Source organism: Ambystoma mexicanum, chromosome 11, assembly GCF_040938575.1.
Source record: "Ambystoma mexicanum isolate Mex_15411 chromosome 11, UKY_AmexF1_1, whole genome shotgun sequence".
Lineage (NCBI taxonomy): Eukaryota > Metazoa > Chordata > Amphibia > Caudata > Ambystomatidae > Ambystoma > Ambystoma mexicanum.
In genome coordinates, this window is record NC_090934.1 from 1,272,293,707 (window position 1) to 1,272,761,130 (window position 467,424).

The 467,424-nt window shown below is 45.4% G+C and overlaps 1 protein-coding gene across 3 annotated transcripts; it reads left to right on the forward strand.

Moving 5' to 3' along the window:
- Nucleotides 1–30,829: 30,829 nt before the first annotated feature.
- Nucleotides 30,830–408,881, forward strand: PSTPIP1 (proline-serine-threonine phosphatase interacting protein 1). 3 transcript variants are annotated; one of them, XM_069624737.1, is made up of 16 exons: nucleotides 31,207–31,372; nucleotides 199,747–199,847; nucleotides 203,158–203,232; nucleotides 219,847–219,881; nucleotides 231,780–231,886; nucleotides 234,167–234,229; nucleotides 237,416–237,514; nucleotides 250,007–250,052; nucleotides 257,474–257,553; nucleotides 263,827–263,925; nucleotides 319,330–319,426; nucleotides 326,821–326,911; nucleotides 352,803–352,835; nucleotides 358,188–358,267; nucleotides 369,033–369,142; nucleotides 406,979–407,247. In XM_069624737.1, exons 1-16 carry the CDS (start codon nucleotides 31,340–31,342, stop codon nucleotides 407,108–407,110), a joined length of 1,281 nt encoding a protein of 426 aa, XP_069480838.1. In that variant the 5' UTR covers nucleotides 31,207–31,339; the 3' UTR covers nucleotides 407,111–407,247. The 3 variants fall into 3 exon arrangements, with proteins under 3 accessions (XP_069480839.1, XP_069480838.1, XP_069480840.1); XM_069624738.1 differs by lacking the exon at nucleotides 352,803–352,835 and having other exon boundaries at nucleotides 30,830–31,372; nucleotides 406,979–408,881; XM_069624739.1 differs by lacking the exons at nucleotides 199,747–199,847; nucleotides 203,158–203,232 and having other exon boundaries at nucleotides 31,266–31,372.
- Nucleotides 408,882–467,424: the final 58,543 nt, after the last annotated feature.

Here is a 467,424-nt window from a genome sequence, read left to right on the forward strand (position 1 = left end):
TAAAATCTATAAAAGTTTAGGATAATGGGGTGGCCAATCAGATTACAGGGGTAGCACGTGTCAGCCCAGACCGCTCCCTGGACAGGCCACTGGGCGGGTCTCCAGCCTTTTCTGGTTTCTACTTATATGTACTCCACTTCCACAGGAGCAATGCTTCTCCTGACGGCTCCTTTTTTTGAACTCTGTTATTCCTGACTGACTGTAGAAGAGGAAAGGCACCTCTCACTTTTTGAAGACGCTGCATTCCTGTTACTGTGGCTGCCATATTTGCCTCGAGTTTTCATAGGGGTAAACTTGTTCATACTCTGAGGGCATTAAGATCCTGAACTTTTTTCCAGAGTAATAAGAAAGCAGCCAGGGTATTGGCCTGAGTGATAATAGCTTTATAGCTGAATCTACTGTCTACACTCCCAATTGGCATCTATGGTCCACACAAGGGGGTGTACAAAGGGGTAGGGATGGTGCACACATTTTGTGTGTGGTGCGGGTTTTGCTTATGGTGGGGAATGGTGCACACAATGTGAGCATCAGGGCGGCAAAGGTGGTGCACCCAAGGCATATGCATAGCTAGAGAGGTAGGTTTGATGCATAATGTCTGTATAGAATGGTAGGTAGGGTGCACATACATTTTGGCAGGTATTGTATATATTTGGTGTCTGCATAAATGTAGGTATATGGGCGGTAAGCTAGCTCAGCGGGTTGCACGCTCACTGCTGAAATCTGTGTGGGATCTGCGGGTCTCAGGTTGGAATCCCTGCAAGGCCAACTCAATCTTTCATCCTTCCGAGATGGATAGATGAGTACCAACTTCGGTTGGGTGATAGTTTTGCATGTAAATTATCTATGTGCAGCGCTTTGTCAAAAGCTCTATATAGATATAAAATACTATTTTTGTATTGTGAGCAGAGTAGGAATGGGGCCTTTGATGTGTGCATCGTGGTTGGTATGATGCACACAGGCCAAGTGTACGAATATCAAGATGGTGCACTTTGTGTGCGCAGAGTAGTCGTTAGGTATTATTATTATAATTGTTCTTTTATAACACGATTAATACCGGGGACCAGTTTCCAAGCGCGAGGCGGGGATTCAAACCTGTGTTGCTATGCGTTGTCATGCTTCCAGGACAAACACGTTGCCCCTGACCTATCCTCCCAGCCTGTTGGGCATATAAGATATACACAAGGGTAGATGTGGTTAACACTTCGATTGCAGTATGTTGCATGCACGCTGCTTGAAGAGCAGTTGGTGTGCCACATAGTGTGTGTACAGACTGGTTGGTGTAGTACACACTGTGTGTGGGGAATCGTAGGTTTGGTGCACATGATAATTGTTCAAAGAGCTCTATGTACCAATCACACAGGGCCTGCAGTGGTGAGCACTGTTAACAATAAGGAGTGGGGAGTATGATGCCTACATGGTTTGTGCTGTGAAACAGGAATGTGCCCCTGATGTCGATAGCACAGATGATACAGTGTGTGTAGATCTGTAGTGGTGGTGCACAAAGGGGTGTGTAAATCATTGGATATGTTGCACCAGTGTGTGCAGAGCGATAGCTGTATGAACACGTGTGAAAAACAGTTGGTATGGTGCACACACTGTGTCTGCAGATGTTTTGGAATGGTGCACGCACAGTTTGTGGAGAGTTATAAATATGGCATGCACATGGTGCGTGCATATTGTATGGTTGTGTAGTGCACACACATTGTGTGTACATGGAACAAAATAAAGAACAAGTGCCAGCACTACATACCAGTGAATTGGGTAACAGTAAAACCTCTTATTTGTAGAGCTACAAACACTTCGGCACTTGTATGGCCTTGCCTTATGTTGGTTTGAATTGGTTTGTGTCTGTAGCAAAGTCCCCAAGGTTGCCCCTGTCATCCCCAGATTTTATGTGCCTCGTACGCCCCCGTATGTCACCGCTCGGCATCAGTTAGCATAATCGACCAAAAGACTATCATTGACATGCGGATGGCAAATGTGGGCATTGGTGTAATGGCCCAGGAAAGACTCACCGCTTTCTTGAAAGATCACACCCAGATTCCATGATGAAAGGAACCAGACTTTAAAGGGAAACAGACATTCTGCTTTTGTATAACAGGTAAAAAAAGAATGGCTGGTACACTACTCCACACCCCAGACCATGTCGCTTTCAGGAAGGAACTGAAAAGCTACATTTTCATGCAACACCTATCAAAATAGTCCCCCCCGCCCACAGGTCCCATACTGACCTGCTCACTGCATGCACCAACAACACCCTGCAACTCGCATCCCGAACCAGCTTCCTCCAACACAATGTTATCTTCATGGGAGAATAGCTGCCCAAGGGTTAGAAGCCTGTTCCTGAATGTATCCACGCCATCTTCACTATTTTGATATTTACGAAGCTCAGACAGCAGAACGCGGCCTAGACCACTCAATGCTTCAGTGTAAAAATCAATCAATCCGACTATAACAAGCCAGAGGGCCTGATTCATGGAAGTGTTTCATAATGGCGCAATCCCATAGGAAAACGTTCCATGAATCAGGGCCAGATTGTTCTGTTCGGAGTAAAACCAATGATGGGCTTGTTCACATTTAATGCTGCCCTGCTCTGATGAAGGTGGCATATGTACAACTTATCCCTCGGTGTCATTGATCTCTAAAGTATAACCATTCCAGAGTTGTGGGAAGTCATGAAATAGCCCACAATTTGCAATTGAACAGAAAAAGGGCGTTTATCGAGTAGGTGGGGTCTCAGAATATGGGTAAGCTTTCTGGGCCAATGCCCTGTTTGAAATCTCCCCATTTTATCTTTGCCCAACTCAATGACACTCTTTTTGCATCCTACTGAGGAGGAGAAGGGGTGGGTGTCCCATATATCCCGGACATGCCTGATTGTACAATTTAATGAGCACTGTAAACTAACTACTGACTTTCAGACTTGTGTTTCATGTTGAAATAACATTTTAACATATGAATACGTGACTATGCCGGTTTTTAGTTAGGTTGATGTGTGTTAGTAGGTGCTGAATGGAAGGGTTATCAGTGATTTCTAGGAACAAATCAAATGTGTTCACATTTATTGTATTTGAGATGTAATGAGAGTATTTTCCCATTCTTATTTTGCTTTCAAAATAAAACACGCAGTATTGTGTATGTTTTGATGATTGCCTCAGCCCTAGCTATTTGGGCACGTCAATGACTACTGCCAGTTAGTAAATGTCACCACTGTATTATTATCTAAGTTAAAGAACTCATTTGATCAACCTAAAAGGCTGATTCGCATCTGGGTAAGGGCCATAAGCAAATCAGGTGGCTGGAGCAGCGGGTGAGAATATACATTCTCCCGCCCGCTGTCCCAGCCACCCGAGTCCTTGCCCTGGAGAATCATGGGTGCAAGTTGTGTGCATGCATCACGAATGCTTTTTCAGAATCAGCAGAATTAAAATGGCCACCCATACTGATTTAAGGAATATACAATGATTGGTTTTAACTACTTCTAGGGATTTATCCTGCAGTATTAAACATGTGTTGATTGCTTGTAAGAATACATGATAAAATGGAATGTATAGCTTGTACCAGGGGGGGCGTGGCTTGGACGCCATGTGAAAGGACGTGCCTGAACGGGAGCTCCCGCTGATCCGAACATTATCCGGCTGAATCCGCACAACGGCCGCTACGATGTGGCATAGACGGTGATGACTGTAAATGCGAAGCTCGGCTGCACATGTGGATGCATTCTCATACGGGATTGTGCAGCGCTTGTGTACTCAGGAGCCGCGTGAAGTTTTTGGGCCGGAGCTTCGCCGGCAGACAAAATGGCTGCCGCCGCTTGATGTTGGGACAAAGGATCGGGGACCGGATTCTGGAGGCGATTCCCTCAGTTCACGTTCAGCGCGACCCAGCGGAAGCAAGCTTGACTGGAGGTAGCCGAAACTGTGTGGCCACGGGGGGACATAGTGCCCCCAGGCCTGGGGCCTAAGCGAGATCGAAGGGACGCTCCTGATCGAAGATATGACGAGCAAGCTCCTGAGGGCGAAGAATAAACAGCCCACGCTCGACGAATTTGCCAAGACATCGCCTGGCACCGAGGGGACCAGGAGCAAAGAAAAGGCCCAGCCCAAGGAGATGGCCGCAGGAGGAACGAACCAGGAGGTCCTGGCAGCGATCGCAGATCTGAAGGCGACATGGGAGACCAAACTCCAACTTGCGGTGGTCGAACTGAAAACTGCGATGGAACTTCAGGTCGGGGCGGTACAGGAGGACGTGAACCTCCTGAGGCAAGATGTGCGAACCCTGGCCGAGCGCACAGAGACCCTGGAGAAGGAGATGGGCCCGACTGTGGCGGAATGCACTGCGCACAAACGAGAGATCCATGCCCTGGTGCAGAGGGTAGGCAACCTGGAAAGCAGGGCTGAAGAGGCAGAAGGTCGGGCCCGCAGAAACAACATCCGGATTGTGGGCCTACCGGAGGGAGCTGAGGGCCAGAATCCCACAGATTTTATTGAGACTTTGCTGCTGCAGGAGATCACCGGAGGTGCCCTAACGCAGGGATTTGCAGTGGAGAGGGCACACAGGGCCCTGATCAGAAGGCCACCGCCGGGTAATCCGCCCAGGCCCGTGATCGCCAAGATCCTCAACTACAAAGACCGGGAGAAGATTCTGGAACATTTTCGTAAAGGGGGCACCATACGGCGAGGGGAGGCAACCATCTCTGCTTACCCCGACTACACTCTACAAGTGCAGCGCAGTCGGATGAACTTTGGGGCGGTCAAAAGGCGCCTGCGGACGGCCGGTTTCAAGTATATGTTACTCTACCCAGCCAAACTTAAGGTCTTCTTCAAGGCTAAGACGCTGTTTTTCGACACCCCTGAGGAGGCCATGGAATGGCTCGATGCGCAGAACTGCCCTCAGGAGCCTGATGAGCAGATGGCGGACGGAGCAGGGAGAGTTAAGTGAAACAGTGGGCCTGGCGGACTTTGAACATTTGGACTGGAATATAGTCTTTGCCACTTTGTGATGGGGATGCACCTTTTAACTGTTTCGAACATGGTCCGCGAGCGCGGATATAAATGTGTAGGGGGCATCCGAGGGCCGTTTTATTCGTACCCCAGTGTGTGGTTAGGTTAGTCACTGTGTGGGGTGTGACACCCTGTCGGGTTCTCTACGGGGGCTTCCGTAGAGAACCGAACACGGGGATGCCTGAGATCCAGGGATGGAGCTGGGCGGTTGGTTGGGTTAGGGGGGTGGAGGGTGTTAGTTGTTATGTGAGCCTGGGGAAGAAACTGAGAAGGGATGTAGTCGGGACTGGGGGGAGGCGATCAGACCAGAGGGGGAAGTGGGAGCTACGGATAAATCATGGGAGACCTTAAGGTATTGACATGGAATGTTAGAGGGTTGAATAGCTACCTGAAGCGTAATAAGGTCATGTTGTATTTGAAGAGGCAGAGGATAGACGTGGCCTTGTTACAGGAGATGCATTTGACACGGGATAAACTTGAAATGGTGCGGAGAAAATGGAGGGGGACAGTGGTTGGATCCACATTCTCTGCGTATGCCAGGGGTGTGCTGGTTTGGGTTGCACCACATGTCCCGTTCAAGCTCTTGGGGGAGGTTGTGGAGTCGGACGGGCGGCTGGCCATGGTCCGGGGGATTGTGGAAGGTAGAGTTGTCTGTATCATAAACACTTATGCGCCCAACCAGGACACAGCGACTTACTTCAAGACACTGTGCGCGAGACTCGGTGAAGGGATGGGGAGCACAGTAATCTGGGGTGGAGACTTTAATTGTGTGCTTAACCCCAGATGGACAGGTCGGATGACAAAATGGTTAGGCCCAGCCCAGCGGCCAAGGTGTTGCAGTCGCTGCTAGCGGATCTAGGCCTGGTAGACGTGTGGAGAGCGAGACACCCGGGTGGGAGGCAGTATTCGCACTATTCGGCTCCGCACCAACTGCACACGAGGCTTGACTACTTTTTTGCCACTCCAGACATTCTTACGGAGTGTGAACAGATTGACTACAGGGCGAGGGTCCTCTCGGACCACTCGCCCCTAATCATGCATTGGCGGCTGCGCCCCCCACGTGCACGGATTCCAACATGGCGCCTTCGGGCGGAAGCGCTACGGGATCCGGTATTCAAGGAGGACATGAGGGAGGAGATAGTCGCGTACTTTGAGTCGAACACAGGGAGTGTCAAATCGGCTGGTACTTTGTGGGAGGCTTTTAAAGTGGTGATGAGGGGAGTTGCTATCGCGAAGTCCAAGGGATTAATGGGCGGAATCCTGACCGACCTGCGAGAGGCCGAGATCGAGCTGGAAAAAGAATTGGAGAAGGGTGGGACCGATGTGGAAGTAGTTACTGAGCTGCAGCAGCGGTGCTCTGGGCATTGGGACAGACTTTGTAACCTGAATTATACGAAGTACATTGAGAGGTTGCATGCGGGTGGGGACAAGACAGGCAGGCTCCTCGCTTGGCTATATAAGAGCGAAACCCCTAGGGCTCCGATCCGATCGGTCATCACTGAAGGGGGTGCGGAGATCGATACGCAAGAAGGGGTAAATGGGGCATTCGCAGAATACTACCAAACATTGTATGAAGATCGGGAAGGGGGGAGCCGAGAGGAGATAGATGAAGTACTCGGGGATATAGGCCTGCCCAGAATCAGCGATGAAGAGCGAGAGGAGATGGATGCTCCGATCACTCTGGAAGAGCTCAGAGAAATAGTGCGACAGCTGCCCACTTGCAAGGCCCCGGGGGCGGACGGGTTCCCCAGCGAGTTTTATAAGGCGTATGGGGAGGAGGTACTCCCACCCATGCTGGACATGTTTAATGAGGCGTTTGAGCTGGGACAGCTACCAGAATCACTCAGGGAAGCGGTCATAGTGCCACTCCCCAAGCACAATACACCGGGACACGGTTGCGGCTCCTATCGACCCTTGTCAATGCTGAACCAGGACAGCAAGATCCTAACAGCTGTCTTGGCGGCTAGAATGAGGAGAGTGATAGGCAAGCTGATTCATCCTGACCAGACGGGCTATGTCCCGGACAGGAACATTACCCACAACCATAGACGCCTACACAGAGTGGTCGAATGGGGATGTAGCCAAGACGGCGAAATGGCGATAGTGGCGCTGGATGCGGTCAAGGCGTTCGACTCTGTTCGTTGGCCGTGGCTGTTGGCGGCACTGGATCACTTCGGAATGGGGCCAGGGTACAGGAGGTGGGCCGAATTATTATATAGCGCGCCTCTAGCCAGAGTTCGTACGGGGGCAGTAGTGTCGGATAGGTGGCAGTTAGGTAGAGGCACCAGGCAGGGATGTCCTTGGTCCCCAATGTTGTACATCCTGGCCCTTGAGCCCTTGGCAATTTACCTCCGGCAACAGTATGACCCGGTGGGCATAGAGGTGGGGGGGGAGAGCCATCTGATATCCCTGTATGCCGACGATATGCTGTTGTACCTCCAATACCCTGAAGAGAACTTGCAATATGTCTTGGAGGTGAGGGAGAGGTTTGCTTGGCTTTCTGGTATAGCGGTCAACCCTCGGAAATCCACCCTGTTCCCGCTGGGCGGCTATGTGGGGATACCGGCTGAGAGGTTGCCAGTATTGCGAATCCCATGGGCGACAAGCACCTTTCGGTACCTTGGCATAGACGTATATCACACGACCGGGGAGGAACACAGGCACAATACTGAATTGGCAGTGGGGAGGATCGAGAAGTGCATGAGGTTTTGGGAGAAACTACCCTTAGCGATGATGGGCCGGGGTGCTATGCTTAAGATGGTCGTGCTACCTAGGCTGCTGCATTATTTCAATAACATTCCATACATGATACCCAAGGGGTTTTTTGCTAGACTACATGGGGTATGTAGAGATTTCTTATGGCAGGGCACGCGTAACAGGGTCGCATTGTGGAAATTGCAGAAGGCTTATGAGAAAGGCGGCGTGAGGCTGCCGAACTTTGAGGCCTACTACGTGGCAGCGCAGCTGCTGTACGTGGCCAAGTGGCTTTCGGACGACGAAACCCCGGAACATAGACTGTTGGGAAAGGACTGCTCCCCCTTCTACCTGCGAGAGATTATTTGGGTATCCAGCACATGGATGAGGGGGCGTCCTAAGATGCTAGCGTTGGGCAGGAACATGTGGCGAAGAGCCTGCCGGATGATGGGGGATCCCCTGCCGTGCATGCCGCAGCTGCCGCTGGTGGCCTTGGCAGGGGAAGACGGACAGCTTAGGGCCATCCTGCGAACATACTGGGAGTCAGTGGGGCTGGTCACTTTGGGGGACATTTGGCAGGATGGGGCCTTGGCGGAGTTCGCAGATCTGGAGGCGGGGGCGGGGCTGCATGCGGGGCAATACATGACGTTCCACAGAGTGGTCAGGGAGGTCCGGAGCACTTGGCCCGAGACCGTATTGGCTGACGAGCCGGATGCGACGCTGGAGATTATGTATGACGCATCCGAGGGTGGGCATGAGGTCTCCAGGCTGTACGAGATGCTGATGGCAAAGGTTGGGAAGGATTTGGGGTACCTGAGGTTGGAATGGGAAACAGAGATGGGGGCCCCGATGGCGGATGGGCAGTGGGAGCGCGCCCTGGGGTACCACAAAAAAGTATCAAGGAATGCCAGGTTTAAACAGATACAACTATATATCACGCATAGGGCATACATGACCCCCCTGAGAATTTCCAGATTTCGAGACGCTGGGCGCCAGGCGTGTCCCAAGTGTAACACAGAGAACGCTGATATGATTCACATGTTCTGGGCCTGCCCTGTGATTGCAACCTACTGGAGTGAAGTGGCGCAGAAGCTGGCAGGGAGGGGCATTGTACTTAAGATAGATTCGGCCTGGGCCTGTTTGCTTGGAGGGTACCCCAGGGCGCGCAAGCTTCGGCACGTGGAGAAGCTTAAAGATTTGGCTTATACACTTGCCAAACGCAGAATAGCCATGGGATGGAAGAATTGTCAGAGGCCACGGGTGGAGGTATGGTGGCGTGACCTCCAGAAATGGGCTGCCGCCGAGACGACAGCATGGTGGGAGGCCAGCAGGGCGGGAGGGGAGGAAGAGGTGAGCTCCCTCACGGCATGGAAGGTGCTATTGGCTGAACTGTTTAGTACGGGGTCGGCCTCGGCTGGATCTGAGAGCGACGGAACCCCACCACACGGCACGGACAATGATGGTGGACACCCTACAGGCTCATAGGGGGGAGGGAAGGGGATTGTTAAGTTAATTCTGTTCTGTTTTTTCTTTCTTTTCTTTTTCATATCTGTTGTTTGGCCTTTGTTGTGGCTTGATGTGTTCTATTTATGTTCTGTTGCACTGTGTGGTCGTTATAAAATAAAATATATTTAAAAAAAAAAAAATGTATAGCTTGTACCATACCTACATTGCTACTATGGCTTATAAAGTACCCATCCACTGAATTCTGATAACCCAAAATTACTTGCACATCACTCCATTGCTCCCTAACTAGGGTCGCCCTACATAAACCCAAGTAAAAATACAAAAATACAGAAACATAGTAGTGTTCAAATTTGTATGTTTTTATAATTCTCATATATTTCTTTTTTTGTATGGCAACTGTGCTTGCCATCAATTTGAAGAAGAAACAACTTCAAAGTACAATACGTTTAATGAGGAAACTTGGAAGGAAAAAAAGTTCTTTAGACATAAACTTCGGAAATTGAAGAGGTTGAATTTGAGCCTCGAGTCCTATAGAATTGAGGCTAAGAAATGAACCACTGAATATAAATTTGGGAAGGGAAAAGGGTAATTATAACAGAACATACACAAATTAATGATATATTGTATAGATAAGGAAAAGGGTCCAATAATATAAAGAGACAACAAGAAAATATAACTAACTTGCAATGCTCCTTAACGAATCTATATCTATTCATCTCATGTAATCTTATGATAGAATGTTTACAATACAGGTGGTTCAAGGTAATCATGTATATCAATAAGGAAACATGCATGCAGCATAATTCCCAGCTAGTCAAGCACCAACATACCTCAACCAAAAGTTCAAAAGACATGCCCTCCTCAAGACCTCAGAACCTAGCCTATGAAAACTGCCAGGAGACCCCAAGATACAACAGCAAAAGAGCTGGAGGAGCAAGCTTCCCAGTTCGCGCGGTCACTCTCTGTAACAACCTTCCTCCCCACCTGCGGGCTGAACCTTCCCACCTGACCTTCAGAAAGAAACTGAAAACCCACCTTTTCAACCGATCAACACTGCACCACTTCGCCCCTTGGACACAGTAACTCGTGCCTAGAAGCCCCTGGGCTACGTGCTATGAATGTATAAATAAATAAATAAATACATTCACATGGCCTGAATATATTTAAGTTTAAATGGCTTTAGCAATGGTCTTGAGTGAGACAAGATTGTGGAAGAAAGTCTCTGGGTGTACTGCTGCTGCACCACATATACAATAACAGCAAGAGACAGGAAATGCCTTGCAACAATCAGAACAAGGAAGCGATGAGCATTCTGAGCAGGGGGCGGAGGGTGGAGGAGACTTGTGCTGGGGGAAAAGTGACTCAGAGCAAAATAGGTTGCACAACATTCACACATTGACATGTACAGGAACACGTTTTAAAGTGTGTGGAAATAACAATGTGCCCTCCAATGTGGTTTCCTTTATTTATGTTTTTGCAACCCAGTTCATGGCGGGTGATGGGCAAAGAGTTTGTAAGCAGTGCCACGGCAGATCTGTGCGGCCAACTTGTGAAATGTTGGTTGTGGCTCCCTCTGGAGGAACAGGACCCTGTAAGTCCTGTGTGGTTAATACAGCCCTCAATTGGGTAAAGTGGCGGGAATAACCGGTTCCTACATTTGCCTGGTTTGTATTTGTGCTCACCTCTCAGACTTCCTTAGTTAGCCCAATTAGTTTCAATATTAAATGATGTATCACCTTGGTTGTAACAATTGTAATCCCATATATTTAGTCGTAAAACAAATCAAATTCTTCGCGAACTTTCCCCATATTATTTTATTTGTAAACGCAGCAACGCGTGTTTCCACAAGCCCGTCTATCTAGAATGTGTCTAGACGTATGTTTGGGAACAGCTGCCTCAATGCAGTCAATGCATTCTACAGGTACACAGGTGATATATTCCCCTAGGTCTGTGCTCAATGTACTGCACACTATTCCTTAATGGTCTTTACTGAGGTATAACGGAGCTTGTTCCCCTGTTGGCTTAAGTTGAACTCTTATTATTCTCAATGTAGTCTTCACTTGTCTTATCTCCTGAGTGGACCTACGGATAAACCTTCTTGGGTGTGCCTATTGTGCTGTGCACTTTCCTTTGGAATTATTTTACTGTTAGGTACTGGAAACTATTTCCCCATTATCCTTTACTGAAAATGTTTTGCTCCCAGTGTAGTCATCGCTTGTCTGTTCTCTGTGCGGTAGTCCTTTGACTATTTTTGCTCAGTTTTTGCCTTCCCATCTTCGGGCACCAGTGATTGTCTCCCTGGTAGTATCCTCTTTAGATAATTGTAATTCGCTGTTCTTTTTGCAGCCAGCCTATCGTATTAGATGCTTGCCAATTCTACAGAACACTGTGGGCTGCATAGCTACATCCATGTTTCGTGGTGCCCATATCTCCCCGGTCTTACGTAGCCTCCACTGGCTGTCGGTGGTGAAAAAGGTTAAATTCAAGGCTCTTTGTCTGTTCTTTTGTGCCCTCCATGGCACAGGGGCGGCCTATCAGCAGGCCAAGTTCAGGTTTACGTGCCCCACAGCTTCTTGCTTTTCTGGTCGAGGTCCCCCTGTGACAAATCAACTTCCGGGGCACTAGTGGTCCAGGGATGAATATTAGTATCCAAACAGCCCACACCTAAAGTACACCAGAAGGGATCCAAACAGATTGGAAACACAAGTCAATTATAAACTATTGTGGTTTATTACGCGGTCACATTCAACTCAGGGAGTTCCTTTTCACGCCCCCCCAAACCTCCCAACGTATGTGGCACACAATAAATCACTATGGTTTTGTTTTTGGTTGAGTTTGGTAAGGCCTCCAACTCGTCTCGCACGCAACCCAACAAATACCCGGTGCCACAATGGACTAGGAACTAGGCCGGTGTGTATTCAGAATATAGATTTATTAATTTATTTAAACCAAATCTGACAAACAGACTAACATCAACCACCAATGCTGTGGCAACACATGAACAAAAATTACTTCCATAAAGGCACCGACACATAGATAACACTGAAATATGCAGTCACAATTATTTCTTTTTAAATCATGCACCAATACAGAAAAAGAACAATTTAAGACACACAGTGAGTGCTGATTTGGCTATAATACTTTTCTCCCAGCAACCCCCACCCTCCAAACATCAATTAGACCTGACCCCTCTCAATTGAAAGCCAGTGGCAGAGAGTGGGAACACAATGGGTAAATCGTTTTGGGATTCTAATCACAGATACAATATGAGAGAAAAAAAAGTAATGGGAATTTCGTTTTGCCATACCTAAAACGAACAGTCAGGGCTTTGTGGTTTTGGTCAGAGCACAATGGGAACAAGGGGGCACTTTCGTTTTGCACCCTGCACATGCAAAGACACTACCAGGCTTCTCACTTCTGATTTAAAATGAAGGGGATTAATGGTGAATTTCGTTTTGCACCCTGCACACTCATGTGGAAACAGGGTTTTGGGATTCATTCTTTTGGCAGATCTTTATGTCTATACCGTCTCAAAACGCACTGGGAAGAGCTTGTTGCTTTCGAATGCCAACAAGACCCATCCTGTGATTTCTATAGGGGCATTAATTGATTTCATTTAATTAAATATACTAAGGATCTACACGACAAACAGGATATTTTGCTGTGGGGAAATAACTAGAACAATATTTGAAAAATATAGGGCCCACACAATCTATGGCTTTGGGGATAGTTTTACTTACAGGAGAGGCCTTGAAATGGGCATCAGGGAACAGCAGGGCACCGCTGGGACAGCAAGGGTGTCAGTCAAGGATTGTCTCCTCTGAATCCTCCATGGGGTCCCAGTCAGCTTCTACGTCTCCTGGTGTTCCTGTCTTCAATGCAAGATTTGGGCCTCGCTGCTGGGATGTTTCGCTCAAGATTTCAGCTGAAGGTTACCTCCTGGAATAAGTGGGAAAAGCCCAGTTCTAATGCAAACTGGTTTACTTATTGGGCAAATGACATCACCCATTGTCATGATTCCAGTGAAAGGGATTGGCTGGTTTTCTCTACCCGCCTCCCACCTGTGTGCTAACATGACAAGGAGATGAGGGGAGTGAGTTTAGGACAGCTGTGGGAGGAGAAAGCTTCATCATCCCAATTTGACAGTGTGCTCGGCATGTTTTAAAACCCAAAAATGTCTCAACATAGCAAGTACCCTAAATGTTCAAATCTTTACATGTATGAATATATTTTTAAGAACTACATTTTAAGGTGAATCAGATGACGCTAATCTTAAGTTGGCACGCCCTGCCTATGCAGATATACGTTTTTTCTTCATTTACTCGGTAGCTGTATCAGTGAAAAATATGCCACTTTATAATTTGGGTTAACTGCAGGAGAGGTGGAGTTTTATGGCTCAAGTAGTGTTCGAGGAGCGGAGCGAGCGGATTCCTGCCGAGTTCTTGGCCGTTCTTGCTAGCCCTTTTTTGGTCTCTGCAGCGTGGTTCAGCAAGGTTTAACTGCAGGAGAGGTAGAGTTTGCTGGCTCAAGTAGTGTCCGAGGAGCAGAGCTAGCAATGTCCTGCCGAGTCCTTGGGTGTCCTTGCTAGCCCTTTTTTGGTCTCTGCAGTGTGGTTCTGCAAGGGTTAACTGCAGGAGAGGTGGAGTTTGCTGGCTCAAGTAGTGTCCGAGGAGCGGAGCGAGCAGAGTCCTGCCGAGTCCTTGGGCGTCCTTGCTAGCCCTTTATTCGTCTCTGCAACATGGTTCAGTAAAGGTTAACTGCAGGAAAGGTGGAGTTTGCTGGCTCAAGTAGTGTCCGAGGAGCAGAGCGAGCAGAGTCCTGCCGAATCCTTGGGCATCCTTTGGCATACTGCGGCGGTGTGGGTATTCTACCACGGCATTGCTGTCCTCACTGCCAAAGGTGTGAAAGGAAAATTTCTCTGTGACTCTGTGTCATTGCTCCGAGTTGGGTGGCGGACAAATGCAGCTGCAGGTACTGTAGTGCCGAGCAGGCCTCGAGAGCGGGGAAGGAGAGTCGGACTAATGCAGCTCCCTTAGCTGGCGGGCATGCCCCGCCCTCATTAGGTTTTCGGCCCGGCTCTGGAAACTTAGCTCTATACCGGCAGCTTTGTGTGTGCCCCCATGGTAGGTGAGCTGAGGCCCGTGTGAGGGACGTTGCTGTGTGAAATTGGGAACCTTGGAGGACTGCCTAGATCTGTTTAAATCGTTTGCATTTTCTGGAACTTGGATACCTCTGAAAAACGTTGTATGCCTTGTATGCCCTGTCCTTTACTGCAGAAAAATCAGACAAAAAATCTCCACCTACCCTATTAAAGCTGTGGGCCCAGTGCAAAGAGGCCCAGGGCTTGTTGGAGGAGCTGTGTGTTATGACTTCTGTGACTTAGTGATTCTGCAGGTGTTTTGGGGGCTGCGAGTGTTGTCTCTAACCCACCCTTTTTGCCACCAGGAGGCTGCAAGGAGATCATAAGGAGCTTTCTCTCCCCTTGGTTGGCAATATTGAGGGGGCAATGAGCTACTGGTTCAGCTTGTCCTGAACAACATTAGTTAATAGCCTACTGTGTGATATAGGGTTCCACCCGCACTGTACTAATTATTTGGGTCCTAAGCTCTCTGTGAGTTCTGAATATTTAGCCTCCTAGTTTTTAGTTTTACATACGATATTAGTATTCAGTCATAGCTATGTTTGTTCTGTTTATGTGTTAGTGAGGATCTCCCCTCTTTTAAACTTTTTAAAGAGTTGATTCTATCTTTATTAGCTATTATCAGCTTCGCCAAAGTGTAATAATTTTTTTTATTTTTCCTAATACTATTGGACTGAATGGGGAAAAGGAAAGCTGGGGATGAGGGGAGACAGGGCGGAGTAGGAACGGGGAAGGGTGCCAAGAAATCTAAACTGGGCAAAAATGTAAAGTTAAGTAAAGTGACCTAGAAACCCAAACCCAACCATTTGCAATGATCCCTAGACTCATATATGGACACAATGGCTTCTAAAATTGTGAGCTGCATTAATGCAGCAGATAAGATTGCCGGGGAGGTAGTCCCGGACATAGGAGGGTGTCACAATAATACTGGGTAGTATGCCTCAGGAGTAAAGCCAAAGCATAAACATATTGGAAGGGCCGGTAGGGGCCAACAAGGGGGCTGGAATTCTGTGGACTGAATCCAAAGGGGTGGAAGCAAATATTTTGGGTGGGGTTGGGGTGAACAGTCCCCTAGGTGGGCACCCAGTGACCGAATTTGGCTCGGATTTTGATTCTTCCTCCCACGGAGATTGCGACAAGCTTTGGTTAGAAACTTGCTGGATGCCAAACTCAAGCCCCTCCAGCTGGTTCTCCATTCCCTACAGGCTTTAAAGGCAGGGCTATTGAATACGCTGGCTATTATGGATGACTCCATTAGAGCCCTGACATCAAAGGTAACAGCTTTGTCCTTGGAAAAGGTTGTAGAGGCAGTGGGTGCTGGCCCTGTAGATAAGGAGGGGGTTAGGGGTGGTTGGGCAGGGAGAGAGGTTTGGCAATCTCTTGAGGCAGTGGATGGGAGAGAGTCTGCCCGAACCCCCGCCGGGGCATCACCTAATCCGGTCCCCCAGAGGCAGGGGATAAAAGGGATCAAGCCGAGTGCAAGAGTTGGAGGAGGGTGGCAGAGCCCAATTTCCCATTGGGGGCGGGGGACCAAACCACTCTAAATCTGCCCCCGGCTGCCGTCCCTTTTGTAGGGGTAATTACAGGCCTACCGGGGGCTCCCGAAAGGTGCTTTTGAGTCAACGGCCTCCCTGATAAATCAATCCAGACATTGGATTAATACTAATTTGATGGGCCCATAAGTAGACCCTGGCATCGTCCTTATGGCAAGAAGGGTGGGATGGGTAGGTACTAAAATGAAACAATTGGAAGGGGACTGCGTTGTGGTGTCCTTCTCTGACCTGATAGTGGTCAGTTACAGGCTTAGTTCTAACCTCTCTAGAGGGCTTACACCTAATGGGAACAGACTTTCTAGTAGTCTACTCTCCCAGGACTACTTTTATGCGGGCCCAGAGAACAAGGTTATTCAGGATAGAGGACAAGAAGGGAGGGGGCAGGCTACTTGGTACCCACATTTTGACCATATCAATGCTGGTGGATGGAGGACCTTTTCGCATCCAGGTCGTCCAAAGCGCAGGAGGGAAATGGACTCTTCGAACGGTTTGGCATTAGCCAACCGGTATGAAGTCCTAACCTCCTGTGAAGATCTGGACTGACAGCCGGGAAAGGCAGCCCAGCGGGCTTTGCAGGTGGCCCCAGAAGCCAGTAGGGTGGACGGAGGGGGATACAAGTTATTTTGGTGTCAGACTCCCTAATGCGGCTCCCATAGAGCTCTGCCTGATTTCATGGAATATGGTGGGGTCTAGGGAAAAAATAGATAGAGCTGACATTGCAGAGCTTTTGAATAAACATGAAATCATCCTTCTGAAGGAAACGTGGGCATTGGCGACCCCATTGCTGGATGGCTATTTATCATTTTGAATTCCGGCTAAGAAAAACACGAAAGGTAGATGTTATGGGGGTTCAGGGGGTGTCCATATTTATTAGGACCTCCCTAGAATGTGGGGTAAAGGTGTTGGATACCAATATGAACTTTTTTCAGGCTATTTGTATATTCCTTGTAAAGGGTGATTCGCTCTGTATTTTCAATTTATACAACAGTCCACATAGATCTGAGGCCGAAAGGTTGTCAAGAGCAAAGCTATTTATGGATGATCTCACAGCCAATAGAAGGAATAGGTATGAGCATTATATCTGGGGAGGGGATTTTAATGTCAAACTGGGTTTGGGTTTGCCTAAAGAGCTGTTAGACCAAGTCGAGGACCAGGTGTGGAGGATTCCACAGCCACAGATGAGGGATGCTAGGGGCTGTGCCAAGGATCTTCAGCTGTCTCTCTGGCTTACAGAATGGGGGCTTTGCTCGGTTACCGGGCGTCTATATCCAGATATACCCGGCCAGTTAACTTTTAATAACCATCTAGGCTTGTCAACCATAGACTACTTCTGCATCTCTCTGGACCTCTGGGAGATGGCTGAGAGCTTTGAAGTACTATCTGATCCAAATAATGACCACCTTCCCATCTGCCTCAAATTGAACAGGGCTTGGGGGGGATGGGCGCGGTAGGGATACGTTAGTTTGCCCAGTTAAGGTTTTGGCCCCTGGCACAAGAAGAATTAAGTGGGCAAAGATTAAGGAGGCCACCTACATCGTTCGACAATAGCTGAGAATGCTGCATTATTTCTCAGTGTCCTGGATGAGTCCTTGCCTCCGGGGGGAGATTGTGGACCCATTTGTGACACTTATGGCGGCCTTTTCCAAGTCCTTCACGGTTCCCTGCAAGAGGAGTGGGATGATGCCATCCATCGGGTGGTTCGACAAGGCTTGTAAAATCACCAATTGCGATCTATTGAAGGTTCTAAAGGCGCCAGTGTGCTCCAGAAGTGAGATTGCTCTTGCTAGAGCCAAATATCGGAGGAAATTGAAGATAAGAAAAATGGAGGTTGAAAGCAATGCCTGGGAGGACTTCTTGGAGGCATCTAAACGTAAAGATCAGAAGGTGTTTTGTGAATTTGTGAAGGGGGCAATTCGGGGTTCATAGGGGAAAGGTCTAGTGGTACCCATGTGGAAGAGGAAGCGTGGCTAAAGCACTTTGGGTGCTTGTTCAAGGGTGGCAATGAAGGGGTGAGATCAGCTGCGTGTCAACCTTCTTTGAAGTTTAGGCTGGAAGATGTAACCAGGGCAATTAGTCAATAAGCACATAACTGTGCGCCGGGCCTGGATGTGATATCCTCCAACCTATTCAGGATCCACCTGACCTTTGGGCCCCACACCTAACTTTAGTGTTTAATGCCTGCATGGAGTCGGGTAGCTATCCTCTATCCTGGAAAAAAAGCCATTATATATCCCATTTACAAAAAGGGGGATGTAGCCTGCCCCACCTCATATAGACCAATTTCCCTCCTGGATACGTCTTTCAACATTTTTGGAAGGGTTTTGTTTGGGTTAATCGGATCTTGGTTCGCACGGCAGGCAGTTTTGTCCGATATACAACTAGGCTTTCGTCCCAGTGTTAGGACGTTAGAGCAGAGTCTTAATCTCTATTTGTTAGTGGACAACTCTGTTTTTTGTAAAGCCGAGGGGGTTTACCTCGCGTTTATGGAACCGAGCACAGCCTTTGACAAGGTGGATAGATCTAAACTTTGGCCCGTGCTCGGGTCTGTGGGTTGCACAGGGGCCCTTTTGAAGGTCTTGGTAGAGATCCACAGAGACAATGAGGCCTGTGTCCGCAGTGGCCCGGGGGGGTGGTCTCTGCACATTCTGATTTAATGTGGGTTGTAGTGTTCGGCAAGGCTGTGTCCTTGTACCTATCTGTTTATGTCTATACATTAATGGGCTTTGTAAGGATCTAATAGGGTCAAATGCGGATTTCCTGGTCTTGGGAGGGGTCGTGCTTTTCCTGTGCTGGTTTACGGGATGACACCATTTTGCTAGACGGGACCCCAAGAGCCCTGCAAATTCTTATATTTGCGTACGAATCCTTTATGGGCAACTTGGAGTTAAAGATCAATACCAAGAAGTCGGCCGTAAGGCCCTGTGTAGGTAGTAAGAGATCTGCAAAAATGAGGCCCATGCTTTGTCATGGAGAAATTATCCCAAGGGTAAAGGTCTTTGACTACTTACGGATTAGGTTCTCTGAAACCTTAACAGGGAAGGCACACGTACAGAAACAACTAGTTAAATTTACCCAACAAGTGGGGGGAATCTCACGTTTTGTTGTGAGTCGTGAGGGCAAGCCTCTGGATGTTGTGTTGAAAATCTATCTGGCCCAATCGAAGGCTGTCACTCTGTATGGTGCCCCGTTATGGGGCTTCCAAACGGCTCATGACATCCAAGTAAATGAAAATGTGTTCTTTAGGAAATTACTGGAGCTTCCAAACTCGTCTGCCTGTATCTCTATTTATAGAGAGCTGGGCATGGAGTTCTGGGAGGACCAGTGGTCATATTATTTTCTGGGTTAGGATCTGGGCAAATGAACGAGCCACACACTGTCATTTTATAATTAGGGCCCTTATGGCCAGGGCTGGCTGGAAAAAAATCCTGTGGCTCCAATACATAGATAACATTCTGGTTGGGGGGAAACACAAGATCCATATCCCCTAGATGCTTTGCTGGCCAAGCCCCAGCTCAGAAATTTTGAATCTGTATTGGGGGAAATATTCAATGTAAAGAGATCTCTGCAGGAACATGTGTTGACGACAGAGAACACGCAGTAATTAGCCGGGTCAATGAAATATAACCCTACTTACTGTGGGGCACAACAGGGAAGGATCGTTGTTTAATTACCCGCGCAAGGCATGATTGTCTCCTTCTGAGGAGTATCACCGTCAACTGGATTGGCTATGTGGATTCGGCGGCCTGGCCAGTGTGTGGCCACATCAAGGAAGATTTGGCTCATCTGTTATTGTTCTGCCAGGGCTACAGGGGGATACTTCGAGCAACTCTGTTGGCAATTCTAAGGGAGGCTAATATTCGCCTCTACAGATCTGCCATTTTGTTTCTCGTAAGTGCGAATTCCATTTTAACTGCATGGTCACAGTTTTCGTTCTTGAAGAGAGCTATGTATTTTAGGAAGCAGTTTTTAACCTAATAAGCTCCATTCTGTCTGTATTATTGCTCCATTATTCTGTAACGGAATGGGATTTTTGTCCTCAGGATTTAGCTATCTTATGGTGTTATGATGGTTCTAGGCATTTTTGTACTGCATTTGTGTTGTAAAATCTGTGGCAAATGAATTGAACGGGAATTGATTATGAAGAATGTTTTATTGAGGGGTTTTTAATGATGTATTGTATTGTGTCATGTTTTTTGTATTTAATGGTTGATGTATCCAAATAAACTTACTGACTGACAATTCTCATGTGACTTATTTCCTTCGCGCTCACACCAACTTTCAAATCCCTCGGAATCTTAGGAAGGCCCAAATCAAACTTTCATTAAGTTAATAATGTTTATCACACAAAAATCGTTTTTGCATGGTTCAAAGGGGGTTACTGTCACCTTTAATAAAAGTCTGGAATGACAGTTGTGGCACATACGCTGCCCTTTTTATGCAATAATATGTGTTTTTCCATTCACTTAAACTGCTATTTATTTCCTTTATTCGATTTCAGTTTCATGTTCCCTTAACAATTTGACTAGCCAGAGCCTAGCTCATGTTGATGTTCGCCTCCCCTTCAAGGCCTGCAAGGGCCCTCATCACAACTTTAATGGACATTTTATGGGAATTGTGACCTCAAGGTCACATCTGCTTAAAGAACAGGCATGGCCCTTATCTGTTTTTCACGGCGGTTTCAATCTAAGCAGTGTATTTCTTTCTATATTTAAGTAATGGCCCTGATCGATGGCTGACAACCAGATCCCTTTCTTCAGGGCAGCAGAGGAAAGGTCTTGGAAGTTAAGTTTCATTTTTGGAGAAATTACCGGCTCATGTACCCTGCAAGCAATGGCCTTTTAAACTCACACATAAGGCATTTTACATGACATCTTGTAAAACAGTTTCAAAATACATGAGTATCACTTCTGGATTGTCCATATGTATATGGCTGTTATATGAGAAAACCATGTTCCAACTCAAAGTCTAACAAGCACTTTTCTCAGCATACTATCATTTGGATGAGAAATAAACCAAAAAGGAAATTAATTTCTTGTAAATTGCAATGACTTTGGTTTCACTTTGGATGCCTGGAGCACAATCTGGTATTACATTTAAGATAATGTACATACTGCTGTCTGTCTCATTAAGTAAAAGTGCAACTCCCCATGGATTGAGTCAAAACAGCATTGTCAGAGACATGTCTTTCTTTTCCTTGCTAAAATGCATTGCGCATATCTTCGCACTTTTGATTCAGGCCCACTTTCTTTCCTTTAGATTTGAGGCCTGTTTTTGGTTCAATAGGCCTCATGTCTGACATCACCATTTCTGTGCTGGCCTTAGATTTCAATGGGCATTTGCAAATCACTCTGGCCTCTTTATTTCTGGGGCTATATTTCACAAAACCTCCTTGTCCAATTGTAGTAACTTGGATGGAACGGCAGGCTTATCTGCAAAAGGTTGTGGATCGTTAAGTTAGTTGCAACACAGCGAAAATACAATTATTACCCAATGATAAAAGGGACTGTCCAGTCAAGGTTGTATACAAATATCTACTTTATTATTATTACAACATACAGTTCTAGTATACTACGAAATACAACCCACCCTGCAAAGGAATGCAGAGGACAGACAGTTTTATAGAAGGAAAAGGGATGCACTCTGGATACTGACAGAAGGGTAGTCGGTATAGTAATTAATCGCAATAGTTCAAGAATACTTGGTTCAACACAAAAGGAGCAATGGGTTGTACAACATCACTAGGGGCTTTCAGAAAAGGACCAGGTGACAGAACCACAATGGACCTTGTGCTGCAGGAGTTCTTGGTGCTCGAAGGGGATCGAGTCAGTTTTGGGCGCTATGCAGCTTCTGGGAAAGACCGGAGACAGCTGCGGGTATCAGGCGGCAGGCAGTTCGGCTAGCAAAGCTGGACAGATGGCTGGAGGCTGGCCTACACAGCGGCTCAGGGTCAGGAATAGTCTCAGTGCTGGTTGGCGGGTCTGAAGCAATGGTCGAGGCGTCTCAGATAGCTTTTAGCGACTGCAGCGTAACAACAGTCAGTGGTGCAGTCGGTTGCAGCTTGTGGGGCTCGACTGGCTCGAAAATGTCCTTTAAGGTAGATGTTGGTAGATGCTTGTCGATGCACTTTTAGCAGCTTGTCTGGCCTTGTGTTGTCCTTTAAGGCAGATGGCCCAAAGCGGAGGAGAGTGTTGCAGGCACCTGCCTTGTCCTTGCTTTGGTTCAGAGACTCTCTGGCACTTCCCAGCTAGGAAGCTTGCTGCAGAGCCTAGCAGGGCATGCTGTGTGCTTGCTGGTTACGGGTTCTGGACCTGCTGTAGGGTCCTCTGCATTGGGTATCTCCCTCTGTTCCCTGGGAGATGTTTAGGGCGGGATCTTGATGCCCTCTTTGGAGGTCCTGGTCTTCCTTCACTGACGGAAGATGTAAGGCAGACAGGGTCCAATTATGAGTTCTTCTTGCTAGTCATTGTGAAGTCTTCAGATGATCTGCCAAAAGAGGGGCTCGGCCTTCTTTAAGAGCCAAATAGGACACAGTGATTGTTGTAGGCTAAACCTACCTTAATGAACCAATCCTGGGTCCCCACCAAAAATATCCTGTATGCAAGAGGTGCTAACCAGAGTGATTTGCAACAGAAAAGGTAAATTGATGAAAACATGCTAAGTCCCACCCATCTTCCTGTCTGCTGCGGATCAAATTGGCTCTCTGGTTAATGGAGCTCTCTGTGGTTCCTGATTAAAGCGGCATGCCTGCCTTCAAGCTGTGGCAAGACCAGACATTCTGTCTCTGTCAATCCACATACTCATATTTTCTAATTGGGGTCTCCCTGCAGGGATGAATACTGTAAACATGCAGTCCCAGACATGACATTTCCCTGTCAATCGGTACTGAGGGCGAGAGCTGTCATCAGGTTGACACAGTGCATATTAAAGGGTGTTGGAATTTCCTGTCTCCTTTGTTAGCCTCTGCAGCCATGCCCCATGTGGGCCTGTTTGAAGTACACTCTAGCCATATGTAAATTACGGTAATCGCTGCCACCAGCGTCAGTTCTCAATAAAAGACAGGGTGTATCCATGGAGCCTTTCTTAGTTAATTAGGATGGCCATGTCAGGGGGAAGGTTTGGCCCTCCCCCATCTGGAGATGCCTTGTGTACTCCACCTGTCAGATCCTAACTAAATATGACAGGGGGACTGCACCTGTAGGCTGTGTCCACCCAGAGTACACGGGTATATGCGTATATTGTGCGGAGAGCATAGCAAAATGTGTGCGGATTAGCCCCACACATTTTCCGGAGGTTGATCTACCATCATTCAATTTCATTTAAAATTTCAAAAAAGCCCAGGTAATCGCACACCCACCGTACAGATGGTCGAATTCCTCACACCCTTGCTATAGGTTGACTCTGGTGGGTGTTCGGTCATTTTTGGTTGCAGCGTATGTATTGTGGAACTCCCTCACTCTAGCCCTTCGGAGGATGGACGGCTTCATGTTGTTCAGGAGATCCCTGAAGACTTATTTGTTTTAACTTTCCTTCCTTCTACTTGTTTAAGTCAGCGTGAAGATGCCTTCAGGCGTACGTTGTGCTTTATAAGTTAAGATAAGATAAGATACATTATTGAGGATTGGTACTAGGCATCACTTTTACCCATCATCAGTCTCCTTCTTCAATTGTGGGTGTTTCCATCTTTTATTATTGTTTAGTTTAGTTTAGTTTAGTTTAGTTTAGTTTAGTTTATTATTTATAGAGCGCACCAGACCCTGGGGCATCAGGGCACACAAGACAAGAATATGCTCAGCTTAGCTACAGGTAGGTAGGAATATCAGACAATATACAGTAGGTAGATATATACAAGGCAGGATCTGGGTTCTGAAACAAAGTATTGTTGTGCATGGGGTATGGCCAAAGAAAAAATGACCTTTTATTGAGAGATACGGCAGCCCTCACGTCACAATAGAACTTCAGCGTCAGCCTTACAACACTATGAATGCTGTGAACAGTGAACTAATAAAAAGAGAATCCAAGCCCTAACCCCTGCACAATTCACACACCTCTCAATCTCCCTCATGGCCTACTCAGCTGCCTCCTTCATAGTCCCTTTCTGTGTATTGCTGAGCTACTAGCCCTCCTTCAATTAACTATATGTTCATACAAGGATACCTTGCCTTCATCTCTCTTCATGTCCCTCATTCCTACTTTTGACCTGCACTTGGACCTGGACTGATTCAACGTCTAGCACACTCCCAAACATGTAACATGCTACTTGAACTTCAACATGCTCTTATTCACTTCGCAAAGAGATCTTGTCTAATGGAAGAGACCCTACCCAAGCAGATTCTGCCGCCCAGAACAGACCCTGCAGAAATGTTCAGTCTGCAATAAGCTATTTAGCATATGGTAGTATATTTCTGTGCACGGGATAGCCATGTGATCCTTGTTCAGTTTGATCCAGGAGGATCCAACATGTCACCTGCCAGACGTTTCTATCTACAACTGCCATGATGCTTCACCACTTACTATGCTGTGTGACAAGGTCAGTAGACTGACCTCATCAAGAGGGGATGGGAACCCTTCTCCACCTGGGTTGGGGGAGACCTACTAGGGTGGAAGCCACAGCCAGCCCTTCTCCAACGCAAGTGCCTAAATGTGCTTGGTGTGACCTATCAGAAGAAGGACACAGATTCTTGAAGGACAATTTAAGTACGGTTTAATAAATAAAAGTCAGAAAGGCTTAGATATCGCTATAGTTATGGGGTGTTCCCTACACAGAGAACAATTAAGGCGCTTGTCAGTCGTGTTTTCCGCAATGCCCATAAAGTATCTGTTCACCGTCCAAAACTACTATCTGACCCTATCACTTATCGTAACAACAAGTTACGATAAGTTTGGGCTCTGTTCTTACAGCACTTTTTTCATAATAAATGTTCTCTTCTTTCGCAACTCTCTTTATCAGTTCAGATAGTTTCTTTCTCATGCGAAGACAATTTACATTCCACTTTAGGCAAATCTTTGCTTTGTTCAACTTGTAAAGTTATATAGGCTACTTGGGCCTTTAACGCCTGATATTCAGTATCTCTCTTTTACTCAAGGTATTCACATTCGTTAAGGTTGACCTTGGGCTTCTCTCACTTTCATGCAGCTCCCACTTTGGGAACTTTATTTGTTCTTTCCTTGTATTAACAGAGTTCACTTTTAGTAAACATATTGTATTTTTACTTTCATCCCCTCTAGGGAACAGTCTTGTTCTTTTCACCAACTTATCAGAGTTCATATGTAACAATGCTAATTCACCTGTATTCACTGCTCCTTCAATGAACGTTATGGATTTTGTATTAATTTCATCACAGTTCCAGTATAGTAATTCTTCTTTCATATTCGTACTGAGTTATTCATTCGGTATTATATTTTTCGTTATTCTTCCCGTGCCTCCCCGTTCCCCTGTTACCTTCATTCTTCTTAGGAAATGTGTCTAGCATTGGTTTGATTTCTTCGATGTACTTCTGTACTTGCGAGCTGGCTTCCTCGGCATCCCTCACCTGCAGTCCCCAAACTTCTTCTGGTTTCTTCAGCATCTCACCAGGGACCTCTGTTGCTTGTAGCAGTTTCCCTCGGATGGTTTTGGAATTGTTGAGTGGGCCAGCTACCCACCATGATTCACTCAGAGTCACGCCACCACCAGTTCTTCTCCTCTTGGGGTCTCGTGCATGCTGATAATTCAGCGTTTGTTCTCTTGCTTTCCAGCAAGTTTGTAATTTGTGGGTCCAGCGTCCCGCTATGGCTCTGCCTGTTCTCAGGCACACATCAGCAGTGAACCTCCCTTGCGTGGAGACGTACTGCTTTCTCTCTCTTCCCTCTCGTTCTATACATGACAAGTGTTCTCCTTTCAATCCACTCATCTCAGTGTGTACATAAACAATTACAATTACAAATGAAATCCAATCTTCTCCAATTCCCCTGTTCTCATTGATCACATTTTATCTTAACTGCCATCTTCAGCTCATGTTTACAGCACACCCTTTTTTGGGGATTTGTCTGTAATAGGTCGTGCTATCATCACATAGTTACACATTTAAGCATAAACATAATTCATTACAAGTTCCAGCTGGCCTGAGACCTTCTAACCCCACAGGTGACTGCACACAGTTTGCAAAGACACTTCAACCAATATGGAGGGGGGAAAGTAAATAAGTTTCCTTTGAACTGGTGATAACCATCTCATCCACCCAGACTTGCAGGCGTCTCTGGAACACTCTAATCTAAACATAATCATACGATTACTACGCTGGGTTTACTGTGCCGGCCAAAAAATGCAGACTTTATTATTTTTGTAACCCCATTTCTCAGAATATATATGTGGGGGATGGGGTAAAGTAAATAATTAATGTTGGGGGGAGTATTGGGGGTTGCGGGGGTATCCCCCCACATATATAGTCTGTGAAAAGGGGGTAAAAAAAAAGAAAAAAGTCTGCATTTTCAGCCTGTGCAGTAAACTGGTTCGCAATAATCACATAGATCCATCTAAACAACTACCAATTCAACATGCATGACCTCCGGACACAATTCCAGGTTTATTACTGGTCAAAAAGCAAATGGTTGGATTCCCTTGGACAATAAATAACAAACTCCCATGCACTTAAAAAGATTACATCTCCTTTCTGCATTACTACCAAGTCATAAAAACCCCAGGCCCGTCTGTGTGTGACCATCTGATTATTGTTGCAGCTGCCCTATGTGAGGGGTCAGTAATGTGAGACTCACGACTGCATTTAGTTTTCTTGGGATTAGACATTTTTTCATACACAAAATTGTGAATTAAACCCTAACTAAACCTACTCTACGAGGGGATTCCCTAACAAGTCTGGGATCAATGGGAAAACCTAGCATTCACAAAACAAACCCTCACACTAAACAACATAAACATTCAGAGCAACGTGAAAACAATATAAATAAAAGGTTACCTAACACCCAGTGTCTTGGATGACTTCTATTAGTCGTAGGCAGATCCTGCTCCCTTGGACTGTCCCAAAGTCAATTTCTTCCAAGGAAAAGAAAGTCTTAACCACAAAGTCTTGAAAAGGTTCCAGAGAAACAAATGTTCACACAAATAGAAATCCACTGGCAAAAGTCTCTTTTTTGCTTGATGAAAAGATTCCCCTTTACAGTTCCACAAAGAAAATAACAGCACCAATGGGGTTTCCTGGATGACTCCCATCCAGGAAAGATTAGATAAAATTGAAGACAAAAGTACCACTTCTGCTTACATCAACTTTTGTAAATGTCAACTTCTGTGGCATCTTTTATATACAGTTTGTAAGGATGATTCTGCTTAAGGTTTGCTCTCTCTTCAGCAACTTCCTTCTACTAGAAAGACTGTGGGGGCATGTTCTCCTGCCCCACAGTTGGCTTCAGCTTCCACTTCTTCCAGCTACTACAATTCTGACAAGAATCTTGATGACCAGAGTTCTACTGCTGCTACTACAACTTCTGATATTAGGCAGGTTTGCTGCTACAACTGCAACTTCAACTTTAACAAGACTTCTTCGACCTCTACAGGTTGGCAAGGCACTCTTCTCTCTTGTGTGGCAAGAAAGGACAGCCTCTTTGCCTGTCTTGCAGCCATCACAAAATTAGCTTCAAACCTTTAGACCACTTGTTCTCTCTTCACATAGTCTCAGCTATGCTGATTTTAAAACAGCTTCTTTTAACAAGTACCCAGCTCCCTTCCTCAGCTTCATATTCACCAAAGGTTACCCCCAAAGCTGTGGTGCCACTCTTCCAGCTTGGGATGATCTTGTCACATTTATTTTAGAGGACCCTTGGGTAACAACAACTTCAACAACTACAGTACACTGGTATATATTTCTTAACTGAGCGGGATTTACTTTTAGAGAGTTCACTATGGGTTTGGTAATACTTGTTCTGGCTTCAGCTTCAACCACGTCTACAACTTCTGCTTCAGCCTTTGATATGTTGCAAGATATGGACTTCTTACTGAAAACTAAATTAGGCACACACAATTTCATTTTACTCTTGAATTGCCAATTCAAAGAGAGATACACATTCCCACCTTTTGGTCAGCATTCAGCTTCCAAGTTATCAGGAAACATTGTCTCATGCACGGTCTCTGTAAATGGTACTTGCAACACTTTGGGAAAGTAAGTTCTACTTCAATTAAGCTTACCAGCAATGTTCTCTGTGTTAACAGGAGCCACGCGACCACTCGGCAACAAGGTGTTTCTAATATTAGGGAAAAGAGATGCTTTCACTACACGCAAACATTTTACATAAGCATGTGTTATATTTCCCTTATCAGAAAGACTTCCCACTTCTGCAATCAACTTCTACTCGCTTAGATGTATGCGCAAGCGCAATAAAGTTGGCTGTGGGCTACTGCTGCTTCCCAGCTTGGTTTCATCTCCTGCTACTGCTACAGGCACTCTTGGGATCCACACCCCTCTGCTGCATGGGTTTCTCCGATCTGACTTCATCAAGGGAGAGTCTCCTACTCTCCAGTTTCCCTCAGCTTGCTTCTGCACATGGGCTTTGGGAGAAGGCACGACTTCAGCTCTGCAATCACAGCAATTAGGTGCACCTGGAAAGACTGTCTGTTGCTTCCAGTCCCTTCCAATGCTGTCACAGCCACACAGGTCTTGTGAGCACAGGACCAACTCAGAGCCTGCAGCTGAAATCTGCCCTGCATCCCTTCTGTGGTCACACTTCCTTGTGAACTGCCAGCCTTGTGCTCATGCTTCTTCTGCTTCTCCTACTGTCGACCTTTCATCTCCTACTCCGGCTTCTTTCTCCTGCTTCTCCCTGCTGCATCCTTTTATGCTCCACAGGGGGGCTAGTTGGTTTCAGATACAGGCCCTTAGGATTCATTGCCGGATCTTGCCAAAAGCAATTAGGCTTACCTGCCTTACTTGGGCTCCTGCATGTCTATTCAGCCATCATCATCTTCACAGTCCCTGAGGAATTCTGGGACTTGTAGTTTACTTTGGGAACATTCAATTTCTCCACTTCTTCAGAACAGCAAAAGGCCATAAAAAGGGTAGGATTACGGGGAAAGTTAAAAATGGGTTCCTCCCAGTCTTCCTGGTCTGATTCCCCCTCCTATGTGATCCTCCCACAGTACACCACCCAGAGGGTCAGGATCAGAGAGCGCCTGCCTTCCCCATGCCACATGAGACGGGTCCCAGACCAGGTTCTAGGGGGGAATCCCGTCAGATTCTTCACACCTTTGTCGGCCTTCAACCTTGTAAAACCAGTTTTTTCAGTCACTCAAAGTTTACATCCCTAGTTCGGACTACAGAGCCTAACCACATTTTTGAATGAGCACAAGGCATACCAATTTGTACATTTCCCCATATACGTATATCAGTGCAACCATGTTTAAAACTACTGTGTCATTTTTACAGTGGTTTCCTCATTATTCAAATCTCCTCTCTCAGAATTCTCATTGCCCAGTTTCTAGGCGCTTACGTAGCACACCATACCCAGATTGTATTTATATTTCATTGATGATTTTGACAATTATCTTGCTGCGCGCATGCAAATCTTAAATGTATCAACTTAAACACAAAGTAACACTTAAAAGTAACACATATCCTATTCTCATTAACTACGCTGGATACATTTAAAATATGGCATGCAACATGAACTCCTCTTTCTCATCAGGACTTTCCTGACCACCCCAACACCTTGCGTAAGGATTGTGTGCCTTTCATTCACAGTACACCACATTTTCATCCATCTGTATGGCAGAGAGGAGGGGCGGAACACAACTTGCATTTCCGCCGCCTCCCTTTCTCTGCTTGCTAGAAATGGCCAAGCATTTATGTTGGCATGCATTTTCAAGGTGACGCAAATGTTGGGGATCTCTATGGAGCCTGCCAGCTTTATGTGTCAACATAAAGCAGGCAGACTCTATCGGGATTAATTGCAAATGCTGCTTACCATGCTTACTTACCTGGCAGACAGCGTTTACAATTAAATGCTTCCCTAAATTCCTGCATGGCAGGCAGCGTTGACTATTACAATTAAACACTGCTTACCATGTGTACATGGCAGGCAGCGTTTACTCATTTGCACGGTGAAGTGCAAATGTGCAGGGCAAAAGACACCTTTTGACCTACACATGTGCCCTCTGACGTGCAAATGTCCGAAATTCGGTGGAAGGGACCTGGCTATGCATGAGTGCAAACATACCAGGTCCTCACTGGGAAATTACGGTTTTATATAAAATTATCTCCCGGTTATTATTATTATTTATTTTGTATTTCTTTTATTTTAGCATTCATAGCAGAAAACCCAACCCTCAGTATCAGGGAGCTAGTTACAGTAAGTGCAAGTGACATTTTTCAAAGTGCAAAGTCATGCATACAAGTTACAGTATACATGCGATAAAACAACATCTAGGATCACCTTATGGTAAGGAGGACCACAGCAGGTATGTAAGCAGAAATGAGTGACAATATAGGTAGGGATTACAAGTGGCGGTATGGTGGGGTTAGTCCCCATTTATGGAACCCATGAGGATTTCTGCAGGATTGCCAATGGCGGTAAGTGCACTGAGTGTAATTCTGCCCAAATGGCTGTTTTCTTAGTGGTACTGTGACAGAATTACCTCCAACATTTTGCTGGAGGTTTTTCCTCTACCTTACCTCCAACCCCATAGTTTGATGGTGTCATAATGCAACGTTCCGTTACCACTGCATTACCACTTCTTTTGGCCACCGTGCCAAACTCATAATGAGGCCCATATCGATTCTAACACGAGTTGCTGCAGTCTCTAGAGAACATTTCACAGTCACAGTGACTTTTTCTCAACAGTTGTGGAAACGATATGATCCGGGGGTGACTGGAGCTGTTAAAAAAAGTTTAAAATGACACTCAGCAAGCAATGCGTTTATCAAGACTTAGTAGGCGCTCAAGCAGGCTACTGTTTTGCAGTTTAAATCAGCTGCATTTCCTGTTGGGTGAGCTTGTGCCATCCTTGTGGTGGCGAGGGGAGGGGGCGGAGGTCACAACGCTGCCTGCTTGTTGCTCCCCTGCTCCTGCAGACTGCCAGAGAGACGAGAGAAGTTAGGGTGCACGTTGCACACGGCCCTGGAGCTTAAAGCTCGTCTTATTTTGTATTTCTGCGCGGTTGCTTCACAAGTCGGTCTCTGTGTAGGAAAGAGTGCTCTTCGAGGCCTTGTGTGCACGTGCGGCTCGTGAGATCATCTGACAGCTCAGGGGCACTTCCCCATTTCCAACCCCCCGCTCCGGCAGCGAGGGCACTCGCAGGTCCCGGCGTTGTTGCTTCTCGGTTCCGGGGAGTTAAGGCTGCAGCAGCTGGAAGCATCGCCTCTCCTGGGCTCCGAGGAACGGGCGAGGCTGACAGGACAACAACAAAACCTGACAGACTTCGATGCTCCACCTGTTGTGGGTTCGAGCCCGCCCTGTGCACGAGAGCCACACGAGTTCAGTTGCAGCTCCCAGAAGCCAGGATGACTCGGCTGGAGTTCAAAGATGCATTTTGGGTAAGAGCGTCTGCATCTTTCTGCTTGATTTGATTAACACTGCTCCCTCCATGGGTAAACGCCTTTGCTGCACTACAGAATCCATTCTGGATTGGATGCCAGGTTCGCGCCTGGCATGGGGACCCTTGCGAGTTCTGCTCACTGGCAGTTGCCCAGCTGTGATTCACGGCTATGCCAAACCGATGACTCCATGTCACCAGGACATCACGTTTCCATGCTAGTTTTCCTTTTACAAGTCATTGGTGTATAGCGCTCAGATCCAAGTCCTACGAATTAACAAGGACAACGAATTCCATAATTTTTTACTTTGTTGAATGAATGCCACGGCTGGAGCAGTGATTAATTAAGTCTCCCCTAGAATTAATTTATGAATGAATGAACGTCTTGCCATGCGTGACACTGAAAACCGACTCTCGTTAAGGCGCTACGTGTATGACGAGGGAATGCTCTGATTACTTAACGGTAATCTTCATTACTCCTAGCCCTACTCTTCCTCGTCACCGTCTTTAATCTAGCTAATGATATGGCAAGCAGGGCAGTGGCGAGGAAGAGGCACAGTGTGGCAAGCACTGCTGCTTTTCCATTGGCGGTAAGTGCATTGTTTCCTACTTGCTTGACTGACATTTGCACTTATCTGAGCTGCCGAGCTGTGATTCTTAAAAGCAATTACTTCTGTTTCCCTTATTATGGAAAAACGTGGACGCCCCTTTTAACATGTACATTTCAATTTGTTCTAAGATGTATCTTCGAATATGTATGGATGAAGTGATGGATGAAACATCAAGAAGCCATCCGTTGAGCTCTCGAGCTGTTCCATGTCAGGCGTCAGTAGCTCGTTCAGTGCTGAATGTGTTCTGTAAATTATAAATGCAAAACTACAAGATCCAGAATGCAAAGCAGGAATGTTTGAGCTACTTCCCTGCTGTGGGACGATTTGGAAGAGCTGTCTAATATCCCCCCCAATTCAGAAAGAGTATGGGGCGGGTCGGAGGTAGTTGGAGTTGCTAGTCCTAGTTTAACGGAGAACGTTTAAATGTGGGTAACTGGCAAAGAAGCAAGGCTTTTTATGGGTGTGGAGGAAGGCCCAAGCGTTCATCCTTGAAAGGGTGTGCAGCTGAGCTGCAGGCATCCTACTTGGTTAAATGGATGGGTCTCTGAATGTTGGCATGCCCGCACTTGGATAGAATTGTGAATACTGGCCTGCGTCGCATCTGGTCAGGACCTTGAATGTTAGCATCCCCGCACCTGGGTGAAACCTGAATGTGAACATGCCCACACTTAGATGGACTTGTGAATAGTGGCCTGCGTCGCATCTAGATGGGACTCTGAATGTTAGCATGCCCGCACCTGCGCTAAACGTGAAGACTAGCACAGGCCACATTTGGAATTGTGGACAATTGGCATGCGTCGCATCTAGAAAGGATCGATTGAGGGATAACATGCTCGCGCCAAGATGAAACTTAAATGTTAGAAGGTGCCACACTTGGAACTGTGAACACCAGCCGAGTAGCATCCAGATTGAGCTGTGACTGTTGGCATGCCCATGCCTGGACAGATTTCTGAGCGCTGGCCTGCGCCGCACCTGGAGGAATCTGTGAATGCTGGCATGCGCACATGTGAAGGCCAACAAGTGCCACACTTAGACAAACTGTGAATGTTAGCATGCTAAAGGTCATGTAACCCACTAACCAATGTAAGCTCAAACTCTGCATACCTACCTCACTCAAAAAACTCACACAACCATCTCTTGCACAACAAGCCGCACGCACTTCACAACACTGCAACAACACATAAGCCGGAGCAACAGCACACACGGACTGACACAGATCCAATACCCGCACCAAAGCTCAGCACCCGGTGTACACCGAGTTGAAGCTGCCAACAGAACACCACTCCTCTCACTATGCTACTCCCTCTTCACCCTACTAACCAACCCCCCCCTTTTTATCATTTACAGGTCTGCCAGAGCACCTGGGGACCAATTCCGTTGGTGACGGTGCACGGTATAAATACCTTTAACATTTAAATGACCTACAAGATGGCGGTTACTTTTCGTTTGGATATTTTTATTGAAATCAATTAGCATAGAAGACTCTTACAATGTATACAAAGACAAGTGATACGAAAAGGCAGAAGATATAACAAACCAATCGTCTAGAGTAGGTGGAGCCATGACAGAGTCTCATATGATAAAGTATGCATTCTATAACTTAATGCATAACATGCAATTTAAGATAAACTCATAGTTGTATAAGATATGTATCTTAAATTTAAACAAACAGACGAACAAGGACATACATGGACAAGAGCGAGGGAAGGTGTATACTAACGATATACATTAACAGCAGATTATTAATCTTTCTATTGGTTCACTGTAGTATTATCTAAAAATTCTATGAACGAGGGGACGTAGCATTACATTTTTCCATTCTATGGATATTACACACAGAGTTCCACCATATTTTGACATGCAGAAACTTACATTCTTTCCAATTAGAGGTGGTTTGAAATGGCGTTTATTTTTAATCGTGCACAGTTATGAACTGACGCGTGCCGACTGGGTGTGTGAGTGGCAGCTCAATTTAGCAGTGTCTGATGTCTCCTTCCCACGTGGGTCATTTCCAGTCACACTGCAAGAAGAAGGTGGGCATCCACTAGGAATATAGTCTTCGTTGACAAGGGAGTGGCAGCACTTGTTTGGAGCTCATTGTGAAAGATAATGGAGCCACAATAGCAAAGTTGGTAGCCACTGTGGCTTAAATCTGATTTACAGGAAGCCAAGTGAGTGGGCACCACTATGGAGTCAATTCAGTTATTTCTGGTCTTCAAAATTTGTAATTGGAAAAAATCCTTTCAAAAGATATTCGTGCATAAGACTTATAAAGGAGCAGGCTGTAAAAAGGTTTGGAGACACCCAAGCCAAGAAACAAGTGAAGCAAAAGACAAGGTAAACTACCAAGTCATACAGCCACTCTCTAGTGTACCCAACCTGGGTAGTGGTAACTTCCAAAATGTGTGCTAGTTCGAATTGAATCTCTGTTTCAAGTCTCAATTTTTTTTCGCAGAATACGTTCTTTTTTTCAAAATCATATTTATCTTCAACAATGATATCAAAAAAATGAGTAGTCACTAATAATTTCTTAGTGAGGAAGAGTCTGCCACAATTGACTAATCAATCAGACCAAGTTATGCCAATGCATTTTGGAAATAAATTCTTCATCAGGGCCAGTCTAATCATGATTCATACCAAAACATGTATTAAGTTAGCAGTGCAGAATAATAACAATGCAGGAAAAACAATCCCGAGGAAACAATTGTAAGAAATTATAGTAGTAAAATACATGCATTGAAAAAATAAGAATAAAAACCATACCAACAATTCGTGGTTGCAGTAGCAGGAGAGTGCAGCAAAAGAAACGAAAAGAGAAAGCGAAAATGACTCATCAATCGCTATAGCCCAACAGTATGTGTGTATATAACCATAAGTATGGTGCCAAGAAGTAATGAATTACCTGGGGCAGGTGGATATCAGGTAACACATGGCAAACTACAGTGAGGCTTATCAGATGGTGACCAAACGCACTGTCCGAAATAAATCAGCGCAGTTCGTAAGCCTGCAACGCAATGGCTGTAAGCCGGAAAAAAACCTATTAGTGTCAGTAAATGACCATACTTATGGTTATATACACACATACTGTTGGGCTATAGCGATTGATGAGTCATTTTCGCTTTCTCTTATTTTTTCAATGCATGTATTTTACTACTATAATTTCTTACAATTGTTTCCTCGGGATTGTTTTTCCTCCATTGTTATTATTCTGCACTGCTAACTTAATACATGTTTTGGTATGAATCATGATTAGACTGGCCCTGATGAAGGATTTATTTCCAAAATGCATTGGCATAACTTGGTCTGATTGATTAGTCAATTGTGGCAGACTCTTCCTCACTAAAATATTATTAGTGACTACTCATTTTTTTGATATCATTGTTGAAGATAAATATGATTTTGAAAAAAATAACGGATTCTTCAAAAAAATTTTGAGACTTGAAACAGAGATTCAATTCGAACTAGCACAAATTTTGGAAGTTACCACTACCCAGGTTGGGTACACTAGAGAGCGGCTGAATGACTTGGTAGTTTACCTTGTCTTTTGCTTCACTTAAATCTGATTTACCCCATAGGAACATAACCTAGAGCAATATGGAGGTCTTCGGATACGGGACACTATATCAACATGGCTTCTTACTCAAACATTTGACAGTGGAAAGAAGGGGGTGGCTTGTGAAGTGCTATACTCTCGGCAAATCTTCCTTCCTTTCTCTGTAATCCCACCAAAAGGAAGACCTACCGGACCACGGAGAGATTACACGTGATGCTTTTCGCAAACGCAGGATGCAGCAACATCTCCCACATGAAATCTTTGGGCCAGTAGCACTGAGGGAGGGAGGTGAACGCTGGAAAGCCCTCTGGGTTCTTGTGTTGGGGTAAAAGGGACTGGGCAGTGACGAAGGGCCTGCTTCTTATTTGCCATCAAAATCTGTTGCTTTGAAAGGACTGATCCTGATTAATTACATGAAAGCTAAAACTAATTTAGAATGGGTTTGCAGATAAGTCTTGTTAGTGAATGAATACAGTATTTTGTAAGATACCCCTAAAAAGAATCTAATGATTATTTATGTATTTATTTATTTATTTTGTAATGTATATAGCGCACCCAGCCCAAGGGCATTTAGGATAATTATTTGCTATTTATATAGCGCTGTACATACATACATCATCGTCATCCCACCCGAAGGTGGTACTCATTTATCGACCTCACAAGGATGAAAGGCTGAGTTGGCCTTGCTGGGAGTCAAACCTGCAGTTCACACACTGATCGCAGCAGTGAGCGATCCACCTGCTGAGCTATCTTACCGGCCCGTCTGTGCTCCACGTGGGAGACACAACAGCTCTACGGTAGTAGGTCACCTACGAAATGTTTTGTCAGATTTCACTTAACTGGTTCAAGCCGTAGTAGCACCAAAAGGCTGCCATAGTTGCCATAATGTGTGCACTCAAAGGCCATCCACATATTGCATTACAAGCGGCCTTGTGATATAAGTAGCCCCATTCACAAACGCATTTTTATGCTGCATTTTCTTGATGGCAGACGCCCATGCCCTCTTTTCAACCACCCTCTTTTGCTCCACAACCCCTATCCTCCCTATTTGACTACCCCATAATCCTTTAATTACCACCCATTAAAAAAACGCCATGGAAAAAGACAATAATATGTCCCTACACGAGTCATATTTCACAAGGGTCTGCGGCCTGCGGGTCTCTAGGTGTTTTGAACTACAACTCCCATGATCCCTCTCCATTGAGTATTATGGTTGTGGGACCTGGTGGGTGTAATCCAAGACATCTGGTGAGTCAAAGGTTGCAGAGCCCCTGATATGTAATCATATTTATTCCAGTGACTCATTTCCATAGTAGAGCAGAGTTTGAGTGCTGTTGTCAGTTTTAACCCATTAAGTGCCAAGGACGAGTATCCATAGAATTGCATAATAGCCTGACGCTTAGCCCACGGATTAGGTTAAAAGTTGCAGGCCTCATTCCTAGCAGTAGAGAAGAAAATGGATGCTGTTCTAGATGTTCGTCCCCACCCACATCTCAAGCCTCACTGATGCACGAAGAAGTTATACAAGGAGGAGGCTCAGATGTGAAGGGACCTCACCCTCCCGGGCAGAAGCTGACCTCTGATTGGCCTGTAACTGGGAGATGTTCAGTCTGAGGCTCAAAGGAGGGCGGGCAGACGAGCGAAGAGCAGCGTCTAAGGAAAGATATGATATTCTAGGTTATTTATAACGCGCTTAATACCCATAAATTTCTAAGCACGGACCCGGGGATCGAACTTGTGTTGCTCCATGTCCTCTTGCTTCCAAGACGAGCACGTTGCCGCTGAGCTATGGTCCCGGACCAAGATGGTTTTGAAGAGGCATTGACGACTTGAGTTGAGACAAAGGGGCTATACAAATAAACAATCAATCAGTCGGAGTGTGGCAGAAATTCCTGAAGAATTACTGGCAAACGTGGGTACTGTTACCGCCACTCGTGCTGGGGGAGTCACCGCCAGATTGCAAGTGGGGTAACAACAGTGTTATTCCTCATTCAGGGTTTCAAATAACATTTTGTGCTAGACCCTGCTACGACATTACCACAGCAATATCTACAGACCCTAGGTTACCTTAGCCTCTGATTCAATAAAAAAAAATGCTTAATTTCACATCTCTATGATGGCAACTACCAAACCTGCCAAAAGTGTAAGGTATGTGTATTATCAATGACGTCCACACATTTGATACCAGGAATCTGCAACATGGCTGACAGCCGTCTCGTGGCGTTGCAGCTCACACGTGTGTGCTTATTTTAGTTATTTAGTACTTTATTGTATAGCCATTATATACATTGCATATTGTGTATTCTGCATTTTTTTCAAATTCATCCTTTGTTTGTTTTCTTTCTAATTTCAATGGTGATCAGTCAATATATTTTCATTAAAGTTTAGGCCCTTGTTTGGACCTACATTCTTTTTTAACATTGTATTCCAATAAGAGCGATTGCTCTTTCCCTGCACACTGCACCATCTCTCTGAGGGTGAGCGCTGAGCTTGGCCTGCGCTACTCAAGTGTGAGTTAGGGTAGCTTTAGGAATTTCTTCAGTATGTATGGGATTTATAAAGCCAAAGCCAAACCCTACTTGGGATGCAGTGGGGCACTGTGCATAAGGGACGCGTGTAAGGGTTTGCATGTGGGGTGCAGCAGTAGCAGAGCTAGCTGTCGGAGGAACAGTGGGGGGAAGCTTTGTTGGAGAAGAGGATGGGTTTAGTGGAGCGTTCAATGATTGGCCGAGAAGAGGACGGACTGAGTGGAGCAATCAATGATTAGCCGAGATGTACTTCATGGTAAGGAACGTCAGGTCTTTCTTGAAGTGTAGAATGGAGGTACCCAGTCTTTGTCAAAAACAAAAGAGGTGATGGCTGGAAGGTTTAGAATGAATCATAACCTCTGGCATTGCTCTGGGCAACCCTCCAGACCATCTTTCATCAGCCTGCCAAGCCATTACAGAGCGGAAAGACCATATGCAAATCAGGCTTGGTCCCACCCCCAAAAGGGGCTGTCCAGCCCTAACTGCTTAGTCACATCCCTTCTACATAAGACCACAAGCAACCCCAGACATTTTCATCAATGAGGTGTAGCTTGGGTCTCTAGGCCCAGCAGGCTCGGGACCCACCTCTGGGCATACCCGTCCCACTCGGAGTGACTTATGCAAAACAAAAGAGGCGATGGCTGTAAGGTTTGAGTTATAGGAGGCCAGTCTTAGCACACTTCTCTCAGGTGTCCCTAGCCAGATTATTGCAGAGGTGTCGCATTTGCGTGTATCACCGTCTTTGGACACCTGCCCTTCAGTATGCTAATTAGATACCCAACAAAAAAGTGAATTGGCTGGCAGTGCTTTGTCAACTAGAAGTATTTTCAACATTGAAAACGGAAAGATGTTCTTGTCCTGTTGCTAAGCGTCAGCAACATTTTGTTAGATAAACAATGCAACCCGAATGACATGCTGCAAACAAAAAGCAGTACATTTTGTGACTGCTCATGGGGAAGTATTCTGTTGGGTGAGTAAGAACAATTCTGCTGCTCGACACAGTTTCTTGCTTAAGGGCTCGAGCATTAACTTTAAGGCCACTAATTCCCTCTGCGACTCTTAGGAGGCTAGTTTTGTACATCTGATCTGAGGTTGCATAAGTGAATTTGTTCAGAGAGAACCCTATATCCATGGGAGTACACAGACAGCGCTTGTTGCATTCTCTGGCTCTCCTGGCGCTGTGTCCTGTTCTGAGTCCTTCACATTGTAGCAGGTGTTTTGCTGTCAGGAGGGGAATACCATTTTCCAGTACCAGGCTTTCACTTCTCCATCAGCTGCCTGTGGGGAGCTATACTGTTGGGTCACTTCAAGTGAATAACATGGGCTGCAGTAAAAGCAAAGCCCAGGAGTGGAGTATAGTATCTCTCATGGCAGGGAGCCATCTAGCAATCCTACCCTTCAGCCTTCTCCAGCTATTGCAGCTGACACATGGCCATCAGGATTGGATTTATCTATTTAATTTATTTCTGAAGCGCCTTGGACAAGAGCCCTGGGGCATAAAGCTCTAAGACTGAACAAACAACAAAAACAAGAAGGAAATAAAAAAGATCAAAGGAATCAGGAAGAGGTTGCAGCGTTCAGAGTGAGTGAAGTAGTCCTCTACTTTATTAAAAAAGAATCGTTTTCAATTTATGTTTGGATGTGGAAAGCATGGGACACGTCCTCTGATCAGAAGGTAAGGCATTCCACATTCGGGGTATTGAAACTGGAAAGCATCAATTTTTACCAGCGTTAGTCTTGACTTGGGGATTTGTAATACACCCGAGTTGTCGGGTTTTAAGCTGCGTCAGTCCGGGAACCACGTTAATTGCTCCGAAAGGTAAGGGGGACTTTTTTCAAAAACCCACGAATGGGCAATACACAGGGTTTGAAACATGACCCTTTTCGCTACAGGCAGCCAGTGCTTCTGATACATGGTCAGTTCGATGTAGACCCCCCACAACCCTCACTGCGTTGTTTTGTACAACTTGCAGGCGGTTAAGTTCTCCCTTTCCCACCCCTTGCAAGAGGCTTGCACATGACCTCTGGCCAGGTGAGTGTCCCTGCTCCCCCCAGCCCCATAGATATCTTGTTGTAAAAAATGTTGTCCGCAGTGCTTTTAAAATCAGCATGTTGTGTGCGCTGCGTGTGTAGGTCCCCTTCCCCTGGCTGCTTCCCCATATGGCCTACTCCCGCCTCCCAGCCCTCCCATCCGTCCTGATTGGCCATTGCTTTCCTTCCACAACACAGGCTTAATGACCGTTGTTGCGGCATGGCTCCAGCGCCATTGCCGTCACAACCTCATACCAGTTGAGTGTCCCTGCTCCCCCCAGCCCCATAGGTATCTTGTTGGAACATCTTTTGTCCATAGTGCTTTTAAAATCAGCATATTGTGTGCGCTGTGCATGTGGGTCCGTCCCCTTCCCGTGACCGCTTCCCCATATGGCCTACTCCGCCCTCCCATCCGACCTGATTGGTCTGTTACACCCTCATAACTGACACCCCTGGGCAGCCCACCTGCCCGGCAGCCCCCACGGCTAAGGGCCCCAAGGCAAAGGGCGGCTCCTACATTGGTGGCTCCAGAAAGTATCTGCAGGTGTCAGCAGGGGAAGCCAGTGGCCAGCCATCAACCATCAGTGACAACAAGGTAGAAGTAGCCAGGGTGGGGAGTGGAGCAATCACTCTACTCTGGAAGCCTTGCCACATAACAAACCTACATACACTGGGATAGTGCTGTGATTATTAGCTTGTGCCTTTCTAGGATAGTAGAATGAATAGGATAGTGAATGTTAGCAAGTGCCACACTTAGAACTGTGAACATTAGCACATGCCACATTTAGATAAAATTGTGAACCCCCACATTGGGGGACCGTTCTCTGGATCCCTACAGCCCCCTACCAGTGCTTGACACCTGATGTCTGCACTTATCCTTGCACTTGCCACCAGCTGGCCGCACCTTTACTTATTGCTTTTATGTATTCTATTTATTCTTTTTACTGTTGATCCCATGTACTGCACTGTGCCCTCCTCCTTCCCCCTGCACTTTTCCTCTTCCCCCTTCACCTGCGCGATCTCAATGACACCTGGCCTAGTAAGATCATTGTCTGTCTTCCCTCTGTTTCCCCCCTCCCTTGCCTCGTCACACCTTGAAACACTTGCATACAGTCGCGTTATAAATGCCATATCATAACATTAGCCTGCGTCGCATCTAGATAGGATTGTGAATGTTAGCAAGTGCCATATTTAGAACTGTGAATATTAGCACATGCCACGTTTAGAAAGAATTGTGAACATTAGCCTGCATCGCATTTAGATAGGAGTGGGAATGTTAGCAAGTGCTACACTCAGATAGCATTGTGAATGTTAGAAAGTCCCACATTTAGATAGAATGGTGAACATTAACCTGTGTCACGTCTAAACAGGATTGTGAATGCCGGCAAGTGCCACATTTATGTAGAATTGTGAACATTAGCCTGCGTCTCATCCAGACAGATTTGTGAATGACAGCAAAGACCACATTTAGTTAGAATTGTGTACCTTAGCCTGCGTCACATCTAGAAAGGAGTGTGAACGTTAGCAAAGTACCACACATGGATAGAATTGTGAATGTTGGCAAGTTCCACACCTAGATTGAATTGTGAATGTTAGCAAATGCCACACTTGGATAGAATTGTGAACATTAACCTGTGTCACATCTAGACAGTATTGTGAATGTTGGCCAGTGCCACATTTAGATAGAATAGCGAACATTAGCCATTGTCAAATCTAGACTGCATTGGGAATATTACCAATGCCACATAGAATTGTGAATGCTAGCTTGCTTCGCATCTAGACAGGATTATGAAAATAGGGCCAGTGCCATATTTGCATATAATTGTGAATATTGGTGTGCATCACATATAGACAAGATTGTGAATGTTAGCCAGTGCCGGATCTAGATAGAAATGCAGAGATATTCACGCGCCACATCTAGACAGAATGTGGAAATTTAGCACATATCACTTCTAGATAGCAAGGCCATTAACCAACCCATTAAAGATTTCACCCCTCTGCATACAGGTCTCAAACTATAACCAACCACAACAAACCTCACAAACTTCACTACACTGCAACAACAAAACAAACCACACATAACTTCGCACAACAGCACACAACGGCTACTAAGCGGAAAGCACCCCCAAGCTCAACGAACGGTGTTAACCGAACTGAAGCTGCCAACAGCACATCACTGCTCTCTTGCACTTATCCCGCTCATTCCCAGTAACATGCTCCCAACCCCCTTTCCTTTTCAGATCTGCCAGAGAGCCAGGTGACCACTCCGGTGCTGACCGTGCCCAGGGTAATAAGAGCTAGAGCAGGAGGCGCTAGCTTCCCCTACCTTGCCTCCCTACACTGGAACGCCCTCCCTTCAACCCTTCGCTCGGAGGCCTCACTAATGACCTTCCACAAAGCCATAAAAACCACCCTCTTCGCTTGACCAGCTCCACATTACCCTTATGTGACTGCTTACCTCTTCTCCTGTAAACCTGCAGATGTGCTTGTAACTTCAGCTGTAATGTATTAATGTAAAATATGTAAAAATGTATAACCCACCTGTACCTCCCTGTAACTAAGCTCGTCTCAAGTAACAGCTCCACGATGCCTGAGGGCTGCTTGTGTGCTATACAAATGTAAAAATAAAATAAATAAAAATAGCGCACGGTACAAATATCCTTTTAACATTAACTTTAATAATAATCCAGGCGGCTGTCAATGTTGGCCCGGGCCAGAGTGGCACAACTAGACACCTCAAGAAAAGGCCTAATATATGCCAATAGCTTTTTGAAATATGATGAGCTTGATACTAGGCTGCTGATATGGGCCCTCACGGTAAGCTCTTGTTCGATAATTACTCCCAGCGTATTCACCTTCTTAAGGGTGGGTAGTAGGCAGTCTGCAATTTGGAATGAAGAATAAGCCTGATTCCGATTGCCCAATTTAGGGGCAGTGCCCGCAATCATGATCTCTGTTTTGGCGTTGTTTAATGCTGAGCCATTGTACAACATCCAGGAGTGGATTTGATTGTATGTGGGGCTAATGACCTTAGTGTCTATGATGTAGTTGCCCGTAAGTGGGATCAGGCACTGAGTATCATCCGCATAATTAGCATAGTTTGTACCTTCCGCGTCTAGTTGCTCAAACAGTGTGAGCATAAAGATATTGAAAAGGAGACGAGCATGATCCTTGTGGCACGCCGCAGGTTAAAGCACAAACCCTCTGACATGGCATCTTCTTATAAGACCTTGGCAGTACGATCCGACAAGAATGAAAGCACCCAGCTAGCCGCCAGCTTCCTTAGTAAAGAAAGCACAGTCTCGTAATTTGTTAGCAAGAATGGAATTTTCCACTAGATCGAAAGCACCAGTGAGATCCAAAAGCATCAACAACGCAGCTTTGCCTTTGTCCATATGTTGCATTATGTTGGTCTTAAAATCTAGTAAATTAGATTCTGTTCTGTGTGCACTATGGTAACCAGATTGTTTGGGGCCCATTATATTAGGGATAATCAAGAATTCTTGGATTTGACCATGCAAAATCTTATCCAAAATCTTTAAGAGAAAGGGAGAGTTTGTAATAGGTCGATAGTACCCGGCCACATAAGTATTCAACAATGGTCTTTTCAAAAGAGGTGTGATCCATGCATGTTTGAATTTTCTCTAAAAGAGGCGTTCACAAACTGTATGATAAGAGAGGTGAGATACGTGGCGCATGATTTGGCCAGTTTTGCTGGACCGATGTCACCTCTACAGCTAGTTGGTTTGATCCTGCGTAACGTATCCAGGACAGCCGCTTCAGTCACTTCCACAAATTCAAAAGGCCTAGAAGGACCCGGCCGATGCCCGCAGAGGGTGGCGTTTCTTTCAATTGAGCTAGCTTGATTTCAATGTCTCCTTTGATCTTAGTGATCTTGTCAGACATGACATTCTCAATTTTGGTGCACCAGTTAGAATCTTTTACAACTGTAATACTATTCGAACAGGGATCGTCGGCCTCCTTTAAGATCTTAAAACGTTCATTGGTGTCTTGGTATTCCTTGAATGATGGGTAATGCAGTGGTTGGGGCAGGGTAAGGGTTCGGAGGGGGTTTATAGGACAACAGTATAAGTGGTATGATAATGAATATGGTGGTAAGGGCTATATGGGTGATATTCCCGAATGCTGCCAGCTTTACTATTCTTCCTGTTTATGGGTTTTGATACCCGCAGGCAAAATGTTTGCTTGCTTGTGAGTGAAGTTACTGTCTCCATTCACAGTGGTAGTAATGGTGCTGGCGGTATTCGTGCATGCGCTAATACCATCACTCCCCAATGTAGTGCTATGTTAGTTTGTAATGGGGAGTACCCATTACTCGGTATCAGGCAGTCATGCATTTTAACAGTTGTAGTACCAATGGTTCTGCTTGGCGGCATTGGCACTGCTAATGCCGTCAAGCTCATAATGAGGCCCTAAAGCTACCTGCCCCTACTACTCCCTCCTTAAGCAAGGAGGTTCCATGGGGGTGAGAAGGGGGATCCATCCGCAGTTCCAAACCATCAGCTGGTGTTGGGCAAGAAATAGCCACATTATGCTGCAGGGTGGTCAGTGATAATGTCGAATGCAATAATGTCGACAGTCAAAATGTCGAAAAAATAATGTCGAAAACCAATAATGTCTAAATTTTTTCGAATTTTTAGAAAAAAAAATAAATATATATAATTAAAATGTGTTGAGTATGAGGGGTGAGAGGGTGGTGGGGGGGTGTGGGGGTGGCAGGGGGGTGTTTGGTGAGGGGGGTGGGGGGGACCCCCCCTAGTAAATGATATTCTTCTTGTTTATTTATTTATTGAATAAATAAATATATAATTAAAATGTGTTGCGTATGAGGGGTGAGAGGGGGGTGGGGGGGGTTGCAGGGGGGTGTTGGGTGAGGGGGGTTGGGGGGGACCCCACCTAGTAAATGATACTCTTCTTGTTTATTTATTTATCAAATAAATAAATAAATAAATAAATATATAATTAAAATGTGTTGAGTATGAGGGGTGAGAGGGTGGTGGGGGCTTTGGGTGGGTGGCAGGGGGGTGTTGGGTGAGGGGGGTAGGGGGGACTCTTCTTGTTTATGTATTTATTGATCGTGCCAAATGACATTTTTTTCGACATTTTGTTTCTAAAAATTGACTTTTTTCATTATATGCATAGGTTTTTGACATTATTGTTTTCGACATTTTTTTTTCGACATTTTTGTAAGTCGACATTTTTTTTCAACATTATCACTATAAACCATGCCGCAGGACCCACACTGGCTAGACTCGTGCCCCAATCGGGTGCTGCTCATCCAGGATGGCCTACTGGGAGGGACCTTTGAGTCGCACAATGTATTGGCACGTATTGAGTCATTTTTAACTAGTGTGTGGTCACACAAATTAAAAAATGCTTTCAGGTTCGCTGAATGCTGAATAACCAACCATTAAATCATTTGCAAGAAAATATCAACAAATTTGCATTTTTCATTTGCAGTATCATGCAAGTGAGCGAATGTACCGGAAGTCACGATTGGGGCCCAAGTAAAAGCTGAGGCAAGCCTGACATGTGACTGGTCTCACCAAACCTCACCTATACTTCAGGCGCACCACTTTTCAGGAAAACACACACATTCCCAGAATGCTATTTATTCTTCCTTTAGCAAAAAATGGTTGTGTGTTTATTACTTGTCTACCCCTGTCACTGCAGCAAATTTTTTGTTGAAGCAGGAGCCTAGTAACAGTAATTTGCTGTTGAAGAAGCACACACTTCAGGAGGGAGTGCCGTTTCAGAGAGTTGCAAATAACTTGTAACGTAACTTTGTCTCAGCAGATGTTTTGGACTGCAACTCCCATCAACCCCCTGGTAAAAAAAATCAAGGGTGAGGGATACTGGGAATTGTAGTCCAAAACATCTCGAGAGCTGCAGGTTGTAGACCCCTGGACTATTCTGACTAAGGCTGATGGAAGTTATGATTGACAAGCTGGCTCAAATGTACAGCCCTGGTACTATCTTAAATCAATTGCTTTTCTTGCAAAAAGGTATTACAGCAGTCAACAAAGTTTGGATGGCAAAGATAAATCTTAATTCAAACCGAAAACGCCGAGTGTATCTAATCCCATATACACTGGGGCAGACTCGCAAAGCTTTAAATAAGTAGCAATTTACTGCACAGTATTATGCCTTGCATTTCTATAGCTCCTCCCTACCATGTGTTAATATGCCAAATTGCATAGTGCACATAGAACAGACGTACCGTGGGCATAACATTATGCAAGCATGCTTAAGCCAAGAGGACGTAAGCCACTATTGGCTGCAAAAGTGGCTGTTCCAATGGGAGTATCTGGCAGTGGCTGTGCAAACATTGGGGGGACACTCGCCAAGCCATCACTTAATGTGGATACACAACCATATCCAAATCTGCCATTCCGACACTTAACTTGCACCGAGTGATCTAGGTGGTGGAGACGCAGTAGGTCTGGCAAAGTGCGCCCATTGCTGTGAAAATGGAAGCTTTTGCATAAGAGGCTAAGGAAAAAAAAATGTACTCAGAAGTGATCGCTTTAAAATCCTCTTTTTCCTCACACTTGTGCTTTGTGTACCCTTACACAATGATAAGTGCAATCGTTAGCGAGTAAGAGTGTGTTCTGTGTACGACCGGTTTTACGCATGTTTTCCAACACTTGTAGTGTTCCCTTGTCCTGGACGTGGTTCTTTTCGAAAACCAGGTCAGTTGTGAGTCCTCCTGATCAGGCACAGGAATAATTAAGTTCTGTGGGCCCCAATGCCTGAAATAATTTAGTGCCATTTCATCAAAACCCTGAGTGAGGGCAGCGTAAGGGAAACATGCCCGCTATGTTTGATGCATGGAATTATGATGTCATCATGGACAAGCCCAATCCAAGACTCTTGAACTGCAGGCGAGTGGGTAGTTCCCTGAGACGTTCTTGGGAGAGACATTTGGTATATGTTGTGCTTCCGTAAAAACCAGGCTCGGCCTGTTCTAGAGGCCAATGCCCTAAGTGTTAAAATCCTGGATGAATACAAATCTTGCCATCCCTCCACCAGAAGTACTGCTCTAAAATGCCAAGCCCAAAGCCAGCACCCTCCAGTTGTAACTGTTCTTGAGCTAGGTTTTCACTATAAGCAATGCAATAAAATAATAAAATAAGTACAGGCCCAACATACAAGTGTGGGACAGCTTTTTGGACAAAGTGGAGCAGTCTGATCAGCTACTTCACTGTGCAGCTGGCAGTTTTGACCAATGTTACTGTACAGACATTCTTTTCCATGTACTGTTAGGAACCCATTTTACCCAAAACTGCCCATTGGGTACTACTCAGACTGCTATGAAAGTAACTAATCGCCATTTGCAAATATGGGATTTTTTTTTCATTGGTGCTTAAGGAAATGATATGCCGCAGACCAACCTTGGGATCAAGGTATGCTCAGAACCAGTGAGCCTTTTCAGTCACTTAGGTGGAAATACAGATCAACACATTTACCTCTTCGCACCTTTACTTCTTCTATCTTTCATCTGCTAACATTCACTTTGTCATTACAGGAGGAGACCCTCTGTAAGCCCCCTCTTTTCTAACCCATATTCTTCCCTTAAGTCCTCTAAGGGAAGTAAATGCCTCACAAAGTAGGTCTAGAAGAAACTTTTTAGGCGAAGGGGATACCATCTTGCAGTTTTGTCAAAGCACCTTACAAATCAATCCCTACACTATGCATTATACACAACAATTCTAGTTCAGTGTGCTGTATCTAGGTGTTATCAATCCCTACACTATGCACTATACAAAACAATTCTAGTTCAGTGTGCTGTATCTAGGTGTTATCAATTCCTACACTATGCACTATACAAAACAATTCTAGTTCAGTGTGCTGTATCTAGGTGTTATCAATCCCTACACTATGCACTATACAAAACACTTCTAGGGAAGTGTGCTATATCTAGGTGTTATCAATTCCTACACTATGCCCTATACAGAACAATTCTAGGGCAGTGTGCTATATCTAGATGTTATCAATCCCTGCACTATGCACTATACAAAACTATTCTAGGGCATTGTGGTATATCTACGTATATCGATCCCTACACTATGCACTATAAAAAACAATTCTAGGGATCTACGTTATAAAACCAAATCCCAAAAGCTTGAATTACAAAATTGTGAAGCCCACTTGATCGCATTTTGTAATTCAAGGTTTTGAGATTTTGGTTGTTTGTCCCCCGCTGGGCATTTAATGTATGTGGGGGACAACCCCACAACCCCTGCAGTCCACAATACCGAACTGGGTTAGCAGGGGACACCCCTGCAACCCTTGCTTGGTATTATGGGTTTCGGTCTTTTCTATCAGGCCGAATGCACACTAAATGTTCATTTAGCCTTTTTTTTCCTCTGTATTTGGGGGGTAAACCCCAGATTTAGAGTAGTGTGCTATATCTAGGTATTATCAATCCTTCTTGTCATTGTATGAAATGCCCCTTAGCAAATGTCAAATATGTTTCCAGGATAATCAAGCGGGTAGGTAATTAAAGAAAGCCTGGTAACTGGAGATAAACTATTGATGTCTCGAATAGAATGCACCACTTCCAGACTGTTCACTGACGCAACTACACACCAGCTCCGATCATGAGGCAGCATTCCAGTACTTCAGTGGCGTCGCCTTGATGTCGGAAAAGATTGTTTGCATATATAACCTCTTTGTCGCCCCAACTTACCCCAAGAATGGAAAGAGGTCCTTGAACTGGTAAAACTGTGACATTACAATCCCATGTGCCATTATTATATTTGAGGAAGAAGGCTACGGCACGCCTGGCACTTTGTGTTTGTGATACTAATGCGTGCCCTCATGAAGACTGTACAGATGTTGAAATAGGCCACGTTCTGCAGCGTATCTGACTAGTTTCCCGAACCCTTAGAAGCGTACAACACCGATCGAAGACCTGTGGCCCAAAATCGGGCAACTATGTTCTTTAATCAGATCTCCGGTAATTACGGATGACATTGTTTTTTTTATCGCATTGTGTATACACTAAAACTATGTCTCTTGCGACTGGGCTATTACATACAACAAATCAATTATCATGAAAAAGATAAAGATGCTGAAAAATTCCAGAGCTCCAGGCCCTGATGGAATCTCTAACATCCATTTAAAGAAGGACCGGAAGATTAGGCAGCACTGATCCTAGACATCTTCAACAGATGTCTTGCCACCAGAAACATACCTGGATCTTGGAAAACGGCCAATATAGTCCCAATTTACAAGAAGGGGCCAGAGAACGACCCTAAAAATTATAGGCCAATAGCTTTACTTGACATGATAGGTGAGCTATTCGGGGCCTTGATCTTGGACGAATTTCAGGACTGGCAGAAGGAGTCAAAAACAGCAGCCCCGAACCAATCGGCTTTGTAAAGAATCTTGGCACAACCATCAACACCATGCTGATCAGCATTCTAAAGGCAAGAGTGACGGAAGGTCACCCAAAAATATTCATAGCCTCCATAGACCTGGTCCAGGCATTCGACCGCGTGAACAGAGAAAAACTGTGGGATAAACTGGAAAAATCGAGATGCCCATCTACCATTTTAGAACCAATCAAAGCACTTTATAGTGACACCTCAATGAGAGTGTGACTAAACGCAGCAGGCCAGCTGTCAGACCCCATAAAGACAGCTAGAGGGGTCAAGCAGGGATGCCCCCCGGCCCCTGCACTCTACAAAGCTCACATGGCCGACATCGTGGACACTGAAAATGACACTCGATCCTTCCCTCCCACAGTAGGGGAGTCCAAGGTCACAAGACTCCACTTTGCAGACGATATAATTCTCTTGGACCAAACAGCTATCGGCTTACAGCGCCAACTAAACAGCCTCTCGGCATACCTAAAGAAAAACAACCTTGATCTCAACGTAAACAAAACCAAGATCATGATCAATGAAAAGACAACAAAATCGACAAGAAGACCACTCTGGTTCATAAACTCAGAGAAACTGGAAACGGTGGAAAGTTTCATTTACCTGGGGGTCATAATTTCCCGAAGTAATATAGAAATCACCATGCTAGAGCACCTTTTTGCAAAGACAAAAAAACACTTGCAGCTCAAGCCTCGACTTTGGAAAGAAAGTTCGGAAAATTCTCACTCTTACCATTGATAAATTTCTTCAAAGCGAAAGCCACACCGGCAATAACATATGATGCAGAGGCAATGCCTCAACTTCCGTCTACACTTTGGGGGAAACTCGAAAGCCTATTTTGTCGCAACATCCTGAAATTTCCAACCTCGACCCCCATGGCTATAATCAGACTGGAATTGTGTTTGTCATCAAGGAAATCCGTGGTCGAGAGGAACAGTGTGCTTTTCTTGGGGAAAAGCCTAAGAAAGCCTCGACCAAAAATCCTTAACATCATCTACAAAGAAATGATCAGCGGAAAAAGCCGGATGATGGTCGTCTGGTCAAAAAGTCAACTTGACCTGGTGGAAAAATTTGGAAGCTCCCAATGGGATCTTCAACGCATCCTGGACAAAGTCAAAGAAAAAGTAAAAACTTGGGACTGGATCGAGACATTAGACAAAGCAAAGGAGTACAAATCCACCGCACACTTGACATTGAACATGCAAAAAGTGGACGAGGTCCGAAAGTACCTAAAGAAGTTCCCAGATAAATGTCATCGCCAAGCCGAATGGCGGTTGCTTCCGCGTTGGCAACTCCGACGTAAGCGACTATACCAGTAGTTCCAGCATGTCGTTTTCATACGTGCTGTGATGGTCTAGTGGTTGCCCAAGATGGCGTTTGCTGGGAGGTATTAATTCACTCCTCTCCCAACAACCGCCACTTTGCAACCCCCCCGAATTTTTGGCTTGTGGTACTTTTTGGGTGAAACGCTAGTTTTCTGCTTTCACGGCTTACACTGAGCCGCTCTGCTTCCTTTCGGTTCGCACCTTTTGCGAACTGCTTCCTTCTCCTTTTTTCTCTGGCTCCCACTCCTTACCTTACTTTGGCTCCGGCTGCTATTCTGCTTGCTCGGCTACCCCGAGGCGTGCCTCTCTCCTCCGCCACGGATTTCTTTGCTGCCGCTCCTCACGGTATCTGTTATCTCCGTGCCTCAGTCTCCAGTTACGGTGAACTTGTTACAAGACCTCATTTCTCCTACCTGTGGAATTCCTCCTAACAGCATTGTCGGCGGTTACCTGACATCTAATCTCCTGGAAATCTCCTGCGTGTCGAAGGGTTTTTCTGTCGTCGAGGCTTTTTCCCTTACCGCCTGACCACGGGAGAGGAGCCTCAGGACTGCTTGTATCAAAGCATTCACATTGGCTTCCTCTCGTGGCAGGCAAACTTCAACTAAGGAGAAGAGAGATTATTATACACGGCGCCATCTCAGCCCCGCGGATTTGGAGAACTACGAAACAGGTGAGGAGAGTGGGAGGAAGAAGGGCTAGGAGCCAAGGCTAAACAAGACAATAAAGCACTTTGCACAACTTTTTTAAGAGCTTGTCTAAACGTTCTGGAAACAAACGAAGTTCTATTCTTCCGGAAACAATCTAAGAGCAACACTTGTCGCTACTGCAAGAACACAAACTACACCGAGACAGTGCAACATCTTCTCTTACTTTGCTCAGGGACTGCAAAACCTAGGCTCACATACCTCCAACCACACAGACACAAACATCTCACATTAAATGAAGAAGCCTGGTGGAACTGGATGATGAGCGGAGACAACACATCCCTGAACATAGCCACAGCCAAATTCCTCCAGAGTTTGGACCCTGAAGGAAAGGCTAAAACCATAGCTTCACAAGAAGGAAATACAGAATACTGATCAAAAAAGCACAATTATGACACACGGTCGTTCTATTTGTAAAAATTGTCTAGTCACAATTAAACACATAAAAAAAATACACTAATACCTCCTTAATGGTGGTGATGTACCATTTGTGCTGCAAGGATGTCGTACATGGCAAAACAATTTCTAAAGAAGCACATATTCATTCTGGAGACTTGCAGAGAGTTTTACCCACGATAGTCTACTATGGATTAGAGTCTTCTATTAAGGTCTATTTTTGCTAAACATGCTCGAGACAATGAAGGCAACGTTTTTGCTTATTTTTTGCAATTGAAGTAGGTTTTTGGCTCCATGACTAGAGATAATCTGTGGAGAAGAGAACGATTCTTGCAACATGTGTAACTGTTTCTCTTTAGTTTGGATTGCTAATAGTCTGCAAATGTTGTCATTTGTTTGTACCAATTTTTTCATCAAATCTTGATTCGGTTACGGCCAGACTTCCAATGTAACTTTTGCATTTTTATCTTACATTTCTGCTCTGAGCCTGAATATTATCTCGGGCCTACAATAATATAATTATTGCTGCGTGCGTTTCCTGCAGATCTCGCAATCCTGTTTGAAAGATCTCTGAAATTAGGAAATAAATATGAGGTCACCAATCTCAAAAAGCTCCTTGAAAAGCATCCCGAACTACAAAAACAAACGCCAATTTTATAATCGGTGAACAAATGTTTGTAATTTAATTCTTCCTTACGCCAAATGCAAAAATGTCTACCTGACCAGAGCTTTAGGCCAAACGTGCATTTTCCATTCCCGTGCTCTATACCTGGTTACATGCAATTATAACTAATGAAATAATAATGAATGAAAAAATAACTAATATAAAATAACGAATTCCAAAATAACGAATTCATATTTTGTTGTTTTGGGGAGTCCCTCTTCAAGGCCCCCCTTTTTTAAATAATACTTTTTCCCCCACCACCAAAACCACTGTTCCCTCTCACAACCCCATTTTTAGTTTTTTTCAAAATTAGTTATTTTGGTATTGTTTTTTCATTTCGTTATTTTTTCATTAGTTGTTTTGTATTCGATATAATCACTGCATACCCTATACCTGAAACCTGCTGGTAGATTAATGGTGGGTAATGATCTGCCGATCTGATCCCTTCCTACAAAATCTCCATCCTTGATATTAAATTCTGGGATACATAACATTGAATCCATGAATACGGTTTGGAAGCATTGAAGTCAAAAAGAAAATTCCCTTTTAATGGGGTTGAAGGCTCTACAGCTTTTCAAAAATATGTCTTAAAAATGTGCGCGCTGCCGCCCAGTGCTTGACTACTTTACCCCCCGTCTGGGCCACCCACCACTAGAAAGCTGATGAGGTCTGAAATATAAAACATAAGTATCAGATGCTCCCAAAACAATGGGAATGATACATATGGACACTCGGGCAACATAATATGATATGATATATGATATGATATTTTATTTATATCGTGCCCATACACAAGTGTTTCAGGGTGCGGCGAGGCAAGGGAGGAGTACAAGGGAGGACAAAAACAACGATCTTACTATGCCCAGTGACATTGAGAATGCGCAAGTGCAGGGGAGAGTGAAGGGGAAAGTGCAAGGGGCAGGGACTACGTTGTGCTGGTTGCGACCTGTTAAGACGAAATAGAAACAGGCTGATCTTAAATGTGTTATGGCACACCAGGATCTCCGTAGAAAATCAAAACGTGGAGTGAGGTGCAATCTGAAAGAACCGCTAAAACACAGCTGTGATTCTCTGGCTTTGGCTAAATCAAATAGCGGGATCTTGAAGGGTCCACTTTGTGTTGGAGCAAATAATATAAATCAAAAGCAAAATGAACCAGAGAGTCAAAACACTCTCTGGCTAAACCACACTATTTAGGACCGCCTTCCTGATGGAAAAACCAGCTGCATCGACAGTGATGACAGTGTCAAAGCCAAGTTGGAGTAGATGCAAGTAAGGACCAAAGGAAGCAGTAAGCGCTGTTGAGGGCTTCAATCTCCCCATGATATTTAGGTACCAGGGAGTGTTGGAAGAAGACAGAGCCAATGAAAACGCAAGAGTGGACACCTCTACCACACTTGTCTTTGGCATCACAAGAGCAAGTTCTCCCTCATTCCACAACTTCAGACACAGCTATGATGGAAAGTCCTTGTCCAGATGAGCAGGCCGGAGTCGATGGGTGAGGGGATACAGGAAGACTCAGGGCAGTTACAGTAATCCCACACATCATCAGTCTGAAGCACAAGACTCAACATCCTTCCCAAACAGTAAGCGACTTGTACAGGTTGTGATGAATCTGACAATGTCATCCATCCTTTCTTTGAGGGAACCTTCCCTCATGTGGCCAGGGTGAGGCAGACCTTTTTCTGATCCAAACCCTGGGGTGGCTATGTTAGAGGGTGATCACATGGGGGGAAAGTGATCCTCGTGGAGAGGACACATCATTGTTGGAGGAAGACACTTCCCCCCTTTCCTTTTCGGGGTGTTCCTTCCTTTCCCTAGTCCCTGATGGCCTATTGTAATAATCCCCCTCAACCCTTCGCCATCTCCACCTCAAATATTCCCCCACATGACATAGAGAACAATATATCCACAACTGGGATGAGTAAGAGAGGGGGAGCAGTAATGATTACCCCCAATAGAGTGCAACATTTACTTCCTTAGTATTGTGCTAAAACCAATCTCAACAACATGGGCGAGGAAGAGGGCCACAGCAATAAAGATGACTGGGACCGGCACACCAACGCCACAGTCTATTCTTTGGCGATTGCTCCGACAGGCCAGGAACTTTACCTTTGACACAGCTGATGATGAGGTGTGTGAGATGCAAGAGTGGACACTGACCGCAACGTCTGTTGCCAGTCAGAATGCCAAGTAGGAGCACTCCAGGGGAAGCTGCGAGCAGGTGAGACCCGAGATCACAGAAGGAAGCTGTAGTGCAGAGAAGCCACCACCACTGAGCGGGAAGAAGCAGGAGGCGCACACAGGTGGAAGATGAACAGACAAAGCACAGGGGCTAACGGGATGTACTCCAAGCCAGCGGAGTGAAGGGAAACAGTATGATGGCATGCAAAGAGCATTTCCAGCACCCCTTAAACCCAAGAAAAGCAAATGTGTTACTGGGGTGCTTAAAGGTGTCTGCCACATTGAAAAGAGACAAGAGAATCTCAGAACAAAGTGTATGAAAAACCTGAAGTATTTATGATTTGTACCACAAATGGGTTACTGAACCCATATTTACAGGAGGAAAGCAAAGTGAAGGCAACAGTAAATATTAAATAAACCTGTTAATCAAACAAGCTAAATTTGGGTAAATATTGTTTCATGGTCAGAAGGGAAAATAACCACATGTAAGTCCTGGTTGGAGTGTATACCAGGCCAATTCAAGTATATGAGAAAGATTGCAAGCCAAGGATTTTCTAGAATGCATAAAAGTCCTGGCAGGAGAGTATACCAGTCACAGCCAACTATTTGAAAAGGACTGCAAGTTAAACACAGAAAGACTGTAAGAAGACCTGGCAAGGGAGAATAGCAGGCACAATCAATTGTGAACCTTAAATCATGAAAAAAGAAGATAACCTCAAGGAAGATCTATGCCCTGGAGGTTGTGAGTTGGTTGTGAGTCTCGCACCTACGTTGTAACTTAAAAGAGAACTCCAAGGAAAACGCATGACCTCAGGATTATGAACTGTCTTATATGTGAAGAGGAGCAAGGGAACCATTGCCCCGAGAATTGTGAACCCTTCAAGAGGAAGGAACTGTCCTCTTGGTTTACCAGGACATTTGGTTGACATTTTGTTATTCTTTTGCTTGTTAACTTTCATATTGGTGAAGTTGAATCAAGGGAACAGAGACATCCCCTGGAACTTTGAAAACCTTTTTCTGTTTGGAACTCTTTGGTTGAACCTACATTCTATACTGGATTTAAATGCCTGTGCACCTTCAAGATCCAGAGACAGTAACCTTTGCACCTTAGATTTATTTTTAGAGTGTGAGGGCCAGAATAGGATTATGGACACAGGACATATAATTTCGGACATCTTGACAAAGGACAGACCCATTAGTTTTGGTTGAGGTTGGGAAACACATCTTAGACTAGGGATAGTGAGGCATTTTTACACCCCCTTTTTGATTGAATAAAGGTCTTTATACCAAAACATAAGTTCTCTGTGTCCGTGTCTCATTCCTGGCTCCTCACATGTTACAACCACAAGCGGTAGCAGACATTGCAACTCGGCTAAGTAAGAAGAGCAACTTGCATAACAGTGCAGTCATGGTCAATGTTCAAGACCGAGTCATCAGCTTAAATACGCTCATCATGTGAGAGATAATGGTTGATCGAGACAGTATCTAAGAGAAAAAGTCTTTGAAGTCATGGATGGTCCCAGAATTAAGGAAGTCAATATTCAAACTGATATTGTTTGAAGAACAGCAATTCCTACGGCAATGGTGGGAGACTCAAGGCTGGCTGTTCTGCCTAAACAAGATCCTGAGTGATTGCCTGCTGGCATAACTGAAAAGAGTCTGAATGACAGTAACAGAGGTAGAAATGGAGCAAAGATAGTGCTGAGGACCACTCCTAATTACTCAGATCATGTCTGGGTTAGTATTTATTTATTTATTGTTCACTTGTTAGGCGCTTATACAGGAAGTAAATACTGTTTCAAAGCCCCTACAGGGCAACACAGAGGGGACAAGAGGATGAGAAACAATTAAAATACATAAAAATTATTAAATATAGTGGGGGAGGAGGACGAACATGCTATGCCTTGTGAGTGTTCAGAACGTGCAAGTGCAGAAGGAAGGGGTAATGGGATAAGAGCTGGGGTGCTCATGGATGAGCAACAATTGAATTGCAATGTTTGAAGTGCAATGTAAGGTAAGTGCAAGCCTCCATGGTGGAGGGTGAGCCAAGGCAAGTGCTGAGGCTAGACAGAAGGTGGGGGTGATTCGGTATGGGAGGCCAGGACCCAGAAGATGCATAAGGGCCCTGAAAACCAAACATGCAACTGTGAGATTAGCAGAGGAGAGAGGGAGGGAAGGAGGCAGTAAAGAGGAAAGTCTTGAGGAGCTTCTGGAATTTAAGAAAGTCCTGCTCAAGAGGGAGAGGGAGGGGGAGGCTGTTCCAAAGAAGGGAGCCAGCTGAGGAAAGCGATCAACCTCCTGCCCTCTGTTTAGCAAAACTCTTTACACATAAAGAGTTGATGCCAGAGGAGCGCAGAGGTCTAGAGGGGGAATGTTTAGTAAGAGAGAATTACAGATAGAGTGGTCCCCGGCCCCAGGTAACCTTGTGGGTGATACAGAGGGATTTGATTTTAATCTGTGAAGCAACCACGAGCGAGTGAAGAATTTTTAGGGCAGGAGAGATGCGGTCCCTGGGCTTGAGGTCAAGGATAAGTCTTGCTGCCCTATTCTGGATTAGCTGGAGGGGTCGCAGAGTGGAAGAAGGGATATTCAGGAGGAGGCTATTGCAATATTCAAGCCTAGAGTGAATCAGGGCTTGGGTAACATTGAGCTTCTGGGGGAAGGTGAGAAAAGGTAGAATTCCTTTGAGAATGACGAGCTGAAAGTGGGACTTCTTGGCAATGTCCTGAGTGTGAGGGAGGAAGGAGAGGGAAGAGTCGAAGATGACTCCAAGGTTTCTTATTTGATCTCTAATCAGTATTATGTAATTCAGAATGGTGACTTCTACCTGGCGTTTATGAATCTTTGCCTTTGTGTGAGTTTAATCAGCAACTACTTTGGATGATATCGATTGACATGGGTACGGAAGGAGAATTATTTAGTTTGAATGTGCAACTTTACACATAAACAAACACCTGTGTCGTACTTCGAAAAGTGGGGAGTAAAACAGATAAATCCAAAAAACAACACAGTGTTTGATAAAGCTGCGTAATTGTGCCTTTGCTTTGTAATTTGTACTTCAATGGTTTGCAGAATTTCTTGTGTCCTTGAAATGGGATGTTCCCTATATGGGTGGACATCCAATTCCATGACTAGCTTATGCTGATGATGTAGTACTAACTGATTGCACTGGAGGGGCTTTGCAAATTTTGGTTAATGGATAGGTCAATTTCATGGATTTACGGCATACAAAGTTGAATATTTCTAAAACCAAGCCAACTGTTGTTAGATCTGGGAAGAAAACAACCCCTCCTTTTTTTAAATTAGTAATGAGAAATTTGTAGCTGCAAACCATAAATGGCCTAATCAAATGTCTGAAACATGCTGACCGTGTCATAAAATCAATATGGGAATTTTAATCTTTGTTAAATTTGAGTGTAAAGTAGTTCAGACAATTTAGGAAATGTCTGACATGAAGAGCTGTGGTACTGAATTTTATGTAGCATGAATCTGGTCAATAACTCATCTTAATCCAGCAGTGAACATAGACCCGCGCTTCGTCAGTTCTGTATTCGGGATCAAGCTGGCTATTTCAATCAAACTACTCGAGTCAGAGAATGGACTTTACCCTCTTGCATCATTGTTATCTTCTGCTCCTGATATTTTCTGGCTATGGAATTGGTTGAATGAGCAAGGCACCCGTACACATTAAAATATACGAGATTTGTTGACTATGCCTTAGGGGGCTACTAGGTATCCAGGATTGAATTATGTTCATTCCTGCTTGGGCAAATAACCAAATTAAATATAAATACTTTAAAGATTATTCTTAGCAGTAAAATAAGTATAGCATGCTGATTTAAAAAACAACCTTGGAAGCATATTTTCCTTTTATGAACGCTGAACCTGCTATTACTCCTTTGTTAGTAAGGACCCATACCTGCAACTACATTATTCACTCCCTTGCCTTTTAATTTATTTTATTTATTTTATTTTAATGTGTTACAATTTAAATTAATAAACTTTACACATATCTAGAAACATGAATAAATAATCAAATTAATTAATTAATTTCAAAATCAGCTATTATATCATTACATTGAATAAAAGATACCATACATCACAATTAATAACCATTTGGCATTTAAATTACGCAGTTAGATAAAATAGCAATACTATTAGTGATAATAATGAATCTGACCTAAATAATATCATGCATATTAGAACCTAAAACAACCTAAATCAAGCCCTAAATACATCGAATCAGCAAAATACAGATTATCAACCTGTAACTGAGAAGGAACAATTAAGAATTATAATTCATAATTATTTAGTAATACTTCACAAAATAGAATTAAAACCCACCTATTCAGATCTTAATGCCCAGTTTTCCCTCAATGATTAACCAGATATTATATAAAGAGGTTAAAATATAGATATTTTCCGAATTTAAACAATGATGCCAAAATAATGCCTTAGAGATTGCTGCAGGATCGTGAGTATACTTTCCCATATATTGCTGTATTATATTTGTCATGCTACTACATTGTGTCAGGACATGATGTGCTGTCTCCGAAGAATTATTAATTTTACACAATCTACAAATCCTTAGTTCAACAGGTGTTTGGTCTCTCCGGCCCGTAACCCATAATGTCGGAAGTTGATCCAGTCTTAGTAGGAGTATAAAACGTCGCAGTCTTTTACAAGGGCATAAATTAAGATATTCTTGCGGTTTCATATGGGTGTACAACCTGAATTTCACAAATTCATAACTTTTCAGTGTACTGAGGTGGGCAAAGTTCTCCAACCAATCCCACATATCCAATCGCTTGTCAAGGGCCCTCTGAACTTGCTTAGTATATTCCCCTTCACGATACACCCATCCAATGTCAGCTAACTGTCTTGACATTATTGCAGCAAATGAGAGGGAATTTTGTTTTTTACATATTTCCTTACCCACAGCAGCCAATACTGGATTTAATGTACCACTACCCATTTTAATAAAAAGCCCCAATCTCTTTTTCAGCACTATAGCTTTTAATGAAGGTAATCCCAACTCTAAACGTATAATGGCCATTGGAGTTCCTGGTGCTAGGCCTAAAACCCGCCGCAAGAATTTCCCTTCTATAACTTGTAACCAGCTAAGATCTAAATCAAACAGGGCCTCTAATCCATATATTACCATGGGTATAAAAACCTGTACATAGAGTTGGCGTGTTCCCCAAAGCGTAAAGCCTCCTTGCTTATTAGTGAAATTCGCAACCAACGATGTAACTTGTGCTGCGCGCATCTTCCGAGAGTGTTTGCATGAACCATAGTCCCCGCTAGGCTCGAAGTCTATACCCATATACCGGTATTGTGGGGCATAAGGGACTGTGATCTTACCCACCGTGAGATTTACGCGTGAGACTCTTTTGTTGGTAAATCGTAATACCTTAGTCTTATCAAGATTGATAGTCAGGCCATTCCGGTTCGCATACTCCCACAGAGCTGTAGCCGATCTACGCAGGCCACTGACTGTATGGTCAAAAATGACCAAGTCGTCTGCGTAAGCCAGAACAGTGCATACCAACTCCCCAATCTTCGGTGGCCAATTTGAGACGGCCGTAATGGCCATAGGTATGTCATGGACGTACAAGTTATATACCAAAGGGGCCGTCACACATCCCTGTTTCACCCCCCGATTCTGATGCACTTTATCAGTCAGGTGTCCCTCTTGATCTAATTTCAGTCTAACTGAAGTATTATGGTGCAGCAGTCTTAGGTAATACAGGATGCCTGCTGGACAACCAAGGTCGTTAAGTTTAGACCATAAACGTTCTCTCGGAATAGTATCGAAAGCTGCTTTAAAATCTATATATAATGCGTAAAGGGGTGGTGCACCTTTATTGCGTGCCTTAGATCTCAATAGGTTCATGACCATTAGATTGTAGCTCGTTGAATAACCCTTCCTGAATCCACACTGGAAGGTGGATAAAATGTTGGCCCTTTCTACCCAAGATTGTAAGTCCTCAAGCAGTAATGAGGCAAACAATTTGCCCGTTGTGTCCAGCATGGAGAGGAGCCGATAATTAGAGGGGTCTAAACGATTACCCTTTTTAAAAATTGGTATTAGTATTGCAGTTTGCCATGAACACGGAATGGTCCCCTGTATCATTATCTTTTTAAATAGTATAGCCAGTACGCTCGCCCAGAACTCGGGCTGATTTCTAATGACTATATTGGCTAGACCGTTAGGTCCTGGAGCTCTCGACGATTTAAGAGACTTTATCTTAGTAATTATGGCCGCGTATGAAATATCAAAAGCCATGTAGGGGGCCAAGGTCATCTGGGGGGACACTTCGTCTCTCTGTATAATTGTATTGCGGGCCAGTAAAAACTTAACCCATTCCTCAGCTTTGATTGGATTAACCATTTGGCCCTTTGATGACTCCCTGGCTTCCCCCAGAAGTGACCAAATGCTACGAGTGTTTTTAGAGCAAATCGTCTGCACTAATTTCTGATAGGCCCTGGTATGTATGGCAGTTTTTATATTTTTAATAATCGCTCTATATTTATTTTTGATTTTCCTCGCAGCTATTCGTAATACATCAGAGGGTCCTAACTTTTTCTTACTCATACGCAGTTCCCGTCTCAAATCCCTCTTGGCATCTCTAATCTCATTATTATAAGGACAAGGCCCAGCCACCGGTCTAATCATGCTCGAGGTCGGAACCGTTGCATGTGTATGGGAAAATGCTCTTATCCAATTTTCTATAGATTCAATAGACATGGAATGAAAATCAGGTAAGTTTGGCCATTTATCGGTCTCGAGTGCCCATGCAGCCTGGTTAATGTTCTTTGCCGACCACCTTATGTTAGAGCCTGATTTATTCGCATGTACTGTGCCCATATTGCTCTTATCAACTGCTCTCTGTTGGATGTTTAATACACAACAGAGAGCAGAATGATCGCTCCATTTATTTGATGATACACACATGTCTTCCACTAACAGGAGCATTTTAGGGCACATAAAAATATAATCTAAAATACTACTGTATAACCCATTGGACCAAGTATGTTTCCCCGGGTAGTCGCTATAGGTATAACCGTTCAGCATTTCCAGGTCCCATTCATCAAGCAGCCGGCGCCAACGTGGTCCCTCAATATCAGCTTTAGTGTGAGTTAGGAGATGTTTCTCTCTTAGCTTAGGATTTTGAGGATATTTCCCTGTATCAGAAGGTATACGACAATTAAGGTCACCCACGACGATAACTGCTCGCTTCCCAGGTAGAACCGACCAAGAGGCTAATAGTTCATGGAGGGCTTCTTGAATGGTTTCACTAGTCCCGACATGCGGGGAGTTATATATATTTATCAATAGGAACTTCTCCTTATTAACCTTTGTTCCATATTCACCCTCTACTGCCAACATATTATCGCAGGCTTTACAAGGTATCTGTCTCGAGGGCAGAGAACTAATCACACCTATCAAAAGCCCTCCAAAGGGCCTCCCTTTGTTACCTCTCTTAGCGAAGGATTGATAAATCGTATAACCATCAAGTAATAAATTGTCCATTGCCCATGTCTCCTGTAGACATATCAGGCTGTGTTTCACAATAAAGTTAACTGAACCCTCCGACGCCAACAGATGAGCAAATCCTCTTGTATTCCACGATAACAATGTCAAATATCAATGTTTAGACAATACCCCTGGGAGCGATTCCACAAGCCATTTTAGGACCAACTGAACGTCAGACATTTCAACTTTCTTTCCTATAGGTATCAGGGGGCATTCCACTGGCCTAGCTGGCCCAATTGTTTCCACAAGTTCAGCACTGGTATCGGCTTCATCTAAGTCTGCATCAACCTCAACATCCACAGCCCTGAGCTCATCACGATGTTTCCTAAGCATCTGTGCAGTAGATAGAAATTTACAGTGTAATGCAGATACACAAGGGTTGAGACCTTTTAATGGTTCCACAAACTGAAAGTCATCTGATTTTAAGACGCGTAGTTCAGGGACCGAATGTAGACGTATTAGGAACTCCGATCGAGGTAACCATCTGCGTTCGCTGGTTTTGTATAGGTTTTTAATCAAGCAGATTCTACTCCCTATAGGATCGTCTCCATCCTTAGCTGATCTATTAGGAAAATTGATGGTATTAGCCATGGCTGGCTTGGGTTGGAGTAAAAAATCAGAACCCCCACCCCGTGAATCCTCCATCTCTTGGGAATCAGTCTCAAATTGTTCCCATTCGTCTGCCTGGTCCTCAATTTCATCCACGGTTTGCATTCTTCCCTCATCAGCACTCCGACCCACCATCACTGGTTGTTCATGTTCGGGCAGCGCATCTCGGTTCGTATCTTGATCAGTGATGACCCAACTGGAGAGGCTACCTTCTCCAGAGCCAATCTTTTTCTTAGCCCTGGCTGCCCTTTTTTTTGCTTTTTTTGAGCGCCCACCAATATGTGCCGTCTTATCTTCTTTAGTACCATGCGTCTTGTTTTCCTTGTTTTTTTGCGCTTTCTTAGCCAGTTTGCGTTGCTTACGGGAACAAAAAACTGTCTCACTCAGATCCTCAATTGTCGAGGGATCTTTCTCAGCTGTCTTATTTATCTCCTCAGCCATACCTATGGCCTCCGATAGATTGATTTCCGCCTCTGCCTCCTTGTATTTTTCTTCAATTGGAATAATAGGTAATGGGTTGGTATTCGTAAGGATCCGCCCCGTCATTTGGAGTAAAATTTTAAGGGCGAATTGCAAGGAAGCTACTGAGGATTGAATCTCTGCCAGTTCCTTTGCCCCAGGAAACAGGGTGGAGAGGTTACCTTCCTCTGAATCCAGCCCATCCTCCATTGACACCATAACCAAATTGGGAGAAGCTGATAGTCGGCTCAAAGGTGCCTCATGTCCCATGATATTAGCTGGAGAAGTCATGGAATTATTATCCTGAGGAAGACCTACGTCTACAGGCGGCCTGAAGATCTGGGGAGTCATCCCCCGCTGAATGCTCAAACACAGATCTAACAATGAATTGTTATCTATGTCATCAAAGTTAGCAGAACTCATTGGGTCACCTCCCCCATCGCCCGGTGGTACGGGGTCCTCAATAATTGTTGAGTTAGTGTCCGTTAAGGGGAGTGGGGCAAAGAAACCAGTTATAGCCCCCAGATCCGAGGGAATGGATATGCTGGGTTTTTTCTTATTATTTGCTTTGGGTATTCTCGTCGCCTCATTCATCGGGATTTCCACTTCCAATTGCTTCTTCATTTTGCGCAGGTTATACTTATTTTGTATCATTTTCTTCCCAGGCGCCATTTTATCAAGTAGCGATGTTTATAGTAGTGATCTAGGTGCCTTCTCTCTAGCCGAATGCCAGATGCTGCTAAGCCCCAGTCAGCACCAGGTTACAATGCGTAGCCTACACTGCCAGCACACAGCCAGCTAACGCAAAATACCCGCACCCCTCAGACAGTCACGATGCCAATTCAGCACCCAGACCCAATTGAACTCCTCTCCCTAGGGTATCTATATAATTATATAATTATATCCGCCCCTGGGAGGGTGGCTGGGTAGAAAGGAGGGGGGGGGGGACTAATGGCGGGGGTCAAAAAGGGGACAAAAAAGAAGGGGGCACAATTAAGAGAGCAGCGCTACTTGCTGGGAGGTGTAGTTGCTGCAAATCCGTGTGACTCACCCCTGCGCTGTTCCCCTTGCTTCCCCATATACTAGTGGCCCGCCAACAATACCGGCAATGCTTGTACTGGTCCTCAGACTGCAGAAGTTGCTCTCCGCCTTCCACTCTCTGTGGGAACCCGTGTGCTCTGCTGGATATCCTGTGGATAGAGCTGCACTGCCGCACTGTCACAGCTGAAGATACACGGCAGGCTGGCAGGCTGGCTAGCAGGCTGGCAGGCAGGCAGGCTGGCAGGCTATCAGGCACTGCAGGCACTGCGGGCGAAGTCGGGCGAAGTCGATCCCTGGCCGCCGACGCCCGCCGACAAGCAGGAACAGAACGAACAGAACGAAAACGAAAGCGGGAGCTTTCGAAAAAAGGACCCTGTGAAGTCGTCTGACTCAAGCCGCACCTCGTCACCTCGTACACGTACACGTACGAATGAGGCCGCCTCCGAGTTATCGAATATCAGATAATCAATATCCATTGTTTGTTATTTGAGCATTATCGGCAGTAACAACATATCTTTTTGCCTGTGTGATGGTGAAACTTTAGAAACTAATATCCATTGTCCTTTTTCTGTGCATGCAATAGGTGTACGCACACACACACGCACGTTTTCAATTTTGCTCAGTTTAGACTGGTACATTTCTATATGATGCTGCTGAGAGATTGGTGGATCTTGGAATGATATATCACGTATGCCATGAGAATTTCAAAACATAAAGACACATATAAAACCAAGTTTTAATGGATGAAATACCAGATTTTAAATAATTCTTTGTTTTTAAAACATTAGCAATAATGTAAATCAGAATATCCTTTTTAATCCAATAATATATCTTATCAGCACTCTTATTTTTATGTTAAATTGGTTGTTTCATTAATGAAAAAAAGGGACATCAATATTTATAGACATGGTATTGCTTTAATTAAGTAGAATATTTTCCATTGATTAGTCTGATTCTTGAAATGGCTTGTATCATGCTTTTTATGGCATGTATTTAGACATGTATATGTTATTTATTATGGTTTTGTAGGTACCTTTGAGAGGCTTGTTATTTTATTATGGCCCTCTAAGTATTGCCGAGATGATTCTGCATATGAATTGACTGTGTTTTATGGAATTATACAGCAATACACATTTTATTCTAGTTCCATTTCCTTGACTTCCTCTCCTCGATCAGCTCTCGAGAATTCCTGTGTATTTTGCAGGTTCCTATATACGCGTGCGAAATATTGCACCCAGCTGGTCCGCAATACACGGGAGCCTCCTCAGGCTGGATAGCACATATTTGATTGACACTCAGCAATCAATGCCTAGGGTATTAGCCTTACCTTGGATGCTGCACCAATAGCACAAATCTGTGTTCAGATACTAACATTATTGTGGCTTTTTTGTACTTGTTTTAATCTCTTTGTATTGTCCTAGAAATTCTATTTCTCTGTCTATAATCCCATCACTTATTTGCACTTAAACCACCTCCTATGATGGTTTTTTTTATCATTGGATGCCAGGTGTTCCTTTCTTACACTGTTCTGTGAGGAGGTATGCATACGTTTCCTAACAAGAATGAGGGGACAGTATTTTCCATGCTTTCATGGCCGGGAGCATAGCTCGGGGCAAGGCGCTCGCTCGCCTTGCCAGAAAGACGATGCAGAGCAAACAGGTTCGATCCCTTGGTCTGCGCTTAGAAACCTCTGGGTATTAAGTGCGTTATAAATAACGAATACAAAATTGAATAAAAAATGTCATGCTCTTAATACTGCTAATCAAAAAGAGAACCTCAAGCTATATGACATTTCTGACGGGAGTTCGAGTAGACTTGCAGGTTTTGTTTTTTAATTTGAGGCAGGAATTTGAGACTCGCTTTAATGTTGGGCGGTTCATGGCAGGCAATCAGATCCCTCAGATCGCTGAAAGAAGTTTGAGGCCCTTTTCAGCCTCCTCCTAAGACAATGGGCCTCATTACAAGGTAGGTGGTAAGGGATTACCGGCACTGGTAAGGACACCAGTGCCGGTAATCCCTTACCACCTTATTCCGAGGTCCCTTAGCGGGTCCCTTCCTTAATGCCTGGTTTCACCAGGCGTTATGTAAGGGACCCGTTAAGGGACTTCAGAGCTAATAACGGTACCGCAAATTGCAGTATTGTTATTAGCTCCATCCCCATTCCCATTCCCATTGAGCCCTATGGGGGCTCGAATGGGAATGGGGAATGGTTCATGGAATGGGGATTTACCGGGTCCTCCAAGGTTGGAATGACCCGGTAAGTCCCTATTTCGGGAACCCGGACCCGGAATGCAGTAAGGGGGTAGCCATGGAGCTAATAGCACCATGGCTACCTCCTACCTCGTATTGAGGCCCAATCACTGTGTTTGTCTGCACCCTCACAAAATAATGTACATGCATCGCTGTCAGAGAATGTTATGTTCGGTTCCCACCAAAATAAAAAAGCCTGCCACTGTGAACCCAGTCTCTGATTTTCTGTTCCGCTACCTAATAACACCTATGTTACTGTGAACCTGGTGACCAGTTTACGGCACCCCAGAGGAAAAAGCATGTGCGTCACTCTGAACCCAGTGACTGATTTTCAGTTCTCTCAGGGAAACAGGCATGTGTGTCATTCTAAACCTAGTCACCATTTTTTTGTGCCCTCAAGAAAGAAATCATGTCCATATCATATTGTAAGCCATATCATAACCCTAATTGCACTCAGTCCTGGGCCTCATTATTCGTTTGGTGTTAATACAGCGCCATTACCGCCATGGTGACTCATCGGGAGTGCAAACAGACCGTTGGAAGTAACGCTAATTCCATCCACTAGAATTACTGCCGTAAATGGATTTTGGGTGGTAATTCCATCCATATTCAGTGGAATTACCATTACCGCCGGCATATTCGGCATAGCGGAATTACCGCAAGTGGAAATAGTGTCACAGCGCAAACAGGAAGCCTGGCAGTGGCCATCTTTAAAAATACAAACCACTCTAAATCTCCCATTTCCTGCTGCCATTCGCAGACAAGACTTGGCAGAAATATGTCTCAGGAAAAGGAGAAGCAAAGGTGCCGGCGATGAGGCTGGGCAAGCATACATTTACAGAGGCTGAACTGCAGGTGCTGGTGGATGAGGTTGTCTGCCATAGAAGCAGACAGCAGAGTACATCCGGCCAGAGGAAGGCTGCCACCTGGGCCACCATCAGGAACAAGGTTGTGGCAGTGGGTATAGTCCCACGGGACAGTGAAGACTGCCACAAGAGGTGGAATGACCTGAAGGCCAGGGTCTGCAGCCTCATCTCCAGGCACAGGCTAGAAAACTCAGCCACAGGAGGTGGTACCATGTTACGCTCTCGCCCTGACTAGGACAAAAAGGGCACCTCCAGCCTCCATATGCAAGGGATAGAGGGGATCGGCAGCGCCGAAGTCGGAATAAGCAGCTAAGGGGATGGCAGTGAGTCTTTCAGTTCCCACTCCCATGTGAATGCACTGGCAAAAAGCATCCGTCTCTCAGCATAGATGAGCACAATGGTCACGGTAATGGGCAACCAGATGGCAATCTGCACAAAGGCACAGCAACTACATGCATGCATGCACTAGGGAAGGTGGGATACTGTTGTAATGCACATGCACTATAGGAGAAATGTGCATGTGAAGCCATGGAACCATGAGAAGCATCCATGTGTGCTGTGACTGACCACGTTGCAAAGGTTACCCCCTGCGCCACCACAACAAGCCATATTGGCAGGCCAACAGGCAATGTGCCCATGCATGTGCCGTGCAGACCCTCAGGAGACACTACTCCCACCTTACATTAGCTGCATTCATTGGACTGAAACTGACCCTGCCCATCAAACAAAATGTGTGTAGGAAGATCATACGTCATGTTGCATGAGTCCCTCGCTAGCCCACTTACTAGCATGCATGACTGGCAGCATGTCATTATCCACCTAACAGGTTCACAGTCGACTCAGGCTTAAGAGTCTGGACCCCATTGCGCACTCTGATCCTAACAGTGCCCGAGCTGTCTGGCAAGAGGCCACACAAGTGACATGATAAGACACTATTTTGATAGGCACAAGGGAGGTGGGAGGACTTGGGAGTTGGGGATAGGGGAGGTGGGTGGGGAGAGGCGTTAGGGATGGCGTGTTGGCGATGGTGGTGGTGGGAAGGGGAGGGATGTTGCGGATGGTGTGTTGGGAATGTGGAGGTGGGCGAGGAGGTGTGTTGGGGATGGTGCGTTAGGGATGGGGAGGTGGGTGATAAAGGGTGTTGTGGATGGTGTTTTCAGGATGGGGAGGTGGTTGGGGAGGGGGTGCACAACAGTTCACAATAAAAAACAATTTGCTTTGAGAAATGCAAGGACAATGCTTTTTTGTGAATGTGATATATTTACGAAGTGCGTAAATATAGAGGTGTGATGCATGTGGAAAATTAAGTTACTAGAAATAATGTTCAATGAGTTTCTGACACACCAGACGTCTGTCGCTGTCTTCCTCATGCTCACTGTGAGGCAGAAGTGCATCATCAGACTGTGCTCCGACGTCTGCTGGGGGAGGCATGTCCAGATCAGGGGTCAAGGGGACATTATGCATGAAGAATATGCTGTGCAGCATGGCACAGCCACAGATATCTGGCCATCCTTCTCATGCCTGTACATGTGGGCACCTTCGGCACAGTCTAGGCACCTAAAACATGCCGTCAGCAGGCCAATTGTCTGCTCAATGCTGAGCCTGGTTCTGACATGTCCCTGGTTGTAGCCCACCTCCTGTAGCCTCATCAGCCATGGGAGCTGTGGGTAACCAGAGTCACCTGCAAGAGCATTGGAGACCGGTATCAGTCACAGTGCAGTGAGGATGTATGGCGTGTTACATGGCTTGTTGATGGACACTTTCTTCATTCCCTGTAATTCATGCAGTGTGATTTACTATAGGGGTGCATATGCATTGTCACTTTCAGATACACTGTGCACACAGCCAAACACACCAGTTGTGCCAGACATGGCCTGTTATGGGATTTCCAATTTACATGTTGCATGTGTTGATGCTGTTCTGTGCTATCAAGCATGTGCCCTGATGAGTGATCGTTTATTTTTGTGCTTGTTTGCGGTGCCTGCGTTCCTGACGCTATGGATACATATACATGGTTTTCAGTATAGACGCCATCACTGTCTGGCAGTGTCGCATTGTCATTGTGCAGTGTTGAATTGTACCTTTGGCTGTGTAGGAATGTTTGCCCAATGGATTGTGGTTCCTGTATATCCATGTTTGTTGGGACAATATACATTGCTTGTGTTGTACTGCATAGTCCTGCTGGGCTTAGACCTGTGAGTTGACAGATATCATGTGCGGGGGGAGAGGGCAGGTTCTGCATGTGAAGGGCCTTCACAGGGCATTCATTGATCTGAGCTAGTGATGTCCCCCCTTCACATAGCATTCAACTTGTGCTGCAAGATTGCATTGTGTGATGTCACTTGTACCCGCCCAGAATCCATATGCGTTGGCCTCTGTGCCTCATCGTGTATGCTGGCAGGGTACTATTGCATAGGATCATGACATTGTCGGTGGTGCCAGGAAAGCGTGAACATCAGTGTGTGCTGGTCAGGTCAGCATTGCATGTAACCTGCACGTTCAGGGAGCGGAAGTTCTTCCTGCTACGGAATAGCTCTTCCGATTCCTGTGGGGAAACCAACGCCACATGGGTGCAGTCAAATGCCACAATAACTTTGGGCATGTGGGCTGCTTCATAGAACAGTGCTTTTGTGGCATTGATATGTGCCAGGGTGGTGGGCAAGGAGATGTGATGGATGCATCTGTGCAAGCACAATTGAGAAGGTGGGCTGGGATATGCTATGCAGCATGCCCACAGTGTGCTGGAAGGTACCACTGGCCAGGAAATGTAGCTTGGACACTAGCTTAAGCAAAGAGGATGGGTCTGTTTTAATTGTGAACCTGCTCTGTATCTATGTATCATTGATCATGGCAAGTACCTCTGCTATTGTCGGAACTATGTGATCACTTTCGAACACATGTAATTGCGACGGCCGAAAATGCAGACTTTTTTTAAAATGAATCCCCCTTTACACCACATAGATATGCAGGGGGAGACCCCCACTACCCCCAATATTTCTATATCCCATTCCCCCCCACATATATATGTTTTTTTAAAGGGGTGTTTAAAAAAAATCGGGCATTTCGGCCGTCGCAATTGTGAGAGCGACATTTTGGCCCATTTCCCTGTTGTCTCCCTGTTCAGCAGGTACAAAGTAATTAGCTGAGCATCAGTCAATGCCCAGGGTGAGGGATTAACACAGAGAATGAGTGTTCACCTTGCACAGCATCTCTTCCTCCTCCTCCTCCTCCTCCTCCTCCTCCTCCTCTCAGCGCCATGTGCTGCTGTTCCAGCCGCTGCAGCTCATGAGGTGCTGCATCTACCAATTTGCGACTGTTAGTGGCAGCATGGTGTAGGGAAGTGTGTTTGGGTCAGGGGCAGGCCTTTTTGTAGTCTTTCAGAGGGGATCGGGTTCACCTGTGATATGATTTCCATCACTTGTATGCATTGTGCACTGTTTATTGGGTGGAATTACCGCTCATTTTTTGCGGTATTTCAATATTTCAGAAGTATTTCCGCTTGCAATATGGCAGTAATTCTGCCGCCGGAATTACCACCAGCAATAATTCTGCCTGATTGTTGGCAATTCCGGCAGGACTAATTCCGCCAAGCAGAATTAGCGCAAACTCCTAATTCAGCGGCATGGTAAAAGTGGCAGTAATTCTGTTACAGCCACTTGTACCATATACTGCCAAATGATGGGGCCCTAAGGGCCTTATTTGGAGATTGACAGTGTAGTAACAAAGTAGCAGTAATGGGATTACTTTTACAGCACTGCCAAATTCTGAGTTTCAAAATGAAACTCGGAAATTCCACCTGGACTAGTGTGGAGGAAATTTACTCCATGCAAAAGCATAACTACATGCAGTAATTACCATGTTTAGTTATTAGCACACCCAGTAATCATCAATACCCATGGAGTCCTATGGGACTCAAAAACAGGGAACAACTGAATGGTCAGCATGATTCTGAAACGTGCGTACCCTTCCCGCTACCGCATGCTTACCACTTGCAGTAACAGTAATCGAGTTGGGACAGTATTTTCAAAAGAATAACGCCAAACTCTGAACGAGGCCCTTAGTTGAACTTGCTCAAATCTCCTTTACTCAAAACTCAAATTAGGTTAAAAAAAGTTTGGGTAGTACTAATTAATTTATTTAATTAATTAATTGATGCTAGTTCTAATGTAATCATGTACCTTGACTGTGGAGGCTAGATTAAGTTTGCAGTTTACCCCCAGTCTCCCTCACTCCCCCCTATTGGCAACTAGCTCAAGCTTGTTTCATGGCGCAAAGCAGTAATCTCTAGTTTTTTGGTTTAGTAACTATAATTCATAGATCATTATTATTCCACTGCTAATTAAATAGCCTGCACTTAGCATCAGTGCTGCCACGGTCTTAATTTTTTGTGTAGTCAGAAATAACTACTTATCATCTTTAATTGCCCGAAATTCAGTTGGGAAGGCAGCAGTCATGGTCTCCCTTGGACTCACCTTTCGTACTCTTGACTTCTTTGCTACACTTTGCTTCTCTGGGTTATGTTATGGTATAGCATCGCATAGCATAGCACATGCAACATGTAAAGCGCATCCCTGGCCCGTAGGCATCCTGGCGCTAGCAAACCAAGGGAGCCTCATCCAAAAAGGAAGAGGTGCCCGACAACCAGTAGACAGCGGGAAGATGGAGAGAAAGACACACCAACTAAAGATGAAACAAAAAGGTCTTTAAAACCGTACGAAAGTGAAGATGACGATGCTAGGTCCTTGTCTGTCTTCCCTGTTTGTTACCCATGTCTACAAACCGCCCCTGTGGCTTTCTGGAATCTGGTTACTACGGAACTCGCTGAAGAGGTTCTCTCGTGGTGGGTCGCCCAGGTACATGATTTCTCTTACCCTCTATCAAGCTCAGTCTGCCCTATAGGACAATAGGCCCATGGCCGAACCAGAACCACAAAATACTGGTGTCAGCCAGTTTTGTTGGTCAAAGTGGGCCACTTTGTTGGCTAATATGGGCCAGTTTGATGGTTACTTCAATATGCATTTAATAGTTTTGACCAGTGTTGCTGAATAAATATTCTTAAAAATGCACAATTTGCATCACATTTGATCCAAAAACTCCCCCTTGGGTACTACTCAAACAGTGTCACAAAAGGAATAAATAGTCATTTCCAACTGTGGGCCACTTTTTCATTGGTGCCCGAGACAACATTATGGCCCAGTCCGACCCTGCCCTCTATTCCAGATGCACCATCAATGCTCTGCTTTGTGCCCCCCTATTCTGAGAGATGCTTTGCTTCCTCGTCCTGGTTCTTCCCCAAATGACATTTTTCCCATTTCTTTATATTTTTTATGAATACAAATGAACTACAGCAGGGGTGTATAGCTTCCCAAATTGATCCTTAAACTCAACAGTTTTAGAAAATAAAAAACATGCAGAGGTCTTAAATGCACAACACTCATTATGGCAACATATATCAGAGAAAATTAGACACACAAAGCAGACAAAACAGGTCTGGCAAACAAGTACACATTCTGTCAGAGGGTTGTGCATAGTGTTCTCTATTTTGACGACTGCACGTTTTCATTATTTTCTTTCTTACAAGCACTCTTCCTTTTCTGCACGTCATGCACTGTAAATGTAGGGTGTCCAGTCAACTGGTCGAAAAAAAACTGGTCGACTGCAATTTGGTCGACGCAATTTGGTCGAAAACCAAATGGTCGAATTTTTTTTTTTATTTATATATTTATTTTTCGGGTTTTCGTTTAGTAAAAAAGGGGTTTTTAGAGAAAAAAGGGGATTGGGGGGACCCCCCAAAAAAATGAAAAAAAAGGGTTAAAATAAAAAAAAAAAATTCGACCATTTGGTTTTCGATCAAATTGGTTCGACCATTTGTCTGGTCGACCAATTTTTTTCGACCAAATGTCTGGCAACCTAAATGTAGCTGTGACTCCTCCGGCGATCGAGTCCCACCAATAATCAGTCTGGCCACCCTCTCCTTCTCATACCCACCTCCACACTTAAACTTTTTGCTTTCCTTCCTCTGTCATCCAGGGAGCAATAATAAAGTGGGAAGTGGGGTTTGATCATGAGATTGTTATGGGACTAGATGGACTCTGATTGGACTGATGAACTAACCGGAAGATCAAGACCAGGGCATTTGGGTGAGCTGTAGATATTCTATTTTATTTTCTTCCTGCTGTTAATGAGATGCTTAATAGCAAGTGTCTGTGACCTGCAAGAGAATTTCACTAGGGTTGATGTCTTCTTTCGAGCCACCAATTTCTTTTATGACCCTGGTGGAGAGGCGAGTTGGGAGGTGTTGTTGTTCCATGATACAGAGAAATGACGACAAGCCAGGCAGGTCTCTATACAAGCTAGAGCTTGATCATGAATCCCTAGTAGAGAGAGGCAATTGAGGAGATCTGAGTACTCAACTATATCAAAGGCAGCAGATAGATCAATGAGGAGGAAGTATAGTTGGGAATGTTTAGCAGAGGCAATGAATTTGAAGATATTTATGAGGGCGGTTTCATTGGAGTCAGAGGTGCGGAAACCAGTTTGGAGAGGGTCACGAAGGTCATGTGTCTCAAGAAAGTTAGTAAGGCGGTTCAATATAACTCTTTCTAACACTTTAGAGTAGTGAGGAAGAAGTGACATTGGCCTAATGTTGGTCGGCATGTTAGGATCAGCCATTTGCTTTTTTCAGAGAGGATCACAGCCGATTTGAAAGTAGGAAGAAAGAAGGGAGAGTCGAAGGATAGGTTGAAGAGATTAGCGAGATGCGAGGCCACTAAAGGGGCAATAGGTTTGATAAGTTGAGCCGTGAGAGGATCAACTTGTGCGCAGGATGGATTAGCCTTCATTAGGAGGGAAAGCACTTTGTTAGTGTCAGTAATGCTGACGTGTGAGAAGTGGTTATGGGAAGATGGTAGAGTAGGTTGAGTAAAGAAGGTACGGAGAAAGAGTAAGAGGATGGCGTAGAGAGAAGGCTTTATTGCAGAGCTTCTGGAAGCAAAGTATTCAGCAGGGTCATTGGCTGAAAGAGTTGAGTTAATGGTTGCGGTTTTAGCGGGTGGAAGGAGTGAGTTTAGGGTGTTTTGGGGTTGGCGAGGATGGTTTGAGTGAGTGTGAATTAGTGAAAGGTAGAAATCTCTTTTAATACTATTGAGAGAGTCAAGGTGTGAGAGGTAATGTTGGAGGTCCATTTGCGCTGGAGTCTTTGCATGGAAGAACAGAGATCACGCATGAATGGGGTGATCAAGGGTTGAGGACCGTGGGATTTAGGGTGAAAGTTTGCAGTGGGAAGTAAGAGAAGAAAGAGTTGTGGAGTAAAGATCGAAAGTTAGCAAAAGCAGTGTCAATGGAGAAGGGGGTTTGAGAGAAGTGGGAGAGTGGGTGCTGAAGGTCAGAGGGGGAAATAGTAATGGGTGTGAATTTCCTTTTAGAAATGGGAGTATGCGGTGTTGAGGACTGGTGGGATTTTGGAAAGATAATAGTGGTGGAAACAACACAGTGGTCTGAAAGAGATGGTGTGACAGTAGTGTCAGTTGCAGAAGGAGAGTTGGAGATGAACAGGAGATCTAGAGAGTTGCTCACAGAGTGAGTCAGAAGGTTTTGAATAGAGTGGATGCAATGGTCATTGAGAAGGGATTAAAGGTCAGATGTGTGCAGCCTTTAGGAGAAGAAAGGTTGAAGCCACTTAGGTTGAGGTGATGTGCAGGGGAGAGAGAATCAAGGTGCCATTGGGGGATAAGGTATGTTAAGGGGGTAAGAAAGTAGGTGTCTGACACCACTGCCTTTTCCTGTTAATCGGGGAGGGTGAGAGAACAAAAGAAAAGTTCGGGGCCTTGAAGGGCAGCCAGGGTAGCATTGTAAAAGGGTGGGATCCAGATTTCAATGATTGCAAGAAAACCAAGGAGACGAGAGCTAGGTTGAAAGTGGTTATAGAAGGAAGGGTTGTTGGATACAGATTGAGCAATGTTCTTCTGATTTGGTAGGGAGGAGTAGAGGACTTTGGTGTCTGTGTGGGAGAGGCAGGGTGAGTAGAAGATGTGAGTGCAGTGGTTTGCTTGGTGGTGTTTGTGAGAAGAGGGTGGTGGAATGTGGATGATGTAGTGAGAGTGGTGTGGTGTGAGATTAATGATCTGTATCAGGAAGGTGGAAGACATAGCCCTGTTGCAGAAAGCCTAGGGCTTGAATAGTAGGGTGAGGATGAGGAGAGAATGCATAGTAGTACAGTGCTAGTGTGGGTAGTGGGAAGTACCTGAGGTGGATTTAGGTCCTATCATGTAAGGCAGGAAAGGAGCTTGTGCAGAGGCTCTTAGACTAAGAGGCAAAGAGGCAGGTAGTAAAGGCTGGGAGAATGCCCTTAGCCTCAGTCACCCGGGGCTAGGTCACCCTGCTACGAGGCGTAAGGTAGGAGGAGCTGCAGGGAGCGACCACTGGTGGAAAATGGGATAGGCCAGCAGTCAGCAGGTCGGGAGCAGGGAAGGCCAGGAGATGTAGGCTTTGCCCGGTCACCCTGTCCCTTCTTCTTCACTCAGTGGGTTGGTGCTGCAGGGGTTGGCGCAGGGTTCAGGTGGATGGAGGAGCGGTGGGAGTGGACCAGATGGTGGGGGCTGCACTTGTTGGCAGGAGACCTTCAGGAGCATGGCTGCCGATGGGCAAAGATAGTAACAAAGTCTAATCTCGGGATTGTGGTTCGGGCCCGAAAGCAGTCTGTATTTTTTTAGGAAAAGCATCCAATCGTGGGAGGAGGCAGGTGACCAGCCATCAGAAGTAGGGCAGGCTGGGAAATGTAGTCCTGGCCCGGTCTCTGTCCTTTGTTCACTCGGTAGGTTGATGCTGCAGTGGTGAGAGTGGGGGCTAGCTGGATGGTGGAGTGATGGAGTGAGCTACATGTTGGGGGCTGTACTTGCTGGCAGGAGCCTATGAGGAGCAGGTCCTCTGAGGGGCAAAGACGGTAGTAAAGCCTGACCTCGGGATTGTGGATCAGGCCATAGGAGGCCTGTGTCGTCTCAGGCAAAGAATCCAATGCGGCATGAGGGAGGGGACCAGTAGTCGGCAGGATGGGAGCAAGGTAGGCTCGGTGATGTAGTCATGGCCCGGCCACTCTGTCTCTTCTTCATTCAGTGAGTTGGTGCTTTGGTGTCGGGAGCTGGGGCCAGCTGGGTGGTGGAGCAGGCTAGGTGGTGGAGGCTGCGCTTTCTGGCAGGAGCCCATGGGGAGCAGGGCCACAGAGAGGCAAAGAGGATAGCCAATGTATATATGCCAACCATTCAAAGATAGCCACAATGATGTATCTCAAGTCCTGTCTCGATGTCTAAAATATCTGCTGGTGGAGCGACAGGGTGTCCAACTGTAAAGAAGCTTTGTTAGCACTGGAAGAACTCAAGCAGTCAAATGTGGGTCAGACGAATCCCCTGCTGCACCAAGGAACTCTGGTTCCGGTGCTGCAGTACAGGATCAATAGCCCACCGGGTTCCAGGCAGTTAGCGGCCCAATAGAAAGCCACTGCACGGTCAGGGACATGTGGAAGAGCAGTGCAGAAAGAGCTGTTGTCACATATGCACAGCCCTGCAGCTCAGAGAGGCGAGTGGAGCATACCTTTAGGAGTCGAGGCAAATGGCTCTGGGGGATAAATGCTCATATGGCGCTGGAGCAGGATTGAGGTGGTGGAGCAGCGGCCCCTCGATGTTAGTTGGACGCCATCTTGAGCAGGCGTGAAGACTGTTGAACTTTGTAGTAATTTAGTAGCTTGTTTTGTACTAACTTGCAGATTTTAGTATTGTAATTGCAGTTCTTAGTATTTTCTATTCGCAGATTTTAGCAATGTGACTTTTTAGCATTTAAATCTAATACTGTGTTTCTAAAAACCATTGTGATCTTAGATTTGTTGTGCTCCCTTAATTCATATTTTACGGTAGTTTACCGTGTCCTCACGCTGCCAAACGTTATTACATTTCAGGAGGAATAGTGCTCAGAGTTGTAAGCAGACGTTTGTAGTGCAGCCTAGTCTTTTATTGCTGAACTGTTGATCACGCAATTCTGAAAGGTGCCCTGCATTAGACTGCTTGTAGTTTGTGCGCCATATAAATTTGCAAATCAGGCATGAGAACGCGGGCGCGAGAACCCAAGCGGTCTGTGGCAGTCTGTGAAGCGCCAGAGTAAGGAAATGCTGGTTCCTTCTATGCTTCCTCCATTATGGGAATTATAGGGGTATTAGCTGCTATTGCGGCAGCCAGAACATTTTTTCACCTCAGTGAACAGAAGGCTGACCCCAGGAGTATGGTGAGTCGCAACATGAGTAGTAATGCTAGCACTTCCCCGATCATATTCTCTCCACACCGCTGCGTGGGTGCTTCCAGGATTTGCTGCAGACCCGTCTCATAAGAGCAGCATCGCAATAACTGCGACTATGCCTACTCACCCCTCTACTTTAACGGAGGAGGTACGAGTTGTGCAGGATTTCAGTGGTACCCGAGACTGTGCCTCTAATTCTCAAATTACTCAAGGAGGTTACTCTCTGGGTCAGGGGGGCACTCTTACCCCAGAATTGCCTATTGTTCAGAGGAACAGCAGCCTTGCTTCAGAGGGAGAGGTGCGCCTCCCCATCCTCAGAAGTAAGATTATTCCAGTCCATGATCTAAAGATGATGCTAGATACCAGGTCCTTGGTGAAACATGCGATTTGAAGTAGCCATGTACATTGTAGATAATGAAATTATTATGTGCACCATTTTCGAGACCTGGGGCAGCGGGTCCTTCACTGAATTTAGACATCCAAGATGGGTACTGTATACTTCGACAGGATAGGATCGATGGGAGAGGGGGGGTGGGAATTGCCTTAATTTTGAGATCCTCGCTTACTGTTTGGGAAATCAAAGGCCAACTCTCCGAAGGGATAGAGTCCAAATACGTGAAAATAGGACTCAATGCTGAATCAACTATTAATGTACTTTTGATTTATAGACCTCCCTCGGCAGTAGATGATTTCACCACTGTCCTATCTAATTACCTCCTTCCATTCCTAAAACTGAATACTAGTTTCCTATTATTGGGGGATTTTAATTTCTGGTTGGGACAAGAGGAAGATAACTTGGCGTCTGATTTGGAGGCAGTCTTATCCAATCTTGGATTTGAACAAAAGATTCATGTACCCATGTAAGGGGCATACCCAGGATTGGATATTCACTCTCAATGCCGATTCCAAGGATTTTCGATTGTTGCCTTGCCCTTGGTCAGATCATGTTTTTGTGCATTTCATGGTGCAGGCGGAATTTCCTGTAAAAATGAAAGGGGAGAAGACTCTAGAGTTTCTGGCTAGAAATCTTAAGAATCTTACAATGGAGCGTATAAAACCCTTGCTGAGCCCAGGTATTGTGAATTTCTCCAACACAAAATCTCTTGAGGAAATGTTGCAGCTTCTCTCCTCCTCCTTTGATAGTATCTCCAATACGTTGGCACCGTTAAAAAAGAGATTGCTCAAGGAAGCACGAAAAAGTAATTCCTGGTTCTCCCTGGAATTTAAGGGACTAAAAGCCTCTGCTCTTAAACATCTTTATAAGTGGAAACATAACCATACTCATTTAAGTTTGGCAGCCTACAAAGGAGCAGCTAAAGAATAGAAGGTAGCTATTATAGATGCTAAAATAAATCCCTGAACACGAGAATACAGAGTGATGAATCAGATGTGAAGGAGCTTTTTAAGATTCTTAAGGAGCAAGAAACCATGACTACTCATGACTCGGTCAAGGATGCAGCCTGGTGTTCTGCCATCCAGGAAGCGATGCAGGGCAAATTGAATGGAATCAAGACATATATTGCCCATAAAAATGAGAGTCAACCTAAGGTATCCGGAGAGGCAGCAAACATGGATTTTTCTAAATGTCCACTTATTCCTCAATTTAGTTTCTCGGCCATAACGGTTGCAGAACTCTCTAGCATAGTGGAACAGTTAAAACCCACTAAATGTAAAGGTGATCCTTGCTCGGCGGTTATCATCATTTTGCTTGATGCCATCTGTAAATTTGTTCATGCTTCCTTTATGGAGGGCTCTGTGTAGCACAGGCACTCAAAAAGGGGTAGAGACCCCCCATCCTCAAAAAACCAGGGCTACCTGCGGATATGCCGCTAAATTATAGACCCATCGCCAACACCTCATACCTGCTTAAAATCCTGGATCGGGAGGCGTACACTCAAATTGCGGATCATTTTAATTCAGGATTCCCCATCCTTAATAGCCATCAATCCGGGTTTAGGCAGGGATTTGGGACTGAGACTGTACTGTTGGAACTCAAGGCCGGTTATTGGAACACATGGATGACAAAGAGTCATCCATTTTGATGCTACTTGATTTGCCGGCAGCCTTCGACTTGGTGGATCACTCCATTATGGTCACCATGTTGAAGGACGTAGCCAATTTTTCATTGGTAGTGGCCCAATGGATATCCTTGTTCCTCAGCAATCGGGATAGCAGAGTTTTCCATGAGGAGGCAGTAGAATCGCCCATAACCTTGAAATTTGGCGTGCCTTATGGATCATGTATCTCACCTTGTTTGTATAACATCTTTTCGGCACCTTTCTTTGCTCTCTTGGAGCAAGAGGGAGTGGTGTTTACGAATGATGCCAGTGACACGCAGTGTGTCATCCCCAGTTCCGGGATGCATGAAACGGATGAAGCACGGTTGAACAAGGTCTACTCCCTCATCGAGGATTGGATGGATCAAAACAACTTGGTGCCGAATAGAGACAAGACGGAGCTGCTGATTGTTGGTACCCCAAAAATTATTCAGAAATTGGGTCCGGCGTATGCGAGTTTTCATATTGGGGACTCACAAATAGTCTCTCAAAAGAAGGTTAAGACGCTGGGCATTATCTTGGACCAACACTTAAATATGAAAGCACATGTTGGTAGCCTGGTGTCATCGTCAGATTATTATATTAAGCTCCTGGCACACCTTCAACCCTTCATCTCCCAAGCCAATGCGGAGACCATCGAAAGGGCAATAGTAGGTGCCAAGATCAATTACTGTTGTAGCCTGCTGTACTGCATTAACAATACAGTTTGCATCAGGCTACAGGTGATACAGAATGGGGCAGTGTGAGTGGTTACGGGAATTGCCCATAGGGGGTCATGTATCAGTGGCTAGGCGTGCTTTGCACTGGCTCCCCGTTGAGTCTAGGCTCCTGTTTCGCCTTTTGGTTATTACACAGAAATGCAGACCGGGCATGATGCCGGTCTATCTCCAGGATCTTTTGAAAGAGAAAACATATACGAGAGTCCTCAGATCAAGTCATTCCGACCAGTTGGCCCTTCCTAGGTGTAGGTCTGCAAAAGCCTCAAAGGGGGCTTTTCAGTTCATAGCCCCTAGAGCATGGAACGGCCTGCCATTGGAACTTAGATACCTAAAGTCCACAGAATTTTTCAAGAAGAAACTCAAAACTTTTCTGTTTGAATGAACCTTGATTGATGATTTTTGCTGACTGGCTTTTGTTTGATGTCCCTTTTATGTTGTCCTCCTGTTCATTGTTGTTGCGCCCTTAAGCCTACGGGTCCATGGCGTGCACTGTATAAATCGAAGTACTCCTGTATGAAGTTACAGATACGCATACGGCCCTCTCATCACTGCAAGACTTGCCAGATAATCAGGAGTGATCTATGCAGAGTCCCATTGTAATCCATCTTTTTAACTCTGCTTGAGATCCAGAATTGAGTTTCTATGCTTGCTTCGTTAAGGTGACCTGTAAGCTGGGCAACTTGTTACCTTCCTTTTCCTTTGCTCTTTCCTTTGCTCAATTCCTTTTCATGTCACATATTTGTTTGGAGACATTTATGGGGGGGCTAGTCTAGGTGGTTTGAATTTTTTGTTTTAATCTTTCTTTTTGTTTGTGATTTGGTTTATAAAATTAAATCTTACACAAAAATAGAAACATTTATGAACTGTCGTCTGCTAGTTCTGGGAAGTCCTCTCCATTATGGCGTGGTATACACGTGACTATGTTTGCCATTTAGTTGCCCAGGCTGCACTGCGGCATTCTGTTGATTTGCAAATCTTTTTATATCACTTTTTCGAACTTGTGCAGCTAGTACTTCCCCTTGGGATGTACCATTGTGATTTCATTTTCAATCAGCAGAAATTCCGGACCTTTACTAAGCAATGGATCATTCCAGTCTCGATTATTTCTTCTTGTGTGCTGACTAGGGATTGCATATCTGTGTGGCATAGCCTTTGTTCGGGCCTTAATCCCAGAGGCCTGGATGTTTTGAGGCTTGAAGCTGGGCAGAAAAGGAGGGACAGGGAGCTTGACCTAATGTCTGGTGCAGTAATTACATAACGTAACAGGTGTATTTGTAAAGTGCACGTTCAACCCTCAAGGCGCATCTTGGAGCTAATAACAGATGTTTATTGTTACCCAACTTAATGGTACTCATTTTATCGACCTCAGAAGGATGAAGGGCTGAGTGGACCTGCCGGGATTCGAACCTGTGACCATGAGGTCAAACACAGGCTTCTGTAGTGGATGCATTAGTCCACTGAGACACAGATCCAGCATACAGACCCAGATAGGTCAGGCACCCCCTTTTTGTGACTGTTTAGATAATTTCCGCTCCACTTAGCCATATCATTCCGTACACTACAAATGAGTGAGCAAATATGTGAGTACGTTTCAGACACGTCTCTGGGGAGGTGCAGAGATATCACCTTACGTTACATTGTTTTTGAAATAAAGAGACTGCTATTCTTAAATAACTGTCTGAAAGTACAGAAAAGATACGAGTCGTTCGATGATAAAGTGGTGTTTACCACTATCATTGTGCTGGTCTACAAGTTTCTTAACTGTGGTAATATTGTCACAATCATTTACTAATCACACATTGTTGATGAAGTCCTTCTTTTATATTTGAGGTTTGGAGACATTAGCTTCTAGGTCAAGCATTGGTCATCTGTACCTTGTTTATGAATAGGCACGTTTTGATGTGTGTGTATGGTTTCTTACTATGGAGTTTAGTAAATTAAATTACTTTTTACCATATCTTTGACATTGTTTGTATTGATTCCATTCCAGTATAGGTCATAGCTGCAGCCCACAGACATATGTGAGTAAGCAGGGTAGCCTGTTTCCTTTGGTTTTGTGTAGCTTATATTGTGTCTTCCCTCTATGAAACGGACCCCCCTCCCGTGATCAAAAAAGTGCTAAGTACCCATAGTATTTTCTAAGTTCCCTTTACGGAGCAAGAAGATGGGGCACTGAGGTCCCCAGAGAAGTCGCTCTTAGTCTCTCCGTTGGTTGGAGGTTAAAATAGACTCTTCTTTTTAGAGGACCCAGGGGTAAAAGGACTCATGGACAGTGCTACAGTATTTGACGAGGTACGAGTAATGTCCTGCCAGTTACGGTGTTGGACCAGACCCAGGGAAGGGAAAATGAGACGGTGCAGGATGTACCAAGAGTTAGGAGGGTTACAAATGCTCTCTGCTCCCATCAGTCTCCTTGCTCGGGTGTTGCTAGGCCCTTGCTCTGTCTGGTACATGGGACGGGTTCCCTTGGGGAAGGGGTCTTGGGGGTTGATGGCCCAGAGGTCTGACAACTGGGCCCCATGATAAGGAGGGTGGTATACGGTTCCGTGCAGCAGAGGCATTGGCTGCCGGAGGGAGAGGCATAGAGCGAGCGGGAGCACATGAAGGAGCCAGAAATATATGGTTTTCTCATTGGTTTCTAGCCTTCAGCAGGACTTTTAGGAGGGAGCAGGGTCCACTTCCAACATCAGGAGCCACTCACTCTGGAGTTGCTGTCTCACCTTAAACCCTCCACCACCAATAAAGTTATTGGGGTGTATTCACCCGGAAAGTATGTAATCATTTTCTGAGCAGCCAGTACAACTATTGGGAAGTTATTGAGAATGGGGAGAAAATCTATCACACATGTGGGTCCTGACCGAGGAACAGGAAACACTAGGTAGATTGTGGGTGGAAGAGAATCTCAATCAATCACAGACCTACCCTAATAGAAAGAGCTCCTAACCAATATCCTGCATCACTTTGAGATATGAACAGAGGTATACAAGGAGTGCCAAGGAAACAGATTTTGAAGGAATGGGATCAGAGGTCCAGAGAGAAGTTGTGCAGAGTAGACTTCAGGGGGAAAGCATCTGCTTACTAAGACCTGCAGCTCATGGCCTGAAATCTCAGAGAACAAGGTGGTAGAGCTGCCAAGAGCCTGCTGCGGTCTCCATCACAGAAGCTGCATGGAGCAGGAACAAGAGAGCATGGGGCAATTACTCCACTGATGGCCTTAGAGCATTTCTGGCAGGAACCCGAGAAGAAGCCAGAGCTTGCCAAGACCTCGGGCCCAGGTGTGGGAACCTTGACTGAAAAGGGCCCTGGCAATTGGTGAGAAAATAACACTGGTAAGATACCCCATCCAACAGATGGGGAATCATAAGCATATGCTGGTAGGCCTTGGGTGCATCTACCTTCAGGAGTCAGGAAAGGTGACCTGTGGCCAGAGAGGGCAACAATACATGGACCAAGAAGCACCCAGAGGAGTTGCAAAGATGCAAACTGAGCGCTACGCTCTGGGAACTGCATATGAGTAAGGCATTTGGCCTTTCACATTAGGTCCTATTTGATGTTTGTGAATTTGGACTTAGAAATGCATTCCTGTTTGTGATTAGGGAACCCAGCCATAGGTTGCATTTTGAACAAGCCCCAGCACCGATATTTTTGGGAAACCTTTCCTCTTCACACAGTTATCCAAAGTTCTCCTCCTTGAGTTTAGATGAATCCCAGAGGTTGTTCTTCCCTTTCCATTCCTTCGCAGAGGCCGGGCCCAGAGGACAGACGGGGGAGTATACTCAAAGGAGAAGGACCACTGACCAAGGTGTTGAACTTTAACTTGAGGGGTAGGTTGATCTCAGTCCTTTATTTGTATTTTGTTTCTTTTTGTTGTAAGAATATATTGTTCCCTAAATGATGTGTCTTCCGGTTGCGATTGAAGTCCTTGGGGGTCATTACGAGGTTGGAGGTAACCATGGCGCTATTAGCGCCATGGCTGCCTCCAAAACCTCACTGACTCCGCCCTGGTGAATGGAGCTATTACCTCCCCATTCCAAGGTTGGCGGGGGCGGTAATTCCCCATTCACCAGGGCCCTTCCCCATTGAGCCCCCATAGGGCTCAATGGGAATGGGGAAGGCGCTGTTATTAGCTCTAAGGTCCCTTTGCGGGTCCTGTCCTTAACGCCAGGCGTTAAGGGAGGACCCGCAAAGGGAACTCGTAGTAGGGCGGTAGGGGATTACTGGTACCGGTGCCCTTACCGGTACGGGTAATCCCTTAGCGCCTGGGTCGTAATGAGGCCCCTTATGTTTTTTGGGGGGTTTTTTTGGAGCAGACTTACTCTTTGTGGTTGCCATTATTCCTGTGTGTTGCTCTCTTACTGAGTGCTATTCCTAATCTCCATTTTTCAATGTACCCACTTTTGACACAGGGATCACCCGTGAGCAGAAGTCCTGAATGGCAGTGCTTCCTTGCTTATTTACCTATTCCTTGAATGTTCCTAATGCCTTGCCTGCCTGAGGCTCTCTCTCCCATATACATGTCAGTTTAGTTGGCAGAGACAGGACCACAGCCCATCTCTCTTCTTTAAGATGGCATGGTTCACAGACTACTCCTAGTTCCACCTGCTGACTAACTTCTTTCCGATTTGGCAGGGGCGTAACCATACCCTCAGTGTTTCCATGTAATGGGCTAAAATGCTCGGAAAGTTTGCCAGTGTGCCTGGTATGAGGATACAATACGCGTGGCCCCAGCCAGCTGTCCCGGGAAATGATGCAGCGCAATCTACCTTAAAATACCGAAAGAAAACGATGCCCAAAACAACGAAGTATTATTAATCGAATTTCTTTTCTTTTTTTTCACTTTTTTTCTTTTTTTTAAGGCAGGGGCTTCGCGCCCTCACCCCCTTAATTTATACCCGAACCTAACTCCCCCTCTATTTTTTTTGTAGAAAAGTGCAAACATCCTGCACAAATTCGATTAAAAAAAAATCGATGTTTATGGCCTCGTTGTTTTTGCATTTCTTTTTTTGAGGCCATGCCATAAAGCAAAGGCCGGCAGATTTTCTGAAGCATGTACCTTACCAATTAGAATAGGACCAGAAAACGTCGGAGAAGTGGACCATTCGCCCCAAACCACTTGCGTGCTTGAGATTGTGATCCATGGAATTCCCTGTCTACACCTGTATTCATGCGCGGGCCACCAGGGTCCCCTCACCACCAGGCCCATGTGCACGGAGGCCACAGACTTTGGAAGAGGACAGTTAGGAAGGGGGGTAACGGAGAGCAGCATAGCTCTCAACTCACCCGCTCTTAGCGGCTGTCACCCGCCTTGCAAGCAGCTGAATCACCCGCCAAGTCCCACACATATGCCCATTCACTTCTATGGGCTCTCACCCGCCAAAAAGAAAGTTGGGTGTTTCACCCGCCTTCGTGACACAGAAGGTTGGGAGCTATGGAGCAGCCAGCTGGGTCTTTTCGGCAGAGTAATACGCTGGGGGAGTGGAGTTGGAAGAACAAGAAATGAACCGAGTGTGCTAAAGTGCACCGCGTTACCTCTGCCATTGCTGCTACCACTGTGCCCCCATTGCCGCCGCTGTCATCACAGCTGAGCCTCTCGCGTAGGTCTGCTGCTATTGGTCCACCCGCTCCGCCCATTGCAGCACTGCTGTGCGGTGATTGATTTCCGCGTGAGGACAACATTCCATTCCCAGTGCATTTCTAAAGGTTTTGCCTCAAGCTCTGGTGTAGGCCTAGATGGACCGATTCACCCAGACATCGTTACGCAATTCCCCATGGATGCTCAACGTGCAGTTGATTTCAGACGAGTACGAAAGAGGGCATCACGTTTTGGGATCTTTTCTTCAACCAAGAGGAGAAGAAAAAGAAAAAGCAGAAGACGATGGAAAAGACACAGTAGAAGGAAGAAAATGCAAAAGAAAAAGATAGAGGGACGGAGAAAGTGAAGAAGTAGAAAGAGAAGGAGAAAGGAAAGGAAGGGAAGGAGAAGTTGTTGCTGTACTGGCCGCCAAGAACATCCATGGTCTGGTGCAGTGTAATTAGTGGGTTTCAGCTGGATAGAAATCGGAGGCTGTCATTGTGGTGTCCATAGGGAGAACTCCCCCTCTGGGGATGGTGTCAGTGTGTTGATGTAGAAGCCTGGCCATGGTTAGCGTGCCCCTGTTTGCCATCCGACTGGACACCCAAATCCAGACACTGTTGTATTAGGACACATCAGCTTCTCTGCCAGGGACTCACCCACCCACCACTGTCAGGATGTGTTAATTATTTAAGGAGGCGTGCAGAGGGAGCAACACTGCCATCAGGGCAGGTAGAAAATGAATCATGAAATTACCTCCACGTCATCTAACATGTCAGTCACTGCACTTTCCCATGACTCACAGTAATGGAAATGTCTGCAAGCTCATTACATGAACTACAGCCATGCGCCTGGCTCCTTGCCCCCAAATGTGGATGAAGGCGTGAGGACGAAGAGATGCTGCCCGACTGTGCATGCTGCTGTACGAGGCTGGGCTGAAATAAAAGACACACACTTTTGTTCCTGATCTCTGTAGCCTTTTACATATTGTCAGCCTCTAGAGTACATGTGGACTAGTGCTGAGACAGTCTCACAGCTGCCAATCCTGTCTGTCAGCACACACCCTCCCTCCAAATGTGCGTTTAGGTGGCATATGCATCCCTGAGATCACTCTCAGGGCTCTTAAAGACTGTAGACAGTGGGCCGCCCTCCGCCCCCCACATCTTCATACCCAGTGGTGATGACTGCTTGGTACCTCTGGGCAGGCTCACATGCCCCTATGCTGTGTTGCTGTGCAGGTTGGTGGGTAGTGCATCTTTGCATGATCCCCTCTCTCTGCCTGATCTGATTTCACACGCCTCCTACCACTGCCCCATCTCATCCCTCCCAAGCTCCATATGTGTTTATGGCCTTTAGCAGGTGGCACTTGTAAGAGTAGGGGTCCTAATTTTTAACAGTTAGGTTCATCATTTCGGTATGCAAATGTTAGCGTGGGTTTGAACTCCAACAGGGGCCCAGTGGGTGAAACTAATTTCTGGGACAATTACCCAAATATCTAGGGCTAATGTAAGAATCCCTATTGCTGGGATCAATGGATTGGAACATAGGAGTTTAGGGTAATGTCCTCTGCGGAGGCATGCCCCTTTGGCTAGTGTTTGGCTAGTGTTTCTTGCCTGATTTTGGGCTGATTCAAGAGGCATCTTTACAGATTTTGCCTCCAGAATCGCTGGCGCGGGTTCTTTAGACTTTGGTTTTGTCTCCTTATTCTTAGGTCCTTCCACTCTCTGACCAAATATGACTTCATATAGTTTGGTCCCCTGTTCTATTATCCATTCTAGTGGTTTTTCCCTCTCAAATTTACGAATTATCAGGGAAACAATTTCTTTTTTGAGTCCATAAGAGTTTGCAGTCTTAAATGTTGCAGAGTTAGGGTTAAAGGCCACATCAAAGCGTGAAAATGCTCTTTTTAAATTTTGAAGGTATTGGCGAGGGGGCATATCTGGCTTTGCAGTCATTATGTACGCTGCTTTTTTGGCATCCTGTATAGACTGATAAGGTGAGAATTGATGTCTAACCTCTTTCTCAAAGTCCGCCCATGACATATTTTCCTGTTCATTGAGACCACGAATGACACTAGCGGATGCTGAATCTAGGGTTCGGTGAAAGTACTGTCTATATGGTTCCCTAGGTATCTGGAGGGCTTTAAATATATCGTGAACAGTTTCTAAATGGTATTCCATGCAACAATCGCCTCCCTTTTTAATGGTTTAATCAAAGTCTTGATAGATTTCATGATTTTGATAGGACTACATGATGCATTCTCGTGTTTGTCATCCTGTCACTCATTTCTGTTTTCTTGTGGGCAGGAATGATTGTGAATATTTGCCAGTGATTCATATCCCACCATTGAGTTATAACCAGGTCTGGCCACAGGAACAGCTGTTGGTACATTATTTCCTTGGCCAGAGCTGTGATTGAGTTCATTTCCATTGAATGTAGTGCCTTGTCGCCTTTCCTGAGACTTGAGACTAAATATTTGCTGTTCTAAATTCTTATACTGTCCGTGCAGCTGTTCTGCCTCATGACATAGATCAGAATTCTCATCCCTCACCTTATTGGTTATTGCTTGCAACTAATTGATTTTTGTCTAATACTGATTAGGCACTTTGTAATTTTTGTCATTTTCTTCTAGTAATTTAAAGATCTTCTGTTCCATAGCATGGAATTCTCTGTCTTTCCCCCTGTTAGCTTCTCTAAGGGTTTGTATTTCCGAAATAGCAACATCTTTGTCTTGTCTTATTTCATCTAAAATTGTTTTTCTCTCTGAGCCATATTGCTGCATTTAGCTTACAATTTCGTGTCTACCTCCTTCTGTTTTAATTTTGCTTTTAACCACTGCACCTGATCACATTCATTGTCCAAAGTGCATTTTAACTTGCTAATAACTTCACTGTCATTCCATTGCATCTGTATGTACCTGTGTAGCAGGAACCACAATTTTGCACATAATCCGATGATGCAGTTTTTCTCCTCCTTGCGTTCTGTTGCTTGGAATAGCCTCAGGAGGCACACCTGCACAATGCCACCTTCACAAACAATGTTTTCAAATGCCTCCCGTTCTACCTCTGTGGTAATTCTGTCTTTCCATATTGTCACAGTTTCTGTGAACCAAACTGCATGGACATAAAGCTTTGCCTCAAGATGGTTTGGCAATTCAGAACACTTAGCCTGGATTTGGGACAGGATGACACTATTGTGTTAGTCAAATGATCACACAGTAATGAACTGCCTCACTGCACGAATTCAATTAATGAGTGCACAATATGGTTACGCTTTAGAATGCAAGGCCACGCCCAGTAACTGTTTTAGGGTTTCCCAATGTCCAACGCACCAAATATGTTAGATATATATTGTTGGGTCATATCTATTACTTTGTGGTATTTTTTATTATGGTGGTATTTTATAATTCTTGTTAATATATTCTGGTAACTCGTTGGGATATTTTTATAATGGTCAGACTAATTTTAGAATATTGCCTAATAATTGTTTTTACCAGGGTCACTAACAACAAACAAAATACTGGACTTGATACACTCTGGATGGATGGCTCATGCCTCTGTGTGGTAACTTATGCACAATATCACACTAAGCCCTTTTGGCTGAGTTTCAACACTTGTAAAGCATGCAACTGAAATACTGCACATTCATTCAATCTCTCTAAATGAACAGTATACAGCAGCTACTTTAGTTTGGGATATTTCTTACTGTGCACCTGTCTCTGTGCATATCAAATAAAAATGACTAAATGCAGAATAAATGTAGAGAAACTAAAAGTTACTTTAGAATCTGTTTTTATCGTAAAATTCAAATATGCTATTTACACAGAATGACATTAATGCTACGCACATTGTATATCACAGTGCACTAGATTTTAACGCTTTATCAGCGCAAAGTCTTGCAAACTATCCTTGGCATCGTGGAACTTGGCAAGAGAAATGCACTTTAATAAAAACACAGCAAGACTTTACAAAACATAAACGCAGGATTACATGCACGTTAAAAATAGGCAGCACCTAAAATGAACTGACCTACTTAATCTCAACTACCTGATCTCATTCAAAACAGCAGACCCTCACTTAACTTCATATTTACCTAGATATGTTGGAGGTATTTCTGATTCAGTTTGGCATGGAGATCTTCCACAATCTTTCCGCCTGCCTCGCTCAGGGTTACTCAGATAGGACTGCTCCATCATCAGACAGCCTGCCAGCGCTGAATTTCGTCTGCCTAGTCAGCTTCTGTTACTTAGTCTCTCAGTGCCCAAAGATGTCTGTAAGCTACTCTCTCTCAAAGCCCATTTTATTAAATCCCCTGCCACTCAAGGGAAATACCTCCCCTTGAGCAGATCATTCCACTGAAATGGCATGTGATTTCACTGCTGGAGAGCAAAATATGCATCTCTCCCTGAGCTTCCTGCACTAATACAATGCCCTATTTTCAGTAGAACGGATCTTCAAATTTTTTAGTGACCTAGCATAGATTCAGCCTGCACATTTGATTTGCCAATGCATAGAAAGGAGCAAATTCTTTTACGAGAGCTTTAGTTGGTAATATAAAACCAGTGCCTCATAAAACGCTCCAGGCTATTGTCTTGGCCCCTATGTTATTAATCTGCTCCCCCTTCCTATAGAACTTTTCGGATTCCTAAATTCCATCCATCAATAACTTTGAACACTAAAGTCAGGGGTGTCGGTAGGTCTGGAAAAGATTTGGGGCTCCTCTAATGTCGGAACTCTCTGGAATCAGGGCTAGCTAGCCTTTTGGTTTTAGCCCCTGAACTTCTATCTGGAGTTACAACCAAAAGACCCCGCGCTATACCCCCCCCCCAGTTCCTCCTAGCGATGCCTCTGACTCAAGGGGAAGTCCTGTGTGGACACTAGGGTTTCTCATTTTATTGAGGAAAGAGGAAGAGATTTCCCTTTCCAGAAGCCACTCTGGCCATATTTTGAGCCTGTCACAGCACTGAAAACTGTGCATGATTTCATGAATGAGGCGATGGCTATTCATCCAGGATTTTAAAGCAATGCGTTAAGGGGGCTCCACATTGCAGGGCACAGTCACACAATGGACCATGTCGATTGTGCTCCCCATTGGCCTGTTTGCCATGAAAGATCTTCATCGCAGTTTTGGTTTTCTCTGTTTTCTTCAGGAGGAACTGAACTCTGCTTGTCAGCGGTCGTGGGCATCACCTACACAGTGCTTACATGTCAAATAACAGTTTAATGGCGTCCATGACACCTGCGCCAATACATTCCAAAAAACATAGGAACAGTGCAACAGCACTGATACATCACAAACTCCATACTGTTTCTCCTTTAAACTTTTAAACTGGAAGTCACTGAAAAGTTTCCTTCAAAGCATCAGCATGAGTTGATTGGGGAAGGAGGAGGTGACTGTACTTTAAAGAATAAGAACATTTTTGATTTTTGGAAACAGAAGAACGAAGAATGTTAATACGAGGGAGAAACACTGCTAAAGGGTTCATACCAATTAGGTGATGGAGTGAAGCTTGCATAGTATCCCTATCGCAAAATGATACCCTCGAGCACAGATACCTCTGGGTTTTTATGGTGTTTTCCACAATGAGCCTTATACAGAAAAATCAATTATGAAACATTAATCGGTTACACTGAGCTTCCTATTGGTATGTACTCTGGCCTTGGTGGGGCATGGCTTCACAGCAACATTTCATACCTGTGCAGTCAGTGCGCCAGATAAGAGTTTGAAGTGGGAGTATTTTCCTTCCTATTTTTGGAAAATAGGAGTAAAATTATTTTTTTGCGAGTCAAAACAGGTGTCCTGTTCCCAATGGGAGTATTTTATATACGAGTAAACATATGTTCAACTGTAAAACAGAAATGTTTTTGTGAGAAATACTTCTTTGCACCACGTAAAGCACGCATACTAAAATATACAATTGACCTCTTCCAGAATTATAGTAGTTTCTTCCTGTGGTACTAAATGAACTACTGGTCCAAACAGTTCTGTGTGATTTTAGCAAAAACATTTTATTCAAGACATTTCTTACTGAAAACAAATCACAGAAAAAATACCAAATGTTTTTACTTTTTTTATTTGGGGGCTCATACAAGCAAACCCCCTGTTTATCCCCTTTTTTACCCCAAAACCCTCCACAGCCGTTTTAACCTCTTATCCCGCATATATATATATATATTTGTCTTGTCCTCTCTCTGTCTTCCCTCCCATGTCTTGTCGCGCCTAGAAACACTTGTGTACAGGCGCGTTATAAATGACATATATCATTAAAAAAAAGAAAATCTGTATTTTTTTCGGTGATTTGATTTCGTTAAAAAATGCATCTACTAAAAAGTATTTGCTAAAATCACTGGATAGCGGTCCAAACACATCCATGGATTGGTAGGAGCTTGTGCCCCTGCTTTCTCTAATGTGTTCATTTCCCATAATTTATTTGGAGTATTTTTACTCCCTTTTTTTATTTCTTTGGGCATATTTCTCTATTTTTAGGGAGTAAAAGTGGCTGATAAACCCTTATCTGTAGGGCTGTGTACAGTACGTCTTGCCTACCCAGGAGGTACACACCACCCACTTCTCTAGCAGATGGTTCCTCCTAGCGTAAGAGTAGCTGACTCAGCAGCTCTCTGCCCATGTGCTTCCCTTTTCAGGTGCCCATGCAATTTACCCAAGCTACATTCGTGGTACACACACCAGTGACAGGACCTTGCTGGGTTGTAACTGGGCATTCCCAAGCCATGGACTGAGTGTGGCGTAATAGGCGCACTGCCCTATGGGATCAGGGGTGCATGCCAACCAATCAGCACTCATTGCACGCCAACTCCCTAATGATGGCAGCCATTCATTAAGCCATCTAAAATCATGGCTGTGCTTTGCCTTGGTCCACGGCCCCTACATAATAAAATACTGTCTGGTCCGACTGAAGCAAGTGTGTTTTCTCTTTCTTTGCTTTCCAAGAAGGGTATCATTGCCGTACCACCAATGGTGAATACCAAGGCCCAGAAAGCTCAAAACAGGAAGCCAAAAACCAACTCAAAAACACTCCAGGAAGCTCAAAACTGGCCACAGTCCCAACACTTACTTAAGTCTGTGTGCGGCTCCTCAGGTTTCCTGCCTGTGTCTCAAGGGATTTATTGTATGGGTGGGTCTCTCCCGGCATCAGTAGGCTCTTAGCTATAGGTTCTAGGTCTGACTACATGGCCATGGGACTGCATATCATTGTATACGATACTGTGTTTGGGAGGGGATTCCTGCATCGTCAGGCCATGCACTTTAGGTTCCAGGTCCTCGGTTTGCTTCCAAAGGATTCTTGTCTCCGCCAGCGCTGGAGAAGTCCATTTGCCATCTAAGCTTGGAAACTTGCACTAAGGGGCAAAACCTCATATTTCTAGTTTGGTTCTACTCCCAAAACCCAACTCTCATAGCTTGCCCTGGTAATCTCAGAGGGTACAGCAGATCCCTCTCCCAACGTGCTAGCTGAAAACTCTGCCCCACCTAACCTCATAATGTGCGATTGCTCCTCCACCTGTTCCTAACGTGGTCGGTTGTAGACCCCTGCTTGCCACCAAATAGCCCACCCTCGTCCTCCCCTGTTAGCTCCCCGCTCCCTTGTTCTCGGGTTCCCTCACTGTGTTTTCCCACCTATGATTGTAAAACACCCTGTTGTTTCTCAAATCCTAGACTGCTAATTGCTACGGTTTTACGGGATATCTCTTGTGGTTTGTGGGCTTGCCTTGAAGCCTACATCAGGGAGATATGGGCTATCGGAAGGTTAATCATTTGTGTGTGCGTGTTACGCTATTATCAAGCTCGTTCTTCTCATTTTCGGGAAATATAATTACCTGCTAATTTTATAACTCTTCCTCCTCCAGTTAAATTACAATGTTTTTGGTGGGATAAGACGGGACAATATGCTTTTGGTTTCTGGTTTTAGAAGTTATTAGTGCTGTGACGTTGTTGTCAATATATATTTCTTCTGTACCTTGTACTGGGTGTGATTTTGTAATTTATTTATTTAACTTATATTTATTTTATTTATTTAAATTGTGCAAAGCCACAAGGTAAAGCAAAAAAAAAAGCAGAAGGTAGTTGGTTCTGCTGGGCGGAAGTGATCTTCCGCGGCTTAGAGAAAGCTGAACTAGACTTTGCGCCTCCATGGGAACTGAGAGCATGTCCAGGGGATGCCCGGGCGGCCTTTGGTTTCAGAGTTTGTCAAGAGGGACTAAGGGAAGGGCTCGCTAGCTTGGGAGGAGGTGCTCCTGAATTGTGGCCTGGTCTTTCATGACAGCTCATATGAAGTAGACCGGCAGCCAGTGTTTTTGCGTTCTAGGGGATTATGCTCGGTGTCATAAAAATTATAAAAATAATTTGCATTTATATAGCGCTAGGAACCCTTAGGGATCTGAGCACTGCTTATTATTACCCACAAGTGGTGTTCATTTATTCGACCTCGGAAGGATGAACGGCTGAGTTTGGTGCTGCCAGGATTCAAACCTGCGCCGATATGCTCTGCACGAATGTCAGAGAGCGAGCACTGTACTCGCTGTGCTACCTGACCGGCATGAAGCCGCTCAAGGCTTTTCCAGCGTGGCGTATGGCATAACCCGCATGTGGTGATTCCCGAAGTAGCATGCGCGCCTTCGCTAAGGACAGATTCAATCTGCAAAGACGATTCTTCAGTGCAAATGCACATGTATTAGTTAGCCAATATTTTTGGGAGGTGAACTTCCAGCGACGGCTACTAGGTGTCCCTGTGTGTGCGTGCTTTTAGGTGAAATTCACTACTGAGAGTTTCTATGTCAGAATGACAATTGGTTCTTTCTAATGAAATTGCCCAATTATCAGGACACATTTGCATTAAAAAACTGGAGGGGGGTCCCCCTTGCATCCTCGTTCCCCAGCCTTCCCTATGCTCCGCCTTCATTATTTTCCCGTGCATTTTAGTTTTGGCTTTCCTTCTGCCCCTCTTTCCCCTCGTCCACAGATCGTTGCTCCACCCTGTTTATTATAGGGAGGATAGGTCAGTGGCAAAGGGCTCGCCTTGGAAGCAAGACAACACGCAGCAACACAGGTTCGATCCCCAGGTCCGCGCTTAGAATCCTCTAGGTATTAAGCGCATCATATCATAGGTATCGCAGCAGAGCGTCATAACATAGTTCCTCAAAATGTGTGTTTTCGCCAAACGGAATTAGCATGGCCTCTGACTGGTAGGTATAGGTGTTGTGGACACTGGGGCATGCAAAGCAGCATTTGGGCTTACTGCACAAAAACACCCAGGAAAAGGACAAACGCTCGCCCTAACCGTCGCCTGCTCCCGAACCTTCCCTGCCCCCTTAAATACTCCTGAGGTTCCCTGCCCCCTTAAATACTCCTGAGGTGCTCTATGCGCAGGCCATCTCGCTGGCCTGTGCAGCGCCCAAAATAACCCCAGGGGGGAATCGCTTCGCGGTCCCCCCCGGCCACCCTTCCTAAGTGCATCTCTTTGGGAATCACGGAGGTCCTCGGGAATACAGCAGGCGCTGCCCAGCCGATGCATAGATGGTGTGACTGTACAGAAACCGCATGGAGCAAGGGATTTTTACCCATTCACTTTCTGCTTGGTGGCTCAGTAAACACAGCATTTGTTTTTTTCCCCAACTTAAAGGTAGACCTGGGCAAACAGGCACCGAATATTTTAGGATTATCGGAGCACCTCTCAAGCGCCTCTTGCATCCAATATAACACAGTGTACGAATTTTCCTATTCTCCAAATCTGCCTTGTAACCTATTGCAATTAATCCCATCACCATTAGAATAAACCCATCTTTTCAAGATCTTAAGTTGTCTGGATCACCTAACAGAACTCACATGCCCCCACGCTGTGACAAAACAGTCTTTCCCCCACTTCCTCTTGTCCTCTTTTCTCTGTGGTACCTATTCCCTGTTTCTCATCATCTTAGCTTTCTCCGTCTCCTTTTCCTTCTGCAGACTGGGGTCTGGATACCCTAGGCAAGGAGGGCACAAGATGGCAACTCTCAGACAAGCCTGTGCTCTCTGAGACTACTCCGGTGGTGATTTGGCAAAGTGTACAGAAACGATTGAAATAACGCAACATAACTTCCATGTGCCCTTGTTGGACGCAAATAAAAAATAAAATCACTTTCTAGTATGATGTAATTAGCATGTACAGTGTGGTTGTTACCACCGCAGTGGTTTCCCGCCGCATAACCCATTACTAATTAGGTCAGTACACAACTCCTAACCTTGACATATTCATTCATTAGTTTCGTTTTTTTACGTCATTTTATACATACCTTTTGAAAATAATCTATAAAATATAGTAATGAAATAGTGTCTGAGCACTCTTCCCTCTTCAGCGCTGTCAGTGTATTTCTTCAGTGTTTAATGAACCCATTATATTTACCGGTAACACCCACACAATCTTTATTAATATTTGTGTCATACGACTATTAAATGAATCAACACATACTGGGCCCCTTTCCGCACCTTCCACCGAAGAATCCCTGCTAGAAACCTCATCCATCCCACTAGATCATGGATCATGTTGTGTGGCGACAAGGAACGAAGAGACGGACCAAGTCACCACTTGGTCCTGTGATGGTTGCTATAGACTTTTATTCAGCATACAAAGAAACCCTTCTGTCCTTAACTCTACTGGGCTTTCCCTACCTAAACTAAAGAACTGCGGGTGCTCATCAGCAGGTCCGTGTAAGTACACATCAAAAGGCACTGTCCCAGTCAAAAAGGTCCCTCCTCTTTCCCTGGCACTACAATTAATCCTATAGAGGTCTGCTCCTGCTCTTAACTCAGGAGAATTAATCCTTTCTCCTGCATGTAAAGTGACCCAAAGATTCTCAGGTTGTTCACAACAAAAGTTCAGCAAAAGTTTCGGGCTTCTTGTAACCCAAAAGAAATAAAACATTTCTGAGGGATCCTAGTGGGGCTAGGAGAATGACTCCCTTCTACTAGCTAGTTTTCCACTGTCTCGTACAGTTCTCAGTAATACTCTTAATTCCTTTACAGTGGTTTTCAAAGTCTCCACTTTCTTTTATATTCGTCACCCCGCCCCACTGGGACGACAAAGATGCTCCCTGAGTCCCTCTCGACTCTCCAGCGCCACGCCTTTGAGGAGCTGGCCAGGGAATTGTGGTTCAAAGGGATTTACTGTTTTCTTGGTTTCTTCACACTCAGTCTCCAATGTTCTCGGTTCCCCTGATGTTACCAGATTCCTTTCTGACAGGGAAGGATTGGATTCTCTCTGCTTTTTATGAAAGAAAAGACGACGACGTAGGCAAAGACAAGGATTTTCTTCTTATTTCAACAGGGGGTGTTGACCTTGTTCATTAAAACGACTGGGCTATTGTCACAATCTGGTGTCGTCCAATCATAAGGTTTGCACAGCCCTTTCGATAGTGGGTGATTGGTTTTTATTCGGAAGACCATCCCTAGATAATTCTGGGGTGTGCGTAGGAAGGTCTCTATTTCCCACAAGCTTTGGGATGTTACGTCTTTGTCGATGATTGTCCTTGAAAGTCCTCTTCGGAACTCAGTTCTCACCAATGATGATTGAGAAGACCCCTGGATGGGCTTCTCTTCTCTCTGCGAAGTTCGAGAAGATAACCCCTCAAATAATGTTTCGGGAGATGGGGTTGGAGTTTTTAAAGATAATTCAATTTACAAACGCTGAGGTGAGTGTTACTTGTTAGTTACAGCAAAACAAAAGAGGTGACTGCTGGAAGGTTTAGAATTAATCTTAACCTCTGGCATTGCTCTAGGCAGAGGGGACCTTGCCTAGCAGTACGGCTGGGCTGCTACCATTGGTGGCAGAACCTGACTGATTTACATATGGCTGGACCCCTTTTGCAATGGCACAGATGGGCTAAACAAGGGTGGTGTGGAAGGTTATCCAGAGCAGTGCCAGTGGTTAAGATTTATTCAAGACCTTCCACCCATCACTTTTTTGGTTGTAACTTGTTAGTTAACCATTCTTTATGCTGGACTGCTTAGTTAGCATTTCTTTACATTAGCTTTTCCTGTTTTTCAAGGCTCTCTTAGCTTCCCCCGGCTCTCTGCCAGATTCTTAACAACTCCTGTTACCTGCACTTGGTGTCAGGATACTTCAACTGTTCTGTCTCAGACCTTGTGGCGGCCAATAGTTTTTCTATGGTTGGGCGCTTGTTTCCTGGGCCCTGTATTGTGGGTTGATCTTCTGTCGGTAATGGACTCACCCGCTCCTTCCATATGTGTCGGTCAGCCGCCACCACCCTGGATGCTTCTTAAATCCATCTATGCAACTTTGAGACAGGCTGGGATTAGCGATCTCTGTGCAGTAGTCGGACCACACGATGCACCCACAACAGGTCATGCTATCACAACCCAATCTCCGTTCTTCCACTGGGCCTGTTCCCGGCCAACTGGTACAATGCTTTCTGGGCATCTCAAATAGAATACATTTGTTTTGTGGGTCATTATGCCGATTCTCCTCTTTCCCAGCTTACTCTCTGCCACCGGCCACCAGGTTTCACTTCTATAAGGGTCAGTGTTCTGCCTTCATGCAGGACGCCTTCTGCACTTCTTGCTTCTACTTCGACTACTGCCAACACCTCGTCGGCCTGTGAGATGTTCTTGTGTGTGCTCTGGAGCCACAACCTCCGCGGTTCTCTCTTGATCTCTCAAGTCTTCCCTCGGCTTCTCCTTTCGCCTTGGCCTCGGTCAAGATTTCCAATTAGAGTTTTCTTTACATCTCTCTTCCCCTGTCATTTGTTTCTGGCATCTTGATATAGTTGGGTCCACCCTGGCCTAACATCAGTTCCATTGACAACAGCTGGTTGAGTGTTTTTCCCACTTGATTGTAGCATTCAAGGTTTCCTTCGTCCCTGCACTTATCACATGAAGACTGTCTGACCCCGCGCAATAACATATGGTTTCTGACATAAGTCCAGGAAAAAGAGTTTTGGGTGATGTTACTAGCCTAGGATGTCGGGAGTTAAAGGGGCTTTGTCCCTGATTTGCGTCCTCTCCACGAGGCCCTCTCGCATATTACCTCCCATAGAGAGACAATTGGTTAGCGGCAGCACCTCCCTAGCCCCCTGGGGAAAAGTGACGCTATCTGAAGGATCATCTCAGTTGGAACAAACTCTCTACAGGGAATAGCAGAGATAAGGCAATTCTATCAGGATAAGTCTCTTAGATTTTCAGGTTTTTGTTCACTTGTGAAGTTAGAAATGCTCAGAGCAAGAACAAACAATATCGACAAAAAGGGTGGGAGATTCTGTCTCACATTGACGCTTTTTTCGCAAACAAGATGAGCCAAGGTGCCAACGCCTGGCCACTAATGCTGGTTGTGAGAGGATTGGTGGTAAAACTTAGAGTAGGCATGTCCCCATTGTGAGGTCATTGTATTGCTCGCCAATAGTGCACGGACAGTTTTTTATAACCAGTACAGCTGCAGAGCCAATACTTTGAACGCAGGTAGACAACGCAATGACTTACAACCACACGCACACTTAGAGAGTAAGTAGCACTTATACGGCTATTTATTCATAGTTAGGTATATATACAATACAAGCATAGATCAGATAAATCATAGGAAAGACAGTAAATTAGCAAGAATACATCAGCATGGGCGTAACTTGATGAAACCTCATCTCGCCAGAAGCGGCTGAAAGACCCCGATAACAGCCAGGCCGAGAGCACAACAGCCCACAGGTATTTCGGACCAGGGCGTCCCCCCTCCGACTGAGGTCTGTGTGCTTATCCCGTCTGACCGTTGAGGGTTTTCGCATATATGCCCTCCTCAACAAGGGGTGGCAACCTCTGGAACCTTCTGGCAATGCGCTTGCGCATTGATGGGTGACCGTTGGTTGCCAGCTGGGTCAACCGACAGTAACCTCAAGGAGCAAAGCGCTTCCCTCTCCTAAACGCCCCGGAAAACAATTCCATAACTCATCTCAAAACCTTGGCGCAAGCATAGCAAACCAAAACAAACCTCGTTATCAGGTACCAGCCGGCACCTGCGGATTTTAGCTTTCCCAGCGCTGTGTCCTTGGCTGAGAAGGCCTGCATTCCAAACCCATCAGCGAATAACGTTGAAAACATGTTGTTTCGCAAAGCAAGTGCAGCTTTCCACTGAGGCATTGATAAATATCCATTATGGCTCTGAGTTCCCCCAGAATGCACTGCACACCAGCGACATGTTTTAGCTTGAACACCACAATCCACCCGTGGATATTTACCTTCCATAGCCCAGTGGCAAAGGAGGCGGTCTTTGAAACCGCCGAAATATTAGAACCAAGTTGGGAATACATTGAATACAACAACAACAAGCTATTATGATAGCTAATATAATACAAATGCAAGCAAAAGCATAACGCAGTGTACCTCCAATATCAGGAACCCATGAAAATAACCAATCCCACCAATTCCCAGTATGCTCTTGGGACACTTGAGAAATGAGATCCCTCAAACCTCGAATATGACTTTCAATGGATCGTGAATGGTTACTTAGATTGAAACAACACATACCTTCAACTGCGTTACAACCTAAATTATTCTTCAGCAATAAGTAATCAACAGCAGCTCTGTTTTGCAAAGTAGCTTTTCTAATAACTTTGCTGTCAAGGAGTAACTCTTCTAAAGCTTGAGATGTATGATTGAGTCCTTTTACTACTAAACATGCTAATTTGATCAAAGACTTGTACCCCCCAGCAGCTAAACCCCAAACTCCCACTAATGAAAGGGTTAATGCTAGAACTTCAGCTTCTGATAGCAAATGCACATGTGAATCACAATCGGGGGATAGACCCACAGATTCGAAAGTTGATCTTTTGCTTCGAGATATTGCTGGGTGTAAAGGAAACATAATTAGTCCTAATCGAGTTAAGGCACATGGACCTCCAGAAATGTTAGCTGGAATGTAGGTGTATGTGATGTTGCCACATGAAAAGAGCCATCCTGTTGGAAGTTTCACATGATTCAGATGACTGGCAGCTATCACGGTATGATTGCAAGACATAGTATTATTCACACTGGTACATGTGCTTGGAACTCGTGAACACAATTGTTTCTCGAACACAGTTTGATTTTTCTGTTTGGTTAAATTTAGCTGTTGGCATTTGCCAATTTCTTTAGCATTGCAGGTCATAAAGTAACACACATCGCCTTTAGTTATATTGTAGGTTATAATACGTGTCAAGTTTCTCCATTTGCGATCCGTTTCCTGGCAAAACCTGCAGTATTCATAGACGGAAAAGGATTGTCTGATATCGGAATCTTGAACTAACGAATCATTGTGTGTGACGCCAGAAATGTGCTTTAGAACCGGAACTGGCGTCGGCACTGCAACTGAACACGTAGTCAGTAAAGCTTCAGCATTGGGCACATCGGTTAAGCAAAAGTGCGTAATGTTGAGTACCTGTTGTGCCAGGTATGTCCACATATTCTCCGTTTGTGTAATCATCGGGGAATATTTTCGCCGTCCTAAAGACGCCTCTTGCATAGCTGGCATCAATGTTGTTTGCACTTGCACCTGACGTGTTCGTCGCCTTCCATGAATCCATGTCGTTGGTCTGGCTGGCTTTTCGGCATCGGTATCGAGCTGCTTTCGGACATCATTGCTCCTCATCATCGGTCTCCCATGGATCGTTGGCACAGACATGACATTTTTCTTCCGGAGCATCATGCCGTTTGACTCTTCCAAATGGAGTCCATTTAGTTCCACAATTACACCAGCCAGACACAGGATCTGCAAGGCAAACCCAGAAAAGAGATATCAGTGTTGAAAATCACTCCCTTAGGTAACATTTGTCTGCGGGCACATACTGCCATTTGTCTTTACCAGGTTCCATTACTAAGACTACCTGGTCTTTGCCTGATGCAATAACATCTGCGGGCACTGGTGGACCACTTGGCCTTTCGACCGACACCTTTGCACCCGGTATCATGCTGTCTGAAGAGCCAAAACCACGATCCCCACGGGTAGTTAACACTGTGGGAGGTTCCTCCTTTCTAATCATGGACAACTTAACAGGGATGATAATTAGCTGAGCCACTCTATCACCCTTATGAATCGGTAACACTTGGTCCCCACTATTCATCAAGATGACTTTGATCTCGCCTTGGTAATCAGCATCAATGACCCCCCCAGCACTTGAACTCCCTTCAATGCTAGTCCAGATCTAGGGGCAATCCATCCCATATGCTCTGGAGGAATTTGTACCCCAATCCCTGTTTCAATCACAACAATCCCTCTCGGTCTAATCTGATTTCTTCATGAGAATACAAGTCTACCCCTGCTGACTCGGGAGTCACCCGATAGAGAGCTAAAGAGCCCGGGGTAATTTCCCAGTACAATAGAGTCTCTCTAACTAGGTTAGGTTGAATCTGTAAAAAAGCAGAAGTCATCAGTCGCAACAATGGAGTCTCATGATTGTTCACTGGTCTATTATTCAACACTTGCACTGCATCAAACACACGGTCACGCCAACCTGCCAAACTGCCATCTCCAGATTTGCGTAGCTGTTCTTTCAACAACCCATTCATTCTTTCAATTAACCCTGACGCTTCCGGGTGATAGGGCACGTGGTAGAGCCACTCTATACTCTTCTCCTGGCAATAGTCCTGAATTAATCTGCCTTTGAAGTGTGACCCATTGTCACTTTGAATTTGCAAAGGCACTCCGTAATGCAAAATGATCTGATCTAGCAACTTAATGGTATTCAGTTGTGTGGCACGCTTGCATGGCAAAACCATCATGTATCCAGAGTAGGTATCCACAATGGTGCATGCATACTGACAACCTTTGCTGATTGGCAGAGGACCGATATAATCGATCTGCCAAATTTGACCTGGTAACTTTCCTCTTCGCAACGTGAAGTGAACAATCTGAGGGATAGGCCTATGCTGTTGGTGTTGGCACACCGGACATTGCAAGATGACTGTTTTCACTACCTCTAAAGGAATACTAATTCCTCGAGCTTGTGCCCACCTGATAGTAGCCCTTTCTCCAAGGTGCCCACATTTCTGGTGAGCCCACTTGGCCAAACCCTCCAAATCGTCTTCCTGAGCCTCCGCATCCACAGATGAAATCTTGGTGTGTTCATCTGCAACAGAATTAAACCAACGTTCTAATGAATCTGTAGCACAATGCGCATCCACATGATACACCGTGACTTCACTTTGTGATAACATTTCCGCAATATCTTGCCACAATTCTTTTCCCCACAACTCTTTTGAATGAATCTTCCACCCATTCTTTTGCCAGGTTGGCAGCAACACCGCCAACCCATTCACCACTGACCATGAATCTGTGTACAAATGACATCGACCAGGGGTCTCTTGTTTCAATGCTTGGTAAACTGCGTAAAGCTCTGCAAACTGACTCCTCTTCCCTTTCCCTGACGTCGTCAAAATCTTTTTTGTCTTGGGATTATATGACACCGCTTTCCAGTATCGCTCTGTTCCCACATATCGGGCTGAGCCATCGGTAAACCAGGCATGCTCTGTCTGCTCTACGGTCAAATCGCCATATGGTACTCCCCATTTCGCGGGAGACTCACGTTTCTCGGACACTTCCGGTGGTATGTAATCTGAGGGTGGTATGTTGGTTACTTGCTCATGTAATTTTGCAACCCCACCCTTTCCTGATTTGGCTCTGTCTTGAATGTACCATTTCCATTTAATTATGCTGGCTTCCTGGGCATGTCCTATTCTGTGTGTTTTAGGAGAACTCAACACCCATTGCATAATCAGTATTTCTGGCCTCATCAATACATCATGGCCCACCGTCATTTGCTCAGTATCAACCAGGGCCCAGTAACATGCCAGCAACTGCTTCTCGAACGGAGTGTATGAGTTACCAGCATCGGGCAACTTATGACTCCAAAACCCCAATGGCACACGTTTCCTGTCTTGCTTCTGCCACACACTCCAGTTAGCATAATTGTCTTGTACAGACACATTCAATTCCACTTCTCCTTCCTTTAATGGCCATAGATCGAGCACCTGCTGCACGGTGTCTTTCGCCAACTCAAATGCTTTCTGCTGCTCTTCCCCCCACTGAAACTCATATTTCTTTCGTGTCACTTTGTAAAGGGGGGCCAGTATCTGCCCTAAATGGGGAATGTGCTGTCTCCAGAACCCAAACAGCCCTATGAACTGCTGAGCTTGCTTTTTGTTCATTGGAGTGGTAAACTCAAGTATTTTCTGTCGGGCCTTCGGCACCATTTCTCGATGCCCATTATGCCACTGAATTCCTAGAAATATCACTGTCTCAGCTGGGCCTTGAATTTTGTTCGGGTTAATCTCCCACCCTTCCTTCTTCAATCCCTCCATAATGACTTCTAACTGGTTTTGCACACTGAGCTCATCCTTGCCCTGAATCAAAATATCATCAATGTAGTGAGAGATTTGTATGTCAGGTTTACACGGTATCTTGTCTAAGTGCTCTGCCACCAGCCGGTGACAGATAGTCGGGCTATGTATATACCCCATAATTAACCTTGTAAAGGTGTACTGACGCCCGCTCCAAGAAAATGCAAACTGCTCTTGACACTCTTCAGCAATTGGCACAGAGAAAAATGCATTGGCTAAATCTACCACTGCATACCATGTCCCCTCAAACTTTTTGACATTTTCAATCAAGGTAATGGCATCTGGGACTGCGGGCACCAAGGGAGGAGTGTGTTTATTCAACTTGCGGTAATCCACCGTCATCCTCCAAGACCCATCCCCTTTTTTGACAGGCCAGAGGGGGTTGTTTCATGCGGTAGTGATAGGTCGTAACACACCCGCCTCTACATACTCTTTGATGGTGTCTGAAATTTCCTTGTGCCCCCCAGGAATGCGGTATTGCTTCATTGCTACCCGCTTGGTCGCCACAGGCTCCTTTACTGGGGGCATCTTCAATTTGCCTACTGTAATGGCTGTACAGGTCAATGCACTCACCCCAAACTGGTACGTTTTACCTCCAAGTCCCAATGTCAACCCTTCCAGAATGTCAAAGCCAATTATGTACTCAGGTATCGGGACAATCAACACTTGGCATTTCTGCCTAGCCAAACTGCCTATTTTCATTTCCACTTCAGTTTGTACTGCGGGGGTCTCCTTCCCCCCTAGAGCTGTAATAGTAAAGTGTCTGCCTTTGAATCATGTCGGATTTCCGTGAATCATAGAGGCCTCCTCGCACCCCTTGCGTATTTCCTGGTCCCCAAAAAATCTTAACATTAACATGGGGCCGCCTATCCACTTTTATGCGAGCAGACGCTGCTGGAGCTTGGACATAACCCTAGTCAAATTTTGAATGAGTGTAACCTGACTCTGCCTCTAGCATCGCACTCACCACCTTCCTCAAATCAGCATATGTCGGTTGGTACGGGGAAGGTGTCCCCATAGACCCCTCTTCCTGTTCTTCCTCAGGAGGGGCAGAAGGTGTGGTGTCCCTCTGTGGTTTAGACACCACCTGTTTCTTAACCTGTTTGTAGCGCTCTTTGGCTGCAAGCCCTCTCTTTCTGTATAGTTCGTACATGACCCTGGTTTCAATGCCATCAATTTCTTCCCGTGGCACACCATCTTTTAACAGGGCCAAACACATGTCTTTTCTGGACACTCGGGAGTCTCTACTATCTTGCCTCCTGCCTTCAGTTCTTCTCTCACTACGCCCCTCTCTCTCCCGTGGCTTGTTATCACTCGTATCCCACTCCCCTAAATCTGCCAGTTGCCGAATTGCATCCACTACTTCATCTGTGGGTTTGCCCGTCATAGCTACGAGCAAAGTCATAATGACACTTTTGTATGCGGGCGGTGCAGTTCTGATCACCATATTTCTAGTTGAAACTGAGATCGACATGGCCCCCATGTGTCCTGGAGCATCTATATGAATTGCCTCTTTCATAGCATGCTCTCTGACCTTTTGAATCGCCTCTTTCAATATATACCACTTTGTTTCCTCTCTAGGCCAATCTGTGGTAATGGGGTACTTGCGGTTACATGCTTGGGCTGCTAAGTTCAACAAAGACATTTGTGAAAGTTGGCCATTCTCATCAGGGGGCGGCCCTGCCCTTAAGACCTCCTGTACATTAGTGTCATTGGACAAAGGCAAAAAGCGCGGTGAGTCTGCAGCATCTACGAACAACCCTGCAGCTCCCCTGTCTAGCAATCTCACCATCCATGTCAATAAAGGTTCCCCTGACTTTTGCCTCAAACGAGTAATGATTTCTCCAACCTCCTGTTGAGTGTAATCTTCCAGCGTGGTTAAATCCACAACCCCGCCTTCAGGGTCCTGCGGGTGGGGGCCAGCATGGCGTTTTCTGATCGGCTTGGCTGCCACTGCCTTTTGATTAATTTCTGCTTTGGAATCTGACTCATTTGCCGAGTGACTCTCTGGGCTTGTTGAGTCAAAGATGTCTCCATCCCATTTATCGGGATCCCAATTTACATCTGCGGTAGCGATGACCGATGCCACTTTTGTTTGGTTGACCCCTCCCCGTCTTTTTCTATACTTATATCGGGCTACTCTGACTGCTGCCCTTTCAGCCACAGCCTGATATTTGTCAGCTTTATCTTTGAAAAGTTTCATCTGAATCTGCTGCATTAACGCAATCTGTTTCTCAGCAGCTAACTCTTTTTCCAGTCGCAAAATATTATCCTTCATTTCCACATTTTTCTGATGAATCTTTCGGTAGGCATGCAGGAGAAACCAACCCCGCCTGCCTAGCGCGGCGCATTCCTTTCCCCTCTCTACTGAAATCTGTTGTAAACAAGACATTACTTCTGACGGATCAGCGTCTCCCACTCCATCAGCCCATGTTTCACACAGCCCTGCACCGCATGCCCATAACTGAGCCAACTTATCATATGGGCTTTTCGCCCACCCTGGAATCATCACATCGGGACATTCACCGCCAGCGGGAACTCCCTTTTTCCTGAACAAACTATTCATCATTGCAATAATGTACAAACCCTCTGTGTATATATATATATATATATATGTATATATTTCTTCCTACACCGCAGTCACTTGCGCAGACACGCACACACACACAGAACAGATTAACACAGTCCAGCACTCTCTGCCAAATGAAAACAACCTTTCGCTCGCAATGTAAGCAAAACCTATCTGCGTTCAAACAGATTCTTTAATATTTGGAACAATTCATTACAAATATCCCATCCTCGTCGCCAAAAATGTATTGCTCGTCAATAGTGCACGGACAGTAATTTATCACCAGTACAGCCGCAGAGCCAATACTTTGAACGAAGGTAGACAACGCAATGACTTACAACCACACGCACACTTAGAGAGTAAGTAGCACTTATACGGCTATTTATTCATAGTTAGGCATATATACAATACAAGCATAGATCCGATAACTCATAGGAAAGACAGTAAATTAGCAAGAATACATCACCATGGGCGTAACTTGACGAAACCTCATCTCGCCAGAAGCGGCTGAAAGACCCCGATAACAGCCAGGCCGAGAGCACAACAGCCCACAGGTATATCAGACCAGGGCGTCCCCCCTCCGACTGAGGTCTTTGTGCTTATCCCGTCTGACCGTTGAGGGTTTCCACATATATGCCCTCCTCAACAAGGGGTGGGAACTTCTCGAACCTTCTGGCAATGCGCTTGCGCATTGATGGGTGACCGTTGGTTGCCAGCTGGGTCAACCGACAGTAACCTCAAGGAGCAAAGCGCTTCCCTCTCCTAAACGCCCCGGAAAACAATTCCATAACTCATCTCAAAACCTTGGCGCAAGCATAGCAAACCAAAACAAACCTCATTATCAGGTACCAGCCGGCACCTGCGGATTTTAGCTTTCCCAGCGCCGTGTCCTTGGCTGAGAAGGCCTGCATTCCAAACCCATCAGCGAAGAGAAGGCCTGCATTCCAAACCCATCAGCGAATAACGTTGAAAACATGTTGTTTTGCAAAGCAAGTGCAGCTTTCCACTGAGGCATGGATAAATATCCATTATGGCTCTGAGTTCCCCCAGAATGCACTGCGCACCAGGGCCATGTTTTAGCTCGAACACCACAGTCATCCAGTCAGTTTCCAAATCAATTGCATGCACTATGGAATCATAAACACCCTTTATAACACACCTTGCATGGTCTGATGTTCATAGTGTAAACTCCTTCCAACCGCCATATCTAAGAATTGTAACTAAGCTTAGGGTTGAAAAACTGTCACTAGCCACTAATCTGAAAGAATGGAAATTACCAGCAGAAACAAGTTGTTCCTGCTGCCAGAAAAATCTGGAAGGTCTTCCCCATATCTGCTTGTTTCGCCCACAACGTAGGAAACGAGGGCATTGCGGATACAACATCTGGTTGCTACTGAAGGACTGCTGGTAGATACAGACTCTCTCCAGCTGCCCTTTCCTTTCTGCTTGGCGATTGAGAAGCCAACATGACAAGGTCTGTGGGCAACTTTGTGCTCTCTGCTTGGAAGAACAAAATAAATACAAGAAAGCGTCAGCAGACTGTCTGACATTTCAGGATTTTGTCATTAAGTTTTGTAGCTGAATTACATTGGAAATAACGTTTTTGGCTTAAACCCTTTGTGCAGGCTTTTCCCCTTGGTTGTTTTGGTTATGCAATTTATAGATTTAATAATAACATTTTAGAGTTTTCATTGATGTGTATGAAGACTGAGCTGCTGATGCTCTTCAGGCAGTAAAAGGTTCTTTTCCCCCCTAGTCTTTTCGGCACTGAACTTAGGTTTGTCTCCAGGGTAAAAAACACTAGATGCATTTGGCAAGATAACCTCAGAAGCAAGGTCCAGGTTGGCGCCCAAAGGGCAGGCTATTTGTTATTCCCAGCATCTTTTATGCCAACTATTGCCTTTTATTTCAGGTGAAGATCATGCTACTGTGGTGGGGGCCATGGTTAATGCGCATCTGGATTACTGTAACAGCCTCTTGGCAAACATCCCAGCTAAACAGCTGCAAAGGCTCCAAAAAGCCCAGAATGGTCTGCCATCTAGGCAGATTTGCTCATGTTTCATTGACTCGTCAATCAGTTCACTGGCTGGCCATAGAGGATAGAATCAAGTTCAAGGTGGCATGTTTGATTTTTAAATGTTTGAACGGTCTTGCCCACGATCATCTGAGGGATAAACTCAGTCGTTACCAGCCTATTAGGTGGTTACGATCAGAAGACCAGTAGTTGTTGACTGTCCCCCTTTCAACGTTTGTCTCAAGGGGAGACAGAAGGTTTGCCAATTAATGCCAGAAATTATGGAACTGTATGCCCCGAGACATTAGAGCACTCGAAACTTTATACCAGTTTTGTCGAGCTGTTACCGCTTTTCTTTTTAAATGATGAGTATGACAGGATGTTAGAAGTGGGGCAGGGTCATGTTGTTTGTTGAGAGGGTTTACCTGTTTTCATAAGGTTCTTTGGTGTCTTGTTTATGTTCCCTCCACGCCTTTATAGGGTTTGGTCTATTCTGGGTGCATGCCAATCACAAAAAATATGTATAATGTATAGTTTATGATGATATTGCATTTTTGTGTATATTTTACCTTATCTTCTTAAATATATATATATATATATATATATATATATATATATATATATATATATATATATATATATATATATATATATATATATATATATATATATATATATATAACATGGCCACAGTAGTGGCCATGTAGTTATGGTTAAGTTGGTGTTTCCATAGGAAGAGCACTTTTTGGGTGGCTTATAACTTCGCTCCCCCTGGACGAATCCTCACCAAACTATGCAAAAAAAGTATATGGCCCACTCTGAATTGTTTTGCAAAGTTTGGTGAGGATTCGTCCTGGGGGGGAAAAGTTATAGGGGGGGTCCCAAAACTTTTTTTTTTCCCATAGACTGAATGGGAAAAAACTTTGCGCACGGCTACAGCCCGAACCGCTGGACGGATTTACACCAAATTTGCGGCAGGAGCGGCGGCCTGGTCCCGAAAGCATGCTTTTGGAAATTTGGTGTAAATCCGTCCAGTAGTTTTTTTTTAAAAATGACCAAAATGTAAGGCAAAAAAATTAGTGATATCTGTGTTCGCTTCGCGGACGGACTTCCCTGTTCGCTCAGCGGACAGCACCCCGATTGGCCCATGGCCTTGCGTCATGTCCGCGGACATGTGACGTGTTCGCGATTGGACGGCGAGGGGCGGGGAGCGCGTCAGATTTTCTGTGGCGCCCGCCATCTTGTATTCGCCGTCGACCGCGTACAGCGCGGTAAAATGTGGATAAAAAATTGTATTTAGTGCCCTGTGTTGGTGTGTAAGAGTGTTTGGGGAGGGTGGGGGGAGTATGAGATAGGTTCAATGTTTTGTTTTTTTATGTGCTAGACGTTTTTGTTGCGTTCGATTTGTCCGCGGAGAACACGGCTGTTCTGACATTTTGTAAATAAACTAAATGGTGGGGTGTTTAGAGGACGGAGTATGTGTCATTTTTGTTCGCAAGGAAGGTAAAAATGAGCTATGATCACTCGCGGTGTTCTTAATTGTTTGTAAATACACAAACTGGGGGTGTCCTCAGGACGCTGTCCGTATTGTAATCTGTCTAGTTGAATGTGTTCTAAGAACACTCGCGGTGTCCCGAAATGGTTGCAATTACACAAAATGGGGGTGTTCTGAGAACGTTGTTTGTTTTGTTCGTTGTCAGGGTGAATGTGTTTTAAGACCACTCCTTTTGTCCGCTAATAGTACAACTTCCTATTGGCGTCAACCAACTTTTTGTCCACTAAAGAAACGATAAATCCGGCTGGTGTGCGCCGACATTATGTGATAATCCTATGACTGGCGCTATTGACCTGGCTGACTTGCTTTTGCGACACTAAATCATATCTCCCGCCCCTTACCCTGATATGATCAAAGCATTCATATTCCCCGCCTCTCTCTGTGACGTTACAGGGTGCGTCATCAAACGCACCAAGTCCTCTCCAGTCCTAAGTGACTTTACACAGAACCCGGAAGACAACACATATTATGTCACAACACAGTGCGCCACAATTCAGAATATGAAACAGTGATTTAAAAGCAAACAGCAAGATTGTAAATTTTGTAAAGTACATTTATTTGACATCAAATGTTTAGAGAATATTCAGCAATTTGCATTTGTCTTTGTTGTCGATCCGCAAAAGTTCATGTTGAGGCACGCGATGTTCCTTTGCGGTACAGAGGGTGTTAGATCAGCTTACAACTCAGTGCGCCACAATTCAGAATATGAAACTGTGGTTTAAAAGTAAACAGCAGGATTGTACATTTGGTAAAGTACATTTATTTCACATGAAATGTTTAGTGAATATTCAGCGATTTTCTATTGTCTCTGCTGCCGATCAGCAAAAGTTTATTTGGAGCCACGCGTTGTTCCTTTGCGGTAGATAGGCTGTTGGTTTATGATAAAAGCAGTAAATGGTCGCTCTGATAATCGGAAGGTTGCTCCTTTAGAGCCATTAGACCACCCTATTGGTTGGTATGTTGTTTGTAGCCGCTAGTACTGCGTAAGGGCATATTGGTCCTTGGCGATTGTCCCATAAAATGGTGAGGGTCATGAAGTTGCTTATTTGGACCTGCCCCTGGCAGTTGAAGACCCCATCCGCTGGAGTCTGTAAATCGTGACATAGGCAAAATGGGGCCACATACCTGTTTTAAAAAACATAAATTAGTCTCAGCAGCTGATCTTCATTAAAAATCATAATTTTATTTATTAGGGCGTGAAACTATTTGCTATCGAAGATAGTGCAACAGAGTATGTTAATAATAAAATAATAATATTTTCCCATTCATATAGCGCTAAGACCCGTGAGGTATCTAAGCGGTGCTTATTATTAACCACGGTGTGTGGTGCTCATTTATCGACCACGGAAGGATGAAAGTCTGAGTTTGGCCTTGCCGGGATTCGAACTTGCGTTAGCAAGCTGTGCACGGATGTCAAAGCGAGCGTTGTACTGGCTGTGCCACTTGACAGGCTACAGTGAAGTGGCACAGCAAGTAGAGCGCTTGACCGCCTATAGACCGGTTAAATTATTTATATTAACCCACCCTGTGTCGTCTGCCTTTTTCAGAGCCCTCTAAACAACAGGGGATCAATTCGGCAGTGATAGTGCGCGGTAGAAAACATTATGCCACTTTCAACGAACAAGTTCAACTTGAGCGGTCTTTAATGCTACGCTATTGTAATTATATTTGGTATAAAATAATCTAAAGGGTTACTTACAGTACAATTGCAATTTCCATTGTCTACGAGTGGTGCAGTCCCAAAATACGACTCTGCGTGTGCCAACGATCTTTCGCATAGTGATATAATATATAAAAGTGGTTTCGTTTAATAAATTCCATCCTTATCTTCTCTTACGTTTTAGCAACACTCCTTCAAGAGAAGTCTTTCATCACAATCTCTGTCTGTCAAGGTCAAAACACAATACAACCTTATAGTCCGCTTCGTGAGCCTCTCCGGGGCCCGAGAAAAAAATGGAAGAAGCTGACCTTCACTGTGAACGAGCATACATTTTTACTTTGCAACATTCTGTGTAAAGCCATCTGTGAGAAGTTGGTTTTTGCACGCCATGTTTGTATATTGTTTGCGTGATATTAAAAAAAGTTTGTTTAAGGGACGTTATGGTTCTAAGTACAGCCGAAAGACCCCTGAAAATCGCAAGTTATGGTAAGCTATGAAAAATAACTCGCGCCACCACAGTGCACTGCTAAGACTAACACCCAGGACATCAAAGATGACATCGCAAATGTCATTGATGAAATCACTGATGACATCACATGTGTATGTACTTTTCATGGAATTTGTGTACTAGGGATTTTTATTATAATGTTGCGAAAAAAGTGTCAAGGATATTGCAATAAATATCATAACGTTATTAGTGCTTTGAATAATGCATTGATATAAATAGCATTGTATTATGGGATTATATCTAATATACTGAGCTACAAATGGAGAAACATAGCATTGTGTGCAGAGTACAAGATGAAAGTATAATATTTGTAATGTTAATATGTTGAATAATGAAATGATAATTGTCCTGAAATGTTTGAAAATTCACAAAATGGGGGTGTTCTGAGGACGTTATTCGTATTGTGTGATTGCTTAGCTGTATGCAATGAGGGAATGGCACAGAGAGTAAAGTGGACGCCATCCGCGGACACCACGGCTGTTCGTGGACAGGGCGTGCTACATTCGGGTTTTTCCAGGAAATCCAACATGGAAGGAAGACTGTACGGATCAGCCAATCGGATGTTGAGGTTGTGGATTTGTGTTGAAAGAGACTGTGTGTGGTGAAGATGGCAGAAGTGGAGAAAGTCAGGGTGTTGGTGCTCGGAGATATGTTTGTGCATGGTTTACAGCAGTACGCTGAATGCAGGCATGTTGCAAAGAACTTTGATGTGAAAGGAGTGGAGGTGGTGTGGAGCACTGTGCCTGATTGCAATGTACAGGGAATTGTACAAGTTTGTGAGGATATGGCCACGATGAACTGTCCGCATGTGGTAGTTTTGCACTATGGTGCTTTCCATTTGGGCAACGTGAGTGCCCCTACTTTGTTGGCTGATTTAGAATGCTTGGTTCAAGCCGTAATGAAGATCCTTCCAAATGCGAAAGTAATTTTTTCTGGATTACTACCTAGGGCAATATGGGACAATAGTTCCGTTTTTTGTCCTCAGCAAAACATTGCTAGGTGTGTCATCAACTGAGGCATGTGTGCCTTCATGCTTAGAGCTGGTATGTTCTTCTGTAACAATGAGAATATTGATGCCAGTAATGCTGTTAATTTTAAAGAACATGGCATTTCTTTATCTTTTACGGGAAATGCCTTTCTATTTTGGAATGTAAGGGTTGCTTTGGAGAAGGTTATGTAAAGATTTTGGGAGTAAAGTAAGAAAAAAAAACAAGAAGAAAAATACAAAATAACAGGTGTCTGTCAAGCATCTGTAAAAAAAAAAAAAAAACAGCTCTTTTCAGAGCCAACTTCAAAGGGGAAATGGGGCATACTATTTAAATTTACATTCACCACGCTCAGATTTTCGATGTGTCCGCGGACATGGCGGTAGTCCGCGGACATGAAAATCACTACGAGGGGGTTAGTATGTTCTATGTTACATGTATATGAAGTCAGGGATATTATGGTTAAGTTGCGCTACTAAAAACCTATGAAATTCAGTGAAAAAACTTTGTTAAAGGGACGTTATGGTTCAAAGTAAAACCGAAAAACCCCAGAAATTCGGCAGTTATGGTAAGATAAGCAACCATAACTCGCGCCGCCACCGTGCACTGCTAACACTAACACCCAGGACATCAAAGATGACATCACAAATGTCATTGATGACATCACTGATGACATCACGTGGCTGGCTCTCCCTTTTTTTACTTTCCTGACATATCTAGGCCACATGATTTTCTTCAGTTACAGTCAGGAACTAAAAATTGTAAATTACTATATTCGTAGACTTATCCTTCAAGTATGTTCTTAGAATAATTCCCTTATGGTCCAGTCATATCATATGAAACATATACATAGGAGAAGTCACAACCTTGAAAGACAGCAATCCTTTTTGTGCATTAAAATTATCAGTAGATTTATCAGCACTTTCTGATACTTTTGATGTTTTTTATTACTGTACTTTCCCTGTATATGCTCATATTTTTATATGTTGTACTCACACTATTTTCCTTAGGGTCCAGACACATCATGTGATATATATAGATAGGGTAAGTAACAGCTTTGAAACAGAGCAATCATTTCTCTCCATAAAGGTAATCAGTTAGGTTATGAACACTTTCTGCTACTATTGCTGTTTCTTTTTCCTACTTCAATTCCCTTGTATATATTCATATTTGTATGTGGTGTTGTCTCTTTGTGATTTGTGTATAATAATGCAATTATGTAGTAAGTGGGTTTTATTACCTACTTATCACAAGTTTCACTGTACGCGAAACTCTAATATGAAAACAGTTATCATTTCAATATTCAACATGGCAAGCTTATGAATATTGCACCTCCATCATGTATGCTGCACACAATGCCTATGTTTCTACATGAGTACCTTAGTATACTGGATTGAAGTTTATAATAGAATGCTATTTATATCAATGCATAGCTTAATGCACTGATTAGCACTTGATAATTATTCCAATAATCTTTGACATTTTTTATTAATATTACACTAAGAATCCCTTGCACAGACTTTTCATGAAAGGTAAATGCACATGTGATGTCATCGGTGATGTCATCAATGACATTTGTGATGTCATCTTTGATGTCCTGGGTGTTAGTGTTAGCAGTGCACGGTGGCGGCGCGAGTTATGGTTGCTTATCTTACCATAACTGCCGAATTTCAGGGGTTTTTCGGTTTTACTGTGAACCATAACGTCCCTTTAACAAAGTTTGTTCACTGGATTTCATAGGTTTTTAGTAGCGCAACTTAACCATAACGTCCCTTTAACAATTTTTTTTTTACTGAATATATATATATATATATATTCTCTTGATGGTAGGTTGTATAATCGTGAAAGGCTCTTGAAGCAGAAAGTGTTAAATACATTTCAGTGTCTCACTAGATGGCTGTTTGTGTGGTTGAGAGTGGTACTTTGAAGGAGTAGAGGAGAAGGTGTTCTGTTTTTTATGGAAAAAAGTAGTAAAAGTAGACTGAAATCAGAAGCTATGGAGGCATCCCCAGAGGTGGGAAACGGCCTGGTATTTGGAGATATATATAGTCATTGCATGTCTCGGGCAGGAATGCTGCCATTACATTAAAGGTGAATTGTCTATATGGGGCAAGGGTATCGCTGATAGGCTGTGGGAGGTGCTTCTGATCTGACAGACATTGGGCCTCATTACGAGGTGGGCGGTAAGGGGTTAACGGCACCAGTAAAGGTGCCAGAGCCGTTAACCCCTTACCGCCCTATTACATGGTCCGCTCGCGGGACCCACTCTGGACGCCTGCTTTTACCAGACGTCCTTAGCGGGTCCCGCGAGAGGCCCAGCATGCTAACAACACAGTTGTTAGCATGCTCCCCATTCCCTATGGGGGCTCAAATGGGAATGGGGAGGGTCTGGGTTCCCTGAATGGGGAAATACCCGGCCCTCCAAGGTCGAAATGGCCCGGTATTTCCCCATTCAGGGAACCTGGACCCGAGTTTGGATGCAGCCATGCCCTTATTAAGGGCATGGCTACCTCCAAACTCGTAATGAGGCCCATTGTAAGGGACCAAAGAACCAAGATCTAGCGTCTACAATTTTATTTGATATTTTCTATTTTTTCTCAATTATTAATTATTAGCTTTTGTGCAAACTAAAAAATGCAGTTTTTCTGAAAGCACTGCCAACCAATCACTGGTTAGCAAGCAAAGGTACATTTTGCCTTGGTGCACACAGCAGAAACAGATCATTGTCTTTAGTATGAGGGGTACCCTTTCTACAAAGGAAGGACATTCTGAGAGACAAAATTTTGGGCACAGTGGATATTCTCGCTCAAAAAGGCTATTCAAAATGTAAGGAAATCTTATAATTATACTAAAATTAGAAACTGTTTCTTTTTAACATTTACAGTGCTCCTTACTGATGATCACTTCCAGTATATTTTGTAGTCATAATAACAATAAGAATGTTACACTTGTCTAACTGAGCAGAGGACATTTTCTAAACCTAGAATACCCACATACATTATTTTCTGATAGAAGATTATGTAAGGAAGGCATGGTATCAAAGTAAGACCGACAGCAGTGATCACAGTTCAAGGGTGTTTATTGAACTTTCAAAGAGGTGTGATAAATGCCTATGTAATCCTAAATCTAAGATGGGAGCAAGCTACAACCATCAGATAATAAAGAATGTAGTCCTAGTCAAGTCTCGTCAAATAAAAATGGCCTGTACTAAAAAACCTATTGCCAATCCTTACTAATAGTTACAAATAGTGTGGGGTGTAGTTCATGAAAAAGAAAGAAGTGTTCAGAAAATGATAATCAGGCTGCTTGGGCCCTTGGCCTCCCTTCCCCACATTTTCGGGGCAAGGCGGTTCACTCTGATCAAAGCGCACACTCTGACGTTTGTGGGCGAGGATACAAAGCAGTTCTAGCATCAGAGCCTTCTGTGCTGAAGTCTCTTTTCTGTCAATGTCTCTTATTTCGGAGGGCCTGATTTACAAAACAAAAATATAAAGTTCCTAAACGATTTGGGATGTTTCTCCCTGGATCCCGTCAGCCGGGCTCAGATCGTTTTTTCTTGTATTTCCCAAACTATTCCTTCTCGGGTGACTCATGGTTCACCCCGGATCCCCCTCAGCTGGGCTCAGATCCCTCTTCACATTCAACTAGTCTTCCCCAGCCAGACTCGGACCAATTGTAGTTCACTTTATACTTATCGAAGACTTTTGATTGGGCACAGGTTTTTGGTGGCCCCGTCGCAGGACCACTTCGATTCAAAGTTTCTTTCTGACAACGTAGTTCCCCTTCAGTTAGATACCCAACTGACTTTTGAATGAGCAGCCTCAGGAAGCCAGACCACTCTATACAGTAACTGAATTAGCTTTCAACAGTTCATTCACTTCTTTAGTTTCCAATTCTTCGCGCCTCTTATCACATGCGCTTCAACCACAGTCCTTTGTGGAATTCTTCATACAACATTGCCGCTTGCAACCTTGGTTCAAACAAATGATGATTTCATATCGGCTTCTCTGACTCACCAAATGTGCTGCTTTTACTGGCACAACTTTGCTACAGGAGCCAAGGACAGTGTAAGAGCGGCAATCGCTCCTTCCGGCTTGGGTTATTGACACACGAGCACCATGCATACCTTTGATGCACAGCGTAGGTCTGGTCAGTTTCAGTTCCTTGTCTTAGGCTTCTCACTTTCCAAGGCTCATGAAAATAGCAGTTTCTAGAGGTCAAAGGTACTTCCCTCCTTGCAACCCTCTACGGTCTTGCTACCTTTGTCCTTGTGACAAATCGCCACCTTCAAACTGCTGCTTCCTCGTGTGCTTGTCCTTGCTCAGAGTGTGCATTCGTGCTCCGCCTTTTATCCATGTGGGGAAGGGTGATGGGAGTCAGGTGTGTGCAGTGATCAGTAATTGCCTGACCTTGCCTAACCTGAGTGTTGGGGCATGTCAGGTATACAGCTCTGGTGTTACTCTGTTTTTGCTCACGATGAACTGTCAATGAGAAAGTGTTCGTGTCGGGAAAGGGTGGGTTGAGCTTCGAGGTGTCCTACTTGGTAGGATGGGGAAAGGTGTTATAGGTAAGGGGATATCAAGTCTCACCCTTCAATGTCCCACATCCACTCCCCGAAGATCCCTCATCCAGGTGATCCTCCCGCACCAGTCCACCCCAGGTACTGGATCCAATAGCGATGGCCGTGTCCTGGCCACCCGGATGACAGATCCCCGGGGACTAGAGGGTGAGATAAACTGCAGGGTGTAATTATGCCCTTAGTGAATCAACCCCCTTTTGTAGTTCGCTGTAGCATGTACCGCAAGTACGTTGCTGGAGTTAAATCCTCCACTTGAAGGTCAAAATCAGACTTTGGCAGTGTATTAAAAATTGTGGTAATTCAGTTACCACCATAATGGAATTGCCCCCAAAAATGTACAGCACTGCCAAACTCATAATGAGCCTTAATGTTTCAACTGTCACCTTGTGGGGCTTGCGATACTCACAGAATTTTAGAAAAGGATCTGAATCTCAGATTAAAGATGTCTGTACACATGCTTAGTCCCCAATGCACAGACATCCGAGAATTGCAAAGGAGAGGTTCCCAGGCTATAAAAACACCTGCGCCTCAGTCGCTCACAAGTTCAGGTGCAATAACAGTGCAAGGATTCAGCAGCTTTTCGAACATTGTGTCATTAATACACCTTTACCTGCTGCCACATGTATACCCGATTACCTGGCTCTATGTAAGAATCGACGATGAAGAGTGTTATTGTAATGCAATGCAGGAGTACAACACACAATAAAATGAGTTTCTCTTTACGGTTTTAGAAATAAAACCATCTCTAGGAAGCACATGTACAACAAAATGTCTGATTGAGGCGCAGGAAAGCTTCGTTTTCATGTATGTCCTATGAGACATAGGCAGTGGTACTTGTCCCAGACACCCTAGTAGCCTAGTCAAACACTACACAGGAAGGCCGCTCTACTCTGCTGCTCATATAAATAAAGTTGTGGAGTCTATCACTTCCCATTTACCCCATGATCATGTGATTAAAAAAGTTCAATGGGTCTCAGCGGATTTCTAGGTCCGCCATTTTGGACTAGTGCCTGGTCCTATGGGGAACATGTATACTTCCCATTTGTCACAAATAACCCTTAAAATAATCCACCCTCAAATACTAGTAGGGATAATTAAAACACATGGGGTGAATCGTTTGTTAGACTCCACAAAAGTATAAAAACAAGTACAGCAATACAGGGCAAGTGCCCCACAATTGTAATGTAAGTGCAATGGCCCTATTGATAGAACAATATCTGTTCCAAGGTCCATTGCCACCAAACTCCCCTCCATCAGTATGCTCGGAGGCAAAGGGTACACAGCAGGACAACAACATCATCACAAAATAATTACCCTAAACACATTCCAAAAAATGAAAAAATAGCAATACTATTTCAATGGTAAGGCTTCTCAATGAGGTTACAGAAATCATAGAATGATTATAAAGTGATAATGCACTCAACAGGGTGTGTACAAGTAAAAAATACAATGTGGTCACATACCGACCCTAATCAACCAAACTTGGGAATTGATGTTGTAGTAACAGCGCCATATTTCTCAATAAGTCTAAATATTGTAGCACGGTGAAAAGGAGATAAGATTACAATCCAACATAATTAATGGAGGCCGATAAAGCAGCAAAACCAAAACTTGAGCAAATAATACAAGTGCCAATCATCAGGGATGTAAAATGTGGCCAGTCGAGCGAGCAGTAGTGAATGGGATGAAATGTATCAGTCTGTCCCATATCATGAGCAAAAAATGCAAGTGTAAAAAATGCATGAAATAAATAGTTCACATCTATCAAAAAGATGGAATAGTAATACAAACAATGAGAACTGTCTACTATCACACAAGCATAGACAAAATCACTCATCATTAAAAGCCTGTTCTAATTAAAAACACTAAAATCGATGTTATTAAAGAAAAAATACCAGATGATGTTACCAAATGGAACGTGCAAAGTGCTAGTGCAAATATGCATAGATGTCAATTCTACTTTATGTGCAAAATAGCAATACAGTAATTAACCACACAATAATACAAGCAGAAAAGTTATACATAAAGTACAATTTGAATCCATCAACCCTCTTAGAGACGTATCAGCCTGGAACAATCTGTATACCCTATTCCATACAGTTTCACCCAACAACCAAAGCAAAGGAAAACTGTGATGTGAACACCACATAAGACCTTATATAGTACACTATCATTAAAAAAACTACAGCAATAATCCATCTTCAATCTTGCACATACAGAACAATTCAGTACTAAAAGAAGTCGTCTTGTAAACTTCTAAGTTTCAGAGAACCCTTAATGGCACATGTCAATCAGTTCTTCATCTCTATTTAAGCCTCTTGGTTTGAAGGTTTCGAATTGTATGATAAGTTTACCCTCCAAATGCCAAAGTCTTAATTGTCTATTGCCCCGCCGGGGGGTGTTTTGGCACATGTGCTAGTGCTGTAAAGATCATGCATCGTACATCTTTGCTGTGTACTTTCAAAAAATGCAACGCAATAGGATGATTCAAATCAACGTTCTTAATGGCTCGATAATGTTGTAAAACGCTGGGCTTGAGTGGACCTATAGTCGAACCTTAGTATCTCAACCCACAGGTACATTCGATAAGGTAGCCAATAAACTTAGACAAACAATTGATTCTGTGTCTGAAAGTCCAGGTTTTGCCCCCTGGCATCTTAATATTAGTTTCTTTCAGTACAAAGTCACACATTTTACAATTCATACATTTGTGAATACCAAGAGGCTTTCTCGCACTGGGCAGCCATCCCTCATAAAGACTATCACTTTTTGTATGACTGTGTGTTAAAATGGACGACAAGGATGGTGCTTTGGAAAAACTAACAGACGGCTGTTCTTTAAGTGTCTGTTGAAGGTCTGTATCCATAAGTAAGACAGGGCAATGCGTATTCAAAATAGATCTGATCTTGTCTGCTTGATCATTAAAGGTAGTAATAAACTTTACTGACCCAGTATGTTTATTTTTTGTCTCACCTTTCAAAAGATCCTTTCTATTTTTCAACTTGGTTTTCTTAAAGATTCTGGTCATATTTTGAAAAGAATAGCCTCATCAGGAAACCTGTACCAAATGACTATATGTTCCACAAATTCATCATACTGTTCACGCCAAGCTACAGTTTGCTCCCACAAAAACATGTACATATTAGAATAGGTGGGGGCCATGCATGAACCCACAGCTGCACCTCGCACGTATGTGTAGTGTACCTTGTCAAAAATAAAGAAATTGCATTCCAAACAATATTTTAACATGGTTAAAAGCATCTAATTTTGCTGTTTGAAACTCATCAAAAGAGGTTCTAAAAAGTACTGGCATGCTTGCAATCCAAATGCATGATCAATAAATGTATACAGTGAGACTACAGCCAATGACACCAATGTAAATGTAGGTTCCCAATTAATGTCTCAATTTGTTCAATAAGTCAGAAGTGTCTTGTATATAAGAATTAAAACTTTGAACAAATGGTTGAAAATAATAGTCTAGAAATGTAGAGGTGGATTCCAGAAGGCTAAATATAGAGGATATAATCGGCCAACCTGGTGGATTCAGAATATTCTTATGTACCTTAGGTAACAAATACAAAATGGGAGTCACTAAGTATTCAGTTTTCAAAAAGAAATATTCTTCAGTATCCAACAAGTCATCATCAAGCCATCCCTTTAGTAGTCGATGATATTGAAGCTGGGTTTCCATGAGAGTAGATGTTTGCATTACTGAATAGCAGTGAAGATCAGTCAACTGTCTCATGGCTTCAGCATTATAAAGTTCCTTGGAAAAAGAATGGAAAAAACTGAAAGAAGGTCAAAAATGGAGGTGGATCTCTAAAGTTCTCAATCAGAGTGATTCCAGTTAGCAAACCAAGACCAAAGGACCAGAAGCTGCACCAAAAAAGGAAACAAGGAAGAAGAGCATCTCTCTGAAGTTTGCTTCCTGGAACACCAGAGGATTCACCCATCTGCTAAACCAAAGTGACGTACATCTAGGAGACTTTGATGTTATCTGTCTTCAAGAGACATGGCTAAGAGATCTGCCAACAATGGACGGCTATGAAATATACCTTTCCCGAGCAGTAAAAGGACTTTCAGGTAGACCCTCATCAGGCCTTTTGACAATGCTGCGTTCAAGCAAAGATTTACAAGTGACAAAAATATTAGAATCCTCTTTATACCTCCAAGTGTTACTATTGAATTGGGAAGGAAGAAACCAGAAAACGTCAACCTTGAAGTCGGAGGGCATCTTAATAATCAATACTTACTGGAATCCTCTCGCAATAAATGACGATCACTTCTTAAAACAAATAAACAACATCTTTGAGAAAATTGACTCGGAACACCAACTTAGTCACCTGGTCATATGCGGAGACCTGAATCTGGAATACCCAAAATTGCAACAGCTCAACCAAAATCGATCCTCAAAAACTCCAGCAAAAAAAAAGAGTATTAAAATGGGACAAACTAATGAAAGCAAGATCCCTACAAAATCTTCACTTCATGATTGAGGAAGATGCCATCCCGATACCAACTTGGGAAAAGGACCTTTCTGCAGCTACCTTAGATCACATCTTTGTTAGTCCGGAATTCTCAGCTTATATCACGAACTTTCGGGTCACTCGCACCAAGAACAGTGACCATAGCCTGCTTGAGTTCGAATGGAAATCCCAACAGGAAATAAGGGAATCAATGAAAATGGAGATCGAAGAATCAAGTGGAAGAATAAGACTAAAAGTAAAACCAGAAGATATAACTGCACTTATCAAAAAATACACTGAAAGAAACAATAATGAAAAAGAGAAAAAAGCTGACTACGACCAATGCTTAAACATCTATAAACAAAGAGCTAACACTTCAACAAACAAGGGAAGTGAACACACTCACAACTATGACAAGCTCTTGGTGGTTGAACGGAAAAAGCTAAGAAAAGCGTAAAGACTGGCAAAAAAGACTAAAGATAAAAAAGATGTGGAAGCAGCTCTGAAAGCAAAAAAACAGTATAAAAACTGGTTAAGCTCGCGCAGAGCAGATGCTGAGCTTAATGAATGGACGTAACTCAAGGGATTTCTGGTCACTTATCAAACTAACTACGAACACTCCTCGAAACGTAATCCATAACAGTGTAGGAGAAGGCAAGTGGATTGATCACTTCATCAACCTCTACAAAAATCCCAACAAAGAGACGAAGATCTTAAACTACAGAACGGAAGTAAAATGGGCCCTCCCTAATGATATACCTTCAATCATAACAAGAATGAAATGGCTGAACACCTCTAGAGCACCCGGCCCAGATGGTCTGACGAATGCCCATCTAAAGGAACCTCCTCAAAACTGGGCACTATTTATCAGCAAAGTATTCGATACCATCGTAGAAACAAAATCGATTCCTAAATCTTGGAAAAAGGCTATAATAGCCCCAGTTTACAAGAACAGTCCAAGGTAAAACCCAAAGAACTATAGACCAATAGCGTTGGTAGACGTTATTGGGAAAGTATATTGTTCAACCTTGCTGGAGATGTTCCAGAAATGGGCAACTGAAAATGAACTAATGGACCCTTTTCAATCGGGCTTTGTAAGGAATGCAGGAACTTTGGCCAATATACTCTTGATCAACATCTTGAAAAGCAGAACCAAAGAAGGTAAACCGGGCATATACATGCCTTCATTGACCTGGTTCAAGCATTTGACCATGTCAATAGGGAGTGTCTCTGGGAAAAACCAGAAACTAAAGGATGCCCTGGCAACATACTGGAGCAAATTCAAGCACTCTACACAGAGACGTCTCTATCTATCCGTCTAAACCAACAGGGCATGCTTTCAACCCCCATAGAAACAGCAAGAGAGGTTAAGCAGGGCTGCCGCATGGTCCCAACGTTATTTAACGCCTACTTGTGGGATTTCAAAGATTCTGAGACTGAAGTTAGATCATACCCTCCAAAATTGGGTGGGGTCACAGTGTCTCGCCTACTGTACACGGACGATCGAATTTTATTAGATCAAACGCCAATAGGATTACAAAGACAACTAGAGAACATGAGCAGATACGTGGAAAAAATAACCTAGAGATCAATAAGAGCAAGACTAAAATCATGACGCTACAAAAAAGCAATACCCCTAACATTCCATTTACTTGGCACTTGGAAGGTGCAAAGATTCAGAAGGTACTGGAGTTCAAGTACCTAGGATTGATCTTGAGCAACAATCAAACAGAAATACGTATGCAGCTCTAGCTTTGGGAAAGAATGAAGAACTTAACGTCCCAAGAAAAGATCATCGAAAGGAAATTCTGCCAGTATTCACTTAAACCGATTATACAATTCTATCAAAGTAAAGTGATTCCATCAGTAACATACGGTGCGGAGGCCTTCTTTAACATCCCAGGAGCATTATGGACTAAGCTGGAAAGTCATTTCTGGAGACAGATATTGAACCTTCCATCTTCTACACCTATGCCTTTAATTAGAAGGGAACTATGCATTGTATCCCTACAATGCATCGTATCAAGGAATGAACTGATGTTGTACAGGAAAGTGATTATTCCGGAGCTCTCTAACATCTTTCATATCATCCATAAAGAAGTCTTACCTTAAAGAGCTGGCGTCAGAAAATAACTTCCTTATTGGAAGAAATAGGTTCTTCAGAAGAAGAGCTAATGCACAACCCAACAAAAGTAACAACAAGACTAGAAACCATGGATTGGATAAAGACTCAAGACACAGCAGGATCGTACAAATTAGCGGTGCATGTAACACCGATAAGCAGAAAGCTAAATGATACAAGACCCTACTTGAAGATCTTCCCAAATAGACAACATCGTCAAACATTTTTGAGAGCACGCCTCAATATTTTGCCGACTAACGAGATAAGATCGATTAGAGGAATTTCAACTACCGATAACTGCCGCTTCTGCCAGGAAAAAGTGTTTAAAGAAACATTAAGACACATTCTCTTGAACTGTAAGGGTTTGACTGAACTAAGAAACACACATATGTTGCATATGTTCGAAGGCTCTCTGTTCTACGAATAACAATAATGGTGGAAACGCTTAATGGAGGAAGAAGGTACAAAGGAAATAATTGCAGTGACACAATTTTTGCAACACATTGACTTTGGAAAACCCTGAACCAGAAAGAAGATCTATAAAAACCTAACTAAGGAAAGAAGAACTAAGCAGGGGGACCCAAACAATTTGTAAAAGAAAGTGTGCAAACATTTTTTAAATCAAATAAAAAAAATAAAAAAGTTCCTTATCCCAAACACTGACTTCTCCCCCCTTGTCTGCAGAATGTATGACAATGGTAGCATCATCTTTCATTGTATGTATGGCTTGTTTCTGTATAGCTGAAAGATGGTGGCCTTGACATCGATTCTGCCATGGTAATTGTTTTTAGATCATTCAGCACCATTTCCTCAAAGACCTTGATTTGACTGTTGATGATATTGGGGCAGAATGTAGACTTGATCTTAAAGCCACTCTCCACAGTCAAATCGGTGTCAATGCCACATTTCTCAAGCAAAGTATGATTATTAAGAATGGCTTTCACCTCTTCCATATCAATTTCTTCCTCCAAATGAGAGAGACAGGTAAGACTCGTCAAGTCTCTCACTGACAATTAATGTATTGTCCTTTCATCACTTTCAGACATCAACTGTCCAGATGATACTTTGATGGCATACAGTTTAATCAACTTAAGTTTGCGGACACAGTTGAAGAGGTAAATTCGAGCATCCGTGTAGTGAGTCATGGGTGGGGCAAAAGGACAAGCCAAGTTAAAGAATAGATTTTTCAGAAGAAATAATCAGTCTAGAAGAAATATTGTAAATCTTCATAGTTAAATGTTCATCCCTCGTCCTTGGCCCCTCGACATCTGTCCCCTTTCAGATCGAGTTGTTCAGGATTTGTTCCCAGAGGGGCCGTTTGCCCCTCCTCGTGTTACTGCGTCTGCTCATCCTCCTCTTCCTTTTGATCTTGACGGTGGTCTGCCGCTCCCCCTTCTTTCTATTTTTCTGTCCAGATGTAACAGCTTGAAGTCCTCTAAACATTCTCCAGGTCTGTTGTCTCCACTTCGGAAGTGCTTGCTTCTCTCATACAATCTTCTTGTACTGGTACTGAGGGGATGGGTATAGTAGCACAAGTCTTGGTTTGCTCATCAAACCTATTGGCAAACATGTAGATTCTTCAATTTTCATAGTCCAGTTTGTCTCTTTTAAATTTAATTTGCTTTCTAACCCTAATCTCCCCTTCAAATCTTTCCAAATTCTCCTCTAAGCGTATCATCCACTTTGTGCACTCATCCCCATCCGCCAAGGTGAAAAGTTGTTCTTCCGTGGTCTCAATTTAACTCTATCCAATTAAGCATACTTCACTAGACTTTTCATCATCTTGAAAGAGCAGGTTTTAGTATGTTCCATTCACTCTTGTATTAGAAGTGGATCGATTTACTCATAAGTTGGAATGGTTAATAATCTTAAGCCTCTGGGAATTCTGTGTTCCTCTAAATAGGTTTGCATGGTCATGGCTTTCCACCATTTGGAGTTTTCCTGTTTCTTAAGCCTCTCCAATTTGTCTGTTCTTTGCTGAATAGTCATGCCAGCTAACAAGGTCTCTTCATTGGATGTCTCTCTGTTATTACTGTCTGGTTTAAATAAAATTCTTGCTTCTGCTGTGTGCTTTACCTCCATGTCCATGCCATGATGACGTGGGTATAAAATATGTAAAATACCTTGCTGATATCTTCAATTCACAATGAAGTAAACAAACTGGACCTCATTACAACCCTGCCAGTCTGGAAAGAATGGTGGTGGTAAAACTGCTGCCACTGTTCTTTCCGGACCGGCTGATTCAGAATCCTGCAGGCGGGTGGTGTCACTCCCGCCAGGGCTGACCTGGCGGATTTAACACCACCCGCCTGCGGGCGGACATAGAAACACTGGCTCTGTCATAAACGGAACCAGTGTTTCCATGGTCTCCATCCCCATGGAGTCCTATGGGGCTCCATGGGAATGGGGACTTACACAATTCCGCCTCCGGAATTCCCGGGTCACTGGGGTCATAATGCCCTGGTAATTCGGGGAATCACGGAGGCAGAATGGTAATACAAGCCTGGCGGTAACCTGCCGGTTTTTCCGGCTCGGTTACCACCGGACTCCTAATAAAGCCCATTGTCATTTTGCTTCCATGTAACTGATCATTTAACCGTTTGTGTTAGACACAGTCATTTCGAGCACAAATGACACGCTGGCAGTGCTCATAAATGTCAACCCCACTCCGATATGCCAACTGATAAAGGACAGAAATGCTGTCAGTCAACACTCGGACCAAATTGTCGTACGTGCAGTTGTTAGCAAAAGACTCCATACACCAGTGGGTGCCTAAATCTACATGCAAAACAATATCATTAACGTAGGCAAGGTCAAATACCAAAATAACACATACAGAACATAGGAGTCGGCAGCCCCATTATTCTGAAGTTCACACAAGAATGCCTGTTCTAGACACGGCTCACAGGCTCAAGCTGGTGCTACTGGGAAGCACAAGTACAACAAAATGTCTGACCGAAGAACAGGAACCTTTCGTTTTCATGTATATCCTAAGAGACATAGGCAGTGCTACTTGTCCCAGACATCTTAGTAGCTGAGTCAAATACTACACAGGCAGACCACTCTACTCTGCTGCTGCCTGCCCCATCCTTATATATATATATATATTTCTGAGGCTTGTGGAATCTGCTTAGATCACATGCTGTGCATAGGCCGACATCTAGTGGAAGCTGCAGAGTATTACAGTTTGTTTTTCGAAACTCGAAAATGGGCGTCGACACAGGGCGTGCCAGTAATACTATCCCTAGTGTGACGTCCACTGTACCCAAGATCCCTCACGCGTCTAGGATCCTCAGATTGTTTTTTTCCGCCATACTGGTCGGAAGCATCTTGCGGAGTCCCCTGGCCTTAGCCATACTTTTGCTAAAATTTTAAAAAATATTAATCTATTGACATCCTTCCCCACCCCAACGTCGAACTTCGACACTCGACGCCGGCTGGAGAAGAAATCGACCGTCGGCTGCTGCACGACGGATTTGGGCCTCGGAAGGCCGCTGGCCTCGGCCCGGGCCTGGTAGGCCGCTGGCCTCGGCCCTGCAAGTAGGGAGAGTGGGGGGTGGTACATACTATACACTCTTGGTATATAGGTACACCTTATACATTTCCTACACTTAACAGCCCGCTGCCTCAAGGTGCGTATGGAGGGTACCCCTTTTCAATTCTGCCCCAAGTGCAACCGCAAATTCCCTTGGGTCGACAGGCACGCCACATGCAATCTCTGCTTGCTGAGGGACCACCCCTAAGCGAACTGCAGAGTGTGTAGTAGGTTTAAACCTAAGACACTTAAGGACCGTTCGACGAAGCGTTGGGCCCACCACGCCAGGCAGGCGGCCATGGCAGCGGAGGGCGCCTTCAGCGATGGCAGCGACGCCGTACTTTTGGACGGCGAGGGCATTACGGCGTCGAAAGACAGCCAAGCGCAGGTCCCCGACCTCGGAAGGTCGTCCGGCAGGGCGGCTATGGGGAAGACCCCCGGCGACGCAAGCGCTTCACATACTACACACACTAAACACACTAAGTCCAACCGAGACTCGACGACGTCGAGTTCTCGGAAAGAGGCACAGACAGAACGGTCCGATTCGGTGTCCTCTGGGCGCTCACGATCAAGATCGCCGCATGACTCCAGGCAATCATCCACTCTTGCCAAGAGTGCCTCGCTCCCTAGGCTAACAGAAGTTCGATCGTCGGAAGACGAGGACGACTTCCACCCCCAGGCCGGGCTCCAGGAGGCGGAGCCCGCAATTAAAGCCAGCGAGGCCCCACGCTCGAAGGACAGGGACACCTCCCCCGATCCTCGACGCCAGGCGTCGAAAAACTCCGGAGCCACTAAGGGACAGGGAAAACATTTTTCTACGCACGGGGAGGGGGGAAAACAGCAGAAGAAACTACCTGTACATTTTTCCACACCTGTGAAACACTCCACCCCCCCTAAACAGACAGACAAGCCCAGGTCTGCTGATAGGTCCACAACCAGCAAAGCTACTCAAGATAAATCCCATAGACTTGCTGAGAGAGTCATTCCCAGTTCCAAAAAATGGTCCAGGGAAGACATAGATAGGGTCATGTCAAGAATGTCTTCTTTGGCTGATTTTTATGATAAAAATCCAGAACATTTCTTCTCGTATGATCCACAAGAGGCCACACCCTCAGGCTCTACTGATCCTATCCCTCTGAGTAAGAAGGCCCGGTTTGAAACCCCGATGAGGTCTGAACCCTTCGAGGTACAACCTTACGCAACACCATACTCACGGTATCAAGGAGAGGCTTCCTTTTGTGGAGACCAAGAATTTGGTATGATAGAAGAGCAAACCAGGACGTGCTACTATGGGGATGATGAGGACCAGGAAGAAGAAGAGGATGACCCGGAAACATACAGAGTAGATTCCCCGGTAGAGAACGAAGCCCCGGTTACCGACTCCCCGGTCGATAACCAGCCCCTCCTAAATGAGGTTCTCGCTCGCGCAGCAGAACATTTCCACATTGACACCCACGGTGTACAGGAGGAAAGGGACTTCGCAGAAGAGGTAGTGGGAGAAAGAAGGCCGGTTGCCCAGACCATCCCTATCCTTAAATCCATTCAGCGGAGAATAGATCCGTCCCTGGTGAACCCAAACCTCACCAGAGCAGTCAATCCCAGGGTTGAAAAACTTTTCAGGGCAGCTCAGTCTGACCCTCTCTATATAAGAGGACATCTGAAGCCAGACTCCCTAGTTGTTACCAACACTCGTAAGAGGGCTGGAACACCCTTGTCTTCGTCAGAAGCTCCTCCCGACAAGGAGAGCAAAAAACTATACGGTTTCAGCAGGAAGGTAGCCTCAATGTCCGCCTATCAAGCAAGGATTGCTAACTCCACCACCCTGTTGGCCAGCTACAACTGCCATCAGTGGGAAGAAGTCGCGGCTCTCATAGCCTCTGCTCCTGAACCGTTAAAGGGCCAATTAGCTCGGATTTCCGCAGAGGGTAGAGCCGTGTCTGGTTGCATTTTGAAAGCAACCTTCGACGCTGCGGATAACGCAGGCAGATTGATAGCAGAAGGTACTGTTATCAAGAGACATGCATGGTTACGGCAGTCTGGTTTTAAGGCAGAAACTCAGGCATCATTGTTAGACAAACCGGTAGAAGCCGATCTGTTGTTTGGTAAGGCGGTCGAAGACGCACTGAAAAATGCCAAGGACGAATACGAGACACTCAAATCCCTTGGCCAGTTAACCAATAAACCCCCTAACCAGAGAGGGAATAGTAATTTTCGTCGCCCACGCGGCCAAAATTCCCAGAGAGGATCTAACTATTCCCAGGGCCAGGGTACACAGTGGAACAACAACCAACAGTCTACCCAGGGTTACGGCAGAGGTAATAGGAGAGGTCGTGGTAAAGGCAGAGGCAGCCCCAGCAAGGGAGGCGGCACGCCTCCACCTAAGCAGTGACGCTCAGTTCAGGGTCCCTTCTCACGCAACCCCAGTAGGGGGACGCATTTCAAACTTCACCCAGGCTTGGAAAGGGATCACATCAGACAGATGGGTGCTGTCAACAGTATCCACGGGATATTGTATAGAGCTACTGCAGCGTCCCCGGAACCATCCTCCACGACAAAGAGTACACTCCTTAGAACATCAGAAGATTCTCCTCGAGGAGATCGCCATTCTTCTACAAAAGGACGTGATAGAACTCGTCCCGGGACACCAGGTAAACAAGGGTATTTATTCAACTTACTTCCTTGTGCCAAAGAAAGACTTGACAATGCGCCCAGTATTGGACTTACGGCCTGCCAACAAGTATGTCAAGCCCCAAAAATTTCGTATGACCACGCTACAAGAGGTAATCCCCCTCCTAAAAACGGGGGATTACATGGCAACCTTGAATATGAAAGATGCTTATTTTCATATTTCCATGTTCCCAGCGCACAGAAAGTACTTGCGCTTCAAGGTGGACAGTCGCCACTACCAATTCAAGGTACTGCCCTTCGGGATAGCTTCCGCACCAAGGTTATTCACCAAGGTACTGGCGGTGGTGGCTGCACACCTACGCAGGGAGGCAATCCCAGTGTACCCTTATCTGGACGACTGGCTCATAACGGGGGAAACCCCAGGAATTTGCAGGACAAACATTCAAAGGACTATCGACCTCCTCCACGAATTAGGCTTCTCAATCAACGAGAAGAAATCAAGCCTGGTGCCAAGCACCTCAAAACAATTCCTAGGAGCAATCCTGGATACCCAGGAGGGGTTGACCTTTCCTTCATAAGAAAGAATTCGGAATATACTACGGCAAATTCTGCATTATCAGTCCGGTCAACAAATAACGGTATGCAAAGCAATGCGTTTACTGGGCATGATGGCGTCATGCATTTACCTGGTCCCCCACGCGCGCCTGCGCATGCGTCCCATGCAGGAATGGTTGGCGAAACAGTGGTCTCAGGCAAGTGGTCAGTGGAACGATCTAGTGGTCGTTTCGCCAACACTGGTACAAAGCCTTCACTGGTGGACAAGAGAGAATCTCGCACAGGGGAAACCCTTTTATGATCCCGAAGTACAGGCAGTAGTCACTACAGATGCATTTCTGACGGGTGGGGAGCTCACCATCTCCACCACACAGCTCAGGGTCTCTGGTCTCACTCAGTGGCCAAGAACCACATCAACCTGCTAGAGCTTCTGGCAGTATTCAGAGCGCTTCAGGCGTTCGAGCACCATCTACTAAACCTGGAAGTGCTAATCCGGACGGACAGTTCTACCTGAACAAGCAAGGAGGGACTCGCTCTCCAAATCTGTCCAAACTTGCCAAGAAAATCTGGATATGGGCACTCAGACGGAACATCTTCCTGTCATCACAACATGTTACAGGCGAGCTCAATTCCCTAGCGGATTCTCTGAGCAGAGACTCCCTCCCAGAGGAACACGAATGGGTTCTTCACAGAGAGGTCGTAGAAGATCTCTTCTCTCAGTGGGGTTTCCCCACTATAGACTTATTCGCCACAAGCGAAAACAGACAATGCCCAGGATTTGCATCCAGGTTCCCCCAACCAGACTCCCAGGGGAACGCCCTGTGGATGAACTGGTCAGGGATGTTTGCGTACGCTTTTCCACCAACTCCTCTCATCAGGAAAGTGGTGAACAAGATGAACAGGGAATCGATGACGCTCGTCCTAGTTGCTCCCATGTGGGCAAGACAACCGTGGGTCCCACACCTACGCAGGATGGCGGTGTGCGAGCCCATCAAACTTCCAGCCTGGTACAACCTACTGTCCCTGCACCAAGGTCAAACAGTGCACCAGCAACCCAACTCAATGAACCTGGCAGCATGGCTCCTGAGGTCATAGAGTTTGGACACCTCAATTTGCCACAGAGGTGTATGGACATCCTAAAGGAATCTAGGAAGCCAAACACAAGGCACTGTTACTTTGACAAGTGGAAGAGGTTCGTTATCTGGTGCCAGAGTAGACAAATCAACCCAGTTGATTGCACTCCTTCCACTATTGTTACATACATGCTCCACCTGCTAGATGCAGGATTGGTTTTTAACTCACTGAAAGTACACCTGGCAGCCCTCTCGGCTTACACCACTTCCCATAGCAAGGTGTCGTGGTGGAAAGTACCAGTAGTTAAAGCCTTCATGGAAGGAGTAAAGAGACTTCACCCTCCTATTTCAAACCCACCGCCAGGGTGGGACCTTAATGTGGTGCTAGCCAAGCTCATGGGCCCCCCTTTCGAACCCATGCATAAAAGCAGTCTCAAACACCTGACTTATAAAACTGCCTTCTTAGTAGCTATTACTTCTATAAGAAGGGTCAGTGAAATTCAGGCTCTGTCAGTGCAGGATCCCTTCTTTACTATCCATAAAGACAAACTGGTTTTACGCACACACCCTAGGTTCTCACCTAAATTTATATCAAAATTCCATGTAAACCAGTCCATCGAGCTTCCGGCTTTCTTCCAGAACCCGCAAAGCTCGGCTGAGGTGAAACTACACACCCTAGATGTGCGTAGGGCAGTCCTCTACTATGTAAATAAAACAAGACCGCTAAGGAAAACAGATCAACTGTTTGTCTCCGTAGCTACAGGCAGAGAGGGGGATCGTGTCTCTAAAGGTGCCATCTCGAAGTGGATTATTAACTGTATCCAGCTGTGTTACTCTCTGAAAAGACTCTGCCTTTTACGCCAAGGGCCCACTCTACTAGAGGCATTGGGGCCACTCTGGCTTTCATTGCAAATGTTCCCCTTGACACCATTTGCAAAGCAGCTACTTGGAGCTCTATTCACACTTTTACTCAGCATTACTGCATTGACACCCATTCCAAGGCAGATACACAAGTGGGACAAGCGGTTCTAAGACACTTATTTGCTCATGACCCTTCTCACATCCCACCTCCTTCTTCTGGTACTGCTCGCTAATCTATGCACAGCATGTGATCTAAGCAGATTCTACAAGCCTCAGAAAGGATACATTACTCACCGTAATCGTATTTCTGATGCTTGTATCTGCTTAGATTCACATGCGACCTACCCTTCCTCCCCTCCGAGAGAAGGCGCATGATTGCTTGTAGTCTTACCTTTCTGTCTATCTGCTTGGATTATCTGTACTCATGCTACTCCTCTTGCTACCTCATGTCAGAAAAAATACAATCTGAGGATCCTAGACGCGTGAGGGATCTTGGGTACAGTGGATGTCACACTAGGGATAGTATTACTGGCACGCCCTGTGTCGACGCCCATTTTCGAGTTTCGAAAAACAAACTGTAATACTCTGCAGCTTCCACTAGATGTCGGCCTATGCACAGCATGTGAATCTAAGCAGATACAAGCATCAGAAATACGATTACGGTGAGTAATGTATCCTATATATACTCCTTCAACATAGATGTTTTATTTATTTATTTATTGGGTATTTACTGCACACACCCTTGCAAGAATATGGTTGCTTCCAATTGCATATATATATAGGATTATTACTCTACAGGGAACCTCCCATACTGACCCGGTACCTATGGTTTAGTTTTACAAAATCATCCCCTTCTCTCACTCCCTCTGGCTCGTGTGATACAATTCCTTTGGGTGAAGTATATGGCCTTATGTTTTGGTGTGGCGGGACTTATAAATATATACAAGCGCTTCGGCAGAGTGCTCCCACAAGCAATCTTTTCCTCCTTTCTTGTTTTTATTATTTTCTTTTAATTTATAGTGTAGTTTATTACAAACTTTTTTTTACAATTTCAAGGAAAATAGAAATAAAACACAGCAAGACAGGAAGAGAGGAAAATCAATCTTTCATTACTCAGTTGTTCTCCTTTTCCTGTCTATTCACCAGTAGGAATTTTCTTCCATGGCTTTTCGATTCCCATGTTTAATTTTTCATTCATCCTTTCTATGTCAACTCAAATAATTCCAACCAGTGCATATTTTAACATCCTTCCTCATTTAATTTTGATCTAATATTAGGTCAAGGAAGTTTACACCCGCACAGTCTCGCCACCATTCGTCTGCAGTTAATGTTCTGGTGATGAATTTTCCTAGGAAATGTGTTCTTTGCAGCATTAACCCAGGGCATACAGTCATCAGATGTTTAGTTGATTCAATGACATTGGCTTGATTGGAGAATCAACATTAGTTATCCGTGTAGTCTCTTAATTTCCATCTAAAAAGAGTCTATTTCGTTTCATATAGATTTAATCGCAGCCGTAAAAATTGATTCCGATGATACTGGCTGGGAAACTTCCGTAAATACTTCAGTAGATTATTCAGCCTTTGGTGAACAATTGGCACATTAGATAAAGATTTATATTATTCTCTTTGATTTTGAGTTTCTATCCAATCTGTAGTTTGGAGTATTTTTTTGCCTGCATCAGGATTTTCAATTAAAGTGATAATGTCTGCATCGAGGTGTGTCAACTGCTTCATACAGTTCTTGTTCCATTCGTTTAATGGCCCTGTGGAAGCACCATTAGTTGGTTCCGCTAGAATTCGATATGGAACTGCACATTGTTTCATCATGATTTTTCTAAGAAGGGCTAGACTTTTCCATATTATTATCGAATGCAGTGATTGAAGGTGTAGTTCACAGTCATATGGCACTCATCGGGACAGTTTTTGGGAGAAGAAGCACTTTTTTCCAGAAAATTCCTTTAATCATGAGTCAGTGTGTGATTCAGTTCCTTTGAGTTTACAGGTAACTCTGTAACAATCGCAACTACAATAGTGACAGGCTCCACCCCCAGTGTCAATATCCATGCCGCATTTGTGTTCATATTACTGGCACTCACCTTCGAAGATAAGTGGAGCGCGATCTCCAACGGCAAGGATGACATCAACCTTTGTTGTTGCCGTCCGGGGGTCTGACCGTTCCATTTGTCTCGGACTTGCTAGATGAGCTCTTTGCTCATTAGAGGGGTCGTTATTCATAGCTGCCCGGAGCACGACTGGAGAGAGACTGGACTCTCTGCCAGACTCATGTGCCGGCGCAACGCACCCCTTTCCATTTATACAGGTGTAGCCATGTAATTAAAGTTGTAGCAGACAATCCTCCAACACTCCAGCACAGGATGCAGCTCGCACAAAAACAACAGAGGACTGGAGAGAGACTGGACTCTCTGCCGGACTGTCTCCGCCATTGAGTGCAATAAACCATTACTTCCCTCATCCTTTGCTGATGATTGCCTGTTGCACATCTATGATCTGTGCCACGTATTTCTACTGCTTTTGCAAAGGTGTGTGCAGCAAATACCCAATAAATAAATAATATACTTTAAAGGAGGATTTTACAGGGCATCTTATGTTTATGGTCCTATAAAACGCACCCACAATCCTTGCCCGACTGTGCTTCTAACTTGTGACTTGCAGGTGTTTGGTCGACCTCTTGACCGGATTTCACTTGGCTCCCGTTCAATTCGACAGCCCCCCTTTTCTTGACACCCTAATCAGTCTCAAATAATTTTAAAACTTATATAAATGGACAAATAGATTTAGAAAGTATTTCACTTTATTTCCGGTGATATTTGGATATAGTTTGTGTTTGATAAAACGCTCAACATTTTCTTCTTATTTCTGCATTCTGTTCCTTGATCATTTCAAATATATGTTTGATACCCTTAAAGAGTGAAACTGAATAAGCTTCTGACACCCACATCACAGTTTAGTCAGAAGCAACACCCCTTGTGCCAAGATTCATTCATCATGCCAAGATCCATCTCTCTTGCTAAGATGCATCACTCGCAGCAAGATGGATCCCTCATGGCAACTTCCATCCTTCATGACAAGATCAATCCTCATGCAAAGATCTAACCCTTGTGACAAGTTCCTTCCATTGCAACAAGCTCCATGCCTCACACCAGGATCCACTGCTTATGTCAACATATATCCCTTATGCAAAGATCCAACCCATGCAACAGTGCCCTCTCCCTCATGCTATGCTCCATCCCTTGCACCCAGATCCATCCAGCAAGCCCCACTCCCTTGTGCCAAGCTCAATCCCCTGTGCCAAGCTCAAACCTTCATTTCAAGCCTGCTCCCTCGCAGCAAGCCCCATCCCTTGCTTTAAAAATCCATTGCTAATGACAAGCTCCATCGCTAATGTCAAGATCCATCCATATGCCAACAACCATACCTTGTGCAATCTCTTGCAGCACAATCTGTACCTCATTCCCAGCCACAGTCCGTGCGCCAAGCTCCACCCTTTTCACCAATATCCATCCCTTGTACCATGCCCCCTCTCTTGTGGCAAGATCAATACCTCATGCCAAGATCCATCCCTTGTGCCAAGCTCAAGCCCTTGTGACAATCCCCATCCCTCACTTCAAGATCCATACCTTATGCCACGCTCCATCCATCACGCCAAGATCCATCTCTCGTGCCAAGCTCTATCCCTGGGACTAGACATAGTAATAGCTTTGGCATAAACACTCTAGAGTGGGTGTCAGAGTAGGCAATTCTTTCATGATGAAGATCATACTGTGTTCAGAAAATCACGCAGAGTTAACAATTTGGAGAGTTTCGGTGATTTGAAGCTTGGAATTTCTCTGAGCCAAAAACACTATTGGCAGCAAAATAGATACACTTTATTTACACCTCTTTCACTAAAAATGGAGCCTGGACTCCTAAGTTTGGGCACTGTTCTGCATTTTGAGCTAAATGCTTTTGACACTTGGAATAGCCCCAGGCTCTGTCTGACCAATAGGCCCACATCCAAATATGAGCATGCAGACCAGCGTGGGATAATTATTTGGAACAGTGACTATGTGCCCCAACGTTTCCCAAAAACATGCCCAAGTTACTAGTTATACAGTTCGAGATGAAAAGTGGTGAAGCGCTATTCATGAAAATGGGCCCCTTATTTGCAGCCCGTCCGTACTTTATGCCCGAGTCTGTCCCTTATTGTGACTAGAAAAGGAGGAAACATCAAAAAGTCCCACATTAAGCAATAAGATATATTTTGGAATCATGCACACTCCCTTCATAACACCCAAAGGGGCCACAGTAATTAGGCCAGTGAGACTCTGGGTGATCAGCACTTATCGCATGTGGGGCAGTCTTGTCTGTGTTAGGTTTTCGGTTCAAGTTACATACAATTCCCACTATCTTTACACAATCGCAGACACGCCTTGGGTCAATATGGGCTCCTAAAACCCACCAAAAATTCCTGGTGTGCTTTTGGAGTGTTCTTGTCGACCCATGCTAGAAAATGAAAAAAATCAATGTCTAGCATAAACCTGGAAGTAGTTTGAAAAAGAAACGAAACATGCCTGTTGCTCTGAGAGGAAGCTTTTTTAAAAACCGTACATGTGCTGTGGTAGACATAGTATGTTTTCTATGTCTAGTACCGTTTGGCAACAAACCTGTGCTAGCCTATTTTCCCCCAAATATCAAAAACATGTGGTGATTCAGGGAACCACCAACCGACCAATGTTCAGGTCATTAAGAGTTTGTGCATGTTGGAAGCGGTAATAGTCCTCTTTTTCCGAAGGTTGGAGAGCCTCTGAGGTGGACAAAATGGAACCTACATTAAAACCCGAGGGCGCCTAAGCGGCAACACACCAAAGCGTATCTTACTATATTCTAAATTTGTATTTTTTCAAATTGTACAGGTTTTCCATCTTTCAACCTTAAAAGTGTGAGTACAAGTGCAAATATGTACCACATTGTTGCAACATAAACCAACCATGGCTGTATCGTATCATTGACCATTTCTATACAGTTCATGTAATTTCAAAATAAAGTGCACACGTGCGTTCTTGTTTCCAATTACCCAAAATATCATCTTAGTTCGGTGCTATTCAAACTTTTTTATGCCTCACTGCCCTTGAGTAGAAATATAGTTGCCCCCTTCATGTCTGTAGTATGCTGGCATGTAATGATACGAGGACACGGGGCAAGTGGAATTTATATTGGATTTAATTAGAATTAAGTAAATAACATATAACGGGACAAGGAGGGAGACCGTGTCATACAGCCAACGCGTCTCTTCTGTTGTTGTTTGATTAGCATTCTAATTCCCTCTCATGTGCCTGTATTCCATGTCACACTATTGCGCGCGGCGTGTTCATAAGAAGTAAGAATGCTACACATCTCCCTTCCTTTGTAATGCGACAAATGAATAAACAGTAAAAATGCTAAACATGGAAGTGGATGGAATTCACACATAGTCCTCCATACGTCTTGGTTTGCGGTAGACTCTTCCCCACCTGGACTTGCTAGTGGCAACTCTGATGGTGGCTGGCAAGGAAATCACTTCAGATTTGTTTGAACAGACATTTTTCAAATTTTTTACCCTACATGCTTTTCCTTGAAAACTTCCCTTCTCATTAGTCTCACTCAGACATTCACCACCATGCCGACGCCCACCATTACTGACATTCAATTGTTTGCTGTCACTGCATACCCATACTCTCTCCACATTTCAAATCCTCCCCTCTTCTGACAGAAACATTCTGACAGAATGTTTAAATGCTTCCACAACTCTGATAGCTCTTGACCACTTACACGGGCCTTATCTGAGGGGAGGGGGAAGATTAACTTTAACCATTTTCCCCACTACAGTATCTTTGTCAAACTTGTTCATGGGCCTTTTCTCATCACAAACCGATTTGTACTTGTTTTCCAACCAAAGCGGTGCTAGTTTGGTGTTGGCCTTCCTCCCTCTGCTCAACTCAAAAGGAGAAAGACCTTTAGTGGAATGCGGTGTGAAACGATGCGCCACTATTCTCTCCTTAACAGCTTTTCCCCAATTCATCCCGTTGGACCATGCCAACGTAATAGTCTGTTTAAACACTCTATTAAAGTGTTCTACTGTCTCATTAGTCTGTGGGTGGTAAATGGCACTCGCTTTGTGTACAATAGAGTACTTACTGCAAAAATCTACCATCTCTTTAGATCTAAATTGGGTACTGTTATCAGTCATGATGCTCTCTGGATACCCCTCTCTCTCACAAATATCAGACAAAAATTCAATCACAGTCTTACCTGTGATACTTGGTGCAATTAATACCTCAACCCACCTGCTAAGGAGGTCAATTACTACTAGACAGAACTTTTGTACTCCATTACAATGTACACAGGGCCTAACACATCCATGCCAAGATCTTTCCATACTTTACTCGGTATTTCAGTGACAACCATAGGTATTTTCACACCCATACAACCCTTTTCATCATTACTGCAAAGGATAAAATCTCTGATGTAACATTCTATTTGCAGATTGCATCCAGGCCACCAGAAATCATTCCTTATTCGCTGTTTAGTCTTTACTATTCCCTGGTGACCTTCATGGCCGAGTTCAATCACTCTTTGGCGTAAGCCTGAAGGTGGAATAGTCTTGTCTCCTCTCATGATGATTCCATTGTGCACATGTAATTCATCAGCAACAAACCAATAGTCTATAAGGCCTGCTTCTTCAAACTTTGCCTTGCTCCATGGACCTTGAGCGTTGATTAGTTTCTCAAGTCGTTCTAACAGTTTGTCTTCCTTTTCAGATTTACTCCATTCCATCTTTGAAATGGAAGCTGCCTCTATGCCCAAAACATTTTCCAAGTTACCGTCTTCATCCACAATTTCAGATATATTGGTAAGTCGAGATAGACAGTCAGCAGTGACGTTTTAACTCCAGGTACATAGCGTACTGAGCAGTTATATTCCTGAAGAAGCATGACCCATCTCCTGATGCGATTGGATAATTTTTCTAACCCCTTGGACATGATGACATGGATCAAAGGCTTGTGGTCTGTGCGGAACTCCACTTCACCACCCCAGATGAAGCTCCTGAACTTTTCTGCCGCCCATTTTATCACCTGCGCCTCCTTTTCAATGGCAGCATATGATCTTTCAGCCCCCTTGAGTAATCTTTATGCAAATGCAATAAATAATTCTCGGCCCTTATGCTCTTGTGTGACGACCGCTCCCAGACCAATATTACTGGCGTTGGTGGTAATGATGACTTTCTTATCACTACTGAAATTCTTCAATGCCGAGGCTTTGTCCATTGCAGTCTTTATAAATTCAAATTCTTCCTCATATTCATTATCCCATTCAAAACTTTTCTTCTTGAGTAATTCTCGTAATGGGACGGTGTGTATGGCAAAGTCACGGACAAACTTAGAATAGTATTCCGCCATACCTATGAATGTGCGTACTTCTTCTTTATTGCATGGTCTGGGCATTTTTTATAGTGTTCACTAATTGTGCCTGAGGTGATATACCCTCTGCAGAAATCTTGTGTCCTAGATATTCAGTCTCTGAACAATTTATTTTACATTTGTCCCTGCTCAGAGTCATTCCAGCTTCATATAGTTTTTTACGCACATATCTCAATCTTTCATCATGGCTTTTTTGATTGTCAGCATATATCAAGATGTCATCCTGAAAACATATCACTCCTGGCACTCTCTCAAAGAGATTGTGCATTATGTTTTGAAAAACTGATGCCGCGGACACCAGTCCAAATGGCATCCTCTTGAATTGGTATAACCCATCAAGTGTAATAAAAGCAGTAAGATGCCTAGAGTGTCTGGGTAATTTGACTTGATGATAGGCCGATGTCAAATTGAGAGTAGAAAAGAAACTTGATGGCCCGATTGTGGAAATCAGCTCCTGTATGTTCGGAAGAGGATGTCTGTCAGGGCTGACACACTTGTTCAGCTCTCGCATATCCACACATATGCAGAGTTTGCCTGATTTTTTTCTGAGAACTAGTAATGTTGAGACCCATTCGCTGGCATCTATGCCTTCAATAATTCCTTGACTTTCCATCATCTTGATCTCCTTCCTGACTTCATCCCGCATTGATAGAGGTACTCTCCTCAACTTCTGGGCCACTGGAGTATGATTAGATTTCAATTGTATTTCATGTAAAAATCCACGAAGACATCCGACACCATCACGAAACACTGCTTCCATGACATCATTGGTGTTACGTTTCATTACATTGTGACTATTCTCAGGCCTGTTCACATCATTATTGATTGCAAAAACAGATTCCTCTGCAACTGAGTCTATTTTTACTTGTAGTTTGCTCTGGTGAGTCCAACTTAAAAAGGGTGTCTTGCTTACACTGATAATATAGACTTTCCCATTGGCTTTCCTACCTTTGAATTTCAATTTGCCCCAGAACCAGCCTATAGTGTCAATCTTCACGCCACCATAGACCCTGGGTCTGATATCGGTTTCATGTAAATACTCATGTTTCTCTCTATTCCATAGCTGCTGGTGTATTAAAGTGTATTTCGCACCAGTATCGATCATCATACTCATTTCTACTCCATCAACTGAAACTGGCTTTAGGGCTCTCTAGAACTTGTTCATCATCTGTTATCACAAACACACATTCTTCACCTTCTTCTTTATCACTGTGATCACTCTTGGAATTCTCCCCTATCCAATCAGTGGACGTATTGCGAAATCTGCAGCACTTGGAATAATGGCCCTTGCCTTTGCAATTAATGCATATTATTTTTATAGCTGGGCACTCAGGGTCATCGGCCCAATGGTTAATGCTGTCGCACCTATAACATCTGCCTTGACGCCTTCTTCTTAAATTCATGGTTTGTTCATTGGAATCGTCTCTCCTAGTGTAGTTACTGTAATTTTCCTTTTGATTGGTTCTGTGCTTTCCTCTGTCACTTTGTGGTGGTCGGTATGATTTACCAAATGTTTTTCTTTTGACAGAAGTATCATTAATCATGGAAATTGATTCATTATCTTCAGAAACATTGTACGATACTTTCGCAGTTCTCATGTTGTTCTTTTCTACTTGGACAGATTTCATCTTGTTCTCCAGTCTTTTACACACTCTTCTGTGTGTTCAGCTTCTTTCGCTACTCTTAGCATCATGCTAGCGAAGGATCATTCTCTGACCAAAGTTTTTCTCTCACTTTTGCACTCCAACATAAACTGGTCTCTTAGTCTTTCATGCAGCTGATCATTAAAATTGCATGTCTTGGCAAGTTTCCTTAAAGCTGTAATGAATTTCTCGACACTTTCTCCCTCCTCTTGCGTCCTCTTTCCAAACTTCTATCTCTCCAAAATGATACTTTATTTTCTTTTCATAATGTTTATCTATCTTTTTTACAGTTTGTTCATATTCATTAATATCAACATCTTCATTCACTGGGAGTTCCGGTAAGGATTCATACCTTTCTTGGCCGGCTGGGCCCAAACAGTTTATTAGCAAGGATTTTCTCTTTTCTGCACTGCAGTTCCGGCCACAAAGTACCCCTGCATAATGTTCAAACGATCGGATCCACTTTTTCCATGGCATGCTGGGTTCATCAGTATCAGGCATAAAAAACATGGGAGGAGGAACGCTGCTGAATGCCATAATGTCACTTAATTCCTCTCAAAATTGTGCCTATCTTGTAATGTTTTAATAATTGCTGCACTGTAATTGCATATATTGTATCTGTATTAGCAAAAAACAAATTTGATGAATTGCATGCTTGCTTGGTCCTGTATGCACTGTATTAATGTACATATATTTCGATCTCAAAGACTTAGGTTAGAATGCAAGCTGCCCAACCTCTGATATAGGTGCTGTCCCCTTTAAGAAAATAACATCAGGGATAAAAGACAGGCTGACTTTCCACGTTGATGAGTCAGACACGCGTTATTGTGTGTGTATCACTTTAACATTGATTGACTTCCTCGTATCATAGAAACGCACATGTGCATAAGAGGAAGAGGACGTGCACTAACGAAATGTAGCTCCGCTGCCAAGGTAGTCCCTCTCTTCTACACTCGGACTGAGCAAAGGGACGGTTAAGCCACAGTGAAGGTACGTACCTTGAAATGTTCCGTCTGGGGCCGCTACGACGCTCGGGCGCGAGCGGAGCAGCCTCACATGCAGACAGTAAAACGTTGGGCTTGTAGACAATCCTCGTCGCCAAATGTAGTATGCTGGCATGTAATGATACGAGGACACGGGGCAAGTGGAATTTATATTGGATTTAATTAGAATTAAGTAAATAATATATAACGGGATAAGGAGGGAGACCGTGTCATACAGCCAACGCGTCTCTTCTGTTGTTGTTTGATTAGCATTCTAATTCCCTCTCATGTGCCTGTATTCCACGTCACGCTATTGCACGTGGCGTGTTCATAAGAAGTAAGAATGCTACAATGTCCTATCTGCTTCTATTCTCTATTTGCCCACCGTCATTAAAGAAGTCTCCATCTCCTTGTCATAATGAGGATCTGCGACGTTGCGTCTTCGGGACAGAGGTTTCTGCGTACTCCAGTGAGGGAAGGGAATGTAGATCTGCAGCTGTAAGGCACATGTTTCTTAGCCTTCCCAGCATCCATACACTTCAGCTGCAATGGTGGCAGCCTTTTTAACATGGTAAAAAACCATCTCGCTCACTCATGTAGCTATTAACAAGGAACGAGAGAGCTCCTAACAAATTATCTCCATAAAAATCACTCAGAACTGAGGTGTTGCTATCACAAATACTGTATAGTACAATCACAATATATTGCCCACCCTCTTTATGATATGGTGGATTGGGTGAACCAGGCTATTGTGTTCCCGCCTAAGCTAGGTTTTTTCCATATGCAATATCTTGCACCCCCGACCCCTTGCCACCTGGACTGTGGCAGTGATTATTAACTTGCATACAATCCTCAGATGCAGGAGTAGATGCCCTCCTAAGAGTCAGCAACAACATGGGTCCCTATCCTGCTGCTCGGCCACATGGAACTGTGTGACTTCCTCTGACTCCTGGTACCTCGCATCTCCCTTACCATCAAGTGATGTTGCAGATCACTCCACTCTTGTGCTTAGCCTTTGGGACAGTCCCATTTTTGTTGCTGGAGCAGCTCATCACTGTGTTTTCGACGACCTGGGATGTCTGTGCACCAGGCTTATCTGCAGCTGTCTATCTGCTAGGCTGCCTGGTGTTAATCAACTAGATTCTCTAAGCTGCACATTTCCCCAGCTATTGCCCTCCTCCTCTGTTGCTGGAGCAGCGCATTACCCCGCTCGGCGACCTGGGTGAGGTTGTGCACTGATTCACCTAACCTACCTCTCTTTTAAAGCCCGGAAGGTAAAAGTTAAATAAAGATCTCCTGGTCTCCAACCAAGGCCTGCCCATCGCAAACACCTACGCAATGCTTCTTCCAGGCAGGCTGTTACAGACATCCTCTTTGTCGCTCCCTCTCGAGACCTATGGACTCCCCACATGGTCTCTGACCTCTCCCCTTTCTCTTTGTCGCCCATTAATGGTGGCACCAGATGGGAAGTTCTATTGGCACACTTCCCATCCTCTAGGTGCATCATTAATGCCTATCAGAATGGCACTGTCATGGCCCAGGTCTTTCAGCCCAACCTCCTTCTTGATGGGCACTTTCCATCTCTCATCAACTTCCTCCATTCACCTGCCACTCCTCTGTCTCGCTCCCCTCTTGCCCCTTCCCCATCATCAACAGGCATATCACATCCCTGTACTCCTCCTTGGAAGACCTTCAAAGGTGGCAACCAGCTTCACCTAGCTAACCTCAATTCTCGCTCTGCTGTTAAACACTCCTCTGATATCGGTCTCCTTCTTGAACACTTTGACCTTGATGTTCTCACTCTCACTGAGACATAGTTCACTGCCAGCCCTGTCACTGCTTTTGACACACTCCTCTCTGAGGAATACAATGTCCACTCTAAACCCAGGCATAACCGGTCTGGAGGCGGAGTGGCCTTGATCTTCCCACACAGACATACTCCTACTTCGAAGACCATGTCTGCAGGCTTGGTGTCTCCCCAACCGTCTCACTGACTATCACCATCATCTACAGGACCCCTGGTCTGGTCTCCCTCCTCCTCTTGGAGTGGTTTGACCTCTTCTCATCTCCACCTACAAGCATCTCCTCAGAGACTTCAATATTCACCTTGACTCTCCTGATTCGGCCACTGGACTCTTCTGGGCCTCAGTGACCTTATTTCCTTCACCCCTTCAGTCTGACACACTCAGACGGACATACCTTGGATGTTCTCATCTCCAACCTTCTCACAACACCTCTCTCCTGGTCTGACCATGCTCTCCTGTCCTCTCTCCTGCATCTCTTAGGTCCCCCAGCTAAGCCTCTGCCTGCACTGCCACTCTCATTCTGGGTCATTCGACCGATGAATCAAGTGTCAGTTTCTGCTTTTGCTGCCACTTTCATTCCCGCTGCCACTCCTGCCTTGGACCCCCACACTGACCCTGCCCTTGCAAATCTTCACATCTCTATCACCAACACCCTGGACATACTTGCCCCTGTCATGAAGATCCGCATGAAGCCTGCCTCCAAGCGCAACACGTGGTATGACTCCGACCTAGCCTATCTGAAGCACAAGTGCAGAGTTGCCGATCAGAAGTGGCAGGCATCAGGCACATTCTCTGTCAAAGTGGCCTGCTGCCTGCTCCAAAGGCAATACAGACTCTCCGTCCGCTCGAAGAAGAGTGGCCATTTCCAAGCCTGCATTTCTGGGGCCACTAACAACACTGGTGAACTGTTTAAAGTCTGCAAGGAACTCACAAATCCTTCTGCAGTCTCCACTTCTCCCTTGCCATGCCTGACCCTGTGTACTTCACTGGCTCCCACTTCCCAACCAAAGGTCAGGACTGTCAGCAAGCCCACATCGTTGTGTGGGCAGACCGCCGTTGCGGTCCTTGCATAGAGGACGCTACGCTGGGGTGTGGGAGGGGCGGGACCAAGGATGCGGCAGTTGCCGCTCTGTGAGCATTAAAGCAAGTTGCATGATCCTGTGGCTCTGTGTATAATTATTGTACGCATGAGTATATAGGGCCCCCTCAGGCCACAACAATGGCGACAAAGGGAACACCCTTTACTTCCCGGATCGCGGGGCCTGCCGTTGGGCAGTGAAGCGCATCGGCGTGCCCCCATTAAAGGAAGAAGCAACGTCACGCGTCGCGGCCCAGAGTGAAACTCGGGTTTGCTTGCCGGAGAGACCCGCGAGATCCTTCCGACGCCCATCACGAGGCGTCCCAGCCTGCAGCGCGTTGCCGCAGCAATACGCGCGCACCTCTCGCAGGCCCACTACATGAAGCGGAACCCCTGTCACACGTGAGCGTGACCCGGCCGGTGAGAAAATGTTCAGCCATAAACGCTCGAGGTGGCGTTTCCAGGTAACCACCACACGGGGACGGCTGGCAGACTGCGATCAACAGCAGCACACTGAAGGCCTGATTACAGCAGATTAAGCCTCCCTGAAGCAAAACGCTCATAAAGGAGTCACATGCACGTGAGACACACGTGCCCACAAGTAAGATAACACGGATATTCGGCAAACTTCCTACGGTCAGAACACCCAAAAGGGGCCCTTGCTCCCTACAATACTTGACAATACACACTTTAACACGCAAGCATGTTGGACCCAGCGCTTGCGACTGTGTCATCCTCGAGAGGGGCAGACAACATCCAAGGAAATGACCAACAACAACCACTGGCTGCTGGTGGCTCATCACAAGTTATGCACATGCCCAACCCATGCCCAACCCATTTGAGATACGGGACACCTCCAACCTAGGACCGCGTTGGACCACATGGCTTTGCGATTTTAAATTCTATGCTGGAGCCATTGGTTTAACAGATGATGAAAGACTCAAGAACACACTCTTCATGGCAGCCGGGCCGGCAGTAAGGGACATTGCGGGTGAACTGTTGAATGTGGACACTGTAACATATCAAGCACTCCACGCCAAACTGTCAGAGTACTTTGCCCCGCACACAAACGTTGATTATGAACGCCATATCTTTCACGACCAGACAAGAAAAGGGAGAATCCATCGACAATTTCGTCATGCGCCTTCGCATCAAGCTCAAACATTGCGAATTCCACAAGTACTCAAACGAAGAGACACTCAGATCGCGAGTTATTGCAGGCTGTCTCTCTGAACCATTTCGTAAACAACTGCTGCAAAAGCAGAGATCCCGCGAAGAAATCCTGGCGCTGGCCCGCATGGAGGCAGCAGTAGACTCGCAATTGCACAATCTGGGGAAAGTCTCCATACAACAACACACAGAAAACGCTGACACTATTAACAAACTATATGCAAACCCCGCCCAAGGAAATAAGTGCCCCGATGCCGCGTGTTACAAGTGTGGCTATGAATATCCGCACGCGGGGGAATGCCCTGCGCTAGGACAACAGTGCGCCGCATGCGGGGGTATGGACCACTACAGGGCCATGTGCAAAAATGCACCAGGACCATCCGCAAATAAACATCGACCTCAGGAAAGGCGCAAATACACTTGCCAAAGCCCAACAAGATCCAGAATGGACGCCGACAGCACAACTTACAAGAGGGAGGAAAAAGACAGCAGAAACACCTACACGCTTGAAGACAGACAATCCCAGGAAGAGGCAAGACACCCCCAAAGAAGACAGTTCGTCAGATATATCGAGATGCAGTCCCCTTCCAGCAGCGAATCTCCTTCGTCAGAGGAAGATCAGAGGAAAAAGGGATATGTGTGGGCCCTCAACAATAACACCGCGGCTACTCAGCACAGCCCCATCCTCACTCTATACGTCAATAACACCCCGATAATATTTTTGATAGACACAGGAGCGACGGTCAACATTATCAATGAACAGGCACTTAAGTCGCTCGCACCGATGCCCAAAATAAAACCAGCCACAGTGGACATATGCCCATACGACGCCACAACACCCTTACCCTGCATGGGCACAATCACAGCATGGTGCACTCACAAAGAACATGCAGCCAAGATTCCCCTACATATCCTGAAAACTAAGGCCAACAGTGGATGTATACTAAGTTTTCGAACGGCAGTGGACATGGGCCTCGTACACATCTTGTACCAACTGATGGCCCATAAATATTTCTCCAAACCAGACGCCATTGAAAAAAATGTTCCCAAATCAATTCCGTGGACTAAGAAAACTAAAAGGGAGAAAGGTTCGTCTACACATCAATCCACTCGTCAAACCAGTGGCACAACACTATCGAGGCATCCCTATCAATATACAAAGACAGGTGGAGGACGAGTTGGACAAACTGATCAAAATGAATGTCATCGAACCAGTTTCAGGCCCCACGCCCTGGGTGTCGCCAATAGTCCCCGTCCCCAAGAAATCCCTGGATGGATCCATATGCCTGTCTCGTCGACATGCGCAGGGCCAACGTTGCCATTGAGAGGGAAAGGCATCGGGCACCCAGAATCACAGACATGATTCACCTCCTCCACGGGGTGAAAATCTTCTCGAAACTAGACTTAACAAAGGGATACCATCAGATAGAAATCTCGCCGGAGTCCCGATACATCACCACTTTTGGTACCCATCTTGACCTTTTTCAGTACAAAAGACTCAGTTTCGGCATCTCATCCACCGCCTAAATATTCCAGGAGGAAATACACAAGGTAATCTGCCACGTTCTGAACTGTCTGAACTACTCGGATGATGTGCTGGTATATGGTAAGACCCAAGAGGAGCACGACCTAGCACTGTACAGAGTCTGCCAAGCCCTACAAGAAGCAGGACTTACGCTTAATAAGACAAAATGTGAATTCTCAAAAGGGTCCCTAAGATTTTTCGGTCACATTTTCTCAGAAAACGGGATGAGACCAGACCCAGACAAAGTCAAAGCACTCAACTCGGCCACACCACCTGAAAACGTCACAGACCTGCGCTCGTTTCTAGGGATCGCCAGTTACTGCGCAAGATATCTGAAAGACTATGCTACCGTGAGCAACCCCCTACGCTTGCTCACGTGCAAAGACACACCATTCCTCTGGTCACCAGAATGTCAGAAGGCGTTTGAAACTATTTGCAACGCCATCTCACAGGCAGGAGACATGGCATATTTTGATGCTCGTCGGGACACTGAAGTAATCGTGGATGCCAGCCCGGTGGGACTGGGTGCCATACTCACCCAAAAGGACGTGGCAGACCTACACACCATATATGTAGTGGCCTACGCCAGCAGGAGTCTTATGGTCACAGAACGGGCATACTCACAGGCGGAAAAAGAAAGCCTGGCGGTGGTATGGGCCTGCGAGTATTTTCATCTATTCCTGTTCGGCAAGGAGTTCACGATAATCACGGACCATCAGGCACTACTCACCATATATGGTGATCCAAAAGCCAGAATGCCGCCAAGAATAGCCAGTTGGGGGTTACGTCTACAGGACTATAAATTCACGGTGCAACATCGCCCTGGGAAGGATGAAAATCCGGCGGACTACTTGTTGTGTCATCCCACAGAATCCACCGAAACACGACCCTCCATCGCAGATGCATACATAAATTATGTAATTCACCACCTTCAACTGCTGCCGGTGGGGTGGACAGAACTTGCCACCCAATCTGAACGTGACCCAGCCCTCTGAATAGTGCGACACTGCTTACAAAACAACAAGAAGACGCTCATAAGACAACAAGCGAAGTTAGAGGCAGAAACAACACAAGATCATGTCAAATAGCTTGATGAAGTGCGAGACGAGTTGACAGTGGTAGAAGACCATATACTGCTGAAAGGATGCAAAGTGGTTATTCCGAGAACGCTCCGGGATAAAACCGTGCACCTAGCACATGAAGGACACCGAGGAGTGGTCACGACGAAGCGCCTTCTCAGGCAGAAGGTATGGTTTCCACACCTTGACAGGCTGGTAGAAAGCATAGTAGGTGGTTGTCACATTTGCGCACAGGTATCACCACCACCACATCTAAACCCACTGCAGACATCACCGCTACCAAAACAAGTGTGGGAAGTACTCACAGTAGACCTATTCGGACCACTGAGCGATGGCACACATGTAATAGTACTCATGGATGAACATTCACGGTTCCCAGATGCACAGATAGTAGAAAGCAGCTCAACGTCGAGCATCATCCCAGCACTCAACCGTATGCTGTCGGCATATGGGATCCCCAAGATCATAAAGTCGGATAACGGCCCCTCATTCGTAAGCCACGACTTCCAGAACTTTGCCAAGTACATGGGTTTCCAGCATCGCAAGATAACCCCACGATGGCCACAGGCAAATGGCATGATCGAAAGGTTCATGGCCAGCATCAAGAGGACCCTCCAAATCGCACACGTTCAAAACAAGCCGTTCGAGCAGGCCCTCGATCAATTTCTCAGAGAATATAGACACACACCACACAGCACGACAGGAATTTGTCCCGCGGACCTTATGTTCAGGAGAGCAATCACAATGAGACTACTGGAAGACCCCGGTCACGAGAACCGACGATGCTCGAGCAGGAGGCGAGGATTAACGATGACCAGAGGAAAGCGAAGATGAAAGAAGTCACCGACCATAAGAGACGAGCCCGTGAAAACCTCATACAACCTAGAGATGAGGTATGGTTCCAACAACCAAAGACTCGCAAAGAAGAAGCTACTTATGCACCCACCCCACTTGTTGTGACACACAAGAAAGGCACGATGGTGACTGCACAGAGACAGGACAGCTCGACCGTGACCCGAAATATATCGTACTTCAAACGTGTGGCGTCCAACCTGGGAGAAGAGTGGAAAAGGAACAGAGACAGCAAAGAAGACACAACACGGGATGAACCCTCTCTGGGTGATGGGGAAGAGTCAGAGGGTGAGCGGAATCCCATGATGCAGGCCGTTGAGGGGACGACCCCAAGCCTGACAAGACGACCACAACGGTGCCGCATGAAACCGCCACGCCTCATAGAAGAAATGGGGGAAGAAGTGAGAGTGGACTCATACGTTAAAAGGGGGGAGATGTCAGCAAGCCCACATCGTTGTGTACAGGACGCTATGCTGGGGCGTGGGAGGGGCGGGACCCAGGGTGCGGCAGTTGCCGCTCTGTGAGCATTAAAGCAAGTTGCATGATTCTGTGGTTCCGTGTATAATTATTGTACGCATGAGTATATAGGGCCCCCTCAGGCCACAACAAGGACATCCTGTCTTCACTCTCCTCTACTCCGCCTCCCTCCCCAGATCTCAGGCCTCACTTGGCCCCCCATTCCCTTTCCCTCCTACTCTCCTCTTTCTCGCCCATAGCACCGGATGATGTCTCTAGACATGTCCTCTCTAAGAAAGTCTCCTCCAAACAGGTGCTCCTCTAGAACCATCAAGGACAACATTTCCACCCTTGCCCCAGCCTTGGCCGATTTCTGTAATCACTCCTTTGCCACTGGCTCCTTCCTGTTGCCCCTCAAGCACTCCCTTGGGCATCCTCTCCTGAAAAAGCCCTCTTCTGACCCCTCCTGCCACCTACCGCCCTATCTCCATTACTTTCTTCCTAGGCAAACTCCTGGAGAAGATGGCCATCTCCCAAATGATCCAATACACTAAAACTGTTGGTTGTCTCCACGACCACCAATCTGGCTTCAGAGCAGCCAGAGGCATGGAAACTGCTCTACTGAACACTCATGAAGACTTGCTCTCAAATCTCTATTCCAATTCTCCTTCCGTTCTTTTCCTTCTGGATCTTTCTTCTGCCTTTGACGCGGTCAATCATGCCACACTGACAAATCGGCTCTGTGACACCCTTGGCATCACAGGCCTGGCACTTGATTGGTCGACCTAATTTCTCTCTGACCTTTCTTCCCAGGTTAAACTGGGCCCTTACTCTCCCCTATCACACTCTCCACCTGCGGCATCTCTTAAGGCTCTATCCTCTCGCCATAGCTCTTCAACATCTACCTTGCCGCTCTGGCCCACCTGATCTCCTCCGTCTCTCCTCACTTGCAGTGTTATGCAGACGACACTAAGCTCTCCTTCAAGCATCCCTCTACTGCCTCCTCTACCTCCTCGCTCATCCTTGACTGTGACTGCTATTCAGGCATGGTGTGTTGCCAATTATCTGTGCCTTAATGCCAGTAAGACTGAAATCCTTACCAGTCAAATTTAACTGTACCCATAGTGTCACTTTGGCCGATTGCCAATCCTTTGATTATAGCATATATCCAATGCATTCTTTCTTATATTCCATGCAAGTCGTTCTCAATTGCTTCTTGCTTAGCTTGATCACTGTACCTTTTGATTGGCTGCTTCTCTAGACCTGCCACGTTCATGCCCTTCTAGTTAAACAAACTGCATTTACTGTGACCCACGAGGCATCTGACTTGTACACTACCTAGCCCTCTCACTGCGCATCTACAGGCCACCACCCGATGCCGGTATTTGTACCTGCTTACCAGCATATCCTACCTCTTATTTCACTCACCTGCACAATTAGTTCTGACCTACTGCCTAGGTAGATAACTTCAGTTCTACCCCTACTTCACTCTACCTCCAACTCAGCCCTTAAAATGCACTTATCCTCAGCTGATAGTGCACCAAATCAAGCACCCCTATCCTGCATTTCACCACGTACTTATTGCTTACCTTTCAGATCCTAACCTGGTCACAGCTCTTCACCGTCACTGCTCAGTTGTACGTCTCGCCCACCCCCACAACCAGTATAACGACATTTCCTGAACGAGCTATCACGCTCATCATGACAGGTACTAACCCATATCTAAAGACCCAGCCCTCTGGCTACTACATTTCGCCACCAAACCCAACCCCAACCAACCATGCCCTACTAGCATTAGAATTTTCAGGCTAGGTTCGCGCTTGCGCCACCTACCTCTACACCAACCTATAACAATCAACAACTCAGTTACACCCGCTAGACACCACACCACGCCTGTCAGAGGCACTTTGAACCCGGCTGCAGCCTCCTCTCTATCTCAGGCACACACCGCGACCAACTGTACACCACTGCTTCATCACATAATATCGACCTCTCCTAAACACTCCAGTCAACTCTGCGCCTCATCAGTCAGAAACCTAAGAGTAGCCTCTAGGTGTCACTGGTCCTACCACTCGATCAACCCTACACTCGACATAATCTCAAACTCCAGCGACAGAAAAACCACGGCCCACTCGGCTCCTAAAATTGACTCTCCTCCTCTTGTTCACAATGCAACCACGGCCCCCAAACTCAAAGGCGCGCTCATCAACACACGCTCCATCCCCGCGCACGCCTTAGATGTTGAAGATCTCATTGTCACTGAAAATCTAGACTTTCTCGCAATCACAGAAACTTGGCTGCATGCAGCATCCAGCCCTTCTCTGACTCTGGCCGTCCCAGACAACTACTTCATTATCAGGTGTGACAGAGACACTAACCAAACCAAGGGGGGTGGGCTAGCCGTCATATTTACGAGCTCGCTCAACATCAGAGCTGCCAACAGCCTGCGGCTGCCATCAGCGGAATTGCTGTCTATCGAACTGCCGATCACACCTAATCACACAGCCACTGTTCATCTCATTTACAGGCCCCCTGGCCCTACCCTATCATTTGCAGAGGACTTGTCTTCTATTTTAGCTACCAGCACTAAGCCTAACTCGCAAATCATTATACTGGGAGATTTCAATTTAGGGTACCAAGATACGAATGACGCTAAAGCCACTGACCTAGAAAGAGTCCTGGCCGACTTCGGTCTCACCCAACACGTCAACGAGCCTACCCACATCAATGGTTGCACTCTTGACTGGGTTTCGGACATGAACTGTGCGCTTAACGTCACCTCTGTGTCGCCATGCGCCTGGTCTGATCACCATAAAATATCATTCTCCATTAATTCTAGTCCACATACAGATAAACCTAACCTTGCCCCTCCCACCTCCACACGCAACATAAAGGATATTACGGTTGAGAAATTACTCCCACTCATCCTTCCTCTCCTGAATTCGGCATCCACCACGTGCTCGGACCCCACTGTGCTAATTGACATCTACAACCGTCCCATGTTAAAAGCCCTCAACACCATTGCCCCCTCAAAATGCGCAAACAAAAACCGCGGCTTCACCTTAATTCCTGGTTTACACCACACCTACGCGATCAGCGTAAAGAAAAAAGAAAAGCTGAGGCTCATTGGAAAAGCTCACCTTCTCTAGTCAACAAAAACAACATTACCACAGCCTCCCTCACCTACAAGGAAGCCATCCTAGTTGCAAAAAAGGAAGTTTATAACAAAAGGATCATTCAAGCCCATTGAAATACCAAGGAACTCTTTAAGATCCTCAAAGAACTTGAGTCGCCTGTTGCCCCATTTGTTAGGTGCACCCCAGACACAGATGCTCCAATATTCAAAAGGCACTGCTTGACAAAATTGCCATGCTCCAAGCCAAAATTAATACCAAAAAATGTCGCCTCCCTGACTCAACGGGTTACCCCTGTCCTATAAAACCCCCTCTACCAAACATTCCTTCAAACCTTTTAGCTTCTCACCCCTCACTATTGAGGAGGTAGAAAATATCATAACAAAGCTTAAGCCTTCCAACTGCCAAGGTGACGCTTGCCCTGCTTCGGTCATAAAGGAAGCTGCACATGATCTTGCCCCTTTCATTACCTCATTTATTAATGCCTCCTTCAAATCGTGCACTGTACCTGACAACCTTAAGGATGCTTGGGTCATCCCTTTAATCAAAAAACCCAATCTTGATCCCAGTAACCCCTCTAACTACAGGCCCATCACCACGGTGCCCTACCTTCTCAAAATTCTGGATCAGGCAGCCTATATCCAAATCCAGGACAATCTTGAAACCAATAATCTCTTAGGGCCTAGACAATCTGGCTTCCATCCCAGACACGGTACAGAGACAGCCCTAATTGATTTGAAACCCAAATCGAGAAGTTGAAAGACAAGGGCAAACTGGCACTCCTGCTCCTCCTTGACCTTTCAGCAGCCTTTGATTCGGTCGATCACCAATGCTCTGCCACCACCTCAAAATTGCGGCCCATTTCTCTGACGCAGCCACATCCTGGATCAGCTCCTTTCTGGCAAACAGACCATGAGGGTCTTCTCTCCCCTAGCTGCAGCTGACCCAGCCCACTTCCCTTGCGGAGTTCCACAAGGATCTTGTGTTTCTCCCACACTTTACAACATGTTCACTAAACCGCTCTTTGATATACTTGACTATCTGGGTGTCTCCTACACTAATTATGCGGATGACACCCAGATACTCATCCCTATCACTGGCGATTATGTAACAGATGCTAAAGCGCTCATTGGAGTATACACTGTCATCCAGGCCTGGATGGCTCATCATGGGCTCTGCCTTAATGATGAAAAGACTGAATTAATCATTCTTGGCTCTCAATACAAACTCACCAAACTTGACCCCAAATATAAGTCCTTCATCATTGATGGAAACGATATCAAAGTCTCCAACGTCACAAAAACACTTGGAATTTAGACTCCACACTGTCCCTCAATCATCAAACCAACTCAGTTGTCTCAGCGTCATCCTATACCTGCAAATTGATTACAGCATGTCGACTCTTTCTGACAACAGAGAACTGGCTAATTCTCGCCAGAACCCTCATCATGTCCAAAATCGATTACTGCAAAGCCCTTTACCTTGGGACCAGTCAAAAAAACATTGATAAACTCCAGGTCACGCAGAACAACGCCATAAGGGCAGCTCTCAATGTTCCCAGGCGCTCACACATATCCAACACGAGACACAATTTGCACTGGCTACCCATCACCCACCGCATATCTCTCAAAGCTCTTGTACTAACACACAAGGCCCCGAACAACGCAGCTCCGGCTTACATTTCCTCTCGCTTCACACAACACACAGCAACTAGACCTCTAAGATCTTCTCAGGCCCAAACGCTGACTATTCCTAGCTTCAAGCTTCAGACAGCCAGAGGCTCGAGTTTCCCAGTCCTCGCGGCTAAGCTTTGGAACACCCTACCTAATGCTCTCAGAAATGTTCCGCACATCCATTCCTTCAAAGCTAAAACCAAATGGTGGTTACATGAACGGGATGCCCTAGCTTCCTCACCATAATCTCTACACCTGCCAATCCCATTACTGTCTGCTCATTGTACTTAGACTGTTTCGGCTGTATATTCTGACTCGTTGCTCTGAGCTTTATGTAAATATGTGTTAAATGTCTATTGCTTCTATTTGCTGTAACCTGTAACCTTCACTTAAACTCGCGCCCGATGCGCCTCTATATTCGATGCTCTGAACTTTATGTAAATATGTGTTAAATGTACATTGTATCTATTTGATGGAACCTGTAACTGCCTTTTAAACATGAGCCCAGATGCCCCGGGGCAAGGTGCGCACTACAAATAAACAAAATACAAATAGGGACCCCTGCTCCCTCCTTCCCTTGGGGCGCCCTCTTTAGGTCCCCTCCCCTCATCCTCTTGTGAGGCAAAAAAACCTGGTTTCATCTTTGACTCCTCTCTCTCCTTCTCTCATTACAGACACTAACTCAATGGGCCTCATTACACGGGAGGCGCTAAGGGATTACCGGCACCGGTAAGGTCACCGGTGCCGGTAATCCCTTAGCGCCCTACTACGAGGTCCCTCAGCGGGTCCCGTCCTTAACGCATTGACTGACCAGGTGTTAAGGACGGGTCCCGCTGAGGGACTTCAGAGCTAATAACGGTACCGCAAATTGCGGTACCGTTATTAGCTCCTTCCCCATTCCCATTGAGCCCTATGGGCGCTCAAATGGGAATAGGGAATGGTATTTGGAATGGGGACTTACCGGGTCCTCCAGGGTTGGAATGACCCGGTAAGTCCCCATACCGCCTAACCGGACCCGGTATGCGGTAAGGGAGTAGCCATGCCGCTAATAGCGGCATGGTTACCTCCTGCCGTGTAATGAGGCCCCATGTCTCCAGAGCTCTGGTCCTTTCAAGGCTGGACTTCTCCAACAGTCTCTTCCTCAATCTTCCTTTATCCTCCCTTCAGCCCCTACAACTAATCCAGAATAGGTCTGCAAGACTTATCCCTGGTGTCAAGCCCAGGGACCACATCTCTCCAGCCCTAAACTCTCTGCACTGGCTCGTGGTTGCATCTAGAATCAAATTCAAGACCCTCTGCATCATCCACAAGGCTTTCTGAGGCCTGGGACCAGGCTACATCCAACTCTCTCTCCCTAAATAACTCCCTGCTAGAGTCCTTCAGTCTTCTAACTCCAACTCTCTGCAGATCAGATGCTTCTTTAAGCAGAGAGTTGGGGTAGATCTCTCTCCTCCGCAGGAGCCTCCCTATGTAATGATCTCCTTGCCCCTCTCAGGCTCATCTTCTTAAGTTCTGGAAGCTCCTCAAGAGCATCCTTTTCTCTTCTCTCTTCCCTCTCCCCCTCTGCTGGTAATGGTAATGTGGTTGAATGGGGGCAGGCAAATCTCACCATTAGTCAGATGGGGTGGTGAACCCTTTATTCACACCCAGAGCAGAACTGAACACAAATACCAGGGCCAAACAAAAAGTGGCAACAGGAAATGCAATATTTATTAACACAAAACAAATGTATAAACTAAAAGAAAAGGAGTCAATCACAATAACAAAAACCCATGCAAATTGAAGTTAAAATTCACAAGTTATTAACGTATACACCAAAAAGAAAGTAAGCTTAAATACAAATGATCTGTCACGATTCATTGTCCTCCTCAGTCGAGGATTATTAAATAAAAATTGCCTACCATGATTAATGCTCCTGGCAATGGAAGATTATTACATCAAAGTTATATAGCACGATTCATGGTCCCCTCAATGGAAGATTATAACATAAACATGCCTTGACACGGTTCATGGTCCCCTCAAGGGAAGATTATAACATAAAAATGCCCTGACACGGTTCATGGTCCCCTCAATGGAAGATAACCAAGGCTCCCCGTTTTATGGTATTTGTTTTAGCCTCATTTCCATCTGTATTTATCCAGATTTATTTTCCTGTCATTCTTTTGTGTTCATCCATATTTATTTTTGCTATGTAAAAGAAATAAGTTGGATCTAGCATTTTCAATATTTTTTTACATGCAAAAACACATTAGCACTGGTTCATAGACATAATTTCGAATACAAAATATTCGAAAGTCAAAAAGTCGAAAAAAAAACGTCGAAAAAAAAATGTCGAATTTTTTTTTGACGTTTTTTTTTCGAAATGGGGGGGTTCCCCCCCCAATCCCCCTTTTTTTTATTTTTACCTATTTTTTTCACAGAAACTAGAGCACAAAAAAAAATATCGAAAAAAAAAACAATTCGACATTTTTTTTTTCGACATTTTTGATTCGATTTTTTTGACTTTCGAAATTATGTTTTCGAAATAATGACTGGACACCATTAGCACTTGGATGCCTGCAATGGAAAGCTCCTAGAGCTGTGTTCTTGCACAACAAGTGTAGGGGCCATTTAAACAACTTTAACATTCATTAAATTCCTTTTATCAAGCTCTCTTTTATGTTACTTTACACAGCCATTCGCCTGCCATGCATGTTTGACAACTTAAAGACCCAACCAAAAGACCTGCATTTCTTTTTTATCAAATAAATACAGAAAGGAGAAAAAGTGATTTCTGTGTGAATTTATGTGTAAAAAACAGGAAACGAGAAGTCTTAATTATAAGATACAAATTGCCTAACAGGAAGATTATAAAATACAAATAGCCGGGCACGATTCATGGTCCCCTCAATGCTATATTATTATATAACGATTGTCTGGCACGATTCATGGTCCCTTCAGTGAAAGATTATTGCATAAAAATGACCTGGCATGATTTGTGGTCTCCTCAATGTTAGATTATTCTATAAAAAATGACATGGGGCTACAACCGAAGGACCCGGGGCTGTAGCCCACCCGCCCGAGTCTCCCCTAGCAACGCCTCTGCTGAAAAGTGGCCAAGGTTAATTTTCTTTCTCCCTCTCTGTACCATATTTAACATCAACTCAGGTTGGATGAAGAGATATCTCTCTCTCCCCTCTCTCTCTCTCTCTCTCTCTCTCTCTCTCTCTCTCTCTCTTTCTCTCTCTTTCTCTTTCTCTTGGTTTGATTTTATGTCAATAGTCAAATATTGGTAGCATCATACATTACAACATGCTGGAGGTTTCTTGCAAAGAATATATCCAATTTACTACCCAACTCCTTTCAGTGTGTGTCAAATGGTAGGTTTTTGCTCTTTACAATATTTTTAATTCTGATACTTTTAGTTTTCCATTCAGCTTAACATGTTTCTATAAGAATGTATATATTGTCCGGTTGCTTTACTCTGTCATTTGTGAATTTTGCAAGTAAACTCTACAAGACAGTAGTATTGTGGTCCTTCAAATCCAAAACTTAAATATTTCCACACAAATTGAAGCTTGGAATGCGTGTGGCCAAGTGCTTAGATTGCAGAGTGGATTAAAATATCAACTTGCGTGTGAACCTTAGAGAATAATGTAATCTTGCTGTGACCTAAGTGCAGAAATTGGAGTCCTCAGAATTAGTTGCGTTAACACTATGGGAACATAGACCCTTTTCAATGGGGTACATTTAACAATTTAAGTTACAAAATGTTGCCCCATAATGCCCCTATGTGAGTGGCCAACGATGCATCACGTAGATTTTTGTTATTGTTGCACTGGACCTCCTTTACCCCTTCATTTATCACTTGATTTGACAGGCAGAAACATAGTTTCACAGCTACCAATTGCATCAGAGATGCTAGTATAGAGACTTAACTGCGGAAAAATCAACATTCAATTCCATCCAGTCACGGAAGTTACTGGGGCCGTCAGACCAGGACCAGGAACTGGGAAGATTGTGATAGGCCTGTCTCCAGAGCAGTGTGAGTCTAAATACATCACCTGTCTGAGTTCCAGACTGCCTGCTGCGTGACACAAATTTCATCCACTGTACCATGTAGCTAAAAGACTGTTCCTTTTATATTCAGGTAACTCGCCCATTCCCCTTTTGCCCTGAGCTTCAACAACCTATTAATTTTAGATTTAAATACCACTAAATTAACTCCTGTCCTTTTTGCTTCCTCCATCAAGCCTTAAAACCTTTGCGTCCGCTATGATAGCAACCTCTGACTTCAACAATTAATCACAACAAACACCTCTGCTGATCAAATTAAACTTCTCAACATTTGGAAAATTGGTCATTTCTTAATCACCCCTCTATGAAAACTGTAATCTCTGTCCTGTTGCTCAACAAACTTGATGATTACTAGATCCTTCTCCTTGGCCTTCCCATATTCTCCTTTCTGACCCTAGACAAAGTCCTAAACTTTGCTGAAAACAGTCTCTGCAAACTATCCAGATGCTCCGCCACTTCTACTTACCAACATTGTGGTGGATGGTTACCACGCAAGCTGCTTTTGGCAAGTTTCTTCTCCTAGTCTACAAAGCGATCCATCGTCTTGCTCCTGAGTACCTGGTTGACTGTATCTCTGTCGGCTCACCATCATGTTCCCTCCACTCCTCCTTTGCACTCAACCTCACTGTCCCATATCCCCCATGTGCATCTGCTAGCTGCTGCTCTTTCTCCCTACTCCCCCTACTTCATTGGAATCGGCTTCCCATCACAACAAAAGACAGGTCTGACTGTGCATCTCTTTAAAGATCATCTTAACTTCACATACTTGCCAAACAGGGAGCTCTTCCTCAAATGTGTTATTGTCAGTCATCTCTGATCGAAATTTCATTTATTAGAAGTCCAGGGATGGCAAATACAAAAACAAATACAACTCAAAGAGCCCAGAACCCAGATCCAGGCCGCCTTACAGTCCTCTTATAGAACATTCGGACCTGTTGGGTATTTCGTATAGATTTGGGGCCTAGCGGTATTTTCTTACCGCCAAAAATGAAAATAATTCAGTAATAATCACTCTTTGCATTCAGATTGGATTTGGTATATAGTACTACAGTATACATACATTATTTCAGCACACAGATACATTTAGTGGTATACATTATGTTGGTATGCGTTATTGGTGGTATTTCTGGTGAGCATAATTCCTTTGTTTTGTATGTGGCCCCAATATCCAGAACCCCTTATTTTTGTTTAGTTTGTTCGTGTGATCACTAGAGAGGCCTCAGGCTTACATTTCAGAAACACCACATTTTAATTTGGAGGGCCACCATGGGATGTTCTCACTGACTTCTCTGCGACAGCGAGCTAACATGTGGTATTCATCACCAATTTATCTACATCAGTGAACTATGTCCAGGGCCTCTCTTTCTGCTGACTCATGTACCTCCAGTAGCAGGCTATTTCATTATGTTATTATTATGTTCCGTTCAGAAAACACACACACTTATATACTGAATGGAATCGTGCACACAGCTACCGCCAAGTCTTATTTTTAGCTACCTTAAAAATGACAATTGCACTGTCTAAACATCTTCCCATATTATCAGTGCTACAATGGTAGATGCACAAAGAAAAGAGAAAAATAAAACACACTACCCGTCTGCTTTCAGATATTTTTGTGTATTATAAAAAATTGCATTTCAACACGATCTTACTCTTTTTACAGAAATAAATGGAAATTGCACAGTAACAACATTATCTGTAACAAAATGAGAAGAGAGCGACGAGAACATATTCAATTTGCAACATTAAACATGTTGATAAAACACTGGAATTCCCTCTTCTACTCTGACTGAATAGTTTCGCACACATACACACTGCCCCCGCACTCTGCAATATAATTACCAAGCCTGTCCAGCATGTGAAATTCTTCGGCTGGTCGCCTTCTGGAAGTGGCTCAATGCTCCCTCTTAAAGCACCCCAGCAAGGACGAGCATCTGCCGTCACTCAAACCGGGGCTTATTGACTGGAATTCCCAGTCTCTGCAGCAATGCACTGGGATCTGCTTTTTCAATCAGGAAACTACCCAGCCACCAGCCAGGTCTTTCTCCGAGCTGTGTAAAAATGTCTTCTCACTCTTTTCTTCCCCGAGATTCTACAGGAAAACTCTTGTTACCTCCCTTAGTGTGACGTGCATCCAATAAAATCCATCATGTCCTATACTCCTACTTTCAACAATGGCTTGGTTTATACAGTTGCAACTGTAACAAAACTGATTTCCTGCTTATTCGAGTCTTTGCTTCCTGCAAATACTGTGGACAGAGCACAGATAGAAGCAAAGAGAAAAATCTGGATGCACGTTTAAAATGACTTTCAGAGCCTGTCTTTTCCATCTCATTTTGCACTGGAGAACACATTATATTATTAATGATTTAGAATCGTGTTAGTATTGTTAATGAGGTTAGTTCTTTAATCCTCAAATGTGTCTCCTGCAACAGAGGAATTTCAGGTGAGAAAAAAAAATATATGCTTTTAACTGTCAAAAAAAATTATTTGTATTTTAGATGTAGAAATCGTTTTTGACTGAATAGCCTGTTTTCATTTACATGTCCATGTCACACTGGCAACACATGCCCTGCTGTACCGCATTATAGCAATGCACCAAACCCATGCAGTGGTGCCGCATGAAAAAAATGCTAAATAATCTTACATATTCCCTCCTTTTTTCTGAGAATTTGGCAGTCCAAGCCATAATTAGAGGAAAATCAACTTGCTCCCTTCCTTCTTTTAAAATGTAGCAATCCAACAAAATGAATATTCACATGCAAAAAGAAAAAGTTGAAAAACCACTGTCCAATCAACATAATATCAAAATTCATCTTTGGGTCCATATGTTCCTTCCCAATGGAAGTGTTCATAGTCCAGTGCTTCAATTTTATACTTGAAGTCAATCAAAAACAATAAGATAAAACAAATAACTAAAACAAAGAATTAACATAACAGATTAAAATAATTAATTAAAATAATAAATACGTGGAACTCCATACGCCAGGACACTTGTCTGCCTCTGATATGTCCCGACCAGCGATGTCACATCATTTGGTTCATTCGGGTGTTCTTCCATCTTGGTACTCTTGGATCCTTTTCTATAGAAGTCATCTTTTCTTTGGCATTCCGGTTATTTTGTCTTCACCTCCACCCGGAGGCAGGCATCATCCGATCTTCATCCAGGGGACTCCAGGACTCCATCGTCTCCCGTGACCTCCGCTACAAATATGTTAATATTCTAAATCAAATAGAAAAGAAACAAATTAAGTATATAGCACAATGCTAACTTCACCCTTTTGCCAAAAATAAAACATGTTTTGTAAAACATTTCGCCCTTTTTCTTTCGCCTTCTGAAATTAAGCACAGGTTATAGAGAACAAGCATACATAAAACAACATTCAATATTTAATGCATTTTCATTCTGCACACCAACTCCATAAACTTCAGCTTCTATTTTTTTATATTATATATATATTTACATATATTACAGTGTTTATGTGCCATTATAATCAACCATCTTTATTTAACTTCTCTGTCACTGCCTCCTGACTGTACCCATTTATATTACCTTTTTGTGTTCAAGGGACTTTATCTATTTCTACACGCTCCAGATTTTTTATCTCATGTCTTGGATGACATGGCTTGATTTGGTTTACATGCACAAACTGTTCTGTTGCTGTTTCACCTTCAGTCTTTAAAATTTTATGAACTACAGGAGAGACTTTATCTATAATTTGGAATGGCCCCTGCCAGGCTGCTAGGAATTTGGAATTTTTCTGTTTACTTTTTCCAAAAATGAAATTTATACACCTGATCCCCTACACAATATTCCTTTACTGTTGACTTTTTATCATAAGATGTTTTAGCACTGTCAGCAGCCCTTTCCAGATTTCTCTGTACAAAAGCAAATGCATGTTGTAAATGCTTCCTCAGCTCATCAATGTATTCATGAACTGTAGTTGCGCTTACAAGTGTTTGCTCATGTGTTCTGTATAGCAGGTGTTGCGGCAACACCATTTTCCTACCTGTCAAGACCTCATGTGGGCTAATACCTGTTGCTTTGGCAGGAGTTGATCTGATTGCCATCAAAACCAACGGTAAACGTAAATCCCAGCTGGAACCTGCTTCAGCTACAAATTTCTTTAAAATGTCCACAACAGACCTATTACCCCGTTCAACTCCATCTGAAGAAGCCGCCTGATATGCGATATGTAGTTTCCTTTTCACACCCAGTATTTGCCATACCTTGCTCATTAGAGCACTTGTGAAATGACTTCCTCTGTCTGACTCAATTCTTTGTGGCAACCCAAACCTTGAGAACACATGATTCACTAGCAATGGGGCTGCTGTTTGCGCACTACAATCTGGTGTAGGAATACATTCAATCCACTTCGACGTCTAACATACCACACTCAAAATATAACGGTTTCCTCTGCTCGACCTTTTTAAAGGCCCTACAGAGTCTATTTGCGAATCTGACCATGGAAGGGTTAGGTCTCTTTTCATTAGTGGAGCTCTGTGCATTGGTGAAGCAGGTTTAAATTGGGCACATACTAGACATCCTCTAGTATACAATTCCACATCTTGGGACATATGTGGCCAATAAGCATAATCTTTTAGTATTTCCAATGTTTTTTGTGAACCTCTGTGGCCTGCAGTTATGGAATCATGTGCATGGTGTAGCATTAGCTCTCTAAATGAAAGGGGTACCACCCATTGTATCTGTCCTGTTATGGACTCTCTAACCATGAGTCCATCCTGTAGTCTAATTCGTTTTTTTATTCTTTAATAGCACCCTCAATTCCTCTTTTCCCACAATCATCTTCTGTTAAATGGTTTTGTCCAGGATCTATCAAATGGTTATAATAGATTCCCAAAATTCGATCATTCTTTTGTGCCTCAATCAAATCTTCGTCTGGGGTGTTGTAACTCCATTGTACCACTGATTGTTCTGTCTCCTTTGGTGCTTTAGAACGTGTTAATGCATCAATCTGTATTTCACCCAGTAAATGTTCAATAGGTAGCAATTCTCCCATCACAGCCCCAATTTTAGCCTCATCATTCCCCTCTTTATCCTCTCCTGGAGTTTTCAAATGCCCACACATTTTTCTCCAGTATATTGTCAAATTATTTTCTGACACCAATTTGTCTATGGCTTGTATCATTTTTCCATGCTTAAGTGGCTTTTTGTTGTATGTAATCATGCTCTTGCTTTCCAGCCAGGTAGATATTCCACAAAGCTATTTCGTGCATAGTCAGAATCAGTCACCAGGACAATTTCACTAAATTTATTATCAATTGCAGTAGCAATTGCTTTATAAATGGCTGCCAATTCCGCTACTTGACTGCTCCTAGCTCCAATTCTCATCCCTATGCTGGGGATACATTCACATTTCAACCAGACATTTCCTATTCCTGACACTAATTGTTTATTACTGTCATTTTCAATGTGAAAAGCACAACCATCAACATATACAGTTGGCAAGTCCTTGCATGTTTTTTCATCAAAAGCTTTGTGTGGTGATTATTCAAACTCCTGTAAATTAGGTTCTATTTCCATTTCGTTTGATGCTTGTTCAGCTGCACAGTCATGTAAATCTGCTAAACCTTGAGCAATTGGGCTCTTTTTATTTTGGCCATATCTCACTTCTACAGGAAAACCTTGTAATGCTAGCGTCCATGAAGGGATTCTGGACTGCGCTAGATTACCTGACCTAATTCTTTTACTTTCTAAGAATTGCAAAGGTTGATGATTTGTTTCAATAATCACCTTTTCTCCCTGAAAAATGGGGCGGAAATGTTGTAGCGCCCACACAGTGGTTAATAGGGCCTTTTCACATTCATTGAATTTCATTTCAACTTGGGAAAATGCTTTACTTGCATAGGCAATGGTTTTGTGATTCACATCATGTTTTTGTGATAACACTGCTGACATACAATGTTCAGAGAAACCTATTGCTATAAAGAAATCCCCATCCTTTATGGGATATGCTAAACATGGTGCCTTTACAAGACATTCTTTTAATTTAGCCACAGCCTCAGACTGCTCTTTTTCCCATTTCCAGGCTGTATTAATTTTTAGCAGTTTAGTTAATGGTTGAGTGATTTCAGCATAATTTTCAATGAACTTCCTGTTATATCCTGTCATTCCAAATAAAGTTTTTACCCCTTTCACATTTTTAGGGTCTTTTAGTTTTTGTATGGCCTCTATTTTCTTCTTTTGTTTATTTAGCCCATATTCAGTTACTTCATGGCCTAGAAAATTCACTTTTTTCTTGCACCATTGTGCTTTTTGTAAAGACACCTTGGCGCCTGCTTTCTGCAATTGGCCAAGCACATGTCTTATTTCATCAAAATGGTTTTTTAAACTTTCATTTTTTATCAGGACATCATCCACATAAACTATGGTTCCTCTTTCTGCTGCATCAGGCATGGCCTTCCTCAAAAATATTCCAAATTCACTCCCACTATTAACGTACCCGAACGGAGTTCTAACCCATGCGTATTGAGTTCTGTCAAATGTAAAGGAAAATAAATTCTGTATCTCCTCTGCCAATGGGACACATCAATATCCAGAGGTGAGATCTAATGTGGTAAACACCTTTGAACCATGTACCTGAGCTAGGCCCTGATCAATGAATGGCAGTGGCAATCTGGACACTGGTACTCTTTTATTTAACTCCCTCAAGTCTGCACATAGCCGCCGTTGACCATTTGGCTTTAACACACCTAAAATGGGCGTGTTGATGTGCTATGGATAGGCCTGATGATTCCCTGCGATTCTAAATTTTTAATAATCTCTGCCAATGATTCTAAACATGCCAGCGGTAGTCTATACTGGCGTACAAATACTGGACTTCTGCCACACCCTTCCGGAAGTGTGGCCACATGTAAATTAGTTAGCCCGCAATCATAAGCATCTTTTGCAAATACATCTTTAAATTCCATAAATATCTTCCTCAATTAATTTCTATCCTCATCGTTGTCACACGCATCCGCTAAGGAGATCTGCTCTTCTACCATTTTGGAAAATTCTGGAAAATGTTCTGGTAGTGGAATCTCGGCACTTTCCTCTAGCTGTGTGGCTGTGTCTCTTTGTAAAGCTGCCACTTTTAAATGTTTTGGCATGTCAGCTTCCATTTCAACGGGCTGATTTTCCATTTCATTTTCACTTAAATCAAATGTTATACAACTCTCTTGATAACAGCACACTGTCTCACTTGAATCATAAGGGTACACAGAATGAATTTTAAATATTCCTTTGGGCTGAGAGTCCAGGTATTCTGGCAACTCACCCTTGGCATCTACATACTTTTCGGGGATATTTCCAATCACCATGTTATTTAGATCTGCAGTATAATGTGATTTTTGTATGGCCATTCCTAATGGGAAGTTTTCCTCTAAATGAATATCTTGAAAACCTTTATTATTTACCATCATTTTTACAGACCCTTCACCAATATCTACCAATGGAATGTATTCATAATCCAGGCCTTGCTGTTTTATGGATTCATTCAGGCACACAAATGCATCAGAGTCTTTCATCTGCTGTCCATTTTTGCATTTCAGTGTTATTGCAAACTGTTTTATAAATGCAGGAATAATAGTATCTTTCCTTATTTGTAGTTCAATTGCATAAGGGACCAGTTGTGCACAGTGATAAGCCCTTCTTTTGTCTTCAAATTCAGGTGCCGGCCCACACAGGCGTGACAATATCTTTTGATTAAGGAAATCTAACACCATACACATTCTATGCATGATGTCATTGCCCATGTAAAAGTCATTTTGTGCTCCACTCACTATCCATACATTATGGTAAATTGCTTTCTGCCCAATACTGATTTTCAGCATGCATCTGCCTGCAATTCGGTTTTCAAAGTCTGGACTGTCCAACCCAGAAACATATTGGTTTTTAATAGTAAATTTCGGGATCTCCTCCCTCTCCATTATTTTTTGCAACAATTTCTCATTAATGAAGCTCCTCTCCTGTTCAAGCGCTAAATTGGCTTTTATTGTTTTAAAACAGTCATTTATACCAACATGAACCCATGGTTGCTCATCTTCCATGTGTATTTCAGCAAGAGTGGAATTTGTGTTTTTCTGAATCTGCTTTAGGAGTAATATTTTGTTTGCATGTCTTTTCTTTTAAATAAAAACTTAATGTGTGCTCATCTATGGCGGTCTGCCAATTTTTCCTTGGGTTCAAGTATATTTGTACAGGTAGTTTTTCATTGTCGCTCTGAATTTTGTCTTGACACATTAATATAACAGTGACACTAGGTATGCAACTATTCTGGAGATATACCTCCACAGCATCATTTGTTTTGGCAACGGTGTGACATTCATTTATGTTGCTGCTTTGTGATTTTCTTTTCTTAGGTCTCAATGGTTTTTTGGTTAAGGACAACAGCACTCCATTCACCCCATCTATGAGAGGAGACAATCTTTTCAGGCAATCTGTCCCCATCAGAAATGGAATTTCACAAATAGATGTGATCAATACCTCTTGTTTCATTCTGTGCTTTCCTATTATTATGTCAACCTCAGTTACACCTATGATGGGCACCTCCTCCCCATTAAAGTTATGCACTGGACCTTGATTTTCCTTCACTGTGATCTGATTCTGTGGGGATCTCCCTTCATTGATACTCTTTACCAGCTCCTTGGACATAATTGTGGCCTGTGCGCCAGTGTCAATCATTGCAAATGTTTGGCATTTTTCTTCTACAGTGATGGGAGCATAATATCTGTCCTCAACTTCCTCTAATACACATAAGAAGTGTGAATTCTTACTGATTTCAGGACTCACCTTTCTCAGGCCTTTTTCACTTTTGGCTAAGCACATTGGTAAATGGAAAGACATTTTTCCCTCCTTTTTACCCATTTCTGCGCGAGAGACTTTATTCATTTCTCCATGTTCAGAGGTTTTTTTGGAGTGTGGCCACTGTTCGCCTATCCATCCAGGTATCATCAGGGACCACATTACAATCTTCCAACTGAACATGTGTAACAATATCATTCAGCAATTGGTCATTATTTAATTCTGTGCATTTGTGATCATTTAGTATGGTACCAGCCCTTTTAACCTCTTCAAAAATATGTGGCTCAAAGAATACTTCAGGTGATTGGCATGTACCGTCCTTTGGAGTATTTCCTTTTTCTGCCTGTGTTTGGTCATTGTTTTGACTGCCCAGGGAAGGAATTATAGCATCCCCATTTACTCCCTGTTTACTGGTATTCCCCACGCATGAGTCATTTTTCTTAAATCTGTCTCTTTGTTCTTTTGGAATTTCAGGTTTTCTTATTTCATTTGTACAAATCTCCAATGTTTGATTTAACTCTAGGTTAAACCGTACCTCTCTTCTAGAAGTATTTGCACTTTCTGTTATATGTTCACTTACTGGCCTCTTCACCTTTAAATCATTAGACATCTCAGAGTCATTATGCAAAATCACATCAGAGCAATCTGTCTTTTCGGCGCTGTAGGTATTCTGAGTACTTAGTCACTTTTCAGAAGAAGCCCCCCGGTCGTTGCTATTGCCATCAGCCCCCTCCTTTGATGACTGTTTTTGTGCTGTACAAAGCTTCCCTATTTGTTCAGCTAACATTTTCACTTGGGCCTCAAGGCATTGGAACCTTTCCATCTCTCTAGAATCCTCTCTCTGTGGCCTAGATCGATATTGATTGCTTTCTCCCTGATTGGATCTATTCTGATACCACTCAGGTGAGTGATTTCTATTGGGATAGTTTCTGAACTCTTGATTCATTTGTGGAGGGGAGCGGAGTGCACCCATCCTTTGGTTGTAGTCCCCTGGTGGGGAATCATTGTACTGACGTGGAGTATAATTCATGTTCTGTCTCATGTCCTGTCTCTCATGTTGTGGATACTGGCCCCTATGTTGATTCCCATTATCAGCAAATCGATCCACATATAGGGGTCTATCCTGATTACCATATATCATGGTGTCGGGATCAAATTTGCTCTGTGTCCCCAATGTCTGGTAGGGACCATCATTTCTTTGATCTTGATTTTGTCTCTGATTATGGTTCATACCTGACATATCAGACCAATAGCCTGCCGGGGCCTATCTCCTAAATACCTAGGATGGATGTAGCTCTCCCTATTACTAGGATCATGTGATTGAAACATTGGTGCAGAGTGTGATGACCTTTGTTGATTAACCCTTTGTTCAGGTGCCAAATTATTTTTACCTGGACTTTGAGCAGACTCAAGGGACATCTTGGCTGACCTGATTTCCATCACTGTTGCTGGGGGTTCTTTAGATTTAGGTCTAGTATCTTTCATTTTATCACTTTCTCTACCCTGACAATAGAGCACCTCATATAGTTTTGTGCTTTGATGCACAATCCACTCAAGGGACTTGTCACAATCAAATTCACGGACCAATTGGGATATGATGTCTTTCTGTAGCCCATAGAAGTAGGCGGTTTGAAATTCATTAGAATTGGGGTCAAAAGATACATCAAAGCGAGAAAATGCTCTTTTTAAGTCTTGTAAAAACTGGCGAGGGGATGTATTAGGCCCAGCAGTAAGTGTGTAAGCAACTTTCTTTGCCTCCTGTAATGACTGGAAAGGAGAAAAATGACGCCTAATTTCTTTTTCAAACTCCACCCATGTCATATTCTGCTGTTCATTTAATCCTCTTATGATGCTGGCCGTCGGAGCATCTAAAGTTAAATGAAAATACTGCCTGTACTGTTCCTTAGGTATCTGGAGTGCTTCTAAGTGATCCTCAATGCAGCATTCCCCTCCTTTTTTAAATGGTTTGATCAGAGCTTTAATAGATTTCATTATTTTTATGGGGCTACTTGTTGCAATGCATGGAATTGCACTACTTGGTGACTCAATCCTGGTTCCAGATGTATGGGATTGGTGGCGGCCCCCAATGGGAGTATCAAATCCCCCAAGGGCGCCTGCAACCAAGTTCAGTCATCGGCCCAGTCACTGGAGCACTAGTTCTTTGGGTAGAAATAGAATTCCCCTCCACTCCATTGAATGTAGTACCCTGCCGCCTCTCCTGGGACCTGGGAATGCACATTTGCTGTTCTAAATCCTTGGACTTTTTAAGGAGCCTGTCTGCTTCATTTTGCAGATAGTTGTTTTCATCACTCATTTTATTTATTACCTCCTGCATGTCGCACATTTGCACTTGGCATTCATTGAATTCTTTGTTTCTCTTGTCTCTTTCTTGAATCATTTTAACCATTTCTTGCTCTGCACCTTGGAGATCACTTTCTTTTTCAAAATTTTCTTTTTGTAAAATCTGCATTTCTGAAACAATCTCATCTTTATCCTGTCTAATGTGGTCCACTAAGGCTTTTAAGTGTACCAATTCTTGCTCACAATCCTCAAATTGTTTCTTGCTTTTGGACAAATGAGCATCAAAATCTCTGCATTTTAATTGCATGTCTTTTTGGCATCCTTCTAATTCTGTTCTTAACATCTCCTCTTTTTTACTTGCCCCATCTAAGTCAGTCTTTAACCTGTTAATTAGCTGGGTATCATTTTCTTGCATTCGAAGGGACCTATTCAAAATAAACCATATTTTGGCGCATAGCCGTATTAAACAGTCTTTCTCTGCACTTTTATCGGCTGCATTCAATAACCTTGTAAGGCAGACCTGAATTATGCTGCCTTCTGCAAAAATATTGTCTAGTTTTTCTTTCTGCACCTCACTCTGAATGTGGTCATGCCATTTTGAGGTACTGTTTGATGACCACGTCCCATGTGCAAACAACTTTGCCTCTAAATATTGCACTAGGTCTGAGAATGTGGTTTCCCTTTGTGACATTCTGAAATTCGTTTTTGGTGACACACTGTTATTATGAAATGGGTTCCCTTTAATGTATAGATGGCAGTGTGAGACACACTTGCCACGCCCAGTAGGTGCTCTATGATCCCTTTTCCCGGCCTGCAACGCACCATAAATATGTTGGGTATTTTGTATAGATTTGGGGCCTAGCTGTATTTTCTTACCGCCAAAAATGAAAATAATTCAGTAATAATCACTCTTTGCATTCAGATTGGATTTGGTATATAGTACTACAGTATACATACATTATTTCAGCACACAGATACATTTAGTGGTATACATTATGTTGGTATGCGTTATTGGTGGTATTTCTGGTGAGCATAATTCCTTTGTTTTATATGTGGCCCCAATATCCAGAACCCCTTACTTTTGTTTAGTTTGTTCGTGTGATCACTAGAGAGGCCTCAGGCTTACATTTCAGGAACACCACATTTTCATTTGGAGTGCCACCATGGGCTGTTCTCACTGACTTATCTACGACAGCGAGCTAACATGTGGTATTCATCATCAATTTATCTACATCAGTGAACTATGTCCAGGGCCTCTCTTTCTGCTGACTCATGTACCTCCAGCAGCAGGCTATTTCATTATGTTATTATTATGTTCCTTTCAGAAAACACAAACACTTATATACTGAATGGAATCGTGCACACAGCTACCGCCAAGTCTTATTTTTAGCTACCTTAAAAATGACAATTGCACTGTCTAAACATCTTCCCATATTATCAGTGCTACAATGGTAGATGCACAAAGAAAAGAGAAAAATAAAACACACTACCCGTCTGCTTTCAGATATTTTTGTGTATTATAAAAAATTGCATTTCAACACGATCTTACTCTTTTTACAGAAATAAATGGAAATTGCACAGTAACAACATTATCTGTAACAAAATGAGAAGAGAGCGGCGAGAACATATTCAATTTGCAACATTAAACATGTTGATAAAACACTGGAATTCCCTCTTCTACTCTGACTGAATAGTTTCGCACACATACACACTGCCCCCGCACTCTGCAATATAATTACCAAGCCTGTCCAGCATGTGAAATTCTTCGGCTGGTCGCCTTCTGGAAGTGGCTCAATGCTCCCTCTTAAAGCACCCCAGCGAGGATGAGCATCTGCCGTCACTCAAACCGGGGCTTATTGACTGGAATTCCCAGTCTCTGCAGCGGTGCACTGGGATCTGCTTTTTCCATCAGGAAACTCCCCAGCCACCAGCCAGGTCTTTCTCCGAGCTGTGTAAAAATGTCTTCTCACACTTTTCTTCCCCGAGATTCTACAGGAAAACTCTTGTTACCTCCCTTAGTGTGAAAATCCATCATGTCCTATACTCCTACTTTCAACAATGGCTTGGCTTATACAGTTGCAACTGTAACAAAACTGATTTCCTGCTTATTCGAGTCTTTGCTTCCTGCAAATACTGTGGACAGAGCACAGATAGAAGCAAAGAGAAAAATCTGGATGCACGTTTAAAATGACTTTCAAAGCCTGTCTTTTCCATCTCATTTTGCACTGGAGAACACATTATATTATTAATGATTTAGAATCATGTTAGTATTGTTAATGAGGTTAGTTCATTAATCCTCAAATGTGTCTCCTGCAACAGAGGAATTTCAGGTGAGAAAAAAAAATATATGCTTTTAACTGTCAAAATAAATTATTTGCATTTTAGATGTAGAAATCGTTTTTGACTGAATAGCCTGTTTTCATTTACATGTCCATGTCACACTGGCAACACATGCCTTGCTGTACCGCATTATAGCAATGCACCAAACCCATGCAGTGGTGCTGCATGAAAAAAATGCTAAATAATCTTACAGACCTCAACTACAGATCCCTGTTGTAGAGACCACACCTGTCGGAAAAGGGTTCCTCTATAAAAGGCTTCTCAAGAGTGAAGCTACCAGTTCACAGGTGTTAAAAAGAGTCGATTGCAATTGACTTGCAAAATGGAAAATGTTGCAATGCCAGATGGGTTATGATGAAGATTGCTAATGGTATTTTTGTTCTTCTAAAAAATGAATTGAGGTGCAAACATAAGCGTAAAATTTGAAACATAAGAAAAGAGCGAAACCATTCAACAGCCACATTCCTTAATTCAAAGCCTTTCACAGCATTCAAAATGTGTTTAAAGGGATTGATAAACTAAAAATCCCAAGGTACACGCCAGAGCAGAGCTACAATTCATGGGTGTTTGGTGTGAGGACATAAATTCTTTGCGTTGAGTCATGGCAAACATTTCTCTTACTTTCTGAAGTTTGGTTATGAAGAGTGCTCTTCAGTTCTAGGAGTAAACATTGATTTTCCCTTACTTTAGTAGGATCCAATCCAGAGCATCATGAATGTTTTTGATTGTGTACAGGTTGTTAGAAATTGTTGAGGATTTCTTCTTAAGACAAATAACGCTTGGTTTTATCAGCACATGACAAAAGGTACATCAAAAGTCTGAATGAGATTTAGGAGGGGGCACGCCCAGGGCAGTCCGAACCCTCTCATGGTGGGAAATTGACATGTTGACCAGGGCATGGCCTTCAGCAGTACTTCGGGTACCTAGGAAAGCTGTAGTAGTGGGCTCACGCTATGGAGTCAGTGGTCAGCCATCCTACTGCATGGACTTTGGCTATGGCCCAGCTCCCTGAGCCCACCCATAGTGGGCTCTAGCCATTTCCTATGACCATCGCTATAGGGCACATCATCCAGCTCATGGCCTTTGGCCATGCCCTCGACCCCCAAACTCAACTGAATAAGGTCATATTGCCCGACATATGTCCTTTGACCATGCCCCAGGTATTCCAAAGTCGGACACGAAACTACAATGTTAATGGCATTAATCAAATCAATAAAGAATATGACCACATCTGCATAACATAATAAACTCCCTTCTTCTGACACAGCCACTACCACTCGATACTGAATATTCAAGCCTCTTTCGACAGTTGATCAGCCCAAGGGAAGCTTCTCAGAGATACCTATGCATCACAGGCCCAGCTAACATCATTGAAGATAACTTTGGCACTATAGCTCACTCTGTATCCCTCTAACTGTGGCCGGTACTCCAGAAGTCTCGTTTATCACTCAATTTCTCAAGGATGTGTAGTTGACATTCGTAGCAATTTAATAGGAGTGCTGAGTATATGACATATACGCACCCAGGGAAGGACGCTCAGCCAATTAGGTACCTGAAAATGCAGGTAAGAACACGCAGTGTACCACCCGCATTTTCCAGCCACCCAAGGCACTTCCCCAGGTGGCCCCATCTTGACTGTGGAGAGGCAACAGGGTGCCTTTCCCGGTTGCCTCCCCACGACCCCACCACTTCAAGACATCCTGCACCCTTATCCCACCCCCCTCCATCCCTCCCTACTTACCTGCTGGACCAGAGCTTTGTGCTCCAGTCCTGGCGCTCCTTCCCGCCAGTGGCTGCAACACAATAGAAATAGAAAAAGAACACATTCTCTTTTCTATTTACCATGGCGGAGGCCATCTTTTTTTTTTTTAACAGGTGATCTGGCTCGAGCAATATGCACAAATCCCATCTCCCACAACAACAACAAAAATATTCCAGATGAACCTGGGGTGCCAATAGCAATATCACCCACGCTTATAGGGGCATAGAGGGCCAGTAATGGCATAGAGCTCTCGCTGAATCCCTCGCTTTCTTTGGGCTTACCTAGTCTCAGACTGGTGGGCTGTTACTGGCGCCATACATCCCCCTAATCGGCGGTGATTGCTACAAACATCTTCAGCCCTGAAGCAGTTATCAGAGCTCTGGATCACATGCTTTTGGAAGCTAGACAAATCTGCCACACTGAAAAAATATATAATTATCTCGTACTAAAGAAACAAAATGCAGATACTACCGAACTTGCAAACTCCTGCCCTATTGTCAACCTATCCTTCGTGGCAAAAATGTCAGGTAGCATATCAACCTAACATTTGCAGTCTGCAGCAGAGAACACCTAATGTTCCATGATCACAAATCGGGTTTCAGACCAACAAGAAATACTGAATCAACACCCCTAAACATGACAGAGAACTATTCAAAGCTTAGGATGGGAAAAACACATTCATCCTCATACTTTTAGAGCTATTGGCCACTTAATCCACAGTAAACCACACATTCCTCCTTTTCCACCTTAAATAAAACATGGGCATTCAGGGACTGACCAAAGTAGCAATCATCATTCCTCCAAAAACACAATTCACAAGAGGCAACCGAACCTTCCCCATCCCCATACCTCTATATACAGACCTCCTCAAGCATCTGCCATATTCTCAAGGCTGCTTAACTCGAACACGAGAACCTTTCCATGCATCATGGAGACATGCTCTCTGACCTTTCAATTATAGACTGAAAATACTCTGATACCATTCAAGCTGAAAAATATCCCCTGAACATCATGCCAGAAAAAAAACAAGATTGAATGATTGATTACAGCATGTATTTTATTGGCTCTAAGTCCTAAATAATCTTTTTGGAACTACCATACCCAATAGACGACGTTTCACCAGGCCTTTGTGGCGAACAAGAAGGAGTCAGACTCAAAGATGACATTTCAAGGGTGTTTATTAGACTAAAAAGGAAAAAGCCTGTCTATCACTACCGCTAAGAGTTATTTCCGTACCTACAAACTAAGATAATGGTGCTCGCCTGAGGCTCGTCTCTGCGTAGGATTCGTTCTCCTCCATTCAAGGTTCCTTGTCTCTTCATTTTCACCACTGTACTGTAAATGGGCGTGTCGTTCCTGTTTACTTGTTGAGTTCCAGTGGAATCCAGCATTACCTGAAGCGGATGTATGTGATCTCTGCGCCGCCCATAACTGCGTCGGCCGAAATGCCGATGCCAGTAACGGCGCGGCGCAGTGATCATATTGATCACTGTGCCCGCTTCCCCGGCCTGCTTTTCTATTCCTACCCCCCACCCCAACTTACCTTTCATGGTGGCAAACTTCTTATTGGCTCTAAGTCAGAAATAATCTTTTTGGAAGTACCATACCCAATAGACGACGTCTCACCGGGCCTTTGTGGTGCACCAGAAGAAGGAGTCAGACTCAAAGATGACATTTCAAGGGTGTTTATTAAACTAAAAAGGAAAATGCCTGTCTATCACTACTGCTAAGAGGTATTTCCCTACCTACAAACTAAGATAATGGCGCTCGCCTGAGGCTCACCTCTGCGTAGGATTCGTTCTCCTCCATTCAAGGTTCCTCGTCTCTTCATTTCAACACCTTTTTCACAAATGCCGACGCCAGTTACGGCGCGGCGCAGTGATCATATAGATCACTGTGCCCGCTTCCCCGGCCTGCTTTTCTATTCCTACCCCCACCCCAACTTACCTTTCACGGCGGCAAACTTCTGTGTGTGCCGCCTGCACCCTGCTATCCCTGCGGCATCAGCTCCTCCCACTAACGTGGGTTAGAGCTGATACTGTAGGGTGCTGTTCTATTTTCTTTCTTTTGTGTCCCCGAACCCCCCGCTCTGCTTGGGCGCAGTAAATGTGCCCTCATTTTGGGCACCCTTTTGTGCGCCCCCCCAAGTCGCAGTAACTGCGGGGGCGCAGAAATGAGGGTGATGTTTTTGTACTATGCCCCTGAAGCCAATGACATGGAAGCAATGTCACTTTTTGTTGGATGCAAAACAGGAGTAGCATCAGTCTTTTCTATTCTCATATATGCAGACAGTGTACTTTTGAAAGGGAGTTCCTTGTAGGAATGGGAGTCTGTGTTCCCTAGAGGGTAGTCGCTCCCAGTGAGGTCCCACTTTCCAAGACCCCTAGGCAGGGTCTTGCTAAGTGGGCTCACCTCCATAGCCTCAACGTGGGTGGCTCCCCCTGGGGAGAAGGGAGAATTCCCCAGATATGTTGCATTTTGTATTGTTGGCAAGGTTCCACCATAAGCAAAGGAACCAAAAAATTTGAGCACTGTTTTCAACTCTGATTTGATCGCCCCACAGATCAATACCCTGACACAGAAGATCCCATACCAACTATACCTCCTGAAATGAATAGTCTGTCTACCGGATATGCAAGTCAGATCGGTAGCCTCAGACAGACCCATCCACACATGGCTATTCAGATGCCCAAGGCCGGCCCAACATGTTGGCTTTTAGGGTTCCTCCCACCTAGGCAGTTTCATTTTCAGTATCTAAAGTACTCCCTGAGGATGCCCTATAGCTGCAAACCTTCACCTTAGTACTTGAGACATACGGCCCACCTTCCTCTTTATTTATTTATTTAGTCATTTATATAGCGCACAAAGCCCTTTCAATCTACAGCATGTAGCACTGCACAAATACAACGAAACATGTCAGCAGTCTGTATATATGACTCCCAAAGACAGTGATTCACCAACATCAAATACTCCACAATAGAACTGTGAGAATGACCTTAATCCTTTAAAAATTAAAGGCCAACACCCAGCAGGGCTCAGTGCCCTTTATTGGCTCCCAGCCAAACATCAAGCATAGAACAACTTTCAAGACCATGTACGTCGCCCATAGGGACTGACTTTAAAAAGATAGGGGAGTGGAGCGATGGAGGCGGCATGAAGGGGTGTTGAGAATGTTACTTGTGTAGCACACATTGCAACCTCATGAGTGGTGCGCAGCTTTAGGCGCTATGCGCTGTTATTCTTCCTATGAGAAATCATTTGACTTGCTCGCTTGCATGCTCAGAGTCCACATGTACATGGTGACTTCAGTGTGCCATGTACAGCAAAGGCATTAAAAGACATGTCAACGTCAGCCTCACCATTTAGAGGTGCACTCCTAGGTTTTCTGATCCCCTCCTTTTTCTTCCACATTCATTTTGAAATCGTTTTGCTACAACGTTGTGCCTACCAACAATTCCATTCAAAGGGGGTGATTTGTGTTTTTAGACCTCTTATATGTATTTTATTTATATATTTGCATCTATGTTTGTATGCGTGTTTAGGTTCTGGCTCGGAGTTGGTGCCAAAGCACCACCAGTCAAAGTCAAAGCTAAGGGTATAGAGGGTGAGAAGGAGAAATGACACTGGCAGAGTGGCACTGTGCTACATGTCATCCCCCTCCACCCTCTGGGCTGCTGATCTGTCAGAGGAACTTGATTGTTACGTGTTATATTAATCATATTGGCTGTCACTATTGTCAATATTCGGGCAAAGTGGGCCAGCTGTTTCCTTTGTTTTTTTAACATGTGTTCTTTGAGAATGGCATGCTTTGCTAGCTGTTGGATTTACTTTCATAATTGTTCTCAATGCCAGTGAAAGTTGTTGATTTCTAACATATAAATTAAACACCATGCAGCATGTTTCTGTTCCGAGGCCCGTAGTACATGCCTATATTGTATGAGCCAGGAGGGAACATACAACACCCTAGATTAACACATTATTTGTGGCAAAAGGCACATTTCAGGACACCAAACTACCAAGAGATTAAACTACAATGGAAAAAAGAGTTGTGGGCACAATATGTTCCATGCAATTAAGCCGCAGGTCTCTACTGTGAAAGGGGGAGAGGTTTGGCAATTCTGGACTTCCCCAGTTGTATAAGGTTTGAGCAAATTCATGACCCAAGAACAAACAATGATGTGGAGACTACAGAGAATAATACAGTGTTACAGAAGGCCCGGAAGTGGGCACCGCAGATGGTGCTGTTAAGCCTTACTTTCTATGAATGTCTCTTTAGCGTGAATCCATTGTGTAGGCATAATCTATTAGATAAGGCTGCGCTGGAGGCTAAGAAGGATATGATATGATGGGTTATTTATAACGCGCTTAATACCCAGAGGTTTCTAAGCGTGGACTCAGGAATCGAACCTGTGTTTTGCTCCGTGTCATCTTGCTTCCCAGGCGAACACGTTGCCCCTGAGCTATCCTCCCGAGACAATGGATGATGGTTTTGTAGTCAAGGCACTTGACAGATTAGGTAACAAATTATTGGAGCTTTTCAAAGATTTTCCCCCCACCCTCTCCCAAGAGAACTCTTGTCTGTTTTCACGTGTTTTGGGTATGGTTATTTTCATTTCTTTAAACTGATCAAATCACAACCTCCTTTAAGGCTTCTCCTTAATTTTCTGACATACACCAAGGACTGATTTGATGTGGTGTGTTAAAGAGGATTCATTCTTCCCACAGGATGTCTTCCTATTGTCTTTTCCCTGGACCAAAAAGTAAGCCCTTTGTGGCATTCAACGAGAAGACCCACACAAGTAATCCCGCTCCTCGAAGGATGAACCCTTGTTTAACACATCACATCAAATCAGACCTTGGTGTATGTCAGAAAATGAAGAAGCCTTGAAGGAGGTGGTGATTTGATCAATTTAAAGAAAAGAACCATGCCCCAAGCACATGAAAACAGCCAAGAGTTCTCTACACAAGACAACTAACAAAGGAATATAGATTTACCACAATCTTTGTTTGTCCTGATGAAGCCCTGTGGATCACCCAATGACAATGTCGTGGACAGCCATATCTCTATTTAGGGTCAGAAATCCAATGCGTCAACCAACATACCTGAAAGATGTCTACATGAGTCAGATGTCCATTTCACTCTGATTTGGTCCCTTTCATAACGAGCCATTCGTCTGTACAAAACAAACCACTAAATAATATCTTAGAGGAGTTTTAAACATATAGATACAAGGATTTGAATTACTCCAGTGTAGTACATGAGTTGTGGCATGTATGAACGACAGTTCTAGCGATAATATGCACTAGAACTGTTTTTTTGCTCGCCTCTATTCTTGTGTCTGTTTTTTATGTGCAATATGCAATTCATAAATGTCATGATGAAATATTAAATAGTCTTTAACAGATTTCTGGGTGGTAGCAGTGGATTGCTTAACCATTGTTGTTTTGAGCATAGCTGCAAAGTATTGAATACGTGTTAAAGGGAGGGGTAGCCTGTATGCCTTATTTAATTTTCCGTTGTAGTTAGAGCCAGAAAACGATTTCTCTAAATCACTCTAGTCAAGTCCCCATCCATGACGCAAACACACAGAAGTCATACATAGCATCTCCTGTTTTTGATGTACCTTTTTGTGAGATTTTCTAACACCAGCCATGAAATCCAGTAACAATTATGGACTTCAACTTCCATAAACCCTCAGGTACTGAGACGAGGAAGAGGAGGAAGGAGTTCATGCAAACCAAGAGAAGCCCGAAGCCCAACATGCAGGCTAGTTGTTTTGCTGGACTTAAATTGCGCAGGGCATTTAAAAATGGCCCCGGACTAATGGAAAAGGCAGTGTGGGAGAGAGCAGTGCAAGAGCGGCATGCGAAAGTGAGACACATATATACCGGTGTGGCGAGAAGGTAGCAGAGGAGCAGCAAGCACCCCCAAAGGACTCGGGAAGTACCGGGAGACACAGAGGAGCTCCTGGAGGTAGTTGTGCAGGGAGGCAGTGCTACCCGTTCCAGGCCATGGAAGGAAGCCGCTGAGTGATGGCAGAGCAGCAGCAAGCGCTTGGTGAACGTCTGCACAGTGCAAGGAGCCGCACCAACTAGGGAGCTTCATTGCAAAGGCACACCAAGAGTCTGAAACCCTGGGATCACCCAGGGAATCTGCCCGAGATGGTCATGGACCCCGGGGCATACCGACACGCATACAACCAAGTGAGTGAACGATATGCGATCGTTAATATGGACAATACTCAAAAGTGGTTTGAATGCAGACAAACCCAATGACAATCCGATACCCAATAAGATGAATTTTTGAATACATACAAGACAAAGTACAGCAACAAACCCCTAGAAGGTACATATGCATGAGATGCCAGTGTGGAGGAGAGCTGAAACAAGTGTTGCCATAAGCAAATATACCAAGAACCATAGAGTATATGTTGCTGTGGTTGATTGAAAAGAACAGTGAAACAAATAATAATTCCTACTAGGTGAATACAGCAGGCAGCTGACATTGTGGGAAGATACCTGGCAGAAATGTATACCAAGGGATCTGAAAAGCCCATAGAAGGATTCCTGGCAGAGGAGTACAACAGGTAATCTGCACTGGTTGTACAAGAAATTCTGAAATTGTGAGACGATACCTGGCAGAAGAGTATACCAGGGAATCTGAGAATCTCATGAAATAGGTCCTCGCAAACAAGTACACCAGAAACTGGAAGTTAGTGTTGTATAAAGATTCTGACATTGTGGGAAGATACGTGGCAGGGGAGTATACCAGGGGATCTGCAAAGGTTACAAGAAGAGCTAAAGAAAGACTGTTATGTGATGTATTGTTTGAACAAAGATCTGTGTACGTCCAGTGAAGATGCAAAGGAATTGTCAGATACAGAGACACCCTTGCCATCCTACCTTAAAATCCAGGGCAAGGGAATCACCCTCTGGATCTAAGGAGCTTTCCTTGGAGAACATTTCTTTGTTGGAGTTATCCTTATGTTTTTGAGTTGTGAACACGTTTTATAAAACACCAAGTCAAAGACATTTCCTTACACCCTTGGTTGTTTTGGTTTCTAGTGTGAGGGTCAGTTTAGGGTGTTTTGGACACAAGGGTGGCTTTTAAGTTACTGACTACTTGACACAATATAGATCTTTAGTTTTAGTTTTCTTGTTAGGGAAGTTTCTCTTTAGAATAGGGGTGGAGAGGCATTTTCCCAACCCACTTCTGTTTAATGAAATGTCTGACTTTGAGGAAACCACAACGTTGTTTCCGGCTCGCATTTCTGACCTCTCACAATGGGTATGTGTGATCATTCATAGTGGATCGAACAAGCAATGATTGGAAAAGGAGTGAAACTCACCTGTGAGGCTGAGCAAGGTTCTCTGAGGGTGGTTCCTAGCACACTGATTACGTGGTACTAGAATTAATCAGCGCATGAACTGGAGGTGTGCTTAAGCATGTCCTTGAAGTGTGAAGTTTTTCAGCTTCCCTTCCAGTAAGTCAGGAGAGTCTGGTGATGACAAGCTGCCTGGAAGAAGTGTCAAGAACAGAGGAATCTTGGTACTCCAAGAGCCATACCTGTTTGGCAACTTGGTGAGGGATGAGGTTGAGTAATCAATGTTAGGTCATGGTAGAAAGTGTGGTGCCTTACTTGGGAGTAGGCTATCAAGTTATAGCTAAACATACTCACCTATAGTGAGACAGTACATCCTGAGTGCCCTATCCAGGCTGTGTTCAGTAGACTGTGTAAATAGGTGACTGTAGATGTGCAAGAAAGAGAGTAGGAAAGTAGTGATGGGGCCAGATGTCCTTCCTTCTGTATATAATCGTAGTCCGGCAGCATTTTGTATGAAATGCTCCAATGATGCAAGTATGACTCTGACTCAGGCTTTGAAGCCTTCCACAATGACAGGATGTAATTGTAAGGCTGCACGATGCACAAGAAAACTAGAGCAGAAATTCCTGTGTACCTACTCCCTTAAGCCCCCCCAAACTGACACAGAGGGCCAGGTTCTATAGACATGAAAACTGGGAAGAACTACAGGCATTTTTCAATAAGGGTGAGTTTTGAAGTCTGGCTCCTCAGTGTGGAAAACCCTGGACCAGTCTTTCTCGGAGTTCTGGTCCGATGCTAGGATCTTCATGGTGATGATTAAAGTGGTTTGTAAGGTAGGACTCTTCTTGGGCTGAGGCTGGGCCCTTCTGGAAGTTAATCTGCATAATCCAGCCTTGTCTGCACTCTCACCCTGGGCTGCAGTTGGCTTGTCCTATTAAAATAGGGCACTGTGGGGACCTTGGGTCCAACAGGGCTGAATGGTCTGCATTCCAGCTTACATTTGAATGTGTACTTTGGGCACCAAGCTTAGTCACTGCTATGTGATTTGTAAGGAACCTGAGGACATCCTCCCATTTACTCCCCTTGCGTCTTCCTCTCGGGTGGCCAGGGAAGGGCCATCACTCTTGGATACCAACCCTGGAGGTGGAAATGCAAGGGAGAATCCCCTGGTGGAGGGTCTCTTTGGAGTGGAGGAAGGGTGCCTCTAGGAGAGGTATGGTATCCCCCTTTCCCCCGATAGAATACACCGTAACCTGCCCCAAATGTTGTACGTTATGACACTTCCCCTCTGTTACAAACACCCACTGTCCCACATTCACCCTACTTTGAGACTGGGACGAGGAAGAGGCAACTAGGAGTGATGCACACTACCCGCTGTGCACACCACTCTAGTATTGGGATGAGGAAGAGGACTGTATAGAATTACTGCGAAGGCCAGGCATGTCCCAGTAACGGGAGTAATTATGGGCAAGCAAAGGACTTGCACCTGCAGCCAATTAGTGGTTCACAGGTGCATATAAAGCGAGGCCAGAGAGAAACAAGGAGAGATCCAGCTGGGCAGGAGAGTGCGGCAAGCCAAGGTAAATCAAGCAAAATATGGGCTGGTGAAAAGGATGGGACTACTGCAGAGAAGCCAAAAAGACGCTGCGGCCAAAGGGTGCCACGAGAGGGTCAAAAGCTGTCCATAGCCCTATGCCATGTGTTCACTGTTGGGAGTGGGGAGCACAGAGACTTCCCTGATGCTGCCGACCGCTGCAGGAAAGTCTGGAGGAAGCAAGTGCTGCTCCGCTGCTCGCCAGAGCTACCTGACAGTGAGAGAGGATCGAGTGAAAACCTGAGAGTGAAACCAGAGCACCCGGAGGATCAACCACTCACCGGTGAGTCACAAGGATGGATCACTAAGGCCGGGGCACTACAGCGGCATTGGCGTGTGTAACGGCGGATCCCAGCAAGTAAAAGTATATGCCAAATGGGGCTGGAGACCAAACGTGAACTATTGAATACCGAAAAAGTTGCCAAGCACGTAATGAGTTTTTGAATGCTTAACTGAGGAAACGACATGGAAAAAGATATGAGAATATTGCACAAATTAAACAGAAAGTGATATGCATTTACGAACTAGCTGAATTTAAAGAGACCACATTTGCGGAAAAAGTGAAACAAGTAAAAAGCAAAACACTATTGGATAGTGTCAAAGCACGGTGGTAACCAGGAGAAATACCATGAAGGAAAGTGTGTGAGGGTCTAATGTTGGTAAAGGCAAGAAGCTGTTAAAGTGTACCAGAAGCATATGTGGACTTATGCCATGGATACAGAAAGGAAACCTGTGTTGTCAAGGAAGTCCTATGAGGAAAGAATGAACGTTTGTAAAGTGCCAATGGTTATCAGTTGCGTGACCTGTGATGGGTGGACCTGGACCGTGTGGTCCAACAACTGCGCCTAGACTGAGGAAACCTTACTTGTGAAAACCAAGGAAAGTCAAGAGGCTGAGGCTGTTCTGCCTAAGATTGTTCAAGTGACAGAAAGAAAAGGCAAACTAAGTAAATTGATTTGACTGTGAATTTGATGCCAGAAGAGCTGCCTACTTGGGGAAAGGAACCCCAAGACCTTTTGTGTGAAACTGTGTTGAACATGAGGAAGGGAATCCCAAGACCATTTGGTGGAACTGTCTTGAACTTGGGGAAGGGAGCCAAGAGCAAGCCAGGAGCTGGAAGACGCTCAGAACTTTTGGTTTGAACACTGTTTCTTTGGTTGTTGACATCCCTACACATTGAATAGCTTTAGTTGTGAGGGCAAGTATAGGTTTTGGACACAGACAAATTTTTAATTTGTACATACTGACCCAGACTATCCTTAGTTTATTAAGGTTGGGAAATCGGACCGTAGTATAGGGCAAGGTAGGCCTTACACCATCCTGACATTTTTTGAGTTAATAAAGATCTTTTGTTTGAACTTTGAATCTGGCGTCTGTGTCTTGCTTCATGATGCCTTCACAGATTCCAGTTTTGATAGTTGAGGAAAATAAGTCACAGTGGGATAAGGTGATGAGCTAAGACCTGCGAGAATTTATCTGTGGTGGTAAATCTTGTTGTTAGATAAGCTAAGGATCACATAATACATCAAGTTTAGATGCCAGGAATTGATCCTTCGTTTCCTGGATCCATAGTCTGTAATTCAGACAACAGAGCAGACTACATCAATACATGTACATTCTTCAGTTTCAGAATCAACAGTGCATTTGGTATAGTAGTTGTGCTTCAATGGCTATGCTAGTACACTGTACAGTGAATTTGACTTAAAAAGTATGAATTCCCATGATAAAACTATCTGACAATTGTTAAGAAAGATTTCATAATTGTATGTAATTTTCCCTCCATGTATCAACCCCCAAACTTTTTGCTGCTGTTTTACACCCTGATCTCGACTTTGCCAGAGAAGCACAGCCTTCCGCCACACTCCTCTGGCTTTCACTCAATTGTTATGGGGAACTGACATGCCCTTAAAACAGTCAGTACTGGTTGACTTTGTTTCCCTTAGTCCTTTCCTCATGTTGCAGCTTCTATGCAACATGAAACAAGAGTGCACTGTACCTTACTTTACCGCACTCTTGGGTCCCTAGTCATTCCAAAGGCCCTAGAAACTCGCGCTGGACTTATTGATGAACTGTGAAAGTGTGTCACGGATTGGACTGGTGACAGCTATCGTTTCTCTTGTATTTTGAACCCTTTTTTGCCATGTTATCCACGCTTAGCGCGTTTAGCACGAATAAGTGGACTGGCTCCAAAATGGCCATGCCATGAGGTTCTTTGTCCTGTCCTTTGGCCATCTTGCCCCTTCACCTCCCCCAGGTCGAGCCGACCCGGGTCCATCCTTATTTGGTCATGCACTTTCCTGCGAAACCCAACGCTTTTGCGGGCTTCTGCATGCCTGGTGTGTATGCCTCCAGTATGTGGGCTGGGATGTCTGTTCCCAATACACATCCTGGGTGCCAGAGAGTCTGGAGTATCCTGAATGCCTGGGACCACCGTGGTCCGTGATAGGTCCACGTATGGTGTGAGTGTTTGTGAGCAGATCTCCCATTGGGTCCTCTCCGTTTTGGGCGAAGGGAACTTTGGATAAGAGGAGGCTGGAAACCCCACTACCATGTCGATCTCCTGAGTTCACACACGAACGAGGGATAAGGCGCCAAGTATCCTGCAACAAGAAGCTGAGTCGAGGAACCACTGGTGACCCGCTGAAGGTTTGGCACCCCGAGCCGCTGTCGTCCTGCGAGACCCCTCTGCATCTGATCGTCCTAGAAGGTCTGCGAAGGTGCTTCGACCCATTGGAATAGTGGGATCAACTATTCCCAGCACAATCATCAAACCCTGCAAGTAAGCCTATTCGGAAGTGTCCCTGGGCCAACCAGTGGGCTGACCAGCTTACACAGGACGTTTGCTCTGTCACCGCCGCCGTTTCGGGGAAGACCTCAATACTTGGCCTACTGCTAGCTTTGTGTCCACGGCACGCTCACATCGAATTTCGTACACTTGGCATTCCCAGGTCTGAAGTGAGACGAGTGCACCCGGACCAGAGTAAACGCGCTTGCTGTGTTGCCCTGCTATGGTAACAACCTTTGCACGTTCGCTGCATTTGGGACACCCTCGCCCCTGCATCCTGCTACCGCGGAATCTACACGGTGTCGAGACGTCCTGATCATCGCAGCCGAATCTTCCAGCAACGTGAACTGAACTGCCGAAGTCTGGGTCTGCCTGCGTCGGGGACCGGTGAGTAGTTCATACCCCAAACCAGTGGCCACTAGCGCAGGAGCCCATTTCTTTTCTACCGCTGTAGCGAAATGGCGGATCCTTCCCGCACTCTCACTCTACCTCTGCCCGCAAGTGGAGGCCTTGCTCGAGTAGTGGGGACTTGTTCTTCATCGCTTCATCTACCTTCCTGAACTGTCAAAGACCCTTGAAGAGACCCTAATTTGTTCATTGGCACAAGCGTGTACAGGTACTTTTGAGCATAAGGCTCCTCTCTTCATAGGGCTTGGACTTCCTCCTAGTTAGGTGTATTTCTGATGTCGAACTGGGTCTAATGATTACTAGCACTGCCTGTTTTCCTCCCCATCTAGGTGGTCTACATATTACGTGCTCATAACTCCTTAGACCCCTCGGTCTTGTATATATTTTGTATTGGTGGTGATGTGTTGGTTTACTTTAGTATTATTGTGATTCTTTGCTATGGTCGATGTTACAAAGGCCTTGTAATAAATGTGTCTATATTTTTAATATAACACCTGTCTGAAGTAATTTGTAAGTGTCCTTGCTTGTGTGCTCATTGAGGTCTTTCAGTCACCCTCACCCCTCTCGAGACTTAGTCTTGACCGCCGCCATCGCTACCCTGATTGGTCTGGCTTGTCCAGAGGTTACCCTGTTCCAAGAAACTAGGCTGGCCTTCTGAACCTCAGGCCCTGCAGGTCCGAGTTCAGAAATCCATCTTAACAACAATGTTAAGGAATTCTTAATTAGAACAGGTTTGTTAAAACAGAATACAACCTTAAAACAAAACGGGCAGGGTCATTCCCAGGGACATCTGATGTCCGCACACATCATCATGCCTTTATTGGATTTAAACTGTTTAGCAAAACAATTAAATACATACATATTTTGAGTAAACATATATTATATTACACACACCAAAAAGCAAGATAAACGCTAATACGTCGAAAACTTGGACAGTTGATTACACAAAAAAGAATCGTAATATACATATGACAAATCCATAAAAGTGGCTTAGCTCATAAAAATTATTTCCACATGTATTATAAGGCTTTAATCATCTAATATCTCCCTAAGCAAGCGTGATGGATGTACTTCACCACAAAGTGGATGACATTCAAATTAGTGGACGATTTGCAAAAGAGCTTAGCATGGGCAATGCAACGAATGTGGTCAGGGACGAAGAGCGGTTTCAAATATCTAACCCTCAGTCTTCTCAAACCATCACATATGAACATAAAATGGGTTACTGACTCTTCTTCACCCCCACACATCAGACCGCTACTAGTGGTACAACCTTTCTATGAACGTGTGAATTTGCCCGCTCTCAGGCAGTCCACGCGAAATTGAAGTCAAAGTGCGTGTGGATACGGAGGTGGGATGATATCGAGGTACTCTTCATAACCAAAATCTTCTTTGCAGATATGAGGGGCCCAATAACAGCCTTTGAAAAGAATCCTCCATTTTCCTGCGCAAGGAGCAGTCTGTCTTCTTAAGGGCAGGGATCAAAGTCAGTTTAAGTATACCGACATACCCAGTACAGAAGAACAGCAAATGGGAGAGATCTTCTCTACAATAACCACAAACTGGGCAGCTAGCTGTGACGAGAGAACCCCTCCACTTATAAATATTACCATTCAGCCGAAGGCAGTTGAACCGTGCCCTAGAGATCAACCACCTGTCTTTTTTCAACGCACTCCAGAGCAAATACGGTTGAATTCCCGTTAAACAGCTAATGCTGGAGTGCAATTCGCCATTACTATGGCCATGCTCCAGCAAAATTCTTTTCCTTACTATCACTTGACCCAACATGGCTTCATAAACAGTCCCCTCACTCTTGGATATAAGTGAAGCAGGCAGAAAAAGGGCACCCAAATTAGCTTCCCCCAGAGATGAAAAGACATACGCTAACCAAGGAATTTTTTCCAGCCACTTTTGTCCGTCACAGTACGTAAGATGGTTTGACACAAGGTGGCGTGCTAGTTAGTCCAAATCCTAAACTATACCAGAAACACTGGGCGGAAGCCCAGGCAAATTTTTGAAAAATTTGCTCTCCTTTCTCTGTATTTCCTCCGCATTCTGGAAGCCCCAGATAACTGCACCATACAGGGTAGAGGCCACAGTTTGGGTACCATAAATCTTGAGAATAACGTCCAATGGCTGACCCCCACACTGTGACATAAACCGTGCAATACCACCAAGCTGTTGACTCATCTTGACAGATTGTTTTACCACATGATCTTTGCCATTTAATGCCTCAGAGAACCGTATTCCAAGGTAGTCAAAGGACTTAACTCTGGGGATTATCTCTCCTGCACAGAGCATGGGTTTCATCGGCGCAGGACGTTTTCTACCAACGCACGCCATTAACGCAGATTTCTTAGAATTAATTTTTAGACCCAAATTGTCCATGAACGAAGAATAGGCATTGATCAGAATCTGTAAGGCCCGAGATGTTCTTGCCAAAAGGACAGTGTCGTCAGCATAGGCCAATACTGGGAACCCCCTACCACCCAAAATTAGATAATCGGCCAATACACCTATCAAGTCCTGTGAGAGGGCATTGATATAAAGGCAGAAGCAAATGGGGGCCAATACACAGCCCTGCCTCACACCACACCCCACCTGAAAGCAGGCCGTGCAGTGCCTCCCAGAACCGCTGCGAACACAGGCCTCATTATCCGTGTGGAGATCTACCATATATATATACTAGTAGGTCTGCTCATTAGACTAGGGCATTCACTGCAGAGCTGGAGGGTCATGGCTTCAAATCATGTTGGGTCAATTCAGCTTTTTTATCATTCTGATGGGGGTAAAATGAAGACACATTGCCATCTCACTCAGCTTGGAGTCTGCGACCTGCAGGTTACACTGATCTCAGCACCTGGCATTCAACCCACTGGGCTGTTTCACTGTGATTGTATCCCTTGCACGACAAGATGTACATAGAGACATAGGGGCGCCCGGAATACAGGTGCTTCGTTGCCAGGGTACCAACTAGAAAAACTAGTTTAGGGGCATCCTCCCCTCTGCAGAGCACTGGGACAGGGGCAGATTTAGGCATTTTGCCCATCCTACTACCACAGGACTCTTCTAGTGAAATGATTCTTCACCAGCAAGGAAGGGGTGGGGACGCAGACAACTACTTTAGTGCACTCCTATGTGCACTGCAGGCACTCCTCCTCACTGTGTTCACAATTGTTAACCTTGCAGCAAGTGCCACTGCAAGGCACTTGGAAATTCTCATGGAGAGTGTTGACATCTTTGCTGGTTGTGGTGGGAGTGTAAAGGAGGCTTTACAAGGTGCGGTGAGGAGATTACCATGAATTAATCGAATCCGAAATGTCAGAAGGAGAAAAAAACAAAAGTTATTTTACTGAAAATAACTTTTGGTTTTCTCTGCCATGGACCTTTCGGACAACCCTCCACCCCCTTACTTAACAGTGGGCTGCACACCTCCTTGTGTGCCGCCGTCTCCTGCATCCCTAGCAATGCAGGTTCCCTTCACTTGCGTGGATGATAACTGGCGCTGCAGGGTCCTCTTTTCTTTTTTTTTCTTTCTAAACCTTCCCCGCTGACATTAAAGTGAACAAGGGTGTGGGGGACACCCCCGCAGACCCTGCAGATCCTCTTCACTTTAATGTCACTGAATGGGGGACTTGCTCAAAATGTTCGGCCGTATGTACTTTTAGTACGGCTGAAATTCGCTCAAGTCTCCCATTGGGTTTGTTTCTTGTTTTTTTTGCACGGGTCCCGTGGTGAGGTGGTCAGCAGGGTATGCTGATTTGACCTTCTCAACTGCCACCATATGCTCACCAGTCACCTTAATACCAGTGATCTTTCCTCACCTCCCTCAGTCTGCATCTTGCCTGGCTGTCACAGCCACCAGGTATACCCTTGGCAGCAAGGAAACAGCGTTTGGATCTCTGGCATAACTTTCCCTAGTTTGTGTGGGTCCCTCAACTTCGTTCGTCCTCATCTAACAATGCCAACAGAGTCTTTTATGTAAGCAGCAGCTACTGTCTCCAGAGTACCTCTGGTTCTCAAAGCCTCTTCATTTTCCGCAATCCACCACTTTCTGTTAGGCACTCCTGCTTTCTGTCGCTCTCCCTTCTTTCCTTACCAAATCTCTTCCCTTTCTCTTCTCTTTCTCCAGTCCACTTGTTCTCCCACTCCCTAGGGCTAACTTGTCTATAATTGGTGACCAGGCACCAACCCTCAGCCCACCACTGGTTACAGAGGAGCCACTAAAATGCAAGGGAAACTTGGTTTCCCTTAACACTTCAGTTCCCCAGCGTTCATGTTCACTAAGCCATGTAAGGGTGGGGCATTTTGCTTCCCCTTCCTTGCATGGTCCATTGGGGATGCAGGCTAAAATGCAGGCCTAAATGCTCCTGCTCCTCCCTGTACGTTTCAGCTTAAGTAGATGGTGGCCCTCTGACTCTACCATGCATGTCAGGAACCAGGAAATCCTCGATGCGTTGATTACGTAGATTGCGGGGCTTGGAGAACTGGATGGAACAACTGTGTTCAGTCCGAAAGTGCAGAAAGACTAATTTGAGTGAAAAAAAATATTTTTCATCAACATGCCTTTATTTGATTTAAAATCTTTATGTAAAACAATGAAATACATGCATATTATAAAGAAACATATATTATAAAGAAACATACACTCCTTTCTAATTACTTGGATATAAGGTTTGCAGAAAATAGTTTTTGGACGGCTCAACTTGCAAAAGCAAGTGTCATTCGAGAAATGAACAGTGGGGCAGTAAGGACATACTTCTTCGGGCATGGTGGTGGAGCCATTACACCAGCTCTTGAAATATATAAATTACAGGCTAAATCGCTGGCACCTTATGGAGCAGGTATACATGGGGTTATGCTAATCCACAGGTTTTGGCAATAGTTGAAAATACACTTCTAAAACTATCTTTTCTTGCTCCATTTAAGTTCTCAAAATGCATGCATTTGCATGGAGTGTGATCCACGTATAATGGAGGACGAGGTGGACATGCAGCCAGTGATGTTCTGGTTCAGGATATGGTGCTCACCTGGTTTACTTAAATATCGACAATCACTAATAAATGTAATGTCCTTGGAGGGGGCGAGCAATTCCTCGGCTTATGCATTTCAAGTGCTTGCTTGCTGGTCTGGACCTTAGTGTTTCTGGGATAACCCGCCCTTCATAGGGCTGCTCTAGTGTTCCTTCTGAGTGCTGAAACAGTTTTTACAGCATGGGCTCTCCTGACGTTTTTGAAAAGAGCGATGTATTTCAGAAATAGTATTTTGAAACTACAAGGTGGCGAAGGCCTGTAAATAAAGTATAATTGCATCTGCAATGGGACAAATGGTACGTGTATAGCTTCTGGTATGATCCTTCACTCAATGCTTTTAGAATATAGCCTCTGTTGAGATAAAAAAAAAAATAATAATTAAATGTATTTTTATACTGCTTTTAGGAATTGTTTATTGATTGTATTCTCATGGACTGGTAATCTTATGAATTTGTAAATTGGAACTGTGTATCAATGTGTTTTATTTGTTGTTTAATGGTTGTTTTTACACATCCGAATAAACTTGATTGATATATATATATATATATATACATATATATATAATCCACTCATCAACTAATAGCAAAAAGCTATCTGGAAAGTACGTAGTATGTATAGTGTTTTCAACAGCCATGGACATGAGCACAGATCGTTTTATCCGTGTTTTCCAGGTGCACGTAGTTGGCTATGAATACATAATATGATTATAATATCAAGGTATGGAGTTGCAGACTCAGTAGAGTAAATGATGATGTTATGTTATGTTAAAGGTATTTGTACCGTGCACCATCACCAACGGAATTGGTCTCCAGGCGCTCTGGTGGATTTGTAAACGAGAAGGTGGGATGGGTTAATAAGGTGAGGAGGGAGCAGGATAGTGAGAGGAGTGGCGTTCTGTTGGCAGCTTCAACTTGGTATACACTGGGTGCTGAGCTTTGGTGCGAGTGTCAGATCGGTGGCAGTCCTCGTGTGCTGTTGGTGCGTTTTATGTGTTGTTTCGGTGTGGTGAAGTGAGTGCAACTTGTTGTGCGAGAGATGGTTGCGTGAGTTTTTTGAGTGAGATAGGTATGCAGAAAGTTGGAGCTTTTTTGGTTAGTGGTGTTAAAGGCAAGGACCTGGGCACATTATATGCTAACAATTGGGGGTATCTCCAGTGATAAGCTTCCCTGGGAAAAGGTCACCAGGTGTTGACATTTCCCCAAATGTTCACTCCAATGAAAATCAAGCATTTTCCCCAAATGTTCTACTACTGGAGTTAGGATAGTAATTAATAACCGTCCTAGAATATGTGGGGGAAGGCTTTAGTCGTGTAGGGGAAAAACATCTCCTATGTACCGACTTTTTCCATGGGGACATTTTCACATAGGACCCCATTGGGTGGATTAGAAGGATTAGAACGGGAAATACCATGGGTCCTTTCAAATGTTTTCTGCACTTGCACACACAATTTCCCTTTCCATACACAATAAGAGAAACCAGCCAAATCTGAATCTAACAGATTTCATGTGCATGACAAATCAGACCTAACCCCTTTAGGACAAACTGTGACTTACCTGAAACCCAAGCATTTCATCCATGTTGATGCCCAACGAGTGAGCATCTCAAAGTGACAGCGCCCACAAAAACAGACATTAATGAAATCCAAAATGGCTGACAGTGATTTTCTGTTCCCGCCCCTCCCAGGCCATGTGACATGAGAGAGGGTGGAAAGTACTCTGGGGGAAAAAAACGAAAATACTAAAAAGCCGCTGAATTTAAAAGAAGGTGGGGTGAATCCCCCTACCAATCACAAACAAGAAAAGGTAGCATAAAAGCAGGGCTGTTCCACTATGAAACGGCAAAGCAATCCTTGCAATCCGTGTGAGGGGAGTGATCCTCTGATGCTGACGACATGAGGAAGTGAGGAACTGGAAGTCTCTGAGGAACAATCCATCAAGCATGGAACCTGTCCAACAGGCTGATAAAAGCTAGCCTCTAAATCCCCCCAGCTGGCTGCCAAAATGACTGCACATCCCAAAAGCAGTGTGCACTTTGGAACATTTCCAGGGGTACAGAGGATGAAGTCAAGCCTCCGAGTGACTGTGCAAGGTTCACAAGGAATCCCAAGCTTGATGACATGGGTTGGTATAACTGGATTCATCCTTGTTTTGTCTTTGTAAAGCCATATAAAATAAACGTGTGGATACTACTGATTGGACCTATTGGAACTATGCAGAGGTGGTACTACGGTGCATTAGCTTTCAAAGTCATGTAGACTTCTTAATCAGATGTTGGTCACAGAGTGAAATGAGCAACAAGGAAACACACTCTGGACAGTTCTTTGTCATAGAGAAAAAAAAATATGTTTTAGTTTACACTTCTTTTGGTGAAGGAATAGTATCCATGGAACGTAGGCCTGGGATGGCCACCTTACCTAAAGGACGATACATCTGGCAGCAGGGAAAACACATAACAGTATTTGAATACTGTTTCCAGTTAACCAATAAAAGATATAAGAAGCAGGCATTATGTATGATTCTAAAACTGGACTTAGAGGGCGGCAAACCTTACTTAGCATTGAAGACAAGCCATCGGTCATCTCCTAGTCCAGTCTTCTTGAGGCTGCTGCATCAGGCCTCACCCCAATATACTGAACAGGACTGGCCTCCACAAGCGTGGGGTCGGTTTCTCATGACTCCATCTCAAACAAAGATAATACAAGGTCCATTCATTTAGCATTGCCTTTCCCTGATTGAAGGAGGACCCTTCACCAGACCTCACATTCCACTCACACAGTGACTTAAGGAATCAAATGAAAGAGTGATAGCAGAGGGGACGAGAAGAAGGTGGCAGCTGCCTTTTCTGTGAAAAGTGGACAATGAGTGCTAGGCAAGGACATTCACTTTGCCCCATGATTTTGCATCGCAGATGGGGAGGTTTTATTAATTATTTATGCCTTGGATTACTTGAAGAAATTAAAATGTGCAATACTTTAGTCATATTAAGCTACCCTAACCATGCCAAAGGTATTTAATATACATACAGCCACATGGCTTTGTATATACAACATAAAACATACATTTTATACGCAACATAAAATCCTTTTACACATCATTAGATAAACCAAGATAGTAGCCTAAAAGAAATGTAAAGTATTTATCAGATTCAGAAACATTCATTTTCCTCCTACTTTACATGGATGTTAATTGCCGGGAGCTACTTAGCTCCCACGGAGAGCCTAGAAGAGCCTGGTTATCTCGACACCGCCTGCTGCTGGAGCTACGTTTGACTCCCCCGCCCAACATGCACCCTACAGATGTGGGTTTGTGAAATGTAACGTGTGTTTGGGCCTTTGTGCAGCTGTGCAACACCTAGATTCCAAGAGACTTCTGTCATACTGGGTGATCTATAATGGCCAAAGTGTTAACAGTTTACATCTCCTGTAGTCGTCAGTTATGTGACGCACCTTAAGTTAGTGGCTCATTTTCCTGCGGCAGCTCTAGCTCGCCGTTTGCTGCCCTGTACCCAGAAGCTGCTTATAACTTCTGCTCATACAAATATCTACTTCAATACCTTTATTACAAAAAAGAAAAGTCAACTTGAGAACTCATAGGTCTGGTGACATTATTGTTACCAGTGGGTCGTGCGTTCTTTTGGGATTTTTCGACCCCTGAGTGCATTTCTCTATTTCCCTTCCTGCTGCAGGAAGTAGTCCTTAGCTTACAGGCGGTGATGATACTATAGCATAGGAGCGGAATATGGAGGCATTCCAGGTGCGCTGGGCACATGATTGCCGCCCCTGTGAATGTGAGGTCCTACCTTACCATGTAATGGTGAGAGTACCCGCCATAAAAGGGTTGCCTTCTCTCCCTGCTATCCTAACCCATCACCTTATTGTACAGAGCGCCTGGAGACCATAGGAAAGGTAGCGGGCTGGGGTATGAATCTGTCACATAACATAATGGGCAATATGACGTTGCAAGTGGCACACGACCACTAAAACCTGCTTGCTCTGCCCATGTTTGCTATTATTTGTTATTCTGAAAAATCAATTCTGCCCAGTGCCCTATGAGGGTGAAAGCTGCCCCTCCTTGGCCTAACAATGGTCCCCTCCTCTGCCTGTTTGGAGTCAGTATGTCCCAGTGCTGCCCACAGAGAGTTGAAATGTATGGGTAAGTTGTTTTCTCGCCGCAGCCTGCCTTCACGATGGACTTGTTGCTTGATGGCGGTGCATAGTGGGTGTTTACCGCCTTCCGGCTTTTCTTGCTGTGAGTAGGCGTATAGTTTCCTGTCAGTTTCCCACTGTGGCTTGTTAATGCTCATGCTCTGTGAGCCTTGCTCTGTGAGCCTTGCTCTGTTCAGGGTTGGTTTCATTTTTCTTTCCTTTGAAATGCTTCAGATTTTCCTCTCTTGCTTTTTGTACCTGTCACTTGCCAGTGCCCATCCGGTCAGATAGCACAGGGAGTAGAGTGCTTCCTTTGACATCTGTGCAGAGCCGGCTGACGCAGGTTCGAATCCCGGCAGGGTCAAACTCAGCCTTTCATCCTTCCGAGGTCTATAAATGAGCACCACACACTGTGGGTTATAATAAGCAGCGCTCAGATACCTGAAGATTCTTGGCGCTATACAAATGCAAGTTATTATTGTTATCCACACAGGCCTGTTTACGCACCACAGAAGACATTTCCTCCTTTCTCTTTGGTGGGTCATAAGGAACCCAATAGGAAGGAAAGTCTAGCAGTTCCTACTAACTTTCTCGCGTAGTGTGCCACAAGGCTCCCAAGGCGGGAGCAGGTGAGCTATGCAAGACCCCTTTACATTACATTACATTGCTTTTCACAAAGTAAAAAAAGACAATAGAAAAAATACCAAGAGTACTCTTTGTAATAAGTGAATTTTCTGAGCAAGTGTAACTGGTGCATTCAAAAATAGCCAATAAATATTGATAAAGATTTTAGATGTGTACCCCTGGGTTTGTTCACTTACAAGTAGGGTGGAGTGTAAAACAAGACTAAACCTATTTGAAGCCTTAGAGTAATGCAGCCAATATGGTCGATTATTGCACATTCCTTAACTACCGGTAGAAGCTCTCAGATAATGCTACCTCACAAAAAGACAACTGGTCCATGGAGGGGGGAAAAAAGGGAAAGAGGAGACGGCCATGTGGGTGCAGTGATAGCTAATTAGTATTGTAGACCTTGAGGGCCTGTCGCAGACGCTAGTTACTGTCCTTCACCCCACCTTCGGCTCACCCCACTTTCAGCTCAGGGTCATAAAATAAATGTAGGGCCATTATCTACTGCTATTAAGAGGATCAGTGGTCATTTATAGTTCAATGGCGTAATAACAGACATCCAAAGGGGCCAGCAACACTTGGGATAATGACCTTTCCCCAATTTATAGAACTCTGCTTTGACTTGGGCAACAAGTTGGTGGTGTGTCAATATCCCACAACTCTGGCTGTATGAGGTTTTCGAAAATGATGTACTTACAATACTCATGTGCCCTTTACAACTGATTCATTCTAAGCATTCTAGTTTCATAACCAGAAAAAAATATCTTATGATCTGGTAAATTTAGAGACTTGAAAAAACGAACTAACCCTCAAGCCAAAGGTGTTGGCCACTTTCATGTCAACGTCCTAACTCAATAAGACATGACCACACTTTCACACTTTTGTCACCCTTATCATATGAAGGCTTAACTGCAGCAGTACCCTCTACATATGAATATCTGCTTCTCCGCACTGTGTGCTGCGATCCTTCTAGAATACCAGTGCGAGACTGAGGTGCGGCACGAGAAAGTATGATCATATACACGAACATTGGCACTAGCTCAGTATGAAAGTGAAGTCTGCGTTTAAACTCCTTACCATAGTCCACAACGTTCTACAAACGTTTGGTCCAATACACCAACATGCTGAGCTGGACCAAAGATCAACCATGGCACCAACATAAAAATACAAAGAATCAAATTCACCAGAAGAGTTGTCGGGAACCCTGTGTGAAATGGGAAACAGCGTGGAACAGTGTGCCGCTCTGTCTCCGAGCAAGCAATGACTAGCCAAGCTTCGAAAAGAAACTTTACGACCTGGCGTTTCTCGCAGTCTTGCGCCACGTGAATCGCGTTTCTCTAGGGTGCTGGTTGGAATCATCTTCCACCATACTTCAAAGAGCATTGGGGCAGGGGCGTTCTTGCATACTCTGGGATACAAGATGAAATAGATCAACAGAGTACTATGGCCTCAAAATTTGCATTCACCTCTAGCCGTTGGCAGCGATGGTTGACTCCTATTGAGTAAGAAATGATGTGCTCTGTGCATGCGGTGAGTTGAGTGTGCAAATGACTTGATGCCTGGTTAGTAGTTTGCAACTGGAAACTATTACACTCACAGCCTCAAAATGGGGACTCAGCCCTCAAATATTTCAAGGAGAAGTTGCACATACATTCCAGTGTTGGTTGGATCAACCCACTGTTGTGTTTTATTTGTGACTTTTGCAGAGAGCTGTTCTGACTCTCTGGGGAACATATTGAAGGAAATTACTTTTTAAGAAGAACTTCATATTTTGTTTGTTTCTCGTTCCACAGAAGAAGCATTCAATTCTTGTTTTTTTTTCAAGCAGCATACAAGAGAGAAGTTCGCGTTTTATCTTATTAGAAATGCATGGTCTGCTTCTCTGCAGAATTTCGCCTTTTTGTATGATAATCAGATTATGCCAATTTCTTGTAATCATATTATGCCGATGTAAGAATGGTATTGCATGTCAATTGTCAAGTATTTTTTGGATGCTGGTTCTCTAAGGCAGCCTGCAACCATTCCAAGAGTTTTAGCTTTCATTCCTGCCTTCACAGAGCAAAGACTTCACGGTCCACTCGGGCTACGAGGTCGTCTTGCAACGCCTGATGGACGGGAGGAAGATGTGCAAAGACGTGGAGGAGCTCTTCAAGCAGAGGTAAAGAGGAGTACCCTTCTTAATACTCTCTAGACCGTACGTAAGGTCCCATTGGGGAGCTTCAATTACAAGACCTGCAAACTGACCGCCTCAGATGTAGGGCGGGAAACCAACTGCACTCAAGGGGATCGCTCAGGAACAACGCGCTCGTCTTGGAAGCAAGATGATGCAAAGCAACACAGGTCCGATCCCCGGATCCGCGCCTAGAAACCTCTGGGTATTAAGCGCGTTATAAATAACCAATTACAATTTGCACTGCTTGCATATTTGTGACCATGTAACACACATAGCGGGGTATTCAACTAATTACAAAGGACATTTTCGGCTACCTTACCTGTTTGAGTAACGCTGCCATCTTGGTGAGATACACTCAATTATGGGAGCCTTCCATTCCATTCTTTGAGGGCACCACCACACCAGAATTGAAGGATCAATGCTTACTATGCAAATAACACCTAACTAGATTCACTGTTTTCTGTGTGGATATCCTGAAAACATGGGCTGGAGTCAGCTCTTGAGGGCCAGACTTCAAGACTCTTTTTCTAGGGGGTACTTGCTGTGCTATCCTGTTGAATTCTTTCTAAAGTTTATTCCTGAAGCTTTGCACACATGACCATTCGCATTTCCTAATTGTGACATCACAGGAGGTCTATCCTAAATGCTTAATTTTTTACCACACTCTGGGCCCACCAACTCTTACTGGGAAATGTCAACAGAAAGGTATAAACTGCCCATTGATGTAGGACTAAATCCTTCTAAGTGTATGCTCTGCACTGTGTACATCAAGATGCAGACACTACAGTGCAATCAGTGTTGTGAACTCTGGACTTATAATGGTGGTTTCCATTGTGACTTCCATCATATGGATGTGTAGTGCCATAGCAGGGATGGTATTCCGTGTTCTGGGGCTCAGGAGGGCACATTGACCCATCCCAAAGTTATTAAGCATGTCAATGCCGAGAGCCCTGTTGGGGAAAGGTCATTATTTCAAGGGATCATGAACCCTACAGCGGTCTATAAGACTATTAGCACCTGGAGTTGATCAATTAAAAAGGCAAGTGAGTGTTTCAGGCTTCTGCTTCCATGCTTGGAATGATGGCCTATACCACAAATAAGCACTGTGTTGGAAAAGTTCCCAATCAGAGAGTACGGAGAACGGCTTCATCTAATGATTTAATCCTGCATCCCAGGGTACACTTCCTGTCAGCCTGCCCCGGATCACGCTGTTCCGCTCTACCAACAACTACAGTCTCCCCCCCCCCCCGCACTGCACTTCCTACCCTTGGGACCACACCACTCTCCTATAGCCCCCTCCAGCTCCCTGTCACTTTTACCAACAAGTCCCCAGGATGCCATGGAAACGAAAGAGGGCTCTGCACAGAACCCTGCCTTCAATTTCCAGGGAAGCCGTGCCTTCTGCGGACCACCTGCGTGCTTGGCACTGGTCATTTCTTTCCTTTCTTTTAATAAACTGAAAGCACCTTTTGGGTTTCCCTGGTGTGCTAATGGCAATAATAGCCCTTTCCACAGGCTGTACTGGCTGGTTGCAACCCTTGGACTCTTATTGTTAACTCCTGGTTGAGCCCGCAGAACAGAGTAGTATTGCTTAATTGTACACTGCATCTGAGCATTCTGATTGGCTAACAGGAAGTGTGTAATGGAATCCATGTGCTAATGAGACTTGTAAAGGGCACTCACTCCCCATGGAAAGAGGAAGTTTAGCACTTTTTTTTTTTACAGCGGGGCACTTAGTTAGGGATAAGGTGGAGAAAGATATCTAGGCATTCCATAGAGTAGATATAATGAAAGATTGTCCACCAATCCGCTGACATTTCAAGGTAGTCATAATTTAAGGGTGAGAATGACTTTACTAGATTCCGGCGTTCAAGTAGAGAAAAAAGGAAGCAATTCAAAAGAAACAAGGCCTCATTATGACGTTAGTGGTAATTTGGCAGTAAATCCTCCAAATTACAGCCACACTTGATTACCGTTACCGACACTTGGAGCTGCGGATTTACCTCATGATTGCAAGCGGTGGTAGAGAGGTGTAAGTCCCCATTTTTGTCCATAAGACTCCATGAGGATTTTGGAGGAATTACCGCTGGTGGCAATTCCGCTGACTTTCTGCGGTAAAGTGGCAGATTCACTCCCAGCTTTTGCAGGAGGTAAATCCTCCACTTCACCATCAATCTCGTAGTACGGTGGTGTGGTAATGTGGCAGTAATACAATTACTAACGCATTAATGCAATTTTTACCCACATTGCCATCCTTGTAATGAGGCCCAAAATGATTATACTGGAGCCATAATGTAATTGATGAGAAAAGACAGAACAATTGTTAGTATATGTCAGTGCTATTCAAACTGCCCCCCCCAAGTAACATGTTGTTTACACCCCACAAGCGTTATAACCTTATATTTTCTATAAAATACTTATCTTTTCTATTAAAAGCAGTCACCATAATAATGCGTTATCACCCCGTTCCAAGGGCTGGAACACTGTGCTAACGCTATTAGCACCCCGGATGACCAAAGCAGTAAGCGAGGTGTAAAAAAAAAAAAAGCATTTTCATTCATTGAAAATCCTTTGCTAAAATGGCTGCCATGGTTGTGGAAGATTGGGCTCCATACAGACCCCCTCTTCCATTGCCATTGCAGCCTGGAAAAGTGAGAGGCAGTGAAACCGTGGCGGGGACAAGGTAAGTGTGGCAGGGGAGGGGGTTGGGGAATAATTTTTAAAAAGAAAAAAGAAACAGGAGGGTGGGGGGAGATGGTGCTGCGGGATGGGGGAAGCAGCTGATTGGTTCTGTGGAACGTGGGCTGCGGTAGAAGATTTGAGCCCGCAATACGTGCAACCTGATTGGCTGCGCCCCAAACCTGGGTGCTAAAGCCTTTTTAAAGAATCTCACACCCCCACCGTCCCCTGGACATCCTTTGGGCACACATAGGGGGCCAAGCCCGATAGTTTGAAGACCACTGGTATATGTCAATGCATCAGGTAAGCTAGAACTTTACTGTCAGAAAAACTATCCACTATAACTACCTATAGGGGAACTACATGGTTGAATATAGAACTTTGGGTTCAATGAATGTCAGCTTGGTACAACTGAGGCTCATTTCAGGATGCAAGAAGTTAAGTTGTAGAGTGTGATTTCTGACGTCAGAGGAATTAATGGCATCGATGGCATCCTCTCTTGGGGCTTGAGGAATAGGTGCGAGATGGCTGGGCCTGAGATGGGTGGTGTATGTCAAAACATTGTAAAAGTGCATCGAGCACCCTGAATTCAACTGAAATGATTTTCCTGTTCCAGGGCCCAGGCAGAAGAGCGCTACGGGAAAGAGCTGGTTCAAATCGCCAAGAAGTCAGGTGGCCAGACAGAGATCAAGTAAGACTCGCGCACGTTTAACTTCCGGTTGACGCGATGACGTGGACCAAACCACGCTTTCCCACAGTGTTCATTCGCCCTCATCCAGCAGAGGACCTACTTCTGTGGGAACTTCCTATGGCGTTTCAAATAGTTTAATTTCGCGAAGAAGCGAGCTGGTTTTGAAACTATTGAGTCTTGCAGCTCTACACGTTAGAACAAATTGTGTGATGCAGCTGTTTTATTTATATATTTATACTGCTGTGGCGCTACAATCAAGGCAACTAAATACTCTTCCAAGGTTACAAATAAGCACTGATGAAACTAAGTTAGAAAAGTGTGTTTTAATCTTCTCTCCATAAGCTATTATTTGTATTTGTTTGTTTATTTATTTGTGCTATTTTATTAAGTCTATGGGTGGTCTTCATCAAAAAACATATTAGAGATAGGGGCCAAGTCACAAAAAAGTTACCCTGAGTCATTTTGACTTACACCGGCTTTGCCCTGCAGAGGAGTGTTCTCTTCATAATAGAAATTGCACGAAGAGAAAACAGCACCGTCTTGCAAAAAAATGTTTTAAGGCTTATGGTTTCCATATCACATTATGCACTCACTATTCAAGCACTCTTTTGTGTGGGCTAGCCATCACAAAAAATGTACAAGAAAGCAATATATTGATCACAGAACCGTTAAAACCAGTGCATAACCATTAAGCACACAAAACCCACACCTCTCTCCCATGCATAAAGTTGTCACAAGAAATGCACCCTCCCCACCTCCACCATTACCATGGGGGAAGTGCTGGCCAATCACATACTTGCCAATGTGATCCATTCCAAGCCAACGGGCTCATTCCAATCTGTAGGTGCTTATCCAGTCCGGGTTTTTTTCTTCGAATTCTGAGGCTTGTAGTGTGAGTTTTAAAATGGGACAAGCCGAACTATTAGTCCCAGAATGCAAAGAAAAAACCCAGACTGGACAAGCACCTACAGGTTGGAATGGATCATGTTGGCAAGAATGCAATCGGGCAGCCATGAACTTGGGCTGTACTAAATGGTGAAGCCCCCGTTCCGTGCAGGGCGCTTGCACCTCTCCCCTGGGCTTCCATTTTTTCCAGCATGTTTCAGTCACACCAAACCTCCTACCAACCATCTCCTTGGCACCCGGGGCCCACATTAGCACACTTCCTCGTCCCTTGCTGACTGTCCTTCCTTGTCACCGTCACAAGGACATAGAATAGGGATCCTGTTTCTATATCCATGGCAGCCCTTTCCGTTTGTCCTTTTTTTTAAGGGAATTTGACCTGTGCGAACCACACAAAGTAGAATTCATTGAAAAGAAAAAGCAACTAGCAACTAGTGGTCGAAGTGAGCGGGAACGGTCAGGAGCGGAGTCACTATTTTTATTTTTTACTGTTAACAGTTCCACGACTTTTTTCAACCATTTTTTACCATTCCACAACTGTTCTTTGTGACGTTTTACTACCCAATAGCAATTAAAGCTACACTGAAATCTGTTTCAACGCAATTGGCTGTCAAGCAGCAGGGCCGCAACCCTTGGAAAATGTGTTGCGCGTTGCCCCCGCCCGGGTCAGAGTTCCATTACACTGCTAGCAACCTTATTCGCATGCCTGTAGTTCTAACAGCTACAGCTCAGAGTGGGCTTCACTGGCTGGCAGGGGCACAGGGCCGGGGTTGCTAGGTGGTAAAGGCCACCCCACCCCCCTTAGTATATATTGCTTTATTAGTACACTGGAACGTTGGCAGTTCCATTGCAGGCAATGTAGTGGCAGAGTGCAAGCGGGAAATAATATATCCATCACTCCTGCGCTGAGGGGCATACCCAGCCAGGTAAGTGGGAGGGAGGGATAGGAGCAGGGGGTGTGGAGATGAGGTATTTGGATTTCGGAGGGCCCATGCCAGATATGATGAGGCATCCAAAAATTATTGGGGCAAAAGGCTCAGGCGGGACGCTGGCAGCTCTTGCCCTCATTTCCAGCCACCTGATTGGCTGAGCACTCTTCCTCAGGTGCGATTGGCTGATATTTTCCTTCTATCCCAACATTCTTATGATTCTTCTTTGATTTTTCTTGTTTTAAAAATAATGTTTTCAGCAGAACAATTTACCCTCATCGGGTGCACTGTTCTAACAACAATAACACACCCTCCATATGATATGATAAGTCATTTATAACGCGCCTGTAGTGCAAGGGGGTGGGGGGAAAGTGCAGGTAGCTCATAAGTGCTGCTGGTAAGTTGCTCATAAGTGCAGAGGGACAGTTTGGTTGCAGATACAGGCCCATAAGCGCAGGCAGGCCCGGAGGCAGTGCAAATGCAACTGGGCATGCAGGAGCCTCGACCCGAAGTTCAGTGGGTTGACAGGTGACCAGTGTGCGGAACAGTCAGTGACATCCGCAAGGGAGCGAGAGAGAAAGTGGAAGCGAAAAGGAAGGTCTTGAGTTGCTTTCTGAACCAGAGGTGGTCCTGCTGAAGTTTTACAGAGGCAGGGAAGCTGTTCCAGAATGAGGCCCAAGCCAAGAAAAGAGATCTACGCCTCACTCTGCCTGGAGAAGCGTCCGACCTTCCAGAGTTGGAGGTGAATGAGCGAAGGGCTCGATAAGGAAGATGCGTGGGAAGAGAAAGTTGGAGGTAGTGTGGTCCCCGGCCCGAGAAAGCCTTGTAGGCGATGCAAAATGTCTTGAACTTGATCCTTGCAACCACAGGGAGCCAGTGGAGAGATTTCAGAGCTGGAGAGATACAATCCCTGTGCTTGAGGCCAAGGACAAGTCTCGCAGTCCTGTTCTGGATAGGTTGTAAAGGGCGAAGAGTAGAGGCAGGTAGATTTAGAAAGAGGCTGTTACAGTAGTCCAGCCTAGAGAGGAGACAGTGGCCTTCTGGGGGAAGGTGAGAAAAGGAAGAACACCTCTGAGGAGCTGCAGCTGATAGTGTGACTTCTTAGAGATGTCGGAAATGTGAGGAGACACAGATAGGGTGGAGTCGAAGATGACTCCAAGGTTCTTAGCCTCACATGTAGGAGCAGGTAGAGAGCCCAGGGTGGGCGGCCAGAGTGAGAGAGGAAAGGAGGGAGCAGGTGTCCCAATGAGGAGGATCTGTCTTACTTGAATAAAGGCAGAGATCATTGGAGACACATAGTTCCTGAATTGCAGACAGGCAGTCTGGTATGAGAGAAGGAGCAGAAATGGCTGAGGGGAGCCTGAAGGAGAGCTGGGTTTCATTCGCATAACACTGAAAGTTAGAGTAGAAGTTCGAGATGAATTGGGCAAGAGGTGCCAGGTAGTGGTTAAAAAGCCAGGGAGAGAGGTTAGACCCATGGGGAACACCACAAGTAGAAAGAGAGGAAAGGGTCTGACCAGACCAGGCATAACCAGGTTGCCACGGATGCGATTGAGCAGGACTGTGTGGTTGACAGTGTAGAAACCAGGATAGATCAAGGAGAATGAGGACAGAAGGCAGGTTAGAGTCAAGATTAGAGATCAAGTATTCACGGGTGTTAAGGAGAGCAGATTCCTTGCTTCTGGCTGCTCTGAAGCCAGCCTGGTGGTCGTGGAGACAACCATCCGATACAGTATGTAGATTAAGCTGGGAGATGGGCAGCTTTTCCAGGAGCTTGCCCAGGAAATGCCGATTTTGGGTTGAAATATCTCATCTAATGTGTTTCTTTTTTTTAATTTTGGGGGTTCCCCCAATCCCACCTCCCAGTTATTTACTACCAATTCTCCAACCCCAACCCCCCACCCCATATAACTATTTATCCACCCCTCATATTTTCTTCATTTTCTCGGCCAAAAATGATCCACAAAAAACTCAATGAAAAAAACCCTGCCAATGAATGATCATCGTACCGCTACCACGGCATGCAGGACTGTCTTGGTACAGCTTCCCATCAACAAACCAACGCAGAACAGAAACTCTCTGCAGAACTGGGTCATAGCATCTTCTATGGAAGTCCATTGACATGTCTTGCCTTGTTTCTGAGGCAATTGTCTAGCGCGTATGTACAGTAAGGCTGAGGTAGAAGTGAGGCGACCGTGGGTTACCAACACAGATCCCCGCGAGTGCACAGACCACGCATGCATCCACAGAAGACCTCCGGCACAAAACCCCTTCCTTTTTAAGGGACAGGCCGTCCCACATGGCAGGCCTCCCGGTCAGTCAAAGAAGAGAAACGGCAAACTCCATAATCTGTCAAAGCTTCTTTTGAAGCAAGATGTCTCAGCTTCTTTAGGGGGCTGACTGTGGTAGACATGTGAAGTATGCACCAAACCTACACATGTCTTTCTGGGTGGCAGGCCAGGGGGACTATGAATGCAGTAACTCGTATTGGGCCAGTACAGAACATTTGATGAGGTATTCAATTGAATGCGGACTCTTATTTATTTTGATATCTAATTTCCAAAGTTGATGAATACACTGCTACAAGAAATAGTGATACGTGTTTGCGTCTATGGGCATTGTTTTACCATCAGCATTCTATGAGTGTGGAAAGCAATACATGTGGGAATTAATACCTTATCAACGAAGAATAGTTCTATATCAGTTTGGGGGATTTGTTTTTTTTTTGTTTAACTTTATTAAACTGTAGCTATAAAAATAAATAGAGAATGTAAAGGACATTCCTCTACAGTAGAGAACATGTATGTGTATGTATATGTGTATATATATATATATATATATATATATTTATTCAGGACCAATCTCTTGTTTCTACGGTTCTATGTTCTTTCATCCCCAGTTATTTTTTCTATGAGTTTTTTGGCTGAAAATTTTCAACGAAAAAAAAAACGATCAAAATTGTGTGTGTGTATTTGAGGGGCTTCCCCAAGCACCCTATCACCTACTATTTACTCCCTATTCCACACCCCATACTCCTTCTATCCCCTTACCTACCCCAATATAGCTTTCGATGAGTTTTTTCATTGAAATATTTTCAGCAAAAAAACTCACCGTACAATATACTGCCGTCGTGCCGTTTCCCCATTGCTGAAGCGTCAGGAGTCCTCCTGTGCCTCTGCTTGTGTTTCCGATACGAGGATATGCTGGAAAGCTTGAGCCGGAAGTGCTACACCAAACGAGAGTGGGGCTGGTAGGCAGAGAAGCCGGGCTGCCAGCAGGAGAGCAGAAGTCCGGCAGTTTGGCGAAATGCACACTGGCTTGTGTTTGCCAAACTCTGCCAGTCCTGTTCCCAGATATAGTGTTAGAAACAATAATAAAGGGGCATGAATTGCTATCGCATTGCAGGTAAGTGCTGCAGTTTCGTTCCTATTCCATGAGCAATGTTGAGGAGACACGAACCGCCATCGCATTGCAGTTAAATGCTGCAGTTTTTCTCTTATTTCAGAAACAATGATGAGGAGGTAGGAACCGCCAATGCATAGTAGTTAAAGGGTGCAGTTTCAGACCTAATATCTGAGCGAAAGCCTGGCTATTAATAGGCCACACAATAATCTTCTTCAATGAATTTGTCAAGTAGCAGAGCCTCACCGTTTTTCCTTGGAGGGGGTGGTCTCAGATTGATCAGAGTCTTGTGTCAATATCAGGGTCTCCTTGCGCTTCTTGGGGAGTGGGATTGACGGCTGATTTGACCAGCCTTTACCTCATCAGGAGAACAGCCCCATCTAAGAAACTTTCTGATGTTTCTGAGCCAGGTATTATGTAGGAACCATATGGTCATAGCTCATTAAGATTTAATAAGATCTACCGATGAGATAGATGGGAAGTTGGACCCTAATTAGACCATTATTTTGGGTTTGGTCATTTGCTTGTGTGTTGATTTCCTTGGTTCCGCTGGATCAGATAAAAAACGTTTTACGCGTTAAAATGTGTCGGAGTTCGGTACATTTCTGTCTATTGGGTGATTTCCGGGTAGCTTGTTCTCTTAGAGGATTTGAAAGTGTGTTTTGGGTTTCTGGGATGAATAGCTGCTTTCGTTACTTTGGCGTTAAGGTATTCTTGTTTGGTGTCAAGATTTTTTGGTTTTTGATTTGATAGCGTGAGAGCAGTTGGGTTTGTTACGGTGGAGGTATGTTGGAACACCAAAGACTCCATTGTCAATGCATTTCTCCTTGGTAAAGCAATTGGGCCGAAACAACGTCTGCTACTTTTGGGTGAGATCAGGCTTGGGGTGGTGTCAAGATGCGCCTCGCCTGAAAGGTACGATTGTTGGCAGGTGGCCACTAGTGATGGTGTGCTGCTTTCCCTTCTAGAGGTGCAACTGCAGATTCAAGTTCTGAAATCTTCAGCTATGAACTGCTTGGAACCAGCAGGAGGGGGGGCTACCGGGCACCACTTTTCGTTCCACAAGTAGGTTGTTATCTGGTGGTGTGATTTTAGGTGTCTGCTGCTGGTTGGCGAGGCGACACTGGACCAAAATAGGCCCCCGAATGCTTACGGTTAGATGGGATTTTATCAAATTATGAAACAAAGAATTAATTTTGAACGAACCCAGAACATCTATAAAAATAATACCAAATTTCTTTTTGCGTGTTTTTTGCGGGTAGCTTTAAAAGACACAGCAAATGATTAATTACGATACAACCACAAATAAATAGCGCTTGTAGAGGAAAGTGTCTTGAAAGATCTTTCAAATATGAAGTCTGGCATATACTCCAGTCTATCATGTCTTAAACATTCTTGCCATGACAACCATAAGTGCAAACGAGAGGTTTCGGTCTTTCTTCAGAAATGGCTTGATCGAGCTGTGCAACGAGGGCGTCCTCGGAGGCGTCATGCCGGGAACAGGCATTGCACGTCCCCTCTGGGCCTTGCACTGGGCTGTCAGCCTGGCACTTATGTTTTCTTTTCTACATCTCTCTGTTTTCAACACTCCTTTATTAGCCACATTCTTCAGGAGACAGAGGAGTGATGGAGGGTAAGTCATCAGTGCTGGTTCCCAAAACATCCCATACATCCCAGTTACCTGGTCAATACGCTCCTGATTCAAAGTAAACAAAAAAAGTGATGGAATTTCAAATGTAAAACACTTTCCTCAAACATTACACGGCTATCTATTCACATTGTCTGCACCAGGCACAGCAACAAGCTGCCTGACTGTTGAAACGATGACTAGTAGCAGGTGACTATCACCTGCACTCTTTTGAAGTGTTTTGAAGTAGTAATGGCGTAACCAAGGGGATAATTTTCAGAGCCTTCCAGTTGCCCCTTGTCAGGTGTGTAATGTTTAGCTCGTCTGGGCTTTTAGTCTCGCATGGCTTTTCATTTTGCTACTTGTAGTCCAGCACCTATACTGGAAAAATAAAACCACAATTACTATGCAACCATGTAAAATGGCATATGCTAACATGTTAAGAAATACACAATGGGCCTCATTACAAGTTTGGTGGTAGCTTTGCCGGTAAAACCAGCAGGTTGCCGCCAAACCTGCGATTTTTTTTCTGGCACCTGCGAGTGGGCAATTACCAGGTCATTACGGCCCCACCGGGCCTGGTAATTGCCCATTCGCGGGCGCCATAAAAAAATGCTCCCCATTCCCTTTGAGCCCATTAGGGCTCAAAGGGAATGGGGAGGCCGGATGCACCGACACCATTCAGAATGGTGCCGGTGCATCCGGCATGCTCTACTCACAGGTGCCGGTCCGCACGGCAGGCCAATCCTGGCGGGCAGGAAAGCACCCGTGAGCAGAACTCGTAGTTTGCCGGTACGCTAACAATGCTATCACGGTACCGGCAAACATGGAATGAGGCCTGTCTCAAAAGTTACAGGGGACAACTTGAGAGTCGCATCTTGGCATATAATGATTGAGCTATATATATATATTTATGGGTATATATGTATATATATATGTATATATATAACACCAAGAAAGTTAGGGAGGGTTTAAAAAGGTTTGAAAATAAACCTTTCACCGGAAATTTGAAAGTAGGAATGTCCATTTAAGCAAAGTCACACATTCCACAACGCCATCTAGTAGCCATCGCTGGAAGTTCACTTTCAGTTCAGAGCCAAAACAGCAAGGCATTGTGGATATGCAAATCAGCCCAAATACAAACCTTTTCTCCAGGAAATGCTACTTTATACATAGCGTAATCAACCCAAGACCGACATTTTGCCAGGCTGTCAGGACAACTACATACCTGGTTTCTCTCTTATTATGGATTATCAGTGCAGTATAGTCCTGACAGCTCTGTGGTTGGAGTATTTGGCCACGTTTTCACAACACCAAGAAAGTTATGGGGACTCTGTTGGCACTATACCCTAGCACTATTATGTTACTTGCGCAGCAGAGGAAATTGAAACTTGATGCCAAAAAGAGTCACAAGAAAGATTTGGCACAAACAAGGAAGTTAGAGGTAACATTTCAAGCTAACAGACTTCGCGTGCCAGCTTGAAACGCACACCAGCAGCACAGTGCTAGAAACGTAAAGAGAGTGGAAGGAAGTCCTGGCTTCCGTCTATTTCTGAAGTTCCTGGAAACGGTGACAGCACCGGATGTAGCACAGAGCTGCTCGTCACAAAATGCCATGAGTAATGAAGGCTCTCTCTCTCTCTCTCTCTCTGCCCCTCTCTCTCTCTCTGCCTCTCTCTCGCTCGCTCTCGGCCTCCTCATCTGAATATTATTGCCGAGTTGCATCCTCTTCGGTTGCGAATGAAGCAATTTTGCCCACATCAGATGTCGGTTATTTAGAAAGAACGGCCCATCTCCTGCAAAGAGTGTTTCTTCATAGTCTGTACCAACATGCTTAAGGACATTATTGCAGCTCTGGGCGAAATAGAAAACTGTGAAGCAAAACAGAATGTTTGCCAATCTGATTTTGTTTTTTCTCTTTAGAATTTTACCCCCTTCAATTTTGAGGGTGTCCATTTTTGCCCGGAATTACATAGGTCATTGCAAGCCCCACATGCCCCCACACTGATCAAGTTGCCGCAGAAAATCAACGTTGTTTCGTAAAATAGCTTCTGGGTGCCCGGGGAGACCAGTGGCAAACCAACAGTAAGAAGCGATGTCCCTGTCAAGATTGGTTTGGCTTATGTTAAGTATTGTTCCAATTAATGCATAAACCCCTAGAATATGTGTCTTGCTCTGCACCAAAGATGAGAGCCAAAGTTTACCATGGCTACTCATTATTCTGGGCCAGTGTAATTAGGTAGCCAGTCTTTCCATCTGAAAAGTTTCCAACGAACTTTTTCGATCGAAACTTATCCATCAAAAAAATATGCATCAAATGCCTATATGTGTCGGGTAAAGGGTTAATTTTTATTGGGGTGGATTTTTAAGGGTACAAACCGGGGGGTCGGCAGGGGAACCCCAGCAAAAAAAATACAAAAAAATGTATTAGATGCAAACATTTTCGATGGCTAATTTTGGATGGAAAGACCATAAACCGTGTATTCGGTGAAGTCCAAGAGAGTGGCACTACCATTGATAGGTAGAAGCGGGGGGCAGACTAGAGTGGAGGAAAGGACCTAAATGTAAGTAAGATTGATGAATGGGGCTAAACCAGGTACCTTGGAGCGCATTTTGGAAGTCCCTGTACCATAAATGCAGGCGTAAATTAACTGTGTTACACATTTTCATTGTTTTTTAAGGCAGAGCGTGGGGGCGTGACAGGAGTTACGTTTTACGCTTCCCATTTACCCTCCACCTTCAAAAACAACTTGGTTTCACATCAGAATGAGCTTTTCATGCTGTCATGAAACAAATGATTTTCTATGGGAACCGGCTGCTTAAAAAGCAGGCGGTTTGCATCGAAAATCATTGTAAATACTGTTTGACATGCTGGTATTTTGGACAGCATTTTTTCTTCAGTGTGAACACTGCTTATCATGTACACGTGTTAAGCGGCGTTCACAATGAATATTAAACACTGTCCGATAGGCCATCATGCCGGACAGTCTTTAATTGTAATTGTGAACTCCGCTTGCATGGCAAGCAGCACAAACACTTAAAGGTAAACGCTGCCTGGCATGCAAACATGCCAGGCAGTGTTTGCTTCATTTGCACTGTGCAATGCAAATGTGAAGGGCAAAAGGTGGCGTACATGTTTGCACGCCGTATTTTGCCCTTTGCATTTGCACCCCCCAGGACACATGACAAACATTTAGTGGCGTGGACCCGGCTAGGCCTCACTGCAAATGTGCCAGGTACCTGTTATCAAATTACAACCAGGAACAAAATGAGCTCCCTTCACTCTATCTCCACTCTCACTCCATGACACCAAAATAGGACGCCACACCTCTGCATCAACAATTTTACCTTCACCAAGAGGCTTTCATGGCATGGCCCTTAGAGGACAGTGTTTGCAGCTTTCACCAGATTTCCTAGGTTGCCCCACATCACCCCTTTCACACAGAACATTCTTGATGTCAGATACCTATCTGGGGCAGCAAGGAGCACCAAGCAACTCTACCTGACAAACTTTGGCCAACACACGGAACGCCCGAGCACTTCTTGGATCCAGTCCGCATTCATTACTTTACTAATTTCCCAAACGTTTCTCTCTGAAGTTTCCGAAAACTGCCTTTCCGGCAAAATATTTGTCTGCATGAGAAATCACAATTTCCTTTTCTTTCATCATGACCATTTTTCCAACCTTGTGCATCAATGATAGTGATGCGTTATTCATATATCACTTTTGCCAAAGCGCTTTACAAAGAACATATTTACATACAATATCTCCTAGCTCAAGTTGATACTCATTTATTGACCTCAGAAGGATGAAAGGCTGAGTTAACCTTGCCTGGATTCTAACCTGCGACCTGCAGATCACAGCTGCGAGCGCTCAACCCGCTGAGCTATCTTACCGGCTAAGACACATGCATATACACATTATAACACCACCTCTTACCCACACGCTCACCCCCTTGTGTCTCACTGTATCTCATCACCTTATTATTCCTGTCCTTATTGTTGAGTGTATGCTTATTGCTTTTCCTCACTCTAGATTACAGTCTGGGGATCTCTGGCGGGGTCACCTTGCCCCTATTTATCAGACAAGGATTTGGCACTGCAGGACTGCTACGGTAGTGATTGGCATGGCATAAAAGACACCTAATCTAGCATTTCATAATTTCAGTGGATAAATATCTCAGTAGCCAACCTTCATTGAATGTGAGGGCAGAATCTCTGGGCAGCAAGCGAGTTTGCAATCACAGAAAATGATTGGCAAGTGAGAGAGAGTGGAGTCAAAGAGGACACCTTCAAGGGTCGTTACAGTTTATTAGATAGGGATAGGGAAACAGGATAAGTGGATTTCTCGATAAATTAGAAAAGAGGAAAAAGAAACAAACAGGAACTCAGTTTTATGGTATCAGGTAATAATGTCCCCATACATAATGTCACCAGGAAAAGCCATTGGTGACATTATATATGGCGACGGGTTACAGAGATGTTCCCTGCTCCCATTAAAAAAAAAAAAACTGGTTTTGCAGGGTTGTCCCCCGCATGTTCAATGTAATAATGTCTCCGCAAAAAACTGCAACTTTTTTGTCAGGCGACATTTTTGCGATGACTTTATTAGATGGAACCTGTTTTATCGGGTTTTGATCCTAAGTGGTTGTCCACCATCCATCATCCATCATCCGATCTTATTGAAGATGTGTTATATTTGCATGGTGTTAGAATGTGTACACTTGTCAAGTTTGAAGGCCAGTTGAGGGTTGTCAGTGAAGTTCTGAAAGACAACACCACGCTCGGCCAAGAGATCATACAGGGGATTCCCGTAGAAATTGAACAGCAATGTTGATACGCGGGAACCCTGGGGTACGCCACAATCAACTGCTTCCTGTTGCGACTGTCATCATGTCAGACATGCAATGCTAGGACAAATGGGAAAAAAATAAGTTTTTTAGGCAGACTGTGAAGTGGGAGGCTTGCCTATATACACAATGACACGCAAGCAACATCTGTGTAGTGATACATGATTTGGTGATGTGGTGTACAACAATGAACACAAGTTTGAGATCATCACAACGAATGTCACGCAACCAGGCAAGATGTTCTCGTGCACATATCACCATCCAAAGGTCATTGGTTAATGGGTGGAGGCCGTCCTTAGGGTGTGGAACTGCACGACTCTCCTTTTTGGTTGTACGGCAGTACAGTAAGGGCTAGCCCAACAGGTCTGTGCCTTGTGTAGCCGATCATTTCGATCAATGCTACCAGCCCAATGTGCTTTAAAATGCTAGATGTTTTCTCAGCAATGCATTCCTAGGTACTACTACTGCTGCGAGTAGCTATGAGATGCAATTTACGAATGTGAGCCGCTTTTGATTTGGGGCCCACTCCAACTCTGCTTGTATGGCTCATTCAAATAACATCCTATGCACACCCTCCATGGCACAAAAGGCCTGCAAAGTGACTATGGAATATATTGGTACTAAGATAAACATACCATTGTCTATGCTAAGCTATTGCCATCTTTCAATACTCAGTGTTACTTACTTTTTATGTGACCCATGTAAGGACCTCAGCAGGAATACTACGGACCTCATTACAAGTCCGCCAGACTCGTAACACTGATTCCGCCGCCTGAGATCCCGGTGCCACCAGGACATTACAGGTCCCGGCCGCCCTGGCGGCGGAAAGTGTAAGTCCCCTTTCCCATAGACTCCCATTCGAATCCATGGGAATGGGGAAACGGAATCACCCGCACCGTTGCGAACGGTGCCAGTGCTTTTGTGAAAAATCTGCGGGTGGGTGCCGTTACGCCTGGCAGGTTAGACCTGTCGGCGCAACGGCCCCCGCCCGCAGAGTTGTAGTGTGTTGGTCCGGAAAGGATGCCGGTACGGTGCGATCGGCACCCTTATTTCCAGACCACCACACTTGTAATTAGGCCCAACGTCTAATATGATAAGAATTCTGTGTTCTGTCGAAAGAGAATATATATTATCATTCAACTTTCCTCTGTAATGGATACGAAGGGTCTGTAAGCACCCCCTCTGCCAGAGGACAGAATGTAAGCTTTAGTTGCCTGCTCTGCCGTGCTGCTTTCTGAGTCCGACAGGCCAACTGGCCCTGTTAAAGAGCTACACATCAGAACAAAATTGGTTATCTCTGCCTAAAAGTGGCAATTGTATACGTGCACCAAAATAGAGATTGTGCCTTGGGAATTCTGGGAAGTCTGGATTCTTTTACAGATATGAAGACAAGCATTATGCTCGTATACCTTCTTTATAAACACTACAAATATAAAATGTGTAAACTGTTTTTCCCGTAATCGTTTCTGAGTAAAATTACTCCTCTAGTACTAAACTGGCTTACCCTGTGTAAAATAAGTGGCTCTCTCCTCATGCCAGCTTTTCTAAAAGTCTTGGGACTCCACTTTGGTTGTGAGGTGTCTGACATAGGGTCTCATGACGAGGTCGGCGGTAACCCGCTGGGGCTAGTGGGGGGTTGCCACTGAACTCGTAACATTGTTTTTCCGCCACCTGATAGGCCAGTACCACTGGGATATTACAAGTCCCGGTGGCCCGGGAAGTCAGGCGGTGGGAACTGTAAATCCCCATTCCTGTGGAGTCCGAAATGGGGACACTGAAGCACTGGCACTGTTGCTGCCGGTGCTTCCATGGAAACCATGCCTGTAGGGGCCGGTGCTGCCGGCAGGTCTGCATTGCTTCCGTGGAAACCATGCCTGGAGGGGCCGGTGCTCCCAGCAGGTCAGCAACGGCCCCTGCAGGCATTTTCATAGTCTGGCGGTACAGAAAGGGTGCCGGTACGTTCCTACTGGCACCCTTATTACCGGACTGCCAGACTTGTAATGAAGCCAACTACTGAGCCAAAACTAAAACCTGGCGCGAGTACAGTTCATTGTATGTACTGGGTAAAGCATCTCTGCTACAGGCTAAGCACAGAGCCAGAGACTTTTCTGACTGTTCAGTAGCCTGTGGGAAATCCCCTTGCCACATGGGTAAACACGTAAATTCTCTTCGGCATATGAATGGAGGATCCAAACATGGATGCCGCTGTCAACCTTAGTAATCTTCGTGTCCGCTGCAAGACTGGACTTGACAAGAGCACGGATGGCTATGATTCAGTGATGGGGTGAGCATATATAGTGGCTGGGTAATGATTCATTGCTTCTATGCAGCCGGCATATGATTAATCATTGCTTTTGCAATCACGCCTGATGTGATGATTGGGGGTGTGAAGGGAGAATTTGCATTCAGCTTTCTGGCATTAATGATTATTTTACTACCAAATATGGGATCATTAATGTATTTGTATTTATTAGGTTTATATAGCGCTTTACACCAAAGTGCTGTACATTTTAACAACAGTATACATTTAACAAATAACAAAAATAACAGTAGAAGCAAAAACAATTTTGAATCAGTCCAACAAAGCAGTATGTAGAGCAATTAGACAGAAGGGAAGGGAGAGGGTGAGTAGAACTGGGAGGAATGGGAAGGAAGGAGGAGGATGACGGAAGGGGTAAAGGGAAGAGGATATAGTGGAGGGGGAAGTGGATGGAGCTGATATGGGGAGAAAGAGGGTAAGAGAGGGGGAGGGAGAGGCGAGGCGAGGGGAATCATGGCGGGGAGTGGAGAAGGAGAGATTTAAGGGACGTGCGGAATGAGCAAAAGGTAGGGATAGAGCGGATTGAGAGAGGTAAGGAGTTCCAGTGAAGGGGAGCTAGGAGTTGGAAAGAGCGGAAACGGGAGGAGGCACACTCTCATATTGGGCAATTACAGTCCATATTGCAAAATGAAGGTCATTATTGCTATTCCTATACTGACATTATTGCTATTCCTATACTGTCTGACTGGACGATCAATGTCTCCAGTTAACTTTAATCCCTTGTTGGATTGATGTATTTCCCGCAATGAATCTAGTTATTTGCACATATGATTTTCTCATTTTATTCTGTGCACTTACATTAGAATCTGGATAACAGTGTATAGGTTTCCATGTTATTTCTGGACACCTATTTATTTTCCAAACTAATCTCTCCACTAGGATACCCAAAATAGCCTAGAAATGGAACAAGCGGAATGTGTTTGCCTCATCAGAGGACAATGGTGTCCTATTAATATATAGAATTGGCTTACAAAACATGTTGGGTGACCCCGTAGTGTAAGCCATTATGTATAATGAGCAATATAGCATGACTATGCATTTCGTAATGATAGAGTTCACAATTTTCACAGATGGGCCTCAATGTGATTTCCCTCCCTGTGATGCCATTTGTGTCAAAGGACATAAGGTGCCATTGTAAATACTCACTAGTACTCATTCTTAAGCACAGTACGCAGCTTTTAGTGCGTTTGTGCATGAAACTAAAAAACAAATTGGGCCACAGTAAGGAGGTGTGGCAAAAAGTGGCACTATTCTTGACCGCCATTCTACCACACGGCCGTACTACGAGTTTTGGTTGTCTGGTGGAGGCTGTACCGCCAGCAAAAAGCTGGAGGTAAATTATCCACCTTAATGTCAAAAAAGATTTACCAGGCAAAATGACTGCTCATGAAAAACTAGAACTAACACCACAGTGCCACCACTTGTAATTCCATGGACCGAGGGCAGTAGCGGTAATCGATTTTGGCAGAAACTCGACAGATTTACTGCTGATTTACCACCAAATTGGCAGTAAGAGTCATCGGTTTTGCTTGCCAAACTCGTAATGAGATTATTATTTACCCAAAATGAGACACTCTAAAACGATTCATGTGAAAAATTCTTAATGTGCCAAATTGTGCCAAAATATAAATCATTCACAAAGAAACTCTGCATATAACATATTTCTTACTGTCCTACACATAACTAGAAAATTCCATAATTTGTCGTCCCCTTACCTGCAAATTATTTATGCTAACCACTTTTTTAGAGCACTTAATCCTGTTTAATGTGCTGAAATGTGCCCAGCCATAAAGCAATGGCCCAAGAAGGTTCTCTCGGCCACCTGCTGCCAAATAAAAAGGCCAAGATGTTTGTATTTCACCGAGATCTTCCACTCCCTTTAATCAGCTTGAAGAACACGTCCTACACAATGCAAAATTATTACAATTAAAGCATAGATGCTGCAAAAGTTAGCAGTTTGTGCAACAAATATTTCCTTTTTTTTTGCTGAAAAAACTTGGACTTAATGTCGTTAAATCCTTGGGGATTTGTCAAAGAACCCTGAAGCCTGAAAAAATGAGAAACATCTCGAAACCTGATTTTAGATCAATTTCTCTAGAACCGAGAAATATCTCTAACACTCATTTTAGACAAAATTCTCTAAAACCAAAGAATATCCGTAAGCGAGAGATAGGAGAGATGGCACACAAAAAGAAATAGCAGCATAATATCAATTTATTGTATTTGATCTTCTGACAGCAACATGGATTGACTGATAGTAACAATGACCGATTGTATTTATCGTAATAGCAGCATAATATCAATTTATTGTATTTGATCTTCTGACAGCAACATGGATTGACTGATAGTAACAATGACCGATTGTATTTATCGTAATAGCAGCATAATATCAATTTATTGTATTTGATCTTCTGACAGCAACATGGATTGACTGATAGTAACAATGACCGATTGTATTTATCGTAATGGTTTGGTTAGTAATACACATACGAAATGTTTATAGTGTGAGGGAGTTGCTGCTAGTTTCAACAGCTTTGACTGCATGGTTTGCCGTAATTAATACATGCATATTTTTTCTTGTAGCACACTCCGAGCTTCTTTCGATATCCTGAAACAAGGTGAGTATGTAGCGCTTAGATAAGATCATTGTTGCAGCTCATTTGTAGTGCATTAAACCCTTTTGTTAATGTGTGACCAGACGTAGGGCGTGTGCAGTAGCAGCGATCATGGCTCCCCTTTGTTAAGGTTCTTAGTTGGTGACCGGTTCATCAGAGAATTACTTTCAAATCCTTACTTGTAGTTCGGAAATCCATCTTTGACTGGTGGCAGGGTGGTTCCTAAAAGGTCCAAGGCAGTGGGCAGCAAAAGACATGCAGATCCCATAATTTGCATATAAAGTGCCATCACCGAGCATCACAAAAAATGGTGTCATATGGGTGACATCACATTCTTTAATGCACACTAGCCTCATGAGAAGTGACATTGCAACCGTGGGATCACAGCTATTGACATCTGTAAAAGGTGTAATCATGTCACACAAGGTAACAGGTGGTTAGCCACTAAATGTGCACTCAAAGCTCTGGGATATAAGGTCAATGAGATGCATGTGCACCCCTGGGTGTTGAGTATATACAGCTTTAGGAATGTAGCTGGGCAGGATCTTATGGGGCTTAACAGTGACTTGTAGTTAAAAGGCTACAAAAAAGGATGTTGCAGCTCTCATGCAAGAAATTAGAAGCATGAGGGCTGATAATGGGGGCTGGGTAGATAGAATCACCCAAAGGATTGACATAATGGAGGAGAGACTGAAGGAAGTCCAGCACAATCAATCCTCGCCGTCATCCTAGAGACCCAAATGGACATGCCTATGTCTGAAATGGAGAGGTGAGCGTAGGAGGTGAGAACGTCTTTGAAGTTGACGGGTATAAATACAAGCGGGTGAAGGAAGAGGTCATCTGGAGAGTCACAGAGGAACTGCTGGGGGAAGCCAGCACCTCACATAATCTGAGGGAAAAGGTGAATGGCGATAGACAGTGGCTTATCAAAGGACCAGAAAGAAGACGGATGCAAGGACCCAGAAAATTTAGGAAGCTGAACACATCGCCTGCTGCAGACACCTGAACCAGAGCTGGAGTACAACCTGGCAGACACTCGCTAGGGGGTCTTGACTCAATGGGAATGTAGAAAATGGGACTAGCCGGTACTCCAATGGTTGTCCTACAGCACTATGCTGAAATAGGGTAGTACATGTGGTGCAGGGGGTTGCTGAAGTTTTGAACGTTGAAGTTAAGGTTTGTCATTTGTTCACTGGCGGCCGGGCGGGTGGGAAGTTTGGGGGCTCTAGGGTAATGTGATGCTGAAGGAAGGGTCCCAAAGGGATCAGGTCCTACTGGTGGTCCGGTCTCATCCAGGTGACGTAACTGAGTCCGGTGCCTTTTTGAGGTTTCGGGGGGGGTTGAAGCTGGGGTCCTGGTACAAGGGAAGTGGTATGGCAGGCACTGGCCGCCCAGGTGGCATGATGGGCCCTCCCGCAGAGTACTATCAGGATGTTGCTAGTGATTGACGGGGCAAGGGAAGGCCATCTGAGGGTTGGGACTTTGAATGTCAGGGGGCTGAATACACCCACAAAGAAGTCCATGGTGGCTAGGGAATTCTGGAGAGCGGGACTCGATGCCCTGTTCTTCCAGGAGACTAAATTTGGTAGAGGAGCGGAACAGAGGGTCTCAAGTGGTTTGGTGGGTCAGGAATGCTGAGGATCAGGGGCCTTAAGGAAAGCGGGTGTGGGTATCCTCATAGGGAAAGCCCTGGAAATGGATGTCTCGAAGGTGTGGGCTGATGTGGAAGTAAGGGCCCTCCTGATCTCAGGTACCATTAAAAAGAAATGCTTTACTTTCACCACAAGTTATGGCCCGAACCAGGGGGCAGCCAAGGTTCCTGAAGAAAACTCTCCTGAAAATAATGCTCGATGCTTCAGGCCACCTTATAATAGGAGGTGACTTTAACATATGGGCGGATGTCCAGTTAGACAGACGGGTGCTGACGACGGGGACACAGGAACTGCTGAGACAAGGTTATGGAGATGTCCTTAAAATGCTGGAGCTATATGGCTTGCAGGACATATGGCGGCACTTACATCCAAAAGAAAGGGGCTATACCTTTACTCGCCCCCTTACGGAACCATCACCAGAATTGATTATATGCATATCTCCAGGAGCCTATGGGAAGAAGCACTGGGTTCAGAGATTCACCCGATTACCTGGTCCAACCATGATTGATATGGTAATAGTGGACGTGAATTGGCAGGGAATGGTCCTGCAGGGGTCCAAATGGAGGTGCAATGAATCCCTTTGGAAGGATCCAATGTTCCACTCAGAGTTGGCTTAAGAAATCAGGGAATACTTCAAAACAAATCATATGGGTGAGCTCCCGAAGAGAATAGTATGGGGAGCATGAAGGTGACATGGAGAGGGATTCTGATTAGGGAATGGCAAGGAAAAAGAGGGAGCACACATTTATTGAAAATAGACTGAGGGCAGAGATCAAACAGCTCGATAAATAGGTGTGTGAGTATACTGAGAGCAAGGAGAAATGGGTCTGGGAGGCAAGGGGGATGAGAGAGGAACTGAGATTTCTAGAGGAAGGACAGATAATTAGAAAACTGCAATTCCTGAAACAGACGTTTTATGAGAAGGGGGATAAGGCGGACGCACTGTTGGCAGCCAGGCTGAGGGGACAGCGAGCTGAAAGGTGGGTTGAGGACATAGAAAGGAGGCATAGAGTACAGGACAACATGACAGATGGGATTCGGGAGGCTTTTGCTTCCTTCTATGAAAAGCTGTACGAGACCGAGGTTACCCCAGAGGCGGGAGACATAGCGGCATACTTAGTGGGCACGCAGATACCCATGTTATCTCCTGAAGAATCCGAGGCACTGGAGGCCCCCATATCAGAAGAAGAAATTAAGAGGGCAGTCGCTAGTCGCTAGAAACACTTGTGTATAGGCACGTTATAAATGCCATATCATATCATCAGGGAAGGCCCCAGGGGGAGGATGGATTTACGGCAGGGTTTTACAAGACCTTCCTTGCCCCCGCTTCTGCCATTTATGGTAGAGCTGTTTAATGACTTCCTAGAGACAGAGGAAGCCCCGGAATCTTTCTCCTTTGGCCCTGATAACGGCTGTACACAAGGAGGACAGAGACCCCCGATTATGCGTGTCTTACCACCCCATTTTCCTCCTGAACATTGATGTCAATATACACACCATGGTATTAATGGCAAGACTCGAGGGGTACATGCCCCAAATGGTCCACCCGGACCAAGTGGGCTTTATGAAGGGACGACATGCGGCTGACACAATGAAGAAAACCTTACACCTTAGCCATGAAGCTCTGGGGATGTCTGTGGACCCCTCCCTCCTTTCGGTGGATGCCGAAAAGGCTTTTGACAGGGTGGAGTGGGGATTTCTCAAAGAGGTGCTCGCTAAAGTAGGCATGGGAAACCAGCTTCTCCATGGGATAATGACCGTTTACACAGCCCCTGGGCGTACATTTCAGTGAATGGGGGATACTCCCGCTGGTTTGGATTGAGCAGGGGAACTAGGCAGGGCTGTCCCCTCCCCCCAACCTTATTTGCACTCTCACTGGAACCTTTTGCCCAGAGAATTAGGGATGACCCCCAAGTAGAAGGATTCCTGGTGGAAGGAGTGAAGTACAAAGTGCATGTGAGTAACCCCTTAATCTCCATACCAAGAGTAATTCAGTTGATTGAGCAGTGCAGAGTCTTCTCTGGGTTCAAGATCAACAGGGCTATATCAGTCCTTTTCCCCCTGGACAGGGATGGCATTGGGGCAATCGAGAGGTTCAATTAATTGGGGGTGCAGGTCAATCTGGGAACACTCCGATACCTGGGGATCAACCTCACACAGGACTTGGGAGACTTATTTGAAGCTAACATCCCCCCATGCTGTCCAAATTTCAGGCAGATCTGATAAAATTGAACAAGTTGACTATATCATGGCTCAGACGCCTCAATGCCCTTAAGATGGTTTGCCTCCCAAGGTTCCTTTATGCATTCCAGATGCTCCCAATCCTGATCCCAGATGCCTTCTTCCGTGAAATAAAGGCAGCTCTCCTGAGATTACTGTGGCAGAGGAAAAGAGCTAGGATATCCTGTGATGTCCGGACCTTACCTAAAGAGAAGGGTGGAGTGGAGCACCCAGACATGAAAATGTACTATAAAGCTTTGCAACTGAGGGTCCTTATAGCCTTATATCTCATTTTAGGGACCTCCAGTGGTTTACCCTGGACAACCTTCAGCTGTCCCCCGCGACTGTAGGGGAATGGCTGTGGGTGCCATGAAGCAAGCTCCCCCGCAGAATCCAAGATCACCCTATCCTGGGGACTATATGGAACATTTGGCAACAAGGCGTTGAAACGAAAGGTGTAATCACCTGGACCACACCCCTGAGTCACTGGGCATACGAGAGGCGATCCCAAACCCTGACAGATTTCAGAAATGGTTTGAGGCAGAACTGGAAAGAATCTGCCAACTGTGGAGGGTGGCACATTCATTACCCTAACTGACCTGGAAGGGGCACTGGGCATAGGGGCTCTCTCTGTCTTCTCATACCTTCAACTAAACTGGGTGATAATGGAGGGGTCATGGAGCGATAAGATACAGAGGGACCTTACCCCCTTTGAAAAGCTTTTAGATAAAAGTACTGAAATAAAAAGGTCTGATTTCGGCAATGTATGGGGAACTGGTAGCCGCGGGGAGGAGGTCCACAGTGAAGCTGAGACAGAGGTGGGAAAGTGACATGGAGATGGAACTAGACCCGGTGCTTTGTGAAAGACTATGTAGGGGAGCCTTTCAGACATCGATCTCAAGCCAATACAAGCTGCACGCCATTAAGTTCCTCCATACGTGGCAATATGACCCTGTCGGCCTCTCAAAGATGTTTCCGAGAGCCAAACCCTCCTGTTGGCGTGCTTGTGGTGCTAGATCCGATTACTGGCACATGTGGTGGGAGTGCCCAAGGATACAAGTGTTCTAGGATGAAGTCCTAGGGTGGATCAAAGAACTAGACGGGATCCCCTGGGATGAATTTCCCATGTTGATCTTGTTCGATATGGAGGAAGTGGATGGAGAATATGTTAGGCTGACAACAATGGCAGCGTCCCTGCTTTTACCAGCGCAGGCCTGCATTGCCATGAAGTGGAAAGGGGCTCACACCCCATGTAAAAGGGAGTGGATCAACGTGCTCTTGAACATATGAATCATGGAAAGAATAACTGCTGCCTGAAATAGAGGGATAGAGAAAGAATGAAGGGAGGAGGAAACTGCGGCAACATCCCAATCAACGGTGGCGTAAAACACCCAGAATGCTATTTTTAGTCAGGTGGTCTCTGTTCTTAAATAACACTGGTGAGGCGGCCAAAGGCGTAATTTCTGTGCTCACTATTTCAATTCGATTCTAGGGTCATAAATGTGGTTGTTATGCGTTAAGGAAGACACCGTTACCGAGGGTGAAAGGGGGAAACCGGGAGCAAAAAGGGGGGACATACCAAGGTGATGGGGGGGGCGGTCGGTGGGGAAAACAAGTTTGTTCTCTGTTGATTAATTCTCCACTTCATAATGTTTACTGTTTTTGATATACTAAATTCCGAAATAAAAAGTAAATAAAAAAAAAAACATAATACATTATTTATTATTTCAATTTTTTGCAAGAAAGAACTATGCTCACAAGTGAGCTCAAAGACTATTCAGTTGTCAGTGTGCACTTTCTAAAGGGACAATATAATTCTTATGGTAGGCATTGCTGATTTGTAAAGTGCAACTCCTCTCTTTGTGCTTTATACGAAGCAGAACTATAGTCTATTAACCCAATGTAAGAATAAGGCATTTTCTATAGCCCACACCGAACTGAACTACTGCTAGGTGAACTCAGTTAAGCAAAAACAGCCGCAGTTCCTCATTCACAAAGCATTATTTCAATGGGATTCTGCCCATTCTAAGGCCCTTTTGTAAATCAGGCACAGGTAAAGTAATTTGCCCAGGATCATAAAGCTTTGTCATTTGAGATAAACTGGGATTCAAGCCCTGGTTTTCTGCTCCCACACCACATAATGTCGTCACGTCCAAAGGGATCAAGAAAACAACAGAAAAAATGCGCATCTGCAAGGCGATTCACATTCCTTGTGTGAAAAATGCATCCCTAGTACAACATCAAATTCAAAGAACGGAAAACCTTATAGCTTTGTATTATATTGTATCGATACTTATAGAGCGCAACAAGACCAAGCGCCATCAAGGTGCTAGGAGAGAGTAAGGTTGCATGTCGGGAACTAAAACAAAAGGGTTTTAAGCTGTTAAATTCAGGAGTGCCCCGAATCTGAGGCGGAAGGGCATTCCACAACGATGTGGCAAGCGCAGAGAAGGATCTATCTGCAGCTCGAGGCCGCTGGAATCGAGGAACGATCACCAAAGACTGATTGGCTGATCGAAGAAGCCTGTTCGGTTGGTAAGGTATGAGTCTGGATTGAAGAAACTCCGCCCCAAAGTGTTGGATGGCACTGTGAACAATACACAAGATTTTGAACTTCACTCGGCTCCTAAAAGGGAGCCAGTGAAGACGACGAAGAAGGTCATGGAAGTGAGCCATTCTAGGTGCATTTAAAGCAAGCCTAGCCACTGAGTTTTGAAGGATCAGAAGATGTTGAAGCAGAGCCTGCGCCTGACCAGCATAGATCCCATTACAATAATCAATTGATCCCATGATAGCAGCGGTCACCATTTTTGACCTAGAATCGGCCGGGAAAAAAGGAAGAATTTTCCTAAGCAATTTGAGCTTAGCAAAGCCCGTTTGACAAACTGTGGTGATTTGGGCTTCTCTAGAGCCTGAGGACAAGATTTTAATTCATAGGCTCTTGACTGATGTAGAAGGTTCAGAGCATGGGCCAAAAGACGTGGCTTTACATTGTTTTGATCAGTACTTTATACATTTCATTATAAGGCTCAACCCGATGTGCCAGCTTGAGACCCCATCTTTTTGCTATCTTTGTAAGCCCACATCTGATCAGGGGCCAGCTCAAGCACCCTTGAAGATACAGTCTGCATGGACCTGAAGAAAGCTTGGAACGAGTGATCCTAAAGCTCACACAGACTGAAACCAGTCCATTCTCCCAGTGGTATGAATGAATGAGCCATGGGCATTGAGTGGAAATACTGGGTATCAGCACTCACTACCACTATGCTTCTATTTAGGAACTCCTGAAGGCTACTTGACAACCTCTGTCCCTCATACTCGAATCCAAATAATTGCCCTAAAACGTTAAACGGCCTCCGAGAGTAGAGAGGACAAGGACCAAAATCCCAAAAAAGAAATATTTGACTGATGCTAGTAGTCATCTAATAGAAGTTTTTGTTTGATGTAGTGGCTGTGTTTGTCATCAAATGCACTGCTTTCTTGATTTGTACATGAACATGTTTTAATAAGAAATTCAATGTCCTGTTATTTGGAGTTCAAAGACCGTGTGATGTCTGTGAGGGGTCAAGGGTTGGGCGATGTCACGTCCCCAACCTCTGTATTTTTAGTGAAATGATGGCACAGGACTGAGTTTTATGCTGATTATTTTCTTTAAAATAATAATTATTCAGCATTTACATAACGCTACAAACCCTCAGGCATCTGAGCGCTGCTTATTATTACCCATGGTGTGTGGTGCTCATTTATCGACCTTGGCAGGGATTTGAACCTGTGTCAGCAGGCTGTGCACTAATGTCAAAGCAAGCACTCTACTCACTGTGCTATCTGATCGGCTAGGCCTTCACCAAAAATTCCAGTGATGGGATTGCACTTGACATGGTCTTTTTGATGCATTATCTTTTGAGGAGCAGGTTTGCAGGTTGATTCTCTTCCAGGAAATAGAATCTAGAGATGTGTAAAGACACTCTCTGGTTTACTGACACCTATTTCAGTAAAGGAAGTGGCCTGGGCAAATGTCTAATGCACACTAGAATGTATGGTGTGTTGCAAACATCACCACATCACTATGTTCCCTGATTACATCATGTTATTGTGCAATGCCCTTGTGAAAGTTGTGCCATCTCCATGCGTCATCTGGGCAAACGGGCTCCAGATTTATCAATGTTGCGGAACGTCTGAGAGTAATATCATCATGTACTCCCCAGTTCCTATTTCTGTTTGTGGGATTTGTGTCTCCTATTTTAACTTGGGGATTCCAATCTGTGAATAGGGGTGGACCGGGAACCAAAAGGGGACCTGGAGAAATGTTTCAAAGGGGCTCAATATTACACCATGCAAACAAGCCCAACCCCTTTAAAGTAGGGTTTGAAGGGATCCCTGACAAGTACATTTGAAAAAATGTCCAAAATTGTGAATTCGAAAGAATAATTGTCCATATATTGCAGTGGTTTACCACCTGTGGCTCTCCAGATGTTTTGCACTATGACTCCCAGGATCCCTCATGACTGGCAATGCTGCTAGGGCCGATGGGAGTTGTAGTCCAACACATCTGGCGATCCAAATGTTGCTAGTCCCTGATGTATATGGATTTAAAATAAGTTAATCATAACAACTGGCATGTCCGTTTTTTGTTACCAGTGAGGAATACCATACATGAAGTGCTGTAAGAAAGGATTCCCTCATTCCTCAGGTCCTTTTGAAGTAGAGGTGGAAAGAAGGGGGTGGGGTGAATAGGAGAGAGGAGCAGATAACCATGGGACCCACACAAATGTGGCCCGTGTTGCAGAGGCCCACCAGAAAATGTCCACAGTCCACCACTGTCTGTGAATGATGAGAAAATGCCCCTTTGCCTAATTTGTATTTCCCTTGCAGTCCAGGGTGTTTCAAAACACGAAAAGGAAATTAAGTTCTCATGGTTTTACCAGGTGGAGAGGGGTCCCCCGGTGGAAGCGGAGGGTGCATCCCCTGCTCCTCAAGGCTTGATGTGATTGGGAAAGATGGGGCATGGCCCAAGTCCTCAACTACATCTGCCCAGCCTACGATTGGCTGTAGACACGTTTGGCTGATGGGCATGATCATTTCACATCCCACCGCACAGCCATTCTGGTATCCTACTCCGAAAATGCAATGCCCAGCCAAGAAATAAACTAGGGCCTAGGTCTCTTTCCATAGGCGATTGTGCTTCTTTTTTAATTGATATGTAAACATCCAGAATCGACAGTCACTGTAAAGCTCTTCTAAACAGCAGACTGGAACCTTTCTTATAAGTAGAAAAACAAGATGGGCGCCTAACATTCCAGATGAAAGAGAAAGACCCCTCAGCAGTATAGGGGTCTTACAATTGTGAAAAAACCAGGGTGTATTGTGACGAAGATACACTACGAGAGACAAGGGGACGGGGCTTGGAAGACCCTAGTGAATGTACACTGCCACTAGTCTCTAGCATTGTTTGTTATTGTAGCCCTAACTGCCAGAGATAACCACCAAGGTTTGTAAGAGCGTCTGTGTTGCCTCTTGTGTTCCCTGCCTTGGTCCTGCATGAATGCTTGCCTGAGAGAATGCCTGATGGAATGTTATGCCTGTGGAATGATGTGGTGTGTGTGCCCCTGTAAGCTCCATGAAGGTCAGTTGGAGTGAAGCAGCCTGTGAGGGGAGGCCAGTGGATGTCTCCTGTGTATCTTCCTACTTACCCTTGGACTTAGCTGATGTATATACCTTGTCACTGGAATTTAGTAAAGGAGTTCACTTCCCTTACATTAGTATCAGGTCTTTCATTTCGCCCCACAACAGTCTGCTACCCGAGTGCTTCTGTAAACTGACCTGTCTAGCACCATGGAAAGCTTGCAGTGTTTCCAAGAGGTTGACCGTTCATTTGGTGCAAAGGTTGAGGCAACTGCACACCACTGCAACACCATCCTGGAGTTGGGTGGACAGGAGGGTGATACAGCCTGACTCCAAGATGGCAGACAGCCTCTTTATGACGTAGTAGGTGAAGCAGCGCAGTGGCCTACAGCAGAAACCATTTCAGATGGAGAAACTGCAGTCAGCACTGGTCCTGGCTAATCGAATAACCCGCTTCTAAGTGCACAGCTGCTGTGGTTCTCCCATTTCTGACCCTAATTACACAGATTCATAGTATATAAAAGAAGTGCAGACAGAGAGGGACACGTTTTAGTCCAGAGTGGGATGGTGGAAGTGCAGGAGATGGAGCGCTGAATAGAGCATGCAGGAGTGACAAGGAAGGGAGCTTGGGGAGAGAGTGAGGAGGAGCAGAGGGAGGAGGTAGAGGTCAGCGTGGAGCCTGGGCGAGCGAGTAGAGAGGAGGAAAATGTGAACGTACTAAAAGGAGAGGATGAGGAGGTGAAACATCTAAGAAGGAAGGAAAGAGGGGAGGAGAAGGTGAAACATCTGGGCGAATGAGGCGCAGAGGAAGATAATGCAAAATATCTAAAGAAGGAGGCGGTGTAAAGATGGAAAGGGAGGCAGAGCTGGTAAAACACAAATATCGTGTCAGAAGAAGGGATGGAAGGTGGGGACTTATCAAGGGAATAAGGGTGAAAGGTGGAAGAAGAGAAGGTAACGATTGACGGGCGAAAAGAGGCAACTTAGGAACATCTACAGGGAAGTTAAGGAGGAAATAACACAAAGAGGCGAGAGCAGGGGAGAGATGGAAAGGAGGGAAAAGAAAGTGAGGTGGGGACAAAAAGGTGTGCCAAAACTCAATACAGCGTGGTGAAGACCAGGAGGAGGGGGGAAAGGGAGCAAGTGTTGGAAGGAAGAGTGAGAGACTGAAAGCCTGCACGACTTGGGCCAGAAGCGTGTTCCTAAAATGGTGGGAAGGGCCATAGATTTAAAAAAAAACAGAGACTTAGCCCAAGGCCAAATTGAGAGATTAGTTTGCTAAAAACGGAAAGGGAGCAGAAAATTGGATGTACCCTGGAGACCAAGTAGTTGTGCAGTGTCCAACACCCTCGTCCTGTCAGAGCACCTTATGCTACCAGATCAGATACTTGACACCTGTGTCCATAGGGACCTTTGCATGACGAAGAAGACCTCAGTGGTGGCCAAGAGAGGAGTGCTTTGTACCCTATAAAAATCCCAGAGACTGAGAGTCGCTGTTTGACTCAGCCGAGAGGAGGTCCTGAACTAGGCGTGAGAGGGAAGAAGCGAGGGGGAATGGCACTAAAAGAAGTGAAGCATCTGATGTGATACTAGAGTGTTGGTGTTTTGGTATCTAGTGATTATACCTAATAACAAATAAAAAAATAAATAATAACGAATAGAACAAAAAATACTGAATTAATATATATATGGTTGGGAGGAGGTTGGGTGGGGTTTAAACCCCTCCCCCCCAAAAAAACGATATGTTTTTCATTATTTTGGGTTCGTTTAAATGTCATTCTTTATTTTTTGGTTCATTAAAATCACACTGAACCATTGGTTTTACAGTCTCAAACACCATCACCCTTGACTCAGTCAAATCTAATCGCATGTTTAAGCAAAACATTGCAAAGAGCCAACCTTGACTTGGTCTTGTTGAATGTGTAGATCTCCCGCATTAAAAGTCTGCCGATCATAGATTACAAACACACACCCCCACAAGAAAAAGCTTGGTCACAATTTATTTATTTATTTCCATTGACAAAGCGCGCATCTGCCCTAGGGCATCGTGGCACGGTTACAGTATATTCACTTGGGTGCAGGCAAAAAACAGTGTACAGTTCTTGGGTTCAAGATCATGCAGATTAGGCAGTGGAAGGTTCCTTGGTTACAGTGGAACAGCAGTTATTTGAATAGTATGGTTTTCAAAGCCTTTCTAAAGGCTAAGAGTGATGTTTCTTTCCTGAGTTTGGGTGGTAGTAAGTTCCAAGATTTTGGTGCTAGCACTTCGAAGCTATCTACCGCCGGCTTTGGTTCTGTTAAAGACAGGGATCGTGACAAAGGTTATAGCAGGACAACACTGGAGCCTGTGCCTGTCCAGTATAAATGCAAATACTCACAGTTTGTAAATTGTATGTCCCTGTCTTAGAAATTGAGAACATTGGAAATTCTCACATCCAGCTGGCGCAGACGTTGAGGGAAGAGGTGAAAAGGTTGGAGGAGTTCAGAGAGCGACAGAAGGAACTCAGAAAAAAGGTAAGTAAGCGCGTAATGGAAATTGAAGGTGTGCAGCCGGTGTAGGCGAACTCAGAGAAAGGATGTGGTTAACAAATTGCACGGCTGAACCATGCAGAAGAGGTGGGTACAGTTTCTTCCACAGTCCACGTGGGCTGAAACCTGGCGCATAACCTTCATGAGTAGACTGGCCCCTAGAGCGCTGCAAGAGCTGCCGCTTCTCGCACTTGTGGCCTTTGATCTTGGAAAACCTCATGGGCACCCAGTGGTCGGGTGGGGGTAAGGAGCAATGCTCGAACCTTTCCACAAATGGATTCTGCAGCAAAGGACAGGCTTGGCAGCTTCTGAAGCTGATAGAAGGAGGTCCGGGTGTAGAGCATTGCAATGAATGTCTATGCAGGAACGCGAAAGCAGATCTGTGATAACCTAAGTTGCATTCAAGGTTCATTCTGCAGGATTCTCATTAGAATAGACAGGAAGTATTAGGGAATCGAACACCTATTCTGGCTGTGGATAATGGCCTCCCTGCTCCCAGCTAGAGCATACTGGGCCTCATTACAAGCATGGCGGTCCGGGAACTACGGTACCGGTAAGCATGCCGGTACCGTAGTTTCCAGACCACCATACTAGGAGCTCTGCTCGCGGGTGCCGTCTCACCCGCCAGGTTTTTCCCGGTGGGTGCAACGGCACCCGCGAGCAAAGCACGTCGGATGCACCAGCACAACTCTGAATGTGCCGGTGCATCCGACATCCCCATCCCCATTCAGCCCTATGGGGCAGAATGGGGATTGGGAGGCCCTTGATTCTGGCACCCGCAGATGGGCAATTACCGGGTCCGCCGAGCTCGGCATGACCCGGTAGTTGCCAATTTGCGGGTGCCAGAATAAATGCAACTCCAGCAGCAGCTGTGCCGTTTTTAACGGCACGGCTACCGCCAGAGTTGTAATGAGGCCCACTGTGTACTTCTCACAGACCTTACTGAATCCCCTGCAGCTCCATAGAGCCTCTGTCTTGTGGTGGACCCCGGACCTGACTCTTGTTATCTTTGGATAATGACGTGACCTGGGTCTGTCCAGGGAGGCATTCATATAACAACTAACCTGAAAGTGCTGGTATTGATTATAAGTGCTGGTCACTACGAATGTATAACCCAGAGCATCTGCTTAGCACCCAGACACACACAGATAGCAGGAAGACATGGAGATGGCTTGGGTGATAAGTAGTGATCTTTTGAGACCTGAGGAGGAGAGTAATGTGACTTATTGTATGGGTGGACTGAGTAGAGGTGGCATGGAAGAGGTAAGAAGTATTCAGAAGGAAGCAATAGTCCTGGGGAGGCAGTGTGATGTTCCAGCTGCTAAAATGGCTACATCTGACCCAAATCGCACCCTTTTCAGCATAGGTCCACATGCAACATTCTTCAGGTCACCACAAACATGGATATTGTTACATTTATTTAAATAAAACAAAACTATGCCAGTTTTACAGACATGGTTATGTGCCAACTGAGCTGCGTATTGTGTGATCTGTAAAATATTTTTTACATAGATTTGTACTTGTCCTACTTCAATGCTCTACCCTCCATTCAGATCTCTGAACTATGATTATTAAAGATGTATAGCTCGAAGGAGTAGGAGGAGGAGGAGGAGAAGAAGCTGTGGGTAGGGCAAAGCTCTGCAAGAGCTTGTTTAAGATGGTAGGAGCAAGACAGATCATTTCTGCACTGTGGGTTTGGTGAAGATGGTAGGGGCAAGACAGACCAATTTATAAACTGTTTGGTGAAGATGGTCGGCAAGACAGATCCATTTCTGAATTGTAACCATTATAGATGTAGCAGAAGATGAGTGCTGGGAGGCGGAGATGTCTGCAGAAATTGAGGTGTCAGGGGGAGGATCCAAGGGTTTGCTTAAGTGTGTGGAGACACATGTTCTGTACGCTTTTAGCATAGCGAGTAGCTGTGTGGATTATGTACTTGAAGGGAGAAAATGGAAAGTTACCACTATTATTCTTGAATAATAACAAAGACCTAATGGGCTCATGAATTCTTGTATTCATAGGAGGTCACTGAAGGATATCTTACCTTGTCACTTTGTAATAATTAGGAATTGCATTGTGTCTATGCACGCTGAGAATGGTCTTTAGACTTTGTAAAGAGTAACCAAGAGTGGGAATGGTTACAGAAAGATAGAAAGGTATACCCTAGTCTATTCACCCTGGGTAATAATAATTCCCAGGATTCCCTGGAGTAATAATATTCAGCAGGCACTAATAATATTTTCTATTTCGGATGCTTTCTTTTAGTTTGAGGCGGTCATGGATACCCTGCAGAAGAATAAACTGGCGATGCACAGGAAAACGACTGAGGTAAACGCTTTCAGCTTCCTACCTACTCTGACAGAAGTATGCATTATATGATGAGTACAGTGGTGTTCAGTCTCTGGCTTGTCCTGTCCGGCTCCCAACAGCTCAGTCAAATGCTCATTTGCCCAATGCACGCAGAAGTCACAGAGAGCCCTTTAGAGAATTGCAAGACAACATCTTATCGGAAACATTTTAGACTCCTAATCAGAAAGGGGTGATGTCATTTAATTTGAACATTTGCAAGTTGCAAAAATATTGAGATCACCCTCAAGGTGCGTAATGAGTCCCTATGAGGTGTAAGGAAGGTGGCCTCAAGTTAATTTCATGCTGTAGCTGAACATTGTTCATGCTCTTTGAGGGACCATCTGAAGTAAAGAGACAAACAGGGAAACTTTATACCAGGGGTATGCAACCTGTTCCTCTCTAGACCATGATCCCTCACTATGCTGGTTAGGACTGATGGGAGTTGTAGTGTTAAACATCTGGTGAGCCAAAGGTAGGGGAGGCATGGTATCCCAAGTATGGCACTGACACAATGGGTACAATTTGAAGAAGCTTTATTGAAATTGTTGGGGTTGGAGAAACTCCTACTTTGTCCTATAACTAAGATGGGAGTATTCTCGACCATCAAATAATAAGTAACGCAATTCTAGTGGAGTCTGTCAAATCAAAATGCCTATGCTAACAAAACCTAATGCCTGCCCTATCTCTTGTATGCAAAAGGGTAAAAAGGAGAAATGTATGCAAAGAGGAAAAATCAGTGTTCAAATTAATAATTGTAGTTGAACCCCAGCTCTCCTCCCCACTTTAGACCTCACAGAGTACGACTGTTCCTGTAGGCAGGATGACACACTCTGGCTTGGCTTCCAACACAATACAGTTCCAAAACATGGATCGAGGCCCGGCCGGTCTTCCACGTTTAAGTGTCTTTTCATGACTTCCAAAATAATGTTTTAATCAAAATGTTCACAAAGGTCCCCCCCTGTCGGGCTCAGACCTTTCACCACACAGTTCTCGTAGGTCCCCCTCTGCCAGACTCAGACCTCTCACGATAAGGTTCAACTCAAACTTGCAAGGGTGGGGGCTCCCTTCCCCAAGCTTATTTCACTTTGGGTCTCCGTCTTCCAGGCTCGGATCACTTTCGGATAAAGTTCAACACAAACTTGCAAGGGCAGGGGCTGCCTCTTCCCCAAGCTTATTTCACTTCAGGTCTCCCTCTTTCGGGCTTGCAGCACTTTTGGATAAAGTTCAACACAAACTTGCAAGGGGGCTCCCTTCTCCAAGCTTATTTCACTTCAGGTCTCCCTCTTTCGGGCTTGCACCACTTTCGGATAAAGTACAACACAAACTTGCAAGGGGGCTCCCTTCTCCAAGCTTATTTCACTTCGGGTCTCCCTCTGTCGGGCTCAAACCATTTTCGGATGTCGAAGACTTTCGAATGTGCGTGACTTTCTTTACAGACCACTGCAGGACCACTTTAACTCAAAGTTTACAGTTCAACTTTCACTTTCCCCTTCTCTAGGAGTTAAACTTCTTTATTTCACTTTTGCTGTTCATATGGTTTATCGCTTCAAAAATTCACTTTTCACTGAGACTTACTTCCTTTTGCCGGACCGCTCCATTACCAAGTATCGCTGTTTTTGCAGCTGTCTTTTACTCATTAACAGGTCTGCCTTTCCCCGCATTTCATTTACATGCGTGCAGCCTTCACTTGTGATATAATGTTGCTACTCCAACTTTAACACACTCCGGTCTTTCAGCTCACTTGCCAACTCACCGGCTGTGTGCGTCTCTTCTTGGTTTTTCCGATTCCCAATTCATGAGTCAAGGTTAGTATCATAGGCTTGGCCTCGGCTCCCCAACTGTGCCGTTTACCCGAGAGGGTTGCTGGCATCTTGGAAATACAATGCAGTCTTTACTTGCAGGATCTGGCCTTCTCCACATGTCTTTTGCAGCCTATCTGAGGCAATGACCTCCAGTAGGGAACTCTTGGGGTTTTCGACCCGTTGCTCTCGTCACTTGGTCCGTCGCTCTGCTCCAGTAGGTTTGCCTTCGTCCTGGAAGCCCTGCTCGTACTCGTGTTGCACCTTGCTCAGAGTGTCTCCTTGTGTTCTGCCTTTTATTTGTGTGAGGACAGCTAATTGGTATCAGGTGTATCCACTTCGAACCGATTAGCGGAACATGTCCGGTACGATGTGTGAAAGTTAATGTTGTTACTCTCAGTCATCCTCTTCCTCAGCTCAGTGTTTGTGTAAAAAGGGGGGCAGGGATTGCGACCTTGGAACATCCTAAAACATAGGATGGGTTGGATAAACAAAATGGGGGGGAATACTGTGTCTCACCATCGGTTGCCTCACCCCCACTCCCTGAAGAACCCTCACCCAGGTGATCCTCCCGCACTAGTCCAACTCCAGGAACTGGATCCAAAAGGGATGACCGTGTCCTGGCCACCTGGATGACAAGTCCCAGAGGACTAGCGGGTGAGCCACCCTTTGGTTTCTCACACATAGCTTCAAATTCCTGCATGATAGAGTTGCATCCTGCTTCCTTAGAAGTGACGATGTGACAAAGACTTGCTGGATTGTTCTCTGGATGGGCCTGTTTATTGCAAAGCAAGGAGTTTCTGGGAATGATGCATTCTGGGCCTAATACTGTAAACAACAAACCCATGCCTTAAAAGGTGATCTAATCCATACATTATGTCATCCCTTCCCCCACAACTAAAGATCACATCCCGAGCATAGGTTGACCTATGCACACCCCCACCCCCTCCAATCTGGTGCTCTGCTTGGCCTCTGTACAAATTATATTGATGGTGTATGCAAATTAGCACATTTCACTGCTTTTTGTTTATGGAACAGCTTGCAGTGCTGTTGTGGAACATTGTGCATGTCTATGTTTTGTGCCAAGCTGAACTGAAGAAATGCAATCATTTGCCTCAATTTTTGTGCTCTATCTACATCGCCAACTATGACACAGAGCAAGCTCCTCCACAATATTGGCATTAGGTATGCACAGTCTTTCATAAAATGTTGATTACACTTCACTGGGTATGGAGATGGGTGGGCAGTACAATTGTAATGTTAGTATGAAGCATAGTCAATGATATAAGTAGTAAGTGGGTTTTGCCGTGTGGTGAGATTGTGCTATACCGTTTCAAGGAATGCTGGTTTACACTCTCTTTTCTAGTGTAAGAAGATCTATGAGCAGAAGTGCCGGGATGCGGATGAGGCTGAAAGTGCTTTAGAGCGCATTGGATCTTCTGGCAACCCGAAGCAAGTGGAGAAAGTGAGACTCACAGCACTGCCAACAGGCCTTGGGCAAACCGTATGAGGAGTGACTGGTAACACCAATGCCGCTGGGTGCTCCAAAGTCTTGGGATTCTCTATTCTGTTCAGTTTATATTGAATTTCAAACCGGAAAGACAAAGTCATGGTTCCCAGAGTTAACGTTTATTAGAACCCTGGAGGGTGTTTGCCCCAATCAGGATCGTTAGAATGCAGGCAGTGTCTTCTGCTTCAAGGACGTGCCCTGATCGGCTGGATGTCCGCTTGCTCTGGCTTTCCCAGATTCTCACCATGCCCCGCTTGTCTCCCGGAACAAATACAAAATGAAGGTGCCTGAACTTATTTGCCAATCTCACTCTGGGCCGCAACTTGCGTGTCCTTTCCAGAGCCACCACAGGAAGCAGCCCTACAGATAAGGAGTGTGTCTGCTACTTTTACTCCCTAAAAATAGGAAAATACTCCACACAAATAAAAATAGGGAGTAAAAATACCCCAAATAAAAAATAGGAAACAGACATGTAGGACCTTGTGCCCCTGTTTTCACTCACACAGCTCTATGTATATTTTTGGACCAGTAATGCACGTTGTACCACAGGAAGAAACTACTGTTATAACTGTCTGATTCGAAGAAGTAAACAAGCCTCATTACAAGTGAGGCGGTCCTGAAACAAGGGTGCTGGTAAGCTTACCGGCACCCTTGTTTCAGGACCGCAACACTACGAGTATGTCTGCCGGAGTGCTACGCCTGGCAGGTCTGACCCTGCTGGGCGCAATGGCCCCGATAGGCTGACTCATCACGGAAGCACTGGCACTGTTAGTAACGATGCCGGTGCTTCCGTGAACCCATTCCCGTGGAGTCCCAAATGGGGACTAACATTTTCCAGCACCTAGCTTCATGGTCTGCCGGGACTTGTAATGTCCCGGTAGCACCAGGAAGTTGGGTGCCGGAAACAGTGTTTACGAGGTCAGCAGCAATCCTCCAATAGCACCGACGGGTTACCGCCGACCTCGTAATGAGACCCAACATGCATCTTTTAATGTCTATGAATAACTAGGTGCAAAGAAATACTGATGACAAAAACTTTCCGTTTTCCAGTTAAAACATATTTTTACTATCTAATAAAATACTCTCACTGGGAATTGAACTTACATTTTTACTCGCTAAAGAATGATTTTACTCCCAACTTTAAAAAACGGGGAGTAAAATACTTCCATATCTTACCTGGAGCACCGACGGGGAGACAAAAGGGCACTTTTCAGCACTCTGTTTCTGGAGAGTAATTAGGTTAAACAGGATTGTATTGAGATCATCAAAATACAGCATTGCACAAGTGGGTCTGGTTTCCTCTCCTCACCCAGTTGTAATTATAATCATGTTTTTCTCATTTATTACTTCATGCCAGATTCCTTCTCTGTGCTGTATTAAGAGGTGTTATTATTATTCAATTTAATGGTACTCAATTTATCAGCCAGAAGAGAAAGGAGGTCAGTGCTGCTGGATTTAAACCTATGACATGCAGACTACCTCTTCAGTAGCAAGCGCTTAACTCATGAGCTATTCACCACTGCCATCCCAGTAATCTGTCCCATTTTTCGGATAGCCGCAATGAATGTTCATGAGACAAATGTACACAAAGTTTTTCAATTTGAAGATTTTGCCTTTTGTTATGGCCCTTTTGAAAACCAGAGTGCATTTAAAGATTGTATCCATCAAAAAGGCCAGTGTTACTTATGTGGTGGATGCCTTTTATGCCTTGTTGTAAAGGTTATACACATCGTGCTGTCTCTCGGATCTTTCAAGAGGGTTTTGCAGAGTTTTGTTATGCAACTTTTGAGATATCTGCACGCCGGTCCCTGCCACATGGGTAATATTAGCTACTGACTGGAGCCTCTGTACAAGAGTCGAATGGATTTGCAAATGTCGGCATGTCTCCTGCAGAAGGGCCAGACTGGAGCATTCAATTGACTCGGGCACCAATGAAAAAGTGGTCCACATTTGCAAATGGCATGTCATTCCTTTAGTGACAGACTGAATAGTACACAAGGTGCTGCAGGTGAGTTGGGGCCCTCCTGGGCCTCAGTGGGCACCATTTTAGCATGTGGCTGGGGCCCACTGCCCCGGCCTGCATCCCTGCTTCCCCTCTTCCCCTTTCTTCCTCCACCCGCCTCCCAGCTCGCCCCCCGGTTCCTGATAGGTCATATCACTGTCCATAACTGACCACCCCAGGGCAGCCCTCTACCCGTGCAGCCCCATCGGCTGAGGGCCCCAAGGCAAAGGGCGGCTCCAACAGTGGCGGCTCCATATCGTGTCAGCAGGGGAAGTTGTGAAGCCAGCGACCAGCCGTCAGCCAGCAGCAACCACCAAAAATAAGTGTGGCATGGGTGGGGAGTAGAGCAATTACTCTACTCCAGAAAGCCCTGCCACTCTACATTACCTTACCTTACAATATAGATTGCCAGATGAATGCCACCTGCATCACTCTCTTAGGGAACACACAACACTAGCAATCGCACATTATAACTCTGCTCTCAAGCATAGGTATATGTAACGCTCACCTGGTATCCACGGGGACGTCACTCAGCCTGTTCTGACCTCTTATGACCTCGAACCCTTCCCCGGAGTCTACTCGACTAGAGACTGGGCCTGAAACACAGGATTGGTAGAGTTTAACTCCCTATTGTCTCTGTGTGCTTGAACCCCTTCTTCCCCGGGGTCCAACCCTTTCCACAGCTCACCTTGTTTTCTTGGAAAGTGTGCTCTCCATCCTGCTTTCAGTGCAGGGGCTCATTGATTGATGCAGGCTCATTGCTGCCTAGTTACTTCACTAGCAAGAGTCTGACAGGTAAGTATAATGAGTCTTTTGAACAGTTCTCCAACTTCGTTCCTTTCCTTCCTTAGATGATGGACGGTGTCCGGGGATGGTGACGTGCTGCTGAGAAGGTGAGTGAAAGCGTGATGCGACCCTTTCGTATTTGTATTGAACTGAGTTCTTTTTCTGTGTCTTTTAGGTGCTGCGACATTTTCAGCGTGGATGCCGGTTATGAAGAAGAAATGCGGTGAGTAAGCGCGGTATGCGGCGCCTCTAGATGTTTCCACGCTAACCTGGAGTGTCTTTTCCCTCTTGCAGATGGATGAGAAGTTCCGGAGACAGAGTCTCCCAGAGCGGCTGGGATTCAGGTAAGCGTTAGAAGCTCGTATAGTCTTTAAAAATAAGCGAAGATTTGCTGAATGCTTACTAATGCCTTTTTTCTGTTCTTTTCCCTTTTCCTTAGGAAGCGGCGTGCCGGGATGGGAATGACACCGCCGAAGATGCCCGCAGAACAGAAGGAGCGATGAGTGATGGGCAGGAACGCCGCAAGGTAAGGCTGTTCCTAACAGTGTTCTTGTTCTTGCAGGAGCTGAGCGCAGAAGAAAGATGCAGTCCTACTGGAGACCGATCCGAACACGGTGAGTGTCACGCTGCAGGTGCAGAAAACGCAAAGCATGTTTCTCAGCCTGGGCGTGGCTTAAATAGTCTCTGGGTATCCCAGGTGTCTCTGGGCTGAACCACACCCAAAAGACTAGACTGCACATGCAGTTCTGAGAACCGAAATATGTGGGGGCATCCATCTTGTCCCCATCAATGCACTACACGTCAAATCCCCAATGTTATCCTATGAGAGTGAGTGAGTCTGGTGCCACAAGCGCCAAGTCTGACTCCAAGTGGGTCTTTGGAGGGATGGAGAGGCCCTTGAGGGCCATGTAGGTGACTGTGGCTGGCTCCAGCCTGACATCTTGGAGGGCTGGGGACATGAGGGGCAGGAATCATGACAGCACTCCCCCCCCAAGGCCCCTCTCAAGGTGGCTCTTCTGTCTGGTACTGGTTTGTTTAGATAGTTTTGATGAAATCGCCTAAGCAAGCGAGGTGCATGGATGTACTCACAAGGCTCCCATGTCCTGTCTTGTGGACCATACCCCTTCCAGTCTACTAAGTAGTATAATTTGGATCTGACGTACTTTGAATCCAGGATGTCCTTGACTTTGAATTCTGGCTCCACGGCGACTGCTACTGGCTGCTGTGGCGTTGCTACCCGGGTCCCAGGTTGAACAGGTTTAAGGAGAGACACGTGGAACACAGGATGAATCTGCATGTTTGATGGCAAAGCTAGTCTGACCGCCACAGGATTTATCACAGAGGTGACGGTGAATGGACCCAGGTATCTTGGACGGAAAGTTCGGGTTCCTTTAATGGACACGTGTTTAGACGCCAGCCAGACTTTGTCTCCCACTTGGTAGTTGGGGGCCTTTGCTCGGTGTTGATCAGCAAACTTCTTTTGGCAATTCTTAGCTTGAAGTAGGTGTTCAGCTGCCCTTTTAAAGGTTTAAGAAATGGTCATGTGCAAGGTTTTGACTGCTGGCATTTCCAGTGTTGTAGGAACGTCCAACTCAGAAGTACATGGTATAAAAGGGTGTCTGCCCAGGGCTGGTGTGTAGGGAATTATTATAAGCATAATCAGCTATCCATAATAGGTCGAACCAGCTTCCTTCAGCTTGGTGTAACATGCAACGCAGATACTGCTCAAGCGTCTGATTTGTCCTCTCAGTTTGACCATCCGTTTAGGGATGGTGACTGGTGGATAGCCGGATGTCGATCTGGGCCATAGAGCAGCATATTCTCCAGAAGTTAGATACGAATTGAGTACTTCGATCTGAGACCAAAACTGAAGGAAACCCACGGAGCTGTACGATGCCTTCAAGAAATTCCTTTGCCAGAGTGAAAGAATTTGGGAGCCCCTTAAGAGGAATGAAATGTGCCATTTTTGAAAATAGGTCCACGACCACAAGAATAGTGTTAAACCCTTGACTGGGTGGTAAGTCAGTAATAAAATCGAGGGACAAGGTGTGCCAGGGTGCTGGTGGGATTTCCAATGGTTGTAATAGCCCAGCCGTTTTCTGCTTGGATTACTTGTTTTGAGCACACACTCCACAAGATGGGATGAATTGGATAATGTCTTTACGCCACGTGGGCCACGAATAATTTCGTTTTACCTTGGCTAGGGTTTTAGCGATTCCAGGGTGGCCCTCGATCAAGTAATCATGATAACCGGACATGACTTGTTCTCGTAGTTCCTGGTTTGGTAAGAATAAACGATTTGTGAAGAACGGCAACGGATCTTTTATCATGTAATGTTCTCCTTGTGCACTCCACGCTTGTAATTGCTCCGGACTCATCAGGTTTTGGATTTCTTCATGTAATTCTTTCTGAGTTATGGTTGCTGTGATTCCTAGGAGCTTGTCACTCGGGATGATTGCTATTGGGTCAGGGGTCTGATACCTTGCTCTTCCACCCCCATATGGGAAAGGGCATCGGCCTTCCCGTTTTTCACCCCTAGTCGAAATGTAATCACATAGTCATATTCAGCAAAAAAAAAGAGCCCAACGTAGTTGTCGTGATGATTGGGCCTTTGCGTTTTTAGGTACTGGAGGTTCCGGTGGTCAGTTATTACAGTGATTGTGTGTCTGGCGCCCAATAGGTAGTGCCGCCATGCCTTAAAGGCTGACTTAATGGCCAGGAGTTCTTTGTCTGTGATAGCGTAATTGAGTTCAGGGGGTGCGAATTTAAGTGACCAGAAGGCAACAGTGTGTAACTGGCCCGTTTTGGGGTCCTTTTGTGAGAGGATGGCTCCCATAGCCATGCTTGAGGTGTCTGTTTCCACCAGGTATGGGAGATCAGGGCGAGGGTGGTGTAAGATTGGGGCAAATGTGAATCTTGCTTTGAGTTCCTGGAAAGCTTCCTCGGCTTCTGTTGTCCACTGGAACTTTTTGTTGCTTTTCCTTAGCAATGACGTGATGGGATGCACGATTTGCGAAAATCCTGGGATGAACCGGCAGTAGAAGTTTGCAAAACCCAGCATACTTTGAACCCCCTTGAACAAATTTGGGGATGGCCAGGTCACGATAGCATCTACCTTGTGTACATCCATTCGGAATTCCATTCGGGCTGAGAATAAAGCCCAAGAATTCCACCTCAGAGACGTGGAATGAGCACTTTTTGAGCTTGGCATAGAGCTGGTGTTGACAGAGTTCCTCCAATACGGATCGGACATGTTTAACGTGGTCCTGCTTTGATGCGGAATATACTAGAATATCGTAGATGTACACTAGAGCATAGACATCAATCAATTCCCGTAGGACATCGTTCGTGATGTATTGAAATGCTGCAGGCGCGTTGCAAAGGCCAAAGGGCATTACTTGATATTCGTACAAGCCGTATTTGGTGCGAAAAGCGGTTTTCCATTTGTCTCCCTGTTTTACGCGAACAAGGTGATATGCCCCCCTCAGGTCTAGTTTTGTGGAGATTTGGGCATCTTTGACTTGATCAAGCAATTCAGGGATCAGTGGCAGGGGGTAGCGTTTTTTACGGTAATCTGGTTCAGTGCGCGATAGTCGATGCATGTTCTCAAGTGCCCCTCCTTTTTCGTTACGAAGAATAGAGGACTGGCTGCTGGAGACTTCGAGGGACAGATGAACCCGTTGGCCATGTATTGGTCAAGATAGGCCTTTGGGTGCTGGTTTTCTGGTTCAGTGAGTGCGTAAATTCACCCACAAGGGATTTGTGCGCAGGGTATCAGGTCGATTTGGCAATCGTATGGTCTATGCGGTGGCAGGGTATTAGCCTGTTCTTTCTGAAAGACATCTTGAAAGTCCTGGTATTCACTTGGTAGGGTGCCGATTTCCACAGTCGCAAGCGTGGAGGTTCTGGTGTCTATTGGTTGTTTCTCTTGGCAATAACATGTGTGGGCGCAAGTCTCGGGAAAGGCCAATTCTTTTGCTCGCCAATCGATTCGAGGTTTGTGAGCTACCAACCATGGCATTCCCAAAATCAACCGGAACTGTGGTGCCTTAATGAGGTCGAAAACGATAGATTCTTGGTATCCATCCTGCCACAGAAGGGTTAAAGCTGCAGTGCATTGGGATACTGGACCAGAAGCTATTTCCGTGCCGTCGACAGTGGTAAAAGTGTCGGTGGTTGATTTAGGGCATAACAGAAGCCCCATCTTTGCCGCAAGATCCTGGTCGATGTAATTCCCAACGGCTCCATTGTCAATGTACGCTCTTACTGCGTGCATCCGAGATGGTTGTTGGTGATTGATCAAGACCACAGATAGTGCAAAATGGGAGGTCTGTAGTTCACTTTCTTCGCTCGACAAGTGGACCCCTACACTTGCCGGGCTGGGGAGTTTTCCGATTCCTTGATGGTATCTTCCTTGTCCATGGCCCCTACCATCCTCCTCGGTGGCTTCACAGGGCACTCTTTAAGGAAATGACCTGACCTTCCACAGTACAGACATAACTGCTGCTCTCTCCTTTTATCCCTTTCCGCTTTAGTCAAGAGGGATCTGACCCCCCGATTTGCATTGGTTCTCCTGAACCTTCCGTTGTGCGGGCAATATTGTCCTTTGAACGCACATACATAGGGCAAGGGTCCAGTCTGGTTCGATCTGCTCTTCGGTCCAGCAACCTATGACCCAGTTGAACAACAAGGTCAATGAAATCTGAGCAGTCTTTCGGGGGGTTCACTACTTGTGCGAGAACATCCTTGAGCTCCCCCCGCAACCCCTGATGAAATAACTTGGTTCTCTTCTCCACTGGCCATTCTGCTTCAACTACGAGTCTATTGAACGTGGCTATGTATGTTAATAGGTCTTGATTCCCTTGGCGTAGGGACAGAAGTTCGTTGTCCAATGCCTGCCCATTAGTACGACGGATGAACAGATTTTCCATCTCCTGCTGAAAGCCCCTGAAGTCATGCAGAAAAGGATCGTCTTGGGCCACAAAGGGAACAGACCAGCCCGCGGCGCTACCACTCAGGTAGGATAGCACAAAAGCGACCTGTGATTGGTCATTCAGAAAGGCCCCTGGTCTACAAAGGAAGTGCAGGCGGCACTGGTTCATGAACATTGCAAACCTCTTGGGATCCCCCGTAAATCGTTTGGGTGGGTCCAAGGGAACTGCCCCAGGAAGGGTTATCTGAACGGAATTGTCTGATGGTGCTGGCATTGAGGGCATGCTTCCCGGCAATGGTGCATGCCCTGCTTGTGACTGGAGAAGTTGCCGGCTTAAATCATCAGTGCGTTCTTTGGCTATCAGCTCTCTCCAGAGGGTGTTGGTCTCCTGCCTGGCTGCATCTACTTTGGAACGTAGCTGCCCCAACATTTGGGCTAACTGGTCGGTTTCTGACATTTCCATGACACCCAGGTGGATTTTGATGTGAGGCTTTGCATTCTGTAACGCTCACCTGGTATCCACGGGGACGTCATTCAGCCTGTTCTGACCTCTTATGACCTCAAACCCCTTCCTGGAGTCTACTCGACTGGAGACTGGGCCTGAAACACAGGATTGGTAGAGTTTAACTCCCTATTGTGTCTGTGTGCTTGAACCCCTTCTTCCCCGGGGTCCAACTCTTCCCTTTGATCCACAGCTCACCTTGTTTTCTTGGAAAGTGTGCTCTCCGTCCTGCTTTCAGCACAGGGGCGCGTTGATTAATGCGGGCTCGTTGCTGCCTAGTTAATTCACTGGCAAGAGTCTGACAGGTAGGTATAATGAGTCTTTTGAACAGTTCTCTAACTTCGTTCCTTTCCTTCCTTAGATGATGGCCGCTGTCCGGGGATGGCGACGTGCTGCTGAGATGAGTAGCGCTGAAGGTGAGTGAGAGCACGATGCGCGATCCGACCATTTCGTATTTGTATTGAACTGAGTTATTTTTCTGTGTCTTTTAGGTGCTGCAACGTTTTCAGCGTGGATGCCGGCTATGAAGAAGAAATGCAGTGAGTAAGCGCGGTATGCGGTGCCTCAAGATGTTTCCACGCTAACCTGGAGTGTCCTATCCCTCTTGCAGATGGATGAGAAGTTCTGGAGACAGAGTTCCCCCACAGCGGCTGGGATTCAGGTAAATGTTTGAAGCTCGTACAGTCTTTAAAAATAAGCGAAGATTTGCTGAATGCTTACTAATTACTTTTTTCTGTTCTTTTCCCTTTTCCTTAGGAAGCGGCATGACGGGATGGGAATGACACCGCCGAAGATGTCCGCAGAACAGAAGGAGCGATGAATGATGGGCAGGAGCGCCGCAAGGTAAGGCTGTTCCTAACAGTGTTCTTGTTCTTGCAGGAGCTGAGCGCAGAAGAAAGATGCAGGCCTACTGGAGACTGATGCGAACACAGCGAGTGTCACCCTACAGGTGCAGAAAATGCAAAGCATGTTTCTCAGCCGGGGCGTGGCTTAAATAGTCTCTGGGTATCCCAGGTGTCTCTGGGCTGAACCACACCTAAAAGACTAGACTGCACATGCAGTTCTGGGAACCGAAATATGTGGGGGCATCCATCTTGTCCCCATCAATGCACTACAAGTCAAATCCCCAATGTTATCCTATGGGATTGAGTGAGTCTGGTGCCACAAGCACCAAGTCTGACTCCAAGTGGGTCTTTGGAGGGATGGAGAGGCCCTTGAGGGCCATGTAGGTGACCGTGGCCTGGCTCCAGCCTGACATCTTGGAGGACTGGGGACATGAGGGGCAGGAATCATGACAGCATATCATACCCTCTGTGTCTGCTATGAACTAAACTTACTATACTATATCCTGAAACCTGCTGCATTGTGGAACTAGGGCCTTTCTCCCACTATACATGACTCAAATCTAGCCGTAACCTCCACCTCTATATATGGTTAATACACCACTTTCTCTGCGTCGCACCCAACACAATTACAAACGTTGACAAGTGCCACACTTAGAACTGTGAATATTAGCACATGCCACACTTAAATAGAATTGTGAACATTAGCCTGCGCCGGACCCAAACAGAATTGTGAAAGATAGCAAGTACCACAATCAGTTAGAATTGTGTACATTAGCCTCCGTCGCATCTAGATAGGATTGCAAATGTTAGCAAGTGCCACACTCAGATATGATTGCAAATGTTAGCAAGTGCCACACTTAGATAGAACTGTGAACGTTATCCTGCGTCACATCTAGACAGGACTGTGAATGTCGGCCAGTGCCACATGTAGATAGAATAGCGAATATCAGTCATTGCCACATCTAGACTGCATTGAGATGATTACCAATGCCACATTTAGATAGAATTATGAAAGCTAGCTTGCATCGCAACAGGATTTTGAGGATGGCCCAGTGCCACATTTGGATATAATTGTGAATATTTGTGTGCGTCCCATATAGACAGGATTGTGAATATTAGCCAGTGCGAGATGAAGATTGAAATGCAGAGATAGTCATGGGCCACATCCAGAAAGAACGTTGAAATTCAGCATACATCGCTTCTAGATAGCGAGGCCAATACCCAACACACTAACAATTTCACCCCTCTGCATACACCTCTCAAACTCTAACCAAACACAATCATAACCCTTAAGCACAGCAAACCACACAAACCTCACTACACAGCAACAACAAAACAAATCACACATAGCCTGGCACAACAGCACACAATGGCTACCAACCGGAAAGCACCCCAAAGCTCAGTGAACGGTGTTAACCGAACTGAAGCTGCCATCAGCACATCACTGCCCTCTTGCACTTATCCCGCTTGTTCCCTCTAATTCACCTCCTACCCCCTTTCTTTTTCAGATCAGCCAAACCGCCAGGGGGCCACTCCGGTGGTGATAGTGCATGGTACAAATAGCCTTTAACATTAACATTAACAAGGGGGAGTTTTTTGATGAAATGTGATGCACATTGTGATATTTAAAGACTATGGGCCTCATTACGAGTTTGGAGGCAGCCATGCCCTTAATGGGCATGGCTGCCACCAAACCCATGTCCGGGTCCGGGTTCCCTGAATGGGGAATTACTGGGCCATTCTGATTTTGGAGGGTCCGGTATTTCCCCATTCAGGGAACCCGGACCCGGACGATCCCCATTCCCATTTGAGCCTCTATAGGGCTCAATGGGAATGGGGAGCATGCTAAAAATGGGCCCATTAATAACGGGCCCGTTGTTAGCATGCTAGTTCCCTCGCGGGACCCGCAAAGGACATCTGGTCTGACCAGACGTCCAGAGAGGGTCCCGCGAGGGAACCTCGTAATAGGTCGCAATGGGTTTTAACAGCGCCGGCACCTTTACCTGCGCCGTTAAACCCATTCCGCCAGGGTCGTAATGAGGCCCTATGTATTCAGCACGCTGGTCAAAACTACTAGCCGCATAGTGAAGTAACTCATCAAACTGGCCCAATTGGACCCGAAAAACTGGCCCACACCAGCATTCTGCGTTTTTGGTTCGGGCATTGTCCTGTTGCCCTATAGGCCAGTCCAAGCCTGTGAGTTGCAGCCACTCTCCTCCCTCCACAGGCACCATAACCTTCTCACACAGATCTGCTCTTTCACTGAGGAGCAGTCAAGGGCTGTGCTCGGCTCTTGCAAGGCGATCTGTTCCTTTTAGGCCAGACGTGATGGGCGTGTCTTGATGTGGCTGGTCAGGACGTTTAGCAATCACTTTTTGAGATAGAACAAGAACAAGATAAAGTGAAATTGAAATGGGGAGTCCACGGTTCAAGGCCATCCTATCAGCTTCTTGCTCCCGTCCTAAAACATTGGAGCCTTCTGCACAGGGAACGGAAAACCCCCAAAAGAGTTTTAGAAGATTTTGTATAGTGCTAGCGGACTCCCCCATTGGCTGCTTCGGAGTACCTTAAAACACTGACGGGCGCTGCAATGAATGCAAGGTTGGAACAGAGGCAGTAAAGAAAGCAAGCATCAGTGCACTGCCGGGGCTGGGCTGGGAAACCAGGTTCAAAGCCCTTGAGACGGCCTGAAGCCAGTGGGTGCCTTATAGATAGGCGAGCTGGGTGCCCCTGACACTCCAGTGAAAGCAGGCTTCAATTTGTAAATTCCAAATCGAGTGTGCTGCCTGGCAAGACACGAGTGCTGTGGAGATCCACAGCACTCCCCTCTTGCCAGTTTCTTTCTGGAATGGCGCTGGTGCCTTGAAGCGAAGGCTCCATTTTAGCAAGTGCCAGGCTCTTCCGGGGATCATCTGCACAGGCCCCTCCCACCCTTACTATATCCCTAGGCCGCATTTTCCTTCTTGCTTTAAGAGGGGGTGGCAGGGTGCTCTCTGATTTCGTACAAACGGGTCTAATTCACAATTTCTCACAGGGCTGCTTTTTACACAGAAAGCTGCAATCTGAGGTGCTTCTCTGCTTGTGGGACACAAGCGACACTGGAGAAGCATTAGCCTGCAGCACAGGCGGGAACTGGAAATATGACAGTTTCTGGCCGTCAGTTGTGTGTGCGTTTTGCTGCTGCTGTGTGAAATGTGCCCTGCCTAGTCAACGTTTGGAGGGAACATTTTGGGTATCGCGTTGTTTTTGGTAGTCTGTGTGCCGTTTGAATGCATTGCTTATTTATTTGGGTATTTGTCGAGCGCCATCTTGCGTCCCCTTTGAAGGTCAGCGCCTCAATGTGTTTTATCAGTGATGTGGTCTCCTCTGTCCCCTGCAGATCCAGAACAAATCTAAGCAATGCAGAAACGCAGCCAACGAAGCAGGTATGGTGACATTATTTCATGCATGACAACCTTGTGTGACCACAAATCAGTCGGAATCTTAAACCTTCAAAAATAGTAATTAGCAAAATGATGACATCACAGGAAATGATGTCACAAGAACTTTCACCTCAAGTGAGATATGGCCTTGAAGAGATCACATGAAAGGACTGCCTGATGTGGCCTATCGCAGATCCTCATCAATTAAGTGAGCTATGAGCCATATGGGTCTTTGTTTCTGGAGTCGCTGGCTTTCTTGTGCAAGCCTATTTAAAAAAAAATAAAAAAAAAAACGGGGGTACCACAAGTGTAAGACTTTGAGCAGTGACCCTAAATAAGAAAAAATAGGAATAACAAATAATGTGTCTTTCTTGAATGCTATACAATAATTGCTAGACCCATTAAAGGGTTATTTCAGGCACACTTCAGGGGGGGGTGAGCCACTGTTCTCAAACACCTCCATTTCACAATGCAGACAAAAACCTCCAAAAAGTATTTAGAATAGAATAAGCATCCATTTTGGACTATGTATTTTGATTTTAGCAAGTTGCTGTTCAAGCATGTTTTTTTCTGCCGTTGCCTCTGTTACGATCATCACAAGGCATTCCATCTCAGTGTCGTCGGTCACTTGACAAAATCCTTGTGCCTAAAAGCTTGTGTACAGGGGAGAAATATTTGGCCATAGCACAAAAAGTGGCCCTTGATTTCATTGTGCCACAATTAATGCTTTTTTGTAATGTGTCTCTCTTTCCTAGCTCTATGGCATGCTGGTTAGGATGTGTGTTTGTATGTATGAGGTAATGAGTGCCCAGAGTAGGGGATGCCGTGTGAGTGCGTGGCTTTCCCTGCACTACTCTAAATTCTTCAATACAAAGTTATGAACCCTCCCAATTGTATGTATTTTGCCAACCTCTGAAGCCTGAAATATAGATCCACGCAGGCTTGACATGTGACCAACTTTACACCAGACATGCAGATAGACTGGCCTGCTGCTAAATCTCAGTTACCAGTTTAATGGTATCCACTACAATGTGCAATTTGCTTTCTGACTTTGAGAACATTCAGACATGTAATTGCTCATTTTACTATAGCTGGTAAGATAGCTCAGTGGGTTGAATGCTCGATGCTGCAGTGTGTGTGTGTGATCTGCAGGTTGCAAGTTCGAATCTCGGAAAAGCCGACTCAGGTTTTCATCCTTTTTGAGGTTGATAAATGAGTACCAACACAGGTGGAGTAAATTGTATGTATATTTGTTCTATATAAAGTGCTTAAGCATAAGTGCTTTATAATAACACATCATTATCATTTGGCTCTGTACATCTGCTTGCCTTCACAATAATTTGGTACTATGGACCTATACACACTGATATTAACGATACATATGTTGATCCATTCTTGTATGAAATGCATATCACATTACAGTGATATCGTAACCATACTTTTCGTAGTGTACCTAGGAACAATGCTATGTGATGCCACTTTCTGTTTTGTGAAGGGGTGAAAGGTTCTGTTCCATCGCTTCCTGTGATGTCACTTTGAGTGGGGTCAAATGACATCACTTCCTGTGATGTTATCAGAGGTCAAGGGTTGTGTGATGTCACTACCGCTACCCCTGGCATTTTGGTGAAATGACGTCCCTGGAGGAACCGGTGTGAAAAGGCAACAAGGTGATACCACTTCTGTATACCCCAAGGGAAGTGACGACCGCAAGGGCTCACACAAATGCAGCTTGTAAGGCAAGCCCCAGAACAAAAGTAATATAGAGATAAATATACTGTTATGTTATAAGATCCTTTTTTTAGCTCCCCGGGTTCCCACTTTGGGAACCTAGGGTGCTAATGGCCTTCATCTCCCATTACAGGGGCTGGAATGGGGGGATAATGGTCCGCAGGCATCGTTATCCACCCTCGCTTCGCTTGGGCTGATAACTTGGGCTGCCAGGCCGGTATCCCCCGTTCCATCCCTGGAACAGGGGTTAAACGCCACAATATTGCCATTAGCATAACACAAAATGCAAATGGAAATGTTGATAAATCTTACTGAGTATGTACCTTACTGAGAAATATAAAGTAGATGGAGTCTATACTTTTTTTTTTTAGTTCTATTTTTTTAACTGTGAAAGGTAGTTCCTAAAGGAACCTTTCTTTTATTGTGTTTGGATGCATTTCTTTTTTGGCAGGAGAGCTTAGAACGAAAGGTGGGGAGGGAAATGAAGGAAGAGGCACCCAACACTAATATGGAGGGGCAGATGGACAGGGGAAAATGTTGCGTGTGTGTTATTTCTAAGATGGGGGCAGTGTTTCTCATGCTCCTTGATTACAGCAGTGGTGGTGTCTCTTGGGGAGGAGGGATGGCATTAGCGGATTCCATTTTAAGATAAATAGCAGTTTTGCTAAAAGTATGTACTGTGTACTAGATTGTTAATGGATGAGTAGGAATAGATGTTGGAGCTGTTCCTAGATAAGTAGAAAATTCAGTTCCGAACTGTCCACGAAGCACAGATCTTATCGTGAAGTGCGGACGGGTTCTCGGACACCTCATCATGCCGCGCACCAGTGTATGGTCATGTGGCACTGTCCGGAAGGGCCACAATGAAGTCAGATGTTCGTAGACGTCTACGGATGCAAAACTAGTTGAAATTGTTGCAAGAAGTGTTTAGAAGTGTTAAAAATGATTCTAGAAGGTGAGAAATGGCAAAGTTTTTAGGTGACAGTTTGTAAATTGGACACAAATATTGCTATATTGGGTAAGTATGATATTAGTAAGTTGTAGGAGAATAGCATGCACCGGAAAAAACCCATCTAGTAATTCACTGAACAAACTTTGTTAAAGGGACGTTATGGTAAGTTGCACTAATAAAAACCTATGAAATTCAATGAAAAAACATTGTTAAGGGGACGTTATGGTTAAGTTGCACTAATAAAAAATGATTAAATTCAATGAAAAAACTTTGTTAAGGGCACATTATGGTTAAGTTGCGATACGGAAAAGCTATCAAATTCAGTGAAAAAACGTTGTTAAAGGGACGTTATGGTTACAAGTAAAACAGAAAAACACCTGAAATTCGCCAGTTATGGTAAGCTAAGCAACCATAACTCGCGCCACCAATGTGCACTGCTAAGACTAACACCCATCAAAGACAACATCACAAATATGATTGATGACATCACATGTCTAGCCCCTTCTTTTTTTGTTCACTGACATATCTAGGCCCGATGAGTTTATTCACTGACAGTCAAAAACTTAAAATTCAAAAGGTATTACATTTGTAGACGTTGCTATTCTCACATGTTCTTACAGTACTTTCCTTAGAGTGAATCGCATCTTATGATTGGAAAATTAGAAATATTACATCTCTATGGTGTATGCTGCAGCCAATGCCTATGTTTTTGTACGAGTAGGTTCATGTACTAGAAGCAACACTGAAATGGAATGTTCTTTGGAGCAATACATTGCATAATCAAGATGTACTTCATCACACATCTCCAGATGACGCCTGGCACTTTTTTGCCAACATTACATTCATAACCCCTTGTAGGGACTTCCTTTGAAAATTAAATGCACATGTGATGTCATCAGTGATGTCATCAATCATATTTGATGTCAGCTTTGATGTCATGGGCGTTATTCTTAGCAGTTCACGGTGGTGGCGTGAGTTATGGTGATGTCATTAGTGATGTCATCAATGACATTTGTGATGTCATCTTTGATGTCCTGGCAGTTAGTCTTAGCAGTACATGGTGGTGGTGCAAGTTATGGTTGTTAGCGTACCATAACTGGTGAATTTCTGAGGTTTTTCGGTTTTACCTGTAACCATAACGTCCCTTTAACAAAGTTTTTTTCTGAGAATTCCATGGGTTTTTACCAGTGCATGCTATTTTCCTTCAACTTACTAATATCATAGCCCAATATAGCAACTTTTGTGTCCAATTTACAACTTTTCACCTTAAAACTTTGCCATTTCCCACCTTCTAGCATCATTTTTAACACTTCTATACTTTTTCCACTGTTTTTGCTTCCGTCGACATCCGCGAACGTCTGATGTCACTGTGGACCTTCCGGACAGTGCCACGTGACCATGCATAGACTCAATACGTTTTTCCAACATTTCCATTAGCATTTTGTGTTATGCTAATGGGAATAATGTGGCGTTCATCCCCTATTCCAGGGACTGGAATGGTGGATAAAGGCCTGGCAGCCCAAGTTATCGGCCCAAGCGAAGTGTGTCTGTGTGCACCCTGAGGCCTGAAGGCTTTGGTGTGTTATAAATAAATAAATAACCAGGGCTTCAGACCATTATCCTCTATTGCAGCCCCTGCAATGGGGGATAAAGGCCATTAGCACCCCTGGTTCCCACAGCGGGAACCTGGGGTGCTAAAAATAGATTTTTCTTCCTACAACCGGACACCTGCGGCGTCCGGCTGTAGGAAGTAAGATCCTTTTCAAAGATGCCCACCATTAAAAAAGAAGGCAAGGCTCAGTACAGAGCCTCTTCCCTTTCCAGCCTGCAGAAGGCAAAGTCAGCACCATATGACCATATTACCACAAGCACTTTTTATTTCCTTTTCAAATATATCCTACTTTCGAATAACTTTATCACATAGCCGGTCCCAGGCAGACATGGCCACTTTAACACCATTTTTCATCCCTCGCGGTCAAGGCCAGTAGCCAGATTGTCTGGGTCATGACCTTATACCATGACCCAGACAATCTGGCCACTGCCCATGGCCACAGGCAATACCTCAGTCACCAAAGGTATATTACTATTTTCTGTACCTACATTAAGGCACATTTGCAAAACCATGCTTTCAAGTCCTTGCCAATGCTCCTTACACGAGTTTGCTTGAAATCCTGCCATTTTTTTTTTCAAAAGTGTCAAAATATATCTACATACAATAGCCATATAACTTAGCCCCCAACTTGACAACATCCATTAAGACTTTACACAAACATTCAAGTTTGGGTCTATAATCTTTCTGAAAACTCTTGACCCCATTCGTCAAACGGCAACAAAGTTATAAACCATCTAAAAATGTTGAGACCACCTCTAATTTAGCACCCTCTTGAGAAAATCCCACCAAACTTTACAGAAACATTTATATCTAGATTTAAATTTGTTTTGCAAACATCTGTACAGATTCCTCAAATGGCACCACATTTATAAGCCTTTACGAGACCCCCCTCTAATTTTGCCCCCTCTTGACAGAATCCCACCAAACCTTGCAAAGTCTTTCAGTACCAGGTCTAGAATACAATTCCACAAATTCATGCAGTTTCACTGAGTGGTGCCAAAGCCATAAGCCATCCAAGAACTGCTCCCGAACATCTGAAGTGTCCCCGAACTTCACAGGAATGCTCACAGACTTTTACGGTGAAAAATACCTGATTTTTGGCTTCTTATGGCCATATCTCATCCCATCCACATCACCCCCTCACCTCCCCAGAGATTGTTTGATAAGTTTGACAAGTGTAATTTTGTGTTTTTTTTATATGTTTTTACCCTGATGTCCGGGGACATTGGCCGAAGTCCGCTAATCCAACATGGTGGGCGTTTCTGAAAATCTGGCGCACTTCACGCTTTTCACCATCCAATCAGGGGGTGCATTCGATGTCCGCTTTCGGGACCAAGCTGCCGCTCTGGCCATGAATTTGGTGAAAATCCATCCAGCGGTTTGGGCTGTAGGCGTGAGCAAAGTTGTTTCCATTCAATTTATGAGAAAAAAAAAGACTCCCCCATAACTTTGCCCCCCCTTGACGAAACCTCACAGAACTTGCCATAGGACTTCGGAGCGGGCCATATACCTTTTTTGCAAAGCTTGGTGAGGATTCGTCCAGGGAGAGCGAAGTTATAAGCCGCCCAAAAATTGCTCTTCCTATGCGTTTTGCAACTTAACCATAACTACACGGCCGCTATCGCAGGCTGTGTAATATATGTGATATATAGGTTTTTAAGGAACAGGGGACACTCCCATCTCTCTGTCGAATATTTTAAAAACTACTGGATGGATTTACACCAAACTAGTCAGGAAATTAAGTCAATGCTTTGTGTCCAAATTGTTTCTTATTTGGTCCAAATCTGCCCAGCGATTTTCATGCTATGGCTGTTCAAAAACTGCAATTTTTCTCAATGGGTAAATGAATGTGAGTAAGCTGAAAACAGCATTTTTATGCATTCTTAATAACTTTTTCATTTTCTAACAAAAAGGTCCCAAAATGTTCAGTTTGGTGCGGCTCTTGACAAAATTATTTATTTAGAAAATGTCATCCACAGCTTCTTTGCTGTAAAAAGCAAAATGGCTGAGATAAATGTTTTAATGCTCAGGGGGCAAAACCTTCGCTAATATGTTAAACATTACTGGAAGGATTTACCCCAAACCAATCAAGAACATTAAGTCAACTCATTATGCCCAAATAGTTTCTTATTTGGTCCAAATCAACCCAATGGTTTGTACGCTATGGCTGTTAAAAAACTGCACTTTTTCTCTATGGGAAAATTAATGGGTTGTTTCCTTTAAAATGTTTTCATTTTATGATGGATTGTTCCCAGAATTTGCAGTTTGGGGGGTGAGGAGGGGCCTTGATGAGCGTTATGCTTTGAAAATGTAATCCAAATTCATCCAGCAAGTCAATAGCTACTAGCAATTGAATTTTGGGGAAAAATGGCTCCTTTTTCATTTCTGAAAATCCTCTCTAATGCATTCTGGGACACATATTTAGCTATAATTTTGGGAGAAGGAGCACCCCCTTTTCCATCAAATATTATAATAACTACTGTTTCGTACCTGATCCAATATTGTCCAGTGGTTTTTGCTGTGCGCTTTGCAGAAATTGGGACTTTTTCTGTATGGGAAAATGAAAGGAATTAGGCCGAAAACAGACTTGTTTTGCTTTCTTAATAACTTTTTAATTTTTTAACAAATCTTTCTCAAAACTTCCATTCTCGGGAGGGGGGCAGCGACAAACTGTGTATACAGAATATCAGCCAAATCTGTCAAGTAAGTGAAATGTTATTAGCAATAGAATTGTCGGGTTTCCTATGGCTCATGTCACTCACCTCAACTATAGTGCGGCAACTGCCACACTATAATATATATATGTATGTGATCAAGCAACAGGTCCGTTGCGAAATGCCTAATACGAGCGTCGTGTCCCTGCTCAGGGATCCATAAATAAAGCACTGTGTACATTTGGAGGAGTGCATCTGCAAAGTGTTTTGCAAAGATTCTTTCAGAATATATATATATATATATATATATTTCCTAAGGCGGGTGGGATTGGGGAACCCTGTCATTCAAAAATGAAATATGACCTAAAAGAGTTGTCCAAAACATGGTTGAAGTAAATGTTATTGTTGAAACCACATAGAACCGCTTTTTACACATGCATCACTCACACCTTACTATCATCTCTTGTATATTTTACAGACAAGGTGTACTTGCAAAGCGTGGACCTGCTCGAGAAAGCACGGATTGAGTGGGAGCTGGGACATACAAATTCATGTGATGTAAGACTTTTTGTCATTTTTTTTTATTACAAGCAAAAATATTTAAGTAATATAAAACTCTTGCCTCCATTCACCTACAGATAAGATGCAGAGTTGTAGAGCAGATGCATTAGCCCTGTGAGTTGCCCTAGGACAGAGTTTAAAGTGCTGTTCTATAGGGCTGATATTCACACACATCATTTGTTGTACACCGCCTTTAACTGTCTCTACTGGTCACTCCCGCTTCCAGCCTCCTTCATCACCATGCAGCTCCCTCTAGTAGGTAGTTTTTCCTCCCTTTAAAGTTCTCATTTGCACATGTAAAGCCTCTGGTTTGGCTTAGGAAAATGTTGCCGCCCCACCAGAATCTACATGGGAGTTTGATTGGTTTGTGGGGATTGGAGAATCACCCCATGATTTCAGGAGAGTTGGTTGGATCGCCACATCTTCCGAGCAAGAGATTTACCTAGTCTGCCAGGGATACAGATTTCTACTGTAGTCTAGATCATATGTGTTAGCATATGCCCAATGTTCTTGTGCAACAGAAAATTCCCAGCAGATATACCATACCAGTAGAAATAGTACCCACTGGCTATCAAAATAACCGTACCAGAGAATATTGCACCAGGAATTCTGTCCTGGAGGAGGGGCCCATCACAATGTATTTTATTTTTTATTGTGTTCTGATTTGTAAAACAAATGTTTCACAAAACATTATCTTTCAATAATACAATTACAAAATACATTAATATAAAGCAAGTTAAATCACACTAATTTCAATATCAAAACTAATAAGATCGAATCTTAAGAATTCATACAAAGTTAAAATGTCACTACCATGCAAGGTTACATTTCTTTAAAAATCTGATGCAGGATAATCGCAACTTTCAAGGATGTTTTTAATGTAGTTAGCAACATAACCACTATTGTTCCATTGCCAAAGTAGTTACCATTTTTTTCAACACACAACTTTGTTTACAAAATCTACATGTGCCTTGAATTCTTGGTACACCAGTGTGAGTGCCTAGCACTTCATTGGTTAGATATAAGTGAAATCAAAATTTTATACAACCTAGGACATGTAAACTTCAGTAATTAGTTGGGAATAACATTAATTTGTTGTTAAAATGATAAGATAGTAGATATTGCTTCACCGCTTCAGATGTAACAATCCAGTACAATTTTTTCTTAACTCATAAAAGGTCACTTATTAAAATGTCAGTGGTCACAGCCAGACAATTTAAAAAAGTTAAAACAGGTTGCATCCATAATATGAGACATCTGTCGTTTTTATCCTTCTGTGTTCGATATAAAAAAATTATATAGTCTTGAGCTGCAAGAAGACTTTTACGAAACAAGGTTAAAGTTCTCCAATGAATCATTGCCTGCATTGATAACAGACACAGCTCGAATCTGATAGCTTTCATCAGGACCCCAATATGGACTAATACAATTTATCACCAAATTATTCCCTCAAGGGATTCCCAGAAATGAAAGTCTATCTTAATTAAAGTTTCTGCTCCATACATCAACGCAGGCACAAACTTTAATTTATCTAATCGAACAACTGGCATCAAAAAAAATGTACCATATTTTCTATTAATGAGACATGCCTGCGTTTTAACTTTCAACTTATTCACAGAAACTACCAAAATGTGCAGTACTAGTAGCAGAAAACCCAAGATAGACAAAGAAATCCACCCTCTCAACTACCTTCTGAGATAAAAACCAACTATAATGTTTATCCATTCTCCTCTTGGAGGGATTGAAGATTAAAATCTTCGTTTTAGCAACAATTATAGAGAGTGTTTTCCTCTACATATCACGCTAATTCATTCAGTTGTCTTTGAAGCCCTATTGGGGTTTGATCTAATAATGCAAAGACGTCGGCATACAGCAGATGACTTATAGGACAGCACCTAAAGTCAGCGGTAAACATCTGGCTTTACCCAGAAAGTCTTGAATATCAGAGATAAATAAACTGAACAGCAACAGCGCCAGAATTGCACCCTGTTTCAGGCCTTGATATGTCGCTATATAATGAGATAGCCTGCCTTGTTGATTTAAGCGGACATAATGCATGTCTGTATGGAACTCTTGTAAAATGTCTACACGAAAATTTTGACATGATCATTTTAATAATTTCAACCATAGAACAGACTGTCGAATGTGGCAGCAAAAGCAATGAAGGCCAATTACACCTTCTCTTTTTTACTAATTGCACTCAATTTGAATACATTTAAAATAAAAAACCATTTAAGGAAGTGTCAGACCCTTTAACTAAGGGCCTCATTACGACCCAGGCGGTAAGTTACCGCCTGGGCCGTCACTTTACCACCATGGCGTAAACTACGTTTACGCCATGGTGGTTGGCGGACTTACCGCCCCATTCCGACCTTGGCGGGGCGGTAAGTCCCCAATCCCCATTTACCCTTCCCCATTCCCATTTTTGCCCCATAGGGCATAATGGGAGTGGGGAAGGCGTTAATTACGCCACCGTAAATTACGGTGGCGTAATTAACTCCATGGTCCCTTAGCGCCATGGATTTTAACACCCGCTAAAAGCGGGTGTTAAAAGCTCCATGGCGCTAAGGGACCTCGTAATTGGCGGTAAGGGGTCGGCGCAGCTAACGCTGGCGTAAACCCCTTACCGCCAGGGTCGTAATGAGGCCCAAAATCTGCTTGAAACAGATTATCCCTAATTGTTTGAATCGCTCAATGATTTAACTCCTGTTGCACTAGGGAAGAAAACATTTTTTCTGTCACGTCTAGTAAAGCTTTTGGTCTATACTTATTTTTAGGGTCCAACCTATTCCCTTTCTTGAAAATTGGCACTATTATAGAAGTTTTACATGAGTACACTATAGCTTTTTGAACCAAAATTGTTTTAAAAATTTGATATAAAATTCTGGCCTAAAGCTCAAGTGCATTCTTAAGTGTTACATAGAAAAGCCCATCTGTTCCTGGGACATGAGAGTTTTTACTTTGTTTGATTAACTCTTGAATATCACCCTCTTGAAATTCAAGTGACCATGGAAGATTATGGAGATTATGGAGATTTACCATGTGAGAAATGGGCGACCCAAGCAGATTCCCCTATTGGATTTAACTGATCTCCAAGCTGTTATTGGTCATACTTTTAAGAATTTGACAACATTCTGCCGTATTCCTCGTAGTTAGCGAATTCAGCATCAATTCAGAATCTCTATGTAAAATTGCTGGCTTGATTTTTTTGCCAGTTTGTATATCTCAATTTAAACTTTTGAATTTCTTATGTCTTACAAGGGGATCCAGTTTTAATTGCCCTTATTTTAGATCTCATCAATCTTTTCTGCCTTAAAATCTCTGTGTCAAATTGTTTGTGGGCACTAGTTGGTCTTTGGTGTGTACATAATTGAATTAAGCCTGGATGTTTACAGTCCACAATATGCATTGTACATGCATAAGGGCATGTCAGTTTCCCCGTAAGAAAGGAGCGAAAGCCCAGAGGAGTGCGGCAGAAGGCTGCACTTCTCTGGCAAAGTCGAGAACAAGGTGAAAAACAACAGCAAAAAGTTTAGGGGTTGCCACATGGAAGGAAAATTACCTACAATTACGAAATCTTTCCTAACACCGATTTCCCACCCCACCTCTAAGAGCGACAGCCTGGACGAATGGGACCGCTTGACACTGACATCCTGGTCTCTCATGGCACTTTAAGAAGCCTTTGAAACTGTAGCACCATGATGGACGGATGCCATTCGGCAATCCCCTGAGTTAGAGGCATCCATCCCATTATTTTTTTATTTTTCTCCATTTTCTTTATTAAAACACTTGGTAGCACATTGTGCACAAACAGTACAAATAACATGACATTGTTCATTCAGGCCACGCAGGCTGTAGGCAGCAGATATAAACTACAAGAAAGTGTACGAGGGTCTTAAGAACATTGGGGGCAGCAGCCACAGGCAAATTTAACATATGGATTGGGGAATGATGCAAAGCACAGCCGAAGCAAATTATATAGGAGGATTCTCATCCTGGTTTCTCAGCAGGTAGGACCATCCCATTCTGAGAGAAGCACTATTACTTACCAGTAAGGAATATGGGCATGTATTTGCGAACTTTTCTGCTGTATCCTGCACGTCCTTGGTATCTGAGGTACTAGAGAAAAGGTCTCTCACCCAAATAGGGAGCTGTGTGGATTGCCCAGTTTTTTTGGATGTTACAGAGGCCAGCGGTAGAGATGGACATGGAGAAAAATCTGCACTAGTATTCACGGTGGAGCACTTAACTAGAGCCACGGGTTGTGGTTCGTGCCGCATCATGTTGGGCATGCCAGCGGGATTTAGTGATGTTGAAATGTGATCCTGCGGCAATCCATGCAGGGCCTGGTAGACTCTCACGGGTTTCCGTTCACTATAAATCTTGTCACTTAAGATCAGAGCTATTTGGTTATAAGCTATTTTCTGTGGACTGAGCACCTTCTGGGGTCTGACAGAGATCAGTGCTGTGTAGGCTTCTGTTCAGTGTATGCATCCAATCGCTTGAAGATATCATCGGAAGACATGATCCAGAGAGCCACCACTAAGCGGATGACACTCAGATTTAGTTCTCTGGTCTATTTCCATATTACACTTTTCCAGAAAACCTTTTCGCTTGGCCCTTTCGCTGCATATTGCTGTTTTTCTTTCCATGCACCTCCCCTGCATCCTTTTCCCAATCCCCCTCCCAGGGGAGCAGCGCAACCTCCACCACACTTTCATTTACATGCCTCGTGTTGTGCCCAGGTCCACATTACCCCTGACACAGCTGTCCCTCACTCACTTAATCTTCCCCAACCCGCCTCCATCTCCCACCCCCTTGGCACATTCCACTTTCACATTTCTTACAACATGCGGGGAAGGCTTCCAAAAACCACGCTCACCCACCCTTTCTTCTGCCCATGGTCACTCTGCCCTCACACGCCACACCACATCAAGCTTCTCACACTTGACCCACTTCCTGATTGTGCCACCAGGCACATCCCCCATAGATGCACCATATGCAATGCTGTCAGGGAGGAGGGGCCCTTACTGTAAAGGTTTGAGTAGCTAAAAGTTACTTTCGGCCGGGTCTTCTGAGGAGCTAAAACCGGTTAGTCCCCGAAATGTATGTCCAGTTGAAGGCAGCTCTGGGGCAACTTTGAAATCTTCGATTCCCTGAGGAACCTGTTTACCCAAAGTAGCAACGGGGACAGAAACAAATGGCACACACTCCGGGACAAACTAAATTGATGATTGCAGGAAGTGAAATTTACTGTAGGTTAACTGAAAGAGAGGTTGATCGGCTTATATTAATAGCACGTAAGCACTGCCCACAATCCAGGTGTCATCTTTGACTTCTTTCTTCATACCCAAGTAGCCACATTGACTACTTGAGAGCCTGTGCCAACTCTTGGGGACTGCAGAACATTTGGGTCCACCCAGTCTGACAATGCAGATAATCTGTTTAGAAAATTCTCCTTGTGTCAGATGAGTAACTCCAATTGGTGGAGGCGGCAGCAAGGCAAAAGGTATTTATACTTCCAGATCCTAACTGCCCCTACACAGTCTAATCTTCTTGCAAGTGATATTCTAAAAACCTGCTTTGTAGTGACACATAGTTACATGCGACATTTGGCTGACTTTCTTTTAGGGTCTGCAATGTCCTCCCCCTCTAGATTCTACTCGGACAACTGACACATTTTCCTCCAGGCAGCATAGGATCAAACAGGCAGGTGTGCGCCAGAATGCCATACAATCCAACCATTGGCCTTCCCATTGATTGGAAATCGGGGCATTCCTTTCCAAGTAGAGCACAATAGCATTCACGTGCCCTGATTGGTAAAAGCGTTCATTGCCACCCATTTGATCAGAATATTCAGGCCGTCTGGTTGGATGGTAGCCAGCTTCTGTTTAATGAGAGACCGTAGGGGTAATATTTACCTGGTTTCCATGGACATTAAGCAGAATAGTGGCAGGAATGCACCCACTCATCAAATTGTGGGTGTGCTTCTCTGCAAATACATCACTTATTGGGGATAACAGAATCGGAGTTGAGTAAGAGGGAGATCAAGAGAAAGGGGGGTCAAACAATCATTCACTGCAAGACTTTCCTGACTTCACTCGTAAATTTCCATCACTTTGTTAGGAATTTCTATTTTGTTGTTCTGGCTTTTATTTTGAGGCAACCAGAAGTTCCAAACCTAATACAGTCTCAAGAATTATTATGTCTCCCCGAAACCTAGAAATATATATAAATATTTGATCGTTTTGAACTTTCTTTTCCTCGCAGGCATTCCAGACGCAGGAGTGCGACCGAATCACGGTCCTAAGGAGCGCCATCTGGGTCCACTGCAACCATTACTCCATGCAGTGCGTCAAGGATGATGAGGTAGGTCTGCAGGTACTGACCACGGTGTGCGGGTGGTGAATCAGATGCTGTTGCTTTCACAGTCATGAAACCTTGCACCAGTTACTCGCCGAGCCGAACTAGGAATCTCAGGCAACAGGACGCTCTATTCCGCAGGGATTTTGGATCTCCCTGAACTCTTTGCATTCGGAACATCGCTACATGGTCCTGTGCCCCCCCTGCAGAGAATCATACTATCACTTTTCAGACCAAACTAGGAGTCGTGTTCATGGGATGACGGTCCATTGCCCGAAGTGAAGCAGCGGGTGCTGGATTGGGGAATATCATTGTTTTAAGAGATTATCAGGCTCATTACGAGTTTGCCGGTCCAGAAAATGTGCCCATAATTCCAGCTCTAGCATTTTAAAAAATTCACTTCAAGTTTGCCGGCGGGGGCACAGATCTCCCGGCAGGCCTGACGTGCCAGGAGTTCAGACCCCTACTGGCAACCAAATGCATGAATCAGTATCACAGTTACTAACAGTGCCAGTGATTCAGAAAATCCCATCCGAATGGGAATTTACCAGCACTGCGCCGCCCGTAATATCCCGGTAATATTGGGAGGCAGAGACAGTAAGTGCAGTTTGCCGGTATCCCGCTGGCGGGATAACGGAAAACATATAACCAGGGCCAATGACTCTTTAAGGCTAGTTTTTCTCCTTTGCACACCCTGTGTGAAGGAGGCAAAACAAATGTCCAAGAAGATATTGTGCAATGCCCAAACGGCTGCCAAGCAACAGACTGTGTTCTGAGCATTCTGATTGGCTCGGTGGCAGTTTTTACTGGAAGTCAAGTGCTAATAAGTGTTATGTAAGCACTCAGCTATGCAGAAGACTCAGGGTTACAGTATAATCTTAATAGTCAAGGGTCCATCTGGAGATGATGCCTAGAGGGTCCTCATTTTAGGCAGATACCCTAAGCATAAGGAAAGACCCAGCGTATCTGGAGCTCTGTGTTTAAAAAAAGAGCCCCTCTGTGCTTCGTAAGTGTGGTGGTCCTTAAATAAGGGTGCCGGTAGCAACGTACCAGCACCATTTCAGGACCCCCACATTAAGAAACATAGGGTTACAGAACTCCCGGCAGGTCTGACCTGCTGGGAATTCAGGCCCCTACCAGCAGTGTTTTCACTGAAGGACCGGCAATGTTAGCATGGAAATACGGATTTACTGTTACCGCCGCTGCTTGTGATATCCCGGTGGTACTGGGATGTCATGTGGCGGTAACAGTGTTACAGGGTTGCCGTTAACCCACCACCTACCAGCGGGTTTACCAGTAACCCCATAATGAGGCCCTCTGTCTAGTCAGAAAGATGGCATCCCAAGGCCCTTTCTATCCCTTTGGCTGTATTACTACCCTTGGAGGCAGGCAATCTTCTGTTGGGGTAGATTAAGATGTGTGTTTAAGAGAAGGCTAAGGTATAGGAGAAGCTTATTACTCTGCATCAAGAGGAAAGGGTGGATCCAAGACATTTGGGTTTTGTGTTCTGCATTATTTTCCAGCCTAGACTGAATGGATGATGTTTTGAAATCTGAAGACCCACATTTGCCAATCCTCACCCACCGTACCTGTGGAGCCATTGGTTCTGCCAACTTTCTGCTCAGCTCATGCAAGGAGGCCTTCGTGCCAGTGCATCCTAAAATCTCACTGCTATTGGCCTGCAAGAGTGTACGGAAACACCTGTGCCATGGAACTCCAAGTACCCTGTCTAGAGATTGAAAAGTCATAACAGGATGCACTTTTATTGCCTGCTTATTCAGTAGGTCAGTCCAATTGTGTTTGTTCAGCTCAATGTTATGTTACAGAGCTATTATGCTGCACCAATCACAACGGTAGTTGTCTTATGGTGCCACTACTTTGTCAGAGATATCGCTGCATTGTTGCACGGGGTAAAGACGCACTGTTTAATAGGCCAGTCTTTTGACTGCAATAGGATGGCATAGGGAGCATATTTTACTTTACTTTTCTTTAATGCATTTATATAGAGCGGCCATAGACCCGAAGGCGTGAGGGCACTAGATGACAAATATAACAGATAACAAAAAAGGAGTATTCATAAGGCAGCGCAACAGAGAAGATATTTTAGGAGAGTCTCAGAGTCATTTAGTTGAACAGATGAGTCTTTAGTCTTTTCTTAAATTTTTCTAGGGGATCAATGGATCTCATCTCTAAAAGAAGAGCATTCCAAGCCCTTGGTCCATTGAAGGAGAAGGCTGAATTTGCTACTCGAACAGTGTGACACTTTGGTTCAGATAAAAGGTGCAGATTATTTGACCTTAGCGTTCTCGCGTTATTTCTTATGGATAAAAGCTGTTGTAGATACCCAGGCATGTTTCCAGATCTACACTTGTGTACGATAGTCAGAGTTCGGAATAGGAATCTGGAAGCCATCGGCAACCAGTGAAGCTCTCTTCTCGCTGTTGTAAAATGGTCTCTATATTTAAGTTTCATGACGGCTCTGATAGCCCCGTTTTGACATATTTGCAGCCTGTTACAATCAGACTTACTGATTCCCATAAGGAGGCTAGAGCAGTAATCTATTTTTGGACATATTATCGCTCTCGCGATAGTCTCAGCATTATCCTGTGATATAAAAGGCCTTAAATGTGCTAGAAGTTTAATGTAATATGCGCATGACGATACAAGACTACAGACATGCTGTTTCATGGTCATGTGTTGATCAAAGGTCACTCCCAGAGTATTCACTTTTTTTTAGGGGTTTGATGGGTTCTTCTCCCAACTGGAAGTTATCATACTGAAGACCAAGTTTGTTAATAGTGTGTGGTGAACCTATGACAAGCAATTCGGTTTTTGATTTGTTCAGTGCTAGCTTGTTGTGGACCATCCAGGTTTCAATTAGAGTAAAAACTCTGTAGATGGCCATCACAGTAGATGGCATCTGGCTCCCACAAAAACACTGTGGGAACCAGAGAGCGGGATGACACATTGAGTGTCATCCGCGTAGTTGGTGAATATAATGTTCTCATGATCAAGCATTGCAAATAAAGGAGCCGTAAACATATTGTAGAAACCAGGGGAAGTGCAAGTACTCTTGCAGTCCCTGCTAATCCTGCCGCTTGGCACACACTCCATGCCTTACATATAAAGGTAGAGAAGATGGGGGACCCAATGGGCTCTTATAGGTGGGTGATGCGTTCCTCGAGCAAAAGGTGCCTGGGTAATCTTCACGCTGTGAAACTAACTTCATCGCAAAATGTGGGAAACCATCGCCACATACATACGCTCTCGGGGTTCAGGCCCCCAATCATTTGCTCATTCTTAGGGGTAGAATATGAAACCAAAATGTAATATAAAACTAGCACATTGCAGGACACAAATCTCATTCCGGTATGGATCCCTACCCTGATCACATTTCAGGTCAAAGTTCATACTTCCCGGTTCCAACAAATTCTCAGCATCAAGTTTTAGGTGCTTAAAGTTGGGGTGAGCTATAGCGTCGGTGGCTCTCATATGGTGGTCAGGGCTAATTGGGTAAGCATTCTCCTTAGAAGCCTGAAGCATAACTGGCTCTTGGTGGCCCTCAAACCTAAAGCTTCCTGAAGATGGACCTTGTAGACTGAGTCCTCCTCGGAAGGCTGAATTCTGGCCCATAGAAGAGCTGGCCTCTGGGCCGCTTCCACACCTACCAGGTGTAGCCTGCCTCCATACCTCTGAGAATTCTTAAATAGAATGTGTGCCCCTCCAATGAGTAACCCAGAGTTCACCTCAACTAACACTAGAGAAATGTGTGGTCTTTCAAAAGAGAAGCTCTTTCATTCCATCCGTCCTCAACACTGGTGGCACCGAAAACGAGAAAAACAAAGACATTGGCTAAGTAGGCGAGATTGCCCAGCTGCGTCTCCCCCCTCCCCCCTTGTGATCATTGTATGAGCTTCCCTGCCATAACCTGCTTTTCCACCTTTACAGGGTGCAGAACAATGGGTAAAAGATATGGCTAAAGGGTGCAAATCTTGGTCCTATAGGCGGAGAAACTGTGTGCTATGCCCACCATATCAAAAGGTGACTGTACCCAAGGGATACATGTTTCAGACGCTTAAAAATCTAGAAACGATTAGCACTGTCAAGCACAAGTTAAAATATTTATTCCTGTTAAAATAAATATTTGCTGCTCACCTGAGAATAATTCTCAAAATGTACGCCCCTATAATTTGCATGTATGTTTGAAGGCCTGGTAACAAGAGACTGACCTTGCACATTCCAGGCGAAAAGGCAGCACCCAGGCTTTACTGTTCCTTTTTGGGGGGGGGCTCGCACTTCCTCTTCGCTGAGGTGCCCCCTCAACCCCCACTTACCTGCTGCGGGCTCCGACTTCCTCCGTTTGCAATCTACAGGCCCTGAACCCAGAAGACTGATGCACAGCACGTCACAAATCTGTGCTGGATCATTGGAGCCTCTAGGCTTCCGAGTTTACAGACAACACACGTGTTATTCAATGAGCATATGATTTATTTTCTTTAAAACATCAGGTGTTTAAGAATCTTGTTGGTGGATTTAGGGATGCCCCCATGTCTTGAGTGAAGAGTTGCAGTAATGAGTAGATGAAAACATGTCTGAAAACCATGTCATCATAACTGTAGCCCAATGCGGTATGTGCCGTTATGTTTTCATGTTATGTTAGAAGGCTTTTATACTGTGCCAAATCACCACCATAGTTGTCTCAGACTGCCCAGGTTTGTCTGGAAATTGTACATAATGTTCCCCTGCCCGAGGTATCCAGACTTTAGTTTGTGGGGTAAGGTTCTACATTAAAATAGCAAATATAAAACACACACGCCGAAAAAAACACATTTTTGGACCGATTCGCGAAGATTCTTTTTTCTTTTGTAAATGCAGGGGGAGTATCCATCCCCCACCCCTCGGCCTTTGTTTATGCCCATACCCAACTCCCATCTATTTATTTATTTTAAAAGGTGCAAAACTCTTATGCAAATTCGGCCTTAAAAATTAGTTATTTTCAACCTCTGTTTTTGTGTTCGCTTTTGGGTGGAATACCACCGAGGAAAAGGAGGAGGGAGAAAATAAATGCACTGGTGTGCGGTTGAAATGCCACAGGTTCAGGGCTGGAGTAATGTAGAATTCAAGAAGGAATGTTTAGTGAGAGCTAGGCTGCACGTGGATCCATTAAGGTGGACCATAGATCGGGATTGCCGAAAGGCTGGTATCTAGGCTGCACGTGGGTCCATTAAGGTGGACCATAGATTGGGATTGCAGAAAGGCAGGTATCTAGGCTGCACGTGGGTCCATTAAGGTGGACCATAGATTGGGATTGCAGAAAGGCAGGTATCTAGGGTGCGCGTGGGTCCATTACGGTGGACCATAGATCGGGATTGCAGAAAGGCAGGTATCTAGGCTGCACGTGGGTCCATTAAGGTGGACCATAGATCAGGATTGCCGAAAGGAGGGTATCTAGGCTGCACGTGGGTCCATTAAGGTGGACCATAGATTGGGATTGCAGAAAGGCAGGTATCTAGGCTGCAAGTGGGTCCATTAAGGTGGACGATAGATTGGGATTGCCGAAAGGCTGGCATCTAGGGTGCACGTGGGTCCATTAAGGTGGACCATATATCGGGATTGCAGAAAGGCAGGTGTCTAGGCTGCATGTGGGTCCATTAAGGTGGACCATAGATTGGGATTGCAGAAAGGCAGGTATCTAGGGTGCGCGTGGGTCCATTAAGGTGGACCATAGATCGGGATTGCAGAAAGGCAGGTATCTAGGCTGCACGTGGGTCCATTAAGGTGGACCATAGATCAGGATTGCCGAAAGGAGGGTATCTAGGCTGCACGTGGGTCCATTAAGGTGGACCATAGATTGGGATTGCAGAAAGGCAGGTATCTAGGGTGCACGTGGGTCCATTAAGGTGGACCATAGATCGGGATTGCAGAAAGGCAGGTATCTAGGCTGCACGTGGGTCCATTAAGGTGGACCATAGATCGGGATTGCAGAAAGGCAGTTATCTATGGTGCACGTGGATCCATTAAGGTGGACCATAGATCTGGATTGCAGAAAGGCTGGCATCTAGGCTGCACGTGGATCCATTAGGGTGGACCATATATCGGGATTGCCGAAAGGAGGGTATCTAGGCTGCACGTGGGTCCATTAAGGTGGACCATAGATCAGGATTGCAGAAAGGATGGTATCTAGGGTGCATGTGGATCCATTAAGGTGGACCGTAGATCGGGATTGCAGAAAGGAGGATATCTAGTCTGCACGTGGATCCATTAAGGTGGACCATATATCGGGATTGCGGAAAGGACGGTATCTAGGTTGCATATGGATCCATTAAGGTGTACCATAGATCGGGATTGCAGAAAGGCAGGTATCTAGGGTGCACATGGATCCATTAAGGTGGACCATAGATCGGGATTGCAGAAAGGCGGGTATCTAGGCTGCACGTGGATCCATTACAGTGGACCATAGATCGGGAATACCAAAAGGAGGGTATCTAGGCTGCACGTGGGTCCATTAAGATGGACCATAGATTGGGATTGCAGAAAGGTGGGTATCTAGGTTGCACGTGGATCCATTAGGGTGGACCATAGATTGGGATTGCCGAAATGACAATATCTAGGGTGCACGTGGATCCATTAAGGTGGACCATAGATCGGGATTGCAGAAAGGAGGGTATCTAGGCTGCACGTGGGTCCATTAAGGTGGACCATAGATTGGGATTGCAGAAAGGCAGGTATTTAGGGTGCACGTGGGTCCATTAAGGTGGACCATAGATCGGGATTGCAGAAAGGCAGGTATCTAGGCTGCAAGTGGGTCCATTAAGGTGGACCATAGATTGGGATTGCCGAAAGGCTGGCATCTAGGGTGCACGTGGGTCCATTAAGGTGGACCATATATCGGGATTGCAGAAAGGCAGGTATCTAGGCTGCACGTGGGTCCATTAAGGTGGACCATAGATTGGGATTGCAGAAAGGCAGGTATCTAGGTTGCACGTGGATCCATTAGGGTGGACCATAGATTGGGATTGCCGAAATGACAATATCTAGGGTGCATGTGGATCCATTAAGGTGGACCATAGATCGGGATTGCAGAAAGGAGGGTATCTAGGCTGCACGTGGGTCCATTAAGGTGGACCATAGATTGGGATTGCAGAAAGGCAGGTATCTAGGCTGCACGTGGGTCCATTAAGGTGGACCATAGATTGGGATTGCAGAAAGGCAGGTATCTAGGGTGCACGTGGGTCCATTAAGGTGGACCATAGATCGGGATTGCAGAAAGGCAGGTATCTAGGCTGCACGTGGGTCCATTAAGGTGGACCATAGATCGGGATTGCCGAAAGGAGGGTATCTAGGCTGCACGTGGGTCCATTAAGGTGGACCATAGATTGGGATTGCAGAAAGGCAGGTATCTAGGGTGCACGTGGGTCCATTAAGGTGGACCATAGATCGGGATTGCAGAAAGGCAGGTATCTAGTCTGCACGTGGGTCCATTAAGGTGGACCATTGATCGGGATTGCAGAAAGGCAGTTATCTATGGTGCACGTGGATCCATTAAGGTGGACCATAGATCTGGATTGCAGAAAGGCTGGCATCTAGGCTGCACGTGGATCCATTAGGGTGGACCATATATCGGGATTGCCGAAAGGAGGGTATCTAGGCTGCACGTGGGTCCATTAAGGTGGACCATAGATCAGGATTGCAGAAAGGATGGTATCTAGGGTGCATGTGGATCCATTAAGGTGGACCGTAGATCGGGATTGCAGAAAGGAGGATATCTAGTCTGCACGTGGATCCATTAAGGTGGACCATATATCGGGATTGCAGAAAGGCAGGTATCTAGGGTGCACATGGATCCATTAAGGTGGACCATAGATCGGGATTGCAGAAAGGCAGGTATCTAGGGTGCACATGGATCCATTAAGGTGGACCATAGATCGGGATTGCAGAAAGGCGGGTATCTAGGCTGCACTTGGATCCATTACAGTGGACCATAGATCGAGAATACCGAAAGGAGGGTATCTAGGCTGCACGTGGGTCCATTAAGATGGACCATAGATTGGGATTGCAGAAAGGACGGTTTCTAGGGTGCAAGTGGATGCATGAAGGTGGACCGTAGATCGGGATTGCAGAAAGGAGGATATCTAGGGTGCAAGTGGATCCATTAAGGTGGACCATAGATCGGGATTGCAGAAAGGCAGGTATGTAGGGTGCACGTTCATCCACTAAGGTGGACAATAGATCGGGATTGCAGAAAGGTGGGTATCTAGGTTGCACGTGGATCCATTAGGGTGGACCATAGATTGGGATTGCCGAAATGACAATATCTAGGGTGCACGTGGATCCATTAAGGTGGACCATAGATCGGGATTGCAGAAAGGCGGGTATCTAGGGTACTCGTGGATCCATTAAGGTGGACCATAGATCGGGATTGCAGAAAGGCGGGTATCTAGGGTGCATGCGGATCCATTAAGGTGGACCATAGATCAGGATTGCTGAAAGGAGGGTATCTAGGGTGCACCTGGATATCCATTAAGGTGAACCATAGATCGGGATTGCAGAAAGGAGTGTATCTAGGCTGCACGTGGATCCATTAAGGTGGACCATAGATCAGTATTGCCAAAAGGACGGTATCTAGGGTGCACGTGATCCATTAAGGTGGAGCATAGATCGGGATTGCAGAAAGGAGTGTATCTAGGCTGCACATGGATCCATTAAGGTGGACCATAGATCAGTATTGCCGAAAGGATGGTATCTAGGGTGCACGTGGATCCATTAAGGTGGACCATAGATCGGGATTGCAGAAAGGAGTGTATCTAGGCTGCACGTGGATCCGTTAAGGTGGACCATAGATCAGTATTGCTGAAAGGACGGTATCTATGGTGCACGTGGATCCATTAAGGTGGACCATAGATCAGGATTGCAGTAAGGAGTGTATCTAGGCTGCACGTGGATCCATTAAGGTGGACCATAGATCGGTATTGCCGAAAGGACGGTATCTAGGGTGCACGTGGATGTATTAAGGTGGACCGTAGATCGGGATTGCCGAAAGGATGGTATCTAGGTTGCATGTGGATTCATTAAGGTGGACCATAGATTGGGATTGCAGAAAGGCAGGTATCTAGGCTGCACGTGGATCTATTAAGGTGGACCGTAGATCGGGATTGCAGAAAGGAGGGCATGTGCTAAACATATTTGCCATCAAAAGGGTTGTCTATCCGAAGCAGTTTACAGGGACAATAGGTAGCTAATAACATGTAGTGTTTGCTGCGTGATAGTCCCAACATGTACGGCTGCAGTTAAATCGTGGTGGCTTTTTTGACTGGGGATCATCTTTTCCACTGGGAAAACTCTTGAATAAGTAATTCAGGACTGGCAAACTGTGAGGTCGGGTGAAACTATAGTGTGAGAGGTGAACTTAGCTGGAGAACAAAAGGAGCGGGATGAGCTGCTCTGTCTGGATCTGGGATTCCTGGCAGTCGGGAAGAGGGTGGAATAATGTGATATTCTGATAAAATGTTGCCTGAGAGTGCAGTCGCTGCACCGCTCAGGTTTCACATGCAGCGTGCTGCGTGTGAATGTTAAACATTTCTCCCTGTGTCTTCATTCACAATGGACAGAGGCACACCTGGTAACGTTAAGAGGACGGACCACATGGTCCGTCTGGAGTCTGGAGTTTTGCATGTCTGAAATAAATATGAACTGCACAAATAATGCATTTCAAGGAGGTCATTTGCATACGGGTTAGTCAGTGGTTCAGAACGACTTACTCCCCACCAGAGACGTCTTTATGGGAGGGCAAAAGGGGCACTCGCCCCGGGTCCCCAATTGGAGGGGGCCCCCAGAAGGCAGCTTGATAAGGAGCCATTTTCCATTACTCACCAAAATTAAAAATCACACGTCAGGATTCTATATGGTGTGCTGCTGAGGCTCTAAACCTATTGCCTGTCTGTTGTTGACAAGTACATTCTGGTCTGATATTTACATTGTGTAATTCTATCTATGTTCACTTCAATATACATATTTTGTGCGGCACAACAGCTGTATCATTCTCACCTTTTTATGGTGATTATATTGATCAAGTGCAACAGCCAAAATTGATGTCTAGGATGTCTTCCTTGGCTGATTTTTATGATAAGAACCCAGAACATTTTCTTTCATATAACCCTCAAGGGGCCACACCCTCAGGCTCCTCCGATCCTATCCCGCTAAGTAAAAAGCCCCGGTTCGAAAGACCTGAACCCTTCGAGGTTCAGCCTTACTCCACTCCATATTCTACTCCACTCCCCAGTTACCAGGGACAAGTTTTCCCTGAAGAGGACCAGGAGTTTGAAATTATGGAAGAACAAACCGGGACAGATTACTACGCTGAGGATGAGGACCTGGAGGAGGGAGAAAATGAGCAGGAAATTTACAGAGTAGATTCCCCAGTACAAAGCGAAGCCCCAGTTACCGACTCTCCAGTCGATAACCAGCCCCTCCTTAACGAGGTTCTCGCTCGAGCAGCGGAACATTTCCACATCGACACCCACGGTGTACAGGAGGAAAGGGACTTCGCGGAGGAGTTTGTAGGAGAAAGGAGACCAGTCGCTCAGACCATCCCTATCCTCAAATCCATCCAACGAAGAATAGATCCTTCCCTGGTGAATCCTAACCTCACCAGAGCTGTCAACCCCAGGATTGAAAAGATTTTCCGGGCAGCCCAGTCTGACCCTCTGTATATAAGGGGACATCTTAAACCAGATTCCCTAGTGGTTACCAACACTAGAAAAAGGGCTGGCACGCCCTTATCTTCATCAGAAGCTCCTCCCGACAAGGAGAGCAAAAAACTTTACGGGTTTGGCAGGAAGGTAGCCTCAACGTCCGCCTACCAAGCAAGGATTGCGAATTCCACCACCCTGTTGGCTAGTTACAATTGCCATCAATGGGAAGAAGTCGCGGCGCTCATTGCCTCTGCTCCAGAACCGTTAAAGGGCCAGCTGGCTCGGATCTCGGCAGAGGGGAGAGCCGTGTCTGGTTGCATTTTAAAAGCAACTTTCGACGCCGCTGACAACGCAGGGAGATTGATAGCAGAAGGTACTGTTATCAAGAGACATGCGTGGTTACGGCAGTCGGGATTCAAAACAGAAACCCAGGCTTCTTTAATAGACAAGCCAGTGGAACCCGACCTATTGTTTGGGAAAGCGGTCGAAGACGCACTTAAAAATGCCAAAGATGAATATGAGACTCTCAAATCCCTTGGCCAGCTTACCAACAAACCCCCTAACCAGAGGGGGAACAGTAATTTTCGTCGCCCACGCGGCCAAAATTCACAAAGAGGCAACTATGCCCAGGGACAGGGTACACAATGGAATAACAACCAGCAGTCTACCCAGAGTTACGGCAGGGGTAACAAGAGAGGTCGTGGAAGAGGCAGAGGCAGCCCCAACAAGGGAGGTGGCACGCCTCCACCAAAACAGTGACGCTCAGTTCAGGGTCCCTTGTCACGCAACCCCAGTAGGGGGACACATTTCCACCTTCACCCAAGCTTGGGAAGGGATCACCTCAGACAGATGGGTGCTGTCAACAGTATCCGCAGGATATTGTATAGAACTACTGCAGCGTCCCCGGAACCATCCTCCACGACAAAGAGTGCACTCACTAGAGCATCAAAGGATCCTTCTCGAGGAGATCGCCATTCTGCTAGAAAAGGACGCGATAGAACTCGTCCCAGGACACCAGGTAAACAAGGGTATCTATTCAACTTACTTCCTTGTGCCAAAGAAAGATTTGACAATGCGCCCAGTATTGGACTTACGGCCTGCCAACAAGTATGTCAAGCCCCAAAAATTCTGTATGACCACGCTACAAGAGGTAATCCCCCTCCTAAAAAAGGGGGATTACATGGCAACCTTGGATATGAAAGATGCTTATTTTCATATTTCCATGCTCCCAGCGCACAGAAAGTACTTGCGCTTCAAGGTCGACAGTCGCCACTACCAATTCAAGGTACTGCCCTTCGGGATAGCTTCAGCACCAAGGGTATTCACCAAGGTACTGGCGGTGGCGGCTGCACACCTACGCAGGGAGGCAATCCCGGTGTACCCTTATCTGGACGACTGGCTCATAACGGGGGAAACCCCAGGAATTTGCAGGTCAAACATTCAGAGGACTATCGACCTCCTCCACGAATTAGGCTTCTCTATCAACGAGAAAAAGTCAAGTCTGGTGCCAAGCACCTCAAAACAGTTTCTAGGAGCTATCCTAGATACTCAGAAAGGATTGACCTTCCCTTCGGAAGAGAGAATTCGGAATATACTTCTGCAAATTCCGCATTATCAGTCAGGTCAACAGATAACAGTACGCAAAGCTATGCGGTTACTGGGCATGATGGCGTCATGCATTTACCTGGTCCCCCACGCGCGTCTGCGCATGCGTCCCATGCAGGAATGGTTGGCGAAACAGTGGTCTCAGGCAAGTGGTCATTGGGACGATCTAGTGGTCGTTTCGCCAACACTCGTACAGAGCCTACACTGGTGGACAAGAGAGAATCTCGCAAAGGGGAAACCCTTTTACGATCCCGAAGTACAAGCCATGGTGACTACAGATGCATGCCTGACTGGGTGGGGAGCTCACCTTCTCCACCACACAGCTCAGGGTCTCTGGTCTCACTCAGTAGCCAAGAACCACATCAATCTGCTAGAGCTTCTGGCAGTATTCCGAGCGCTAAAGACGTTCGAGCCCCATCTACTGAACTTGTCGGTGCAGATCAAAACGGACAGCACGACAGCCATGTTCTATCTGAACAAGCAAGGGGGTACTCGTTCGCCAAATCTGTCCAAGCTTGCCCAGAAAATATGGATATGGGCACTCAGACGGAACATCTTCCTGTCATCACAACATGTTCCAGGGGAGCTCAATTCCCTAGCGGATGCTCTAAGCAGAGACTCCCTCACAAAAGAACACGAATGGGTCCTTCACAGAGACGTAGTAGAAGATCTCTTCTCTCAGTGGGGTTTCCCCACTATAGACCTATTCGCCACAAGCAAAAACAAACAATGCCCAGGATTTGCATCCAGGTTCCCCCAGCCGGACTCCCAAGGGAATGCCCTGTGGATGAACTGGTCAGGGATGTTTGCGTACGCTTTTCCACCAACTCCTCTCATCAGGAAGGTGGTGTACAAGATGAACAAGGAATCGATGACGCTCATCTTAGTTGCTCCCATGTGGGCGAGACAACCATGGTTTCCACACCTACGCAGGATGGCGGTGTGCGAGCCCATCAGACTCCCAGCCTGGTACAACCTACTGTCCCAGCAACAGGGTCAAACAGTGCATCAGGAACCCAACTCTATGAACGTAGCAGCATGGCTCCTGAAGTCATAGAGTTTGGACATCTCAAATTACCACAGAGGTGTATGGACATTCTAAAGGAGTCCAGGAAACCAAATACAAGGCACTGTTACTTTGATAAGTGGAAAAGATTTGTTATCTGGTGCCAGAATAAACAAATCAACCCGGTTGATTGCACTCCTTCCAACGTTGTGACATACATGCTCCACCTGCTGGATGCAGGGTTGGTTTTTAACTCGCTGAAAGTACACCTGGCAGCCCTCTCGGCTTACACCACATCCCATAACAAGGTCTCGTGGTGGAAAGTACCAGTGGTTAAAGCCTTCATGGAAGGAGTAAAGAGACTTCACCCTCCTCTTTCGAACCCACCGCCAGGATGGGACCTCAACGTGGTGCTAGCTAAGCTCATGGGACCCCCATTCGAACCCATGCATAAAAGTAGTCTCAAACACCTGACTTATAAAACGGCCTTCTTAGTAGCCATTACCTCCATAAGAAGGGTCAGTGAAATTCAGGCTCTGTCAGTGCAGGATCCTTTCTTTACTATCCACAAGGACAAACTGGTTTTACGCACACACCCTAGGTTCTCACCTAAATTCATATCCAAGTTCCATGTAAACCAGTCCATCGAGCTTCCGGCTTTCTTCCAAAACCCGCAAAGCTCGGCTGAGGTGAAACTACACACCCTAGATGTGCGTAGGGCGGTTCTATACTATGTAAATAAAACCAGACCGCTAAGGAAAACAGATCAACTGTTTGTCTCCGTAGCTACAGGCAGAGAGGGGGATCGCGTCTCTAAGGGCGCTATCTCGAAGTGGATTATCAACTGTATACAGCTGTGTTACTCTCTTTCTGAAAAGACTCTGCCTTTTACGCCAAGGGCCCACTCTACTAGAGGCATTGGTGCCACTCTGGCTTTCATTGCAAATGTTCCCCTCGACACCATTTGCAAAGCAGCTACTTGGAGCTCTATTCACACTTTTACTCAGCATTACTGCATTGACACTCATTCCAAGACAGATACACAAGTGGGACAAGCGGTTCTAAGATACCTGTTTGCTCATGACCCTTCTCACATCCCACCTCCTTCTTCTGGTACTGCTCGCTAATCTATGCACAGCATGTGATCTAAGCAGATTCCACAAGCCTCAGAAGGGATACATTACTCACCGTAATCGTATTTCTGATGCTTGTATCTGCTTAGATTCACATGCGACCCACCCTTCCTCCCCTCCGAGAGAAGGCGCATGATTACTTGTAGTCTTACCTTTCTGTCTATCTGCTTGGATTATCTGTACTCACGCTACTCCTCATGCTTCCTCATGTCAGAAAAAATACAATCTGAGGATCCTACACGCGTGAGGGATCTTGGGTACAGTGGACGTCACACTAGGGATAGTATTACTGGCACGCCTGTGTCGACGCCCATTTTCGACTTTCGAAAAACAAACTGTAATACTCCGCAGCTTCCACTAGATGTCGGCCTATGCACAGCATGTGAATCTAAGCAGATACAAGCATCAGAAATACGATTACGGTGAGTAATGTATCCCATTTGAGTGTTGCGATGGTTCGGAGGACAGCTCAGTGTTTTAAGCACTCATTGCAGAGATCTGCTTTCACATGCAACATTACAATACCAAATTCCAGCATGGCCGACTCCGTCTTTCCAATGCATGAAGTTGATAAGCCTGCATGAATACGTACTTTGATTCTTAGCAGACCAGGTGTTATCGTTGCCAATATACCCGCACCAGAGTGCATTTGCTATAGAAACACTATCAGTACGGTGAAGATCTAGAAATTGGATTGGTCAAATGGGGAGTTGTAAAACCTAGGCAGCCACATCTATTGATGAAAATAAAGGCTTAGTCCAGAGAGCTGATTATGTATAAAAATTCCAGCCTGTGGAACCAAAGCGTTCATGGTTGGATCCTAGCTTTGCTAGAAATCTATACAGTGTTCATGGACACATCTTATTTAACTTTTCCCATACTGGTGGCATTGTTTAGTTAATTACATGTTTCCTTATTATGTAGGCCATTTCAGTGGAAGGTATCTTAGACAAGAGAGCAGATCAGATATTGCAGGCTTCTGGCCAGCAGTCTGCTTATGGGACAACAAAACGGTTCTCTTTTTTCGTGCAACTCAAAAGGCAAGTTTTTAAATACCATTGCCCAAGCCTGTGTTTGGTGTGTATTTAAAGCTTTACAATACAAAAGAAAAACCTATAGGAAGTCTTTTAAGATCACTTCAATTAATATGCTGATACTTCTATACTTCCCTTGATGATGGAGACAATGAATTATTGCCATTTAGCATAATTAAGCAATATGCCCAGAGCGGTGGGGGCATTACCGACTGGGGTAATGTCCCGGGGCCCATATATATATATATATATATATATATATATATGTATATATATATATATATATATATATTTAGTAATAGGCCCGAGCGAATATCTGCGTGTCTGGGGCAATTAAAGCATTTTTTTTCTGTCCCGAAACGCTGCGGCCAAGAAAATGGCTACCAGGAAAGGGGAAAGGGAAAACGGAGTCCGTTTTCCCTTTCCATGGCGGCCATCGGGAGCGGACGCACTCGGAACAGAAGTGTTCCCAGCGCGTCCGCTCCCAAAAAAAAGAAAGGAGCAGAAGGTAAGTTGGATTTGGAGGGAGAGGAAGAAAAAAAAATTCATACCTGCGTCCCCCTAGGACGATGGAAGCCTCCAGCCGTGTGAAGGCACGGAGCGGCGATGGCCCTGCTCCGAGTCTCCACACAGCTGGGCTGCCATGGTCCCCCGCCAGGGATGAAGGCGCAAGAAGGTAAGTGGGGTGGGGAGTGCAGGGAGAAGGGAGGAAAGGGGATTTTTTTTTTTTTTAAAGCCTTACCTGAGTCCCCGGTGGGGGGGCGAAGGCAGCCTCTAAGCAGTAGGGAGGCTCGGAACGGGGTTGGCCCCACTTCTAACCTCCTCATTGGCGGAGGGGCTGCCACGTCCCCTGCCTAGGACAAGGCGGCTGGAATCCCGGCCAAGAATCGAAGGATTCTCGGCCGGGTAATGACCCGGTGAGAGCCAATCAGAATGCATGTTGCATTCTGCTTGACTCTCGCCTGGTACTAATATGCTTTATACCACTTAAAAAAAAATGTTGGGTTATGTGATTTGCATATTTTCCAAGTCAGTTCTAAGTGGTAAAGTGCAGAAATTACAGAGTGGGTGTGAACCCCAGCTTCTTCTCTTAACCAATGTGTGATCCTGGCATCTCATTTAATCTTGTATTGCCTCACCTGTCAAAATTGCCAATCCCTAACCATTTCAAAATGGTCAGCCATTCAGAGTGATTTTGTTCTGAGTGTATGATCTTTAAAAAAGATTCACTCATAATGGCATTGGCTATGTATAACGTTGCTTCCCCTATAATCATAGTGAGCATCGATATATTGCATACCGCAGCCACTTGTGTATTTGCTCTCGAATGGCAACACTACTTGAAAACCATGTCCCTCTTCTAATCTGTCTGTCTGGATACGACACCTTCCTGGTATCTTCAAATAGTTATCTACCGTCTATGGTATGTGTGGGCTTTCTCCTTTCTTCCCATTGGTTGCCTGTATCCATGCTTGAGCACTTTTGCATTCTGCGAGGCAGCTAATCTGAGTCGTTTGTTTGTGGATTATGTGCTCGTTTCATAAAACGTCTCCTGCAGTCATACTTTGTACGGTATACCTTACTTGTGGCTGCTATTGATGAAATGTTTCCTTTACCTATGCTAAAACACAAGTACCATACTTGAAATGCTACTTGTTTATCCTTCTGATTACAGAAAAATGAAGAGGGTAAGGAGCAGGGGCGTTGCTAGGGGGGGCTAAGGGGGCTATAGCCCCTGATCTTTTGGTTGTAGCCCCGGATAGAATCTCAGGAGCTACAGCCAAAAGACTAGCTAGCCCCCAGTGCCAACAGTTCTGACATCAGCTTAGCCCCGGGTCTTTTCCAGACCTAGCAACTCCCCTGGTAAGGAGACTGAAAGGGAGTTTACCATGCTTATTTTGATCTCTGTGAGGCAGCATATCAAGCTATGGCTCCCTTAGTTCCTTTGGTTCAGTGGAGGAGGCCCCCAAAGGTGTCCATGCCCCGGGCCCCAAAAGTTCTTAAAATGGCCCTGCTCCCCACCCCCGGCTCACGCAACATATGAGCACAAGTTATGAAATGAAAGACGTTTTGTTGGATGTTTCCTTTTAAGTTCATTATTCACTCTAACAGTCTTTAAAACTTTGAGACATAAAATACTGTCTAATCTTGCCACCTAGTGGCAGCTTTTTTAAACTGCATTCAAAATTATTAAATACAGATGGCTACTGTAAGTGGTTTAAGCTTTGCTCCTAGAGGACATTGATCAGTTTATAATGTCTAACGTCGCCACCTACTGGTACTTTTATAAAATACGTTTCACACTAGTTTCAGATATTTATTTTAAAGCTGGACTAGCGGCATCGAACTTATCGTTGCACTGAAAGTACATCTAATACTATAAAATGTGCATATGAGAATTGGTGGTTAAAACTTTGCTTCTGTATCAAAGGTCTTTTTTTAATGCCGTTTTCCTTGGGTAGATAAAAACACGAATTGCTGCGTTAAGAATGTCCAGTAAGATATAAAAATGAATGCCTTAACTCTAAAACTCCAAAGCGTGCGAATACATCTTCATATGCTGTTTAAAGAAAAAAATTACATTTAAATATAGTGCATCGTGCCCGATTCTGCCGGCTTCTGAACACTTTATTAGTAGGTTTTAATAAGACCCACTGTGATGGTAATCAATCTATGATAATCAATCTATTGACCTAGGAAGGATGAAGAGCCGAATAGGTAGTGCCTGGAATGGGAGGTCTGCCCCACGTCCCCAGGTGAGCATTTAACTCTCTGAGCTACCTCCCAGAGCCCGGCATTCTCCAAAAAGCACTCCTGAGCTGGAGCCCTGCCAGGACTCAACCCTGACTAGCCCCAGATACTCTGATGCCCAGCAGGCAGCCCGTTTAGTAATAGAGCTGCCACAGTTAAAGGGCTGCCTGCACTGACACCTGCAGGCAGCCCTTTAACCACCTAGCATGTGAATGAAAGGGCTGCCAGCTGGGTGTCAGCTCGTAACTAAGAAACAAAAGGAGAGGCTGGGCGACCTACCCCTCCTTCTGTTTCTTAGTGAGCTGAGTTAGCAGCCAGTCCTTTCACTGAAGGAGCTGCAATGTTTAAAGGGTTGCATGCAGTGATCAGTGAAATGCGCAGGCAGCATTTTAACCATGCAGCTAATTGAATGAAAGGGCTGCCTGCAGGGGGTTAGCTCCTCTCATTAAGAAACAGAAGGAGAGCTTGGGCACACAAGTATCCTACCTTGGGTGTGCCTGGCATCTCCTTTTGTTTCTTAATCAAAAGGTTCCAACCCCCACAGGCAGTCTGCCAGCGGGCCTCGGAGCATGCGATTTTAAACAAAAAGGAGACACTGGGTGCACCAAAGATATTGCCAGGCCCCCACACCCTTCGGAGAGCGGGGGGCTCTAGTTGGGGGCGTGGCCTAAGTACACTCACCCGTACTTAAGCCCCGCCCCGTAAATTGAGAGCAGTCCTCCTCTCTACTCCCACTTAAATAACTGGCTAGCTTCCTAGCTATTTTTTACTTAGTAAACCTAGTATTTTATCATTTTACAGGCTTCTAATTATTTATATGTCTTTGGAGGTATTATAGCTCTTGAACAAAGGAGCAGAGAGCGCCAGAGTGGTGTACACACGGGTCCAGATTCACTAAATCGTTGGCTGCATCGGTGACTAGCAGAGCGCAAGTTTCTGCTCAAGTTTCCGATATTGCGTGGGCCCTGCATGGTTCCCTCACAATTCTCAATCGTGTGTTCTCCGTGCCCCTTGATAGGATATGATAAGATAGGTTTTTTTATATAGCGCCTATACACAATGTGTTTCAAAGTGCTTCAAGGCAAGGGAGGGAAAAAGGGAAAATACAATTACATTCTTACAGGCCATGAACAGTAAGGATGTGAAATTAACTATCATACTCGACCTGATGACATTTCAGATATAGCAAAAGCTAAGACATAGATAAGGAAGGGAGGGGGAGAGTGGGAAGGAAATGGAAACAGACAGGCGACTACCGTACAAGGCTGGATGACGTTTCTTGTAGAGCCGGAGAAAAACAAAAGGTGAGGGAGAGGGGTGCAGAAAGGGAGGGAAGGAACAAAACAAACGACTATCGTTTTAGGCCTGATGACATATCAGACAGCACCAGGGGGTTGGAAGGGGACAGACGAGGTTGCTATCCTACTACGTCCAGGGACAATTCTGATAGATTAAGTGCATAGAAGAAAGTAAGGGGAGGAGATGAGAAAAGGGAGAAAGGAAGAAGAGGAGCGAACAGAGTAAGCAGTCAAAAAAGAGTGGAGAAGCAAGAGGGGAGAGCGAATACAATTGCAGAAGTCAGTAGTAACACATAATGTTCCATCCTTGGCTGCACTCGCGCGTCCTCTGCCCGTGTGGTTCCCTCGCAATCCTTGAATGCGTGTGCTTCCCCACCCCTTCCATCCTTGGCTGCGATTGTGCTCATGTGTCCCCTGCCCGCATGGCTCCCTCGCAATCCTCGATCGTGTGTGCCCATGCCCCTTGCTTCCCAGTCTGCCAGTGCGCCCGCACCACTTCAGCCTGCATGGTTCCCTCGCATACCGATAACATGTGCTCCTCCGCTCCCTATGTCCCTAGGCCGCGCGTGTTCCCTTGTGATTCGTGATCATGCGTTCCTCTCGCAATCCTTGACTGCGAGGCTCCCATGCTCCCCTTGCATCCCAGGCAGATCGCGTAACTTCCATGCAATCTTTGGTTGTGCACGCTCTCCCACATCCGAGGCTTAGTGTGCCCCACTTTGACTAGCCGGCATCCCTTAACCCTGCGCCCGCATTCACATGCAAGGCTAGAAAACCTTGGAGTCATCTTAGACTCCACTCGCTCCTTCTCCTCTCATATTTCGTACATCCCTAAAAATTCTAACTATCAGCTACACCTCCTCACAGGAACTCTACTTTTTCTCACTTTACCCCAGCCACTCACTGTCTCCAGAGCCTTGGTTCTCTCTAGGCTGGACTACTGCAACAGCCACTTTCTCAACCTCCCTGCTTCTGCTCTGCGCCCTCTACAACTTATCCAGAATAGAACAGCAAGACTTATCCTTGGCCTCAAGCTCAGAGACTGCATCTCTCCGATGCTGAAATACCTCCACTGGCTCCCCTTGGCTGCAAGGATCAAGTTCAAGATCCTTTGTATTGTCCACAAGGCTTTCTGGGGCCATCCATCGGACCCACCTATCTGCAACAATGCCTACCTAAATGCTGTCCCTCCTGAGCCCTCCGCTCATCTACCTTCAAACTTCTGCAAGTCAGATGGTTCTCCAAGCAGAGATTTGGAGGGAGATCTTTAACCTAAGCAGGGGCCTGCCTCTGGAATAGCCTTCATGCCGCCCTCTGTCTTGAGCCTGATCTCCTTAAGCTCCTCAAGAATTTCCTCTTCTCCACTTCCTTCTCTCGCCCTCTACCCCATTAACCTATCCCGCTGCTCTTTCCCTCTGTCCCTCCTTTTCCGTACAGCTTGCTGACTGGCTGACTGGTGTACCTCAGTGTCTCAAAAAGGTCCCTGGTACCCCCACCGGTCCTCTTGCACTCGCCTCTGAGCCCTGCACTTGCCTCATAACTGCACTTGAACAATAACCCAAGAGAGTGGCATCTCTCTGCACTTACCCCAGCCTCCACCGACTGGGTGCACTTTGACCCCCCCAGGACTTGTCCCCCCTTCACCTCCACCTCTCCTGTAACTGTCTGTGCACTTACGCAATTCAATTGCACCATGCCTGAAGATGGTCTGTCTGTTCCACCTTGTCTTCATTCCCTGCATGGTGGCACCTTAATGCACTTGGAAAAACTGCAGAATCGTTGTCAGGCCTATTTGCTGTTATCTCTACTGTTCATTGTATTATATGCACTTATTCTGACAGTGCAGACTATTATCGTTTCAGAATTCCAAGGGCTCTGAACGACTGTTGTTTTTCCCCTTATCCCCTCCCTCCTTGAGCGCTTTGAAACACTTGCCTTGTGTATAGGCCAGGGTCGGATTGGTCCATCGGCCATTCGGCCTGTGGCCAGGCCGAAATCCTTTTCTGGTGGGCTGGAGGCCGGTTACAGTCCAAGCCTGGTCCGGTTTGATTAATTGCAGAATTGCGTCTGCCACAGATGTAGAGAAAGGTAACACTGAAGTGTTACCTTTCTCTTTGATGAATGCAGCATGATGCCATTGCCTCTGCCTGCAGAGAGGCCCAGGGCCAACGTGCTCGGAGTGCCTGCTGCAGCCTTCGACACCATGGTGCCAGCCAGCCCAGCATTGTTACTATTTGTTTAGAAAACATTGGGAGCGGCTGGGCTGGGGCAGGGTCGGGCTGCTTCAGCCCAGCTCGCTCCTAGTGAATTGCATACATACAGCACACATGGAGCTGTGGGGCTCGCTGCAGCTGATCTTGCTGGGTTATTAGTACTACCAACCATCATATATACGTGTGGCCACTGGCACACGTAACCAGAGCTGTCCGTTTGTTCAGTCTGTCTGTGGGATAGATGGAGGTGTCTCGTGCACCAGAGCGGAGGCAGGCTGGGAAGTGCCATGGGGATGGTAAGTGTCACCTTAATTTCATTTGTTTATAGTGAATGTGTGAGGAGGGTATAAGGCAGTTATATTGTGATTATGTATTTTCTTGGGTACATTGGTAAGGTGTGCATACATTAAGTAAATACGGAGTCACAGCTAAGGGGAACTACATTTGGGCAATCTCTTATTTCAGTGTGGTCTATGTCATTAGAGGTGTCCAGCTGATGCAGCATGTTTGTACAAAGGGCCTCTGAATCACTGCAACTGTTTATCGCAAAGTATTTAATTGATTGATTTAGTGGGCCTTTTTAAGGAGCAATTCGGAAGTTTGTTTTTCGGCAAGTGCACACGTTTTAGTCAAGAAAAGGCAACGCCCAAACGCTGCACATGTAAAAGAAGTTTTGCTATTGTACATTAATTTCATTTCAGGACCGCACGTTAGGAGGAAACATACCCCGCCAACGGGGGCACTTGAATTTTACAGATGGGCAAATGGAAATTGGACAAATGTTGTATGAGCTGCAAGTTTATCAAGGAAGGTTAAGAAAGAAACAGTGGCAAGCTCCAAGTGCAGTTTGCTGCCCACATTAGATAAGAGGTGCTGGGAACGACAGAGTACTGTGGGTCAGCTAACAGTGGACAGGTAGCAATACATTTCACCTGAATGAAGAAGCTGGGTGAGCAAGTTGGTATTTCCATGGCGAAACAGACCCCAAATGAGAAACAACTAACTTCAAAGACACTGCAGTTTCAGCAGACACATAGAATACCATTAGCGGTGCTGTTATATTGCTTGCCCGCTTTCTCAAATACTAGCGACAGAGGTGTAGTTATTAGTGCGCTCAGGTAGCATTGGTGCAGGTTCTGATGCAATCTAGAGGTGTAGTTATTAGTGCGCTCAGGTAGCATTGGTGCAGGTTCTGATGCAATCTAGAGGTGTAGTTATTAGTGCGCTCAGGTAGCGTTGGTGCAGGTTCTGGTGCAATCTAGAGGTGTAGTTATTAGTGCGCTCAGGTAGCGTTGGTGCAGGTTCTGGTGCAATCCATAGGTGTAGTTAGTAGTACTCTCAGGTACCACAGGTGCTGTGTGTGATGCAATCCATAGGTGTAGTTAGTAGTGCTCTCAGGTACCACAGGTGCTGTGTGTGATGCAATCCATAGGTGTAGTTAGTAGTGCTCTCAGGTACCACAGGTGCTGTGTGTGGTGCAATCCATAGGTGTAGTTGGTAGTGCTCTATTCAGAAGTTATAAGACGCTCTCCTGTGGTGCGGAATTCGGTTTCCCTCAGGCCTGGAGGCTTCAGAACTGCTGGGCTGTCAAAAACGCCCAAACAGGTTCATGGGACATTTGTAATTTATGTAACCAAACTTCTTGAAAGTCGATGTTGTGCCTAACATGTGATGGTAGCAGCAAAATGGTGCGACATGGCATGGGCATATAATAGCAGTGTGCCTGGCAAATGCCTAATACTTATACATAAGCCAAAACTGTTGGCTTTCCTAATGCCTGTTTTTAACAAGACTTCAGTGAAGGACACACATAGGGGCTGACGGCAGACCTGTCTAAGACATTTTTCATTACACCATTAGCAGGTTTACAGCCCAAATTAAGTCCTTAACACTTGAAGGCTGCTCTGAGAAAACACTGCAAAGCTTGATTGTAAGGCTTGATTAAAGCAAGCTGAAAGAATTCCCATGAAGAGGTGTTTTGGACGGGGAAGGGCCTCAGAGCTGTAGACCCTGTCACAGAACTATATGCAAAGTTATATTATTTTAGGAGTTGCGTTGTAATGTAACAGACACATGAACCCTCCATAAGTAGCATTTTCTGTAAAATCGTGAATTGACGTGATTCACGGATGATGGTTTGAGGGCCACTTATTTTGAGGTGAGGGGTGGGCCACTTTATTTGTGGCGTTTGGGCCTATTTCTTGTCCCAATCTGACCCTGGTATAGGCGCTTTACAAATAAACATTACCATACCTGTGCATCCTTCGATCGTGAGCACCCTGTGAAACCCCAGCCCGGTCCCTGCTTCCCCCTGTGGGCCCCTACCCTCCTCTCCCTCCCCTTTCTCATCCCAGCCCCTTCCCTCACCCTTGTTATTACTCTGTGCTCTGTTGCTTTCTTATTCTAGGCCTCTGTTTGTTTGACTGCTCTGTTCTTGAGTCTGCTATCTTTGATTGCTGTATACTTTTACTGCCTACTTCTGGGTGTTTTTCATTCTCCTCCTTTAGGTTCTGTCGATTATTGTTCAGTTACTTAGCCCTCGCTCTGCTGGTTGTTCCCTCACATCGTACTGCTGCCACCCTCGTTGCCACCCTCGCTGTGTTCCTCTTTTTCTTTTAGGTTCTCTTGGTAGTTTTTGCTCTGTTAACGGGTTGGTTATTCATAGATACATGACTGCTTTTCTTTTTGTCTGATCAAGCTGAACTGAATAACCTCAGCCCTTTAAGATGAGTAGCAATTACCCTGGAGATGGATGAGGATGCAGATTTTATTCATACATCAATAATCGAAACTACTCGGGTAGTTGGCAAAAGGATAACTGTTTTATTGTCAATTACAAGGAGTACAACCAATATCAGCAAATTTACTTGATCCTCTTACTCAACGAGTTTCATAAACAACTGAACTTTTATATCCAAAATTTGTCATCATTGATGTTGAACTACATCACTACCAACTTCATCCTATGAGGCAAACTACAAAAACCTAGTGGCAACTGCGATAGGCTCTTAGTGACCATGTAAGTATATGTTCTATTCTAGTATGGGACAGTGAGGGAAAGTGAAAGGTTTCTTAACATCAGGTGGGACAACTAAGCCCTCCCTTCACTATGAACGTCACTAAATACACAACGTCCCATTGGCTACACAAACTATAGGACCCTTAATTACACGGTCCCCTACAATTGGTTGGCACGCTACTCTTCGTCAGTACTTTTGCACCTATGTCTAGCAGCACGCAGATTGGACCTGCTGGTGCGCTCATCTAAAGCAGAGCTTCCCACCAATTAGCATATCAATCCATCATCACCTCAGTGGTCTGCTGGCAATTAAGACTTTGAACCCGTCCTTGGAAGAGTTCTTAGCTCTGGAAAATTCAGGGGAGTGAAGGCACGCTCTGCCCTCATGCGTAGGTGTGAGCCTCTTGCTATGTCTAACTTCATCCTTCCACGTGACTGAAGACCATGATTTTGAGCTTTCACTGTCTTTAAAATACCATTTTTTAATAGACCTCTGACTTCTTCCTTATTTGTTAGTGTCTTTTGAACAGGAGTTTCGTTCTTTCCCACGATTTGTATCCAATGCTAGTTGACTTCAGCCTGATAAGACCTCGGCTTCTTGGCTTGGCTTCCTGGCTATCCAGCCTCACCTTTTCGAGATTAACTTTTAATTCATGTATTTTCTTACTGCGACACACTGGGAAGAGGCATTTCTTTTTTAGTCCAACTCTGGTATGACACGTAGTGGAAACATCCATGTCTTACTCTTTAGGCATACATGTGTATATATATATATATATATATATATATATATATATATATATATATATATATTATATATATATTGGCACATGCCGCAATCTATTCACTATAAAGCTAGCCTCAAGAATACTGCACCTACTTGCGTTTCTTTGGCATCTGTACACGTGTAAACTGACTTGACATCTCTACCAGTTCTGTGGCATAAGCTTCTTCACCGTGATCCCAAGATATCACTTATCTTTGATACTTTCTTGAAACCTTATAAAATAGCTGCATTCTCTAGTCTCTGCATCTTTTCTAGGCACGTCAGCTCAGCTCTCTGTGACGTCACCATTCATCTTGACCATTCATTTGCTCTGCTTTTTCTGGGATTTCATTCAAACGCCATTATATTTTCTTGTATGCAAGTGGTTTTCTCAGTGGGAACCTTAACTCCAGGATTCTCCCAGGTATCTGTATTTTCACTGGTACCGCATGGTTTTCGCATCCGGCCTCCCAACATATGGCAATAAGGGTCAGGTGGTTGAGGTGGGGGTACTTGGCTCCTCCTCTACACTCCCCCCTCTGGGCAATATCGACCGCTCTCTCATCATCCTTCAAATCCAGACATCTTGATCTGAAGAAGAACTTCTTTGGGATCCATATCTTTACGACTCCCTTCAGGCATCCTGCTGACTTCACATGGTCATCTTTGATCCAGGTCATGAGGCTGCATTGTCCATTTGGACTACAATAGATCCATCTTCCCACGTACTTCTTTTGATTACTTGGATACAGGAACTTCGTTCCTTCAGGTGCATGGATACTGGCCTTCACAAAGTCTCAGATTTCTTCATCTGTCAAGTCTTTGTCCTTCCATCCTGGTTTGACATCAATCACAATCTTCATCCCTAAGGCTTTCTTGGCTGTTTTCTTGCATTGTGAGATTATTATCTTGATCACACAAAATCCAAGCAATATCATTAGTATCAGAACTCCAAGAAACTTAACAATGTCTGCCATCCATTGTGGAACCCAAGAGAAGAGTGATCCAAACTAGCTATCATCAGTAATATATTCTACTTCGTCGATCATCTGGCTGTGGAGTTTTGTCATCATACCTATGGCCTCCGTCAAGGTTCCATTCTCGTCATCATGAGAAGGTATGAATGTGCAACATGATTCTCCAATTTTTGCACAAACACCTTCATCCATAGCTGTGATCATGTCCAGGATATATCTATTCTGGCTCTCAACTCTTATCTGATAGCATTGAATCCCTTTATGGTAGTGATGATTGTAGTAATTCCCATCTTGTAATCAGAAGCCATTTGGTATTTGCTCAAACCTGGACACTCGGCATGAAGATCAACGAAAACACTGAAGGTGTCTGGCTAAATAGCCTGTGCTCATAGGGAATAGCATCAAATGCATCTATATATCTTGCTGAGAAATAGTTCTCTCTCTTCATTATTCCTATCAGCTCTGCAGATCTCTTCTTTCTCAGGTGAGCATCTGCTTTTGGAAAACTGTCAAGGTTTAAGTCACTTTTCGGAATGACCAAGGCTGAAACATGAACATTCACTAGTGAGCATCATCCTCCCCAATCCTTGGGTAGCTTCATATATGCATTGGAACTACAAGCCCAATAGTGATCCATGAATATTGCTCTTCCAAGTATCATTCTTGGTACATCAAAGATTCGACCACAGTTCTGATTCCCTCCAACTTTTCTTGTGCCATTATTTAGGAAGCACTGCTTTGCACTCTCCAAAGGTACTATCTGTAAAGGTCCTCCCCTGTCTTCAACCCAGGTCAGCAGTTTAGCAAGCCTTGGCCATAGTGCCTACAACCATTCTGCACTATGTCAATGGTTGGTTTGTAGAAACCAATGTCCACCCAGGCTCTGCAGATCACCACTCCTTCTTCCCATCCATCTGGTGATAGTGCTGATCCCCAGATCTGCATTTGGCCTCTATTCTTCCATCTACAAATTTTTTTTTTTACTTCCCATCTGATTCTAGGTCCTTTTACTCCAGGCTTCTCGTACCTGATCACACAATTCTTAGTGTGAGCTCTGTTTCTTGTCTTTGCGTCCTGGATATAATCATCTTCATCTGTATCTGTCCATTCAGTTGCCCATTTGAGATAAGCATCTCGGCCCATAAACTGGCCTCTTGTTCGGCAAAGTGCTATGTGGGAAAGACAATGTGCTGTCTGGACGTCTATTTCAATAGCTATGAAAATCTTGGACCTCCCCATACTATAAGGCAGGAGTGCACATACAGAGCATTCCTCCTTTGAGGTTCTTCTTCCCACTTCCCTCATATGTTGATAACATAGGTTGTTTCCCAAATGTGCTGTACTATCCAGGTTATCATTTGGCTCAAAATCTTCCTCCCTAGTATCTGTTAGATCGTATTTTCCCTTTGTGACCTTCCACCAATATTTCATTAAGTATATCTGCATAGTTTCTTCTAACTGTTCCAATCACAGGAGCGCTCGTCAGTGGGCCAGATGTATTTGCATGCATTAACTGAGTAGGTTCATCGTTCAACGCCCATTTCTTTTGTCTCCCTTGTAAAGCCTGTCTCTGTTGTCCAAAAATAATATGTAAGACACTTTTTACATGCGACTGACTGTCAGTAACATTTACCTCAGACTTGGGTGATTACTCATCATTCTTTGGAACAGGGATAACTACATAGGTTCGTCTTTGCCTAGTAGTTGCCACGTTATACCTTCCTTCTGCTTAGGAAGATTCTCATGAGGCTTTACTCCTTGTACACCTATTTAATAGCGCACAGTGAGTGAAAGCAGTATTATTATGAACAGAATGCAAGCATAAATAACAGGTATGAGAACGTGCAGCATCAATTATTTACACAACGTGGACATCTCTCTGAATCTGGCATGATATTGCTACTAATGCTGCCCATTTTTATTGGCTAAGGAAGGAAAAATAAAACTTTAATGTGGCACCATTAGGTGCTGTTTCTAGGTACTGCTGATCTCACTTCATAAACTTCTTTGGTCACCTGACTGCTTACTGGACGATGAACGGGAATTCCCAGTGGATCGCACGAAGCAGCCTTTCACCAGACATGACATGATGATTTTCTTTCAGTATGAAACAAGTGTTCTTTTTTGCCAGCAATCCCTCGATCTGTCCCTCGAAGGAAAGCCTCACTCTGATCTCAGAGTTCTCTTGGAATAAGCATTTACTTGTACTATAATGTCTCTCAAAATCTCATTCAATGCTGCATTATTTCTTGGGTCCCTTAGAAAGGTACAGACAGCTGTGTGTCTATTAACAAGCTGTGTACACTCTTCAAGCAGGTGGTAAAAGACTAAACTGACCAGTCTGTGTGCGTTATCAGCTCATGGGGGCATTTGTACTTTCCCCACTGTATTCAGGAGCTGCATAACTTGCTCAATAATCGCTGTGAGCAATCTCCTTACAATTGGACCATTCTTAGGATCTTGCAGGAAAACGTGAATGCTAGTAGTTCTCCTCACAATTTCAGGATATGTGTGCAACACAAAAAGAAAAACTTCCAATATGATCCGTGAAACGTTTTCATTGGGTACCACTATGAGCAAATCCAAACAGGATTAATCAGCGTACTGTACTGTCTTGATATTGGGAAAAATCTTCCTCGGGACCAGCCCTTAGAGCAAAAATTACCCAATTCAGCCCAAAATACAGGTTCTATTGTGCCGAGCAGTGAACTCATGCTAGTGACAAATGACACCATCAAAATGTTTTAGTATTTATTCTAAACAGTGAATTTCAGCAACATTTTGGGATTCAAGTTAGAGAAGATTACAAAACACAAACTTAGAGAAATACAAAATATTGAGAAACATAGAACTTAGAGAAACAGAGAAACACAGTCTTACGCCCCTTCAATCAGCACTGGGAGACCCTGGCCCTCATAAGCTAGCTGTAACAAGCCCCGCTCAGAGGACGGCGCTACAGGGTGCCGACAGAGCAACAGGTTCCGGACACTTGATCTTGCTCGAACCAAGTCCACAGATCGATCTCCCACCTGAGTCATGTGGGCATGCATTTTTATAATCTCGTGCTGTCAGTCCATGACGCACAGTTCTAGAAGCTTACCTGTGCAAAATATAGGCTTGCTCACGGAAAAACCCAACTCTGTGAATTTCCACTGTGCTCCTTTTCTGTGCCCCTCCCTGTTTGGAGCCCATCTGCGCGAAAGCTCAGGAATGTCTTATCAATGCCTTCCCAGAGAAAGGAAGATTAGTTTACGAAGCCATGCAGGGCTACAGTTAGAAAGGCAGAATATTCTAAGAGAAGCCGAGATGAATTAACCCCATGTGAGCAAGCTCTAAAAGGCATGCACTCATAGCTTAGTGTTCATAGCGCTTACGATTGGCTATCTAAGCGCTATATAGGTGCCATAATGTTCCAAACACTCCAATAATTTCTATTAGCTACAGAGCTGGGGCCTTCGCCCTGCCTGTCTATCTACAATGCATAATGTGACCTACCACCCCTACTAGGCCTGCATATTCCTTGTAGCTCACTACTGCGTAATGGAAGTGCTACAACAGACTACTGTCAGCATTTTTGGCACATACTTTGAATAAACTATTGGCTTTCAGCGGCTAATGCTGTCATCTAAAGACCTGATTGGCAAATTTGCAATTTTGTGTATCACTACATGTACCCTCTTCCAGTTGTCGAAAACAAAATCAAGATCTGGCATATTTTTCTTCTGATCAAGACTTAACCATGCCTCAGTCCAATGTCAACAAACCCCTGTGACTAAAGAAGGGATATCTTCCCTGGACTCTTTCCCAAATGACTGAAAAGAGTGTTCGAAATAAGCCACAGTCCAATTAACTCTTTGTCTTTACTCGACAGCTTCTGTGTCCTTCTTCTTCGTCATAGACCTAGTCTGCACATGCTGAGGTTCTTCCCCGATGCTTGCTTCCGTAGGGTGCGGCGGTGAAGGGGATCTCTCCAACATAGATCTTTACGTCTCCCAAAAAAGTCCAAGCACGTCTGCCCTGCACTCTGACTGCAAACGGCATGATGTCTTCCACGATAAAAGGACCGTTGAAGCGGGGCTCATCCTACTTCTTTCTCGTATGGTTGCAGATTAGGATCGCATCTCTGGCAAATACTTTAGGAATACATAGTTCTTGAAATCCACTTGTTGAAGCATCTCTTTCTGTGTTCTGTACTGCCCCACACCCTTTTCGCCGTAGCTGATCTGAAATGACAGAAATACTTGAGGTCATACAAGTAAGAAAGTCACGTAGCTCCATTCCTAACAGTTCTGACATTGGCTGGGCATCACTTCTAACTCTGATTGGAGGTGTGAGGGGTGTCCTCATTCGCCTCCCTTTCACTATTTCATGGAGGGGGCAAGATGATGGTTCGAACCTGGTTGGTTCCTCAATGCATATAATGCCAGTGGTAGACAATGCAACCACCCTTTCTTCAAGGTAAGCTTCAATTTGGCTATTCTTTCTTTAAGCAAGCCATTGAGCCTCTCACAGTTCCCATTTCCTTGTGGATGATAAGCCAAAGAAAACGTGTGCTTTATACCAAGCAACAAGCCAATCTGTTCAAAAATGTGATTCGCAAAATGAGGACCATTATCTGATCTTAATACTTCACATATTCCCCATCTAGGAAATACTTCTCACACTAGGAATGTTGCTGCACAGGTGGAGTCTGGGTGTGTACACGGACCAGCTTCAATCCATCGTGAACAGGGACAGACTACTACAGTCATGAATCTATACCCATTACATACTTGCAGCATATTGACATTAGGTCTCGGGATAACTCCTTTAACCGTGCGCAGTGTGTGCCCAACAGTGAATTTTTGGCAAATGATGCAATTCGCTACATAGAATGCAATGTGTTCTAACAAATTTGGTGCAAACCAATCTTCTGCAATATTTGCAGCAAGGTTTTCTCTAGTTGTGTGCGCAGGGTACAGTAGCTGTTCCAGCACCACCCTTAATAAGGCTACAGGCATTACTGGTTTACCAGTACTGTCTTGTCGCCACAAAGCTTCAGAGGACTTTAAAGAACACCCTCTTCATGTCCACAGACCCTTCTCATCTTGAGGTGCTTCTCCCTGAACCTCTAATAATTGTGTCTTCGAAAGATTACAATAGGATTCACACACACTCTCAATCACCATTTTTTCATTTACATTAGGTGTATGAAATTACATGATAATTTCTGAGCATGCAGTGTGTTTGGCTTCGTCGTCTGCTGCTTGATATCCACATTAGATAAAGTCTGTCTTTTTAGTGTGAGCTGCGCATTTAACGACTGCGATGAATACTGGGAGTTGTAGTGCCTTGATAAGCCCATCTAAAAAGCAGCATGCTGTACTGGAGTGCCATCCGCTCAGAGGTAGCCCCTCCTTTTCCAACGTGCTAATCCTGCGTGGACCATCAACGTCACATAGGCGGAGTCACTGTACACCATTACTTCCTGGTCTGCATGATTCTCGAGCGCGACTATCGGCGCCACTGATTCTGCAGCCTGCGCTGTTAGTGAGATGGGTGTTGTGCACTTACCAATGTTTGAAACTCCCCATTGGCTGTGTGTAGTACCACAGCGGCACCTGTATATCTCTGCCCATCATTTTGATCGATCCTTGAAGAACCGTCAATAAAAACAATTTCTCCCCCTGCCAAAGCATTTTCTTTTATCCTAAGGGTTTCATCATAGAACTCTTCATAGTTCGCCAGTCATGCACATGCTCATCCTCTGCCAGTGGTTCAACTACAAACATGGCAGGATTCACTAGTTTGCATCAAACTATTTGAATCGCTGGATTGATATCACTACCTCGTAGACAGAAGGCCTTTGAGAAGTCAATCTCCCTTTCGGCTTCTCCAAGATGGCAAATAATGCATGCTCAACAAACAACGTCATAGAGCATCCCATCACTATACTTGCAGCCTTCTCATTGGCAAACACGGTGGCTGTCAAAGATTGTTCGCACAGAAAATGACCCCTCATTACTGGGTCCAGAATCCAACTGTAATATGCAAGGGGCTTGTACCCCAATGTGGTTCTTTGTGTGAGGACTGCCATCATAACGGTACCATCCGTATGCAAGAATAAAAAATTCCTCAGCATAATTAGTAATCCCTAAAACTGGAGCTGTACAGATTGCCTTTTTCAATTCATAAAACCCTTCTTCCATCCCCTCAGTCCAAACAATGTTCTCTTGCGTTGCTTGTGCTTTCTTTAGAGCTTGTATTAAAGGCCTTATGTATGAACTGTAGTCAAAGACCCATGCTCTAACATAGTTACATTGTCCCAAAAATCTTTGCATATGCTTTATGGTGTATGGCTATGTGGTTTTCAAAATAGCTTCAGCTCTCTCAGGAGTAACCTTTATTCCTTCATGCGAAATCAACTGGCCTAAGTACAACACTTCCTGTTGACAATACTGTAACTTCTCCTTGTCAACTTTATATCCTTTGTCAACAAGCATAATCAACTGAATAGAATCACATCTGTGCTCCAAACTAAAATGTCATCTACGTATTGCAACACAACACTTTCCAGATTAAATTTGCTCAAATCCATCTGGAGAACTCTATTGAAAATCGATAGAGACTCACAATACCCTTGAGGTAATCTTGTGCTTTTCAATTTCGTCTGTCTGAACGTAAATCACATCAGATCCTGCAAATCTTTGTGTAAGGGGATTGAGAAAAATGCATATGTCAAATCAGTCACAGTAAAATATCATGCTTCAACAGGTATGTTACATAAGATTGGAGCAGGATTAGGGACTAGAGGGAACTCGGCCTCTACAATCTGGTTATGTCACGCTCTACGGACCCCTCCCGAGCTTCCTTCTCACCTGTTTCTTCTATGGAGCTGTCTGGGGTTTCAGAGTCCTTCTTTCTGCAGGGTTTCTGAGGCTCCTTGATCTTCTTCTCCTTTTTCTGATGTAAGTAAGGGCGAGCTCCCTCGGAATCCACCTTGGCCTGAAGAGCAACCCAGACCTAGCAGGATTCCAAGGAGCAAGCTCCCAAAATAAACAGGGAAAAAGTCACAAAGGCACAAAAAGCCCTGTTGGAATGTCTTGGTAGAGGACATAGATTAAAGTCCTTCTCTTGATGTGAAGACGATGTGCACAGAAAAAGTCAAACAACTTCCCAGCGGGGAAGATCTGGTCTCCCAAAATGTTAAGTGCTCCACTGAAATCCTTTGGTAGCGCACACTGGATAGCAAAGTATTCCTGGGATAGAATCTAGCGAAGAGATAAATGAGTACAGAGTGGGGCATTTCCAAGAAAGGAAAAAAGAATACAGCACCTCTGAATCCCCTTGAAGAAAAGGAAATTATAGGCACTGTGGATTATAAGGAAACACAGAAGTAACACCTCAAAGGAAGAATAAACTGCTGTCGAGACGGCCAATAAGTTCCACAGCAGAAGAACACAGAAAGCGTTACAACGCAGCGCTGCGAGTCTCAGAGAGAGAGTGAGCCTCGAGCGCGGTGAAAGAGTATCAGCAGGAGAAAGCCACGAAGCGCAGTGAAAAAAGAAAATCAGACTAACGGTAAGTGGAAAGCGTGACACCTCTAGGAATGGCATCTGGGAAAGAGTGAAAGCCGCAAGGGAAGCTAAAGACCACCAAGTGAGAAAGAGAAAAGTCAGAACAGACAGACGCATGATACAGAGTAAACTTAGCAGTACGCGCACAGGCGGCGCCGAAAGGTTTAGAAAGAGAAAAAACAGACCGAGTGGAACAAGAGAAGCCGTAGACAGACTGGATCGCCATAGGCTGTGAGATGAAAGAAGACAAGGAAAAAACAAATAAGTGCCACAGAAAAGAGGTTGGGGATGAGACCCCGGGACAAAAGATAGCAAACAAAATCTACGATAGGGAACAGCTGGAACTCCTACGAGAGATCCCGCAAGCGTCTTTCCGAAGAAAACACGGATACAACGCAAGGAGGGATTGGCTCTGCCTACCCTTATAGAGACGGCAACTATCTTGCTAGAAGTCTAGACCGCAGGGAAAATGCTGCAGATTAAGTGTATCTCCAACGTTGCATAGCTTCCAGGGATGGTGCATGACAGGTTAATCGTGTGAATGTCTTGAATTAGCCTCCATGACACCCCCCCCCCCCTTGGATTTCTAAATAGGGTAGACTGATGTATTACTCAGTGACTCTGACGTCACCAGGATGCCTTGATCCATCATGGCGGAAATTGTCTTAAAAATACCTTCATCTGCCTCTTGAGACATAGGATACTGTCGTGCTCGAAAGATAGAATTGCTCCTGGCTTCAATTTAATCTTTACTTCTCCAACCCCCTTCAATAGGCCTACATCATAAGGGCCTGTAGTCCATAATGAGACTGGCATTTTTGCCATGTCTTCATCAAAATAATCGGGACGCTTTTGTGCTATCATCATTTTCTGAGGAACCTCTCATTTGATGGCTCGTACCCAATAAGTAATGCTCATTTCAAACACTACTTTGTCATCAGATGGGTGATCTCCAAACAGATCTTCATCAGTGACGTCAGTTAATCTGTATCCCTCCCCGATGGCGATTACTGTGCACCATCATCTTCCTTCATAATCATTTCCATCAAGCAAAGCCACGTTTCCGTGCACTATGGCCACTTGTAGTTCTAAAGGAAAGATTTCCCCTTCCTATTCATCCATAGGTATCTTAGGCCTGAATAAAAATTCATCAGGTATTCTCACAGTTCTGCCTACTAGGCTTGGTAGCCATGTCAACAAAATGCATACCCCATAATGAAACACTTCAGGTTCCAACGGGACTGCTCTCATGGTCACTTGTCCTGAAAACGCCATAATAAATTCACTCACCTTTAAATAATGCATTCCTGGTGTTGAACACACTATACCTTCATCAGTAAACGAAATGTTCATATTCAACTTGGTCATTAGATCTCGACCTAATATATTGACAGGTGTCTGCCTTGAATACAGCAATGGCACCAACATGTTGCATTGTCCTACAGAGACTGGTAAAAGGAACTCTGCTTGTAACTCCTCTGAAACCTTGAGTATTCATGGCATTGCCAGACATTGAAAATATTCCCCCCTTCTATACACGAGTGTATTGCACCCGTACCTACTAAAAATGAAAAAACGTTTGCCTCCTATACTGACGTCTACCCTCGGTTCCTCGTGAGGATTTGGCATCACAGATAGTATTGAACACATCAAGAGTGAGCTGTCCTATTGTAGATACAGCCTCATTCCTGTACCTGTAAAATGATTCCCTCCCTCTACAGTGACACCTCCTACACTAGGAGTCATTAATTGCCCCATACTTGTGCTTTGCTGTATCTGCATATGTGAATGCTGCGACTGCCCTTGCGGCGTATTCACTGTTGCTTGCAGCGTTTGAACAATTTGCTGCATTCTTGGCGCTTGTGCCTGTTGCACTGCTCGACTCTGAGCAAACCCATCTCCACTCTGCTGTGAATACGCAGGCGGGTTTGAAGTCCCCCCTCTTGAAAATTGACCATTCTGCACAAACCCTTGACTTCTACACATACGAGCTAAATGTCCTGTCTTCCACATGCCCAACATACAGGAGGCGGAAATCTCCTATTCTGCCCAACCTGCATATCTTGATTGTCATTCTGCATCCTTGATTGTCACTAAATCTGACCATCTCACTTCCTTATCCATTGTAAAACAACCCTCAGGACCACATACGTCGCCCCTCTCTTTTCCATGGAAGGTGTCTCTATCTTCATCTGACATTTCCTGTGCCCAACTCATATAACTTCTCTTCTCCTCACCTGTGTGTAGAGTCAGTCTATCTGAAGACAACTCCTTGGGCCTCGTATTACATGAGGCTCCCTCTATATCGTACAACGGTGTACTCTCAAGTTGATCATTTTTTCCCTTTCCATTTTAATTCTTTCTGGGCTCTCATGTCATGATAAACTTTATCAATCACTTTCCCAATGTTTCTTGAGTCAAACTCGTCCTCTAGATTTACTCTAGATGGGCCTGGTAATGACTCATATTCCGGGAAAGACTCCTCTATGTCCTACCATGCTACTTCTGGATTGGGATTCCTTACCTCCTTCTCCAGGCGATCGAGATCAGGTGCTCTTTGACGTCTTTTTTGTTCTATGTCATCATCAAGCTCTCTGCGCTTTCTTGCTTCCTCCCTCACCCTGTCTTCCTCTTTTTTCTTCATATCCCTTCTGTCATTTGCCCACCGTATCTTCTCATCCTTTCATCATTGCATTCTTTTATCCCTTGACTTCTGTTCTTCATCTTCTATTCTTTTCCTTTCTAACCTTTCCAGCTCATCGATTGCTCTTCGTCTATTATCTCGTTTACTCTGCTCCTCTTCTTCTTTCCTGTTTGTTCAACTGTTCATCTTGATATAACTGCTCTCGTCTTTGTCTATCTTTTCTTTTTGCCTCTTCTTCTTTCGATCATTCCTCCCTTTCCCTATCCTTTTTATCTTACCCATCTTGATCTTCTCTTTGTCTTACATCCTTGATGCCTTTACCATCGAGTTTGAGCAAAATCTCTCCACGCATCGATTTGTTCTGTAGAAGTGCTAACTCGTCAGCTTTATCTCTTTCTCCCTTCCATCTCTTTATTTCTCTTCCTATATCTAAAGATGTGCTTGCTCGATCACTTCTCTCTGTCGCGTCTCTCCTTCTCCCTCAGGACCTTAGGACATCTTTCTCCATATTTTTCTCTGAGCCCTCGTCATTTTTTTGCGCAGGCGACTCATATTCTGGTTACTACACCCTGTCGCTGCCTTAAGCTCCCTCACTGGGTACAACCCATTATCTTTCTTGTTTACGCCGTCTTTTCCCAGCGGGGCGGGGGAGCAGAGGGCTGCTCACCCACCTCTTAGCATATATTAAGGATCCAATCTATAGGAGGGGGCTCTTCTCTTTCCTCCTGGTACATTTTCCAAAGTTCTGAGCTCGCTAGTTGTTTGCCTACCTTTTTTCCCATATATGCTGCATTCAAATATGTCGTCATATGCTGCAGGATTACCTTAGATAGTGACCCTCCTTGCGGCCACGGCATAAACATTTTGTCTGCGGTTCCCTTGACCCATTCCACACTATACTGTCTAAGCTTAGGTGCATCTTTCGGGCAATTGTTTGCAGAGGTGCACAAGTGGAATAACAGCCTTCATTTTTGACTTGTCACTCTTGACTATCAATACTCGTTTGCCTTTTTCACAGATTTAGAAGAAATAAGTTTCAGAAAAATAATATAATATAAGCGTGCACCAATCGTCGCAGGCTACAATCCCTTTAAATCACATTTTTTTACTTTACTCTTGCTAAAAAACACCATCGACTTAAATTGAAACAACCAATTAAATTTTCCAACCTTGTGTTTCTCCTTTTTTCAACAATCACTTTTAACTATTACTTCATCACCAACATAAAACATACAGACATACTCAACCGGTCACATATATCTCTTATGATCTTTTCTCTAAGAGTCGTCTTGCCCTCTAAATCAATACTCCTACAGAGTTTAAATAAACATCTTTAAGTTATGTCTTTAACCAAATTCATCCTCTACTGCTTCCGCTATGGGATTTTAGGTTAAGATTTCTTCTGATGCGTTCTTTAAAATGCAGGCACAGCTTGAATTCTATTATTGTGGCACTCTCCTCAGGATACCTCTTAATTGCTTGGCCTCGCACAAGTCAATTCTATTCAATATTTAAAACTCTTACTCTCGAGTTATGTTTATCCCACCTCCCTCTGTTACACTTCTTTCTGTTATCACTTCTAGTCACTCATTACCCATACACAGTTTTGCCACCTTGCTCAGTTTTTACTCACCATTCGCATGTTCATCTTCCAACTCTGTGGATCATACGCCTCTTTTACCGCCTCTCCAACTGCCCATTCGTTCAGCTTCTCATAGACTGTGGGAGGGGATTCTATCTGAAACCGGAGGGACCCGTCACACCCTACTTGCAAGATTTTAGCAATTTAAACTAAACCACTATCTACGGGGAGCTTCACGTCCTGTTAGCTGAATGGCAGAGGTTTGAGATTTTTCTGGGACTCCAAAGTTTACTTATGTCGATGGATTATTTAAACCATCCTCTCTGCTACCAAGTGAACTGAATAACCTCAGCCCTTTAAGATGAGTAGCAATTACCCTGGAAATGGATGGGGATGCAGATGTTATTCATACATCAATAATCGAAATAACTCAGGTAGTTGGCAAAAGGATAACTGTTTTATTGTCAGTTATCTAAAACAGGGAGTACAACGAATATCAACGAATTCGCTAGATCCTCTTACTCAACGAGTTTCATAAAAAACTGAGCTTTTATATCAAAAATTTGTCATCATTGACATTGACCTACGTCACTACCAACGTCACCCTACGTGGCAAACTACAAAAACCTAGTGACAACTGTGATAGGCTCTTAGTGACCATCTAAGTATATGTTCTATACTAGTATGGGACAGTGAGGGAAAGTGATAGGTTTCTTAACATCAGGTGGGACAACTAAGCCCTCCCTTCAAAATGGCCACTATGAACGTCACTAAATACACAACGTCCCATTGGCTACACAAACTATAGGACCCTTAATTACACGGTCGCCTACAATTGGTTGGCACTCTAACCTTCGTCAGTACTTTTCCACCTATGTCTAGGTGCACGCAGATTGGACCTCCAGGTGCAGGTGAGCTTGTCTAAAACAAAACTTCCCACCAATAAGCATATAAATCCATCATCACCTCAGTGGTCTGCTGGCAATTAAGACTTTGAACTCGTCCTTGGAAGTGTTCTTAGCTCTGGAGAATTCAGGGGAGTGAAGGGTCGTTCTGCCCTCATGCGTAGGTGTGACCCTCTTGCTCGTCCAACTTCATCCTTCCACTTGACTGAAGACCATGATTTTGAGCTTTCACTGTCTTTAAAATACTATTTTTTAATAGACCTCTGATGTCTTCCTTATTTGTTTGTGTCTTTTGAACAGGAGTTTTGTTCTTTCCCACGATTTGTATCCAATGCTAGTTGACTTCCGCCTGATAAGAACTTGGCTTGGCTTCATGGCTCATCCAGACTCGCCTTTACGAGATTCACTTTTAATTCATGTGTTTTCTTATTGCGACACACTGGGAAGAGGCCTTTCTTTTTTAGTCCAACTCTGCTATGACACGTAGTGGAAACATCCACCTTTTACATACATGGATATCACATATATATATATATAGGCGCATGCCGCAATCTATTCACTATAAGGCTAGCCTCAAGAATACTTTGTCTGCTTGCGTTTATTTTGCATCTGTACACGAGTAAACTGATTTTATATCTCTACCAGTACTGTGGCATAAGCTTCTTCACCTTGATCCCAAGATATCACTTATCTTTGATACTTTCTTGATGCCTTATAAAATATCTGAATTCTCTTGTCTCTGCATCTTTTCTAGGCAGGTCAGCTCAGCTCTTTGTGACGTCACCATTCGTCTTGACCATTCATTTGCTCTGCTTCCTCCGGGATTTCATTCAAACAACTAACATATTTTCTTGTATGCAAGTACGGTTTTCTCAATGGGAACCTTGCCTCCAGGATTCTCCTAGGTATCAGTATTTTCACTGGTACAGCACAGTTTTTGCATCCGGCCTCCCAACATATAGGCAATATGGGTGAGGTGGTTGATGTGGGGGTACTTGGCTCTTCCTCTACAAAGCCCATCTTGAATGGATATCATTTGCCAATGTATATCCTTTATCTTGCTCTGTCTCGTCTGTTTGCACCCCTCCTCTGTGTGCCCACCCCTAGTGTCTTCTCCCCTCACCTTTGTTTCCCCCCTTTCCCCTCCCGCCCTTCCCCCTGCATCCTGTATGGTGCTCTCTGTCCCTCCTTCTCTAACTGCATTGCTATTGACTATCCTGTCTTTCTTATTAAGTCTGGTAGGAAGAAGTTCAAAAGGGATATCCTGGTCTCCAACCCAGGCCCCCTATTGCTGATATCTACACCAGCGCTTCCTCCAGACAGACCCTCCCTGACATCCTTTTTGTCATTCCTTCTCCTGGCCTATGGACTCCACATATGATCTCTGTGCTCTCTCCTTTTTACTCCTCCCCCATTATTGGTGGCACCTAGTGGGAAGCCCTTCTGGCCCCCTTCCACTCCTCTAAGACCATTATTAATATTTGCCTAAATGGCATCGTCTTGGTCCAAGGCCCCCACGCCAACTCCCTCCTTTTTGATAGACACTTCTCACGCCTCATCATTTCCTTTCTCCTCCTGCTGTCCCTTCTTTCCCTTCTCACGCTCCTCTGCCTCCACCCCCTGCCACCTCTTTGGCTTTCTCTACTTCTCTGGCTGCCCTGTTGCCTCCCTCCTCTGCCACCTCTCTGGCATCTGCATCCTCCTCCTTGGCTACCTTGCCCTCTCCTCCTTGCTCCTTTGCCCCCCCCCTGAGGCTCCTTCTACACTTCTGTAGGACGTACCTCAGACCTCCACAGAAGTCTTTCAAGGTTGGCAATCTTCTCCACATTGCCACTCTCAACTCTCGCTCAGCTGTCAAACACTCCTCTGTCTCGTGGAAGAATTCGGCCTTGATGTTCTCAGTCTGACTGAGATGTGGTTCACGGCCAGATCTGTCACCAGTTTTGACACACTCTTCCCTGATGCCTACAAGATCCTCTCCATGCCCAGAACCAACAGTCCCAGTCGGGGTGTAGACTTGATCTTCCCGGTGTGGATCCCTGCCTCTATCATTCCTATGCAGGTCTATTCCTCCTTTGAGTGCCTGGTCTGCAGGCTCTCTCTCTCACATCATGACACAGCCATTTCCAACCTCCTTTGTTCTATCTCTGACACTCTCGATGTATTTACCCCTCTCATGAGGATCCACTTGAAGCCCAAAGCCAAGTGCAACTCTTGGTACCACACATACCTTGTCACCCTTAAACGCAAGAGTAGGTTGGGTGAGAGGAGATGGAGGGCCTCTTGTACATCCTCTGACAAACTGTCCTGCCTCCTGCTCCAAAGGCAATACCGACTCTAAAAAGAGAGCACATATCCAAGCCTGCATCTCTGCGGCATCTAACAACTTGGCCGGACTCTTTAAAATCTGCAAGGAGCTGGCCAATCCAGCTGCAGTCTCTACCTCTCCTGTTCCTTCCCAGACCCTCTGCACAGCCTTGGCATCACATTTCATCACTAAAACCCAGGACAGCCTGTCCACCCTCTCTTCCTCTCCTCCTTCTTCCTGTAACTCTGAACTCCCTGTGGCTGCCTCTCCTCCTCCCTTCTCTTCCTTTCCTTTGTTCACCCCTGATGATCTTTCTAGACAAGTCCGATCTATGAAAGTCTTGTCAAAACAGGTTCTTCCCTGTTCATCCAAAACCATCAAGGACCACATTGACTCCCTCACGCCAGCATTGGCCGACTTCTGCAACCACTCTTTTGCCACTGGAACCTTCTCCTCACCTCTGCACTCCCTTGTGCATCCTCTTCTTAAGAAACCCTCATCTAACTATTGCCTGATCTCCATTACTCCTTTCCTGGGCAAACATTTGGAAAAGCTGGCCATCTCTGAGCTTAAACTCCACACTGAATCTGTTGGTTGTCTCCATGACCATCAGTATGGCTCAAAGCGTCCAGAAGCACGCAAACTGCTCTCCTAAACATCCGTGAAGACCTGCTCTCAAACCTCTACACTAACCATCCTTCTGTCCTTATCGTCCTCGATCTCTCTTCTGCTTTTGATAACGTCAACCATGCCATCCTGCTCAACCGGCTCTGTGATAACCTGGGTATCACTGACCAGGCCCTGGCCTGGCTTCTCTTTCTCTCTTTCTCTCTCTTCCTCCCCTGCCCCCCTGTGGCGTACCCCAAAGGTCTAATCTTTCTCCTTGGCTACGCACTTCTTGGCCACCGCATAGCTGCTCTCTGCTCCAACTTTCAGTGCTATCCAAATGATACTCAGCTCTCTTTCAGGCTCCCCTCAGCCACCTCTTCTCCCTCTCTCATCCTGGATTGTTTGTCCCCAATTCAGGAGTGGTGTGCCATCAATGACATGCCTTAATGCCAGCAAGACAGAGATCCTCCTCATCGGATCGCCAGTGCCCTCCTTTCCTCTCACTCTCTGGCCGCCCACCCTGAACCCTCTTCCTGCTCCTACCTGTGAGGCTATGAACCTGTGGGTTATCTTCAACTCCACACTCTCCTTCTCTCCTCACATCTCTGACATCTCTAAGAAGTCAAACTACCAGCTGCACCTCCTCAGGTGTATTCTTCCTTTCCACACTTTCCCCCAGAAGCTCACTGTCTCCAGAGCTCTGGTCTCTCTAGGCTGGACTACTGCAATAGCCTCTTTCTAAATCTGCCTGCTTCTACTCTCCGCCCTCTGCAACTCATCCAGAACAGGACTGTAATACTTGTCATTGGCCTCAAGCCCAGGCATCGTATCTCTCCAACACTGAAATCTCTTCATTGGCTCCCAGTGGCGGCAAGGATCAGGTTCAAGACCCTCTGCGTCATCCACAAGGCTGTCTGGGGCCTGGGACCGCAATACCTCCAACTCTCTCTACCGAAATATCTTCCTACTCTAGCTCTCCGCTCCTCCAACTCCTTGAGGGTCAGTCGCTTCTCCAAGCAACAAGTTGGGGGCATATCTCTTTCTTCGGCTGGTGCCTCCCTGTGGAACAGCCTCCCTGCCTCTGAAACTTGAGCAGAACCATCTCCGGTTCTGAATCACCTCAAGACCTTCCATTTTGCTTCTGCCTTCTCTCTTCCTCTCCTCTGCTGATCTCCTATCTAATCCATGCACTTGTCACCTGGTCACCCTCTGAATTCAGGCCCAGGTCCCTGCCTGTCCAGCTGCAAACCCTCACTGCCTCTTGGCACCCCCTGCACTTTTGGTCTGTATCTGTAACCCTGCAGTCCCTCTCCTGCACTTATCAGACACTTGTCTGCACTTTTGATACCCTCACTTGCCACCCATTGGCTGCACGACTTGCTGTTTCCTGTTGTTTCCTTTGTCCTGCACTTGTCCCATCCTCAAAACCCTCACACCCCCCGCACTTCTCCCCTCACCATTCCCCTGCGTGATCTGAATGTCACTAGGCCTAGCAAGATCGTTGTTTTTGGTACTCCCTCTGTTTCCCCCCCTTGCCGCGCCTTGATATATATATATATATATATATATACACCGAAATATATATGTATATATTCAGGGAAAAAACTTTGTTAAAGGGACGTTATGGTAAAGTTGCGCTACTAAAAACCTATGAAATTCAGTGAAAAAACTTTGTCAAAGGAACGTTATGGTTCCAAGTAAAACCGAAAAACCCTTGAAATTCGCCAGTTATGGTAAGCTAAGCAACCATAACTCGCGCCACCACCGTGCACTGCTAAGACTTACACCCAGGACATCAAAGATGACATCACAAATGTCATTGATGACATCACTGATGACCTCACATGTCTGGCTCACTCTTTTTTCTTTTGCTGACATATCGTTCCTTTGACAAAGTTTTTTCACTGAATTTCATAGGTTTTTAGTAGCGCAACTTTACCATAACGTCCCTTTAACAAAGTTTTTTCCCTGAATTTCATAGGTTTTTAGTAGCGCAACTTAACCATAACGTCCCTTTAACAACGTTTTTTCATTGAATTTCATAGGTTTTTATTAGTGCAACTTAACCATAACGTCCCTGTAACATTTTTTTTAACTAAATTTTAAAGGTTTTTATTAGTACAACGTGACCATAACATCCTTTTCAATAGATGAAGACCACTAACATCTTATGTCCTCAAAGTGGGAATGCCGGGTGGTAAAAAAAACAAAAAGATTTTCCTTCCTACGCCGGGACGCCTGCGGCGTCTCGTGTCGGAAGGAAAATCTTTTACCAAGATGGCCACCATGGAAAGGGAAGGTGGGGTGTATAAAGAACACAACGGCGCATGAGCGGGGTTGGGGGGGCACAGGGGAGACACATGGGCATGAGCGGGGGGGTGAGAGGGAACAGGGTACAAACGGGGCATGAGCAGGGGGTGGGGGAAAAGGAAGGAAACACAGGGCATGAGCGGTGGTGGGGGGAACACGAGTGAGACACGGGGCATGAGCAGCGGGTGGGGAGGAACATGAGGGAGACACGGGGTATGAGCAGAGGGTGGGAAGGAACACGAGGGAGACACAGGGCATGAGCGGGGGGGGTACAGGGCACATACGGGACATGAGCGGGGGTGGGGAGGAAAGGAGAGAGACAAGGGGCATGAGCAGGGGGTGGGGGGAACAGGAGGGAGACACGGAGCATGAGCGGGGGGCGGGGGGTAACACGAGGGAAACACGGGGCATGAGCGGGGGTGGGGGGAACACGAGGGAGACACGGGGCATGAGCAGGGGGTGGGGGGCAACAGGAGACAGACACGGGGCATGAGCAGGGGGTGGGGGCAACAGGAGACAGACACGGGGCATGGGTGGGAGCAAGAGGGGACAGACACGGGGCATGAGCGGGGGGTGGGGGGAACAGGAGACAGACACGGGGCATGAGCGGGGTAGTGGGGGGCAACAGGAGAGAGACACGGGGCATGAGCGGGGGGTGGGGGGCAACAGGAGAGAGACACGGGACATGAGCGGGGGGTGGGGGGTACAGGAGACAGACACGGGGCATGAGCGGGGGATGGGGGGCAACAGGAGAGAGACACGGGACATGAGCGGGTGGGGGGAACAGGAGACAGACACGGGGCATGAGCAGGGGGGCAACAGGAGACAGACATGGGGCATGAGCGGGGGGGTGGGGGGGTACAGGAGACAGACACGAGCATGAGCGGGGGGTGGGGGGTACAGGAGACAGACACGGGGCATGAGCAGGGGGTGGAGGGGTACAGGAGACAGACACGGGGCATGAGCAGGGGGTGGGGGGCAACAGGAGAGAGACACGGGGCATGAGCGGGGGGTGGGGGGAACAGGAGACAGACACAGGGCATGAGCGGGGGGTGGGGGGAACAAAAGAGACAGACACGGGGCATGAGCGGGGGGTGGGGGGCAACAGGAGAGAGACACGGGGCATGAGCAGGGGGTGGGGGGAACAGGAGACAGACACGGGGTCCTTATAACTGCACCGTCTTTCCACCTGCACCAGGCAGAGAAGGACAGGACAGGCGAGGGAGAAACTGCTACAAGGACAGGTGGGGCGCAGAGCACATCCCTTCCAGAATCAGTGATGGGCCTTAGACGCTTCTGCCAGTCTCACGCCACTCCCACAACAATAACTTTTTGCAAATAAGAAGAAGCTGCCTGTCAAAAGGCATTTGTGCAAATTCATTCTGAGAAATCTCTGACCCCACTGAATGCATCAGCTTATTTCCCTTGCAGTTGCATGCAGTGATCGAAGTGTACCGAAAAAGTAGTGGCACTGGGACTCCGGCGAAGGACATAGCAGGAAGGAAAGGAGCAACGTGCAACACATTTTCCAAGGATTGCAGTCATGCTGGTTGACAGCCAATTGAGTTGAAATAGATTTCAGTTTAGCTGTTAGTGACATCTGGTGGTTAAGTGGAGAAGTGTGCTTTAACCTCATAAAGAACAGTTCCGGATGGTGGAGAAGGTTGCAAAAAGTAGTGGAACTGTTAACAGTAAAAAATAAAAGTAGTGTGCACACTTGCCACACACAAATGAAAGAAATGTTTCGAGAATTGGGGGCAAGATTTTTGAGAGCATACAGAAATAAGTAGGCACACCGTAGCAAGTACCTTCAAGTACCGCTTGGCCGCTGGACTCTGTTCTTCCTTTTTGGATAAAGACTCTTTCTCATAAGGACTTGCTATGAACTGCATTGCCCATCAGGCACTGCTTTGTACAACGGGAATGCCCACCTTTAAGGCGTGTTTAAAAACAGCAAGGCACGCGCACCGCAGCAAGTACCTTCAAGTACCGCTTGGCCGCTGGACTCTGTTCTTCCTTTTTGGATAAAGACTCTTTCTCATAAGGACCTTCTATAAACTGCATTGCCCATCAGATGAACAGCTATGCATAAGCTACTAACTTACTTTATTCACTGTTATACTGTTATATGCTCTAAAACATTGTATTTACCTCTGTTTAGGCACTCCTTTGTACAACGGAAACACTCATTTTTAAGGCATGTATAAATACAGCAAGTCGCGCGCACCGTTACAAGTACCTTCAAGTACCACTTGGTCACTTAGCCGTGAAGCTGCGGCGCTGCGGCAGAGAACTATAACCTTTAATACTTGCAAAAATTCTAATGCTATCCTTTATTTGATTCCATCACGTTAGGCTAATTTTATGTAACACTCGTGCTCTCGTGACCACCTGCGAGCAATTAGTCAAGTGAAAATCACACTCCTGAACGGGTAGCAGAATACTGGAGTCTGGTTGTCTCTCATGCGTACTTATACACTTAAGTCTAACATGCCTGAGATGCCTGAGCTCCCATTAACCCCCAGGAGTAATCCCTCCAAATCTGCTGGAAAACCAAAATGCATGGCCATTCGCAAAAACATAACACTTGCACCTGTGCCAAAAATTCCTCTTTCCAATCAAGATGTACATACTTTCTGTGCTTTACCGAAAGGGAACGATCAAGTTTCCGCCTCCGACTCTATGAGAACGGATGGACCTTGCAGCTCCAATACAGAAAATCTACAACAGCTGCAAAGTAAGGAACAGGTTCCCGCTCTTGATTCTAGGTGGACGGAGGAGGAATCACTCAGCTCCACTACACAAAATCCACAACAGCCGCAGAGTAAAGAACAGCCGCCTCTGCTGCTATGGGAATGGAGGGATTTCCCGAATCTAATCTAGAAAATATACAATACCCGCAAGACAAGAACCTCATCATAGAAAATACACACCAGCCACAAAGCAAGGAACAAACTGTCTCAGACAATACTATATTACAAACAGTAAAATCCCCTTGCCTGAATCAAAAATCGATGGTACAGCTATCTTTTGTAGCTGAAGAAGTGGAGAACATTGAAGTTTTTCCAAACGTATCAATACAGGGAAGTATTGCGAACCTGAATTCTCACAAGTGTCAATATCACCTGACTATCGAGCTCCTTGCTCAATGGATGCCAGTGCATCGCTTGTGGCTTCCTTTATCCAACCGACTCCAAGACGTCGACTTACAACTACAGAACCTTTAGCTATATCCACTAATGGTCTACTCAAAATCACTCTAACCGCAGTAAATACAACGATTAGAAGTCTCCATAGGATGTTTGAATCACTCTAACAAAAAATAAATCACCAATCTGTGCAAATTGAAGAAATCGCTACTTGGATAAAGTCGCATTCTTATGTGATGAGCTTGCAGGATTCCAACAGAGACCAAAATACAAGCACAAGAGACAAACATCCACAGATTGTACATCGGCAGTACCCACCTTTTCTCAAATAATATGTTCCGTGGAAAGCCCTATTCCTGCTAACACTGAGCCTAATTCTTCATGGATCAGCGTGGATAAACTGCCATCCAGCCCGCAATCATTGCCGGTGGTGGAAACGTAGGATTTCTTCCATAAACGAGCCCGTCAAATGAATCACCCGAGACATCTTATCTCGAAACCATGTCTAATAGCCTCTAAATCAAGGCGTATAGCGAAGGCGAAACCACGACTCCCAACGATTGATCTCACTCAAAAACCTACACCTGAAATTAATCAAGCGATTGCTATTAAACAATTGGTGGACACAACAAGTCAAACTTATGCACCGTCAAGTGAAACGCAATTGACAAGTGTACTTACTGTGGCACCGATTCAAACGCCAACTTCAACAAGTCAAGTCACAAAGGCGCACCGCAAGATCAAACGGTGAACTTTGCGGTAAAAACTGGAAGTCACTCACCGCTTGATCACTCACCGTTAAATGCCTTGGTGGCACCATCAGAAGAAACATGGGAAACCCAGTTTGGCACAACTGCACCGCTAAAGAATGTCACGACAAATGAAAATCTAAGTGCTCCATCACAGCCGAGAGCCTCACCAAAAAAAGCGAGAAACTGAACTTACATCACTGAACGCTCGGATCAAATGAAAGCAGCAGTTGATGAATATTTATCTCAATGCCTAAACAACTGTAATATGGCTAACATCATGAAGGAAGCAAATCGGGAAAATCGCCAAAATATACAACGAACAGCACAATTTCCAACTTTGAATTATGAGGCACAAGCAGTGCAGCAAAATATACAACGAGAAGTAGAACCTCCCATCACGAGCTACGAAGCACAAAATCACAAAACGGTGAGCTTCAAAAAACAAGAACAAATAATGAATGAGACACATGAGAGACGATCAAAAAAAGACACAAAGAAGAACAACTTCCGAGATTACCATACATTAATATTTAAATGTCGAAATGCACCGTATGCAAAATACGATCTATGCAGATCGAGTGTTCTAAATGTCTTTGGTGAATTGCACGAACTGGAAGACATCGCATCATCAGATATCGATCAGGTGGAATTTTTGTGCGACAGTAATCTCTCAATTGTGCGTTTATGGATAAAATCTGGCCTGGTGTTAAATACCTTATGGCGAGCAAAGATGGCACTGTTTGAAATGGGCTTTGTATTAGCCCAAGATCCTGAAAGAACCTATAACAGCAATCATGACCAAAAAGCATCTCAAAAACAAATCCAACAGGATAAACAACCACAACCGGAGTTTCAATGCCGCTTTTGCAAATTACCTCCGAAGGCATAACCATTACTGACTACAATCAAACAAGATGTTTCATTAGCCTCCTGGAATTCAAGAGGCCATAGGCATTTACAAAGCGAAGAACAAAATTGCATAAATGATTTTGAAATTGTAGCCCTCCAAGAAACCTGGATGACGGGAGCCCCGATATGGGATCATCATGCTTTAGCACACATACCAGCAGTTGCCTCAATAAAGGGACGGCCGACATCGGGCCCATTAGTTGCGGTCAAACTCAGCACGGGCTTTAAACTGCATGCATGGGCTTCTCCAAACAGCTTCATGCAATTAGTTAAAATTTCAAGAAACCAGGTTGACATAGCCCTAATTAATTTATACAGAAATCCAGCTGCAATTTCTGATAATATCTTTTACAAAGACCTGTCTGGCCTCCTGGAGAGGATAAGTAAAACACCAAACATCACGACCACGATAATCGCAGGCGACTTCAATTTGCACAACATGACAGCAAACATGAAGAATAATTTTCAAGAAACCATCAGGGGTCAAAATTTCATGAAAGATTGGAATCTACATATCGCAAACGACTCTCTTCCAGGAGATATACCATCCCAACCAACGTGACAGAGAGGCGTGTCTGAAAGTACTATCAACTATTTATTTCTGTCTGAAGACCTACTCATGAAAGCATCCAAATTTGAAATCCTGAAACAATCGTCGAGCGATCACAATATCTCACTCCTAACTTGGCCTTGGACAGATACTCCATCTCAACATCGACATTGGATGACTCCAAACTTAATAATTAACAATACCAGGATACATTTTAGATGGAATCAAGATAAACTAAAGTTATTAGAAGGGGCTTTACAAACACAAAAATCACTTCCTGGATTCAAATCATATTTAGAAACTCTGCATATGTTCAAAGAAATACATCACATACATGCTAGTCAGCCAAAAAAACACAAGCATGTATGTGACAGTAAGCTGCACCAAGTGAAGACCGAACACAGAAGAGCTCCAAGATCGACTCGAATATTTCCCCCAGATGAGAAACAACAAGCCATAAGGAACATCAAATGTAAATATAAAAACTGGATACGTGCGTACAAAAGTTACATGTTCCAAGGTGACATTGAAAACTTCATGTCATTAATTCATACAATAAATACAACGCAAATATGGTCATTAGTTAATGATACAGTAGGCCACAGACAAGTGGACACAGAATTAAATGGTGTCTCGGAAATAGAATGGATAAATCATTTTACAAAATTATACCAAGATGTAAAATTTGACCAATATCAATATTCGATACAAACCAAGGCATCATGGAACCTTGAATGCTCCATTGACATCATTGAAGAACTAATAAGCAAATCATCATCATCACGAGCTGCAGGTCCGGATCAACTAAAAAACGACATAATGAAAGAACATACAAGATCTTGGGCTACAATTATAAACAATATATTTCATCAAGTCCTACGCACAAAAGCCTTACCTGCCTCGTGGTGTACATCGCTCATAGTCCCCATCTTCAAAAAAGGTGATCGAGAAGCTCCAGCCAACTATCGTACAATCGCGCTCCTGGACACACCAGGCAAAATATTCTGCCGACTAGTGATGAGGGACTTTAATCGTTGGACTCTTGAAACACAACAGCGAGACCCGAATCAGACGTGATTTGTGCCTGGTATGGGGACAGCCATAAATTTGATCACTTTGAATGCCTTAAAAAAACAAGCGCATTATACTAAAACATCCATGTATTTTGCGTTCATCGACCTCCAAGCCGCATTCGACTCTGTCTCTAGAGTCAAACTAATTAATAAGCTTATTGAAGCCAAATGTCCCTCTAGTCTAACTGATATCATTTATCTTTTACATTCTGATACATCTGTATGAATCAGACTCTCAATAATGGGTCTATTATCCGCCTCCGTTAGAACTGCCCGATGGCTAAAGCAAGGCTGTATACTTGCATCAGCCCTATTCAATTTTTTCATTCAAAACATCAAAAAGATCTTCAAAGAGGTAGAATCCGACTCCCCAAAATTGAATAATGTGGCTATACAAGCCCTTTGGTACGCCGATGACCTCGTACTTATATCAAAAACCCAAAGTGGGCTGCAAAAGCTCCTGACAGTCCTTACAGAATATTTTGATCAAAACGAATTTACAATAAATTTGAACAAATCTCAAGTTGTTCAGTATGTTCCTAAAATCAACCTGCGAAATAGAATGGTCTGGAAAATTAAAGATGTCAGTTTGAAAATTGTACACAATTATACATATTTAGGTCTGGCTTTTGATGATATTCCAACTGCCCATACGCAGAATATCATCGTTGTAAGTGAGGTGACCCCAGCCATATCACAAACCAGGCTAATTTTGTACAAATGTGGCAAGTTTTCCATCTTTTCTGCCATCCAATATTGGCGACAAAAAATCACGCCTACAATCTTGTATGGCCTTGAACAGGAACTTTCATCGAAAACTCCTTCTTTGAAAAACTAGAAGCTAAGTTCTGGCGACAAATACTAAGAGTCCCTTTATGTACCCCAGGCCCCTGGTTAAGATATGAGCTGGGTCTCACATCCTTGCATGCTAGATATCATTGGCAATTATGTGCTCTGTTCCGAAAATGTTTAACGTACAACAAAAATAACACTCTGCTGACAATAGTGGCAAACAACATGTTCCATTCTAAGCATCATTTCATACAAGAATGGATAAATAATGTTATAGTAATTTTGGCCACAGCAGAAGTTTCATTAGAAACTTTGATCAACAATTCTGATCTTGCCAAAAAAAGAATCTTTATGCAAGATTGGATAGCCACGCGCACAACCTGTCTTACCTACAAACATTTCAACTCACAAGCTTATCAGGATTAAAAAATTGGAGCAACAGAGACATATCTGTGTAAAGCACCAAACCCAAAAATATGCACAGCAATTCTACGTCTGCGCCTGAACCTTTGGCCGATGAGGGACATACTAGCACAGCGCAAGCAACTTCGTCAAGAGGATAATTATTGCCGATTTTGTAATAACCTATGTGTCAAAGAAACGCTTGAACATCTTGTAATGAAATGTAGTGCGTTGTGTAAACTGAGAGAAGTGTACTTTGCAAAACACATGTTTGATATGACGTATGTACTACCGCAACATAGATGGTCAAAGATACTAACCACACAAAATATGAGTTTATATATAGCCACTACTAGGGCCGATTAGCATATTAACCTCATAGGATGCAATATCATTAAGTGCTAAGTATGCTCTATGTAACTGTTAATAACAACCTCTGGTGATAATGCCCTGTTGAGAAGCGAAACCTATGGCCAATCTTTGAAATAAGCAATGCAATGTTGAAACTGTGCCATGTATAAGGTTGAAAAATTTGAACAAAGGATCAGTTGATTTTATTGCAATCTTTTCCTTTTTTACAGTTTACAATTTCTAATTTTACTTTTTCTTATTTTCCTTCTCTTTTTCTATTTTGTTATATGCCTTCTTATGTGTTGCTTATGTATCTATGTATGTATTCTCTTGAAAGTTTTTATGTCCTTTGGCTATTATATGCACTTTTAAACAAATTTTGTATAAATTGAAAAGTTGAGCAATCAGCTAAATCAATAAAAAAAAAAATAATAATAAGTAGGTTTGAAGCTAGATCGGTACATAGGTCCACGAGCAAAACACAAAGCGAATGGTCAGGAGAACCATCGAAAGAAAGCAAAATATATAAATGCAAATGATGATACACGCATGCCCTGCATGTCGTCAACCATATCCAAGCTAAAGGCTGCAGATATAAGAGGCTGTCACTAGGTGGGTGAAAGGGATTATATTTGAGCTTCGTATGTTAATGAGCGTTGTTCCAAGTTTATTGCAGGTGAAGAGCCAAAAGCTATGGCTACACATGCATAGAAGCAATATAGAATCAGTGGTAAAAGTGTAACTAAAAAGTAATGGAATTTAGTACCCATTAGTTCCTACGCACTTCAACCTTTATATATGATTGCATTATTTCTTCATTTATTTTTTGGGCATTTTGTAGAACGCCTCATTACTCAATGCCTTTTCAAAGCACAAGGGAGGGTAGGGGATGGGAAGGTTTAACAAGGTAGAGGGAGGAGGTGGGCAGAGAGAGCCTAATGGGGTCTTGCAGATATACCATCTTTGCAATGTAGAACACATTCTTGAATAACCAAATTCATAGTGTGTATGCGCAGGTTACTACAACAGTTTAACAACTTGGTTTACAATAACTGCAAGGGAAAGAAACCTTGAAGGGGGTATCTCAGTGGTAAGGGTCTGTAATTTTGCAGGTAAGGAAAGTGCAACTCTTGTAATTGTAAATGGTTATTTATAACGCACTTAATACCCAGAGGTTTCTAAGCATGTACTCAGGGATCAATCCTGTGTTGCTCCACGTGATCTTGCTTCCAAGGTGAGCACGTTGCCCCTGAGCTCTCCTCCCGGGACTAACTGTTGCAGGCCTGTGGGATCAGGGGAGGAGGGAAGGGTTCGGTGTGGCTCAGGGAAAGCCTTTCTAAAGTGGCTCAAAATGTGCATGAAAAAAAGCAGTGGAAGTATGTTCCCTACTGGCCTGCCCCCGCACCCAGACAAACCCAATCACCACGCCCCCTCCCACGCGCAATCCAAACCCCCAAACAAACACACTTGCTGTTTAAGGGAACGTTCAGTGCAGTGCACTCAAGTGCAAGATTCAACTTCTTCCTACACTTTTATTTTAAAACTAAACCATTCTGGAACGGTTTCTTTTTAACATAAACGTATAGGAACGGTCAAATTTAATTAAAAAATGTATAGGGGCACCACTCCCGCCCACTTTGACCACTGCTTTTCTGAAAGGGAAGCTCTTTGCGTCCCATTTGCGGTACTAACATTCCATGTTCAATGTTTTGGGTAGATCGCTCCATAGTCTGCCTGCATTAACAGCACCGAATCTTCCTCTGTAAAGCCGGGTTAGGGCAATCAGTGGAAGTGCGAGCAGGTTTAAAAGACTCAGCGTCACGGATCGACAACACGTCGATGTTAGACGCGAGTCGATAAGGGCCGTAGGGAGATGCTCCGACAAGAAGAGACTGACTGTGCTCCAAAGGCAATGTGGGCCATAAGCCTTATACCAGAGTTCTTCAACCTTTTGTTGGACTACAACTCCCATCGGCCCTCACCAGGGAAGTCAATGACGCTGTATTACGGGAGTTGGATTCCAAACCACCTGGAGAAGCCTGTACGTTACAGATCCCTGTCTCGTACATTTAAAAACCGGAATGAGCGGGAGAAAGCCGGACTCCATATAGAATAAAGGGGAAGGAACACTTATGCTGGGGTTCCAAGAGTTTCTAGGGGTGTGGGGAACGGTATCACAGGCCCAATTATAGCCGATTAGCAGGGCAAGCAGCACCCAGGGTGGTCAACTGTCCTGGATTTTGCGGGATTGTCCCGCAATTGGGGACTCTGTCCTGCAGTTTGCAGAGTGACTGTGCAGGACGCAGGTTGTCCCGACTTTCGTCAGGACAACCTGCCTCCAGCACAGCCACTCTGCAAACTGAAGTGGCCATGTACACAGCACGGTGCTGCCATCTGCTGCTTTCTTTCTCCGGGCAGCTCTGCAGCCCTGGCTCCTTTAGAGCCTGCAAGTCGAGCTGTAACGCTCGGACAATTGCCTTCATTCAAATGCTAATGCTTTGTTCCTGGGGTCTTGATGGTCATGTTTGCAGTTAAAAATCATGACCATCACCTCCCAAGGACAAAGCATTTGCATTTCAATTAAGCCAGAATTAAGATCCATTAAAAAAAATTACATTAAAAAAGTGGTGGGCCAAATGTGAATTACGTGACGTCATCACCCCCTTGTGGGGAAGTGTCCCTCAAAAGACTATCAAAGAGTTGGCCACCCTAGCAGCACCCCACTACCCAGACTGTATTGCAATGGGAATCATGGCTTTAAGTAGGCTAAAGCATGGCTCTCAACCTTGTTAGTGTCCTCTGATATTGAAACGCTCGTCAAGCAGGAAAGTGGGTAATTTTGTGGTCAGTTCTGATTTCCTCAGAGCCCTGCTGCAGTTTCATCCGTTTCCAGTGACAGAGGGCCATCCTCCTGTGGGTGGGGGGAAGGGGGGAATTGGGCGCACCCTGGGTTTCAACATAAATGCCTAATAGCAAAGTGACCTTGAGTGAGGCTTCTAACAGATGTCCCGCCTTCTCTCTGCAGCTATACGAAGAGGTCAGGAAGAGCCTGGAGGAGTGTGACGTAGACGCCGACGTGGACTACTTCATCCAGAGTAAAAAGACTGGGACGGAGCATCCGGGTAAACCAGACAGAACCTTTTTGTTTGTTTGTAAACATTGTTTGGCTGGTGCTAGAATAAAACAATGTTACAGCTGCCCCTGACGCCAACTGCAAAAAGGCACCGGGCCATCAATTTCAGGGCACAAGTGGAGGACTGACTCAGGCCGGCCACTTTTTGCAGAGGGTGCACGTTGCTCACCACCACCCTTTGTGGGTTTAAAGAATAAAATAAAAAAACACAATGGGGGCAACGCACTCTCCTTGGAAGCAAGAAAATGCAGAGCAACACAGGTTCGATCCCCGGGTCCATGCTCAGAAACCGCTGGGTATTAAGTTATAAATAACCAATTACAATACGTAGCCAGCAATGTAACAGGAAATGCTTTTCTCCTGGCAAATCAGTATTTGTCCTGTGTACTTTTTTCAAATGGGAAAGAAGAGTTGAATGAAATGTACATATTTCACTCTACCATATGCTCAATTCCTGTGTGCGCATGCCAGCGTCCCCCCACTTTTTTTTTAGGACATTGGCCCTGATCTGACCCAAAAACATCAAACCAGGCCCCAAAGGATAGTACAGAGTGCTAAAAAAAAAAAAAAAGCCCACAACCACTCTCTGATTAAACTTTGAAGACCCTAAAAATGCAGGGATCCACAATTTACCATTCTAAAGTTGTGCACAAATCAAACCTTTTAAAAAGCTTTTGTAAATTGGAAATAACATGTAAACTCCTCCCCCCCACAAATCGCAGTGAGTCTTTTCGTGATAAACTGCTTGGGTATTAGCCGTGGTCACATAGTTGCGAGGAATTGTGTCCAACGTTGGGCCAGTAACATTGGTGGAAACTACTAGCTGCACAGCCCACCAGTTCATTAAATGGACACTTTGGCCCCATAAACTCTCCCACGCAGGCCTGTCTGGCTGACTTGCACCGTTGCCCTAAGAGTCAGTCTGAGCCCACCGAGAAACCGCAAAGGTGGACGCAGTGTGTGGTCGTCTGTGGTGAACGTCATCTTTGCCCAGCATTGCAAAAATCCTTGCTCAGGTCCTGTTGTAGCAGTCCCCAGCCAAAGCACGAGCGTTTCAATACCAGGATGTCTTGAATTTATTTATTAGGACCTGTATATGCTAAACAGGAGGCAATTCCAAGCATTCACTGCCTACTTTGGATAGAACTATTTCAGCGTGTTGCTCCAGAAGCATCCATATGCTTATGGAATTAGGAGGCTAACCAAAGTAGGAGGTGTGATTTGGCATTTCGGGTTGAGGGTCAATTGAGTGAATCCAGTTTGGTTATGGAAAAACAATGCCAGATTATTTGGAAACATAACAGTAGGAACTGGGTCACGTATGATTTATTCTAATCTATGTCTAATTATCACACGCTTTTTGTTGATGGCTCTTTTGGTTGACCCCAACTGCCCCCACCCCCACAAGCTGATCAACCTTTCTACATTTCTATGAGCAGTTCATATTCTAATTGGTTATTTATAACGTGCTTAATACCCAGAGGTTTCTAAGCCCGGACCCGGGGATCGAACCTGTGTTGCTCCGTGTTGTCTTGCTTCCAAGGCGAGCGCGTTGCCCCTGAGCTATCCTCCAGAGACAATAATGGTCAACCTTTGCAACTGCTCAACCTGTGTCTAATGTCATTACGTCCTTGCCATCCACTGCCCCAAAGTCTCTCCTTCCCACCCTCACTGACGACTCCTTGTCAGGGGGCTTTCCCCTGGTGCCCCCCTTCATGCGCCTCACCTGTTCCATTTTTCAGTCCTCTTCTCTGTACTCCAGACTTGCTACGCCAGCCCAGTGTTCAAATATCCCCATCCACCCTGTCCCTTGGCCCCACCTCTCTCCATACCCTCTCCAAATTCCCCCCTGCCCTGAATCTTCAGAAAGCAGTTGATCGGGTGGGCATGTCAAACAGGTTTACTGGGCTACAATTTATGGCTGTTGACCAGTTTTTTGACAACTAGTACTCCCAACTATAATTTGGAAATCGCACAGGAGACCATTACCAATTTGCTCTGGATTTCAAAGCTCAAGGGTTATTCAGAAACCTCCTTTTTTGTTTGGGGTTTACAACAGTCAGCAGATGAACTATTCTGTTTCTCATCTTTGAATGACCTTAGAATAACTTCTGAGGCATATGAGGTGTGCCGTTGAATCCTCCTGCGATTTAGACTTGTTCCACTTCCTAATGCCATGTCAGTGATGAACTATGTATCGGCAAGCTTCAGTAGGATTTGGGCTTCTTGGATGACAAAGGCTGAGCACATTAATTGTCCATTCCAGTTCACAATTGAGAACTAGGAGCAAGGAGTTGAGGTTTCCAGACCCGTGGGGAAGGCCCTGGACTTCTTAAATGCCTTGAGAAAATAAGGCTGCATGCCGTCCTTGAGGTCTCCATGGGATTCTCCCGTCCCTCAGGAGCGTGCATACAGGGCATGGTTTTCTGAGTATACTCCTGCTAGGCACCAGATTTTGATCTGGCCAGTCAAGGTTTGCACAGTCAGCTGGATCAGGGGCATGGTCCAGGTTAAGGATGGTTTAGGTCTACTTGATTGAAAATATTTGACCTTTTCCAATCTGACCTAATTTTCTTTGGTTGTTTCTTTGGTCGAAAATGCTTGGGGAGACCCCCAGCACCCTCCACCCACTTCCTCCTACCTTAACCTATTCCCTTACCCCTCCTCATTTATTTATTTTATTTGACCGAAAAAACAATCAAAAAAATTCAGTCAAATTGAAAAGGTCAAATGTTTTTCGATCAAGTATGCTAATACTTACTTGATCAGTTCCAAGCATTCTTACATTAGCGTTGCGCTGCTTTCAAGTGACCTGTATGTTGTCACCACTATCAAGGATTTCTTAGGATGTAAAAGACATTTTGCAAACCAGGACCCAGAGAGCTGAGGGGGCAGTTACCTTGATGACAGTGTGAGGGAGGGTCTTTGGAAGGATTAACGAAACCCCATCCCTCAGTTTTGGACTCCCTATTCTTGTCAAGTAAACCAACTTCAGGCATTTGTCGAAAACAATGAGATCCTTCACAGCCAACAGTCAGGATTCTGAGCGGCTCACAGTACCGAGACAGCGATGCTAGATCTCCAATCCCACATGCTAAACATAGTGGAGGATGGAAAAACAGGGCTCCTAATTCTATTAGATCTCAGCGCAGCCTTTGACTTACTGGATCACAGCCAACTTAGACATGCATTAGTGAGAGGAGCAAACTGTTCCAAAGAGGCAATCAACTGGATATCCTCCTTTCTCTCAGACAGGGAGTCAAAGGTCCACTGTGGGGATAACTTCTCTATTGCAGAAATTTTTTTGCTGCGGTGTACCGCAAGGAGCCAGCCTGTCACCGCTTCTTTTTGACTTGTTTATCAAGTATCTTTGTATGATCCTGGAGGAAATCTGTGCTTTTTCACCATTTACGCCAATGATACCCAACTAGTCATAGAACTAAGTGGTGACTACACCCAAGACAGTACCAATGTAAAAAAACTATACAAGTTACTTAAAATATGGGTGACCAACAATTGGCTTGGTCTCAATGCTAAAAAGACAGAATTCAAGATTTATGGGACCAACGCAGCTAGAGCAAGACTGAACCATCAATACGAGTGTTTCAACATCAATGAGTCCCAAATAAAAGTTGTGAACAAAGTCAAAACTCTGGGGATGCGCAGGAAAGCATCACTGAGCGCAGAGTCGCAGGTCATGCATTTGACTACTGGGGATGCAAATGGAAGCATCACTGAGCGCAGAGTCCCAGGTCATGCATTTGACTACTGGGGGTGCAAATGGAAGCATCACTGAGCGCAGAGTCCCAGGTCATGCATTCGACTAAGACCTGCTCATATTACCTGAGACTCTTAGACAGAATACGCCCCTATTTAAGCGAGGAAAATTGCACTACAGAAGCAAGAGCCACCATATAGTCCAGGTTGTATTACAGCAATGCCCTGCTACTAGGAGTAAACAAAAGGCACATTGCAAAATGTCAAACAATACAAAATAGAGCTGTGAGAATCATCAAAGGAAAAAGGAAAACAGAACACATCAGAGAAGATAGGAGAAATCTACACTGGCTTACTATCACTGATAGAATTCAGTTCAAAGCCCATAGGTGCGTTCATCGGAAATCCCCAGCATATCTCAAGAAGAAACTGGTTACCTATGTACCAAGATGGGCTCTCAGGTCCGAAGCTCAGGGTAACCTCATAACAACCATTTTCAGAAAAAACAACGGACTCTGCAAAGCCTTTCTCACCAAAGATGCAACCGTATGGAATAACCTCCCACCACAAATAAGACTAGAGCTCTCAAACAGTACCTTCCGAAAGAAACTGAAGACCCACTTGTTTAGATAACTCTCTTAATCCTATCCAAAGGCCGCCTGAAAATCTACAGACTAATGTTGTCATGTGACCTGTGTGTCTAATGTGATTTGGCTGTACATGTGGCACCCTGATGCCTATGGGCTCTGGCGCGGTTGAAATAAATAAATAAATAAAATCTTGAATCCTTTTGGGGAGCAGGGTGTAGAGTAAAGTGCTGCCGCTATTGGAGACCTTTCGCAGTGAAGTGGTTTCATGATGGAAACCAACCTTTCTGAAACACCTCTTACAAATGGAAATTAACCTTTTTTCCCTTCCTTTTTTCAATTATCTCATCTTACCACTACTTATTAATCCTGAAAATAAAAACGAGATTTGTAAGTTTAAGAAAATGGCCACATATAATCATAGAGGTTGGTTATTACACCCAATAGACCTGCCACAACCTTGCTGGATCGGTCTAGTGTTTTAGCCCCATCATTTAGCAACATTGCGCACCCTATAGGCTTACAAATATGGTGTGTCTCTTGCACCAGTTTAATGCTACTAATTCCATCTAGTTTACCCAAACCCAACACATATCCTGTAGATCTAACAAATAAGTATTACATCCTAAAAAGGGCACATTCTGACCATGGCTGGCTGATTGTATTATTTCACAGATCCCTCCTAATTTAGTTTAGGAGGAATTGCACAAATTGAGAGACAAAAGGTTGTAAGAATCTGGATTTCCTTTCAGGGAGACAGATTTATCTCTGGGCATAGCCACGCCCCCTTTTGGACCAGGCGGGGTATGTCTGATGAGATGGTAGTGATTTCTAGAGTTCTTTTCTCAAGTTATTTACACCTGTGCCCTTGCAGCTAGACCTTCAGCCCTGCAGAAAAATGAGGCAAACCCTTCACAATGCTTTGAATACGTCAGTATAGTTGCAATGCATACTCTTTTTGCCAAAAGTACATAGTAGTATATTGCATGCATATTTTACATCATTATCATGCAATTTGTATTGGCATTACAGATCTTTATTTTGTAGAATTATCAACAAATGTAGATTTCCATTGTTTGTTAGCTAAGGTGTTTCTGATTTTCATTATTTTTGCCAAATGAGTTGTTTAATTGGGGTCCCATCTTAGTCATGCATCTTCATTTTCAATAAGGTTGTATTGCATTCTTGCACTAATAAATAAATACTGCATGTTTGCACTTTTGAAGGGGCTTTGCATTCTTGCACTATTTTCGCACCTACACTGTGTGGCGTTTTTTTTCCTTTCATTTCTTAGTGCTTCAGTCTGGATGCATATGTTATACCTGATGCCTTTCCACGTTTATGCTCTGTGGGGCTTTAATTAAGAGTGTCTTGTAGATGTAGAAATCCTTGCTCTGAGAGCTTGGACCGCTAGATTCCCCCTTCCAGTTCTATAGCATATATTTTTTTGGTCAGTGATTTTCCTGCCTCAGTGCTTCTCTGTGAAGGCGATGGCTGTGGCAATGGCGATGCACATTGATAGACATTTGTGTGGCTTCTTCTATACCAACCCAAGACATTTGTTAATCAGATTCAGACTACAATTCTATTGTTGAATTGATCAGTCTGTTTTATGGTGGGCTTTTAACTAGACAGAAGGGCTATATATATATATATATGGTTTGACGGTATTGTGGAACCCTTACCCAAGAACTCTCCCTCTAACCATTCTATCCAACATCCATGGGTAGTAACCCACCTCCAGCAGACTGCAGCCAAATTCTACAGAAATGTTGATTTGCCCTGATTGAATGGGACCCTCCATATATTTAGGGGCACACAGCATTTCCTAAATCCATCACAGGACTTAAACATTGATCATTACATCCTCGTGTTATTGCAAGATATATTTATACATTCATTGAATGAAGGGTGAAAGTAACTTCCCCAAGACGTGTTTGTCATCAGTGATTGGCATTGATATGGATTATTCCAAAATATTGCTTTTAAAAAAAGAGCTCATCCACTGGATAAATGGTCAGTATAAGGGGTTTTCTCTCTACAGAAAAGAGGTACGGCAATGGGGGCTAAGTTACTCCCCAAAAACATGAGTCGGATATTCATCCAAGGGTTGAATAGAGACCTTGATGAATTGCAGAGCAAATGCATGGAAAGTCCAACATTTAGTGGTCTCTTTTTACACTGACATTTAATTCTATTTCACACCTTCTGCACAGGGTGTCGGGTAAAGAAAATTTGCATCTGCTGCTATGTGTAGTATTGTATCTGTGTCACCAGTTCTGCAGTGGACCTCTGTGAGTCTGAGATTTAGAAAGAGCAAATGTGAATGAACTGTCTTGAAAAAGCGCACTGAACTCCTAAGTGGAGTGCCAGTTCTCTGACTTCTTTTTAAATGAGAGTCCCAAAAATAAAAAGATGAACACAAGTTGAAAGGAGCAAGTGGTTCACATTCTCAGGGATTTAAAGGGTTAGGGTTGCGCGACTCGCTGATCGTTCCATAGTTTTGTGAGTTGTGTGGCATGTAATGGTGCTGTTCGGAGATCAGACACATGGCTGTTTTGGGCATTTATTGACATAGTATGGACTGTGATGAGTAGGAATGGCAAAGTGAGAATGCACTAATTACATGCTGCTAATCTTCATCGCACTGTCTTGTAGCATTACACACTCCGTTCCCTCCCATACGGTTCTATTACTGCTTGGCACAGTAAACCAGAAGTACCATATGGAAGAAGTTATATCATATCCAAAACAGATGGAGGTGTCATAGTAAAAAGGAAAGGGAAGAAACGCATTTACCTGTCTCCCAGATACAGGCTCATCTATCAGTAGGAAAGACAGTGATGATTATAGAGAGGAAGCAATATAAAAAAAATATAACCGGTAAGTAGCACAGGGGCAGCGCGCTGGTCTTGGAAGCAGTGGTTTGAATCCCGATCCGTGCTTAGAAACTGAACTCCAGTAGAGTATTAGGCGCATTATAAAAAAACAATTAAAATTAAATTCATTCCATGTGAGGGAGGGTGGCATCCGTGGGCAGATAGAATGTTATTCTCATGTCGTTGTGGTCTTGTTGCAGCTCCCATATTGTACGAGAACTACTATGACCGTTTGTCTCCTGGAAGCAGCAACGGTTTGGCCGCACCTGGGTGCAGTCCCATGATCAAGAAGTAAGTAAGATGCTTCTCGTGTGCAAGATTAAATGTCTATGAACAGTGATGAAAATGGAAAAATGATAAAGTGGGATTATTCTGGGTGGGGGTGGAAGGAGCGGCAGGGTGGTGATGGAGGGGGAGGCTTGTAGAAAGTGTAGAAAAAACAGGACAAAATTAACACTACGTTTTAGAGAAGTGAAACATGCACAAATTACATAATAAACCAACCTGACAATATAGTTGGGCAGCAGGTATAGGAGTCTAGGTTTATTTTCCCCAACCTGAATGGAAGCCTACAATTACAAGCCTACAGAATGATGTGAGCCTAAAACATTCTCCTCTGGAAATAAAATGCACTTGATTGTAGTGATTGTTTCACACAGCTCACAGCTTTATGCATTCCTTCCATTTTTACATTTGCACCTCTTAAGCGTCTTTAGACACTCTGAATTATCCACTAGATGCTGGCTGTGCAGCCATCTAACGCTAGATTCACTTTAATGTGCTTAAGTTTAGAAAGAAAAAGAGAAGCATGAACAGAGCTCTTTTAAGCTCCGAATGTCACAACAGTTGATTATTTTGGGTAAAGGATATCATGGACAGGGATGCCACCAGTGCCTTTCAACTCTGCCAGCTCACATGGACCTTGAGATTCAGGGAACCCAAGCTGCTGCCATCATGTTGGCAGTTTTATCACAACGCAAAATTCATCTTTAATTCAGTACATTAAATGTGAACTTTGCAGTGTGCACACTACAGGCAGTCTTTGCTGGTGCCCTCAGGCCTTTGCCTTGCAGCATTCAGCAGTGTTCTTATCAGCTTGCTGCCTTTTAACTCAGGTTCCAACTACATTACCACCTTGCTGATAAACATCTTAATAGCTTTTCAGTGGACATTTAGTGTTTCAGGGCCACGCTTGCTGTGTTTCTTTCTTCTGTGAAGAGGTAAATGAACCTGTCTTATAGTCTTCAGCTACTTGCTCCTTCCCTCCATTCCTTTATCTCTCCATTATAAACTATGGACCCCCACAGACCAATTTTACCAGCTGTAGGCAAGGGTGCCCTTATAAATAATTTAGAAATGGGCCCCACGAGCCGCAACACATCATCATCTGGCCCCGATTGTGGCAGTTCGGTCATGGGCTTTTGGATTCCCTGGATACAGAATCCATGATGACAATTTTTGCGGGATTCGGAAATCCGGGGAAACCTGCCAAAATTCCAAAGTGTCCATGACCGAGTTATGCGAGTCACATTTTTAATCCTTGTTTGATTTCCATTTTACAGTTATTAGCTGGTTAGAAATCTTGCGCGCACCACTTTCCCTGGGAACAAGACCGTGCCATGCATTATGGGTTTGCAACGCTGCTTGTGTCGACTTAGCCTTTCACCTCCACCAATCACCAAGGTTGAGAAACTGAATTCCACATTGTGTGGATAATAATGAGGGTAATGAATATCATTGGTTACCAAGTGATTTTAAACTGGATTCCCAGTGATAGCAGAGCTAAATAAAACATTTGTATTTATTGTATGTATGGTTTATTCAGACCTTTATACAGTCAAGATTATCAGCTTTAAAAAAGAGCAAATATACAATTTCTAATTACAATTCTTAACAATTCACTACCCTTAAAGATACTAAATTATCATTAACTAGAAATATGATTATTGATTAATATTATTGTGTTTTGACATGATGGTGGACCGCACAAAGTAGCTTCAACAGATGCCTACTAATGTGAGGCTCACCTTTTACGCACCTTACTTGGAATTTCATTTGGATCCGTTACTTGCTCGGTGTTTTGCCCTCACTTCGTCTATAGTGTTCACCCGATATAACATTTCCTTATTTACTGATATTAGCATTGGCAAAGTGTGGCCATCAAGAGGAAATTCTAATTTCTTAAATGCTTGGTCATATTTTTGCCCAATACAGTATTTGTTAATACCGACAGAAAGCTTCAAGAATGACTTCTTTGTTAGTGAGCGTGAATGTTGATCTTTCCTCCTCTTTTAGATGTGATGTTGATCTTTCCTTCATTATTCTTCTAGCCCTATTTTGGTGCTCTAGAAAAAAAGGCATATATGAGAATAAATAGGCACTTGGCAAACATTCCAGGAAAAATAATATGTCTGTCATTAGAACAGAAAATAATCTAAGAAGGAGCAGATGTCCTGCCTCGACGCAAGAAATGGAAAGATAGAGGCAAGAGCATAGGACATAGATCGTAGAAGCTTGAAATCCAGATCCGTCGAGTAATCGTATCATCAGCAGTAATGATTTCACCTGTAGTATCATGCACATCAAACAAATTTGGAACAGTTGACACATAAGCTGCAGCTAAAGAAGATTTGCATGAAATATTTCAGATGAACCCCTGTGTAATTTTGAGAGATAATTTAATTAAGTGTATATCAAATTTTCTGAAGACGGCTAGGCAATAATTTTCTTGGTACAAAAACATACTGTTACTTTGAAAGTAGAAGGTCCCTCACCCTCGCCATGTCCCGCAGAAGAATTGACCCTGAACCTTTCAAGGCTCCTAAAACATCTCAGGAATCCTACGTTTCTTGCAAGTTCCACGGTTGTAACCCTGAGCAAATCGGAAATGAGAGCTATTCCACTGAATAAGTGATTTTATCCTAGCCGAAGAAGTGAAAGGGAGAACAGATTATTGTTCAATAATGAAGAAATTAATTAAGAAAGTCTGACCACAACTGAAACATTGCAGGACAGGAAGCTTTGAGGAATTGGGTTAGAATTTCTGATATATTGTGTTTGTGTTTTTATATTTGAAGAGCCACCTGAGAAAACCAGAGTATAATATTGCAGAATTCTAAAATATAACTAAGATTCGTGAATATAAAAGAAAACACAATCCTAGCATAGGAGACCAGTCACATCACTTGGAAATAGACAGATTTTCAGACATTGTTGAAAAACTGACAGGAAGTAGGCCATTCTCAAAGCGGAATGGAGTGTGTTCCAAAACAAAGGCGCTGCGGCGGAAAAGCATTGGAACAGTGTCTGCATTTTGACAGCCTTTGTTATAGAAACAAAAAAACAGTGGGCTACTTCTTTGGGAAATCCAGAATTCACTTAGCAGCTGAAGGTTTGAAGAGAGATAGGGTGGTTGGCAAGGAATCCCTGGTTTATAAGTTAAACATCCTATCTTAAATAAAATCATTGATGTCATGGGGAGTCGAGTTAGAGTAGTCAGAGGTGGGAGTTATAGTGAAACTCCTTCCTCCCTTTAAACATGTAAGCGGCAGAACGGAACACAGGTTTTTAAAGCTGCAAGGCTTCATTAAAGATGTCATGTTTAACCAGCATCGCATTTCCTCCATCGATGTGTGAAATCACATGGGATTGATTTACTGAGCGGAATAGCTCAGTATGAAGAAATGGTCTTAATTTCCGTAGGAGAGGGAGGTGGCATTGTGCCAGCTGGGCCTTCTTAGCCACAAACACCCTAAAACGGCAATTTGGAATGCAAAAGATAACCCAAACCACTAATAGAATCAGAAAGAGGTGGCACCATGTCTTGATCTGCTAGTTCTAGCAGCCAATACTGTCTTAATGAGGCTGCTTAATCAGGGTGCAGCAAAAGGTACTGTGTCTATTGCAAGAAACCCCCAGACAAGGAGTGACTGAGAAGCTGATACCTACTTCCCTGAAGGAGCCATGGACTGAAAAGCTTTTTCCTGCAATGATTTTTATTTTCTTTAATTGATCCAAGATTGCACCCAACAATAAAACTGCATCTGTTAAAAAAAACTCAGTTCTATTGTGTGAGTGTGATGAATCAACTTATGGGGCATCAGTGGTCCATGGATGAATATCGGTTTCTGAACCATCAAACAGCCTGACACCTCTAGTACACCAGAAGGGATCCAAACAGAATGGAAACACAAGTAAATTATAAACCTCCTTGTCACATTTTGGTAACATGGACGGAATGGTAGGCTTTTCTCTGCAAGGTCGTGGAATGTTGGTTAGTTGCAACACAGTGAAAATACAATTATTACCCAATGATAAAAAGGACTGTCCAGTCAAGGTTTTATAAAAATATCTACTTTATTATTATCACAACAGACAGTTCTAGCACACTGCAAAATACAAACCCCCTATAAAGAAACACAGAGGACAGACAGTTTCACGAAGGAAAGGGATGCACTCTGGATACTGACAGGAGGGTAGTCGGTAAAGCAATCAGTCTTAACTGTTCAAGATTATTTTGTTTCAGCACCAAGGGAGCAAGAGGTCGTAAATGTCACTAGGGGCCTTCGGAGAAGGACCAGAGGGAAAGAACCATAATTTACCTGGTGCTTGAGATGATCTTGATGCTCGACAGCGTCGAGTCGGTTCCAGGATGCTTGGTAGCTCCTGCGACAGAGTTCAAGAGGGGAGACAGCTGTGGGTATCAGGTGGGCGACAGTTCGGCTAGCGAGGCTGGACGGGCGCAGGCTGGCCTACACAGCTGCTCAGGTCAAGAATCATTGGGCCTCATTAGGAGGCTGGTGGCCACGGAATGAATGGTGCTGGTAAGGGGCCGGCACCGTTCATTCTTGGCTGCCTCATTACGAGGTCTGCTGCGGGTTCTGCTCAGGATGCCTGGCCAGACCCGCTAGCAGACCAGGATGCTAATAGGTCCATCATTAACAGGCCCGTTGTTAGCATCAATCCTGGTCATTGGGACCCGCTAGCAGACCAGGATGCTAACAGGTCCATCATTAACGGGCCCGTTGTTAGCATCAATCCTGGTCATTGAGGATTAACTTTTACTGGCGCCCAGAAAAGGGCAATTACCGAGTCTGCAAAAGTCAGCATAACTCGGTTATTGCCCTTTTCTGGGCTCCGGTAAAAAACCATTACCGGCGGCAGTCGTGCCCTTAATAAGGGCCCATAATAAGGGCACGGCTACCGCCAGGGGCGTAATGAGGCCCATTGTCTCTGTGCTGGTTGGCGGATCTGGAACGCTGGGTGAGGTGTCTCGGACGGCTTTAGTGACTGCAGTGTGACAAAAGTCGGTGGTGCAGCCAGTCGTGGTTCGAGGGCTTGACTGTTTTGAAAATGTCCTTAAAAGATGGATGCTGGTTGACGCTTGTTGTGGCACTACTCATGGCTTCTTCGCAGGGCTCGTGTCGTCCATTAAGGCGGATGGCCTAAAGCTGAGGAGAGTGTTTGCAGGTAACGGCCTTGTCCTTTGATCAGAGACTCTCTGGCACTTTCCACCTAGGAGGCGTGCTGGCAGAACCTAGCAGGGCACGCTGTGCGCTGGCTGGTACCAGTTCTGGAACTCCTGGACGGATCCTCTGTGTCCAGTATCTCCCTCGGTTCACTGGGAGATGTTTAGGGCGGGGATCTTGCTTCCCTCTTGGAAATCCTGGCCTTCCTTTACTGGCGGAAGCTGTAAGGCAAACTGTACCTTCAGTCAGGGTCCTAATGAGTCCTCCTTCTTAAACCTTTTGAAGTCATCTGATGAACTGCTAAGTGATGAGCTCAGCCCTCATTTATAGCCAAATGGGCCCCAGTGATCGCTGCAGGCTAAGCCTACGTTAGTTAACCAATCCTGGGTCCCTACAAGCAATCTTCTGTTATGCGTGAGGTCAGAACCAGAGTGTTTTGCAACAGGAAAGGTAAGAGGTGACAACATGTGCTCCTAAGTCCCACCCATCTTCCTGTCTGTTGTAGATCAAAGTGTCTCTCTGGGTAACTGAGCCCTCTGTGGCTCTTGATCAAAGCGTAGGTCTCCCTTGAAGTTTGTGGTGAGAACAGACTTCTGTCTCCCTCAAATCACATACTTCGTCCCTCTGAAAGGGTTGCGCTGTGCAGGGGTTGCCTATGGTTAATAGTGGACCAAGACATGCCATTCACTGTCTTTCATACAGAGGGGTGGGAACTAGTTTCAAGATGACACATTGCATATCCAAGAGGTGTTAGCCCTGCCTTCCTCTTGTCCATTCTGCAATCAAGCCTGACACAGCCCTGTTCCCATTAACGCCTATTAGTATGTGCTGCCACCTGTAGTTTAGACAATAGGAAGGCAGATCTATGGAGCCTTTGATATTTTAATTAGGCTGCCCATGGCTGGAGGAAGATGTTGCCTTCCCCCTTCTGGAGATGCTTTGATGTACCTGTGGCTGTTACATTCCAGCTGAACATGACAGGGGAGGAAGGCGCCTGTAGGCTGTGTCCTCCCGGAATACACGTGACTATGCATGTGGGGAGCAGGGAAAATGTGTGTGCAATGGGTTGATTGCCCATCATTCACTTTCATTTCCAAAAAATAACTAAAGCACAGGCGAGTGCACACTACCTGTGAGGGTGGTCGAATTTCTCACAGACAGCCTCTCATTGATTCCTGGCGGCTTCTTGACAGGCCTCAAATTATATATATATTTTTAGTTTACACCATTGTGACATGCTGCAGCTGGTCATGATTTTTTCCACTTAGTGGTGGTGTGTTTACATTTGGTGAATAGACAGACAAATAAAATAAGGACCTGTGCCTTATAAAGAAACACCACTCCAGAGCACAATGTAGAGTTGCAGCATCTAAAGAGAGGGCAGCACTTGGCCTGGACACTGGGAAGTAGGAGGAACGTTGCCTAATGATATGTGAAGGGCGATATTTAAAGTGAGTGTTGTTTTAGAAGGCTTTATTTAAGGAATATAGCCCAAGCGGGGGGAGGGGGCATAAGTTAGACACCCAAGCAAATCAAGGGCTTTAATGTTAGCCATGGGGCATTACTTGATCAGTAATGCCCCCCCCTGCAAAGGTTATACTGCTTAATTAGTACCCCATCATGTTGTACCGGGGTACTAATAGTGTTTTTTTCTCAAGGTGAGAAACAGTTTCTCAACTTGAACTACATGTAGTCCCTTCTCCCTTTCCAAGGCAGCCATTTCCGGGAAAGCGATGCGCCGGGAAAACTGAGTGTTCCTGGCACCGGCGAGGGACTTCGGAGCATACGGTAAGTGGGGAGGGGTTGGGGCAGGTTGGTGGTGTGGGAACTGGGGAGAAGGTGGGGATAGGAGCACGGGGGTGCACTTACCTAATTCCCGGCGAGGTAAGGTGGCAGCCTCCCGCTCCGAGGAGGCTTAGAGCAGGGACTTAACTGTGCGGTAAAGAACCTGTTCTGAGCCTTCTGGTTGGTTGGGAACCAACCACAACCCCCTCGCTGGGTACTAATGTTCTATATATTGCTGCCATATTTATTGGGAGAATGATGTGCACTGTTCTTTATCTACCATTATTTTACTATTTATGAAAGTAGCTGCTGGGGGCTTCCACCCCTCTTTTACCATCTATGACCAAGAAAAAGAAAAAGGAGGCGTTTGCACACATCCATGCCTCTCTCGCTCGTTTAAATACAGAGTTTCAGGGTTTTTTAAATTGATGTTAGGTTTATGCATTATGTGCCCATTACTTATTGGCTGGCTTTCTGTTTAGTTACAGGAAGTTGCTGGAGTTCACTCCAACCTCAGTCCAGGTGGAGGCACATTTCCTTTTATTCCATTTACTTACAGTTCATTTCATCCAATAGCTGCATCTGCACAACAGCCCAGGGAGCTTAAAAGAACCCTGCATGCTCTCTACATGGGTGTGGATTCTTCCCCCACAGGTAGCTTAACATACCTTTTTTACCTTTGCAGCTGGCTCATGTCTCACATTTCACCATTGCAGGTGCAGCAGATTGCCTTACAATTAAAGCACAGTGCCCCCCCCCCCAAAGTCATAAACTAACTACTTTTTTCATGCAGACTGCTCAATCAGTTTATTTTTGTTTTTTAAATGTCCACTTTGTGGCTAATACTGGAACACTATGTAGAGGAGGAGCGAAGTACCCCCACACCACTTCGTCGCCTACATTACCTGAAACGTATGAACCAATGTATGTGATGTATACTGAACAGGTAAACCAGCAAAGAGAAGAGCGTGGACTCTGTGCAATACCCAAATGAATACCTATACCTAAGAGACTATGGGAGGTAAAGTACCCATTGAGGAAACCATACTTGCATCCAAGACAATATGATGGCCATTTGAATGAGATTCCTGAAGAAAGGCAGAGAAACTAACTGGCAAAGATGAATGGTGCCGTCATACAAAGTTGAATCGACACACATATAGAAAGATAACCAGACCAGAGAGGCAGACGATTTATAAATTACAAGAAGGTGCCAAGGATAAGTGACATCTTGGGATCAAGATGACGAGACTTATGCCACAGACCTGATGAAGATACTTAGTTTAAGCGTGTACATGAAACGCAACCAGCAAAGCAATCATGAAGCTAGCCACATGCTTTTAAATAGATTACACTGTGGCAAGCGCCAACATATACATATATACCTCTATAGATACATATGGACAATTAAAGGATGAATGTTTCCACTATGTATATAAGCAGTACTGAACGAAGCAGGAAGGGCTCATTTTAGTGTCGCAGTTGAGAAAAGTAATTGAATTAAACAGAATAAAAGTTCAGCTAAGGAGTTCACTGAGCCAAGAAAACCAAGGTCTTATCAACCTGTAATTGTCTGACATTGGATACAATTAACGTGAAAGAACAGAAGCTCCTGTTCAGAGAGGTCAAGCAAAAACAAAGATGTCAGAGGACTATTGAAAATAAAATAAAATACATGAAAAGACTCAATTTCATGGTGTGCAGTCATGTGATAGAAGGAAGTTGGACGAGCAAGATGATCACACCTACGCACGGAAGCCGGCTAGTGCCCATACTCCTTAAAAATTCTCAGAGAACAGTACAAACACAAGGCCAACTTCAAAGCACTAATTGACACTGGACCATTGAGGTGATGATGGATGATATTTTAATTGGTGGGAAGCTGGTGCTAAAACGAGCTCACCCGCACCTGGTTGTTCAGCCTGCATGCTGCTAAACGTAGGTGGAAAAGTACTGACTGGGGTTAGAAGCCAACTAATTGTAGGGGACCACATAGTTGGGGGTCCTATAGCTTGGGTAGCGAATGGGACGTCATACATTTCATGACATTCATAGTGGCCATTTTGAAGGGAGGGCTTAGTTGCCCCACCTGATGTTAACTATACAATTATTTCTCTCTGTTACTCTATACAGATATGGAACCTATGCTTAGTAATTCATTCAGAACCAATCCCATCTCCCGTTGGGTTTTTGTAGTTTGCCACGTAGGATGACGTTGGCAATGACGCAGGTCAATGCGTCAATTATGACCAGTTATGGATATAAGAACCCAGTTTTTTATGAAGTAGTTAGAGTATCGAGCGATTGCTGATGTTCGTTGTACTCCCTGTTTTAGATACTTGACATTAAAACAGATGAACTTTGCCAAACTATTTGTGTCGTCTTCATTATTGATGTATGAATAAAATCTGCATCCCCATCTATCTCGAGGGTACTGCTACTCATCTTAAAGGGCTCGACAGAGCCTACAGTTCAAATATTTAGGCAGATACAATAATGTACTTGTGATGGGCACTTTATTTCATGGTTGACTCACCCAGTGCTTATTTAAAAAAAAAAAAAATGCCAGGGCCCAAATATTTTCTAGCACTCCTGTGGCACTGCTGGTGGACAGTTGCCCCACCACTGTTGCCACCACCCCTAGCTGCCCCCCACAGCTTCGACATATTTGGGGTTACACTACAGCTCGCACCTGCTCATTGTGGTTGGTGCATGCACTGACTATCACCACTTTATGATTAAAGTGAGTCTGAGACAATAAGTGCTGGGGCTCAAAAATAAGTGCCAGGGCTGAGCCCTGGCAAACACCCCCACAATCTAAGCAATGGACTCCTCATGCCATGTTCTTTGTTCTATGAGACTGCACGGCCGCTTTTATTCTGGGGACCACCGTACTCGACACCACAAGTTGCAAATGTGTCTAGGTTTGCATATTCATACTCCCCGAGACCATTTCCTTACCTGCCTTAGATGGTGCATCAGGTGTCGCTGACCATGGCTCACCTGTCCCCTCCCCCACACAAAAGGCAATTTCAGAAGCAGCATTATGAAACAGCCCTGCTGTGAGCACAGGCAGCAGGCCACAGGGCCTTCCTGCCTGCACATGCATGCTCTGTGCACGACACACGTGGGTGCCCCACAACCAGGCACAGGTTCACACCATAGCCAGGACATTTACCCGGGACAGTGAGCAGCCATAAAGGCTGGTTTCAACTCTCATCAAAAAGGGGCTACTATATATATTTATTTTTTTAGTGCAGCCATTTAACACGCTATAATAAGGGGTGCAGTAAGGGAAAATAATGAAGTGCTTTATTTAGCAGTTGGCTGCTGAGTTGTAGTCTGTGGCAGTCTATTGTACTCTACAGTCTCTGCTTCTTGTGGGTTGGACTTAAAAACCGCGGAGCGCCCGCGTAGTTGGCTGCTGAGTTGCAGTCTGTGGCAGTCTACTCTACTCTACAGTCTCTCTACTGTTTCCTGCTTCGTGTGGGTTTGACTTAAAAACCCCTTCAAACCGCGGAGCGGCCGTGGAGTTGGCTGCTGAGTTGCAGTCTGTGGCAGTCCGTGGACAGGCGGGGCAGGCGCCCCTAAACCAACACCAACATGGAAGAAAGGCGAGGGGAAACGTCCGCCTCACCAACATCAGGAGGAGAAGACGAAGTTCGGTGGATGAGAAGCTCAAGCCAAACCTCAAGCCTTGTATCCCTCTGTTCTGACCTCCCCCACCCGCCGGTGCATCCCTCATTAAGATCAAAGCCTTCACAAAAACTGGGACTTTCAAACGTCAGCTCTCCGAAACATTTAGACTTTACGTCCGGCAAAGATGACTTGCAAGAAAGATATGCATTTGTACAAGGGCGTAGTTCAAACGCTCCGCCCGGAAAAGGCGCTCCCAGCGAAGGTGCTCGGCAACTTGGAGTCACCGCCGTTAAGGAGGCTAGCGGAGCCAAAGAGAGAAAATCGGCAACGGAGCAGGGAAAACCGCATGCATCCAAGTTCCCAGTGCAGCGGACCGAAGGGTGCGCGGCGAGAGAACAGCATGCGGTTCCCCGACCCCGATCGCCGGCCATAGCCCATGAGGACTCGCAACAAACCGCATTGCCAAATGGCCCTGAACTCACCGGGGGCTTGAAGTCTCCGGTGCCGGGACCTGCTCGAAACAGCACACCGAGCCCCAATCAGGGGCTCCCTGGTCGCGGAGCTGAAGAGCCGCTGACGCCTGTCGCACACGCTGCAAACTCACAGGAGAACGAGCCGGAGGAAAGCCTGACGGCAAAAACGTCATCAGAGCAGAAGGAAGTCTGCGCTGAAGTTCACGCGGATGAAAGCGAGGCTCCACTTCCTCAAGGGGGTGGAGCCAAAGATCAGCTGGCAGCAGAGGAGAGATCAAATTAAGACGTTCAGTTTGACACGCTGAAAACTTACCAACGAGAAGTCAGTGCAACCTCTCCCTCAGATCAGCTGTCTATTTTCAACTTCTCGAAAAAACTGCAAAAAAACTCACACTTGTCAAAACAAAAACAAAAAATTCAAAAAAATCAGAAGAAAAAGAAAGGAACACTGGGCAATTTGCCACATCAAAAAATTAAGAACTCTTCGGACAAACTTTTGACTAACGCAGCAATCTGCAACTCGTTAAAAGCATACTTTGCCAGCCAAGGAAAAAGGGAATATGACGTCCTCCTTGAACTGACAGATGCAGAAATGCTGGACGCAACGCTAGACTTGGCAGGAGGTCCAAAAGCATACAAGTTCCCCTATACACCTAAAGAGGGTATGTCAGACTTTGTCTGCAAAGAAAATATCCAGGAGGATTTTTACTCTCATGAAGTTCTGGGGAAGACCAAATCGGACTACCGGATAACCAGAGACCTGAATCTGTCAACAATTCTCCAACGAGTCAGTCCCCCCCCCTTTCAGAGAGTCCATTGACAAACAGCACAAAGGGACCCCCATACCCCCCCACTTGCTCCTCGAACTAAAGAGACCCAGCCAACAGATAAGAGCACAAATGAGGGACCCAAAGGGTCTCCCATCGAGAAGCAACCACTGCTCCCTGCCCTGTCCCCAGTCAGAGCGCAACCACCACAGGGCCTACCAGCAGCCTCACCAGTAAACAAATTCCCGCAACCCAAATCTCAATCACTGCCTTCTGTTCAACCTTGTTGGTCCCACACTCCACCTAGAAGGAAGAGTACAGGGGCAGGTTAAACAGAGGAAGGGATAAAGGAGACCCCACCGGAGAAGCGAGACCTGACGACACTGATGTCAGCATTGACAATTGCGCTCGCTCCATTCGGAAAGCTATATGAAGCTATAAACGATACGTAAAGGATCAAACTACACTGATCGCCATGACTCACACCAAAATGAACTACTTTGAAGGCTACATAACCGCCAAAGAAAAAGTCGATAGTGTAATATACGACAAAATCATAGGAGACCCAAAACTAACCAATCCCGCAATCCCACATTCTATTCTAATTAAAGACTCAAGAGACTGTGCTTCACAAACAGACCCAATTATTGAAAAAGAAACAGTAATGAGTATACAGACACAGTCAGTCGACAAACGACCTTCAAATAAAATTTGTTTTGATTTTGGGAAAAAGTCTACCATAAACTTGAAAACAAAACAAAAACTTGAAACTCCTCATCATTTCCTATTTAAAGGAGCAAAAAAGGGAACGGTCAAATCATGGCTGAAAGAGACAGCTCCGAAGCAAACTGACCTACCACTTCTGATCTGTACATCAAAAACTCCAACAAAAGACACATCAACTCAGCCAAGCAATCTGAAAAGAGCAAAAAATAACTTCAATCTTCAATCCACGACGGAAGCCCCTCCGTCGCTGTGCCTCACTAGCCAAGTCCTGAGAAAAAACCAGACACCTCAAGCGGAAAACAGAAAGTTGGCTTTGAAATTAAGTGTACCTACTGCTTCGCCAAAATCGCCAATCCAAGTCTGCTACTTTGTCAGAGGTCCCTCAGAAGTCTCACATACACAATCTCCAGTCACAGTTGAAGACTTTCTACGAGACGAAGCGTCGATGAACATCACTCTCCATTCATCCCCTGAAAGTGAGTCCATCTGACACTGAAAAAGGCAACAGGGAAAGATCGCCTACAAACAAAAACTATGTAACATCCCCTACATCCAAAAAACGCAGGACGAACAGTGAGCAAAAGAAGGTTGATTTCAGTCCAAACCAAAGATATCCTAGAGGCCCGGATGCCACAAGAACAAATCCATTAAAAAGAAATCACGCAGAACTAAATTCACCAAAAAACACGGACAACAGTCGGAAAGATGGTCTCAATTGGCACAAAAAACCAAGAGAACCCAATGAACAGAAAGGAGAAAGCCACTCTAGAGATAGCAGCCGGAATCAACAAACAGCAAAACAACAAAGGCTCGCTCTTGCGACAGTTCTCAAACTAGAACAGATCCCGGAAAACTTTGAAAAGACAACCTTAAATAGGGGCACAATTTTGAAAATCTTGAAACATATCAGAAATCTCGAAGATTTAAAGAGCACCGACCTGATATTAGTAGAGCCTTACCACAAAGACAAAAAAGTGAAGGCGTATCTACATGTAAGCGCAGAAGCCAAAGGCAGATGGTCTAAAGAAGGAGAAGAAGATCTCCTGAGAAAAGGGTATTTTATCACAGAGATAAAAAGAGGGTCGACTAGAGAGAACTTTGAATTTAAAGAACACACTCATCCATCTGAGAAAATTCATTATAGATCAAGATCAGAGCTCAAAGTGCAAAACCGGCCTCTGTCCCCAAGGAGATATTCACCCCAACGACTGGACAAAACAGGTAAAACAAAAAATCGACTCTCCCGAGCAGGAAACCTACAGAAAGAAACTTATACAGAGCAAGAGAAAGGCAAGAAGGAAGATCGCCTACCAACAAAAGAGCTCCGTCTTATTCAGAAAAAAAATCCGAACAAAAACTGTCCAACAGAAGTAAAAAATCTTCAAGAAACCGGGAATCTCCAGAAGCCAAAACCAATCTGTCAACATTCGCACCGATTAAACAGCTCCTGGCATGGCTTCCGAAAACTTCCTCAAGTCAAACAAAGAAATAGCAACAAATACCATCTAATGCCAGGGCGGATTCCATCAAAGATGGAGCGAGCCTCACAGAGCAAAGGCCGAAACGAGATCTTCAACTTCGAACACTAAAAATGATGTCCTGGAATACCAGGGGCTTTGCTCACCTTACGAAACCTGGAGCAGTAAACCTCAGAGAATTTGACATTATTACCCTCCAAGAAACATGGCTCGTCACCCCTCCGACAATTGACGGCTTCGCAGTTGCAGTCTCTCCGGCCAAGAAAGGTCGCTTGGGCAAGTCCATCAGCCGGTCTTCTCGTGGCAGTCTGATCCGGCTCGAGCCTCTCAATTCAGAAGAAGCTGGCGGCAGCTCAAACCCACTTAGCAGTACTAATAAAGTGGGAAAAATTGGACAGGAAGAGCCTTTCTACGACCTTCTCTATGATAACTGTAATTACAACTTACTGGAACCCCCAACTCATCTCAGACAGACTCTTCCTCGCAACCATTGAAAGCGAGATTGACAACAATATGTCCACCCAAAACAACCCACTAATAATCCTAAGTGGAGACTTAAATGCTAAATGCCCGATCGGACCATCAAGAAGTATTCCATCGCGTTCAATAAGCCAGGTGGAATCTCGTGGAAAAAAATGGCAACTACTTATGGACTCTAGAAATCTTCGTAATATTGACCACTCACTCCCTCAGGCAGTCTATGTCCCGACCTGGGAAAGAGGAGCCCAGAATGGGACCATAGACTACATATACGTTTCAGAGGCTATGTTGACCCTAATTACAGCCTTTGAGGTCATAAGGGTAGAGGCAAGTGACCACAATATCCTGAAAATTGCATGGCCAAGTGAAGGTGAGGACAAAATGAAACTGCCAGAAGAAATTGAACCAAACACCCAAGGAAATCGTCTAAGGCTCACTGCCAAACGAATCGAGGAACTGTCCAGAAACTACAAAACGCATTGCCTACGGGAAAACAGGGAGTCACTAAAATATACTGATTATCAGCCCTTACTGATCCCCAGGAAACTAAACCAAAAGTCTACTCAGCAACCAATACACACTTATGATAAAGAACTGGTAATGAAACGCTGTATCCTGAGGAAGCTAAAGAAATTGGCAGTATCTTCAAATTCAGAAGGACCAAGACAACTATCTGAAGGAACAAAATCAGTACAAATCGTGGCTACACTTCCGAAGAATCTTTCTCTACCAGCAGGACTCAGAAAAAATGCTTAGAAAATTGGCAGATAAAAACTCAGGTGCCTTTTGGCAACTAATAAGGAACACTGAAGCAGGGGCAATCACAAAAGGTCTAAACAACGTCCCGAAAGAAGCCGGGAAACAACACTTTGCCAAGATTTTCCAACTTCCCAGGCAAATCACAGATGTTCCCAAGCCTGAGGCAAGATCTATTACCTGGGAAGATTTTTCAAATGAAGACATCGTACTGGCCATCAAGCGTCTGAAATCCTCCAGAGCTCCGGGACCGGATGGAATCACTAACAGACTTGAAAAACCATCCAGAGGAGTGGGCGAATTTCATTGGGCAGGTATTTAAAAAATGCTGCACCACAAGATCGATTCCAAACTCCTGGCGCACTGCAGTGATCGCCCCAATATACAAAAAAGGAGATAGAACTGACCCAAGAAACTACCGTCCAATTGTGCTCTTGGACACAATTGGCAAACTCTACGGATCTTTCCTCGTAAAATGTTTTCAAACTTGGCCAAAAACAGCTCCGTGCCGAGACCCATTCCAAACAGGGTTTATGATAAATTCGAGTACCGCAGCCAACATCATGATGTTGAGTGTCATAAAGGCCATACTTACGTCAAGATCGGGGAAAGTATACGTGGCTTTCATAGATCTCAGCCAAGCTTTTGACCGAATAGATAGAACTTTACTATGGTCAAAACTAAACAAATGGAAGTGCCCAAACAACATTCTTGACCCAATAAAGCCTTTCATGACAAGACATCAATTAAGGTCAAGTTGGACCAGGCAGGCAAGCTCTCAGAAGAAATCTCGACCCTCAGAGGGGTGAAACAGGTCTGTCCACTGGCCCCGGTTCTATTCATCTCCTTCCTTGGCGACCTTAAAGAAAACGGCGAATCGATAAGAACTTTTCCTCCGAAAATCAGAGACACACTTGTGACTCGCCTATTATATGCCGACGACATCATTCTCCTCGATCAAACTGAAATTGGACTTCAAAGGCAGCTTGACAACTTGGCCAAATACATAGCAAACAACAACTTAGAAATAAATAAGGAGAAAACAAAAATCTTGATACTCGGTCAGCCGCCAAGAAAGAACTCAAACAATTACAGATGGCACATCGAAAACTCGTCCATAGAAGTGGTAAAACACTTCAAATACTTGGGGTGATTTTGGACAACTCAAAATCAGAAACTTCGATGCAACAACATCTATGGGACAAGACCCAAAAACTCACCACGCAGGCAAGAATAATCGACAGAAAATATGGCTGTTTTTCGCTTCTCCCGGCAATAAAATTTTATAAAGGCAAAGTTATACCGAGCTTGACTTATGGATGTGAGGCAATGCCAGTGATCCCGCCCGCAATTTGGCCAAAGCTGGAAGCATATTTTTTGGCGCAAAGTCCTTCAGCTTCCAGGTTCCACCGCCATCTCGATCATCAGAAGAGAATTGGGAACTCTGTCCTTGAAAGCAACAATCGAAGCAGGGGAAATGGCGCTTTTCAGGAAAATAATAATGCAGGACTCACCGCTGTTATACAACATAATCAAATCTGAAATAGCTGAAGGAAGGAGCAAGCCTCTTACCATCTGGGCTGCCAAGCAACGAGCAGTCCTGGCCAACAGTGGATCCTGCGAAGATGAATTAATCCAAAACCCCACGAAAATCAAACGCAAAATGGACCAACTGGACTGGATAGAGGCTCTTAGATTAGCAGGAAAGAAAGTCCTCACTCACTTGAACTTTCAACCAAAAAAACTACATTCGCCGAATGAAGTCCTAAAAAGATTCCCGGACAAGGTTTTAAGATCTACCTTCCTGCGATCTCGCCTAAACCTACTTCCGACCAACGAAGTAAGGGCCATCAGAGGACAATCACAAACAAATCTCTGTCGCCTATGCAAAACGGAACATGAACCTGAAACAATAAAGCACCTCCTGTTACATTGTCCCAAAACGATAAAATGGAGAAGAGCGTACCTGAGACCGTTGATCGATCCCAATTCCCTGTACGAAGAACAAGTTTGGCGGAATCGATTGATGTGCGGATCTAGGACAACTTGGACATTAGCAACTGCCAAAATATTAAGGAATGCCCTAGAGGCTTGCTCCCTCAAATATGATGAGTACCCAGGCAACGACCATTCAAAGGTCTAACTGAATTGGAAACCTGAATCCAAAACTCAGAATGCAAGATGGAAAACTTCAATCTTAAAGCTGCTTCAGGCTTGGAAAAAGAAGAAAAGAAACACTGACACAATTGCTCTTCGTCTTTGCAAAATCATTCAATTGATAGAAGCAAATAATAAAAAAATTAAAAAATTAAAAAAAATAAGATATTTAAGAATATAAGCACTAGCTATACAGCAGTTAATTAAGCCGTGGCACGTATGTTGTGACATCATCGGTAGGCCAGTGTAACTGGTTGAGTTCATATCGTGTCACCATGAGGCAAAATTCATCTTTGCCCAGTTCAGTACCTCTTAATGGCCTGTACTCTTTTCGATTTTATCCTGATAAACTCAGTCAGTCTGTTTAAAAAAATACTATCTCCAAAACAAAGCATTATTGAGTATCTGGCAAGTGTTTGTGCATTGATTTTGTTAAAAACAGCACCCTTTTCCAAAATGTGTTTTTCTCTTTTGATAGTGTTCAGCAGTCTACTGTAAATGGTACAACTGTTGGATTTGTCAGTTCTTGTTTTTGAGGGGAGGAAGCCTGTAAGAGCCAGCGTGAGGAGACGCGTTTGAAAAATGGAATTCCACAACTACTGTGGTTACAGGGCATGTCCAAGCATATAGGGAACGCAACCATACCGTAAGTCTGGGGAGAGCCGAGTGGATCCATTGTGACAGACCGTGTGGATTCTGGGACATGGAGTTTCACATATTGCCCTGCAGGGAAAATCGTAAAGAAATATATATGGAGGGGCCAAAAAGTGACAGAACTGCCAGAACTTTAGGGCACTTTAGACATATGTTACTGTCTTAACCATTTTGCTCATAGGAGTGAAACTTTCTATGTGGGCTGTGAAAACGTCACTACCAACCGTAGTCACTCAATCCGTCTATTTCATTCAATTTAGGAGAGGTTTCGGGTTCAACCTAGTGGCACTAAGACAAGTTGGGGTTAGGGGCGCCCCGAGTTTCATGAATGTGTGTTCACATAGCTGCTTAGCTGGAAACAAATGCAACGTTGACCTTGTAAACAGGTGACGAAACTTTTAAACACTCACCGTGCATTTACCCAAACACTCGGCTTGAAGTCGCGTTACACGGTTAATGTTCTACTAATGCGTTATTTACTTGCCAGCTGAGCGCAACCTCTCTTGAGTGACTGTAAAGGAGGGCCCCGGGGGGAACGCGAATCGTTTCCCCCCGGGGAGTTTTTGGCGCTGCACACGGCCAGCGAGTGGCCGTGGGGGGCAGAGCACCTCCCGGGGGTATTTAAGGGCTCAGGGAAGGTTCGGGAGGCAGGCGACGGTTAGGACTTGGTGATTGTCCCACCCTCCCACCCCTTCATTTTGGTTTTAGGCTAGTGTCTGGTATTGGAATATGGGGGGGGTCCATTGTTCATGGGATTATGCGGGGGGGTTTTAGATGACATGGCGAGTTTTTTTATGAGTTTTGGGGTCTGTTAGGAGGGTAGGGGTTGGTAGTTTTGTGTGACAGGTCAGGGCATTGTGAAAGTTTGTGTGTAATATATGTTGCTGATGTGGCAGGTCAGGCTGGCTGCAGGTCATAGGAAGGGGGAGTTTGGTGTAGAGGGGAGTTTGAAGGGTGTTGAAGTGGGTCGGGTGCCGGGGGCATGGCCCCTTTTGATGTGGGGGGAGGGAAGCACAATGGGGGAATTACACGGGAAAGGATGGGGTGGCGCTGTTTGCACAAGCAGGTCACACCGGGGGAACAGGTATTGAGCCTGGAGGGGCATGGCCCCTGGGAGAAAGCGGGACGCCTGGAAAAGGGGCAAGGAGACGGTAGTATCCAAGGGATCATTAGGGAGGAAATGGGTTATTTAATTATTTAATTGTTGGGGGTAAATGAAAATGAAAATGTTTAATTTATTTAATTGGTTGTTAAAATATTTCTTTAGTTTGTTAGGCCATGGAGCCAGTTAAGCGTTTTGATTGTAAGCTTTGGCCTGTCACATTAAAGCGACCTTTTCCACTTTTAAAAGAGTCTGGGTTTTTGTGCAGTAAGCCAAAAAGGTTTACGGTCGGGGAGTTGTGCGACAGCAGGCAATGGATTCGCTTTGGTTTTTTTTAGGGGCCATTCGCTGCCTCACCATGCCTGTGTGGCATTCATCCAATCAGGAATGGATGTTGTACCGTCACCTTGGCTGAGAAGCACAGCATACAATACTGACCGGATGAACGTTATACAGCAAACCAAAGTACTGTCTGTATCCTTACACAGAAGCACAAACTCATAGAATAGTTCTAACCACCTCATTCAAAACTAAAAAGGTAACTCCTCGGAAGATTGGTGGATGGTTTAATGTAGTCAAATATCCAAGTATGATTCATGTCCCCTATTCACCAAGTAGAATGTGTGAATATTTTGCCGCCCTTTCATTTCTATGGATTCTTTCCTCCCACTGATTCCTCATCTATGATATCCCTACCCCAGCACAGCTGTTCTCTGGAAACCTTTCCGCTGCCAGGGGGCGCAATGAGGCTGTGCGTCAGCTCTAACGCATTTATGCGCCCTGCGCCGGATATTACATCAGGCCAGTATATATAACGGCATTGCGCCCCGTGACCTCAGTTCTTTTTTTCCACACATTCTGTTACCTGATGGGAAATTGCATCTCGATCTTATCTACTCGAAGGGAGCCATGCCTTGTGCGTCAAGCTCTGTGCGTATTGCGGCCAGCAAATGTCGGTCTCAGACCTGCACCGGATTTGTTTATATTGCTTGGGCGAGGAGCATGACACACAGGATCGCGGATCATGGTGTCCATGCACCCGAGGGCCCTCTGGGAAAGGGGGGTGAAGATCTTCACCTTCATCCACAGGGCAAAGGGTGAAGGTCTCAGTGGAGGTCGCACATTACAGAACGACACTCCGAGGAGCAAGTCGCTACGCGCAAGCAAAAGGATAAGAAGCAGCAGCATCGGAAGACGCCCCGCTTCCTGAGTGAGTCCTTTTATTATTATTATTATTATTATTATTATATTTATTGATTGATCGTGGACCTAGTTTCGAGAAGAAATGGAACACTTTACAGCGGTATACAATAATACAGATATGTAACAGAGCGCTTCACAGAGGTAACAACAGAACAGATATACAGCGGATGGTAGGATACATAGGAGGGGTACAGCTGTACCAGGTGGCATGGAGGAGAGGCTGGGGTGGCATCTAGTGAGTCGGGATGGCCTAGGTGTTGAGGAGAGATTCCTTGAAGAGGTGGGTCTTGATTTTCTTTCTGTATTGTAGGGGCGTGGGGGCAAGCTGATGCTGACAGGGAGGAGGTTCCATAGTCTTGGGGCATAAGCGGAGAAGGCTTCTTTTCTGGCGATTTCCTTTTTGCAGCAGCGGATTCCAAATCTGCTTGTGTCCTGGTTTCTGCTGGTGCTCTGTCCACCAGAGATGCAGAGTTTCTCCGCGAGGTAGCTGGGTGACTTGAGAGCGACTGCCTTATAGATGATGCAGCAAGACTTGAAGGTGAATCATGCATTCAGTGAGAGCCAGCGAAAGTTATTGACGGCCATGGTGATGTGGTTGTATCTGCGTAGACCCTTGATGAGGCATTCCCCTGCGTGTAAGCCACTTCTGAGGGGCAAAAGGAAGGACGACTGAAGGCCTTTGAGGAGTGCATTGCCCCCATCCAGGTATAATAGAACCAGTGCTTGAACGGTGGATCTAAAGCTGTCTGGAGGGAGGAAGGGCTTGACTTTCTGCAGGAGGGAGGGCTGATACCAAGCTGTCTGAGTTTTCTTAACTGTGTATCTTGAAGGAGACATGTTTGTTGATGTGGAACCTGAGAAACTTGGCACAGGAGGAGAGCTCAGGTTTGAAACCCTTAAAGTTCATGTTTGATACCCAGGACTGTATGTCTGGGTTTTTGGTGGTGTTGTGAGGAGTAGGAATTCAGCCTTGGATGAGTGAGCTTCAAGTATGCACTGGACATCCAAAACTGGATCAGCGAGAGGCAGGTTTTGAGAATATGGATGTCCTTGATTGAGTCGATCTTGAGGTATAGCTGGGTGTCATCAGCGTATTGGTGGATGTGGATATTGCGTGTGGCTAGGAGGGCTCCCAGCAGCTGGATATATAGATTGTAGCTTATGGGGGAGATGATGGAACCCTGCGGGACTCCACAGGTGACGGATAGCATTGGAAATCTAGAGGAGTCCATCTGAACAAACTGCCTGCGGTTGGCAAGGCAGGACCTGAACCAGGAAAGGACAAGGTTGCTGATCCCTGTGCACCAATGTAGGGTGCCCGTAAGTGCCTGGTGGTCTACTGTCTAAAGCAGCCAAATGGTGGAGTAGAATCAGGTGGCATGGGTGATCGCTGTCAAGGATGTTGAGGGCGTTGTCGACCACTTGTATGGTTTCTGTCTCCATGCTGCAGCTGTGCTTGAACCCGGATTGTTAGGTTTGAAGGACATTATTGGTGTTGATGTGTTCCTGCAGTTGTGTGGCTACTGCTTTCTCAATGAAGGGAAGATGGATGATGTGGTGATAGTTACCGCGGTTGTCGGGATCCAGAGTGGGTTTCCTTAGTAGAATGAGGATGTGTCCTGTTTTTAGCGTGATGGGAGTTAGGGAGCTGTTGATTATCTCCAGGTAGGGAAGGAGAGCTTCCGCAGGGAGGGTCTTGAGGATGGATGCTTGGAGGATGTGATCTGTATACGATGTGGCTTTGAGGGTGGACTGGGTTTCTACCAGGTCCTCTGTCGAGAGTGTCTTGAATGTTGTCCAGGCTGTGAAGATTTTGTGAGGAGGGACATGAGGTGGGTCTGTGGATGCAGCGCTGGTGTCTGTGCTGCCGAATCTTGCTGATTTTGTCGATGAAGGTGTTGATGGTGGTGGATTTTTCGATGGGTAGCGGGTTCACGCAGTGCTTGACCACTTTGAAGAGGGCTCTGCTTTTATTAGCTTCTGCTTTGGTTGTTTGATAGTAGGAGGCCTCAGCTGTGTTGATTAGTTGTTGGCGGGTTGCACGGAGCTCCTTCAGGAGCGCCAGATCAGATGCAGCCCTGAAGCGGCACAAGGTTTTCTCTTTTTTCCTGATGACTCCTTTGCTGAGGTTGAGTTCTTGCATATATCAGGGTGCTGACAGTTTTGTTTGCAGGTGTGGTTTTTCAGAGGTGCGTGCTGGTCGATGGAGGCTGAAACGGTGCCATTGAGGCTTCCAGTAGAGAGTCCCAGTTCGGTTCGGGGTGTTTACTCAATGTGAGGTGAAGGTTGGTGAGGTCTTCCATGAGGGCTTTCACCAGGAAGTTCTTGAAGGGCCTGAATGTTTGTGTGATGGGGTTCTGCTGGGAGTGCTTGGCTGGGGTGGTGTGCAGGATTTTCAAAGGCTCAGCTAGGTGGTCAGCCCAGTCAAGCGGGAGAGGAGAGCTATAGTGGACAGAAGACAGTGCAGTAAGGATTAGGTTGAGGACGTTACCTTTCTCATGTATTGGGTCTTTCATGTGCCTTGTGAGGCTGGGGGTGCCGAGAAGGCTGACAGCTTCCTTCATCGGGTTGGTGGCCTTGTTGCCTGGGAGGTTGAAGTCGCCTAGGAAGATGTTGGCGTGCGTGAGGGACATGAATGTGACCAGGTCGGTGAAGTCTCTGATGATGGCGCTGTTGGGTTTGGGTGGTCTGTGGATGAGATGGAAGGTGACTGTGCCCATCGAGGAGAGCGGAAAGTGGCAGGAGTAGCCTTCAAAGGAGACAGTGTTGTCTAATTCAAGTCTGGTGCAGGGTCACGTCTTGTTGACGACTGCAAGGCTTTTGTCTGTCTTGTTTGGCTGGTCTATGTGTTGGATGCTGTAGCCGTCGGGGACAAGGTCATCTAGGATGCAAGTCGAGGTGGGTGTTAGCTAGGTCTCAGTGATGAACATGGCACCAAGGTCATGTGTAGTTATGAGGCCGGTAATGTCTGCTGCATGGGTGATAGCTGAGCGGATGTAGGCGCGCATCAACTTCTGTGTGTGGGTGGTGAGGGGGTCCCTATTGGCTTGGGGCTGATGTGGGTGAGGTTGTTGCATTGCAAAGTCCATGCCTTAGAGGAGGGGCGATGCTGTTGGTGTTGGCTGGTGATGGTGGGGATGGTCTGTGGGGACAGACGGAGAAAACACAAGTCGGCGCATGCTTACCTATTGTCTGAGCAGGGGGTTCAGGCCCTTGGGCCTCCCGGTCCAAACAAGTCCAAACAGGAATTGCCCTTTTCTTCATCTGCCCTTAACTTTGGATGCCTGGGCATGAGACGCCCTTGATCTAATAGTTAAGAGCAAAAATGAAGAGGCAGGGTTAAGAAGGTGGGTGGGGCTTAGACATTTGATCTAGAACCTCTTGCACCTGCTCACCAACTACAAAGGAAAAGCTTAAGTAGGGAAAAAGGGCAGCAAAACCGAAATGCATCAACATTTTAAAGTGATTGACAGGTGGGTGGGGCTCAGGCACCAACATTCTTCTTCTTTGAAGAAGAAGGGCCACCTCATCAGGGAGTCTCCTGAGCGTCCTGTGGAGGTAACTTTTTCCACCCTGTCCTCTCCGCTGGAGGAATGGGAGAACGTTGTTGCCAAAGTGCCGGCAGGTCCGACTATGGTTCTGCAGTGTTCCACTGCATCTGCTGTGAATTACAGGGTACCATCTGGGGACCACTCCTACATGCCAAAGGGCTCATGCCTGGTCAGATAGAGACAGAGGTCTATCAGCACCAACAGGCCCCACCATCAGGACTTCCATCTGCCCTCCATGGTGCCTTCCGAGGACAGTGAGCTTGCTCTGTCTATTGGAGAGTCGGGTCCTCCATGCGAACCTAAGCAACCTGACCCTTCATGTTTGGCCACTGAGAGGCTGAGGAACAAGGAGTGGGGCTTGTTGGACAACATCGTCGACAGATCATAGGCCCGCCAATAAATCCACTTATGCCTGCAAATGGCGTACATTTGTGGTTTGGTGCCGGGAGAGGGGCCTTGATCCTTTAGCTTGTTCTCTATCCCCTGTTTTGGATTTCTTGCTTTCCTTGGCCCAAGCAGGCCTGCAGATTGGTACCTTAAAGGGATACTGCACCGCTATTTTGGTTTCAAGGGATCCCTGGAGCAGGGCTCATTTTTTCACAATCCTTAGAGTTATGCAGTTCTTGCAGGGTTTCTGTAACATAGGATTTGACTTTAGTTTTAACGTTTCTTATTGGCGCTCCATTTGAGCTCCTTCACTTCCGTGAGACAGGAGAATGAGCTCCAGGCATTGTCTGTTTTACCTCCCTATTTGTTTTTTTCCAAAGAGAAGGTGACGTTGAGAGAGAGACCCTCCTTTCTGCCGAAGGTGGTCTCGGATTTCCATCTCTATCATAAGATCCATCTTCCTGTGTTTTTTTCCTCTGGCTCACCTTTCCAAGCCAGAGGATTGATTCCATCTTCTGGACCCGTACAGGCCCTTAAATTTGACGTCTCTCGTACTAGTGCGGCTATGAAAAATGAACAGCTTTTCTTTGGTTATGCTGATGCCTGTACTGGCGGGGCTGTGACCAAACAGACAGACACTGTCCAGGTGGATCGTTCTCTGAATCTCAGAATGCTATGATCTGTCTGGGAAGGATGTGCGTCAGGGTCTCAGAGCTCATTCTACCAGAGAAGTGGCTTACACCACTGTCCTGCAGAGGGGAGTCCCTGTGCTGATTATTTGCCAGGCGGCAACGTGGGTGTCATAGCACGTGTTTGTTAAGCATTATTGCTTGGATTCTCTTGCGGGTTGGGATACCCGTTTTGGTAGGGCAGTCCTCCAGAGGTTTCTGGTGTAAGTGGTGTTGTTGCTTCCTCCCTCCTCCAAGTTACATTCTGCTTTGGGAGTATATCTTAGATGAGGAATCCGTGGGAGAAAAGAATCCATTAGAAGAACAAATTACTTACCTCTCGTAATGTTCTTTCTGATGGATGTTCCTCCTATGGAATCCTCATCGCCCTCCCTACCTGCCCCTAATGCTGGAAGCTAATACACCATCAGTTCCCAAGTCCCTCGGCTTCGGAATGCTAGGGGAAAAGGGTGGAACTGAGGTCATGGGGTGCAGCACCGCTATATATACTGGTCCTGACATTACATCCGGGTGCGTAAAGGGGACGGACCGAACCCCCTGGTGGCAGAAAGGTTTCCGGCGAACCGCTGAAGGGGGCTAGGCATATAATGGATGAGGAATCTGTGGGAGGAACATCCATCCGAAAGAACATTACTGAAAGGTAAGTCATTTGTTCTCGCTGCTTCTCATTCATGTTTCGACTTCATCCATCAGTGCTGCTTCCCGCACAAAGAATGACCAAACAATGGTGGGGTGGGTGAAAGAAGCCCCTTCCTGCTTGGTCTTTGGACAGACCTAGAAATGCCAGGTGCTTTTATTGTACTGTTAACACAAATCTGAAACCTAACAACCTAACACACTAACCCATCTAAAATTCTTTTGTTTCAGGTTATCGCCTCACTTTAATAAATTCTCTAACAGGTACACAGGCTGCATAGCAGTGACATTGTCATGCAAGCTTCTCGCACTCAGTAGGGTAAGCTTGTGTGCTATGGTAACCGTAATATTTGCCACACGATGATGGGTGCTCTCCAGTGGGTTAGTTGGTTTTGCGCGATAGATCGCTTTCGTTTGGCTGCTATGTTTCTTGCTTGACATCCAATGAGACCCTAACTCTGTGGTAGATTCTACTATATACCAAGCACACGCATGTAATGCTTTGCGCTTTGCTTTTCTTTCTTATCACTTGTGTTTGTTGCTCCGTCCCCGCTGCATAACAACAGGTTTGCAAGACCCCCATGCTTTCTGAAAATGCCTGGACACACAATTCCACAGCATATCTGTGTTGCTGCAGTGAAACAAAATTCCTATGAATGTTTTCAAAACTACTATTCACTTGCATAAAAAAAGAAAATGGCTGCTCTGTGTCATGACTTTGGTTTCTGCACTTGCTATGAACAAGACACATACGACATCCGCCTATGTAAACCATTGTGTTGCATACAATGCATGCGCATTGTGCTTGGGGGCACAATACGTAATTTAATACGTGTTATGGAAAATCTACTTCTTGGGCAAAATTCATATCTTCTATCCATAGGTTACAATTATTGGTGGATAGAACACCTGATTCAAGAAAGTGAATCTCCAATGTGTGAGCTGAACTTTCACGTAGCTACTGGACATATGAATGAATGCCCTCTGCACATGTAACTTGCTCCACATTTGCAACATTGGGCATTCCAAGTGGTCTGTCAGAAAGTGGTAAGGGGGGAAATGCTAAGTCGTAACTTGTCACAAATATTTCCAAATGCATTTCACCCAATTAATTGCACAAATAGCTTCCACTTACATGTTCTACATATAAGTGGTAGGAAGAAAAAAAGAGTCAAAAGTTGTAATTTGTAAATTTGTTTTTTACTTACACATTTTGCTCTGCACAGATAGTGTACATTGGGCCTCATTACGACCCAGGCGCTAATGGGTTAACGGCGCCGTAAAAGGCTGCGGCGCCGTTAATCTATTAGCGCCTAATTACGAGGTCCCTTTGCGGGACCCGACCTTAACGGCTGGTATAGACCAGCCGTCAAAGTAGGGACCCGCAAAGGAACTTGGTGCTAATTACGGTGCTGCAATTTGCGGCACCGTACTTAGCACCTTCCCCATTCCCTTTGGGCCCTATGGGGCAAATATGGGAATGGGGAAGGGCCATGGAGGAAGGGGAAATTACCGCCCCGCCAACCTTGTAATGGGGTGGTAGTTCCCCCTTTCTCCATAGCGGAGTCGGTAACTTACCGGCATGGACCATGGTGCTAATAGCACCATGGTCTTCCAACAGGGTCGTAATGAGGCCCATTGTGCACACGTGAGGGGTGTTGCTAGGTCTGGAAAAGTTCTGGGGCAATGCTAATGTCTGGACTATCATGACTCTGGGCTAGCCAGCCTTTTGGTTGTAGCCCCTGAGCTTCTATCTGCAGCTACAACCAAAAGACCCGGGCTATATCCTCCCCGTGCCCCCAGCAACGCCTCTGTGCGAGCCCCCATTATCAGTTTTAAGTATAGCCTTAGTGAATGTGAACAACTGCACAGTAATTTGTCACGTGTAAGTTATCCATATGTCGCACAAGGTTGTTTCTAAATACTGTGTCCAGCCATAGTTTACAACCACAGGGGAGGCCTAAATTACCCACGGTATATCTTGCACACGTTCCTGCCTAACATTGTGGTTCGTTGTAGCCGGTAATATAGCTCAGCGGGTTGAGCGCTAGTTGCTGCGATCTGTCTTTGATCTGCAGGTCTGGATCCTGGCACGGTCGATTCAGCCTTTCATCATTCTGAGGTCGATAAAGTGAGTACAAATTTCGATAGGGTAATAATAATGTATGGATAAAAGAGCTAAATAAATGGCAAGTTATTATTATATCACCTCCGTTTTATTTTCAGAGGATTAGGGCAGCTGAAATGTATATCTGGCTCGAGTCTACTGTCGAGACCCACCTTGGTTCAAGGGGAGGCCACAGGTGGACTACTTGGCTTGTTTGCTATTCAAGCTCAGCTGCTGGAGGCACGAGTAGATGCATTTGCAAAGACAACCAGTCCTACCCAGCGCTAAACGGAAGGAGCAGAATTGATATAACATTGGACCTTTTGCCTTAGATTACATTATGGAGTTCATTTTCCCTTTTTTTTTTTCGTCGTCCTCCACGTAGCAGCCCTGCAGATGTCCAGCAGGGGCATACCAGACAGGAATGCCGTAGTTGCAGCGATTGCTCTGGTCGAGTGGGCTCTCGGACGGCCAGGCAATGGTCGGTTTGCCAACCAGTGACAATGGGTGATGCAGCCGGAGAGACACCTGGAAATGGAAGCCTGGAGTTCATTTTCCATGGCGCCACATTACCATTTATGTTCTCCGTCATTTTTACTAACGATATCTGTGACATTGTAAGACGCCCTGTGCTGACCATTTGCAAACATGCATATTTCCTGTTGCTATGTATACTCAAAGCTAGCAAACTAATGCAATTAACTGTTACTAAACAATGTCTACCACACATTATATGGTAAACTCAGTCCTCCTTCTTGTGAACCTTGGATCACAATAGTTTATTGTTTGTATTTATTGTTTATTTATTGAGCGCGAGCCTAGCTTCGGGAAGCAACAGAGCGCTGTGCATTGGTAGGAGTTACAGGCGTATGTTAGATGATTACAGTGGTGAGTAGTTCTTACACCATCATTCCCGGCTTAGACCTCTCGTGTCGGGCTGATGCCGTAGTTCTAGCGTCCCGACCTCTCTCTCTTTCGGTCTTCTTTCTGCATCGCTCTTTATGCAAGTTTCAAACTCGTGGGCTTGTCTTGTGCTGACGCTGTTTCTCTTGCGTGGGCACATAGAGTGTCCATTATTTAGCCACCTCATTGCAGTACATGACACACTGTAGCTTAAAGTTACATGCTCCTTTCCAGTAGGATGTTGGCATTTATTCCAAGCTGTATTCGACCCAGTCAGGATATTTAAAAAACTCTTTGATTTGTAGAACATGACATGTAAGTCATAAGGTGGATGTCTCTAGGGAGTTCCTCATGGGAACGGGAGGAGCTGTCCCCAAAGGGAGAGCCTCTCCCGGTGAGGTCCCACTTGCCTCTACCCATAGGGAGGGTATTGCACAGCAGGCTCACCTCCCTAGCCTCACAGGAAGGAGTTCCCCTTGGGGACAAGGGACACATTCCTTCGATTCATCACATTAAATTTTGACCAACAACTTCATGCCGACCCCATAGATATAGTTGTGTATCTGTTAGCACCTTACCAGCTTCATTAAAGGGAGTATGTAAGTTCCCAAAAATAAGGAAAAAAGGTTGAACCCTGAGGGACACCACAGGTGATCTTTGCGAAATGTGATTGAAATTGTGGTGGTCAGATTGTGTTCTCACGATCCGTCAGGAAGGGCTTTATCAACTTTTCAACAGATTTGTCTATTCTCACTAGGCCCTGACTGATTTGCAACCGACCGATCCAAAAATGTCACAGCTTTAACCTCACTGAAATTTGGCAGTCACCGAAGGTCATTGATCATGGAGACGATTACAAAGTCTGTGCAATTGGTGAAATCCTACCTCTCTTGGGCTCTGGATACTAGTGAACACCAAGTGGTGCTCAGATTGCTTTATCACCGCTTGTTCCATCAAAGTTTCAGTAAAAAGAAGTATTGGTTATTTGCCTGCAGATGGCTAGGGTCATGGCCAATCAGCCTGGGGCTACATTAAAAGTGTGATGGAAATATTGAGGATGTTCCCGGGTTGCTTTAAAATAGGAGGTAATAATACATTGCTGCGAGGCACAGAAGAAGCGCTCTATTGAATTATGGCGTTTAGCCGACCAATAGCAATGGGATTAAACCTTTCCAGCCCTTTAATGCCATGCAACCCCTCCCAGGACTACTTTTTATCATCAGGGCTGGCAAAATAATGGACGCCTTTGCAAGCAAAGGGCCATGTTGACGCCTTCTATGGCCTCTAATTTATGTCTACAGTCCAAAATATCATCCATGTGCCCCAGCTGCCTAGTTTACCTTATTTTCTCACCAGCCCTGAGTTACAGATACTAGTCGTAGACCAAAATACTGTGCATTAATACATCTAGCTAGTCATGGGCCCCAGTGTACACAGCATGATCCTACTGTCCAATGACATTTCAGTTTTTGTTGGGCAGGGAGGTAAATTGACTTTGAAGAAACAATGTTTTTTTTGTTGCTGAAAACTGTATGCTTGGAGATTATTCTTTAAATCCAGTCCAGGGGGCCATCAGTGTAACTCGACCGTATGGACTGCTGTTGCCAAGCCCGGCCAATTGACCAAGAAAGACCAGCGCCCCACCCTTTATCACCTCCTCCCATTGTACCAGTCCTACTTACTTCTTAACCAAGCACATATCTATTACAGCTAAAGCATGCTTCTGCCATTAGACCACCATGCTTCCAGTTATGGCATATCCCTCTCATTAGGCCATATCTATGCCAATAAGGCACCCTGCTCTTCTATTAGTTTACACCCCGTTATATTATGAAATCCCCCCTCCCATTTACAGCAACCCTTCTCCCATTCAGCCATATGGACAGCCACTAGATCCTATCTCCTCCAATGAATCCGCGCTTACTCTGCATAGCCTCCATCTCATTGTGTTACACCAAAGCCCCTCCAATTAGGTAAATGAATGCCATTGGGCCACATCCATCCCATTAGAGCATCCCTCCTCCCATTAGAGAACTCCAACTCACTCTATAGAATGTATTCTTTAACTCCCTAAACTAGCCTTGCTTCCACACACTAGACCACACCTCCTCACATTACCAGACTAAACCACTGCTCCTCAGAATGGACCACTCCTCACAGTAGACAAGAATTCTTCAGAGTAGGCCGCACCTCCTCACAGTTAACCACACCTCCTCTGAGAGGGCCACGCCTTCTCAAATTGCACCACTCTTTGTACAAGACCACATTTCCTCATAGTGTCTTTGACTTCCTTTGTGCTGAGGGCCACTACATAGCCCAGGTCGACCAATTTCCCACAGAACTGCACTCCACCCCCATTTCACAGATTCTGTAACTAATTCTGGACAACAAAAAGACATTCTATGGTTTCAAGACCTTTTCTTCAACTAGGTTAGGGGTCTGCAACATTTAGCTGTCCAGGTATTTTGGACTGCAACTTCCATCAGTCCTAGATAGCATAGTCGATTTTGATGCACTACATGCTGCTGCACATTTCAGTTTTGTGTTTCTGTGCAGGTTGGCGACTGTTAGTTCAAAGAATTGACCCGATTCCCTCTCGTTTACAGGTTCTCAGGTTTGTTGCAAGGCTTTGGTGGGAGTGCCAAAAATGTCAGTGACGTGCCCACGCCACCTGTCGTTCCTGAGGGTAAGGTCTTATAGAAACAGAAATCTTCCTATTACAGGAAATGCTACACTTACTCTATGAGATTTTGGTTAGGAAAGTGCACCAAGCCGCATCCTAGCACCCCACACTGCAGCACTTGCCAGGTGCAGGCTTTGTGTTAGCCCAATGGCCCTAAGCAACATTGCCTTTTGCTGTTCCAAATTAGTAAACATGTTGAGTCAGAATAATGAAGGCTCCCTGTTTTCCGTTTTTACTGATTTTACACATAGATACAGACAGAAATCACTTTGTTTCCTTTCAGTATTTATCTAAAAAAATAAAAATCATAAAAAACTGGAAATGGGCAGAAATTAAGTTATTTTGCTTAAATCTACAGATCATGACTCGTAGGCCAGTGGCTGTGGAAAGGAACACAAAAGAGGAGCTTTAAGAAGAACAAGTTACTTTCTTGGGTTGGGATGGTCCGACGTTCTTTCGATGGGATGGTCCGACGACGTATTCCATATCTATGACAGGTCTGTGCTGCTTCGGAAAATCTTTGGCGTCTGCGTCTAGCGTCGATGCGCTCGATGCGCCGTCCCTGAGGACCTCCTCCGACGGCCGACGTCACCCAATGTGATAAGTAGGACGCACGACGCCCACAGCCTCAGTTAAAGTTTTTTCCCAGAACGTGTGCCACCAGTTTTCTGCGAGTCAGACACACAAGGCCTTGCGGAACGCAAGCTGCAATCGCAAAAGAAATTCTGCAGCGGGGAAGGCAGGGAGGGAGCGATATGGAATACGTCGTCGGACCATCCCATCAAAAGAACGTTACCAGGTAAGAAAGTAACTTGTTCTTCGAGGGGATTGGGTCCTCCGACGTATTCCATATCTATGACAGACTCCCAAAGCAGTACCAAGCAAGGAGGTGGGAAAGAATTTAGAATACAAATTAAGCATGCCCAATCAAATTGCGGAATAGAGAATTGCCTTGCCAAAGGCCAGATCTTGCCCTCTGATGGAATCGAGGGAGTAGTGACGTACAAAAGTATGTACTGAAGCCCAGGTGGCTGCATCACAGATGTGACGAATAGGAACTCCCCTCTGCAGGGCAGTAGACGCAGCCACTCCCCTGGTAGAATGGGCCCGCAAGCCAGCCGGAGGGTCCTTACCCACCAAGCGGTAACACTCAGAGATAGCTAAAATAATCCAACGAGACAAAGTCTGTTTCGTCACAGCTTGTCCCAAACCCTTTCCAGCGAAATCAATGAAAAGTTGATTGTCCACTCTGACCCGGGACATGCGCGAAATATAAAAGCTCAACGCTCTCCTAGGGTCAAGCCTATGGAGCCTCTCCTCTTCCTTACCAGGATTTGGAGGAGGATAGAACGCCAGAAGAACAACCTTCTGGCTCAAATGAAATTCCGAAACCACCTTCGGAAGAAAAGAAGGACGAACGCTAAGGACAACCCTGTCCTTCTGAAACACAGTGAAGGGTGGCTTAACTGAAAGTGCCTGTAACTCACTCACTCTGCGAGCGGAAGTAACCACAACCAAAAACACAGTTTTCAGAGTCAACAGCCTCAAAGGGCAAGAATGTAAAGGCTCAAACAGAGCACCCATAAGAAACTTAAGAACAAGGTTCAGATCCCAACCGGGCACCAGAAAAGGTGACGGAGGGAACACATTAGTGAGCCCTTTCAAAAACTGCAAAATCAAAGGAATCTTAAAATAGGAACACTTTTCAGACGAGCGCTTAAAGATGGACAGCGTCGCCAGGCAACCTTTAATGGTCCCCACTTGCAAGCCCCTGTGGGCAAAAGAAAGCAAAAAAGACAGAACCATGGGAATGTCACATTCAAAAGGATCCACATTCTCAACTCTGCACCAGTCGCAGAACTTTCTCCAACGGCAACGGTACAGAGACTTTGTTGCTGGCCGCCTCCATCACGTCTTCAGGGAGGTCCTAATCCTTATACCTCAACCTTTGCGAAGCCAAGCGTGAAGATTGAGGGAACTGACCTCTGGATGGAGAACCTGAGCCCCCTCCCGTGAGAGCAGATCGTCTCGGTAGGGAAGACGACGTGGAGGACAGATGGACAAGTCTAGAAAGTCCGGGTACCACGTCCTCCGGGCCCACGCCGGAGCAATGAGGATCATCCGGGAACCGAACCTCCGTAACCTCCGCAGCACTTGCGGGATGACGGGGACTGGAGGAAATGCGTACAGCAGTGGGAATGACCACTCCACCACGAACGCGTCTCCCAAGGCTCCTTTTGGAGGAAATTCCCGCGAGCAAAACCTTTAGCACTTCCGGTTGACCCTGGAGGCGAAGAGATCCACTTGAGGGGTCCCCCAAAGGGTGAAGATCTCCAGGAGAATCTCCTGAGCCAGCTCCCACTCGTGAGAGATCGAGCTCTGCCTGCTCAGAGCGTCCGCCGTCTCGTTGTCGTCTCTGGCCAGATGAACAGCCGAGATCGAAACTTCCTGCTGGATGGCCCTGAATTCGAGCTGCATCACCTCCCTGCACAGCGGAAGTGACCCTGCCCCCCCTTTTTGTTGAGGTAGTGCATGGCCACCGTGTTGTCCGTTAGAATCAGGACACTCTTTCCGCGCACAGTCGGCAGAAAAGCCTTCAGGGCTAGCCTGACGGCCCTCAGCTCCAACAGATTGATATGGAGTCTGGACTCCGACGGAGACCAACAACCGCTGACTGTCAACTCGTTGGCATGAGCTCCCCATCCCGTGAGGGATGCGTCCGTCACGATCGTCAACTCCGGCCAGGGCAGCCAAAAAGGGGCCCCCTTCATCAGATTGCCCTCGACGGCCCACCACAGAAGGTCCCGGGCTACCGAGGGCGGCACCTGAACAGGGTACGACAGCCTGCCGGAGGACTGAGCCCACTGGAGCTTGAGTGCCCACTGCAAAGATCTCATCCGCAGACGAGCCTCTGCCACCAGAAGAATGCAGGATGCCATGAGGCCGAGCAGTCTCAAGAATTCGGACACTGGGAGATTCTGGGCAAGCTGAAACTTGTGCACCATCTGCTGAATGTGAAGAGCCCTCACCTGAGGAAGAAAACACTGCCCCAGGGACGTGTCGAGCACTGCTCCGATGTACTGGAGCCGCTGCGTTGGTGTCAAATGGGACTTCTTTAAATTGAGGGAGAAGCCCAGCCTGTGAAGGGAGTGGCAGGTGACGGACAGATGATCCAGGACTTGCTCGGGAGAGCTCCCCCTGATCAACCAATCGTCCAGGTAGGGGTAGACGTGAATCCCCCCTTTCCTGAGATGCGCTGCCACCACCACCATGAGCTTGGTGAAAACCCTTGGGGTGGAGGTCAATCCGAACGGCAGGACCCGAAACTGAAAGTGTGAGTCGCCAACCGCGAACCTCAGGTACTTCTTGTGCTTGGGATGGATCGGCACATGGAAGTAAGCATCCTTGAGGTCGAGAGACACCAACCAGTCCTGAAGTTGAAGGGCCTGGAGGACTTGAGAAAGAGTCACCATCTTGAACTTGTCCTTCCTGAGGAGTTTGTTCAAACCGCGCAAGTCCATGATGGGTCTCAATCTCCCGTCTTTCTTTGGAATCAAAAATTAAGGGGAATACCTTGTTCCTCTCTGCTACAGGCACCAGTTCTATGGCGCCTTTCTCCAGCAGGGCTTGAATTTCCTGCGCAAGGAGCGGTTCCGGACACTTCAAAGAGAGGTTCCCTGGTGGATTGTCGTGAGGCCTCTGCCGAAAAAGAAGACAGTAGCCGTGGGTTATGATCTCTAGAACCCGCACATCCAAAGTAATGGCTCTACAAGATGCTGCGCCAGCCTTCCCCCAACCGGCGAACCATGGGACCTGACCTCATGACTGAGTGGTAGCGGCTGCGGCGTTGCCTGAGGGTAAAGAGGCAACTGCCCGAGCAGCCTTGGCACCTCGAGTACCTTTATTTCCACCTCTGGCACTCTTATGATGGCCTCTTTGACTGCTAGCTCCCCTCGCTTTACTGAAGGACGAGAAATAGCGAAAGGAACCTCCCCTCCATTGCTGTCCTCTAGGACGAAAAGGTCGGAGGTTGGCAAACTGCAGCGCCCAACGACTTCGCTGCAGCTTTGGAGGTCTGCAACCTCTCAAGGCTCTCGTCAGCCTTGCTGCCAAAAAGGTGTTCACCGTCAAAGGGCATGTTGAGGAGCCGGGACTGCACATCAGGAGCCTACCCAGACTTCCGCAACCACGCAAACCTGCGCATTACGGTGCTCGCCGCCATGGACCGGCTGACACAATCCACCAAGTCCAAACCCGACTGAACGGCCTCACACATAGCATCCTTGCCATCCTGAACCATAGCAAGGAAACCATCCCGTTCGTCCCCTTCGGGAATATGTTCAGCCGCTAATGCAACACAGTTCCACAGAGGGTGTGTGAAACGAGACAAGCCACATATGGAGTTGGCCGCCTGAAGCGCCATACCCCCAGAAGAAAACACTTTCTTCGCCCAGCCGTCAAAACGTTTGTCGTCCCTATCTGGAGGGATGGTACGATACGACGCCTGCTTTGCCGGGGCCGTAGCCGCCTGCACCACCAAACTCTCCGGAGTGGGGTGCCTAGACACGTAGCAGGGGTCGCTACTGGCTGGACGGTATTTTCGCGACAAAGACTTGCCCACTGCCGGGAGACTCTCCGGAGCAGTCCAAGCCGCCACCACCCTTCTCTGCAGAGCCATATGAAAAGGCAAAACCGGGTCATTGGGGGGACCGAGATCAAGGATGTCCCTGAGATCATCCTGAACGAACTCCCCTGGGGGAGCTGACCAACCCAAGTACTCGGTGACCCGAGACATAAGGCGCCGATATGAAGAATCGGCATGAGTGCCAGGCTCCGGCCTACAAAACTCCACCTCCTGAGAGGTGTCCAGTCCACTGGCATCATGCAGCGACTGCCGCAGATCATCAAACTGGCTATGGTCCGTGATAAGGTCATCTGGAACCGTAACTGGAACCAAGCCCCCATCAGAGCCTTCATCACCCTCTGAAATGTACTCCAGGCGGGGAGAGGAAGACCTCTGTGGACCAAAGCAGTGCCTGACCTTAGCCATAGCGTTTCTAGGGGCAAACCCTGTGCCACAGGGCCCCTCCGACACCACTGCCTCGGACGTCGAGGGCGCCGAATGAGTCGGCGCCGGCGTCGACAGAAAAGGCGTCGACATCGAGCAAATCGCCATCGACGTCAGCTGCAGCGCCGCCAGCATCGGCGGCGTCGACACAGGCCTCGAAGCTAGAGCTGCGAGCGGGTCTCTTGACGACCTAGGTGCCGACGGCGTCGACGACCCCCTCGGAGGCGGAGCCTCGAGAGAAATCATCGACAACCTCGGCACCACAGGCGTTGACGTCTTCTTCGAAGATGGCACAGGATCACACGGTCTCGAGCGCGTCGAGGACCGGGACCTGGAACGGGCATGGCGAGAACGGCTACCCTTGTCCGAGCGGGACCTCTCCCGCGAGCCGTGCCGACCACCCGAGCCCAAAGGCGTACGGGCGGTGTCTCTCGACCGGTGCCGACCGACCTCACTCGGAGGCGCGGGCGGACCAGTGCCCAGCGATTCCAGAATCGCTAGCATCTTCTTCCCGAAGGAAGCCCATTCCTCCGGTGTCGCTTGCATGGAGGGATAAGCGACCGGCCGACGGGCGGAGTCCTCGGAAGAGGACGGGGAAGGCGACCTATGCCGGCGCTTCCGGGAATGCCTCGAAGAGGAGGAGGAGTGGCGAGACCGACTCCTGGAAGGAGACCCACTGGACTTCCGACGATGACGCAGAGTCACCCCTCGAGTCATCCGTCGAAATCCCCGCAGACCTCGACTTCCGGGGCTTAGACATCCGGCCTACCGACAGCTTCTTCTAGCGTTCCCACAAGGCCTTTGCCATGAGCGACTGGCAGTCGACACAGTCGTCTGTATCGTGGGCCTCCCCGAGGCACCAGAGGCAGGCATCGTGCGAGTCCGTGACCGACATCTTGGACCCACAGTCCCCGCAGTTCTTGAAGCCCGGACGCGGGGTTGAAGATGAGAAAGACATCGCCACGAACAGGCCTTCACAACAAATCGAACAGGTTCAACGAACCGAGAATTGAAAACAGCAAACTCCAACGAGTCGAGGTGTACCGAGATTCTCGAAGCGAAAACGTTCGCGGAAAAAAGGGAACTGAGGCTATGGGCGTCGTGCGTCCTACTTATCACATCGGGTGACGTCGGCCGTCGGAGGAGGTCCTCGGGGACGGCACATCGACGTCATCGACGCAGGACGCAGACGCCAAAGATTTTCCGAAGCAGCACAGCTGTGGACATTACCTGTCATAGATATGGAATACGTCGGAGGACCCAATCCCCTCAAATTAATGTTTTTCCCTTTCACGATATTCAAATGACAGCAGGGATGTTTCTCCCATCAGCAGAAATAGAAGGCCATTTGTTTTTAAGTTGAACATTGATTGGGGCTTGATGTGCAAGAACCCATTACAGGCACTCAAGCATTGCATGCTTTTCATTTAACTATTTTTGGAAAAATGCTAGTTGTGAATTTTATTTTACAGAACAAAAAATAAATGTGGATAAATACAGATAACGAACAAAAAATAAATATGCAGAAATACAGATGCAAATGTTGAAAAAAATATCATAAAACCACGAGTCTTAAACATAATGAAACCAAATGAATAGAATTTAATGCACCGGGTCAGTTCGTCACCTAAGTATTACAGTTCCGTTTAATAATGTCGCTGTGAAAAAGTCGTCCGGTTCTGGCAACTTTTTCCTGGCTACCAAAATTATTTCCCAAAATATTCTAGGAGGGGCATAATTATATTTTATTACTTCCAGCCCTAGAATATTTGGGGAAAGTGTTTGATAGCCTGGAGGGTGCATCATTAATGCATTTTTTTTTTAAAGTCGCCAACCTGATGACTTTTTTCATGGCCACATTACCTGATACCAGTATTACAAGCTGCTGCAATAACTGATGTTGATGTGAAACAACACCCTCCTTGTCAGTGCATATGGACCTACACATTGTACAAAGTTGTGTCGCCCAAAGGCATTCAGAGAGAAGAGTTGAAGGGTGAATGCTAGTCATGGCATGTGCCTCTACCGCCTCACCCCACGCTCCCCCATACTAGCACACACCGCGTGGGTTCCATCCCGGCAATTTTAACATGTTGCTCATTTACACTGCCACAGCCGCACTCTCTGCAGCATACACAGGTTAGGAAGAAGAGTCGGTGCGCAATACACAACAACAATGGTGGCCGATAGTTACAACTGTTATAAGGAAAAGGCACACAATGTCAGCAACTCAGACACCGAAAATTAAATATACGAGGGTTTACCTCGGGGAATATAAAAAGGATGAACTTGCTGTGTGCATGTGATTTTAAAAAAAAAAAACTCGCATATAAAAGAAGTATCAAAATATTTTTTCTGTTTTAAAAAAGGGTTGCCTTGTTATGTTTAAAAATGGTTTTCATGATGTCACAATAGAGTTTTTGTGTGTTGTTTTTAACATAGATGGACAGATAGGCAGCCTAGCTGGAGCAGAAGTGCTCGGTGATAAGGGGATTGCCTGCTGCTGGATAACCTACACATTCCAGGAGCTACCACTCGGCCAAAGAGCTAGGTGGCCTGCTATTGTGTGACGCTAGAGGGCGGTGGAGTATAGGAAAGATGCCAGGAATTGGCAACTGCACTTTTGCGTGTTTGCATATCAATTTTCAGTTGTTTTGATGGTGTTATTGAAGAGATTTTAGATAGTATTGCAAATATGACTTTAAAAAATTGAGAATAGTACAGTATACGCAAAGGTCAGGCTGCTCGCCAGCTACAGGTTGCATACTGGTTATTTACAGGGAATTTTAGATCATGTGTAATTAATCTCTATAGAGGGGATTTAGGCCCAAGAAGAGAACATGGAAGCAAGTTTCATCCTTACTCCTCTGAGCTACCAGGGAAAGGAGGCAGGGCGGCATGGCCTGAGCTTGCATGTCAGTTTCATCCATACGCACCCCCCACCCCCACACCCCTCCTAGTCAAGCTAGCAGGGAAAGGAAGCAGGGAGGCATGGCCTGAGCTTGCATGTCAGTTTCATCTCTACCCCTCCAAACTACAAGGGAAAGGAATCAGGGAGGCATGGCCTGAGCTTGCATGTCAGTTTCATCCCAACCCCTCCAAACTACAAGGGAAAGGAATCAGGGAGGCATGGCCTGTGCTTGCATGTCAGTTTCATCCCTACCCCTCCAAACTACAAGGGAAAGGAATCAGGGAGGCATGGCCTGAGCTTGCATGTCAGTTTCATCCCTACCCCTCCAAACTACAAGGGAAAGGAATCAGGGAGGCATGGCCTGTGCTTGCATGTCAGTTTCATGCCTACCCCTCCAAACTACAAGGGAAAGGAATCAGGGAGGCATGGCCTGAGCTTGCATGTCAGTTTCATCCCTACCCCTCCAAACTACAAGGGAAAGGAATCAGGGAGGCATGGCCTGAGCTTGCATGTCAGTTTCATCCCTACCCCTCCAAACTACAAGGGAAAGGAATCAGGGAGGCATGGCCTGAGCTTGCATGTCAGTTTCATCCCTACCCCTCCAAACTACAAGGGAAAGGAATCAGGGAGGCATGGCCTGAGCTTGCATGTCAGTTTCATCCCTACCCCTCCAAACTACAAGGGAAAGGAATCAGGGAGGCATGGTCTGAGCTTGCATGTCAGTTTCATCCCTACCCCTCTGAACTACCAGGGAAAGGAAGCAGGGCGGGCGGCATGGTTTTCATCTGTAGCAGGGCGGAATAGCATGAGCTTGCATGTCAGTATCATCTGTAGCAGGGCGGCATGGCCCGAGCTTGCATGTCAGTATCATCTGTAGCAGGGCGGAATGGCATGAGCTTGCATGTCAGTATCATCTGTAGCAGGGCGGCATAGCCCCAGCTTGCATGTCAGTATCATCTGTAGCAGGGCGGAATGGCATGAGCTTGCATGTCAGTATCATCTGTAGCAGGGCGGCATGGCCCGAGCTTGCATGTCAGTATCATCTGTAGCAGGGCGGCATGGCCCGAGCTTGCATGTCAGTATCATCTGTAGCAGGGCGGCATGGCCCGAGCTTGCATGTCAGTATCATCTGTAGCAGGGCGGCATGGCCTGAGCTTGCATGTCAGTATCATCTGTAGCAGGGCGGAATGGCATGAGCTTGCATGTCAGTATCATCCGTACCCCTCTGACCTACCAGGGAAAGGAAGTAGGGCGGGCGGCATGGCCTGAGCTTGCATGTCAATGCTCTGGGACTAGCTTTGTTTTTTCCATTAACAGTTCCATACTGCAATGAAAATAGGCATTGGCAAAGCAAACAGTTTGTGTAGACATGGGATAGGCATTTTCCAGGCAATGCCACAATGATACTGTCTGGCTTTACCATGGCAACAGCTGGCAAATGATCTTGGTATCTGAGCATGTAATAGCAGTGCCTGGCAAATGCCTACTTAACTATGTAAGAGACAAAACTCTTAGCTTTGCCAATGCTTGTTTTTTAACAGTAATTCAGTCTAAGCAACCAATAGATGCAAGGACACTCAGACTGCTTTTAAATCAATTGCCTGAGGTCACACTTGGCGAAGACATTCTTATTTCAAATGAAGCTGGTTTACAACTACAAATAATCCATCACCTTTCAGATGACTGCTATTAAGGAGTTGACATTGTTATTTCTAAGCAAAGAGCTAGCTCTGGGGGAAGCTGTATGGGAGGGTGAATTTGGACAGGGTGGGGCAGGTCGTGGCTGCGAATGGCCATAGGAAGTACCATGGCAATTGGACGTCAGAAAACCAAACACCCACAGGCTGTGTGTCCCTCCTCATATACCATCTCTCTCCTCGCTTCACTTCTCATCCAGATGTTTTGGGTTATAGTCATTGCTTACTGTGCCAACTTTACCAAAAACTAAACACGTGACTAACTGGGCATTTCCATGTATGCATGGGGTTCTGAATGAGGATGGTCACTCCTGTTAATATGTGCCATGTCCCTGTAAGAGATATTAGCCACTGATGCAGTATAAAGGACCCTTGCAAGAGAGCATGTACACAGAAGCAGCGACATCCTGCAAACACATGTTCTTGCGCACTACTATAGACTTTCGTGACATGAGCTGACTCTGTACTAACGATGCCGCTGCTACAACATGGCCGCATATGTCTATGGAAAATGGCGACAGCAATTGGATGGCTGTGTCTCCAAGGCATAGCATGGTCACACATGTCCCCACAGACCATGTTGATGTTGTGTTATGAATCGCCCCTTCTTTCACCCCGACACAACCACATGCTGGTGAATGAGCCCTAAAGCACCAATCCACTGGAAAGATGCAGAGACACTTTGAAGCCAATTTCACTGGGAGATTAGGGAGAGGTTATTGACTCGGGCAGTGCATTCTGGGAAATTGCATTTTGCCTACCTGATGTCAAACACTGGTAATTTGGTGGACTGGCCGTCGGGAGATGCTCCTTAATCAGCTGAACTAATTTCAATAGAGCGAGGGGTGTTGCTATGTCTGGAAAAGATCCGCTGCTATGCTAATGTCGGGATTGTCGGGACTCGGGGCTAGCAAGCATTTCGGTTGTAGCCTGTGAACTTCTATCCGGGGCTACACCAAAAGGCCTGGAGTATAGCCCCCTCAGCGCCTTCCCAGCAACGCCTCTGCCTGGAGCTAGTCAGGGGTCCCAGAGCCCCTAATAAAACTTGTTCTAATGAAGTAATTATATTATTTTCCATTTTTATCATGACAGAAACGGCTAGTGGCGTCTATGCTGCAATCCGTGTACCCGAAACCACAGATGAGGCCGGAGAGCTGAACTCATTCCAGGACTGCACCGTGCTGTACGACTACACGGCCCAGGTAAAACAGCATGATTTCAGTGCGTCATCCTCAATGCTGCGATTGCTGTGTACTCAGCTTATTGGGATTCCAAGCTGACCCCAGGCATGGACAGGCCTCGAAAGTCCTCCGGGGCCTAACGTCAGATGTATCCTATGCAAGCGCCACATTGTCTAACAAGTGAGGCCTGAAGCTAATGTAGTCGGGCCCACCGCAGTGAAATTGACATCTGTGAAGGCCCACCCAGTGCTGCTGAGTGGGCATTTACAGATGTTGGCTGGGCCTTGCCCGCTCAGGCTCCACCATTTCTACGCCAAAGACGTTGCTCTTCTGCAACGATAACTTTCTTCAAATGTTCACAAAAATCTGGCCTTCCTTCTCTTCTGCAAATCCAGAATTTTACACGGCCGAGTGAACCGATGGAGGTGTGTATAGGGGTATCTGTACATTAGGTAATGTCTCGCTTCCACCTGTGGGTGGCTTTATCCAGGAATGCAAAATCTGCAGAATGCAGTTAGACGGGTGGCTTAGTGCCCAGAGGTCAGGAATGCACCCCTGCAAAGGTAACAATGGAAGGGTCCATGGGCGAGTGCAGCACTAAATGCCGACGGGGCAAGTTGAAGTCTTGAAGGCCTCAATAAACTGGATCGCTGTGCACGTACTGTCGCCGCACTCATGTGGCCGCCCTTTAGTTATTTGTGTCAACACGGAGGCCTCCTGCTGTGGTTACTGAACACTACCGGCCTCCTTATGACTATGGTGGTAACTAAAAACAGGTCGTTTTTTAAATACCACCTAATTATCAGTTGGGATCACTGTGGAAATGTACTCTAGGATTCAAGTAGAAAGTATTATAGGTTATTTTAAAATGAAGTGATATTTGTGAATAAATTTGGCAAGTAAAAGACCACGTGCTTTACCATTACCACCATACTCTTAATGCGCCCCATATGTAGTAATTAACTGCTTCTATGGCACATGTCACCCTAGAACCAGGAATGTTTCAGCCAAGCATTCATTATGATATAAAAGGTTATTTATAAAGCGCTTAATACTCAGAGGTTTCTAAGCACGGACCCGAGGTGCTCCATGTCGTCTTGCTTCCAAGGCGAGCACGTTGCCCCTGAGCTATCCGCCCGAGACTCATCAAAAGAGAAACAACCATACACAAATCAGCCTTGGTCCTGCCACCAGTGAAGAAAACCTAACCTGAACTCCAGGCAAGGGAAGTGCTTGGCTAACAAGAGTGGCATGAACTTGGATGGGTTTATGGTCAATCCATCAGACTGCCTTTCCATCAAAATGCTATCTTTTACATGTAAAAGATAGCCTTTCCATCGAAACCAGTCCATCAAATTTCTAAATGGACATGGTTAGATGGATATGCTCTTTTAAATCTAAAAAAACAGCATTTCAAGGCATTTTTTATAACGTTAAAACGTTACATGGAGCTGTCCAGTGCTGAAATCTTCAAAGGATTAGCACTGGCCAGCTACCCAGCTGAGCATGTGTGTGGATGAAAAGCTGTCTCTTCTTCACCCAATATCTCAACCATCCCTAAGAGCAAAATAGTCACCTGGAAGAAGAAACAGGCGTATGTACACATGATACACAAGAAAGCATTTAGCTACAAGCAAGTTACGCCAGTGTCATTAACCGAAAAACACCTTCCAGCCTGTGAAAGTTTGGCAGGATACTCTTCCATCCACATGGCACTTACAGTCCCAAAAATGCTTCAAAATAGCCTACAACAAAAAGATCTGCAGTGTTTTAGTCGCTGTTGTGTACAGTGCACTACAACTGGTGGCCATGGGCGGGCGGACAGGAAAAAGTATAGGTCCATAAAACTGTGGCATTAGTGATCACATCGGCAAAGCCCATGACTCCAGATTGGCACCGGCGACGATCTCCGTTTTTTTTGGGAAATTAGAGTCGAAACCACCACCCCGGTATACAAATTGTAAACATTCGCCAGGAACGATGAAAGGGCCGTGGCCTACGGTTGGTCATTCCACAGTGACGCAAGCTTCACTAAAGCTGCATCTGTGTAATGATGGTGGCACCTGCAGCTGCTGGATGCAGGAAGTTGCCAAAGTGGACAGCAAAGGGCAGGGGGAGACCTGATGGACCAATAGGTGCCAACTGGGCGAAGAGGCCTGTTCACTTCTCCCTCTTCTAATCATAAATCTTACGTAGGGTCATTTCTTATATGCAATTGAACACATTATTTGTTTCCATCCTTTTTAGACCTTAGACTGGATATTTTGACCCATTGGAAAGAGTTTTGCCTCAGGAGGTTATGCCTTGCACAGCCTCTTATAAATGCCCCGAGTGACATATGCGCATAGTTGCCGCTGAGTGACATATGCAATATGCACATAGTTACCCCTGAGTGACATATGCACATAGTTGCCCCTGAGTGAAATATGCAATATGCACATAGTTGCCCCTGAGTGACATATGCAATATGCACATAGTTGCCCCTAAGTGACATATGCACATAGTTGCCCCAGAGTGAAATATGCACAGAATTGCCCCAGAGTGACATATGCAATATGCACATAGTTGCCCCTGAGTGACATATGCACATAGTTGCTCCTGAGTGACGTATGCACATAGTTGCTCCTGAGTGACATATGCACATAGTTGCTCCTGAGTAACATATGCACATAGTTGCCCATGAGTGAAATATGCACATAGTTCCCCATGAGTGAAAGATGCACATAGTTCCCCATGAGTGAAAGATGCACATAGTTGCCCATGAGTGAAAGATGCACATAGTTCCCCATGAGTGAAAGATGCACATAGTTGCCCATGAGTGAAAGATGCATAGTTCCCCATGAGTGAAAGATGCACATAGTTGCTCCTAAGTGACATATGCACATAGTTGCCCCTGAGTGACATATGCAATATGTACATATTTGCCCGAGTGACATATGCACATAGTTGCCCCTCCCTGAGTGACATATGCACATAGTTGCCCCTCCCTGAGTGACATATGGACATAGTTGCTCCTGAGTGACATATACACACAGTTGCCCATGAGTGAAAGATGCACATAGTTGCTCCTGAGTGACATATGCACATAGTTGCCCCTGAGTGACATATGCAATATGCACATATTTGCCCGAGTGACATATGCACATAGTTGCCCCTCCCTGAGTGACATAGACATAGTTGCTCCTGAGTGACATATACACACATGAGTGAAAGATGCACATAGTTGCTCCTGAGTGACATATGCACATAGTTGTCCCTGAGTGACATATGCACATAGTTGCCGAGAAAGCATACAGTATGCTGCACAGACAAATAAGGCATTTGTGTATTTTGTCCTATAACGCGTGTGTTTTATGAGGGGGATACAAGAGTGGAAAAGCATTGATTGCCAGCAACTTAACATCTCTGTTGTGCTGGTATTGGCTTGCCCACTCATTCTCGACATGCTTCTGCTGGCACGATTTTCCAAATGTGCCAGCTGTGAGAGGGATCTTCGATAAACTCGGGTCACCACTCAACATGCGGGTGAGGAGCTGACCTGAAACTATGTTATACCCCCACATATGCAATACTGAGCTACACGCCCGCTGCACATGGCCAGCTTCTAGTCTAGTGCTTCTGATGGACTAATATAAGCGCCCTACTCGCTTCTGGAAAAGTGCCAGCAATGTCCAATTGAAAATAAGGACGAGATGCTGAGAAGTGACGTAATCTCCCTTGGTGAAATATCTGACCGTAAAATGTGCTGTCTCATCGGCACCCCATATTTAAGAATTCTAGGGTGCCCGGCGCTAGGCCTGTGCATTCACGAACCTAAGGCCATAATGCTGCGTTACCGCTCAGGGAGTGGGCGGTATGGGTTTTACCGTGCAACCCCGGAGTTACGGGCTTCAGGTGACAACGAGGCATAGAATATTTTATAAAGAATGAACATATATCGAATATTTTATAACGACACATTTTATGTAGAATGCACTTAGGGGTGGGGTAAAGGGTTAAATAATTTTTGGAAATGGTTGGGGTGGGTTTTTAGGGGTTGGAAACCGGGGTTTGTTGAGGGGGGGGGGGCAAAAAGAAGTGCATTCTTCATAAAATGTTTTGTTATAAAATATCTGATATATGTTCATTCTTTATAAAATATTTCGGTATAAAGACATGTAAACCAAGACAACTCATCACAGCCTGTCCCCCAGGTGATAACCACCCTTTTTTTCTCTTAAATTTATACTCCAATTAAACCAGGACTTCACTTGGTTCTGTGGGATACTCCCAGGTGAAAAGAGTATTTCAAGTCTGGAGTCTTTTGCCCTGTTACCTGTTGTTAGGAAAGATTTCGTAATTGTAGGTAATTTTCCTTCCATGTGGCAACCCCTAAACTTTTTGCTGTTGTTTTCACCTTGTTCTCGACTTTGCCAGAGAAGTGCAGACTTCTGCCGCACTCCTCTGGGCTTTCGCTCCTTTCTTACGGGGAAACAGACATGCCCTTATGACAGTCAGTACCGGGGAATGCTGTTTCCCGTAGTTTCTTTTATCATGTTGTGGCTTTCGTGCAACATGACACAAGAGGGCACTGTAAGCTAAGTTAAAACTCTCTTGGGTCTCTAGCCTTCTACAGGCCCTAGATACTCGTTTAGGATTGTATCTGATCGGTGCAAGAGATTCAGGGACGGGAATGGTGGCAGCGATCGTTTCTTGTGTTTTGAGCTCCTTTTGGCGTTCTAAGCACGTTTCTCGCGCTTAACCCAAAATGGTGGCCTGGCTCCCAAAATGGCCAGACCACGAGGCTCCTTTGTCCTGTCCGGTGACCGTCTTGCTCCCTTCACCTTCCCCAGGTCGAGCCGACCCGGGGCCTTCCTTATTTGGGCATGTACTTTCCCGCGAAACACGGATGCTTTCGCGGGCTTCTACATGTTGTATGTGTGCCTCCAAGATGTGGGCTGGGATGTCTGGTCCCAATACACATCCTGGGTGCCAGAGAGTCTAGGGTGGTGTGAATGCCTGGGACCACCGTGGTCCGTGATTGGTCCACGAATGGTGTGAGTGTTGATGAGCGGATCTCCCATTGGGTCCCCTCCGTTTTGGCGCGAAGGGAACCGTGGATAAGAGGGGGCTGGAAACACCACTACCATGTCGATCTCCTGAGTTCTCACGAACGAAGAAATACAGGGGCCAAGTATCCTGCAACCACGAGGCTGGACCGAGGAATCGCTGGTGACCCGCTGAAGGACTTCTCCACTGCACTGCTGTCGCCTTGTGAAACCCTTTTCACCTTTGATCGAACCAGAAGGCCTGTACTGGTACTTCGACCCTTGGAATAGCAGGAACAGCTATTCTCGGCATCTTCACCATCTCCTGCCAGTAAGCCTTCGAAAGCGTCTCTGGGCCATCCAGCTGACTGACCAGCTTACACGGGAGTCCTGCTCTGTAACCGCCGCCAGGTTGTGTAGTATTTCGAGTCCTTGTCACTCTCACACGCTTCGTACACTTGGCGTTCCCAGGTCTGAAGTGAGTAGTGTACATTTGGCTCAGATACACACGGCCGCTCCGTTGCCCTGCTGTGGTAACGAACTGTGCGGGTTTCTTAGATTGGGACGTCTTTTTACTCGACACGACGAGGCGTTCCCTGCTCTTCTGAACCTGCCAGCTGCTGAAACGGACGCGGAGAAGCCTGGGTCTGCTTGCATCGGGGACCGGTGAGTAGCATAGCTACGATCTGGTCGCCCTCCTGCAGGAGCCCATTGCTTTTCCCCGCTGTGTCAAAACAGCACCCTTTTCCGTACTCGCGCTCTGCTTCTGCCCACTGTGGAGGCTGCGCTTGAGTCGCGGAACTTGTTCTTCTTCTTTTGTGCACTAAACAGAACTGCCTGATTTCCCTCGAAGAGCTTCTCCTTTTGCCCGTTGGCACCAGCGTGTGCAGGTACTCTTGAGCACAAGGCTCCACTCTTCGCAGGGCTCGGACTTCCATCTAGTTAGGTGCCGCTGAAGGCGAACTGGGTCTAAGCATTATTACGCACTGCCTGTCTTCCTTCCCTTTTAGGTGGACTCCCCATTTCGTGCATATAACGCTTGAGACTGTCGTATTTGTATATATATTGTGTTGATATGGTATGTGTTGGTTTACTATCGTTATATTGTGATTTTCTCGCTACGGTCATTGTTTTAAAGGCCTTGAAATAAATGTGTATATATTTTTAATATAACAACTGTTTGGAGTAGTTTGTAAGTGTTCTTGCTTTGTGTGCTCATTGCGGGCTTTCAGTCACCCTCACCCCTCTTGAGACCTAGTCTTGACCGCCGCGATCGCTACCTTGATGGGTCTGGCTCGTCCAGAGGTTACCCTGTTCCAAGTAATTAGGTTGGCCTTCTGCGCCACCAGGACAGAGTTCAGAAATCCGTCTTAACAAATTGGTGTACAGCGGTGGGATACGACTGAAGGTATCCAGTGTTGCGCACGAACTAAGGCATTTCAGGTTATTCCAAACAGGACACGTATTGAATTGTTGTAGTATAACTTTAAAAAGGCCATAGTCCTATCTAACAGAATGGAAACAAATACCTTGTTAACTTTAAATGCTTCCAAATCAGAAACATTGAAAAAGATGTGTGCGGAGAGAGGTGTTTCCTCTCAAGGCACGAAATTGGAAATGATCCAAAGAATCGTGGCGTGGCAAGAAGCGCAGCTTGACGCTATAACTTCTGAGGACAGTGCGGAAGGTGGTGGGGCTGCTCTCACTGGTAGAACCGACGGTTCTGCCGCTGCACTGATCCATCGCGACCACGAGGACAGGGAGGACGAGATGTTTAATGTTTCCTCTGCCAGTGCTGATGGGGAGGCTATGCTTGAATTCAAGAAGCATTAGCTGCGGTTTAGGCAGCAGGAGCTTGAATTCAGCATAGCAAAACTAAAAATCGAACAGGCAGAAAAACAAAAAGACAGGGATCACCAGTTGGAACTGGCCAAGCTTCAGGTTGCAAATGGGTCCAAGGGTCCTGGACATGGGTCTGGGGCCTCCTCTCATCCACGGTTTCCGAAAGATCTGCTCAGTGTGTATGAAGAAAGGAATGACATTATGGACTGGCTGAATGCGTTTGAGTATGCATTGACAATGCTGATAAGATTGCCTAGTTACTCAGCAGACTGCCCCATTCTGGCTGTAGTGCCATTATGGAAATGTCAAAGGCTGAGCGAGCTGATTTCGCAATGTTAAAGCAAACTCTCATTTTAAAGTTTGGGAAGACTCCGGCCCAATATTTGAAACGTTTCAGAGAGTATAAGAAAAAGGAAGGTGGTACTTGGGTATCTTATGTCACTGAATCCTTGAAAAACTTAACTGGCTGGGTCGAAGGTTATAAGGTTTCTACCTTCGAAGGCATGATAAATCTTGTCATGCTGGAACACATTTTTGCATCTTCTTCCCCGGAGCTTAAGCAGCATTTGGCCGATTCGAAGGAGATAGATCCTAAGAAGCTGGCCATTGCAGCAGACTTATGGGTGTCACATCGAGTGTCCCATAAGGACAAAACTCATCCTGGTAAGCAGGAGGAAGGGAAAAAGTCCAAAGATATGGAGGGTGGAGAATCTGATAAATCTTCTTCTCATAAGGGCCACAAAAAGAAAAATAAGGGTAAGACACAAGAGAACTCACAGGGTAGTGGAGGTCGGCCTCCGAACCAGAACTCTGGTTACAATAAGCCTCCCTATGTAAACAGACCCAATGGATCTTGTTTTGCTTGTGGAGCAACTGACCACGTGAAGGGGGATCCCCGGTGTAAGGTTAGACCTTTGGGGGTCCACTCCGCTAAACAGGCCTTCTCCTCCTACGAGGAAGAAGAGATTACAGGAGCATCCTTCTCCTCAGATTCATTTCCCAGCGGGATAGAGGCTGAGGTAGTTTTAGCTTCCCTGGGTTCCTGGGAGCCTAAAGTCGCAGAGGCTTATGCTAGGATTCCGGATAATACCAAGCACTACTTTAAAGACAGTGTGCTGATCAATGGAGTAGATACTCCAGCTCTTAGGGATAGTGGGTGCAGTCGCACTGTAGTGGATTCTACCTTGGTAGACTCAGAAGAAGTTGCCAGAGCTACTCTGATGCCCACTAAGTTGGCTGACGGCCCACTCTGTATATTCCCAGTAATACCTGTAAATCTTACTTTAAATGGTACAGCAGTCAGGATTCCAGTGAGCATTCAGAGAAACGTCCCGGGAAAGGTCTTGTTAGGTAATGATCTCAGAGCTTTAGGGCTCGTAGGAGACACTGCCGAAAGACCCTACACACGGTCTCAAGCACGGGCAGCATTGGCCAAGACCAATACGCCGCCCCAGCCGAAGGGGAAACCCAAGGCGAAAGGAGTCGACAAGTCAAGACGAGGGAAAGAGAATATTCCCCCGAGCTCACCTACCACTGCGGTGGAGGAAGTTGGTCAATCGCCCGGGCCTGACGAGGAGGTGGCGATGCCTGAAGTATTTGACCCCAACGATCATCCTGAACTAAAAGACTTGTTAGTTGAAGGAGGTCCTGATAGGGACGAATTCAGTAAAGGCCAACGTGAGTGCCCATCTCTGGAAGGCCTAAGGAGACAGGCCTGCTCCCAGCTTGAGGGTGAACCTCCTGGGACGCATAGGATTTATTGGGAAGGTGGACTCCTGTATAGTGAGCCCACAGAGTCTACAGAAGGAGACCATAGGCGGTTGGTGGTTCCCCTTGCTGTTAGGCCCTTCCTCCTGCAGTTGGCGCATGAAGTTCCCCTTGCTGGTCACCTTGGTATGAAGAGGACCAAGCAAAGGTTACCCATGCACTTCTACTGGCCCAAGATGGGGGTGCAAGTAGAAAGTCACTGCAGGAGTTGTGCCTCCTGCCAGTTGTCTGGTAAGGTTGGCGCGACAATCCAAGCTCCGTTGGTACCGCTCCCAGTTGTGGGGGTACCATTTAAAAGGGTAGGGATCGACATTGTTGGTCCCCTTGACCCGCAAACATCCTCGGGCAATAGGTTTATCCTGGTGCTGGTCGACCATGCAACCAGGTATCCTGAGGCCATCCCATTGAAAACTGTAACTGCCAAGTCAGTTGCAAAAGCTTTACTCGGCATATTTACTAAGGTTGGCTTCCCTAAAGAAGTTGTGTCGGATCGTGGCAGCAACTTTATGTCGAAGTTTATGCAGGCTATGTGGAAAGAATGTGGGGTCACCTACAAGTTCTCTTCTGTATACCACCCCCAGACCAATGGTCTGGTGGAACGTTTCAACAGAACGTTAAAGAGCATGATTGGGGCTCTGGAGGAACCTCAGAGAAGAAAATAGGATCTTCTTTTACCATGCTTACTGTTTGCCTACCGAGAGGTACCACAGGAGGGTGTTGGCTTCAGCCCCTTCGAACTTCTGTTCGGTCATCCCGTACGGGGACCCTTAGCCATCGTCAAAGAGGGATGGGAGATGCCCACTCCCCCTGTTACTACCAACGTAGTTGATTATGTGCTAGGGCTCAGAAAACGGATGGTACTTCGGATGGGCTTGGCTAGTGATAAATTGAAGGCAGGACAAGCGCTGGTGAAACATTGGTACGACCAGAAAGCTTCCCTCATCAACTTTACACCTGGTCAGCAAGTCCTGATCATGAATCCCATAAGGCCTCGAGCTTTACAGGACAAATGGTCAGGCCCTTACACAGTGGTGGAGCCCCTGGGTGAGGTTAACTATTTAGTGGACCTTGGAAGGCCTGGACAGGCTCCAAAAGTGTTTCACGTGAATAGGCTGAAGGCTTTCGTCCCAAGAGTCGAAATCGCAGCACTGCTACTGGCTTCAGATGTTGAGGAAGAGGAGTCGGAACCTCTCCCCGACCTGTTCCAAAGCGGTCCTTCAGATAGCTCCTTTGAGGGTGTCCGAGTGGCCCCTCACCTGACTTCTGATCAGCAGGCTGAGGTGAAAAGTTTGCTTAGGCAGTTTTCCCCCCTGTTTTCACAGTCGCCTGGTTTGACACCTTGGTGCAAACATAACATTGACACAGGAGACAGTGTACCTACCAAAAGTAGGGGATACAGGATGTCAGACAAAGTACGGTTTTATATTAAGACCGAGGTCAACAAGATGTTAGACCTTGGGGTGATTGAACCCTCTAGTAGTCCTTGGTCCAGCCCTGTGGTTTTGGTTCCAAAGGCAGGCACTTCTGAATTGAGGTTCTGCGTGGATTACAGGGCTCTGAATGCTGTCACCAAGACAGATGCACACCCCTTGCCTCGAACAGATTAGCTGGTGGATACTTTGGGTGCCTCCAAGTACCTCAGCACGTTTGACCTCACTGCTGGCTATTGGCAAATAGCTTTAGCAGAACATGCCACGGAGAAGACAGCATTTTCTACTCCAGACGGCCTTTACCAATTCCGGGTAATGCCGTTCGGGTTGAAGAATGCACCTGCCACTTTCCAGAGGCTTGTGAATCATGTGTTGAATGGGTTGGACGAATTCTGTCTTGCATATCTGGACGATATAGCAGTTTTCAGTGCCACCTGGGAAGACCATGTGAAACACCTCGGGATTGTGCTCCAGGCTCTTCAGAAAGCACACCTAACCATAAAGGCTAGTAAATGCCAGATTGGACAAGGCTCAGTGGTTTACCTTGGACATGAAGTAGGTGGAGGGAGGATACAGCCTCTTCCCAGTAAAGTACAAGCAGTACAAGACTGGCGTACCCCCACTACACAAACCCAAGTGAGAGCCTTCTTAGGACTCACAGGGTATTACCGCAATTTTGTGGCAGACTATGGCACCATAGCTGCCCCTCTTACTGCCCTCACAACTCCGAAGAAACCCAAGAAGGTAACTTGGACCGACGAGTGTGAGAAGGCCTTCAATGGCTTAAAAGACTCCTTGTGCCAGGCCCCGTTCCTCAGGGCCCCTGATTATCAAAGACCTTTTATCGTGCAGACGGACACCTCTGACACTGGGATAGGAGCTGTACTATCACAAGTAGATAAGAAGGGTAAGGAACACCCTATTGGTTTTATTAGCCACCAGTTTAAGGACAGAGAGCTCAGATGGTCCACGGTAGAGAAAGAATGTTTCTCTGTTGTGTGGGCCCTAAGGAAGCTGAGGCCCTACCTCTATGGGACCCACTTCACTGTGCAAACTGACCATAAGCCCTTAAAGTGGCTAATGAACATGAAGGGGGAGAATCCAAAGTTGCTTAGGTGGTCCATAAGTCTACAAGGCTTCGACTTCACTATTGAGCATAGGCCACGTGTCCAACATAGCAATGCTGATGGATTGTCCAGAATGTTTAACCGACCTGAACAAGAGACTCATCCAGGGTGGATTAGTTCCCCCTGTCCATAGTCTGGGAGGGGCGAGTGTTGGGAAAGATTTCGTAATTGTAGGTAATTTTCCTTCCATGTGGCAACCCCTAAACTTTTTGCTGTTGTTTTCACCTTGTTCTCGACTTTTGCCAGAGAAGTGCAGCCTTCTGCCGCACTCCTCTGGGCTTTCGCTCCTTTCTTACGGGGAAACTGACATGCCCTTAAGACAGTCAGTACCGGGGAACGCTGTTTCTTTTATCATGTTGCGGCTTTCGTGCAACATGACACAAGAGGGCACTGTAAGCTAAGTTACAGCTCTCTTGGGTCTCTAGCCTTCTACAGGCCCTAGATACTCGTTTAGGATTGTATCTGATCGGTGCAAGAGATTCAGGGACGGGAATGGTGGCAGCGATCGTTTCTTGTGTTTTGAGCTCCTTTTGGCGTTTCTCGCGCTTAACCCAAAATGGTGGCCTGGCTCCCAAAATGGCCAGACCACGAGGCTCCTTTGTCCTGTCCGCTGACCGTCTTGCTCCCTTCACCTTCCCCAGGTCGAGCCGACCCGGGGCCTTCCTTATTTGGGCATGTACTTTCCCGCGAAACACATCCTGGGTGCGAGAGAGTGTAGGGTGGTGTGAATGCCTGGGACCATCGTAGTCCGTGATTGGTCCACGAATGATGTGAGTGTTGATGAGCGGATCTCCCATTGGGTCCCCTCCGTTTTGACGCGAAGGGAACCGTGGATAAGAGGGGGCTGGAAACACCACTACCATGTCAATCTCCTGAGTTCTCACGAACGAAGGAATACAGGAGCCAAGTATCCTGCAACCACAAGGCTGGACCGAGGAATCGCTGGTGACCCGCTGAAGGACTTCTCCTCTGCACTGCTGTCGCCTTGTGAAACCCTTTTCACCTTTGATCGAACCAGAAGGCCTGTACTGGTACTTCGACCCTTGGAATAGCGGGAACAGCTATTCTCGGCATCTTCACCATCTCCTGCCAGTAAGCCTTCGGAAGCGTCTCTGGGCCATCCAGCTGACTGACCAGCTTACACGGGAGTCCTGCTCTGTAACCGCCGCCAGGTTGTGTAGTATTTCGAGTCCTTGTCACTCTCACACGTTTCGTACACTTGGCGTTCCCTGCTCTGAAGTGAGTAGTGTACATTTGGCTCAGATACACACGGCCGCTCCGTTGCCCTGCTGTGGTAACAAACTGTGCGGGTTTCTTCGATTGGGACGTCTTTTTACTCAACACGACGCCGAGGCGTTCCCTGCTCTTCTGAACCTGCCAGCTGCTGAAACTGACGCGAAGAAGCCTGGGTCTGCTTGCATCGGGGACCGGTGAGTAGCATAGCTAGGATCTGGTCGCCCTCCTGCAGGAGCCCATTGCTTTTCCCCGCTGTGTCAAAACAGCACCCTTTTCCGTACTCGCGCTCTGCTTCTGCCTACTTTGGAGGCTGCGCTTGAGTCGCGGAACTTGTTCTTCTTCTTTTGTGCACTAAACAGAACTGCCTGATTTCCCTCGAAGAGCTTCTCCTTTTGCCCGTTGGCACCAGCGTGTGCAGGTACTCTTGAGCACAAGGCTCCACTCTTCGCAGGGCTCGGACTTCCATCTAGTTAGGTGCCGCTGAAGGCGAACTGGGTCTAAGCATTATTACGCACTGCCTGTCTTCCTTCCCTTTTAGGTGGACTCCCCATTTCGTGCATATAACGCTTGAGACTGTTGTATTTGTATGTATATTGTGTTGATATGGTATGTGTTGGTTTACTATCGTTATATTGTGATTTTCTCGCTACGGTCATTGTTTTAAAGGCCTTGAAATAAATGTGTATATATTTTTAATATAACAACTGTTTGGAGTAGTTTGTAAGTGTTCTTGCTTTGTGTGCTCATTGCGGGCTTTCAGTCACCCTCACCCCTCTTGAGACCTAGTCTTGACCCCCGCGATCGCTACCTTGATTGGTCTGGCTCGTCCAGAGGTTACCCTGTTCCAAGTAATTAGGATGGCCTTCTGAACTTCTGCGCCACCAGGACAGAGTTCAGAAATCCGTCTTAAAACCTGTACCACCTGTGATTATTAGCACTTTCCCCTGGGCGGCACCCGCTTTATATTATCCCCACTAACCTCGCTCCCCGCCCCCTATTCCCCACTGGCTCAGTTCAAGGGCCTCATTCCGAGTATGGAGGTAGCCGTGCTGGTTTAAGTGGCATGTTTACCCCCATACCGGGTACCGGGTCCGGGTTCCTTGAATGGGGAAATACCGGGCCATTCTGACCTTGGAGGACCTGGTATTTCCCCATTCAAGGAACCTGGACCCGGTCCGTCCTCTTTTCCATTTGAGCCCCTATAGGGCTCAATGGGAATGGGGAGGATGCTAACAACGGGCCTCTTAATGACGGGCCCGTTGTTAGCATCCAGGTCTGCTCGCGGGACCTGCTAAGGACGCCTGGTTTTAGCGGGACCCGCGAGCAGACCTCGTAATGAGGCAGTAGGGGGTTAACAGCGCCCGGCAGCTCTACCAGCGCCGTTAACCCCCTACCACCTGGGTCATAATGAGGCCACAAGAGTTGCGAGCACTGCTTCTAAGGTCGCCTGCGGAGAGAAGACTTGAGTGATGGGGAAGTCCCATTCTTTTACAAGATAACTGTAGAAAATAAGAGAAGACAAGAAGCGTACTGTGCCAGCTCACTGCAACATAGATGCCAAGCAGATCGCTACACCATCCAACACATATAGGGTCCTTGGCGAGGACCAAAACATTTTTCCAACGAAAATGTTTCCATCGAATGCATATATGTGTGGGGTAAAGGGTTCATTTTGTTTGAGGTGGGTTTCTAAGGGTACAAAACAGGGATTTGGGGGTGGAGGGACATCCCAAAAAATAAAATACTAAAAAAATTCATTGATGGAAAAAATTTAGTTGGAAAACTTTCGATGCATTTTACTTTCGTTGGAAAGTTTTCGATGCAAAGTCTAGTAACCCTCTCTCTCCTGCCAAACTCCCTCCATGCCGAATAGGAATCAATGGGATTTCACCCGCCAAATGCAAAATCGGGTGTTTTCACCCGCCTCTGCGACACAAATGGTTGAGAGCTATGTTTATATGTAAAAGGATGCAGCTTTGTTTTGAAATGGACACTACATAGTGATGGAATGAGGGTTTGCTGATGGTACTGGATTGCACTGCGCCAGAATGCTGCTAGCTAGTTTTGTGGGGCCAACATTTCTTCAATATAGCAGCTGGGGAAACAGCATGCAGCTGGGGGGACCTGGTGCCACTGTTATTTGCTGTCTTTGGGTCACTACCTGCATGACTTGTCCTGGCTGCTACGGTGTTCAAAGTTTGGGATATTGGTTAGACATGGGAGGTGATCTATGTAGGTCTAATAGATGTGGGTTTGGCTAATCTTCCAGATTGGTCTAGCCCGCTTTCTCCAAATGCATTTTAGCCAAATTTCGTTTTTGCCGATTTGTTTTGCACTTTTATTGTGTCAAAATGCATATGGTAAGTGGGGGTAAGGTGTATATATAGGAGTGAGCATAGTAAGGGGAGTTGCCGGAGGTCTCCCCTCTGCATTTCTGACACCAAATAAAGTGCACAATTCGGCGAAAAGTTTGCAGCAAAGCTTCACAGAGCCATTTTGGCAAGGCACATTTGCGAGCGTGGTATATTTAGTGCAGGTCCAGTCTCTCTGAAAGATACACTATCGGAGACATTCAGTTAAACATTGATCTGGCATGGATTAAAGAGCGATTTCCTGGAGAACCACTGGATGAGCCCGTACGGTTGGCCCCTGTTGCGATTGGCTGGTGCAGGCCAATGGTTGACTATAGGTTTCTACAGTTAAACCAGTAGTCTGTGCTTACCAAACCTTTTAAGGCGAGTCTCGCTTTTAACACTCGAAGTGAGTCTTAACAGTAGTAGATGCAGGTTTGGTCATTACAAAATAAAATCAATTAAATGATAGTCCTTCAAAGAGATATGGGATTTAATGATCACAGCCACACGTGTTTTGACCGCTGGTCTTTCTCAAGGCTCGTCATATTGTCCTGTTCATATACAAGTGTGTCGTAACCAAATAATATAGGTTACATAAATGGTTGTATACATAACAAATTGAAATGGCAGGGAAAAGAGACAAAAACAAAAAAGGCACAACTGTAATTATGAATAAAATTCCACTGCTGGTACAAATTCCCTGTTAAGGTTAAAAAGATGTCTTTTTTTGACAGTAACACCTCATGCAACGTGTGGATTCGGAAAGGCACCCAAAATGCTAGAGTCACACCTATATAAATGTACTTTTCGTTTTGTTATGACTACATCTTAGTGCACCTTAGGAATAACCATGCTGGCGTGTCACACACCTGTATAAGAAAGCTCAGATGACAGTCCCAGTTGATATAATTTAGATTTTTGATATTGCGGCTTTTTACATTTTTGCAACAGTAACGTTGACAACCAAACACAATCGGACAAACTATTGTGCGGTGTGCACCTTTTTTGCCCAATAGATATGTGGCCCAGTTGTAGCCAAAATAAAGTGGACTAGTGGATATCACATTGAGCATGGCACTCTCTACCTCTCCCCCAGATTGGTTTGGTAAAATATCAAAGCTCTACAACCTCCCCCTCCTCAAATCAACATACAATGAAACATATATGTATGTTGTTGCCTTGTTTCACTCAGAGACTTTAAAGAATTGGCCTCAGAGTATGACGGAGGTTAGGCAATCACCCATCTCAACATAAACAGAGGGCCGAATTTTCAGATGGGACACCTTTCTGCATTTTTCCATGGCAGGTTTGGGCAGGCAGAGGAATAGGGGTGAAATAGTGCGGGTGCTAGATTGGAGGGCGGGGCGTATGGTGCTTGGCCCCCAATGGAAACATTGCAGTAAATGAAGTGAGGGGTTCCAGGCAGCCAAATGGGTAGATCAGGAGACTAATCATTTGGATCAATGCCACTTGACTAGTCATCATTGCGGCAGTGACCTACGCACACCATGCAAATGACGCTCATGACATGTACCCACATCTCGAGTTCTACATACCGCAAGGTATCTGAAGTGTTCTTACCAGAGGAGTGGGATGTCCATATGGTGATGCGCAAGGGTACCTACTAGAGGGAAGAGCTTGGCTTTTCACCGATTTATTTTAGTACCAGCTGTAAGTGGCAATGCTACATCAGCATGAAGAGCGACCACACCTCCCACCCCCTCCCCCCTCATGTGTTGGTGCCTAATCACTCTGACAGGTGGGTTAATACCTTAGGCCCGGGGTGTTGCTAGGTCTGGAAAAGATCCGAGGCTATGCTAATATCGGGACTGTCGCGACTCAGGGCTAGCTAGCCTTTTGGTTGTAGCCCCTGAGCTTCTATATGGGGCTACAATCAAAAAACCCGGGGCTATAGCCCACCCAACCTCCCTCTGCCTAAGGCAAACAAAGACACTCTACTACTCCTTTATCTTATGATTTGATAGGTTATTTATAACGCGTTTAATACCCAGAGGTTTCTAAGCGCAGACCTGGGGATCGAAACCTGTGTTGCTCCGTGTCGTCTTGCTTCCAAAGCGAGCACGTTGCCACTGAGCTATCCTCCCGTGACTTTATAGCAAAAGCCTCTCTGAAGAAATATGACTCATGCTGAAGCATGCTATCTGAACTTTACATGATATTAAAATCTATTTAACTCAATTCCAAATCTTGTCCTCTTCATTGACTTACATAGCCACAAACAGTGGAGGCCTGTGCCTAATGGTAAGTGGGGCAGTGCCATCCCGTTATGAAGGGATTGCCTCTGGCCAGCCATGCAATGACCAGTCAGTAAGCCTGTTATGCAGTGCCCTGAATGACAGCACCGCCTTCCACATGGGTGGCACTGAATTCCTTCATGTGGGGTGCCATCCCACATGGGACCCTGCAGTGCATCTGTCCTTGCAAGCACTCGGTGGCGCTACTAAGTTCCACCTAATAGCAGGCAACGAGAGTGTCCATTCTGATGCCCTCATTGACTCCTAGGGGCCAAGCGGAGGTGTGACTTAGAGATAGAAGTTTCAAGAACTGCCTCTCTCCTATTTCTGTATGCTGTTCTGACAGAGAGGGAGTGGTCAGAGTATTAAACGGGGCAGCAAGACCACAGATGGCAGTGATGGATCTTGGCAGAACTTGTGAAACAACTTGAGCACAAAGAGCGAGACTGGGACAGAACTTTGGCACAGAGCACAACACTGGGTAAGAACTTGGGGATGGAGACTTGGTAGCGCGACCGCATGGGGTAGACCATAGGCTCCGAGAGTGGCGTGAGGGCAGAGCTGGTGCATAGAGATGGTCATTGGGACGGAACTAGAGCACAGAGACCAACACTGAGGCAGAATGTTGGCACTGTGAGCAATAGGAGGATGACCTGGGGCACAGAGAGTGAGGATAGGGCATAACTTGCAAGCAGTATGAAAAAGTGCTCGACAGTGGCAATGATGGCATATAACATTAAGACAAACCTTATGGTTTTCCATGAGTACAACCAGCATGAATGTTTTCGCCTCTCTTAAGCTGTCCCTCAATTTGTCAATTTCATAACAGAAAATATTCAGTGGATTAGACACATCATCAATTTTGTGTCTCATTGTTTTTGGTGCATCGAGGAAGAGGCAGGGTGGTGACACTCGCTTGCTTTTGCCATGTCGCATTGGCTTGTTCCTTGTCTCTTCTCACAACTTTTCCTAATGGTGAATTTAAAAGCACAGTCCCCATTTACTGTAGTTTGAGCTTGTGGGCCTACCTCATCCCACTCAGATCACAGATTGGTACACATTGGTACCGACCAGACCCCAACACGCGACACGACAGTCTCACCTTGACAATGATGGCTTGCACAATCTGATGTCAAAGATGTACTCTAATGGGTTACCAGCAGGAGAGACATCAAGGATCATGCTTGATTCAAAACCTTCCAGTCAGCCGCTAGTTTTGCAGAACCCCAAAAGAGCGCAGCACTTGGACAGCCTGCCGTCCTGTCACGCACCCACCAAACAGATGTTCAGGGCCTACTTGCTCAAGTAGCATTTTGAGATTTGGGCTCTTCCCACCTCAAGTGGGCCAGGAGCACCAGCCATCACGCTAAAAAGCCGCAGTGTGCCGCGTAGCAAGCTGCACAGCCCGGGCAGTATCCCACACTGCGCGTGCGCCTAAAATTCAGCATAGTTTTTATTTTATTTGTATTTGTAGTTTTATAGTTCACATGGAACTTTTCACTATTATAGGCAAATACAGACCCATTGTTACAAAAAGTGACATAATACTAAAAGCAAAAAAGACAATTTCATGATCATCAAGAGTGCAGACATTACTAACATTCCGTAATAATCATATTGCATAAATATGAATACAAAAGCACCCCAGGTAAAACATGTCATTATGGTCCAAAAGAGGTAGTCTATTCAGTGATATTAAGCTGACACACATTCCCCTGCTCTTTTACCCCATTTCCTTAATAGCCAGGAAACAAGTCTTTTCAAAATCTCAACGCTGCAAGTCTCCATGCGTTCGATTTGTTGATAAAAATGTATTGCCAGAGTAATCCTGGAGAAATTATTAATTTAAGTAACCTCTTACCTCCTGGATTATGTCTATCCAATCCCACTCCCACATTTTTCGTTTTGCTTTGTCAAGGAACATTAACAACATCTCCCAACTTTAAAATCAAAGCCTCTCATGGTGTGACCCATGCATTCATATGGCCATTGCAGCCATTACCCATTCACCAGACCCCTCCCCTGCCCAAAAAATATTGACAAGAATCTTTAGGTTCCTCCAGATTACCATTGAAGTCAGTGGGGTTAGCCCAAGTTCATATTTTATGACAGACCATGGTAATCCCTGTAGAAGATTCAGGTCTCTTCTCCAGAAGAGACCCTCTAGCTTACCTCAGTTCCCTCCCCACCCCCCCCCCCCCAAGTCAAATAATAAAGTTTCAAAAATCTAGCATATTGGTATCACTGTCTCAGGTTCCTTCCTTAACCCCTCACGCCTCCAGCATCAAAGTTCAGCTCCTCACCATAGCTATCCATAATAATCGAATCCAAAAATACCGAATTATTTTTTGGTAGACTTTGTTAGGAATGTTGGTAAATATTCAATAATATATAGGGTGAGGGTATAGGTGAAGGTAGGGAGGAAGCGGAGGGGGGGTCTTCACCCCATTATTAAAAAAGAAATTGGACCAAAATACATTGGATCATTTCTCATTAGGTATTTTTTTCCCGATCTTTTCATGGTAATCCTCTCCGTCCAGTCGCTGCTCTTCGGCGCGGACTGATCGCGACAGGACCACAGGAACCACACCAGCCCCGACGCTCTTATTGTTTCCCAGAGACCACCTATTTCTGCTGCCTGCATAATTGCCTGCTCCAGGCACCTGTGCCTGGGTCTAGCTTTATAGAGAGCAAGAGAAGGATACGTGGCAGACGACACAGTGCTCCTGCATTTCACAACCTTCAAGCTCCCTGTCTGGCCTTACCCACCCCCCGACCCCCACACAGATAGACAGCTTTCTAATCTCCAGTGGGCATGACTGCTCCCCGCCCCCACATAAGGTGCTGCATGGATGGAGAGTGCACCAAAGCAAGAGCTGGACGAAATATTCAACATGTGATGCCCAGTAAAACATTGATCCAAAAGAGAACATGACATGACCTGTGCTTTTCAGGGGGGTGGCCGGGTCCTAATGTTCTGTAAGGAGGGGGTAATGCATAATAGTGAGTTATCATCTGCATACACAGAAGACCATGATGCGAGGGGGCTGCAGGGCTTATGGTCTGCAGCTCCAAGTGGGGTGACTGGGGCCACACTAATGAAGTGTGTAATGGAGCGTGGTGAGAGCCCGGAGAAAGCTTCACAGCTTCAAGGGGTGGGGCCGCAGAGGCACTGTGGTGTAGGGAAAGGGACTCTACAGCCAGTGCTGTAGATGGAAAGAAATTACCGGGGGACCTTCTTCTTTGGGGGAACTGTGGGTAGAGGGTAGGGCCCCAAGCCAGGTCATGCAACATAGTATTTCTTTGTGGAGCCCAAGCCTGGTCATTTGCAAAAAAGCAAAGAGCATTATGGGAACATCAGATAATGCAAGTACAGTAACAAAAAGTGGCGGGGGAGGGGCGGGTGCCAGTAAGAGCGGATATGTTTTTATGTAAGGGGACGGCCCAGGGTTGAATTGCTGCACATGGGAGAGGGGAGGGTCCTAAAGCATGGGGGCTTCCAGATCTCCATGTAGGAAGATGGTCAATTAACCTATTAGAAAGAGGCATACTATTCAATCAGTAGAATGTGTTTTAAGAAACTACCATAACACGTGTGCCCTCCCTTTCATGTCTCGGCTCCCATAATGCATCCCACTGCTGCTCCGTGAAGCATCCTTAGGTCTCTGTAAGTGTCTGGCATGACATGGCATCGTGTTGCTTGTATCTATATCTCCTTTACATCGGTCTGGTCTGGTCCCCTGTTACTTCATTATTCCTCGATCCCCTGTACTTACCCCCATCAGCACTTTGTAAAGTATTTATGTCATCTTGAAGCTACTTCAAACCGCCCACATGGCACAATAGCATCTGCCATTCTGTTTCCTTGTCTATTCCCCCCGAATGTTAAACCTATTTCCATCACTGCCGCATCTCAGTATTTGCTCTTTTGTGCCTGTGGTGCATTTTAAGTGTTATACAACAAACAACATGACAGGACAAAAATCACATAAGCATTCCTTTTTAAAAGTAAAATATTAGATCAGGCCTTTCTTTATTTTGACTTTTTACATTAACACTGACTGCATTGCTTCTAATGTAAAAAAAAAAAACTCTGTTTTTTAGCTCCTCGTATCTACTGCCTCCATTTCATGTATTTTTCATGGGCTGTTTTACAGCACTGGCATACAGATCCTGGACAAAATATATCAGTCACGAAGGGCAATTCTGTTGTGACCTTGCTCCTAAAATAGTGGTAGATGGGTACCTGGTCTCTCCTCCCTTCCTGACAAGATTGCCTAGAGTTGGGTTGCAGTGTGCCCTCTGCTCCTCATAGCAGATAATGCTCGACTTGCCTAATGCAGAGCTGGAAATGGAAAATAAATGTAAAATGGGCGCGGCTCCAGGTCAGAAACTCGTATCTCTTCATAGAACCCAATCCTGGCGGTTTGCATAAAAGCAAAGAGCATTATGGGAACATTCTTATGTTTTGACAATTTTAAATATGAAACATGTCAGAAAGTGATTCAGCATGAAATACTTTTAGGAGAATAATGGAAGTTGGACTCTATGGTTTTAATTGGTCACAAAACTCACCCTAACAAAACAAATCTGTAAATTGCAAGACATATATTGGGCAGCTCATAAACAGCCTTTTCTGCATTCACCCTCCTGTGCCGATTCTTCTCAAGCATTGTCTCGTGCACTGGCTGGTCGTGCAAAAGCTTGGCTTGAGACCAGGTGGGGCTTGGCCCTGGGCCTAGGAACAGAGCAGCGCTCCGGAAAGACAAACTTTTGCTGCGTCTTGTTCCAACTAATTTTCTACCCTGGCCTGGCGCCATATTCTTTGGGGAACTGCCTTCTGATGTAAGAGACAATTCCACATGCTGGCTGTGCGGGAGTAGCCAGGATTGTCTAACGAGTGTATTTGTATTTGTATTTTGTATTTGTCTGAAGCTAACCTAGTTGCAGTGGAGTAACTTTGCTGATAATGTTGGGGTGGGGGGACATGACATCTGAAGGAAAGGTGCCCCAGCCAAATGAATGGGGACAACATGGTGTGCCATGAAAGTTGGGGGGGGGACAAACACCCCTAAAATTACACCCATGCCTATTTGGGCCCACCGCAGTCATATTAACATCTGTAAATACCCACACAACGCTGTCGAGTTGGCATTTACAGATTTTGGGCAGGCCTTGCCCGCTCAGGCCCTACCCGGTCTACACCGCTGCGACCCCCATTCCTTTTCCAGTGCCTCAATATGAATGAAACTTAAGAGAACATCTGAAATGCACCTGGAAAACTTGAAAAAAATGACACCGCGTCAATAGGCTTACACACCTATATATCATTACAACCTGTAGAGCTATGGTCAACACTAAACCGAGAAATGAAACCTGAATCTTTATTGTGTTCAAAGAAGGCAGACAAGTGGCAGCTGGGCCTCCCAGAAAACAAATAGCAGTGATGACCAGGTGTTTGCACGTCCACACAAATATCTCTTCATCGCCGAGCATGTGACCAGTCTGCCCTCGGCTCATGGGGCTTCTATGAATAGAGGTGGTTAGTCACTGTTTGCAGCAGGCACAGTTCCCCGTGTCAACACAGGGCAAACGGAAGACATCAATCATGTGTACCTCAGCAATTTCATATGTTGCAACAGTTCTGGCCATGTTTGCTGATGCATGAAAGTTTTGCATTACCATTTGCATAGGCTGAGCAATTCAAAAATGTCATTTGCAATGAAGGACCATTGCAAAGAAGCCATTGTCTATGCAAATGCCAATGCCAATTTCATGGTCACCAATGCAAATTTGCCCATGGAAATTGATTTAATTTATCCAAGTATTTGCACGCTTAGGTTTCAGGCATTGGCTCCACTGTCATCGGAATGTAGACATGTCTGGCAGTATTTGGAGCTCTTTTGGCAAGTACTTCCGCGCCAACAACAGCACACAGACACACAGGATTTCACAACGAAGCGGACACCAAAGCCACCTGTCTACAAATGTTCCTGGCTTACTATAAAAAACTGTAGCTCATACCAACCCTCTCATTCTGGTGCCCTGGCAGGATCACCAGGGAATAGCTTCTGCATCCGCGGGTCACACATTCTCTGGTGAGCATCTTGCTGATCTAGGCCTCGCAGGTGTGGATCAACGCTTGAACGCAGGCAGTGCTGGTCATTGGGCCGGCTCTCGGCGCATCCGAGATCCGGCACCAGATATGGAGCCAGATCTCGGGATCCGGCCAGAGTGAGCCGCCCAAGACCACGAACCGCGCTGGAATAGTAAAAAAAAAGGAAACAAAAAAAGATAAGCGCACGCGACGGCAGAATTGCCTTTTACCGCAGCTTTGGCACTGGTGTGTAATGCACAATGCTCGCTACATGTACAACACTGATAGTTGTACGTTGCGGTAAAAGGTAATGCTGCTGTTTCGGGCGTGTTTTTTTTTTTTAACCATTTTTACGTATTCCAGCGTCGCTGGATGTCCAGTATGAGCCCTGCCCCTTCTAGACAACTCCCCATCGGGCACCGCCCGCCAAACTCCTCCCCCACTCCGGCCCTTGTGTTGTGGGATCCCCCACCACATTTTTTCCATTTCCATCACTGACCGCAGGGATGCAAAAAGTAGTGAGTGAAGGAGCGCTTTGAAGGCTCCCCCTATAGGGCTTCTATGAGCATACAAAACATCTGCTGCACCGCGGTGAGCGAGAACAGAATGGCAAATGCCTGGAAAATCACCCCGCTGGCCAAATACACAGGGCAGCTGCACTTCACCTAGAGGGGCATAGAATCTTCCAGAAGAGGCTGCAGAATCATAGCTGGTCCGCTGTCAGCAATATCAGTCTGTGGGATCTGCCAGCTGTGTCCTCCTCCCCCACGGTCGACAAGCGGCAGTGGGTGGTAGCACAGCCATACCCCAACCCTGAGGATTGGCTAAGGGATGGGGGAAGCACAGTCTTCGATCTCACAGTAGCAGTCTATTACCAGACATTTCTTAATCCTGCCACCCATTGCACCCACTACTGTTGATGAAAGGTTGTTCTAATACCACTGGCATAACAATAAGTGGCCATGCGCGCCGCTCAATGAAATGGTCAGTCACGGAGCATAGAAATCAGGCTCCTGGTATATATGGTGCAATTACCGAGCACATTGAATGCATTTGCTCTAGTGATTGCTCAATTAGGGAATTGATGCTGTAATTTGAGAAAATGATGAAGTGTATCCAAACCTTGGCCACTAGTTCCTAATCCACAATGCTAGGAAGGAGGTGGCTTGGCATGACAGCGGCTGCAAGGAAGCCAACAAAGTGTTTCTTCTATATTTAAAGTTGAAGTCAGCAGAGCCCAGGGAGCATCTTCAAGCATTGAGAGGCAACTACAAAAATACTATCAAGAAAAACAATTGATTTTTGAGCAACAAATGGGCCAGCATGTTGGAGACCGCTAAGAAGGGTGATTCTGCCAGGCTTTGGAAATCTGTGACAGATAAGAATCTGGAGGGGGACACAGCTAACAGGGCGTGTCCATCCCCTAATATCTGGTATGAGAACCTAGAGGAATTCACATGGAAATGAAAATAGCAATGTACCGACTGTATCCGGAGTTGGAGGGCATACATCAAGGAGATCAAGTCTCCGGTTCCCCCTGAAGGAGATTGAGGAGGTTATTAAATCTCAGGCAGGGGGAAAAGCTGCAGGCCCCGACAAATTCCCAGTTGACCTGTTCACAGGAGAACTCAAAATCTGATCCCCAGTCGTAATTCAGGTCTTCATGGCAATGCTAGCTAAGATAAGAACATGGCCCTCACTTCCAGGCAGAACGCCGAAATCCTTTCTATAAAAAAGGGTGGGAGAGAGAAAAAAACAGCAAATTACTGTCCAATATATTTGTTGGACGCTTCTGGAAAAAGATTTGCTAAAGCGCTCCTAAAACATCTCCAGGTCTGGGCTGACTCAGAGGCGATGCTGAATCATATGCAGGTGGGATTCCAGGACTGGTAGGAATACACTGGACCAAGGCTTCCACTTGCATAGGATTGTACAAAAACATGTAGTGCCAACCAAGTCAAATTATAAGCATTTTTCGTCCATATTAAAACTGCCTTTGACAGAGTACCCAGGAAGGTCATTATGGGAAGTATTGTGCTCTAAGAATATACAAGACAATTTGATGAACCCACTCCAACTTTTATACTCAACAATACAGCGGTAGTCCACTGGAGTTTGGCTGGGGATGTAACTAAACCCCTAGATGTTGCAAGAGGTGTAAGCCAAGGATGCACCCTGTCGCCCCTTTTATTTTGTATATACATGAACTGCACCGTCGAAGAACTCATTACGTTTAATGGGGAAAGTAAAGGTTTCGGCCCTGTTTATTTAATTTGTTTGCAGCGCCCAGAACCGTAGGTAACGCGCCGCTAGTACATAATTATTAACATTGAGGACCATTAGTGTCATAGGAAAAAGGCAGACTGTGTTTGTACTGGCATAGCTTGAAAGGGTCTTAATTGTATTTATTAAATAGACAGGTGTTCAGCCATTTCGTGAAGAGAGTATACAATGCTTCTTCTTGGTTGGAAGGCGGTAGGTAGGGCGTTCCACAGTGCGGACAATGCCATGCTTCCGTCAACCACCCCGGCAGGCATTTGTGCATCGCTCCACTGTTTCACCCAAAAACGCGAAGAGCTGCGGCTGCAGATAAATTCCAGTAAAACGAAAGTCCTTGTCTTCAGCCCCAGAAACTCTAAAAACGAGGCCTTTCATTAAGTGTTGGAGGGGGGTATTGGAACAGATCTCATGGCAGGACTATTTTTTTTACAAGCAACTCCAGCTATTCAAAGCCAATACCGCCCTTGAGAAAAATAGTGGGGCACTGAAATAATTCTTTAATCATGGTGGGGGCTCAGTTACTCCATCACTAGTAGTATATAAGTTGCAGACAAAGGTGTGAGCCCTATATGGTGCAGACATCTGGGGCCATGCGAACACTCGATCACTACGCACAACTGAAAACATATTTCTTAAAAGCATTCTTTCACTCCCGCAACGTGCACCCAATGCGATAATACTATGGAATGCGACCTGCGCTCCATTGATGAGGAGGCCGGGTTAAGGCCAGTGTTTAATTGGTTAAAGATTTGGACCAATTCGACTCTGGTTAAATGCCGTGAAGCGATGGTGTATGTAATGTCCTTAGAGGGCACGCGTAGCATTCCGTGGTTCGCACAGGCTAAGAGGTGCCTTCAAACATTGGACCTGTGGCTACCATTGGGATGAGCCAGTATCCATCGCTAAGGAATCCTTGTCCAGAGTTAAGGCAGCATTTTCTGCTTCCCAAAGGACCAACATGGAAAGCCTCTGTCTCAGATTGGTCCAAGGTCCTTAACACCTGGCTCATAAACACATCTTCGTTTCGGGAGGATAGAGCTCAGGGGCAACATGCGCGCCTTGGAAGTAAGACAACATGGAGCACCACAGGTTCAATCCCAGAGTCAGTGCTTAGAAACCTCTGGGTATTAAGCGTGTTATAAATAAACTATCATATCATAGGATATGAAGGCTAATTTGACATCATAACTCCCACTTTTGCTCGTGCTCCTTACTCGGAATTTTGTGCTGGTGGTTGAAGGGTACCCAAGTTCACTAGGCACTGGGGGAAAATGTCAGGCGCCATCTGCCTAGTATGCAGTGCCGAGGAGGCTGCTCTTGTGAACTTTATGTTCATATGTGAAGGACTAACAATCTTGAGAGTTAGGCATCTCAAACCCTTGATTTTATTTTGCGGCATTAGCACGACGGCTGAGGCCATGAGCTTCTGCTAATCCACGTTGAACCTGGAAGTGGTGATTTTGGTTTCAAAGTACATACACTGGGTTTGTCTAAGGAGGACCTCCTCGATCGCAGGCCTAAAAGAAGGCAACTGATTAGTTAATGGATTTATTGGATATGTGTTTTAAAGGTTCTATGCATTTTTAACTCTATTTTAAACTTTTACCAGTTTTCAATGCATTTGTTTTCTTAACTTAAACTATCGGCAACTGACATTGCAGGGTTTAAATGTTTTTGGAATGAATATTTATTGTGCCTGTATGGATTTTCAATTGTTTGTAATTCTATTTGATTGAGCATTTTAACCCAATGACTCAAAGTCGAACAAAGGATTACAATAGCTGAAAGGTTGTTCTTGTTTATAATCAATTTGTTCAAAATGTACAGCTTTCAATCATAGTCCATCATGTATTAATCAGTGAACAAGAAGTCTTGGTCTAAGCAATAAAGAGACAGACTTGGTAGTGCAAAACCTCTGGTAATAACCCACGTGTATACCAGTTAATTACATTTCACTACATTCAACTGAGTGCGCAAATTATTTCAAATATGTATCACAGGATGCATATGTCATTCTCTCAACGAACTGCGCTTCAATGTCACCACTCGTTCTGTGCAGAGTGACCTTACGTTACCCCGGACGCACGCCGACAAGTCTGCTCCTATCGTGACCCATTGTTCTAAAAACACACATGCCCTGAAATAACTCCTGCTCGCGTGGCTTTAGCAACCCCTCCCCCAGCCTCCACTTCTCTATAACAAACAGCTGCAGGGACTCGCATCCCTCAACATAAGAGTCCCCCCTGAAGCCCTGCATTTCTTGGTGTGTGTCTGTGATATGTGTTTTGAAACCCCAGTAAGGTAGCTGGGTAAGGTGACCTGGCATGCTGCATCTCACGTACCAAAGCCTGTGGACGTATTGCACCCACCACACTGTGACCTGTGTGCAACAGTGTGCAGCACTGTGCCTGCTGCAGAGTTCTGGCCACAGGTTCCAATCCCAGAAAGGTAGTCCAGTTCGTGCACCATAGCGATATAAATTAAGTTCGGATGGTGGGGGCTGGCAGAACCACCCCAGTAGTCTTCCATGACACCTTGATCCAATCATGGCGTTTAGCCAACAACCCTCTTCATTGTGGAACTCTAAGGCACTGCCTTAAAATTCAAAAGTGAAAATAGAATTCAAGGTAATTGCCCAGGCACCCTAGGAGTAAGGCAGCAAGAGCAAAGCTCGAAGGAAATTGAAAAAGTGAGATCAGGAGTCAAGGGGACCCAAAATTAAGCATAGGTGGAATGTCCAAATACCATCTGTTTTACCAATACCGCCAAATTCGTAATGAGGTTCAATTTATCGTTTGTTGAATGTATACATGGGTGCTAAAGTTCAGACCGATTTAAAAAAGGTAGGAGTGTGACAATTCACATAAATGGAATCAAATACACAGAACACAAGATGTAAAGCTCCATGTAAGGAGAGAGTATACCAGTGTTACATAGAAAGGTGTCCCATTACTATGTGTAGCAAAAATGTCCCTCAAACCGGAGGTATCCATTTTCTACTGCACTTTCCACGGCCATTAATGGGATAAAACACTTATGATCCAACTGTCAAGAAATGACTTCCCATTAAGACACACCAATGCAATTACCTGTATAGAACTTGTAAATGCCATATCATACCCTACCCTTGAGCGTGAACAAAAAAGAACACAACTTATGTAGTACTTCACTGCTGATTCCTTTTGCTACCAAGTGCTGTAAACATAGTTTGTGTACTTATATAGCACCGTTTCTACCACCAAAGGGGTGCCTTGGCACTGGACACGATTCTAACCATGCTAAGGCTCTTGTCCAGTGAGCGGGGCAGGGGAGAGAACGACGATTACAGAAGTAAATATAGAAATTCATCTTATTTGGGGGGAAAGGATGGTTTCAAGCTCTTTTCTAAAAGACAAGCTGTTGTCGACCTCCAAAATAAATGTTGTTAGAGAGTTCCACAGAAGGTCTAATTGAGTTTAGCTACAGCAATATTAATATTCACTAACAAAATGAGGGGTTGATCTAAGTTACCCAGGCACCCCTTTGGAGATGTTATAATTACCCAGTTTAAAAGGTACTCCATGTTTTAACCTGCAAAAGATAAAGGGCTCAGTAGTCCATGTGGTGGGATTCCAACTTGTGACTGCAGGTCACGCAGAGATATCAAAATACAGCACCTGACTCACTGAGCTATCATGCCGAAAAGGACCCTGCGCCCTTGATAGCCAAAATTAAAAGCATTCCTTATCAGGCTGTAAGTGATCACTGCTTTCCACATTCTACTATGGTTATTAATCTCCAGACCACTATTAAGAGGACATGCCCCCATTTTATGTTTCCGCTGCCCTCATTACACCCTTCCACTGACAGACATCACAGCTGTGATGAGGTTATGGAGTCACTTAGACAGGACATAAAAGTTAGATAGTCCACCAGATGCCAGTCGCACTTGCATAACATCAGGCTACGCCGCCTTCCAAACCAGGCTACGTGAAATTCAAGGGCCATTCTCTGTCCCAGTCAAAATTATACGGAATACCAACCTGTGCTAAGCATGCAGAAGATCCCACAGGCAACCTTCACATGTTCTACAGACAGAGTGTATTGCTGCTTGACTACCATTGGTCTGCCTATTTGATTTTTATTTAGATTTGTAAAGCACGCTACAGCCCGTGGGCATCGAGGCGCTGTTGCAAGAAGATGTCTTAGTTTCAGGAATGTAGGCTTAGCTCATGGTTACAGGGAGAAAAGGCCTAGCTTAGTACAGTCATGAACATACACAAATGATTGTTACAAAAAAGTTCCCATTGTGCATTTATACAAACAGTAGCATTTTGACAGCTTTCCTAAATGATGTGTGCGAGTCAATATTTCTGACGTGCAGAGGGAGGGAGTTCTAGTTGGTTGCTGCAATGACTGGAAATCTGGCTCCTCCAGCCCGAGCCCTGAGGATCTTAGGGATGGTGATCCTATTTATGTAGGCCGTCCTTGTGGCAGAGCCCTGAGGGTCTTGGGGATGGTGATCCGATTTATGTAGGCCGTCCTTGTGGCAGAGCCCTGAGGGTCTTGGGGATGGTGATCCGATATATGTAGGCAGTCCTTGTGGCAGAGCCCTGAGGGTCTTAGGGATGGTGATCCTATTTATGTAGGCCATCCTTGTGGCAGAGGTCTTAGGGATGGTGATCCTATTTATGTAGGCCGTCCTTGTGGAAGGGCCCTGAGGGTCTTAGGGATGGTGATCCGATTTATGTAGGCCGTCCTTGTGGCAGGGCCCGGAGGGTCTTAGGGATGGTGATCCGATTTATGTAGGCCGTCCTTGTGGCAGAGCCCTGAGGGTCTTAGGGATGGTGATCCGATTTATGTAGGCCGTCCTTGTGGCAGAGCCCTGAGGGTCTTAGGGATGGTGATCCTATTTATGTAGGCCGTCCTTGTGGCAGAGCCCTGAGGGTCTTAGGGATGATGATCCTATTTATGTTGGCCGTCCTTGTGGCAGAGCCCTGAGGGTCTTAGGGATGGTGATCCGATTTATGTAGGTCGTTCTGGTGGGTCTGTCAGAGGAAGATTTGAAAAAACGTGGTGGAAAGTAAATGGGGGCGGTGTCATGCAGACATTTATGGGTGAGGGCGAGGGTTTTGAACATGATACGTTCCTTGGCTCCCCCAGTGGGCAAGTTTTCTAGTTGCTGAAATGTGGTCCCGTTTGGAGATACCAGTGGTGGCTCTAAGAGCATTGTTTTGGAACGTCTGAAGTTTTCTAATGTTTTTGGCAGAAGTGCCCACCAGGAGGGCATTGCAATAGTCCAGCCGAGACCCAATTATTGCCCTGGCTATTGTAAGGCAGTTCTGTTTTGTTAGGAAAGGTCTAGCTGCCGTAATCAGATTAGAGTGATAGGCGCCGGCAGATGAGATGGCGTTAACCTGTCTGGTCATTGAGAGGTTCATGTCCAGATAGACACCCAGGGTTTTCACTGCTTGTGAGACAGGGATGGGGGTGTTATCTACGGAGAACGATTTGTACTTTAAATCAAGTTTGAGCGTTCCTGGTGAGCCAATAAGTAATAGCTCTGTTTTTTCTCCGTTGAGGCACAGCCAAATTTTCCGCCATCCAGGTTTGGATCTCTGAGTAGATGGAATTAAGAGATTTGTGGTCGGCTTCATAGTCGCCACTTAGGGGGATGAGGATCTGCGTGTCATCCGCATAGTTAGTATATGTGATGCCATGCGCGTCCAGAAAGTTAAAAAGAGGCCTCATGAGTACATTGTTGAGGGTGGGTGAAATGCATGATCCTTGAGGGACCCCACATTTAATGAAATTAGGGTTTGCGCAAGCTAGGCCAGAGAAATCTTTCATCACTCTTTCTTGAAGAAATAATGTGACCCAGGCTCTAGCTTTCCATGAGAAATTGGCAGCAGATGAGAGGTGGTGGCAGAGAGTATCATGGTTCACCAGGTAAAATGCTGCAGGTAAGTCGAGGAGTAAAAGGAGAGCTGGTTTTCCTGTAGCCTTGAGGTCATCGATCTGTTTTTTTTTAGGTCCATTAATGCGGTTTCAGTCCCATGGCCAGGCTTGAAGCCAGACTGCCTGAGTCCCAGCAAGTTGTTGTACTCTAGGAATTTATGTACCTGCAGGTAAGCTTCTTTGTCAAGGATTTTGAGTAAAAAGAGGAACGTAGTGATCGGTCTGTAATTTGCTGGGATACTTGGGTCGAGAGTTTTTCTTTCAGGCGCGATTGTACCCAGGCTTTGTTAAGGCAGGAAGGGGCATGGCCTGAGGTGAAGGAGGCGTTGATAAAAGCTGTTATGAAAGGTACTAGGGTGGTGCACTTTCTTTGATCAGCTGGGTTGGGCAGGCATCTCCTTTACAATTAGAGGGTTTGATGGATTTGAGGAGTGCTGCAACCTCTAGCGCGCTCATTCCCTTAAAGGATTTACAATGGACGGAAGAGATATGTTTTTCTAGGGCCTGTTGGTGGTCAATGATTTTATTTTGAAGATAGTTCAACTTATCCAGCATGTCATCCTGGATACTGTTACACCATTCCTTCTCTTTGGTGAGGTTTTGTAGGGTGGGAGCTGGCGTTTCCAGCTCTCTAAAGATGGCAAACATCTCTTTGTAACCCGACTTGGCATTTGCAATCCTGGAGTTGAATTAGTTCCATTTTGCTTTGATAATGGCAGCTTTGTATTCCTTTGATATGGTTTTGAACGTTTAGGGTAATCAGTTGGTTTGGTTAGCCAGGAGGAGTGTGCTATTCTTTTCTTGGCCCGTAGTTCAAGACGTTCAGGGGAGAACCATGCATTAGTATGTTTGGTACGTTTGGCCTTTCTGAGGGTGAGAAGATCTACGGCGTCAACTGCTTGGGAAATGGTAGAGATTTAGTTAGTGGCAAGGGTGTCTGGGTTGGAAAAAGGGGGCTGGAGGGCCGGCAAAAGTAGGTGGGGTAGGAATCTTTCCTTTGTGAGTTGCCAGGAGCTCCTAGCGAGGGCAGGTGGGAGAGGTGGCATGTGTGTCGCAGGCTCTTTGGTAAGTTTAAGCTCAAAGTGGATGGCGTGGTGATCAGACCAAGGAATGGAGGTGATGGAAGGAGTGCAGTTATGGTGAGCGATCTAATCAAGGGTGCAACCTTTTATGTGGGTAGGATTAGTGACAGCTTGTTTGAAACCTAAGGTAGAGAGGGCTTTGTTGAGGGTGGCTGTGTGCAAGACAGATGGGTCATTCAAGCCTAAATTGAGGTCTCCCAGGAGAATTGATTTAGTGATTTTTTTTAGATTGTCCGAGATGGCGTGTAGGTAGGAGGGATTCCTGGAAGTCCGTGAGGGGGAGGACGGTACAGAATGTGGAGGGTGATGATGCTGATGGCTGTCTTTCACAAGCAGATAGTCGCTGTTGAAGACGAGTTCACTGTGAACCTTTCTGATTGCGATTGACTCTTTGGCAATGAGGGCTACCCCACCACCTTTTAAAATGGGGCGATCTTGCCTGGAAATGGTGTAACCCTGGGGGGCGGCTAGGGCTAAGGCAGGTCCTGAAGCATCATGGAGCCAGGTCTCTGTGATAATTAGCAGATCTAGGTTTCCATTCTTGATGAGGTCGTGAATGTCAAGGGCATGAGCAGGAAGCAACCGGGCATTAATTAGGGCACAGCTGAGCGAGCCGGGGAAGGTTGGGACAAGTAATTTTGCAGGATTAGCACTCTTGACACAAGGCATATTGGGTGCAACAGCAAGTGGCAGCCTAGGGGCAGGCAATTCATGAGGAACAGCATTTTGATTCAGTGGTACAATGCAGGCATCAAAAGGCAACCGAGGGGAAGCAACAGTAGTCAGCAGCATTGGGGCAAACAAGTCCTTTTGACTCAGTGGCACATTGTGTGCATCAACGGGTAGTACGTGGGCAAGAAATCATTTTGATTCAGTGGCCCACTGTAGGCTTCAGCAGGTAGCATAGTGGCGGCAACAATGGGAACATACAAATAATTTTGACATAGTGGGATAACGTCCGAAGATCGCAACCAATTGCCTCCTTGCATGTATACATTTCATGGATGGTTTGGTGGCAGGAGCCAGCAGATAATGCAACTCAATTCACATTTGCTGCCTCCTTCATGTCTCCTGGATGTGCCGTCAGATGTTTTCTGGAGTATGACCCTTTTTTAGTCCTCATTTAAACACGATTTGTCCGTTTCATCAACTTGTCTCCCCGTTTAACGTAAGAAATCAATGCGGGACATTCTTGCGCAGAATATCTCTAGAAGGGCAATGCCAGCTTCAAATGTAATAACCGCTGCAAACCTGAACGGCAGTAACATTAAGGCCCATCTCCAGCACCACACTTGAGACGTGATAACAGTTGGTTGGCGTTCATAGCCCCAAACACGGCATCAATACATAAGCATGGGCTTGGCCTTTGCATTATTAGATCTTTTAAGGGGCTTCATTAACATTGCACCATAGCTTTGATTGAAGCGTAGCAGGATCTGCATAGCAATGCATTCACTATAAATAGGTTCCGCCGAACGTTCATTCCAATTCAGATTGCGCGAGAGCCTAGTTACATCAAAACCATTCGGCTGTATGGGAGGGAGGGATAGGCCTACCCAATCTACGCAGGTATTACTGGGCAGCTCAACTGGGGTCGGTAAACGACTGGTTGCACGGAGACCAATCCCTTCCACACATTGCAGCGGAAAGAGGATGACTGGGAGTGAGAACACCCAAACAGGCACGGTATGGGGGGAAACGATATCAGCAAACCCTACCCGGGCCAATGAAGCACATGTGTCGGAGTTGGGCTGAAGCTCATCAAGATATAGGATGGGGCCAAAAACCGACCCTCGCGCAACCCATTTGGCACAATGCACTCCTTGGGGAACTCTTGAAAGTGGGGTACCTGGAAAGCTGGGCAAAGAAAGGGATAGACACCCTGGCAGACGTCATAAAGGACGACAAGCCTAGGCTGTTCCGGGAATTACAAATGCAATATGGGCTGTCCACAGCAGAGGGATTTAGATACAGGCAAATATCCCACGCCATTTCGGCCCAGTTCCCACCCCCGAGCAACATCCCCAGCAACTCCTCGATGGATGCCAACTTATTTGAAGCAAGTATTCCCACTAAGGTTACATCCACCTTATATCAAGTACTAACAGCGGTCGGGACAGGAAACCTAGCCGGCTTGCAACGTAAATGGGAGCAGGATCTGGGTGGGATCGAACCTGAAGAATGGGTAAAGGCCCGATGTTCCCAAGAGAAATTGGGATAGCGGCACGGCTTCAATTGATTCAATTTAAAATCCTCCACAGAGTATACTACTCTCGGACAATGCTAAACAAGTGGGGGAGAGTAAACAATGACAACTGCCTCAGATGCGGAATGGAGGGTGGCACATTCTACCACACACTGTGGGAATGCCCACAAATTAGAATCTTTAGGGCCAAATGTACCCGGAAACTATCCATCGAACTGGGGACCCGATCCCCTTGGACCCCAAACTAGCATTGCTGGGAATTTGGGAAAGCACTGACTAACAACCATGAGAAAACCTTCATGGCCGTATCCCTCGGGCTGATTAAAAGACTGATAGCAGCTGCATGGGGCTCAGCGGAATACCCCCAAACTAAACCAATGGGAGGCAGACATGGACCACTGCATGGGTCTGGAAAGGAGGATATACAGAGCCAGGTGTAGCACCCGGAAATTTACGAAGATATGGGGGAAATGGGAAGACAAGGCCTAACTGGGCGCTACGCCGGAACACTAAGAACTGGTACATTCCATCATGCACTCTCCACACCGACGCCCGGAAGGCACCTTAACTGTATCATGCATAAGTCGTACTTGTTATTGTTAGGCAGAAACCTGTGCAGTTCCCTTAGGGAACACTGCAAAAGATTTAAGACTACAGGTGTTGGCAGTAAACCCACTTGGTAGCAGTCTGTACCACCAAGATTTACCTGGTAGCTGTGGCTGAGCAGTCAGACTTCCCTCAAGAAGAGTTAGTCAGTATGCAACGTAAACACAATAGGCACTCAGATACAATAATACAAGCAAACACTGACCAGAGCTTTGGTATCAAAGTATATAATTATTTATTTAAAAACACACGGTGTGAAACACTCCAGCACTCTTGTTGTAAAATATTCTAAGCACAGTTACTATTGTAATATGTACACCCCTTTTTCCTTATCAGATAAGTCACAGTAAAACACCACTTATTTTCATACAGAGGTGAGCGCTTAACTAGATGACACTCCAATAAGTTTGTGAGAAAGGGAGGGGAAAAAGACAGAATATGGAAAGGTACACCACTCGAAGGTTCAGGAGCACTGTTAGCAAGGCAGAAGAGCAAAAGTCACTGGTGAGCCAAAGTCCAAAGGCTGGGCCCACTCTTAGAGAGAGCAGAGCACAAATGCGCCCAAGATCACACAGTTACACTAGGCTTAGAAAGTCTTGCAGAGGGTTCAAAAAGAGTTGAGAGGCTTAGGAAAGTTTAGCCAGGGTGTCCCAAGCTAACCCAGGTTTGAAAACCGGGGGCTAAATCTACCCAGTACAGTCGATAGCAAGGGAAGCCAGGCGGGACACGGTACCTTAAGTGGGAAGGATCCTTCAGCGGTGGCAGTTGTTCCTGGCAGTGGGTGCAAGTTGCGTCGTCGTCCAGGGGAAGAGATCTCGACTTGGAGAAAAGATGAAGGTCGTTGCACTACCAGGTAAGAAACCAGCCGCTGAGTTTTCCGGTTAAAGGTGGTACCTTTGTTTCGCGGTCGTGGTAAAACGTGGTATCCCGGTTGCCGGGGTGCTTGGCACAGGCAAGGCAGCCACGAGGTACGTCGGGAAGGCGAAAAGACGGTGAAACTGGTTATCCCCACCAGTCAAAGGGAGAAGACTCTCCGGCGGGAGATCTCCTCTGTCGTTGGAAAAAGTGGTGAGGCGGTCCAGCAGGGTTCCACCGGTGGTGGTGTCGTGGCAGGTCGGCTCAGCTTCTCCCTCGTCGGATTCTTAGGTCCTGTGGCGACTTCTGAAGTTCCAGTCCCCAAAGCCCTGCTTTTATGCAGAAAACCCCCATTCACTCAGCCTAGCTGTCACTCAAACATGCTAAGTGGTGAGCCACCCGGCTCACCACTTGGGCCAATCAGGACGAGTGCGACTTGAGTTGCCTAGGCAACTCAGTCCAGGGTGCCTAAATCCCCCCCCCCACCCCTCCCAAGTACCCCAGACAGAGGGGCACCACTTTGGAGGGCTTCTGTGGAGAAGCCCGCCAAAAAGTGGAACAAAGGGCTCGACTTGGGTTGGAGTCACAGAAGAGAACACAAACGCCATTTTAGAATCAAGTTTTGGCAAAAAAATACCAACCGGAGAATTGATATTAATTAAATAAACCGGCGGTATGTTTGAGGCTACCGTAAATAATTAAATAAAGGTAGTAGCCTAAAACAATGGGAAATCCCATAGGAAAATATTTGCGGTTGAATATAAAAAGTAGTATCCACTGCCACCAGCCAAAACTCGATCAGGGGGGAGGGAGACGTGCCCCCTCGACTAACAGACCCCGGGGCAATTGAATTGCCCCAGCCAGTACCGTCCACAATATGATGGTTTGTACTGGTTCTGTTCAGAATTTAAGACTAGTAAAGTCAATGGTGACTTTACATGCCCTGGGAGACAGTAGTCAGTCCCAGGGTATGGAGTCTATACTGGGGGGTCACTATGACACCCCTGTGTTACTGCACTGAGGGTGCTGTGTAACACACATCACAAAAACACATGAAGCCCTATGGAGTAAAAGACCCCATAGCCCATTAAACACATCTAGATTCAAAGAAACACACTCAAATCATGGCTAAGAGTGAGGGTAAAAGAGTCTCACTCTTGGCAGGAGAAAAAAATAAACCCCAAAAATCCAGCAACGCTGCTGGGGGACTCACTAGGTTAGGAAATTCAACCTAAACAGAGAATTCTCCCTAACAGTTATGTATTGATGTTCTGTAAATCAATAAACAGATTTATTTTTTAAAAAAACTAAATCGGCCGATAATCATGCTACTCTTTAGGCTTTCGCTGCAACCATACTGTGCTTAGTCCCTTAAGACGATAACGTCGGCATACACCAAGATGGGCATTTAGGTAACACCCCTGTGTGGGGAGAAATGAGTGTCCTCCACTTAGTGCTAGAGATCTGGTGTAAAGATGCAGCTGGGAAGAAAATGGCCAATGCTCTTCTCAAAACATGATTTCTTGATCAATGTATCGCCTATCTTATAAAAAGTCAGACTGACCAATTTTGCAATTGTTAAATACCTTTGAAAATGTATCCATACATAAATTAGCATCAGAGCTACGTTGGATGTCACATTTTAACAGAACCTCTTCATACTCATCCCAGCTGTTAACTTATGATGGTGCTGCTCGAAATTGGTTTATTAACAGCTTTCCATGGATGCTTTCAAATGTTCTTGTACTTTTTTCAGGGCCCAGACGAGCTGAGCATCAGTGCAGGAGATGTTGTGAACGTAATCTCTGAAGGAGAAGATGGCTGGTGGACCGTGGAGTGCAATGGAGAAGAAGGATTTGTGCCGGGCTCATACCTTGAAAGATTATGAAGAAGAGATGCAGCTATATTTTTGTCATCGTGGGTCCTTGAGACAAATGAGCCCTTTAGTGATAACAGCCAAGGAACACATGGACGTCGAATTACAGATGACTATCCTATACACTGATATTTAGCTCTGGCTTTAATTTTAAAAAAAACATTCCCAATGTATAACAATGTGCTCATAGTTTGACATTGAAACATTCTAACAGAAATTGCATTGTCATCCCATGAAAGGACATTTGACAAATTATGGTAATTGACACAAAACATAGGCGAGATACCTTGTCCACAAAAGGCCTTGCCATCATGTTTCTAGAGCTGTACAGAGTGGGGTTCCTTGGTGTTTCCAGTGGAGGAAGGAAGCCATGCAATGGACCATCCTGTTCCAGCCGTAGTCTTTTTTTCAATCATAGGAAATGTCTTGTTGTGTCGCATTGACCTGTGACTTGTTTCTTTACATGCAACTCTTTAGAAATTGATTTGTTTACGATTTCTTTAGGGTCCAACCGATATTCACAATAAGAGACCGTTCCTGCACCATGTGTTCATTTCACAGATACCGTCATTTTCTTTGTACGCTCCAGAGCGCCACACTAGTAAGCAGGGCGATGGTCGCACATGATCTTGTATATCACACTTGGTCGGCAAAGCCCCAAAGCGAGTCCATATTTAAATTATCTGAATCCAACAATGGGATTGTATCGTCTATGCAGGAAGCGCCATGGCTTCCGGATGGGAAAGGTCACTGGTGACAGCCTTATTGCTATCCAAAGGCCACTATAGGGTCATTCAACTGAATATCGATGACATATCGAGGGTATGGCGCGTTTGTCACCCCCTCAAAATTAATGCCGATTTCATAACACGATTGGTGGAGATTATGTAGCCAATTGTGAAATGGTGAGATCGTTTTAGTTTGTAATTTTGAACATAGAAAGCATACTCCAGTTACAAAATAATTACTTCATGTGTGCAGGTATCCTACGAGTTCGCCTTTTCCCTTCAATTTCACATACAAACACGTTACAAAAGGACGACTGTGTGGGCTTGTATACAGGCAGCAAAATACATCAAAGCGCAACAAGAGTCACAAGACCGAACTTGAGTGGGGCTGTGACCAGGTGGAAATTTACAACAGAAAGAAAGACATTTACCATCCAAGTCTATTGGCGAAATGGAAAACCATGGACAACTTTGCCTGTTCATAGTCTATTAACTGTCATGTGTACGGTCCGGCATGCACCCGGTTAAGCAATGATGTATACACAATTTTATTGAAAATAATACTATGAAATATTTTCCAATTTTTAATGTTTTTGGGTTGGAATCCAATGGGAAATTGTGAGAGAGCGTGGCATTTGACACTTCGTTGCCAGGTGCATCTATTTCTAATGCCAGTGCAAGAGGCTTATAATGTTCTCTCATATTACAGACCGTTTGCTGATCTCCATTTGACACGTCCTGCTTTAACCTGCTGCTCTTCCTCTTGGTTCATCTTCTGAGGTAGCCTCGAACTTCCTTGTATTTAAGTATGTTTTGGAAGATTCATCAGCATTGAACAGCTCAGGAAGCCTGACTGGGATATTCAACTTGGAGCGCACCGGGATTTTCAGGAGTGTAGACTTGTATTTATATCGGTTTACCCATCCTACTCAACTCCTTATGTACACCCTTCCTTTCCCTTCATCCTCACCCATGCCCCAAGCGCCGCAAAGAGAGCCTTTTAAAATGTTGGTGCTGTACAAATCACATGTAAAATAAAGTATTTTTTAAAATGATGTGTGCTCTCTCTACTGCTGGTAACTGCTTTACTCCATTTTTTTATTTAAAGTAGTTGAACATATGAAAACATTCCGGGCTCAGCAATAATCCCATTCTAGAGCGCCATTTGGCCCCAATGGATACTTTGTCCAGCCCTTCTGCATAGGTTTATTTAAAATAGCTGTTTTTGAATTTACACAGCTGGAATGCAGCGTTGCGTTTTACTGGTTTTGAGAGAGACCAGCCCCCGCTCTGAACTCTGCTCAATCGCCCCAGTTTAGCACGTGTGCGTGGTCTCAACGCTGATATTATAGGCAGTACATTATAAACCACCAATTACATATATCTGACAATAACATTGGCCCTATTAACCTTGCCCCCTTTATCATGACATTCCCCAACCTGCCCTTTTCAGAGGTCTTTTACTCATGGTCAGGCCGCAGCCTGCACTCCAGAAGAACCTCAATATCCCCTTTTCAAGGGGGCACCCATTTTATTTATTTATTGCGCATTTGTAAGTTGCTTATACATCAAGTAAGTTGTGTATCGAAGCGCCCACAGGGCAAGGGAAAGTAACATGGGATTGAAAGGCAAATACAACAGCAATCAAGAGAAAAGAAAGAGGCGGTCCTGCTGGGCCTTGTGAGCATTCAGAACGCACAGGTGCAGGGATGGCCCAGGTGCGGACTAGTATGAGGACTTGGTGCATTGTGCAGCGGTTACCAATGATAATGACGTGACGTACAAAAAGCACAAACGTTAGCCGTTAGGGATTAGTGAAAATAGCGTGGAAAAAACAAAAGAAAACGGATTCAGAAACGTGGTCCACTTTGTACAGTGCCACAAACTAGTGTCTTTTCCTGGAAGTGCCATACAAAAATACCCCTCCCTGGTTCACGCATGCGCATGGCCTGCTCCCATCTCTATTCAATTTACAATATATAAACAAGTGCAAGTTGGACACTCCTAAAATCTCACGTTACCGAATACACTGTAATGGGAATTTGTAGCCTGTCTCACTACCTGATCCAAAACTGCCCCTCTTCTCAGCAGACCAATGCTACCAGTCCTCTACTTCCCCAACAGCTCAGGTTTTCTGTTTAAGCACAGGCTGGCTAGGGGAAACATCCTCCCATGTCTGCGGGCACACAATGACGGCCATGTGTCAGAAGGTGTGACTGTTTTTTGGAGTGGTTTTCCCTGAGTGGCCACAATTGGCTTTTTTGGCTAAGCATCTTTTTTGAATAATTGTTTATTCTAGCGCCTTTGTCAACATTCATTTTCGTGAAGAAAGTGTCATCAATGGGGATTCATTACTTGTTTCTTTTTCAAGCAATTGGACAGGGCAGGTGACCTCCCTCAGACTCTGCTGTCCTTGTCCTCCTAGAAGCCCAGTCTGCCTAAGGAAGGTGCTCAGATGGCCGTACCCCCATCTTTTACTCCTTCTCATAAATGCTTTTGTTAAGAACCTTTTTTTCCCCCGGCATGGGAGTCCTAGACCAAGACATCTGGAGAGCCATAGGTTGCAGACAGATGATATACAGCTTCCGGCTCAATAAGCTGAACGCAGGATCGAATACCTGTTGCAAGTCATCAGCCTGGCCCCAAGGCACGTATGTTGACTCGGAGTTCTCCTCCAGGGGCTATCCACAAGGGAATGAGGACAAGAACTACAGGGCTGGGATCACTGTGCTTTAAATCCCTTTTCACTGTGCTCCATAACTACTCTTATCCGCTGTCACACCCAGTGTCTTTTCTCCATCAACCTCCCATCTACAATTTCTTGCAGTACTAGAACCCCCACCAGTGCCGCCACCCTTGAAAGTGACTTGAAGCACCATGCAAATTAACCTAACTAGCAATGTATATTTGGTTCTTCGTGGCTACAGCCAATACATGTGAAGCACCTTCATTTTGCACACATTTCCTTAGGAAAATGCACAACTTTTATTATTATTGTACAACTCTTTCGAAAATATTTACTTTGCCAAATAAATTTGCTTTGCAAAATGAAGGCTTGGCCTGCAAAGCTATGAAAAATTGAAACCTGTGAAAATGACATTTTGGCTGTGTATGGCCCTCAGTAAATGTGCTGGCACTTGTTTGTGCGACCTACTCGACAAAATGCCCAGTTGCTAAATATTCACTGTTTTCACAACCATAGCCATTGTTTCATGTTGCTAAGGTGCAGTGAAATTCTCAGTCCCATGGTTATGTTTTTCCATTTCAGAGAAAGGGGACTGAGGTGTTGCAAATACTATCATAGCACTCTTAAAATACAGATCAATCAAATTATCTTGCACAAAAAAAAAGGGTTTTATGCACTTTTTTTAAAGAATTGACTTTTAGAAACTCAAAATACTGTAAATGCACTGGAGGTTCTTGTGTACAACAGAAGACCACAATTAGTGTTTTGTGACTAGACAACCCACTGCATTCAATCTGTATTACAACACAATCATAAAAGGAGAAGCAATACAATATCTAGATAACATTTAACGGAAAAGCACTTTACCCAGCACTTGTGTCACCTTGTGAATGGGGGTTGCTATTACTCAACCTCGATACTTTGTGTACTTGGTGTAAAAAGAAATGTATTGTGAAATCTGGAGAAAAATATGCATACGTCATTAATGCCCACTCAGGTGTAGAGAGGGGCACACAATGTAACAAGTTTGTAAGTATACGCCTAGGGCAGCGGTCCTATAGCAGGCACTATTGGTAAACCATGCCTGCTGTGATGTAGTACTTGCAGACTGTATACTTGACGGGCAGAGGTAGCAAGGAGTAGTCAATAGGATTAGCTGTGGGGACGGGGATCTGACATTAGAGCAGGTTGTGATGAAGGTCATGACATTGTGGCCCATGAATGATCTACGACTTCGGCCTGATTTTTCTACCATTAGTTGCTTCGTCCTGACAGAGTGCCTTTGTATCTGCAAGCTTTTTTAGGTTGTACCGACAAAGGCTTTTGATTCAAATCACAACGGGACGCCCAGTAGGGCAGAACCTAAAATTGTAGATAAGATTGATAGAGTCTGCTATGTAGATTCAATACATATTTTTTTTTTTACCAACTATATTTAAGTTTTGGAGCATTATAGACATGTATATATCAGTGAACAATTAAAACAGATATGTATTACTTCATACACGTCAGTTCCTCTTTACCCATTTATGGGATTTCAGTACTGTTCGGTGCCAATGCTTATGTATAGTAACCATGTAAAAATAAAAGTCAAATTCCCCAACACCTCTGCCTCTTTTAAACTTAAAGGTGAAGAAGTGTACTATTCGGTCTTGAAATTTCAGTCATGAGGATCATTTCCATCTTGGTCCTTGGGTTCATCAGATGATAGGTATTGCACGGAGTAGTCTGGGCTTAAAGTACATCTGCTCTTTGTCATCCGTAAATTTGTGTAGTGGTAGCCAAATGCTCAGGTATTTTGAATAAGAGCCGTGGGCTATTGCGGTCACCTTTTCCATGGCCATTACCCCCTACAGCCGTACCCACCACATAGCCACTATTGGCCGATCTTAGGTCTTCCAGGCTTGCCCAATGGGGATTCTGTAAGCACTCAGCGTATGTGTAATTAGAGTGGCTGTCAGTCCTGAGTTTGCATAGCATCCCTCTACTGCTTCCCCCAAGAGCACAACCAACGGATCGAAGGGGAGCTCCACGCCAGTTATTTCTTTAATAGGACTTAAAATCTCTTTCCAGTAGGTTTTCGCTAGTGGGCAGGACCACCACATGTGAAAGAGGTTCCCAGGTTGTCCGCAGTTCCTCCAGCACGTAGCCGGGTATTCTGAGTTAATGGCATGCATGCGTGTGGGTGTCATGTACCACCGGAGATAAAGTTTGTATGCTGCTTCCTTAATCAAGGTACATTTAGAACTTTTGGCGGCCCTGTGCCAGATGCAGCCCCATGTGTCCCCATCGATATAGTCTAGTTATTCCCTTGCCCAGTTGGCCTTCTTGTATCATTAGTTCCACTCCTGTGGGGTTTCTGTATGCCCCCTCTCGCACCTTCATTTTTGAGAGCCAATGTCTGAGTTGAGCATAATGGTAGCATTCAAGCTCCGGTATGTTAAATTTAGTTTTATATTCCTCAAACAGAGGTGTCCCATCCATGTAAAGGTCTCTTAGGGCCATGTTTTCGCTCCCCCCCAGTTTGTCCAAAAGTTAGCATGTGTTCCAGGGGATAATTTTGGGTTATAAGCTATTGGCGTGAAAGGTTCCTCCCCCCCTTTGATCTTCTTGTTTCTCAAGATCTTGTCCCAATACCACAAGGTAGTTCTAGTGGATTCCAATAGTTGGCCCCCTTTCTCACTATGTCGTGTAGCCAGGAAGCAAAGACTCCCCAGTGGTATTTTGGTCGCCAAACTTTCAAGAGTGACCCATAGATTTGGAGTATCCCCCACCATCATTTGCAGCATAGGAGCTACCTGAGCTGCCCATAGGTACCTACGAAAATGCGGGACTCCCAAACCCCCCAGAACCTGTGGCCTGAATAGTACTTTCTTGGGGACTCTCGGTTTTTTCCCCTTCCAGATAAAATTCATCACTTCTTTCTGCAATGGTTGGATAGCTGGGCTTGGGATTCTTATTGGAAGGGCACCAACCACTATAGGAATTTAGGGAGCAGGGTTATTTTGACCGCTGTAATGCGTGCCAACGAAGACAACTCCTGCAGTTGCCAACATTTTAATTCCTTTGCTAGTGATTTCAGGAGGTCTGGGATATTAGCTCCGTATAACCTATCATATTTGGGGGTTAATTGTATCCCGAAATATTTTACTGCCTTGTGTTCCCACTTCAGAGGGTATTGATTCTCCCAGATCGGGATTTGCTCTGGTTCTTCTGTAACGTTGAGAGCTTTGGATTTGGGATAGTTGATGTGGAATCCCGAAACCCGAGAGTTTGCGGTATTTTTTAAGGAATAGGAGAATGTCATCCACATAGAGTGCTACTTTCTGCTCGCCTGCGGTGCCTCCTTCAACCCCTTGGATTCCTGGATGATTACGGACCCTACATGCGAACGGCTCCATGGCAAAGATCAGGGGTGGCAGTGGGGACCCCTGCCTTGTGCCTACCTGAATGGGGATACTCCCTGTGAGCTTTCCATTAACCATTAGTCTAGTGGATGGACTTGTGAAGTTGGCCATTACCATGCGTGTGAAGATTGGACCACATCCGAATCTTTCAAGGGTTAAGCATAAGAAACCCCAGTGCAAACTATCAAACGCTCTGGAGGCATCCAGGGCTGCTACTGAGAATTTCTGGCCCATCTTTCGTCCCCAGTTTATCGTATTCATAGCTCTACGATTATTAACGTATGTGTGCCGCCCTTTCACAAAACCCACTTGATCGGAGTGGATTATTTCAGGGAGTATCAATGCTAGTCTCCGGGCTAGTACCATAGAGTAAAGTTTTGCATCTCCATTTAGTAAAGAAATCGGCCGATTGTATCTAGTGGGTCCCTATCTGGCTTCAGCAATAATATAATGGTTGCCGGGCCCATATCCCCAGATGTACGTCCTTTATCTCCAATGAAGTTAAATAGACCGGTTAGGGGGCCTGTCGATTCAAAACACATTTACATGATTTATCCACGACAAAAATCTAGTTTGATGGACTTGTACATGTCTGTAAGAAGGATCAAGTCAAATAAAGATATGTATTTTCTACCCAACCCACACATCTCCACGGGGAAAGAGACAGGGCGAATATGAAACATAAGAACAGCAAGAGCCTCACCAAAAAAACAAAAAAATTATTGAATTTGAACAGTAACAAAATAATACAAAATCAAGTTACAGGAAAGCAACACATATCTGACTGGTGGTTCACAAAGCCACTCAGTAAAGTTCTTTAAAGATTCTGGATGCCATTGCAAGGGAGTGGATATGAACCTTGTAGCATGTGCACGTCAACAGAATGAGTGATGTCATCTATGTGCTGGTGAACAGACCTTTGAGTGCATGATTTTAGCATATTCTGCGGAAATCTGTTGGAATAGACTGCCAAGAGAGGTATGTATCAGTGGTGGGTGGTTTACATGGACAAGACCTTCCCATAAAAAATACATACAGCGAGCGGTTTGCAGGCGATGGTGCGATAGCAATATGAAAATCTTCAGACAGCATCTGGATGAAGAGCTGGGGCTTGATATAGCCAAGGGAACCTGGGAAAGGTGTCTTAGAGATATGTCGGGCCAACAGAGAGCAGAACCTGTGTTTCTGAATGCTCTGTGCACCTCAGTGCATACTGAAAGCTAAGCTCAGCGTTACTAGATGCCTGCTGGAACAGCAGGCGCGGACTTTAGCCATTGCTGGTAATATGAGGCCCCATCTTGTGCCTCACAGAGGACTAGCGGATACTACGTTGGCTCCTGACACTGTATCTCTCCAAGCCCCGGGGCAAGGAGAATCAAGGGAGTGGACCTTCGAACATAGCGCACACAGAGTAATGGAGGGTAGAAACAGGCTAAAAGCAGCAAAGAGAAAAACGCCCACTTATCCCCAAAAGCTGCCATCCTCAAAGGATCATTATTGACAAACCACATTACACCTGCCTAGTAGAGAGGTATGCACATGGTTTCGCTCATTTTCAGGGAACAAAGGGGGAATAAGTGCAGGTAAGTGATGACCGGAAAATTGTTGACAGCAAGGGGAAGAACGAGTGATCAGTCAAAGATCTGTTCGTCTGAAATAGAGATCCTGTCTGTATTGCCGTCTGCGGGACCTGTGTGACCATGCGCAGTAGGAGTGCGATCATAGCATCTGGGCACGTGGAGTGCCCAGCGGGTCCTGGCATGGCGGAAAGTCCTACAGAGTGCAGGACACAGAGAGATGGTTTGTCAGGGGTGACTCTTTTTCAGGCACTCCCCCTCCCCTCTCGCACCCCGGCCGCCCCCCCTTTTCCCCCTCCAACCCTCACTCACTCTCCTGGGTGCAGAGGAATGCACACAGTGCCGTACTCTAGCAAGGGGAACAAAGCTACCACCAATGTGTCGACTACCAAAGGGAGATCACAGGCCCATTCATGAAAAGTATGACAATGCAGTTTCTGTTTCAGAAATATCTCAGAAATGTGCTGATCCGATCACAGACATCTTGTGGCAGGCCCTCTGTTGGGGGGAGGCACTCTGCAGGGTGCTTCCCCAGTGAAATGTTGGAAGTAAACGTCTACGGGGGCCAGTAAACCTGGTGGAGTTACGTGCCCACTGCGTGTTGCGACTTGCCCAGCATTAAATCTGTGTGTGGCTTTTGGCGACGTTGAGCATGAGCGAAGCAGTGGGGTCAATGTGGTTCCGGGTTTTACATTTCCCCGTTTCAAGCCACAGCACGCCTTTTCTGGAACCGCGGCAGTGGGTTCCCCGTGCTGTGGATTTGCAAGACATGTTTAGGGTGGAGGGGCAGGGTGCGTGATTAGAAGGTATGTTGGTAGATGGACTTTGGAGCACGCTCAACTGCTGCGAGTCGTGCAATGGCTTTGTGGGCGCAGTGCTCGAGTGATAAATGACATCACTGCACCCACGCCTGTGAGGGTTCCGACACTCGTGACGTCATCAGCCGCTAGTTTCGTTACTCGGATGTTGGTGCTGAATGTACTCAATTTTATTAAGACAACTTGCATGATGTTGCGAAATGAATCTGCGGAAAGTTTTTCAAAAAGGTCAGATTGAAAATCTTGCACTCAATTCATTTTTTGGGAAAATGTGATGTATTTTTCTCTTGTGCATGCCTAAAAACTAAAGACAAGGGCTGCCTCGCCCAAGTCTAGGTTTGCTTTTCAAATAAGGAAAATCCAAACATTACATTGCAATGTTATTCTGCCAAAACTCAGTTCATTTTTACACTTGATTAATAGCAAACCCAGGGCTGGACTGGCCTACAGGGTACTCTGGAGATTTCCCAGTGGGCCTCTGCACCCTTGGCCTCTTTTGTATTTTATTTTCACAGTCTCTCATAGGAAAAGGGTTGAGCTAGCTCATAATGTGTAATATGGGACCACTTTCAGAATTATTTCCAGTCCCCCTGTCATGAAGGCAAGCCGTGCTAACAAGGGGTATCCCTCACGTGACTCCGTTCGTAGTATGTGCACGACAGCCTCAATATTCCTAAACCAATATTGAATGATTATTTGGATGGAGAAGGGATTAACTTAATCAAAGGAGAAAATGTCAGGGTTTTGATTTCAGGAGCGAGCCAAATTGGCACGTTTAGGCTAAATTCTGGAATCCCACTTTACTTTGTTATAAAAACCAGAAGTATAAAGTACCTTTTCAAATACTCAGTGGTACTCCCTAAGAAGTTACCAAAATGCAATCCTTGAAAAAATAATGTCTATTTGCCTAGAAAAACAAACGCCTCGTTACATTTTATTTCAGGTTTGAAAGTTGTGTTACAACAATAAAACGAAATTGGGTTGAAAAAAACGGCCATTTTTCTTAGCAGATTACTTGGAGAAAAAAGATAATGCACATTTAGCGTCGAAGTTGTTCGGTTCACACATGAAACGCGGCATTGGCGAAACCCTGGGAAAGTGGCGACCTTTCACCTTAAGAGGACGAGAGGCTTGTGACAGAGCAAGAAGGCGGTTTCCTCTGTGGCAGCACACAATGCGTAGGCGGGCACGCGAGGGGGCTCATTGTCTCAGAACATTAGGGCCCTCTTGTCCGGACAAGGGCTGGAGTAGTGTCCTTCTGTGACACACAGATTCAGACTTTGCCATGGTCTCTGGCTTGATTTATTATCCCTGGCCGTGGTGACCACTCAAGCACAGCCCAAGGTTTAGAGAAGCAAGGCCTACCAACATCCACAAGATTGTGCGACTCGGCTTTACATGTATTTTCTTTTTATTTTGTTGAGCATTTGTTAGGTGCCTATACAACAGAATGGTGTTTCAAAGCGCCACAAGGCTAAATGGGAAGGGTAACGAGGGAAAAATAACAATGGCACAAACAATATAATACAGTCATGGTCCTACTTAAGCAATATGACCAGAGCGCCGCAAGGGTCATATTGCTATTAGTGCCCAGGCCCGCATTAGCGTAGACAGGTCCCTGCCGCTTTTCCACTGTGGAGTGCAAAAGGGAGTGTAAAAAGGCAGCAAACACACTTTTTCCCACTCTCCCATGCAAATGAAGTAAATGCCACCTGCAATGTACGCATGGCAGGCAGAGTTTCACAGTGGATTCCTATGGAGTATGCCTGCTTTTTGCACAGCTGGTGGGCTCCATAGGAATCCCCAGCTTTTGTGCTGGAGTATTTGTATGGTAGAGAGGATGGTGGCAACGGAAACCTAAGTTAGGACCACTCCTTCTCTCCACCATACAAATGTATGAAAATGGTGCACAACAAACAAAACGCGTTAAAGCAGTTTGCTGGGCTTTTACACATTTCATTTACATTATGCTGAGCTCAAAATGAGCTCCATTTGGGTTTTTAAACAGTTCTCAGTGAACCAAAAAAAAATAGCAAAGTAATGAGGGAACCGTCTAGAGTCGTTATTCCATGCAACATGCACCGTTGTGCTCCCCTCCCATTTTTCACCCACCATTCGCACCTCTTAAGGGACAACAGTCCTTCAGCAGGCACCCTTCTGAAGACCCATTTGCCCTCATCCCTCTTACTCCTCTGGGGGAGTTGGTGTGCTTCCCAATCATTGACTTCCCTGCTCAGCTGGGAAGAAATTGATAGCTATACCCTGCTCCAGAAGAACAATGTTGGATTTTTACCTAGACCAGTCAAGCTCTGTGCATGGCGCAGGATAGAGACCACAAAACCATGACAATCCCGCAAGATACAGGATGGTTATCTACCCTACCTGAAAATGTGGCACCGCAATCACCAGGCCATGCCAGGACTTACTCTTTCCATCTCGATGGAAACTACTTATCACGTTCTCCCCCATAATTCGCCCGGGTGCTTTTTTAAAATGTTTTATTTATTGGTTATAACACGCTTAATACCCAGAGGTTTCTGAGAGTGGACCCGAGGGTCAAACCTGTGTTGCTCCATGTCCTTTTGCTTCCAAGGCGAGCGTGTTGCCCCTGAGATGTCCTCCCAAGACGGGATTTTAGTGTTAGTAAATCCAGGAGGACCCCAAATGTATAGTAATGCAAAAATAAATACTTTCTAATCCCGTTAATAAAAGTACACACAGTAAAAATAAAATGAGTATGTATCTGTTCAGTATTATGCCTGCAATCAACAGCAGATGTGGAGGCATTGCCAGTTCCAAAAACTTCACAAGATGACTTGGTCATCCTATGGTATATTGTAAGCAATACATATATGACAATTACAAATCTGATTAAGGTAGCCATTTATAGGCGTCGGAAATGAACTCTGGTGCGAGGTGCTGTGTTTATTTTTACGCCACAAGTTGGTTTAGAGTCCAACATAGCACCAGAGGATAGCATGTGTCAAGAACCTGGCGCTTCTAGGATAAAAGAGAAGACTGGGCACATATGCCACCAAACTCCCAGGATTGCCCAAGCATGCTCTCAAGCCCCTCTTGCAGCCAGCATTATATTGGAGCTCATTAAAAATCTTAGCGTAAATTGCCTGGAGGGGACTGCTTACGTTTGCACTGAAACAGGTCTCCTCTTGGCAATTTAAGAGAAATGTAAAGTGACACAGGAAGCATTTTACATTTCTTTTTTTGTCGCTGCAGTGCAAAATGAGTAAATGCTGCCTTCAGTGTACACATTGGCAGGCAGCGTTTACAATAAATTCCTACGGAATCTTCCTGCTTTTTGCTGGTGTAAAAAGCAGGTCTATTCCATAGGAAATTATTTCTTTCACAGATGCATAAAAACATGCCAGCGTTAAATCAATTGGTTTTTGAAGGTAGTGGGTTAAACGGTAGTGAAGTGGGAGAATGGAACAAAAGGCTCCCACCAATCCCCTCACACCCCTGGCCTAGAGGATCGCGGCCCAGACACCCGCCACGAGAGGAGTTTGCCCATCTACCAGACGACCAAATACCCTGGTACAGGAACATACGGATGTGCCCACCAGCCTGCCCTGCCCATGCCGACACCTGCGGCATGGATGAACTCGACTGAACCATTCAACAGTAAATGAACACATCGTTAGAGATGCCATGACGACCTAGCCAACGGTCAGCACACCCGTGCAAACATGCACACTGGACACTCCCACACCAATCCACACGAAGAACATATCCAGTGCTAGGACGTAGGTGACGGACACACCCACTGACGCGCATCTTTATTATTTTTCACATAGGTTTTCCAAAAATGCAGAAACGCAAGACGCACAACAAACTCATCTAAAATGCTTGCTGATGCTTCTCCTACCCCATGCATTGCAATGAGAAATATAACGAAGACATGATACTGGGGATAAAGCAATATGATACCATAACCTAAAGCGCCGTGCATCAAACATCCCCACCTATGCACCAGGGCCAAATAGGCCGCAAGCAAGAGCCTCCATGAACATTGAACGAGCAAGAGTACAATTGCGGACCCTGCAGAATGAGCCCGGCGAGAGCAGACAGTCAAGGGCACAATGTTGCAAACTCGCATGCCACAAGCCGAAGCCAAGGTCACACCTGCAAACTAAGCCAGGCACACAGTGGAAAATGCAATATTAAATGTGCAGAATTCTGCCTCAACCACGGTCTCTCCTCACGTGACCAAGCCGAACCTGACAGGGTGCCAGGCCCAGGAGGAGGGAGGCGCCTGGATCCCACGTTTTGAGAGACAGGCAGCAACAATTAAGCGACTCAATGGACATCTGCGGCGGTGGGAGTAGTCTGCCCTCCAGCATATGAACAAATCCTCGCATTGTCTGCACATACCCATAGTTATACATTGTTGCAAATGACAGGTGCACCGCGAGACGAGAACAGCGATGGTCCCAGACTGGGGGGCTCGCGAGTGGACCAATCAGAACATGGGGCTCTTATCACTGATGCCATTAACATTAGCCAATCTTCAGGGGTCTTCATGTAACAATTTTCATGTATCTAATTGAAGGGACAACCCAAGTATACCACCTGACTGACCCTCAACCACTAACAACGTTCTCTATACATATGCTATACTAACCCTACCACTCGAGGAACCAATCCAGAGTGGCGATAGGTTTTTTGCTAACTTTCCCAGGTGACACAAGTAGCGCGTCATACTGAGGTAAAAAGGGCCTGCGAGCCCCACGAATAGAGAGAGAGTGTCAGGACGGACGCGTACGATCCTTGACCCATCCCTGCCGTTTGTTTAATAAACAGCAGAATCACCTTGCTTCTTGCGTGTGCCTCATACTCATTTTTGGGATACACGGGAGGAGTTGGGGCCTCCCTGCCCGGAGGTCCGCGGACGGCCCAGCCGACCCCGGGAGAATTTCCCCCCGACAGTAGGCATAAACCTAACTCCTGCTCTGCCCTCACCATCAAAAACTATGAAAATGCCCTGTAGTGTGAACGGAGATGTTAAGACAGGAGTAACACTCTAATGCCTGTCTTTTGCACCTTCATTCACACTCCAGAGCAGTGGTCTTCAAACTTTTTGACCCCGAGCCCCCCCTAAGAAAAATGTCTCCGGCCCAGGCCCCCCCCCCCCCCCCTATAAACATGGACTCCAAAATTGTACTCTGTTGCGAACGGTTATCGCGCGCTGGAGTAGAATGGTGCCCCTAACGAAGGAGTGAATGCCAAAAAAGTCACAAGAAATGGTCTCCAAGAATAAAAGATATTCCCGTGCCCTGCACACTAGGATACTTCTTCAGAGTAAATTCTCGAAAGAGGTAAGGATCATTAGAGCAGAGCGGTAATGATCATCACAATATGATAAATTTGAATGAAATATATCATACATTTTGTAAGGATTTTTAGGTAAATAATCAACTTCTTAGCGCTTCAAATGATTTGTAGATGGGCTTCAAGAAGAAACAGAATTTATTCTGCTTTTCCCGCTCAGAGCGTTGCCTTCATCAACAGCATTACTATTCAATTTTTCAGAATGCCAAAACCTGCTCGCCTCCTCTCCCCATGCCCCCTAATGTGGGGGGTTGCAGAGGGGGTGAGGGGCGCAGGGGGGTCCGGTGCTGGATTAATAATGCGGCTCCCCCCATGGCAGATTGCTGGGCTCCAGCAATCTGCCATGGGGGAGCTGCGTTATTAATACAGCACCGGCAGAGCAGTTTTTGTCCCCCGCCCGCCTCCTCTCCTCTCCTCTCCTCTCCTCTCCTCTCCTCTATGCCCCCTAATGTGGGGGACGCAGGGGGAGAGAGGCGAAGGGGGGACCGGTACTGTATTAATAACGCGGCTCCCCCATGGCAATCTGTAAATAAAGGGTCACTTACCTCTCACAGGCGGCGGCAGCAGGAGCAAGGAACACAGGACACCACAACGCAGCCTGGACGCGCGATCCAAATGCAGGAAAGCGCGCGTCCAGGCTGCGTTTATTTCCTGTTTCATGGCCACACCCCCAGCACATCCCACTGGCTGAGCATGTGCATGGGAGCCAGTGGGTCCCCATTGCACATGCTCAGTTCAGTGCAGGAGGAAAGAGAAGAAGAAAGAAGAAAAAGAGAAGAAAAAAAAAAAAAAAAAAAAAAGCGTTTCTCTTCTTCTGCGCCCGGCATCACCCGCCCCCCAAGGAACCGCGCCCCACAGATTGAAGACCTCTGCTCCAGAGGCATCCAAAATTACCCCTATTTTGTGCTAATTTACAATTCACCAAATCTGCCTTGGAAACGGAAACAAATTCTCACAACACTTCAGGACATAGCACCTCCTCGCTTTGAAAGAACTATGGTCCACCCAACAGTGGTGACATGTATCTATACAATCACAAAACATTCCTGCCCTGCTACATCCTTCCCCGACTCCCCATTTAGCATCTCATTCAGACTTTCCAATCCTCTTATCTTCCCTATTTTTTCATTCCACGGCAGGGCGCATTAGACAACCCCACAGACAGGCGTAGACTGAATCTACTAAGGTAATAATTTAGTTCAGCATAAAAGCACATTGACATAACATAAGCAGGTTTCAAAAAACTTTGTTCCGAGCAATTTCGATCACAGTGGTTTTTCACTCTCCTCGTATAGCGGACAACTCTAATAATGTAGTATAGCCTTGAAAACTGAAGGAGGGGCCATTATCATGGAATATTGACCCACCACCAAGTTGTGGCCCGAGGAAATTGCGGTGGTAACAATATATGTTTTGAAGGGGAAGTAAAAAAAAATGTGCATTAATAGCGAGTAAAGTAAATGGACAAACCAAGTTCGTGAATAAATGTGCTTTTCTTTTGCAATATTTAAATAGCATGATTGTCATTTAATTGCAAACTTGGTCAAATTGGAGCAAGTTCAACATGAGCATTCGTCATGTAAAAGTAAACTATTTCTCTACAAGAAAGTGAAAGCATGTGGACTTAATTTAGTTGTCTCTTTGGTGTGCTAAATAGGATTCTGCATTAAAAGAAAATACTTTTTAACAAAGAAGTGACCCGTTGAAAGAAAATATTGCCTGGAAATTGCGTTATTTCCTAGTCTGCTTTTGAAGACAGAATATTCAAAATGCAGTCAATGCCAGTAGTTATTGACTGCTTTATAAACATTCCGATTGGCTGAGAGCGGGACAATCATTATTTCTATGTGCCAATACTACATATTGCAGATTACTTCTCTTCATAGGGATTTTAGAATTACAATTTGACATTGTATTATAAATATAACTCAACTTTAAAAATTCTTACAGTAGAGAGAGTGCATGCTATGGTGTATATCAGTTGGAAGATCTTAGAAGGATCTTCCAAGTACAAGGGCAGGTATTTTATTGATATGTGCAGATGCACTTTAGTACACCTTTGGCAATATCTATGGACCATTGGTTAACAGGTTGAACAGACTAGGACATCAGGGGCCAATCATATCTTGGCTACATTGTTTGAACATGGCACGTCTCATCTCTCTGCAATTTAGAACCTACGTGAAGAATCTGAGGGCATCCTCACTTCTTTTTCCCCAGGATCCTACTCTCAGGTGGCCAGGGAATAGCCATCGCTTAGGGATCCTGACACTGGGGGGGTGGATATGCGAGGGAGGATCACCTGCGTGGAGGGAAGAGGACGTCCTTCGGGGAGACAGTATCCCCTTTCTTTTTCAAAATGAACCCTCTACCCATAAAGCCTTTGTGGGATATTGTCTACCCTTTCCCTCCTTTCAAACCCACTCCCAGAAACAAATCCGTAGTACTGGGACGAGGAAGATACCCAGTAGAAGGGCACAGTCTCATTTTACTGATACACACAGACAAAACAGAGTTATAAATGCTCCTTTTATTTCATCAGACTGTTCCAAACACCACTCTGGTACTGAGGCAAGGAAGAGGACTATAGAGGCGTACCAGTAAAACAACCAGGCATGTCCGCCTAATGGAGTCCTCCATAGTCAGGCAAGAGAACTCAATGACCCACACCTGGGGACACTTAACACACCTAGTGAATATATAAAATGGCTGTAGTTTTGAGAGGAGGCAAACCGGCTGGAGAAAAGAAAGATGGAGACCCAGGTGGCTGGAGGGGTATTTTACCAGAGACAGGGACACCAGCGGCCAGCTGTGCGAGAGTCCGGAGGTCTTGGTACCCCCACCAGAGCAGGTATGCTTTGCAGAAGCTGTGAAACTTCCATTGTCCCCCAGTTGCCGCTTCAGGAACCCAGGAGAGCATGCAGTGCTCTTGGCAGTGACCACGATAGAGACAGGAGAGATTGTAGGGAGCCAAGGAAGCCTGGAGAAGCCAGTCGCGAAGGACGCCAAGGGTAAGAATGCTGCTTACGCGACCGGTGAGTGTAAAACAGATACACCCTCATACCGGGGTGGTCTGGTCGCACGTCATTTGCGAATGCTGAACCAACTGGAAGTAATTAAAAGTACTTTCAAGTGCTGGAGGAAGTACTTTAAGGATATAGAATTAACTGAAACTAATCAAACACTTCTGAATGCCGCACAAAGTAAAAAGTTAATTGAATACTCATAAAAGCAGGGAAAGTCCAGCATTGCACGAGACAGACATCGAGAATGTGTTGCATGAAACAAGTGTTTCCAAAATCATGAGAATACCAAGAAGGGTGTGGAAATGAGACCAAATATTGGCCCAAATCTAAGAGGGGCACACAAAGCAAATAAGAGCAACATCAGGAAAATGCCAAGAAGGGTATACAAAGTGAGAACTTTGGCCCAAAGCTAAGAGGGGTCCAGGAATTGCAAGCCAAGAGGAAACCCATGTTGGCAAGAGACAGAGGAATACAGGAAAGCATAATACAGTACGTGGTGGCCAAGGAAGTCACAGGGCAGTGTGTGACTGAGGAATCAACTAAACATCACTGGCCAATGGAAGCAGTGGCCAATTGTTGATGGAATCAGTAAGAAGGGTTATCAGTTGGGTGACCTGTAATGGGTGGACCATGTGGTCCAACAACTGCGCCTAGAACGAGTGCCCCATATGGAGGAAGACAATGAAAGGAGATTTAAAGAAACAGATGTTTCACAAAAGCCTTATATGGGAAATTGAAGTTAAGAAACAGAGCGGTCGAAGCAAACTGATACAAGACAATTATCTTAAAAGGAACTTGGAAGCTTCCCAAAGAACAGTATTTGTTTTGAAAGCTGAACAATTTGAACTCTTGGGAAAGGGAGCCCCAGTATTCTGTGACCCGTTTTGAACTTGGGCAAGCAGATCCTAAGCCAAGAGCTGGAAGGAGATCTGAACCTTCTTTTGGAAACACTATTCTTTTGATGCCGACATCCCCACATATTGTATACAGGTAGTTGTGAAGGCAAGTATAGGTTTTTGACACAGATTTAGTAATCTTGACACAGACTATCCGTAGTTTTCTTTAGGTAGAGAAATCGCACCTTAACATAAGATGTTAGGCCTTACTGCACCCAGGCGTTAGATTTAAAATAAAACCTTTGAGTACGAATTTGAATCTGTTGTCTGTGTCTTGCTTCTTGGTGCCTCTACACCTCGGGAAATCATTTTGCATCCAGTGTTCCTTTAAGGTTTACATGCGAGAGTTAAAGGGAAATGAAACCCTCAATTGAACCAATCTTCTGGTCCAGCTCAAATGAGCACACAACCAATCTAAGGGGACAAGACTTATCTGGTGATAGGCACTGATTTACCAATAAGCTCCCCACTAGTCTGTGCACAGGCCTCTCTGTATTTCCAGCATTACTTTTCAAGGTTTCCTGGGTAGCTCCTGGCTTCTCGATATCAATGCCTCTCTAGTCACAAGTCACCCCTAAACGGAAAGTGGTGAAAAGTATACACAGGTTGATTGAAAGATCATATACGAGCAATTGATCATCATTTCTCAAATTTCTGGGATCCATAGATTCCTCACTACAAGCTACAAGTTCGGTTTTTATATTACTTTTTCATCCTAGGCACACCTTGCCTCTAAATGTTCATATCTCCACACATTGCTTCTCTCTTCCCCAACACATACTGTGTGAATGGGGATTCGAATGCTCAACACTGTCCCGTAGCTTTGCCACTGATTGAGAGAAGAACTCTTCTACTGAAAATATTGGGGAAAGGGATGACTAAAGGAGGGGTATTTTGAATGATTCCAGGGGCCTGCGGTCCATGCTGCTGTTTGAGTGATTTTCTGGCCTGGACTCCAATGGTGTGCACACTAATTAACAAGGGCCGAGCTGCTGCTCCTTCCAATCGAGTACAGTATGGCAGGACCTGCTGAAAAATGTTAATCAAAGATTAATATTTAGTACATTTTCATGTGTGTGCTACATGTTGAAAGGATATATTTTACAGGTCAACAGCATAGTAAATTGCAGAAGACAAGAATGAGTAAACCATTGAGGGGAAAAACTGAGGATTTAGGGATCCATTAGAGCTCAGTCTCAAACTTGGGCACATTCGAAAAGTACATGGACAAAACAAAAAAAAAATTGTCTACCACTCGGTCCAGTAGTATGGAGCGAAATCAAAAATGGATTAAAGGACATCACTTTATTCGCCATGTAAAAGGGTCTAGAACAGAACAAGGGAGGGCTAACAGTGCAGAAGTGAATTATTTTGGCTGGAAAAGCAGGGTGTGTTCAGTCTCCATATAGTTGTATTTGAAAATGATACTTAATCTCTTGTATGCAGAGTCGTCCTACAAATCAGTACTTTAAAAAGGGAGTTCTCAGCATTAGTAGCTATTGACTTCCTCAGAAGATACATTCATTTGATATAGTTGAGTTGATCAGTCTACTCAGTTTAATTTACTTACAATTATTAAAAACCACCCATAGGAATTTAGCTTTAGGATGTCAGTAGTGCAGAAATCAATAGGAGGGAACATAGGGGGGTGGGGGGGGGGGGGTGAGAGAGTGGAGAACGTTCATCTGACACCATTCCCAAACTTGTAAAGCCATGCAATGGTATGTCCCCTATAGGATTCTCTATACTCATGTATAAAAAGAACACAAAAATAGCATCGATATATATTTCAGCCGTACATTAAAATAATGGTGAAAGGCTATCAGCACATTTAACAGGCATTGTTCACGCTTTAAGGCATGTTACCGTTTAATCTACATAATTTTCTATTATGTAAAAAGTTAAATTAGCACCCTGGAGCAGGGCAGCATCCAATCAGGTTCCCCGGATTGCAGGCTCAAACCGCCAATCTCATCCTACGTTCCATCAAACCTGGAGGCTGTTTCCCCGCCCTCCAGCACCATCTTCATCCCACCCTCCTGTTCCCTTCATTTTTCTTTTGAAACCCTAACCTCTCCTCCCTAGCCCCACTTACCCAATTGTGGCAGTGGCGACGCCCACCGTCACCACAGCTTCACTAAGTCTCCCTTTGCCGGCTGCCATGGAAAGAAGGAGGGGGCTCCATTAAGAGCCCTTTCTTCTAGATCCACGGAGGCCATTTTGTGCCAGTATTTTCATTCAAGGAACGGCACCCTGTTCCTTGAATGAAAATACATTTTTCTTAACAGCCCGGGTTTCTGTATCGGAAACCCTGGGGTGCTAATTGCCTTAACCTCCCCAGCGGGCAAGAAAGGGTGTTGACACTATATCATAAACTACAGAAGTCAATGCATTTGCCTAGTTCAGAGAAAGCTAAACATGTGAAAATGTAATCGTCTTATCAACAAAACTACTAATTTACCCTTCACTGAAGACAAGTGTTAGGCCTCTATCATATGACCAACGCGGCTTTCCAAAATACATAGTTATTGTCTTGCTAATATTTCAGGGGCAAGGAAACACAAATAAGTAGAAAATGTAAATGCAGCTTCTACTTGTGGGGCGTGGAAGTTCAAGCGGCAACTACCAGCATTGGGATTCACAAATACAGCCCTTGCAAGATCTGTGTCGTTAATTATCGCCACAAATGGCTGTGATTCTCATTAAACGGATATATCTACATATATAAGGCAATGGAAAGGGAAAAAAAAAAACGTCTGAGAAAAAAAGTAGGAAAAATAAAAAAACAAACGTCCTTTAAGGTTTTGTCAGAATTCAGGGAAAGTTATCCACCTTTAGAGAAACATGTTAAAGTAACTTGTTCATTCAGGCTTTCCAGCATTCAAGATATGGCTTACACCAGGTATGAACAGCAATACCTTGCTACAAGGTAGGTGCGTGTGTAGGAGTGGGGGTGTGTGTGTGTAGGGGTGTGTGTGGGGGGGTAGAGGTGTGTGTGTGTTTTTATAGGGGTTTGTGTGCGTATAGGGGTAGAGGTGTTTGTGTGTATAGGGGTGTGTATAGGGGTAGAGGTGGGTGTGTAGAGGGGTGTGTGGTGTGTATATAGGGGTAGAGGGGTGTGTGTCAAAGCTGCAACATTGCGGTGCATCCAGCACAAACGTTTTCTTCAAACCCAAGGTACCCTGGGGGTAAAAAAGGTATTGCTTACCTTATTCCAAAGTCTCTTTAGAGCACTGGAGGGCACGTAGAGGTGTCCAGGGTCACCTCCTCATACCTCCGACACAAGCCTGTGTGTATCCTCTTTCCTAGAGATTAGAAAGTATCCACAGGAACATTTGACTTCTGCTGCTTTTCAAGACTTTTAGCCTCTCTGGATGGCCTTTTAGCTAGGGTTGCGTTTCAGACTTTAAAAGACGTGCTGTGCATTGAAAATGCCTATACAACCTTAAGATCTACTAGGATAACACTAACCAACTGTTTTCCTTCCAAAAAAATCATTATATTATATGTGCATGCTGACTTAATGCAATTACCATATTACTTTGCGAGTGTGTTATTATCGATAATACAGTAGATCTGCCAAACTCCTGTAACAATTGTAAGCGTATCAATAAGAAGCAGCCTTTTGAAAGTATTCCTATGGGTATTGGTTTGTGTGAAGGTATAACATGACTTGTGTAAATATAATCTATATTTTAATATAAATGTATTTAAGTGTTTGATGTGCAATACTGGCTGGGTTCAATGTACTTACCTACAGCTCACATCTTCCTCTTAAGATCAGCCTGACCGCTCTGCTACTCTACCAAGGTTCCCAAATAGTACAGACTGATGCTAAGAGTTGAGGATCTACAAACCACTGGGATAGCTTACTAAAGTCTTACCCCCAAGTGGGACTTTAGGAAAACTCCTCTAACAAAGTCCATGGAGCCAGCTGGCCCAAGTATAAGGCAGAAGAAGGGGCGGCTGCAGGAGACTGTTTGCCGTGCTGGGACCGCACAAGAAAGAGGAAAGTCTGGTTGGCAGCTGCAGGAACTAAAAAAAAAAAAACAACGCACCTACACTGCTCGCACAGAGGAGTTTAGCAACCAGGCGGGAGCCGTGAAGGGTGTGGAAGACGATGGGTGAAGCAGGTGAGCCTGCGAGGTGGAGCTGGGACACTGAACTGTTCTTTCACAGTTACCGCGAAGAAACCAAAGATCACAGAAAGTCAGCGAGTCCTCAGGAGGAAGATTGGGACAACAGAGCGCTTCTGCAATGCTACCAAAGAACATTGAAGGACAAGGAAGTGAATGAAATGGGATTGATTATTACTGAAAGAGAACTGAGAGGTGAAAGCCAAGTTTGCAAGTGTGTAAAGTGAACCACATTAAAAGCTCTGGCAGGAGAATGTACCAAGCCAAAGTCAGTTTGCAAGTGTGTAAAACAATTCAGGTAAGGAAGTCCTGGTAAAGAAATACAAAGTGAAGACTGTGAGCAAAGATAAATTGAATTAGAAAAAGGACCTGGCTTGGGGAGTACACCAGGTGTCCTGTGAAGTTGGGACTCGCATCCAAGTTGTGTTGAATGCAAGGTGTATTACTTTGCATGTTGACCAGAGAACACCAGGGAGGATGTGCCCCCTTGGGAGTCTTGAAGCCTCTTGAAGGGAGCCATTCCCTGGGACTGTGAACCTTATCCTTTGGGAACTTTTGTGTTGGAGTACAGGTATATATTTATTTTGAACATGTGTGCACCTTTCAAGACCAGAGACATTACCCTTAGTGCCTTAAAGTTACTTTCAGAATGCGAGGGCAAGGATAGGTTGTGGAGGCAGGACAGTTTGCTTTGGACATCTTGACTGTATTTTACGCTCTACCGCTGTATCCCAATTTAGGCCTCTCTCCCTCCATCAAGGTAACCCAAGTTTAGGAGCTACTACATTTTACTGTCTACTGTGGTACCCCCCCCCCACCCCTCCCTGCCCAGGTGCCCCAAACCCACTCCCAATACCCCAACCAGTTGCCCAAGGACAGGTAAGTAAACAGTGTGGTACCCCACTTGGACATGCCCCCCCCCACTCAGTCACATAATCTGATGTACGCTTCCCACAGGTTAGACACCATGCCACACAGGCCAAATCAGAGCCGCACACAGGCACATCAATAGGACTGACGATACCCACCACACCCTAACTAGCTAGCTATCCCGAATGCACAGGCTATCATCGCAGCCTTCCACCTCCTGCACTGTCAAAGTAGATCTTGCGCCACTCAAAAAATAGCAGCAAGGAGGAGAGCGGGAGCAGAAAACATTGACCCCCGGAATATTCGACCGCCCAGCGACCCAGGTAAACCAACCTTGCCACCCCACCCGCTAAATACACACCTGCACCCACCTTGCCCTTAAGACAGAACGCCCCGCTCTCAAGCCATGCTTCCCTTCTCTTAGTGCAGCAAGAGCAGCCCTGGCCAAAACCCCATCTCCACAGCCCCCCCTCCACTGTCACCCACACCCCATGGGCTACCCAAAAGTCAAGGAAACGCTCAGACACAGACAATGCCATACCGCCCCCGCTTGCTTCTCCCATTCTTCAAACCAAGTCCCAAACCTCCCTTCCAGAACCCAAACTGGTCCTAGCCTCATTTCCCCCTTTGCCCCATCCCCCCCGGTCCAACTCCAATTCCCCACAACTCCTCCCAACACCCTCCACCGCCCACCCCTTTGCCCCCATCCACCCAGACCAACCCCTTTTCCCCCTAACGCCCCACCCTGGTGACCCTAGCCCCCATCCCCCATCTCCACTCCCACCTACCATTCCCACCCCAACCCATCCAGTTCTCGCAAACACCACACCAACTCTCTCTCACCCTCATCAATGCCAGATCAGTCTCCAAAAACAAATTCCACAACTCCCACCTCATCACAGAGGAAAATCCAGATGTCCTTTTTATTCCAGAGACTTGGTTGGCCGGCGACTACGAGCCCATTGCGCATGAGGCCTTCCCACCCGGGTACAACCTTATTGTTCATAACCGATCGCAAAGGGGTGAGGACTTGCCATACCACACAAACACCAATACCTATTCATAATTAAGGACATCTCAGCCAACACCGCAGACTACAAATCCCTTCTGGTAAAACTCCCAACTCTCACCCTACCCCTGGCACAGCTTCCTACTCATCTACAGACTCCCTGGCTACAACATACCCCGCAAAAATGCCCGGCAATGCTCTGACAACTATCCTTAATCTCCATCCAATACTTACCATTCTAGGAGATTTCAACATCTGGTTTGATTCACTCTCAAACCCATGACCCGATCTCTTAGACAACCTAAAAGCATTCAACCTGACAACGTGTCTCCACACCCACCCACACTGGAGGTCACACCCTTGATGCAATCTTCACCACTGAAAACATATCCACACTGCACCCACACACCCCCAGCCCCCATCATGGACCGATCACTCAGCAATCTTCTATGTAGCACTGATCACCGTGGCTCACACCCAAGGTCACCCCGACCTCCACCAACCCCCACGCCTCTCATTGCACTATGGAATAAAGTAGTTACACCCCAGATCTAGCCAACTCCTTCCTCGCCTCTCTCCCAACACTATCCCTCCAGGAAGGGCCACCCCCAATCAAACTCTTTTCAACCTCTGGCTCTTGAATGCCCCTACAACCCTGACCCCAACAAAATGGTCCGCTCAGAGATCAGGACCCACACCCAGGTGGTACAGTCCCAACCTCAAATCACTAAAAGCCCTCATGCACCGGGCTGGAACAGACCTGGAGGACCATCCCTACAACCCAGAACAAAACTGCTGTAGCAAACTTGAAATCAGAAAAAAACTAAAAGTATTCCATGGAACAGAATCTTAAACTCTGAGAACCCGAGCAAAGGGCTGCATAGAATCATCTCCAAATTCAACTCCCAGGCCTGCTCCAACCCCCACCCCACCCAGTCCCTATGTGACAACTTATCAGAACACTTCCACAATGTTGCTACCGACAGAAACTCCATCTCTAAATGGAACACATGCCTCCACCCACCAACAGCCCAACCCCCATTGAAACACCCCCCCCCCCGATACAAACTTTCACCTCTTTCACTCCAATCACACACCAGGCGTTCCTCCTGCTCCTAGCACAAAGACACCCATCAGGCTCCCCTGTGGACCCTTGCCCACCCACTCTCATAAAAATCCTAGCCTCAAACTGTGCAGGCAGTATTGCACACTCAAATGTCAACCACTCCCTAACATCTAGAACTTTCCCAGAAGCCCTAAAAACAACCTACATCAAACCTCTCCTCAAAAAACCAACACTCGACCCACTCCTCCCCCAGAACAAGCGGCCCATCTCCAACATCCACTTCATGACCAAACTCCTGGACCGCATAGTATACAAGCCAACACTTCCTGGACCCTGCAAAATCTGCTGCGAGGAAAAGAATCCTCCCTAGTGTCCGTCTGGGACAACCTAAAAAGAACAGCTGATGCAGAAGGCTGCGCTGTACTCATCCTTCTTGACCCCTCTGCCGCCTTATACCATCGATCACACTATCCTCCTAGACAGGCTACACTAATTGGGAATCAAAGAAGCAGCCCCCTCTTGGATCTCTTATTTCACTTCTAATCATTCACAAATGATACTCCCCCCCCCCCCCCATTCACCTTCACATCAAGACCAGTAACAAAGGGGTCCCACAAGGAGCATCCCTATCTCCCCTGCTCTTCAACATCCATCTAAACCCTCTGCCTGCACCCATCCATTCCCACAATCTTATCTGCTACAACTACGCAGATCATCTTTAAAATCCACAAATCGCCAGACTCCAACCATCCAGATCTGTCATCATGCCTCTCGGATATTCACTACTGGATGACTACCAACCACATCAATCCTGAGAAAACTGAACTAGTCTGCCGGAAAACAACGCTCCTCCCCCCAACAGATTCCCTGCCCCCCACCAGCAACCTCCGGTATCAGGTAATATCCCCACCAATAATATCACCATATATATGGTTGTGGGGTAAGGCCAGAGGCGATATTAGTGGGGATAATTTATGGGGTTATTGGGACCAGGGGTGTCCCCCGCAGGTTCCATGGCTTAATATTGCTGCAGAAATATGGCGATAATTTTATATGGCAATATTTCTGCTGGGATATTAACACATGGAACCCAACCTCCACATCAGTGAAACACCTTGGATGCACAATGGGCACAGATTTATCCCTCTCCCAACAAAATTCAACTCCATTTTCAGAACAAAAGGCTTATCTTCCCTTGCCTCACCGTTATCTCCATCATCCTTTCCCGCTTGGACTACAGAAAACAGCCTTTTCCTAGGCGCATCTGCATTTCCACTAAAGAAACTGCAAAGAATCCAAAACGCTGCAGCCCACCTGCTCATTAACCTACTCCCAGAAAACACATCAGCCCTACTCTGATAGTCCTCCATTGGCTCCCTATTGACCGACACTTTAAAAGCCATCTGTCTCACCCACCGAGCCAGAATTCCTTCAAGACAGTCACCTGCTACCACCAGTCAAGGACTCTCAGATCTTGCACAACATTTCTCCTGAAGTCCCACAGTACAACTCCTCCAGACTGAGGATCCCCTTTCTCCATCCAAGCACTGATCATCTGGAACTCCTTACCCCTGCACATTTGGAATATTAACCACCTGGCATTCAGAAAGGCCCTGGAAATCTGTCTCATCCCCCTTGAGTCCCTCCCCCATTAAACTGTCGATAGGCACACAAACGCTGATCCAAACACAACACTCCTATCCGCCAACACCCCACAGATGCCGGCAGCGTTTGCAGCGGCACACCGTGGATCTCTTCATTCCAAACACAGCACTCCTTCCCACCATTAACCACGGATGCTAGCAGCATTCAGAGGCAAACCATAACAAACTATTGTCCTCCCACTCACCCCATCATCCCCGTGGGCCCCTCTCCCACTGCTCAGACTTCCATTCCAGGGAGACTGCCAATAGTGAGACGAGACAATCACACTGGACCAAGAAAAAGAACACTGCATTAGAAATACCAGCAAAACCTATGGTATGTATAGCTTACACCACATCTGTGGACACAAGCCACAGGCACAACAACCCGTCCAACAACACTAGAATGCAGGTATGGCTATGCTATTCCAGTCTAGCAGCATGCATAGCCGTCCACACAAACCCTTGACGTACCTCAACACCTCTGCCATTAGTATACTGAGACAACTAACAAAAAAAGATTTGGTCTAGTTGGGCACACATTGAATCTTCAGTACTAGAACTCTATCCTAAACCTCCAACAGCACCTACCCAGGTGCTGGACCTCCAGGCTGCTTACTGGAGTCTAGCCAGCCCACCTAATTCCTAACCCGGCAGAAATGCACACACGCATATTTAATTTAAACTCTTAGAACCTCCCGCACATGGACTGCAGTCACTGAGGGCGTTCCAACCACAAAGCACATTGAGGGCATTCAAATGGGGGACAGGGCACTATATGAATACAATACAACTGCAGACCATTGCCACACCTTCAGCACACCCCAACTGCTACTGGCCACAAATGGTCGTTTTCATATTTCAATTAATTATTGCAATTTGCACAAACCACGTTTTGTGCACTCTCAGGGCAGCAAAAAATGCGATGTAAATCGGCCTAAAATGCATAACTATCTTCCACAAGTGTAAGGGAGTGGCGTTGTGTGCTTTCTGTACTCATTAACATCCCTTATTTTGTGCATGTCCCAGAAGTTCCAATTGGAAAAATGCATGGCAAATCAATTATACATTTGCCCGTGGCACTGAGTTTACTACTCCGCAACCCCAATTTCGGATGTGAATATATAGTTTGTGAGGGTAAAATCGACCACTTTTCAGATATTTATATGCACTTAAATCTCTAAGGGTTGCATTTCAGTTTTAGGTTTTAAAAAATATATGGAAACCCATTATATTTAAGCAGGGCCATTTGTGGAGGAGAGGAGTCTGTCAGATGAGGGCTTGAGCCAAACGTCGGTCTCTGGCTCTGCTCGAGCCTTTGGTAATCAATCCACCCAACAAGTGCCGAGCCAAACATTCATGAAACGGCCTTCAAAATGGTTGCCGGATGGGTTTTTTTCCCTACACAATTATGCTCCCCCAATTTAAGGCTGCTTTGCTGTTTTTCAGAGCAGACGGAATAATGTGAAAAATAACTCGGAACAGGTATATTTTTCATCAAGACAAAATAACTTTGGAGCAAAATAAGGAATTCACCAGCACTTTAACCACCAAATTATGTATGAAATATAGAAAAACAGACAATTTATAAAGGCTCCATCATAAAAAAAACAACAGATTCGTCTTGCTTGAGTACTTGTGTCAAAGTGTGTTTTTACAATCACATTTGAAGGTCATCAAAAGAGCAAAAACATTTTATAGTGAATTTGCCCAATATTAGCACTTTAAGTGGTGAAGCTGAGATTGAAGACCAGTCTGAAAAGTACTTATCCAGGCATCTTATCAGAACTAGTTGGTAGAAATGTGTTAATCGGTTAACGTTTAGTTTTCAATAATACCCTGTTTTATAGAGATGTGAAAAGTACACAAACCAGAATAAAGCAACCTGACAATTATCTAAAACCTAACCAAAATATAAACGAATGCAGTACTATTGTAATTTGCCCCCATCTTGAGTAGAAGACTACAAGTACCGCAGTGGCCAGCAACATGAGCCAAAAAAAGGCCGTTTGAGTTTTACAAATGTACTTTTAATAAGGAGTCACACAACTAATGATACTGTGTGATAATTACATTCGCAAAATTTGCTTGCCTCATTTTAGTCTTCTCTCTTGGCTACCAATATGTTTTCTCTATTCATATCACTGGCTTTGAGAAATGCTTTTTCAATAACCTCTGTTCAAATTTCTGTGCTGTAATTCTAGATCGAATCAGGAAGCGATCATCCATTTAGCAATTTCTTCCCATACAGAGAACCTCCATGTGTGATACTCCACTTTAGATTTTGTGGACGATTACTCTTGGCATGCACGCAAGAGCCATTGGGTGTTCTAAAGTGAGCAGATTGGAACCCGCATTTTCCATATACACCAAACCTAAAAATTCTAGCTATTCTTTACTCCGTTTACCTGTGCCTTGTATTTTGAGAGGATATAAACTGAGAATATGCACGATTCCTACCATTTGGATATTTCACTGTTCCAAATAATGAATAAGTCATCAATATACCTTAGCCACATAATTCTTTCTGTATATTCAATATTAGCTTCAGCCCAAACTACGTTTTCCTCCCACCAACCCACCATTAGATTGCCTTTGGATGGAGCAGCAGTTGTATCCATAGCCGTTCCTCACATTTGCTGGTAAAAGTTGCTGTTGAATATAAATACATTATTAAGGCACAAAGTTAACATTTCAATTATCTTATAGCAGGGTTGTACTCCAGGCCTTGAGGGCTGGGCCCATTGCGGGTTTTTAGGATACCCCTCATTAAGAATCAGGAGATAAATTTGCATACATTGATTCTAAATGTATGCACATTTTCCTCATGAATATTGAGGGATATCCTGAAAAACCGGTCAGAATTCTGCCCCTTGAGGCCAGGAGATGAACAACCTTGTCTTAGAGCGTCTTAACAGACTAAGATCTCGAGGTTAGAAAAATATTTGCAAGAATTTATCCCATGTCAATGAATACGTACAATGAGACTGCACCCACTTTTGAAAGGCCAAAATCAGGTTCCCATGGCACATTTTTAATTCGACCTAAAAGGTCAATTGTATCCCCAAATATGAGGGCAAACATGTGACAAGAGGAAAAAGCACCTCAGCAAAAATAATGACTGGTGCTCTCCAAAAGACAACCATTAGAGGTAACCATTGGTCTCCCAGGTACTTTAACACTTACGAACCTTGGACAGGAAGTAGATTGGTGCGATAGGAATGCCAGTTTCTTTCATCAATATATCCATCCTGAGAACATCCATTATACAATTAGTTATAACTGGCTTTAATCTTCATTGTAGAATATTCCTGTAATTTAGTACAATAATGCTCTTTAGTTGTCGATAAGACCCTTTCAAATAGTTTGATTACATTACCACCACATTGTAACCTGTATCTGATTCTTTGAAAATCATTCCACACATCCCATTCTTCTTTGCTAATGTAACCCTGGGCACCTTTATTGGACCATCACAATGTTATCAAATCATCCCTAACCAAGTCCTGTAAGGCTTCTTTGAAGCCAAAAAGCTGTTATAGAAGGATTGACAGGGAATTTCTTCTTTAGATTATGTTTTACTGAGCCATGTTGTATCCAAACTTCGAGCTTGAAAGTCAATTGAAACCTCCTTTGCGCTAGTATGGTTATCTAGTGATGCTAGATCTTGGATTTTAGTTAGATCCCTAACAGTTAAACAGATATTTGAGATATGGGCATATTTTCTTTTTTTGGAAGTACAGCAGAAAATGCAAGTCAACCTGATTTTTCTAATGTACTTATCCAAATCTAAACGAGTCATATCAAACATCTGCTTGGAACAGAAATTGATTCAGTCTGCAGAAGTTGCATCTCTATTAGAAAACTCCTTGTATGTTATATTTGTGAGTTCTGCAATCGCCATAATTATTTTTCTGTATCATCACTTTTAGTTTCCCACAGCATGTCGATTGATAATGTGATGTCGTTTTTGGTTGTTTGCTTCTAGTCTGTCCCCAATTACCCCTGTGGGTTCCAATTCCTCGATTTTTCTTTTTGGTCTTCCTCATTAGTGAGAAAAACGTAACCACACTAACATCAAATCATTTTTCATTTCAGTCTAAATGTATTTGAAGTGTTTTGGGCAAATTCCACAGCATTGAGAGTTAGGGTGGGCACGGGGGTCATCTGCATTTCACCTTGTTTTAATAACACAAATACTGTCACAAAACAACCTGCTTTTGCCCTAGATTGGGTGGTGGAATTCCTGTTGCAATGAGTGTTAAACTAGTCTCATTCTCCTAAAATTAAAAGACCTACAAGTTTCAACAATACATTTCTTTGTTGGTTCATTGATTTACAAACACAGCTAGATGGTAAATAAACTGCCTCGTCAATAGGTCAATGGACTATCTAGCATAAGGCAGAATATTATCACATGTAGCTTGGAATCCTGTTATTCCAAAATAATTTGCAAATTATTTTGGAATGATTCTTGGGTGGGAGAGCGTCAAATTTTAAATTCCAAATGCGCATTTAGAGATTAATTTATTTCTCCAATTAGCTAGTGAACTGGTTAAACGGTGTAGATGAACAAGTTACTTTCTTACCTGTTAACGTTCTTGCGATGGGATGGTCCGACGACGTATTCCATATCTATGACAGGTAATGTCCACAGCTGTGCTGCTTTGGAAAATCTTTGGCGTCTGCGTCCTGCGTCGATGAGCCGTCCCCGAGGACCTCCTCCGACGGCCGACGTCACCGATGTGATAAGTAGGATGCACAACGCCCTTAGCCTCAGTTATAGTTTTTTCCCAGAACGTGTGCCACCAGTTTTCTGCCAGTCAGACACACAAGGCCTTGCGGAACGCAAGCTGCAATCGCAAAAGAAATTCTGCAGCAGGGAAGGCAGGGAGGGAGCGATATGAAATACGTCGTCGGACCATCCCATCGAAAGAACGTTAACAGGTAAGAAAGTAACTTGTTCTTCGACGGGATTGGGTCCTCCGACGTATTCCATATCTATGACAGACTCCCAAGGCAGTACCAAGCAAGGAGGTGGGAAAGAATTTAGAATACAAATTTAGCATGCCCAATCAAATTGCGGAATACAGAACTGCCTTGCCAAAGGCCAGATCTTGCCCCCTGATGGAATCAAGGGAATAGTGCCGTACAAAGGTATGTACTGAAGCCCAGGTGGCTGCATCACAGATGTGACGAATAGGAACTCCCCTCTGCAGGGCAGTAGATGCAGCCACTCCTCTGGTAGAATGGGCCCGCAAGCCAGTCGGAGGGTCCTTACCCGCCAAGCGGTAACACTCGGAGATAGCTAAAATAATCCAACGAGACAAAGTCTGTTTCGTCACAGCTTGTCCCAAACGCTTTCCAGCATAACCAATGAAAAGTTGATCGTCCACTCTGACCCGGGACATGCGCGAGATATAAAAGCTCAACGCTCTCCTAGGATCAAGCCTATGGAGCCTCTCCTCTTCCTTACCAGGATGTGGAGGAGGATAGAACGCCGGAAGAACAACCTTCTGGCTCAAATGAAATTCCAAAACTACCTTCGGAAGAAAAGAAGGACGAACTCTAAGGACAACCGTCCTTGTGAAATACAAGGGTGGCTTAACTGAAAGTGCCTGTAACTCACTCACTCTGCGAGCGGAAGTAACCGCAACTAAAAACACAGTTTTCAGAGTTAACAGCCTCAAAGGGCAAGAATGTAAAGGCTCAAACGGAGCACCCATAAGAAACTTAAGAACAAGGTTCAAATCCCAACCTGGCACCAAAAAAGGTGACTAAGACAACGCATTAGTGAGCCCTTTCAAAAACTGAGAAATTAAAGGAATCTTAAGATAGGAACACTCCTCAGACGAGCGCTTAAATATGGACAGCGCCGCCAGGTAACCTTTAATGGTCCCCACTTGCAAGCCCCTGTGGGCCAAAGAAAGCAAAAAAAAGACAAAACCATGGGAATGTCGCATTGAAAAGGATCCACATTCTGAACTCTGCACCAGTCGCAGAACTTTCTCCAACGGCACAGAGACTTAGTTGCTGGCCGCCTAGCCGAGAGCAACACCTCCATCACATCTTCTGGGAGGTCCCAATCCTTATACCTCAACCTTTCAGAAGCGAAGCGTGAAGATTGAGGGATCTGACCTCTGGATGGAGAACCTGACCCCCCCTCCCGTGAGAGCAGATCGTCTCGATAGGGAAGACAACCTGGCTGGCAGATGGACAAGTCGAGAAGGTCCGGGTACCACGTCCTCCGGGCCCACGACGGAGCAATGAGGATCATCCGGGAACCGAACCTCCGCAACACTTGCGGAATGACGGGGACTGGAGGAAACGCATACAGCAGTGGGAATGACCACTCCACCACGAACGCGTCTCCCAAGGCTCCTTTTGGAGGAAATTCCCACGAGCAAAACCTTTTGCACTTCCGGTTGACACTGGAGGCGAAGAGATCCACTTGTGGGGTCCCCCAAAGGGCAAAGATCTCCAGGAGAATCTCCTGAGCCAGCTCCCACTCGTGAGAGATCGTGCTCTGCCTGCTCAAAGCGTCCGACGTCTCGTTGTCGTCTCCGGCCAGATGAACTGCCGAGATCGAAACTTCCTGCTGCACGGCCCAGAACTCTAGCTGCATCGCCTCCCTGCACAGCGGAAGTGACCCTGCCCCCCGCCCCCCTTTTTGTTGAGGTAGTGCATGGCCACCGTGTTGTCCGTCAGAATCAGGACACTCTTTCCGCGCACAGTCGGCAGAAAAGCCTTCAGGGCTAGCCTGACGGCCCTCAGCTCCAAAAGATTGATATGGTGTCTGGACTCCGACGGAGACCAACGACCGCTGACTGTCAGCTCGTTGGTATGAGCGCCCCATCCCGTGAGGGATGCGTCCGTCACGATCGTCGCCTCCGGCCAGGGCAGCCAAAGTGGGGCACCCTTCATCAGATTGCCCTCGACGGCCCACCACAGAAGGTCCCGGGCTACCGAGGGCGGCACCTGAACAGGGTCCGACAGCCTGCCGGAGGACTGAGACCACTGGAGCTTGAGCGCCCACTGCAAAAATCTTATCCGCAGACGAGCCTCTGGCACCAGAAGAATGCAGGACGCCATGAGGCCGAGCAGTCTCAAGAACTCGGACGCTGGGAGAGTCTGGGCAAACTGGAACTTGTGCACCATCTGCTGAATGTGAAGAGCCCTCACCTGAGGAGGAAAACACTGCCCCAGGGACGTGTCGAACACTGCTCCGATGTACTGGAGCCGCTGCGTTGGTGTCAAATGGGACTTCTTTAAATTGAGGGAGAAGCCCAGCCTGTGAAGGGAGTGGCAGGTGACGGGCAGATGATCCAGGACTTGCTCGGCAGAGCTCCCCCTGATCAACCAATCCTCCAGGTAGGGGTAGACGTGAATCCCCCCCCCCTTTCCTGAGATGTGCTGCCACCACCACCATGAGCTTGGTGAAAACCCTCGGGGTGGAGGTCAATCCGAACGGCAGGACCCGAAACTGAAAGTGCGAGTCGCCAACCGCGAACCTCAGGTACTTCTTGTGCTTGGGATGGATCGGCACATGGAAGTAAGCATCCTTGAGGTCGAGAGACACCAACCAGTCCTTAAGTTGAAGGGCCTGGAGGACTTAAGAGTCACCATCTTGAACTTGTCCTTCCTGAGGAGTTTGTTCAAACCGCGCGAGTCCATGATGGGTCTCAATCCCCAGTCTTTCTTTGAAATCAAAAAATAAGGGGAATACCATCCCTCGTTCCTCTCCGCTACAGGCACCAGTTCTATGGCGCCTTTCTCCAGCAGGGCTTGAATTTCCTGCGCAAGGAGCGGATCCGGACTCTTCAAAGAGAGGTTCCCTGGTGGATTGTCGTGAGGCCTCTGCCGAAAAGGAAGACAGTAGCCGTGGGTTATGATCTCCAGAACCCATACATCTGAAGTAATGGCTTGCCACTCTACAAGATGCTGCGCCAGCCTTCTCCCAACCGGCGAACCATGGGACCTGGCCTCATGACTGAGTGGTAGCGGCGTTGCCCGAGGGCAAAGAGGCAACTGCCCGAGCGGCCTTGGCCCCTCGAGTACCTTTGTTTTCACCTCTGGCACTCTTACGATGTCCTTTTTGACTGCTAGCTCCTCTCGCTTTACTGAAGGACGAGTAATAGCGAAAGGAACCTCCCCTCCATTGCTGTCCCCTAGGACGAAAAGGCGGAGGTTGTCGAACTGCAGCGCCCAATGACTTCGCTGCAGCTTTGGAGGTCTGCAACCTCTCAAGGCTCTCGTCAGCCTTGCTGCCAAAAAGGTGTTCACTGTCAAAGGGCACGTTGAGGAGCCGGGACTGCACATCAGGAGCAAACCCAGACTTCCTCAACCACGCAAACCTGCGCATTACGGTGCTCGCCGCCATGGACCGGCTGACACAATCCGCCAAGTCCAAACCCGACTGAACGGCCTCACACATGGCATCCTGAACCATAGCAAGGAAACCATCCCGTTCGTCCCCTTCGGGAATATAATCAGCCGCTAATGCAACACAGTTCCACAGAGTGCGTGAAACGAGACAAGGCACACATGGAGTTGGCCACCTGAAGCGCCATACCCCCAGAAGAAAACACTTTCTTCGCCCAGCCATCAATTTGTCGTCCCTATCCGGAGGGATGGTAGGATACAACGCCTGCTTTGCCGGGGCCGTAGCCACCTGCACCACCAAACTCTCCGAGGTGGGGTGCCTAGACAAGTAGCAGGGGTCGCTACTGGCTGGACGGTATTTTCGCGACAAAGACTTGCCCACTGCCGGGAGACTCTCCGGAGCAGTCCAAGCCGCCGCCACCCTTCTCTGCAAAGCCATATGAAAAGGCAAAACCGGGTCAGTGGGTGGACCGAGATCAAGGATGTCCGTGAGATCATCCTGAACAAACTCCCATGGGGTAGCCGACCAACCCAAGTACTCAGTAACTCGAGACATAAGGCGCCGATATGATGAATCGGCATGAGGCCGACAAAACTCCACCTCCGGAGGTGTGTCCAATTCACTGGCATCATGCAGTGACTGCCTCAGGTCATCAAACTGACTATGGCCCGAGAGAAGTTCATCCGGAACCGAAACCGGAACCAGAGCCTTCATCACCCTCTGAAATGTACTCCAGGCAGGGAGAGGAAGACCTCTGCGGACCAAAGCAGTGCCGGACTTTAGCCATAGCCTTTTTAGGGGCAAACCCTGTGCCACGGGGCCCCTCCAACACCACCGCCCCGAAAGGCGTCGACGTCGAGCGAATCGGCGTCGACGTCAGCTGCAATGCCTCCAGCATCGGTGGCGTCGACAGTCTTCGAAGCCGGAGCTCCGAGCGTGTCTCTCGACAGCGTCGACGACCCCCTCGAAGACAGAACCTCGAGAGTAATCGTCGACGACCTCGGCGCCACAGGCGTCAACGTCTTCTTCGAAGACGGCACAGGATCACGCGGTCTCGAGCGCGTCGAAGACAGGGACCTGGAACGGGCATGGCAAGAACGGCTACCCTTGTCCGAGCGGGACCTTTCCTGCGAGCCGTGCAGACCACCCGAGCCCGAAGGCGTGCAGGCGGTGTCTCTCGACCAGTGCCAACCGACCCCACTCGGAGGCGCAGACGGACCGGTGCCCTGCGATTCCAAAATCGCTAGCATCTGCTTCCCAAAGGAAGCCCATTCCTCCGGTGTCGCTTGCATGGAGGGATAAGCGACCCGCCGACGGGCGGAGTCCTCGGAAGAGGACGGGGAAGGCGACCTATGCCGGCGCTTCCTGGAATGCCTAGAAGAGGCGGAGGAGTGGCGAGACCGACTCCTGGAAGGAGACCCACCGGACTTCCGACGACGACGCGGAGAGTCACCCCTCGACTCGGTCGAAAGCCCCGCAGACCTCGACTTCCCAGGCTTAGACACCCGACCTACCGACAATTTCTTCTTGCGTTCTCGCAAGGCCTTTGCAGTGAGCGACTGGCAGTCGACAGTCGTCCGTATCGTGGGCCTCCCCGAGGCACCAGAGGCAGGCGTCGTGCAAGTCCGTGACCGACATCTTGGACCCACAGTCCCTGCAGTTCTTGAAGCCCGGACGCGGGGTCAAAGATGAGAAAGACATCGCCACAAACAACCGAACAGGTTCAACGAACCGAGAAAGAAAACTAACTCCAACGAGTCAAGGCGTACCGAGATTCACGAAGCGAACACGTTCGTGGAAAAAACGGAACTGAGGCTATGGGCGTCGTGCGTCCTACTTATCACATCGGGTGACATCGGCCGTCGGAGGAGGTCCTCTGGGACGGCGCATCGACGCAGGACGCAGACGCCAAAGATTTTCCAAAGCAGCACAGCTGTGGACATTACCTGTCATAGATATGGAATACGTCGGAGGACCCAATCCCCTCGAATTAGACGCATTCTCCAGGTCCCATGAATTAACTGATTGTAATGACATTTTCATGATTTGCGCTGGAGGGAAAGTTCTGTGGGGGCTTGGCATGAAATTTCCTTTAGTAGTTGTGAAGTAATGTGATTTTACTGGCTTCGGAGCATAAAGAGTGAAAATAACCATGGCAAAGTTGAGCATTGAAAAGCCGGTACTTGCAAAACGAAAGGACACAGACTGAGCTAAAAAGGGTAAAATAAGTTGACATGGACCATAAATGAGCAAATAAGTATCACAATACTCCTATTCCAAATATAGCTCAGGTAAAGAATATAATTTGGTCAGCCATGCAAGTGGGGGGCAAAGCCTCACATAGCTTGTGGTCACAATGGTATTCTATTTAGAAAGCCACAAACAACATCTTTGTCGTCCCCTCTCCAGACCTATGGACCCTTCCTGTGGTCTCTGTTCTCTTTCCTTTCTCCTCCATCTCCCATTAACGGTGGAACTAGGTGGGAGGTCCTCTTGGCCACCTTACACTCCAAGACCATCAGTAATGTCTATCTGAATGGCACCATCTTGGTTCAGGGCCCTCAGCCCAATCTCCTCCTCTTTGATAGGCATTTCCCACGTCTTATCAACTTCCTCCCTTCTGCTACTCCTTCCACCACCTCTCTGGAACCTACATCTTCCTCCTCTGCCCACCTAGAGGCACCTCTACCACCTCCACAGGGTGTACCAATTCAAATGTGGGAACCTGCTCCATGTCACTACTCTCAACTTTTGTTCTGCTGTCAAACACTCCCCTGACATCTGTCCCCTCCTTGAATAACTCGACCTAGATGTCCTTGCTCTCACCGAGACATGGATTATTGCCAGTTCTGTTATGAGTTTTGAAACTCTCCTCCCTGGGGCTACAAGACCCTCTCTGAACCCAGAACCAACTGTCCTAGTGGTGGAGTAGCACTGATCTTTCCAGAGTGGGTCCCAGCCTCGGTTATCCCTATGCAGGCCAACTCCTTTGAGTGCCTGGTCTGCAGGCTCTCTCTCTCTCTCTCTCTCTCTCCTGGCCTCTAACTGCGGCCACCATGGACAGGCCACCTGGCCAGGTCGCCCTCTTCCTCTCTTAAGGGCCAACCTCTCCTCTTCTTCCCTACTTCTCAACTTCTGCTCCTCGGAGACCTCAACATCCTCCTGGATGCTTCTTATCTCTCCTCTGGGTTTTTCTGCAACCTCTACAACACTATCCATTCTACCATCTGGTCCGACACACTCTGCCGGACATAATTTGGATGTTCTCATCACCTCAGACACTCTTTCTCCCCCCCCCTCTAACCCTCTCACCACTCCTCTCTTGGACTGACCACTTTCTCTCATCTGAAACACTCTATCCCACAGGCAATGTGCCGATACCCACCCTCCCCCCTGAGCACTCACTGCCACCTACCTTCTCAGTCATTCGGAGCGTGCATCGGTGGATGCCCTTGCCTCCACTTTCTCTGCTCCTCCTGCGGCTGACTCGCACCCTTACACAGCCCTTTTTAATATGCATCTTTCTATTTCCAACACCCTGGACATCCTTGCCCCAGTCATGAAAATCCGGCCAATCCTGTTGCAGTCTCTACCTCTCCTGTTCACTCCCAGGCCCACTGTAGGGCTCTGGCCTCTCACTTCTATGCTAAAGCTCAGGACATCTAGTCTTCCATCTCTTCCTCTCCCCCTCTCTACCCCCTCCCCCTCTCTACCCCCTCCTTTCAGCCATCACTCCCTCGCCTCCTTTTCCGACACCTAACAAGGTTTCTAGACCAGTCCGATCTATGAAAGGGTCGTCCAAACAGGTGGTCCACTGCTCCTCCAGAACCATCAAAGACCATATTGACACCCTTGGCTGATTTCTGTAATCACTCTTTCGCCCCTCCCCTTTTAGTACTCCCTTGTGCACCCCCCCTCAAGAAGCAGTCAGCCGATCCTACCTGCTCTGCAAACTATTGCCCATTCTCCATCACTCCTTTTCTGCGCAAACGTTTGGAAAAGCTGGCCATCTCCCAGCTTACTCTCCACACTGAATGTCTCCATAACAATCAGTCTGGCTTCAGAGCTGCCAGAGACACAAACTGTTCTCCTGAACACCCGGAAAGCTCTGCTCTCCAACCCAGATTCCAGAATTCCGTTTATCATCATCCTCCTTGATCTTTCCTCTGCTTTCAACACGGTCAATCATGCCTTCCTGATCAATCGACTGAAAACCTGGGCATTGCATCACTGATCAGACCAGAGACACAGAGACAGAGAGACAGAGATATGTATGTCTCTCTCTCTCCTGATTTTTCAACCTCTCCTTGGCCCCTTCGCCCGCCTGGTCTCGGCCTTCTCCTCTAGCTGTGTTATGCAGCCGACACTCCGCTTTCCTTCAGGCTCCCCTCAGCCTACTCGTACTCATTCCTGACCCTCTATCCATTATTCACGATTGGTGCACCCCAAACGATCTCTGCCTTAATGCCATTAAGACGGAGATCCTGCTCATTGGGACCCATGCTTTCCTTCCCCCTCACTCTGGCCGCCCGCCTTGGCCCTCTTCCTTCGCCTTTCTGCGAGGCAAAAAACCTTGGTGTCATCTTCAACTACACTCTTTCTCCTCACATCTCGGACGTCACCAAGAAGACCCCCTACCAGCTGTACCTCCTCAAAGGGACTCTTCCCTTTCTCACTTTCCCCCAGAGGCACACTGTCTCCAGAGCCCTGGTTCTCTCAAGGCTGGATCACTGCAACAGTCTCTTTCTCAATCTGCCTTCCTCTTCTCTCCGCCCTCTGCAACTAATCCAGATCAGGACAGCAAGACTTATCCTTGGCCTCAAGCCCAAGAACCATCTCTCTTCAGCCCTGAAATCGCACCATTGGCTCCGGGTGGCTGCAAGGATCAAGTTCAAGACCCTTTGCATTGTCCACAAGGCTTTCACGACCCAGGGCCCGCACTACATCAAACGCTCTCTTCCAAAATATTTCCTTATTGAGCCCTTTCCTCAGCTACCTCCAACTCTAAGGGTTAGACGCTTCTCCAGGCAGAGAGTGGGGGGTAGATCTCGCTCCTCTGCAGGTCCCTCCCTGTGGAATGGCCTCCCTGGCCCTCTCAAACTTGAGCCAGACCACCTGAAGTTCTGGAAGCAGCTCAAAATGTTCCTCTTCTCTGCCTTCGCTCTTGCTCTCCCTCCCCTGCCGACCTACCCATCTGCTGTACCGACTGGTTGCTTGGCTACCCTCAGTCTCATTGGGTACCAGGCTCTTTCATGATCAGTCACCCTTGCACTGCCTCTGGGCCTACCATGCACTTGGGGTTCTAACTGTAACCCTACAGTCACTTGTCCTCCTTGCACTACCCAGAGCTGCACTGGCTGCGCTTACTCAGAGTATTGATGCCCTGTTTTCAACTCCCTCCCCTGCCTTGCACCCCTCCTTTCCCCTTGCACTTCACATTAAGCTCAATTTGAATGACGAGGCCTAGTAAGATTGTCTTGTCCTCCCCCCGTCTTCTCTACCTTGCCTTGCCTAAAAACAAGTCTGTACAGGCGCTTTATAAATTACTTCTCATATTAGAATTGCTGAAATTAGGAAACATCCAATGATTCAAATGCCCAACAAGGTATCACATAGGAAATGATGTTCATTAATTGGTTCATAAACTTCCAAGAGCAAAAACATGTCTTGTGCATTTCAGTAATAATTAGGGTTATAAAACATTACAAATTATGAAAAATGCATGTTAATCTTAAAGTAATAATGTTGTATATCCCTCTGAATTACTAGTTAAATTTAAAAAGGAATATATCATTCTAAAACCTTGACAGAATGAAATGCAAAGGAAAAGGTAGTCATCCGACATTGGAGTTCAACCAAAGAGCACAAAAAAAAAGGTATGTGTTACAAGGTACCAGAAAGAGTGAAGGTTTATCCAATGCCATTTTAAAACATTGGGTTTATGTGTAGTGTCAAACGAGTCCAATTTGTAAAAGATGTTTTTAATAAGTAAGCTTTCAGCCACAATAGTTCTTAGCTCCTAATGGTCTGCTAAAAAAATATATTCCTCTGCTCTGGAGAGGAAGTTGGTGAAAGAATGGTTAGGGGAAGGGGACCTCGGACAGGGGAGCGTCTCTAGTAGTAGTTTGGAATACAAGAGGGTACAAACAGCTCTATTAAACCTGAAAAACAGATTAAGATATCCTTGAAAAGGGGATATTTATTTGCAGATTATTTTTTCTTCCATGTATTTGGCCAAGTTTGTAAGCTGTCTCTGAAGGCCCACTGCCGTCTGATCAATCAGAATTAAATCGTCAGCATACCACAGTCTTGAGACTTTAGAGACGCCCACTCGCGGTGGGAAGGATCTTACTAGTTTCTCTGAGTCTTGGAAGTCTCCAATAAACGAAATGAACAGAGCTGGGGCCAGAGGGTAGCCCTGTTTTACTCCGCGTTTGGTAAAGATTTGCTCTGAGAGTGTGCCTTGTTGATTTAGGCGAACTCTGAACGAAGTGGTTTCATGGAGTGCCATTATTGGTGCAAGAATCCGGTCAGGACATTTCCAGGTGGCTGACATGCTACACAGTCTCTCGGTCTATCAGGTCAAAGGCCTGGGACTGGTCCACCATTTTCATGTGGACCTTTCCAGTGCCCCTCTTTGCGTTTGCTTTGAGTATGTTCAAAATCAGAAGGTTAATTGACGTTCCTGCTCCCTTCTGGAATCCTGTTTGAAACATATTGGCTGCCGGGGAGGCACTGGCCCAGATTTTGAAGTGGCGTAGGAGTAGTGCTGCAAAAATCTTTCCTATGACGTCCAATAAGACTATAGGTCTGTAATTGGGGATAATATTCTACAAGAAACATGGTTAAATCGAATTTGGATAGACTGATTCCAAATAATTCAACAACTGGCTGAAAAACCTGGTGTGGGGAGACCAGCGGGAGGTCTGCTATGTGGCTTTAGAAGTGCTAAAAGTCCATAAAGAACATTTCGAACATCATATATGGGATCTTGGTGCTCACAGCCACTTATATAATGGGTGAAAGTTACCAGAAGACTTTGATCATATGTGTATAGTGGAATGAGAGGCAGGTGGGCACAAGTGAATTTCGAAACCATATTGAGGGGCGTTTGGCAGACAGGAGTGACAGTGGGGAATGACAGGTAATAATGACAGGTGATTTTAATACGAGCCATATAGGTGAATATGTGTGGTCTTTACGAAATGGACTCAGCTCCTGGAGGATTGGGATATGCTGGTAGCTAAATGGGACCGTGAAAGGGGATTTATCAAAGAGAAACCTGGGAAAGAGGAAGCCAAAACATCAAATATTGATTATATATCATCACGATTGATGCATCAGTGGCATAATAGGTTTAAGATGGTTAGTACGCATCTGAGTGACCATAATAGATCCGTAGCCACATTTGAACTGTATGCCAAACCTCAACCCAAGGAGCAGTTGGAGGGGCTTGTGGTTAGTAGTAGCATAATCAAATAAAATAATTTGTAAAGGAATGAATCTAACAAGGAAATTAGAGGCCATGGTTAACAGCGGGACAGAGCATATCCTTGAAAAATGCCCTGGTGAAGCTTTTAATGAGTTAATTTGGGAAAGTGAAAAGCTGAAAATCCTACAAAATGGCAGACTACCCATGTCCATGCTTTTAATGCTCTCGTATGGGAGCGAGAAAAAGAAACTGCACAGACCTTGCACTAGTACAGCGGCAACAAACTGAATGAAACGTATTGTAAAAATAAGAAGGAATTGATTAAAAGCTACAAAAACTGGATGCATAACCAGAAATTTCAAATAATCCAACAAGACAGTGAAAAGATGTCAGCCCTTTTAGGCAGATAATGGAACAAAAATGACACGTGCTAATACAGACAACCGATCAAATTGAACTACAAAGCAATTCAGTAGGAGAAGGTGAATGGCGGTTGCACTGGGCCAAAATGTGTAATGAGGCACCAAAACCAATGATGAGTGGGGGTCATTATGGTCCCTGGAAGGTAGATTTTGATCAGGATGACAGACACTGGTTTATAAAAATATCCAATTCTAATGCAGCAGGGCCCAATTGACTCAGGAATTCCATACTTAGTCAAATGTTGGTACTTGGTCTTTTGTGCTGTTGCACTTGTTAGATGACATTGAGATCACGTGCTATGCCCAATTCCTGGAAGGAATCCATAATTGTGCCAATTTTCAAGAAGGTCAATTGGTCGGATCCTAACATCGGCCGATTGCCCTTATAGATGGATAGTCCAAGCTTTTCAGAATTAATTCTCGAAAAGGTGGAGACTTGGATTAAGGATAAGAATATGCTAGCCAGAAACCAATGTGGATTTAGAAAGGGCCAATCACCCACACTTGGACTTATTTTGTCAGTGATTAAAGACAGAACAGGGAACATGGTTAAGGGATTCCCAAACCAAATATATGTTGCAACAATAGATTTCTACAAGGCATTTGATCTTGTGAACCAACATTTGCTTGGGGGAAATTTGAAGAAATGGGATATCCCTGCATCACTTAAGGCTATTCTGGAGTGCATATGTGATGGAACTTCAGCGAGGGTGAGACTTGATAATGGGGGATCCAAGGCAGCTTCCCCACACGAAAGGACTCCACCAGGGCTGTGTATTGGGCCCATGTCTATATAATTTGTACCTGGCCGATTTGAATAAGGTTTTGGGGAAGGCTGCCTTGATTAGTCCAAAAATGGGGGCCCTTCTGTTTAGCTGGTCATATGCGGGTGACGTGGCACTTTTGGATAGCTCACCCATAGGGCTACAGAGGCTGCTGAGAGCCTTAAGTGAATAAGCAAAAGTTAATGATATAGTAATATGTTTGGTAACATCAAAAATAAAGTTAAAAAGGGCCTTCTGGACCATCAACAAAACAAAGATTGAGAACAAGGAGAGAGCTACATACTTGGGTTTCAACTTGCATAAACTCTTGAATGAATCACTTGTTTTGAACATTGAAAATAAAATGATCAATTGGCTTTTCAGATGAAACGTCTTTATAGGAAATGATGCACATTTCATATCAAACCTCATTCTTTTTTATGCAGGTATGGTCATACCTAAGATTATTTATGGCATGGAGATAGAATGCGCCACATACAATATTGCATGGGAGCAATTGGGGGTAGACTTTGGAAGAAAGCTTTGGGACTTGCATCTTCTCAGAACATCAGAAACGCTGAGGCGTCTATTGGTGGAATGCCAAACACTGGTATTGCATAGAACAACATTCTTACGGCGATTTTTTATTTACTGAAAATGAATTTGTAAACTTGGATGATTTGTGGAACTGCATGTCTGAGGGACCCGAATTATTGTTAACACATGCAATTATACAAAATGTTGGAGTTAGGTTTATTCAGGTGTTCGCTACGGCATGTATTTTAGTATATTTTATGGATGTTATTCTATTCTTTATAGGTGGATGTGCTTTGATTTTTCTATTTTTTAATATTGTTTGCAATATTTAAGATTTGTAATTATAAATTTAATATTTGTGTAAGATTAGATTTTTTATCAAATTCACACACAAAATATGTGCCATATTATCTATTAAGTGGTACATACATGACTGACATTTAGTTAGGAGGCAGTCAGACATCTTGGAGCAACTTTAGCCTTTAGTTCAAGTCGCAAGCTAAAGTCACACAGGTTTACTCCATAGCGGTTTTAAAGATTGCCAGTAGTTACACAAGAGGGGCATTTCTTTCCAATGGTAGGTGGACATTACTTTCCATTGTTGTGCAATCTGGGACCTCCCAATGTTACATGGTTTCCATAAAAAGTTGTTTTGCAAGTCATATAAGGAACAAACAAAGGGGGGTCTGGGAATCTCCCTACCAGCACGAACACAGCCCAATGACCTGTTCTTGGGTGAATAACCCCTGGGAGAGACTCTACCAAGTCTTTAGCTCACTGTCCTTTTCACAGAGAAGAAATTTCCCCGCATATCAGCCTTTGTCCTGCCCAGGGGCAGTCCAGCGCCGAAATGCTAGGCAATTCTCCTCTGAACAATAGTACCATCAGTAACCCCATACACGTGTTTCAGCCTTGTTGGGCATCATCATTGAGGGGAAACTGTTGCCTCTCTAAGAACAGTGAGCAAGGGGTCCACGTCTGGATTGCCCTGTTAACTTAGGGTGAAACCCAAAGTTTATGTATGCAAACAAAGGGGGGGTCTGGGAATCTCTCTACCAGCACGAACACAGCCCAATGACCGGTTCTTGGGTGAATAACCCCTAGGAGAGACTCTACCAAGTCTTTAGCTCACTGTCCTTCTCAGTTTTCTTAGAGAGGCGCAGCTTCACCTCACTGATGATGCCCAACAAGGCTGAAACACGTGTATGGGGTTGCTGTGGTACTCTTGTTCAGAGGAGAATTGCCTAGCATTTCGGTGCTGGACTGCCCCTGGGCAGGCAAAGACTGATATGCGGGGACATTTCTTCTCTGTGAAAAGAACAGTGAGCTAAAGACTTGGTTGAGACTCTCCCAGGGGCCATCCACCCAAGAACACGTCAATGGGCTGTGTTTGTGCTAGTAGAGAGTTTCCCAGACCCCCCTTCTTTTTCATATAAGGAACAAGTTACTTACCTGTAACTGTTCTCCAGCATGGGTCTGGCATGGATTCACATGCTCATGAATATTCCCCGTCAGGCCGGGAATCCTCGGTATAGAAAAAAATCAGCATCAGTTTCGTTTCTGATCTGTCTTTCTCAGTAGTAACGAATCACTGGTCTCTGGGTCATACTGCCCCCAGCCAATGACTGCCCTCTCCCTAAGCCCCGCCCCTGGCAGCCATTCTCAGATTTGGTAGCATGTGAAGTGGCAGTATGACCAAGTGAAGAGCCGCAGAGGGGTAGGCGGGAGGGTTCGCATGTGAATCCATGCCAGACCCATGCTGGAGAACAACAGTTACAGGTAAGTAACTTGTTCTTTCTCCAGCATGGGGTCTGGCATGGATTCACATGCTCATGAATACAAGAATACATAGCAGTATACACATGCACAACCACGGGAGGTGGCAAAAGGCTCAATATCAAGCAATACAACAACTCAACATTAAGCAACTCTTACCTCCTCACCAGGCTCACCTTAGGCGAACAGGTTGCGCAGCACTGCCTGGCTGACTCTGGACTCCTCCCTGGAATCCCGGTCGACGCAGTAGAATCTCGTGAAGGTGTGGGTCGACCTCCACGTAGCAGCCCTGCAGATGTCCAGCAGGGGCACACCAGACAGGAACGCCGTAGTAGTAGCGATCACTCTGGTCGAATGGACCCTCGGACGGCCTGGCAACGGTGGGTTTGCCAACCGGTGACAGTGCATGATGCAGCCGGAGAGCCATCTGGAAATGGAAGTCTTCGAGAGAGCCTTCCCTTGATTCACAGGTCCAAAGTTCACAAACAGCTGTGATGTCTTCCGAAAACTCTTTGTGCGGTCCACGTAGAACTTCAGCGCTCTAGCCACATCCAGCGAGTGCAGAGCCTCTCGGCCAGCGGCGAAGGGAAGAAAACTGGCAACACCAAGGGCTCGTTGAGGTGGAAGTCCGACGGCACCTTAGGCATGAAAGAGGGGTGCATCCTCAGCACCACCCTCGTGTCGTGAAAAGTCAAATATGGAGGCTTGCAAGACAGGGCCTGATCTCTCCCACTCGTCGTGCAGAGGTGATGGCCACAAGGAATGCTGTCTTCCACAACAGAAACTTCAACGGTACTGAATGCATAGGCTCGAATGGGGCCCCCCCCCCCCCATGAGCCTAGTTAGCACCACATTGAGCTCCCACGCCGGGGCAGGGGCCTTCACCGGCGGGAATGATCGGAACAGTCCTTTCATAAATTCCTTCACCAGACGATGAGACCACAAGGACGCCCGTCCTGTAGTTCTGGTGTAACGTGAGACGGCAGCCAGATGTACCTTGATGGAAGCGTGAGATAGGCCAGCCTTGGCCAAAGACAGTAGGTACGGCAATACTTGAGGGGCCGTAATCCGCAGAGGGTTAATAATCTGTGCACGGCACCAGACAGAGAACCTCTTCCATTTGTGTCTGTAGCACGAGAGTTGAGGATACCCTGGCCTTTGCAAGAACCTCTCTGCAGTCGGCCGGGATGTCGTATCCTCCAAACTCTAGTGCTGCAGGAGCCAGGCCTGCAAGTTCAGCGACTCTGGTTCGTGATGAAGAATGGTGCCTCCTTCTCTGGAGAGAAGATCCGCGTCCGTCGGCAGCTTGACTGGTGTGGACGCTGACAAGTCCAGAAGGTCCGGGAACCAGATCTGCCTCGGCGGTGCAACGAGGATCATCCTGCACCGGGACCTCTTGAGCTGGTTGACGAGCCAGAGTAGCAACGGCAACAGCGGGAATGCATAAAGGAACAGGCCGTCCCAGGGGAACGAGAAAGCATCGCCCATGCTCCTCTGTTGGGGAAACCTGCTGGCGAACCTCCAGCACTTGGAGTTCGCCGCCGTCGCAAAGAGATCGATCTGGGGTTCACCCCATCGTCGGAAGAGTCGGTCCACTTGATCCTGGCGCAGTTCCCACTCGTGGCACGAGCGCAGCTCCCTGCTGAGTGAGTCGGCAATGGTGCACGGGCCGTCTCCATGTCCGTCTTGATCACCTGAAGGGATTCATCAACCGCCTTGCCAAAAAGGTTGTTCCCATCGAAGAGCATGTCCAAAACCTTGGTCTGAACGTCCTGGTGGAAATCCGTCGCCTTGAGCCATCCTCGTCTCAGGCAAACGCTGTTGCCCAACTGACGGAAACCGGTGTCGATGTCGTCCGTAGCCACCGTAATGGCGTGGTCCGAGGCAATCTCACCTTTCTGCAAGATTTCCAGGGCCTCAGCCCTCTTGGCATCTGGAAGGAAGTCCAACAGAGGGGCGATCTTGAACCATTACTCCCTGTCGTAGCGGGCTACTATGGCCAGGGCGTTTGCCGCCTTGATGGTCATCGCTGCAGATGAGATGACCCGTCGTCCCATCGCATCCAGCTTCCTACCCTCGCCGTCCGGAGGGGAGGTTGAAGTCGAGGCCGATGCCCCACCCCGCTTTCTTCTTGGCCGCCGTCGAAACGACCGAGTCCGGGGTAGGTTGCGCCCTAAGGCACAAGGGGGCAGCGTCGGGGACCCGGTACTTCTTCTCGTACTGGTCCCCCTTCACAGGAGCCGTGGCAGGGTTCTTGAGGAGGGCGAGCCCCTCATCCCAGATGTCATCAAGAAGCAGTACTGCGAGGACCGTCTTCCTTTTAGCCTCGCGCCGCTGGTAAAGGAACCCCTCCTTTTCCTCGGGGCAGAACTGGAAGAGCTTGGATGCCCTGGAGATCACTGCATGGAAGGATCCAATCTCGTCGAGCGGGGACGCCCGGGCAGGGGGCGACACGTCCCGTCGTCGCCTCAGTCATCATCCGTACCCGTCGTAGTCGTGTCCATGCCTGTATCATCCCCGTGGGTAGTGGACCAGAGGGAAGGCAGAGAAGGCCGCAGAGGCGGGAGAGGCCTAGGATGCGTCCTCCTCCTAAGCGGTGGGCTCCCCGAAGGTCCTGGCTCCGGTTCCTCCGTCGGGTCTGGCTCCTCCGTCAGGGGAAGGGGCAACCTAGTCCTTATCTCCGAGCATAAGGACTGGATGGCTGACAAAATGGCCGCCGAGGTGTCCTGCGGCGCCGGAAACGACGGGAGCGAGGGCTCTGGAGGAGCCTCGTCTGCGTCACCGTCGCCCTCGTCGGGATCCCTCCCGATGGGCTGGGTCTCCTCCACGACTTGGATGAGCTCCTCTTCAGAGGTCGTGTCCGTATCCACGACGGCCACCACCCCCTCCCCCCCTTTCCAATGAGGACTTCGTCTGGGTCTTCTCGATGGGCCTGAAAGACGACTCCCTCCGTGGTGGCAGGGAGACTGGTACCCGAGGGCGCCTCCACAGGCTGAGCCAGGGCCGCGGCGACATCCTCAATCGAGGTCTTAGCAGGGTGAATTAAGGCCAACGTCACATTCTGTACGCCTGGGGCCTTCACCTTGGGGGGAGGGTCCGAGCCTCACTCCCCCTCTGCTGGAGTCTTCGAGATCGACCGGGGCCGCTCCAGAAGCTTTGCCAGGTTCTCGGACTTCCTCTTACCCGAGCCAGAGCGTTGGCTCGTGGTCGATGGCGCCAGGGAGGGTGCGCCCTGCCTGGCAGCCAAGGAGCCCAACCGTTCGGCTTCTCCCGGTGCCCGCGGACTCGCGGTGCTTAGCCTTTTGTTGGGCCCCCGTCGCCAGAGCACCCTCACAGGACTTAGAAGACCGCTCAGACTTCTTCTCGTCTGGCAGGCTCTTACCTTCCAGCCAGCTGGCGATACGGAGGTGGCGATCCTTCATGGTCCGCTCCGACATGTTTCCACAAAACGCGCAGTCCTTTTCCTTGTGTGTCTTGTCCTCATGGAGACAGAGGCATAATGAATGCTCCTTGAAAACGTTCTGAAGCTGGCATCCAGGGCAGGTCCTGAATAGCTTCCCGGGCGTCAAGCTCCCTTTCTCCTGGGCCATGTCCGGGGTAGGCCTCGGAACTTATGGAATCCTCTGAAAGCGTAACTCGACGAAATCTTCACCCTTGAGGGGCATAGAAACTCCGAAACGGATCCCCGTTGATCAGAAGTAGAAACGGTGGAGCTTGAGGCTCTATTTAACCGAAAAAATTAGAAAATCTCCTCAAAGCGCGAAAACGCAGCAAAAGCTTGAGAGCTAAGCACGAGGACTCCCAACACTTGAACGTGCGGTAAAAATCTGAGGATGGCTGCCAGGGGCAGTGCTTAGGGAGAGGGCAGTCATTGGCTGGGGGCAGTATGACCCAGAGACCAGTGATTGGTTACTACTGAGAAAGACAGATCAGAAACGAAACCGATACTGATTTTTTCTATACCGAGGATTCCCGGCCTGACGACGGGGAATATTCATGAGCATGTGAATCCATGCCAGACCCCATGCTGGAGAACTATTTTTTAGGACCATACAAACATTTTTTTGTTTTGCATATGTTGATATAGGGGAAGACAACTGTTTATCTTCGAAAAATCGGTGTTCCAAGCTATACAATTATGTGGTGCCAAGATTGAAGGCAAATTCTATGGCTCTCAATCTATGTATATATTTTGCTACTTCTTATTTCAAGTTCAAAGCCCCATCACCCCATGTAGGGTGTGTTGCGTTATGAATTATGGCCAAGAATTTTGTGTGTTCTGGGTTGTGTCCAAGGTTCAATTCACCCATCAACTTCACATAGGAATCGCAGTTTTTTTATTGCTCCAAAATGTTCATGCATGTACATTTTACCTGGCTTAAATGTGCTTCAAACAGCTTCCAACAGTCAATCTACAATGTCATTTGGCAATTCGACATTTTTATAATTTTAAGTATTTTCGAAATCCCATATTTATGATACATTTTATATTTGGCAAATACATATGCATTTATGGTTTGGCACTTGTATAATCCTGATGGATTTGTAGAGAGCTAAACAGTGGTTCATGATAATTGTTTTGAGGTAAGATGGACATAGTCTTGAGCATTTGGAGATATTTGTATATGAAGTTTGTGGCTCTGTAGCGAATTGCTGGTGTAAATCAATATCCAGAAGTGTTTGTTGGAAATAGTTGTTCAATAGGTTATAGGTTCCATTTGCATAGTGCATGACACTTGATTTAAAGTTTTAACAAATCTGATTGAAGTACTATTCTAATTTGTTTGTTGAATTTTTCCAAATGTTCTCTAGATTACGGTTTCACTTTTATAATTGCATATTTTCTAAATCTGGCATAGTGTTATCTGCTTGCAGTTTAAACTCCTTGTCCTCGCTACAGTTCCTGCGGGTACACACTAGTTCAACAAGGAGCTTTTTTCATATTTTGGAGAGTGCACTAGATGCCTGAAGGACTGATTTGCTTGTTGCGGCCGTCCTGTATATTCCAAATGCAGATTTCAATATCCAAATGCATTTTATCCCGACTTACTATTCTTGTTAAATTGGCATTGAGATGTACATACATCGAAGTACTTGTGGTGTCCCACTCCAAATGATCGGAATACCATCCATAAAGGGGTCCCAATATTTGATATGATTGTGCTCAGATGGAAATGGTCTCACTACGAGTTGTTCAAAGTGTCCCATACATAGACATTAGAAAGGGAACATGTTGCCCCCACTGCACTGGCCCATCATTATCAGTAGGATATGTGGACAAGCAAGAATATACTACTTTCAGGTGTACAGGTAAGTAGATTCAGAATTATCTAATTTGCTTCATGGTAAGTGTTGGATATAGCATTAATATAGCAAAGTATAATTTGTATTCATAAACTGCACAGTGCAAGTGTATAGCTAATCGAAATCAAAGCTCTCAAGCAAGACATTTTGCAACAAAGTGATGTGGCATACTTGCCTGATAACAGGACTAGTACCTTCTATGAATTTATGTGACTCAGTTGTGTTCCATCAAAGTCTGGCATTCTCATAATTGCCTGCAAGATGCGTCCTTTGTCGTGAATCTTTGGTAAAATATGAGTAATATTTACCAGGAACAGTCAATATTGACATTATCTGAATTTCGTAAACTTTGGATTTCCCAGTTACGGTTGGATTCAAGTCCCTATACTAAAATAGTTGCTGGATTGGAGTTCAGTTTCTCAGATGTTGTTCAATCGCGTCACTGCTCCTTAAATATAGTCCGCCCTGTTTATAGGGACAATAGTGCCCATGTATCTGCCTCCTTTATTATATTATTACATTTTTGCAAATATTGCAGTGCATCATTCTCATTTTATTTCAAGTGACGCCATTTAATTTTGGGCATCGGTTTACCCTTAATTTCGCCAGCTAATTAGGGAAGTGTGAGGTCATACTTTAGGAAAGTGATCTATCACATTCTATTCTGGCGGAGTTTGACATCACATTATAATCAACGGAAATTGCAAAAGGAAGAACAAAGTTACATGATGCAAAAATGTTTCTCTATGCTAAAGAAACTGTACTATATAAATACAGGGCATACAAAAGCTGCACTCTAGAGACTGATACGCAATAGCAGGTTTGTAATAATCTAGTCATGCAAGGATAATAATCCATAGTTTGAAAATATGAGCATCTGCTGCATATTACAACCGATTAAAAAGCAAAGTGCAATTAATAGCAAATTTAGAGATCTTAGAAGTGGAAAGTGCAATGAAATGTTCGAAATATGACCATTTGTCCCGGGATGATAGCTCAGCGGCAATGTGCTCACCTTGGAAGCAAGACGCCACGAAGCAACACAGGTTCGATCCCCCGGTCCGCGCTTAGAAACCTCTGGGTATTTAAGCACGTTATAAAAACGCAACCAAGACAAAAAAAAACAAACTATTCCATTCCTGTAACAGCGTCTCGATGCCTGCAGGCTGTGTGCTTTAAAAATGCAAAAAATATAAAATACAATTTTCTCAGTCTGGAAGGGGTTATTTTGGATCTCGGGATGCTTTGATATTCACTTTGGCCTTTGATGCGCTAGCAACCAGTCGACCTAGAGAACAACCACATTGTTACATAGAGCCTCAGGTGTTGCTTACTCTTCACAGTGCAGGCATTGCGGAGGTTGAGGGGAATTCAGCATCAAGAGCTTATGAAAGGGGTTAAGCAAGCTTCAGTGTCGATTTAAAAAAAGTAAGGAGTCCCAAGACTGAAAAGTTAGGACAAAAGGAATTTCTCAGGGAATCATTTACCAAAAATAAGGTATTTAAAATAAAATGTATTCCCATTTTGAAACACGATTACCTGTAATTGCAGTGAGTAATTCAGAGATAACCTAGCTAGCAAATTGTGCGTGTGGTGGAATTCAGAAACTCATTAGTAGAATAGCATTCTCGTTGTGTGACTGCTGCAGACTTTTAGTTCAAGCCTCACGAACTGCTTTCTGGCTATTTGAACTATTTCCTAATGCCAGACCAACTACTAAAATAATTGCTTGAAATGGTATTGCACGCTTAGGTTCATTGCCCAGGGTTCATTAGCGAGAGTTTACTGCAGCCTTTGGGTGGTTGCCCAGATTTTTACAGCATGCACTAGTGTCTAAGCATTGTAAAGATACTCAGGAAATGGTGCGAACCTAATTTACCATAAAAGAGTATGTTCACGCCCAACACTGGTTATTCGTGAAGCAACCATCACACTCTGAACAAGAAAAAGGAAGTCAAGAATTGAGCTTCCAATGAATTTCTGCAGAACTGGATGAGATTTGTACAATTTTAAATAAACTACATGTTTCATTTTCAGCTTTGGTGTTGCGAGAGACATAGTTAAGCACTACAGAATAGACATTTTACCCCATCTCAATTTGTGATGGCCGAGTACAACCACATTCTATTGCGGTTTTCACAGATGTTAATGTTAAAAGGTATTTTTACCACGCACCATCACCAACGGAATTGGTCCCCAGGTGGATCTGTAAATGATAACAGTGGGATGGGTTAGTAAGGTGAAGAAGGGAGTAGGATAGTGAGAGGAGTGGTGTTCTGTTGGCAGCCTCAACTCAGTATACACCGGGTGCTGAGCTTTGGTGTGAGTATCGGATCGGAGTCAGTCCGTGTGTGGTGTTCCGGCTTGTGTGGTTGCAGTGTTGTGAAGTGCGTGCGGCTTGTGCGAGAGATGGTTGTGTGAGTTTGAGTGAGATAAGTATGCAGAGCTTGAGCTTATATTGGTTAGTGGGTTACCTGACCTTAACCATGCTAACATTCACAGTTCTGTCCGAGTGTGGCACTTGTTGGCCTTCACATTCCCATCTAGACGCGGCGCAGTCCAGGGTTTAGGACTCCCTCCAGGTGCAGTCATGCCAACATTCACACTTATCTATATGCGGCGCAGGCTAGAGATCAGTCCAGGTGTGGGCATGCTAACATTCACAACTCCATCCGAACGCCACGCAGGCTGGTGTTCACAACTCTAAGTGTGGCACATGCTAGCATTCACGTTTTTCTAGGCGCGTGCATGTTATCCTTCAGTCAATCCTATCCAGATGTGACACAGGCCAACGTCTATCTAGGTGTGTCTGCCGGTCTGCATATGTTAGTCCGGTACGTACGAGTGGGAGAGTCATTTGAGGGCTTTCGGCTGGGTCTAGGTATGTGGTCAGTCTCTGTAGCCTTCTTTTGGGGCTATTTTCCATGAGGTCTTATGCTATGTCGAGTGGTTGGTTCTTTGGTTTGAGCGTTGGTCCAATTTGAGAGTGGCCGAGGTTGGAGTTTATTTTCATCATTATTTTAATGTCTGGGCATTCTAGTGCGTCTCTGTTGTGGTTACGCTTTGAAGAGCCATGATTTGAGGAGTTTCCTGAATGCTAGGTGGTTTGTTGTATTCCGTTTATTCTTAGGTAGGTCATTCCAGGTTTTGGGTGCCTGGTGAGAGAAAGACGATCCTCTGAGTTTTCTTCTGTTCTAGGGTTTTGGTTCCAGGCGTATGTCAGTGCTTGATCTTAGCGTTCTTGTCGGTTGATGTAGGAGTAGTTTGTCGCTTAGGAATTCTGCGCCTTGTGTATTGCTCTGTGCGTGATGCACATGGCCTTGAACTTTATCCATTGTTTCAGTGGTAGCCAGTGCAGTATTTTTAGCGCGGTTGTGAAGTGTTCTCTCCCGGGTAGCTTGAGGAGTCTGGCTGCTGCATTTTGTATGCGTTGCAGTTTTTTTAGAAGTCTTTCCGGCATGCCCAGGTATAGGCTATTAGCATAGTCTACTCTGGACATGATCAGGGCGATGATGGTAAGTGTTTTGTTGGCGAACGACAAGAACGGTAGGATCCTTTTTGCTGCTCGCAGGAGGAAGAAACATTTCTTGATTACCGAGTTTACTTGTGGCTCCAGAGTGAGATTGTTATCCATCAGGACCCCTAGGTTTTTAACAGTTGATGGTTCTGGTGTGGTGCCGAGCTCTCTTGGCCAGGGGATGTAGTGGACGTCCCCTCCCTTTTTTGAAACAATCATTATTGCCGTTTTGCCTGGGTTGATTTTGAGATGGTTGAGGTTCATCCAGTTGAATATGTCACAAAGGCAATTCTCTAGTGTGGTGTTTTTCTCGGGTGTCTTGTATGTTAAAGATGATTTGAGTATCGTCGGCGTAATTGTAGCATGTGAGGCCGTGTTTTTGGATGAGTTTGATTAATAGGTACATGTAGATGTTGAATAGAAGCAGAGAGAAGGATGATCCTTGTGGTACTCCACACGTGGAGACTCTGGGTTTGGATTTACAAGGTTTCATCCATATTGTTTCTATTCTGTTTGCTAAGAAGGATTTGATCCATAGTAGGGCAGTGTCTGTTATCCCTAGTCCTTCTAGTCTCTTTAGGAGGATGGCGTGGTTGACAGTGTCGAAGGCTGCAGACAGATCAAAGAGAATCAGGGCGGTACTGTTGTCCGAGTCTGCGTTTGTTTGTAGGTCGTCCCATTGTATTGATGTTCTACTGCTTTGCTTTTAGCAAAATGGAGGAAATGGCACATCAACTTTTTGTTCTGTACTCAAGCAGTAATACCACAGAAAAAGGATCATATCCAAGCAATTGGGCAATACTATGCAGCATTACATTTATTTGGCACAAATGCAAAATTTTAAATACCAGCAGGCAGTATTTATATGGGCAAGGTATTTGTTCCACTTTGCCCACTTTAACCCACACGTACATCTGGCATGTTCGTTTGCATAGGTTCAACAGGTTTGCTTTAAAGGGAGCATACATGCATCAGCGAATCTGAAATGTGTCCACTCCCAAAATGAGCACTCCAAATAAGGAGAAATTTTATAATAAAGCTTTTTCACTCCTGGTTGTGTTTCCAAAACAACTGTAATGACTGCTATTACTAAAGTAGGTGACTACAGTGTAGTTATCTACAGCAGAGGTCTGTAACCTTTGGCTCGCCAGATATTTTGGACTACAATTCCCATTATACCTTGCTCTTGATCATAGCTTGGGGTGATGGGCAGTGTAGTCCAAGTCCAAAACATCTGGAGAGCCGAATGTTACAAATCCCCAATGTAAGGCAGTACCTTGTATGAATGTAAACATGGGCCTCTCGTACCCATGCTTTATTACAAAACTACATAGTGGAAAGCACAACTGAATATTACATGTCAATCTAGCTGCATACAACTAGTTTTGTATTAGGCCCGAGGTGAAGTTGTTGCCAAAGATCAACTATGATTGCCTGTTGAGTAAACTTAGGACTGGCAAAAACCACTCTAATATTGGGATGATTCAAGGTTTTTTAAAAAATGTTTTAGGACACAGGTATAGACTGTTTGCAACCACTTTGTTAAGAAAGTTTTTTTGATCTGGTATGTTGGCTGGTAATGGCGTTTGGCCCTAGGGCAGTCCCGTGCTCTCGGGATACTGACCCTAACAGTAGCTTCCACCACCCCAACCACTTCCCGGTTTTACGCTAGGGTGGTAACCCTAAATGTAGGTTCACAGATTCCTTCAAGGAGTTTCGAGCTGTCCCCACTCTAGCCATGCTTGGTGTTGGGGACCGTGCCTTGCACTCACTATTGGAAACTTCAAGGTCCGCCTCGATCCCTGGCTTCCTGCCTCGACCATTTAATTTTAAATAGTTTTCTTCCCCCACTCTCCCACTGCACCTTCTCTTCTACTCCTCCCTTTGCTACCATTGCTCTTTCACTATTAAGACTACCCGTCTCTCACCAAGTCTCCGCTTGCCACTACTGCTTTTCTCCCAACCACTCTTCTCACTATTACCAAGACTTCCACTCTTACTGCTGCCACCCTTTACACAGGCGTTCCACTCACTGTACAGTACCCTTGCACTTACTACCATTAGCCTACCTTTCTTGAATACTTTCTCCACACTCCGCCGCCCCTTTATAACTGCTCGTCTCTTGGTCCATCTTCACTGCACTGCTGACCTCACCTGGATAACGCACACACCCAGTTTCCCCCGTTACATAAACTGCACCATTTGTTTCAGAGAAGTCCTATTCCCATAGCAAATCCAATCTGCTAATTTCTGCGGGGGATGAGAACATTCAAAGTCTTCCAAGTCACACCCCCCCATTCCACAGAAGCTCATCCGTCTGGGGAACATTCTCTCCCCCATGCCGATGTCCCCTTGCAAGCTATGTAATGTAGAATGTCTCTGGTGGCTTAGTGGTTCCCTTTCCAAATGCAAACCCCTTCTGGTGTCTGCAGCAGCAGCACTAGCTTTAAGGATGCCGTGCCGGCTCGCAGGGGGGGTGGAGGGGGGAGTCTCCTTCACCAGGTACCCCTCCGCTGCCTTTCACTCACCTTCTAGATCTGACCTAGGCTGCAGAGGTCTTTCCATCCCATCATTGTGCCACTACTGCTGCCATTTTCTATGCAAGTTACATTTAGTGGTTGATTTTGTATTCATTTCATTGTGACATAGGCAAGCTAAAAATTACTCTTGAGCTACATTTCATTTCTAATTAAAAAGCAGTTCCCATAACTGGCACCAAACACTTGCATAGGGGTGGATAGTTAACCAATCTATGTATTCAATGACGATCTATGCATATTTGTACAGAAACAATATTTTGCTAATATAATAGCATGGAGCAATTTAGAATTGGGTAACTGGCTATGCGTGGCTACACCCTACTTCTGGTGACCATAGTCTTCCTATCTTCAGGATTGATTGCTCAACGAGTTAAACAATCATGCTCGACATTTGTCTATACTGCCATTCAAAAGTTCTAAACTTGGCAAGGCAGACATACCCCTTCATCGAAGGATAAATTCGGAACCATTAACTTGGTTAAGACTGGCATATATTTTCACAGAGCTTGGAGGCAATAGGAACTGGCTTAAAGCAGTGTATACAATTCTGATAATTATCACCATAACGACATGCATGACACCGAATCTACACTTGACATCTGATCACAACAACTGGACAGTCTAGTATGACGACTAAGCCGGACATTAACACACTATATATGTAATTTCTGAAGTATTTTACATTGCGTAAGGCAGCACCTGCACATGAAAGTCTTTACCTTAAATATGATGTATGGCGATTTAACTGGCATATGACATTAACAGATATTAGAGTCAATTGAGGCTGCACTTGGCATACAAGGGAGACACTTTGGCTGTGAGAGTTCCTTGCATATGGCAACTCTAGGAGACATTACACAAGTCTTTCTGAAGCTTGAGATGCTGCCTTGGGCATTTGCTGGCCACACCGTGCATATAGTGATCCTACCAGGGATGAGTGGCATTAGAGGACACTTCTGAGGGAGACTTCACATGGCTTATGATGGCAGCATCTGGACATTACATTTGACAGGTGTAACAAATCAAGCTAATTTGTTTCTTCTCCCCAAAAGGGTATCACCTTCATGTGAGGTTAGGGAGGTGAGCCCACTCTGCAATACCCTCCCTAGGCATAGAGGCAAGTGGGACCTCACTGGAAGAAACTGACAAGTTCCACAACTTATGGTCCCCATGGGAACCTCCCACTAATCAAACCTTTTTTCATAACGACTGGGACGAGAAAACTCTGCAGAGATACCATTATCGCACTGAAAGGGAATGTCCCTTTAAATACGAATAACCAATCTACTGAGAGGAGTACATTGATTAACCGAACCTCGATGAGCGAGAGGCAGGCAGCCGGGGCACTCCCAAGCTATGTGACACCTGCAGTAAGGAGAGTGGAGAAAACCTGCGAGTTGTGAATTCGCACTGCTGCACGGAACAGAAAACCAGAGCCACGGCATAGCCGCAGAACGAGAATCCAGTCAGGCAGAAGCCCTGGAATGGTGGTTGCAAAACCACTAAGAGGACCAGAGGGGGAAGCACTGGTCTGACAAACTTCACCGATGCCGTCGTGAACGAGAAGTTGCAAGGTGTCCAAACACAGGGTTACCAAGCAGAGACGAGACAGAGGAGAGACCACAGACAGCGACGTAGTGAAGATAGTGGCTGTTGAAAACAAATGGTTCCGAGGCACCAGACTGCAGAAGACTTTCCCCTTCAAAGACGAAGGTAACTGGGAGAACAGGTGTCTCAGGTGGCCTTGACGAGGGAACCAATATATGCACAGCCTAGTCTCCGTGTTAGTCACAAAACGAAGTTAATCCTGAAACCAAGTGATTTAAAGTATACGCTGAGAGAGCAAAACATTGAGAACCAAAATAAAAGAACTTGTTACAAAACCTTGGGAAAGGGGGGGAAAAAAAACCTCTAAAGTGAATTTAAAGAGGGATAACACAAAGGAACAGCCTATTCAGAGAGAAAAGCCAGTAATATTACCATCAGGAAAACAGGTATCAGCAATATCACAGATTCCAGGGCCAACCTGAACTGTAATAAAGAGGGGTATACACCCCTACCAAAAGGGATAAAGGCCCCAAGTCATGACTATAAAGAGGAAAAAAGGGAAGAGAAGTACATAGTACAACAGATAAAAGGTTGGAGAGATCAATCTGATTAAACTAACCAACCAAAAGTTGTAGACAACCCAGAGCAGTAAGACCGTCAAGAATATATGAAGAATCTTAATCAAAAGGGTAGGTTATAAGAAACTCATAAAGGAAAGAACTACGGGAAGAGGAAGATTCACACCACCATTTGAAGAATTACAGAGACTGATTGTAGAAGTAATGAGAAGATACCTTATGAATTCTACACTAAGCTATAGACTGATACAAGACGGAACCTCATAAGGAGGGAGTCATTCTCCGAACCCAAGTTAGTTTACATAGTAGTAGGGTCA

What these genes read in the sequence shown, in the direction of transcription:
- PSTPIP1 (XM_069624737.1), top strand. Translation starts at nt 31,340, where the DNA reads ATGACTCGGCTGGAGTTCAAAGATGCATTTTGG. An exon ending in TGCACAGGAAAACGACTGAG is followed by an intron (nt 234,230 to 237,415) that starts GTAAACGCTTTC and finishes TCTCTTTTCTAG; the next exon opens with TGTAAGAAGATCTATGAGCA. An exon ending in GACATACAAATTCATGTGAT is followed by an intron (nt 257,554 to 263,826) that starts GTAAGACTTTTT and finishes TTTTCCTCGCAG; the next exon opens with GCATTCCAGACGCAGGAGTG.